General features: G+C 40.2%; 6 protein-coding genes and 2 long non-coding RNA genes across 16 annotated transcripts; 5 read left to right on the forward strand and 3 right to left on the reverse strand.

Moving 5' to 3' along the window:
• Positions 1-7,241: 7,241 nt before the first annotated feature.
• Positions 7,242-43,698, reverse strand: LOC140731135 (uncharacterized). The gene is made up of 3 exons (XR_012099733.1): positions 43,647-43,698; positions 11,006-11,129; positions 7,242-7,966 (listed from the first exon to the last, which is right to left on the reverse strand). It is a non-coding gene; the product is annotated as an uncharacterized lncRNA (long non-coding RNA).
• Positions 43,699-60,875: 17,177 nt separating this feature from the next.
• LOC140727068 (serine/threonine-protein kinase H1-like) lies at positions 60,876-122,947 on the forward strand. Its single transcript, XM_073044296.1, has 3 exons — positions 60,876-61,112; positions 67,947-68,613; positions 118,262-122,947. The coding sequence occupies exons 1-3, from the start codon at positions 60,886-60,888 to the stop codon at positions 118,571-118,573; spliced, it is 1,206 nt and encodes a 401-aa protein (XP_072900397.1). The 5' UTR covers positions 60,876-60,885; the 3' UTR covers positions 118,574-122,947.
• Positions 118,408-183,494, reverse strand: LOC140727087 (uncharacterized). Its single transcript, XR_012098784.1, has 3 exons — positions 183,180-183,494; positions 182,292-182,395; positions 118,408-118,540 (listed from the first exon to the last, which is right to left on the reverse strand). It is a non-coding gene; the product is annotated as an uncharacterized lncRNA (long non-coding RNA).
• LOC140727045 (NEDD4-like E3 ubiquitin-protein ligase WWP1) lies at positions 182,687-333,071 on the forward strand. The gene is made up of 24 exons (XM_073044242.1): positions 182,687-182,913; positions 228,043-228,118; positions 238,041-238,179; positions 239,014-239,138; positions 239,675-239,812; positions 239,962-240,028; positions 257,943-258,121; positions 267,158-267,584; positions 270,444-270,539; positions 270,620-270,794; positions 271,141-271,195; positions 275,964-276,048; positions 276,783-276,911; positions 279,035-279,107; positions 279,295-279,366; positions 290,974-291,062; positions 293,216-293,375; positions 297,705-297,838; positions 299,739-299,879; positions 307,122-307,242; positions 317,042-317,146; positions 324,171-324,267; positions 328,297-328,369; positions 331,104-333,071. Exons 1-24 carry the CDS (start codon positions 182,734-182,736, stop codon positions 331,201-331,203), a joined length of 3,036 nt encoding a protein of 1,011 aa, XP_072900343.1. The 5' UTR covers positions 182,687-182,733; the 3' UTR covers positions 331,204-333,071.
• Positions 332,974-367,424, reverse strand: rmdn1 (regulator of microtubule dynamics 1). Of its 3 annotated transcripts, XM_073044309.1 has the most exons (11): positions 367,288-367,424; positions 366,858-367,119; positions 361,666-361,783; positions 356,201-356,288; positions 350,180-350,339; positions 350,012-350,101; positions 340,384-340,439; positions 339,836-339,923; positions 337,320-337,350; positions 335,725-335,858; positions 332,974-333,211 (listed from the first exon to the last, which is right to left on the reverse strand). In XM_073044309.1, exons 2-11 carry the CDS (start codon positions 367,113-367,115, stop codon positions 333,158-333,160), a joined length of 1,077 nt encoding a protein of 358 aa, XP_072900410.1. In that variant the 5' UTR covers positions 367,116-367,119; positions 367,288-367,424; the 3' UTR covers positions 332,974-333,157. The 3 variants fall into 3 exon arrangements, 2 of the variants coding, with proteins under 2 accessions (XP_072900410.1, XP_072900419.1); XR_012098783.1 differs by lacking the exon at positions 337,320-337,350; XM_073044318.1 differs by lacking the exon at positions 350,012-350,101.
• An 8,138-nt stretch (positions 367,425-375,562) lies between these two features.
• On the forward strand, positions 375,563-417,986 carry LOC140727050 (copine-3-like). 4 transcript variants are annotated; one of them, XM_073044266.1, is made up of 16 exons: positions 375,563-375,711; positions 384,704-384,843; positions 387,260-387,439; positions 388,130-388,204; positions 392,651-392,722; positions 393,564-393,647; positions 396,965-397,054; positions 400,397-400,492; positions 403,161-403,247; positions 406,407-406,466; positions 409,225-409,358; positions 410,689-410,743; positions 410,830-410,881; positions 414,727-414,860; positions 415,645-415,881; positions 416,530-417,986. In XM_073044266.1, the coding sequence occupies exons 2-16, from the start codon at positions 384,715-384,717 to the stop codon at positions 416,743-416,745; spliced, it is 1,701 nt and encodes a 566-aa protein (XP_072900367.1). In that variant the 5' UTR covers positions 375,563-375,711; positions 384,704-384,714; the 3' UTR covers positions 416,746-417,986. The 4 variants fall into 4 exon arrangements, with proteins under 4 accessions (XP_072900367.1, XP_072900386.1, XP_072900376.1 ...); XM_073044285.1 differs by having other exon boundaries at positions 375,571-375,711; positions 384,707-384,843; XM_073044275.1 differs by lacking the exon at positions 375,563-375,711 and adding an exon at positions 376,198-376,545 and having other exon boundaries at positions 384,707-384,843.
• A 3,016-nt stretch (positions 417,987-421,002) lies between these two features.
• cpne3 (copine III) lies at positions 421,003-491,074 on the forward strand. 3 transcript variants are annotated; one of them, XM_073044345.1, is made up of 16 exons: positions 421,003-421,118; positions 446,717-446,860; positions 447,509-447,688; positions 452,078-452,152; positions 457,251-457,322; positions 457,564-457,647; positions 460,365-460,454; positions 462,266-462,364; positions 465,619-465,705; positions 467,903-467,962; positions 470,494-470,627; positions 483,272-483,326; positions 483,417-483,468; positions 484,403-484,536; positions 488,540-488,776; positions 490,142-491,074. In XM_073044345.1, exons 2-16 carry the CDS (start codon positions 446,732-446,734, stop codon positions 490,247-490,249), a joined length of 1,596 nt encoding a protein of 531 aa, XP_072900446.1. In that variant the 5' UTR covers positions 421,003-421,118; positions 446,717-446,731; the 3' UTR covers positions 490,250-491,074. The 3 variants fall into 3 exon arrangements, with proteins under 3 accessions (XP_072900446.1, XP_072900455.1, XP_072900464.1); XM_073044354.1 differs by having other exon boundaries at positions 446,717-446,846; XM_073044363.1 differs by lacking the exon at positions 488,540-488,776.
• Positions 491,075-494,935: 3,861 nt separating this feature from the next.
• Positions 494,936-552,432, forward strand: LOC140727105 (copine-3-like). Of its 2 annotated transcripts, none has more exons than XM_073044384.1 (16): positions 494,936-495,049; positions 517,829-517,965; positions 519,222-519,401; positions 520,279-520,353; positions 522,778-522,849; positions 522,971-523,054; positions 525,003-525,092; positions 526,169-526,267; positions 531,829-531,915; positions 533,031-533,090; positions 535,045-535,178; positions 540,570-540,624; positions 540,715-540,766; positions 542,817-542,950; positions 547,795-548,031; positions 550,870-552,432. In XM_073044384.1, exons 2-16 carry the CDS (start codon positions 517,837-517,839, stop codon positions 550,975-550,977), a joined length of 1,596 nt encoding a protein of 531 aa, XP_072900485.1. In that variant the 5' UTR covers positions 494,936-495,049; positions 517,829-517,836; the 3' UTR covers positions 550,978-552,432. The 2 variants fall into 2 exon arrangements, with proteins under 2 accessions (XP_072900485.1, XP_072900477.1); XM_073044376.1 differs by lacking the exon at positions 494,936-495,049 and adding an exon at positions 495,210-495,452.
• Positions 552,433-576,716: the final 24,284 nt, after the last annotated feature.

The raw sequence follows: 576,716 nt of genomic DNA on the forward strand, positions 1-576,716 counted from the left end.
GAATGGAGCACAGTAGCCAGATTTGGCAGGAACCTGTTGAAATAATTGATGAATCCTATAAAGGAACGCAGCTGTGACATGTCCTTTGGCCTTGGAGAATCCACCACTGCTTGGCTTTTCTCAGCACATTTTTCCTCTGACCAACCTATTCTTCTTGGCTACTAGAGCCAATGGTGTTGCACTCCATGGACTCAACTCAGCTTTGGAAAGAATTCCTTCAGTCGCCATGCAATCTAGCTCACTGGCTACTTTATCATGAATGATATAAAATACTGAATCGGCTTTGTAACATTTAGCTGTGGCATTTTCATTTAACAATATTTTACCTATGATATGTTTGTGTTTTCCAATGTCATCTTTGAACAATGCTGTGGGATTATCCAATGCCTTTTTAAATTTGCTTTCAGTTGACTCTTTTGCAGAGAATGTGGTATGCAAATAGTGGAATGGTCTGCACTAACATTGTAGTTGTCTCAACCATTCATGACATATAATGCTGGCCCTCCTGTTTTTACCACATACAAGCCCAATGTGGCTTGTGGATGTTATATTTCACTGCTACAAATGTCATTCCCTCAGGAATTATCTTTTCTCCAGTATAAGTTCTTAGTTGTATATCTGCAGGCTTCTGTTCAGTATCTTTGAAATGCCATTCAAACTGATTTTGTGGAATGACTGCAACAGCCAAGCCAGTGTCTAATTCATCTTCAATTAATTTCATCTTTTAAATGTAAGTTGTGTTTCATTTAGGAGCCATTTTTGAATGCTTCCTTGTAAGATTCCAGAAACTAAATGATTTCTCAGTGCACCATTAAGCCCATTAGTGAACTGGCAAAGCTGAGACAATCTCTTTAATTCAGCCACGTAAGTTGTAATGGACCCCCTTTCCTTTCGATTCCATTTATGAAACCTAAAGTGTTCTGCAATTAACAACGGTTTCAGTGATAAATATTCTTGTATTACTTTGTCAATATCTGCAAATCTCATTTCAGCTGCTTTGGTTGGAGCAGTGAAATTTCTAAATTGCTTATCCACCCAATGCACTCAGAAAAACTGGAACCTGCTTTTCATTAGCTATTTCATTTGCTTCAAAGTACTGTTTAATTCACTCAATAGGCAATATCCAGTTATCAATGTGGCCAGCCATTTCTGCTTTATTTATTGATGATTATTATCACCCAGAACTCACTATTTACGAACCCATGAATTTTGTCCACTTTCTAACTTTTTTTTAATCAGCCGTCATGCTGCACATCCAAAGGAAATAAAAATGTGCTGGAGAGCATGCAGAAGAGATTTACAAGGATAGAGCCTGAACAAGAGGGGATCTCAGTTAAAGAGAGACATTGGCCATGGTAGATTTTTATTCCTTGGAGTGCAGAAGAATGAGAGGTGCCCTCATAAAAGTCTATAAAATCATGAGGAGCATGGATAAGGCTGACAGACAGAATCGTTTCTCCAGGGCTGGAGAGTCCAAAACGAGACAGCACAGATACAAAGTAAGAGGGGAGAGATTTAAGAGAGCTGAGAGGTAACTTCTGCACAGAGAGGATTGTGAGTAGCTGGAATGAGCTGCCAGAGGAAGTTGTCAAGACAGATCCATTTGTAACATTTAAGCGGCATTTGGATAGGTACGTGGAGAGGTGGGGTTTGGAGGGTTATGAGCTGAACACAGGCAAGTAGGTCTAATAAGGAGGATGTTTTGGCTGGCATATACCAGTTGGACCAAAAGGTCTGTTTCTGTGCTATATTATTTTATGAATCTATGCATCTATAACAGAGATAGCAACAAAAAATCCTAATGGTGGCCAGTGCTATCATGTTTGCTGTTGTGTGCTGGGGCAGCAGGCTGAGGGTAGCAGACACCAACAGAATCAACAAACTCATTCGTAAGGCCAGTGATGTTGTGGGGGTGGAACTGAACTCTCTGACGGTGGTGTCTGAAAAGAGGATGCTGTCCAAGTTGCATGCCATCTTGGACAGTGACTCCCATCCACTCCATAATGTACTGGTTAGGCACAGGAGTACATTCAGCCAGAGACTCATTCCACCGAGATGCAACACTGAGCATCATAGGAAGTCATTCCTGCCTGTGGCCATCAAACTTTACAACTCCTCCCTCAGAGTGTCAGACACCCTGAGCCAATAGGCTGGTCCTGGACTTATTTCCACTTGGCATGATTAACTTATTATTATTTAATTATTTATGGTTTTATATTGCTATATTTCTTCACTATTCTTGGTGTGGCTGTAACGAAACCCAATTTCCCTCGGATCAATAAAGTATGTCTGTCTGTCTGTCTGTAATGGTATGGTACAGGTGGTTTTTGTTCTAATTTGCTAATAGTATGAGTGGAAGTAATGAACTTCCATCTACCATTCATCTTAGGTTGAACAGACATGCACATTCCACCTTAATCTCCCAGCAAGAAGGAAATATTTTCAATGGATCGCAGGGTCCAAGCGGAGGTTTTCAAAATGGAGAGACATGGATCAGAACAGACTGAGACTTGGCAAGAGGCTGGAGATGAGGTGGGGGTGGGGGAGCTGTGAATTAGTTGGGTTTATCAATAAATACATTCTACAAGAAATGTGATTTTAAAAATATAAATTATGATACTTCGTGTTTTACTCACAATTGCAGCATTCAGTTAAAATATTTACCAAATATTGCAATGGTTAAAGCAAACAGACTACAATTTATTAACTTGCTAATGGTGTACTATCCCTGTTCAGTTGTATTTCTGGTGAAAAGCCCCTGCATTGCCACACAGGAGTTGCCTTGCTTCATTAGCAATAGCCCACAGGTATGACCCCAACTCATCAAAAAGCCTTGGAATGTTCAAGGACTTTATTGTCAGTCAATTTCTTTTATGAAACATGTGTGAAGTTTTGAAATGCAATTAAGGGAGAATTATTCCAATGTAGAACTTCTTTTTGGTGCAGCAAAAAACTTCAAAAACATTGAAAGATAAGGATAATAAATTCCAAAAACTGTTCATACTATTGGCGAGAAAGTGTAACAATATTCCATTTTGCAAAGCCAATCCTTTTAAGTTCAGTTAGAGTCATAGAGAACTACAGTACAGAAACAGGCCCTTTGGCCCACCTACCCCATGCTGAACTATAACTGTCTACTCCTATCGATCCACACTTGAGCCTCACACCACTCCCATTCATGTACCTAGCCAAATTTCTCTTAAAACTTGAAATTGAACTCGTATCCACCATTTCCACTGGCAGCTTGTTCCACACTCTCATCCCCCTCAGGCTCCGTTAAATATTTCACCTTTCAAACTTAACCTCCAACCTCTAGTTCATCTCATTCACTCTCAGTTGAAAGTGCCTGCTTGCATTCACCCTATTTATACCCTGCATAATTCTGTATACCTCTATCAAATCTCCCCTCATTCTCCTATGCTCCAGGGAATAAAGTCTTAACCTATTGAACCTTCTCTATAACTCAGGTCCTCATGTTCCTGCAAAATCCTTGTAAATATTCTCTGTGTTGTTTCAATCTTATTGGTATCTTTCCTTTAGGTACATAATCAGAACTGTATACAATATGCCAAATTAAGTTTCATCAACATCTTATATAACTTCAAGTTCTGATATGGTACTAGAAATTTTACACTGAGTTTGAGCTTAAGCACCATTAGGAGCACCGATATATATCTGTATGATTCATTTGGCACAAAAAATGTCACAACAGATAAGAGTGTAAGAAATAACGATCAAAATTCTCTTTGCCTATAAAATTAATCCTCCTCATGACAAAGTTCAAGATTTTAAAACAAACATTAAATGCTGTATGACTCAATATATCAGCTTCTTTATTCAGCAGAACAAGCACTAGCTGTGTCAGAATGCATCACGTTCCTTTGATCAGCTGATGTAACTTTGATGATATTTCAGCTGTGTAGCGCTTCGAAAGACATACAAACACAGGCTGATTGGAAAACGCCTGAGAGTCATTGAGACAGTCAAAGGTCAATCAGTCCTTTAGTTTTCTCACACATTCTTCATGATCTCTACCTCAGTTCTATTCACCCACCTTTATTTCATAACCTTTGACACTCATCTAACAATTAAGTGCTGAAAATTGTAACCCAGCCTACTTTCAGAAGAGACACTGCCAGATTCTTACTTACCCTTTTAATGATAAAACAGATTTATATTCAAACTCTAAATGGTTCTTCTCTGAACTTTAGCATACTTACTCGAAATCTCAGTTTTCTAACTATAGGCAATGGTTTATCTGTGTCTGTTCATTAACCTTTTAAAATAATTTAAATAACTCAGGGTGTATGGGATGTCCAGGGAGAGGTAGAACCTCTGGTGAAAGGGCTTGTCGTTTCCATTCTGGGGCAGCTAATTCACTCTGTGGCTCCAATTAGCTGTTTGCATGTGACGGTGGCCACAGCCCAGTACACCGCTTCGACAGGTGGGCTAAACCAGGTGAACGTAGCCGATGACCTTATGCCCTGGCGAGATATGGATATGCCTGTACTAGCATGTGAAGTCAGCTCTGGTGGATTAGACAGATGACATCTACAGTGAAGTCCAACTGCCAGGATGGCATTTATGCAACACTTCATGGAGAGCAAAGGGGACAGAAGGCACAGAAGGCAACATGGTCATCCACTGGAACCAAGGAAGACCTCAGTCTGTGATGCCTGCTCACACCACTGACCTGGATTTCTGAGGTCAATAGAGTGGAGCTGACCCAGCAACAGCAACAGCTTGTCCACTTTAAAAACTCACCTGCATAGGACACCTGCACAGACACGATGGGCAGCCACCACAATTGACAATTCATTTCACCTTCAGACTCAAGGGAATAAAATAAAGTTTGTGTAACCTCTCAAGTTAACCCATTAAATACTGGTACTGTTCTGGCAAGCCTGCAAAGAAATCACTGCAAGACCAATTTGTTCATCTTAGCCTCCATGTATCTGAGATTTTACCTAGACACACAAAATGCTGGTGGTACACAGCAGGCCAGGTAGCTTCTATAAGAAGAAGCACTAGAAGTACACACCAGCATTTTGTTTTGTTGCTTGAATTTCCAGCATCTACAGATTTCCTTGTGTTTGCTTTTGAGATTTTACCTCCTCATTTTGCTATTCCTGATCCCCTGAGATAAAAGCCAGTATTCCACTGGGCTCATGATTACCTGTACCTGTTCATAAGCTCTTGATGGTTTGTGGGAATATTTGTGGCTACTCATCTTCTGTAATTAGGAAATATTTACAATTGTATTTCTCAGTGCATATGGGAACAACATTGCACCCAGTTCTGGCATTTCCATGTCCGATAGTTTTCCCGTCCTCACTCAGAGATGTGGGTTAGCAATACAGCTGATTATTTGCATAAATTCCTACTTCTATTAGTCAAATAAAATTCCATCACTTTTTCACAGGTTGTACTTTATCATCACAGCCTGCTCTTGCTGAGGAGGGTCAACTTTCATATTTCCTTACACAGGCAGCTATTCAATATAATATATTTTCTTTTTTTATTCATCTTTTAGGATATGGGCATTGATGGCAAGACCAGCATTAATTGCTTATTCTATTAGCCTGAACAGATAGCAAACTGGACCACTAAGAAATCAACCATAGTAGTATGTTTGAAGTTGCACACAGGGCAGTGACTTGAACCAGTGGCCCCTCTGAGGGCAACGACTTGCACCAGTGGCCTCTCTGAGAACCGCTCGCTCTCCTCTGCATTTGCTTCAATATTTTAATTTTCCTCAATGCTTTAACCGGTGAGAAATGTAGTCCATCATGGCCCCATCATCTCATCACTGAGCTTCTCCTCATGGTAGCTCGTGCTAGCACTCTTCTCCTGGAGTTTTCTCAGGGACAGCAGAGCACTAGCTCACTTGATCAAATCACAGACTGTAAGCCACAGGTTCCAACAGTTTCAAAGGCAAAATTAACATCAAAAGAATAAGCAGAAGACTGAGAAAAGCCAAAAGGAAGATGGTACTTGTTGTTCACTGGTGCCTTTTGACCGGAAGGCAATGAAGAACAACCATGAACTGGATGTCTTTACAACAATCCACTCTATTCTTAATATCACCAAGGGTAATTATTCCTTGTTTTAAATAAAAAATCCAGATTTTTAACTTCGTTTCAATTCCACAGAGGCTTTAGGGGAATTTTGACAGTTCTTTATTAATCCAGACCTCTTGTGTTTCTTGGCCAACTGACCAAGATTTCTTAGACAACACCTTCCAAACCTGACTTCACTAGCTAGAAAGACCAGGGCAGTAAACACATGAATACTACACCTGGAAGTTGCCCTACAAGCTGCACATCATCCTGACTTGGAAATATATCACCATTCTTCACCAATGCTGTGTCAGAATCCTGGAGCTCCCTCACTAACAGCAAACACACACCTCACGGACTGCAGTGATTAAAGGCAGCTCATCAACCCCTTCTCAAGGGCAATTAGAGATTGGCATTTACAGTAAAAGCTGACTCAGCCTGCAAAGCTCATATCCCTTGAATGAATAAAAGTAGTAATTTAACCACCACACTACCAAGATAAAAGAAGACAAAGAAGAGAACTTCAACAGCATTGTCAGTAGATAGGTGCTTTATCAGATAGATAGGTGTTCAGTCATCATTTCGTGTCCGATGCCTAAGCTTTGGGCAATGTTAATATTCTTTCTCTTCTGTCTCTATTCACTGAGATCATAAAATGTAGTAACTTCACTTCCCTTTTTCCTGACCTCAACCTCTGACTGAAATTGATTATCTTTATAGATAAAGGATTTGTACCTGGGTTCAGTTAGTTTGTGTTCCTCGCTACCATGCTATATTACAAGGACTACTTGTAATTAGGAATATAACTGAAGTAAGTTAACTAAACGTATATAACTAAATTTAACTAAATTGATCAGTCCTGAAGAAGGATCTCAGCCTGAAATGTCAACTGTTTACTCTTTTCCAAAGATGCTGCCAGTTCCTCTGGCATTTTGTGTGAGCTAAGTTTATCGTATTGGTCAATCGGGAGTTTTCTTCTGAGTACTTGCTTAGGATGGATTTTTATACACTTGGGTTACTCATTGTAAAAACCAGTTTGGCTTGCTTCTATTCTGTATAACTTCATACGACATTGTAACACATTCCACTGTAATTAGATAAATACATAATTACTGCATATATACAAGTGCTGAAGTGCTTTTCAAAGCAAATTTATTTTTTCATACATTTCTTTTCATGTTTTTTGTTCACAGATGCACATTTTCTGAGATTCAAGTGCTCTGTCCAATCAAAATTATTTTTACAAATTCAAATGTAACTTGTTAGTTTGTACATTAAATATAAATACACAAATTTTCACAAGCAAGAATCAAAATAAAATAACACTTAGGGATGATAATCTTTGAACTTTCTGAAGTTTTCTTTTAATCAAGCGACTTTGACAGGAGACATTTTCTGCGAGATACTGTAATTTGTTGAGTAATTCATGAAAAGCCATGTGGGTTATAAGAACCCACAAAGGGAAGCATTTATTATATCCTCTTGCTGAATACAGGATTCGTTCTATGCACATAAGTTCAATTAGAAAGTACATCTATTATTAACTTCACAATTGCAAAGACCATCTCAGCTTGCAGTGCACACACAAGGTAAATGGAAAACAAATGTTTGTCTTTAGAACGCAGCATAGTGCATCATTGTGTGCATCATTAACTATAATGAATATTAACCAAACCATTTACATTTTGTGGTCAGCAGGCATAAAATACATTTCCTGCACTGAAAACATTGTTTAGTTTATTTTTCTGAGCATGAGTATTGCTTCAATGGCTTGTTGCTTCTGTTGTTATATCCCTGTGCCTCTGCAGACGGTTCTCAGGCAGATGACCTACTTGTTCGCTGCACTGGTTTTCAATGCTACATTATATGTACGTGGCTGCACATTCGTCACGTCTGAGGTCTGCTTTCTGGAAAATGACCCGAGGGAAATTAATGTTCCATAGTGAAGAGCATTATTAATTAGGATCAATTATTTGTTTTACTATTCATTGAAGAACATTCAGATGTCAATACCAATTTATTTCAATACACAATGCCTAATGTGCTAGGGTGAAAGAAAGTATTTATATTTAGAGAAGTTTATTAGATAATGGATTTCCCACGTTATAAGGCAAGGATGTTTCATAATTATTCCATAATATTCCAATTTAATCACAACTGCTTAGATAAAGAACATACAGTAGCAATTAGGCACGGTCAATGCTGAGGACTGAGCTGATATTTGTCCAGTAATATATGTGCAATGGAAGTCCCAGGTAATAACCAAATTACTGGAATTTACTGGCATTTCTTTCACAAGGTCCCACGCTTCCAACATTCAAAAACTTAAAAGAATGACCCTTAAATAAACCACAGAGAAGCCTAAACCATCCAACACATCTTATTTGATTGGCCCTCCATCCACTCCACTAAAAAGTCACTCCCTCCACCTCCAGTTTTCACTCTGGCTGCTGTGCGTGGCGTCTGGAAGATGCACTGGAGCAACTTGCTCAGACTGCACTTCCAAAAATACGACCACAGACACCTACAGAGACATAAGAACTCCATCCCTGTGTTTAAGACTTAAATTTACACATCATCCAGCTTTAGAAATACTTTGTCAAATGTCATTGCTTCAAGGTGAAAATCCTCTAACACATTTAAGCTAAAAATTGCTGATATTTATGACTGCCAACACAGAATTGTCCGGTTATATCAGACTGATGAGCACCTTCATTAGGAAATGTTTAAAATATGGTTAATTGGAGTCTCTAAAACATTATGAGATATAAAAAATTGCTTTTGTAAGAAGTCCTAAGTCCCCCATTTCTAGGCATTCTGCTCCTTAATCCTATCTCCAACTTCCTGTAATATTTCTTTTGATAGTGTGTGGACTGAAGAGTGTTTATGGGAAGTAATAACAAGTTATTTATATACAAACTTGATTCCATGTTTGCTTTTGGATATTGGCAGAACCTCAGAATCTGTTGAAGAGACTTATGTGAGCCCAGACAATACTAACAAGCCCATGATCTTGGATTTTGGTTTTGACACAATATCTACTCACGTAACCTTCAACAACCAGCTTACATTCATCCAATCATTTGTAGACAGCAATGGTACTTACGCGTGTCCATAATATAGCAGAACATGTGACGTGTTTTAAAGGAGTATTTTCCATCAAAAGTTGATATTGTGATGCATAAGAGGATAATACGCCAAATGGCCAGAATCTTGGTAAAAGAACTTACATCCATTGAGATAACTATTCAAGTGCCCTATCATTTCACTGGTGTGTCCTATCCACTGCTAGCCTTTCCTTCACACCCTACAGCATGGATTCAAGCTGAATGACATAGAGGTCAATGGGAGAGTGTGATGGAGAATTAAAGTGATAGACCTTGCAGACTAAGTGCAGGTATTTTGCAGTGCCGCCACCAAATTTGTGGTTGGCTTCTCCAGAAGAAACTCTGTCATTAATATAAAATACTGAAAGAATTGCAAGTGAATTCTTCAGATGCTACAAGATTGTTTAACTGACTGAATGGTGAGAAGGGAAGTGGTAAAAGGTTAATTGTTGTGGCTGAATAAAATTATTCCTTCGTACATTTCAAAAATATTTTGAGATGAATTACTTGAAATTTGAGAAAGTGGCTTGATTGAAATTGTGCTGAAGTTAAAGCTAAGGTATTTTGTTTAGTAAAAATATAATGACAAGAAATGGTGGAAATACTCATTAGGCCAATCAGCATCTGTGAAGATATTGCTCCATTGAGGCCCTCCATTGGTCGGGGTCAACCATGATTGTTGCATCCCAGCTGTCTACATGATACACAAGCCAGTGCAGTACAATATGTTGCCAATGAAGCAGGCTCCCCTTCTCCATGCAGCTGATTAATCGAAAGGAACAGCAGAGACCGATACAGTTTGGCACCAGCAGCATCACAACAGTTGCCAGTCAGCATTGAACTCAGTGTAACTGCAGTTGCCTTAGGGACTCCAGCTCTGGATGTTTCCTCAGTGTTTACTCTGAAGCCTTCCCCATGAGGGGCTGTAGCCACAAGGCCATGTTGGTTTGACATCAGCATTTTCCTTCTCCTAGATGAGCTGAAGATTTGCCAGCCACAGCTAATGAGCCCCATCCGCCTGAAGTGACTGGTTTAAAGACACCAGTGACCTGCCTTTGCCCCTTCTCCTATCAGTAGCTAAACCGTATGTGAAGCCTAGGACTTGGTTGTCAGATGCTATTTGAGATACACGCCATTGGTAGTATTTAAAAGGTAGTGGGAGCTATCCCCATTACCACCCCCGGTTATAATAACCTTAAGGAACAACTTTAACTCCATTATGAAACAGCTAAGAAGGAAGAGAGAAAAGTGGAAGAAGAAGCAAGAAGCTTAAAGAAACAAAGTTTATCTTTGAGATCTTGAGATCAAGGGCATGACTCCATGAAGAGGATGTGAAGGTGGTTTTAACTGAGAGACAAAAAAAAGATTTCAGTTCCCCAGCAGTCTGGGTAAAGAGAGAGAAAAAAACAACTGGGCATTAAGCCTGTGGAGATCTTTAGTATCTCCATTATAAACGTCACACAGCCTACCTCACATTTCAGGAACATCTGTTGAACATCACTTACTGTGTTCGGTGCACCTGCTGTGACCTCCTGTACATCGATGAGACCAACTTAGATTGGGAGACCACTTCGCCGAACATCTATGCTCCGTCCATCAGAACAAGCAGGATCTCCCAGTGACCACCCATTTTAATTCCACTTCCCATTCCCATTCCAATATGTCCATCCATGGCCTCCTCCACTGTCTTGATGAGGCCACACTCAGGTTGGAGGAACAACACCTTGTATTCTGTTAGTGTAGCCTCCAACCTGATGGCATGGACGTCAATATCTCAAACTTCTGGTAATGCCCCCCAACACCCCTCCTACGTTTTCCATCCCCTTTTCCCTCTCTCACCTTATCGCCTTGCCCGAAACATCAACTGTACTTTTTCCATCGATGCTGCTGGGCCTGCAGAATTCCTCCATCAATTTGTGTGTGTTGCTTGGATTTCCAGCATCTGCAGATTTTCTTTTTTTTCCTGTTGAAGAGGAATTTGCAGAAATTTGTAAATGGATGGATCAGCTATTTTTTCTGGAACTCTGGAGTTTACAACTTCGGCAGAATTTCACGCTTCTCTTATCTTTTTATATTTGTACAATGCAACACTAAATTACTGTTCATTCCTCTTTATTCCATTGTTTCAGCCTTTGACCCATTAATATAAAATTACTAATTAGAACTTGCATTCAGCAAAGAAATTTGTGTCTAGTGTAAGCTGTGTCATGTGATTGAATTATGTTCCTCTGTTCTATCCTGGTTTGGGATCTGATAAAATTATTTCAATTTATTTAATTTTCTGGAATCAAATAATAACAACATTCCTCACAAATCAAGAACCCTTTTTATTTTAGTGTTCTCATGAGTTTTTCGTACAGCAGTGCATTCATCCTTTATATTTCAGCTCATGAACCTTTTACTCATGAACTCCCAATTCTTTGTCCCTGGTCACCCATCCACCACATTCACAAAGCTGAATTTATTAAAGTCATTCCTTTTTATTTTGTTATAAAATATAACCTACAACAGGCAGTATTTTTACATGATTATGAGGTACCAAGAAAAAAAAATGTAACACCCAAGATTAGAAGAGGGCATCGGCATACTCTGGGCTTTGGCAGCAATTAATAAATTTCCAAGGATTAATTTAAGAATGAGATGAAGTGCAAAATTAAGTTCAGAGAAGTTGCTGATGCATTTCTTTATTTTGTCAATGTCAGTCATTTGAGAGCTTTTTAATTGACACTGTTGTATAAACTCATTAAAATAGAATTCTTAGCTTGCTCCACACCCTGGATTAGAACACTGATAACTTAGAGACCGATACTTTAAAGTTCAATGTAAAATTTATTATCAGAGTACATACATGTCACCACATATAACCTTGCAATTCTTTTTCGGCCGGCATACTTAGAAAATCTATAGAACAGTAACTGTAAACATCAGAAACTGTAAACTGAAAACAAACTGCAAATACAGATATAAATAATAGCAATAAATAATGAACATAAAATAACAATATAACAGTCCTTAAGTGAGTCCTTAACAGTCCTATCCCCTTTGGTTCAAGAGCCTGATGGTTGAGGGTTAGTAACTGCTCTTGAACCTGGTGGTGCGGGTCCTGAGACACCTGTACCTTCTACCTGATAGCAGCAGCAAGAAAAGAGCATGGCCTGGGTGGTGAGGATCTTTGATGATTGATGCTGCTTTTCTGCGGCAACATTTCATGTAGATGTGCTCAATGATTGGGAGGGATTTACCTGTGATGTACTGGGCCGAATCCACTGCCTTTTTAGGATTTTATGCTCAGAGGCATTGGTATTCCTATATCAGGCCATAATGCAGCCAGTCAGCACACTTTCCACCAGAGATCTATAGAAGTTTGCCAAGGTTTTCGACGGCATGCCCAAACCTCCACAGACTCCTGAGGAAGTAGATATGTTGTTGTGCTTTCTTTGCAATAATATTTATATGATGGGTCCAGGACAGGTCTTCTGAGATAGTGACACACAGGGATTTAAAGTTACTGATCCTCCACCTCTGATCCTCCAATGATTACTGGCTCATGGACCTCTGGTTTCCCTTTCCTGAAGTCTACAATCAGTTCCTTGGTCTTATTGACATTGAATGGGAGGTTGTTGCTATGACACCACTCAGCCAAGTTTTCAATCTCCTCCTATATGCTGATTCATCACCCTCTTTAATACAGCCCACAGCAGTGGTGTTGACAACAAACCTGTATATGATGATGGAGCTGTACTTAACCACACAGTCCTGGTGTAAAGAGAGTAGAGCAGGAGGCTAAGTACACATCCCTGCAGTGCTCTTATGCTCATGGAGATATTTTTGCCAAACCGAACAGACTGGGGTCCACAAGTGAGGAAATTCAAGAACCAATTGCACGAGGAGGCATTGGGATCCATGTTTTGGAGTTTATTAATAAAGTTTTGAGGGGATGATAGTGTTAAATGCTGAACTGTAATTGATAAAGAGCATCCTAATGTATGCATCTTTGTTGTCCAGATGTTCCAGGGTTGTGTGAAGAGCCAATGAGATATCATCTGCTGTACAGCTGTTGGTGTGGTAGGCAAATTGGAATGGATCCATGTCACCATTCTGACAGGAGCTGATATGCTTCAACACCAGCCTCTCTGTTCAACACCATACTGTGCATGTAAATGCCACTGGTGATAGTCATTTAGATAAGTTTCAATGCACTTCTTGAGCACTGGTACGATTGAAGCCTGCATGAAATAGGTGGCTCCACACACTGCCGGAACAAAAGGTTGAAGATATCTGTGGCTACACCAGACAGTACTCTGTCCAGACCGGATGCGTTCTTTGGATTCACTCTCTTGAAGGCAGCCAGCACGTTGTCAATGTTGATGATTCTTATCAATGTTCACAGCAAGGGTATAAGGTACACAGCTAGATCAAGAAAAAGGAAGTCAAAACTAAAAATGAATAAATAAAATTATCGCAAAAATACTTCCTATTTTGCTTTATTCTTCAAAGGCAAAAGAAGACCTAATGCTCTGTTTGCAAATCAGTCAACCTTACAGTTTTAAATTTGAGATCATAAATACAACATTTTTATTTATAGGACTAATACACATTGGGAGTCTTTATTTCTAGTTTTTCACCCCATTTTCATTGAGCAAGCACCACTGCAGTAATTTTGGTACTGATATATAATTTGAAAAAAATATATTTGGCAACAATTCTTGGTTTTTCAATGTTAGGTACTTCTAAACCATGAATGTCAGATGTAACAATAGCAAGCACTAATAACCTTATTGATATCATCTGGTCATTTCTGTACCTACAATGTAGAGTTTAAATCTTGCATATTCAATGAAAAGTAACTCCTTTAATTATATTTATAAATTATAATCTCACTGCATTTACCTGGCATAGCACACTTAATGCTGTGAGAATTGTGTGTCTCTCAACGCTTTCACAACCTTTATACAGGTTGTGTATAACATGAATTTGTTATTCATTGTTATTTGTAAACATGAATTTTCTGCCATGTTATATAGACGCTGAGAGATTTTGCTCCCCACATAAACAGAGAAGATTTCAAGTATGATTTGCAAACCCACATAAAACAGCTCTGATGTGAAATGGACTGTGTAATATCACTGAGCTGGTGCAGGAAATGAACATTACAATAACCTTCACTGGCTCTACAAGGGCATGAGTAATGGTGCATGATGCCGTATTGATCCTGAGATAGACCCAGTTTTTTAAATAAACTGTATGTCAGTGGTAACTGCAACAATTAATTGATATTTTGCTGAGACATTTCCATTCAGTTTTATAGTTCTAATTGTGTTTTACTTCTCGTAAAAATTTCATATAATTTATGTTTTTCTTGTGGGTGCTTTTATGATTCTATGTGCCTGTGAAGCAGCTGCAGGTACATTTTACACTGCACCTGTGCTTACAGCAATAAACTCGACTTTGATTCATTTATAGAGCATCATGACATGAAATGGCTCCTTTTATTTACCGAGTTATCCCACACACTAATTCTGTAACTAATATAATTAGTTGCAAGAAAAGTCCATTAAAATCAGGTACTGGATTCTATGAGAGGGTCTCAGATTTTCTTGACCTACGTTGGAGGTGGGTGTTAAACTCGTGTATTAAACCAGTGTTGTATTTTGCTACAATGCAAGTGAAATCAAAGCAGTTTCCATAGTAAGTCTTCAATCACCCTGCAGTAAAGCTTGTTTTTAATTAGTAAATTTGGATCTTTGCTGCTTTTGTTAGCCACCAGTTGATGAGAGCAAAATTGAGCTCTGTAACATCTGTTGAGAATTCCGGCAAAGGCGATGTTCGCAAGCTTGTTAAAGCGCTCATGCATCAATCGTTAAGAACATCTAGAGTTGGCACATTATGATGTCAATCAGCATTGAAACTTGAGATCACGCCTGTGCAGTTTATGCCTTCTCATAATCTTACTCAGATCATCACAATTTTAACAGTGTGACAGACTATTTAAAGGGATTGCAAACTGTTTACAAAGTTTACTACTGGATTATTTTCCAATCGTACATGGTTTGGGTGTATTCCATAGAGAGTTAGGGAGTCATAGAGTTTCACAGCATGGAAACAAACCACTGGCCCAACTCATCCATGACAACCAAGCTAATCCCATTTGCCTGCATTCACCATTAACCCTCTAAACCTTTCCAATCCATGTACTTGTCCAAATGTCTTATAAATGTCAACATTGTACCTGCCTCTTTCACTTCCCCTGGCAACCTGTTCTATATACGCACCATCCTCAGGTCCATTTTAAATATTTCCCCTTACCTTAAACCTGTACTCTCTAATTTTGGACCCGTCTTTCCTGGGGAAGAGCCTGGGACCATTCATTAAAGCACTAAAGCACTGAGACAGCCTCTTCGGGGCATCTAGTCCTTGTCAAACTATTTTCCTGCCCAGTCATATAAACCCACCATTGCAGTCCATACTCCTCCCATCCAAATTTGACTGAACTGTGGAAATCGAATCCACCAGTCGTGCTGCAGGCTGGGATGAGAGGAAACAGCCTGTTCTGACTGCAATTCTCAGATGTTGGCTGCATCCAGTTTGTGCTGCAGTGGATGCTGAATCACCATTGTTTCTGATGCAGTCCCATGCTGGCCTGGTGCGTGCATCGATGGAGGTGACCTATTCATCCATCCTGGAAAGGATGAGCTCCGATCATTTCATCCAGTGGGTATCAAGCTTCTCTGTGTCCTGACCAGTGCGGCCAGAACATCAATCCACCTTCTTCTGTCATCAGTCCACTTAGTTTCTCACTGTGTATTTTGCAAACAAGTGCCTGTGCAGGATGGAAATGTTGAATACCAAAGGGCTTGATTTAAGTAGAAGGGGGGTAGCTAATAGAGATTTACGAGGTTAAAATTTGTTTTTTTACACTAAGTGGAAAATGCTACCATGGGAAGTTTTTGAAGCAAATACAATAGCAATACTTAAGAGGCATCTAGACAGACGCATGGATAGGAAAATGAGGGAGATAGACCCTGTGCAGACAGATGTGCAGTTTAAATTGTCATTATGATCAGTGCAGACGTCATGGGTTGAAATACATGTTGCTATGGTGATAGTTCAATGTTCTATGTGCAGCCTTGGTCTCTAATACTTTTTGCTGCAGGACTGATTTTCAGATCTCTAAAAAACAAAAATGTTGGAAAACTGCCATAAAAACAGAAGATTCCAGATAAATTCTGCAGGCAAGGCACAATCTGTGGGAATAGAAAGTGTTAATGCACCAGGTCCAAGATCCTTCCTCAGAACAGGAGAAAGCAACTGAGTATTCAATTGGAGAGAAGGTCAGAGAGAGTTGGGTGATGGACTGAGACCAAATGGGTTACTGTGACGGAAGAAGATTATGTTTCTTTGTATGTATTATGTTCTGCTAATAAGAGCGTTATAAGACCATAACATATGGGAGCAGTATTAGGCCATTTGGCCCATCAAGTCTGTTCTGCCATTTCATCATGGCCAATCCAATTTTCAGCCCCAATCTCCTGTCTTCTCCCCAAATCCCTTCATTCCCTAACCAATTAAAAATTCATCAACCTCTGCCTTCAATATACATGGAGACTTGACCTCCACAGCTCCCTGTGGCAACAAATTCCACAGATTCACCACTCTCTGGCTAAAGAAATTCCTCCTTATCTCCATTCTAAAAGGATGCCCCTCTATTCTGAGGCTGTGTCTACTGGTCTTAGACTGTCCCACCATTAGTAATTGCCCTTATTAATCTTTTAACCATACATAAACAACTGCAATCTTGGTCTCACTCTATCAGAGAAGTTATTTTTTTCCTATCAAGTTCACACACTTACTTAAAACTAATATGTTTCTTTCATTTTCCAGTCTTGTTGAAGGTTTTCTCCTTCCACAGATGCTGCCTAACTCATTGTTTGAATATTTTTGCCGTTTCTTGACTTTAGTACCACCTTCAATGCTGTCTGCATTTTAAGAACTGTTTCATGTGATCATCTCCAAGATAAAGTTGAAAGAGGGAGTAAGATTCAAAGTAAGTATTTGAGTGAAATCCTGCTGGCTAAGTTTGTGAGCTGTTTCATAAATAAAATACCTCTAATAGTTTAAATGACTGCCTATGTTCAGCATTTTAGAGAGTTAATCAGGGATTACTGAGGCCCCTACCTTTGGTATAACAGAGTATTGTTAACCTGCAATGAAAGAGAAGAGGACTGGCTGTATAAAGTCAACCCTGGTTCATGCCAAGGTGACAATCTGACCAAGTGAACCAATATCCACCTATTATCACTTCCCATTATTAACTGCACTTCATGACTTTTCTGAGACCCGATGGAACACTGAAACACTCTGGCGGTGTCAATGGCATTGAACTTCACAACCCTACTACAAATCCAGCAGTATAGGCCAAAATATCAGGAATTTTGGCAGGTAGCAACTGAGGTATCTCTATTGTCATTAATTACCTCAATCAAAAGGCTTTCCTGGATTAGCACCAGAGGAGATAACAGTCAGACCCTGGCACTTACACCATGTCTGACAGCACAACGGATTTGTTATTGACATTCTATTTGCAGTGTGGCTCAGTTCCTACATTTTATACCAGCGGCCAAGTCCTTATTATTTTGAATTTTGTTTCTCTGAAAAAAAAGTACTGTCTTTAATTCACAAAATGGTGTCCAAATCTGTTGTATCAAAAACACAAGAGATTCTGCAGATGATGGAAATCCAACATTTTGTATGTTTATTCAGTTCTGTCAACTGATTAAGATTCTTAAACACTGGGGACTAAACCAGTTTTGAAAATAAGAATTATTCCATCACATTAAGGAATAGGTAATAAGAAGATCGAAGGTTGTTCATAAGCTACAGTGACTGGTAATTTACGTCACGTTTTATATCCTTAAGTGCCTGCCTTATCTTATAATGAATAACTTTTGCTGATAATATTTAATTTTTTACAAATAATAAAGCCATGTTGTGGAAATAACAAAAGTCAGCATACACATCCTGGAATAATCATTTGTGAAAAAAATTATTCCTGCCCTATTCTGTGCTGAATTTTGATTTGAACCCCTCTTCAAGTAGATAGGCATGTAATACACAAAATTTTCAATCTGCTCTTAAAATGGAGCATCTATGTAGAAATGACTCCTTCCTTTGGAATCTAAGACATGTTATAATTGTTTTATTGTGTCTAATTAGGATGCAAGTAACTTTGGCAAGGTGTCATTTATTACCTGTTGCTTTTTGCCTGTGGGTTTTAATACTCAGTTGCATACATGTGGGGCTGGAGAGACATCAGTGAACTGGTTGAGGATGCTTAACTAAATATCATGTTCACAAATTACTGGGTTATTGAGTTTACTTTGACACCTTGCAGCAGGATTTTAGCATTATAACCTCTGGGTTGCTTATCCAGTTCTGCAGATCTGGTCGGCTCACCTTACCCTGGGAGTTATTTTTTTCTGCTGAGTATTTTCTTTCATCTCTGGCTATTACACATAACACTGAGGTCAATATCCAAAGACTAACCGGAGGTTAACTCATTCTATGAAACCTGCGGCATAAGTAAAACATAGACAACAGCAATTTTATATTCCCTTTCTTCCATTAATGTCCCTGTTCTTCCACTATATAAGCCTTTTTTATTTCATTACCTGTTATAATTTATTGTCTCCTTTGCTTGTCTACGCCTTTATTCAATGCAATGAGTAGAAATTCCACAGTGCCCAAAAGGATGTAGTAAAGTAAATAAGTAAATGAATTACCCCGCAGGAACAAAATCGGTCCACATATGAAGTACAAGGCATGAATAGAGACCCGGGCCATGGGGTTTGAGTGGGGCTATTAAAAGAGGACAAAGCCGTGAGTTGTTGTTCCAGATTACTGGGAATCAGGAATCGATATTATCAGACATCAGCAGTGAAGGGAGAAGGTGGGGAGGGGGGTGGGTTGGTGAGTGAGGAACTGGGGTCTCAGACCTAACCTCCCAAGGAAATTACAGGAAAAAAACCTACCTATGAGTCAATGAAAGGCTTGTACTCCATGGCAACAGGCTAAGTAAGATTTTAACTCTCCAATGAAAGCATACGTCGGTGTGGGTGGTCCATGTTCCTGGTAGATATTAAGTGTGCAAAGAAATGACTTACTATTTGGCCCATCAGGTGATATCACCTCACATCAAGATATTCACTCCTTATTTCCCTATAGTCTCACAAGTTACTCTCTCTCTCACGTGCCCATCAAATGTCATTTACTTCATTCTCTCACTTACCTTTTCCAAGGGGTAATTCACAACAGCCAATTAACCCACCAGCACATCCTTGGGAGATGGGAGGCAACCTGGGACTCACCAGAAATGAGCAGTCATGGGGAAAAGATGCGCACTCTGCACAGAGGCTCCTTGGCTCAGGGATGAACATAGGCCACTCAAGCTATGAGACAGCTATGCATTATGCCACCTTAAATTTTACATAATTGCTACCAAAGCTTGTAATTCAAAAGCAAAATATTGCATATGGGAGGAATCTGAAATTTTTTTTAAATTGAAAAAATTACTCTGCATGTCATACAGCACCGGGGAGAGAAACATTGTTTCAGGAAAATAAACAGAAGTTCTGACCAGATTTTCTGATTTATTTTTGTTAAAGTGTGTTGTGTGTTGTTTTGTGTCCTTGCTCATGCTGGATAATCTACATGTTTACCTGAACCATATAATTGGAGCACCCATATACAATTTGGCATTGCATGCAGTCATAGGCCCTTATAATCTTCTATTTTCCTCAGTACAGCATCCAAAATATGCATTAGAATTCCCCTACAAGTTAGTATTTCCTCTCACGCTTCAGTCAGCTCCGATCTTTTCAGGATTGTTGTTGGAAATTATAGTTATGTATTATTTTCCACTCCAAAAGCAGTTTCTTAACATCAAAAGCAAGAACAAGAGGGAATAAATAGCTTGGACAAGAAAGAAAGCATCAACCACATAACACTAGAAGCATTAACAACTAACTGACAACCCTTATTGTGTTGCAAGTCAATTGTGAATGTATAGTTGCTTTCATTGTGCTTTGTGATTTCCTTCTCTCTCGTTTGCTGTTGTCAAACAGGCTTTTTGTTAAAGGGATCTCTGATGCCATCTGTTGAGCAAATGAAAATGTTTCACAACAACATCTGAGATCAATTAACGACTCACATTTTGAGTGTGGTTTTCATAAACCCAGGACACCCCTAACAATTTTTCTGCCATCTGCAACCATGGAAATGTGGCAGCCAATTCTGATAATAGTCCAGTCCCACAGTCATCTCTATGCTAACAAAAAATTCATCTGTTTCAGTGGTGAAGACTAAAGGCGAGGTGCAAGAGATAGCTCTGCAACTCTTCTTCAAAGTAGTGTTGTGAGGTTTTTTTAGCTAAAAGATCGGATGACTTTTTGGGTTTAGCATCTCAAATGAAACCTCTAGAGTCATAGGGTGATAAAAAAGTACAGCACAGAAACAGACCATTCAACTTTCTAGTCTGTGACTAACCATTTAAACTGCATACTCCCATCAACCTGCACTGGGACCAAAGCCCTCCACACCCCTACCAGACAGGTACCTATCCAGACCTCGCATAAATGTTGAAGAATTGCAGCTCATTCCACACTCTCACAACCCACTGTGTGAAAAGGTTTTCCCTCATGTTCCCCATAAACTTCTCACTTCTCACCCTTAATCCATGACTTCCACTTGTAGTCCCATTCAACCTCAGTGGAAAAAGCCTGCTTGCATTTACCCTATCTATACCCCTCATAATTTTGCACACCTCTATCAAATCTCCCCTCAATCTTCTATGTTCAAAGGAATAAAATCCTGACCTATTCAATCTTTCCTTATAACTCGGGTTCGTCAATACCAGCAACATCCTTGTAAATTTACTCTGTATTCATTCAACCTTATTTACATCTTTCCTGTAGGTAGGTGACCAAAACTGCACACAATAGGCTTCACCAACATCTTACACAACGTCAACTCAGCATCCTATCTCCTGTACTCAATACTTTGATTTTTGAAGGCCATGTACCAACAGCTTTTTTTACAACCCTATCTACATGTGATGCCACTTTCAATGAGTTATGAACCTGTATTCTAGATCCCTTTGTTCTACAGCGCTCCTCAGTGCCCTGCCATTCACTGTGTAAGACCTACTCTGGTCGGTCCTACCAAAGTGCAATATCGTCCACTTGTCTACATTAAATTCCATCTGCTATATTTCAGTCCATTTTTCCATCTGGTCCAGATCCCAATGCAAGCTCTGATAGTCTTCTTCACTGTCCACTACACCCCTAATCTTGGTGTCATCTGCAAATGTGCTGATCCAGTCAACCACATTATCATCCAGATCATCGATCAAAATGGACCCAGCACCGATCCTTGCGGCACTCCACTAGTCGCAGGTCTCCAGTCAGAGAGGCAACTATCTATTACCACTTTCTGGCTTCTCCCACAAATCCAATTTACAACTTCATTTTGAATGCTGAGCAACCTCCCATGCGGGACCTTGACAAATGCCTTACTAATGTCCATGTACAGCAGACAACATCCACTGCCTTGTCTTCATCCACTTCCCTGGTAACCTCCTCAAAGAACTCTATAAGATTGGTTGGTCATGACCTACCACATACAAGACCATGCTGACTATCCCTAATCATTCCATGTTTATCCAACTATTAATATATTTAGACTTAGAATGCTTTCCAATAACTTTCCCACTTAGGCTTATCGGCCTATCGTTTCCTGGTTTATTTTTAAAGCCTTTCTTAACAGCGAAAAAACATTGGCTATCCTCCAACTCTCCAGTACCTCACTTGTCACTAAGGATGATTTAAATATCTCTGCTAGAGTCCCTGCAATTTCTGCACTTATATCCTACAGGGTCCAAGGGAACACCTCATCGGGCCCTGGGGATTTATCCATCCTAATTTGCTTCCACACAGTAGGCACCTCCTCCGCTGTAGTCTATATAGGGTTTATGACCTCACTGCTGCTTTGCCTCAAGGCAAATTAAGGTGGATAAATCTGATGCACCATCAATAACTCTCAGAGACGGGAGGCGAATGATAGGTTTTTATTATCAGCAAGAGACCACGATTAGCAGCAAGAGACCACCACACAACATCCTGGAGACTGAGGGGGGAGCAGTGCCTCCAATCGCCTTTATACAGGGGACTGTGGGAGGAGCCACAGGAGCAGTCAGCAGAGGGGCGTGTCCAGGCAGATATATGTAGTTCACCACATTCACCCCCCCCCTTTGTTTTAAAAGAGAGTCCCCATGGGGTGAAGTTTCTTACAAGTATTTTTACAGGTTAAGTCTATCAGGCGGTCGAATCTGTTGCTGTGATCTACGTAGCACCGGTGACGGTGGTTGTGCTGGCTCCGGCCTGACTTGAGGTGCCAGCCCGTTAGGCATCAGTAATCCCTCATGCATGTGCGAGGCGCCCGGTATGGGAGTGTCGTGAGGAGTCTGTGTAGGGCTTGGTGTGTGCAGTATCAGGTGGGTATACACCTCGGTGGGTACAGGGTTCATACTTACCGTGGAGTGTTCGGGGTAGGGGTCTGGTGCTCCTGCGGGCGCCAGGTCGCGAATGGAGACCATGTCCTCTTGCCCACCAGGTAAGACCACGTAGGCATACTGTGGGTTCGCATGAAGTAGGTGAACCCTCTCGACCATCGGGGAGTGTTTATTGCTCCTCGCATGTTTCCGGAGCAGCACTGGCTCTGAGGATGTCAGCCAAGCCGGGAGGGTGTTCCCAGTGGCAGACTTCCTGGGAAAAGAAAAGAGTCGCTCATGAGGGGTGGCATTGGTGGACGTGCATAACAGGGAGTGGATGGAGTGGAGTGACTCGGGGAGGACCTCCTGCCATCGAGAGACCGGCAACCCCTTTGACTTAAGGGCTAAAAGTGTGGCCTTCCACACTGTGGCATTCTCCCTCTCCACCTGTCCATTTCCCCAGGGATTATAGCTCATGGTCCTACTAGTAGCAATACCCCTAGCCAGCAGGTACTGGCGCAGCTCGTCACTCATAAAGGAGGACCCTCTATCACTGTGGATATAGCAGGGATATCTGAACAGAGTGAAGAGCTGGCGCAGGGCTTTTATGACGGACGTGGCAGTGGTATCGGGGCAGGGGATGGCAAAGGGGAACCGCGAGTACTCATCGATTATGTTGAGAAACTAGACATTGCGGTCGGTGGAGGGAAGGGGGCCTTTAAAGTCGACACTCAGTCGCTCAAAGGGGCAGGTGGCCTTGATAAGTTGTGCCTTTTCAGGACGGTAGAAGTGCGGTTTGCACTCAGCGCATACTTGGCAGTCCCTGGTCATCGTCCTGATGTCCTCAAGGGAGTAAGGCAGGTTCCGGGCTTTCACAAAATGGTAAAATCGGGTGACCCCCGGGTGGCAAAGATCTGCATGGAGAGCGTATAGCCGGTCGAGCTGCGCGCTGGCACACGCTCCCAGGGATAGGGCATCAGGGGGCTCATTGAGCCTTCCAGGCCGGTACAGGATATCATAGTTGTAGGTGGAGAGTTCCATTCTCCACCACAAAATTTTATCATTTTGATTTTGCCCCGCTGTTGGTTGCTGAACATGAACGCAACTGAGCACTGGTCGGTCAGCAAGGTGAACCGTTTGCCGGCGAGATAGTGCCTCCAGTGCCTAATAGCTTCCACTATGGCCTGGGCTTCTTTCTCCACCGTGGAGTGCCGAAGTTCAGGGCCTTGAAGGGTACGAGAGAAAAATGCTACTGGCCTGCCTGCCTGATTGAGGGTAGCAGCCAGCGCGAAGTCGGAGGCGTCACTCTCTACATGGAAGGGAATGGTCTCGTCCACCGCATGCATCGTTGCTTTGGCAATGTCCCCTTTAATGCGGCTGAAGGCTGCGCGGGCCTCAGCTGAGAGGGGAAATGCGGTGGACTTAACCAGGGGGTGGGCCTTGTCTGTGTAGTGAGGGACCCATTGGGCGTAATAGGAAAAGAACCCCAGGCACCTTTTGAGGGCTCTGAGGGTGGTGGGAAGAGGGAGTTCCAACAGAGGGTGCATATGGTCGGGGTCAGGCCCAATGACCCCGTTTTCCACGACATACTCAAGGATAGCGAGTCGGGTGGTTCCAAACACACACTTGTCCCTGTTATAGGTGAGGTTAAGAGCTTTGGCCGCTTGGAAAAATCGTTGGAGGTTGGCGTTGTGATCCGGCCAGTCGTGACCGCAGATGGTGATGTTATCCAAATATGGAAATGTGGCTTTCAGTTGGCACTGGTCCACATCCAGTCCATTTCCCTCTGGAAGACAGAGACACCATTCGTGACACCGAAGGGGACGCGCAGGAAGTGATAGAGCCTGCTGCCCGCCTCGAAGGCGGTGTAGGGGCGGTCCTCTAGGCGGATGGGGAGCTGGTGATAAGCGGATTTCAGATCTATGGTCGAGTACACCTTGTACTGAGCTATCTGGTTGACCATATCCGCGATGCAGGGTAGGGGGTACGCGTCAAGCTGCGTGAACCTATTGATGGTCTGGCTATAGTCCACGACCATCCTATTTTTCTGCCCGGTCCGAACAACAACCACCTGGGCCCTCCAAGGGCTTGTGCTTGGCTCAATGACCCCCTCCCTGAGCAGCCTCTGCACCTCTGACTGAATGAAGGCCCTGTCCCCCGTGCTGTACCTCCTGCTTTTAGTTGCCACAGGTTTACAGTCGGGGGTCAGGTTGGCGAACAGCAGTGGGGGAGGGATCTTGAGGGTGGAGAGGCTGCAAGTGGTGTCAGTAGCACGGCTGTTGGCATGGTGCTGGGTGGGATGTGTGGTTCTGTGTGTGTGTGTGGTCAGTAGCGGGGTATATGATGAAGCCCCACAAAACTGAGGATTCCTGACAGTGAGTGGTGGGAGGGGCCCGTCATATGCCTAGTCACACTTTCGAGGTGGCTCTGGAAGTCCAGCCCCAATAGCACAGGGGCACACAGTTGAGGCATGACCAGTAACCCAAAGTCCCGATATTCTGTGCCCTGCACCACCAATGTCGCTACACAACCCACCTGGATGTCTGTGGAATACGACCCAGAAGCCAAGGTGACCCTCTGGCTTAACGGCTGTGTCACGAGTCCGCAGCTTTGCACTGTGTCCGGGTGAATAAAACTCTCAGTGCTGCCCGTGTCAAACAGGCAGCTAGTCCTGTGCCCCTCCACCAGGATGTCCATCATTGACCTTGCAAGCTGGTGTGGAGCGCTTTGGTCGAGGGTTACGGAGGCCAGAGTTGAACCGCCGTCTTGGTGTCCGGTAAGCACCCGTGGGTCAGAGGCGGGGCGAGGTGGCGGCGACAAAGATGGCCGCCCCCATGCCTTGCACGCGGCGCTGCTCGACCCTGCTCGTGGTTTAGACTTACAGGCCTTGGCGAAGTGGCCCTTCTTTCCGCAGCTGGAGCAGGTAGCTTCTCGGGCTGGGCAGCATTTTCGGGGGTGCTTTTCAAGTCAGCAGAAGTAACACTGCGCGGACTTGCGACTGGCAGCCGCCGTGGTCGATTCGCCGGTGGGTTGCGGGGACTTCACAGACTCGCGACTGGCAGCAGCCGAGGTTGATTCACCGGCGGGTGGCGGGGTCTGCAGCGTCCATGGGACCGGCGGGAGATCGCGTGGCTGGACAGCATCAGTGTTGTGCAGAGCAGCCTCCAGCGTGTTGGCCAGCTCGATCGCCGACTGTAAGGTAAGATCGGCATGTTCCAGCAGCCGCTGGCGCACGTACACTGACCTGATCCCCGTAACGAAGGCGTCTCGTACCAGGAGCTCTGCATGCTGTTCCGCCGTCACTCCCCTGCAGTCACAGGCTTGCATGAGTGCCCGTAGGGCCCGGACAAACTCAGCGCTTGACTCTCCGGCCCACTGCCGCCGTGTCACTAAGCAATGTCTTGCATAGACGGTGTTCACCGGCCACAGGTACTGTCTTTTGAGGGTGTCCAGTGCCCCTTGGTAGGTCGGCAGGTTCCTGATAAGGGAGTATACCTTCGGACTGACTCTAGAGAGGAGGATTTTGTGCATGATAGCAGGCTCAGTCACGCGAATCTCTTCCCGGTACAATTGGAAGCATGCAAGCCAGAGTTCAAAGGCAATAGCTGCTTCTGGAGATTGAGGATCAATGTCCAATTTATCTGGTCGTAAAATGCTCTCCATGTTTTAAAATTGCAGCGAATAAAATTGATGCACCATCAATAACTCTCAGATACGTGAGGCGAGATAGGCTTTTATTAGCAGCAAGAGACCACCAGACAACATCCTGGAGACTGAGGGAGGAGCAGTGCCTCCAATCGCCTTTATACAGGGGTCTGTGGGAGGAGCCACAGGAACAGTCAGCAGAGGGGCGTGTCCAGACGGGTATATGTAGTTCACCACAAAATCCCTGGGGCCGATAAGGTGTTTCTTTGTCACAATCCAGCTTGCACAATGTAGCCCACTCTTCAAATTGTTTATTTATTATGACACAGAAGGAAACAACTTGATCTATTTTGACTCCCGATTGAGGAATGCATCAGTTCAATCAATCTCCTACATCTCTTCCTCCCTTCAATGTATTCTTTCACCTGTCCATTTGAATTTGAGTCACAGGGGAAGGGGAATATCCAATAAAAACTTTCACAATCATAAACAATTTAAAAAAACACAAGTAAATAAAAGCAAGAGTAGCCCACCAGACCCCTCAAAGTGGTTCTGCCATTTTATATCATCATGTCTGATTGATGCCAGCCTTACTCCTCTCTTTGTCAGCTCCCAATCATCCTCAATTCCTTGAGCTTACAAGTACTTGTCTACCTCTACTTCAAATATATCTAATAATATGTATTCCACTAACCTCAGAGGTAGTAAATTCTAGAGATGCATTTCCTCTGAGGGAAGAAATTTCTATGCATGTAATCTTAAATGACTGGCCCTTTATATTTTAGCTATGTCCCCTTGTTTGTGATGCTTCTACTGGTGGAAACACCTCAACATAAATTGTTATGGAATGAAATCCTTGAACAGGGACTCTTACTGAAGACTGCCCGCACATTCATTAGGTGTTTGCAATTTAGCAAACAAGTAGAAGCAGAAGTGTCCATGGCCATTGGCATCAAAGAATTCTATAAATCGAGAAAAGGTCATGCAACAAAAAAATCCCAGTTCAAGCAGCTACTTTGTTAAAATAGCTTTGCTAATTGCTTAAGACATTGTATGAAAACCAACTAAATACTAGTCATATCACAAACCAGAGAAAATCTGCAGATGCTGGAAATCCAAGTAACACACACAAAATGCAGGAGGAACCCAGCCGGTCAGGCAACATCTATAGAAAACTGTATAGATGGTGTTTGGGCCAAGACCCTTCATCTTTTATTGGTACAAGTAACCTCAGCTGTCTGTTAAGCACCAATTGTCTGTCAAACATGACCAGGGGTTTAAGAACAATACACTGACAGCTACTGCAACTTTCCTTCATGCAGTAATGATTGCATTTGGCAATGTTTTTCTGTCATTGACTCTTCCATTTCCTTAGTCAACCAGGAAGGCTGCAATAATTTGTGATCATGTCTTCTAAATAACCACCAGGTTCAGGAACAGTTACCAGCCCTCAATTATCAGACTCTTGAAGCGAAAGGGATAACTTCGCTCAACTTCACTTGCCCCACCACTGTAGTGTTCCCACAACTTATAGACTCACTTTCAAGGACACTTCTTGATATTTATTGCTTATTTATTTATTATTAGTTTCTTCTTTTTGTTATTGCGCACTTTGTTGTCTTCTGCACTCAAGTTGAATGCACCATTTGGCGGTCTTACATTAATTCTGTTATAGTTGTTATTCTCTAGGTTTGATGCATATGCACACAGAAAATGAGCCTCACAGTTGTATGGTGACATATATGTACTTTGATAATAAAATGTACTTTGAACTTTAGCTACCATGACAAATTTTCTGATTTCTTGCTTTTTCTCCTGCAGTCAGTACCTGGTAAGCATAGCAGGCACCCACCCACTCACTCATAGTTTTCCAAACCTCTCTATGGTTGCGATACACTATGTTCCCTCATCCCTACATCCATCCATGATCACTGAATGATATAAGCATTCTCAGCCCAAACTTTATTTGATATCTTCATAACTTTGATAGGGAAATGTTAAGTAATATTCAGTGTTCTTGTTTATTGACACATTTTAATTGGTTTCACTTTATATATTCTTCCAGGCTTTCCATTGTATTGTGATGGATACTGTAGATAGATACTTTATTCATCTCAAAGGAAATTACAGTGTCACAGTAGCATTACAAGTGCACAGATATACAAATATTAGAAGAGAAGTAAGAAAGAATAAAAATGTTACCTTAAAAATAAGATGTACAAGATTTATAAGTCAAAGTTTACATGATCACTTCCCTGGCTATAGGTTAATTCATTATAGAGCCTAATGGCCAAGGGTAAGAGTGACCTTATATAACGCTCTTTGGAGCTGCATAGTTGTCTTAGTCTATTACTAAAAGTGCTCCTCTGTTTAGCCAAGGTGGCATGAAAAGGGTGAGAAACATTGTCCAGAATTGCCAGGATTTTCTGGAGGATCCTTTCTTCTACCACAGCCTCCAGTGTGTCCAGTTTGACTCCTATAACAGAGCCAGCCTTTCTAATCAATTTATTGAGCCTGTTGGCATCACCCATGTTGATGCCAGTGCTCCAGCACACCACCACATAGAAGATTGTACTGGCAACAACAGACTGGTAGAACGTGTGGAGGGTGGTGCTGTCAATGTTTCATATAAGCTTTGTTTTGCCTCTGTGCACACTGTCATCTATGAAGCCCTAGATTTAGCAGTCTCCAACCTTTCTGTTTGTGGAATCATTTACCTTCAAGTAACCATTTCTAGTGTATTTCACCTTCTTTCTCTAGTAAAGTCAACAGCTTAATGTGACAAAAATGAGACATATAAAGAATTTTCTCATCTATTTCTTTTAATGTGCTAGATTAACCTTATATCAGATAAAACTTTACAAGTTTTACCTGGTGCAAGCATAAAATGCAGTAATGTACTTAATTATTCAAGCTTTGAAGTAAAGTCTCCTGCTACAAAGTTATTTGGGATGCAATGTTTATGGTGGTAGCAGTTGTTAATGATTACACAGGGGCTGCAGGATCTGTTTATGAGGTACTTTGATACTAAACATAGAAAGAGTGGCTGGAGTCAACTTGTCAATCATTCTCAAATTATGGTGAATGATGTCAGTCCTGTCAATAGCGAACGTCGCTGAAGATCTCCCAGTAGAAAAGTCATAACTTAGATGTTCACAACAGCAGTTTTTATTATGATTCATCTGTTCAAAGGGTGTGATTATAACAGGCAAGAGCTTTTTTGCCTTTTCCTAAACATCCTGAATTGAGTAGCCTCCCAGACTATTACAGGTTAAAAGTCAAACACATTGCTGTGAGTCTGAAGTCACATGTAGGCTAGACTGGATAATGATTACAGATTTTTTCCCCTACTTCATACAGATCCCATTATTGACATTTATTTTTTGTTCCAATTTATTTTAGATCTTGCTTGAATTTACACTCCGCTGCTGCCAAGATGGGATCAATTAATTACGTCAGTAGACAAGCTTTCTGCACACTGGTTAAAAAGCAAATGAAATAAAAAAGAGCTGCAAGTCTGCCTTATGGTAATTTAATAACAGAAACAAAAGATTGTGTAGAATGGAGGAGAAGACAAACTTCTGATGTTAACTATTGTTACAAATCAAAGAGTCAAATGAAACATAGAAGCTTAGAAAACCTACAGCAAAATACAGGCCCTTTGGCCCTGTGCCGAGCATGTCCTTACCTTAGAACTACCTAGGTTTACCCATAGCACTCTATTTTTCTAAGCTCCATGTACCCATCCAGGAGTCTCTTAAAAGACCCTATCGTTTCCACCTCCACCACCGCTGCTGGCAGCCCATTCCACGTACTCACCACACTCTGCGCAAAAAACCTACCCCTGATGTCTCCTCTGTACCTACTTCCAAGCACCTTAAAACTATGCTCTTTCGTGCTAGCCATTTCAGCCCTGGGAAAAAGCCTCTGACTATCCACATGATCAATGCCTCTCATTATCTTGTACACCTCTATCAGGACACCTCTCATCCGCCATCGCTCCAAGGAGAAAAAGCCAAGTTCACTCAACCTATTCTCATAAGGCATGCTCCCCAATCCAGGCAACATCCTTTTAAATCTCCTCTGCACCCTTTCTATGGCTTCCACATCCTTCCTGTAGTGAAGCAACCAGAACTGAGCACAGTACTCCAAGTGGGGTCTGACCATGTCCTATATAGCTGCAACATTATCTCTCGGCTCTTAAATTCGATTCCACAATTGATGAAAGCCAATGGTCCAAATGCCTTCTTAATCACTAGAGTCAACCTGCGTAGCATCTTTGAGTGTCCTCTGGACTCGGATCCCAAGATCCCTCTGATCCTCCACACTGCCAAGAGTCTTACCATTAATACTATATTCTACCATCATATTTGGCCTACCAAAATGAACCACCTCACACTTATCTGGGTTGAACTCCATCTGCCACTTCTCAGCCCAGTTTTGCAACCTATCGATGTCCTGCTGTAAACTCGACAGCCCTCCACACTATGCACAACACCCCCAATCTTTGTGGCATCAGCAGATTTACTAACCCATCCCTCCACTTCCTCATCCAGGTCATTTATAAAAATCACAAAGAGTAGAGGTCCCCGAACGGATCCCTGAGGCACACTACTAGTGACCGACCTCCATGCAGAATATAACCCGTCTACAACCACTCTTTGCCTTCAGTGGCCAAGCCAGTTCTGGATCCACAAAGCAATGTCTCCTTGCATCCCATGTCCCCCTACTTTCTGAATAAGCCTTGCATGGGTTACCTTATCAAATGCCTTGCTAAAATCTATATTCACTACATCTACAGCTCCACTTTCATCAAACTGTTTAGTCACATTCTCAAAAAATTCAATCAGGCTCATAAGGTAAGGCCTTTCACAAAGCCATGCTGAGTATTCTTTATTATATTATGCCTCTCCAAATGTTCATAAATCCTGCATCTCAGGATCTTCTCCGTCAACTTACCAACCACTGAAGTAAGACTCATTGGTCTATAATTTCCTGGGCTATCCCTACTCCCTTTCTTGAATAAGGGAACAACATCCGCAACCTTCCAATCCTCCGGAACCTCTCGCATCCTCATTGAAGATGCAAAGATCATTGCCAGAGGCTCAGCAATCTCCTCCGTCGCTTCCCACAGTAGCCTGGGGTACATCCTGTCTGGTCCCGGTGACCTATCCAACTTGATGCTTTCCAAAAGCTCCAGCACATCCTCTTTCTTAATATCTACATGCTCAAGCTTTTCAGTCCGCTGCAACTCATCTCTACAATCACCAAGATCCTTTTCCATAGTGTTACGTACCCGTGACACGTGACAGTGGTACCCTTGTCACGTGACTGGGGTTGAAGTTATACTGGACATGAGGTAATGGTGGAGTGATGTCATTTTCCCGCCAGTAGAGGTCATGTGACAGGTTTTTTCTACAGGGTATAAAAGGAAGACCCACCCTGTCGGGTGGGGCAGTTCGTGGCTGGATTTGCCAAGATGACTTCATATCACTGTGTGATTTAATGTGATGATGCAGTTTAGTTAAAAATGAAGTTTTATATAATGCCTAAAGTTTAAAAGGTCAGAGCCAACGGTTTCTTTGCTAATGGAGAGTGAAGAGAAGAATCGATTTTCGATGGATTGACTTCGACCTTGTGTGATCCTCATTCGGAAGGATTTCGTTTACTATTCTCACGATAGTCTCCGCTGGAAAAAGCGGGAGATTGAGAATATTGTGGAAGGAAGGTCAGTCACTTTAAGCTGTTATATTTAATAAAATTCGACGTGGGAGTTCGACGCTGGGAATCGAAGGACATCGACGTGGAAGAGAATTTAAATCGCTTTAAAAAGTCTCTCCTTTTAAAAGTACCGTGAGCTTTTGAACTGTCGGCATATCGTTCTTTGAACTGTTTTCATTCGGCAATTCGCTTTAGAGAGCTGAGTTCTTTTCAATACTGCTTTAAAGACTGTTTGGGACTGCAACGCTATTAAGAACTGTTTGATTCAGCTGCCAGCAGCTGGTTTCGGGTCATTGTTTGGGTTTGTTTACTTTTGAAGGGGGTTTGTTATCAGTGTTTAATAAACGTGTTATTCGTTATAAAACCCCTTGCCTAACTCATCTATATTATTGTTGCCCGAATACGTAACATAATTATGGGGGCTCGTCCGGGATTGAATTATTTGAGTTTGAAAAGTTTTTTGAATTTTGGTAACGGGGATTGCTCGTTGTTTTTTTTTTGATTGGCTTGTGAGTGGTATTCGGCAACGATGAATATTGATGAGTTTCTGGATTCGCCAGTCGCGGATTTGTTAGCGAAGGCGAAAAAAACTGAAGTGTCTGAGATCGCTAATCGGTTGCATCTTAAAGGGATTTTGCCAACTACATCAAAAGCTGTAATACAGAGAAAGATCGCATCACATTTTGTGGCTTCGGGTGATTTTGAAGAATCGATTTTAGAATCGTTTCCAATAAGTAATCTGGAGATGCAGTTGCAAATTGAACAAATGATGTTAGAAAGGTGTAAATTGGAAGCTGAACAAAAGCAGAGAGATTTTGAATATGCAATGGAGAAATTAAGGTCTGTAGAACAGTCTGCTGATTCTAGAAAACCGTTTGTTGCTAGCCAAGAAATTAAATTGGTCCCTCCATTTAGTGAAACTGAAGTGGAGAGATATTTTCAACATTTTGAAACTATTGCTCGGATGTCAGAGTGGCCGAAAGATAAATGGTCAGTGTTATTACAGAGTGTAATCAAAGGCAAGGCACGACACGTTTACACAGCTTTAACTGCTGCGCAAGCATTAGATTATGATATTGTGAAAGAAAATATTCTCAAATCGTATGAATTGGTCCCAGAAGCGTACAGGGAAAGATTCAGGAGTTTGAAAAAGTCTGTGGAAAAGACTTATGTGGAATTTGCCTATGATAAAGCTATGTGTTTTGAGAGATGGGTTTCTTCTAAAAATGTAAATGAGGACTATGATACATTGAGAGAGCTGATTTTGATGGAGGAATTTAAAAGAAGCATTCCTGTTGAAGTAAGGACCTACTTAAATGAGAGGGATACTGATAAATTGCAGGACTGTGCTAGATTAGCTGATGAGTATGTTTTAATCCATAAGAATAAATTTCCTCAGGGTAGAATTTTTAAGAGGAAAAATAATAGGGAGACTCCAGGTAAATTAGAAATTAAATCAGAGGTTAATGAGAGAGGTAAGGAGGAAGGAAAACCTGTGAAGGAAAGACAGTTTGGTCTTATTTGTAACTATTGTAAGAAGCCTGGCCATGTAATAGCTAACTGTTTCAAATTGAAAAAGAAAGAGAAGGAAGCAGTTCCGGATGCTTGTGTGCAACATACTGAAGCACCTGTAAAGTTACAGGGTTTGGTAAACACAAATGAGGATTTGTTAGAGTCTGACAAAGTTAGAAAGGGATATGATCATTTTATAACTGAAGGGTTTGTATCCTTGAAAGAAGGATCTACTCTGGTGCCAATAAAAATTCTTAGGGATACTGGAGCTTCTCAATCACTGATGTTAGATAGTGTGTTGAAGTTTAATGAAGAGAGTGATACTGGTGAGGTAAATTACATAAGAGGTGTTGGAAGTGATTTTATGCCTGTACGTTTACATGAAGTAAATTTAAAGTCAGGGTTAGTTACAGGATTTGTTAAGGTAGGATTACAGCATAGCTTACCTGTGAAGGGTATTTCTTTATTGTTAGGTAATGACTTGGCAGGTGGACAAGTTTTTCCTGAAGTGCATTTGACAATGGAATCAGAGGAACCAGAGGTGAATTCTAACACAGATTTTTCTTGTGTTGTGACTAGAGCTATGGCTAAAAAGATTGATGTGCAGAATGAGGTTGTTACTCATGACTGTTCAACTCAGGATTTGAGTTTTGAGGATGTGTCAGAGACTTTCTTACCTTCGTTGTTTGAACAAGATTCTGGGAGTAAGTCTGACTATGAAGATTTATCTCTGTCTCGGAAGGAGATGATAGCAGAGCAGAATAGAGATCCTGAGATTGTAAAATTAAGGGAACAAGCTTTACTAGGTAGTGAAATTGAGAAGGTGTCAGTAGGATATTATTTGGAAAAAGGAGTGTTGATGAGGAAGTGGAGGTCGCCTACAATTCCTGCAAGTGAGGAATGGAATGTTGTTTACCAGGTAGTTGTTCCTAAAGTTTATCGGAATGAGATTTTGACTTTAGCTCATAGTGTGCCTTTAGGTGGACATCAAGGGGTAAGGAAAACTGTGGACAAGATTTTAAAACATTTTTACTGGCCTGGTTTAAGAAAAGATGTGGCGATGTTTTGTAAGACGTGCCATACTTGTCAAATTGTAGGTAAACCAAATCAGGTTACACCAGTAGCTCCATTACAACCTATTCCAGCATTTGGTGAACCGTTTTCTAAAGTTATTGTAGATTGTGTTGGTCCATTACCAAAGACAAAAACTGGTTATCAGTATTTGTTGACTATCATGTGTACTTCGTCTAGGTTTCCAGAGGCAGTACCACTTAGGAATATAAAAGCTAAAACTGTGACGAAGGCTCTTATAAAATTCTTTACTTATTTTGGATTGCCTAAGGAAATACAAACTGATCAAGGTAGTAATTTTATGTCTGGATTGTTTCAACAGATAGTTTATAAATTGGGAGCTAAGCAAATTACTTCGTCTGCATACCATCCAGAATCGCAAGGTGCTTTGGAGAGGTTTCATTCTACTCTCAAGAATATGATTAGGACATATTGTGTGGAGAATGAAAGTGACTGGGATGAGAGTATAAACTTATTTTTATTTGCAGTAAGGGAATTGGTACAGGAATCTTTAGGGTTTAGTCCATTTGAACTTGTGTTTGGACATAGAGTTAGAGGACCTTTAGCTTTATTGAAGGAACAGTGGATTAGTAAGGAAGTGCATACTAATTTGTTGGACTATGTTTTGAAATTTAAGGACAGGTTACATAAAGCTTGTAGCTTAGCCAAGGAAAATTTAAAGTTGGCTCAGGAGAAAATGAAAACTTGGTATGATAAGGAAGCTAGGATGAGGATGTTTAAGCCTGGAGATAAGGTGTTGGTTCTTTTCCCAGTGCAGACAAATCCTTTACAAGCTAGATTTCATGGACCTTATGAAATTGTGTCTAGAGTTAATGATGTGGATTATGTAATAAAAACTCCAGATCGTAGAAGGTCAACACAACTTTGCCACATAAATATGATTAAACCATATTTTGAGAAACAATCTGATACTGTGACTGTTGTGGTTAGTGAGAATGAGTTTGATTTAACTGGGAACATGATAGATGATTCATCTGACTTTCATTCTAAATCTAACATTGTTTCTGTTAGGTTACCTAATTCGACTATTTTGGAAAATATGGATGAGAAATTAGCACATTTACAGCTAGAGCAGAAACAACAGATGAAGGAATTGATTTTTAAGTATAAGGATTTGTTTCCAGATGTTCCGAGAAGGACTACTATAGCTTCACATGATGTAGATGTTGGAGATGCCAAACCTATTAAACAACATCCATATAGAATGAACATGGAAAAATGTGAACTTGCTGAGAAAGAAATTGAATACATGTTAGAGAATGATATTATTAGACATTCTAACTCGAATTGGAGTTCGCCATGTGTTATGGTGCCAAAACCTGATGGTAGTATTAGGTTTTGTACGGACTATAGGAAGGTGAATGCTGTAACGAAAACAGATGCATATCCAATTCCTAGAGTAGATGATTGTGTAGATAAGGTTGGAAAAGCAAAGTTCCTTACAAAGATTGATTTATTGAAAGGGTATTGGTGTGTTCCATTAACGGACAGAGGTAGAGAGATTTCTGCATTTGTAACTCCATCTGGGTTATATGAGTATAATGTTCTTCCATTTGGGATGAAGAATGCCCCAGGTACTTTTCAGAGGATGATTAATTCTGTGATTCAGGGTTTGAAAGATACTGATGCTTATATTGATGATTTAGTGACAGGAAATGATACTTGGGAAGCACACATTATTGCGGTGGAGAAATTGTTTGAAAAGCTTTCAAAAGCTAACTTGACTATTAATTTAGCCAAAAGTGAATTTGGACATGCTACTGTGACTTACCTTGGTTATGTTGTGGGTCAAGGTAAGGTCGCTCCTGTTCAGGCAAAAGTTCAGGCAATTTTGGAAATTCCCACTCCGACGGGGAAAAAAACTCTCAGAAGATTTTTGGGAATGGTAGGATATTATCGAAAATTTTGTAAGAATTTTGCTAATGTTGCCCTTCCATTAACTAATCTTCTGCAGAAGAATGTGAAGTTTGTGTGGACAGTGTTTTGTCAGGAAGCATTTGAAAAATTGAAAACAATGATATGTGAACAACCTGTGCTTAAGGCACCTGACTTTGGAAAACCTTTTTCATTAGCTGTGGATGCTAGTGATGAAGCTGCGGGAGCAGTATTGATGCAAAGGAATGAGGGTGATGAGGTTGATCATCCAGTAGCTTACTTTTCTAAGAGATTTAATAAGCATCAAAGAAACTATTCAACAATAGAGAAAGAATTGTTATCTCTTGTTTTAGCTTTGGAATATTTTGAGGTATATGTTGGTACAACTCAAAAACCACTTATTGTTTACACTGATCATAATCCGTTAGTCTTTCTGAGTAAGATGAAAAACAAAAACAGAAGATTGTTAAATTGGAGTTTGATGTTACAAGAGTACAATATTGTGATAACTCATATTAAAGGTAAAGATAATGTGGTTGCTGATTGTTTATCTCGATATTGAATGTACAATGTTTTTTTTTGGAGTGGTTTTTTTTATTGTAACACTCCTACTGTATTGTATATTGTGTATGTTATATGATTTATACATTTGTTTTTTTTTTGTAAGTAATTGTTAAAAATTTTTGTTCTTGATAGACCAAAAATGTTTTTTTTTTGGAGGGAGGTGTTATGTACCCGTGACACGTGACAGTGGTACCCTTGTCACGTGACTGGGGTTGAAGTTATACTGGACATGAGGTAATGGTGGAGTGATGTCATTTTCCCGCCAGTAGAGGTCATGTGACAGGTTTTTTCTACAGGGTATAAAAAGAAGACCCACCCTGTCGGGTGGGGCAGTTCGTGGCTGGATTTGCCAAGATGACTTCATATCACTGTGTGATTTAATGTGATGACGCAGTTTAGTTAAAAATGAAGTTTTATATAATGCCTAAAGTTTAAAAGGTCAGAGCCAACGGTTTCTTTGCTAATGGAGAGTGAAGAGAAGAATCGATTTTCGATGGATTGACTTCGACCTTGTGTGATCCTCATTCGGAAGGATTTCGTTTACTATTCTCACGATAGTCTCCGCTGGAAAAAGCGGGAGATTGAGAATATTGTGGAAGGAAGGTCAGTCACTTTAAGCTGTTATATTTAATAAAATTCGACGTGGGAGTTCGACGCTGGGAATCGAAGGACATCGACGTGGAAGAGAATTTAAATCGCTTTAAAAAGTCTCTCCTTTTAAAAGTACCGTGAGCTTTTGAACTGTCGGCATATCGTTCTTTGAACTGTTTTCATTCGGCAATTCGCTTTAGAGAGCTGAGTTCTTTTCAATACTGCTTTAAAGACTGTTTGGGACTGCAACGCTATTAAGAACTGTTTGATTCAGCTGCCAGCAGCTGGTTTCGGGTCATTGTTTGGGTTTGTTTACTTTTGAAGGGGGTTTGTTATCAGTGTTTAATAAACGTGTTATTCGTTATAAAACCCCTTGCCTAACTCATCTATATTATTGTTGCCCGAATACGTAACAATAGTAAATACTGAAGCAAAGTATTCATTATCCTCTGCTATCTCCTCCGGTTCCATACACACTTCTCCACTGTCACACTCAATTGGTCCTATTCTCTCATGTCTTATCCTTTAGCTTTTCACATATTTGTAGAATGCCTTGGGATCTTCCTTAATCCTGCCCACCAAGGCCTTCTCATGGTCCCTTCTGGCTCTCCTAATTTCATTCTTAAGCTCCTTCCTGCTAGCCTTATAATCTTCTTGATCTCTATCATTACCTAGTTTTTTGAATCTTTCGTAAGCTCTTCTTTTCTTCTTGACTAGATTTTCAATTGCCTTTGTACACCACGGTTCCTGTACCTACCATCCTTTCCCTGTCTCATTGGAACATATCTATGCAGAACCCCATGCAAATATCCCCTGAACATTTGCTACATTTCTTCCGTACGTTTCCCGGAGAACATCTGTTTCCAATTTATGCTTCCAAGTTTCTGCTTGAAAGCCTCACATTTCCCCTTGCTCCAATTAAACATTTCCCTAACTTGTCCTGTTCCTATCTATCTCCAATGCTATTGTAAAGGAGATAGAATTGTGATCAGTATCTCCAAAATGCTCTCCCACTGAGAAACCTGACACCTGACCAGGTTCATTTCCCAATATCAAATCCAGTACAGCCTCTTCTCTTGTAGGCTTATCTACATATTGTGTAAAGAAACCTTCCTGAACACACCTAACAAACTCCACCACATCTAAACCACCACACTCTTGGGAGATGCCAATCAATATTTGGGAAATTAAAATCCCATCACAACAACCCTGCTATTATTACACCTTTCCAGAATCTGTCTCCTTATCTGCTCCTCGATGTTCCTGTTATTATTGAGTGGTCTATAAAAAACACCCAGTAGAGTTATTGACCCCTTTTTATTCCTAACTTCCACCACAGAGACTCCATAGAACACCCCTCCATGACTTCCTCCTTTTCTGCAGCCGTGACATTATCTCTGATCAACAGTGCCACGCCCCGACCTCTTTTGCCTCCCTCCCTGGCCTTTCTGAAACATCTAAAACCTGGCACTTGAAGTAGCCAGTCCTACCCCTGCACCACCCAAGTCTCTGTAATGGCCACAACGTCATGGCTCCAAGTGCTGATCCACACTCTAAGCTCATCCACTTTATTCATAATACCCCTCGCATTAAAATAGACACAGTGCGTCCCTTCTCTATCACCAACCTATCCTCCCTTTCGCACTGTCTCCAAGCTTTCTCTATTTGTGAGCCAAGCTCCCTTTCCTCCGTCACTTCAGTTTGGTTCCCACCCCCTAGCAATTCTAGTTTAAGCTCTCCCCAATAGCCTTTGCAAGCCTTCCCGCCTGAATATTGGTCCCCCTGGGATTCAAGTGCAACCTGTCCTTTTTGTACAGGTCACACCTGCCCCAGAAGATATCCCAATGATCCAGAAATCAGAATCCCTGCCCCCACTCCAATCCCTCAGCCACGCATTTATCCTCCACCTCATTCTATTCCTGTACTCACTGTCGCGTAGCACAGGCAGTAATCCCAAGATGACTACCTTTGTGGTTTGTGGTCCTGCTTCTCAATTTCCTTCCTAACTCCCTGTAGTTTGCTTTCAGAACCTCTTCCCTTTTCCTACCTATGTCGTTTGTACTAATATGTACCACGACCTCTGGCTGTTCTCCTTCCCACCTCAAGATATTGTGGATGCAATCAGAAACATCCTGGACTCCCGGAAGGCAAACTGCTATCAGAGTTTCTTCCCTGCATCCACAGAATTGCCTGTCTGACCCCCTAACTATAGAGTCCCCTATCACTGCTGCCATCGTCTTCCTTTCCCTACCCTTCTGAGCCACGGGGCCAGACTCTGTGCCAGAGGCATGGCCACTGTTGTTCCCCCCTGGTAGGCTGTTCCACCCCCCCCCCCCCAACAGTACTCAAACAGGAGTACTTATTGTTAAGGGGGACAACCACTGGGGTACTCTCTGGCACCTGCTTCTTGTCCTTCCCTCTCCTTATCTGTCTCTCGAAGCCCCTGTATCACTACCTGCCTATAACTCCTTTCTATCACCTCCTCGCTCTCCCTGACAATGCAAAGGTCATCGAGCTGCATTCCCACTTCCCTAATGCAGCCCCTAAGGAGCTGTAGCTCGACACACCCGGTGCAGGTGTGGCCATCTGGGAGGCTGGGAGTCTCCAGCACCTCCCACATCTGACAGCGAGTACAGAAAACCAGCTTCACATACATTCTTTCTGTCTGTATTCTAAACAGATAACCTACCTTGCCTCGACTCGTTATCACCGAAGCCCTGTTGAGCCAAAGCCTTCCTACTCTGTCTCCCTCTACTCTGACTCCCACTCCTCGAATGCCCGCTCTGTAAAGCTGTCTTCTTTTTAAACTCTTCCTGCTGTTCTCACTGGCCGACCTCCACACGCTTGCTCAGTTGTGCCCCGTTTAAACTGTTGAAGAAATAACTGTCACCTTTTCAACTCTGCTCGCTTCCACAGATGCTGCCTGACTGTTAAATGTTTCAGGCATCTTCTTTTTTTATACAAATTACTTCAAATGATCAAAAATAAGCGAATAAGCATGTATGAATAAGAAGCACTGTAAGCATATTTTGAAGGGGCAGATCAAAAGCTTTGATGAACAACTCACTGTATCTGAAATTAGTATGCAATAACACACATGACAGAGAACATTTTACAATGCATATTCATCTTAAATTATATCGCTAATATATCATTAATTAATCCAATTAATTTGCAGTGCTGTTGAATATTAGCTGATGTGATACTACAATAAGCATCAAGAATTACACAATTAATATGCATAATATGATAATATCAGCATTTCAGTAATTTTGTGTGAATCCGTCATCCATGCTAATGAAACAAGTTGACTTCTGTTCTGCTTAAGCTTGAAAATTAATTAAATATGCATACCTAAGATATGTAGATCAACTGAGCTAACATATATTGTACAAAATATAACAGTAACCCTTCAAATAACTTCCAAATCATATTAAGGGTTGGACGTACTCAGGCTTAAAAAGGCTACCCAACTTATTTTCTTCACTCCAGTGCTTGAAAAGAAACTGCAATTAATCTCTCAAATCAAAATAACTGTGGATCAGGAATTCCCACTTTCTGAGCAGAGTCTACATGAGTGAAACAGCTCTATAAACAATGAGCTAGAATAAGAATTATTACATGGATCATGCAGAAATATCTCTGAACATTGAGAAGCTCGGGGGGGGAAAGTGCTGTGAATTCAGATATATGTAAAAGGGAGAGCGAATCAGAATCAGGTTTAACATCCCCGGCATACACTTGGTGACCCTTTATTTGGTACCTCCTCTACTTAATAAAGTGACCCCTGAGTGCATATTTGTGGCCTTTGGCTGCTATAGTCCATCCACTGCAAGCTTCGATGTGTTGTGTATTCAGAGATGCTCTTCTGCACACCATTGTTGTAACATGATGAGTTACTGTCGCTTTCCTATCAGTTTGAACTAATCTGGCCACTCTACTCTGACCTTTCTCGTTAACAAGGCGTCTTCACCCACAGAACTGCAGCTCATTAGATGTTTCTTTGTTTTTCATACAATTCTCTGTAAATGCCAGAGATTTTTGTGTGTGCAAATCCCAGGAGATCAGCAGTTTCTGAGATACTCAAACCACCCTGTTTGGCACCAACAATCATTTCACTGTCAAAGTCATTTAGATCACATTCCTTCTCCATTCTGTTGTTTTGTCTGAATAACAACTGAACTTTGTGACCATGTCTGCATGCATTGAGCTGCTGTGACGTGATTGGGTGATTAGATATTTACATTAATGAACAGGTGTACAGGTGTACCTAATAAAGAGCTCACTAAGGGTATGTTGTAAAATGTGTTGATTTGCGGCAGCAGTACTATGCAATACATAAAAATAAACTATAAAACACATGAAGAAATACACATGTAAGGAATTAAATTAAACAAGTAGTGCAAAAAGAGAGCAAAAAGTAGTGATGTAGCGTCCATGCGTTGTTTCAATGTACTTAGAAAATCAGAATTCTAGTAAAGAATAGTGTCTTTTCAAAGTGAGAAAGTGTTTCATTGAAAGAAAATGACTATTAGAATAATGGTGCAGTTCCCTCTGTTCATATGATAATCTGGTTAGTTTGTTAATTGTAAGTGTTTAGATGTCATGTATATCAAAAATTCTCCCATTAAGAATCATTAAGAAATTGGTAGATTGGTTTATTAGTATCATGGGTACTGAGGTACAATGAAACATTTGTCTTGCTTACTGCTCGTGCACATCAATGCACAACAGTCGTGCATCAAGGTAGTTCGAGGTAGAACAATAACGGAATGAAGGATCAAGAGTCACAGTTACAAAGAAAATGTAATGCAGGTGGAAAATGAGATGCAAGGACATTACGAGGCAGTTTGTGAGGTCAGGAATCCATCTTATCGTGCTAGGGAACCATTCAATGGCCCTATAACAGTGTCCTTGAGCCTGGTGGTATGTGCTTTCAGGATTTTGTATCCTTTGTCTGATGGGAGGAGGGGGCAGAGAATGTCCATTGTGGGTGTGGTCTTTGATTATGCTGGCTGATTTACTTCAGAAGTGAAAAGAATAGACAGCACATGAGGGGGAGGCCAGTCTCCTGGCTGTGTCAAGCTATGTCCACAACTCTCTGCGCTTTGTTGCACCGACAGGCAGAGCAGTTGCCACAACAAGCCACATTGCATCTGGATAGGATGATTTCTATGCTGCATTGATGCAAATTGATGAGGGTCAAAGGGACGTGCCGAGTTTCTTTAGTCGCATGAGGAAGTAAAGTTGTTAGTTTGCTTTCTCGGCCCTGGCATTTACATGGTTGGACTAGGGCAGCCTGCTGGTGATATTCACTCCAAGAAAGTTAAAGCTCTCAACTCCCTCAATCTCAGCACCTCTGACGTAGACAGGAGCATCTGCATTTCATTCTTCCTTTCTTTCTTAGTTTATGTTTCAATAAGGAAAATAATTAATGGGGACAGAACTTAATTACATATTTATTCTCAATACAGGAATCAAGTCAGGAAACAATCAAAATGCACTTTTAAAATTGTTGCTGCAGGTCTTCTGTTGTCTCAGAATTGCCAAATTCCTGGTCCAGGTCATATTGTTAGTTCTGGCAATGACCCAGGTGCTAAGTTAAACCTGGTACAAGCACAGCACTGAGTCCGGAGCTACAACACAGCGGAGTACAGCATGCAGGCTTTCTCTGTACAGGAAGCTTGCTGCTCTCATAAAACACTTTGATGGCTTCTGAGGACTTACCCCCCCCCCGGCTCACCAGATGTCCAAGCTACCAGTGTTAATGGTAGCTCTGCTGAGGACTTGCTTAAAAAAATAAGTAATTGTTAAAAATTAAAAATGTATTTTTCAATTCTTTTACAATTAATGCTCTAAATACTGTACATATTTACAAAAAATTTAAAACCAATTGAAACAAATAAAAATTAACTACGGTACTAATCTTTTTCCTACCTGATGGAGTCTTAGTGGAACAGCTGTTCCTATCGCAACCTCAGCAGGCAGGCGCCTGGATAAATCCACAGGAACAGACTAGAAACAACCAGCTCAGGAGGCAGGCTGGAAAATGCTGGGTTCAGGCTCATACCAGTGCTGGAAACTGGGATTTCAGAGGGAAAGCATGGTTATGTCCCAACATTAGTGCTGCCTTGGTTACAGAACTTCTAAGTCAATTGTTTTTTGTAGTTGTAAAGTCTGCCTGGACTATCATTTCTGATAATCACAATCCCCCATCTCCCCCTTCAGCTAAAATCATGCTCTTTGAACACCAGTACATCTGATCACACTGTATATACGGTATTCCAGGACTATGCTTGAAAGCAAATGAGTCTCATTAACTTCACATCCCAGCCCTAGCTTCCTTAGGCCTAGCATTGCAGAGGTTGGGCAAATATGTCACATTTCAAAAAGAAATACATTTGAAATATTAACTTTATTCTCTTGTAACAATTACTGCCAGACCTGCTGAATGTCTATAGTACATTTTGTTTTTTTATTTCAGCTTGCCAGCATCTGCATTTTTTGAATTACTGTACTAATACGATTTTCACTTCTCTTTAAATCACGGCACTGTTATAAGAGACCTAGGCAAGGATAGTTAGCACCCAAGTACTGGAGTATCCAAAACCAGAATCGAGACATGATACGAGACTGAAACAGACAGGGTTCTAAAGTAGATGCGAGAGGAGAATCCAAAGTTGAGCCAACAATTGAACACAGAACTTCAGTTTAGGTGTTCTTTAACTATTAAAATCCTGGCTCCACTAATTACAGGGGTGGGCCTGAATCTTTGAAGCCAGCTATCCATATTCCAGAGAGTTAGAGCATCTAAACCACAGAAGCTGGAGGGGTCAGGTGCGTATTGTAACAGGATCCCTTCGTTTACAGCTCACTCCTGTTGGCCCTGGCTGCTCGGAGAGACAATGATGATAGTCATGGATGAGAGCTGGGTCCAAGATTTCCCTGTCAGGAAACCAGCACCATTCCTTGGGTCTGAATCCTTCCCAGTCCACAAGGAACTGCTGAATCCCCTGAACAGTTTGTGAATCCAGAATTCTTTTTACACTGAAGAGCTGTTCTCCCACTGACAAACCTGGGTGCTGGCAGAACTGATGGTTGTAGAGTAACAGGACTGGTGTTTACACGTTTTAATTTGGAAATATGGAAGGTGGGATTGATCTTGAGGGTCGTTGGGAGTTGCAAGGTGTAAGCCACCAGGTTTACTTCCTTGAGAACTTTGAAGGTTTTATTGAGCTTGGCTGCCAATTTCCTAGACTCCACATGGAGATGCAAGTCCTGACTAGACAGCCAAACATTGCCCAGGCTGCAAAGCTGGACCCTGTCTCCTCTTGAGGTTAGCCTTTATTTCAGATTTCAGGGTAGAAGCCAACTAAAAATCTCACTTTTTCTTAATATCTCCCTGATTTTTTCTTAAATTTTTTTTTAAATTTTTCCTTGCAGCATCAGATGATATCTTTGGCTGCAGGAATCCCAACCTCAGCCTCCTGCTCAGGAAAGAGTGGCGGAGAATACCCAACTTGGCATTCGACTGGGACATTCCATACACAGAATGCTATAACGTGTTGTGGGCAACCTCCTTCCCACATCAAATGGTCATCTGGTTTCTCGGAGGCCAGGCATCTCAGGGTCTGTTCCATATCCTGGTTCATCCACTCCATCTGGCATTGGACTTTAGGTGAGACCCAGAGGAAAGACTCACTGTTGGCCCAGTCAGCATACAGAGTGCCCTCCAAAAACATGACATGAATTGAGGACCACGATCCGACACAACATCCACCAGAAATCCGTGGACCTGAAGACCTAGTGCAGGACAATTTTGACCTTCTCCACTGCAGATGGTAATTGACTAAGGCAATGTATTTGCAGGCCTTCTACAATTACCATGATGACTGTCTTTCCCTTGGAAAGTGGAAGACCTGTGACAAAGTCCATGGAGATGTGTGCCCATGGTCTGTCTGGAACAGGTAGAGGGTGAAGAAGCCCTTGAGGTTGGATGTGGGGCTCCTTGTTCTGGGCACACACCTTGCGAGCCTACATGTATTGTCAGACATCTAACACCATTCCAGGCCACCAGGTGTCTTCTCGTAATGAACTCGAGGGCCCTGGCAATCCCTGGGTGAGTGGTCATTCTTGACGCGTGTCCCCATTGAAGTACCTGAGAGCTGGTGGAACTTGGGATGAACTGACAATCTGGAGGACTTTTCTAGGGAATCTCCCCTTGCTCCTGGGCCTTGCAAACAAGTGAGTCGATTCCCCAATGAATTGGCACTATCATCTTAGCTTGGGGCAAAATGGTGGTAGACTATACTTCATTAGGAGTTTGAAGAGATTTGGTATGTCAACAAATACACTCAAAAACTTCTATAGATGTACCATGGAGATCATTCTGACAGGCTGTATCACTGTCTGGTATGCGGGGGGTGGGGGGGGGGGTGGAATATTGCACAGGACCAAAAGAAGCTGCAGAGGGTTGTAAATTTAGTCTGCTCCACCTTGGGTACTAGCCTATAAAGTATCCAGGACATCTTCAACGAGCAGTGTCTCAGAAAGGCAGCGTCCATTATTTAGGACCTCCAGCACCCAGGGCATGCCCTGTTCTCACTGTTACCATCAGGTAGGAGGTACAGAAGCGTGAAGGCAAACACTCAGTGATTCAGGAACAGCTTCTTCCCCTCTGCCATCCAATTCCTAAATGGACATTGAACCCTTGGACACTACCTCACTTTTTAATATATATTATTTCTGGTTTTTGCACAATTTTTAATCTATTCCATATACGTATACTGTAATTCATTTACTTACTTATTTATTATTATTATTTTATATTTTTCTTCTATATTATGTATTACATTGAACTGCTGCTGCTAAGTTAACAGATTTCATGACACATGCCGGTGATAATAAACCTGATTCTGATTCTGATTCAGGTTCGTCGAACTGACGACACAAGGCATCTGGTTTCTGATTCTTCGTCCCCAGTCGATAGGTCAGGATGAAATTGAAGCGGTTAAAGAAAAGAGACCATCTGGCCTGACTGGAATTCAGTCATCTTGTCTCCTGAATATAAACCAACTTCATGTGGTTCTTGAGCCCCTCAAGCCAGTGCTGCCTTTCCTCCAAAGCCAACATAACTGTAAGCAGTTATCAATTTCCGATGCCATAGTTTACCCCTGCCAGGGGTAGCCGGCTGAAGAAGAACGCACATGGGTGCAGTTTACTGTCAAAGATGTCTGTTGAGACAACACTGCACCGATTCCAGTGTCCGAGACGTTCACCTCCACGATGATGGGAAGGTCCAGTTAAGTGAAACCAAAATGGGAGCTGTCCAGGACCGCTGTTTAAACTCTGCAAAAGCTTTGGTAGTCCAAATAAAAGAGCCTGTGAATCTCTTAGTGCTGTCAGCGGTGCTATTACTGAGCTGAATTCCTGATGAATTTTCTGTAAAAGTTGGCAAATCCCAGGAATTGTTGGACTTGTTTCATATTGGATGGTTGTGGCCAATCTCTCATTGCCTGTGACTTAGTAGGGTTCATCTTGAGGTTGCCATTAGAGATGAGAAATGAAGTGGTGGTTACGTGAAACTTGGATTTTTCCAGCTTGACATAAAGTACATGATCTAGAAACCTCCTTAAGATATCTCTGACGTGAGCAACGTGCTCATCCATGGACTTCAAAAAGATTAGTATATCATCCAAGTAGACTAAGATGTACTTATGGAGAGCTTCCTGGAGCACGTCATTTATAAAGGCCTGGAAAACTGCTGGCGCATTCTCAAGACCGAATGATCTGACCAGATACTCATAGTGCCCTGTTGATATGTTGAATGCAATCTTCCACTCATCCTCCTCCTTTTTGTGGATCAGATTGTATGCACTCCACAAGTCTAGCTTCGAGAATACTCTTGCCCTTTAGAGAATCTCGAAGGCAGTGTTCATGAGTGGAAGGGGTGGGGTGTAATGATTTTTGGCCCATATGCAATTCAGCTCTCTATTATGAATGCATGTCTGCATGCTCCAGGACTTTTTCTGTACCAAGAAGGAGCCAGCACTGGCTGGAGAGCTGGAGGGCCAAATGAATTCCATTGCAAGAGCCTCCTTCATATATTCCTCCGTAGCGCTTCTCTCCCGTCCTGAGAGCACATTTAATCGACCCCGCGGAGGAGAAGAACCAGGCAGTAGATCTACAGCACAGTCATAGGGATGGTGAGGTGGAAGAGTTGAGGCCTTCCCTTGCTGAAGATCTTTTCCAAATTCTTACAGATGGAAGGGATTCTGACCCATTTGGGTGTTGTAGCTTCCACGGACCCTCCCTCCAAGGATGACTCCTAAGGCTCTTCTGGTAGCAGGGGAGAGTTGGCAGATCTTTGAGTCTCCTCCTTAGATGGGACCTGATTACTGGATCCTTTAGGCTTGGCTGTTAGAGCTCCAGACTTCTTCGGCATCTCCTTGGCTTGCTCCTGAACTAGAGACCCTCTAGTTAAACTGGTCGCTAGACAAGCACCCGTAATTAAGCTGACCCAACCACAGTTCAGGTGCTCTTTAAATATTAAAATCCTGCTGCCGAACCCCAGCTGCCAATTAAAGTGATGGGCCTGAATCTTTAAAGGGGCCGCACAAGCTATCCATATTCCAGAGAGTTAGAGTGTCTAAACCACAGAGGTTGGGTGCAATCAGGTGCATGTCATAACAGGCTAATGTCGTAATGTTAATCATGCCTGTTGAGTTAGAAACTGTGGGAAATTAAGTACAGATGCACAGGTAAGGTGACTGAAATTATCATTGCTAGATCTTAACAGCCTATTTATATTTCTGTAGAATAAGCAACAAAATTTTCATCCAGTAATTTGTGAAACCTGCTTTCATAATCCCAATAATTTGGTGACACATTCTTTTAAAAGGAGAACTACGGACTTTCTGGATGAAACTATAGACAGCAACTCAGTATCAAAATATCACACACAAAATATTGTAATGCTTCATGATGCAAACAAGAGTATTTTGTGAAATCGGAATTGATATGAAAGGAGAGGGGAGTACCGAATTAAAAGTATTATATATGAATGCACGAAGTATAAGGAATAAAGTAGATGAGCTTGAGACTCAGTTGGAAATTGGCAAGTACGATGTTATGGGAATAACAGAGACATGGCTTCAAGCGGACAGGGCCTGGGAAATGAATATTCAAGGATATACATCTTATCGAAAGGACAGACTGACTGGCAGAGGGGGTGGGGTGGCTCTGTTGGTGAGGAATGATAGTCAGTTCCTTGCGAGGGGGGACATAGAATCAGGGGATGTAGAGTCAGTATGGATAGAACTGAGAAATTCTAAGGGTAGAAAGACCCTAATGGGAGTTATCTACAGGCCCCCAAACAGCAGTCTGGATGTAGGGTGTAAGTTGAATGTAGAGTTAAAATTGGCATGTCGCAAAGGTAATGATACAGTTGTCATGGGGGATTTCAACATGCAGGTAGACTGGGAGAATCAGAATGGTACTGGACCCCAAGAAAGAGAGTTTGTGGAGTGCCTCCGAGATGGATTCTTAGAACAGCTTGTACTGGAGCCTACCAGGGAGAAGGCAATTCTAGATTTAGTGTTGTGCAATGAACCGGATTTGATCAGGGACCTCGAGGTAAAGGAACCATTAGGAGGTAGTGACCATAATATAATATGTTTTAACCTACAATTTGAGAAGGAGAAGGGAAAATCGGATGTGTCAGTATTACAGTTGATCAAAGGAAACTATGGAGCTATGAAGGAGGAGCTGGCCAAAGTTCAATGGAACAATACCCTACCAGGAAGACAGTGGAACAAAAATGGCAGGTATTTCTGGGAATAATGCAGAAGGTGCAGGATTGGTTCATTCCAAAGAGGAAGAAAGATCCTAGGGGAGTAAGGAGTGGCCGTGGCTGACGAGGGAAGTAAAGGGCAGTATAAAAATAAAAGAGAAGGACATAGCAAAAATGAGCGGGAAACCAGAGGACTGGGAAGCTTTTAAAGAGCAACAGAAGTTAACAAAAAAGGCAATACGCCAAGAGAAAATGAGGTACGAAGGTAAACTAGCCAAGAATATAAAGGAGGATAGTAAAAGCTTCTTTAGGTATGTGAATAGCAAAAAAATAGTTAAGACCAAAATTGGGCCATTGAAGACAGAAACGGGTGAATTTATTATGGGAACAAGGAAATGGCAGATGAGTTGAACAGGTACTTTGGATCTGTCTTCACTAGGGAAGACACAAACAATCTCCCAGATGTAATAGTGGCCAAAGGAACTAGGGTAAAGGATGAACTGAAGGAAATTTATATTAGGCAAGAAACGGTGTTGGATAGACTGTTGAGTCTGAAGGCTGATAAGTCCCCGGGACCTGATGGTCTGCATCCCAGGGTACTTAAAGAGGTGGCTCTAGAAATCGTGGACGCATTGGTAATCATTTTCCAATGTTCTATAGATTCAGGAACAGTTCCTGCTGATTGGAGGGTGGCTAATGTTGTCCTACTTTTCAAGAAAGGAGGGAGAGAGAAAACGGGAAATTATAGACCGGTTAGCCTGATGTCAGTGGTGGGAAAGATGCTGGAGTCAATTATAAAAGAGGAAATTACGACACATTTGGATAGCAGTAGAAGGATCAGTCTGAGTCAGCATGGATTTATGAAGGGAAAATCATGCTTGACTAATCTTCTGGAGTTTTTTGAGGATGTAACTATGAAAATGGACAAGGGAGAGCCGGTGGATGTAGTGTACCTGGACTTCCAGAAAGATTTTGATAAAGTCCCACATAGGAGATTAGTGGGCAAAATTAGGGCACATGGTATTGGGGGCAGAGTACTGACATGGATTGAAAATTGGCTGGCTGACAGGAAACAAAGAGTAGTGATTAACGGGTCCCTTTCGGAATGGCAGGCTGTGACCAGTGGGGTACCGCAAGGTTCAGTGCTGGGACCGCAGCTGTTTACAATATACATTAATGATTTAGATGAAGGGATTAAAAGTAACATTAGCAAATTTGCTGATGACACAAAGCTGGGTGGCAGTGTGAAATGTCAGGAGGATGTTATGAGAATGCAGGGTGACTTGGACAGGTTGGGTGAGTGGACAAATGTATGGCAGATGCAGTTTAATGTGGATAAATGTGAGGTTATCCACTTTGGTGGCAAGAACAGGAAGGGAGATTACTATCTAAATGGAGTCAAGTTAGGAAAAGGGGAAGTACAACGAGATCTAGGTGTTCTTGTACATCAGTCAATGAAAGCAAACATGCAGGTACAGCAGGCAATGAAGAAAGCTAATGGCATGCTGGCTTTTATAACAAGAGGAATTGAGTATAGGAGTAAAGAGGTCCTTCTGCAGCTGTACAGGGCCCTGGTGAGACCCCACCTGGAGTATTGTGTGCAGTATTGGTCTCCAAATTTGAGGAAGGACATTCTTGCTATTGAGGGAGTGCAGCGTAGGTTCACAAGGTTAATTCCCGGAATGGCGGGACTGTCATATGTTGAAAGATTGGAGCGACTGGGCTTGTATACACTGGAATTTAGAAGGATGAGAGGGGATCTGATTAAAACATATAAGATTATTAAGACATTGGACACACTGGAGGCAGGAAGCATGTTCCCGCTGATGGGTAAGTCCAGAACTAGAGGCCACAGTTTAGAACAGAGATGCGGAAGAACTTTTTCGCCCAGAGAGTGGTGGATATGTGGAATGATCTGCCCCAGAAGGCAGTGGAGGCCAAGTCTCTGGATGCATTCAAGAGAGAGTTAGATAGAGCTCTTATAGATAGCGGGGTCAAGGGATATAGGGAGAGGGCAGGAACGGGGTACTGATTGTGTATGATCAGCCATGATCACAGTGAATGGCGGTGCTGGCTAGAAGGGCTGAATGGCCTACTCCTGCACCTACTGTCTATTGTCTATTGTGATGTAAATTTTCTACTTGCAAGGCAAATTACAAGCTTGTTTACAATCCTCTTTCAAAATTACTACTTCCTTTTACAATATGAAGAGATGGGTTTGTAAATCTGACCACCTACAAATGCAGATATTTCAGAAACGTTTCTACTTAAGCCTAAGCATTGAAAACGTTTCAGCTCCTGCACTCCTGTACAAAAGCAGGACTCTGATGTGGTGTTGGCCTTTCTCCATTGACATTGATACAGGCAACTTGCCCATGTTGCCCTGCTTGCTAGTTATTTGATTGTGTCATATTTAACAGAAAGCAGTGTGTTCAATGGCTAAATGCACCAACAGGAGGGGCAAATTTTGAGGTGGCAGATTTTCGTGACTATGTTCTTACTGAACTCTATAAGCTACTCTAGCATCTCTGGAAATCATTAATGTTTCAGATGCAGGACCTCCAAACTGGTGAAGAGCCTCAGAAACCTACGCTTTTCTTTCCATAGTCTGCCTGCCTTGCTGATTACTTCAAACTTTGTTTTTGGTTTCATTCAGTAAATAGTAAGTTGTTTCATTGGTTGAAATCTGAAGCAAATGTATTTTGGTGACAGATTTTTTAAAAAACAGCTAAGTTAATATTCTTTCTGAGTAGGAGATGAACCATTTAGAGAAGTCAAAATACCCTTTCAGCAAATAAAGAAATAATTTCAAGGGAGCTGCTTCAGCATGACTGAACTATCATTTCTAATATTTCCATGGACTGAATAGATTGTTTCCATTCTCAATTCCTATGATTTATTAATGAATTTCCATACATTAAAAGCAATTAAGTGTATGCACAAAGGATGTTTTATGCAGCTTCGAAAGGCCCCACATTAGCTGTAACCACTAGTAGGATTTAGCATTGCGTATGGTACAGGGAACTCATGCTGAACCTTTATAAAATATTGAACTGACCTCGGGTGGAGTATTATGTTCAATCTAGCTGTCTTATTATTGCAGGTGGGATGTGAAATCATTAAAGAGGGTCTACAAAAGATTGATGGGAATAGTTGTTTGCATGAGGGACAACAGTTACAAGGATAAATTTGAGAAGTTGAAGTTATTTTCTTTACAGGAGACTGAGGTGGAGATTTGATAAAAGTACATAAAATAATGTGGGATTCTAGACAGTGGATGGTGGGGGATGGGGTTGTTTCCCTTTATTGGTGGTCTGAGTACGAGAGTTCACGGGTATAAATTAAAGGGGAAGATAAATAAAACTGACATGAAGAAAACAATTTTATCGTGTGGTTAAAATCTGGAATGTGCTGTCTACAGTTGTGGTGGAGGTATTTTCCATTGCGTCTTCAAAGGGGATTTAGACTGATTGCAAGGTTTTAGAGAAGGGCTTGGTGAGTGGGGTGAAAATAGTGAATTGCTCTGTAGAGTGCCAATAAGGATTTGATGGATCAAATGGCTTTCTGTGCTGTAATCTTTCTATAACTCTAAAAGTCCATACGTTCACTGGTCCACCTCGACAATTTAACAGATTTGCTAAGCACTTCATTTGTCATCGATGACTCACTCCCCACATCACCATTGTAACACCTCTATGTGTTTCAAGCAATGCAAAGTGGGAGGGTGTGAAGGCCTGGGAACAAGAATACAATACTATGAACTATTTGTGAGATACATGAAAAATCTCCTAAGTTTAGCCTATTGTTGTCATGAGCCCTGCCAGCCTTGCACCTGTATTTGTTCATTGTCGTTTTATCTGGAGTCGTTAAAGCCCTAGTGCTTTCTGTTTAATCTTATCGAGTTTATTTTGACTGGCATGGGTCTTCAGGCTGCTGTGATTATTTAAAGTGGACTCTCACTTATTGCAGGATCCTTGTGTGTGGTTCGAGCTTGATTCGTCTCATGGTGTCGCTTGGTCATGCCACCGAAGTTCAGTTGGAGTTCCAATGAACACTCTTGTTTGTGATTGCTCCGCATCTGGGTTCAGTCATCATGACAATGATACTCGACAAGGATTGTGGAGGTCTGCATAATTGGATTATTGTGCTCAGTTTCTCTGTTCCATGAGTGCTCACGGGGCATGTTAGAGGTTTGATCAACATTCCTAGTGGCTGGAGTCCAGGCTGTTGATGCAGATGACATCAACTAATGTTCTAATTTAAGAGTGAATCATTAATGAAGGCACGCTACCAAATACATCCTCATGCTTGGAGCAGCAATCAGAAAATAAGAATCTCAAGTGCAAATAAAACTGATTTGCCAGAACTTTGAGGGCTGCATTTTGGGGCACCTCATGGTGGACATTTGTAGAAAAGTTACATTTAATACCTCCAAACAAATTGTCGTTTTTCCCTCTGTGCCCTTCTCCCCTGTTACTCCCAATGTCCTGCACTAAACTTTTCAGAACTTCAGAGCTTTGAAGACTGTGGAAAAATAGATTCTTTTAGCAATGCCAACTCAAGAAAACCAGAGTGTTGCTCTTGGCTGACTGTGGAGAAAGAGCTTTATTCATTGCCTCACATAGTATTTATTTGACCATATTGAAGCTGAGTTTGGCATCAAAGATGATAAAGGTTTGTTTTCTCCATCACTCATTTACCTCACAGTGGCTTGCACAAAGAAATAATAAACTAAAATTTCTGAAAACTTTTTGTCCCTAATCCCTTACAAGGTATTTCTGGTTCCTGTCCAGCTTTATGTGTATACCTGAATCCACGTCCTGTGGTCTGTCAGTTGGCACAGAGCATAGAGAGAAAACAGTAATATAAACAGTTGGAGCACAATACAATTGTAGAACAACAGCATGAAAGCATGCTAATAAAATGGTTGCTAAAGAAGGAGCTAACAGAAATCAATGATCAACACTTTGATCAAGAAGGTATAGCCTAAGTGCTTATTAAGGGAGAAATGAATAATAGAGTGGGCTGATGGTATTTCTCCCAACTGGGGATGCACAAAGGGTCACAGTGGGAAGGAAGATGCAAAAAAGATGGAGATTACTTTACGAGAATTTGACAAGGACATAAAAGAATTTAAAGCCAGAAGATTCTTATTTTAAATTCATCATTTTGATTACAGAGGTTAAATTATAGATTAGCAGGGGTGAGATTTCGAGTTATAGCCTCCTTATGGGTTTAATTTGAAAGCCCAGGCCTCTTTTTCTCAGTCACTCTCAAATCCTATATCATTACCCCCTCATATCTCCAGCATTCCTAGTTAGTCCATTTCCAACCCTGGCAACTCCAAGCTGACCTTTTGCCTTTGTAGAGAGTTCCCTAGAAATTCTGTTGCACCTATGAACAGAGCAAATATAAAAGGGATCTTTATCATGAGCATATGACAGAAGCTGCTTCCCACAGGAAAGGGCAGTAAATTACAGCAGCTAATGGAGACACTACCCTTCACAAGCCTAGTCAGCTGTCTGTTGAAGTGCATTGCGGTTACAAGACAGCTTCATTGCAGCAGATGTCTTAACTTTCCCAGGAGTGATTCATGCAGATGGAACTGATTGGTTTATACTGTTTTAATCCTGGTCTCTGTTACTGGTTCCTTCTGCAATGTACTGGTGAATAAGTTACAATGATGCCTTTAAGATTGCCGCAGAAAATCTATTCCCAAACTAACATTGCAGAAACTTCCAAAAAGACTGACAAGTAGAGTGGGTGGTCTAAACTAAACCATACTGGTACAGGAAAAATACCATGCTTCTCAGTATTCTATCTCAAAGATTCAAAGTACATTTCTTATTAAAAATGTACACATTATACAACCTTGAGATTTGACCGCTTACAGGCAGCCACAAAGCAGGAAACCTGAAAGAACCCAATTTAAAAAATAAAGAGCAACACCCAATGCACAGAGAAAGAGAGAAAAAAGAACACAAATTGTGCAAACAATAGAGGTGAGCACAGCATCCAAACCAAACTGAGTCCTTATATCCAAATCGTCGGAGGAACATGGAATAGGCCCAAGCCTCGGTCTCAATTCATCACATTAGCTGGGCAAGTCACTGCAAAGCTCACAGAGATGAAGCACAGCAACCAGGGTAGTCTCACAGCCTCAGTGTCACAGCGAAAGCAGTGAACATCACGGGAGAGCAAGCGAAATTGGCCTGACTCTCACCTCCGGTCCCAACACACTGCCTTTCCAGTCTATATGGGCCAGTGTTTACTTTGTCCAAATAGCGGACAGTTTGACGTGCTTTGCGTTAGGACCCATGCCCCGCCACAGTGTAACACTCCGGGCCTAGATTTGTTATGGGCCTATATCTTGCCACTCAGCCAGAAGCCGCTCTCAACTCCCCATGTGGGCTTGGTGCTTAGGGTGATCCAACCTCGCGTCAGAGTTAGTTGGATGGGCATCGAAACTCCTCTGGCTTGACTCCTCCTCTCCGAATCACTCACTCCATCTGCGTCAATTTTGCAACACACCAGCACAGCTCATCCCTCAAATTCACTTCATCTTCGCTCACCTCTTCATTGTCTGTGGTGATAGTTAATCACAATTTACATCACAAAAGGTGTGATATAAATAATGTTATTATTAATAACTCACTATCATTTTAAAAAATCTGAGCGATGAAACAAAAGTGTCCAGGTAAAAGACATTTTAGAAACTCCTGTCCAATGTCCCAAACATACAAAGCTGGACCCTATTTTCCTGAAATTTACAAAGGTAGGTTGATACACAGACATGGGTATAGAGACAGTAAAGCAGTGGGCTAAGTACACATCCCTGGGGTGCACCAGTATTGCTTGTCAGTGAGATGGAGATGTTGTTTCCAATCCGTACAGATTGCGATGGTCTGCTTAGGAAATGTTGTACCCAGGAAAAAAATTATTTTCTATTATTTATTGAGTGTTTAGTTGCTTTAACTGCCAGTCACCTCCAAGAGGACCACAACTTTGCCATAGGGTTTGTAGGCTTGTATGTCTCAATGACCTGGAGAGCTGGAATCAGGACCTTGTGCTTTGGCTCCTGGTAGGGTCACCCATGCCAAACAGATCAAAGGGCAGAGGCCAGGCTAATACCATTCCACTGGTCCTCCAGGTTTGGAGGTTCAGCTCAGGGCTAACAACCCTGACTGATCAAGAAAAAAAGAGTTACAGAAACAGCAATGAAGTATCTTTCTACATCTGTGTGTGTAAGGTCCCTGAACCACACCAAGGCACAATAAAGGAGATGGCCAAAAACAGACAGAGACCGAAGAACTTCATTGCTGCCCTAAATATAAGTAACAACCAGTCAGTAATATCTTCTGCTTCCCTAAATAGAAAAATTTGGAACAATACTGAATCGGAGCTGGTACACTACATATGGCCCCAACTAATTCTGCAGACCTCTCCATCAATGGAGAAAGTCTCAATATAAATCATTAGAAGAGTCACCTCATGATTAAGTCTCGGTTACAAGAGAATACATGTAACGTCGTCATCCTCAGGAGAAAACACAATCAGCTGTCTGGGTTCCAGGGACAAGGGCTACTCTTCGCTCCCTTGCTTTCTATAACCATACACTCTCCAACCACAGAACATGAGTGTATATATAAAAGACAAGCAAGTACCAGAATTTCTACAGGTATACCACGGAGAACAAGCTAATGGGTTGCATCACCATCTGGTATGGCGGGGCCACTGCACAGGATTGGAAAAAGCTACAGAAAGTTGTAAGCTTAGTCAGCTCCATCCTGGGTACTAGCCTCCCCAGCATCAAGGACATCTTCAAAAGGTGATGGCTCAGAAAGGCAGCGTCCATCATTAAGGGCCCCCATCATCCACTCATTGCTACCATCAGGGAGCATGAAGACACACACTCAGGGCTTGAGGAACAGTTTCTACCCCTCATCCATCTGATTTCCCAATGGACAATGTACACTACCTCGCTATCTTTTCCTCTCTTTTTGCACTATTTATTTAATTTAAATATCTGTTACTGTGTCCAACGAAGACGGAAAACCTGTACAGGAGAGCCTTTAAAGTGGAAAAGCCAATTCACCTGGGCTGTTCCACTCTGTTGACCTCAGGGTCCAGTGATACAAACAAGTGTCACAAGCTGGAATCTTCCTTGGTTGCAGTAGATTGCTGTGACATCTTCAATAAGCGATTGAGTGATGGTATGACTTGAATAAGTACAGAATTGTGTACATACAAATATATGAAAAGCTAGAAATGATACACAGATCATTAAATGCCTCAGATAAATACAGAAAATAATCACAAAAGCTTATGTGATATGGAAATTTCAAAACAAGCAATAATATTGGAAACACTCAAGTCAGGCAGCATCACTGGGAAGAGAAGTAGAATTAATATGTCAGATTCAAGATACATTGTCAGATCCTTACGGAATACTGGCCTATAATAGCTAGATGACTAAAATACAAAGCAATCAAAAATATGATGCAATCATACCAAGCCTAGGTTAGGCCACACGCAAAGAATGATATGTGCTGCATCTTTGGAGACCTATGAAGAAAGATTTACCCATGTAACTCTTGGACTTTATGAATTTAACAACAATGACAGGTTGTGCAGTGTGAGATATTAAAAGTAACTTATAGAGTAGATAGATAGAAATTATTCCAACAGTTGGTAAGTACAGGATGCAAAAATTACTTCTGAAAGTTGAACTCAGGTCATTCAGGAGTGAAATTTGCATAAATTTCTACTTGTAGGGGAGGGTTATGGGAGACTGCTACCCCATCAAAGGAAACAACAATTTTTCGTCTAAGATAGCTAAAGTTTTGTTAATTAAATTTGTTGGATGACAAGGGACAAATGCAATGGAATTAGTTCAAATACCAGTTATTTCAAATTATTTCTGAACATGGTAGGCGGGGACAAATGGACTATTCAACATTCTATGTTCCTACATTTCTGTAAATTAGTTTCATTGCATTTTCACTAGCATTTTCCGCAGAATCTCTCCACATAAGTCCCAAACAAATCAAACAAAATTAGTGACCTATCGAACTAATAAAGTTGGTCACTAGATGGCAATAGATCCCAACTTAAATCAAGCAAGCCAACACATTAATAGACAGTCATTCTTTTATTGATCCCGAGGGAAATTGGGTTTCCTTACAGTCACGCCAATCAAGAATAGTTTAGAAATATAGCAATATAAAACCATAAATAATTAAATAATAGTAAGTAATTTATGCTAAGTGGAAATAAGTCCAGGACCAGCCTATTGGCTCAGGGTGTCTGACACTCTGAGGGAGGAGTTGTAAAGTTTGATGGCCACAGGTAGGAATGACTTCCTATGACGCTCAGTGTTACATCTCGGTGGAATGAGTCTCTGGCTGAATGTACTCCTGTGCCTAACCAGTACATTATGGAGTGGATGGGAGTCATTGTCCAAGATGGCATGCAACTTGGACAGCATCCTCTTTTCAGACACCACCGTCAGAGAGTCCAGTTCCACCCCCACAACATCACTGGCCTTACGAATGAGTTTGTTAATTCTGTTGGTGTCTACTACCCTCAGCCTACTGCCCCAGCACACAACAGCAAACATGACAGCACTGGCCACCACAGACTCATAGAACATCCTCAGATATATTAAAATGGTAGTTTTAATGTAATGTTATCGGGATTTTTCTTCATTTGTTATTTCTTGAGATACAGCGCAGAACAGGCCACTCTGGGCCTTCGACTCATGCCGCCCTGCAACACCCAATTTAACCCTAGCCTAATCACAGGGAATTTACAATGACCAATTAACCTAACAACTTGTCTGTCTTTGGACTGTGAGAAGATACTGGAGCTCGTGGAGGAAACCCACGGGAGGAATACACAATCTCATCACAGACAGTGATGGGAATTGAACCCTGGTCACTGGTACTGTGAAGTGTTGAGCTGGGGCAGCGCAGTACAGTAGTGATTAGCACAGGCTTTACAATACAGGTGACCAGGGTTGCCTGTAAAGAGTTTGTACGTCCTCCCCAGGACTATGTGGGTTTCCTCTGGGTGCCCTAGTTTCCTCCCACATTCCAAAGGCATATTTGTTGGTAGGTCATTGGCTAGCAATAAAATTGGGCAATTGCTGGACATCACAGCTCAAAAGGCATAATCCACATCAAAAAACCACTAAATAACCACTACGTTACCATGCCACCATTGAAATTAAGGAACAGTAACAAGATTACCACAGGTTCACTGACATTATGTCCTTTTTTTCAGAAAGCTGTCTCCCTCCTCTTGTCATTTTAATATCAAAACCATCTTGCAGGGAAGGGTCTGGTTAACAGAATACCCCTGGTGGGGTGAACAATCAGAAATCTTTAGCACTTTCCACTCCAGTGATTATCATCAAAGTTTATTTTCTCATTCTCTTTCCTTTGTGTACTTGGCCATTAAACATAATTAAGCAGTTGGTCCAAATACAGAAAACTCACTGAAGTGACAATCTGTACACATGCCAATGATGTGGAAATTATGGTGAGGTCAAGATGTTAGTTCATGTAATTTGGTTTCAGATGTGTTACTCAAATTTTTCAGAAGCAATTCGTTCCATTTACTCAAAAGCAAAGTACACCGGATGCTAGAATATTGAAATACAGCTAGAAAATTCTGGGATCACAAGCATTATTATGGCTCAGTGCCACCTGAAAAAAATTGTATTTGATGGACTAACTGCTATTTGTTTATTTTGCTGGAATTGAGTGCAATTTGCAAGGCCAGGCTGTCTTAATCCTTGAAAGGATGTTGGTGACCCAATTTATTGAGCATCCCTGATGAGAGGTGCAGCGTTTAGATCCAGCCACCATGAAGGCATGGGGCTATATTCCAAGTAAGGATGTGATGCACCATCAATAACTCACTCTGAGACGTAAGAAGCGAGATATCGGCTTTTATTGACTGGAAGAATGAACAACACTACATCCTGGAGAATGAGGCCGGGCTCAGGCCTCAATCGCCTTTATACAGGGGTCTGTGGGAGGAGCCACAGGAACAGTCCAGACAGGTATATGTAGTTCACCACAGGATGTCGGGTCTTTTGTTGGTAACATCCACTTGGCCTTATAGTCGGTGATATCCTAATCTGTTATTAGATCATTGGGCACTTCTCCTCACGTGTTATGGGTGGTGCTGTGGTATTTGATCCACGCCGAGGCCAATTTTGAAGGAAAGTTGATCTTCCGAATTACTGATGCTGGCACCCTTTGCTTGCCTGGTCGCTTGAGGGCGGCAGCGTTGCGATGCGGTGAGCAGGACTGGGGCTCGCTCGGCGGAGGGAGGAGATCTCAGTCTGCGGTGATCAAAGCCCACAATGTCCGAGTGATGGGCTGCGGGACGAGTAAAGTGCTGCCAGAGCCGCCGAGAAACTGCTATGTGGACTTTGTGAAGACGGTGGTGAACTGCAAGTCCCAAGTGTATGATGAGGGGACACACAAAGCGGAATCCAAGGGACTGGGCAGTGGGCAAAGCGACGCTGGTTGTCCCGAGGCAGCAAGTAAAACCAAAGTGGCGAAGTACCGAGCCAAGTTTGACCCGAAAGTCACAGCAAGGTAACCGGGCAAACAATTCTCAAATTAGTTCTGAGGGGAACAGCCGGCTTAGACCAACCTATAACCTAATTTACGTTCTCTTTATTTTAATGAATACCAATTTCTGCAGCTTCTTATCTACAGGTTATTACAATTGTTAGTCATTGTGCGCCGTGTCGCAAAAAGGAGTCCATACTCCTCAATCATAGGTTGCTGGTAAAGCAAAATAAAAAAGAGAAAGAGATGCTGGAAGTCTGGAAAAGAAGCAGAGAACGCAGGAATTACACACCGAGAGCTAACTCAGATGTTGCCCGCAACTTGCTATTTTTATTTGTCTAAACATGTAGTCATTGCGCCTAAAGGCGCGTGTACCCAGTTCAACTTGTTCCATAAATTGTGCTTTACAGTGATTAATAGGGAGCGGGAAATGGCGTTCCGTGATAGTTTCCGAATGAACTTTCCTGCAGATGGATGGTAAGGTAAAGATTCTTCCATCCTGAACGGTGGTAAGGATGGGAGTAATTTGGAGAGAAAATGCTTGGTTACAGAATTCGAGCATTGACTTTTGTTTTCTTATTCTTATCAGTAAACGTTTTATTACAGTACAACGTTTTGTTTCTGTTCAGAGGATCCGAGAATGTAGGAACATGACCACCAAACGAATAAGTGACAGTTCAGAGGTTGCGGTTGGATTATCCAAACTTGAGTGTTATTTTGAGGGGCAGATGGCCGAAAAAAAGTGAGTTCTGCAGTTGTCAGATCCCGAGAACGGAGTTGAAGTTGTTGCCATGATGGTTTCCGTGGTAAAGGGATTCCGCTTCTATCAGTGTGGATGATCCTGTGACTGGTATAGCAGTGACAGAGTGGGAAGGCATGTTGTGAATCCGGAGCATGCTGGGGTGTGAGTCTCTCCAGCCATTTGTACGCACTGACAAACAATTATTTATAAAAAGTGCAAAACTAAAACAGCAAACCTCAAACTGTTCCCTGATGTACAATGAGTCACTGTAAGGCAGTAGCAGAATTAGAAAAGGATACCTAGAAATAGAGAAATCCTACAGCACAATACAGGCCCTGCGGCCCACAAAGTTGTGCCAAACATGTCCTTACCTTAGAAATTACTAGGCTTACCCATAGCCCTCTATTTTTCTAAGCTTCATGTACTTATCGAAAAGTCTCTTAAAAGACCCTATCGTATCTGCCTCCACCACCGTTGCCAGCAGCCCATTCCATGCACTCACCACTCTCTGAGTGAAAAACTTACCCCTGACATCTCCTCTGTACCTACTTCCCAGTAGCTTAAACCTGTGTCCTCTTGGGGCAACCATTTCAGCCCTGGGAAAAAGCCTCTGACTATCCACAGGATCAATGCCTCTCATCATCTTATACAACTCTATCAGGTCACCTCTCATCCTTTGTCGCTCCAAGGAGAAAAGGCCAAGTTCACTCAACCTGTTTTCATAAGGCATGCTCCCCAATCCGGGCAACATCCTTGTAAATCTCCTCTGCACCCTTTCTATGGTTTCCACATCCTTCCTGTAGTGAAGCGACCAGAACTGAGCACAGTGCAGTACTCCTACAGATACAAAGTAGGCATGCATGCAAATTGTAATGCTGAATTAAATAGTAAAATGAAAGGACATTATGTAGAACCTGTCCTCCCGGAGAGTACCTATAGTTAGAATTATTGCAGGTAGCGTTCCACATGTAGCCATTAAAGGGACATTTATGATGTTAGATGTGTAAGCTGTTAATTTAATTGTCTAAGCCTTTACCACAGCACTACCCCACAAAAACATTGTAGTGACAGTGCGTTTATATCATTTCATGTTCAATTTTAATGTCATCTGACTGTACATTTATACAACCAAATGAAACAATGTTCTTCCGGACAATGGTGCACCCACAGAACGTATATCATACACAGCACATAAACCAAAATATTATGTAGATAAGTTAATTAAAATAATTCAAAATGCATGTAGAAAAGTACAGTACAGGTAAACATCTTGCTGACCTAGTGACAAGACCTCGCTGACGTCAAGGTATTCATCAGTCTCGCAGTCTGAGGGAAGAAGCTGTTACTCAGTCTTCTGGTCCTCGTCCTGATGCTTCTCTACCTCCTTCCTGACTAACCGTAGTGGGTCAAAGAGATTGTGAGATGGTGGTGGGGATCCTCAACAATGCTTTGGGCCCTTCGTCTGCAGCAGACCCTGTAAATATCACAAATGGAGGGGAGGGAGACTCTGGTGATCCTCTTGGCAGTTTTTACTGTCTGCTTTAGGGCCCTGCAGTCCTCTGCCCTGCAGCTTCTGTACCACAAAATGATGCAGCCAGACAGGACACTCTCGATGGTTTCTCTGCCATTTTGTTACATGAAGTGACTAATCAAGGGTTGAACACCGTGGCATTTGAATGGTGAAGAGATAGTTTGATTGATGCTGTCACTAGTTGAAAGGATAAATAGAAATAATCTATTTCCACTCTTTGTGTCCGGGGTGAGGATACAGGATTTGAAGCAAGGATACTGGTACCAAAACTTAGAATGCTTATGTAAATAACAGTTGAAGAATATGCAGAATAGGTAGAAATATTTAGCGTTAAGTAATAGATCATCCTTGATCTCTTCGGTGAGGAAACAGGTTAAATAAATAATCTCTTGCAACATAATTGTTGACCTTTGTCGGTCTATCAACAGCGCACTTAAAATACTTGATGGCCACTCTTCACTGAGTTTTAATGTTCAGCAAAAGTGCTTTACCTGATGGTCTTCAAGTAAATATTTGCTTTTTGTAAAAATGTGTGGACAGTATTAAACTAAAAAAAAAATGAGTAATAGGTGACGACTGTCATCTGGGTGCTAGAACCAGAGTTCTAGTGAGTTTAAATTGGGTAAACAGATTCAACGTGATTCATGTTCCGCTGAAAGTAATAAAGAAAATGCTGAGGATGAAACCAATAAATAAATACTGGTAACAACAAAACAGAATAATTCCTTTATTTTCCACAATTTGAAGGAGCAAGAGGCACAAGCAACTAATTCTGAATGGAATGGAAATGTTATTCCCTTGTGCAAATATTTCCCTGCCTAACCCATTTAGTAATATGTTTTATTCTTTTGCAACTCCTCAAAATAATTTTTCCCTAATCACTGCTCATTTATTTAACTACATGCACTAATTTTCAACATTCACTAATTTTAATCTTCTTGGCAGTGGTGATACTTGTATCCTATTTATTCTATAAAAATCCTTCATTACTTTAAAAACTTAAATAAAACTCCTTTTCACCCTCATTATTCAAACAGCAGTAATTGCAAAAGGAAATTCTCATCATATAATGAGAGCCTTTTGTGCGTGAATCAGTGCAGTCGCTTTCCTATGCTATTTGCATCTTCTAAAGTTGAGGACAGGGAACACTATATATTCAAACTGACTTTAGTAGAATGGGATTGAAACAAGTTACTAACTATAAAAAAAAGTAGCATTTGTTATTTCTATCAGCTTTACCTAATTTTAGTACAATTAAACAAATAAATGAAATTTAAATTCATAGTTTTAGCATTCACGATTTCCACATACAAAAGGAGACAGGCCCAAACTCAATATATTAACAGCATGAATCAAAACCAGCAAGAGTAGTTAGTACAAGTCCAACAAGATATGCAGGAAATCCTCTGGGAATTCACTGTTAGATTATGCTATACAATTGCAAACAGGCAATCAAAATGCAGTCAACCAAAACGTAAGCAAAATAAGCAGAAATGTTGGCAATCCTCTATCTAATTCATACGGCTGAAAATAGATTCAAGTTTATCACATGTACATCGAAGCATACAGTGAAATGCGAAGTTTGCGTTTTTTAAAACAACACATCTAAGGATGCCCTCAGGACTGACTACACATTCCAACACTCACATAGCATGCCCACAATGTTCAGCGAAACAACACAAGCAACAATGAAACAAAACAACAACAGAAAAGCATGCACCTATTCCCCACTGTCACCCAGTCATCCACTGGCGCAGACAGTCTCCAACTCCGGTCCTGGGTCTCAGACTCTCAGACAGCTTTTTCCTCTATTATATGATTTCTGAATGAACAATGAACCCACACTACCTCACCTTTTTTCCTTTTTGCACTACAGTACTTTAATTTTTAAAAATATTTCTTAATTGTAATTTATAGTTATTTATTAGCATGTATGGAAAAGTATTGCTGCTGCAAAACAGCAAATTTCACAAATATGCTAGTGATATCAAATCTGATTCATGGGACTTTGACCTTGACACCAGAACTCAACAATCATGGGGCTTCGGCAATTAAACTTACACCGACCTTTGACTCAGGGACTTGCTGACCTCAGGAGGCCACTGGGCCTTGTTTCTCCTGTCTGCATGGACTTCCATCCGTGGGACTAGGCAACCTGAGGGGTTACTGGCCCTCGTGCTTCCTGCCTGTATGGTCTTCTGACCTGGAAATTATTGGTCTCTGCCGATCTGAACGTTGGAGAACTGGTGTTTTGACCACTTAGAGCTCTGACCTGGATGTCCAAATTCAGCTCCTTCCCTTTACTCTTCATTGACTGCCCCTAAACTCTAGCTCCCCCTCATCCCTTCACTAAACCCTAACCTGACTCTTAACTCCCCAGCACTGCCACAAAACTATCTCTAACTAAATCTCTGCACAATCTGTTCAAATTTATTTGAACATTGCAATTCGGCAATAAAGATGCCATCCTGTCTAAATATTCTGCCTGCTGACGCTTTTGACAGTTGTTCTTTATGTTTAGACACTACACTGGAAATCTATTTCAATTTATTGCCTTCTACCTCCCCATATTTAAGGTGTTTTGAAATAAAAAGTTTCTTTGTCCATGATTTTGGTCAGCAACCCTGATATCTCTTTATAGTTAGTTGCTAAATTCTATTTGGAAACTGTCCTGTGAAGTGCTTTGGAATGTTTCAACATAAGAAAGGTATTATATACTGTAAGTTCAACTTATTTTCATTATTGTACAGATATAGAGTGAATTTCTTTATTCACAGTGTGTAAAGTAATGCAACCAATTAGTCTTTACAGTGTGGATCAGATAGCTATTCTCGTGGGAGCGAGTCCTTTGGTTGAAATGTGCTCCCTTCTAACACTTGCAAATATTCCTTCCACAAATTCAATAATAGGCATAGGTATCAAAAACCATCAGCTTCCTTTATTTTTGATGGCTGTATATTCCTCCCTTTTTCTGTCTTATGTTGTTGGCAGCAAACCTACAGCTTTGTAGGCCAAGTTTGTGGAATTCCTTTTGTGTTTGCCTTTGACCATAAATGAAAATATTTATTGTCCATTCTTGTCCACCGTGCCTTTGAAGCAAGTTGGGACTTATTACCATTTTACAAACTCCAAATCCTGAATTATTGGTTCATGGCTTTTAAGTCTAAGAATTCATTTGTTTTATTCCAGATCTCTTCAGTATGCAGTAGAAAAAAAATCCCTTGCTACATGTTTGACATAGAGCACCAAACCAAAGTGAATTTGTGAACAAAATGCAGACATATTCCAGTGAAGATTCCTGTCTACATCCATCCATCACTCTATACTTCAGCAGTGGAGTTGCCATACAATGGTATTTTGCTTGCCAAAGCACACCATTAGAGTGTCTGGATCAGAAAGTCTGAAGGCATGAGGCACAGCTGTCTGTATAAGTAGGGTGGCTCAGTGTGAAAGTGGATCCTTCCCATATTGTAAACAAATATCTGTGTATTGCTGAGATACTATTGTAAAGTTGATGAAGAACAATAGCAAGAGGCTGCTGGAAGGATCTTCCTTGAAATAGAGATATATAGACACTCAGTTGTATACCTAAAGTTTGATGATTATCTCACTCAGATTGAAAAGGGGCAAGACTATGAGGGAGGGGGTGAATCCACCATTTTGTGAGAACCAGTATGTAATCAGGCTGTATTTGGAACAGTAACAACAATATACTCAGAATATATTTATGGTGGATTGCTGCATGTGACAATTCCTGGAATGTGCTGTTTGTCTATTGACAGTTCATTACCGTTATTTATCCAGTTGTTAACTTGGAAAAGTGTGAGTTATGTGGTAAATATTAAAGGACAAATTATCAAAAAAAATACCGGTTGGTAGAGCATTTTGGGGACAAATCAATTATCAGGAGCCGTCTCAGAAATCCAATGCATAGTCTAAGTATCTTCACTGTATTGTTTACTTATGAGTGGCCCAAGGACAGGTAGAAGTTTAATCTATGCTGATATATCAAATGCCTCCAACATCATAAAAGCAATCCGTGGTCTGGCAACTGTATTCCTGGCAGGGAGTGATGAAGCAAGCTTTATCTAAGTTTCTATCTAGACAAATGAGTTCATCTATTTTCAGGTTAGAAAATGCTCTCCATCTGATATTTGCATTATTGACTGTTTATTCTCATGAAATACACACTGATTGAATAAGCAGGTAAATTTAGTTAGGAGGGATTAAGTTGAAGTTTACATTTTTATTATATAATTATATGAATATCTTTTGTAAGGAAAAAACATAAAACTTGGAAGTTTTGACTTATTTATTGTTTTCTTACCCATTACATGTACATATTTGTCTAAAAGACTGAACATAATTCAACTTTGATTTTTACAGTTCTGTCAAATGATCTTCAACCTGAACTGTTAACTTTGTTTCTTTCGCCACCGATGTTGTCTGACCTTCTGAATGTTTCCAATATTTTTATTATTTGATCCCAATCCTATCTTGTCAACTGTAAATTTGAAACAATACATTTTAAAGAGATTCTAGCCAAAAAAAAAATGTAACCAAAGTTACTGCTCATTTTAATCAGGTATGACATCAAGGCTCTTATTGGAAGAGGAAGTTTCAGCAGGGTGGTGAGAGTTGAACACAGGGCCACCAAGCAGCCCTTTGCCATCAAAATGATTGAGACCAAGGCAAAAGAAGGAAAGGAAGTTTGCAAGTCAGAGCTCAACGTGCTCAGAAGGGTCAGCCACCGCAACATCGTCCAGCTGATTGAGGTCTTCGAGACTCAAGATCGTATTTACATGGTGATGGAATTGGCGACTGGTGGAGAACTTTTTGATCGTGTCATTGCCAAAGGATCGTTTACAGAGAGAGATGCCACGAGGGTACTGCAGATGGTTTTGGATGGGATAAAGTACCTACACACCTTGGGGATTACACATCGAGATTTGAAACCGGAAAATCTACTTTATTACCACCCGGGATCAGACTCCAAGATCCTCGTCACTGATTTTGGACTAGCCAGTTCTGGGAACAAAGGTGGAGATTGGTGCATGAGGACCACTTGTGGTACACCAGAGTACATAGCACCAGAGATCCTACTGAGGAAACCTTACACCAATGCTGTTGATATGTGGGCTTTGGGTGTGATCTCTTACATTTTGCTGAGTGGAACTATGCCATTTGAAGATGAAAACCGGACAAGGCTTTACAGGATGATCCTCAAGTGCAAGTACAGTTATGTAGGTGAGGTAGGTGAAACTTATGGAATAGTTTGTTTAAAGTTGTAACTCATCTTTAAAGCCTTTAAACTTCTCATTTACAAGTTGTGAGCTGTTCATTTCTCGACTCTGTATAGCCCCTTCTTGAAGTAACCATACGTACATAAGCCCTTTTAGAATTCTAAGGCCAACTTTAATGGTAAAGGTAAGATTAATTTCTAGTTTGACAGCCATGGTCCTCTTGAATACCAACATCTTGAGTGAGGGAATATTGTCCTTCTGCAGCAAAGCATGAGGTACAGATTTTGGATCAGTATTGTATTGTAATGTGTGCAATAAACACTATTGCCTCTTGCCTCTTGCTGCATCAACTTTTGTGGAGACGATCTTCACTGTGCTGAATAATCTGTAGAAAATCAGACTGGCCTGGTGTCTGCATGCCTTATATACGTTTGCAACATACTAACTGCAAAATTCATTGCAGGGTAAGATAGTTTGTTCATAATGCCCAAGAGGGGACGTGCTTAGAGTTCCTTCCTGCTTTGTGCAGGACTATGACGGATGCTTTCCTCCACAACAGGTGGCCTTTTTTATTTAATGTGCATCATTGAATAGACCTTGGAGCCATTGCTTTAATGCTGCCCAAGTGTGAATCTGCACAAATCTCATCCTTCTCCAAAAAAATACGGAAGTGGTGGAAGAACGCACACTTCAAGTTCAGGTACAGAAGTAGTTATTACCCCTCAAGCATCAGGCTCCTGAACTGGCGTGGATAACTTCACTCATCTCAACTATGAACTGATTTCACAACTTGCAGACTCAATTTTAGGGACTGTACATGTTCTCAGTATTACTTACTTTTCATTTACACAGTTTGTTTTTGTACATTGGTTGGTTGTCAGTCTTTGTTTATGTACTTTCCTGTAAATGCCTGAAAGAAAATGAATCTCAAAATAGTAAACGGTGATGTGTATGTACTAAGCATTGATAATAAATTAATTTTCACATTGACAAAAGATTAAAAAGCTGAAATGTTTGTGTTTTTTCAAATGCTTGAGTGTTCAACAGACATAAAACTTATACTGCATGTATAAGTAGCAGGGATTGGCATTCTAGAACGGAACAGGGTAATGCTCTGATATTAAGAAAGGGATGGGAATCTAACAAGGACTCTGCCACTCCTGTGGGAGTGGATTCATTATTTCCACTTTAAAGTTCAAAGTTTACCACATACTCTGTGATTTATTTGCTTGCGAGCATTCAGAGTAAGTACAAAGAAACACAACAGTATCAATGAGAAAGATCGCACACAGCAAGACAGGTGAGTAATCAAAGTGCAAAAACCAACACATTATGCAATACAAAAAGGACTAAAAGCAAACAAAATGATAAATAAATAAATAAGAAGGCAATAAATATTGAGAACTGAGATCAGGAGTCTTTGAAAGTCAGTTTAGAGGTTATGGGAACAGTTTGGTGTTGATGTGAGCGGAGTGTTTCAAAAGCAAGATGCTCCTGAATCTGGTAGTGTGGGCCCCGAAGCTCTGGGCCCTGGGTGTTGCATACCTGCGACAGCACTCCCTATGGATGTGCTGAGTGGTGGGGAGAGCTTTACCTGTGGTAGAATGAGCTTTATCCACAACTTCTTATAGTGTTTTTTCATATCACGCCGCAATGCAACCACCACACCTCTATAGAAATTTGTCGAAGGTTTAGCTGACATGATGAATCTTCTCAAACTTCTAAGAGAATAGAGCCACTGCCCTACCTTTTTTTAATAGCACTTATGTGATGGACCCAGGACAGATTCTCTGAAATGATAACGCCAAGGAATTTAAAGTTGCTGACCCTCTCCACCTCTGCTCCCTTGATCTCGACTGGCTCATGGATCTCCATTTTTTTCTCTTCCTGTTATCAATAATCATCAGCTCTGGTTTTGCTGACATACAGTGAGAGGTTGTTATGATGCAATCACTCTGCCAGGTTTTCAGTCTCCCTCTGGTATGCTAACTGATTACCACCTTTGATTTGGCCAACGACAGTGGTGTCATCAGCAACTTTAAAGATGGCTTTAAAGTAACTCTTAGCCTCACAGTCACAAGTATAATGCGATTAGAACAGGGGCCTAAGTACACAGCCTTGTGGCACACCTGTGGTGATGCAGATTGTGGAGAACATGTTGTTGCCACTCCATAATGACTGGAGACTGCTGCTGAGGAAATCGAGAATCCATTGCACTTGAATCCATTGGGTGAAGGCCCTGAAGCTTATTGATTAGATTTGAGGGGATGATGGTTTTGAATGCTGAGCTGTAGTTGATAGAGAGAATCCTGATGTATACATCTTCACTGTTCAGATGTTCCAGGATGGAGTGAAGAGCTACTGAAAGAGAATCTACTGTTGACCTGTTGTAATGGTAGGCAAATTGGAGTGGATCCAAGTCACTCCTCAGGCAGAGTTGATATATTTCATCACCAACCTCTCAAAGCACTTCATTAGGGTGGATGTAAGAGCTACTGGAAGATAGTCATTGAGGCAGGTTACCACATTCTTCTTGCACACTGGTATAATCGAAGTCAGACTACCGAAACGGGAGGTTAAAGACCTCTGTAAACCTCTAGCCAGTTAATCAGCACAGCTTTTCAGTACTCCAGGTACCTTGCCTGGGCCAGAAGCTTTCTGTGTTCACTCACTCTCCTGAAGGATGCTCTCATGTCAGTATCAGACTGAAATCGAGGGCTGTGAGAGTTCAAGAAGGTGCCTCCATATTTTGTCAGTGCGAGCATTGACCTAGATGTCAAATATATGCTTATCTTCTGAATAGAAGGCTTCAAGAAGTCCAAGGAAGTGTGACTATCTAGCTGCTTCAGTTCTTCAGAATTGGGTTTAATATCAACAGCGCATGTTGTGAAATGTGCTGTTCTGTGACAGCAGTATAAGGAGCAAAAAGAAAGTAGTGAGGTGGTGTTCATGGGTTCCATTCAGAAATCTGAAAAGAGGAAAAGAAGAAGCAATTCCTGAATCATTGAGTGTGTGTCTTCAGGCTCCTGTACCTCTTCCCTGATGGTAGCAATGAGAAGAGGACATGTCCTGGGTGATGGGGATCTTTAATGATGAATGCTGCCATTTTGAGGGATTGCTCCTTGGAGATGTCCTGGATGCTGGGGAGGCTAGTGCCCGTAATGGAGCTGACTGAGTTCACAGCTTTCTGCGGCTTATTTCGATCCTGTGCAGTGGTCCCTCCATACCAGTCAGAAAGCTCCCCATGGTACATCTGTAGAAATTTGCAAGAATCTTTGGTGACATACCAATTCTGCTCAAACTCCTCATGAAAAATATCCGCTGGCATGCCTTCTTTGTAACTGCGCTAGGGAAATTTTAGGCCGTCTCTAGAGTCTACATGCTCAGCACAACATTGTGGGCCGAAGGGCCTGTAAATTTCTATGTTCTATGTAACTGCATCAGTAAGCTGGGCTCAGGTTGGATTCTCAGTGATGTTGACATCCAGGAACTTGAAATTACTCTCCCTTTACACTTCTGATCCCTCGATGAGGACTGTTGTGTGTGCCCTTTTCTTACCCTTTCAGAAGTCCACAATCAATTCTTTGGTCTTACTGACGTTGAGTGCAAGGTTGTTGCTGCAACACCATTCAACCAGCTGACCACTCAACCGGACTGGAGTACTGTTGCCTGGAAGGAAACCAGCAGCTGATAAAAGAATGGAATCTCCCTGCATGAGCATTTTAATAAAAGCCTGTAGGAAAATATTCAATTAACAGAAATGAAAATCTGAATTGATGCATAATAGGCAATTGAGTCAATGTTGCCCATTTTAGTATATTTTCTAAATTCAAAAATACATCCAAAATATTCTTTGAAACATTGGAAGACAGGTTCAATATGGTGATGCTTTAAATGTTAAGTGTATCTTGATCATATTATTATCAGATTACAAAGCTACTTTGAAGTTAGTACTCAATTTACATAAAAAGGCAGCATGAAGCCAAACTAAATTTTTCTGATGTATTAACATTTCTGCTTTTAGCAAAAGCAATCTTGTTTAATAAGCCATGTCTGTACATCAATTTTGTGCTCCTTGGTGTTAAATTCAAATTCGAAGGATGAGAGGGGATCCGATTGAAACATATAAGATTATTAAGGGATTGGACACGCTGGAGGCAGGAAGCATGTTCCCGCTGATGGGTGAGTCCAGAACTAGAGGCCACAGTTTAGAGCAGAGATGCCGAAAAACTTTTTCACCCAGAGAGTGGTGGATATGTGGAATGCTCTGCCCCAGAAGGCAGTGGAGGCCAAGTCTCTGGATGCATTCAAGAGAGAGTTAGATAGAGCTCTTATAGATAGCGGGGTCAAGGGATATGGGGAGAGGGCAGGAACAGGGTACTGATTGTGTATGATCGCCATGATCACAGTGAATGGTGGTGCTGACTAGAAGGGCCGAATGGCCTACTCCTGCACCTACTGTCTATTGTCTATTGAGAACATTTTGCTATGAAGTGCCAGTCACTCTCATAAGGTGAGTATTGAGGATATGTGCAGAGAGATAAACAAGTGAAAAGTACAATTGGCATCAACAATAGGATTAGAAAACGCCACCTGGAAAGGATTGTCATTAGTTTCCCACGGTACAGTTCTGAAATGTATTAATCAGAGAGAGAAAGAGAGAGCAAAACTGCTTGACCAAGGAGCTAACTGACCTTTACAGTTCCAAACATATGACCTTGTATTTAAACAATATTGAGAACCAGAGCTGCCCTTTTTCTAATATGTGCCCTATAGTTTGAATATTTATTGATCAATTTAATAATTGATCTATGATTTCAGGTATCAGACCCACTGAAATGGTACCTGGTGATCAGAGATGGTTCTCATTAAGTTACTGCAGATTTAAGATTTAAATTGGTTCTGAAAAGAAAAAATCCAGTGTTAACTTTAAAGTCTTGCTGATATTGAATATTTGTCAGATCATATAAGACAAATATAAAATCTTTTGAATTAATTTGTTTCATTTCCCCTTTTTGACAATATTAGCAAAAATAGTAAATGAACAAAAAAGATGTAACTTTGAGATAGCGTGCTAATGATTGATAGGATGGGATTTTTTTTTTAAACACACCCAATGAAGATATAGACACACACACCTTGATCCTCATCCTGCTCATGTTAGAGTCCAATGTTCTCTAACCCTATAGTTCCTCAGCTGGACTGCAGGAGAATACTCACTTATGCCTTTCATGAGTAGCAGGATACTCATGAACATAGAGGACTCTGATAGATACTAGAAGGCTTTATGGATCAATGGCTTCCATGTTCTAGATTCATGCCATCAAAAGTAAAAGTCCTGCAGTTAAGTTAATTAACTCTATGAAGCAAACACTGCAACTCTCAGCAGTAAAGCTTTCAAAAAAAATTGTGCTATTTCAGGGCTTGTATACTTAACTTTTGTGCAAGAACATTATTCTGACACCGAGAGCTCATGCTCTGTACTTTATCATTATAAGTACCAACGCATGTATGACATGTACGTCCTAGATGCTGTGAATATCCTGAGAAGCTGGACACCAACAACTTCCACGCAAATGATCTATATTTGATGGCATGGGCTCCTGCTTTGTGATGGGAACATAAGATCCGCCTGGGGCAACCAGGCAGTTGATTTTAGGGATAACCTGTCTAATCTTAATTATATTTGGTTTATTATTGTCATGTACTGAGATATCATGGAGAACTTTGTTTCAAAGGCACATTTAATGTCAGGGAAATGTACATCCTGAAATGCTTTTTCTTCGCAACCATCCCTGGGAATACCCTGTAGATCAGAGACTCCTCTATCATGCAGCTGTTTGAGCTGTTTAGAATGAGCCGTGACTCAGGTGCGACTGTGGAAGTTGGGAAGCCCCACCAGGAACTGTCATTAAGTCAGGTTTCCAGTGGCAGAAGTCATGGTCTATGACCTAGTCAGGCAGGCCCCCTTTAAGTTGTGATGAATAAGCCCTCGTCTGCTGCAAAGGACTGTTTCCACATGTGTGGCCATATCAACTCTGGTTGGTTGAGGACATTAAAAATGTGGCAGAGCAGGAAGATGGGCTGAGCAGTATCGATAAGGGATTGAAGAACTAATACCCTCGGCAGAAGATCAATCCAGCAGAGCCCAGTTTGGGCCCTGGCATGTGACTAACAATGAAGCAGCATGCATCTATCCAGTGGATGAGGCACACACCGTTAGAGCACCTTATACGCGTTAGAATTTTGCACCAGTGGTACTTACATATTTGACAAAAATGCTCATGCCTGCAGCTGCCTTGCATGTGCGTGCTCACAAGTGTGCCACTGCCACACACGTGTCGATTCGTGGTAACCCTTCTAAACCAGGGGTCTTTCATAGTATTAGGCCAGCATTTATCCTTCAACCAACATCTTAAAGATAAAAGTGACCTGATTGTTTCCTTCTGTGCCAGTTATGGTTACTATTTTTCTGCATTGATCATCATCATCATTATGTGCCATGTTGTATGACTATGGTTGTTCTTGGCAAATTTTACTATTGCTGTTCTCGGGGCAGTGTCTTTACAAGCTAGGTGACTCCAGAAGTAATCAATATTCTTCAGAGGTTATGTGCCTGAAGTCGCTGGTCGTGTAACCAGGACTTGTGATGTGTTCCAGCTGCTCATATGACCATCCACCACCTGCTGACATGGTTTCACGTGACCCCTGATTGGTCGGGGTGGGGGAAGCTAAGCAGGTGCTACACCTTGCACAAGGATGACCTGTAAGCTAGCAGAGGGAGGGAGTTCCTTGCACCTCCTTTGATGGAGACGTATCTCTACCCCACCACCCGTTTTTCTGCATTATAAATCTCAAAGAGCTTTTCATTGGCTCAGAACTGTTTTTGTTGACACCTTGAAAGGTTTTATATGAAAAAAAAAGTTTTTTTTTCTCTTTAACTAATACTTCTACACTCACCAAGTAAAGAGTGTAGTAGAGCAGTTGATACTGCGATCTGGACCTACCGCGTATCAACTTTCTTTGAGAAACAGGTGGCTCCACAGTTTGTAACAGCATTCAGTCTTCCAGCTTGCAATTACGCTGTTTGGACAATGAAAGGTGTTTGTTTTGTAGATTTCAACATTCTCCTTTTGTTGTCTTGTTCAATTATATTAAAGTTGATTGGGCACAGAAAATTGATGTAGGATGTGTTTTTCTCATTTGTTAAATGTTCTCTCCCATAACCATACACAAATGTAGCTTAACTTCGCAATTTTCAGACTACAGACACATATTTGGTATAACGTCAATCAATGGCAAGTCCTGAGTGAGGCAGGCAAAATCTCACGCTCTGAGGTTTATTTAAATATTTTATTGTGATAATGTGTCCATAATTTTGTGCATGTGGGAGGTGAATTATCAAACATCAAGATTATTCTGCCAGTTCAGTGAGATAATAAACTCTCCACCATTACTGAAGGATTCTTATTACAGTTGCATCTTCATTTTATATTTCTTTCCTCTGATTAAAACAGTCCCTCAGAATCCTGTTTAAAAAATCATTCCCAAAAAATTAAAATTAAAATCCAAACATACGCCCATATTTTCTGTGCTATCAGAAAATGAAGCCCATTGAGAGTCTGTGCACTTTACATACATTCAGTGCCTTGAAGAAGTATTCATCCCTTTTGTAATTACTATGCTAACTTTCCTCATTAGCAATATTACTGTACCAACGCACCCAATATGTTGATGTAGAAAATTGGAGGATGACCTGTTTCCAGTGAATGCATAAGAATACTGTATGCCCCCTCCTAGTAATCCAATAGTATGGGAGGTTTTCAATAGACCAAACCAAAATGAAGACAAAAGAGCATTCAAGACAATTCATGGAAATGATAATAGAGAAGCTCAAATCTGGGGAAGGGTACAAGACCATCTTGAAGGTACTGAACAAACCTCAGAGCTCAGTGCAATCCATCATGAAATAGTGGAAAAAATATGAAACCACGGTCACTGCCTATGTCAGGCTGACCCTCTAAACGTAGTCACTAGAGAGGAATAGCACTGTATGAGAGACAACTGTGGCACCGGCCATCACTCTGAATGAGCTGCAGAAGTCAGTGGCTGCAACTGGAGATGATGTTAATAGTTCCATAATTTCTAAGGCCTTGCACAAAAAAAGGGTATTTATGGAAGATTGGCAAGGATAGCATACCCTTGCCCATAAAGACTTTGCAAAGCATCACTTAGAGGATACTGTAAAGTTGTGGAAGAAGCTTTTGAGGTCAGATGAGACTAAGGTGGAACTTCGTAGACTCAACACTAAGCAGTAAATCTAATAGTGTAAATCAGGTAGGTAACACTATCCCTACTGTAAAATATGGCAGAGGTAGCGTCATGCTATGGGGATGCTTTTCAGCAGCAAGGACTGGAAATCTAGTCAGGATTGATGGGAAGATGAATGCAGTTATATACAGAGATCCTGGATAAAAAACCTGTTAGCATCTGCTAAAGGATTTAAACTGGGAAGGAAGTTGGTCTTTCAGAAGGACAATGACCCAAAGCACACTGCCTGAGCAACCATGGAGTGGCTTCAAATGAAGAAAATTAATGTTCTTGAGTGGACCTATCAGAGTCCTGACTTTAAGGCGATTGAATGTCTCTGGCAAGACCTCAAGATTGCTGTCCACCACTGCTCCCCAACCTGACGCAGCTTGAGCAATTTTGCAAGGAGAATTGAGAAAATCTTGCTCCATCACATTGTGCAAAGCTAATAGAGACTTATCCAAAAAGACTACTGCCTGTAATAGCTGCAAGAAGTGTTTCAACTAACTGCTGAGCAAATGGAAGAAATACTTTTGAATTGCTGACATTTCAGTTTTTGAATTTTTGGCTTTTTATTCTTTACAATTTCCCCTATTTTGGGGCTCTACTGTGTGGGGGTGGGGGGTGGGAAGAAGTATGTGATTCACAAATACAAATACAAATAAATTGATCAAAATCCCTAGTTGTAATACTCATTTATGTGAACAAAGTGTTGCGGGTGAATACTCTTTCAAGGCACTGTAAAAAAAAAAACACAACTTTAACCTGGTAAAACATGTGAAACCATTTCATATGAGCATTATTGAAGAAAATTGAGCTCTAAGCTACATAGGGAGAAGTCGGGGCAAGTGACCAAGAGCTGCTCATTTTTCAAGCAAGAGTACTGTATGTGTCACTTTTAAATCAAAAGGATTTTCAATTTATTGACATTTTACATTCCGGATTCTACAGAGCTGATCTGACCATTGGAAGCTATAAAAGACATACAATTTTTACTGCCTCCATTTGTGTTTTAGATGATCTTAAGGTAATTAGGATTTCTCAATTGCAAATCTTTGCATTGACTCTGTCAACTATACCTATGTTAACCTCTTTCAGTTAGTCTTCATCAGGTTTTATTCAGTCTCTAGTGTAACAAAATAGACGGCCACTGAATTTATTTTCCAAAACACTACACTGAAAACCACAATAAACAAGCCAATATATGGAACAGCCATCAAAAGGTCTTACTTCCTTTGTAGTTCCCAAATCTTTCCCATTACAATATTTTAAATATATTTTTCAACACATGGTTTGCAGTTTACTGAAGCAGGTTGTGCATATTCATTTCCTGATTTTCCATACGGGTTGACATTACTTGGATATGCAACTGCTTCTGTCCACCTTTTTTAAAAAAACATCCTTTTTTCATTGTTTATTCATTTCACATAGTCAGCAGCAAAGAATCTGTTTTGTTTTTAACTTTCCTAAAGAATCATGTTTATTCAGACAGACTAATCCACTGGTATAAAAGAGTCAAGATATTTTGAAAAGAGATGAGTAATTAAGATGTTTGTGCAATATTATCCTTCATTGCAAGGGATATTGGATATCAAAGTGGGAAAGTTTGATACAAATTAAAACGGCAGTGGTGACCCTGCACTGAGAGTACTGCTGAAAGTTTTACTCTATATTTAAGGAAATTCAGTGAACACAGTGGATTCAAGTTAATTGGGACACATGTGGATCAGTACATTTTGGCCCAATTAAGTGGCTGCCACAATTAGACAAATTTTGTGGAAATTGTTATATAGGAAATAGTTATAGTTAAGGTATAAAAGAGACAAACTGAGTAACAAATTATGTATTTAAATGGCATACAGAGTACTACCATTATAAATCTGTGTATTAGTTCTTAATCGTTGTCGATGGAGGAATTTATTGAGTGTACGCTGCCATGTTCTTTTGACTGTAAGTGAACAAAATCAGCTTATTGCAGATAATGGGCTGCCTTCATGCAATGCTGTCGACAGCTGCATCCTCCAAATCTCCATTGTCATTGTAACATTCAAGATGATTGTCAGTACCTTCGAATTCTTAATAGTTCCTAACTTGTTAAAGTAGTGAAGTTATTTCATTTTCACTCCCAGCCATTTCTGGCATTTCCAGGCCTGAATGCTTGAAACCACAGTGAGCAAAACAGTTCTGAATTGTCTTACTGCTTATTTCTTGCCAAATCTCAATGACAAAAATCACTGGTTTTTGAACACAAATGTGCATCTGATGCAATTTAAAAATTGCTCAAAGCACTGTGTAGTGTTCAACGGCTATGCAACTGACGTTAATTAGAAACTGTTCAGCAACAGTCTCCTGCCCCAATTAAGCAGAACCGTGTCTCAAATAATTAAAGGGAATCCTGGCTATTTTTTAAATTAGTTTTTGTTCTTTAAGAGTTGGCCCAAGTAGGCTGCTACTCTAATAAATCAATGGCTCAAATAACCACAATCCACTGTTCTTGCATTACAGCAGTGCAAAGGTTGATTCCTGAGGTTAAGGGGTTGATGTATAAAAAGAACTTGTTCAGGTTGGTCTACAACTTAATAGTGTTTAGAGATTAATTTATTGAGGGGGAATTGACCAGATGGATATTCAAAGAATGGTTTAGTCTACCAAGGATTCCTGGAACCAGGAAGCATAGTTTCAGATTAAGAGGAGAGCAATTAAAGACTGAAATGAGGAAGAATTTCTTCTCTGACGGTTGGGACTCTCTGGAATCCAGGAGTGGAGTTATTAAATATATTCAAGGCAGAGCAATAAATATTTGAACAACAAGACAGTCAAGAGGTAAAGAGTAGGAATGGGATATTGAGGCCAAGACTGAAATGGCATTGACCTTATTGAATGGTAAGACAGGCTTGTGGTCCAATTGGCCTGTACTTGATCCCGTATGTGCTTATGCAAAGCCACCATAGTTGTCTTTCAGAAAGGTCTTGTACCAGAAGAGAGATGTTGCTGAATCCAAAGTATCTTCACAGACAGAAAATAAGATGGAATGGCAGAGGGAACCTTAAAATACGAAAGCACAAAAATGCACAGGAAATTAAGTTTCTGGTGAAAGAAAATTTTATATTTATTTCAGAATGGTAATCAAATAAATATCTAAAGAAGAATAATTAATATTTTCATAGTAACTAATTTTTAACAAGATCATGATTCAAAACAGTACACATAGTAATTGTCAAGCAGATTCTAATTTTGCTTTGGGTTTCCAATATTTTCTTTTATCTATGAAACACTTTGGTTTCCTCGGCTGCATAAGTCTAGGGCAGACAATCTCTAGCCCCACCAAATGTGTGAGATTGAGGCATGAACCCGCCCCAAAACCCCCTGTTTGTGTGGATGCTGCTACCCTGTTACAAATTAATGCCACAAAATAACAGACAGTACACTGCATAAAACTAAAAGAATTATATTTATGAATCTTAATTGAAGGGTTAATAAAGAATAACAAGAAAAGGGCCCACTCTAATTAAACAGTCAAATGTGCACAAGAGGGAGCTCATCTTGAACTTTTCTGTCCCTCTCAGACTGGGCCTTCGGTCAGTGTGAAAGCACACCCTACCTTCCAAATGTCGCTCACAATCCATCTCGAACAATCCACTGGAACGTATGCTATGACCAGTTCTCCCCAGTGTCTTCTCTCTTCATCTCTTAAACAAAAGCCCAAGATCAACCTTATTGTCCCTCACCAAGAAAAACCTCCCGCTAATTGGATGGCACAGGTTCCACATCATCCTTTATCTTTAACAATAGCCCAAACAAGCTGAAAGCAGGACACACAGCTCTTACAGAGCTGCTGAATTAAATAAAGGTGTGAACTAGAGCATTACAGTCAGCCCTTCTTATCCGCGGATCGGGAAAACCCGGAAGTTCTCTCTCCAGCACTCGTTGTTTGAGCATGTACAGACTTTTTTTTATTGTCATTATGCCCTAAACAATACAGAATAACATAGCATTTACATTGTATTGGGTATTATAAGTAATCTAGAAATGACTTAAAAGTACAGGCAGTCCCTGGGTTATGAATGAGTTCCATTCCTGAGTCCGTCTTTAAGTCAGATTTGAAGTCAGAACAGGTACTCCAGTATTATTTAGTGTCAGTTAGTCAAACGTTTTTCTTAGTATCTAGTACATATTTTACCTTTCTATGCATATAAAACACTTAAGAAACATACGTATTTCAATAATTTAACCACTGCGTTGCTTAGTAATGTAGCTTTCACTATGGCAGAGCCTTTCACATGCTCCATTAAAATTGTTCCGATCGTTGACCGACTGTAGCCTAACACTTTTCCAATGACCGATGGCGTTTCACCTCTTTCCGATCGCTTTATTACTTCCACTTTATTTTCAATCGCGATCGTGATTATTTTCCTGAACAGAAACTCTGCGGATTCAGAGCTGCGCCACCAGGTCCTAATGTCTACCGCACTGAGACATTAAATAAAGCCCAGGGTTCTGCTGGGTCCTAAAGACCACCGCACTGATACATGTTAAATAAGGGACTTGAGCATCCGCCAATTTTGGTATCCGCAGGGGGTCCCGGAAACAATCCCTTGCGGATAAGGAGGGCCGACTGTATATCTAAATCAAAATAGGATGTTCCTAAGCAGTTAGTTAGTTATCCTATGATGCCTTCATTTATTTAAAAAGTACTCTTTATTCCTTATATATTAATGAAATAATATTGATGAAATTGATGAAGGACTATGCATATCAATGTTATTTTGAAAGTGTGAGAAAATGAATGAAATCTATTCGGATCCACCGGTCAAAGGTTGCAGTAATCCAGAGAGAGTGCAAGCTGCTCCACACACCCAGAGGGAGTTTAAAGTGTTTTACAGAAGCACTGCTGCTTCCTCGTCTTGGTATCTCAACAATCCTAATAGTCCATTGATGGAGAGATTGCAGGATTGCCATGACATACACGATATGCAAATTACGTTCACTGTGGCATCCAAAGTCATGCCGAAACACTCTGCGTTTGCATGAAAATCATGCTTGCTTGAATTATAGTTAGCTGGCATTGAAGGCTGAGCAATGCCCAACATAAAGGCATGACAGTGAGCTCTCATTAGAATTCGGTAGCCAAGTGATATCACTTTCCTACCTGTTTACTCAGTCAGGTGGAACCTCTTGATGTACAACTCTGCTGTTTGAACTATGTGTTCAGGTCATTTTTTCATTGGGGAATGTAGTCCCCACTGACACCACATCTGCTATATTGAATGTAGAAATACATTTAATATATTCCTGAAGTGTTTAAGTTGTATACAGTAATCGTTTGTATGGATCAAATGCAAATCAAAGTTTTTCACTATACCTCACTGCATGTAACAATTGTAAAACAATTTACCATTTTATTTGTTTAATAAACCTGGCTTTCTGTGACATGAAATCAACATGCCTTCAGCATGTATGTGCCAACCCTGAGAATTATAGAGGCCGAAGAGGATCTTCAATCTTCAGGAAAGCTTTGCCTGTGCCCCGGTGAGAAACGAGCTGATCTTTCTTCATGATCTTAGTGTCAAAATCAGAATGGAAACAGAGCATTGGAACGGTGTACGTGTGCCTGTATACCCATACAGCAAAACCTGTCAAGGCAGGAGTTGGTAAAGCAAATTGCAGTGGAGTTTTCTTAAATATTGCTTAGAAAGTGGTTGTGTCATAACAAGAGTTCTGATTGTTACCAACAATGGTTGGACTGACTACTGCCTCCTCCAAGAGGACCACAACCATGTGGTTTGGAGGCTTGCATGCCTCAGGGATAACCTGGAGAGTTATATTGGCTGGAGTCAAGGCTTTTATGCTTTGGTTCTTGGTAGGGTGGCCCATGCCAAACAGGTCAAAGGGTAGAGGCAAGACTGAAAGTGGTCCACCAGTCCTGCAGGTTTGGGGGTTTAGCTCAGGGCTGACAAACCTAACTGGTACAGCAATGAAGAATCCTTCTATACCTGAGTGCGATGGTATTCCTGAGTCTCCAACCAGAACTTGCATGACTGACAGCAGAGAAAGCTGAGCTACTGACATGATGAAGGAAGCCCTGAACACTGCTAGAGACAGAGGACCTTCACTGCAGCCCTAAATGCCAATGCCGTAATGGGCAGCAGAGCTGAATACTGCCACATCCACTCCATTATTTTCATTGGAGGCACTTAAAACTGTTGCAAGAGATCAACATCAAAAGTCTCAAGGACTCCACAAGGAAAACTCTTCCTAAACTTCACCTACCCTACCTCCTCTCTCCTCCTATCCTCTCCTAACAAGACTGTGGAAAATTATTTCCATATCCACAGAACCAATACCTTCACTGAATCAGTACCTGCAGTGAATTCAGCTTGACACCATAGGGGACTGTGCAGGTCACATTTTTAGCATTTGTTTATGGAGGTGAAATGCCCTAAAACTTTGCCATATTTGCTTTTGACCAATTTCAGGATATATTGAGAAAAGCACAATTTAGTGCAAGGATTCCTCAAAGTCCAATGTTCCCTGAGTCAATTTCTCTCCTGAAACATTTATTTTGTTTTTCAGCTCTATGTCTGAGTCTTACAGTTTCTAATCTCTCCAGCTGTCTTTTTGTAAAATTAATATATCAATATTTTTGCACCTACCTTAAAGTTTCAGTGATCTGCGTACTTGGATCACTGATTTTTTTAAAAAATTCCCATTGCTTCCAGCTTTTTCTGTTTATAAAATCCTGTTTTCTTTAGCAGCATATGGAAGGGGGATTGAAAATTCGGCTGAGTGGTGTCAAAACAATATCCTCTCAGTCAATGTCAGCAAGACTGAGGAACTGATTATAGACTTCAGAAGAAGGAAACCGGAGGTCCAAGAGCCAGTCTTCATTGGAGGATCAGAGGTCAAAAGGGTTAGCAACTTTAAATTTTCAGGTACTATTATATATGTGTAGAGGGGAGTTTATTGACTGGCTGTATCATAGCCTGTTATGGAAGCACCAAAGAAATTTCTGCAAAATTAGTGGGTATGGCCCAGCTTATCATGGGTAAAGCCCTCCCCACCATTGAGCACATCTACATGAAATACTGTTGCAGGAAAGACCCCCACCCCTTCTTGCTGCAGCCATCAAGAAAAAGGTACAAGAATGTTTGGACTCTCACCACCAGGTTTAGGAACAGTTACAACCCCTCAACCATCTGGCTCTTGAACCAAAGGGGATAACTTCACTTGCCCCATCATTGAAATGTTCCCACAACCAATGGACTTACTTTCAAAGACTCTTCATTTTATGTTCTCAATATTTATTGCTTATTCATTCATGTTACTCTTTCTTCTTTTGCAGTTTGTTGTCTTTTACACTCTGGTGGCCTTTCATTGTTTCTGTTATAGTTACTATTCTATACAGCTACTGAGTATGCCCCCAAAAAATTAATCTCAGGGTTATATATTGTGACATATATAAACTTCAATAATAAAACTTTTAACTTTGGATGACCTCACATTTGCCTGTAATTAAATTCATATGGAACACTTTTCAATTAATTAAGCTATTAATAAATGGTCAAGCCTGCTTAACCATTCAGTCAGATCATAATTGATTCAAATTTGTTCACAATGTCATTTCCAACTTTCTCTCCACGTAACGCATTTTTAGTTTACATGAACAACTAAAGTATTCTGAAGTTTGAATATACACAATGACTCCACATCTATAGCCACCTGGGGTAAAAATATTACAAAGGTTTCCAAAGAAAACCCTAGGAGAAATAGAAGTTCATTTTTGTCCACGTCTGAAATAGATGAAACCTTTTTCTGTTGTCCCCTATTTCTAGAAAGGGAACATCCTCTCCGTCCACCTTGGCAGTCCCTCACAGAATCTTATGTTTCAAGAAAAGCAACCTTCATTCCAAATCAACATATTTCTATCAATTCATTCATCCCAGGAACCAACCTGATGAACCTTCTCTGTAGGCACCTGCTTCCTTAAATGCAAGCAAAAAAGTTTTATCACGTTGATTTCCCCCTGTTTTACGTACAGTTAGTGCATTACTCACTGGTGTGTTTCATTGTGGAATGGTTTCTCTCTTCAAGATGCTGAAGCTGTATTACTAAACTGTTACTTGAAAGCTATAGAATCCTTGCCTTGTTCAGAAGTCATATCTCCCCGTGATACTTAAATTTCAATCTTCAATTGCAAAATCAAAACAGGTATGAATTTGAATCATTGTCACTATGAGTATATATATGTATATATTTTAAGAACTCTTCTTGCATACTTTGTTGATCATAGAATGATGAATTGTTACAGCACAAAGGAGATAATTCAGCATGTGAAGTTTGTGCTGATTCCATAAAGCAATCTGGGCGGTTCTCTTGATCCATTTCAGAAGCATTCTCAGAGGTACAGAAGCCTGAAGGCACACACACTGAGCCATTCAGGAACAGCTTCTTCCTTCTGCCATCTGATTTCTAAACAGACATTGAACTCATGAGCAGTACCTCACTACTTTTTTATTTCTGTCTTTTTGCATGACTTATTTTAACTATTTAATAGACATACATATACTTAATGTAATGCAATTTTTTCCTCATATTTATTTATCATGTATTTCATTGTACTGTTGCCACAAAGTTAACAAATTTCATGACATACAGTATGCTGGTGATATTAAAATTCATTCTGATTCTGATTATTTCCCTGTAACGGTTATCTTTTAAGCAGTTCTTCAGTTCTCTTCTTAAAACCCTGAATGAATTCTGTGATTAACCATTTTCTGTTTAAAATTACTTTTCTTCATCCTTCCTTATATCTTTTATCATACAGTTTATAGTAAAATACATGATATCTCTTCAATTTCAGGATTTTCTAAAACCTTTATTTTTCTGTACTTTTATTTCTCTATATTAACACAGAATAAGGAGAAAGAAGCCGTCAATTAATTTAGCCCTGCAACAAGACACCGTCATCTTGGGTTACATTCCCGCTCATGCACACTCAGTGCACTGCTTTCTTTCTGAACCTGTGAGTTGCTATCCACGTATTGAATGAAAATTCATGTGAATAACAAGTAATGGTCAGATTGGACTTTATAGTTAAAAGGAATTTGTTATGTATTTTCTATGCTGTCAAACGGAACTCGTGGAATCAATAATGTATGTAAGAAAATTCCAGAGTATAGCATGCAAGCGAAAATGTGATAGATTTCTTTTCAAACTTGGAGACAGGAAAGAAAGTTATCTGTAGCCCTTGATATTTGGTTTCTTGGCAATTTTTTGAAACTTTATATTTTGATGACCAACCAATTATAGAGATCATGATAAGCTATAGGAATGTAGAAAAACATGTCCAGAAATCATTTACAATTTATCTTGGAAGCTGTGATTCTGTCTGTAAACTGTAAGGACAATCTTAAAAACCAAAAATTTCATTTGCAATTATGAATTTTAATTTGCCATCCATTTAGAATGGTATTTACAAATTTTGTCTGCTTTATCGGACCGTTTCACAATGAGACCCAGTTGTCCTGCCTCAGCATACACTAATGTATTCTTCCCCATTGCTTGTCTAATTGTGCTTGTACAAAGCTCTTGTAATTATGGCTGTCTTGTAGATCATGAACAATACTGAAAGATGCCCTCCTTGCAAATGAAAACACCTTTTACAACCAAGCCATGGCTAGTTCTCATATTATCTTAATTAAACTGTCTAAGTATTATTACTATTTTTCTTTCTGTTGGTAGTAGATGCCCCTTTGAGAATGGATTTTCCGAAGAAATTGTACTACTTTACCCAGCCGTCAGGAGTCTTATTGTATTTTGTCTCTAAGCATTTGGTTTCATGGTTCATTCAGTGACAGTTCTCTGGGTAAGCAGCCAATGGGTGTTAATCTCTGCCAAAAATAGTGTATTGTTTCAGTCAGCACACCTATTATCATGTATTGGTCAAAGGGAACTCTCTTGCATGCTATGTTGCTGTGCTCCAGCGCACAATATCCTCAAGGTATGTGTAACCTTGCTGGGGATGTGTACCAATGCCAAAGTTAGAGTGCCTGCTGGTTTTGGGAAAGGATTCCACAATATAAAGCTTCTCATAGTTCATTAACAATTCATAGAATATGACCACACTTAAATTTCGTAATTGTTGATATTTTTTAACATAGAGTTACAGCAAATCATGTACCTTTAACTTCCAAGATAGGGAATTACACTTGGATGCAGCTTGGCAAAAATTACAATTTCAATCATAATAATTCATTATCTTGGCTGGTGTGTACATGTGAATAACATTATAACTTTCAAGAAGAAAATGCATGAAATGGTTTTAGAAAATGCTAGTTATATGAAATATAAAACCGATAGGTCAAGAAATTTGCTTCAATGTATAAAATTTAGTACATGTGGGAGTGATGGTGTGGTGGTACATGGTGTTTGTGTATTCAATGACCTTCCGTCATTAGGTGAGAAGTGGGGATGTTCACAGATGACTGCACAAGGCCCTGCACCATTCGTGACTCTTCAGATAGTGAAGCAGTTCATACCCAAACGCAGCAGGACCTGGACAATATCCAGGCTTGGGCTGACAATAGCAAGTAACATTCAAGCCACACAAGTACCAGGCACTGACCATCTCCAACAAGAGAAGTTCTAACTAACATTGCTTGACATTCAGTGACATCACTATCACTGAATCCCCTACTATCAATATCCTGGGGGTTACCATTGACCAGAAACTGAACTGGTTTAGCCATATAAAAAGCATGACTACCAGAGCAGGTCAAAGGCTAGGAATTCTGCAGCGTGTAACTCACTTTCTGACTCCCCAAAGCCTGTCTGTCATCTACAAGGTTCAGGTCAAGAGTGTAATGGAATATTCACCACTCACCTGGATGAGTGCAGCTCCATCAGCACTCAAGAAGCTTGACACCGTTCAGTACAAGGCAGCCCACTTGATTGGTACGCCTTCCACAAGCATCCAGTCCCTCCACCATCAATGGACAGTTGCAGCAGTGTGTACGATCTACAAGATGCACTGCAAGAACACACCAAAGTTCCTAAAGCAGCACCTTCCAGACCCATGACCACTACCATCTAGAAGGACGAGAACAGCAGATAACTGGGAACACCACCACTTGGAAATCCCCCTCCAAGTCACTCACCATCCTGACTTGGAAACATATCGTCATTCTTTCATTGTCACTGGGTCAAAATCATGGAATTCCCACCCAGACTGCACTGTGGGTGTGCCTACACCTCAGGGACTGCAGCAGTTCAAGAGGGAAGCTCATCACCACCTTCTCAAGGGCAATTAGGGATGGGCAATAAATGCTGGCTTAGCTGACAATGCCCACATACCATAACTGAATACATTTTTAAAAAAGTGACATTTGCATTTGTTTCCGCTGGTATTAACCAGATCATGAGGCTCTCTGATTTCTTTCTGCACTGCAATCAGGTCAGTGTTTCTCCCATGGCATTTATCACTCTAGCCACCTCTTACAATGGTGCTTTCTCATGACCCAGTGGTAGGTTGGAGATAAAGAGACTTCCTATAAACTGCTTACCTTCGAACTCATTCTACCAGGATGCTATGCTTAGCACTTGTGAATCTGGGTGTCCACTTTCACAAAGCTGCCCACTCCAGCGGAGGAATAATGCAGTTTGCATCACAGAATTGCCTTCTAATTGCTTGTTAAGCTCTGCTGTTACGAATTGGAATCTGTATATTAATGGCGGTTGATTTCTAGACGCGTTCATATTCATGAAATAATTAGCATTTAGTGTGCTCTAATGGAGAAATGCTCGTGATTTGCAGTCCCAAGGCTCACATGCTGTTATACAAAAGGAAAGGACAGAAACCACACATCAGTGATATTAGGAAAAGGCAGCCATGTTATCATATGTTTATAATGCTATACAATTTCTCCCTCATACATTGTATTTGACGTTTTTTGTTTAACACCCTCGAACACTACCTCACTACTTTTTATTTATGTTTTTGCGCTATTTCTTTAACTATTTGATAGACATAAATTAATTATCTCCAACTCACAGTTATTTTCCAATATTATCATGTATTGCATTGTACTGCTGCCACAAAGTTAACAAATTTCGCAATGTTACCAGTGATATTAAACTTGATTCTGATGATCCCTATCCTAATAGTCCTACTTCATCATCTTCATTTATGCAGAATAACTCCTCACAATCTATTCTCAATCCAAATTTTGCTCCTTGGTGACACAATCCACAGATAGTTAGCTTCCATTTGCATTCTGCAGAATTTGAGCCCTTGTCTCACCATTTCATTGCACTCTGCAGCAGCCTCTTTGCTGTCCCAATCCCTGAGTGAGTCACTGTTTCCTCTCGCAGGATTGGAGAAAGTGTAAAAGAGGCTCGTTCATCTCTTCCATGAACTCTTCTGCCTTGCCAGCCTAGAGAAGATCTTGCCAAAAGTTATCCATCTATCACAAAGACTACTTTTATCCAATTTTCTTTCAACTACCACTGCTACAAAAACATTTATCTATTCCTTAAACAAGCTTCAAAATAATGTCTTCCCTATCCAATTTGCTAACTCACCCTGATTCCCTCCTCCTCGATCAGTGTGCCAGCCTTGTCGAAGAAACGTATCTGTAATGTTCTCGTGCAGGGTGTAGAAATTCTGAACTAAACACCAAGTTAAACCGTAGCCAATGAGGACAGGATCGCAGTAAGATTAACTGTTTACTGTTCTCTCTTCCACATTAATGTATGGTGAAACCTGTTGATAAAACAATACAAAATATATACAGTATTTGTTTCCTTGGCATCACATTTACATCATAAATACTTATAAAAGTAAAACTGCAACAAACTATATTACATTAAAGTACAACATATGGTCAGAATCTACCTACGCCATCAACAGCTTTAAATATACTTCAACACAAACTTTCCAGCAACACTTTCAATAGCACAAGAAAATAAACTTTATCAACCATCATTTCTTTTAACAGAAACGGCGTTAACATTTTTACTTCAACATATCAACTGTCATATGAACTTACGGCGTTGCTTCTATGATGTTTCTTAGTGTGTAGAAATGGAACTTTTCTCACGCTGATCCTGCACATGCAAGCCCCCACCTTCCTGTTTCTCCAAACCGGTATTTACCCACAAGACGCGGCAAAACTGGGTGTGGCGTCATCACATGCCGCGATATATCACAGATAATGAATTTATCTTCAATAACTGCAACGTAGTTATCAATCTTAACTTTAACTAGAAAATAATTACAAACGAATTACTGAAGTGAAAATGTAATAAAGCTAAATAAATGCCTTAAGGGCAATACAGTATCTAAGATTGTTTGTTGTCATTTCCTAGACACAAGTGTAAGAAGAATGAAATAATTGTTACTCCTGATCCAATGCAGCACAAAAGATAAAGAATACAATAATAATACTAAAAATACTCAATAAATATGAATACATAATATAGCTTATGCACGTAAATTGATTGTATGTCCATAAAGAGGCACTAGGCTGTACATAAGATGACCGATGGGAAATAATAAAGTAGTGGTGGAGTTTGTGGATGGAGGTGTTGATCAGTCTTTCTGCTAGGGAAAGTAACTATTATTGAGTCCGGTGGTCCTAGGTAGCCTCCTCCCTAAGGGGAGTGGGACAAGTGGTCCATGAGCAGGGTGTGTGGGATCCTTCATGATGTTACTGACCCTTTTCCAGCCTTCTGTAGGTATGCCCTTGATGGTGGGTAGGCTGGTGCCAGTGATGTACTTTGGCATATTCGACTAAATGTTGTAGAGTCTTCCTGTGTGCTGCAGTGGAGTTTCTGTACCGTACATTGATGCACCTTGTCAGGGTGCTCTCTGCTGCATGGCTGTAGAATGATGCGAGTGTGGGTGTGCAATGACCAGCTCTCTTCAGCCTCCTCAGAACGTAGAAGCGTTGGTGAGCTTTCCTGATCGTGTACGGATGTGTTCTGGGACCATGAGAGCTTGGGCATGCTGTGCACATCCAGGAGTTTGAAACGGCTCGCAGTTTCCACTGCTCTGCTGCCAGTGTGAAGAGGAGTGTGAGTGGTACAAGTTCCAATAATCGCTTCCTTTGTCTTGTTGGCATCGAGGAAGAGGTTATTCATCTGGCACCAGCACTTGGGCTCTTCCCCCTCCTCTCTGTAGGTGGTCTCATCACTGTTGGTGATGAACCCCACCACTGTCATGTCATCAGCAACATCGACAATGTGATTGCTCGGGTGTTCGGCTGTACGGCCATGTATGAACAGAGTGTACAGCAGTGGGCTCAGCGCCCAGTCCTGGGGTGGGGGGGGGGACGACACCTGTGTTGAGGATGATGGGGAGGGAGGAGCGGTTGTGCATCCTGGCTATCTGTTCTTCAAGAAGTCCAACATCCAGTTGCCCAGTGGTGTATTTAGATCGAGGAGCAGGAGTTTGTTCACCAAAGTCTGAGGGAAAATACTGTTGAATGCTGGAACGAAATGCAGAAACAACATTCTGACGGAAATACTCTTGCTTTCTAGGTGTGTCAGGACCAGGTGAATGACATCTGTCATAAAGCATGCTATTGCTCATTGCACTTTGGAAGTCTCAGATATTGCCTGTATCATCACCCACATTTTACTGAAATACTCTCATATTTCCCAATGAATTGAGATTGAGATTGGCCTGACCCTACCCTAAGGCTGTTGTCCTCTTTGATAAGTATCCTTCCCACAACCCCATCCATACCCATTATTCCTCCTATCCCAGTCTGCTGTCCTGCCTTCTGAAGTAGTTTTTTTTTTCCATTTACTCCACTGGCCATCAACTCCAGTTACTGGGGCCAAATTGGTATTCCTTTAACAGTCTAAGACCACCGTCCGGGAGTACCGATCACCATTCCAGTTTATCAGGTTGATAGATGGCATGCATAGGCACACGGCAAACTTCTGCAATAAAGATAACTTCCAAACTTAAAGAATATATGCATGCTGTTCTTCATTAAAACTACAGGCAACTGATGGCCATCTCTCCGTTCCTCTACTCCAACCACTACCTAACTACCAACTTGATCACTTCCTTTCCCAGAAATCTTCTATTCTCAAGATCTATTGGACCAACCTGTAATGCCCCAAATTCAAATATTCACCCTCTGCCTAATCCCAAGGCCAGTTCTCTGTACTAAGCTTGACCCAGAAAGCTGATCCTATCCAGTTACTAGAGCACTGCATCTCCACTAAACTCTTTGCTGTCTCATTCAGGATGTTTGCCTGTATCACATAATTTTCTAATTCTTCTGCAAGTACACAATTGTCCAGTTGTAATATTAGACCAAAGCTATGTGCATACGTCTGATCCCATATGCTTAGAGCATAGAAAGTATACAGCACATTACAGGCCCTTCGGCCCACAATGTTGTGCCAATCATGTAATCTACTCCAGAAGCTGCCTAGATTTTCCCTACTGCATAGCCCTCTATTTTTCTAAACTCCATGTACCTGTCTAAGATTCTCTTAAAAGATCCTATTGTATCCGTCCCTAGCATTGTCGCTGGCAATGCATTCCGTGCACCCACCACTCTCTGTGTAAAAAACTTACCTCTGACGTTCCCCTTGTACCAATTTCCAAGCACCTTAAAACTATTCCCCCTCATGTTAGCCATTTCAGCCCAGGATAGCCAGAGGCTTTCTTCCACATGATCAATGCCTCTCATCATCTTATACACCTCCATCAGATCACCTCTCATCCTCTGTCGCTCCAAGGAGAAAAAGCCACGTTCACTCAACCTATTCTCATAAGGTATGCCCTGTAATCCAGGCAACATCCTTGTAAATCTCCTCTGCACTCTCTCTATAGCATCAACATCCTGTAGTGAGGTGACCAGAACTGAACACAGTACTCCAAGTGGGTTCTAACTAAGGTCTTATATAGCTGTAATATTACCTCATGGCACTTGAATTCAATCCCATGGCTTCTTAACAACACCGTCAACCTGCGCAGCAGCTTTGAGTGTCCTATGGACATAGACCCCAAGATCTTGCTGATTCTCCACACTGCCAAGAGTCTTACCATTAATATTCTATTCTGTCGTCAAATTTGACCTGCTGAAATGAACCACTTCACACTTGCCTGGTTTGAACTCCATCTGCCAGTTCCCCACCCAGTTCTGATGTCCTGCTGTAACATCTGACAACCCTCCAGACTATCCACAGCACTCCCAAGCTTTGTGTCATCAGTAAACTTACTAATCCTCCCTTCTACTTCTTCATTCAGGTTATTTATAAAAATCATAAAGTGGAGGGGTCTCAGAACAGAACACCACTGGTCACCGACCTCTAGGTAGACTATGAACCATCCACAACCACCCTTTTCCTTCTGTGGGCAGGCCAATTCTGGATCCACAAAGCAAGGTCTCCTTGGATCCCATGCCTCCTTACTTTGTGAATGAGTGTTGCAGCTGGAACCTGCTTGATTACCACATTATACTGCAGAAATGAGATAACAGTGCTAAAGTGCTGCAAATTTCCTTTTAGTATGAAGCATTATTAAGACATATGAACAGCATTAGGCCATTCAGCCCATTGGGTCTGTCCCACCATTCCATCATGGCTGACTTATCACTTTCAGTCACATCTGTACCTTTGGCACCCTTACTACTTAAGAACTTATCAACCTCTGCTTTATATATCCCCAATGACTTGGCCTTCACAGCTGTCTGTGGCAATGAATTCCACAGATTTAGTATGCTCTGGCTAAAAAGATATCCTTGTTTTCTCTGTTCCAAAGGGATGTCCTTCTATTCTGAGGCTATGCCCTCTGGTCCTAGACTCCACACAATAGGAAACATCATCTTCATATCCACTCTATTTAGGCCTTTCAGGTTTCTGTGAGATTCCCCTTCATTCTTCTAAACTCATGCAAGTACTATCCCAGAGCCATCAAACAAACCTCATAATACCTTTAGGTATTTCCTGCAAATTCTGCTTTTCATACAATTTAGTGTTGTTCAGACAGTAATCTACTTACATCATGTTAGATCCATACATGCAGTAGTCTATAATTATCATCTAGTTGCAGTAAAGAGTCTGAGAACCATGCATAAATAATGCAATGCCAGAAACGATGATTAGAGTGCAATGTTTCCATAAATTTCATTTTTTAAAATTCATCGGCATATATGGGCATCAGTGCTGGGGGCTGAATTTATTGCCCATTACTTGTTAAAAAGTTAACTTGTTAAAAACACCTCTTTGAATAGCTCCTCAAAGCTAGAGACTATTAGATACAGAATGTGAGAGAAGTATCCCATAATCCCTAATTGGTGCCATGGTAAAGGACACCTTCAACTGGGCTAAGAGGACGTCAGAGAGTTGGGGAAGGCATAAACATTGTGGTTCATATTCTATGAATAGTTGCTCTATTCTATTAAATCATTGATGTCAGTTCTCAATCTCTGAGGCACCTCACCAGCTGCATCTTTGTGACCAGAATGCAGCCCATATATACTAGCTATTCTCAGGTTTCTGTTTCATAACCAACAGCAATTTGTTACCACAGCCTTTTGTTTCCAATTCTGTTAAATAACCTCTTGTTGTAAGCTTTCTAAACATCCAAATTCACTATATCCACTTGGTTCTTCTGATCTACATGTTACAGCTTTAAAGAACAGTGTCAGAACTGTCAGTCATGATTTTCTTTTCATGAATTCATATCTATTATTATTATCTAAGCCCTTGTTAACACTTTATTGAAAATAGATTCCAACATTTTCCTGTTACTGATCTCAGGGTAGCTGGTCTGTAGTTGTGGTTTTTTATCTCAACCTTTTCTTAGTAGACACAGTTGTTTTCTTCCAATCTATGGGAACCGTTCTAGAGTCTATAGAATTTTGGAATTTGACAACCAATGCATCCAGTATATCTTCAACCAACACTTTCTTGGTCATCGAGTCACAGTGCTGTACTGCATAGAAATGGGCCTTCAGTGCACTAGACCATGCTGAGCATTTTGTCCATCCACACTTACTCCATTTTCCCACATATCCTTCTCTATCTTGTCTATTTAAGTGCCTTTCTAAATGTATCTGTGCCAATTGTATTTGATTCTACCATCTCCTGTAGTAGTAAATTCCAGATATCAATCTACTCCCTGTGTATATATATAAAAAAGAATCTTTCCCATCAGATCTCATTTAAGTCTCCTACCTCCCACCTTATACTCTTATGGTTTTTGCTACCCCTACCAGGGGTAAAAGATTCTTATCATGGAATTTTTATAATGCTGAATGTGTATAAGATGTTAGAGAATCCTAATGTGGAGTTCCATGTGCAGTTCTGGTTACCTACCTACAGGAAAAAATGTCAATAAGATTGAAAGAGTAAAGAGAAAATTTACAAGGATGTTGCTGGGTTTTCAGGACCTGGTTATAGGGAAAGGCTAAATAGGTTAGTGCTTTATTCCCTGGAGCATAGCAGAATGAAGGAAGGTTTGATAGAGGTATACAAAATTATGAGGGTACTGAATAGAAAGGGAAAATAAAAAAAGGCTTTCTTCCGGTGAGGTTGAATGAGATTAATGCTAGACATGATGGGCTGAGGATGAAAGGTGAAAATGAGGGGGAAATTTTTCACTTTGGGTGGTTTGAGTGTGAAAGAGCTACCAGCAGAAGTGGTAAATGTAGGTTCAATTTCAACTTTTGAAAAATACATGGATGGGAGGGGTATGGAAGGCCAGGTGCTGGCCAAGGGGACTAGGCAAAATAGTAGTTCAGCATGGACTTGATGAACTGAAGAGCCTACTTCTGTGCTGTAGTTCTCTATGACTCTATTCTGACGACCATATCTGTTCTCTGATAATTTTCTTCACTTCTGTCAGATTCTGTCAGCATCCTTCAGTTCAGGGAAAACAAACTCCACCTATCCAATCTCTCCCCATAACTTAGGTCATTTATCCCAGCATTCCTGGTGAATCTCCTCTGCACTCTCTCCAGAACACCCACATCCTTCCTAGAGTGTTATGACCAGAAACGTATGTAGCACTGCAAGAGCAGTTTGACCCGTCCTACATGAAGTTGCAATGTATCATCCAAACTTATAGATTTGTGCCATTGACCTGTGAATGCAAACATGCCACATACCTTCTTCACCATCCTATTTATGACATTGCCACTTTTAGGGAGCTGTGAGCTTGAATCTCAAGGTCCCTCTATCCATCAATAATCCTTAACATCCTACCATTTACTTTTTACCATCCACCAATGCTTTTTGCCCAGTTTTCCATTTGATCTATACCCTGGCTTAAATAAACTTAGAGTATTCACAACACCACCAACTTTCATGGCATGTGCAAACTTTGAACATTTTAGGTTGCAAGTTATCAAGTCCTGGCATTAAGTCCCATTAATTTCTCTAATGCCAATGTCTCTCAGACCATCATTCATTATAGTTTTAGATAGTTTCTGGGAGGCTTTCTGCCATAAAGACAGGACAAATATACATTTTTGCCTGCCTTTATTCTCCAATCTAATTTCTTTCAATCCGTATTAGACCCACATTGACTTTAATTTTATTTGGCATATCTTCAGAAGCTTGTATAGTTTGTGTCATTAGATTTGAATACAGAAAAAGGATGTCTTGCTGTAGCTTTATAGTTCCCTGTTGATGCCCATCTCAAGATAGTTTAATGTCATTTCCTGCACATAGGTATAAATGAGAACGAAATAATTGTTGCTGTGGATCCAATGCAGCACAAAAAAAAAACAAAAGATAAAGAACACAGAATCTTCTACTGTTAAACTGTTCACAGTGTTTTGAACCAACCAGCCAGGTCACAATGTCTAATCAAGATCCATTCAAATCCCGGAGGAGTATACAGGTGGTCCCCGAGTTACGAACGTCCGACTTACAGACAACTCGTACTTACAAACCGAGGAAGGAGAACACCATCCGCCATTTAAAGTCAGATCATGACGCTGTCCACCATTTTAAGTCATTGCCGTTGACACTATGTTGAGTGTTTAACTTTGTATTTGGCTTAAATTTTTCTTAGTACGATTCAGCCTGACCCCCCCCCCCCCCCCTGTTCTGGTCAGCTGGTGGCGCAGTGAGATCACGCCGGGCTGGACAACAGAGGTTCGCGAGTTCAATCCAGTGACAGACCGCTCCCATGCCAGGTTGATATCGATCCAGTGACTCACGTACCATCCGTGCCGGGTTGATGTCAAGCTCGCAACTCGACCTCGTAAAAGAAAAACACTGCCACCTCCAGTTTAAATTCCCACGCGGAATATTGTGGAGGATCAAATACCCAAACCCAGCACAGCCCCCACTTGTCCCATTTAACCTGTCTCAGTGCGGTAGAGTTTAGCACCCGGGGAATTCAGTGCCGGTGGAGGTCGGGACCCGCCGCCCGCAGTGTTTCTGTTCCATTGACGGGAAGCGATCGCAATTGAAAATAAAGTGGAAATAATTTTGCGTTTGGAAAGAGGTGAAACACCATCGGTCATTGGAAAAGCGTTAGGCTACAGTCGGTCAAGGATGGGAACAATTTTAAAGGATAAAGGATAAAGTGAGAATAATGGAGCATATGAAAGGCCCTGCCCCAATGAAAGCTACAATTATTACTAAGCAACGCAGTGATTTAATTATTGGAATACATACATTTCTTGTGTTTTATATGAATAGAAAGGTAAAATGTATACTATATACCAAGACAAAACGTTTGACTAACTGACGCTAAATAATACCAGATGTACTTGTTCCGACTTGTATACAAATCCGACTTAAAGACGGACTCAGGAACGGAACTCGTACGTAACCCGGGGGCTGCCTGTATAAGCCGGCATTCTGAGGAGACAATACCCTCAACTGTGCACTGTTGATGGCTTATCGATGTCTGCAAGCATTTTACCAAGCTCGGTGATCAACCAAACTTCAAAATAGCCAACCCGCACTATCAATATTCCACAATATTTGAAATAAAGAACACAATAATAATAATTGAAACATAATTAATATAGATACATAAAATACCTTACATATATAGACTACTTGTATGTCCGCAAGGTGATACTAAGCTATGCATAAGGTGACTGACAGGAAATAATAGAGTAGTGGTGGAGTTAGTGGATGGAGGGGTCGATCAGTCTTACTGCTTGGGGCAAGTAACTATTGAGTCTGGTGGTCCTGGCATGGATGCTATGTAGTCTCCTCCCCGATGAGAGTTGGACAAATAGTCCATGAGCAGGGTGTTACTGGCCCTTTTCTGACCTTTCTGTATATATGTACTTAGTGGGTAGGCTGGTGCCAATGATGCATTGGGCAGTTTTGATTACCCTTTTTAGAGCCTTTCTCGCCGCTGCAGTGCAGTTTTTGTATCTATGTTTCAAGATTGTTTAATATCATTTCATGTACGGAGGTGTAAAGGAGAATGAAATAATTGTTATTCCAGATCTGAAGCAGCACAAAAAAAACACAAAAGGTAAAGAACGCAATAATAATTTAATAAACACGATAAATATAAATACGTAATATAGTTCATATACATAGATTGATTGTATGTCCATAAAGTGATTATAGGCTATGCATAAGATGACTGACAGGAAATAATAAAGTAGTGGTGGACTAAATAAACTAGGGTTTTGTGTGTAGTTTTGATCTCCTTATATGAGAAAGGACGCTCATGCTCAAAAGGGAGTGCATCAAAGATTTACGAGTCTGATTCCTGGAATGACAAATCTGATGTGTGTAGAGATTGGCTTGTTTAGGCTGATACGTGGTGGAGTCCAGAAGACTGAGAAGGGATTATATATAAACATGGGAATATAAGAAGTTAAGAAAATAGGAGTAGGAGTAGGCTACTCAGCCCCTTGAGCCTCTCCTGCCATTCAATAAAATCATAGCTGATTTGCCCCAGGTCTCCCCTACTTTTCTCTGTCATTTGCCCACAGCCTCAATTCCCTTATATTTCAAAGATATTCTCTGGTACACTCTGTTAACTAGTCCCAGCATCCCTGGGAAGAGAATTTGAGAGATTCCACACCCTCCATGAGCACACCTCAGTTTTAAATAACAACCCTGTAATCCTGTTGTCTCCTTATCCAGATTCTCTCATCTACCTTTCCATGTATCTTAAGGTTTTTTTGTGTTTTAAACAAAATTGCCTGTCATTCTTCTAAACTGCAAAGCAAGTAGATCTAATTTCTTCTGCCATATGTGATAAATCTCTCATCTGAGGAATTAGCGCAGTAAATTTCATTTGGACTACCTCTAATGCTAGTATATTCGTCCTTAAATAAGGGGACCAATACTGTGCACAGAACTTACGGTGAGACATCATCAGAACACTATATAATTGTAAGAATGCTTCTTTCTTTTCAAATTTGAATATTTCATTACAGCATTTACCAGCCATCCTTGTTTTATCCTCCACAGAGATCTACTAAAACATGCTAATATTGTCTTGCTCACCTCAAATTGCATCCATCCACCCTCTATCTACCTTCTAACTTGGATTGGTCCCTGATTAAAAGACATCTTAGTTTCACAACTTTTACCATAATTTTCAAATTCTCTCTTGAACCTAAAAGTCATTACCTCTGCAGTCACCATCAGCCATGAATATTTTCCATCAACACAGGACACTTAATCATCCTCAGGTTGACAGCCATGACTCCAAGCTCTGAACTCCCTACCATTTTTTCATGTCTTGCGATACCTACTAAGACCTACCTCACAAACCTGGCTGGTGGCCGTCTGCTTTAATAGCACACACCATAGTTCCGTTGCAAAGTTCATTTGACAATTCTTTGAATTTTGAAATATTTTCTTTGTTAAAGCCACAATAAAATTATAAGTTGTTATAGTTCATGAAGATTTCCAAATGTTAAAAAATAATATTGCAATTTCATTTCAAATACTGGCTAATAAAAATCTTATGAAGTATTTTTGGTTAACATTTTGAGTGTGGTAGGTTTGTAATTAAATAATTAATTTTGAATTTGCCACCCATTTTACTCTTTTCCCGATTTTGACACATCATATTCTCTTTGTGATGGTAGTTAGGGAAAATCTCACCCATTGTGTCAAATACATTTCCTCTATGTTTATTTAATATGCATGTTACAATATGGTGAAAGGAAGACTACTGAATATTCCAGAAGCTCAAACTACCAGCAGGCGACCTATATAATGTGCTGAAGAATTCAGATTGGAATGGAGTGAAAAGTTAATATTATTATTATTCTCTGTAGGCAAAATAATTTCTTAAGAGCATCCTGCTACTCTGTAGGATTATTTGACAGCTTAGGTTTGTAGGGTATTAAAAAAGAAACTCCTTAATAAGTAGGGATTACATTTAAACAAGAGAACACCAGAGTTATTGTTACACAATGCTTGTAGACAGTGTATGAGTTAAGCTGGCTGATTTTAATTCCATTTCTCCCCGCCCCCTCAAAGAAAGTTTTATTATACTGTCCCTCTTTGGACTTGCTCAAGTTTCTTCAACTTTTAAATCAACAAAGGCCTATTTCTTTTTCAGTACATTAAAAAATCTAGCTGTGAAATCTCTCAGAGACTGTATCCTTTTGTGCTGTAACAGAGTTGATGGAGAGATAAGGGCTATATTATCCAAGCAGATATTGTTTTACCTGCTTGTTATCGATATCTTTTAGCTTTGGTTTATGTCACTGTTGTATGTCCCCTTTGTTCTGCTTGCGTGCAGAAGGAATGAAACCTGCACTTAACAGACATTGAAAGCAATATGCTTCTATTTGTCAATTTCATGCCCTGATGGATTTCAATTATAAAATGTATGACAAAGAAGAAATGTGATCCAAGCAGATCCTATGGGGTAAATGGCAGAATTCACAAGCAAAAAAAATTAATGAAAGTAAGCACAGAAACAAGAAGGTCACATTGTCACCAATGAAATACAAATAGTGCCTGTGTTTTTTTGTCATCATGATAACTATATGTTTAAAGCAGTCACTTTTTTTGGATCTATTGGTTGAAATTCTGCACACTATTCTTTATCTTTGTATATTTTTAGTCCATGCATATGTTTTCAAAACTTGAAATATTATGATTTCTTTTTCTAGGGTATCTCAGGAATGGACGCTTTAGGAGTGTTAATCAGATTCCTGATTGTTATATCCAGTGTAAAATAGCATGCAAAATGCTGATGGAATAGAATACCTGAAAATGTGTATTACCGGATTGCAAATGAAATCTAAACCCACTGTCGCTGAAATATTGCCTTTTCTTAAGATTGCATCTGATTTAAAGTTAACCTGTAGAAAAGTGGAATAAATTCCTTGCACAAATTTGTTACACCAGGAAGTGGTTAGGTTCACAAGATTTGGATTGTCCACAAATCTTGTCAGCAGCATCAGCTTTGGAAGAGGAACACCTTTCTCAGGTATTGTAGTGTAAGGATTATGCCAGCTGCTATTAAATAGTGTCATGTCAGGAAATCACCCACCCTTTCATCTTGATGCTCCAGACATAAGCCTGAATTTTTCATGTAAGCAATTATTTCAAAGGAAAAATGCAAGAGGAAGAGAAAAAGGTTAAGGCATGTAAGGGAAGTCTTCACTAAAGGTGAATAACGTGTGCTGGGGACCAGATCAGATTGCTGTTATAAGTAAATTCTGAAGAGATGCTTTAGTAAGACGACTTGTAAATATAAGATTTTCTAAGTAAATTGATCTTCAAATATCTCAAGCACAAAACCAGGATTTCATATCTCAATGCTCTGCTTAGGCAGTGTAGTGGAGTGGTTGAAGCCGTCAGTCCATTTACACCACACTTGACTGGGATGCAGTCCAATATCACAGATAATTCAGAGGCAGCTTTAAGGGAAATAACCAATGCCTTAGGTCTTATAATGAGGGTAATCTGCTTTACATGAGGATCAGGTTATTTGTACCTGCTGACTTAAGGCTCACTCTTCATAGAAGAATATACTGTGTTTTGTACTCTGTGTGGGATGTGGGATCCAGTCTCCCAGATAAACACATCTGCACTAGGTGCACCAAGCTGTAACCCCTGAGAGAATGTATTAAGGAACTGGAGCTGCAGCTCGATGACCTTCGACTCATACGGGAAGATGAAGGGGTGATAGACAGGAGGTACTCACCCCTAGATTGCCGGAGATGGGTCAGGAGAAGGAGGGGAAATGCACAGCCAGTGCAGAGTACACCAGTGGCCATTCCCCTCAATAATAAGTATACAACTTTAGATACACTTTTGAGGGGGGTGACCTACCAGAGGAGAGCCAGTGACCAGGTCTTTGGCACTGAGTCTGGTGCTGTGGCTGAGATAAGCAGCGAGTTGAATAGGTCTGCAGTGTTGATAAGAGATTCCCTAGTCAGAAAAACAGAGATGAGATTCTGTGGGTACACTGGAGACACCTGGATGGTAGGTTGCCTCCCAGTTGTCTGTGTGAAGGATGTCTCGGATTGGGTCCATGCCATTCTCAAGGGTAAGGGTGAGTAGCCGGAAGTCTTGGTACATATTTGCACCAATGACATACATAGACAAGATGAGGAGGTCCCAAAGAGAGATTCTAGGAGCTAGGTAGAAAGATGAGAAACAGGACCTCCAGGGTAGTAATCTGTGGATTGCTGCCTATGCCACATGCCCGTGACGGTAAGAATAGGATGACTTGGCAGGTGAATACATAGCTGAGGAACAGGTGCAGGGGCAGGGGTTCGGATTTATGGATCTTCGGGATCTCTTCTGGAAAAGGTACAGGGTTGGGTTACACCTGGACCAGAGGAGTTCCAATATCCTTACAGGCATGTTGGCTAGAGTTGTTGAAGAGGCTTTAAACTAATTTGGCAGGGGAATGGGAACTGGATTGATAGTGCTGATGATGAGGTAGTTTGTTTACAAACAGAGGCAATGTGTACTGAGACTCCGAGCAAGGAGAGGCTGATGATAGAGTAACATTGCAGTCAACAGGATGAGTTGCAGTGTAAAAGGCAGACAAAATCAAAAAGGGTGTATACAGGACTGAAGGTATTATTTGAATGCGTGTAGTATGCAGAATAAGGTAGATGAACTTGTAGCACAGTTACAGATTGGCAAGTATGATGTTGCAGGCATCACTGAATCATGGCTGAAAGAAGGTTATAGCTGGGAGCTTCATGTCCAAGGATGCACATTGTATCGAAGGGACAAGCAGGAAGGCAGAGGGTGCGGTGTTGCTCTTTTGGTATAGAATGAAGAAAGAGGTGGCATAGGCTCAGAAAGTGTTGAATAATTGTGGAAAGAGCTAAAGAACTGCAAGAGTAAGAAGACTCTAATGGAAGTTGTACATAGAACCCCACAAGCAGGAAGGATGTAGTCTACAGATCACAATGGGAGATAGAAAATGCATGTAAAAAGGACAATGTTATAATAGTCATAGGTGATTTCAACATGCAGGTAGATTGGGAAAACCAGGTTGGTGCTGAATCCCATGAGGGGAAATTTCTAGAATCCTTGCAAGGTGGCTTTTTAGAGCAGCTCGTGGTTGAGCTCACTAGGGGATCAGCTACTCTGGACTTGGTGTTGTGCAATGAACCAGAAATGATTTCAGAGCGTAAGGTAAAAGGACCCTTAGGGGCAAGTGATCATAATGTGATTGAATTCACCCTGAAGTTTGAGAAGGAGAAGCAAAAGTCAGATGTATCCATATTTCAGTGGAGTAAAGGGAATCATAGAGGCATGAGAGAGGAGTTGGCCTGAAGTAATTGGAAAAGAACACTGACAGGGATGACAGCAGAGCAGCAATGGTTGGATTTTCTGGAAGCAATTTGGAAAGCACAGGATATATACATCCCAAAGAGGAAGAAGTATTTTAAAGGAAAGATGACACAACTGTGGCTAACAAGAAAAATTAAATCTAACATAAAGCCAGAGATGGCATATAATAGAGCAAAAATTAGTGGGAAGTTAGAAGATTGGGAAACTTTTAAAAACCAACAGAAGGCAACTAAAAAGCAATTAAGAATGTAAAGATGGAATACAAAAGTTAGTTGGGCAATAATATTAAAGAGGATACCAAAAGTTTCTTCAGATACATAAAGTGTAAAAGAGAGGTGACAGTGGATATTGGATCACTGGAAAACAATGCTGGAGAGGTAGTAATAGGGGACAAGGAAATGGCAAATGAACTGAATAAGTATTTTGCATCAGCCTTCATGGAAAACAGTAGCAGCATGTTGGAAGTTTCAGGGGTTGGGGGGTCATGAAATTTGTGAAGTTACCTTTACTAGAGAGAAGGTTATTGGGAAAGTGAAAGGTCTGAAGATAGATAAGTCACCTGGACCAGATGGTGTACACCACAGGGTTCTGAAAGAGGTAGCTGAAGAGATTGTTGAGGCATTAGTAATAATCTTTCAAGAATCAATAGATTATGGTATGGTTCTGGATGACTCAAAATTTGCAAGTGTCACTCCATTCTTCAAGAAGGGAGAGAGGCTGAAGAAAGGAAATTATAGGCCAGTTCGTCTGACCTCAGTGGTTAGGAAGATGTTTTAATCAATTGTTAAGAATGTGGATTCGGAGTACTTGGAGGCACATGATAAAATAGGCCATAGTCAGCATGGTTTCCTCAAGGGAATATCTTGCCAGACAAATCTGTTGGAATTTTTTGTAGAAATATAAACAGGATAGACAAAGGAGAATCAATTGATTTTCAGAAGGCCTTTGACAAAGTGCCACACATCAGGCTGCTTAACAAGTTGCAGGCCCATGATATTACAGAAAGATTATAGCATGGATAATGCAGTGGCTGATAGGCAAGAGGCAACGACTGGGAATAAAGGGAACCTTCTCTGGTTGGCTGCTGGTGACTAGTGGTGTTCCACAGGGGTCCGCATTAGGATCACTTCTTTTTGCGTTATATGTCAATGATTTGAATGATGAAATTGTTGCAAAGTTTGCAGACAATATGTAAATGGGTGGATGGGCAGGTAGTTTTGTGGAAGTAGAGAGGCTACAGAAGGACTTATACAGATTAGGAGAATGGGCAAAGAAGTGGCAGATGGAACACAGTATCAGGAAATATATGGTCATGCACTTTGGTAGAAGAAATGAAAGAGTTGACTAATTTGTAAATAGAGAGAAAATACAAAAACTAAAGCATAAGGGAATTTGAGAGTCCTTGTGCAGAATTCCCTAAAGATTAATTTGCAGGTGGAGTCTGTGGTGAGGAAGGCAAATGAAATGTTAGAATTCATTTCAAGAAGACTAAAATATAAAAGCAAGGATGTAATGTTGAGACATTCTAAAGCACTGGTGAGGCCTCACTTGGAATATTTTGCGCAGTTTTGGACCTCTTATCTTAGAGAGGATGTGCTGAAACTGGAAAGGGTTCAAAGGAGGTTTATGAACATGATTCCAGGATTGAATGGCTTGTCATATGAAGAGCATTTGATGACTCGGGGTCTGTATTCACTAGAGTTCAGAAGAGTGAGGGGAGACTTCATTGAAACCTATCAAATGGTGAAAGGCCTCGATAGAGTGGATGTGGAGAGAATGTGTATGATGGGAGAGTCTAAGACCAGAAGCCACAGCCTCAGAATAGAGATGCGTCCTTTAAGAATGGAGATGAGGGGGAATTCTTTTCCTAGAAAGTGGTAAATAGGTGGAATTCTTTGCCACAGGCAGCTGTAGAGGCCTAGTCTTTATATATATTTAAGGCAGGTGTTGATAGGTTCTTGATTGGTCAGGGCATGAAGGGATATGGGAGGTGGAGGGGGGTGGGGTAGGCTGGAGACTGGGTCTGAAAGGAAAACTGGATCAGCCATGATTAAATGGATGTGCAGACTCGATAGGCCTAATGTCCAGTTTCTATATCTTATGGTCTAGAAACGTTAAATGTTGCACCATTGTCAAGCAGAATACTTGAAGAATTTCAAGAGGCTTAATGTAGGAAAGGATATAACGTGTAAATGGAATCATAATAAACAGGGAAGGTATTCAGTCACAGGAAGAAAGCTGAGGCACTAATTCAGTACTTTAACAATGCTTTGTGTTATACGGTCATTTTCATAGCAGACTCATCAGACCCATTGCAATAGCAGTATACTGTGTTATTAACATTAGCAAGAGAGCAATGAAGTGAAAATTTGACCAAAGTAAAATGCAATTTAATGCTGTTAGTGAAAAAAAAGGTAAAAGTATTGGAGAATGTAACATGTCAGTCTATATCTCTGCATAGAAAAGGTGTTGATTGTTCAAGTTTTAGCTTCCTTCAAAACTGAGAGATCAGGCTGGAGATATGTATAAGCTGGGAAAGGGGAAGAGGCTAAGTACATAGTTTAAAGAGCAGACAAGCCCAAAGAAACATCATGATTATGATATTTGTGATCTTAGTCACTAATGAACTACATTTCTCTCTAATAAAACTTGCAGGAAAATTATTTGTGATATTGTTGATTGGAATTGTATACTAATACTGCTAACTTTCAATTTTTACAAGGATGTTTAAAAGAGCCACAGGGTAATGTTGCAGCTCTGTTAAACCCTGGTTAGACTGTACTTGGAGCATTGTGTTCAGTTCTGGTTACCTCATAGGAAGGCTGTGGAAGCCTTGGGGAGGGTGCAGAGGAAATTTATCAGGATACCTCCTGGATTAGACAGCATGTCTTATGAAGATAGGTTGAACAAGCTAGTGCTTTTTTCTTTGGAGTAAGGGAGGTGACTTGATAGAGGTATACACAATGGTAAGAGGCATAGATCAAGTGGATAGTCAGAGACTTTTTTCCCAGGGCAGAAATGCCAATATGAGGGTGGATCATTTTGTGGTGATTGGAGGAGGTATGGGGGAGTGATGTCAGAGGTCCATTTTTTGCACAGATTGGTGGGTGCATGGAAGATTCTGCCAGAGATGGTGGTAGAGACAGATAAATTAGGGGCATTTAAGAAACTCTCAAAAAAGGACATGAATGATAGAAAAATAGAGGGCTGCGTAGGAGTGAAGGGTTAGGTTGATCTTAGAGTAGGTTAAAAAATTGTCACAACTTGTGGGCTGAATAGCATGGACTGTGCTGTAATATTCTATGATTTATTCTGAATGCTGTCTCACAATGTGGTGCAAGCCTTTACCTTCAGCCCAACATAACTTTCAAAGAAGTGTAATCCATATATATTGCATTAGAGGTCAAAAAAATAAAAGTCTGTTTCCTTAAACCACCTTTTACAGGAAGGAAGTAGAATGCAGAAATACCTGGCTTTATAGTGTTATGTAAACAACGCTTGTCTAAGTGCCAGTGGTATAATTTATTACTGCTATCTTACTGGCCGAGTGCTGAATTGGTGTCATCAGCTCCAGATACATACATGTCTCACACAGGCAGAAGCAGCCCCAAAGTAAACTTGAAAAAGAACCTGCTTGAAAGAATCAGCAGTCAAACCACTTCCAGACAGGGTAATAGAGTGTCAGGGCTGAAATGAAAACAGAAACCATGAAAATACTCAGTAGGTCAGGCAGAATTTGCAGACAAAGAAATAGAGTTAGCATCTCAGGTCAGTGACCCAGCTGATAAAGGGTTTTGACCAAAAACATGAAATCTCTTTCTGGCTTCACAGATGCTGGCTGTGCTGCTAAGTATTTCCTGCATGTCCTCTTTTCTTTATACACACTTCCCAGTTTTTGATTCTCAGTTGAAATTTCAGTACAATGGCCTTTCATCAGAAATAAAGTTAGTGATGTGTGTGGCCTCCGTCGGCCGTGGTCGACCATGGGTACTGTGCCTCTGGTAGTCACCAGGAGCGGCCTCTCCAGGGTGCAAGCCAGGGCAGAGTTGATATGGAGATCCATCTGTTGCCCATGCAGTGGGACCCCCCCCCCCCCCCATGCTGATGACAAGTCCAAAGGAACGACGAAAGTCAATAAAGTTTGGTTCCAGCAGCATCGCAGGAGTTGCCATGCCGGTGCTGGGTACAGCAGTCAGCCATCTTCAGAACTCCGACTCCAGATTTTTCCTCGGTGATGTAACTACTTTAAAAGAATGTACAGAGCCAGGAATCAGAAATTACGAAGTGGAAAGAGTAAAAGGAAAGACTTGTAATAAAGAGGTAGACGGAAATAATGAAACACCTCATTAGATGATGATCCAAGACAGAAGCAGGATGATAAAATTTCAAGTAATAACATGGAGCATGGATTTAGAGGGGGTGTGAACAACACTGTATTACCAGCATCAGGAAGCCAGAGAATTGGGTCCAGTGATTATGACATCACTCCTAAACTCAGTAATGAGAAGAGAAATAGGTAAAGAATATGATTAAAATATGAGGTGTTATTCCTAATGCTTCATTGAAATAATATCCAAGAACAACGAAGTCTGAACCAGAAATGGGCTGGGAACCAGAGATGAAGGCTGGAAAATGAGTTTGGGTTGTCATTGGTGGTTTTCAGCAAAGTAAAGAGATAATTTTATATGGATTTCAGCAAAGCATTTGATAGGTACCCCATGCAAGGCTTATTGAAAAAGTAAGGAGGCATGGGGTCCAGGGGGACATTGCTTTGTGGATCCAGAACTGGCTTGCCCACAGAAGGTAAAGGGTGGTTGTAGATGGGTCATATTCTGCATGGAGGTCAGGCACCAGTGGAGTGCCTCAGGGATCTGTTCTGGGACCCCTGCTCTTCGTGATTTTTATCAATGACCTGGATGAAAAAGTGGAGGGATGGGTTAGTGCATTTGCTGATGACACAAAGGTTGGAGGTGTTGTGGATAGGGTGGAGGGCTGTCAAAGGTCACAGTGGGACATTGATAGGATGCATAAATGGACTGAGAAGTGGCAGATGGAGTTCAACCCAGTTAAGTGTGAGGTGGTTCATTTTGGTAGGTCAAATATAATGGCAGAATATAGTATTAATGGTAAAACTCTTGGCAGTGTGGAGGATCAGAGGGATCTTGGGGTCCGAGTCCATAGGACACTCAAGGCTGCTGCGCAGGTTGACTCTGTATTTAAGAAAGCATATGGTGCATTGGCCTTCATCAGTCATGGGATTGAGTTTAGGAGCCGAGAGGTAATGTTGCAGCTGTATAGGACCCTGGTCAGACCCCACTTGGAGTACTGTACTCAGTTCTGGTCGCCTCACTACAGGAAGGATGTGGAAGCCATAGAAAGGGTGCAGAGGAGATTTACAAGGATGTTGCCTGGATTGGGGAGCATGCCTTATGAGAATAGGTTGAGTGAACTCGACCTTTTCTCCTTGGAGTGACGGAGGATGAGAGGTAACCTGATAGAGGTGTATAAGATGATGAGAGGCATTGATAGAGGCGTGGATAGTCTGAGGCTTTTTCTCAGGGCTGAAATGGCTAGCATGAGAGAGCACAGGTTTAAGGTGCTTGGAAGTAGGTACAGAGGAGATGTCAGAGGTAAGTTTTTTATGCAGAGTGGTGAGAACATGGAATGGGCTGCTGGCGACGGTGGTGAAGGCGGACACAATTGGGTCTTTTAATAGACTTCTGGACAGGTATACGGAGCTCAGAAAAATAGAGGGCTATGAGTAACCCTAGGTAATTTCTCAGGTAAGGGCATATTTGGCACAGCTTTGTGGGCCGAAGGGCCTGTATTGTGCTGTAGGTTTTCTATGTTTCAATCACATCCTGAGCATAAGTACGGATCACTAAGTTGAAGAAATAGACATAACTGTCTTACTCTTTAATTCGTGTTAATCATTGTGTGTTTAAGTATCACCCTAAGGACATGAGCACCTAGCCCATGTTTAGTCCGGGCCTCAGGTACTGTCTGTGTATATTTGCCATGTGACTGTCTGAGTTTCCTCTGTGAGCTCTAGTTTCCTCCCACATTGGAGAGATGTGGAGGCTGCTGGGTTGATTGGCTCAAATGGTGTAGGGAGTGGTAGATTCTGTGGGAGATTGTGGAGGATGTTGGAAGAATAAAATGGGATTAGTGTAGGGATTATGTAAATAGATTCCTAAGGGTTAGTGAACTTCCTTCCATGCTGCATTATTCTATGAATACAGTCTATTATATAACTAATCATAAGTGTTGGAATTCCATATTAATTCTGCCACATCGCACTTGAAACAAACATAATTCCGACATTTGAGGAGCAGCATTATGGCGTGAGTGGAGGTGTCCTATTTATGCTATTGGCAGAAATGCTCCCAGCGTTTTTCTGCCAAGTACATTCATACCTGTTTACAAGAAATGAATCAAATGTTAATGATACTTCTTTAACAAAGTGTCAATCGTTTTTTTATCCTATCAGTGAAATCATGCAGCAAGGTGTGAATTTACAACTTTCTAAGTATTTTTATGTTTGGAGAAAATATTGAAAAATGCATCTGCATAGATGTTTCTCGCATGCTCGGTTGTAGATACTGAATGCTTGATGTGTTTGTGTGTGTAGGCAGGACTTTATAGGGAAATGTTGAGGAATAGAGAGTGACAACATTGAAGCTGTGACAACTAGAAGGGAGGAGCTTTAAAGGAAAAGGAAGAACGACAGTTCATTACAAGGATCAGCAAACCAATACTCAGTCAGGTATATGAATGTTAATTATAGATATATCACAAGCACGTGCACTGAGACTTCACGCAAATAAAAGCAATGGAGAAAGCTTTGTGCACTCTGTTGTGGCCTGGTTGATTTTGAGTTTAATGTGAACATTTGTTGGTCTAAATGAGATGAAGTTTTCAGCTATTTTGGTCTTATTGTTCAGAATCACTTAGATAATACTGAGACATGTCCCATTTTCGTTGATAATGTAAATGTAACTGATGCTTTCAATTACTTTGCTTCATCCTAACTACAAATGATAAAAGCAGTCAGATGTTCCTGCCAAACCCTTATGAAACAGTTGATTATCCCTATTAACAACAACTGATGTAACCTTATTTCCTTACCAAGAAAGAGATCTCTTCTCTCAATTCTGCTTCCTGGCTTGATAGATGGATAGATCGATACTTCATTGATCCCAAAGGAAATTACAGTGTCACAGTACAGTTACAAGTGCACAGATATACAAATATACAAATATTAGAAGAGAAGTAAGAAAGAATAAAACAAAATAAGTTACCTCAAATAATCTAACGGGGGGGGGGGGGGCATCACTTCCCCAGCTATAGGTTGACTCATTATTAAGCCTAAAGGCTGAGGGTAAGAATGAACTCAGATTACGCTCTTTGGAGCAGCGCAGTTGTCAGTCTTTTACTAAAAGTGCTCCTCTGTTCAGGCAAGGTGGCATGCATAGGGTGAGAAACATTGTCCAGAATTGCCAGGATTTTCCATAGGGAGATGCCGACCCTGAAGAAGCTTAAATCTTCCTTTCAACAGGAGTTCAGTGAAACCCTCTCTCACTGCTCACCCTCTGTAATCTCTGCGGCCCTCCAAATCTTCGACCACGTGCTGACCCAGTCTCACTACCACAGCCATGTATCCTTTCTGGGAACAAGTCTTTGCTGCCACATGTACCACATAGTTTCCAGATTCATTTCCAAGCTTCTTGATTTGGACCCTCTGAGGACCCCAGGTACTCACATTCAATTGACAGTTTCTCTGCTGCTTCTCCTACCACGTTCTACGCACCATGCCTTCTGCCATGAGGAGGTACCTGGTGTCCCTATCCCAGTCAACTCCACAACTCCAGGATTCTCTCTGTGCCGCCTGTTATAGACCTGTATGCTACTTACTCTCATGTCCTGCAAAGATTGGAAGATCGCCCATCTACAGACCACAGAACCTGCTGTCTCCAACACCGGCAGGTCTGTCCCTGCTGCTGACCTCAATGGCTCTAACAATCCAGAGCAGATTCAAAACCCAGAGTCCACCGCCATCAATATGGGTTCCAACAACCTCAGACACTTCCAAAGTGCCGATTGCGCAATCTCCAACTCCAGCCTTGACCTCCAGGCCGGGTCTTACAGCACTGCCACTGGAACCCCCTTCCCCCACCACCACTCCACAATCCCATCTCTCTCAGGTCCCACCACCACTCCACGATCCCATCTCTCTCAGGTCCCACCACCACTCCACGATCCCATCTCTCTCAGGTCCCACCATCACTCCACAATCCCATCTCTCTCAGGTCATACCACCACTCCACGATCCCATCTCTCTCAGGTCCCACCACCACTCCACGATCCCATCTCTCTCAGGTCCCACCACCACTCCACGATCCCATCTCTCTCAGGTCCCACCACCACTCCACGATCCCATCTCTCTCAGGTCCCACCACCACTCCACGATCCCATCTCTCTCAGGTCCCACCACCACTCCACGATCCCATCTCTCTCAGGTCCCACCACCACTCCACGATCCCATCTCTCTCAGGTCCCACCACCACTCCACGATCCCATCTCTCTCAGGTCCCACCACCACTCCACGATCCCATCTCTCTCAGGTCATACCACCACTCCACGATCCCATCTCTCTCAGGTCCCACCACCACTCCACGATCCCATCTCTCTCAGGTCCCACCACCACTCCACAATCCCATCTCTCTCAGGTCCCACCATCACTCCACGATCCCATCTCTCTCAGGTCCCACCACCACTCCACGATCCCATCTCTCTCAGGTCCCACCACCATTCCACGATCCCATCTCTCTCAGGTCCCACCACCACTCCACAATCCCATCTCTCTCAGGTCCCACCACCACTCCATAATCCCATCTCGCTCAGGTCCCACCACCACACCACGATCTCATGGGTCCTCAAAGACTCCATCTTCCTCTCCCCCCACCATTCCTGAACACCACAAGCCTCCCATCCCCTCAGACACTACCAAACCCCTTCCCTCTCCGATCCCAGCTCTCATCCATGCTGGGTCTTCACCATCCCCTCCAACATTCTCCACTCTGAGGCAAAACGTTCTGTCCTCAGTAAAGGCCTCACCATTGTCTCCCTGTGCCCACACCTCAGTGAGTTCCGTGCCCGCCGTGATGCTGAGATCTTCTTCTGCCGCCTCCGTCTCCGAGCCTATTTCTTTGGCAAGGACTCTCCATCCTGCAACTATGACCCCTTCTCCCGTCTTCAACCCTGCTCCTCTTCCTGGACCTCATTGGTCTTCTACCTGCCCTGGACCTTTTCATGCCCAACTACTGACGGAGCATCAATCCACTAGACTTCAACACTCCACTCTCCTATTCCAACCACACTCCTTCCAAACACTCTGTTCTCCACTCCCTCTGCACTAATCCTAACTTCACCATCAAACCCACAGGTAAGGGAGGTGCTGTAGTAGTCTGGCGTACTGACCTCTACCTTGCCGAGGCCCAGCGCCAACTCTCAGACACCTCCTCTTGCTTACCCCTTTTACCTCCTACCCAAAATCCACAAACCCATTTGTCCAGGTAGACCTATTGTTTCTGTTTGTTCCTGCTCCATTGAATTCATATCTGCATATCTCAACTCTGTTTTATCCCCCTTGGTTCAGTCCCTTCCTACCTACATATGGATTTTTTTGATGATTTCAGATTCCCGGTCCCCATCATCTTATTTTCACTATGCATGTCCAGTCACTATACACCTCCAATCCCCACCAGCAAGGCCTCAAAGCTCTCCGTTTCTTTCTGGACACCAGACCCAACCTATTCCCCTCCACTACCACTCTCACCACCGAGCAGAACTTCTCACTCTAAATAATTTCTCCTTTGGCTCCTCCCACTTTCTTCAAACAAAAGGTGTAGCCATGGGCACTCGCATGGGGCCCAGCTGTGCCTGCCTGTTTGTTGGCGATGTGTATCAGTCTGTGTTCCAAGCCTACACTGGTGACCGTCCCACACTTATCCTATGCTGCATTGGTGCTGCTTCCTGCACCCGTGCTGAACTCATCAACTACATCTACTTTGCCTCCAACTTCCACCCTGCCCTCAAATTTGCCTGGTCCATTTCCGACACCTCCCTATCCTTTCTTGATCTCTCTCTCTCTATCTCTGGAGACAGCTTATCTACTACTGTTTATTACAAACCCACAGACTCTTACAGCTACCTGGACTATACCTCCTCCCACCTTGCCACTTGTAAAAACACCATCCACTTCTCTCAATTCCTCCATCAGCACCAAGTCTGCTCTCAGGATGAGGCTTTTCATTCCAGGTTGAAGGAGATGTCCTCCTTCTTTAAAGAAAGGGGCTTCTCTTCCTCCACCATCAACACTGCATCTCTTCCATTTCACGCACGTCTGCTGTCACCCCATTCTCCCACCACCGTACCAAGGATAGGGTTCCCCTTGTCCACAACTACCACTCCAGCAGCCTCTGCACCCACCATGCAATTCTCCGCAACTTCCGCCATCTCCAACAGGATCTCACTACCAAGCGTATCTTTCTCTGCCCCCCACTTTCTGCTTTCCGCAGGGATCGCTCCCTGTGTGACTCCCTTGTCCTTTCATCCCTCACCACTGATCTCCCTCCAGCATTTATCCTTACAAGTGGAACAAGTGCTATACTGCCCCTGCATCTCCTCCCTTGCTACCATTCAGGGCCCGAAACAGTCCTTCCAAGTGAGGGGACACTTCACCTGCAAGTCTGTTGGGCTCATATACTATGTCTGGTGCTCCCGGTGTGGCCTCCTGTATGTCAGTGAGACCCGATGTAGATTGGCAGATCACTTCACTGAGCACCTATGCTCCGTCTACCAGTAAAAGTGGATCTCAAAGTGGCCATCCATTTTAATTCCACTTCCCATTCCTATTCTGATATGTTTATCATCCACTGTCGTGATGAGGCCACTCTTAAGTTGGAGGAACAACATCTTATATTCAATTTGGGTAGCCTCCAACCTGATGGCATAAACATCGATTTTTCAAGCTTCTGGTAATGCCTCCCTTTACCATTCCTCATCCCCTTTTGCCTCCCTCACCTTATCTCCTTGCCCGCCCAATTCCTCCCTCCTGGTGCTCTTCCCCCCTCCTTTTACTTTCTTCCATGGACCTCTGTCCTCTTCTATCATACTTCCCCTTCTCCAGCTCTATATCTCTTTCACCCAATCAACTTCCCAGCTCTTTACTTCATCCTTCCCCTTTCAGGTTTCTCCTATCACCTTGTGTTTCTCTCTATTCTCCCTCTCCTTTTAAATCTACTCCTTAACTTGTTTTCTCCATTCCTGCCGAAGGGTCTCGGACTGAAATATCGACTGTACTTTTCCCCATAGATGCTGCCAGGCCTGCTGAGTTCCTCCAACATTTTGTGTGTGTTGCTTGGATTTCCAGCACCTGCAGATTTTCTTGTGTTTTCCATAGGGTTCTTTGTTCTACCACTGCATCCAGTGTGTCCAGTTCAACTCCTATAACAGAGCCAGCCTTTCTAATCCGTTTATTGAGCCTGTTGGCATCACCCATGTTGATGCCATTGCCCCCGAACACCACCACATAGAAGATTGTGTTGGTGACAACAGACTGGCAGAACATGTGAAGGAGAGGCCTGCATACCCCAAAGGACTTCAGTCTCCTCAGAAAGTAGAGGCGACTCTGATCCTTCTTGTGTATTGGTGCTCCACTCAAGGCTGTCATCCAGGTGCATCCACAGGTACTTGTAGATCCTCACCATCAATAATAACAAGGAGCCGTGCAGGCTTAGCCTCCCTAAAGTCCATCACCATCTCCTTTGCCTTTATGATGTTGAGCTGCAGATGATTCAGCTTGCACCATTTGACTAAGTCCTCCACCAGGGCCCTGTGTTCATCCTCCCTTTATACACCCAACTATTGCTGAGTCATCAGAGAATTTCTGCAGATGACGTGACTTAGTATTGTATCTAAAGTCCATGGTACACAGGATAAACAGGAAGGGAGCCAATACAGTCCCCTGTGGGGCCCCAGTGCTGCTTATAGTCTTGTCTGACACACAGCTCTGAAGCCGCACAAGCTGTGGTCTGCCAGTCAGGTAGTCCATTATGCAGGATGCAATGGAAGTAATCCAAAATAATGGCTTTATCTTCCTTCATCTTGGTGATAACGAGCAAAGCTGTGCTGTACCACATGGACTGTTAACCTGGGGGAGGATGCTGTTCCTGGTTTACTTATCTTTCCAGCAGATTAGGAGGATTTACAGCGACAGCTTTGGTGATAGCTCTCCAGTGCTTTGAGGTGACTGCTGGGGGTTGTGCAATTTTCAGAAGCACATAAGTGTGGCAGGAATCATTTCTGCCAGGGATAGTGCTAGGATTGAAGTCTAAATCTTCTTGCAGATTTTCTCCAAAGAGCCAAATGCTGCTGAAGGTAAGAGATAATTTTTGTATTAAGTAAGAGATGGCTTCTGCTATAAGCGGTGGTCTACATGATTCATGGTCTCAGTGTGGAACGTTAGTCTCCAAAAAATGGTCCAGCAGGAACAGATTGTTACAAGACTTCTGTTTTGTAGATGTGGATTGTAAGGTCCATTATCTTAGATGGTTCAGTGAACAAACCTACCGTAACTTGAAACTTAGTCTCCAAACATTATATGCGTTTACCAACCCTACCAGTGACCTTAGTTCAGGAATGGAGGTAACGTACGTTAAATAGATTCCCTCTAGTTTCACTCACCAGATGATGGAAGGAAACAGCTGAAGATGGTTAAGCCTAAGATACTACCCTGAAGAGCTCCAGTACAGATGTCCTGAGTGTATTTAGAGATTCATTGTTTAGATTCAGTTAATTTACAATGGCAATAACTGTTTTATTGTACATGATATCCAACAGATAATTGCTGTCAGGGGCTACAAATAAATTGTTGAGGGCCCACTGCGCTGTACCAGTTTAACACACTTGTTCAGGGGGCGGAGAATTACAAGGACAAGCTTCTTTTGTTATGCAACCTGCTGGAGGAACTCAGCAGGTCAGACACCATCAATAAAAATGAATGAATAATCGACGTCTTGGGCCAAGACCCTTCATCAGGATCTTTTTTCTTATCACTTTTTCTATAAACAAGCCTGTAATTCATCACTATATTCTCCTGCAATCAAAATTAGATTGTGTAAAAAAAGGAACTTTTTTGCCTTGCATCTGTTTTCTTTTTAACATTGTATTTTACTGTTTTTACTGTGTTGCTGGCTATTAATTGAATTATCTGTTTAAGCAATCTGTACATGTGACCATTTGGCTTGGTGTACTTTTGGACAGTTATCTCCTCACAGGCATTTCTGTGTACATTGTTGGGTTAGGACTTTATTGGCAATATTAAATGTTTACAACTATTGATGTCTTCATATATAATCCAAAGAAGATCTTCATATCTTCTTTTTGCTTTTCCATGTCGCCTAATATAAATGTCACACAACAAAATAATGGGAAGAATCAGGTAACTCCAGTTATCATTTGCAGAGTAATCATAATGTGTGAACCTCAACAGAAAATTTTGACAATGAGATCTCAGGCCTTTTGTTCCAGCATGTTTCTCCTGTTCAAATCTCCTACACATATGGAGAAACATAAAAGAGGAATGAGGAATTGGAGTTCTGTCTAAACTTCTGCTGCAGAAACTGAGAACACTTACACAAATTTTCTCTTTGTTTTTGTTTGTCTTGAATAATCATGTCCATACTTCATATGCTGATTCAGCAAAAAGCTGTTTTACTATTGCAACATTACACCACCAACAGGGTATTAGTTTACTAAGTCTTTATATTAAAATGAAATGGAAAGTTCCCTTTGTGTGCAATGTCTAATGTTAAAAAAAAGTGTTTATGAAGCTGTCACTGATGAAAATGACTCTGAATTCTTTTCCAATGAAATGTTCTACTTTTTACCTAAATCTATTGTATTTCAGTTTTTATTTTCCGGCTTATAAACTAACAATAACTTTTAAAAATGCAAGTGCTACTAGGTCAAGCTTATTTTTATTGTTACAGATTATATAAAGTACGATTGTCAAGCAGTTTGTTTGCATAGTGCTGCTTTTTCACTGTTGTGTTATTGAAAATTGATTTTTGCTCTGAATTGAGACACTATAATGTTCAGGTGTCATTTCAGAAATACAGTTCAGGTCTTCTATGTGTGAGATGCCATTGTGTTCCTGTTGTGATTATAGGGGAACAGTGATCATGTTGTCCTGGAAGTAACCATCATTGGTCTCTCTTTGGATATCTGGGTTTTACCAGATTATCTCTAGATTGCCAGATTAATCAATCTTACACTCCAGTATCTTTGGTCACCTTCTCTTTGTTTTTGTACTGCGCTGACCACGAACTTCCAGTTATACTGAACCCAACCTCTCCTCCACAATGTCATGTCATTATGGTTTTATGTCTTTAATACATCTCTGCAAAGTCCAAAATAAAAGGACGCATGAAAAGCAATTTGTTAAACAGTTTATTTGTTTACTTTTAATTAATTCATTAATATCATGCATCACAATTGTATTTATATTAATTTCTCTTTAATTGTCCTTTGGTTTCAGCCATGGCCAAACGTGTCTAACCTCGCCAAGGACTTTATTGACCGGCTGATCACAATAGACCCTACTGAGAGAATGGCAGCTGCTCAAGCGTTGAAACATCCATGGGTTGTGACAATGGCTGCATCATCTTCCATGAAAAACCTCCACCGTTCCATCTCCCAGAACTTGATGAGGAGAACATCCTCCTGCTGTCAAAGCTCGAAGTCAGCAGAGACCACCAAATCTAGTCGCTCCAGCAAATCACGCCGTTTGCGTGAGAAGGAAATCCGGGAATTTAACCTGTGGTACCAGCAGCACATGGAGCAAGAGTAATTAAAGGGTTACCATCCAATTTGTTATTAAGCTAACTATAATTTTCTCCCACAAAAAAAACATATTGAAATAAAACTAAATTTTCATTAGTTGGTTCATCACTTAGAATTATTTAAGTGATATTAAAAGAATTCTACATAGTCTGAAGACTGCAGCTATAATTCTCCACTGAACAATGCTTATATCAAATTAAATAGGCTCGTTGTTGTTTAGCATTTGTTTTTATTCATCAATAGAGACTACTGTATATACTTATGCAATGAGATGTAAAATTCAAACTTTGTTAATGTTTGCTAATACTGATTTTCCTTTAAAAATATTGCTTAGTCTACTTTAATGCCAGTCTTTTCATGGAAGGAGCTAAGCAGAATGGGCCAGTTTTCTTCGCCTATGAGAACAGTCTGACAACTGAACTATTCCAATGGTTAATCCTAATACTGATAATTATTAGCGTGTTAGATGAAAAATCAAAGGCTTTACAAAGCTGATAAATTAATTCAGGGAAGGACTCAAGAAAATCGATTGAGTTAATCTACTGTATGTAGGACCAAGAAGAAAATGAATGCCTTGAATCTTTTTGTCCCTTTTGGAGCAGCATTTTGCAGTTCTTCTGTTAGCCTTCTGGGCTGATGTGCTGAAAGGAAGCAAATGAAGCCCGGATTGATAATTGAAAATTGTACTACATTGAGTGAATATCCTAGAGCATTTTAAAAGGAGTCATCTAACTCAAGTTCCTTTGGGAGTCTTGTTGGACAAATTAAAGCTATGTAGATATGTTTTCTTTGAAATATTTCAAACCAAACAAAGAGTCAGTCAAGATCCTTGTGAACTGCACATAGGAAGAAATGTCTGAAGTTATTTACATGAACTGTGGTGCATTTCATAACTAAATGGAGACTGGCGTACCTGCTTCTGTGGCCCTTTGAATGAGTAAAGTAGTCATGGCAAAACAGAAATTTAAATAAATAATATTCATTGAACCATTTCATTCCAAAGTTCAGTGAAATTGAAAGATTTTTTAGATCTCTATTGAATGTAATATGAACTACCTCTAGAAACTAATTACACCCAGTAACCTTCCATGGCTCCAAGTATAATTTTAAAACAAATATGCACTGCAAGGCCACCCTTAACACACATTTACTTGTTATACAGCTGACTTGCTATGGGAAGATTTAGGCCAATAACAAGGGTTTTATATAATTATAGTGGAGGGTCATGGCACACTCATCATGTATCCTAACCTGTCTGCCATTTTAATCAGGCAGAATTCAGCAGAGTTAAGGCTAGATTGGCGAGGACCTGTAAAATACAATACAATGCTTGTGATAATTCTGAGTTTGGAGATCAGGAGGCAAGTAATGTCAACCCTGCCACAGAACTTGTTTGGGAGCAGCCTTATGGCCACTCAAGACTGTTCCACATTACTCTTGGGGCCTTTGTTTTGAAAATGAACCAATTAGCACCCTTTTTATGCACAACTCAAACAAACAAAAAGATTTAATTTGGTGTAAATCACGCTAGCAATAATTTCCCAGTGAAAATGTACCCATCACAAAATTATACCAGGTACTTCCATACATCATTTACATCAGCATATTTTTCAGTATCAAACATGTACCTAATAATGTCATTATTTGCATAACAGCCATTTTCTCTCAATATCTATCTCTGTCCCTTGAGTGCTTCAGGCTGTTCCATCATGGTGTAGATCACCTTGAGACTGCAGAGGACCAGAGAGTGGCCTCTATCTGTGCCATCGCCTCAGCAGTAGTTTATGTATGTCAGATCCCCAGCAGAGAAGTGAACAGATCCCATGAAGAGGAAGTCATTATCTCCTAGCTCCTGCAAGAGCTTGGAAATGCACTTCACCATGCTCACAGTCATTTCCTGCATTTGCTGAAACAGACCTGACATGCTGTTAACTATTTCTTTGTGATCCATTCCATCAACCCCGATCATCTTCCAAAACAGACTTTATTGGAGCATTACTAGTGTGCAGATCCCATACCTTTCTACAACTTCCAACACCCAAATGCAGCCCACTAATACCCATTTTATCACTCAAAAATGTGTTCCCTCTGAGCTAATTGCTCATACCTCATTTTGACATACTTGAATTTTTCTTTGGCTTCAAGCGCCCCACCTGACTGTGCAAATGCAAACGTTGACTGCATAACCACTGAGGTTTGGATCACCTTGGTCCTGGAGTATAACTACCATATGTTGAAAAACATCTCATTAGTTTTGAAGATTAGCTTTTTGTTTGTGCCAGTGATTTCACAGAAGCACACAAGACTCTTGTCACACACTCAACACTCACTCAACATACTTCTGCTGCACGGCACTTCCATCCAACAATCAAGGTTCATAGTAAGCATGGAACATTTACAGTATCATGAGAGTCAACTTTAGGTGAAAATACATGTTGATAATGAAATTCAGCATCATCAACAAAGTGCCAGAATCATTGGTTAATTTAGGAAAAAGGTATTTGAAGATCAAGATCTGGCATAAAACTCATAGCCTACCACCTAGCTGTGATCCATGACTTCCTGCATGCTTCCAACATTTAGACTATATCAAATCTTAAGGCACTGAAAAAATACCACCATCGATGCTTCCACAAAATCCTCCAAACTCACAGGAAGGATTAACAAACCAATGTGGCTGTCTTCACTTAGGCCAATATCCTCAGTGCTGAGGTATTACCGTAATTACACTCTATAAGCTGCTTTGAGTGGATAGGATATCTTGTTCACAAACTTGACATCAGATTTTAGAACACACAATTGCAGGCTCTATCAAGGCAAGAGGATACCAGGTGGGCAAATGAAATCTTTTAAGAAATTACTCAAAGCCTTTTAAAGAAATATTACATTTCATTTTATATTCATTTTAATGCAAGTTTCTGATTCCATATCACCCTCACACTCCTTTAGAAATCTTTCTGGACAACATTTTTTTGCCGAGTTCAACACAAATAATGATGAATTTACCTCATCAACTAAAAATGAATTCTAATTTCTAGGCCTGTCTTCACATAGGAAGGCAGAAAATTTGGCCATGACACATCCTCAGGGAACCAGTTGGATTGAAACAGTTTGGATTCCATAAGTTTATTTTCTTTTCAAAAGTTATCTCTGAGCTTTCTTAATCTTGAATATTGTAAATCAGTAATTGGATAGATATATCAAAGGTATGACATGTCTATCATAGCAAAAGTACAGATGAATTCAGTAACTTGGTAACCTTGGGCTATTAAAGCTAGCATTGTGCTTGTTAAATACAATCCAAATTTAATCTCTGATTCTGCTGAGCTAGCTGATCCCAGCCAAGCTACATTGAAAGAGGACAAGATTAACATTACAAACCAGCACACCTTACTTGGAGATCCTATACAATCTACAGTTACATAGATTGCTAAAATGATGAAGGCTATTTTATGCATTAAGTCAGGGGTGTCAAACTCATTTTAGGTCACGGGCCGGATTGAGCAAAATGAAGCTTCATGCGAGCCGGATCAGTCGGACGCATGCGAACGCAGCTTTCGTTGCCTCCGTTTTTTCAGCCTGCTCTCATGTGTCTCAGTCTCTGCTATAACTACAAAGTGTTTCACTTTACAAATTCCGTTTCTTATGAAGAAGACTGCCGAGCAAGACTGCCGAATAAACACTAAAAACCCTGAAAACCTGGTACCTGAATAAACTCAGCATTAGCCATATCATACGCCATAGGCACTTCGATTACTGGGGCCATCTTTAATAGTAATTAGATATTATCTCGCGGGCCAAAGATAATTCCACCGCGGGCCGGATTTGGTCCGCGGGCCTTGAGTTTGACATATATGCATTAAGTGATCACAGCCGTAAAATGCTGAAGAATGGGCACTGAGTCACAAATCTGTTTCTGTAAATGGTTGGGAAAGTGGGCAACAAATGTTGATAGACAAAGTAAATGTTTTTTTTAACTTTAAGTTTATATGACCAATGCCAGTTTCCATTTGCTGTTGGACTGAGATTTACTGCTATTGTACAGCAGCATGGCATTAACAAAATGGAGATAGTATGACTGGTGAGCAATTAAATTAATGTCACTCTCAAATTGTTGCAGATTCATCAGTCTATTACTATGTAATCATGCAGCGATTATTTTGTTTTGTCTTTGATAGAACATTGTGATAGAACAAATTTTCCATTTGGGAGAATTCATGGTCTTGAATGTCATTCCTGACTTGAACGAACACAATAAAACTTTTTTTCTAAATTTCCACAGTGTTTTGCTAGATGATAAGGCATGGGGCATATTATACATTTACATTAAGGGCTGGCCTATCTATTCATTACTAAGCCCAGATTCAGTATGGGGGAAGAGTTCAGGTGAGTTCTCTGTTCACCTGCATACCTTCTATGGTCTTGTTTTACCTCAGATGAATCTAAGAGATTAAAAGACCCTGCAAAAACAAATCAAAAAGCTGAATTAAAAACAGGAAATGAGGGAAAATCTCAACAGATCAGGTAGAGTTTATGGAAAAAGCAACAATTAAAGTTTCATTTCAAAGACCTTTCATCAGAACAAGTAAGATAGGAAGAGTATACTGTACTCAAAGTCATGTGAGAGTGATGGGAAATATAAGAATAGGAGTGTTATAGTTTACAGATATATTACCATAATATTATTCTAGAAACTTCATTTTTTAATGATATGTTATTGTTAAATTTTGCTGTTAGTTGCATCTCCCATAAATTAAGAGACACCATTGAAAATGTGTTAAAACATGCAGCATCTGTTGAAAGAGAAAGAGTTAAGTATTTCAGGTCAAAAACCATTTATCAGCTGTGCAAAAAGAGAGAAACAAAAAATATCACAGATTGACAAAACAGTTCAGATTACCAACCAGATGACCTCATTCACAGTTTATCCCCTTGACAACGCCAACTTTTTCATGTCAAAGATGTTACATTTGCCCTATCCATCCCTCCATCACTCTGCATCTGTGGTCAGTGTCTCCCACAGTATGCCTGTGGTCTACATTTTAATGTCTAAACATTAGACAACCTCTACATCATATATCTGTAAATTCATAATCACTCCAAAGGGTTTATGAATAGTCTACAAATATATAATCTATAGCTACTGATGGAATTGCTATAATTTAAAATTAACTTATTTTCTCTCTCTGAATTCTGATGTAGGGCCTTTGACCTAATAATATTAATTGATCTGTAGAGTGTTTCCAGTATTTTGTGTTTTAATGAACAGATTAAAGTTTAAACTAAACGTGTGTTAACGTTTAAGACAACAAGCAAGATATTTATTCACTGGATATTATTGAGTAAGTAGTTCAAAGAATCAAAGAGTTGATCACAGAAGAGCCTACACCATTCTACACAGCATAGCACATACCACTGACAGCTCAGCGCTGGTACCACAAGTAAATGCCTCAGAATAGTGCCATGCAAATATATAATCAGAGTGCTGGCAAATACTTAGACACTCCAAACTCAAAATAAAAAAATAGAGGCTCTGGCCATAAAATTTGGATGATGTATACATGAGCAGATTTTTCATGAAACTCTTCAACTGATAGCAATTGAAAACTCTCCATCAAACTTCTCACAGGGATACTGAATCATGTGTATCTTCCTGTAGGAGAGCTAGATTACCAACTCTCAGAAATGCAGGAAGTGAATGTCTTGAAACAATGATCTATATCAAAGCCATTGATGATGCTGCCTCACTTAATGCAATGCTGCAGGAATTGCAAGAGTGAATAGAGATCTCCCATACATTTTTCCTCTGCCTGTCATCATTTAAGATGAGCTCAGTACTTCCAAGCAGTTTAGCTTTCTGGATGATAATACGCCTAATATCTGTGAAGAAAGAAATGTATCTGTGATGTGTGCAGATCAGTGGAGACAAGACAAAACAAATGGAAGAGACTGGTTGAATATGATGTGCCAGATTGGCTCTGCACAAAGTTAGCAGATAATCTCTTCACATCTGAGACCAAAGCAAGACTAGGTGACTCTCCATTAATTTACAGCTTTTTGTAAATAGACTACTTTGAATCAAAAAGATCTTCAGACATAAGTATTTCACAAGCTGGTAGCTCCATTTGCCATATATGGCATTCCAGGCAAGGTTCTAGCACACTTTGACCATAACTTGTTGCAGATGAGTATACAAAGTTTGCTGATAACTGAAAAGTCACTCATCCAACATTGTTAGTACAGTTTCCACAGTATTAATGCAGGGAATATTATAAAAATGCTAGGTTGCTAAGAAAAGCAAAAGAAGCATGTGCAGGAATATACCTCAGTCTCTTGACTTATAAAAATATGCCAACATTAGGGTTCACTCTAGCCTAGCCAAGAGACAGATGAGCTGCCAAACGGTGCCAACAATTTCACGATCACAGAATCCTAAATCACAAACAAAATGAGTAGACAGGGAGGGAGAATTGAAATGCACAAAGGAAAGGTAAGTTCCCTGCTAAAACAGACAGCTAAGGAAATACCACTACTTAACCAGGATATGTGGTAAAATTTCAAATGGTAGAAAACATTCAGAATGATTTTTTCTGTTAATTAAAACATGCTGTGACATTTGTGCTCAAACAGAATGTATTGCAGAATTAGAAACTGAATTGAAAGCACAAGGGTTTATATTAAAAACTAATTTGTGCCCGTATTAATGCATATAAACATAATTGGGATTTCCTGCATTACAGAGCATAGCCTCTCTGTTAGATTGAATGTTGAAATCAGAATAAGCCTAAACAAAAATTAATGGATGGATTTAAGATATAACACTACCTATCCCAATGCAATAACAGTAAACATTAAGCATTTCCAGGTTAAAGGGATCTTTCTAGAAGGGGCATCAAGAACAGGCATCTTGTAAGGTCAGGTGCAGGAACACACAAGACCAAACAAAGAGTCCTGTATGTAAACAAAGAAAAGCCACCAGATTCACCAATAATATCAAAATCCACATGACAGCCACTATTTTTATTCACAAGTCCTGCACTGCTTCCAGTTTGTTTCATATTTTGCTATCTGAGATTTTATGATGTGAAAAATTAGTATGTAAATAGCATTATAGCCTGGACTTTTTGCACGTTCCCCCACCATCCACTGAAAACTTATTGGATAGTGCTGGTTAAGCCCTCAGCATTCAATCCCCGTTTAGTAACAAACCCTTCCAAGCATAGATCACATCATGTAGGGTTCAGAGACAGTCAGCTGGACAAACCTCTGCCCAACTGTATAAAGAAAATCTAAAATCAATTTAAAACTATTAAATGCATACAAATAAATTGAAACAATTAAAAAATTAAAATACTATATAGTCCATGATGATTCTCCTTCAGTGGTAGAGCCTCAGGAGAATTAAATGTGTGGTGTACCAACATCAAACATCATTTGAAAATGTGCAGTTTTGCAATCCCTTCCTGGAGTGTGTGAGCAATCCCACTTTAGAGTAAAGTTAGGAAACTGCTGTTACCAAGTTTGTGAATTATACAAACCAGCTGACATCTGTGGAGATTCTAAACTTGCTGGGGCTAACACAGAAAAAAGTTATCAGTTAAAGGGAGATGAATAATATATCCCATCACATATGAATAAGAATTGCATTTGTTACTTTGATTGTTGCAATAACACCTCCTTTAAAGGAACTGTGTCAGACGGAGATACTGTATATTACACATTTTAGTTTCCACACTTTTTTTCCATAATATTGTAGTCATTTAGTTTGTAATAAACAGTTTTAAATGCTGCCTCACTGCTCCACAACTTGGGTTCAGACCCGACCTCAGAAGTCAGCACTTTCTCGTCATGGTTGTGGGGGTTTCCACTGAGTATTCTGTGGGGCTTCCTCCCACATAACAATCGTGTGCTGGAAAGTTAATTAACTAATTTATATTACTCCTTAATGTAGTAGATAACAAAAGGAATCAAAATAAGGTAAGTGACAGAGAATAAGCCACATGGGAATAAAGAGAGGTGGAATGGGCCGCCTGCGATTGCTTTGCTGTGAGTAGCATGGACAGCTTTGTGGGCTGAAGGGCCTGTATCGTGCTGTAGATTTACTACGTTTCTATAATGGGCAAATAGCCTCTGTTGTGTATTCAATATTTCAGTAATGTTGTAAATACATTGCTTGATTAAGTATTCTTTGTTTCTTTACATAATTCATTACAACTTATATGTAAATTTACGTGAAAGGCATATGTCATTACGCCATTGCGTCACAAGTGCGCGCCTCACTAAAGTCATGAAATTAAACAGGTTATCCCTGCCTCTTCCACTTTTTTCTTTTGATTAGTTAATGTTTTGGAGTAAGGAAACATAACAACCACTTTCTGTGTCATGAGTAGATACAGCGTGTCTTTTTTTAGTAGGACTTGGTTTTGATTTATTTTATCAAAGGCTTAGAGTTAGGATTGGTGTTTTGAAAATAAACGTTTAACTTATCTTTTACATTTGATGAGACATAGAAGAAATAAATAGTTTCATCAAGTGTACATGAGCAAGCATTATTACAAAGAACAGTCCATAAAATAATGCAACATAACAATTACTGTAACAGTTTGCAAATACCATTATTCATAACATTTCAAAGACATGATAATTTCATTAACATTTCAATAAGCACAAGAAAAATCTAGTACTAAATATATTTTAAATATATTTATTTATGTAGAAGATGAGTGTGGTGAACTACATATACCTGTTGGGACACGCCCCTCTGCTGACTGCTCCTGTGGCTCCTCCCACTGACCCCTGTATAAAGGCGATTGGAGCCACAGACCCTTCCTCAGTCTCCAGGATGTTGTGTGGTGGTCTCTTGCTGCTAATAAAAGCCTATCGTTCGCCTCCCGTCTCCGAGAGTTATTGATGGTGCATCAATGAGTCCATATTTAATTTTCATTTTAATATTCTCTTCAATTTACACTCAGTGGCCACTTTATTAGGTTTTACCTGTACACTTGCTTGTTAAGCCAAAACTCAAATCGGCCAATTATGTGGCAGTAACTCAATGCATAAAAACACACAGATATAGTCAAGAGGTTTAGTTGTTCAGACCAGACATTAGAATGGGAAAGAAATGTGATCTAAGTGACTTTGACCTGGAATGAATGTTGCTGCCAAGCTGAGTGGTTCCAGTTTCTCAGAAACTGCTGATTTTCTAGGATTTTTGCACACATCAGTCTCTAGAGTTTACAGAATGGTGTGATAAACAAAAAAAAAGTCCAGTGAGCTGCAGGTCTGTCAAAAACACCCTGTTAATGAGAAGGTCAGTGGAGGTTGTCAGACTAGTCAAGTTGACAGGAAGGCAACAGTAACAACAGTGGTATGCAGAAGAGCATCTCTGAATGCATTGTACATCAAACCTTGAAGTGGATGGCTACAGCAGCAGAAGACCATAAACATAAAGGAGGTACCTAATAAAGTGGCCACTGAATGTATTTTCCCTTAGACTGAACTTTTTCTTTTCCATTTTAAAAGTTAGATATGTTCCTGACTGGTTTTGCATTGATGTCAATAATTTTATTATTTCAAGAAAAATCAAATCATTGTGTTTGACTGTGGTACTCTGTGTTACTCACTAATAACTTTCAACTTGGCCTTAGATGACAGGTCTTTGGAGCATGTTTTATATAAATGGAACTTTTTGTTTCAATAAATTAATCTCTTAGTGGGTGTGTGCATAATGAATCAATTTTCATTCAGTGTATCACCAGCCTATAATCCACACCCCACATTCCTGTTACAGTTGATGTTAATACTAATGAGTAAGTTTATATTTCAATTGAGAATAGAATGTACTAATATCATTGTTTATTTCAAAATAATGAAATGCCATAGATGGTTTTTTCTCATGCTATACTTGTTAATAAAAAGCAAGATAAAGATAGGTAAGTTCAATATTTGGGTCTCAGACGAGATATTATGTGACCCTTTCTAATGTGAATTTTGTAGAATTGGCACTAAACCTATTTCCACTGATATCACATAGAAAATAAGAGCAGTAGTATATCATTTAGCTCTTCAAGCCTGTTATGTCATTAAATGCAATCATGGTTGACCATCTCTACCAAACCAAACCACATCCTCGTGCTCTCCACGAACTTCTTACAAACTAAAATTTATTAGGCTTCTTCTTCCATATGTGACATATTCAGATCAACGTTTTCCATTATTTGTTGTAGGGAGTTTCACAGGCCCACAACTCTCTTAGTGAATATACTTCTTTTCACATGTTCTAAATCACAAGTCCAATTACCCTAGACCATGATCTCTCATTCTAGACACCATAGCCAGCAAAAATACCCACCATGTATCCAACCTATCTGATCATATCAATTAGAACTGCACGTTCATTCAAGTTCTTTTAAAAGTAACCCTGGTCTCCTTGTAGAGTAATCCTGCCATTCCAACAGGCAAACCTTTGTTGAATTCCTTCTATGGCAATACATTACGTCTTAGGTAAGAAGACCAAAACTGTGCAGAGTACACCGGATGCTGTCTCACCAAGGTCCTTTGTTTTTGTAATAATGCACCCTTACTTCTCTAACCATATCCTTTGTCATGAAGGATATAATGTACCTTTTTAACTGCTTTCTAGATTTGCAAAGCTTGAGATAATTGTCCCAAGTTTGAGTTCTTTTGAGTCCCTAGCTCAGGAAGCAGGATTCTTTTCCACTCTCTGGCTCACATTCACAATAATACTCATGCCATTTAGCTCAAAGAGAGATAAAGGGAGATTAGAGATTATCTTTAGTTGTCACATGTACATTGAAATATACAGTGAAATGTCCCACTTGTGTTGAATCAAATCAGTGAGGATAGTGTGGGGGACAGCCTGGAGTGCCTCTGTGCTTCTGGCACCAACGTAGCATGGCCACAGCTCACTAACCCTAACCATATATCTTTAGAATGTGGGAGGAAACTAAAGCACCCAGAGGAAACCCATGTGGTCACACGGAGAACATATAAACTCCTTACAGACAGCGACTGGAATCAAAACACTATCGGTGATCAATTGCACTGTAAAGCGACCACACTACCCACTACACTACAGTGCTATCCTAGTTACAGTAGCTTAACTAAACTAACTTAATCTTAGTTACCTAAATTAACTAAACTAACTTAATCTAGATAGATTAAGTTTGCTTAGTAGTTGACTTCAAATCTGAGATGTACTGAGATTTGTTTAACAGCAGAATGGTCTCAGGTTTAGCAGAAACTCCTTGTGTCCATGCTCATCTGCTCTGATGAATATATCCCAGAGTAGGAATCAATTCACCAAACAGTTCATCAAATGGCATTTGTATGGGCAGTCTCACAATATGGCCTCCTGCATTCCTGCCAACACATGGCAAGATCAAAGACTTCTGCGTCGTCTGTTTCCACTCATTACTGTCCACTGATTTACAGACTGTAGTTCTTTTTGGACAACAACTTGATACGGTAACCATTAGGTATCAGCTGTTCTCCAATTCTGTTCTTGCATATTACAATTCTCTTCCCAATACTATAGGTGACCAAGTATATATGACTTATTTTCAAATAGGTCAGTTACTTTTATTCTTAGGCTTACACAGTAAAAATTTTCTTCTGATTTATATATTGCAAGAAATGAGAAATGAGGACCAAGGCAGATAAAAAAATGACCTTGTTGTCACCAAAAATTAATTAAAATAATTATAATAACTGGACCCAGAACACAGATACTCTTAACCACAACCACACTTCATTTTACCTATGCACAATTAAAAGAGCATGGCCCCTGTCACCACACTGCTCTGAAGCATACATTTTTTTTCAGAATTGGCTAGCAGTTACAGATATTGGCCATGTGGCAAGTCCCCAGAAAAGGAACACTACAATCTAGAAATGCTCAGTCTCCATAGTCATTCCATTGCAAACCCACACAATAAGAGTAGAGAGAGCAAAGGCAGGTTGTACAAATGTAGTACTACATAGGCCAGATAATAACAACCCTTCTACAGCTTTGGTTCAGGCCAAAGATCCCATTTTAGAAGGGAGGCAGTGATAGGTCTAATAATTACATACCCAGCAAGTACCTTTGATGGGATTTGGAGCTGCACCAGTCATAAAGATATTGCATGTATTTTTACTTCTACTGGAAGCATATTGTTTTTAATTCCATTCACGAGGTGGGAAGGGGCTTCACAGTAATATTGGAAATACATTGTTTGATTAAGCATTTTTTCTATATACATAATTCATTACAGATTATACGTAAAAGTACGTGAATTGCATACATTATATTTGAGAATACCACACCAAAATAAAATGAAATAGACATGTCTTCCTGGACTCCCATGTTTTTCTTACGATTAGTTTCTGGAGTTACAAAACATAAGAGCGGTGCTGAGTAATTTTAAAATGACTACCTACCTGGTGAAGTGCAGCAAGATGTTTGAGTTTAAAAAAATCATAGCACATTATTTTCTTCAGCAGGGAGAGAGAGAGAGAGATTCTCAATTTTTTTAAAAGTGTAGCTGTGTTTGTTCGGATGGAGACAGAGTTTTAAAAAAGGCAGAAAATAGTAATAAGTACCGGGTGATAATAATAAGTTAAAAAATAGCAAAAACAGCTGGTTACATCAGAAAGATAGATGTATTTGATTGAACAACAGATAACTGGGTGATGTATATTGAACAAATTGAACAGTATTTTAAAGAAAATGTATTAGCCTGTGAGAAACAAGTGCCAGTTTTGCTGAGTTCAATTGGTGGAAGAGCATACAGTTTGCTTAGAAAGTTGACTGCTCCAACTAAAACCAGCAGAAATGAGCTTTGCTGTTATCATGAATGTAATGCAGGTAAAATGTTTGATTGCAGAACTCTTTTGGTTTCATAAGTGGATTCAAAAAGAAGGGGAGTCTATTTCGGCTTACATGGCTAAAATGAAGAAATTATCTGAGCATGGTCAGTCAATAATGAGAATGGTGCACTGAGAGATCACTTAGTTTGTGGAATCTTACAAGAAAGCATTCACAAATAGCTCCTGACTGAAGCACAACTCACATATAAAAGGGCGGTTGAGATTGCTGTATCAGCTGCCAGAGATGCAATTGAGTTGCAGTCAGGAATGAAAGAGAGTGTGAACCAAATTGCAGGGTCTAGATGGAGGACTGCCTGGCTGAACAAATTGTGTTACCATTGTGGCAGGGGCTCACATACACCAAACCAATGAAGGTTTAAAGACAAAACTTGCAGAAAATGGAATGTAGTAGGACACATACAAAGAGCATGTCGAGCAGACAAAAATAAATAGACTGCAAGGGAAGAGAAAAAGGTAAAAATGTTGTTACAGTTTCAAAAAGAGCACTAATCTGCATGCTGTTAATAAAAAAATCTGGTAATGATGAAAGTGACACAGGACTGGGTAGCCTTGAGATTTATATTGTGAAAACTAGCAATATACAAGCAATATGGCTTATGCCAGAAGTCAAAGCCAAATTAATTAAAATGTAATTGGACACTGGCTCGGCTGTTTCAGTCACTCCACAAGATGAGTTTGAACAACATTTCAAAGATACTGAACTGTAACCTGCATATATCCAACCAAGAATTTATGCTGGAGAAAAGAAAACTCCTGTGGGAATGACATTCATAAAAGTGAAATACAACAACCAACAAGCCATGTTGGGCTTGCATGTGCTAAAAACAGGAGGGCTAGCTGGGGGCCACGTTTGGCTGAGACAACTACAACTTGATTGGAGATCCATCCATCATTTGCATGACTCATCCCCTGCAATAGAATCAGCTGCAAGAGAATTAAGAAAGGTAAAAACCCATCCGGCTCCTTATACCAGACGTGATGAAGCAGCCAGTAAGCTAGATCGCAGGGAGGCTGAAAGAATGCTTTCCAAGGTTTAGTGGAGCCCAGGGCAATACCAGTGGTCACAGTAGCAAAGGAGAATGGGTCTGTCAGGATCTGTGGTGATTTTAAGGTCACCATCAACCCAGTTCTGAAAGTAGATCAATATCCTCTGCCCCAGATAGAGGATATATGTGCAAACTTTCCTGAGGAAAACATTCAACAAAGTGGACTTAGAAGAGGCCTACCTACAGATGGAGTTGGAAGAAGAGTCCAAAGTGCTTCTCAACATAAACACTCACAAAGTGCTTTATCATTATAATGGGCTTCTGCACTCCGGCACAAGCTATGGACCAGGTGCTGCAAGGCTGCCCAGGCACTCTATGTTACACGTATGACATCATTGTTACTGGAAACAATAATGAGGAACATCTCCAAAATCTCAAGACAGTGTTAAAAAGATTAGAAAATTATGGGATCAGAGTACAATGTGACAAGTGTGAATTATTTAAGCCAAGCATCAGTTACTATGGTCACACTGTTAATACACAAAGATTACACAAGTGTATTGAGAAAGCAGTGGTGAATGCCCCAAAGCCAAAGGATGTGTCACTGTTACAGTCCTTTTTAGGATTTGTCAATTACTATCACAGGTTTCTGCCAAACCAGGCTACTGTGCTCCGCCCCTTGAACTCATTACTACAGATTGAGAAGAAAAGACAATGGACAAAGCAATGTGAGGCAAAGGAAATGGTGACATCAGATACTGTACTCACACATCATCATTCATATCGTCCAGTGAAGCTTGCCTTATGGTATGGGTGCAGTCATATCACATGATATGAGTGATGGAAGTGAATGCCCCACAGCCGTTGAATCACGTTTGCTGCAGATGAAAATTATGTACAGATTTGCAGAGGTGTCTTGAGTCTGGCTTGGGGTGTAAAATGTTTCAACCAATTGTTATGACCCCAGCCCCCTCCTTTGTGAGATTCGCAAGAGCCCTAGTCAAGGGGGGGTCAAATGACCCAAGAGAGAGAGGGAGACGTGCTGAAGACCACATTCCCCCGGGAAGCAGAATAAAGCGACTCTTTGACTATTGTCTCATGAAGACCACGTGTAAAGCCCTCGGGCAAGGTGGGCTGGTTGAGAGAGAGATTGACACCGGTGATCCCGTGAGGAAGTATAAAGGAGGGTCTGGGGGGGAGGACCCCTTTAGATGCACCAGAAGAGACGCTAGAGATCCTGTGACAGCGTTTTGATAGCGACAGCCGGTGGTGGGGTTCATGTGCGTCTTTTCCTTGCCTGGGATTGGCGACCCCACAACGGAAGAACGGCTTAGCTACAGGGGAGGCCACAGATGAGCGTTCATTCCCCCAACGAGGCTCCGACAAACCGAACTCCTCCAGGTTGGAAAACCGGTCGGGTAACTCTTTCATCCCACCTCTCTCTCTCTTTCTAACAAAAGTGCACCAACGCGACACCACAACGACGGCAGCTGGTGGAACTGCAGTGACCGCAAAAGACTTTTAGATATCCAGCAAACAATATATATCTACATTACCCCTAGACAGCGATAGAGCTTATTTCTGATTGATTATTACTATACCTGTGCTTTAGATTGAGTTGTGACGACGTACATGATCTGAATGTTTTGTATTAACCATACGTTTGTGCCCCTTTATAAATAAAAACGTTTGAAAATAGTAGCATCAGGCTTCAGCGGACCTATCTATCTTTGCTGATAAGTCACCCGGTTACTGGGGAACGTAACACAATATTTATATAGAAGAGAGTTACTCTCATTACTGACCACCAACCACTAGTGTCTATTTTCAACCCACGGAAGGATGTTCCACTAACAACAGCAGCACAAGTGCAGAGATGGGCTCAGTTTCTTGAAGGACATAATTAAAGATCATATTCAAGAGACCAGCTAGTCATGGAAATGCTGATGGATTGTCCTGTTCACCCTTTGAAAAGGAAATTCTCCCTAATGCAAATCAGAAGCCCCCATATTATGACAGAGATGATCCAAAGGAAAATCAGAAAAGACCCACACAGTCTCAGGTCTACATGGCCACCCAAAATGACTGGAATGTGCAACATAACTTCCTGTTTCTCCATTTTTTAGCAGCTCTGGGACAAACTTGCTCTTGATGGGGGTTGCCTTATGTGTGGTTTGAGAGCTGTACCATCCAAGCTGAGAGCTAAAGTGTTGGAGGAGCTACATACTGGTCATCTAGGTGTAGTCAAAATGAAAGCATTGCCTCAAAGCTGTCTGGTGGCCTGGAACAGATCAGCAGATTGAGCAGCCAACATGCCCAGAAGAAATACTTCCAGAGCTGTAAGAACCACTTCCTGTAGTCCCAGAGTGAATTCTTACAACCACCATGGAGGAGGCTCCAGAACCTGAGATTGTTTCACAGCCACAAGTCTCACCTGCCAAGCAGTGTGACCCCCCTTGTCAGGAAAGACGTTATCCCACAAGAGTAAGAAAGGCTCCACAACGATTAAATCTTTAGGCCTGAATGAGTCAAGTTAAAATTTACTATGTTGTGAATATCTGTATATGGTAGTATGTAATATACTGTGGTTGTAGTTGAGATGCATTCTGCATTGAGTTGGAGTTTATAGCTAAGCAGGGAGGAGTGTAGTGTATTTCAGTAAAATTTGAGCAATCTTGTATATATATATTGTTTGATTAAGCATTGTTGTTTGTTTAAAAAAATCATTACAGGGTATATGTGTAAATATGTGAATTGCAGATGTCGTCATGCATTCTTGTGATACATGTGTGCCTCGCTTAAAATAAACAAAAAGTTAGACTCGCATTTTGGATTCCTGTGTCTTCCTTTGAATTAGTTCAATGTTTTGAAGTTACAGAACATAACACCTGCCCACAGAATCTGCTTGCTCCTTGACATTACAATGGTTGCAAAAAGAAGAGGCATCTGGACTGTCACTGAGGCTGCTGATTGAGCCTTCAGATGGTTACGGATCAGGAGGTGTGACCTGTGCAGCAATGGTGCTGGGACGTAGGCTGTGGCCTGAGCAACCTAATGACCCCAGGTTACATCACTGATGATTATGTCCCAGGACATCCTCAGCATCGCTGTATACCTGAACTCCTTATTTGCAAGTATACAGCATTACTGTATGCTTGAACGCCTTATTGTAAATCACCATTCACAATACAGGTGTTAAAAGTCAATAGAAACTACAAGCCAATAACTGATGAAGCTTTGAAGTTAGTAAAGCAATTGTCCCTGAGTTGGTATGTATGCCTTGTATTGCTTAGTATTGCTTGTATTCTCATCCCCAGATGCCTGGATTGCAAAGGGGAACTACGCTCTTCAAAGCCTTTTCTTGCCTGGGCTGTCTGTATTTTAAATGCAATCTATCCTTGCCTGTTACTGTATGTTAACCCTTGCCTTACCACAACTTCCACAAGCCCCTCTAATCTGGTCTAGGGGTGGTAAGGAAAGTAAAGCATAAGAGAAAAGAGGGAGAAAGAGGAAAAGGCAAAATCGTGAAAAGAAGGAGGGAGAAAGGAAGTATTGGAAGATGAGGCTGGAGGGGCATTTGAGAATTGGAGAGATAGAGGGAACAGGGAAAGAACAAATTATCCAGGCTCATCATTCGTCTTCCTACTCAGCTTCACTTCCTCACTACATGAGTCTTCCCCTACTTTCTATCTGTTTGTCTGTCCCCTGATATTGAAGAAGCTAGTACATTGGTCCAAATTTGGCTCTTGGAATCCATTTAAAACTCTACTGTTCAAAACTCTGTTGGCCTGTGCAAACTTAAGTTACTCATTAATCAAACACATTAATTCTGTTTCCACAGATACTGCCTGACCTGCTAAGAATCCTCAGCATTTTCTGTTTTTATTTTGTACTTTCAAGACTGCAATCCAGCTACAATGACCTTTCTCCCTCACTTTACCCCTCCATTGAAATGAATGCACCCATTGCTCCTGTTCATGGTGTACAGCTGGGAAATTGAAGCAAGTACACATTCTGCTGCTGAATTCCATGAAGGATTCACTGCAAAGACAAAACCCTGAAAATGTTACCCAACCAATTTGGGATTTTGCTTTCATATGACTTTCCTGACATAATGGGGTAAACACCAGTAGTTTAGCAAAGAACTAGTTTTTTTATTTATTTAAATACTTTAGCTTATCATTTGTTAAGATGAGATTCAACATCAATCATTCAGATTCCCATGTTATAAATACAAAATTATATTTATAAAACCATAAGACATAGGAGCGGAATTAGGCCATACAGCCCATCGAGTCTGCTCTGCCATTCTATCATGGCTGCTCCCGGATCCCACTCAACCCCATGTATCTGCCTCCTCTGCCTTAAACTTCCACCTTAAATGTACCAATGGACTTCGCTTCCACAACAGTCTGCGGCAGAGCATTCCACAGATCCACTACTCTCTCTGGCTGAAAAAAATTCCTCCTTACCTCTGTTATGCTATACTTTCCAACAATGTAGATAATACTTACAGTCATACGTAAAACTGCCAACCGACATCATAGGAACAATAAACTATACCAAACTACAACCATGAATGCATTGTTAAAGTGAAATTAAGCTGCATTTTAATAACATTTCTCAAAGCCTCTGAATTTGCTGGTAGATTAATTCACTTGATGCTACATTATGAACATACAGCTGCCTGAATTTTTTAATTGCCTTTTATATGTGAAGAGATCTCTCAGATTTTTTTTCCTGAGATCAAGAAGAATGTTTTTTGTCTTCCATCACTAAATACAGGGAGGAAGAAATGCAAGATTGCGCCATCTGGTGGACATGTGGAGTAATAACCATAACTCCAGCAGTTGACTTTCAATTTCATGCATGATTAGATCGTATTGTGATTGCATACTTCGCTCAGTCGAGGTAACATTGACAAGACTTTAAGAGCAATTATAGTTTAATAGTGTTCCAAATAAGATGTTTGCCAATAGTTTTAATGACAACTTTACGTACTTTGGTTTCTCATTTTCCAAAAACTAGTAGATACATATGGCTAGCATTGCTTCAGAGTTCTCCCTGATCCAATACTTCAATACTCCAGATGTTTCGTGGAAATTTTATCTGCACATAAAAATGGAGTTCCAACCATGTGCCTAAATCAGTGAAGCAGGAAAAGGTTTGGTGACGTTTCCAACAATGCTCTATTTTCTTCAGACTGATATCAAGATAGTTTGCTGCTGTGGAAAGGTGGGCTGTGACGATAATCCTCCAGAATATATCGACTTGAAGTAAAAGCTCCTGTGGACTTTGTCAAGGTCCGTTGTCAACTTAGAATAGAGATATTAAAATATGGAGGACTTGAGTTATTAGGGGCGTGTCTGGATAGGATGGGATTCATAGGAATCATAGGAAGCTGTGAATGACTTTACAGGTGTTTATAAAATTATGGCAGACATCAATAAGGTAGATGGTCACAATCATTTTCTCAGGGTAAGGAAATCTAGAGTTCAAAGTTCAAAGTAAATTTATTCTCAAAGTACATATATGTCACCATGTACAACCCTGAGATTCATTTTTTTTGTTAGCATACTCAATAAATCCATAATAGAATAATAACCATAATAGAATCAGTGAAAGACGACACAGCTTGGGTGTTCAATCAGTGTGCAAAAGACAACAAACTGTGCAAATACAAAAAGAAAAAAGTAATAATAATAAATAAATAAGCATTAAAGAGTGAGAACATGAGATGAAGAGTCCTTGAAAATGCAAGAGATATTGACTGAAGTTACCCTCCTGGATTTGAAAGCTGGATGGTTGAGGGGTAATAACTGTTCCCCAGTCTGCTGCTGTGAGTCCTGAGGCTGCTGTACCTTCTTCCTGAAGGCAACAGTGCAAAGGAGCATGACTTGGGTGGTGGGAGTCCCTGATGATGGATGCTGCTTTCCTGCGATAAACATTGTTGATGTTCTCAATGGTGGGGAGGGATTTACTGGTGATGGACTGAGCTGTATCCACTACTTTTTGTATGATTTTCCATGTAAGAGCATTTATTTTTTCATACCAGGCTGTGACACAGCCAGTCAATATACTTTCCACCACACATCTATGGAAGTTTGTCAAAGCTTTAGATGTCATGTCGAATCTTTGCAAATTCCTAAGGAAGTAAAGCCGCTGCTGAGCTTTCTTTGCAAATGCACTTATGTGCTGGACCCAGGACAGGTCCTCCAAACTGATAACACCAAGGAATTTAAAGGAATCTTTAAATGATGAATTTAAAATTCGAGGACATAGGTTTAATCTGAGGGACAAAAGATTTAAAGAGGACCTGAGGTCAAGTGGTGGGTATAAGGACTGAGCTGTCAGAGGAATTTGGGTACAATTACAGCAGACATTTGGACAGGTATGTGGTTATAAAAGGTTTAGAGACATATGGGAAAAATACAGGCAAATTGGACTAGCACAGATGGGTACCTCAGTGAACATGGAAAAGCTGGGTGCAGGCTCCTATTTCCAAGCTGCATCATTCTGACTTGTTGACTCAAAGCTGTTGTTTGTATGTAAGGGCTAATGAAGAACACTAGAGTTATGTCTTGTTATATTGGTATGAATAGAAACTATAACTAACAGATAAGAAATAGAGAACTAGAATAATAGGATGTAGCTTGTTCTGATGTGGTAACAGGGAACCACTGATAACGTTTAACAATAGAGAGCTGAGATGTAGCTGTAACTGCCCTTAGGTACAGAGGTTTGATCATTGTGTTACAGCATGCTACTATTATTGTGAACAAAACTTATGTTTGCTGTTAACTAAGTTAGACTTATAGTTAAGTGTTTTTTACTGTATCGGAAACCTACTCTTACTGTTAAATCTGTTTATTGAAGTAATCAGAGAAATGTAAGAACCGAAACATAGTGAATTAAGTATTTTATGTAATCACATCTGCAAAATCATGTTCAGGTTGATCAGCTTTGTCTGGTCTCTTGGTATTCACCAGTTTCAATAAATCACTAATTGCTTGGACACCAAATCCACATTGCCTTTCAAATTTATCTCAATTTATTAAGGGTGGCCACTCTGTTGCATATTTCTTCTGTTTCTTGATTCTGGTTGCTGCTGATTTCTGCTGCATTGTTACCTGTTTGAACTTTGCAAACTTTGAGGTAAAGTTTAGGAATTTGCCATACGGTCCAAATCCTGCTTACTTATGAATTGCTCATTGATGGCATCAATAATTGATATTCAAATCAAAGTGATTCCTATAAAATTTGAGATTATAATTTATTGCTAATGTTTTCTATGGATATTTTTGAGCCCTATTGATGATTTTCAGCAACATTAATTGCAGGTACCCAAAACTATAACTGAGAAGAAATTTTAAATATTGAGCTTATACTAAAACAAAGAAGCCTAAGAAATTCAATGGAAGTGCATTAAATAATTGGATTATATTCTTATGCAGCAAACAATTTGCTGGAGGAACTCAGTTGTTTGAGTAGTATGGGTAGTGGTGAGAGGAAGAATTGTCAACGTTTCAGGTTGAGACCCTGCATCAGGACCATATTCTAGCATTTGCAGTCTCTTGGTCTCTAGTTAATTCCTCATGCTGGGGAGGCAGTGATGAGTCCCAATGAGTTAAACTATCTGTGAGGAAATGAGGAGAGTTAAGAGATTAGTTTTATACAGATAACTTTCTATAAGTCTTTTTCAAGGTGTTTAGGGAGAAACCATTGCTATTTTAAGAAAAAATCGGATACATTACATTGTGCAAGGTGGACATTCAAATTTTAATCCTTCACAAAGAAAGGTAAAGGAGATATCAGCTATGAATCCAGAAACAAGAACGCGTGGCAATGACGCAAGTTCCAAAGTCAGCAGTGGTCATGCGCAGTCTGCCTGTTAGTAATGCTTTATAGAGATACAAACAGACTAGAAAATGTTTATGTTATTATTTTTACTTCTACAGAAAGAACAGAGTAATGAGCACAGCATTTGGGATAGAGAACTTGCAATGAGCACCAAAGGAACTCACTCATTCCATCATACGGCACATCACTTGCATCAAGAACATCTTCAAGAGGTAGTGCCTCAAGAAGGTGGGATTCATCATTAAGGACCCTCACCATCCAGGACATGCACTCTTCTCATTACTACAATCAGGGGCCTGAACATTTACAGTTTAACAATAGAGGAACAGCTTCTCTCCCTCATCATCAGATTTCTGAACAGTCCATCACCATTCACACCACTTCATTATTGCTTTTGTTTGAACTATTTACTAATTTTGTAATTGGTAGTAATTTTACGTCTCTGCGTTGTACTGCTGCCACAAACAATAAACCATGTCATATAAGATAGTGATAACAAACTTGATTCTGATGCTGCTTGTCATGGAAAATTTTATCAGCACAGGATACTTTGAATAGTTGCCTATACAGCTTTCCCTCTGTAGTATGTACCTCTTCTGAGTAGACCTCTTAATGACACTTATCCATCTGATCAGGATGTTCCCTCCTGATAAATGGTTGCAATTTTTACTTTTGAAGAAACTAATTGAACTAATATAAACTAACATCTGAAAAGCAAGCGTATGACACATGAACAAAGAATATTCACTCCCCAACTGGAAAGTGAAAGAGAGCTATGGACTCTTCCATCAGATCTGGAATATATGAGGACAGGCATGATTGACAGAGGTGACATCCTAAATAGATTTGATTTTGGTTTCTAAAGCACATATTCTCCTTCTAAATTGTAGTTCATCACCTTTCAGTGTTTTTAATAAATAATTTTGGCCAGTTTGCTGAAGTAGTCCTGTGCTGCTGAAAATTCCACGTGAGTGACTTATGGTGTGGAGGTAACTTCTTCAGTGGGCATTAGGTCACTGAAGACTGTGGAACAACAATTATTCGTTATAAGTTGCCTGAAAACCACACAATCCTTAATTCACAAGTCTGAACTCAATCTTTGATGAAACATCAGTGATTTTGGCACTATGAGAAGAAATCCAAACAAGAGAAAATCTGCAGATGCTGGAAATCCAAGCAACACACACATAGTGATCTATTTCTGGAGAGACCAAGTAATCCATAAGAAATCTAGCTCTGGAGAGATCAGTTACTATCAGAACAAAAATTATTTGTTCTGTTAATTTGGAAATGTAAATTAAATTTGCCTCTGTTGAAGCTAGTACGAGTGTTTGTATTTAAATGTGACCTGACTACAGTTAAAAAACTAAATTTTAACAAATAACTTAGTTATATTTACACACTGATAATAAAAAATGAAAGATGTTCTCTAAGTGTTGCTAGCTTTTGAGAAGCCACCCGAGCTACTTCTTTTTGTTTACTTGCTGAAATAAAAGTGTTTCTCAACTAGTGATAACACTGAAGTGTTCAAAGCAGGAAAACAGCATCATAATCACATTCAAGAAAGAGAAATCCCACACTGGATCTCTTATTAGGAAATGAGACAGGAGAGGTGACAGAAGTTTGTGTAGGAGAACACTTTGCATCCAGTGATCATAATGCCATTACCTTCAAGGTAATTATGACAAAGGATAGAAAAGTCAAGGGATATGGGGAGAAGGCAGGAACAGGGTACTGACTGTGGATGATCAGCCATGATCACAGTGAATGGCGGTGCTGGCTTGAAGGGTTGAATGGTCTACTCCTGCACCTATTGTCTACTGTCTGCTCCCTGGGTTGAGATTCTAAATTGAAGAAAGGGAAATTTTGATGATATCAGAAAGGAATTGGCAAGTGCATATTGGAACAGGTTGTTTTCTGGCAAAGGTATACTCAGTAAGTGGGAGGCCTTCAAAAGGAAAACTTTGAGAGTACATAGTTTGCATGTTCCTGCCAGATTAAAAGACAAGGGTGACAGGTTTAGGAAACCTTGGTTTTCAAGAAATATTGAGGCCCTGGTTAAGAAATAGGAGGTGCATAGCAGCTATAGGCAGGCAGGAACAAATTATAAAGGGCTTTAGCAGAGATATTTAAAATATCCTTAGCCATAGCTGAGGTGCCAAAGTATTGGAGTATAGCTAATGTTGTTCTGTTGTTTAAGAAAGGTTCCAAGAGTAAGTCAAGAAATTTAAAGAGCAAACACGAGGAAATCTGCAGATGCTGGAAATTCAAACAACACACACAAAATGCTGGTGGAACACAGCAGGCCAGGCAGCATCTATAAGGAGAAGCACTGTCGACATTTCAGGCCGAGACCCTTTGTCAGGACTAACTGAAAGGAAAGATAGTAAGAGATTTGAAAATAGTGGGGGGAGGGGGAAATGCGAAATGATAGGAGAAGACCGGAGGGTGTGGGTTAAAGCTAAGAGCTGGAAAGCTGATTGGCGAAAGTGATACAGAGCTGGAGAAGGGAAAGGATCATGGGACGGGAGGCCTCAGGAGAAAGAAGGGGGGAGGGGGGAAGCACTAGAGGGAGATGGAGAACAGGCAAACAACTAAATATGTCAGGGATGGGGTAAGAAGGGGAGGAGAGGCATTAACGGAACTTAGAGAAGTCAATGTTCATGCCATCAGGTTGGAGGCTACCCAGCCGGTATATAAGGTGTTGTTCCTCCAACCTGAGTTTGGATTCATTTTGACAGTAGAGGAGGCCATGGATAGACATATCAGAATAGGAATGGGACGTGGGATTAAAATGTGTGGCCACTGGAAGATCCTGCTTTCTCTGGCGGACCGAGCGTAGGTGTTCAGCGAATCCCACCCCCTCCGGTCTTCTCGTATCATTTCGCATTTCCCCCTCCCCCCACTACTTTCAAATCTCTTACTATCTTTCCTTTCAGTTACTCCTGACGAAGGGTCTCGGCCCAAAACATCGACAGTGTTTCTCCTTATAGATGCTGCCTGGCCTGCTGTGTTCCACCAGCATTTTGCGTGTGTTGTTTAAGTCAGGAAATTATGGGCTGGTGAGCCTGACATCAGTAGTGAGAACATTATTGGAAGGTATTCAAAGTGACTTGGATTCTAAGCTTATAAGGGAAAGTGAGCAGGAGATAGATAGGAGCTACAAAGTGTTAGTCACCTTGAGGCTGTAGGAGTTAGCCAAGTGGGTGATTGTCAGGGAAGGGATGGGATGAGTTCAGATAGCAGAGAGCACCCCTCTGGCCATCCTCCTCAGTAATCATTATCTCATTTTGGATGCTGTTGAGGGGAGTGAGCTGACAGACGATGACCACAGTGATCGGATCTCTGGCACTGAGCCTGGTTCCATGGTGCAGAAGGGAGAGAGGAAGATGAGGAATGCGGTAGTCATAGGGGATTCTATAGTGAGGGGAACAGATGGGAGGTTCTGTCAGCCTGACAGAGATACCTGTATGGTGTGTTGCCTCCCAGGTGCCAGGGTACAGGATGTCTTGTATCAGGTGCAGAGTATTCTGAAGGGAGAGGATGAATAGCCATTAGTCTTGGTACATGTTGGTACCAGTGATATAGATAGAAAAAGGGAGGAGGTCTTGAAGAGAGAATTCAGGGAATGAGGTAGGATGCTGAAAAGCAGGACCTCAAGGGTAGTAACCTCAGGATTGCTGATGCACCATCAATAACTCACGCTGAGACTTAGGAAGTGAGATATCGGCTTTTATTGACTGGAAGAACAACACTACATCCTGGGAAAATGAGGGAGAGCAGCAGACCACAGTCGCCTTTATACAGGGGTCTGTGGGAGGAGCCATAGGAGCAGTCAGCAGGGTCTGTGGGAGGAGCCACAGGAGCAGTCAGACAGGTATATCTAGTTCACCACAATTGCTGCCTGTGCCACATACTAACGAGTGCGAGAATAGCATGATCAGGCATATTAATGTGTGGCTGAGAGACTGATGTATGGGATAGGGCTTTTGGTTCCTGAATCATTGGGGCATTTTCTGGGGGAGGTACGACCTGTACAAACAGGACGGGTTACACCTGAACCCAAAGGGGTCCAATATCCTAGCAGGCAGGTTTAATAGAGCTGTTAGGGAGGGTTTAAACTAATTTGGCAAGGGGATGGGAACCGGAGTGATAGGGCTGAGGAACGGGAAAACAGAAATAAATCAAAGATAGCGTGCAACAGAGATGATATAAAGGACAGGCAGGAGATGAGGCACAATCACAGGGAGTGGGATGAGTTACAGGGCAATAGAGGCATGGTGCAGTTAAAAGAGAAAGCAACAAATACTAGACTGAAAGAGTTATATTTGAATGTATGCAGGATAATTTAAAAAATGGACGATCTTGAAATTCAGCTACAGATTGGCAAGTATGATGTTGTGGCCATCTCTGAAACTTGGCTAAAGGATGGCTGCCATTGGGAGTTGAACGTCCAAGGATATACGATGTATCAGAAAGATAGCTTAGTAGGCAGAGGGGGTAGTGTGGCCCTGTGTTTAAGAAATAATACTAAATCATTAGAAAGGGTTGACATGGGATCAGAAGGTATAGAGTCACTATGGGTTGAGTTAAGAAATGACAAAGGTAAATGGACCCTAATGGCAGTTGTATACAAGCCTCCAAACAGCAGCCGGGATGTGGATTACAAATTACAGCAGGAGATAGAAAAGGCATGTCAGAAGGGCAATGTCATGATAAGTGTTGAGGGTTTTAACATGAAAGTAGATTGGGAAAACCAGGGCAGTACTGGACCTCAAGAGAGAGAACTTGTAGAATGTCTAAGGGATGGCTCTTTAGAACAGCTTGTTGTTGAGACCACCAGGGGATCGGCTGTGCTGGATTAGGTGTTGTGCAATGATCCGGAAGTGATAAGGGAGTTTAAGGTTAAGGAACCTTAGGGAGCTGTGATCACAATATAATCGAGTTAACTTTGAAATTTGAGAAGGACAAACTAAATTCCAATGTGTTGGTATTTCAGTGGAATAAAGGAAATTACAATTGCATGAGAGGGGAACTGGCTAAGGTTGACTGGAAAGGGACACTAGCAGGAAGGACAGAAGAGCAGAAATAGCTGGAGTTTCTGTGGAAAATGAGGGGAGTGCAAGAGAGATATATTCCAAATAAGAAGAAATTTTCCAATGGAAGAAAGACACTGCCGTGGCTGACAAGTGAAGTCAGAGCCAAAGTAAAATCAAAAGAAAGGGCATATAAGGAAGCCAAAGCTAGTAGCAAGATAGAGGATGGGAAGCTTTTAAAAACTTGCAGAAGGAAACTAAGAAAGTCATTAGGAAGGAAAAGATGGATTAAGAAAGGAAGCTGTCGACATATCAAAGAAGATACAAAAAGCTTTTTTAAGTATATAAAAGGTAAAAGAGAGTTGAGGGTAGATATAGGACAAGTGGAAAATGACGCTGGAGATATTGTAATGAGAGACACAGAAATGGCAGAGGAACTGAATGCATATTTTGCATCAGTCTTCACAGTGGAAGACATCTGCAGATATCAGACATTGAAGAGTGTCAGGGAAGAGAAGTGTGTGCAGTGAAAATTACAACTCAGAAAGTGCTCAGGAAGCTTAATGGTCTGAGGGTGGATAAATCTCCTGGACCTGATGGAATTCACCTTCGGGTTTTGAAGGAAGTAGCTGGAGAGGTCGCAGAGGCCTTAACAGTGATCTTTCAAGAATCGATAGATTCTAGCGTTGTACTGATCGGCACTATTTAAGAAGGGTGGACGGCAGCAGAAAGGAAACTAAAGACCTGTTAGCCTGACATCAGTGGTTGGAAAGTTGTTAAAATCAATAGTTAGGGATGAGATTACAGAGTACCTGGAGGCACATGACAGGATAAGACAAAGCCAGCGTGGTTTCCTGAAAGGAAGATCCTGCCTGACAAACCTACTGCAATTCTTTAAGGAAATTACAAGCAGGGTAGACAAAGGAGATGCAGTAGACATGGTGCACTTGGGTTTTCAGGCCTTTGACAAGGTGCCACACATGAGGCTGCTTAACAAGATAAGGGCCCATGGAATTACAGGGAAGTTACTAGCATGGGTGGAGTACTGGCAGATCAGCAAAACACAGAGAGTGAGAATAAAGGGATCTGGTTGGCTGCCGGTTACCAGTGGAGTTCCACAGGGTTCAGTGCTGCTTTTTACGATGTATGTCAATGATTTGGACTATGGTATTAATGGATTTTTGATTAAATTTGCCAATGATACAAAGATAGGTGGAGGAGCAGGTAGTGTTGAGGAAACAGAGCCTGCAGAGAGACTTAGATAGTTTAGGGGAATGGGCAAAGAAGTTGCAAATGAAATACAATGTAGGAAAGTGTATGGTCATGCACTTTGATGGAAGAAATAAACGGGCAGACTATTATTTAGATGGAGAGAGAATTCAAAATACAGAGATACGGGACCTGGGAGTCCTTGTGCAGGATATCCTAAAGGTTAACCTCCAGGTTGAATTGGTGGTGAAGAAGGTGAATGCAATGTTGGCATTCATTTCTAGAGGTATAGAATATAAGAGCAGGGATGTGATGTTGAGCCTCTATAAGGCACTCGTGAGACCACACTTGGAGTATTGTGTCCATTTTTGGGCTCCTTATTTTAGAAAGGATATACTGACATTGGAGAGGGTTCAGAGAAAATTCACAAGAATGATCCCTGGAATGAAAAGGTTACTGTATGAGCAATGTCTGGCAGCTCTTGGACTGTATTCCCTGGAGTTCAGGAGAATGAGGGGGGATCTCATAGAAACGTTAAAAGTTTTGTCACACGTTAAAAGTTAAAAGACCTGAACAGATTAGATATGGCAAAGTTATTTCCCATGGTAGGGGAGTCTAGAATAAGAGGACATGATTTCAGGATTGAAGGATGTCCATTTAGAATAGAGATGCGGAGAAATTACTTTAGTCAGAGGCTGGTAAATCTCTGGAATTTGTTGCCATGAGCAGCTATGGATGTCAAGTTATTGGGTGCACTTAAGGAAGAGATAGATAGGTTCTTGATTAGCCAGGGCATCAAAGGGTATGAGAAGATTGCAGGGGAGTTGGAATGACAGGAAAAATTTGATCAGCCAAGATTGAATGGCGGAGCAGACTCGATGGGCCAAATGACCTACTTCTGCCTATATCTTATGGTTTTATGGTCTTATGGACTGGATTAATGTATTTAGATAGACAGGGACTGATTAGGGGTAGTCAATATGCCCTTGTGTGTGTGGTAAATCATGTCCAACAAATTTTATAGAGTTTTTTGAGTAAGTTACCAGGAGATTGATAAAGTTAAGGTACTGGATGTTTTCTACATGAATTTTAACAAGGATTGACATGGTCCTGCATGGGAGCTTGGTCAAAAAGGTTCAGGCAATTGGCATTCAAGATGAAGTAGTAAATTGGAGAAGTCAGAGAGTTGTAGCAGATGGTTGACTCTCTGACTGGAATCTTGTGACTAGTAGTATGCCCCAGGGATAGGTGTTCGGTCCATTGTTGTTCATCGTCTATATCAACAACTTGGATGTTAATGTGGTAAACTGGATCAGCAAATCTGCAGATGACACCAAGTTTCAGGACGTAGTGGACAGCAAGGAAGACTACCAATGCATGTTACAGTATCTGGAACAGCCGGAAAAATTGGAAGAAAAATAGTAGATGGAATTTAATGCAAACAAGTGTGGGGTGTTGCACCTTGGGAATACCAGCCAGGGTAGATCTTACACATGAGTGGAGTGGAAGTGCACTTAGGAGTGTGGTCAAACAGAGGGATCTGGGAATACAGATACATAATTCCTTGTAAGTGGCGTCACAGGTAGATAGTGTTGTAAGGAAAGCTTTCGGTACCTTGGCCTTCATAAATCAAAGTACTGAGTACAGGATTTGGGATGTTATGTTGAAGTTGTATAAGATGTTGGTGAAGCCTAATTTTGAGTATTGTGTCCAGTTTTGGTCACCTGCCTACAAGAAAGATGTAAATAGGATTGAAAGAGTGCAGAGAAAATTTACAAGGATATTGCTGGGACTTGAGGCCCTGTGTTATAGGGGAAGGTTGAATAAGTTAGGACTTAATTCCCTACAATATAGAAGAATGAGGGGAGATTTGATAGAGGTATATAAAATTATGAAGGGTATAAACAAGGTAAATGCAGGCAGGCTTTTTCCACTGAGGTTGAGTGAGACTACAACTAGAGGTCAAGGGTTAAGGGTGAAAGGTGAAATGTTTAATGGGAACACGAGGAAGAATTTCTTCACTGAGAGAGTGGTAAAAGTGTGGAATGAGCTGCTAACGTAAGTGGTGGAGGCAATTTTGATTTCAACACTTAAGAGAAGTAGGATAGGTACATGGATGTGAGAGGTACTTAAGGCTATGGTCTGAGTGCAGATCATTGGGACTAGCTAAGTTAATGTTTTGGCACAGACTAGAAGGGTCAAAGATCCTGTTCCTGTGCTGCAGTGTTCTATGACTCTATAAAACAGGATAATAAAGAAGAAATGCAAATTGAACTAGAAATGCAAAATGTAAGCTAAAAGTAAATTTATTACCAAAGTACATAATAAATAGTAGGGCATTAAAGAATGCTGTAGAACAGAGTGATCCAGGAATAATGGTGCATAGTTCCCTGAAGGTGGAATCTCATGTGGATAGGGTGGTGAAGAAAGCTTTTGGTATGCTGGCCTTTATAAATCAGAGCATTGAGTATAGGAGTTGGGATGTAATGTTAAAATTGTACAAGGCATTGGTAAGACCGAATTTGGAGTATTGTGTATAGTTCTGGTCACCGAATTATAGGAAAGATGTCAACAAAATAGAGAGAGTACAGAGAAGATTTACTAGAATATTACCTGGGGGTTTCAGCACCTAAGTTACAGAGAAAGGTTGAACAAGTTAGGTCTTTATTCTTTGGAGCGTAGAAAGTTGAGGGGAGACTTGATAGAGGTATTTAAAATTATGAGGGAGATAGATAGAGTTGACATGGATAAGCTTTTTCCATTGAGAGTAGGGGAGATTCAAACAAGAGGACATGAGTTGAGACTTAGCGGGCAGAAGTTTAAGGGTAACACAAGGGGGAATTTCTTTACTCAGAGAGTGGTAGCTGTGTGGAACGAGCTTCCAGTAGAAGTGGTAGAGGCAGGTTCGGTATTGTTATTTAAAGTAAAATTGTATAGTTATATGGACAGGAAAGGAATGGAGGGTTATGGGCTGAGTGCAGGTAGGTGGGACTGGGTGAGAGTAAGCGTTCGGCATGGACTAGAAGGGCCGAGATGGCCTTTTTCTGTGCTGTAATTGTTGATATGGTTATATGGTTACATACTGGGCCCAGGACATGCCCTCTGAAGTAATTACAACAAGTAATTTTAAATTGCTGATCCTCTCCACCTCTATCTTACTCATGGACCTCTAAATTTCTTCTCTTGCAGTCAATAATCAGCTCCTTGGTCTTGCTAACATTGAATAAAAGATTGGTGTTAAGGCACCATTCAGCCAGGTTTTCAATCTCCTTCCTATATGCTGATTCATCCTCACTTTTGTTTCAGCAAACTTGAATATGACATTGGAGCTGTGCTTAGTCTCACAGTCATAAGTGTAAGCTGAGTACAGCAGGGCCTAAGCACACAGCCTTGTGCTGCACCTGTGCTGCTAGAAATTGTGGAGGAGATGTTGTTGCCAATCCAAACTGATTGTGGTCGGCAAGTGAGGATCCAATTCCACAGGAGATATTGAGACCAAAGTCTTGGAGACTATTGATTAGTTTTGATGGGATGGAGGTATTGAATGCTGAGCTGCAGACAATAAAGATCATCCTGATGTATACACCTTTGCTGTTCAAATGTTCCAGGGTTGAGAAGATCCAATGAGATTGCATCTGCTGTGGACCTATTGCCCCAGTAGACAAATTGGAGCAGATCCAAGACACTTCTCAGGCAGGAGTTGATATGTTTCATCACCAGCTTCTCAAAACACTTCATCACCCTGGATGTAAGTGTGACTGGACAATAGTAATTGAAGCCTGCTTGAAGCAGGTGAGTATCTCAGTCTGCCAAAGTGAGGAGTTAAAGATCTAAATGAACACCTCACACAGTTGATCAGCACAGATTTTTAATACCTGGCCAGGTACCATCTGGGCTGGATGCTTTTCATGGGCTCACCCTCCTGAAGGCTGCTCATGCACGGAGGTCGGTCACCAGTGGAGTGCCTCAGGAATCTGTTCTGCGACCCTTACTCCATGATTTTTATCAATGACCTGGATGAGGAAGTGGAGGGATGGGTTAGTAAGTTTGCTGATGACACAAAGGTCGGAGGTGTTGTGAATAGTGTGGAGGCCTGTCAGAGTTTACAGTGGGACATCGATAGAATGCAAAACTGGGCTGAGAAGTGGCAGATGGAGTTCAACCCAGATAAGTGTGAAGTGGTTCATTTTGGTAGGTCAAATATGATGGCAGAATATAGTATTAATGGGAAGACTCCTGGCAGTGTGGAGGATCAGAGGGATCTTGGGGTCCAAGTCCATAGGACACTCAAAGCAGCTGTGCAGGTTGACTCTGTGGTTGAGAAGGCATACGGTGTATTGGCCTTCATCAATCGTGGAATTGAATTTAGGAGCCGAGAGGTAATGTTGCAGCTACATAGGACCCTGGTCAGACCCCACTTGGAGTACTGTGCTCAGTTCTGTTTGCCTCACTACAGGAAGGATATGGAAGCCATAGAAAGGGTGCAGAGGAGAGTTACAAGGATGTTGCCTGGATTTGGGAGCATGCCTTATGAGAATAGGTTGAGTGAACTCAGCCTTTTCTCCTTGGAGTGACGGAGGATGAAAGGTGACCTGATAAAGGTGTATAAGATGCTGAGAGGTATTGATCACGTGGATAGTCAGAGGCTTTTTTCCCAGGGCTGAAATGGTTGCCACAAGAGGACACAGGTTTAAGTTGCTGCAGAGTAGGTACAGAGGAGATTTCAGGGGTACATTTTTTCTCAGGGAGTGATGAGTGTGTGGAATGGGCTGCCGGCAAAGACGGTGGAGCTGGATACAATTGGGTCTTTTAAGAGACTCTTGGATAGGTACATGGAGCTTAGAAAAATAGAGGGTTAGCCAAGCAATTGCTGATGTTCAGCACAACTTTGTGGGCCGAAAGGCCTGTATTGTGCTGTATGTTTTCTATGTTTCTATGTTTTTTTCACATCAGTTTCAGAGACCGAAATCACAGGATCATTGGGGGCTGTGTGAGTTTGTGATGGTTCCTCCATGTTTTGATGGTGGAAGTGAGCAGAGAAGGCACTGAGCTCATCAGGAAGTGAAACCCTGCTGTTGCATATGTCGCTTGATTTAACTTTATAAGATGTGACAGTATTCGAGCCGTCCCACAACTGTCGAGCAACCTTCGTTGATTTTCTGAGTTTATAAAAATATTTTTAACAATCCATTATCTGGTGTGGTTACTGCATCAGCAAATTTCTGGAAAAATGCAAGTGAGATTATAGGGCTTACATGAACTTTGGTGCAAATTTACATGACTAACGTGAGTAATGTGCATGTGTTTCCTGAATATTTTCTACATATGAAGGAACAGAAGGTGATGATGAATTGTTAAGGCATTGCTTCCTCGAGTACTGATTAGGTATTTGAAGAGCAAATAATAAACCTCAGCAAGGTCTTTGGCCGAAATTAATACCTTTGCAAATTGAATTTTGGATGTTCAACTGAAAGAGTTACAACCACTGAAAAAATATATATTTGCAGCATTAGAGAATCTTGCAGAAACTAGATTCGACTAGATTGGAATTCACCATTCCAATCCTAAACCAACTTACAAAGCAGAGCCTGAAATCCTAGAATAACACTGACATGCAGCAAGATAGAAAAACTATTATAAGTTAAAATGTCTAACAATTTTAAAAGAACTAACCCATAAAAGAAAGTCACCATTCGTACTGTATATACAGTTGATTCTGCTTAATGGCCGTTTAGGCCAAATTAAGCAGCTGTCCCAATTAGCCAGTTTCTTTGAAATAGTTACAAGATATAAAAAGACAAACTTCAGTTCAATCGAGTAACAAGTTTTGTGTTTAAGTTAAATATAAATCAAATTTGAACACTGCCAATACTTCTATAGTACTATAAAATTGTCTTCTCCATGGATTGTCACCTTGTCGTGCTGGAGAAGCTTGTGTGGTCCTGAGATCCCGAGAGCGATGCCGTCTGGAGCTATGCTCCTGGTAGGGTCACCCATGGCGGTAAGGTCGAGGGTGAGGTCCCTGACAAAGAACAATCCAACCAAGATCTCAATGGTGGAACAGGCGGACAAAGTCACTTCAAACTCAATGCTGTGAAGGCAGATGAACTCTGCAACAAATCCATCAGCTCCAATCGTGGTGGTTTCCATGCCATTGAAATCATTTGGTTGATTTATGAAGTATCGTGTGCTTCTTGGAGTGCAATATCAAGTATACGTTAAACAAATACACACACAGGCGTCTTTGCTCTGTGGAAACGGAATGAAGACCATCAACCTCGACCTCGAGGGATAGCCACGACGACGAAAATTGTGTAGTTCTCAACCAAGGAATTCATCTGCTTTATTCTATGAGTAACTTTAGGTATATTTCTAAAGTAAGTACATGTTTGGCACAGCATTGTGGGCCAAAGTGCCTCATTGTGCTTTAGTTTTTCTATGTTTCTATGTTTTATTCTTATGATTGACTGGAATTGAAGAAAATCCACACAGAAACCTACTGCAGATCATGGAGTACACAATGCTTTAGACCTGGGATGGCCAGCCTATGGTGCACTGGATGATTAGAAGTGGCGCATTGCACCCCAGTGATAATAGTAAAAAAAGTAAGCCTACTCATGCAGAAAGTATTAACCAAAAACCGAACTGTAGAAAAAAATCTGTAACAGGAATTCAAGTAGCTTAGAGCTAGAAATGGTTTTACTGAGAATAAATCTAAAACTTAGCAATTATTTTCAGCGGTTTTATTATTTCGTGCACATCTTTTGACGAATGTTATCTTCTTTCACATTAATCTGTGTTCAATTTTAAAAGTTCAATGAGTCAAACTAGGAAAGAAGGACTTTTGTTCTGCAGTTGTTCCATAACTGTTCAATACACGTTGATACTTGTTTGATCCTGAGGCACCAGGCATCAGCGGTGCGTCGCAGGTTTTTGCCAGTCAGTTTACAATTGACACTCGTGCGCTACGGAGTTGTGCTTTGTTTGCCCTTTGTGAACATTTGCAGTTTTATGCTTTTTTGAAATCTAAGCCTTGTTTTTACATTCAGTTACCCATCACAGTGCAAAAGAAAATGAGCAAAAGAAAAGCAGAAAGTGATAGTAAGTGTGAATTCAATGAACAGTGGGAAAATGAGTTCTTATTTATTGCAGGGCCGTCAGGAAAACTGTTGTGCATTGTTTGTGAAAACACTTCCTGACATAATAGAAGACATGATCTTAATAGACACTATAAAACACAACATCAGACTGAAATAGAAGGAAAACTGAAGCTAGTGCTTGGGTCTGAGTTACAGAAAGAATATGTGATTAAGAAAAAGGAAGAAATCAAAAGAAGACAAAATATATTTGTTAAAGGTCTCATTAAGGTAAGTAATGTTTATCTTGTTTTTATATTAAATCAATATATCATGTAAAAATGCTGAATATGTCAATATTAACATATTTTTACAAGAATTGAATGGGGGTACCAGAGTTATATGGCACATCTGAACTCATGCGTGAAAAAATTGCCGCATGGAATGTAAAAGGTTGGCCACCCCTGGTCTAGACAACTGTATTCTCCAAATCTTCATCTTCAATGTAACATTGAAAGTGATTGTCGATACCTTTGCAATTCGTAACTTGGAATAGTGAAATCGCTTCATTTTCACTGCCAGCTGTTTCTGGCATCTCCAAGCCTGAATGTTTGGAACCACGGTAAGCAAAGCTGTTCTGAATTGTCTTACTGCTTATTTCTCGACAACTATCTGTGACAAAAATCACTGCTTTCTGAACACAAACACAGCGCAACTGACGCTTTTTAAAAACTATTCACTCTAAGCACAGTGTAGTGTCGCACAGCTGGGCAAGTGCGCGTGTCTGACGCTGATTAGAAACCGTTCAACAACAGACTCATGCCCTAACTAAGTGACACAGTGTACAAAGTAACAAAGGAAATCACGGCTATTTTCTCTATTTGGTGTTTGTTCTTTAAGAGTTGTCCCAAATAGACGGCTGCCCTGATTAGCCAATGGCACAACTGGAATCCACGGTGAGTATAGATGATGGTGATGGTGGCATCCGTCTGTCTCTTGGGCACAAGCCTGGCCAGAAGGTCTGATGGAGATCCTGGGATGCCCATTCATCAAGATCCACCTCTCGGCCTCACCGGAAAGCGAAGCAGTATGTTTGGCACCAGCTTGGCTGCAGAAGATGCCGGAAGGATGTTCACAGCACATAAGGCAATGGCTATTTACCCATAGCTAGGGTAAAGACATGGGATTCTAAAGACATAAAATTAAGATCAGTACAAACAACCCAGTCCATACAAAGTTGACACAGCTATTTATTAAATATAGACTTCCTGTGGTTCTGAGAAGATCTTTTGTTTTGCGACTGCCAGTTCTGCGAGCTTCATTTGGAGCCGGTATACTTGGTCATCGCCTTGGTGCCCTCCGACACGGTGTGTTTGGCCAGTTCGCCGGGCAGCAGCAAGCGCACGATGGTCTGGATCTCCCAGGAGCTGGTGGTTGACCGCTTGTTATAATGAGACAGGCGGGAAGCCTCGCCCGCAATACGCCCGAAAATAACGTTCACGATTGAGTTCTTGATGCACATGACGTCGGAAGAGATGCCAGTGCCAGGGTGAATCAGCTTCATCGTGGTCTTCTTAGCACCCTTCTTGGGAGCCGTCTTCGGCAGCAACTTCCAGCGCAACAATGTGTTACAATGTGTGAAGTTAGGGAGACCTCCGGTGTCTCTGATCGCTACACCTGGAGATGTGCATTCGGCTGCAGCTCCGTACAGACTATGTTAGGGAACTGGAGCTAGAACTGAATGGCCTAAGCATCATTAGGGAGAATAAAGGGTCAGTAGACAGGAGTTACAAGGAGTCAGTCACATTTGAGCCACAAGAGACAGGTAGCTGGGTGACTGTCAAGAGTGAGAAGGGACTAGGCAGTCAGTACAGAGATCTCTATGGCCGTTCACTACATAACAAGTATACCACTTTGGATACTGTCAGGGATGGGGTGGGGGTGGACTTACCAGTGGAAAGTCAGCTTTCCCAACTTCTTTCCTTTACCAGTTTAAATGTTTTGTCACTCCCCCTTTTAACTAATACAACACTTTTACCAATGGGTTGGGTCCTGCAGAACTCTTGGCAATCCTAACCATAATGTAATACAATCTAATAATACAATTAACGTAAGTTTACACATTACTCTTAAACAATTTCCTAGTTTTATTGCAGAAAGTAAACATTTTCTCAAATTAGTTATAACTAGCATACCATCTTAAATTAATATGGATATCTTGATGAACATTAACTATATGTAAGATGACTTCTATCAGAGAAACTAATTCAATGGTCAATGGACAAAATAAGCAAAACAAGACACAAGAGTATTACTAATCAGGTTGGACTGCATTTTCCTCTGTGTATTTGGTCGAATTTAATTTCTCTTACACTACACATTAACCACCGATTGGAAATCACATCACTTCTCCTGCAGAGCCAGATTGAAAAACAGAACAGACTAAGAAGTTAATTCTGGCATACGTGTCCTTAAAACTGCATAATGTCCATTTCAATTCAAAACCTTAGACTTATTAAGCAAAGGTCAGACTAACAAATTAGATGGGATATTTTCCTGAGATATTACAGGAAGGAGTAATATGGGAGACAAATTTGACACAATTTGTGATTCTTAGCAACGTGGTTAACAAGGTCCTAGACAGCAAACTGACTGGCATATTCGAGTTCATGGAATTCAAAGAAACGTGGCAATTTCGTTCTAAAACTGGTTCAGTGGGTAGATGAATAGAGCTTTCTGATCTCCCAGAGGCTCGATACAGTCAATTGCCACAGGACTGAATGGCTCACTTGCAATTTTTAGTACAGATCAATGACTTCAACCTAAAAAATTGAGGATATGATTAAGAAGTCCTTTCTTATTCATGTATATCAATTTAATTTTAATTCCTTTTGTCATTAACATTAAGTGGTAATATACAGTAGCCAATTAATTAACCAACATGTATTTGGTATGAGGGAGGAAACTCTCACAGCCATAGAAAGAGTGTGCAGACTCTGCACAGATAGTATCCAAGGTCACAATTGAAGCTGGAGACTTGGAGCAAAGAGGAGGCAACAACACTAAATGCCCCACAATGTCAGCTGGAACAAGTGACAGAGATGAGCAAGAATGAAATGCGTTAGGTGCATTAGGACTTCCGGTTTGCCGGGGATACACTTGTCAAGACTACAAAAGCGTGGACGTATTTCCCAGCAACAAACATTCTGAGACAGGAATCCTGTAGGTCAATATTACAGAGTCTGACTCAATATGCCACCACAGTGTTGCAGTGTGTAATGCCCTGATTCATTATGTACTGTGTATTTTACTTGAATTTTGAAAAGTATTACACAGATGTTAATCAGAAACACGATAAAATAAGCATATGCTGGGAATTCAAAGCAACATACACACACAGTGCTGGAGGAAGACAGCAGTTAGGCAGCGTCTATGCAAAGGAGTAAACATTCGACGTTTTAGGCCGAGACCCTTCTTCTGAAAAGTGTCTTGGAACAAAACGTCAACTGTTTTTGAGAAATGCCTTTTGGCCTGCTGAGGGCCTCCAGCATTTTGTGTGTGTTGTAAATAGATGCTATTGTTCCCTTAATTTTATTTTTCAATTATTGTTATTAAAATATTCACTTGCCGAAATTTTAATTCCAAATAGTTGTAACTAGCTCTGTAAGGAATCTCATTCAGATAATAGCTCTATCAACGCTTTAATAATCATCTCTTCTATTCATCCAATTGCATTTCAGCAATTTGGAGAGTATAGATAAATTCATTGCAACGCCACAGTGCACCAATGAAAGGAAAGCCCCACCACAGCATAGTGATTTGAATTTTAAAAACTACCAGGGAGAAACTAATAGTCAAATTAAGATTGACTATTGGCATGAGAACATGCTTTCTTATGGTTGACTGATAACGGTATAATAACAATAACAATTGCTTGCATCTCACCGGAATAATTACAGTGATTAAAAAAACAGCTCAGCTTCTGTTTCAGGTAAGTTGTGTGCTGAGAAATGCCAGCGGGTGCCAGTGAGATATTCGTTGTTGGGTTTTCTTTTCGACTGGAGGTGGAATAAAAATGCAATAAGGGAATGCTGAATGAAAATTAACCCTGTTATTTTGTATCAGTAGTTATTATCAGCCGCAGCTAAACTCGCTGAAAAATCATGCTGTAAACATACTGCTCACAAGAGATTTTGATTCCTCTGCTAAGAAAAATAGATCCACCCTATGCAGTTGGGCTTTACATAATGTTTTTTTTAATTTGAGGCTTCTTATTGGTCGGATTCGACCATGGCTATTGTATCCAACTGTTTACGCGATACGCAAGCTAGGGCAGTACGATATGGAGACCAGGCTGTTGCCCACACAGCAAACTCCCCCTATCTACACAGATGATAAATCCAAAGGAGCGGCAAAGATGGTTTGGCACCAGTAGTATTGCAGGAGTTACTAGTCAGAGTTGAGCACAATGTAGGACTGCCTCAGGGACTCCAGCTCCAAATGTTTCCTCGGGGTTTACTCCCGAGGCCTTCCCCATGAATGCGTATAACCACAAGGCAGTGGAGGTTTGAGATCAGAGCTTTCCATTTCCTAGAAGAGCTGGCAACCACGGCTGACAAGCCCCATCTACGCGAAGCGACTGCCGTGAAGGCCAGGAGCTGGACATAATGTATACATCTCAAATGACTCCCTTCAAACTCCTCTCTTTCAAATGAAAACAACCCCAGCTTTTTCAATCTTTCTTCCGAGCTAAAATAGTTTACTGTTGACTTGTAAGTTTGTTCTGCACCTTATCATTCCTGTGATATTGATGCACCATCAATAACTCTCTGAGACATGAGGCGAGATATCGGATTTTATTGACTGGAAGAAAGAACAAGCAGTAGTTGACCACCATACTACATCCTGGAGACTGAGGGCCGGGCTCAGGCCTCAATCGCCTTTATACCGGGGTCAGTGGGAGGAGCCACGGTCAGTGGGAGGAGCCACAGGAGCAGTCAGCAGGGGGCGTGTCCAGACAGGTACATGTAGTTCACCACATTCACCCCCCCTTTGTTTTAAAAGAGAGTCCCCATGGGGCGAAGTTTCTTACAAGTATATTTACGGGTTAAGTCTATCAGGTGGTCGAATCTGTCGCTGCGATCTATGTAGCACCGGCTGTGATTGCACAGGTGCCGGTGGAGATTGCACCGGAGACGGTGGTTGTGCTGGTTCCGGCCTAACTGGAGGTGTCAGCCCACGAGGCGTCAGTGATCCCTCATGCGTGTGCGAGGTGCCTGGTATATGCGTGTACGAGACGCCCGGTATAGGAGTGTCGTGAGGAGTCTGTGTAGGGCTCGGTGTGCGCGGTGTCACCTCGGGTACAGGGTTCATAGTTACCATGGAGTGTTCGGGGTAGTGGTCTGCTGCTCCTGCGGGTGCCAGGTCGCAGACGGAGACTGTGTCCTCCCGCCCATCAGGTAAGACCACGTAAGCATACTGGGGGTTTGCATGTAGAAGGTGAACCCTCTCAACCAGCGGGGAGTATTTATTGCTCTTCACATGTTTCCGGAGCAGCACTGGCCCTGGGGACGTCAGCCAAGCTGGTAGGGTGGTCCCAGTGGCAGACTTCCTGGGAAAAGAGAATAGGCGCTCGTGAGGGGTGGCATTGGTGGACGTACATAACAGGGAGCGGATAGAGTGGAGTGTCTCAGGGAGGACCTCCTGCCATCGAGAGACCAGCAACCCTTTTGACTTAAGGGCTAAAAGTGTGGCCTTCCACACTGTGGCATTCTCGCTCTCCACCTGTCCATTTCCCCGGGGATTATAGCTCGTGGTCCTACTAGTAGCAATACCCCTAGCCAGCAGGTACTGGCGCAGCTCATCACTCATAAAGGAGGACCCTCTATCACTGTGGATATAGCAGGGATATCCGAACGGAGTGAAGAGCTGGCGCAGGGCTTTTATGACGGATGTGGTAGTGGTGTCGGGGCAGGGGATGGCAAAGGGGAACCGCGAGTACTCGTTGATAATGTTGAGAAAGTAGACATTGCGGTTGGTGGAGGGAAGGGGGCCCTTAAAGTCAACACTCAGTCGCTCAAAGGGGCGGGTGGCCTTGATAAGTTGCGCCTTTTCAGGACGGTAGAAGTGCAGTTTGCACTCAGCGCAGACTTGGCAGTCCCTGGTCACGTCCTGATGTCCTCAAGGGAGTACGGCAGGTTCCGGGCTTTCACGAAATGGTAAAATCAGGTGCCCCCGGGTGGCAAAGATCTGCATGGAGGGCGTATAGCCGGTCGAGCTGCGCGCTGGCACACGCTCCCCGTGATAGGGCATCAGGGGGCTCATTGAGCCTTCCAGGCCGGTACAGGATATCATAGTTGTTGGTGGAGAGTTCTATTCTCCACCACAAAATTTTATCATTTTTGATTTTGCCCCGCTGTTGGTTGCTGAACATGAATGCAACTGAGCGCTGGTCGGTCAGCAAGGTGAACCTTTTGCCAGCGAGATAGTGCCTCCAGTGCCTAATAGCTTCCACTATGGCCTGGGCTTCTTTCTCCACCGCGGAGTGCTGAATTTCAGGGCCTTGAAGGGTACGAGAAAAGAATGCCTGCCTGCCTGATTGAGGGTAGCAGCAAGCGCGAAATCGGAGGCATCACTCTCTACTTGGAAGGGAATGGTCTCATCCACCGCATGCATCGTTGCTTTGGCAATGTCCCCTTTAATGCAGCTGAAGGCCGCGCAGACCTCAGCAGAGAGGGGAAAAGTGGTAGACTTGACCAGGGGGCGGGCCTTGTCTGCATAATGAGGGACCCATTGGGCGTAATACGAAAAGAAGCCCAGGCACCGTCTGAGGGCTCTGAGGGTGGTGGGAAGAGGGAGTTCTAACAGGGGGCGCATACGGTCGGGATCAGGGCCAATGACCCCGTTTTCCACGACATACCCAAGGATAGCGAGTCGGGTGGTTCCGAACACACACTTGTCCATATTATAAGTAAGGTTCAGGGCTTTGGCCACTTGGAAAAATCGTTGGAGGTTGGCATTGTGATCCGGCCAGTCGTGACCACAGATGGTGATGTTATCCAGATAGGGAAATGTGGCCTTCAGTTGGCACTGGTCCACCATCTGGTCCATTTCCCTCTGGAAGACCGAGACACCATTTGTGACACCGAATGGGACGCGCAGGAAGTGATAGAGCCTGCCGCCCGCCTCGAAGGCAGCGTAGGGGCGGTCCTCTGGGTGGATGGGGAGCTGGTGATAAGCGGATTTCAGATCTATTGTCGAGTACACCTTGTACTGAGCTATCTGGTTGACCATATCTGCGATGCGGGGTAGGGGGTACGCGTCAAGCTGCGTGAACCTATTGATGGTCTGACTATGGTCCACAACCATCCTATTTTTCTGCCCGGTCCGAACAACAACCACCTGGGCCCTCCAAGGGCTTGTGCTTGGCTCAATGATCCCCTCCCTGAGCAGCCGCTGCACCTCCGACTGAATGAAGGCCCTGTCCCCCGTGCTGTACCTCCTGCTTTTAGTTGCCACAGGTTTACAGTCGGGGGTCAGGTTGGCGAACAGCGGTGGGGGAGGGATCTTGAGGGTGGAGAGGCTGCAAGTGGTGTCAGTAGCGCAGCTGTAGGCATGGTGCTGGGTGGGATGTGTGGTTTGGTGTGTGTGTGTGGTCAGTAGCAGGGTATATGGCGAAGTCCCACAAAACTGAGGATTCCTGACAGTGAGTGGTGGGAGGGGCCCATCATATGCCATAGTCACACTTTCGAGGTGGCTCTGGAAGTCCAGCCCCAATAGCACAGGCGCGCACAGTTGAGGCATGACCAGCAGCACAAAGTTCCGATATTCTATGCCCTGCACCACCAATGTCGCTACACAACCCACCCGGATGTCTGTGGAATACGACCCAGAAGCCAAGGTGACCCTCTGGCTTACCGGCCGTGTCACGAGTCCGCAGCGTTGCACTGTGTCCGGGTCAATAAAACTCTCAGTGCTGCCCGTGTCAAACAGGCAGCTAGTCCTGTGCCCCTCCACCAGGATGTCCATCATTGACCTTGCAAGCTGGTGTGGGGCGCTTTGGTCGAGGGTTACGGAGGCCAGAGTTGAACTGCCGTCTTGGTGCCCGGTAAGCGCCGGTGGGTCGGGGGCGGGGCGAGGTGGCGCTCACAAAGATGGGCGCCCACATCCGGGCATGCAAGATGGCGGCCCCCATGCCTCACACGCAGCGCTGCCCGACCCCGCTCGTGTTTTAGACTTACAGACCTTGGCAAAATGGCTCTTCTTCCCGCAGCTGGAGCAGGTCGCTTCTCGGGCTGGGCAGCATTTTCGGGGGTGCTTCTCGAGTCCACAGAAGTAACACTGCACCGGCTTGCGACTGGCAGCAGCTGTGGTCGGGTTTGGGGAGTTCGTGGAATCGCGACTGGCAGCGGCGTTGGCGAATTCGCTCGCAGGAACCGGCGGCGGCGAGGTCTGAGGTGTCCACGGAACCGGCGGGGAATTGCGCGGCTGAACAGCATCAGCGTTGTGCAGCGCAGCCACCAGCATGTCGGCCGTCTCGATCGCCAAGTGTAAGGTAAGATCGGCATTTTCCAGCAGCCGCTGGCGCACGTACACTGACCTGATCCCTGTAACAAAGGCGTCTCGTACGAGGAGCTCCGCATGCTGTTCCACCGTGAGAGTTTTGCAGTCGCAAGTTCGCACGAGTGTCTGTAGGGCTCAGAGAAACTAGGCACTCGACTCTCCAGCCCGCTGTCGTCGCGTAGCTAAGCGATGTCTTGCGTAGACGATGTTCACCGGCCGCAGGTACTGTCTTTTGAGGGCGTCCAGTGCCACTTGGTAGGTCGGCAGGTCCCTGATAAGTGAGTAAGCTTTCGGGGTGACCCTCGAGAGGAGAATTCTGTGCATAACAGTGGGTTCAGTTGCACGAACCTCCTCCAAGTATGATTGGAAGCATGCAAGCCAGAGTTCAAAGGCAAGAGCTGCTTCAGGGTCTTGGGGGTCCAAATCCAATTTTTCCGGACGTAAAATACTTTCCATGTTTTAAAACTTCCAGTCAATAAAATTGATGCACCATCAATAACTCTCTGAGACGTGAGGCGAGATATCGGCTTTTATTGACTGGAAGAAAGAACAAGCAGTAGTTGACCACCATACTACATCCTGGAGACTGAGGGCCGGGCTCAGGCCTCAATCGCCTTTATACCGGGGTCTGTGGGAGGAGCCACAGGAGCAGTCAGCAGGGGGCGTGTCCAGACAGGTATATGTAGTTCACCACAGATATTCTATTCAAATCTATAAGCAGTGCTCAGGTTGTGATGCAACTGATGTAGTAGAAGATAATTTTGATTCTACTCCTATTATTTTCTTACCTTCTGTAGTCATATTATATGCTTTGGGTAATGAAAAAAACATTACATATGAATTTTAACCGCCATATCAATCTGTCCACATGTCTTTAAGATCCAGTCCTTCTGTTCAACCACATTACTCAGTACTGTCTGATTTATTATGTATTGTACTTCCCCAAACCTACTTCCTCATATTTCACTGCACTGAATTCCATTTGCCATATTTTTGGCAAAGTTAATTTTTAAAAATGACAGACCGCTAATCTATGCAATACACCTTTCGGAGAGCGTCAGATGAACTTGTACCACTTTGTTCTGGAATTTGGCTCTTCCATGATAATGTACTCATAATGGCATTTGTTAATAGCATCACCACTACTATTTCACACTATATTGCAATGAACCCCCAGTCCAAATCTAGCCTCTGCTATCATTATCCCAATTTCCATCCAAGGTCTTGAATTACAATTCTCTATTTCACCACCACACTGGTATTTTATTTCTCCTCTACACCTTCAACATCCTTCAGTGCCGGGATCCAGTGTTTTAAAAATCCCCACATTGATATTCACACCGTCCACTTGCTCTGGCAGCTCATTTAATATACCACCACCCTTTGTGTAACTTGAAAATTTTCCTCCCTCACCTTATAACCCTGTGCCGTCTAATTTCAGACACTCCTAACCTGGGGGGGAAAAGCTGTGACAATCCAATATATGTATGTCCCTCTTGATTTTATAAACTTTTAATGTCATCACTATATTTCCTTCACTCCTAGGAAAACAGTCTCTCATTTTGACTCAAGTCTTCCAGGCCAGCCACCTCCTTCTGTATCTCTTCTTCACCCTCTCCAGTTTAATCACATCTTTCTGTAGTACAGTGACCAGAAATCAGCACAATTTTTCAGGTGCACTCTTACCAATGGCTATTTTCAGATGAGTTGTCAAACCAAGGCCTTGTTGGTCCACTCAGGTGAATTAAAAAAAAAAATTATGACACTCTTTTGAAAAATGCTGAACTATTTAACAAAGCATCCAGTCATTATTATACCACTGCTTATGGGAGCCTGTTGTGTAAATGGGCCACTTTTGCCATGTCATAATATGAACTAACCATAAAATAGTTCATTACATATAAAGTGCCTAGTGACATTTAGGTAAAATCTCAAAGCAAGCCCTTATCTTACTTTCATAAAAGTGCATTTATTGATGGTAACTCATAAGTTTCAAATTGTATAAATTTTGGGATGAATGACTAAAGTGCATTGATATAATGTGATGCAAGATGTCTGAAATTTTAAATGGCTTGTTATGAAGTTACATGGAATGTAAAGAGACAAAGGCCTGCCAGAATAGAATGTAGATGAATTAGCAATTACAATCATGTAATCTGGTTAGATCAATTAACTAATTCTTCTTTTCTTCATGAATTCCTTACAGTCAAAGATGATTTTCATCGACTATGATACCGTGATTCTGAGGTAGTTGAAAAGCCCTCTCAGGAGTCTTTAGACCATGCCACCAGAGAGACAGGTGGTGATGGATTGAGCACGTAGATGATCTGTTTGGGATACTGTATATTCCTCCTAGTGTAACATGTGCTCTCAGTGTAGAGATTTGAGGCACTCGATAGAGGACTATGTTTTTTCTCCATTTTGAGCTGTCACTGATCAGCGATTTCCATGAGTGGATAAGGATATTATGTCTTTTCATCAAAGTGTATTTTTTTGAAATAATTTTGTTGTCCTTTGAGCTGATCAGAGTGTTGAATTGTGAATGTTAGCTTGTGAGAGGACATTGACATTGGCTGCCTTATCCTACCAATATATTTGGAAAGTTTTTCCGGAAATGGTGTAATCTCTCTTGTGCTTTGTGATATCTACTGTACATTGGCTATGGCTCTGAAAAGTATTAGATAGGTTTGACCACTATTGCTTAGTATATGATGAACTTGATGCTGGGTTTGAGGGTTTAGTCTTTGAACACCCTTCTGAAGTAAGTCAAATGTTATGTGAAAGTGAAACTCTCAAACTGAAAGTGGTGGTGAATTTCATCATTTCTGGCTGAACTCATTTAGAGGAGCAGAAAGTGATCCACCTTGTCCAGAGTCTTGTCTTGGACTTTTATTGTCAGGGAGAGTATTTTATTTTGGAGACTTTGTTAGATGACCTTTGTCTTCCAGTGTAAAGTGTACCCTCTCAAATACTTCAGCAATGGAGTCACCAATAACCAAGTGCTGGGTCTCTAAATGTGAATATGTAGAAGAACCTGTGATTGTGTACAATACGTCAATGAGTAAGGCTGGGGTGATTTGATTCTGGAGTAGAGATGACAAGGACTGATGGGTTTATTGTTTGTCCTGTAGATTAACATCACTTCAGTGGGATTTACAGGATGTGTGGTACTATAGCAACTGATATACTGTAGCAAAAAGAGTTACAATGATATTGCCTGACCACTGTCTGTACCTTGGTTTTCATGGCAGAAATCTGACTAGATACGGTGTGGAATTACAGTGAATCAGGATCTGAGAGATATCAGCATTAGTAAAGAAAATAATCTGTGAAATTAATGACTTAAATCTGTTAAATGCCAGGTGTGATGACTTGCTTCATGAAGTGTTGAACGTTTGTAGGTGACAAGAATGTTGGTGTTACTGTGGATAGTGAGAGAGATTATCTAAAACAGGATATATATCAGATGGAGAGTCGGGAGAACAGATAAAATTAATCCCAACAGGTGTAGGCAATGCATTTTATGAGGTCAATAGGACATATACAGTGAATGGTAGACCACCAAGTAATGTTGATGGTCCTTTGGATTCAAGTCCACAGCTCCCTGAAAGATACAACACAGTCAAAAAGGGAGATAAAGAAGGCAAGTGTCATGCTTTTCTTCATAGGTCAGGGTACAGATCATAAAAATTGTAATGTTAGGTTTCTACACGATAGGGAGGATGTGGTCGTACTAGAGAGAGGAAATTCACCAGGATGCCTGGAATGGCGACAGCAGCAGACGACCATAAACATACCCTTAGTGGCCACTTTATTAGGCATGGGAAGCCACCGAGTGTAGATAATATCATTAACATAAACAGAAATACTTGTACCTTAGAAGATGTAATTCATCAAAGCAAAGCAAATTAATATAAATCACTGAGAAATTCATTTAAAAAATATATTATTTGCCAATCAAGCATGATTCGAGAACTGAAAGGTGAATTGAACAATAAATATTTCAGTCTCAGTAATATTTGTTTTACCTTCTTAGATGATATGTTAAGCCTATTTTCTGTATTGAAATACTGTATTAAGCAAACTGGGGTGTTCTAGCTCTGGGATAAAACATGCTGAATATCAAAGAGGATTCCAGGTTTTACACTTAAGAATTGTGTAACTGAAAAACAAATCCAGTAACAGCTCAATTTTGCTCTGTTTATTAATTTTATGAAGAAATTACATGTCTAAATAACGTACAGGTCCCATAGCAACTGAGTTCTTGCTTGTTTATACTGCTCCTCTGAGCAGTGATCCTAAAATAGGTTCACAGCAATTAACAGTGGAAAACAATTCTTTTAAAGGCTGGTTATGCAAGATAACACACTGAGTGAGAGAGGGAAATGAAATCAAAATGTGGTTATGACTTTCAGATTAACCAGGCATCAGCCAGTTTCTAAGAAAAGCATATTGAGCTATTGCCATAGTTTTCAAAATATAGCCGTCCAAGTTAAATAAATAAACTTGTATAACAACATTGCAACTTCATACAACTTAACATTTTGCAACATATTGCATGACTAAATTTGCTCCACCTGTATTCTGTTTCAGACCTAGTGATTTATGATTTTAAAAACATTCAACAAGGTTTGTTTGATTATAATTAATGTGCTTCTCATAAAAATCAAAAGATAATATTCAAACTCATTGATTAACAATTCCATAGCTTTTCACACTCCCCAAATATTCCCTTCCCATATTAAAATAAAGGTCAGAATCAGGTTTATTATCACCGGCATATGATGTGAAATTTGTTAACTTAGCAGCAGCAGTTCAATGCAATACATAATATAGAAGAAAAAAAAATAAAAAAACAAGTAAATCAATTACAGTATATGTATATTCAATAAATTTAAAAAACATGCAGAAAAACAGAAATACTGTATTTTTTTGTATAAGTGAGGTAGTGTCCAAGAATTCAATGTCCATTTAGGAATCGATGGCAGAGGGGAAGAAGCTGTTCCTGAATCACTGATGTTTGCCTTCAGGCTTCTGTACCTCCTACCTGATGATAACAGTGAGAAAAAGGTATTCCCTGGGTGCTGGAAGTCCTTAATAATGGACGCTGCCTTTCTGAGACACCACTCCTTGAAGATGTCCTGGGTACTTTGTAGGTCGGTACCCAAGATGGAGCTGACTAGATTTACAACTTTCTGCAGCTTCTTTCAGTCCTGTGCAATTGTCCCTCCATCCCAGTCTGTGATGCAGCCTGTCAGAATGCTCTCCACTGTACAACTATAGAAGTTTTTGAGTATATTTGTTGACATGCCAAATCTCTTCAAGCTCCTAATAAAGTATAGCTGCTGTCTTGCCTTCTTTATAACTACTGTACATCGATATGTTGGGACCAGGTTAGATCCTCAGAGATCTTGACACCCAGGTAGAGTGGAGTCTAAGTATAACACTCCTTGATCAAATTACTTTGAATTTATAAAATAAGGGAGACACAAGAGACTGCAGATGCTGGAATCTGAAGCAAAGAAAAAAATTTTGCTGAAGGAACTCAGTGAATAAGGGAGCATCTTTGGAAGAAAATACACAATTAGTGTTTGAAGTCAAGACCCTTCATCTGGACAGAAATATAGAGGGGAGGTAGCATGAGAGAGGGGGAGTGGAGAGTAAGAGCTGGAAAATAATAGGTGAATCTGTGAAATGAGGGTTGGGAAATGCATCAAGCCCCAGGAATTTTATTGAGTTGTTCTGCTTACTTCAGTGCTATTCCTATTCAACTGAAAAATCAGAAGAGTTATAGATGTCATGAAGAGGGAAGTGTGGAGAAGCAACAAGCGGCTCCATCTACCCATTCACCCTCCTCATTTAGATTTCTGTCTGGCTTGTCTGCTCTGCCTCACTCGTCCTTCCTCATATGAAACCATAAGACATAGGAGCAGAAATAGGCCATTTGGCCCATTGAGACTGCTCCACCATTCAATCATGATCCATTTTCGCCCTCCTCTGCCCCATTCACTGTCCTTCTCCCAGTAACCTTTGATATCATGTCCAATCAAGAACCTCTCAATCTCTGACTTTAATACACCCAACAACCTGGCCTCCACAACTGGCTGTCGTAATAAATTCCACAAATTCACCACCCACTAGCTAAAGGTATTTCTCTGCATCTCATTTTTAAATGGATGTCCCTCTATCCTGAGGCCGTGCCCACTTGACCTACACTCCCCCGCCATGGGAAATATCCTTTTCACATCTACCATATCTAGGTCTTTCAACATTCCAAAGGTTTCAATGAGATCTCCCCCTCATCCTTCTGAATTCCAGTGAATACAGACCCAGAGCCATCACACATTCCTCGTATGATAGCCCTTTCATTCCCAGAATTATCCTTGTGAACCTCCTCTGAACACTCTCCAGTGCCACAACTTTTCTTGGATAAGGAGCCCAAAACTGTTCACAATACTCAAGGTGAGGCCTCACCAGTGCCTTATGAAGCCTCAGCATCACATCCCTGCTCTTGTATGCTAGACCTCTTGAAATGAATGCTAACCTGGCATTTGCCTACCTCACCACCATCTCAACCTGTATTTTTTTTTATCTTGAGGGTGCTCTGCACAAGGACTCCCAGATCCCTTTACATCTCAGATTTTTAGATTTTCTCCCCATTTAGAAAATAATCTGCACATTTATTTCTTCTAACAAAGTGTATGACCATGCATTTTCCAACATTGTATTTCATTTGCCACCTTCTTGCCCATTCTACTAATCTGTCTAGGTCCTTCTGCAGCCTTCCTGTTTCCTCGACATTACCTGCCCTTCCACCAATCTTCATATCATCTGCAAACTTGGCAAAAAAACCATCTATTCCATCATCTAAATCACTGAAATACAGCATAAAAACAAGCGGTCCCAACACTGACCCCTGCGGAACATCACTAGTCGCAGCCAACCAGAAAAGGATCTTCTTATTCCCACTTGCTTCCTTCTACCAATCAGCATATGCCCTAACCATGTCAGTAATTTTCCTGTAATACCATGGGCTCTTAACTGTTAAGCAGCCTCATGTGTGGCACCTTGTCAAAGGCCTTTTGAAAATCCAAATGTACATAATCCAGTGCATCCTCTTTATCTATCCTACTTGTAATATCCTCAAAAAAATTTCACAGGTTCATCAGACATGATTTTCCCTGAAGGAAACCATGCTGACTTTGCACCATCTTGTCCTGTGTCACCAAGTACTCCATCACATCGTCCTTAACAATTGACTCCGACATATCCCAATCACTGAGGTCAGCCTAACTGGTCTATAATTTCCTTTCTGCTGCATTACTCCTCTCTTAAAGAATGGAGTGACATTTGCATTTTTTCAGTCCAATGTATTTTGAAAGATCATTACTAATGCCTCCACAATCTCTACCGCTTCCTCTTTCAGAACCCGAGGGTGCAGTTCACCTGGTCCAAGTGTCTTATGTACTTTTAGATCTTTCAGCTTTTTGAGCACCTTCTCCCTTGTAATAGTAAATGCACTCACCTATCTTCACTCACACCCTTCAACACCTGGCACACTGTTAGTGTCTTCCACAATGAAGACTGATGCAAAATATTCATTTAGTTCATCTCCTTGTCCCCGTTACTATTTCTCCAATCTCATTTTCTAGTGGTCCTATATCCACTCTAATCTCTCTTTTAGTTTCTTAAATACATGAAAAAACTTTTACTATCCACTTTGAAATTGCTTGCTAGCTTGCTTTCGTATTTCATCTTTTCCCTCCTAATGATTACTTTTTGCTTTGTTGCATGACCTCCCTTTTGTTTTTGCATTAGCTTTGACTTCTATAATGGCTACCTTTCTTTTACAGTCTCAGCCCTGATTGGAGAGTCTTGTAGACTCTGTGTTTCCATGACCTGAGAGATACTGCTGTTGAAACTTAGCCAGGCACAACTGTGTTTCAGTAGCAAATCACAAACATGAGAAAGTCTGCAGATGCTGGAAGTCCAAAGCAACACACACAATACTGGAGGAACTCAGCAGGTCAGGATGTGTATTAATAGTACTGCTTAGGACAGTGACCCGACTAAGGTAAATTCCATTATTGACTATCTATCATTAAATGCTTTCTACTCCAACCCACTGACCTCATCCTGATCTCGCTAATTGCTCTTTTCCTTGTCTCGCCAATCATTTCAACCGGCTGACTACTTAAATTGCCATCCTGCTCAATCCTGATCACAGAATAGCTCCAAAGCTCCCCAGTCACCATTTCCAATACCCTAACCCCACCAATCCGAAGTGGTGAACTCAGTAGAGCCCTGGTTTCTACTACCCTCTGCACCACTCCTATCCAAGCTCCTCCCTCACAAACAACAAGGTCTATGCCCATACCAAATTCCCAATTTGCACAGAATCCTTTCAGGCTTCTGATGCAGTATAGCCTCACCAACCTTCATTCCAAAAGAACATGGGATCAAGCAAATCCTTACTTCCTAAGTATCAGATGGAGTTATGACTAATGTCCCCCTTCCCCTTCCTTTTCACCCCATGAAACGTAGGCACAGTCACAGACAGTTTTTGTTTGCACACTTTAGATCTTAGCTGCTACTAAAATTTACGTGTGTTCTATGACTGCATCAAGTCAAAGATATGTTTTATAACAGTGCATTCCTTCATCTCTAATCCCAAATAAACTATTGACACAGGCACACAAATATTAAATCTGTTAAACTGATCCATGTAAACTTGAAATATTATGATAGATTGTTAGGATACAAACATAGTAATAATACTCCATTGAAATAAAAATCTAAACTTTGTTACAAGTTATATATGTGAGCTGCCCTGTCATTTCAACCTTTTAATTGAATTACTCGTACATACTTCAATTCATACAGATTTGTTTACGGTACTTCAATTTATAAGAAGACGGTAGCTAATCCTCTTACTGACTTCATGCAATGCCTTTAATAATCATAATGCACTTCTGAATATCAAATCCAGTACAAACTGTATGATCTATAATTTGAGGGACTTAAGCGTGCATTCTATACAAACAGGTGTTAGATTTGCAGAGTGCAGTTGACCTGCACCCATTGATTAAAATGCAACCAGCATACAATCTTCTTGCTGCTTGCTAATTGGCATGATTGCAGCGTGCAGCCAGCACCAACTGCAGTGTTCATTGGCTGCATACAGCAGCAACAGGCCAAAGATAGTAACTTCTTAGCAGCACTTAAAAGCTTAAAGCTACCCTGCATGTAGGAAGTGAATAAAATTGGGCCTGGGTAAAAAAGAAGGATTGGCAGAGTATGGAAAAGTGCAAAAATTTTCAGATGTTGAACTAGATATTTTGTGATAGAGGTTGAAAGGAAAGGAAGAAGGTCCTTTGCTGAAGAAGCTGTCAGCCCTCCAGGCACACAGTCGAGATGTGGGAGAAAGCGGCTGAGGATATCATCACTATGAATATACCTCTAAAGGCCCTGAATATAGTGTTGTAAGAAGTTCAACCGCCTTGTGTGAGTTGTCTAGGTAAGAGCATTGATGAACTGTTAGCCACAGCTTTCCTCAGTTTACTGCTTCTATCACCATTATGAACAATTTCTGGTAATTAAGAGTATCTATCATTCATGTCACCATACCTTCATACAATTAACATTGCCACAAACCACAAGTCATGTCTCACAGCATTCATATATATTGTTATTTATTCAACCAGGACAGGCACATCATCCCAAAATAATGTTTTGCACTCAATGACACATTTCCCTCTTGTAAGAGTGTGGACAACTGGAGAAGCTATTCAGAGGAATTAAGGAAGTGGTTGTATGCATGAAATATAATTGTTATGGTCACTTAAAAGCCATTGGCAATGTGGTCTTTGCCACGATCTCAGTATATAGTTAATGGATTTCAATGACTTTCTTTTGGAAGTGCAGGTGTCTCACATATTGTTCTTCATTGAGTTTCACACTGGAAAATTGCTCCCTAAGAATCCTAATGGATAGGACCTCCTGCTGCTAGCCCTTTGATATACCTGCTGTTTTCCTATTCCAGCAATTTGTTCTGTTCCATGCGGCTCTGCTCATGCTCACAATCACACTCTGTTCCAAGAGGAAAGCCTTGTGGTATGCCCACGTCTGGTGCAAATGGTTTGTGCAGATGTCTGAAACCAACAACCGTCTCTTATTTATTTATTTAGAGACCCAGCATGGGCCAGGCCTCCCTGCCCAACCAGCCGCACAGCCCCGCAAGCCATCTATTTAACCCTAGCCTAATCACGGGACAATTTACGACAACCAGTTAACTTCCTAACCAGTGTATCTTTGGAATGTGGGAGGATGTACTATATAAACTCCTTACAGATGGTGCCAGAATTTAACACTGAACTCTGACACCCCGAGCTTTAATAATATTGCGCTAACTGCTATGTTACTGTGGTGCCCTTTCACCATCTGTCACCCCAAACCCTTTAGATTTTTATATACTTCAACCAAGTATAAGAACCCGTAACATAAGAAGATGTCAACCATGAACTTGCAAGTCACTGATAACCCTTATAAATAACATCTGTGAGGTTTCCTTTGCACTTTAAAACCCATCAACAGTAAAGGCACAAAAATGCTTGCAGACTGGAGAGCGTAGCTCAGAACAGGCAAGAAATTAGCTTTGCATGCCAAACGACCTTGCACTTTGCCTGCTCTTCATATTTCCAGTTGAGACCAGACTAATGCCTTGACCAGTGGTGGTGTCCTATGTGATTCATGACAGAAGCATGCACTTGCACAGCAAATCCCTTTTTGGATTCCTTGTACTGGCAGGAAAGTGAAGAAGCTAAGGAAAACTTCAAAGGGATAAAGGCATGTTGAGCAAGTAAACAGCAGATGAAATATATTCTGAAAATATAGGAGGCTGTTCACTTTGGTGGGAAGAATAGAAAAACAGCATGTTTAAATGATGAAAATCTTAAAAGCTTTAATGGGTGCAGAAGTAAACAAGTAAATTAAAGACAGTGAAAAGTGTACACAAGTGTCCATGGATGGGAGGAATTAAATAAATGGGACAATTATGCAGAGTATCAGAATAAAGGATCAGATATTTAGGTCTAAGATATGGAATTTTACTAACTTTGGGTGGTATTCTATGGCATTCTCTAGAGATTTGTGTGCTCAAACAATAAAGATATTCAAAACTGAGATAAATGAATTTTTGGGCATGAAAGGAATTAAGGTACACAGAAATTAGGTAAGAAGGAGGACAACATACAGGATCTGACAATCTTATTGTAAGGCAGAACAGACTTGAAGGACCGTATGCTTCTGTTTTTAAACATTCTTATGTTGAAACAATACAATGTATTGAAGTCAATTTACAACTGAAATTATTATAGAATAGCAAAAGTAAGCTATTTTCAAATACAAATAACTTAAAATCCAGATATATTGAGATCTTCAGGCAAAAAAAAATGCTTTGTTAAATTATTTATCTAGAGATAGTGCCTATCAGCTATTTCCAGTATTACCTGATTTATTTCAATACTTAGTATCTGCAGTATTTTATTTCTGAATCACTTTAAAATGTATATAGTTTTCTTAAGTTGATGACAACTTGAATAATTAAAATGATAATTGTGCCATCTATTGCAAACACAATATACTATTACATCATTCAGCAGAGCCAATGCTTTCATCTCCTTTTGCAACAAAAAGACATTGGAAATTGGCGCAGTTCTCCTGTTTTATTGCTTAGTTATCAAAGATTATTGATGTCATCCATCCAGCCAACTTGTTTCTCTCCCCAGTGCAGTGCAATCTGTAATATACAGTTCTTTCTCTCAAGTTCCTCAATGGCACTTGAATTTTGTGATACACTGGTAGATTTAGGTGAAAGGAATGTAGTAAGTATTTTGGGTTTCTGATTGTCTGGCCAACAAACAAATAAGAGTTAACATTAGAATTCAAAGCACTGTATGATGGTGTGCGTTTACATTACTTTTCACAACTCGAGACAGGACTTAATTTTAATTTGGTTGCAAACCTATATCTTCAATGATCCCGTATCTCATTTAGAAAAGCTGCCAAGTATTTTTGACTTTTTTTAAGGACTTTTTCCTGTATGAGATTACTTTTCCAATGGCCACATGATTTTATATAGGAATTAGAGCCCAATAAGTTTGTTAAAGTTGTATGTGGAGTTTTATCATGCTGCCTCAGGCAATTGAGTTGACTAACTATGAGGTGTTAATTATATACCCTTTAATTAATCTGTTCAAGATTTTATGTAATTTTGGGATTGAATTCAAAACTCTGCTATTCTATAACTCTACATGTGAGGACTATATTTCATGTGAGTATTGTATGGAAGCTACAGTAGGGATATAGGGCACATATCCCATTGAAAGTATATGACTAATGAAGTCCACAGTGAATTATATTAGGTCTCAGATTTGTTCTGTATGAATAAATGTCCTCAGAAAGATAGAATGCCATATACCTAAGTTAAATGTAATAGTAAATAGAGTATGGAAGTGTAAAATCATCCATTTTGTAAATAAGCAACATAGATTACTTTCTAAGTATAAGAAGCAAGGAACAGTTGAGTGATTCTGGAGTCTATCGACAGAAATCAATAAAAGCTAATGGACAAGTTTTTTAAAAAAGCTAATGGAATGGTACACTGCTTAATGAGGTTGAAATACAAACAGTGGATGTTATTCCAGCTGGAAAACCTCTAATGAACTCCAGGTAGACTGCATTTGGAGGTAGTGTGCTGATCCAGGTATTGCACCATTGGTTCACTATATTAATTTTGGAGAGTGTGTGATAGTGGGAGGGGCAGATGGTGCTGTGTAAATTCAATAGAATGAATTTACACATTCTATTTTCACATTTTCAAGGGGACAAAAAGGGTTACATTATGGAAATAGCTTGCAACATTGAGCCTCGCTTGAGTATAGAAAAGCTTATTTAACTTAGTTGTTCAAAATGGGTAAAATATTTAGTGTAGTTAGAGACAAACTCCTCTGGTAGGGAGGTTAAAACCAATACATAATTTAAAATGGGATTTTTAGGGGTGACAGCAATAAGCAGTTTGTATAAGGAATGATGTACTCTAAAATTCACTCCCTCAAAAGCTAGGATAGGCAAAGGAGAATCTGTCGATGTTGTGTACTTAAATTTTCAGAAGGCCTTTGAAAAGATGCCATATGTGAGGCTGCTTAACAAGCTAAGAGCCTATGGTATTAAAAAAGATTCTATTAGAATATGATATTAGAAAAGATTCTATCATAGATAAAGCAGCAGCTGATTGGCAGGAGGCAAAGAGTGGGAATAAAGGGAGCCTTTTCTGGCTGGCTGCTGGTGAATAGTGGTGTTTCACAGCAGTCTGTGTGGGGACCGATTCTTTTTATGTTATGTCAGTGGTTTGGATGATGGAAGTGATGGCTCTGTTGCAAAGTTTGCAGATGTTACTAAGATGAGTGGATAGGCAGGTAGTTTTGAGGAAAATGGGAGGCTACAGAAAGACTTAGACAAATAAGGAGAATGAGGAAAAAAGAGGCAGATGCAATACACTGTTGAGAAGTGTGTGGTCATGCACTTTGGTAGAAGAAATGAAAGGGTTGAATATCAGAATCAGGTTCATTGTCACCGGCATGAGACATGAAATTTGTTAACTTAGCAGCAGCAGTTCAATGCAATACATAATCTAGAAGAAAAATCACAAAATAAAATAATAAATAAATCAATTTCAGTATACATGTATTGAATAGATTTAAAAAATATGCAAAAAACAGAATTAAAATCATGCAAAAACAGTATTAACAGAAAGTGAGGTAGTGTCTAAAGCTTCAATGTCCATTTAGGAATCGGATGGGAGAGGGGAAGAAGCTGTTCCTGAATTGTTGAGTGTCTGCCTTCAGGCTTCTGTACTTCCCACCTGATGGTAACAGTGAGAAAAGAGCATGCCCTGGGTGCTGGAGGTCCTTAATGATGGACGCTGCCTTTCTGAGACACCACTCCTTGAAGACGTCCTCGGTACTTTGCAGAGCCCAAGATGGAGCCGACTAAATTTACAACCCTCTGCAGCTACTTTCGGTCCTGTACAGTAGACCACTCCAACCTGACAGTGATGCAGCCTGTCAGAATGCTCTCCATGGTACATCTACAGAAGTTTTTGAGCATATTTGTTGACATAACAAATCTCTTCAAACTCCTAGTGAAGTATAGCCACCGTCTTGCCTTCTTTATAACTGCATTGATATGTTGGGACCAGGATAGATCCTCAGAGATCTTGACACCCAGGAACTTGAAACTGCTCACTCTCTCCACTTCTGATCCCTCTTTGAGGATTACTGTAGTATGTGTTCCTTCGTCTTACCCTTCTGGAAGTCCACAATTAGCTCTTTCACCTTACTGATTTTGAGTGCCAGATTGTTGCTGCGACACCACTCCAATAATTGAAGAACCTCACTCTTGTACGCTTTCTCATCTCCATCTGAGATTCTACCAACAATAGTTGTCTTGTCAGCAAACTAATAGATGGTATTTGAGCTATGCCTAGCCACACAGTCATGGGTATATAGAGAGTAGAGCAGTGAGCTAAGCACACACCCCTGAGGTGCGCCAGTGTTGATCCTCAGTGAAGAAGATATGTTATCACCAATCCACACAGGCTGTGGTATTCTAGTTAGGAAGCTGAGGATCCAATTGCAGAGGAAGGTACAGAGGCCCAGGTTCTACAACTTCTCAATCAGGATTGCGGGAATGATGGTATTAAATGCTGAGCTATAGTCAATGAACAGCCACCTGGCATAGGTGTTTGTGTTGTCCAGGTTGGCTAAAACTGTGTGAAGAGCCATTGACCTATTGTGGTGATAGGCAAATCGCAATGGGTCCAGGTCCTTGCTGAGGCAGAAGTTCAGTCTAGTCATGACCAACCACTCAAAGCATTTCACCACTGTCGATGTGAGTGCTACCAGGTGATAGTCATTAAGGCAGCTCACGTTATTCTTCTTAAGCACTGATATAACTGTTGCCTTTTTGAAGCAAGTGGGAACTTCCACCCATAGCAGTAAGAGGTTGAAAATGTCATTGAATACTCCTGACAGTTGGTTGGCACAGGTTTTCAGAGTCTTGTAAGGGTTCACTCTCTTTAAAGACAACCTAACATCGGCCTCTGAGACAGAGATCACAGGGTCATCAGGTGCAGCAGGGATCCTCATAGCTGTGTTAGTATTCTCCCTTTGAAAGCAGCATAGAAGGAGTTGAATACATCTGGTAGTGAAGCATCGCTGCCATTCAAAGAGTTGGGTTTCGCTTTGCAGGAAGTAATGTCTTGCAAACGCTGCCAAAGTTGTCATGCATCCAATGTCCCTCCAACCTCATTCAAAATTGTCTCTTTGCCCTTAAAATAGCCCTCCGCAAATCATACCTGGTTTTCTGGCACAGACGTGCAATACCAGACTTTCGAGCCACGACCCTTCAGCAGTCCTGCTGAAAGGTCTCAGCATGCAATGTCGAATGTACTCTTTTCGGGAGATGCTGCCTGGCCTGCTGAGTTCCTCCATTTTGTGTGTGTCACAAAAATGATTCCAGGATTAAACGCATTGTCATATGAAGAGTGCTTGATGGCTCTGGGCCTGTATTCACTGGAATTTAAGAGAATGAGGGTAAACTAATTGAAACCTATTGAGTTGTAGAAGGCCTTGATTGAGTGGATATGGAGAGGATGTTTCCTATGGTGGTAGTGTCTAAGCCTCAAAGTAGAGGGGTATCCTTTTAGAACGGAGATGAGGAGAAATTTCTTTGGCCAGAGAATGGTGAATCTGTAGAGATCTTTGCCAGAGGCAGCAGCAGAGGCCAAATCTTTATGTATACTTATGGCACCCAGATCAAACATTAGATAGATAGATAGATAGATAGATAGATACTTTATTCATCCCCATGGGGAAATTCAACATTTTTTCCAATGTCCCATACACTTGTTGTAGCAAAAACTCATTACATACAATACTTAACTCAGTAATAATATGATATGCATCTAAATCACTAACTCAAAAAGCATTAATAATAGCTTTAAAAAAAGTTCTTAAGTCCTGGCAGTTGAATTGTAAAGCCTAATGGCATTGGGGAGTATTGACCTCTTCATCCTGTCTGAGGAGCATTGCATCGACAGTAACCTGTCGCTGAAACTGCTTCTCTGTCTCTGGATGGTGCTATGTAGAGGATGTTCAGGGTTTTCCATAATTGACCGTAGCCTACTCAGCGCCCTTCGCTCAGCTACCGATGTTAAACTCTCCAGTACTTTGCCCACGACAGAGCCCGCCTTCCTTATCAGCTTATTAAGACGTGAGGCGTCCTTCTTCTTAATGCTTCCTCCCCAACACGCCACCACAAAGAAGAGGGCGCTCTCAACAACTGACCTATAGAACATCTTCAGCATCTCACTGCAGACATTGAATGACGCCAACCTTCTAAGGAAGTACAGTCGACTCTGTGCCTTCCTGCACAAGGCATCTGTGTTGGCAGTCCAGTCTAGCTTCTCGTCCAACTGTACTCCCAGATACTTGTAGGTCTTAACCTGCTCCACACATTCTCCATTAATGATCACTGGCTCCATATGAGCCATATAAATTATATATTAATGACAGAATAGACACATGTAGTTAAGCGATCTACTTTTGTTTCTATTTTCAAGTTATTCATTTTCCTTTTTAAAAATTATTCTTTACTATTTGCAAGTGGAGGATACTAGTAAATAACTGGTGTAATCTGAATGTCATTTGTGGACATGAAGATGGTTAGCTTTTTGTAGGGAAGGTGTGTAATTTATTTGCAGAGGTGATTCCTAGCCAATGGCAGCATTGTGAAGAAATTTTGTAATTGGAACTAGGTTCAAGAGCTTTGTAGATCTGGGAGCTACCTGACAAGGCCATTTGGTCCATTTTGATCATGAGGAATTTTGCAGTACAACAACAATCTGGTAAAACTGGGGAGAGTTATTTATTATTGTGCTTACTGATGGTTTTCTGGCTTTGCTCATCAATAATAAGACTAATCAAACAACACAGTTCATAAGATATTCCAGGGCCTGACAGCACTGATTTATACAGTAGGATTATAAGGACTTACCAAATATTAAACTGAATGTTTTATGATGTAGTTCTGCCTATGTCTGTTAGTTATCATTTTTTCTCCAAGCTATTAATGAATAATATAGTTTATGGTTTCAACTCTAAACACAATAAAATTACTGATGAATCATAATAATTTAGAGGGTATTACATTCTTAGAACTTATGATATTGTTATAAAACTATAGTTATGAAGAAAGATTCTTTCTACTGGAGCAGAAAAGACACATTTATTAAAGGCTTTTAAAAATTAGTATGAATTTTGGTAGACAAAATGAAATGATTTTTATTGGCTGCATATAATAATAAATCAATATAAAATCATTAGGGATTAGAATTTTTATTTGCACAATAATTGTGGCAGCATATTTTGTTTTGCCACAATGGGAGGCTAAGGCCAAGAGTTATGCATCTTCAAGAGAAATTGCGTAGCTATTTGGAGCCATTTCCCTCCATAGATACTGGTTGACCCATTTAATTCCTCCACCTTCTTTGTGTGTTTCTAACTATTTAGTGCAGAGGAGACCATGAGACAGTATGTTCAGTTTTAGCAAAAGCCTGGCGCGCATGTTATCTACTTCTGTGTTGTAATTTTATGTAAACAAGTTTTCATTCATTGAATAGGTTATTGATTGAACTCCATGACTCTGGATAAATTTTCATTAAAGTATGGTATTGTGGGACTTCACCCTTTTAGATGACAAACAATGTAAGCAAATTGTTCATTCAATATTTCTCCTTCAATCATTTCTTAAAACATACAGACAATTCATTACTATTTTTATGAACCTTCTAGATAGAACTAAATTGGTGTAGTAACATTTCTACTTCTATCCAGAACTTTTTATCAATCCTGTTCTCTAAAAGTCTTCGTGAAGGTTTAAAACCTGATGGAAACACTCAAAAATTGAATAGACAACACTCTAAATAACAATAAATCAGTTATCTACATTTCCATAAGCACTACAGGATAGAAGCATACACAATGCGAGGAGGCTCTGATCAAACAAAAGCAAATGAGACTGATTTTATTTGTTCAAAATGCAGTTGGGAAACTACATAAATATAGGAAGGGTTTCACATTCCAGTGGGACAGAATTATGAGGATCTAACTCTAGAGCAGATTGTTTTTCTCCATTTTGCCACTAGTAATTTTGCTTCCTTTAGTCTAGGCCTTGAAGTCTGAAATTCCTTTCCTGAATTTCTCTGCCTCCTTTCATTTAATATTGTTATTGATGCCTATTTCCTTATGGTTCTCATATCTTCTTCTTGGGTTTTGTCTGAACATTACATCAGAATTGTCTAACTCTACTATATTCATCCATCTATAACATCATTCAATTTTTCTCTCTCTACTAACTCTACATCAGATGCTGGGAATTTGCTATAGCTCTGACCTGCATTTCACAGCTTTTATTTGTTCCCTAACCAAACTTGACCAAGCTTTTGATATCCTGTTCTAATTGATACCTTTGTCCATAATTTGGTAATAAAATGTTTTGGTCAATAACAATCAACTGAAAGATACTATATAAATACCATTTGTTGTGGTATGAAGACAGCCTAACATTTATCATAGATTTCTGAGATCCTTCATTCTTAAAGAGAAAACTGTGTTGTGCTTCCTGCAAGAAATTAATAAGACCAGAAGACACAGTAGCAGAATTAAGCCATTTGGCATATCGAGTCTGCTCCATGATTCAATCATGGCTGATCCTTTTTCTCCCCCTCCTCAGCCCCACTCCCCATAACTTTTGATGCTATGTCCAATGAAGCTCGCTCTTAAATACACCCAATGACTTGGCCTCCACAGCTGGCTGTGGTAATATATTCCACAAGTTCACCACCCTCTGGCTAAAGAAATTTCTCCACTTCTCTGTTTTAAATGGATGTCCCTCTATCCTGAGGCCGTGCCCACTTGACCTACACTCCCCTGCCATGGGAAACATCCTTTTCACATCTACCATATCTAGGTCTTTCAACATTCCAAAGGTTTCAATGAGATCCCCCCCTCATCCTTCTGAATTCCAGTGAGTACAGACCCAGAGCCATCACACATTCCTCGTATGATAACCCTTTCATTCCCAGAATTATCCTTGTGAACCTCCTCTGAACACTCTCCAGTGCCACAACTTTTCTTGGATAAGGAGCCCAAAACTGTTCACAATACTCAAGGTGAGGCCGCACCAGTGCTTTACAAAGCCTTAGCATCACATCCCTAGTCTTGTATTCTAGACCTCTTGAAATGAATGTTAACATTGCAGTTGCTTTCTTCACTGACGACTCAACCTGCAAGTTAACCTATAAGTTATTCAGCACAAGGATTCCCAAGACCCTTTGCATCTCAGGTTTTTGAATTTTCTCCCCATTTAGAAAATAGTCTGCATATTTATTTCTTCTACTAAGGTACGTACATTACTATGCACTTTCCAACATTGTATTTCATTTGCCATTTTCTTAATCAGTCTTAGTCTTTCTGCAGCGTACCTGTTTTCTCAATTCTATCTGCCCCTCCACCAATCTTCATATCATTTGCAAACTTGGCAACAAAGCCACCTATTCCATCATCTAAATCATTGATACACAGCGTAAAAAGAAGTGGTCCCAACACTGACCCCTGCAGAACCAACCACAGACCACTGGCAGCCAACGAGAAAAGGATTCTTTTATTCCCACTCTTGTCTGCCACCAATCATCCAATGCGCTAACCATGCCAGTAACTTTCTGTGATACGGTCCTGTAAAACTAAGGCCTTCTGAAAATCCAAATAGTATTGCTCTAGTAGAGGTTCAGAGAAAAGGAATGTTCACAGAAAAGAATTGTGAAGAGCAAGTTGTATCACCCGTCCTAAATTCCATCACTTTAACTCCTCCCAAAAAGTCCATCAGCTAAACCGCAAGTTGCCAGTATTATTCAAAAAGTCGAGCTTTTTTTTCAACGCGGTCTTTGTGAAAGGACCGTAATACTTCATCCGACATTGCACGCCCACCTTTTGAAGCAGTTAACTTGTTTCAACTCCATTCGGGATCATCACGGATAGTTTTCATTGTTCCGTTAAATCCTAAAGCCGCAGCTGCAGGCGTCTTGAAACCACTGTCAATGAAGGGGAAAAAGCTGAAGGACTCCTTGAATTGATAAAACAGGTTTATCACCCTCCATCCCAGATCCCATATGGTTACCAGTTCCAGATAGCATTAGCGCAATGTGTCCACATTTCAGCATCCTTACTCAATGGATGTTTGACCTTTAACTTATCAAAAACCGGATTTTTCTTATGGTACAGGTTGCAACAAAGATAAATCTCCCTTCAGGATATTTGTCTGCAACTAAACCTGGCATCTTGAGGAGGGTGCAGGCTGTAACAGCCGATCGTTAGCACACTCATCGGTAGACCGGAGCCGCCGGCAGGCGCGTCCCCACGGCTCCCGGCGATGAGCGCCGAGTCCGACGGGGAGAGGAGGGTGTGGGCGCGCGCGCGAGCGCGAGTGCGCGCACGCGGTGTCGGTGCCGGCAATGGGAGTCGGAGAACGGGACTTCACGGAGGAGTGGCGAATCGGAGAGTAGGGAGCCGGAACGGCAGCGCCCGGGAGGAGGAGGAGGCCTTAGATTCGGTGAGAGGCACGGGCCTGGCGGGGGGGTGGAGACCGTCGCCGTGTTTATGTGGGGAGGGGGGCGCTGTCTGTCGCTTGTTCAGGCCGAGAACAGGATTCGGTCACAGTTATTACCCGAGCCTCGGGCTGTCAACAGGGAGGAGGCCGGTTATGTGCGCTCTTTAAAAATATCGATGAGTGCCCGTCCGGGCCTATGACACCATCTGAGGGTGCGAGGGCATGCGGCCGAGCTTCGGGCCAGAGTGCAGAGGCGGGTAGACACTCACCCCCTAAATATTTGCTCTTCTGCTCTCGGACCGGGGGTAACAAGCAAACGTTTACCCCTTCCCCCAACCGGCGTTTCGCCGAGCCAAACAAAGCTCAGTTTAAAGCTCGCTCAGTCCGGATTGTGCAAAAACAAAACAAATAGATCGATGTTATTAATAAGACTTAGTGTCAAATGACGGGGCAATTGCAGTATGATTTCTCTGTGGCACTGGGTTTTCATGGCCGTTGGTCGGATCCTAAGGCTTGTTCCTCGCTTATCCAGTTATTAGATGCAAGGAAACTGAACCTGCCTAGATTTGTACCACGATGGAGGGCATCCCTGTGCCAGAACGGGGAGGGACAGGAAAGGTGGACTTGTTTGTACTGCAGTTCTAACTGTATACTGCTCGCCTGGCAATCAGTGTCCATGACCATGACGAAGCAGTACGTCTTGTTCTTGTGGATGAGTGTTTTTGATCAGAAGCTGAGTCAACCTGCGTAATTTGAGAGAGAAGACATTTTGCAACTTTTGCCCGTTTTTTTGAACGTTTTATGTAATTATTTCCTTTTTTTAAATGTTTTTTTTTCAAACTTCTGTTGACTGTAGCTGTGTCCTTCCCCACATGTATGCAAACTCCCAAATCGGAGAATTCCTGGATTCTTCTGCCACTGCTGTCGGAAATAAAACATTGCAGCATCTCTTTCGCGGGGCTTTTGTAGGCCCAGCGTTGTCTTAGAGAGAAAAAAAAAACAGCTGATGCGCGGTTTTAGTTTTGGTAATTACAAAGTTACTGACGGATTTTTATTCTTCCTATTTGAAAAGGAATATCCTAGTTGTTGTGCTCGTTCTGCCGGGATAAATTATCTTTGATATATTACTGAATTCTTACGGATTAACCTTTTCAGAACTACTATGCTTCACTAAATTTAAGTAGCATGGAAATTAAACGTAATTTCTACAAGAGTGAGTTGTTGGGGGCATAGTTCCACATCTTCCAGTGTTAATATTAGTATACATGAGGCTTTGTTTCCGTGTTTTGATTATTACATATGAGGCTATCATTTATCAGAAGTCCAATTGCCCAAAGTACTCTTTGAATTTCGCAAGACATTGTTTTTGAAGACTGTCTACTAGGCTAATTAATGTGAGTGGCATTAAAAAAATAAGATTCTTTAATTTCAAAAGACGGATCCTTCTCAAGTCTGCAATGCATGTCTTAAAATATATTACCCATTAGAAGCTTAAACCAGCTGGCCTTTTATTTTAATTTGCAGACATTTTCTGTATCTCCTGAAGCTATTAACTTTGTGGTACAGAATACTATTTTTTGACCAGAGTGCATTAGGATTGCAGCTTGTTCAATTATTGCACAACAGAGTTAATTTGCTGCTAATTCACACTAAATTACATTTATGATCATCCTCAGGTCATTTACTTCTGAGTTGGTAAAAGGTTGAGAATAATTAAATAAGACACAAAATTGCTATTTTTGCATGTACTTATCTTGATTAAAAGTAAGGTTAAATGTGACAGGGTATGTAATAATGATTAAGTTAAGGATGTTATTACTTTAAAGATTGTATCATTTTGCTAACTGTTCTCAGGGTTGTATTAATGTTGAGAGAAATTTCCATAGATGCCTTCTGTGGGGAGCCCATATATAACCATAACAACATGGAAACAGGCCATCTCGGCCCTTCTAGTCCATGCCGAACGCTTACTCTCACCTAATCCCACTGACCCGCACTCAGCCTATAACCCTCCATTGCTTTCCTGTCCATATACCTATCCAATTTTGCTTTAAATGACAATACCAAGCCTGCCTCTACCACTTCTACTGGAAGCTCATTCCACACAGCTACCACTCTCTGAGTAAAGAAATTCCCCCTCATGTTACCCTTAAACTTTTGCCCCCTAAGTTTCAACTCATGTCCTCTTGTTTGAATCTCCCCTACTCTCAATGGAAAAAGCCTATCCACGTCAACTCTATCCCCCTCATAATTTTAAATACCTCTATCAAGTCCCCCCACAACCTTCTACACTCCAAAGAATAAAGACCAAACTTGTTCAATCTTTCCCGGTAACTTAGGTGCTGAAACCCAGGTAACATTCTAGTAAACCTTCTCTGTACTCTCTCTATTTTGTTGACATCTTTCCTATAATTCGGTGACCAGAACTGTACACAATACTCCAAATTCGGCCTTACCAATGCCTTGTACAATTTTAACATTACATTCCAACTCCTATACTCAATGCTCTGATTTATAAAGGCCAACATACCAAAAGCTTTCTTCACCACCCTATCCACATGAGATTCCACCTTCAGGGAACTATGCACCATTATTTCTAGATCACTCTGTTCTGCGTTCTTCAGTGCCCTACCATTTACCATGTATGTCCTATTTGGATTATTCCTACCAAAATGTAGCACCTCACACTTAATCAGCATTAAACTCCATCTGCCATCGCTCAGCCAACTCTTCTAACTGGCCTAAATCTCTCTGCAAACTTTGAAAACCTACTTCATTATCCACAGCGCCACCTACCTTAGTATCATCTGCATACCTACTAATCCAATTTACCACCCCATCATCCAGATCATTAATGTATATGACAAACAACATTGGACCCAGTACAGATCCCTGAGGCACACCACTAGTCACCGGCCTCCAACCTGACAAACTAGAAATAAGGGAGTATGCATTTCGTTTTGCATTTCATTCTCTTGTGGACCTGTCTTTGGTTATTCGAAACTCACTAGGGATAAGGATGAAATAGCAAAGATACAAAGCCAAAGCAACTAGATTGTTTACATTGTTGGGGTAAATTTAGGAAACAGAAATAAGTACAGTGAGTTGAGTATTGGACCGTAAGGAGAAAATGTTCCGTTCTAACTGGGGGAACAATAATATGTAATGGTAGGCTAGTCCCCAATTGTGTTTAGTGGAAATTTGAGAGGCTATGATAAAATGTGGAGCTGGACATGTGTTTGAGAACATGATGTTTTCCAGATGAGTACTAATATTGAGAAAGACAATGGCTGTATGTAAAAACATCAGGCAATCTTGTCCATCAAAGTAATTGTTGGCACTTGTGTGTTCCTGACACTCCACCTTGATTCTCCATAGGACAAAGAATGATACTTTTAATGCAATTGTGTAAAAGTTGCCAAACTACTGCATCCAATTGCATTGGAAATCAGGATTGCTGACAGCCATAGACTGTTTTGTTGCAAGAAGAGACATTTATATTTAGAAATGTAGTAGGCTGCCATTGGTAAGGACACAAGAAAACAGGGGCAGCAGTAGGCCATCTGGCTTCTTTTTCAAGCTTACCCTGTCATTCAGTATAATTATCGCTGATCAATTCTGGCCTCATCTCCAGTTCTGTGCCACTTTCTCTTTGACCTGAATTTCCTCAATGTTTCAAACATTTGAAACACCTCAAGTTCTTATGATATACTTTGATGCCCTGAGAAAATGAAGAATCTGATCCTTTATAATGGACAGATGGCAAGACTACTAATTATGGTGACTGTCTATACTTAACAAAAACTGCCCTAGCAGGGAAGAGATTAGTTGAAAATGACTGGGAAAAAATATTAGTCACAACCAGGTTTCAGCAGGTTTCTAAAGATTCATATATTCATATACACACAAAGAGGACAAAGGGGATAGGTTGGGGTTTATGTATATGTGAATCCTTTAAAGCCTGTGAAAGTGCACGTAAAGAGCAAAGCAAATGTGTCAAAACTGGTACAAAGTGATTGGGCAGTACTCAATACCTGATACTCAAGGTGGACAAAACTAAAGTACTTACCGTAGATTCCGGACTACAGAGCGCACCTGATTTTAAGCCGCTGGCTCTAATTTTAGAAATAAAATCATTTTTTTAATTGTAAAGGCCGCACCGGATTTTCGGCCGCAGGTGTCCCACGTTGTAATATGAGATATTTACACAGAAAGATATTACACGTGAGGATTTTTTTAACTTTTAATTAAATCCATATGGTAACAAAAACAAATACATATTGCAAATGCTTTTTTTCGAACCGTGCCCGTACGCGGCTACTTTTAAATATACGTTTACTGAACAACATTCCAATATCTCCTAACGACTGGTAAAAAATATATATACTGCAGCCTACCAGGAAAAGTTATTGATACCTTTAACTTAAAAGCAGAGTTCGCTCAGATCCAAAGCCGCTCGCGTAATGCGCTCCCCCCCTCCGTCCCGTTTCATCGCAAACGGCATTTAAAAGCAGATTTCGCTCAGATCCAAAGCCGCTCGCGTAATGCGCTCCCCCCCTCCGTCCCGTTTCATCGCAAACGGCATTTTCCCACAAGACACCGCGAAACCGGGTGTGTCGTCATAGCATCCCGCGATGTAGTACAGAAAACAAATATAGTTTAAACTAAGTAGGGTAGGTAGCACAATGCTTCGAGTGTTTTCCATGTTGATGAGGGTGAGTACAAATGACTGATTTACAATAATTTAATTGTGAAAGTGCGCTTGATTTATCGTACAATTTCATTGGACCTCTGTGAACTACTCATCAATTTTATTGGTCTACTGTTACGAGGCAAAATATTTACGAGGCGGCATGAAAAACACCATGCATTAGCCGCTTCGGATTATTGGCCGCAAAGTTCAAAGCTGTTCAAAATGTGGGAAAAAAGTAGCGGCTTAAAATCCGGAATCTACGGTATTTGAGTCTGTAAGTAGATGAAAAAGAGCAATGGATAGTGAAATAGATAATAGAGACAATGGGGCAAACCCAAAAATTATTACCAGGGTAATTCTGCTGAGTTTTTTTCTCTACAGAGTTGATATGTTAAACTATTGAGGGATGATGGGACCATAGATCTGGCATAAGGATCAACAAAATACTGATGATCTATCTGAGAAATGTCTTGGAAGTGAATCTTTTTAACATAATTCAACACCAACTATGTGTTGAAACTGATTTGCAATGCTTATGAATATATTACTTGAGCTGTGGATTGCGTACTTGAGAAGGTGAGAGGCCTATTGTGGTCCTTATCTCAAAGTGAAATAAGATGCATGCAAATCTAAAGAGGGACTTTGGTGATCTGGAGTTACAAAGTTCTACAAACTTCGTGCTCAAAAGACTCTTTATTGACCACAGATCTCTGCTATACTGGGTCTAAAATGGCTGCATGGCAGATGAGTTGGGCCGTATTACCATGTCAGCGTGACTATGATATTGAATAAAGAACATGAAGACCAGTGCTTTGTCAAGTCTGCTTGATGAAGAGGCTATAATGAGGGTAGAGAACAAATTTTGTGTGGGGAAGGACCATGGTGTAGGATTCTTCTGTGGAGAGGGGGGAGCTTGGTGGGATTGGAGGAAGCCCTCAATTATTGTGATAGTTAGGAAACAACTCCAGAATGTCACATAAGTGGCAGCAGGGATATTAATGTGTATGTGTATGGATGTAATAGAATGTATTGACTATGTATGTAAAGAATGAAAGGGTATTGGAACAATTTATTCTTATAAATAGTCTTTTATTATGAATAAAGTTTATTTTGTATATAAAAAACAAAGTTTGTGTTGTACAGATTTCAGACAATATTTCTATTAAAATAGACCTTTGCAAACCAAAACTTTATTTTAAAACAGGTATATGAATACACACTCATTGAATGGATGGATCCAGACACAGGTCTGTCAAAAGACAGGAAGTATCTTACAGTGTGAATGAATACTAATCAGTGTTGTATAAACTGCTGACAAAGGACTGTGAACTTGGAAAAATGTCAGGAGATGGCAGTGAAAGAATTCCATGTACGGCGCTTGGGTATTGTAAGAAGGAAAGGAATGGCCAGAGAATTTGCCTATTGACTTGGTATTTCCAGATACAAAAGCTTAACTAGTAGGTGTACAGAATGTTAAGATTGTCTTGACAGACACTTCCACACTAAAGTCCTGCTTTAGGGGGATGTATTCAACATTTTAAACAGATTCATATCCAACATTATGGAGTGGACCAGTTTTTGGAATTATTTGACAGCTGTTCAGACTGGCTGGAAGTCACACGTGTGAGCAACACACAACAAAATACTGGAGGAACTCAGCAGGCGTAGGAATACTGGAGGAAATCAGGTGGAAAAGATGTACAGTTGACCCTTCGAGCTGAAACCCTTTGGCAGGACTGGAGAAAAAAATCGAGGAGTAAATTTGAAAGGTGGGGGGAGGGGAGAAAGAAACACAAAGCGATAGGTGAAACTTGGAGGGGGAGGGATAAAGCAAAGGTTTAAAGCACAGGATAAAGCACAGCCAGCGACAGTGGTAGGGGCAGATACAATAGGGTCTTTTAAGAGACTCTTCGATAGGTACATGGAGCTTGGAAAAATAGAGGGCTATGCAGTTGGGAAATTCTAGGCAGTTTCTAGAGTAGGTTACATGGTTGGAACAACATTGTGGGCCGAAGGGCCTATACCGTGCTGTAGATTTCTATGTTTCAATGTTTTCTATGTTTCTAATTACCTGGTCTTCTGCATTAATTATTCAAGTATGGTCTGATCTTCATCTAAGTCACAATAATAGAAAAACACAAAAAAAAATTTTTAATACAAATGAAATATAACTAACAAATAGGCAAATAATTTTTATGCAATTATAAAATAATTGCATATTATAAAATAGATTTTGTTATTGATTATTATTTATAAAACAGTTGTAAAGAGTTAAATAGCCAGTAAATAGTTAGGACTGTTATAATCGTTTTACTAAGAAAGGGTAGGGAAGATAAATTTCACTGTACATTAATCAAGCAGAAACTTTTAAGAAGGAAAAGAAACACTGAAAATTTGAAACACAATGTAGAAAATCTCAGTAATGAGAATGTATAGATAAATATTTTTGGTGTGTTGGTAGATTCATAATTTTTATGAATTTTGATGCTAAAGGACTGGGAACAATTTATAATGGAGATCATGATGAGGAAGTTGGAGAGCAAGTCACCTGGTTCTGCTGTTTCTCTTTGTGTTCAACTTGAGTGTTGCAAGCAGATCAGTTGCTTGGTCAGAGATTGTGCATGACTTTGGACAACATAGGAAGAAATTCATAAATACAACATAGAAGTACCGTAGATTCCGGATTATAAGCCGCTACTTTTTTCCCACGCTTTGAACAGCTTTGAACACTGCGGCCTTTACTACGGTGCGGCTAATGCATGTTTTATTTTCATGCCGCCAAAAACATTTTGCCTCGTAACAGTAGACCAATAAAATTGATGAGTAGTTCACAGAGGTCCAGTGAAATTGTACGATAAATCAAGCGCACTTTCACAATTAAATTATTGTAAATCAGTCATTTGTACTCACCCTCATCAACATGGAAAACACTCGAAGAAAAGCATTGTGCTGCCTTTATGGCAGTTATTTAGTTTATAATATTTTCGCTTAGTAATTCATTTGTTAGTATTTTCTAGTTAAAGTTAGAAGTGTTTTAAGTATATTTGTTTTCTGTACTACATCCCGGGATGCTATGACGTCACATCCGGTTTCGCCGCGTCTTGTGGGGAAAATACCGGTTTGCGATAAACGGAAAGGAGGGGGCGAGCGCATTAGACCCGCGCGAGAACGCTGCAAACATATGATGCAGCTTTTAAGTTAAAGGCGATCAATAACTTTTCCTGGTAGGCTGCAGTATATATTTTTTTACCAGTCGTTAGGAGATATTGGAATGTTGTTCGTGCACTGTTCAGTAAAAAAGTATACGCAACGTAATTTGTGTGTTACCGATACGTATGTATATTTAAAAGTAGCCGTGTTACAGGCACGGTTCGAAAAAAAGCATTTGCAATATGTATTTGTTTATGTTACCATACGGATTTAATTAAAAGTTAAAAAATCCTCACGTGTAATATCTTTCTGTGTAAATATCTCATATTACAACGTGGGACACCTGCGGCTTAAAATCCGGTGCGGCTTGTACAAGTACAAAATTGATTTTCTTTCTAAAATTAGAGCCTGCGGCTTTTAATCAGGTGCGCTCTGTAGTCCGGAATCTATGGTAATTATGCTTATATATGTGCAGCTTCTGTTGTGTTACGGGCAAGTATGACAGTGCAATAGGAAGACTGAATACTGTTGACATATAAAAGTAGTAGTTGGAATATTTTTGATGCAAGTTGTTACTTTATATAGTAGTTGTATATTACAAACCCCATTTTCCAGAAAAGTTGGGATATTTTCCAAAATGCAATAAAAACAAAAATCTGTGATGTTAATTCACGTGAACCTTTATTTAACTGACAACAGTACAAAGAAAAGATTTTCAATAGTTTTACTGACCAACTTAATTGTATTTTGTAAATATACACAGATTTAGAATTTGATGGCTGCAACACACTCAACAAAAGTTGGGACAGAGTTAAAATAAGATTGAAAAGTGCACAGAATATTCAAGTAACATCGGTTTGCAAGACTCCACATTAAGCAGGCTAATTGGTAGCAGGTGAGGTATCATGACTGGGTATAAAAGTAGCATCCATCAAAGGCTCAGTCTTTGCAAGCAAGGATGGGTCGTGGCTCACCCCTTTGTGCCAAAATTCATGAGAGAATTGTTAGTCAGTTCAAAAGGAACATTTTCCAACGCAAGATTGCAGAGAATTTAGGTCTTTCAACATCTACTGTACATAATATTGTGAAAAGACTCAGAGAATTGAGAGACATCTCAGTGCATAAAGGGCAAGGTCAGAAACCACTGTTGAATGTGTGTGATCTTCGAGCCCTCAGGCGGCACTGCCTAAGAAACCGTCATGCTACTGTGACAATTATAGCCACCTGGGCTTGGGAATACTTCGGAAAGCCATTGTCACTTAACACAGTCTGTTGCTGCATCCAGAAATGTAACTTGAAACTGTATTATGCAAGGAGGAAGCCACACATCAACTCCATGCAGAAACGCCGGCGAGTTCTCTGGGCCCAAGCTCATCTCAGATGGACCGAAAGACTGTGGAACCGTGTGCTGTGGTCAGATGAGTCCACATTTCAGCTAGTTTTCAGAAAAAACGGGCGCCGAGTTCTCTGTGCCATAGATGAAAACGACCATCCTGATTGTTATCAGCGAAAGGTGCAAAAGCCAGCATCTGTGATGGTATGGGGGTGCATCAGTGCCCACGGCATGGGTGAGTTGCATGTATGTGAAGGTACATGTGATATTCATTTTTGAAGGTAATAATTGATCATCATAAATACATTTTGAAAAAAAGAAATCGCTGGCTACATCAGAAAGATAGACACATTCAACTACACAAGAGATAACTGGAATATATATACTGAGCTAATTCAGAAGTAATAGTCAATGAGAAGCGAGTGCCAGTTTTGCTGAGTGAATTAGGTTTAAAGACATATCGTTTGCTTAGAAGTTTAACTACTCTAACCAAACCAGCTGAAATGTGCTTTGCTGATATTGTGAAAGTAATGCAGGAACGTTTAGAACTGAAACTATTATTGATTGCAAAATGATGTAGGTTTCATAAAAAGAATCAAAAGGAAGGGACGACAATTTCTGCATACACTGCTGAATTGAAGAGATTGTTGCAAGGTTGCCAGTTCAGTGATGGGCTTATTGATGAACTATGAGATTGTTTAGTTTGTGGAATCTTACAAGAATGCATTCAAAAATGGCTCCTGACTGAAGAACAACTCACATTTAAAAGAACAGTTTAAATAACCATATCAATGGAACCAGCAAACAGGGATGCAATTGAGTTGCAGTCAGGAGTGAAAGTGAGTGTGAACAAAATTTCAACAAACAAATAATGTTACCATTGTGGCAGGGCTCACGTACATCAGACTAATGCAGGTTTGAAGGTGAAACTTGCAGAAAATGCAACAAAGTAGGACACGTACAAGGACTATGTCAGGTAAACAAAAAAACACAGTGAAAACAAAATAAAAAGTCAAATTGTAGTTTCAAACAAAGCATTAATCTGCATGCTATTGAAAAATCTGATAACGATGAGAGTGACACGGGGGTGAGTGGCCTTGAGATCTCCAATGTGAAAACTAACAAAGGGCAAGCAATATAGCTTACACCAAAACTGAATGGCAAATTAATTAAAATGGAATTGGGCACTGGTTCAACTGTTTGAGTCATTCTACAAAATGTGTTTGAATGGCATTTCAAAGATACTAAACTGAAGCCTACAGATATCCAATTATGAATTTATAATGGATAAGAGATAACTCCTGTGGGAATGACATTTGTAGCAGTGAAATAAAACAACCAACAAGCCACATTGAGCTTGTATGTTGTAAAAACAGGAAGGCCAGCATTGTGGGGCTGTGATTGGCTGAGACAACTACAACTTAATTGGAGATCCATCCACTATTGGCATGCCACATCCATTACAATACAGTTAACTGAAAGTGAATTAAGAAAGACACTAAATGATACATCGGCAGTGTTCAAGAATGGCATTGGAAAAATCAAAACGTATCAAGGGTGAAATGGTGTTAATTGAAAATGCCACACTCAGGTTTTGCAAAGCCTATCTGGCTCCTTATACCATTTGTGATATAGTAGCCTTTGAGCTAGATCATATGGAGGCTGAAGGAATTCTTTTCAAGGTAGAGTGGAGCCCATGGGAAACACCAGGAGTTCCAGTAGTCAAAGCAAATGAGTCTGTCAGAATCTGGTAATTTTAATGTCACTATTAACCCAGTACTTGAAAGTAGATCAATACTTTCTGCCTAGGATAGTGGATATCTGTGCAAGCCTTTCTGGAGAAAAACACTTTGTGAAGTAGACTTAGCTGAGGCCTACCTACAGATGGAGATGGGAGAAGAGTTCAAAGTGTTTCTCATCATAAACTTTCATAAAGGGCTTTATTGCTCTAATAGGCTTATTTTTGGAATAGCATCTGCACCTGTACTCTAGCAGAAAGCTATGGACGAGGTGCTGAAAACACTCAGTGTTACCTGGATGACATTGTTACTGATAAGGGTACAAGGAACCTCTCCAAAATCTCAAGGCACTGTTAAAACCATTAGAAGATTATGGGCTCAGAGCATAGTACAGAGTGTGAATTACATAGGATTACATATATGTGCTGAGAAAATTCAAGCCATGGTGGATACCCCAAGGCCAAAAGATGTGTCACAAATGAAGTCCTTTTTTGCATTTTTTAATTGCTATAGCAGGTTCCTGCCAAACCTGACTACTGCGCTCCACCCCTTGAACTCATTACTAGAGGTTGGGAAGAAATGGCAATGGACAAAGCAATGTGAGGTGGTTTTCCAAAAGGTAAAAGTAGTGGTGATGTCAGATATTGTACTGACATGACCTAAATCATTCAGTGAAGCTTCCATGTGATGCCTCACTTAATGGGATAGATGCAGTCATGTCACATGTGATGGAAATGAACGCCCCATGGGTTTTGTATCATGTTCCCTTGCCGCTATAGACTCTTACCACTGCAGAGAAAAATTTTACACAGAGAGGCCTTGAGTGTGGTTTAGGGTCTAAAACTTTTCACAAAGTACATCTATGGGAATGTGTTTACCTTCATTAGTGATAATCAACAACTAGTGTCCATTTTCTATTCCCAGAAAGGTGTTTCACTAACAGCAGCAGCATGAATGCAGATTTGGGCTCTGTTTCTTAGAGAACACAACTACAGCGGCATGCAAAAGTTTGGGTACCTCTGGTCAAAATTTCTGTTACTGTGAATAGTTAAGTGAGTAAAAGATGAACTGATCTCCAAAAGTCATAAAGTTAAAGATGGAGCATTCTTTTCAACATTTCAAGCAAAGTTAGCATTTTGTTTTGTACAATTCTAGAGTGCAAAAAAGGAAAGGAGCACTATGCAAAAGTTTGGGCAGCCCAAGAGATTTGAGCTCTCAGATAACTTTTACCAAGGTCTCAGACCTTAATTAGCTTGTTAGCGATATGGCTTGTTCACTGTCATTAATTAGGAAAGGCCAGGTGATGCAAATTTCAAAGCTTTATAAATATCTTAACTCCTCAAACCTTGTCCCAACCATCAGCAGCTATGGGCTCCTCTAAGCAGCTGCCCAGCCCTCTGAAAATTAATATAAATGATGCCCACAAAGCAGGAGAAGGCTATAAGAAGACAGCAAAGCGTTTTCAGTTAGCCGTTTCCTCAGTCTGTAATGTAATTAAGAAATGGCAGTTAACAGGAACGGTGGAGGTGAAGACGACCAAGAAAACTTTCCGAGAGAACTGCTCATAGGATTGCTAGAAAGGCAAATCAAAATCCCCGTTTGAATGCAGAAGACCTTCAGGAAGATTTAGCAGACTCTGGAGTGGTGGTGCACTGTTCTACTGTGCAGCGATACCTGCACAAATATGACCTTCATGGAAGAGTCATCAGAAGAAAACCTTTCCTGTGTCCTCACCACAAAATTCAGCGTCAGAAGTTTGCAAGGGAACATCTAAACTTGCCTGATGCATTTTGGAACCAAGTCCTGTGGACTGATGAAGTTAGAATAGAACTTTTTGGCCGCAACGAGCAAAGGTATGTTTGGAGAAAAAAGAGTGCAGAATTTCATGAAAAGAACACCTCTCCAACTGTTAAGCACAGGGGTAGATCGATCATGCTTTGGGCTTGTGTTGCAGCCAGTGGCACGGGGGAACATTTCACTGTTAAAGGGAAGAATGAATTGAATTAAATACCAGCAAATTCTAGAAGCAAACATCACACAGTCTGTAAAAAAAAAAGCTGAAGATGAAAAGAAGATGGCTTCTACAACAAGATAATGATCCTAAACACACCTCAAAATCCACAATGGACTACCTCAAGAGGCGGAAGCTGAAGGTTTTGCCATGGCCCTCACAGTTCCCTGACCTAAACATCTTTGAAAATCTGTGGATAGACCTTAAAAGAGCAATGCATGCAAGACGGTCCAAGAATCTCACAGAACTAGAAGCCTTTTGCAAGGAAGAATGGGTGAGAATCCCCCAAACAAGAATTGAAAGACTTAGCTGGCTACAGAAAGCGTTTACAAGCTGTGATACTTGCCAAAGGGGGTGTTTCTAAGTACTGACCATGCAGGGTGCCCAAACTTTTGCTTCGGGCCCTTTTCCTTTTTTGTTATTTTGAAACTGTAAAAGATGGAAATAAAAAAGTAATCTTGCTTAAAATATTTAAAAAATGTGTAATCTTTAACTTTATATACCAGCAAATCGGGTTATCTTTTACTCGCTTAGCTATTCACGGTAACAGAAAAATTGACCAGGGGTGCCCAAACTTTTGCATGTCTCTGTACAAGATCAAATTGAAGAGGACAGCTAATCATGGAAATACTAATGGATTGTCCAGTTTATCCTGGGATAAGGAAGTACCTGAAAAAATTACAGAAGTGGATATTTCTCTTGACCTATTCTTCCTAATGTAAGTCGAAAGTCTCCCTATTACAGCAGAGATGATTCCAGAAAGTATCCCACACAGTTTCAGGTCTACATGGCCACGCAAAATGGCTGGAATGTGCAATAGAAACTCCAGTTTCCCGATTTTTACTAGTGCTGGGATGAACTTGCCCTTTCTGACAGTGGTTCCCATATGTGGGGATTGAGAGTTGTTCTGCCATCCAAGCTGAGAGCTAAAGTATTGAGGAGCTACATGCTGGACATGGTTAAAATGAAAGCATTGGCTCGAAGCTTTGATAATCTGCGATAGATTAGCAGATCAAGTAGCTTGCCGTGTACTGTTCAGGATGCCAACTCGTCCAAAAGTATTCCAATCTGTCAGTATTATGGAAAGGTCTTAGGAACATGTAAAAAAAAATCTGTAAAACGAAGATGCTTCAAAAATAATGAAATGATCCTAAATTTCAAAAAATAACTATAAAGAGGATTAAACAGTAAAAAAAAAACTAAATCAAATCAAGATTTATTGTGATATCCTTTGCCTTTAAAACTGCATCAGTTTTCTGTGGTACAGTTGTACAGCTTAAAAAACTATAGGTTGGTAGGTTGTTCCAAGTATCTTGGAGAACAGGCACAGTTCTTCTCCAGACTTTGGCTGTTTTGCTTGTTCTATCTTTCCAGGTAATTCCAGGCAGCCTTGATGATGTTGAGATCAGGGCTTCATGGAGGCTATACCATCTGTTGGTATGGCTTTGTTCTTGTTCTTGGTTATGCTTCAGGTAATTCTGTTTCACCTTGGCCATGTATTTGAGGTTATTGTCCTGCTGCAAAACGAATTAGTTGCCTCTCTGATGGTTTTGCTTGATGAATGTGAATTTGCTTGTTCTTTTCAGCATTGAGGATTCCATTAATTCTGACTAGATCTCCAACTCCATTTGCAGTAATGCATCCCCAAACCTCCGCTGTGCTTCACTGTTGGCTGCAGACACTCATTCATGTAGCACTCTCCAGACTTCTATGGACAAACCGCCTCCTGTTTGAGCAAAAAATCTCATATCTTAACCCATCAGTCCAGGGAACTTGCTGCCATTATTTTGCATCCCAGCCCTTGTATTTTTCTGCATAGCTGAGTCTCTTGGCTCTGTTTCCTCTTTGGAGGAGTGGCTTGAAGACAACTTCTGACAAGAGTTCTGTGGACTGTAGCGGTGTGTACTTGGGTTCCAGTGGTTTCTGTGAGTTCAGAGCTGACTTCCGATTTAGAAGCGATGTATCCCTTATCTGCTGCAGACAGTTTCCCTGGCCAGCGACTAGGTTTATGGTCCTCAACTTTGTCTATTCCTTTGTGTTTCTTCAGAAGAGCTTGGACAGGACATCTTGTAACCCCTGTGTGCTGCAAAATTTCTGCTTGGGAGAGATCTTGCTGATGCAGGATGATCATCTTGTGTTTTATTCCTGTGCTCACTCTTGCTACGGTGTAAAAATTGATGATTTGAAGTTTAAACTGTCACATCTGCCACCCACTTACCTTGTAGTTTGATTGCCTTTTGCCCAGTTTGATTTCTTCTACACCCAGTTCTGTATTGGTTAATCAGTTTAGTTCATTCAGCTCATTATGTCATCAATCATTAGTATCCGTTTGTTATTGTTTAATCTTACATTTGGCTATATACCTGCAAAGTAATCAAGTTTCTATTTGAAAAGTGGTCTATTACTTAATGTTATTTTCTTTAAATACAAAGAAAAATTCTCTAACATTTAATTTTTTGGAAAATGAATGATTGGAAATCAAAAATTTGCTTCTTTCTACTGACACACGAATGCAGAAGACATATCTGAGTTGAGTTGCATTCTATACTGAGTTGGAGTTTATAGCTAAGCAGGGAGGAATGTAATGTATTTAATATTTCAGTAATATTTGAGTAATATAGATTATATGTAAAAGCACATGAGTGGCATATGTCATCACACCTCTATGCACGTCTCACTAAAGTAAAAACTGAACTAAGAGTGGATATCTTATTCCCGGCACTGTCTTTTCTTTAAATTAGTTTTATGTTTTGAAGTTTCAAAATTATATTTAGTGCAGTGTTTGTGACTAATACTTACTTTTAAGGAATTGGCAGTAATGCAAAAAATATCCTGGAGCACTTTTTTAAAAAATTCATCATCAGAAATTGGTCTCCTGTTAGAAATGGGCATCATAGCGTGGTTCATTTACAGTGCTTTTCAATTGATCTTTAACATTTTTTTTTGCTGTTAATATTTTCCCAGTCCTTAGATAAGGCTTTGATATTGGAAGGAATGGTGTTGAAGATTCATGTTAAAAATAATGAAGGTAACAAGCATTCTGTAAATTAAAAAAATCCATGATTGTTGTACCCAATAAGTCAATAAGTTCAACAATATGGTTAAATTTGGATACAACAAACTTAATGAGCATTGTAAAATTGATATTTTATTATCATTATAAATTTTGGTAATGCAAACACTGCATGTTGCAGTGAAATCTCTATTTTGCATAGTGATTTGTATTTCCTTGTGTATATGTTTAGTGGTTTGGAGTGGGTGATTTTTATCTTGAAGAACTCAAAACAAATACTGGAATCACCTGGTCCCTGAGAAGCAATCCTAGAGACAAGAGTTGATACTGTCAATTGTATGCTTGGAAATGGAAATGTTTTGATTTGCAGTTGATAGTATAAACAGGATATAAGTGACAAAGTTAAAATGTAACTGACAAATGTAATAAATGGAGTATTTCACTTCTCTAGACTCTAAAGAATGCAGATTTCATTGCTCTAGGCCAGGGGTGTCAAACTCATTTTAGGTCACAGGCCGGATAGAGCAAAATGCAGCTTCATGCGGGCCGGATCAGTCGGACGCGTGCGAACGCAGCTTTCGTTGCCTCCGTTTTTTCAGCCTGCTCTCATGTGTCTCAGTCTCGGCTATAACTACAAAGTATTTCACTTTACAAATTCCGTTTCTTATGAAGAAGACTGCCGAATAAACACTAAAACCCCTGAAAACCTGGTACCTGAATAAACTCAGCATTAGCCATATCATACGCCATAGGCGCTTCGATTACTGGGGCCAGCTTTAATAGTAATTAGATATTATCTTGCGGGCCAAAGATAATTCCACCGCCGGCCGGATTTGGCCTGCGGGCCTTGAGTTTGACATATATGCTCTAGGTTTTAGTAAAAGGAGCATCTAATTATATTGAGATTAATTTTATTTTGTTGACACAGAATTTTATAATGGAAAAAGTGCATTCATTAAGAACTTTTAATATTTTTAGCTCTGTGTTGAATCTGTTTGATTTCCTGGTCATTTTCCTATATTTAGTTAGCTAGGATATGCTTAATGTTATAATTTCACATATGTTGTGGTGAGTACAGCAAGACACATTCCTGAGGTAATGTGTGGTATAGTACAAGGTGAGTACCCCTTATCCGAAAACCTCTGAAATCAGAATTTTTTTTAAGCACTGATATAACGACACAAATGGAAAATTCCACAGGGTGCTGTAAAGGATCCCAAGTGACATTCAGGTCTCTGCGCATTACAGACAGTTCTGAGAAGTGACCTTGCATATGTGATGAATGGAAATGAATGAAGAATAGAAAAATACTGCATAATATGGAAAAGGGAAGACCTCGAAAGTATTGAAAGAGTGATCTTATCGGCATCGGAGTGAACATATGCTGCTTAATGGTATGCTGATCATGAAATAAATATAGATCTATCACAATGGATTGAAAATTGAAGGTAATCATGGATATTCAGCAGGCTGGTTGCAGACATTTTAAGAAGAGCTACGGCGTTAAATTTTAAAAGATTTTGATAGTGTCTGCTGATCACAAAGCAGCAGAGAAATTCATTGAAGAGTTTGCCAGGATTGTCGCTGATGAAAAGCTAACACGCTGAATGACTGCATCAGTACATACAGTATGTGTGATGAACACATGTAAGACAAAGACTGCTTGCCGGTAGTGCATAAATTCAGAGTCATCAATGACGACAATTCCCAAGCTATCTCATTATATATTCCAGAATCCGAAAGCTGAAACACTTTTGGCCCCAAGGATTTTGGATAAGGGGTACCAACCTGTACAATGTCTGGTGTCGACTTTGTAGGCCATGACTACTATATTCCTGCATTATATGTGAAATTGATTTGAATAGAGTGGGTTGCTAATAGAAAACAAAAGTTGAGGATTATTTAAAAATTCATATTGATGTTCTAGTATTTAAGTTGATCATGGTTCTGAATGATAATATTTTTAAAAATATATGTTTCTGCTGAATAGAGACACTTTGAAACAATGGATGGCTCCTTAAAACATCACAGTCTTTCAGTAATCCATCAGAATAGTCCTTGGGGCAGAGCTTTAATTTCCCAAGTGATTTCAGTAGTTTCCAGTTTATCTTTCAGAATAGCTGCAGCAACAGTGCTTCAAGATGTGAGGCAGAAGGCCACAGAATAGGCTAATTGGAAGCATAGAATAGTTCTGTGCAGTCAGAGCAGAGTGCCTGCATAGGTTTCTCTCACTGGAGGTCTTCCCCAGATTATGGCACATTTCTGTTCTTGAGGACTGTTCTTAGCCTGAACAGTTCATGAGTTTGAAAAGTAAAATGAGTTCTCACATGGCAGAAGATGCCTTTGGAGATGAGTTGTCCCAGAGGAATAATAATCTAGAGAAGCAATGTGCAAACGTGGATTCTTTATGGGTTTGATGTGACAACATTCAAGCAAAAAGCTAGAACAGCCCAGCAGCAGCCATCAAAGCCATCCTCTGATTTCCCAGACACTCACCTGTACGTGCAGTCTGTATAGAATTTGAGCATTCATAAGCTGGGAAGGATGTGCACCCGCTTGAGTACAGATGATTTATTTCACCAAGAGGAGGTATGATAGCATAGTAGATAGCACAATGCTTTACAGTACCAGAGACCTAGGTTCATTTCTCACTGCTGTCTATACGTTCTCTCCTTGACTGCAGGGGGTTCTTCTGGATGCTCTGCTTTCCTCCCACAATCCGAAGATGTTCTGGTTGGTAGGTTAATTGGACATTATAAATGTCACATGATCAGGCTGTGGTGAAGCCGGGGGTTGCTGGGCGGCATAGCTCAGAGATGGAAAGGCCTATTCCATGCTCTATCTCAATAAATAAATAACCAAACAAACTAGATACCTTTACATCCTTATAGCACCTTTCTCAACCACTAGATGTCAAACACTTAAGAATAGTGAAGAACTGTTGAGGAACCTTTGATCGGAAAGAAACAACTTAATGCTTAGAATTAGGGACCCTTTCTGAATCTGAATAAGAATCAAGTTTATTATCACATACTTATGTCATAAAACAGCAGCAGTGCAGTGCAAAACAAAATATACTATATATTATAATGAGACACATATACACATATATAAATATATATGTGTGTGTATTATATATAATACACTACTGTGCAAAAGTGTTGGGCAAATATATACAGCTAGGCTGCCTCAGCCTTATGCACAGCACCCTGTAGTCAATGTGGAGTAGAGAGCGAGTTTGTAAAGCTGCGGGAGCAAAGGATTTTGGGAATGGTGAGGGTGGTGAGCTGCAGGATGGTTGTGAGACAAGTAACAGGAGTGCCGGGGTGGGTGGAGATTGTCATCCATGCAGACACAGCCAGTACTCAGACAAGGTAATTTTATTCCAAACGTTTGGTTTATTAATCATTGCAGATGGCTCTCTGGTGCTTCCCGCTCTCTCCTCTCTCCCTTCCCCTTTTCCCAACCATGATACATCTCTCCCTGCCCCCTTTCCACTCTCAGTCTACAACTGAGACCCATATCAGCATCAGGGTTCTCATCATTCATAGATGTCATGATTTTTTTTGTGGCGGCAATATAGTGAATACATAAAATTACTACAGTACTATGCAAAAGTTTTAGACACCCTAATTCTCTCTTTTCTGTGTGTGTATGAGTAACAATTGTGAAGTAGTATATTCATAGGTTAATTGTCAATTCAGAAATTTAAAAGTGAGGGGGAGGAGGAAGAGGGTGTCTCTAAAATGTTGAGTGTGCATTTTCAAGCTTTTGTACCTTCTCTTTGACAAAAGTAATGAGAAGAGGGCATGTCCTGTGTGGTGGAGATCCTTAATGATGGACTTTCTGAGAACCTGAAGAAATAGTGGAGGGGTTACAATTTTTTGAAGAGATGGAGGAAGCTGTAAGATGAAAGTTGTCTTCAGCACTTTGTTTTTGTTTCAAATTCTATGGTCTACAGTACATTTTGTTTTCCAAGAACAAACAACCTCTGCATTACAGGTGGTGGATAGGTTAGGCTTGGGTGTGTTGTGTTCCTAGCAAATAGATTATATTGTGATTTTCTGTAACACAAAGTGACACCAACACTGCCTAAGTCAAAGAATGTGTGTTTGAAAAAAAGATTGCTTATATGATTATTTTCTTGATATAAATTCCACAAAATTGAATCTTATTCTGTATCTTAATTTTTGGGTCATGATTTGTGAATTCTATAAGGGCAAATTTGCAGTTCTCATTCAGGGGTGTCAAACTCATTTCAGGTCACGGGCCGGATTGAGCAAAATGCAGCTTCATGCGGGCCGGATCAGTCGGACGCATGCGAACGCAGCTTTCGTTGCCTCTGTTTTTTCAGCCGGCTCTCATGTGTCTCAGTCTCTTGCTATAACTACAAAGTGATTCACTTTACAAATTCCGTTTCTTATGAAGAAGACTGCCGAGCAAGACTGCCGAATAAACACTAAAAACCCTGAAAACCTGGTACCTGAATAAACTCAGCATTAGCCATATCATATGCCATAGGCGCTTCGATTACTGGGGCCAGCTTTAATAGTAATTAGATATTATCTCGCGGGCCAAAGATAATTCCACCGTGGGCCGGATTTGGCCCACGGGCCTTGAGTTTGACATATATGGTGTAGATGTTCCATTATGACCAAAAGCAGGTGTTGCTTGTGCTGTTAAGATATAGCCTTGACTGCAACACGACTAATGTGGTAACAAATTTACATACAGTGGGCACATAAACAGCAAGGTAACGACTCAATAATTTGTGTTTGGTGCGGACTATTGTGCTGTCAGTGAAGTTTTTTGTTGATAAATTAAAATTTTCTTTTGTAGACTGTCTATTCTGATGCCTCAAGACAACTTAACTACATTTGAAAATCCTCAAAAGTCAAGCAACTAATTTGGAAGCTGCCAGTTTGGAGCTTCCAAATTTGCTTCTTTAATTTGATCCTAATATACATGGTACCAGAAAGTCTGGGGGAGTTGATGTACATGTCAGAGAGAATAGTTTACAGAAGAATAAGTGGAACAGTTCGTATTGCTCTGAGAGCTCTATAGGCTGAATGGTTGTCTCTTATAGTGTCATTAGAAAATATGAAAATATAAGAGCAAGAGATGAAAACAGCTCTTTATTATATATTCTCACATTGACCACTATGGCTGAGTTGACTGCCCTGCTGTGTTCCTTTAATTTCTTCTCAAAGATAATATATGATACTTTACGTATTCCATAAATTTATTCCATAAATCCTACCTTCTTAAGAACTGAATGTATATAGAGGTTTCCCATATACTTCTTAACCCTGACAGAACTTCTGCGGAAGCTCCAGAAAATTGATAGTAGAAGTCCACAAGTTCCAAGGAAGTTGAGAGCCTTTGCTGAAGAATGCATTTTGTATATAAAATGGAGAACTGTTTGCCCTTTAACTATTATCATGAAATATTTCATGCTCAGTTACATAAATAGGCAGATTAATATTCAGACCTTCAAAGAGCATCACTTACTTGGCACTGTTAATAACAATGCTTTGTACATGTCTTATACAGACAGACTATGATTACAGTCTCTGTCTGGTTTCGTGTAGTTATGATGCCATGTGCATCATATTTTAAACAGTCTTTACTCACTTCTGTTGGCATGGTGGCATAGCTGGTAGAACTGCTGCCTCACACCTCTAGCAACTGCAAACTCCAGTGCTCTTTCTGTAGAATTTGCATTTTCTCCCTGTGACCATATACATACAAAATGCTAGAGGAACTCAGCAGGTCAGGCAGCATCTATAGAGGGGAGTAAGCAGTCGATGTTTCAGGTCCCGATCCTTCATCAGGACTGGAAAAGAAGGGGAAGATGCCACAATAGGAAGGTTGGGGCGCGGGGACGGAGTACAAGAAGTACAAGCTGGCAGGTGAGAAGTGAAATCAATTAAGGGAGTAGGCGGGGGAGGGAAATGAAGTGAGAAGCTGGGAGGTGAATGGTTGAAGAAGTAAAAGGCTGAAGAAGAAGAAGAAGGAATCTGATAGGAGAGAAGAGTGGATCATGGGAGAAAAGGAAGGATGAGGAGCACCAGGAGGTGAGAGGCAGGTGAAGAGAAGGAAGGGGGTATAAGAGGGGAGCCAAAATGAAGAAAGGAAAAAAAACAAGGGTAAAAGGGAGCAAATTGCTGAAAGTTCGAGAAATCAACATTTATGCCATCAAATTGGACACTACTCAAGTGAAATATGAGGTGTTGTAGAAGAGACCATTGACTGACATATGGGAATGGGAAGTAGAATTAAAATGGGTGGCTACCTGAAAACCCTGCCTTCTGTGATTGAAGGAACAAAGGTGCTAGAGGAAGCGGTCCCCCAATCTATGTTTGCACTGGGAGCACCAGATACTGTAGATGACCTTGACAGACCAGACAGACCAGTAGGTGAAGTGTTGCCGCACCTGGAAGAACTGTTTTGAACCTTGAATGGTGATGAGGGAGATGTATGGGCAGGTGTAGCACTTATCTCGCTTGCAGGGATAAGGTGCCAGGTGGGAGATCAATGTGGAGGGATGAATGGACAAAGGAGTCGTGTAGAGAGCAAGCCCTGTGGAAAGCAGAGGGTAGGGGGGAGGGGTTCGGAAAAGAGGTTTTCTTTTGGGTGATCAAATCACAAACGAGAAAATCTATAGGTTCTGTAGATTTCAGAGAAACGAAAAGAGGGAGCTGGAGGAGCACTGGGGGGAGGTGATGGGCAGGCAAGGAAATAACATAGGAGTGGGAAAAGAGGATGGGAAATGGTGAAAGGGGGGTGGGACACATTAATGGAAGTTTGAGAAATCTATATCCATGCCATCAGATTGGAGGCTACCCAAATGGAAAAATGGTGGTGTCCCTCCAACCTAAGTGTGGCCTTATCACGACCGGAGGCCATGGATGGACATATTGGAATGGGAATGGGAAGTGGAATTAAAATGAGTAGTCACTGGGGGATCCCGCTTGTTTTGGTGGAAGGAGCGTAGATGCTCAGTGAAGCGGTCTCCCTGCCCTTTTTTCTTTCTTCCATGACCTGTCTCTTTCACCAGTCAACTTCCTAGTTCTTTGCTTCATCCCTCCTCCTCCAAGTTTCACCTGTTGCATGGTGTTTCTCTCTCCCCTCCCCCGCACATTTCAAATCTACTCCTCGGCTTTTATTCTCCGGTCTTGCTGAAGGGTTTCGGCCTGAAATGTCAACTATGCTTTTTTTCCATAGATGCTGCCTGGCCTGCTGAGTTCCTCCAGCATTTTGTGTGTGTTGTTCTTTTGGGTGCTTAGTTTTTCCCCCAAGTGTTAAAAGTATCACTGGTTTACTATAAACAGGAGAAAATCTGCAGATACTGGAAATCCAAAGCAACACACAGAATGCTGGAGGAACTCAGCATGTCAGGCAGTATCTTTGGAAAAGAGTAAACAGTCAACATTTCAGGCCAAGACCCTTCTTCAGGTTTATTATTATCACATGTAAAAAGATACAGTGAAAAATCTTTGATTTGCATGCCATCCATGTAAATAATTTCAAAGCTTAAGTAGATTCAGGTAGTTTTTTAAAAAAAGAAAAGCAACAACAGAATACAGAATATAGAATTATAGTTACAGATAGATGCTTTATTGATCCCAAAGGAAATTACAGTGTCACTGTAGCATTACAAGTGCACAGATATACAAATATTAGAAGAGAAGTAAGAAAGAATTTTTAAAAAATAGGTTACCTCAAACAGTCTAACAGGAGGAGGGTCATCACTTCCCTGGCTATAGGTTGACTCATTATAGAGTCATTAGGCCGAGGGTAAGAATGACCTCATAAAACACTCTTTGGAGCAGCACAGTTATCTTAGTCTATTACTAAAAGTGCTCCTCCGTTCATCCAAGGTGGCATGCAGAGGGTGAGAAACGTTGTCCAGAATTGCCGGCATTTCCATAGGGTCCTTTGATCTGTCACAGTTTCCAGTGTATCCAGTTTGAATCCTATAACAGAGCCTCCCTAATCAGTTTATTGAGCCTGTTGGCATTACCCATGTTCATGTCATAGCCCCAGCACACCACCGCATAGAAGATCATACTAGCGACAACAGACTGTTAGAACATGTGAAGGAGTGGCCTCCATACTCCAAAAGACCTCAGTCTCCTCAATTAGTAGAGCCTCTGTGTTGGTTCACCACTCAACTCCTGTCATCCATGTGCACCCTCAGGTACTTATAGGTCCTCATCATATCTACATCCTCACCATCAATAGTAACAGGGAGCAATATAGGCTTGGTCTTCCGAAAGTGCATCACCATCTCCTTTGTCTTACAGAGGAAGTACATATGCAAAGTTTGTGATGAGGTGGATTGTTGGATCTAGTTTTCATCTTTATCATATGAGAGGTCCATTCAGCAGTTGTGACAAGAGCCTTTCACTGCTCTGTTTGGTCAATTTAAATGCCAGTCCAGATAGACTGAAAAGATAGTGTGTTGGGATTTGGGACGAGAGCCAATTTTGTTCATTCTCAGTGGTTGGAACTCCTCTCTCTGAGGCACTAAGACTGTGAAGACTGCCCTGGCTGCTGTGCTCCATGCCTGCTAATATGATGAACTGATAAGTGAGGCTATCGGCCTACTCCAGGCTGCTCCAGGATTTGGATCAGAGGACTCAATTTTGGTTTGGAATATTGTTGTTTGCTTCAGTTGTTTACATGATTTGTGTTTTTTTTTCCATTCTCTTGCACATTGGGTGTTTTTTTTTCTTTAATCGGGTTCTTTCTTGCTTTGTGGTTACCTGTAAGCAAGCAAGTCTCAAGGTTGTATAATGTATACATTCTTTGATAATAAATGCATTGGAATTTTGATTCTTGACCATATGGCACAGATATATTAATCTGCCTAGTCTCATCGACCTGCACCAGGCCACAGCCCTCCATACCCCTCACATCCACATATCTATCCAAATTTCTCTTAATGTTGCAATCAAATCCACAGCCACCACTTCCACTGGCAGCTTGTTTCACACTCTTGCAACCCTCTGTGAAGAACTTCCCCTCATATTCTCCTTAAACATTTCACTTTTCACCCTTAACCCATGACCTCTAGTTCTCATCTCACCAAATCTCAGTGGAAAATGCCTATTTGCATTTACCCTATCTATACCATTCCTAGTTTTGTATACCTCTGTCAAATCACCCCTCACTCTTCTACACTCTAGGGCAGGGGTGTCAAATTCATTTTAGGTCACGGGCCGGATTGAGCAAAATGCAGCTTCATGCGGGCCGGATCAGTCGGACGTGTGCGAACGCAGCTTTCGTTGCCTCTGTTTTTTCAGCCTGCTCTCATGTGTCTCAGTCTCTGCTATAACTACAAAGTGTTTCACTTTACAAATTCCGTTTCTTATGAAGAAGACTGCCGAGCAAGACTGCCGAATAAACACTAAAAACCCTGAAAACCTGGTACCTGAATAAACTCAGCATTAGCCATATCATACGCCATAGGCGCTTCGATTACTGGGGCCAGCTTTAATAGTAATTAGATATTATCTCGCGGGCCAAAGATAATTCCACCGCGGGCCGGATTTGGCCCGCGGGCCTTGAGTTTGACATATATGCTCTAGGGAATAAAGCCCTAACCTATTCAAATAACTCAGGTCCTTAAGTCCTGGCAACATTCTTGTAAATTTTCTCTGCACTCTTTCAACATTATTGACAACGTCTTTCTTGTTGGTAGGCAACCAAAACCGTACATAATACTCCAAATTAGGCCTCAGTAACATCTTATAAATTATAAAATATCTTCAATATTACATTCTAACTCCTGTACTCATTATTTTGATTTATGAAGGCCATTATGCCATAAGCTTTCTTTACAACCCTCTTTACCTGTGACGCCACTTTCAAGGAATTATCAAACTGTATTCCCAGATCGCTTTATTCTTCGGCAGTCCTCAGTGCCCTACCATTTACTATGTAACACCTACCCTGGTTGGTCCTTGCCGAAGTGCAACACCTGATACTTGTCTGCATTCAATTTCATCTGCCATCTTTCAGCCCATATTTCCAGCTGGTCCAGATCTCACTGCAAGCTTTGATAGTCTTCCTCGCTGTCCACTACACACTCAAATTTGGTGTTAACTGCAAATTTGCTGGTCTAGTTTAACACATTGTCATCTAGATCGTTGATATAGATGACAAACAACAACAGACCCCGCAGTACTCCACTAGTCACAGGCCTCCAGTCTGAGTGGCAACCATCTTTAACCATTCCCTGGCTTCTTCTACATAGCCCATATTTATTACCTCAACATAAATGCCAAACAATTGAACCTTCTTGCCCAACCTCCCATGCAGGACTTTGTCAAAGGACTTGTTAAAGTCTTTGTAGGCAACAGCCACTGCCTTGCCTTCATCAATCTTCCTGGCAAATACCTTGAAAAACACTGTAAGATGGTTGGACACAACCTACTACGCACAAAGCCATATTGATTATCCCTAATCAATCCCCATCTATTCTAAATGATTGTGTATGCAATCCATTAGATTTCTGATAGAATATCACATTGTTAGTAGTGTTCTGAATTGTCTGGCTATATCTATGTGGTCAAATCTCAAGAATAATATTTAATAGAACCTTATCTCCCAGAAATGTTTGTGTAATTTCTCTTTTTTTAAACTAGTACTTCTGCTTAAATTACAGTGAGAGAAGCCACAAGTACTAATATTTGCCCTAGTGTTAATATCTGATTCAGTTATTACAGTACTGCTCTGAAAAAAAATCACACCATCTGAAAATAATTTTTATCGTTTAGAGTCTCAACACTCAGCTGTATAATGTCTACTTGCTTGATGCTTATGGCTTTGAGTTCTTTTCAGTTTGGTGACCAATGCATGTTTACTTGTAGATTACGTTTATGCTAGGAAGATGTTAGGAAGGTCATTATGTTAGGAAGATGGTTACTATGTGTTGATAACTGTGAGTAAGGAAAATAGCATGGTGTTAAAAATTGATTTGTGATGAGCCTTGCTAAATTGGAGCTTAATGCTCCACCTAATTCCATGTATTGATTGAGCATACTAGTTTTCACCAGCTGTAAGAAACTCCTCCTACTTGCTGTTGCATTGATTGAATAATGGTTTAGTTCTTTCCAGATCCTTAAACTTACCAAAGTCTATAGGGAGTTGTATGCCAGGTGCTGAAGAAATTTAAGTCTTCAGTAGTAATTAATTGCTCCCAGATATGAGTATTAGTGGGCATTCCTCAAAAAAAATGAGCAGAGGCACACAGAGCAGTAGAAACTGCTAGAAAAATGAGGAGTAGGGGAAGGACTCTCCAGAGGAGGACATAGACACCTGGATCAACAGGAAATAGTTTAATTAGCCTCAGCAAGGAATAATGTTTGAGATCAGTCAATTACTTCACAGTGCTTGGCAAAGTTGGTCACCATTTGTAAATCAAAATAATAAGCATCATCTAATCATTCTTGAATATTCCCTTGGTGGCTGCCTGGTGCTTACCTCTGTTCCAATGAAGTTCTGACCCAGAGACTGCAGCACAGCTGGTAGGAAGACTATGGACTTTCAATGGAGTGGAGTGCTGGAAACCTTGTTAAAATAACCACAATCAGCTCTTGGTTTAGAATGGCTGCTTTGGTCTGCAAGTTCATTATGTGTGGTAAGTTACATGCACACTACGTAATCCCATCAATAACATCACATTTCAGAAAAGAGAGACAGAAAGTTATCTCCAGCAGTTTTTTTTGTTTCAAATTGCAGGTTTTTTGTTCTTTCCTTTCAATTGTTTTTCTTAATTACGTATGTTTCTGAGATATTGTACAATATTTGTTGATTGCGGTTTTCTTTTACAAGTAAGAAATACAGGTATAAACATCATTTCAGTTGCATTTTATGATTTGTTTGTATCTCAGTAATTTTGGAAATATGCTGGAAGATGATTGCTAGACTGCTGTGACACCCTGTGAGCCTTATTGATCACTAATATCCTCACTCCTATGTTGATGGAAAGCTTAACTGGCTCAGAAACAAAATAATATTCCATTCTTTTGTGTTCAACTTGTGCTAAAATTGAACATAAGATACCTGCCATCAAATGCAACTTTGTAGGTGTGCTATTAATTTGCCAGTCACTTTCATTTTGACAAGTCCAGGTTCCAGACTCAGGTTAGTTATGCTGTGCATACCCATCAACTTCTGTGTTTTCATTAGTAGCATCATCCAGGGCAGAACCTAGACTCCAGGTGTCAGGTTTGGGATGCAAATTTAATCGCCTGCAACATGTAGTGAACAGATTTTGTGAGTAGATTAATGAGTTAGGATGTCACTATGCAAATTAGATAGGAGGTTAACTATTTTTTGCTTTCCTTGCCACTAACTATGGCATCTAGTAAGTAATCTTGTCTTCTGTGGGGTAAGATGATGCCATCATGTTGTCTCTCCACAAAGATATCATCTGCTGATTGTTACGGTGCCATCATACAGACAGTACCTAATTGCTTTGTTCATTGGTATATCACCTCAACAGGGATAAAATTTACTGAGATCTAGCACCAACTAAAGCTGGCCTGTACTGTGTAAAAATTATTCCTCACCTTTTAACACAGAAGTAAAAGGTACTATAGCAACTATGTGACTGGCCTAGGTAGGTAGGGGACTAGAACTACGCACAATACTCCAGATTAGGCTTCAGTATCATCTTATACAACTTCAAAATGACATTCCAACTTCTGTACTCAATACTTTGATTTATAGTCAATGTACCAAAAGCACTCTTTACTACACTATCTACCTGTGACACCACTTTCAAGGAATTAAGGATCTGTATTCTCAGGTTCCCCTGTTCTACCATACTCCTCAGTGCCTTACCGCTCAGTGTGTAAGAGCTACTCTGGTTTGCCCTTCCAAACTGCAACACCTCAGAGTTGTTTGTAATAATTTACACATGCCTTTTTTTTTATGGCCCATTTTCCCAGCTGCTCCAGATCCCGCTACAAGTTTTGATAATCTTCCTCACTGTCCACAACACCCCCAGTCTTGGTGTCATTCACAAATTTGTTGATCCAGTTTAGTACATTATCATCCAGATCGGTGTTATGGACAATGGACAACAATTGGTCCAACAATGATCCCTGCAGCACAATGCTAGTCACAGGTTCCAGTCAGAGAGGCACCTATCTACAATCGCTGTCTGGCTTTCCCCGTGAAGCAAATGTCTAATCCAATTTACTACCTCATCCTGAATACCAAGTGTCTGAACTCTTCGATCAATCTCCCATGCAGAACTTTCTCAAAGGCCTTGCTAAAATCCAACATCCACGGTCTTCTTGCCTTTATCAATTTTCCTGGTCACTTCCTCAAAAAATTCCAACATTGATTGGACATGACCTACCATGCACAAAACCATGTTGATTATTGCTAAATCAGTCCATATCTAGTCAAATACTTAAATCCAGTGGTCCCTGAGAATACCTTCCAATAATTTACCCCTACAGATGTCAAGTTCACCAGCCTATAATTTGCCGGCTTATTCTTAGAGCCTCTCTTAAACAACAATAACATTAGCTATTGTCCAATCTTCCAGCACTTCACCAGTTGCTATGGATGTTTTAAATATCTCTGCTAAGGCCCTGCAATTTCTAAACTAGCCTCCCACAAGGTCTAATGTAACACTTTGTCTCTGAATTTTCCATGACTTGCATGACAAAACCTGCAAGTGAAAAATGGTAGAATCCTTTTATATGAAGGAAATCCAATCAAGAATGCATTCTGGTGCTAGTCTTGAAGGAACAGAGAAGTAAATTGTACTTTATAAATTTTTGTTGCTTGAGCTTCATGAACTCAGGCATCATATATTGGTTTTAGTATAGAACTATTGTGTGGGGTTTAAAATAATTTTGTCGTTTGACATCTTTGTATCAAACAAGGAGTTTAATTGGTTGCTTTAACTTGTGGGGTTATATAATGGGAGGGAATTGCCTTTGCTGCACCACACAGTTGGCTTTTACTGCAATTGTGGCTCCATGTGCAAGAGTGGAACTTTGGATGCAGCCCATAAATGACCGTATTTATTGATGCACATAGCTTATGCTTTGGAATACATTAGGGAAATGAATTTTCACTGCATTGCTGTTTTATGAACGATGGTGTAATATTTCCTATCTGGACCACCTCCCTGAAGCTTTAAAGTATGCTGTGCATAGCAATCAGCATATCTGGTATCTAAATATTGACAAGTTAAGTGAGGCTTAAATGACCTCCACATTCTGTTAATTTCTTATACTAGCTGACACTTCTTGTATTTTATTTGACGACATACAGTAGAGGTTCAGGAATATCTCCCAAGATCTCCAGAAGAAAGGAGATGTTGGGGATTAGGCTTGCTGAATGAATCAGAGATCAGTCACTGCATACTGTGTGATCACCCTTGATTGACCTGAGCTATGTTGCATTGTGTTATGCCAGGTGAAACCAGTGAAATGAAAGACATGGGATGAGATTGCTGGGCTAGCAGCAATCCATATTCATTATGTGCTTAAGCTTTGGCCTGGGAGAACAGAAGTGTCATGTGAAGCTATCCATTGTAAGCAGGGAGCTAGAATGGTTTGGTAATGGGCTACAGATGACAGTTTAACATTTCCCTGTTTACCAAGGAGGAAATTTCATTGAGAACTGCATCCTGTCCCCATTTTTCCAGGATTGAAAGTGACCTAGCTTGAACAAAATCAGACAGAGATCATCCCCAGAAACATAGACAGGTTGGGACAGGAACAAGGAGGCCAGAAATTGCCATGTGGAACTGCCTTGGGCTTTCATGATCAGTCTTCAAAATGGCTATGAGTCTCCGTTATGTTCAAGCTACAGCTTATGCTGAAGGAGCGATTGCAAAGCCACTTTGAAACCTCTGTGCTTTTTATGTAAGAGCAGAATGGCTCATGGGATTGGGGAGTGCCAAGTTAGAATATCAGGCCAATTTAAGTAGATTTTTATTTCTAACAGTATGCATCAAGTATAATATTTGTCACTATAACAAGATTTTCTTTATTATAGATTACTGTGGCATGATAATTATCATATCTTGTAATATTTGATATATTTTATTCATCCTGTTGTTAAAAGGGGTTCATTTTCCAGTTTTGTCTACTCATAGAATTGTATTAAATTTACAGCACAGAAGTAAGTCATTCGTATGCCCAACTTGACTGATAATTATATGTCAATTATGTAAAATGTAGACAGATTTTGCATTTCCTTAGTTTGGTCCTAATTAATGTAGTTGTGTTTGGTTTCTGTTTTTGTAGAGTTTTAACAATGTCTAAGTAGATCTGGCAAGTTGATTACTGTATCGAATCTTTTGGGTAACACAATAATGTCAATTAGAATACAAACACGTCTATAACTGAAAATGCCTGAACTACAGGTCAAGTTTACAAAATATGAAGTTGTGAGTGTAGAATTTTGGTTTAACTTCAGAAATTCATTAATTGAGTATATAAGGTTATCATTGGAATATGATTGTAATAATTCAGTATTGTTCTCAAATAATAGAGAAAAATAAAATAGAATTGGACCTACTTGGTCCACCTTATCCACACTGACCATGATGCTAATCTACACTAATCATATTTGTAATTCTCTACTGTTACGTATCCCATAACTGGATCACTTACCAGCAAAGATAGAGAGGTCCGCTGAAGTCTGATGGTACCACTTTCAAACATTTTTATTTATAAAGGGGCACAAAAGTAAGGTTAATACAAACATTCAGATAACATAAGTCGTCAATACTCAATCTAAAGCTCAGGTATAGTAATAGTCAATAAGAAATAAACTCTATCGTTGTCTAGTGGTAATGTATATATTGTCCGCTGTATATCTGAAAGTCTCTTGCGGTCACTGCAGTTCCACCAGCTGCCGTCTTTTGTGGTGTCGCGTTGGTGCACTTTGTTAAAGAGAGAGAGATAGAGATTAAATGAAACAGTTACCCAGCGGGTTTTTCCAACCTTTAGGAGTTCGATTCGTCGGAGTCTCGTTGGGGAATGGACGCTCACTTGTGGCCTCCCCTGTAGCTAAGCCGTTCTTTCGTGGTGAGGTCGCCAATCCCAGGCAAGGAAAAGACGCACACGAACCCCACCACCGGCTGTCGCTATTAAAACGCTGTCGCAGGATTTCTAGCGTGTCTTCTGGTGCGTCTGGGGGGCCGTCTTTACAACCCCTCTTTTATCTGAACTCACGGGGTCTCAGATGTCAATCAGGTTGGGATGATGCAATCTCTCTCCATCTCTCCACCCACGTTGCCCTGAGGGTATACACGTAGTACAGTTCCCAATTCACAAAGGTGTCTCCACGAGACAATGACCACAGTCGCCAGCTTTGCCTCGCCGTGAAACGAGGGACACCGCACGTATCTCTCTCTTCTCTTGGGTCATTGACCCCCCCTTCACTAGGGCTCTGGTGATTCTCACAAAGGAGGGGGCTGGGATCATAACACTACTATATCTTTCCTTTTAACTGTTGGAATTGTATGTGCCTCCGCTATCTTCTCAGACAGCTAGTTCCAGATATTCACCACCTTCTGTGTGAGTATCTCTCAGGTTCCCTTTATATTTCTCTCCTCTCACTTTAAATCTATGCCCTTTAGCTCAAGACTCCCCTGTTCTGGAGGAAGAAAAGATAACTATCTATCCTTTTTGTGTCTGTCATAATTTTAAAAATTTCTCTAAGGTCACCCACCAGCTTTCTACTTTCCAGTGAGAACAAACCCAGCCTGTAACTAAAGCCCAGCATTCCAGGGAAATAGTGTGGTGAATATCTTCTGCTCTCTCTGTTCCTTACATATTCTTCCTGTGGTGTGGCAACTAGATCTGTTAATTGTTATCTGATAAATTTTTCCAGGGCTGAAATGGTTGCCACAAGAGGACACAGGTTTAAGGTGCTGGGGAGTAGGTACAGAGGAGATGTCAGCGGTAAGTTTTTCACTCAGAGAGTGGTGAGTGCGTGGAATGGGCTGCTGGCAACGGTGGTGGAGGCGGATACAATAAGGTCTTTTAAGAGACTTTTAGATAGGTACGTGGAGCTTAGTTAAATAGAAATTACTAGGCTTACCTATAGCTCTCTAAGGTAGGGACATGTTCGACACAACTTTGTGGACCGAAGGGCCTGTATTGTGCTGTAGGTTTTCTATACTTCTAAATATTTTGTACAAATCTAATGTAGCTAATTATATTGCCAATGATAATTTTTTTCCCTTTTGTACAAATACTAATTGTAATTGATTAGGAGACACAAGTGACTGCAGTTGCAAGCACTTAGAGCAACATGCAAAGCATTGTAGGAACTGGTTGGGTTAGGTGTCATCTGTGGAGGGAGATGAATGTTTGGCTCCTCAGGTTAACACCCATCATTTGGACTAGAAAGACAGAAGGTCGATAGCTAGTATAAAAAGGTGGAAGGAAGGAGTGGAGCAAGAGCTGGCAGATGGATCCTGGTGGGGAGAGGGAGAGCGGGAATGATGTGAGAAGCTGAAAAGAGTGGAATCTGATAGGAGAGGAAGATGGAGCATGGAAGTGAGGGAGGTGCAGAAGGGAACTGCTGGAAAGAGTATGTGGCAGGTAGGGAGATGAAGAGAGAGGAAGAACACAGGTTGATGGAGGATCTGGAGTAGGCAAATAGAGAGGGGTGGTTACTGGAAGAATGAGAATTTGATGTTCATGCCAGCAGGTTGGAGACTACAGAATATGAAGTGCTGTTCCTTTAGTTTTTGAGTGAACATGGATGATAGTGGAGGAGGCCATGGACAGACATGTCAGTGTGAAAATGGGAAGTGGGATTGAAGTAGCTGGCCAGTGGAGAACCCATTTGGCATGGTGGACACAAATATAATTGTGGAAGTTGTTCAGTGGTTACGACTGTTACGTTCTGTATTAGAGGACCAAAATTTATGCAAGTGGTTCTGCCTAACACTGATACTGGGGCACCATCAAATCAATTCCACGCCAAGCAGATCATCGAAGAAATTGGCCAGTTCAGGTCTTACATTTGAATGGCTTTACACTTTTTTTTCTCTTTTTCCACTCTCTGATCTTGATATATTGAACTAAGTTTTATTTAATTGTTATTGCCATAACTACAATTGCAGCTGAGCTTCAGGGCGAAGACATTTTTCCAAATATTTTTGGTCTGATTTTGGAAGATGACATTTTAAGATGGCAGGATTATTGAGTACTCCCTATTTTAAAAATCTAATATTTCTTTTTAGTATTGAACTGTTTATTTCCCCCCCACCCCAGCCTAAAAACAAACAAGGTAATTTTCACCATCACTTTCATTTCTCTGACCTTGCACACTTTCTTTTCAAATGGGCTCCCTCTGAGATTATTTTGTTTTCACTTTCCCATTACAAAACATTAGCATTTCCACTTTCAAAGTTTCAGTTTTTGCTGCCTGACTTCCTGCCATCCTCTCTCTGCCTTTGTTATGCTCATTTATCCTCCCACCCCTCACCCCCTCTCTCCACCCCTCCCTCTCCCCCCATCTCTCTATCTTTACAGCTGTGATGAGCCTCCATTTCACTTTCTCCAGTATCAATTCTGAACTATTATGAGAAACATAAAGAGTTATCACATGCAACAATTAGTTAGGGAGGTCACTAGAATGTTTGCTTTATCCAAAGGACATGGAACACATAAACATGTAAGTGAATAATGCATGCATTTATGGTTTGAATATTTAATGAAAGACTTATTGGACATATTGTAGGTTCACTACATTCATTCTGAAAATGAAGAGATTGACTGTAGAGAAAGTTTGAGTGGATTGAGAGGTGATCTAATATACTGCCATACATAAATAGTTAATCTCACTCATTGACAGTGGCATATTGATCGCTGTCTCTTAGAGTCTGAAAAAGGTACACACTGAAATAGGTCCTTTAGCTCAGAGTCTGCACCAACCATCAATGACCTACTTGCACTTCTCTAACCTAAATCCTACATCTTTTATTCTCGCTACATTCTCGTTGACTTCACCCATATTCTGCCACTCACCTATACACTAGTGGCAATTTACAGTGGCCAGTTAACCTACCACTGAACATGTTTTTGTGATATAGGAGGAAACTCGAGCACCTAGAGGAAGCCACCTGGTCATGGAATAAACTCCACACAGATAACAAGCAACTCAGGTCAGGATTGAACTCTGGTCACTAACACTGTGGGCAGCGACTCTTCTAGTTGTACCACTGTGCCCTTGCCCATGCACAAAGCTATGCAGTGAGTTAAACAGAAGCTTCCTTCAGGGTTTTTAGTGAGTTTTTACTTGTGAAAATGTATTACTGTTTCAAAGGCAGTTAATAAGAGGATGGCGATAGATGCCTTTCCACTGTGTGCTTCAAAACAAAATCCAAATTAACCCTGCGCAGGAAATGATATTTTTTTTTAAAACAGCATACGTAGAGGAAGTAATGTTCATATAAAACAAGCTTCATATTAAATGAACTGCACCTCCAAGGGCCCCACCTGGCATTTATAGGATGTCAAACTTAACTGCTGAAACTGAAAGTCAAATGATAATTTCATTAAATCTTTGGTAAAGGAAGGATAGACTCAGAGACTGGTGTTAAAACCATCTTACTGCACAGTCTTCAACCATTCTCACACTGAAAATACCAGCCTTGATGTTGTTCCTGGGGGGGGCATCAGTAAGAGATGCTATTCCAGTTAACCATGAGGAGTGGATAAGCTGATTAGCTCGGAGCCTTCTTGTGGCTTGATCAGCCGGGTTGAGATTAGTAGGTGTATTGTTCCATTGGCTCTTCTGAGTTGATTGCCTGATACGTTGGATCATATTATGTACTTAAACATGGAATCTCCTTGTTTCATTAAATATTTAACAGAGTACAACATTGTTGTCAGTAGAGAATTTGATATCTTCTGGTTCTGTGTCCAGCTCTTCTGTTACCTTCTCTACTATCCCAACTGCTAGAACAGCAGCACCAAGTTCAAATCTTGGTGAGATATGGTTTTGGAGCAAGCTTTGCCTTGTCCAGGATTGCCCACTGCTTCACAATACCCAGCAGCATCTGTAACCTTTAGGTATACAACAGCAATAATAGCTTTAGTTGACACCTCACAGAAGGTGCAGACTTATTTCTTTTGAGCTGTAGACAGTGAAATGATTATGTAGGTGTTTGGAATTTTCAAGCTTATAAGATCCTGAAGGAAAGAACATCACTGTTGCTACTGCTGTCATTTCACTTTAGGGAGTGGGACATCCCATCTACAAGTGTCCAAGGTCAATCCTCTTGACATAAAGCATCCCTGGATACTGACTGGAGCAACAAATCCAAGTGGGTCAAATAGGCAGTTGACAGTAATCTGGAAAGTAAGGGTGTTGGTAACGAGGTCCTATCCAAGGCCCAGACTACGCTGCATAGGAAGGAGGTCTGTCCAAGATCAACGTTCTGTAGGCCTTTGGCCAGATCTTCAGATGGGAAGCATTACATGACGTCAGCACTATTGGATGCAATCTTACGCAGTCTGCGATTAGGCTACACCTTCATGTCTTGAGCTACTTTAAGTACTCTCTGACTGTTCTTTCTGCACTAGAAAATGATTTAAGTCCATCAACATAGAAATGCCTTTCTACATATTTCTATGCTTCAGTCTTGAAATCCTTCTCACCCTTGAAATCCTTCTCACCCTTGATACTGTTCCCTTAAGCTTTGAGATTGCCACAGATGGTGAGGGACAGTTACCAAATACATGAACTCTTAGGCGGTACTCCGAAATCTCATTCAGAAAGTAGCCACATCTTATGGATGCTCAGCCGTCTCCCTGTCCTGCTGTGGGTGTGCTGGAACCAATATTCTGCATCTTTTATTAACAGCTTTCTAAATATCCATCTCCTCATAACTCCAGCAGTACATGCCACCTTCCATTCAGGATGATGCTGCCAATCTTTCTAAGCTCTCACAGCTCGTATTAATGTTAATATTTTGCATCGTGTGCACAGAAGCTCATTCCTAGTCAGTATTGTAAAGCACATTTAAGCAATATACTCTGCTTTGAAATTCTTTTCACCAACTTCACTATTTGCTAGCACAAATATTATTACTGTCCGTTATGCCATTGACGTTTAGTGTAGCAGTGAAGGTCTTCCATCTCTGTCTGTTCTTAGCCACTCAGATGTAGAATGATTCTTTATTGCTGTTTCCTTAACAGTTTTGTTTGACCGGTCAGGGTTGTTAAACCCTGAGCTGAAACCCTGAACCTGGAGGACTGGTTGACAGCTCTTAGGCTGGCCTCTATCCTGACCTGTTTGGCATGGATGACCCTTCCAAGAGTCAAAGCTTGAAGCCCTAATTCCAGCCAGCATAGCTGTCTGGGTCATTGATGCACGCAAGCTTCCAAACCATGACAAGGTTCTTAGAAAAACTCAAATATACTGTATTAAAATTACAACTCATGTACAGTCTTATTCACTGTTGCATCTTCCAAAAGTCTCTCATAAGCCATGATACTCCATGATATCCTCAATGTAGATTCTTGTACTTGCTCCCTTTTCTTATTCTGAGCCAAGTTGATTGCTTCCTTCTGAATGCTGATAGTTTTTTGTCCATCCAATTTGAGTGACTCTGAGTCTAATTTAATTACTAAACTTCCACATTGTGACACTTCCTTAAAATGCTTATATCCTCATTTTCAAAATAATATGTGCTATGAAGATCAGGGTAGATAAGTAATACAGTAATACTGCACTGCATACTTTGACAAAAGGGAGTAATAAGACCATAAGACAGGAGCAGAATTAGACAGTTCAGCCTATTGAGTCTGCTATGGGTTTTTTGTCAAACTAGGTGAGGTTAAAATGGAGAAAGTCATAATAAGAATGTTGGCTCATAATTAAAAGAAAGTTCTCATGCAAAAATGACAATAACAATATATATTTTAAGAATGATTACAAAAAAGGGGTGAATGGTGAGGTGTTACAACTACATATTAAAAATTGTGCACTATCTGTTATAAAGTAACATACCTTAGATTTGCTTGACTGGAGGAATGTAATTGCAACTCATGAAGTTTAATGCTTTCTGGTTAGAAAAATTTATTGTCATTAATTCCAAAGTATTTGAAATCCAGCCTCAGTGGTGCCTTTGGATGTAATACATAGCGGTGGTTGTCCATTGTGTCCGGTGAGATTTGTGCGGGAGAGTTTTTACAGTGGAAAAACTGTTGCACTGGGGCACTTGTACTCTCTTGACCTCAGAGGTCCAGGTCCAAGTCCAGTGGCACGAACAAACATCCCAAACTGGGATTTTCCTTGGTTGCAGTGGATGACCGTGTCTTCTATGACTTGTTGTGCCCTTCACTCTCTACGGAGCATTGCAGCTCCGGCTTCCTTGTCGTTTGATCTCACGGCAGATCTCAGCCACCCAGTCTGCTGCAGCTGACTTCACATGCTAGGATTGACATGTTCTTATCTCACTGGGGTATGTGACCACCAGCTATCCTCACCTGGTTTAGCCTGCCTGTCAAAGTGGTGTATTGGTTTGTGGCTGCTGCTTCTTGTAAATGGCTACTTAGAGCCACAGGTGAGAGCTGAGTGTCCAGTAGGGACCAAAGGTGAATGAGCTGCCCCAGAATGGACATGACAAGCACCTTCACCAGAGGTGATGCCCCTCTCTGGACACCCCATACTCTCATTGTAATGTACTATTCAATGAATTAACATTACATTGACAGCATTTTTCTCTCTTATTTTATCTGCAGTCACATGAGAATTGTTGCAATAGGGACTGCTCTAATTTGAGCTGTCCTTATGGTAATTAGGCTCAACAATAACCTCACAACACACACAAATGCTGGAGGAACTCAGCAAGCCAGGCAGCATCTATAGAAAAGAGTAAACAGTCGATGTTTCAGGCTGAGACCCTTCATCATTCATAAGTCCTCAATTCTGTAGATGCTGCCTGGCCTGCTAAGTTCCACCAACATTTTGTGTGCGTTGCTTGGATTTCCAGCATCTGCAGATTTTCTAATCTTTCAACAATAACCTCACTAGTTTTTCCAATTTTAATTTCATAAACTGGCCACCAGCATCTTTAAACTGTAACACTGAATAGAGCAAATTCTATATGCAGTAAGTCTTACGGGCACCTTAAGTGAAACACTATCTGTTGTCAGTAATTCATTGTTGTGTCTTTTTGTTTTTGACATTCTTTTTAACAGCTGTTATGTGAATTCCTTTGGGACAATGACTGTCAATTTCCACAAGAGCCATGGAAAATCTCTGCCCATGTTTTCTGTGAATCTTTTTAGAACTAAAGATTGAAACAAACATTTTTTTTCTCTATGTATGAGTTGATCACCAATTTTCTGGCACCCTCAGTTACTGAGTCTTTCCAGATTAACATTTTTGCTGGATTATAAGAGGTCACACAATAATAATGGCAAAAATTGACTGTAGAAGCTTAAAAAGAATTCTAAATTAAACAAAAATTAAATGTATACCGGTATTTAATTATTACTGTACTTGCAAAGAATGTTGCTTCTTGGTTATTTTTTTAAACATTTCATCCAGGCAAGTTGTTTCAAGTGTTTTTATCTTGCATCAAATAAATATACATTAACTCTTGTTACATCACGAAGGTATGTTTCTCTAACCCTTTGATTAAATCACCCAACAACTCAACTTGTCAATAGTAAATCTTTCAGTTTCAATCATCTTATCATCATCAGTACCATCTTCATCACTTGTAGTGTTTTTATCAGCATTCAGAGAACACTGTCTATAATTTCCAAGTCCGTAAGGTGATACACAGCAGGTGCTTTGTTGTTAACAATCATCCGTTCACATAGATTTTCTGCATTAAGACTACTTGCTATATTTTTGATAGCAGGTCCTGTAACACTTTGCACATGCAAACAAATAATGAAAAACTACTTTCTCCTTTGGCACACAAAATCCTATAAAATCATTGTCAAGGTTTTCTTCAGGTGCATTATCAAACATTAAGGCAGGCCACAACTTATGCAAGCCATTTGTTAGTGCTGAAGGCTCTAATTTCTCCCACCCTCGAGCAATGAACCAAAGAATGTCCTTTGTTAAATTCTTCCATAAATGTTTGTACAGAATTGCCAGCATTCACCTCATCCAACAGACATTTCATGAAAGGTGAGTGATACTTGGCTATTAGAGAGCACAGTATTCCATGGTCTTGGGATTGGATAAACAACGTACAGCTTGGTGGTAAATACATTGTAAAAATATTCTTACACAGGAACTCAGCTTTGGGGCGAGCTGAAACAATTATTCAAAATAAGAATTTTGCAATCTTAGGGTAGCCCTATGGATGTGCAATGTGCTCTGGCTTCTGGTACAAAATACCTTTCAGACTACTCTAACATAATACCATAGCTGGTAATTCAGCCATTTTTATTTCTTCAATAGTTTACTAGGTATATTTTAACACCTTAAAGGCCCTTGGGCATTTACTTCTTCCGATCACTAGTGGTTTACATCTGTGAATATCTGTTGCATTGGAGCACTTAGATTGTTTGAATTCTGTGCGATCATCTTCATCTTCTGTTGCTAATGTATTCCTAGGTGTGCATCGCCAGTATAATGCAGTTTCAACTGCATTACACACCCACTCAGGACTGAGATTTTTGTCAGCTATGAGCTTCGCAAATGCGTCCGTATACTCGGTAGCTCCTTCATGGTTTGCAGACTGTTATTCTCCACATGCTTTATGCATGGAAATTCCACTATGCTTCTTAAACCTTTGAAGCTATGTTTCACTGTAGTCACACGCACGTTCTAATTTAAGTTCTTTTTGGACGACTTAGCATGGTTCATTATTATACTGCCCGACAAGTTGTCTTCATCACACCGATGCTGGCGGAGGTATTCATTCATCACTTGATCATGCTCTGTGCTCTTACCTACTACTGTAGTTTTTCTAATGCTCATTTGCTTTAGCGAATCAATGTTTATGTAGAATTACCACTTTTTCTTTTTGCTGCTTTATATCATACACAATGCCATATAAGTCACACAGAAAACACCTTGGTCAAGTTTTTTTTAACATTTTCAGCTTCCTCTTGGATTGATATGGACTGATGTTTACATTTGACACCGCCACTGGTACTTGCATTTAACCATAGCTATGGCTTCTGAGATAAATATACATAAAAAATAAGCAAAAATATTGGGACTACCATCAACAAGTAATAAAGTTAGTGTGCTTTTGTCAAAATGAGACTGGCCACAGATGGCGGAGCGTGCGCTACACACAGTGCCATGCGGTGCCGCTCAGTAAACTGTCTCGTAATTTCATCGGAATTAAAAGAGGTGCCAGACTATCAGTTTTCAGAAAATCGGTAGTCAACCTGTAACTAATGTAGCAATGCTGGTAGAACACAGCAGGCTAGGCAGCATCTATAGGGAGAAGCGATGTCGATGTTTCGGGTCGAGACTCGACCCGAAACATCGACATCGCTTCTCCCTATAGATGCTGCCTAGCCTGCTGTGTTCTACCAGCATTTTGTGTGTGTTGTTTGAATTTCCAGCATCTGCAGATTTCCTCGTGTTTGCACTAATGTACCAATGTTTCTTATTGAATATAATGTTATTGCCTTTATGATTTGAAGTATGCACAGGCACTGTCAAATAATGTTTTAAATGTTAGAATGATCTTTAGGGACTTCAGAGTGGATTGGGATAGATATGGATCAGTAAAGGTAAATTTGACTATCATACCCTGACCGCTTATACAGATGTTGTATTTTTACAGAAATGTGCAAAATAAAATTATTAATGTAATTTCTGTGTTTATAGGTATTTATGTGTCTAATTGTACACATTTCTGGCACCTTATTTATAATTTTTGTTTTAACATGTGGAAAAGAATCCTTTTTCACAATCTGCATTCAGTTATAAAACTCACAGCTTTATAAATTATGGGCTTTATAATTGTTCAAATCAATATGCTGCATTGTTCTACAGCCATAAGTACATTAGAAATGGAAGTAGCATTAAGCCATTTGAGCTTTCTCTGCACATAGTAACATCATAACTAATCCTTTATTGCAGTATCGCTCTCCTATAATTTCAGTGTGGTTTGGCCAAAAATGTATCAGTCTCTGCATTAAATAGATTCAGCAACTGAACTTGCACAAACCACTTGACTACAGAATTCAGTGATTTTGTTTCTTCTAGAAGAAATTTCTTCTCAACACAATCCTGAATGGCGACTCCTTGTTTTGAAATATACACAAGTTCATTAGTACCCAGCCAGTAGAAGCAATATTCCTGCATCCAGACTACAAGGTCAAGTAAGAATTTCAATGAGATCATCTCTTATTCTTTTACATAGAGTACAGGCAGATACAATCTGTTTAATACCTAAGCACTGGACAAATCTCCCCATTTCAGTAATCAATATGTTAAAACTTTGTTACACTTCGGAGAATATGCTATCAGTCCCTGGCTAGAGAAGCAGGAATGGTGCATAATATTTCAGATGTAATCTCACCAGGACCCTTTAATTTCATAGTATGTCTATTCTATGCTCAAATCCTCTTACAGTAAATGACAATATACCATGTGTCTTTGTAATTTTCTGTTTCTGCATGTTAACTTTTAGTGATTTGTCTACAAGGTTTACTCAGGTCTCTGAGTACAAATATTCTTCAACTTCCCACCATTTCAAAAAGTACTTTCATATATTTGATTGACAACTTCATGTAATATTCCATCAGCCATTTCCTGCCCAGTTCATAAACTAAATTCAGTGTAGCAATAGAATATGCTAGGATGTTTGAATGTTTTCAGTGATTTTTAGCTAATGCAGATGATTTTGGCTAGCAGCTCACAATCTTTCACCTAAATACTGCATAACACAAGAAGGATTTAATTTGAAGGCAGTGTAGAGGAATATATTGGCCAGCAATATTCTTGTTAAGAAATTACCCACTTGAACAATTAACTAACAATATCCAATATAAAAACCTGTCAAAAATCATTCTAAATTGGTAAATATAGTGCAAATAAACTCTAGAGGTGAAATATTGGAGAGTCATCTTCAGAACAATTCTATTACTGCTTTTAAGTCTGAGCATTCAGCCTTTATTTTTATGTTATACAGTCGGCCCTCCTTATCCACGGGGGATTGGTCCCGGGACCAATCCCCCGCGGATACCAAAAAACACGGATACTCAAGTCCCTTATTTAACATGTCTCAGTGTGGTCGACTTTAGCACTCAGCGGAGCTCCGGACTTTATTTAACCCTTCTCAGTCCGATGGACTTTAGGGCCCGCTGCCTGCGGCTGCTGCTGAATCCGCAGTGTTTCTGTTCTGTTGATGGAAAATGATCGCGATTAAAAATAAAGTGGAAATAATAAAGCGATCGGAAAGAGGTGAAATGCAGTCGGTCATTGGAAAAGTGTTAGGCTACAGTCGGTCAACAATCAGAACAATTTTAAAGGATAAAGTGAGAATAATGCAGCATGCTAAAGGTCCTGCCCTGATGAAAGCTACAATTATTACTAAGCAACGCAGTGGTTTAATTATTGAAATGCATACGTTTCTTAAGTGTTTTATATGCATAGAAAGGTAAAATATATACTAAGACAAACGTTTGACTAACTGACGCTAAATAATACCGGGTGTATCTGTTCCGACTTGCGTACAAATCTGACTTAAAGACTGCCTGTACTTTGATTCATCTCTAGATTACTTATAATACCTAATACAATGTAAATGCTATGTAAATAGTTGTTATACTGTATTGTTTAGGGAATAATGACAAGAAAAAATAGTCTGTGCATGCTCAAACAATGAGTGCTGGAGAGAGAACTTCCAGGTTTTCCTGATCCGCGGTTGGTTGAATCTGCACATGCGGAACCCGCGGATAAGGAGGGCTGACTAATTTAAAATCTGACTATTGGCAGTATGCAGAACTCCTTTAGCATTGGAATTTCAATAGGAATTTCTTCCTCAAATGTCTGGAAAGGGAATTAAACCATAATCATTTGGTAAATATTGTGGGAATGTTCCTTTGAAACAAAATAACTGCAGCCTAGGAAAATTACATCCTGCCTGAATGACCTGCCCTTCCCACTCCTCCCCAACCCACTTCCCAGCTCACAGGCACATTCTCACTCTGTACTGGTCTCTTTCATCTTTTATTGTTGCTTTTTTCATATTTCTATACTACAGTGTGTTCTATTATAATAATGCCAGTAATATAATACTGTTTTACTTAAACATGCACCTTGTACTTGATGTCAACGTGTCAATCTTGAGGTCATGTCACTCAGAGACTTGTGCTAATATTATTTTGTGACTGTATTTGCTGGGTCATAACTATGTGCTGTGTGTTACTTTGTACATTGCACCTTGGCCCCAGAAGAAAGATATTTTGTGTGTGTATGTGTGTGTATCTTGTGTCCCAGCAGCACTGGTCCACGGGTCACACCTCTTGATCCATAGCCATCTGAAGGCTCACTCAGCAGCCTCAATGATAGTCCTGATAGCTCTTTCCTTTGCAGCACCGTAAATGTCAAGAGGGGAAGTTGTGCATAGCGAGCTACCAGCAAAATCGCTATACACCACCTCTATAGGCTTGCAATCATGCCCCCACCTCTGTCTCTGGCACTGCTCCACCAGCTCCTGGTATTTGACTTTATTATATTCAAAAGCCTCCTCAATTCTGTTTTCCTAAGGCACTGTCAGTTCTACTGTGACCACCTGCCTCAAGGTTTCTGACAATGAACTTGAATTATTTCCACAACTGCATAAAGAAACTGGGATGGAAACACTTTTTTTAAATGTACATTGTATAAATAGTCTAAGTTTAGAGTTGCTTTACTAAAACAAATTAACTAGTTTATTACAGTGCCCTAGCCAATATTTAAAATCTCAATACTGTACTGTAATTTTTTTTTAGTCATGGCTATTTATAGGAGTATATATTTGCCATAGTCTTTACATTATTGTTTAGAAGTACTGACATTGGTTGCAAATTGACTGATAATACCAAAGTTGTGATGAATACTGCACAATGCCAAGAAGATGTTATTTATAACTTATTTTTAACGGGCAGGATGGTGGAATGTTTTATGAAGTTAGACAGTTAACTCCATGGATATGATAATTGAAATAAATATGCACTTGTAATGCTTAATTTTCCTCCTTTGTAGGCTAACGTTGCATGTGACATGGCAACAACTTGTTCAAGTAGCAATCAAAATGGAAGATCACAGTTGCACGTAACTGGTATGGTGTTTTCCTTCCAAGATATTTTATTTGAAGCTACATAAGAATTTTTGTGGACAAACTTGTCGTGGGTATTGTTGAATGAAGGCTTTATTCAGGAAATAAGATTTGTAATAGTATTTGATGATTTAGATTCTCCCATTGCACTGGTTAAATATTGAATTGAATCATGGGAACACTTACAGTATTTTATTAGTAAGATGTTGTGTTGTTTAAGTGATAGCATTCATAGTACTTCCTGTGAAATTTCATGTAACTAGGCTAATAAGGTAGTAATGCGTTGCTACAATTTGTTGGTGATTTCAATAAAGACAAATGTAACTGCTTCTAAATATCTGGACCCATATCAATTGTATAAATAAGATCTATACAAGAAAGCAGATATGTTTACAGTAAGCCATTTATGAAATGTTAAACATTTGTTAATCTGTCAGTGACACTTTAGCAAAAAGCTTTTTAGAAATTGTTTTTGTAACTGCAATGAAATGTGCAAATATCTACTAAATAGAAGTTTTTTGACTGTCCTTTAAAATGTGGCTATGTGGCTTGAGAATGAGTGTTCTCTCAGAGACTTTAATCATTTTATATTCTCAATGTTATGAAATGGGTTTTCTTTTACATTTGCTTATATAACGAGATACTTCTACTGAGCTTTTAACTTTTTATCTCACTTTTAGCTCAAAATCAACATGAAGGATTACAAAATTTGATGAGCAAAGTCACTGTTCAGAAAACTATAGTGTGTGTATTTTAATTATGTCCCATAATTCTAGTGTACCTGCATCATTATAAATTCCCAAGTTCTTATGCAAATAGCAGCTCACTTGGTAGGCACCCTAATCCACAACCATTTTCTTAACTTCAGCACAGATGAAGAATAGCAGCAGTGTGTACCATCTACAGGGATCACTGCAACAACTCACTAACACTCCTTAGACTAAATTGACAAGGGTCACTAAGCATGAGAGCATCACCACCTGAAAGTGGACTCCCAAGCCACACAGCATCCTGTCTAGAAATATGTTGCTGTTCCTTCACAGTGATTTGGTCAGAATTCTGTAATTCCAGCTTTAACTTCAAGAACTGCAGCAGAACTCAAGTAGACTGCTCACTAGCTTCTTCCCAAGGCATGGACCTTTAAATGCTGACCAGGCTGCAAAGTCTGCATCACTTCTATGAATAAAAAAAATAGCACAAAGCTCTGAGCTTATGAGAAAGCATGCATTTATGATTGGGAATTCGTTTAAAGCTGGCCATTCTCATATTTGACATTCACACTGCGATTAATTTCATCCCATCATATGCCGGGAATAAGTTTGATCCAGCTTTCAGAGACGATAGCTGCTAACCAAGTGTGCTATTCGTTCTCCTTAATTAATCTAATAGTTAAGTAAGAAAGTAAATAATGCAGTGTAGATTACGTTTTTTTAAAACTCACTTTGTGTAAAGTTAGTTAAAGCACTTCTGAATATTTCTTAGCTATCTACCAACTGAAAAGCTAGAAGCAATGCTATAACTAACAACTTTTGTTTGTGAACATGTAAAGGATATCTCATCAACTTTTTTGTCTTTAAAAGGACATTAACAATACAATTGCAAGTTTGAACAAAACTGCTAATATTTTTAATAGAAAATAGTGCTTTTCTTTGCTGGGTGCCTTTGATAACTATTCTTTTATGAATGATATTGCCAGTCAATAAAGGTCTATTGTCTTGTCAGAATTTACTGACAGAAGAGACTACAGTTGGGGTGGGTCCTACTTTCTTCAGTAAGAACATAGAACTTTACAGCACAGTACAGACCCTTTGACTGACATTGTTGTGCTGACCTTTTAACCTACTCTTAAGATCAATCTAACCCTTCCTTCCTACATAATCCTCCATTTTACTTTCATCTGCGTACCTATTCTAAGACTTTCTTCAATGTCCCTAATGTATCTGCATTTACCACCAGCCCGGGCATAGCATTTCATCTGTTTACCACTCTATGTATGAAGAACATACCTCTGACATCCCTACTCTATACTTCCACCAATCTTCTTACAGTTATGTCCCTTTGTATTATCCATTTCCACCCTGGGAAATAGACTCTCTATCCACTCCATCCATGCCTGTTATCTTCTTGCTCACGTCTATCAAGTCACCTCTCATTCTCCTTCACACCAAAGAGAAAAGCCCTAGCTAGCTCAACCTATCTTCATAAAACATGCCCTCTAGTCCAGGTAGCATCCTGGTAAATCTATTTTGTACTCTCTAAAGCTTCCACATCCTTCCTATAATGAGACAACCAGAATTGAACACAGTATTCCAAGTATGATCTAACTAGGCTTTTGTAGAGCTGCAATACTATTTTGCTGCTCTTGAACTCAATCCCCCAACTAATGAAAGTTGATGCACTATATGCCTTCTTTACATCCTGTCAATTTTGAAGCTTCTATGGATGTGAACCACAGATCCTTGTCTTTCTCCACACTGCTAAGAATTTTGCCTTAAGCCCTGTATTTTGCCTTCAAATTTAACCTTTCAAGATGAATCACTTCACACTTTTCTGTGTTGAACTTTAAAATAAAAACTGTTGCCTCATTGAAAGTTTTGCAATGAGTGGATCAGATTTTGAACATTCAGTGCCTTAGGTGGGAATCTTGTTGCAGTATGCAGTGGTCACAGTAACTTCTGCCAGGTGTGACACAAAGAGTGAGAAAATCGAGCAAATGTGTGGCAAGGGGGGAAGCAAGAGGTAGGAAAATGAATGGTAGCTTATATAAAAAAAGTTGGCAGTGAATGGGGAAAGTGAATTGGGAGAGATGGATGGAAAAGGAGCAAAATAAAAATGGAAAACCTAATAGAATCATAGAATGCTACAGCACAGAAACAAGTGCTTGAATTCATCTAGTTTGTGCCAAGTTGTTATTCTGCCTAATCCCATCAGTCTGCACCTGGATCATACTCCTCCCATCCATGTGCTTATCCAAACTTGTCTTTAAGTATTGCAATCGAGCACTCATCCGTCACTTCTGCTGGCAGTTCCTTCCACACTAGTGCAAAAGTTCCCCCTCAGGTTCCTCTTAATGGATGAAGAACTCTGGTTTGAACTGTGGAAGAAACAGGGAGCACTTTGGAAGAGTTTGACTTGGCTATGAACCTATTGGGTTAGGTGTGGATCAGTTATTTTCCTTGGACTTTTATGGAAGATGTACAGCATTACAGGTGTACTGGGATGCTTTATTTCTGAATGGATGCACTGCTAGCCCCATTGAGAGTTCAAAGTACATTTATTATCAAAATACATATACAACCCTGAGATTCATTTTCTTGCAGGTAATCACAGTAAATACAAGAAACACAACAGAATCAATGAAAGACTGTACCCAGCAGGATGGACAACAACCAATGTGCAAAAAAAAACCCAACGAACTGCAAATGCAAAAAGAGGAAAAAAGAAATAATATAATAAATAAACAAATATTGAGAACATGAGATGAAGAGTCCTAGAAAGTGAGTTCATAGATTGTGGGAACAGTTCATGATGGGGCAAGTGAAGCTATCCCCTCTGGTTCAAGAGCTGTCACTGAACTGTTTCCACAGTTACCCAATTAAGAGCTTGATGGTTGAGAGGTAATAACTCATTCCTGAAACTGGTGGTGTGGGTCCTGAGGCTCCTGTATCACCTTCCTGGTGGCAGTAGCAAGAAGAGGGCACAGTCTAGATGTTGGGGGTCCCTGATGATGGATACTGCTTTCCTGTGACAGTGCTCCATGTAGGGAAAGGTTTTTTTACCCATGATAGACTAGGCCATAACCATTACTTTTTGTAGGCTTTTCTGTACAAGGGCATTGGTGTTTCCGTACCAGGCCATGATGCAATCAGTCAATATACTCTCCATCACACATCTATAGAAGTTTGTCAGAGTTTTAGATAACATGCCAAATCTTTGCAAACTTTGAAGAAAGTTGAGGTGTTGCTGTGCTTTCTTCGTAATGGCACTTATGTTCTGGACCAAGTATATTTCCTCTGAAATGATAACAGGAATTGAAAGTTGCTGACCCTCTCCACCTCTGACCCCCCCCCCCCCCAATAAGGATCGAATTTTCTTCTCCTGAAGTCAATAACCATTTCCTTGCTCTTGCTGACATTAAGTGAGAAGTTGTTATGACACCACTTAGCCAGGTTTTCAGTCTCCCTTCTATATGCTGATTTGTCACCACCTTTGGTTCAGCCAATGACAGTGGTGTCTTCAAACTTAGATATGGCTTTGGAGCTGTGCTTAGCCTCACAGTCATAATTATAAACTGAGTAGAGCAGGTAGCTAAGCTCATGACATCATGGTGCACCTGTGCTGAGGGAGATTATGGAGGAGCTGTTTTTGCTAGTCTGAACTGACTGTTCTCCAAGTGAGGAAATCGAGGATCCAGTTGCACAAGGAGGTATTGTGGACTAGGAATTGAAGCTTATCGATTAGTTTTGAGGGGATGATAGTATTGAGTGCCAAGCTGTAGACAATAACGAGCATCTGATGTATGCAGGGATAATACTCCAAAAGAGGTATGGTTTAAAATAAAGACAAGAATATGGTCAGAACTTCCCTAAAAGCTGTAGGATTAATAATAAAATATGAGGAGTGGTGACAAAGGATTTGCATTTTATGATTGTGAGCTTCACTAAATGGATGTTCCTGAAGGAAAGAGCACATGAGCCTTTACTCAACATGCAACTGCACTAGTAGTGCTCATGTGCAGTCAAACTTGCAGATACCATTTCAGCCTTACAAAAAAGCTGGATGAACTCAGCAGGTCGGGCAGCATCCGTTGAAAGAAGCAGTCAACTTTTCGGGTCGAGACCATTTGTCAGGACTCGACCCGAAACGTTGACTGCTTCTTTCAACGGATGCTGCCCAACCTGCTGAGTTCATCCAGCCTTTTTGTACATCTTGATTTGACCACAGCATCTGCAGTGTACTTTGTGTTTACCATTTCAGCCTTGAGTGTTCAAGAGAATTCACAGATGATTATGCTCTGTCATGTCAATGGTTCATCAAATTCTGATAAATTTTTATTTGTGATATAAAACCATTGTGTAGTATTGTCCATCCAAATTTTGTGTTATGTACTATCTCCATTTTCCTCTGTCCTTTATGGAAATAGTCCATTTGTAGTTCTGGGACAACGTGGCTTTTAGTACAAAGTCTAAAATGCTACTTAATAGGTGTAATGGATTTAGGATGAAGCTATTAAATTCTGTAATTTGAGGAATCATTTCTAGAATCAATAGAGTTAGATAATGGACTCTTAAGGAATAACAATACATATTTATAATCTGTAATTGATATTTCTTTAATAGGTTAGTAGGTTTTGATAAAGTAAAATGTGCCTATGCTGGAAAACAGAAAATACTCAGTAGGTCAGGAAGCATCTGTGGAAAACGAACGCAAGTTAACAGCAGATCAGAGGTCATCAACCTGAATCTGTTTCACTTCCACAGAAGTTGCGTCCAACATTTAAACATTTTAAAAAGCTGAAGATATTGGTTCTGAGAGCGTTTTTGACCTGAAACATCAACTCATTTCTTTTTCCATAGATGCCTCCTGACATGCTGAGTGTTCCTGGTATTTTCTGTTTCTTTTATCTTGAGTTTTCTGTTTTATTTCAAATTGTTCTTCCTGGGTAAATTTTGAATGAAAATGTGGGATGTATCTTGGTTAATATTTAGCTTATCATATTTTTAACAGAGTGATGTTTTAGACCTGATCATTATGCGTAGTATAGATGACGAGACATAAATGTATTTTCAGATGAAGCTGGGTTTTTCAGTTGGTGCAAACCATGGAATGAATATGAATTCCATTTCATTGAATGAAATGATGCTGGCGCAGAACCTTACTTATCATAAACTTATAACAGAAAATTAGAGATATGTTTTCCATCAAATAAGTTATGCACTTGAAGTAATTAAGGCTTTCATTACAGAATTTGCATTTTGCTGCCACATATTTTTATCTTTTTCAAGAGAGAAATATTTGATTCAGTCTTGTATTCAATAATTTAAAAATAAATGGGAGCTCTTTAAATCACTGGAAAGATGACATAAATGCTTTACCCATGTGTTGAAATTAAAGCTAAATATGTGCTTAACCTGTAGATACCTACAGGAATGTGGTGTCGCCGAAACAAATTTAGTGCACATTTAGTGCACGCTAAATACACATTTAATAGAAACAGATGCAAGCTAAAAATTGAACTCCAGTATTGGGTAAAGTGCAATGATCTTTAGCTAACTTCCAACCAAAATGATACTCGGTGTTTTTCAGTGGTGAAACAAGTGAGTTTTTCCAGATAGGGCAAAGTAATGTGCTCCCTCTAATGCCATTTTTGGATAATGCAATTTAAAGATTGTCCATATTTTGACATGAATTGAATACTTGATAATTTAACAGGTGATAATTGCAAGTTATACAACTTGTTGGTAGTGCTTCCAAGGTATTGTCATCCATTAACAGTATAAATAAATCTGCTCGAAATCTGTTCATGACGTATAGTAATGAAGGTGGCATAAGGCTAAACACTTATCGCTAATTGGAGAATAAAGATCATCTGCCCATGCAAGCTAAAACCATGCATGATGAAGAAGAGTAAAACTAGTGTTAACAAATATTTCAAAATATTTAAATGTCTTGAAAATTGATGAAGGCAGAATGATAAACATAGTTTCTGTGGACTTTAGCAAAGCTTTTGATGTAGTCCCACTCTGTAGATAGTTTAGAAATTTAGTGCACATGGGATCCAAGTTGTGTTGGCAAACTGGATCCAAAATTGACTTTAGCCATATCAGGCAGAAGGTCATGGTGAAGGGGGTGTTTTTCTGGCTGAAAATTTAATCAATGATGTATCACAGAGACCGGTGCAGAGACACTGTTGTTTATCATATATATAAATGACTTGGATGAAAATGCAGGTAGACTGATTTGTAAGTTTGCAAAAATTAGAGGAGCTGTAGATAGAAAGAAGATTGTGAAAACATAATGGACGACATAAATCAGTTGAAAAGCTGGGCAGTTTAGATACATACCGAATTCAATCCAGACAAGTATAAGGTAACTCCTTTTAGATGCCAAATACTAATGGCATCAAGGGACTGAGGTAGTGAAGAATGCATTTGGTACGTCTACCTTCAGAGGCTGAGGCATTGAGTATATGAGTTGGGATGTCATATTGCAGCTGTACAAAACATTAAGCAGGCTGCAGTTGGAGGACCGTATACAGTTCTGCTCACTGCACTACAGAAAGGATATGCTAGCATTAGAGAGAATGCAAAAATGATCCACCAAGATGTTGTCTTTAATAGAGGGCTGTAGTTATCAGGAAAGATTGATGGGGCTGAATTTATTCTCACTGGAATGTAGGAGGCTGAGGAGTAATCTTACAGATGTTTATAAAATTATATAGGGCATAGATAAAATATTTTTCCTCGGGTGAGGGAGTCTAAAACCACAGGACGTGGGTTTGAGTTGAGATGGGAGAAATTTAAAGGAGTTTTGAGACACAAGGTTTTCCAGAAAGGATGGTTATAATGGGACAAGCTGCCAGATGTGGTAGAAGCACATGCTATCAGAGTTTTTAAAAGGCTTTCAGATGGTTAATTGGGTAGGAACAAAGCAGACGGATATTAGCCTAATGCAGGCAAATAGGATGAGTTGGGATGAAAGGCCTATTTCTATCTTGTACAAATCTCTTATCACTAAATTTTTCTGCATGGGCTTGCAAGGAACAGTCCTTTCAAAAGATTTGTGAGCTTTTAATTCTAATTAAAAAATCATTTTAAATAAAACTTATTCATTTTAATATTAATGGTTCTTTTAAAGCTGATTTATTGCCATTAAATAAACCAACATAAAGTTAACATTTTTATTGAAACTTTTTTTATACATTTCCATGCTTCATTTTTTAGCAATCTATTTGGTCACATGACTGATTAATAGGCAGCAAAATATTTTAATGTGGGACATAATTGAATGGAGTTGAGCGAGGCATCTTGCAAGTTAAACTGTATTGATGATACACTCGGGATACAATTGTCTACTACTTGATAACAGATCTTCAGTTTTTTTGGAAAATATTTTATTGCTGAATGATCCTAAAAGAAATGGTGTAAAGATTAGAAATTAGAGTACTGTAATAGTATAATAACTCAATTTGTATACAGTGCAGGAAAGCCACTGCAAAATTGATAGAATGCTGCTTCTTTATTTTATGCTTTTAACCACATGGGTCCATGCAGGTTTCCAGAGAAACAATCTATCAGTGTCATTCCTTATTTCCAAGGAAATGAGAAGATAATTATATGAAATTATCCGAAACATTCACTATGCTTTGGCAAGATTGTATTTTTTTTGTAGTATGATACATCTGTTACCTTTTGAAATAGTTGAATATCCAAGTATAAATGCATTTGATTATTTGGTACTGAGCCCACAATGGGTTGTAGGGCAGATGATTAAATATTTGATCAAAGGTACAGGTTTCTAAAGAAAAATCCACAAAGAGGAGAGTAGGATAGTAAGGTGGAGAGGTTTAGGAGGGGATTCAGAGCTAAGGGTCTTTGTAAGTGAAGATGTGAATAGCGATGGTAGATGGTTAAAACTGAGGTTGAACAAAACAGATACATTTAATAATCACAGCAAACTCGGGAAATCATGGCTTGAAGAGGTTAAAGAGAGAGGGAAGGCTATGGATAGTTTTGAAAAAAAAAAAGAAAATGTTGCTCTCATTGTTTATCTAAAAATTAATGAAGTTAGCAAACACAGAGAATGGATAAATGGGCTTTGATTTGATTTAGGATACAGATAGCGAAGTTTAGAAAACACTGAGGTTTATAGATGTGAGTGAAGTCCAAAAATAGGTTAAAACAACCATATCCAAGACTGCTGAGAGCTTCAGTGGTGTTTTCAGTTAGAAATATTTGAGACAGGATGGAGTTGGTAATATTCAATTGTTAACTAAGTGACACCATTGGAAATTTGGTCAAAATGTGACTTGGTGGCACTATGACACCAAGATTACAAATAGTCTATTATGGGTTCAGTCAGCTGTCAGGAAGGGGGATGGAATCAGTGGCCAGCAGTGTAGCTTATGGGGGGGGCGGGGGGGGGGGAAGGAGAGAGAGCAAAGGCAATAACTTCTCTTCCCTCTATATTATGGGGAACATAATTAGTCTATGTACATGCAATGAGAGTATAGTAAAATGTACAATAATTAACGCACACAAGGAGGTTGACCTGTGGGAGGAAAGGAAAACAAATTTTATTAAAGAACATAAACTTCTGAATAAGGTAAGCCAGTATTATTAATAAAAGTAAGTCAAAGTTGGATGAGAAAATTTAGACTTAAATGCAGTGTAAGCTAAATACGAGTAAGATTTTTGGGCTGTAATTTCAATTATTTACTGATATAGGTATTGAAAATCTTCAGAGAACAATAAAAAATGGTGGAACTTGGCCTTTCTTAATCTTTAATTATTCTTGTGTTTAGACATTTATGACTTTCTTATTGCAAAATATAAGAACTCTTGTCTGATTGAATTCAGATTCTTTCTGGTTTGCATCTAAAGATGCACAGCTGGTTTCTCACAATATTTCCTTTATTATTGATAGAAATATCTTTAATTCAAATGGCCCATCTAAAAATCTGTTGCAAGCATATTAATGAAAACAGTGGCTTTAGTATAAACATATTTGATGAATTGGTGAATGATTTATCATTGTGGAATTTCAATATGCAAAAAAGTTTTTAGTAATTTTGATGATACAGATAAGAATGCCTACTAAAGTCCAAACAGAAATTTTGTTGCATAGTTTTATTTTGATATTGTGGGGCATTAAAAGATTTATTATCTGCATTTACTTAAATTTGTACCACAATTTTACTTAATAGTTGCTTCTGCAAAGTTAAAAAGAAGAAAGAATTGGTTTGGAACTGCTGTCTATGTGGAATTATCAGCAGATGGAGAACTAAAGAAATCTGCAAAATCAAATAGTTCATCCAATCCAAAATGGGATGAGCACTTAACAATGTAAGCAAAATTATAACATGATTAATTAACCTTCTATGACATTCTTCTCCTTTAATAAGAAATGTTAATATAAGTTTGCAGATATGTTCCTAACCTTTTACTAAATTACTGTGTATTGCATTGTGTAACTTATATTTTTTTAAATTCTACAAAGGCAAAGTGCTAAAATTAAGCTTAAATAGGAAGAAGTTCAAGGATGTTCTTGGTGATACTGAGTTGCAGACTTTTTCTGCTATTCAATCTCAGTAACTTTTTGATGTAGAATCTTAGTGTCTCCCCAGATGACTGACAGAAGTGTGAGAGTTGAGATTTGAATAGACGGACTCCTTTATGTGAATGAATCTGATCCTAACTGCCTAATCCAGGAAACTGAAGTTGAAGAGTTGGGTGGGGAAGTTTAGTGAGCAATGGGGATAGGAAGCTTAGTGGGTGAAATGGTCCTCCTACACTATTAACCATGCAGTTATGAGAATTAATTAATTTTCTGTGTGGCCTTTTCTGGTCTTATTCAGCAAATAAATGCCATTAAATATACAATATTATGTGTATGGGTTTATCAACCCTGAAGATAAGTTTACTTATTACCTCTGGTTTTTAACAATCAAAATATATTTAACACTCTTCACCAGTTATGTCATCTCAATCAGATAAGTCAGAAGTCTACAGCAGTAAAATACCCTTTTTTCGATACAGAAGTTTTAGTTAGCTATCTTCAAATGCCCGATTAAAAAAAAATTGTGTATGCATATAAACTTTCAAAATAACTATGAATTTTAATATTTTTTTTAGTTGTGCTGTATACATCTATGTTAAATACACTTCTTCTGTGTGCAGGAATGTAACACCACACACCAAATTGGAGTTTAAAATCTGGAGCCATCATACATTAAAATCTGATGCTTTATTAGGGAAAGCAACCTTAGACATTGGCCAAGCTTTGGAGGTGCACAACAGAAAATGTAAGTTTTGTGATGAGACATCACTAAGAACCATTCTCCTTGTTGTTTCGCCTATTACTGGGAAGGTGTTATACAGGGAAAATGAGATACAAGGAGAATAATTGCATTGCAGTTTCACTTTAAAATTCATTTCCTTGACTAAAGGCTATTTTGCATTCTCTTTCCTTGGCCCCTATGGACAGTTATGCCTCGAACTGTACAGCTTCCCCACTTGGGAATTCCAAGCATTTCTGCTTCTGTTTTGTAAGACTTTTCTTGTAACAGACATTTTAACCTCAGCTTTTGGTCATTCTTAATATTTTCTTCAGAGTAAAATTTCTTTCTTACATCTTTTAAAAATATATATTGCCTGTTTTCTATCTTAAAGGTCGACTAGATAGATTTTATTTTAATAGTTCGTTATTTTTTCTAGCTAAAAGCTAAATACACAATACTGCACCAGAAAAATATTGATAATTCTGATTATACAGGCTGTTTCTGTAGACTTTTCAATAAACAAAATGTTATTGTGCTGTGTTTATATTGTTTTTCATTAGTGGAAAATGTTAAAGAAGTATTGAAGCTGACATTAGAAAATAAGACTGGGCTAGTACAAACTGGTGACTTGACTGTTTTCCTTGATGGAATGACAGTGGATCAGGAATCTGTACCCAATGGCAATACATCAGCAACCAGTGAGTAAATATAAAATATAACCTGTTAGTATAGTATGGTAACATTTTGTATTTGTTTTTTAGTTACTTCAAAATCACTTTAGTAGTTTGTTAATATATTAACAAACTATATTCAGTTAAATTATATTAACTGAATTTCTCTTAAACAGAAGTTCAGCAGAATGGAGATGCCATCCACGTAAATGGAGGTGAATCTTCTACAAGGGCTAGAACAAGGTGTGTAAAGAATGTTTGAAATATAGATAATGAGAAGTGACTATGATTTGGGACAACAAAGGTAAATCACTTTAGAAGTATTCAGTGGGAAATCTGAAAATATAGTGTTTAATCTAATCAGCAAATGATTGATCTCACAATTGAAAAATCTCCAAAGTTACTGTGATTTTTTTAAAATTATGAGTGTATTGTTGCCACATGATGTAAGGTCAATTCAGACTGTATTTGTTAATAGTTTAACTTTCTATTACATTTGTAATGTGCTGAATTATGGTATTAAAGGTTCAAAGTAAATTTGTTAAAGTACATAAATGTCACTATATATATATATATATCATCTCTGAAATTAATTTATTTTCTTGTGGGCATACCCACATAATATTCTTGTCGGCACCCATTATTAAAGACCCCCATCACCCAGGGCATGCCCTCTTTTCATTGTTACCGTCAGGAAGGAGGTAAGAAGCTTGAAGGCACATACTTAGCAATTCAGGAGCAGCTTCTTCCCCTCTGCCATCCGAGTCCAAAATGGACATTGAACCCATGAACACTACCTCACCTTTTTAATGTTATTTCTGTTTTTGCACTGTTTTTAATTTAACTATTTAATATACATATATGTACTTGCTGTAATTGGTTTACTTCTCTCCCCAAAATTATGTATTGCATTGTTGTGCTATCGCTATGTTAACAAGTTCCACAACATCTGTCGGTGATACTAAACCCGATTCTGATTGTTTTCTGAATTCTTTGTTGAACTGCTTGGTGACTAGCTTCTGTTGATGGCTCAGTTATGTTCTTTTTCACAAGTAGAAACATACTTTCTGTTAGAACCTATTAAAACCTTTCATTGTTTTCATCATTCATTCACCCTTCAACTTTCTTTTCTCAACAGAAGGACCCAATTAATTCATCCTCTCCAGATTTAAATACCTTTCGCTTTGCGTCTCATTCTTTTAAATCTTTTATACATCCTTCTCATTGCCTCATTGCACTTTAATGAAGTGATTTTCAGAACTGTACACAGAACTCCCAAGTGTACTCTAACCAAGATTTGATATATATTTAACATAACTGCCCAAATATTTGACTCTATCTCTCCAGAAATAATGTTTGTTGTATTTTCCCTTTATGACTATGTTTGCTTATGGTACAATTTTACTAGTTGGTATGTTTGTACCCTGAGATCTGTTTGTCTTTTTACCCCACCTAGAGTTGCATCTTCCAAATAATAAATGACCTCCGCATTCTTCCTACAAAATATACAACATTACATTTATCTGTGTTGAACATTAACTGTCAAATATTGTCCTCAAATTTTGTTTTAATTCTTGGCATTGACGATAAACCACCCTCCCAAATTTGATATTACTTGCACATTTAGAAGTTCAGCTCTTGATTCCAATCTCTAAACTATTTAGTTTAAGCAACACACACAAAATGCTGGAGGAACTCAGCAGGCGAGCATCTATGGAAAAAGTACAGTGGATGTTTCGGGCCGGGACCCTTCAGCAGGGCCCGAAACATCAACGGTGCTCTTTTCCATAGATACTGTCTGGCCTGCTGAGTTTCTCCAGCATTTTGTGTATGTTGCTTGGATTTCCAACATCTGTAGATTTTCTCTTGTTTGTGATTATTTAGTTTAAGTTGTGAACAGCAGGAGTCACATCACTAATCGTGTGAAATACCCACTACCTCACTTCTTTAATTAGAATGAGCTGCTGTTCATTCTTGAATTAGGTTTCATGTCATAATTCTTGAATTATGCAATTAGCAATCCAGTTTGCTCTTGTCTGCTGAGTCTGCCTTTAGTGACCTTACTCGTTAATCTACTGTAGGGTACCTTACTGAGTGACTTTTAAAAGCCTAGATAAATTTTATCTACTGTATTGTCAATATAAGTTCAAAGATGTTCAACAAAGCTGGTCATGCAAGTCCTCCCTTTTTGAATCCATGCTGACTTTTCAGGCTTCTACTACTTGGTTCTCACTGTTCTACCATTTTCTCCTTTGGTAGGAACTGCATTACTTTTACCACCATGCTAAACTGACTGATCTATTACTCATTCTCTCAGTATGTGTACCACCCTTATTATATACAATGATGTATTACATTAGCAATTTATCATTTCTTTAGCTCTACACTTTTCACTAATCAGTTAAAATGTGTAGAAATATCTCAGCTGTCACTTCCCTCAATTGTATTAACATCTGTGGATGACATCCTTTGAGACTAGAGATTTTATTTTTTTAGACTTTGGTTAGTTTAATTCCTGTATCCGTTTTTTTTCTAATTTTGAATTAACTTGTAATGAGTATTGGGACATTTTTGTATGCTCCCGGTTTTTAATTGTAACTCTGTCTTATTGATCCTGTAAGGGCCCTATTCCTAGCCCAGTCGTCTTGTTCTATTTGATATATCTGAAATATTTTACTGTTTTATTTTATGTTCCTTATTAATATTATTTCTTAGTTGTATTCTTAACTTTGTTATTTATTTCTATCTTCATACTCCCTCTTTTTAAGGCATTCAATTAATGTGTACCTTTTCCCTTGCTTTCTGCTGTTGCAATACATCATTATTCACCCATAGAGGCATATTTTTTTCCTTTTGGTAGTTTTTTTATGTTGACCATTATTTTAATACCATTTCTTATTAATAATTTGGTATGTTGTTTAACAATATTGCTGCTTCTTTTCCAAAGTTGTGTTCTTTGCTTCTCAGAATTACCTTTCTTCATTTACTAAATTGATTTTACTCATATTGTATCATTCTCTATTATATATTAAGGTCACTTTTAAATCCTGTGTTTTGAGTCATGTCCTTCAGCTATCCATATGGATTTTCCTCTTCCCTGAAGTGACATGGATTTTCCAATCCAATAATGCTTTTTGCTGTGATTATTTAGCTCTTTGTAGCTACTAATTAAGGTAGACCATTTGGTTGTCATTATCATTCAACTATACGTAGATACAGCTCAAAGAAACAGCGTTCCTCTGGGGCTAAAGTGCAAAACATACACAGCATGTTCAAAATAGTGAATAAAGAAAACATTCACACACATAAAAACATATATATGGTTAGGCAACGGGATGGGAACTGGAGTAAAGGGACTCAGGATAGTAAAAATGCAATGGGCGTGCAGTTAGACTGTGAGGAAGGGCAGGCAGATGATAGGACAAAATTGCATCAGCAGGATGAGTATCAGTGTATTAAGGATGCAGAATCAAAAAAAAGTAGTGTATATAGTCCACAGAGTGTTATATCTCAATGCACGGAGTATAAGAAATGAGGTGGACGATCTTGTTGCACTTTTACAGATTGTTGGGTATAATGTTGTGGCCATCACTGAATTGTGGCTGAAGGATAGTTGTTATTTAGGGACTGAATGTTCAAGGTTACACATTGAATGGGAGGGATAGGGCGGTAGGGAGAGAGGCTGGCATGCCTCTGCTGGTGAAGAATTGCATCAAATCTTTAGAAAGATGTGACATAGGATCAGAAAATGTTGAAACCTTGTCAGTAGAGTTAAGAATTTGCAAAGGTAAAAGGACCATGATGGCAGTCATATACAGGTCTCTAAATGGTAGCTGGGATGTGGACTACAGATTACAATGGAAAATAGAAAAAAAAAGTCAAAAAGGCAATGTTATGATAGCCGTGGGAGATTTTAACACGCAGGTTGGCAATGAATCTCAAGAGAGTGAATTTGTTGAATGCCTATGAGATGGCTTTTTAGAACAATTTGTCATTGAGCCTGCTAGGGGATCAGCTATACTGGATTGGGTGTTATGTGATGAACTAGAGGCGATTAGGGAGCTTAAGGTAAAAGAACCCTTAGAAACCAGTGATCACAGTATTATTGAGTTCAACTTGAAATTTGATAGGGAGAAAGTAAAAGTCTGACATAGCAGTATTTCAGTGGAATAAAGGAAACTACAGCGGTATGAGAGAGGAGCTGGCCAAAGTAAATTGGAAGGAGATGCTGGCAGGGATGATAGCAGAGCAGCAATGGTGCGAGTTTCTGGGAAAAGTGGAGAGGTTCAAAGGTACAATTTAATGTTAGAGAAATATATACAATATACATCCTGAAATGCTTTTTCTTCGCAACCAGCCATGAAAACAGAGGAGTGCCCCAAGAATGAATGACAGTTAAATGTTAGAACACCAGAGTCCTCGCCCCACAAGCTCCCCTCCCTCCCGCATATAAGCGACAGTGAGCAACAATCCCCCTGCCCCCACCAGCAAAAATAAAGCGCACCCACTATCAGCACTCAAGTGTGAGCAAAGCAATAGTAAAGACAGTGACTTGCGGTTACCCCAAAGACTATATTGTTCACCCAATAATTCAACGTGCTGCAGGCTCTCTCTCTCTCTCCTAATAAGGGAGAAAGCAGTGACTCCATTTTCCAACAAGCGGGGAGACATAACAAACAACTGGCTGTTTTATGATGTTAAAAAGTCCGTTACGTTGCTTTTTTCAAGCTCTGTGCCTGAAGATCGCAAAGATCCCAGGTCCCCAGACACACAGCAGATGTTCTGACTCTCCCAATGACACTAGGGTCTCCTGTGGCAACACCGACCCTTGATCTACCTGTCTCCAGTTCCTCGAGATCCCAGGCTTCTGAATCCATGCCGAAATCTTAGGCCGAGACTTTGGCATGCCATTTAGCTGCTGATTGTGGAACCCCGAAAGCGTGTCCCATTTCCGCAAAGAATCGTAGTCAGCTTGTAACATTAGGTCAGGATCTTCAAAAGAACCCTGAAAGGGAATAATAGATGTATTAAAGATGGAAATAGAATTGTTTTCGAAGATGCAAGCAAAGGAGTCGCCACTGGGCGCCATAACTACTTAGCTCCACCTCCTTTATGCAGGTGCAGGATGTATGTATTCCAAAAGCAAAGAAACACTCAAATGGCAAAATAGTACAACTGTGGCTGACAAGGAAAGTCAAAGCTAATGTAAAAGCAAAAGAGAGGGCATACAACATAACAAAAATTAGCAGGAAAATAGAAAGCCTACAGAAAACAACTAAGAGTCATTGGGGGGGGGGGGGTGGGGGGGGAGAGATGAAATATGAAACAAGCCAGCAAACAATCTCAAGGTGGATAGAAGAAGCTTTTTCAAGCGTAGAAAATAAAAGAGAGATGAGAGTTAATATAGGACTACCAGAAAATAAGGCTGGAGAAATAATGGGTGACAAGGAGATGGCAGATGAACTAAATGAGTATTTTGCATCGGTCTTCACTGTGCAAGACTCTAGCAGTGTGCCAGATGTTGAAGGGTGTGAAGGAAGAGTGCAGTTACTATTACAAGGGACAAGGTACTGAAAAAAACCAAAAGACTTAAGGGTGTATAAGTCACCTGGACCAGTTGAACTGCACCCTAGGGTTCTGAAAGAAGTAGTGATAGAGATTGTGGAGGCATTATTAATGATCTGTCAAGAATCATTGGACTCTGGCATGGCTCTGGAGGACTGAAAAATTGGAAATGCCACTCCACTCTGTAAAAAAAAATGAGGGAGGCAACAGAAAAGAAATTATAGACCTGTTAACCTAACCTCAGTTGTTGGGAAAATGTTGGAGTTAGTTATTAAGGATGAGTACAAGTCGGGAATGTTGCCTGATGAACCTGTTGGAATTCTTTAAAGAGATTGCAAGTAGGATAGATAGAGAGGATGCAGTGGATGTTGTATATTTGAATTTTTAGAAGGCTTTTAACAAAGTGCTATACATGAGGCTGCTTACTAAGTGAAGAACCTATGGTGTTATAGGAAAGTTACTAACATGGTTAGAGTGTTGGCTGATTGGTAGGAGTTAGCAAGTGGGAATAAAAGGATCCTTGTCTCGTTGACTGCCGGTGACTAGTGGTGTACCGCAGGAGTTGGTGTTGGGACCACTTCTTTTTATGCTGTAAATCAATGATATAGATAATGGAATAGATGGCTTTGTTGCCTAGTTTGCAGATGATATGAAGATTGGTGGAGGGGCAGGTAGTTTTAAGCAAACAGGAAGGCTGCAGAAAGACTTAGACAGATTAGGAGAATGGGCGAAAAAGCAGCAGATGAAATACAATGTTGGAAAATGCATGGTCATGCACTTTGGTAGAAGAAATAAATGTGCAGACTATTTTCTAAATAGAGAAAATCCAAAAATGTGATGTGTTAAGGGATTTGGGTGTCCTTGTACAGAACACCCTAAAGATAACTTGTAGAAGAGGTCTAAAATATAAGAGCAGGGATGTGATGCTGAGGTTTAATAAGGCACTAGTGAGGCCTTTCTTCAGTATAATGAACAGATTTGGGCTCCTTATCTTAAAACAAAATGTGCTGGCATTGGAGAGGGTTCAAAGCAGGTTCACAAGGATGATTCCAGGAATGAAAGTTATCATCGAGTGCTGAAAGGCCTAGTCAGAGTAGATGTGGAAAGGATATTTCCCATGGTCGGGGAGTCTAGGACAAGAGGGCACAGCCTCAGATTAAAAGGGCATCCATTTCCTTAGCCAGAGGATGGTAAATTTGTGTGATTTGTTACCATAGGCAGCAGTGGAGGCCAGGTAGTGGGTGTATTTAAGGAGAGATTGATAGGTTCTTGATTGGCCACGGCATCAAAGGTTATGGAAGAAAGCTGGGGAGTGGGACTGAGGATGGGAGGATAAAAAAGGATCAGCCAAGATTGACTGGTGGAGCAGACTCGATGGGCCAAATGGTCAAATTCTGCTGCTTTGTATTGTGGTGCTATGGCCTTATAATCAAAGACCCTGAGCGATTGATAGTACAGTCGGCCCTCCTTATCCACGGATTCAACCAACCGCAGATCGGGAAAACCTGTAAGTTCTCTCCAGCACTCGTTGCTTGAACATATACAGACTAATTTTTCTTGTCATTATTCTTTAAACAATACAGTATGACAACTATTTACATAGTATTTACATTGTATTAGGTATTATAAGTAATCTAGAAATGACTTTAAAGTACAGGCAGTCCCCAAGTTATGAATGAGTTCCGTTCCTGAGTCCGTCTTTAAGTCGGATTTGAAGTCGGTACAGGTCCATCCGGTATTATTTACCGTCAGTTAGTCAAACAATTTTCTTAGTATATAGTACATATTTTACCTTTCTATGCATATAAAACACTTAAGAAACATACGTATTTCAATAATTAAACCACTGCGTTGCTTAGTAATAATTGTAGCTGTCATCGGGGCAGGGCCTTTCAAATGCTCCTTTAAAATTGTTCAGATCGTTGACCAACTGTAGCCTAACGCTTTTCCAATGACCGATGGCATTTCACCTCTTTCCGATTGCTTTATTACTTCCACCTTATTTTCAATCGTGATCATGATTATTTTCGTGAACAGAAACACTGCAGATTCAGAGCTACGCCGGGTCCCAATGTCCACTGCTCTGAACGTGTTAAATAAAGTCCAGTGTTCCGCTGGGTCCTAAAGGCCACTGCGTTGAATCAGGTTAAATAAGGGACTTGAGCATCCGTGTTTTTTGTTATCCGCGGGGGGGGGGTCTCGGAACCAATCCCCAGTGGATAAGGAGGATCGACTGTACAGTCTCCAGGCAGTGTGGAGATGCACATAATTCAGCATGGCAATACACTGATTGAACACCGGAGGGCAGCACTGATGGGAGCAGCTAGCCCCCTACTGAGCACAGATGCCTTGCTGCACCACCTCACACGGCTCCTCACCTGGTCTGCTACATAGGTCTCATGTCGTCTGTGGCGTTACCAGACAAGGGTAATAGGTCTACGGCAACTTACCTTATCACTGTCCAAAATAGTTATGCAATCGCAAGTGAAATGTCCAAGATAATCACCCATGATTATACTGCACGCCCCCTTCGCGCACCGATGTCGAGTAGCAGGCAACAGCATGGTTTACAATGAAGTTTGCTCGTTCAAACCCAGTCTGGCTCCTTCAACATCCGAACCGGCCCCTTTGACACCTCGGCTGGCTCTGCCGATGAACTAGTCCAGCTATTCCAATCAACGAACATCTCCCTATTGGGACAGCCCTGTGGTGCCCAAAGTTCTTGGAGTAGAATTGTCTTGTTATCGTAAAAACACAACTAGCAAAGAAAAAAGCATCTTTGGTTGTTTGAGAGGTTGTTAAATGCGAACATATAGCCATCTTACTGGATTGAAGGACTGTCTTTGTTTAAAAACAAAATGCCGGCAGAACTCAGCAGGCCAGACAGCATCTATGGGAGGAGGTAGTGACGACGTTTCGGACCGAAACATTGACACTACCTCCTCCCATAGATGCTGTCTGGCCTGCTGAGTTCTGCCAGAATTTTGTGTTTTTATTTATTTCCAGCATCTTCAGATTCACTCGTATTGACTATCTTTGTTTGGTTTTTAATACCTTCAAGATTGATGGTCATGTGGCAATGTATGTCTCTGTGGTCATTTGTTTTGGAGCCAAGCTGATGTTTAAGTAGCATTCAGTCAAATATTCAATACACCTGTGCTTCATTTTTAAATTTAAATTTTTAAAAGCACTCTGTTGGAATTGACTTTCTCCTTTGCCTTTCCAGTAGATTCTGTCTTTTTTCTAATTCTGGCATTTATTTCACCCAGAACGATTTGTTTGTCTCTCTGGAAGAGGGCTAGTGTTCTTTCTAGAATGGAGTAAACATCCATCTTCCCTCACTTGTAACATCCGTGGTTGGGGTGTATGTGCTAAGCACTGTGGCTGAATGTTAAAATGAGCCTGCATATTATGAGGGTTTCACTTATGCGTGGGAGAGGTGGGGTCAAGTAATCACTGAGATAGCAGGAAAATTCATTCTTGATGACAAAACCCATCAATGAGTACTGGTTCTTCATTCCAAAAGGAGGAACATTTGCTTTTTTTTCTTTGAGCAGGCCATGCCATACCACTTGTGTCTCATGCAATTTAGTTTCTTTTCCTGTACCCCTTTCTTTCCTCTACACTGCACCAAGTGCTCTTTCCACATTCCTCTCAGTCCTTCTCTCTACCCATTGGAAGTCCCCCTTCATTCTTCAGTCCTGAGATGAAATTCCTGTGCCATTGTGGGATTGCATTTCTTTCACAAAGGGCCAGGCTGATAGTGGGACAATTATGGTAGTGGCCTCATATTAGCAGATGGACATTGTGACGTTAAGACACCTGTTCTTCTTTATTTATCTTACTAAGTCTGATTCATTATTAGCTCCAAAAATGAATCACGTCTTTTTGGATTTTTTACATACTGAGTAAGGAAGAACTCCTGTATACTTTGTAGAAAATTCTTTTCCATATTCTCTTTACCTCCCTCTTTGATAAAATCCTTAATGATTATTGTTTCATATATTTTTTAATTCATTTTCACAATATGTTTATAACTTTAAATTTGAATGCTAGCACTTGAAGGCCTATTCAGTTTGAATACTACAACTTAAAACTAGCATGTATTAGTAGAGAATGTCTTATAACTAACTATGTAATTAAACAGAATGAAAATCTGGTTTTCACTTAAAATGGTTAAACACTTACATTGTTGTATAAAATTCTGAGAATATTGCACTTACTTTGTAACTAACATTTCATATTTTCTTCCATTGATGTTCTATAATTGGTCATTTGGGAATTACAGTATGTATTCACTTAAATGTCTTGAATGAGTGTTGAAAATTAACAATAGTGATTCAGTTGTTATACTTTCTGTGAAGTTTGGTTTCCATTGAATTCAGTGAAGATTCAGAGCAGACCATTAGAAGAAGCTAAATCAGTACATTGCCATTTAAAACTAAATTTATCTTCCAATTATGTAATAGCATGATACAGAGAGAATTACTTATGAATGAAACTCTCAGTGTTTCAGATTTATTTGCATAGACATTCTAGTGCACTCTTTGCAAGCTTCAGGCATCTTCAATGAAACTCAGCTCAGGGGATCAGGCCTGTGCTGACAAGTATTTAAATCAAATGAAAATGAAATGATACCAAACTGGAGCTGTGAACTTGAGGATTGGGGTAGATTGCAGAATTCAACAAAGGAAGTATGTGAGAGTCACCAAGTAGGAAACATACAGAATATAAAATTGTCTGATATGCAAAATGAAAAAGATTAGCAAAAATTAATGTTGCCTTGTATATTGAGAGAGGAGAGAGTAAATCAAGGAATAAAGAAATGGCAGAGAAATTAAACGTTTTGTTTCAAATTAAATGTCATGTAAAAAGGCAGAGAAAATGGTCTGAAACTAATACTAATGGAGAACAACATGGCAAGAGTCAATAAAGAACAATCTAGTGTACTGCACTACCTGACCTTACCTGCTTTGGAGATGCCATATGCAATTGGGTAATCATGCTGTGGAATACTTGTGTAAGGAAAAACATCTGGTTGTCGACCATATTATTTGCACTCCCACGCTAGCACTTCTATTGTTATCTCCTGTGCTGTTTCGGTGAGGTCAAGCACAACCTTGAGGATCAAGATCTTCTGTCTGGGATCTTTTCGGATTTCAGCTGTCAAATTCTGCAACTTTAGCCAACCCATTCTTTCTTTATGTCTAATGGATCTGGTCTGTTATAATTTAGGCTTAATTTTCCCTCTTATTTTTGTATAGGCTGACCAGTTAGTCATTTCTCACAATTTTACAATCAGTAATACAATAAACAGGCAAAGAACCTTTATTGATTTTCATTGTTACTTAACTGAAGAGGTTCTCATCTTATCACAGATATACCTGTTGTTCTGCACATCCTTTTCCCATCTTCTCTGCTACCCAAAACTATTTTGTTTTCTTCTTTCCCAGAAATCTGGGACCAGCCAGAACAATTATGAGGGTAGGGAGAGAATTAGAATTAGTGGTCAAGACTGGGGTCATGCAGTGGCCAGGGTCAGTACCTCATACTACTTCCAATCCAATGCTACTGTCAGTAAACCATGTACACTCCCATGGCAATGCAGTCTGAATTCCCTGTGTAAAGGCATCCAGGGTGCAAAGAATTGCTTAGTGAAATTTTCAGAGATTCCAGCACTTTCAACCCTAGGTCCCTCGTATATCAGTGCTCCCAGCCATTTACTCTCTATTCTAATGGAATTTACATGACTTCATACTTGTCTGGATTATATTCCATTGGCCACCACTCTGCCCAACTCTACAGCTGATCTGTGTCCCACTGTATTCTTCAACAAACTTCTACGACTCCACTAATTTTCATATTTTCTTCAAACTTACTTCTCTTACCACCTATGTGGTAAGAGTACATCTAAGTTATTTATACATTACCAACAAAAAGAGTCCTATCACTAGTCATTGTGGTATACCTCTTGTTATAGACTTCCAGTCAGAAAAACACCCCTCAACGATTACATTGTGCCTGGCCAGTTTTGGATCTTGTTTGTTAGAACATTTTGGATTACTTGTACCTTAACCTTCTGGATCAACCTCCCATCTAAGACTTTGTCAAAATCTGTACTAAAGATCTTGTAAATCACTTCTACTGAACTGCCTTCATCAATTTTCTTTGTTATCTCCTTAAAAAAAATGCAGTCAGGTTTGTGAGACATAATCTTCTCAGCACAAAACCATACTCGCTCCTCCTAATCAGTCCCTGCCTTTCCAAATGAATGTAAAACCTGACACACAGAATCTTCCCTACCACTGACCTTTAGTTTCCAGGCTTCTCCCTATTGCCATGTTTGAGCAATGGACAGCATTAGCTATCATAAGGTCTTCTTATACCTTACATGTGGCTAAGAAAAATATAAAAATCTCCATCAGATTCCCAACAATCTATCCCTTAGCACCCTGGGTTGTGGGAATTTATTCACTGTGCAAACTTCTCTGTTGTGAATACTGATGAAATATGTTTATTTATGATGATATCCTGGCTCTATTTTAAAAATTACCCCTTTGGTCTACAAAGGGGCTGATTACTACTTCATATACCCTAACATAGTACACTAAAGCTAATCAGGATTGGTCAAATCACAGCATGCAGAAAACAGGAATAAATAGGTTGTGTGTGGTTTAATAATAATAAAAAATACTTTATTGATCCTGAGTGGGAAATTCTCTCATTACAGCAGCAACATTTAAAAATACACTGAGCAGTATGCAGACTTAACTATAAAGAATAGAGTAATAATATACACAATAATAATTTACCAATGTGCAATAATTACCAATAATGTTCAATAATATTGTACAAAATAATAAAATGGTGACTATCGCACTATGATGTGTGTTCTCCTGTTGCACAGAGATGAACTGTTGTATTTGCTGAACTGTTGTTTGACAGATTATTAGCTTTGTGTCTTGAAACAAAGGAGGATGAGAGGTGACCTGACAGAGATCTGTAAGGTGATAAGACCATAAGATATAGGAGCAGAATTGGATCATTTGCCCCATTGAGTTTACGCTGCCATTTCATCATGGCTGATCCATTTCCTTCTCAACCCCAATCTCCTGCCTTCTTCCTATAACCCTTCATGCCCTGACAAATCATTCTCTTGAACCTCCTCAAAATCATCTCCAACGTTAGCACATCCTTTCTTAGATAAGGGACCCCAAACTGCTCACAATGATCGGTAAGTGTGGCCTTACCAGTGCCTTATAAAACATTAAGTTCTTGCTTTTATATTCTAGTTCTCTTGAAATGAATGCTTCCTTACCACCGCTTCAAACTGCAAGTTAACCTTTAGGGAATCCTTCACAAGGACTCCCAAATCCCTTTGCAGCTCAGATTTTTGAATTTTCTTTTCATTTAGAAGATAGTCTACACTTTTAGTTCTCTAACGAAAGTGTATGGCTATACACTTCCCAAGACTATTCCATCTGCCATTTCTTCATCAATTCTCCTAATCTGTCTAGCTGTCTCCCTGTTCCTGCACCTATCTTCATATCTTCTGCAAACTTGGCCACAGAGCTGTCCATTCCATCATCCAAATCTTTGATATATAACATAAAAAGAAGCGATACCAATACAGACCCTTTGGAACACCACTTCCTTTGTTCCCACATTTTGCCTCCTGCCAATCAGCCAATGGTCTAGCCATATTTTTATCTTTCCTGTAATACTATGGGCTCTTAACTTGGTAAGCAGCCTCATGTGTGGCACCTTGTCAAAGGCCTTCTGAAAGTGCAAATATACAACATCTACTGCATCCCCTTTATTTATCCTACTTTTAATCTCCTCAAAGAATTCCAACAGGTTCACCAAGTGAGATTTTCCCTCAATGTGCCTGGAGTTGGAAGAGATATAAGATGTCCTTAATGAATAGTTGACTTCACATTCACCATTGATAGGGAACTTGATGTTTGTGAGGACTGCGTAAAACAGGTTGATATGCTTGAACACGTTGATATTAAGAATGTGGGTGTTTTAGAACTTCTGAAAAATAATAGGATAGATAAGTCCCCAGGACTGGATGGGATATTCTACAGGTTACCATGGAAAGTGAAGGGATTCTATTGCACCTTTTGCAAAGATCACTGCCCACAGGAATGGTACCAGATGAGTGTGGCAAATGTTATTCCTTTGCTCAAGAAAAGGATTAGTGATAATTCTGAGAATTATAGACAGGTGAGTCTTACTTCAATGATGGGCAAATTATTGGAGAAGATTCTTAGGGACAGGATTTACAAGAATAGCATAGTCTGGTTAGGGAGAGTTAACATGGCTTTGTGAGGGGCAATTTAAGACTCACGATCCTGAATTCTTTGAAGATGTGACAAAGCACATTGATGAAGATAAAATAGTGGATTTTAATAAGGCATTTTATAAGGTTCCGTGTGGCAGGCTCATTCAGAAAGTCAGGAAGCATGAGATCAAGGGAAGTTTGGTGGTGTGGATACAGAATTGGCTTGCCCATAGAAGGCAGAGGGTGTAGAAGATGGAGAGTATTCTACCTGGAGGTTACTGACCAGTAGTGCTCCCCAGGGATCTGTTATGGGAACCCTGCTCTTTGTGATTTTTATAATTGATTTGGTTGAGGAAGTGGAAGGGTGGGTTAGTAAGTTTGCAGGTGACACAAAAGTTGATGGACTTGTGGATGGTGTGGAGGGTTGTTGTAGGTTGCAACAGGTTGCACAGCTGGGCTGAGGAGGCAAATGGAGTTCAACTGGAAAAGTGTGAAGTGATTCATTTTAGAAGGTTGAATTTAAAGGCAGAATATAGGGTTAATAGTAGTAAACACAAGCCTGACTGTCCCGGTAGACTCATAGTTTCGGCCTGCTCCTGCCCCACCGAACTTGTATCCGCCTACCTGGACTCCATTTTGTCACGCATAGTTCAGTCCCTCCCCACCTACATCCAGGATACCTCCCATGCCCTCCACCTCTTCAATAACTTCCAGTTCCCTGGTCCCGACTGCTTCATTTTCACTATGGATGTCCAATCCTTATACACTTCCATTCCCCATCAAGAAGACCTCAAAGCCCTCTGCTACTTTCTGGACAATAGACCTCACCAGTTCCCCACCTCCACCACCCTCCTCCAGTTGGCGGAACTGGTACTTACACTTAATAACTTCTCTTTTGGCTCTTCCCACTTTTTTCAGACCAAGGGTGTAGCTATGGGCACTCGCATGGGCCCAGCTATGCCTGCCTCTTTGTTGGTTATGTGGAACAGTCTATGCTCCAAATCTATACTGGTACTGCTCCCCAACTTTTCCCTCACTACGTTGATGACTCCATTGGTGCTGCTTCCTGCACCCATGCTGAGCTCGTCAATTTCATAGATTTTGCCTCTAACTTCCACCCAGCCCTCAAATTCACTTGGTCCATCTCGGACATTTCTCTCCCCTTTCTCGATCTCTTGGTCTCCATCTCTGGAGACAGACTGTCCACTGACATCTTCTATAAACCCACTGACTCCCATAACTACCTCAACTATACCTCCTCCCACTCTGCCACTTGCAAAAATGCTATTCCTTATTCCCAGTTCCTCCATCTCCACTGCATCTGCTCCTAGGATGAGGCTTTCCATTCCAGGACATCTCAAATGTCCTATTTCTTTAAGGATTGTGGTTTCCCTTCTGCTGTCATCCATGATGACCTCACCCGCATCTCCTCCATTTCCCGCACTTTGGCCCTCACCCCCATCCTCCCATCACCACAACAGGGACAGAATTTCCCTTGTCCTCACCTACCACCCCACCAACCTCCGGATCCAGCGCATTATCCTCCGCAACTTCCGCCATCTTCAACAGGACCCCACCACTAAGCCCATCTTTTCCTCTCTACCCCTCTCTGCTTTCCACAGGGATTGTATCCTCTGCGAATCTCTGGTCCACATGTCCCTCCACACGTATTTCCCACCTGGCACTTATCCTTGCAAGCGTAAGTGCTACACCTGTCCCGACACCTTCTCTCTTACCACCATTCAGGGCGCCAAACAGTCCTTCCAGGTGAGGCAACACTTCACTTGTGAGTCTGTTGGGGTCATCTATTGCATCCGGTGCTCCAGGAGCGGCATCCTCTACATCGCTGAGACCCAATGCAGATTGGGGGACCGCTTTGTCAAGCACTTCCGCTCCGTCCACCACAACAGACAGGATCTCCCAGTTGCCACCCACTTCAACTCTGCTTCACATTCCCATTTGGATATGTCAATAGACAATAGGTGCAGGAGTAGGCTATTCAGCCCTTCGAGCCAGCACCACCATTCACTTTATCATGGCTGATCATCCGTAATCAGTACCTCGTTCCTGCCTTCTCCCCATATCCCTTGACTCCGCTATCTTTAAGAACTCTATCTAACTCTTTCTTGAAAGTATCCAGAGAATTGGCCTCCACTATCTTCTGAGGCAGAGCATTCCACAGATCCACAACTCTCTGGGTGAAAAAGTTTTTCCTCAACTCTGTTCTAAATGACTTACCCTTTATTCTTAAATGGTGGCCTCTGGTTCTGGACTCACCCAACATCGGGAACATGTTTCTAGCGTGTCCAATCCCTTAATAATCTATGTTTCAATCAGATCCCCTCTCATCCTTCTAAATTCCAGTGTATACAAGCCCAGTCGCTCCAATCTTTCAACATATGACAGTCCCGCCATTCCAGGAATTAACCTTGTGAACTTACGCTGCACTCCCTCAATAGCAAGAATGCCCTTACTCAAATTTGGAGACCAAAACTGCACACAATACTCCAGGTGTAGTCTCACCAGGGCCCTATACAACTGCAGAAGGACCTCTTTGCTCCTACACTCAACTCCCCTTGTTACGAAGGCCAACATGCCATTAGCTTTCTTCACTGCCTGCTGTACCTGCATGCTTACTTTCAGTGACTAATGAACAAGGACACCTAGATCTCGTTGTAGTTCCCTTCTTCCTAACTTGACGCCATTCAGATAGTAATCTGCCTTCTTGTTCTTGCCACCAAGGTGGATAACCTCATATTTATCCACATTAAGCTGCATCTGCCCATTCACCCAACCTGTCCAAGTCACCCTCCATTCTCATAACATCCTCCTGACATTTCACACTGCCACCCAGCTTTGTGTCATCTGCAAATATGTTAATATTACTTTTAATCCCTTTATCTAAATCATTAATGTATATTGTAAATAGCTGTGGTCCCAGCACCGAGCCTTGCGGTACCCCACTAGTCACTGCCTGCCATTCTGAAAGGGACCCGTTAATCCATACTCTTTGTTTACTGTCTGCCAACCAATTTTCTATCCATGTCAGTACCCTACCCCCAATACCATGTGCTCTAATTTTGCCCACTAATCTCTTATGTGGGACCTTATCAAAGGCTTTCTGAAAGTCCAGGTACACTACATATATGTCCATATATAGCCTCCTCTACTGCCATGATGAGGCCAAACTCAGGTTGGAGGAGCAACATCTCATATACTGTCTGTGTAGTCTCCAGCCCCTTGGCATGAATATTGAATTCTCCAACTTCTGGTAATTCCCTCCCCCTCCTTTTCCCCATCCCAGTTTCCCTCTGCCTCCTCCTCCAGCTGCCTATCACCTCCCTCATGGTTCTGCCTCCTTCTACTACCCATAGTGCTTTCCCCTTACACTCCTTCTTCACCTCTCCTGCCTATCCCCTCCCTGCTTCCCCTTCCCCACCTTCCCCTGCCCCCTCCCTCTTCAATCCTGACGAAGGGTCTCAGCCCGAAACATTGACTGTTCGTTTCCAAGGATGCTGCCCGACCTGCCGAGTTCCTCCAGCATGTAGTGTGCATTGTGAGGGTTAATAGTAGGATTCTTGGCAATGTGGAGGAACAGATGGATCTTGGTGTCCATATTCCTAGATCCCTCAAGGTTGCCATGCAATTTGATTAGAGCTATTAAGAAAGCACTTGGTGTGTTGGTCTTCATTAATTAGGGGAATTCAGTTCAAGAGTTACATCATAATCTTGCAGCTCTGTAAAATCCTGGTTCAACCACACCTGGACTATTGGCTCCAGTTTTGGTCAGAAGGATGTGGAAGCTTTAGAGAGAATACCATGGAGATTTACCAGGATGCTGCCTAGACTAGAGGGCATGTTTTATGAAGATAGGTTGAATGAGCTAGGACTTTTCCCTTTGGAGAAATGGAGGATGAGAGGTGACTTCATAGAGGAGTACAAGATGATAAGCATAGATAAAGTGGATAGCCAGAGACATTTTCTCAGGCTAGAAATGGCTAATACAAGGGGACATAATGTTAAAGTATTTGGAGGAAAATATCGGGGGACGTCTGGGATAAATTCTTTACATACTGAGTGGTGGATGTGTGTCATCAAACATTTCCCATGGATGGTTTGTGCCTATAGTGGAAATCTAGTCCTGAAAGGGAAAAACAATTGATACAATAGATTGAATTAATTCAATGGAAGCTCTTTTAATAATCATAAAATAATATCTGAATTAATACAGATAAAAATTTAATTGAATAAGAATAGGATTTGATTTGTTTCCAGTATGTTAATTTCATTTATTTTTTCAATAAGATCGAACGCCGAAACCTTCAACTGTGCAGATAGTCCATCAACAAGTTCTTCTCGGCAATCTGCAGCCAGTTCTCCAGTGATGAATGGAGAAAGCAATCGTTCTCCCTGTCTTGCAGCAGCTAGGCCGAAAAATACAACATCACCAAAAGACTCAGCTTCTCCATCTACCAGTGCTACTGGTAAGAGAGGTTTGATTTTACATGGCTGTTTCCTTGACCTCTGAACCTTTTCGCCACTTGAAGCATTAGAAGTCTTGTTATTGTTGTAATGTAGGAAACTGACAGCTTATATTCAGCATAGGCAAATTGCTGTTTTAGGTAGATTTAAAAGATCCTTTTGCACTATTTTGATACAGCACGGGAAGTTTTCCAGTTGCTTTGATCATTTATTCCTTAATATAAGAAAGAAAGACAAACATTTAACAAAAAAAACCCTCAATTTTAATCTGTAAAATAGGTTGCCTTATTTATACAATTGCTTACGCAAATGGCTGAATATAAACTATGACAAGCAACTGTGAATAAGACACTCTATTTTAATTACTAAAACTGATACAAAAAAAATTCTGTTGCATTTTTACTTTTCTTCCACTATTAAGGAATAAATATTGTCTTTACAACAAAACATTTCTACTGTGCTTCAGAGTAATGCTATTAGACATTTTAAATCCACCTGAAATACCAGATGGCCTTTGATTTAATATGTAAGTTTTCCTTTAGAAATGAGTTTGTATTTTGTATGAATTTTAGATGCAAATCCTTAATATTCTGATTCTGAGATACAAGTGCTGAGTCTGACACCTGTTCTGTTCAGAAGCTCTGAAAAATTGTTATTTAATGATGTTTGTAATTTAAAAAGGCATCTCTGTTTAATTTATGAGCCTATATTTATTACTCCATTGTGAATTCTATACATACCTGGAATCTTTCTTTCAACTCCTGTATGCACCAAAATGAATGATAGTTCTGCACCAATGGAGTTGTATGTTTTATTTGTGAGCTTGATTTAAAAATAAGGTTTCATAAACCTGTATATGCATAGAAACATAGAAAACCTTCAGTACAATACAGGCCCTTCAGCCCACAATGCTGTGCCGAACATGTACTTACTTTAGAATTTACCTAGGGTTACCCATAGCCCTCTATTTTTCTAAGCTCTATGTACTTATCCAGGAGCCTCTTAAAAGACCCTTTTGTATCTGCCTCCACTACCGTCGCTGGCAGCCTATTCCACACTCTCACTGTTCTCTGCGTAAAAGAACCTTACCCCTGACATCTTCTCTGTATCTACTTCCAGACACCTTAAAACTGTGCTCTCTCGTGTTAGCCATTTCAGCCCTGGAAAAAGGCCTTTGACTATCCACAGGATCAATGCCTCGCATCATATATTCTGCCAACATATTTGACCTACCAAAGTGAACCACCTCACACTTATCTGGGTTGAACTCCATTTGCCACTACTCAGCCCAGTCTTGCATCCTATCGATGTCTTGCTGTAACCTCTGATGGCCCTCCACACTATCCACAACACCCCCAACCTTAGTGTCATCAGCATATTTACTAACCCATCCCTCCACTTCCTCATCCAGGTTATTTATAAAAATCACGAAGAGAAGGGGTCCCAGAACAGATCCCTGAGGCACTCCACTGGTCACCGACCTCCATGCAGAATATGACTTGTCTGCAACCACACTTTGCCTTTTGTGGGCAAACCAATTCTGGATCCACAAAGCAAGGTCCCCATGGATCCCACGCCTCCTTACTTTCTCAATAAGCCTTGCATGGGGTACCTTATCAGATGCTTTGCCGAAATCCATATACACTACATCTACTGCTCTACCTTCATCTATGTGTTTAGTCACATCCTCAAAAAATTCAATCAGGCTCATAAGGCATGACCTGCCTTTGACAAAACCATGCTGACTATTCCTAATCATATTATGCCTCTCCAAATGTTGATAAATCCTGTCTCTCAAGATCTCTTCCATCAACTTACCAACCACTGAAGGTAAGACTCACTGGTCTATAATTTCCATAAGACAAAGGAGCAGAAATCGGCCATTCGGCCCATTGAGTCTGCTCCGCCATTTCATCATGAGCTGATCCAAACTCCCCTTAGTCCCATTCCCCCGCCTTCTCCCCATAACCTTTGATGCCCTGACTAATCAGATACCTATCAATCTATGCCTTAAATACTCCCAATGACTTGGCCTCCACTGCCGCCCGTGGCAACAAATTCCATAGATTCACCACCCTCTGGCTAAAAAAAATCTTTCGCATCTCTGTTCTGAATGGGCACCCTGCAGTCCTCAAGTCATGTCCTCTCGTACTAGACTCCCCCACCATGGGAAACAACTTTGCCATATCCACTCTGTCCATGCCTTTCAACATTTCCTGGGCTTCTCTACTCCCTTTCTTAAATAAGGGAATAACATCTGCATATTGTATTGTACATTATACAAGAATGCTAATGACTTTATTGGAATGAGTTTAACTTCTCTGGAGCTTAAAGAAAGGAATTATCATCTCACCGAAGTGCATTGTTCTTCAATGGTTTCCCAAGGTAGATGCTGGAAGGTTGCTTTCCCTACGTCGCAGTTTCAGGATAAAAGGTTTCACCTGCAGTGGCTTTTGCTAGGATCAGTGGCTGGTATTTGTTGTGGAGTTACAAATAGAATGTCTTTATTCACAGAGCACAAGGGCCAGAAACTCAGTATTTGCTTAATAAGATATTAGATTATTTACAGAGCTTGCTGCTGGAGCCTTTGAAAATAATGTTCTAGCTTTCTTAAGATTTAATTGATGGAAATTGGGGCTCAGCTAATATTGAGGTAAGTGCCTAAAGAAATGCTCAACTTGGTTCAACTCCTTTAATACCTTTAATGACCAAAATCAGTCTGTCCCAATTTTAGTTATATTCTAATTTAGCATCTACCTCCTTCTGACCTCAAGAGTTCCAAAGGTTCGCATCCTTCCATCGAACTTCCTCCCCCTCCAGATTTTACCTTCTGAGTAAAGAAAATTTCTTCAGTTTATGCTTAAAAAGGTGGCTTCTTATCCCAAGTCTAGAATTTGTTTTTCTGCACATTTCAACTGGACAAAGCATTCTTGCAGAATCCACCTCGTCAAGACATTGAAAATTTCAGTGGAATCACTTTTTGGAGTCATGGTGTCACAGACAGAACAGGCCCTTCAGCCCACCTAAGTCCATGCCAAAACCATTTAAACTGCCTTCTCCCATCAACCTGCATCAGGACCGTAGAGCCCTCCGTATCCAGACTTCTCTGAAATGTTGAAATCAAGCTCACATGTACCACTTACTCTGGTAGCTCATTCCACAATCTCACGACTTATTAAGTAAAGACATTTCCCCCATGTTCCCCTTAAACTTTTTACCTTTCACTCTTAACCCCTGGTTGTCGTCCCACCCAACATCAGTGGAAAGGCCTGCTTGTAGTTACCCTATTTATACCTCTCATAATTTTGTATACCTCTATCAAATCTCCTTAATCACCTATGGTCTAAAGAATGCAGTGCTAAACTATTCAATCTTTCCTTAAAACTCCGGTCTTCCAGTCCCAGCAATACCCTTGTAAATTTTCTCTGCACTCTTTCAACCTTGTTCACATCTTTCTTTTAGTTAGGTGGCCAAAACTGCACACAATATCCAAATTAGGCTTCACCAACTTCATATACAACTTCAACATAACATCCCATCTTTTGTACTCAATTCATTGATTTATGAAGGCCATTATGAAGTTTTCTTTACAACCTACCTACCTTTGATGCCACTGTGAACGAATTATGTAGCTGTATTCCCAGATCCCATTGTTCTACCACACTCCTCAGTGCCCTACCATACCCTGTGTAAGTCCACCCTGGTTGGTCCTACTGAAGTGCAAAATCTTGTGCTTGTCTGCATTAAATGCCATCTGCCATTTTTCAGCCCATTTTTTCTGCTGACACAGATCTCTCTGCAATCTGTATTGTCCTGAGGATTTCTATTTCTATTTCTATGTTCAAGTAACAGAGTACATTTTGGAGATAATGTTCACTGTAGCCACAATGAATTGTGGTAGGTTTCTATATTTCTTTATGATATAGGAGAATCTATGCCCATTTACAGAGCAATCGCATCTCCAGACAATTTCTCCTGTCACTTATTGATCCCACATTTCCATAAACTCCCCCTAGATTCTACCAAGACATTTATGTTATTAAATATAACAAGGATTAGCTGGTCCTTGTGAGGCACTGTTAGTCAAAGGCATTCAATTGCAAAAACAACTCTATACCATTGCCCTCTATTTTGCAAAGCCAGTTTTAGATCCATTTTGCCAACTTGCCCAGGATCCCATGGGTCCCCACCCTTTTGAATTAGTCACCTTGTGAAAGGCTTTTCTAAACTGTATATAAATCACACCTACTTCCTGCTTTTATTAATCCATTTGTTGCTCTTCAAATAATTAAGTCAAACTCATCAGGCAGGATCTGTCCTTGACAAGCTATGTTGGGAGTGTCTGATTATTCTCTGCCTTTCCAAGTGATTATTAATCCTGTCCATTAAAGTGTTTTTTCTTTTTCATTTTCCCTCTACTCACATTCTTATAGTTACCCAGCTTTACCCCATGTTGCCTCTGTTGAAAAAGGGGGGGTTATGTTTCAAGTAAGGTGACTGAAGGACAGCAAATGATAAAAATCTCATTCAGAGCTCCAGCAATCTCGTTCCTTGCTTTCTGCAGGAGCTTAGCATAAATCCTGCTCAGCCTTGGAGATTTATCTGCTTTAAACCTGCCAAGTCATCATGTACTTCCTCTTATGCTCTAGACATGCACTAGACTTTTATCCTCCCCTTCACAGGATTTTCCAACGACAAAGTCTGTTTCCTTTATGAATACTGTTGAAAATGATTCATTCTGAATATACCTGTATCTTCAGACTCCGCACACAGATTGCTCCGCTTTGTCTGTAATGGGCCATAGTTTTATCCTTGATTAGTCTAATACCCTTAAAATATGTATAGAACACTGGGGTTGTCCTTAATCATACCGAACAGTGTTTTTTCTTGTCACCCTTCTTTGCCTCTCTATTTCCTTTTTGTGTGCATCCCTACAGTTGAGGCCTCCCCAGCAAAAATTTCCAATGCCTATCATATGCTTCATTTTTACTCTTTATTCAGCTCTCAATGTCCTTGGCATTCATGGTTCCATCTAGTTGTTATCTCTGTCTTTTATCCTTGCAGGAAGATATTGGCCTTAAATTCTTACTATTTCTCCATTCAGTGCAGTTGTAGAAATGCATGTGGATGCTCCCATTCTACCTTTGCCAGGTCTTCCTATATGTTAATGAAATTACGCTGATTTAAGATCTTGATACGGTTCCATCCTTATCATTTTCCATAATTACTTTAAAATATCTGAGTTGTCTCCAGATTGTACCCCTATTGTCACCTCCTCCACTTGATATGTAGATCCTAAATGATGTACTGATGTCTAATCTCTATCCATTTGGCCACATTTAATGAGTCTTCTCTGATAACCTTCCTTAAAACTGAAGTGATGTAACTTTTGACTAACAGCAGTACCTCCTCTCTTCCTCTCACAGTTACCCTGCCAACATGAAAATTCTATTGAATTGATTTGAATTAACTTTATTACTTATATCCTTCATATACATGAGGAGTAAAAATCTTTATGTTACATGTCCATCTAAATGTGCAATGTGCAATTATAGTAATTTATAACAATTATGTACAACAGGATAGTCAGTATAACATAGAAATACATCAGCATGAATGAAGCATTCTGATGGCCTGGTGAAAGAAGCTGTCCTGGAGCCTGTGGTTCTGGCTATTATGCTGTGGTACTGTTTCCCGAATGGTAGCAGCTGGTACAGTTTGTGGTTGTAGTGATTTGGGTCTCCAATGATCCTTTGGGCCTTTTTTACACACCTGTCTTTGTAAGTGTCCTGAATTGTGGGAAGTTCACATCTACAGATGCGCTGGGCTATCCGCACCACCCTCTGCAGAGTCCTACAATTGAGGGAAGTACAGTTCCCATACCAGGCAGTGATACAGCCAGTCAGGATGCTCTCAATCGTGCCCCTATAGAAAGTTCTTAGAATTTGGGGGGACATACCAAGCTTCTTCGACCATCTGAGGTGAAAGAGGCAATGTTGTGCCTTTTTCACCACACAGCCGGTATGTACAAACCATGTGAGATCCTCAGTGATATTTATGCCGAGAAACTTAAAGCTGTTCACCCTCTCAACCCCAGATCCATTGATGTCAATAGGTGTCAGCCTGTCTCCATTCTTCCTGTAGTCCACAACTAGCTCCTTTATGCAATGTTGAGTGAGAGGTTGTTTTCTTGACAGCATTGTGTCAGGTTGATGACTTCCTCTCCGTGGGCTGCCTCATCTTTACTTAAGTTTAGGCCAATCGGTGCAGTGTCATCAGCAAATGTAATTAGCAGTTTGGAGCTGTGGGTGATGACACAGTCATGGGTATACAGAGAGTAAAGGAGGGGCCTTAGTACACAGACCTGAGGGGCATCTGTGTTGAGGGGCAGAGGGACAGAGGTGAGGGAACCCATTCTTACCACCTGCTGGCGATCTGACAGGTAGTCCAGGATCCAGCTACCCAAGGCAGGGTGAAGGTTGAGGTCTCTAAGATTCTTTTCAAGCCAGGAGGAAATTATGGTGTTGAATGCTGAACTGTAGTCCAAGAACAGCATTCTCACATAAGCATCCCTCTTCTCCAGACGTGTAAGGACGGTGTGTAGAGCTGTGGCTATTGTGTCGTCCATTGATCTGTGGTGTCGGTGAGTGAACTGAAGGGGTCAGGTGTGGGTGGCAGCATGCTGCAGATGTAGTCCTGAGATAATGAGTTGCCATCCTATCCACATTTCAACAATGTCTCAGTGATGAGGACGCAGTAGAGGCAAGTTATCCTCTTACTCTTATGTGAAGTGCGAGAGGATAAGACGTGAGAGAATAGGACCAATCAAGTGTGACAATGGAAAAGTATGTATGGACTAGAGGAGGTAGCTGAGGTACTTAATGAATACTTTGCTTAAGTATTCAGTTTGGAAAAGGATCATGGCGATTATAGGGATGACTTACAGCAGATTGAAAAGCTTGAGCATATAGAAATTAAGGAAGAGGATGTGCTGGTGCTTTCAGAAAGCATCAAGTTGGAGAAGTCTCCGGGACTGGACAAGATGTACCCTAGGCTACTGTAGGAGGCAAGAGAGGAGAATGCTGAGAATCTGGCAATGATCTTTGCATCATCAATGGGGACAGATGAGGTTGTGGAGGATTGGAGGGTTGCAGTTGTTGTTCCCTTATTGAAGAAAGGTTGTAGAGATAGCCCAGGAAATTAAGACCATTGAGTCTTAGTTCTGTGGTTAGTAAGTTGATGGAGAAGATCCAGAGAGGCAGGATTTATGAACATTTGGGGAGGCATAATATGATTAGGAATATTCAGCATGGCTTTGTCAAAGGCAGGTCATGCCTTACAAGCCTGACTGAATTTTTTGAGGATGTGACTAAACACATTGATGAAGGTAGAGCAGTAGATGTAGTGTATATGGATTTCATCAAGGCATTTGATAAGGTACCCCATGCAAGGCTTATTGAGAAAGTAAGGAGGCATGGGATCCAAGGGGACATTGCTTTGTGGATCCAGAACTGGCTTGCCCACAGAAGGCAAAGAGTGGTTGTAGACGGGTTATATTCTGCATGGAGGTCGGTCACCAGTGGAGTGCCTCAGGGATCTGTTCTGGGACCCTTACCCTTTTTGATTTTTATAACTGACCTGGATGAGGAAGTGGAGGAATGGGTTAGTAAATTTGCTGATGACACAAGAGTTGGGGGTGTTGTAGATAGTGTGGAGGGCAGTCAGAGGTTACAGTGGGACCAATAGGATGCAAAACTAGGCTGAGAAATGACAGATGAAGTTCAACCCTGATAAGTGTGAGGTGGTTTATTTTGGTAGGTCAAGTATGATGGCAGAATATAGCGTTAATGGTAAGACTCTTGGCAGTGTGAAGGATCAGAGCGTTCTTAGGATCCAAGTCCATAGGACACTCAAAGCTGCTACGCAGGTTGACTGTGTGGTTTAAAAAGCATATGGTGCATTGGCGTTCATCAACCGTGGGATTAAGTTTAAGAGCCGAGAGGTAATGTTACAGCTATATAGAACCCTGGTCAGACCCCACTTGGAGTACTGTCCTCAGCTCTGGTTACCTCACTACATGAAGGATGTGGAAACTATGGAAATTGTGCAGAGGAGATTTACAAGGATGTTACCTGAATTGGGGAGCATGCCTTATGAGAATAGATTGAGTGAATTTAGCCTTTTCTCCTTGGAGCGATAGAGGATGAGAGGTGACCTGATAGAGGTGTATAGGATGATGAGAGGCATTGATCATGTGAAGAGGCTTTTTCCCAGGGCTGAAATGACTATCACGAGAGATGCTTGGAAGTAGGTGCAGAGGAGATGTCAGGTAAATTTTTTATGCAGAGGGTGGTGAGTGCGTTGAATGGGCTGCCGGCGATGGTGGTGGAGGCGGATGTGATAGGGTGATTTAAGAAACTCCTGGAGATACATGGAGCTTAGAAAAATAGACCCGAGGTAATCCCTAAAATAAGTACATGTTCAACACAGCATTGTGGGCCAAAGGGCCTGTATTGTGTTGCAGTTTTTCTAAGTTTCTAAGTTACAGCACTCAATCCGAACATCTTTGGGGATGTGGGAGAAAACCTGATTAATTGGAATGCATCCATGTGGTCACACAGAAAATATGCATGCTGCACATGAGACATTGAAGTCCAGTGTCCTGTGCCACCACAAATGATGTCTCAAGCTGCTGATTTTATTAAGTATTGCTGTAAGTGAAATTAGTGCCTGATTATATAAGTATACAGAAAAATGTGTTTGTTTTGTACCTTGGAGCCTGTAAAGTAAATATTTGTTAAGAAAGAACTAGGTGGCTGCAAAATACCCTTTCAAAAATAATACTAAGGGACATAATGAACTGTAAGCTTGACCATTTAATTAAAAAAACTTATTAAAAGCTGAACAGAAACAGCTTTAGTGCTGGTAATCTACAGCAGATTCTAACACAACTTAAAGGTTCAATATGCCACAATTATTTCAGGATTGTGCGTGTGTCATTGTTTAATTTGTAAATATTTTTGCTAATTTTCTTTCAGTAAATGGAGAAGCAGTATCATCATCACGACCGCTAACGCCTCCATCAGCATCATCCTCATCTTCACCAACAATAACAGCAACTGTGACTGCTGGCAGTGGAGTTATTACAGAATCCACAGAGACTTCAACCCCCATTGTTTGCACTACTACAACTACTACTACTACTAGTACAACTTTACCTTCTATGTCTGCAGCGAGCTCAACAGAAACAACCACAGCTGCTGTAGGCATTAACATGACTTCATCACCGAGTACGTCCATTGGTGCAGCTGCTGATGTTCCTTCAGCAGCCACAGCCACAGACACTGCCGCCAGAAGCAATACAGGAGTAGACAGTGGAAAACCTAGACACACAACTTCAAACACATCTACAGGGCCTGTAAGACAACAGCCAAACAGCATTAACATAGAACCACTGCCAGCTGGGTATGTACAAGAACACGCATCAACTTCGTCTATTAGCACTAGGAGTGTAATTGTAGGAGCAATGTGGAAAAAATCTTCTCAATGTTACAACTTTTAATGTAAATTTTATTTGACCCTTTTCAATTATTTACTGCTTTAAAAAATGCCCTTCATATTATTAAAAATAATGTGTGTAATGAACAAAGCTTTATGGAAAAAAATGTGTATCTGCAGATAACATGAATTTGCTCTCTTTAGGAATCATTTTTTTCCAATTTTCCAATGGGTGCAGATTGCCTGTAATCTTTGCAGCATGATTTTTGCCCCTAAGCATTGCTTTTCAGTTTTAATTTTCTCTGATTTTCCACCTCTATCTTTTCCATTCCTCCTTTAAATTGATGATTCACGTCAGAATATGATTTGAATCTGAACACTGAATATTCACTATTCATTGTTTCCAGCTACATGCCCTTCCCATCAAATGGTAATTCAAATTTAGAAGCTCTGTAATGAAGAATGTGAAATACAGCTTGATAGAATTGGATAAGCTCAACAATTATGAAAAATTAAAAGTGAAATCTTCTGAGTGTGCAGCCTATTCCCATTGTAGGTTGTATGCCGAACTTAAAGCTTTATGAAATTGTTTTCAATTAAATGATATAATCACAATATATTTACAGTAATTTATGCCTCCCTTGAAGTCCGATACATTTTGACTACCTTTTACTGTTTTTACAATACTATATGTTATTTACACATGGACTACTTTAATTATTTTGCCAAGTACCTGTCTCTTCCCAAAATAGAAACTGGTGGGATACTTTAATGTGTTGAAGGCAATGAATAAATGTAGGGCAATTGTACTTTTAACATTAAATCAAAGATCAGTGTTTAAAATTGTGAATTTGAGCTTGTGTCCTTGATCTTAATTTTATGGTTACTGAATAATGGCCACGTGGCATGTCCAGAGAATAGGGATGAAATTAAAGTAAGTGAATTTCTTTCATCTTTAATGTAGTAAAATGTGTCAATGAATTTAATTGGAATATTTCCATACAAAAGCTGGTAACAAGTTTGTGAAGTGTTATTAAGATAGATGGTTAAGCAGACATTTTTTTTAAACATCGATGGAGAAAATTGAGTGGGGGTGATTGACTTGTTTAGTATGGAATTCTGAAACTGAGAACTTGGAAGCCAAAAACAGACCTCCCAACTGCAGAATAATTAAATTTGGGGAAATTCAAAAGACCATAATTGGGGTTGTGTAGATATTCTAGGTGGTCGTAGGGCTGCAGAAGATGAAAGACATGGTAAATGACATGATCAAGAAAGAACTTATGCGAACAATTGATGAGAAATTTAAGATCAAGTGAATGACTGGAAGCTGTTATAGCTTATTTGTAGATAAACAGCAAGCTGGGACATAAGAAGCGCACATTATGGTTTCATCAACAGTTGATCTGAAAAGCTGGGAATGGGCTGTTTCAAAAACAGAAAAAGTGCTGGTTGCACTTAGCAAGTTAAACAGTATCTGAATCTTTGTTCTAGTAAATGGAGGAGACAGCGATGATGGATTCTGGGAGAATGGAATTGTGATAAATAGCATTTTCGGGTAAAAAGTGTAGTTCTAAATAAGCCAAGAGAGTTATTTTTCAGTGGGTGGATACAAAGGGAACATAAAATTTTAAGGGAATATTGGCTGTGGGTGTGGGTTACGTGACCAACATTTACCTTGTGTATGATGATGAATGCAGCAAGATGTGGGGCCAAGAGATTAAATGTGAAATGGTCTGGGAGAGTTTGTAGAGCAGATGGGGTGAGGAAGTGAAAGGAGGAAATTGAAGTGGTAGAGGTTGAAACTACTTGTGAATGTTTCACAATAAAAGTGTGAAACATCATCAAGGACCCCAACCACTCATTTTGTTCTCGCTGCTGTCATCAGGAAGAAGGCACTGGAGCCTCCGGACTCACAGCACCAGGTTCAGGAACAATTACTCCTCAACCATCAGCTCCTTGAACTAGATAACCTCACTGAACTTCACTTGCCCCATCACTGAACTGTTCCCACAATGTATCGACTCACTTTCAAGGACTCTTCATCTCATGTTCTCAATATTTATTGCTTATTTATTTATTTATTTTTTTTCTCTTTCGTATTTGCAATTTTCTCTTCTTTGCACATTGGTCATTTGTCATGTTGGGTGCAGTCTTTCATTAATTCTATTGTGTTTCTTGGATTTACCATATATGCCCGCAAGAAAATTAATCTCAGGGTTGTATATGTTGTATGTACTTTGATAACAAATCTATTTTTAACTTCAAACAAGTGCAGAAAATGTAAAAGTGATGAGCTGGATCATGCCGCACCTGTCACAAATCAGAAATAATATCCAAAAATGTAGAATACATTTAGCAGGCAAGGAAGTATCTGTGGAAAGAGAGCAGGAGAAACATTACAGCTGGTTCAGTTAACGTGTATGTTGCCTTATGTTTTCAGTATTTTCTAATTTTATTTCAGCTGAAGTACACAAAGCTTCCATCTGTTTTTCATTTTATTGTCCTTTTAATAAACTGACAGGAGCATTGGGGTAAACTACCTGACATCAGTTTAGCTAATCCTAGTGCAGGGGATCTCAAAATAGGAAGGAGGAAATTTAAAATAGATTTAAAATAAAATTTGCTCTTATTGTAGGATTTGGTAACATAAAAAGCCTAACTAACTTTATTGTACAATCCTCTATTTAAAAAAGGCTATTTATTTATTCTAAATTCTGTTTACAAAACAGACTTCACTCCCTTTTTATCTCCTAACTATGTACTTTATGCATATTAATAACTAATCGAATAAAACTTTTTCTAATCTAATTTCTTTTTCTGTAGATGGGAGCAGAGGAAGGACCCACATGGTAGAACATATTATGTTGATCACAACACAAGAACTACAACATGGGAGAGACCACAGCCTCTACCACCAGGGTGCGTGATATTGAAGTAGACAGTTGTGTGAACCTGTTTGTGAGAGTCTGAGGTTACTCAAGCAATGTTTTGTCTCCTAGTTGGGAAAGGCGTGTGGATGACCGAGGCAGAGTGTACTATGTAGATCATAATACCAGGACGACAACATGGCAACGTCCTACAATGGAATCAGTCAGGAACTTTGAACAATGGCAATCTCAACGGAATCAGTTACAGGGAGCTATGCAGCAATTCAACCAACGATACCTCTATTCGGTAGTTAATGCCTATTTATGTTTCCTCCTTTAATCTGCATCTAGTGGTAGAATTTGTTGCTAATTTATTGCATGCTGTAGTATCATTCATGATAATTACACTTGTGCTTGCTATAAAAAATCAAATTTACATCTATTCCCAATAATGCAAAGAATTGTATTATTCAGTTTCTAAGCAGGGTGGCTAGTATAGATATCTTTTACATCAGTCATAGTAAATGGTTACAGAGCAACTTTAGGCTGAAAGAAATCTAAGTATTTGAATGGAAGGTTACTGATGCTTCATTTTATAGATTATAATACACTGTTTCATTCTAAAGACTAAGTTAATTAATTCTATTTGACAGGCTTCAATGTTATCAGCAGAAAATGATCCACTTGGTCCTTTACCACCAGGCTGGGGTATGTTTATTATCAATTTTGTAAAGATTATGCTTAACTCTTTAGGAAATGGAATGTACCAAGTCTATTATTAAGTGTATTTGTTAATAAATTGGAGATATTGTGATACAGATCGCTTTCTTTGGTAGAATGAATGCTATATACCTCATTAAAAGAAAGAGTAAGATTCCAGATATATATTGAAAGAGATACACTCAGTGGCCACTTTATTAGATGCCTTTTGTATCTAATAAAGTGGCCACTGAGTGTATGTTCATGATCTTCTGCTTCTGTAGCCCATCCAGTTCAAGGTTTTATGAGTTCTGCATTCAGGGGTGTTCCTCTGTGCACCACTGTTGTAATGTGTAGTTATTTGAGTTTTGCCTTCCTGTCAGCTTGAACCAGCCTGGCCATTTTTCTCTGACTTGTTACCAAAGCATTTTTGCCCATAGAACCACTGCTCAATGGATGTTTTTGGTTTTTGCACTGTTCTCTATAAATTCGAGAGAAAGTGCGTGAAAATCCCAACAATCATTTCATGATCAAAGTCACTTAGATCAAACTTCTTCCCCATTCTGATGTTTGGTTTGAATAGCACTGAGCTTCTTGACCATGTCTGCATGCTTTTTTGCATTGAGTTACTGCCATAAGATTGGCTGATTAGATATTTGTATTTTAAATATATTTATGGTTGTAAGATCCAGCGGCACATTGTGAACTTGAAAGGACTGCAGGTCTACCCTATCAGCTTGTGGCTTGTTGGTGGAAAAACTGAAGGAATTGCATTTGGTGCGGATCGTGATGCTACCTGTATCAGAGAGCTGTCAGAGTGGGTGCGCAGAAGTGTGTGCAGTCTCACAGCAAGTGATCATCTTAGTTTGCTTTTCTTGTGATTGCAAGACCCTGTTGGACATTGTTGATGTGGAATGCTACAAGTCTGATTGACTGGTTTGTTGGCAGATGACAGAGGAACTGCTGGTCTCAGTTGTAGTGGGGATGAGGCTTCAAGCCACAGTGTTTACAGCCGCCCAGGTGAGCCAGAAGTGTCAGAGTCGGTGCACTCCGCCAGAATGCTGGAGGCGGCGTGGTGCGCCGCTCATGCTGGAGTCAGTGCTGCCTCACACTGTTTTCCTGGCAGAAAATGAGCCATATTGTGTTCAACTGCAGAATGCTGTGACTAAGGGAATTGGACTAGATATTCTTCTCTGTGACTGTATTTTACTGCTATCTTATATGTGCTATATGTGCCTTGTGCTTTCTGTGAATGCACATTGGCCTTGGAGTAATGCTGTAAAGTTTGGCTGTATTTGTGGGTGTCCCTGACAGTTAACCTTGAACTTGAATGAGCAGGTGTATAGATGTACCTAATCAAATGGCCACTGAGTGTATATTAAATAGTATGTTAGACTTTTAACAAGATAACCAGATGCCTTGTGCAGGAAGGCACAGAGTCGACTGTACTTCCTAAGAAGGTTGGCGTCATTCAATGTCTGTAGTGAGATGCTGAAGATGTTCTATAGGTCAGTTGTGGAGAGCGCCCTCTTCTTTGTGGTGGCGTGTTGGGGAGGAAGCATTAAGAAGAGGGACGCCTCACGTCTTAATAAGCTGGTAAGGAAGGCGGGCTCTGTCGTGGGCAAAGTACTGGAGAGTTTAACATTGGTAGCTGAGCGAAGGGCGCTGAGTAGGCTACGGTCAATTATGGATAACTCTGAACATCCTCTACATAGCACCATCCAGAGACAGAGAAGCAGTTTCAGCGACAGGTTACTATCGATACAATGCTCCTCAGACAGGATGAAGAGGTCAATACTCCCCAATGCCATTAGGCTTTACAATTCTACCGCCAGGACTTAAGAACTTTTTAAAAGCTATTATTAATGCTTTTTGAGATAGTGATTTAGATGCATATCATATTTTTTACTGAGTTAAGTATTGTATGTAATTAGTTTTGCTACAACAAGTGTATGGGACATTGGAAAAAAGTTGAATTTCCCCATGGGGATGAATAAAGTATCTATCTATCTATCTATCTAAAGAATGTTGCCACCAATGTTCAGTGACTTGTCATTCACATAGGACGAGAACAGGTCTTCTGGCCTATGGTATCTGCAACAAACATATTTCAGGCATCTACAGATCTGTTTAAGACAATGGATTCTGGTTAATTGGGGTAGTCACTTACTTGAGACAACTTTTAAAGAACAAGAATGAATTGAGAAAGCTGCTTGGATTTCCTTTGTTTATTAGGGAGACTATGCTGCTTAATTTGGATAGAATACATTTGCCAAATAGGTACTTGTGTGTGTTTGTGTTCAAAAAACAGTGACTTTTGTCACTGATAGTTGGTGAGAAATAAGCAGTAAGACAATTCAGAACTGTTTTGCTTATTGTGGTTTCAAGCATTCAGGTTTGGAGATTCCAGAAATGGCCGGGAGTGAAAATGAAACAATTTCATGACTTCAACTAGTAAGGAGCTATGAAGAATTTGAAAGTATTGACAATCATCTTGAATGTTACAATCAAAAAGATTTGGAGAATGCAGTTATCAAAAGCATTGAATAAAAGTAGTCCATTATCTGTACAAAGTGTCTGCGCCAATTCTTTTCATTTATAGTCAATTGAAAGAATACGGCAGCGTGCATCGGATAAATTCCTCTGTCGATAGCTATTAGGACTAATACAAAGATTTATAGTACTATAGTAGTATTGGTAGTCTTCTGATTTGTTCTGTATTTCATTTAAATACATAATGTGTATTTCCACTATTTCCATGACTATTACTATTTCCATGGAACTTCGGCTAAGTGGGGCAGCTGCTTAAATGGGTCAAAATTTATTGGTCCTGATAAACCTTAATCCACTTCATTTAAATTAATTAGGCTGTTGAGTGTATTGGAAGTAGGATTAAACAATATGAAATCTCTGAATTTTAGGGTTTAAGTTTGGTTATCAAGTCATAATTTTTCCAAATATATTTTTTCTGTTTTTTATATATATATATATATATATATATATATAAAATTCTACAGGATTCTCTGTCTTGCTCTCGCACTCTCTCCTCTCTCTCTCTCTCTCTCTCTATATGCGTTTGTGTGTGTGTGTATGTGTATATATATAATGTATAAAAACTTCAAATGTGTTCAGATCTTCATGTAAACCCTTGAACTAGATAAAGGGAACCCAATTAAATAAGTAACACAAAAAACATTATATTTGTTCATTTATTTATTGAGAAAAAATGATCCAATATTACACGTAATGCCACTTACAAAAGCTATTTCAAGTCAGGTATTCCAATCCACGAGATGAGATTGAAGCTGTGGGTTGTAGGGGTGCCCTGCCCGATTAAAAAAAGACATGCAAGGTCAGGTTACTGACAGAGCCTTTACTTCTCAAAAAAGATCTGTTTATATGCAACATGCCTCAATCAAAACAACTTTCAGAGGACCTTAGAAGAAGAATTGTAGAGATGCATTAAGCTGGAAAAGGCTACAAAAGCATTTCTGAGTGTTCATCAGTCTACAGTAAGAAATTATCTACAAGTGGAGGAAACTCAGTACTCTTGCCACACTACCTAGGCATTGGCATCCTTCAAAGATCACACCAAGAGCACAACGTGCAATGCTGAAGGAAGTGAAAAAAAGCCCAAGGGTAACAGCGAAAGACCTGCTGAAATCTGTAGAACTTGCTAACTTCTCTGTTTATGTGTCCCCTATAAGAAAGACACTGGACAAGAATAGTGTTCATGGAAGGATACAGAGGAAACCACTGCGCTCCAAAAAATATTGCTGCACGTCTCACATTTGTGAAAGATTACTTGGATGTTCAACAATGCTTCTGGGACAATGTCCTGCAAACAGATGAGACAAAAGTTGAACTTTTTGGTAAAGATGTACATTGCTATGTTTAGAGGAAAAAAGGTACTGCACACCAACACCAAAACCTCGTCCCAACTGTGAAGCATGGTGAAAGTAGCATCATAGTTTGGAGCTGCTTTGCTGCCTCAGGACCTTGGCAGCTTGCAATTGTTGAGGGAACAATGAATTCAAAATTGTATCAAGACATTTTACAGGAGAATGTCAGGGTTGCATTCTGTCACCTGAAGCTTAATAGAAGTTGAGTAATGCGACAAAACAATGATCCAAAAGACAAGAGGAAATCAACAACAGAATGGTTTAAAAAGATAGAAGGTCATGTTTTGGAATGGCCAAGTCAAAGTCCAGACCTTAATCCTAGAGAAATGTTGTGGAAGGACCTGAAGCAAGCAGTTCATGCACGCAAGGCCACCAGCGTCCCAGAGTTGAAGCAGTTTTGTAAGGAGGAATCGTCTAAAATTCAACCAAGCTGATGTGCAGGACTGATCAACAATTACCGGAAATGTTTGCTGTACAAGGGGTCACACCAGTTACCGAAAGCAAAGGTTCACATCCTTTTTCCAACAAATACATGTATTATTGGATCATTTTTCTCAATAAATAAATGAACAAGTATAATAGTTTTGTTATTTATTTAATTGGATTCTCTGTATCTAGTCTTCGGAATTGCATGAAGTTCTGATAACATTTTAGGTCATACTTAAGCAGAAATAGAGAAAATTCTACAGGATTCACAAACTTTCTAGCACCACTATAAATAATTGTGTATGTGTGTGTGTGTGTATATAAGTGTAACAGAAATTGCCAAACTATACAAAATTCAATATTCTGTCCCCCATGCCTACCCACATGTATCGTTTACTGTCTTGAAACTGAAATAATGAAAGACGGTCTTTATTTTCTGTCTACAACAGAAAGGAGGGTGGATGCAAATGATAGAGTTTACTTCGTGAATCATAATACCAAGACCACTCAGTGGGAGGATCCAAGAACGCAGGGGTAAGAAGATCTGTGGATTCCTTAAGCTCAATTGAAACAATATATTCAGTATTTTTTATGAATCCTATATGCTATATTGGAGACATTTGGATGCCATTTGAATATTTCAAGAGTGGGATTCTGTTCTCAACTTTAAAAAGTATGCTATTAGAGTGAATTAATGTATCCCACTAAACAATCATAAAAAATGAGATAACTACCGGTAGCTGAGTTCATGTGGTTGATTGTCCTGGGATAATTGGTGGGGATACATAAGTGAATTCAATGGTATTAAATTTTTGGTAGTAATCACAGAAGAATCTCAAAGCCTATATACATTTTGCTGTCAATATTTTGAAATGTATAAATGAATTTTTCAACATAAAATTGCATGTGAGCTAGAGCATTATAGGAGACATTACTTGCTGCTCAGTCTCTTGAGTTGAAGTTTAATTATGCAAAATAGCCTGACTCAGATTGTTGAAAGCAAGAACTGATTGAAAAAAAGAATATTTGTGAGAAAGAGACTTGTGAAATGTAATGAGGCATGTATATGTTTAAAGGAGAAATGTATTGTAAAAATAGCTCAACTTAAAGGTTGTAAGACAAATTAGGCTGCGTCGCTTCCATGTTTATTTATCATAAAAAGCAATATGCCATGCTATTTATTTAATATCGTGTTTTTATTTTATACTAACCTTTGTATGCATGTTTCCACTTTAATTCCATTTTTCTTTGCTACTTCAAATGTACAGATTGCAAAATGAAGATCCACTTCCAGAAGGCTGGGAAATTCGATATACAAGGGAAGGTGTCCGTTATTTTGTTGATCACAATACACGAACAACTACCTTTCAAGACCCTCGGACAGGGAAATCGTCAGTGTAAGTTTTATTCTTGAACAAAGATTCAAGATTCAACATCGTTAAATGTCATTTCCATTACACAAGTATAAAGACAAATGAAATATAGTAGATCCTGGTTAATTGGGATACATCGAGAAGCAGTATATTTTGACCCAGTTTGTCCAAATTAGCTGAAGTTTCATGGAAATAGTTAAAGAGGTATAAAAAGACAAACTGAGTAAAAATTATGTATTTAAATGAAATACAGAACAAATTAGAACACTATCAATACAACTACAGCACTATAAATCTGTGCATTAGTTCCAAATAGTTATCTGCAAAGGAATTCATCCAGTACCGGTATATGCTGCCAAGTTGACTAAATGAACAAAAGGAGTGCAGATAATGGATTCCTTCATGCAATGCTTTCAATGATTGCATTCTCCAAATCTTTATTTTCATTGTAATGTTCAAGGTGATTGCCAGTGCCTTCAAATCCTTTGTAGTTCCTTACTTGTTGAAGTAGTGAAATCATTTCATTTTCGCTCAGCAGTTTCAGACATCTCCTCGCTTGAATGCTTGCAACCACAGTGAGAAAAATAGTACTGAATTGCCTTATTATTTATTTCTTGTCAGCTATCTGTGACAAAAATTACTGCTTTGTGAACGTAAACACATAGAACTGATGCTATATAAAAATTGTTTGCTCTGAGCATGGTGTAGTATCTTAACAATCACACAAGCACATGTGACTGATGCTAGTTAGAAACTGTTCAGAAATGGTCTCCTGTCCCAATTAAGCAGCATAGATCAAATAAACAAAGGGAATCCTGGCTATTTTCTTGATTAGTTTTTGTTCGTTAAGAGTTATCTCAAATAAACAGCTGTCCTGATTAACCGATATCCAAATTGACTGGAATCCACTGTAATTGTTACTCCGCATCCAATGCAGCACCAAAAAAAAACACATTAAGGTAAAGGATACAATAAATAATAAAAAGCAATATAAATATGTAAGCTAGCTTATATACATGTGTCCATAAATTGATACTAGGCCCAAGAGTGTTTGTACATAAGGTGTCTGACAGGAAATAATAAATTAGTGGTGATTGGGGGTGTCAAGGGTTGGATTAATGGGTGGGGGTGTGTATCAGCCATGCTTGGAGAAAGTAACTGTTTGAGTGTGGTGGTCCTACATAGCCTTCTTCCTGTCCATGAGTAGGGTGGGTGGGATCATTCATGATGTTACTGACCTTTTTTCTGGCACCATTCTGAGTATACAGTATGTCCTTGCTGGGAAAAATATGAAAGAACAAAATAATTAATTAGTGCCCGCTTTCCACTTAACACTTTTACCTCAATTTTTTTTCTTGTAGTTGGCAATTTTGCATTTTGAAATTTGTAGATCGTGTATAAAATTAAAATTTAATCCAAAATCCGAAGTTGATTTAATTGTACACAACCCAAACTTGAATCTATGCATTCAGAACTTTTCCCAAATCCAACTTGACTGTCACCGCATTCTTAATAATCTTGAGTGTAATGATGATCTGTTTGAGGATGAAATGCCAAATAAATGCAATTCATCTCCAAGCTCAACTTTCCACATGTAACTTTCTTGCTAGGCAAATCATCTTGACATATATAAAATACTGAACTGCCCTAACATGGATCACCATGTGCTAATTCATATGTTTTATCACAGTGTAGATGCAACTCAATTGCAAATAGGATTATTTCCAAATGATAAATCAAAATATGCATCTAGCCTAACCCAAGCTCAGTGTGTATAGCCAATTCTTTGTGGGCTTTAGTCAGGTAGCCAATCTCAAACCTGAAGCAGACATGATGGGTTAAAAGGTGGTGTTTAATCTGATGATACTATTCAGAATTTTAGCATGATGCAGTATGTTTTGGTGCAAGGAGAATATTTAGTGTAATATAAATACTTGCTTCAGTGATGGCATTTTAAATTATCAAAACTGTCATAGTAGAAAAAGCATAAGATATCTTGGAGGTATTGCCATATTATGTTGTGTATTCTTAAAATTCATTGCTCAAGATCAACATTAACATTTTTCAGGATATCTCAAAGAACGTCACAAAATTCATCATTGCTACTTGCCTTTGTCTTGCAAGTAAAATGTAACTTATTTCCACAGTGCAAAGGGCCCACAAATTGCATATGAACGTAGCTTTCGGTGGAAGTTAGCACATTTCCGGTATTTGTGCCAGGTAAATTTACATTTTATTTTCTTCAGAACTAGCTTCTTTTTATTCATTTTAAATAGTTAAGAAATATGTAATAATTAGATGTGACAAAAATAGTTAATGTAAATTTTTGCACTTAAAATACTGAAGTCCCAATTTTTATTATTCTACGAGATACTGTTAGGTAACACAATTAAATTTGTTCTTGCAGTCTAACGCATTGCCCAGTCATGTAAAGATCACAGTGTCTAGGCAGACCTTGTTTGAAGATTCCTTTCAACAAGTAAGTTTTTTTTAAATTTGTACTGGAAGCTGAAATAGTGATGTATTAGAAGATTATAATTTGTAGCTAAAATTACACAATATTTTAATGAAAACAAATGCTTTCTCTAAACATGAAACCAGTATAATATAAAAATTCCTTAATATAAATGTAGATTTATCTTTATATATTAGGGATGGTGGAAGGCCTTTAAGCAAGCTACATAAGTAACTTGCTTCTTGTACAGCACTGCTATCACTGTTCCTCAAAAACAAGAAATGAAAAACATGTAATCAGAATTCTATTCAATTGTGAGAAATTAATCCACATAAAAATACTTACAGTTACGCAAATTAATTTTTTTTTTCCTGGAGTGAAGCATTTCATGCCAGAAATATGACCAGATATTTCTGTGCATGAGCAGACCCTGGTATGACATCATTCCCCATGCAATGCTGTTTTCAGATTTTTACTGGGACACTTGATATCAGTAAAATACACTGGCTGTATTTCTACTCCTGGCACATTTGCAGAAACAGGACTACAGCACCAGTGGTGAACACTGAATGTATTGTCAAACAAGGTGGAGGAGTGCTTACAGGACTTCTTTGAATCAATGGACTGGACCATATTCAGGGATTTACCTTTGGATCTGAATTAATATGCCGCGGCTGTTGTCACTTTCACGAAGAGACCTGCATGATTGTGTGCCTTTGAGAACTTACTGAGTTTTCCTAAACCAGAAGCCCTGGATGAGCTAAGAAATTCACAGACTTGTGAGGGCTAGAACTGTGATATTCAGATAGTGATCCAGAATCTTATAAAAATCCAGGTATGACCTACAAAAGAGAGACCAAAAAGGCAATTCTGTTTGAAATTGGAGACGCAATTGGATGCTCGACGGTCGTGGCAGAGTTTGAATGCCATTACTTCTATACCGCAAAACCTAACAATATATATTGCATTGATACTTCATCCCCTTATGAGCTCAATGCCTTTTATGCATGTTTTGAAAGGGACAATGACACTACACCTGTTCAAATCCTACAATATTCTAGTGTCCCTGAGGTCCTAGTCTTGGAGGTCAATGTCAGAACATTTTTCAAGATGGTGAATCCTTGCAAGCAATTAGGCCTCAAAGGTGTATCTGGCCAGGTACTGAAAACCTGGGCAAACCAACTGGCTGGAGAGTTCAAAGACATCTTCAACCTTTCACTGCTGTAGTCTGAGTTATCTTTCTGCTTCAAAAGGTTAGCAATCACACTGGTGTCTATGAAAATCAAGGTAAGCTGCCTCATTGACTATTGACCATTATGAAGTATTTTGAGATATTGATTCTGGCTAGAATTTACACGTGCTTGAGCAAGGACTTGAATATGATGTAACTTAACTACTGCTGTAATTGGATCCCTGACTTCCTCATCAGGAGGCTACAGTCAGTACGTTTGCTCCTCCCAGGTGATCAACACAGGATACGTTATTAGCCTTGTGCTCTACTCTTTCTACACTCACGACTGTGTGACTAAGCACAACTCAAACACCATTTCTAAATTTACAGATGACACCACTGTTGATAAAATCTCAGATGGCAATGAGTATACGCACATGAGTGAGATAGAATGGTTGATTGGTGTTGCAACTAAAACATTGCACTCATTGTCAGCAAAACCAAGGAATCTATTGTGGATCTAAGGAAAGGGAAGTTGTGATAGCCCCACAAGCCCTCATAGGGGTCAAGGGTTGGCATTTGAAAGGGTGAGCAGCTTCGAATTCCTTGACATCAATATCTCAGATGTTGAGATTTTTTTTTCTTTTTACCTGATTTTGAATTTAAAGTGTGTAAGACCTGTCCACTTGCATCCAATGCCTTGGGCCTCACGTGAAAGTAGAGTGTGCAGTAGCAAGAGGTCCATAACCAAAACAGTCATTGATACCTTACTGATGGGAGTTCTATATTTCTTCGAGTGGGTGTTCTAGGCCATTATTCAGAATCATAATCAGGTTTAATATTCCCAGTATATGTCATGAAATTTGTTAACTTTGTGGAGGTAGTACAATGATAATATAAAAAAATAAGTAAATCAATTACAGTCAATATATATGTATGTTAAATCGTTAAATTAAAAATAGTGAAAAACTAATTTAAAAAAGTGAGGTAGTGCTAATGGGTTCTGTGTCCATTTGGGTCATAGTGTGGATGTACAAGTTAAGAAACAGTATAGGTGTACATTTAGGAGCAAAGTTCAAAGTAAATTTATTATCCTATTGTGTGCATACATCTACTGATGCTTCTGGACACGTTATCAGTGACGTTCTGGAATCATCGGGTGTTTCGGGTCCTTCAGCATCATACGCCCTTCTCCAGGTGACCCAGCCAGGGCTGATCAGACCCCAGCTTGTGTCCAGATGGCTAACTACACATGACTCCATGGCTCCCCTCTCTTGAGCCACAGCCACCTTGAGGCCCTCTCTGCTGCATTGGTGGTACTGCGAATGGCTCTCTTCCTCTCTCCCTCAATGCCCAAATTGCCCAAGTTCTTGCAGGCATTTACAGGAAAAATGAAATATAGTAGAATTTTACAAAAAAAATACATAAAGACTGAAAAACAACCAATGTGAAAAAGATGACAAACTGCAAATAAAAATAATACTGAGAACATGAATGGTAAAATACTCTTGAAAGTGAATCTGTAGGTCAGAGGATCAATTTAAAGTTGTGGTAAAGGAAGTTTATCCACACTGGTTCAGGAACCTGATGGTTGTAGGCAATTAGTGAGTTTAAGGTAATAGAATCCTTAGGAACCAGTGATCACAATATGATTGAGTTCAACTTGAAATTTGATAGGGAGGAAGTAAAGTCAGATGTAGCAGTATTTCAGCGGAATAAGGGAAATTACAGTGGTATGAAAGAGGAGTTGGCCAAAGTAAATTGGAAGGAGCTGCTGGCAGGGATGTCTGCAGAGCAACAATGGCATGCGTTTCTGGGGGGAAATGAGGAAGGTGCTGGACATACATATTCCAAAAATGAGGAAACACTCAAATGATAAAATAATACAACCATGGCTGACAAGGGAAGTCAAAGCTATTGTAAAAGCAATAGAGGATTGGGAAGTTTTTAAAAATCCTACAGAGCGCAACCCAAAAAAATCATTAGAGGGAAAAAGTGAAATTTGAGAGCAAGCTAGCAAATAATATCAAAATGGATAGTAAACGTTTTTTCAAGTATGATAAAAATAAAAGAGAAATGAGAGTGGATAGAGGACCACTAGAAAATGAGGCAGAAGAAATAATTATGGGGGACAAGGAGTTGGCTGGTGAACTAAATGAGTATTTTGCATTAGTCTTCACTGTGTAAGACACTTGCAGTATGCCTGATGTTGTAGTGTGTGAAGGAAGAGAAGTGGGTGCAATTACTATTACAAGAGAAAAGATGCTCAAAAAACTGAAAGACCTAACAGTACATAAGTCACTCGGACCAGATGAACTGCACACTAGGGTTCTGAAAGACGTAGTATTAGAGATTGTGGTGGCATTAGAAATGATCTTTCGAAAATCATTGGGCACTGGTATGGTGCCAGAGGACTGAAAAATTGCAAATGTCACTCCACTCTTTAAGAAAGGAGATTATAGACCAGTTAGCCTGATATCAGTGGTTAGGAAGAGGTTAGAGTCAATTGTTAAGGATGAGGTGATGGAGTACTTGGTGACAGTGGACAAGATGGCACAAAGTCAGCATGATTTCCCCAGCCTGCCTGACAAACCTCTTGGAATACTTTGAGGAGTTTACAAGTAGGATAGATAAAGAGGATGTAGTGGATGTTGTATATTTGGACTTGCAGAAGCCACACATGAGGCTGCTTACCAAGTTAAGAGCCCATAGTATCACAGGAAAGTTACTAACATGGTTAGAACATTGGCTGATTGGTAGGAAGCAGCGAGTGGGAATAAAAGGATCCTTTTCTGGTTGGCTGCTAGTGACTAATGGTGTTCCACAGGGGTCGGTGTTGGGACCACTTCTTTTTATGCTGTATATAAATGATTTAGATGATGGAATAGATGGCTTTGTTGCCAAGTTTGCAGATGATACAAAGATTGGTGGTGGGGCAGGTAGTGTTGAGGAAACAAGCAGGATGCAGAAGGACTAAGACTGATTAGGAGAATAGGCAAGGAAGTGGCAAATGAAATACAATGTTGGAACATGCATGGTCGTGCATTTTGGTAGTAGAAATAAATGTGCGGACTATTTTCTAAATGGGGAGAATATCCAGGAATCTGAATACAGAGTGACTTGGGAGTCCTTGTGCAGAACACCCTGAAGGTTAACTTGCAGGTTGAGTTGGTGGTGAGGAAGGCAAATGCCATGTTAGCATTCATTTCAAGAGGTCTAGAATACAAGAGCAAGGATGTCATGTTGAGGCTTTATAAGGCACTGATGAGGCCTCACATTGAGCATTGTGACCAGTTTTGGGCCCCTCATCTTAGAAAAGATGTGCTGGCATTGGAGAGGGTCAAGAGGAGGCTCACAAGCAATGTTCCCTCTAATTTTTAGTAGTCGGTGTGTGCAAAAATCTTACGTTGTGCAAATTTTTCTCCTGTGACAAAAGTATGTACACACTGAATGCACACATGGCACAATTTATGTAAATACTTGACATAAAACTGCATAGAATAACAACAAAATAACATACATATTTAAGTCGCACAGTTATTTTTTCTCTCTCCTGTCTTTGGCATTTACCCATTCTTTGTAAACTCTACCTAGACTAATAGAACTTCCATCCAATTGATAGCTTTTGATTGCTTTCTTATCTTGTTCATTTTGCCTCGCGCAGAATGAAATGAATCAATCGGTGTCAGGCCACTCTTGCAGAATCTTGCATAGTGCAGCCAGTTCATCAAAAACATCACTTAAAACCTGTAAAGCTACTTTGTATGTGATGCTTATCGATTTCTTGTGTCAGTATGTAGCCACAGGGTCATTTGACTGATCTTCTTCAAAGTATGTGATCAGTGCCTCATAATTTTTTATTCTTGCCTGCAATGCAAAGTGTCTAGATAACTATCTGACTTCATTAAGTGGTCTGAAAGCAACAGCTTCATTTTCAGAGGCCTCTGCAATTTCTTTAAATTTGCATCTTTTAATTGCAGATCGAGAAAACATTGTATAGGTTGTTCTCATCAACGTTTCAATGTCTCTGATTAACTTGACTTCTTTCCATGCAACACAAATCCCCAGTTCTTCACGGTGTGCTACACAGTGTTGCTGAACTAAGTGTGGAATGGCCTGTTTAAGTCTTGCTGCAACAGCATTAACTCTGCCCAACATTACTGACGCTCCATCAGACGTAAATATCACCGTTTTATGGAGGTCAAGTTTCTTCTCTTCATAAAACTGCTTGATCGCTGAAACAATAGAAGAAGCATCACACGCCTGCAGCTGAACTATTCCGCCAAAAAACGTTTTATAAACAGTACAATCTTTAGATCTGAATTTGAAGTACAGATGAGACATTTGTTGACAGATATGTCTGTGGTTTCATCAACTGCTAACGTGTGAAAATCTGCTGATGCTATTTCTGCAAACACGTCTTTCTGAACAATATAGTTGATAGTCTCCTATAGTTGATAGTCTCCAGAAATTCGAACACATAATTTTTGTTTTGCCAACTGTTTAGGAGTTGAACGTACTTTTCCATATATTCATTAATGTGTTGAATTGAATGTAAAGAGTAATTCATTTTAACAGCTAACATCACACTGTCGATAAGAACTTTGATCTCCTCTGGGTTTGATTGTTTTCGCTCTTGCTCATCTGCACTCAACCATAACATGCGTAGCACTCCTGTAACAGGTAATTTTGCAGTTCTTTTGCGCTTCACGCCCTTCGCTTCTTTTGCAATCGACATAGTGAATCAATATTTTTTTCAATAAAAACTTAGTAAGCTATCTACAGGACAGATCTTTGTAAACTTTACGATATGAACAGTGTCCGCCAAAGATGGCTGCCACCATGATGCAGCTATACAAACCAGAACAGGAAAGGTGAGGTAACGTAAATTAGTGACATGCACTGTGGTATTTGAAAAACTGACTAGTTAACAGAAACATTTAGCTAAAAGATTATTTTCAATAAGTATAATTATTAATTACTACATTACTTTAGGAAACTAACCTTTTGTGTGCACATTAAATTCCTTTGTGGGCTGGTTGAAAAATGTGTGTGCGCGCGCGCGCACATGCACAGCTTAAAGGGAACATAGTTCACGAAGATGATTCCAGGAATGAAAAGGTTATCATACGAGGAATGTCTGATGGCTCTGGGTCTGTACTCGCTGGAATTCAGAAGAAAGAGGGGAGGGATCTCATTGAAACCTTTCGAATGTTGAAAGACCTAGACAGAGTAGAAGTGGAAAGGATGAGAAAGTCTAGGACAAGAGGGCACAGCCTCCGGATTGAGGGCCGCCCTTTCAAAACAGACGTGTGGAGAAATTTCTTTTGCCAAAGAGTGGTGGATTTGTGGAATTCATTGCCACATGCAGCTGTGGAGGCCAGGTCATTGGGTGTATTTAATACAGAGATTGATAGGTTCTTGATTGGACATGACATCAAAGGTGTACGGGGAGAAAGCCAGGAATTGGGGTTGAGGAGGAGATGAGACAAAAGGATCAGCCATGATGAATGGCAAAGCAGACTTGATGGGCCATATGGCCTAATTCTGCTCCTGTGTCTTATGACTGTACCTGAATCTGTGATGTAGGATATAAAGCTTCTGTGCCTCCTGCCTGATGGTAGTAGCAAGAAGATGGCATTGCCTGGATGGCATTGAGGTTGGGTGGGACTATAACCAGAGGCCATGGGTTAAGGGTGAAAGGTGAGAAGTTTAAGAGGGACATGAGGGGAAACTTCTTCACTCAGAGGGTCATGAGGGTGTGAATGAGTTGCCATTAGAAGTGTTGCATGTGAGCTTGATTTTAATGTTTAAGAGAAGTTTGGATATATACATGGATAGTAGGGATATGGAGGGCTATATTCCTAGTGCAGGCAAATGAGAGTAGGCAGTTTAAATGGTTTCAGCATGGACTAGATGGGCCAAAGGGCCTGTTTCTGTGCTAATTATCTGTGACTAGTTTGTTGTGGCAGTACTGAATGTAAATCAGGGGTTCCCAACCTTATTTATACCATGGACCCCCACCATTAACCAAGTGGTCAATGGACCCCACTTTGGGTACCCCTGATGTAAATGTACTAAATATTGGGGAGGGCCTTGTATCCACAACTTTCTGTAGCCTTTTCAGTTCCTGTAGTGTTTTCATACCAGACCATTAATGCAACTATTTAGATACTCTCCACTATGCATCTATAGAAGTTTGTCAAAGTTTTTGGTGGACATGTTGAATCTAAGCAAACTTTAACAAAATAGAGGCGCTATCATGCCTTCTTTGTGATGATACTTATGTGCTGGTCCCAGGACAGATCCTCTGATATTTTAACACCAATGGATGTAAAGCTATAGACTCTTTTCACCTCCGTTCCTCCAATGAGGACTGGCTCGTGGAATTCTGGTGTCTTCCTCCTGTAGTCCGTAATCATTTTTTTTTCGGTTTTGCTGATGTTGATTGGCTGTTAATTGGGGAGGGATTTGCCAGGTGAAAGTTAATCTGATAATTGTGAGGTGATGCATTATTTTGGGGGTTTAATTAGGGTTGGATGTGCATAGTGGGGAAAGAGAATAGGGAGCAACATGAAGAGAAATCTTTTTATGCAACATATGATTAGAATCTGGAGGTGTGGTGGAGGCAGGTTTCATCATGGCCTTCATAAGAGAATTGGTTTAATATTTGGCAGATGAAGTGTGCAAGACTACAGAGATGATGAGTAGAACCAGTGAGTTGTTCTGGTACACAGATGACCACTCTATCTATCACTCTATCACTGTAGTTAAAGTATTTCAGTCTTGACAACATCCTCACAAGTTGCATCTGCACTTTCTCCATTCAATTACTTATTGTTAGTATGTGAAAAGTTTTTTTTAAATGTGCAGATGCTGGAAATCTGAAATAAAAGCAGAAAATGCTAGAAACACAAGAAAAACCAGATCCAGAAAATGCTGGAAATGCTCAGCAAGTTATGAAAAGCTATCACACAAGCGTATGTGTAAAAGAAAGAGATGAGGTAGTTAGAACAAGAGAAAGAATGAAGTAGACTGCTTGAAACAGCAAGTCAGACAACATTTTTTATATACAATTATCATTCTGGTTTATGAGCTTTCATCACAGTTGGGAAAGTGAGGTAAGGGCTGTGTTTAAATAGTATGGACAGGGACGGATGCAGAGAAAGGGGATGCCTTTGTTGGAATCAAGAAAGAGTTTTCCAGCTCAGAATCAGAATCAGGTTTATTATCACTGGCATGTGACGTGAAATTTGTTAATTTAGCAGCAGCAGTTCAATGCAATACATAATCTAGCTGAGAGAAAATAATAATAAATAAAATAAACATAATAAATAAACAAGTAAATCAATTATATATATTGAATAGATTATGAAAAAATGTGCAAACAGTAAATACTGTATATTAAAAAAAGTGAGGTAGTGTCCACCTTCAATGTCCATTTAGGAGTCGTCATGGCAGAGGGGAAGAAGCCGTTCCTGAATCGCTGAGAGTGTGCCTTCACGCTTCTGTACCTCCTACCTGATGGTAACAGTGAGAAAAGGGCATGCCCTGTGTGCTGGAGGTCTTTAATAATGAACGCTGCCTTTCTGAGACACCACTCCCTGAAGATGTCCTTGGTACTTTGTAGGCTAGTGCCCAAGATGGAGCTGACTAGGTTTACAACCTTCTGCAGCTTCTTTTGGTCCCGTGCAGAAGCCCCTTCATTTAAGAATTTTCTGGTTAACAGATGTATGAGAACATTTTTATATACATTTGGGGAACTGGCCATTGCTGACTTGACCTTCCATCAGAACTGTCTGGTTCTGATGCAAACAGAAAAAGCTGATTGTTTTAAGATGTTGAGTGTTGAATACTGAAGGCTGCAACATACTAGGAGCACTGGCACTTGCTTGTTTCTTTAACCTTGCATCTGGGATGGGATATGGGCAGCAGAGAGTCACAGACAGTGGGCAAGAGACCAAGTTTTGAAGTAATTATATGTGGAGGTTATTTTTAAATTCAGAAGTAGACTTTATTCATAAAAAAATACATATACAAAGGAAGAAATATTGTAGAAGTAATTTATGCATTCATTGTCAATATATTTAGTAGTGGATGTGGCTCCATAGGGTGATATACCCTATTTGAATGGTTCCCATACACAACTCCACCCCTTCCTGTTTGGGTCTTTCCCCACAGAGCCTTAGTATTAGCTGCACTGAGTGTTAGTGCACCCCAATACATACTCTGCAGCCTGGATCGAGCCAGTCTGCAGCATTCCTTTACAGACGTCTCACTGTGCTAGAAGACCAGCGAGTGTCAAGAAGACAAAAGGGCATCCTTTGCTATTGATAGCCTTCCAGAGGCACTTGCTATCTGCTCAGTGTGTATCCCTGAAACAGGTTAGAGTCCTTTGTTGCACAGCTGCTGGGGATGAACCAGCAAATGGACCCTTGCCTGCATCCTTCTCCACACCCTCTTAGCAAATCTGCAATCTGCAAAGAAGTGGGTGACTGTTTCTTCCTCATTGTAGCCATCCTGAGGGTAGCATATATTGGAGAATAATTTGTTTCCTGCACAGGAAGTGGGGTCTTGGTGTTTGTTGGCAACAAGGTCTTCTACCAGATGGTTTGGACTGTTTGATTAGGGAACAAGCCTAAAGAATCCTTAGTGTACTTGTTCCACAGTGTCTCCTGGAGGTTCTACACTGACCACTGCCTGATGGACTTGTGGTCAATGGTGTTTACTTGGAAGAATTCTTCCACAAATCAAGTCAAGTCAAGTCACTTTTTATTGTCATTTCAACCATAACTGCTGGTACAGTACACAGTAAAATCAAAACAACGTTCTTCCAGGACCATGGTGCTACATGAAACAACACAAAACTACATTAGACTTCAGACCTACACAGGACTACATGAAGTGCACAAAACAGTGCACAAGACAGTACGATAATTAATAAACAAGACAATAGGCCCAGTAAAGGGCAAATTACAGTATAATAATAAATTATGTAAATGTAATGTAAATGCAAACAATGTTTTAGCAGGAGAGGTAGTGTGGCAATGTCCAGCAGGTTTGGATGTTGGATGGCAAAGGGGCCAGGCCTCTTTCTCAAAACTAGGAACAGGTAGAACTTCACCATGTAGTGACACTTGCTGCCCACATACTTTGGTCCACACACATGAAGATGGTCATCAAGATGAGTGCAGCGTTTGGTACACTTTTGTCACTATTCTCTGGAGACTTGTGCATCTTGACCTATCGGACTCGTTTCACCTTGGACTCCCAGATAAACTAGAAGGCAACTCAGGTGACTACTGAGGCAGAGGAGCAGGGGGGCAGACCACACCTGTGCCAAGTACACCGACTCAGAGCATTTCGCTGCTGATGACCAAGTTCCTCACAGTTATAGGCAGAGATGTTGTTTCTGGGGACCAGTTTTTGTTTAACCTTCCCAATCCATTCCAGCCAATCTGATCCATATGCTCAGTACCTTCAGATAGCCAGATCTGACAGTAAAGGAGACAGACAGGCCAGTTGCCAAAAAGCATGGTGTTGCTCATTATGCAGTTGGTCAACTCAAACTGGTTGTAGATACTAATCAGTCAGAGAACTGACCATGTATCTGAGGAGAAGACTGGTACATGGAGGTTTTAGCTTGTGTGCCTTCACTATTTGGCAGTGTCTTGTGCTCTTGCCCTTCCTGATAGATTATTTTTCCCACCCATTGATTTGGACTGTACTGTGGATATCTGTGTAGAACAACTGGGACCAATTTCTGATTCCCTCTCCAAACCCTCATTGGAGCCACGTCCATTTTGCACATGTGTGATATCTTGCTGGAAGTCTCCTGACTAAGCTGACTAATCAGACATCCACACCTCTGTCTTGCACATAAATGGTGATACCTCTCAGGAGTGCAAGGCTGTCAAAGATTCCTTTGCCAAGTATAGCACAGGTTTTGTCAAGAGAGATCACCTATACTGTACTTGACCTGGTTGGTAATGATCTTGAACATGTATTTATAATCCACATTCAAAAGTGCAATTGGTCTCCAATTCATGAAGTAGAATAACTGAAAACAAAATAATTCATAAAAAAACAAGATTTGACTGTATGTAGAAACTAATGCAGCTTCTAATGCTAATATGACATTGCTGATTAGAATTTTCTAGGAGATATTGAAACTTGTTAATGCAAGGGTTTTTTTGAATTATATTTACTGTACACCCTCTATTATAAAGGGGTGTGTAAGTAGTTGATGTTTGGATAAAAAATTTTCTTTAAGATATCAGAGATTGCCTAATGAATGATATGAAAGAATACCGTAATAGTTCCTGTTCAATGTGTATCGTTTTTATGTGCAATTAAAATTGAATTAAGTAGGAACAGACTGAGCATAAATTGCACAAGTTATTCCAACTGACTGTCAACTACTATCAAACAGTTTCATGAAACTTCTTTTTTTTAAACAGATCATGGCCTTAAAACCATATGACCTTCGAAGGCGATTATATGTAATTTTCAGAGGAGAAGAAGGGCTGGATTATGGTGGTTTGGCCAGGTAATTACAGTAACAAATATTTGCAAATAGGGATTTATTTCCAGTGAAGGTCAGCAAAAAGTAATAATTATTGATTCTTTATGCATCTGAAGATCCTAAAAACCCCAACATATATTTGAACTAAGAGCAAAATAAATGGATTATATTTTTTAACCCAAAAAGAACAAAAAAGTAGGCTCATACTATACTGCAAATTAATCCTTTTCAAGATATATTGATTTTCTTTTATTGAAAACTGATTTGGACTTTTGATTCTACTTTTTTTAAGCATCCTACTATATGAAGGAATTTATGCTTCACTAGTTGTTTTGCTAATTATTTTAAATCTGTGAGATCTGATCCACTTGGCAGAGAAATAGTTTCTTTCTATTTGACCCCTGATCAATTAAAATAACTTTACAGTTGGCCATTCCAGCAATTCTATTTTTTTCTCCTTAACTAATGTATTTTATACTTAGTGACACCTTAATAAACCTCTTATAGATCCTCTGCATTTCATAGAAGATAAACAGTACAGCACAGAAACAGGCTCTTCAGAACCAATTAAATTAGTAATCAGATAGCCAACTAAACTAATCCTCTTTGCCTACACAGTCCATATCCATCTCCTTTGAACTTGCCTCCACTTACCTTTAAATGCATGCCCTCTGGTATTAAACATTTCAACCCTGGGAAAAGATACTGTCTTTTGTTTTAGGATATTGTCTTAATGTCTTTCAATATCTGCAATCAGAACTGTTTCAGCTGAGGCCTGACCACGGATAAGCAAAGATATAGCACAATTGCTTAGATTTGTATTCACTCCCATAGTTACAAAGCTTAGTATCCTGAAGTCTCTTGCATATTGTGTTTACTCTTCATGTTACTGGACTTGCTGTACTCAGTTTAAGCTATTTATATATTGCAAGAAAAACAATGATCTTGATATTTGACATTAAAAGGCCCTGTGGCAGAAATCTGTATCTTCGTCATCACCCCTCACCTCCTATCTCTCAGGTAATTTTGTAGCTAAGTTGTCACCCTCCCTTAAGTGCCAACTTTGAGCTTGGTAATGCAAATACATTTCCAGGGTGCAGAAAGCTGAAGAGGAGGCAGTATCTTCTAACAGAGTGAAAAGATATAATGAGAGACCATATAATCTAGTTAGCCTTACACACAGTGGAGCAGATTCTGCCTGTCCCAAGTTAAGCACATCTCAGTTTAAGTAGACATATGGCTTACCCTGCTCTGCCTAAAGCCATCCTTTAGCAGTTACCATTTTCACGTCATGCCATGGCCAATACATTGCTTCAGGAGTGCCAGGGCGAGGCAGGGATTCACATTAATGTTCTTGCACCCAGATTCCCAGTGCAACAGCAGAAAGGAATTTGCAGCAGATTCTCAGGATAACGAGAGTAATGATTCACATTGGATTCTGCATTGCAAAGTGCAACCCCCTAGTCAATATCTTTTTTGAACATATGGGTTGGAGGAGGGGTTGTATCTGTGAGGAAATGGACAGAAAGACTAGGAACATTTTAATAAATCACTATTCTACAAAGTAACACTAAACAAAATACAATGTACTTTGTTAATTTCCTTCTGAAGGTCCATATGTATAACATCAGCCTGTCATTTTTCTTTGTCATTTAATCAGGTTGAATAACTTAATTGTCTTTTAATATTTCACTGTTGACTATCCCTTTAAAAAAAGTTTCTCCATGTGAGAATTAATTATGGCTTGTTTCAATGTGCTTTTTTAAAAAGTTTTCCTACTACTAATATTAGACCAATATACTTGTAGCTGCAAAGAATATTTCTCTCTTCTTTTTGAGGGGTGATTTTATATTACTGGTGCTGCAGTCCACAGAAAGAACTATTATTATTCTATGGACAATATAGTTAAGCCTTTATCATATGGCAAGCATAGATCATTTCCATTTTATTTAAAGGTATTTACACTGCATTTTAAATGCAATAAATGAATTTAGCATGTCTGTTAATAATTTTATAATTAATTTGTTAATAATTATAACATTTTTAAGATAAATTTTAAGCTCTTATCGATCTCGTGTGGAAAATCCGTTTGAGCAATATTGGCAGGATATGTATTTTTAAATAATCCTACTTTGGATGGCAGTGATTAAAAGTGATGTTTAATTTTCTTTATGCAGAGAATGGTTCTTTCTACTGTCGCATGAAGTGTTAAATCCAATGTACTGTCTTTTTGAATATGCTGGAAAGAGTAACTATTGTTTGCAGATAAATCCAGCATCCACGATTAATCCAGATCACCTGTCCTATTTTTGTTTTATTGGACGATTTATTGCAATGGTGAGTACAAAATTCTTCAGTCAGTTGAGCTATTATGCTGTAAAGCACAGAAGTGTTAATTAGTCACTTACTAAGTCTTGTGTTCCTGGAAGACATCTTTTTGAAGGTGGAATAAATCTTTAATGATAGGTTATTTGAAGCATGATTTACATTGTACCATATGGTATTAACATCTAAATGCTGAATGGAAACAATTTCTCTGGGTAATTACATAAAAGGATAAAAAATCATAACCTATTTTGGGTTGATAGAATAAATACTGGGCCACTGCTAAGGAGTTATAGTCTTCCTTCTCTGCAGAAATTGAGCAATGTCAAATTGTGTTTTCAGAATAACTAAAGATTGAGCCATGAATAATGGTTTTGCATGCCCTCTACTGGGTAAATTGTGTGATAGCAGTGAGCTAGATTGCCAGTGGATTCAACAGCTTTTATGAGCAATGAAATAACAACACTTTGAATTTCAGGATGCAGGAGCTTTCACTTCAGTATTTTTCCCAATTGATGATCCCAAAGCGTGTTATCATTGAAGAAGTTGGCAGGGTGGTTAGTTTGTTGTCATCACTCACTGTAAAGGAGACAGTGATAAGTTGCAGAAAACATTTACTATACCTGTAATTTAAGCTAGATTAAATAAATAGTGCCTAAATTGATTAAATTCTCTAGCACTGATATTCAGTCCTCTAATATTCATGGTTTGAAGTGCTGTGGGCTTGAGTTGCTGTGCAAAATTGATTATAATTGACATGAAACACGCACGGGTGCAAGTAATACATGTGCAACTTCCCTGGCATTCCGTAGAGTGGGCCTTGGTCATAAATTTTCTCTGAACAGCAAGGACAGGCCCTGCATCTGGCTTATAGAGATAATCAATTACCTGGAAATTTGCTGGGGAGTTCATAAGACATTGGAGCCATCAAACACACCTCATATGTTAACTCTTCTATTCCCACTTTCATTCTTGTGAACCTCCTCTGGACCTTCTCCAATGCCAGCACATCCTTTCTTGGAAAAAGGCACCAGTACTGCTTACAGTACTCCGAGTGCGGTCTGGCCAATGTCTTAATTTATATTTTATATTATACATCCTCGTTGCTGTAGTTTTGTCCTCTCAAAATGAATGCTAACATCGCATTTGCCTTCCTTATCCTACAAGTCCCTTTGCACCTCTGACTTCTAAATTTGCGCCCCGTTTAGAAAGTAGTTTGCACCTTTATTCCTGCTACCGAATTGTATGACTATGGAATTCCCTACACTATTCCATTGCCACTTATTTGCCCATTCTATTAATCTGCCCAAGTACTTCTGCAGACTTCCTGCTTCCTTGACACTATCTGCTCCTCCACCTGTTTATTACTGTGTGCAAACTTGGCCAAAAAGCTGACAATTCCATCATCCAGATTACTGACATGTAATGTGAAAAGAAGCCATCCCATTACCAACCCCTGACAGCTCAGGACATCTCAGATAACATGGAGTGAAAACCTCATCATGATAACAGATGAGGTGGAGATGGAAGAGCTGAGAGAAGGGAATAGTATCCTTGCAAGTGATGGAGAAGAAGAAGATGTAGTCAAGGTTGCTGTAGTTTTGTAGATATCAGTACATAATCTGTTTCCTGAGATGGAAAGAGCGAGATCAGGAAAGCAAGGGAGGGTGTTTGCTTTGTTGGAAATGTTATCCTGTAGAGGACATGTTCAGTTCAGCATCTGGCTGTCAGCTGGATAAATAATTTTGTGGGTTTAATTTTTGAGGGATATTCTCAGTGTTCTGCTCAACATTTGTACCTTTGCTAGCATTGCTAAAAAGGATTACTGTGACACTTAACTCACTGTTGTTTTTGAGTCTGAACTGTTCTATTTCTCTAAATTACAAGAATGCCTATACTTCACTGACTGAAGCAATTTGGGGAAATTGCCAGGTTATGAAAATAATAAATGGAAAAAAATCTGTACAATACTTTCTAGTGTGATTTCGCAATGATAGGAACACAAACCTATTGTAATTTTCCTGCCTGTATGCTAGAAAATCCATTCACAGATTTGTGCTATTGAACACAATAGTCACAGTGGCAAAGAAGGGAAAATGTAAAATGAGAGTTGTTTAATTGAGTCATGTTTTGGATTTAAATTTTTAATTTTTGTGTTAAATAATGTCTGTTTCAGTTCTAATAGCCTTTGAATGCTTTAAAATGCCATAGACATCTTAAATGAATTCTAGAAGTTTGGCAGATTCGATTAAGCTGGAAGCATGGCTTTGTCATCAAATGAGTTTTCATGCCCACTGCAAAATGAGTCATGTTGCATCTTAAATCATATTGACTGGCTGCACAGTGCCCTTGGCCAGCACGCTTAGTCTTGAGGATCCAAACTAGGTAAAGATCAAGCGACAGGATCTATGCAACAAAATCCAGTATAGGTTCATTATGAGGAAAACTAGCTAAAATTAAATTTGCTGAATATTGTTTATTATAAATGAATAAAAGTTTTGGTGAAGTTCTGTTGTCATTTTGGTTTTCCAGTAAAGCTTGCAAGAATTAGTAAAGTATTTATTGTCAGAGTATGCTCAGATGAATGTGCAATATCTGAACCTCCAAGATTAAAAGCCATTTTAAAATCTGCAAAAAAGTGACTTTTGGTATGGCGCAGTTATAGCCAGCAGCATAATCAGTAAGGGCTCCCAGATGGTCTTATTTCCCCCTAAATAAGAAACGGTTATTTAAATAGAAAACTGGGTCTTGCAGCATGAAAGGGGGAAAAAAAAGAAAGGGAAGAGGAAAATTGCAACAAAACACGAAGTCAAGTGATAAAATACTGACTGACGGTGAGGACACTGACGTCGGCGCTAGCAACCAAGGTGAACACAAGGATATGGAGGCTATTCGTGCAAACATCATGGCCGAAATACAGGTGCTTCGTTCGGACATGGAAAAAGAACTGAGTGATACTTTGAGTTTACTAAAGAAGGAACTGGTAGATTTCAGAGAAGAAATTAACCGGAAGTTGAATGCTATTGTTGGTGATTTAAAAGAAATAACGGGCAGAGTTGAGGATATGGAGCAAAGGGTGACAGAAGAAGTGGAGGAATGGAAGCCCTAGGCCGGGGAGGTTCCTTCCCACATACTGGAACTTCAGGAGAACATTCAAGCTCGAATAGCGAACCTGGAGGCGCGTACACACAGGAATGACATGCGTATCCATGGAATATCCAAGAGTGTGGAAGAAGACAACATACAGGAATTTTTAAAATCTGTGAAAAAGTAAATAAGGAAACAGTGGTCGAATTTGTAGTATGGATGTCCAACAAAAGGGGAGGTGGCAGGCAGGCAAACAATTACAATTACCAGGAAAATGTCAGAGGTGGAGGGAGTAGGAACGTCAGGCATGTTGGGGAAAAAAATCAGGTTATCATGTCTGGTGCAGAGGATAATTTAACTGGATATAGAAAGTATCAATCAGCGATAGTGGTGGGAGAGTAAAGGGAGGCTGTGATCATGAAGAAAGCCCAGGGTGTTTTTGAGGGCGTTGGAGTAGTATTTCTCATCCTTTCCTAGCCTGAAAATGGGAAAAGGCTTTGTGAAGAGAATGTTAATAAATATTATCCCAATATTACCGCCCGTTACACTGCTGGCGATTAGAGCAGCAATGAAGGTCCTTCATCTCTGGTAGTGTTCAGGGCTTCCTTCACTGTGTCAGTAGCTTCTTAATGGCGTTCACTACTGTCAGTCATGCAACTGCCAGGTGGAGACTCAGGTATACCTTTGCACTCAAATGTAGGATGGTTCTTTGTTGCTGTTTGTGTAACAATTTTGTTTCACCAATCTGGGTTGTTAGCCCTGTGCTGAACCTGGAGGACCGGTGGACCACTCTTAGTCTGGCCTCTACCCTTTGACCTGTTTTGCATGGGTAACCCTACCAAGAGCCAAAGAATAAAGCTTTGCCCCAGCCAACATAGCTTTTTTTCCCCAGTCCTGCCAAAGGGTTTTGACACGAAATGTCAACTGTACTTTTTTCCATAGATGCTGCCTGGCCTGCTGAGTTCCTCCAGCATTTTGTGTGTGTTGCTCGGATTTCTGGCATCTGCACATTTTCTCTTTTTGTAGCTTTCCGGTCATTGAGGCACACAAGCTTCCAAATCACAATGAGGTTGTGATCCACTTGGAGGAAGTATTATCCCAATATTCCAAAGAGAGTCAAAATTAATTGCCCATAGATTTGTTTAATTAATATTATTTTGCACCAATAAGATTGGATTTTTGACTTTGTATCCAAATTAGTGTATCAGTATGTCTGTTCTTTATTTAAACAATGCAAAATTGTGTTTTTTGTAGGCTCTTTTCCATGGAAAATTTATTGACACCGGATTCTCACTACCATTCTACAAACGTATGTTGAACAAAAAGCTCACAATTAAAGATCTGGAATCTATTGACCCTGAATTCTACAATTCCCTTATCTGGATTAGGTATGCATTTTGTAGTAGGACTATTAAATGGGTAGATGCATCTTCAGCTCAACTTTAACTCACAGATTGATTTTAGGTGAAGTTTAACAGAAAAGGATTTTGAGTTGATTAAAGTGGAAACCTAAATCTGCTTATGAAGTTCTGTTCAAGTGACATTTTCCAAACTTCTGCTAATATACTTGTTGGTGACTTTGCAAAAAAGCTTGATAAATAGCAGCAAAAAATTGGGCTTTTAATGTTGGCTTTCTTCATTAGCAAAGCTTGGAAAATAGACACCAGGAAAGCATGAATGAGAATCTGCAATATTCCAGTCTAAATATAATATTTTCCCTTCAAAAATTGCTTATGTTTTTTGTTAACCTACTAAATTTAAAAGAAACTGAGAAGCACACATAAAGTGCTGAAAAAAACTGTGCGTAGAATTGCTGGCTGGTTTACACTGGTTTCAATTCGGCTAAATTGGTTTACAGCATATTCTTCAAGCATGATTCAAAATTTCCACGATCCATAACCATAATCTAAAGTTATGCATAATGTGAATCTTGTCACAAATGCCTAAATCAATATGCTGTGGATGTTGATATTCTGCTAATGTTGACTGAGGAGAGTATTTTGGGATGATTTAAAGGTTTTTAACCTATTAAAGGTAACTTTGAACTAACTTTAATGTGCACCAATGAAAGTAAATTTAGTGTTTTCTTGAAAAATTTCAATGAAAGTTTAGGTTTTCTTTAAGTGATTTTCAGTGAATTAAAATGCGGTTATTCATAGATAAATAATTAGACATCACAATTAAAAAATTTTATTTTTGTGATCAGTCTGGTTTTGGCTGTAATAATAAAAAATAACACCAAGTTCTCAGTTTTATATTTATAGAACATACAGCAATGCAGCACAGGAGCAGATTCTTCAGCCCATGCTATCGTGCTGACCATGATGCCAATTTAAACTGCAAATGTGCAGCACAGGGTCACCATCCCTCCGTTCTCTGCCTGTTCATTGTATTTCTTTAACATTGGTGTGGTATCTATTACTACCACCACTTCCTCTGGCAGTGCATAATGGAAAACAGGAATAACTAATTATACTCTATTAAACTAACTATTTATGTTTGTTGAAAGAAGATTTTTAAATGTATGAATTTACAAGTACATTGTAATGAATGTTTGATTTTATAACCTAGCTATTTTAACCAAAATTTGCACTTCGTTTCTTGGTAGCACCCTAGAAACCTCATTCCTAGACATCTTGTAAAAACTTTCTGCATAGGATTTGAAATTGCCTCAGAATAATCAGATGAATAATCCTTTTCAGAACCACAGGATTTAAGTAAAATGTTTGGACATGTTTTTTTACCAGTTTCTGTGTACAATATAATCATTACTAAACTAAGGACCTCATTAAGTTACAAGTAGTTAATATTATTACATAAAGTTGCAAAGGATTCTACTTTTTGTAGGTTTGCATCTGTATCTCTTTAAATGTTGTAATAACTATAACTTGTACTTAATTTTTGACATTTTTGATTGCTTCATTTTTAAATTTTTTTTGTTAAGGTATTTAGTTTTAATGAAACTGTACAAAATAATGTGGATGCTGGAATATTACAAAAACTCAAAGTTAGAAACACCCAGTCCAGGTAACATTCGTAGAGAGGGAAAGTTAATGCTTTGGGTCATTTATCTATCATTAGAAATAACCAGTGTTTGAAACACTATTGATCTGAAACATTATCCAAACGAGTATTCTTTTCAGAGGGAGTTTACTCCTTGCATGTTATTCTGAATTTTCTCTCAGAAGCCTTATTTAGAATTATCATATATACTATAAATAGCAAATAATATTTAATTGACAAATAAGTGCACCAATGTTTCTTAATACCAATAAATCATTTTTATAGGGATAACAATATAGAAGAATGTGGCCTGGAAATGTATTTTGCTGTTGACATGGAAATTCTAGGAAAAGTTACCTCCCATGAACTGAAGCCAGGAGGATCAAACATCTTAGTAACAGAGGAAAATAAAGAAGAATACATTGGGTAAGATTTTTTTTGTTTAATTCTAAACATGTCAATCATAATCAGTTCAAATCAAAGCTTTTTATCAAATTTTGTTGTAAATATATTAACATTGAACTGCCTACGTATTTACCACGTGGCAATTTCATACTTCCATCTCCCACATTGGTAATTCCAAATCTTCCTATTCTCCGTCTCTACAATGACAGTAAATTCATATGGTATCTTTAATATATCAAGAGATAACTCATCAAAATATTATCAAATGATATTTGATATCAAGCTGCATAAGAAAATAATGGGTGAATGACCGAAAGCTTAGTTAATGAGATATGTTTAAAGAAGGATTGCAGAGAAATGTGAACAGATAAGAAGGTTTAGAGGGAGAATTTCAAACTAAGAGCTTAGCAGCTGAATAAGTGGTCACAAATAGTTGATTATATGTTGGTATAATTAAGAGACCAATTGTAGAGTTGTTCAGATATCCCAAAGCATTAACTGATTAGATGTTTTTATAGAGAAGTGGTGCAAAGCTATGGAGAAGTATGAAAACTGAGGTGTTATCAGCAAAAATACTGGAGGATGAAGTTAACAGAGCAAGTAGTAGTGGGAAGCTAAACATGGAAGTAAAGGTTCAAAGCTTTCATTCAGGTTTCTGAACAAGAGAGAAAGGGCAAACAATTGATGTAATGGGAAGAGCTGTAAAATCCAAGCTTAAACAAGCTGGGGTCTGCCTTGTGTATGTGACTTTACCAGACAAAGGTGAATGCAAATCTTAATTTACCAACCGTCCTTACACATCTGGAGAAGAAGGATGTTTATGTGAGAATGCTGTTCTTGGACTACATTTCAGCATTGAACACCGTAATTCCCTCCAAGCTCAGCAGGAAGCTCAGAGACCTCAATCTTCACCCTGCCTTGTGTAGCTGGTCCAGAACTTCCTGTCAGATCACTGGCAGGTGGTAAGAGTGGGCTGCCTCACTTCTGTCCCTCTGACCCTCAACACAGGTGACCCTCAGGGCTCTGTACTAAGCCTTTACTCACTGTATACCCATGACTGTGTTACCACTCACAGCTCCAATCTGCTAATTAAATTTGCTGACGACACTACGCTGATTGGCCTAATCTCAAATAATAATGAGTCAGCCTGAAAAGAAGAAGTCATCACCCTGACACAGTGGTGTTAGGAAAACAACATCTCGCTCAATGTCACAAAAACAAAGGAGCTGATTGTGGACTACAGGAGGAATGGGGACAGGCTAGCCCCTATTGACATCAATGGATCTGGTGTTGAGAGAGTGAACAGCTTTAAGTTCCTCGGCATAAACATCACCGAGGATCTCACGTCTGTTCATATTGGCTGTATGGTGAAAAGGCACAGCAGTGCCTCTTTCACCTCAGACGGGTGAAGAAGTTTAGTATGGATCCCCAAGTCCTAAAAACTTTCTATAAGGGCACAATTGAGAGTATCCTGACTGGCTGCATCACTGCCTGGTAAGGGAATTGAACTTCGCTCAATCATAGGACTCTACAGAGAGTGGTGAACACAGCCCAATGCATTCCTTCACAGCTGTAGATGTGAACTAATCACTATTCAGAACATTTACAAAGACAGGTGTGTAAAAAGGGCCTGAAGGATCATTGGAGACCCGAGTCACCCTAGCCACAAACTGTTCCAGCTGCTACCATCTGGGAAAGCAGTACCACAGCACTAAAGCCAGGACCAACAGGCTCCAGGACAGCTTCTTCCACCAGGCCATCAGATTGCTTAACTCATGCTGACACAACTGTATTTCTGTTATATTGACTGTTCATATTTAACTATTTTGTTACTGCCCTGTTGTACATACTATTTATTAAAAGTTATTATAAATTGCACATCGCACACTTAGATGGAGGCGTAACGTAAAGATTTTTACTCCCTCACGTATATGAAGGATATAAGAAATAAAGTCGATTCAATTGAATTCAATTTTAAGCTCCAAAAGAAAAGTACTGTAGGTGCTAAAATCAGAAATACTCAGCAGGTCAGGTAGCATTTTGAGACTGTGTATCACATTAGAAGTTTAAGGAAAGAGTCCAAAAAGCAAGAGTGGATAGAAGACCTCAATATGAGAGATTAGGAGTAACCCTTGTGAAAACCTACAACTATAGACCAACAGATGAGACTTTATCAACATCGTTTCTGTGCAAAGTGTTTATAATGTGTTTATTGATTTATATATTGAGATTATTACTAATCGGTGTATCTTTGGACTGTGATGGGACAACCGGAGCATCCGCTAAAAATGCATGCATTCCAAGAGAAGGACATGCAGATTCCTTTCAGATGCCGCTGGAATTGAACTCTGATACCCCAAACTGTAATAGCATTGCGCTAACCGGTATGTGCTACCATGGTGCCTGCTAATTTATTCTGTAAATCAGAACTTGCTTAGTAATTGTAATCTGAACATGTTTATACTGATTAAAGTTTAATGACTGTCATCACAAGAATTCAATAACCCTAGAGAAGGAACATTGCTGATTAAATCAGAATTTAATGCTTATTCATTATTGAACCTGAACTTACTGACTTGCTAGTCTATTTTGCAGGACATGAAGTCATACAGAGGCCAGATGTAGAAAAGTAGCATGTCCCTCACCAAAGGTTTATTACTATCCTAGTCACCATTACAGATCAGATATTTTTAATTCAATTGTAAAGTAATTACCCAGATTCAAATTTCCCAGCTGCCATTTGAGATTTGAAATCTTGCCTCCTGATTTGCAGTCCAGTTCATTGACATGCAGTGAATGGTTGGTTAACCACAGAACATTTTCTAACACAGATGAAACTGCGTTCAGTAGCAAACAAAATTGGGGAGTAATTTCCCATGTGAATATGCACAGAAAACGAGCAGAAAGTAATGACTGTCTCTGCATAATCCGGCCTCTTAACATTTTATTATAGCAATAATGTTTGCACCAATAGCAAACACCAGAGGGCATATGTACAAAATTAAGGGAGGGAAGTTTAGGGGAGACATCAGGGGTAAGTTTTTTACACAGAGGGTTGTGAGTGCCTGGAATGACTTGCCAGGGATGGTGGTGGAGGCTAAAACATTAGGGGTATTTAAGAGCCTCTTGGACAGGCACATGGATGAAAGAAAAATGGAGGGTTATGGGGTAGTGTGGGTTTACTACTTTTTTTTAAGGATTATATGTGTCGGCACAACATGGAGGGCTGAAGGGCCTGTACTGTGCTGTAATGTTCTATGGTTCTATTCATGACAGTGAAGTAAAGGAGTTACAGTGGCATGAGAGAGGAACTGGCCATAGTTGATTGGAAGGAGACACTAGCAATGATGACGGTAGAGCAACAATGGCTGAAGTTTCTGCGAGCTCTTTAGAAGATGCATTATAGATACAACTCAAAGAATGATTCTGAAGAGAGAATGAGACAACTGTGACAAGGGAAGTCAAAGACAGCATAAAAGGAAAAGAAATGGCATATAATATAGCAGAAATTAGTGGGAAGCTAGAGAATTTGGAAGCTTTTAAAAACCAACAGAATGCAATTAAAAAGCCATAAGGAGAGAAAATATGAAAGATAAAAGATGAAATGGATGTAAACTAACTAATATTATAAGAGAGAATCCCAAGAGATATATAGAGTAAAAAGAGAAGAGAGAGTAAATATAGTACCAGTGGAAAATGTTTTGTAGTTAGTAATGGGGGAACAAAGAAATGGTAGATGAGCATAATAAGTATTTTGCATCAGTCTTCACTGGAAGACACAAACAGTATGCCAGAAATTCAAGAGTTGGGGGCAGAAGTGAGTGTAGTTACTATTACTAAGGAAAAGATGCTTGAAGCCACAAATTCTGAAGGTCGATAGGTCACTGAACAATATGAATTGCACACCAGGATTCTGAAAGAGTAGCTGAAGAGATTGTGGAGGGATTAGTAGTGCTATTTTGAGAATCACTAGATTCTGGAGGACTGGAAAATTGCAAATGTCACTCCACTCTTTAATGCTCGCTTTGACCACCAGAACAGGGATGAACCATCATGTACCCCCATGGCTCCCGATGATCTGAAGATGACGTGCAAGCTGCCTTCAAGAGAGTGAATCCAAGGGAACGATCTAGTCTGGAGGGAATACCTGGCCGAGTATTGAAGACCTGTGCTGACCAGCTGGCTGTTGAGTTCACAGATATCTTGAACCTCATGCTCTGCCATGTTTGGTACCCACCTGCTTCAAGGAGGCTTCAATCATACCAGTGTCCAAGAAGAGTGTGGTAACCTGCCTCAATGACTATCAGCCAGTGTCACTTACATCCACAGTAATGAAGTGTTTTGAGAGGCTGGTGCTGAAGCACACCAGTTCCTGTCTGAGTGGCGACTTGGGTCCATTCCAATTGGCCTACCGAAACAACAGGTCTACAGTGGATATCATCTCATTGGCTCCTCACACAGTCCTGGAACATTAGTACAGCAAAGATGCATACATCAGGGTGCTCTTTATTGATTACAGCTCAGAATTTAATACTATCATTCCCTCAAAACTAATCAGTAAACTCCCAAGATCTGGACCTCAATACCCCCTTGTACAATTGGATCCTAGATTTCCTCACTTGCAGACCCCAGTCAGTTCGGATTGGCAAAAACATCTCCAACACAATCTCCATCAGCACAGGGGCACCACAGGGATGTGTGCTTGGCCCCTGCTCTACTCACTTTACACCTATGACTGTGAGGCTAAGTACAGCTCCAACACCATATTCAAGTTTGCTATTGATACCAGCAAGTTTGCTGTTGTGGGCCATATCAAAGGTGGTGATGAATCAGCATACAGGAGGGAGATTGAAAATTTGGCTGAATGGTGTAATAACAACAACCTCTCACTCAATGTCAGTAAGATTGTAGACCAGGCGAGTTAAAGCAGGTCCATGAGCCAGTACTCATTGGAGGATCAGAGGTGGAGAGAGCCAGTAACATTAAGTTCCTGGGTGTTACTATCTCAGAGAACCTGTCTTGGACCCATCATATAAATATAATAGCAAAGAAAGCATGATAGTACCTCTACTTCCTCAGGAGTCTGCAGAGATTTGGCATGTCATGAAAAACCTCTATGGGTATGTGGTGGAAAGTGTGCTGACTGGCTGCATTACAGCCTGTTATGGGAACACCAATGCCCTTAAGCAGAAAATCTTACAAAAGGTAATGGATACGGCCCAGACAATCACGGGTAAAGCACTCCCAACCATCTACATGAAATGTTGCCGTAGAAAAGCAGCATTCATTATCAAAGATCCTTTACTCGCTGCTGTTTTATAGATTTCCTCAGTATGCCCACAGGAAAAAGGATCACAGGGTTGTGTATGGTGACATGTATTTATGCAATCTGATAATAAATTTTATTTTGAACATTGAAGGAGGGAGTGAGGCTAAAGAAAGGAAATTATAGGCCAGTTAGCCTGACTTCTGTGGTTGGGAAGATGTTGGAGTCCATTATTAAGGATGAGGTTTTCGGGTGCTTGGAATCACGTGATAAATAGGCCAAAGTCAGCATGGTTTCCTTCAGGGGAAATCTTGCCTGACAAATCTGTTGTATGTCTTTGAGGAAATAACAAGCAGAATAGAGAAGGGATAGCCAGTGGATGCTGTTTACCTGGATTTTCAGAAGGGTTTTGACATGATGTTGTACATAAGGCTGCTAAACAAGATAAGAACAAATGGTATTGAAGGAAAGATCCTAGCATAGATAGAAGTCTGACCAGTAGGAGACAAAAATTGAGAATAAATGGGAGCCTTTTCTGGTTGGCTGCCGATAACTAATGGTGTTCCACAGGGTTTGGTGTTGGGACTACTTCTTTTCATGTTATGTGTCAATGATTTGGATGACGGAATTGATGGCAAGTTTGTGGACGATTTGAAGATAAGTGGAAGGGTAGGTAGTGGTAACTTGGCGCGCTTGGTTGCAGCGACCTTGCTGGGTCCAACAAATGGCGCAAATATATGTCTTAAGTGTTTTTCTTGTGATAACAAGACCTTTTCGGATGTTGATAATATAAAATACTGCAAGTCTGGTTTATTGGTTAATTGGCAAGATTGTTGGCGGAGGAACCGTGCGCCCTCGATCGTTGCATGGATCAGGCCCTCGTCTGATGACATCGCCTATTACAATCACCCAGAGGAGGAGGCACTGGAGGTGGTGTGGGAGAGAACAGAGGTGCAGCGATATGCTGGAATTCCTGTCGGGCCAGGGCTGGCCCTGCAGGTTAGCTCTTCCCGTCAGTGTGCTCTCCAGTGTTTATTTATTGGAAAACAAGCATGATTGCTTTCATCTGTGGCTGACCCAGCATAAGATGAGGAATTGCTGCATACTTGTCCTTGAAATGTGGTTCCAGGACGTTAGGACTGGCCCTGATGAAGGGTCTCTGTCCAAAAAGTCAACAGTACTCTTTTCCATAGATGCTGCCTGGCCTGCTGAGACCCTCCAATATTTTATGTGTGTTGCTTGGATTTCCAGCATCTGCAAATTTTCTCTTGTATGTGATTACGCTTTATAAGACATTTGTCAGACCCCATTGAGAGTATTGTGAGCAGTTTGTGCCCCTTACCTAAGAAAGGATGTACTGCCAATGGAGAATTTTCAGAGGTTGTACATGAGAATGATTCTGGCAATGAATGAGTAAATGTATGAGGCGTGTTTGATGGCTCTGGACCTGTATTCCCTAAAGTTTAGAAGAATAGGGGGATCTCACTGAAACCTATCAAATATTGAAAGCCCTATAGAATGGATTTGTAGAGGATGTTTCCTACAGTGAGAGAATCTACCAGCACACACAAAATGCTGAAGCAAGTCAGCAAGTCAGGCAGCATCTATGGAAATGAACAAACAGTTGACGTTTTGGGCGGAGACCCTTCTTCAGGCCCCTTCTTCCAGGTCAAGTCATTAAGTGTATTTAAAGTGGTGGTTGATAGGTTCTTGATTAGTAAGAGTGTTAAAGGTCAGAAGGAGAAGGCAAGATAATGGGGTTGAGAGGGATAATAAATCAGCCATGATGGGATGGTAGAGCAGACTTGAAGGGCCAAATGGCCGAATTATGCTCCTATGTCTCAGGGTCTTAAGGCTTCTCTGTTCTCATCTAGATATTGCTACTCATTTCCTGCATTTGCTACCGTCAGAATTCACACGCTGTTTTTCGTTTGTGGTTACATCAATTAAGCAGAGTTCTCTGTGCATTTACTTGAATTCATATCTCTGCATTCCAGTCTCATGGCAGAATGGCGATTTACTCGTGGCGTGGAAGAACAGACCAGAGCTTTCCTGGATGGCTTCAATGAGGTAGTACCTCTACAGTGGCTCCAGTATTTTGATGAAAAAGAGCTAGAGGTGAGATGGTTATCCTTGTTATTTGGGTTTTATTTCTTGGAGGAATTAAATGTAATTGATCAAAAACTAATAGGGTATAAAGTAGATAATATTACTCTCATGGACATTGCATACCTTTAATATGAGTACCAGGAATAAATTAGTTATCTCAATTTGTTGTGTAATATATGATTTTAATGAAAATATTTTAAATCTAGAACCATTAGAATCATAAAATAATAACTATTGGCCCATAAAGTTATTGTTGAATGTTTTCATTATGCTTTCAAGCATTGTAGAGCCAGATGTTATTAAGACCACAGACAAAGTCAGGAATCAAAAGGTTGGGCATAGTGTGACTAGTATCCTGAGGTGTGTATATTTCAATGGAAGAAATATCATAGGAAACACAGATGAGCTTAGGGCCTGGATCAACACATGGAAGTATGATATTGCAGCCATTAGTGAGAGGGTTGCAGGAAAGGCCGGACTGGCAGCTCAATATTCCAGGTTTTCGTTGTTGTAGATGTGACAGAGCAGGAGGGATTAAAGGAGGAGGGCCGGCGTTACTAGTCAGGGAAAATGTCATGGCAGCGCTCAGTCAGGACAGATTGGAAAACTTGTCAAGGGAGGCATTATGGGTGGAACGGAAAAATAAGAAAGTGGTTGTATTACAGACCACCACAGTCCGGGGGATTTAGACCAAATCTGTGGAAGGATCGTAGGCTGTTGCGAAAAGTGTTATATATTTTACCTTTCCAAATATTGATTAGGACTCTTGTATTGTAAAATTATGAGAAGGGATGGAGTTTGTCAAATGTGTTCAGGAAAGTTTTCTTAATCAGTACATAAAAGTCCCAATGAGAGAGTGTGTGATACTTGATCTCCTATTAGGGAGTGAGACAAGGGCAGGTGACAAAAGTTTGTGCAGGGGAAAACTTTGCATCTAGTGATCATAATGGGGTTAGTTTCAAAGTAAATGTGGAAACAGATAGATCTTGTCTGCAAGTTGAGATTCTAAATTGGAGAAAGGGCAATTTTGATGGTATTAGAAAAGATCTGGCAAGTGTGTATTGAGACAGGCAGTTTATTGGCAAAGGTGCACTTGGTAAGTGGGAAGACTTGTTGACAGTACAAGGCTTGTATGTTCCTGTCAGAATAAAATGTAAAGAGGTTTAGGGAATCTTGGTTTTCAAGAGATATTGAAGCTGTGGTTAAGTATTTGGATAGACATGGACTGATTAGAGATAGCATGGCTTTGTGCATGATAGGTCATGTCTAACCAAATAATAGAGTTTTTTGAGGAAGTTACCAGGAAAGTTGATGAAGGCAAGGAAGTGGACGTTGTCTACGTGGACAATATTTGACATTTGACAAGGTCCCACAGGTTGCCTCCCTGACTGGAGGTCTGTGACTAGTGGCGTACCACAGGGATTGGTCCTGGGTCCTTCCTTTGTTGTTTGTCATCTATATCAATGATCTTGATGATTATGTGGCTAACCGAATCAGCAAATTTGCAGATGACACCAAGAATGGGGGTGTAGTGGACAGCAAGGAAGTCTATTAGAGCTTGTAGCAGGATCTGGACCAACTGGAATAATGGGCTGAAAAATGGCAGATGGAATTTAATGCAGGTAATTGTGATGTTTTATATTTTGGTAGAACCAACCAGGTCTTACACAGTGAATGGTAGGGCACTGAAGAGTGCAGTAGGACAGAAGGATCTGGGAACACAGGTCCATAAAGGTAGATAGGTCATAAAGATAAGTTTTGGTACTTTAACCATATAACAATCACAGCATGGAAACAGGCCATTCTGGCCCTCCTAGTCCGTGCCGAACTCTTAATCTCACCTAGTCCCACCTACCTGCACTCAGCCCATAACCCTCCACTCCTTTCCTGTCCATATACCTATCCAATTTTACCTTAAATGACACAACTGAACTGGCCTCTACTACTTCTACAGGAAGCTCATTCCACACAGCTATCACTCTCTGAGTAAAGAAATAACCCCTCGTGTTTCCCTTAAACTTTTGCCCCCTAACTCTCAAATCATGTCCTCTCGTTTGAATCTCCCCTACTCTCAATGGAAACAACCTATTCACGTCAACTCTATCTATCCCTCTCAACATTTTAAATACCTCGATCAAATCCCCCCTCAACCTTCTACGCTCCAATGAATAGAGACCTAACTTGTTCAACCTTTGTCTGTAACTTAAGTGCTGAAACCCAGGTAACATCCTAGTAAATCGTCTCTGCACTCTCTCTAATTTATTGATATCTTTCCTATAATTCGGTGACCAGAACTGTACACAATATTCCAAATTTGGCCTTACCAGTGTCTTGTACAATTTTAACATTACATCCCAACTTCTGTACTCAATGCTCTGATTTATAAAGGCCAGCGTTCCAAAAGCCTTCTTCACCACCCTATCTACATGAGACTCCACCTTCAGGGAACTATGCACTGTTATTCCTAGATCTCTCTGTTCCACTGCATTCCTCAATGCCCTACCATTTACCCTGTATGCTCTATTTGGATTATTCCTGCCAAAATGTAGAACCTCACAATTCTCAGCATTAAACTCCATCTGCCAATGTTCAGCCCATTCTTCTAACCGGCATAAATCTCCCTGCAAGCTTTGAAAACCCACCTCATTATCCACAACACCTCCTACCTTAGTATCATCGGCATACTTACTAATCCAATTTACCACCCCATCATCCAGATCATTTATGTATATTACAAACAACATTGGGCCCAAAACAGATCCCTGAGGCACCCCGCTAGTCACCGGCCTCCATCCCGATAAACAATTATCCACCACTACTCTCTGGCATCTCCCATCTAGCCACTGTTGAATCCATTTTATTACTCCAGCATTAATACCTAACGACTGAACCTTCTTAACTAACCTTCCATGTGGAACTTTGTCAAAGGCCTTGCTGAAGTCCATATAGACTACATCCACTGCCTTACCCTCGTCAACATTCCTCGTAACTACTTCAAAAAATTCAATAAGGTTTGTCAAACATGACCTTCCACGCACAAATCCATGCTGGCTACTCCTAATCAGATCCTGTCTATCCAGATAATTATAAATACTATCTCTAAGAATACTTTCCATTAATTTACCCACCACTGATGTCAAACTGACAGGTCTATAATTGCCAGGCTTACTTCTAGAACCCTTTTTAAACAATGGAACCACATGAGCAATACGCCAATCCTCCGGCACAATCCCCGTTTCTAATGACATCTGAAAGATCTCCGTCAGAGCTCCTGCTATCTCTACACAAACTTCCCTCAAGGTCCTGGGGAATATCCTGTCAGGATCCGGAGATTTATCCACTTTTAAATTTCTTCAAAGCGCCAGTACTTCCACCTCTTTAATTGTCATAGGTTCCATAACTTCCTTACTTGTTTCTCACACCTTACACCATTCAATATCTGTGACTAGGTGAGATTAAGAGTTCGGCACGGACTAGGAGGGCCGGAATGGCCTGTTTCCGTGCTGTGATTGTTATATGGTTAATATCCTTCTCCTTAGTGAATACCGAAGAGAAGAAATCGTTCAAAATCTCTCCCATCTCCCTCGGCTCCACACATAGCTGACCACCCTGATTCTCTAAGGGACCAATTTTATCCCTCACTATCCTCTTGCTTTTAATATAACTGTAGAAACCTTTCGGATTTACTTCCACCTTATTTGCCAAACCAAACTCGTATCTTCTTTTAGCTTTTCTAATCTCTTTCTTAAGATTCCTTTTACATTCTTTATATTCCTCGAGCAATTCCTTTACTCCATGCTGCCTATATCTATTGTAGACATCCCTCTTTTTCCGAACCAAGTTTCTAATATCCCTTGAAAACCATGGCGCTTTCAAACCTTTAACCTTTCCTTTCAACCTAACAGGAACATAAAGATTCTGTACCCTCATAATTTCACCCTTAAATGACCTCCATTTCTGTATTACATCCTTCCCTTAAAACAACTTGACCCAATCCACTCTCTCTAAATCCCTGCACATCTCCTCAAAGTTAGCCTTTCTCCAATCAAAAATCTCAACTCTAGGTCCAGTCCTGTCCTTCTCCATAATTATATTGAAGCTAATGCTATTGTGATCACTGGACCCAAAGTGCTCCCCAACACATACATCTGTCAGCTGACCTATCGCATTCCCTAACAGGAGATCCAACACTGCCCCATCTCTAGTTGGTACTTCTATGTATTGTTGCAAAAAACTATCCTGCACACATTTCACAAACTCTAAACCATCCAGCCCTTTTACAGAATGAGCTTCCCAATCTATGTGTGGAAAATTAAAATCTCCCACAATCACCACCTTGTGTTTACTACAAATATCTGCTATCTCCTTACAGATTTGCTCTTCCAACTCACGCTCCCCATTAGGTGGCCTATAATACACTCCTATCAGTGTTACTACACCTTTCCCATTCCTCAATTCCACCCAAATAGTCTCCCTAGAGGAGCTCTCTAATCTATCCTTCCAAAGCACTGCCATAAGATTTTCTCGGACAAGCAATGCAACACCTCCTCCTCTGGCCCCTCCTACTCTATCACACCTGAAGCAACTAAATCCAGGAATATTTAGTTGCCAATCACACCCTTTCTGCAACCATGTTTCACTAATAGCTACAACATCATAATTCCAGGTATCAATCCATGCTTTAAGCTCATCTACCTTTCTTACAATGCTCCTAGCATTAAAATAGATACATTTAAGATACTCTCCACCTCCTCCTCTCTTTTCATCCCTAACAATGCATTCAAATTTATTATCCTTTTCTTTCTTCTCCCCTACATCTTCAGGCTGAGCGCATCCCTTCTCCATCACCTGCCTTTCTTCCCTCACACACTGTCTACTTATTTGCTCTACTGGTGAACTAACCTCCTCTCCCATAGTTTCCTCAAATTGATTTCCGCCCCCCATCTTACTAGTTTAAAGTCTGCCCTGTAGCCCTAGCAAACCTCCCCGCTAGGATATTGGTCCCCCCAGAATTCAAGTGTAACCCGTCCTTCTTGAACAGGTCACGCCTGCCCCAGAAGAGGTCCCAATGATCCAGAAACTTGAATCCCTGCCCCCTGCTCCAATCCCTCAGCCACGCATTCATCCTCCACCTAATTCCATTCCTACTCTCACTGTCACGTGGCACAGGCAGTAATCCCGAGATTACTACCTTTGCGGTCCTTCTTCTTAACTGCCTTCCTAACTCCCTATACTCTCGTTTCAGGACTTCTTCCCCTTTCCTACCTATGTCATTGGTACCTACATGTACCACGACCTCTGGCTGCTCACCCTCCCACTTCAGGGTATCTTGGACGCGATCAGAAACGTCCCGGACCCTGGCACCAGGGAGGTAAACTACCATCCGGGACTCCCGATCACCTCCACAGAACCGCCTGTCTGAACCCCTGACTATCGAGTCCCCTATTACTATGGTCCTCTTCTATCCCTACCCTTCTGAGCAACAGGGCCGCCCTCTGTGCCGGAGGCCCGGCCACTGTCACTTCCTCCATGTAGGCTGTCCCCCCCCCAACAGTACTCAAACATGAGTACTTATTGTCAAGGGGTACAGCCACCTGGGTACTCTCTAGTACCTGCCCCTTCCCCTTCCTGACCGTGACCAACCTATCTGCCTCCCATGGCCTCGGAGAGACCACCTGCCTGTAACTCCTCTCTATCACCTCCTCACTCTCCCTGACCAGGCGAAGGTCATCGAGCTGCAGCTCCAGTTCCCTAACTTGGTCCCTCAGGAGCTGCAGTTCGGCGTACCTGGCGCAGATGTGGACGTCCGGCTGACTCGGAGACTCCTGGATCTCCCACATCCGACACCGAGAACAACAAGCTGCCCTCACACTCATACTTCCCGAATAACTGAAAAATAACTAGGAGAACTAAAAGATAAGCCTGCTGTGCCCTCTTCCGCCTAAGCCCTACACTCTGCTCCCGGCTCACTCCGCTGCCCGCAAACGAAGCTGCCCGCTGCTTAAGGCTGCGTTCTTTTTATATCTTCCCTCCTTCCCAGGCCTCCTTCACGCGCCTGCGCAGTCCCGCCTCTCAGAACTCCAATCTGAGAAGCAATTTGAAAATGGCCACCGCCGCACTTCTTCTCAAAGCCTCGCTGTCTTCTTCCAAAAGAGAACTACCTCACTCTTTCTCTCCTTCTAATATCTTCCCTCCTTCCCAGGCCTCCTTCACACGCTGCGCAGTCCCGCCTCTCAGAACTCCGATCTGAGAAGCAATTTGAAAATGGCCGCCGCCGCACTTCTCAAAGCCTCGCTGTCCTCTTCCAAAAAAGAATACTTTGACCTTCATATATCCAAGTATTGAGTTCAGGAGATGGGATGTTATGTTGAATTGTATAAGATGTTGGTGATGCCTAATTTGGAGCATTGTGTGCAATTTTGGTCACCTACCTACTGCAAAGATTAAAGTAAGGTTGAATGAGTCCTGAGAAAATTTATAAGGATGTTGCTGGGACTGGAGGACCTGAGTTATAGGGAAATATTGAATAGGTTCGGTCTTTATTCCATGGAACATAGAGGATTGAGGAGAGTTTTGATAGAGGTATACAAAATTATGAGGGGTATATACAGTGGCATATAAGTTTGGGCAACCCTGGTCAAAATTTTTGTTACTGTGAATAGTTAAGTGAGTAGAAGATGAACTGATCTCCAAAAGTCATAAAGTTAAAGATGAAACATTTTTTTCAAGATTTTAAGCAAGGTTTGTATATTATTTTTGTTTTGTACAATTTTAGAGTGAAAAAAGGAAAGGAGCACCATGCAAAAATTTGGGCACCCCAAGAGATTTGAGCTCTCAGATAACTTTTACCAAGGTCTCAGACCGTAATTAGCTTGTTAAGGCTATGGCTTGTTCACAGTCATTGTTAGGAAAGGCCAGGTGATGCAGAATTCAAAGCTTTATAAATACCCTGTCTCCTCAAACCTTGTCCCAACAATCAGCAGCCATGGGCTTTTCTAAGCAGCTGCCTAGCACTCTGAAAATTAAAATAAATGATGCCCACAAAGCAGGAGAAGGCAGTAAGAAGATAGCAAAGCGTTTTCACGTGGCCATTTCCTCAGTTCGTAAAGAAATTAAGAAATGGCAGTTAACAGGAACAGTGGAGGTCACGTTGAGGTCTGAAAGACCAAGAAAACTTTGAGAGAACTGCTGGTAGGATTGCTAGAAAGGCAAATCAAAACCCCCGTTTGACTGCAAAAGACTTTCAGAAAGAATAAGCAGATTCTGGAGCGGTGGTGCACTGTTCTACTGTGCAGCGACACCTGCACAAATATGACCGTCATGGAAGAGTCATCAGAAGAAAACCTTTCCTGTGTCCTCACCACAAAATTCAGCATCAGAAGTTTGCAAAGGAACATCTAAGCAAGTCTGATGCATTTTGGAAACAAGTCCTGTGGACTGATGAAGTTAAAATAGAACCTTTTGGCCGCAACAAGCAAAGGTATGTTTGGAGAAAAAAGGGTGCAGAATTTCATGAAAAGAACACCTCTCCAACTGTTAAGCATGGGAGGGGAGTGGATCAATCATGCTTTGGGCTTGTGTTGCAGCCAGTGGCATGGTGAACATTTCACTGGTAGAGGGGAAGAATGAATTCAATTAAATACCAGCAAATTCTGGAAGCAAATATCACACCGTCTGTGGAAAAAAAACTGAAGATGAAAAGAGGATGGCTGCTACAACAGGATAATGACCCTAAACACACCTCAAAATCCAAAATGGACAACCTCAAGAGGTGCAAGCTGAAGGTTTTGCCATGGCCCTCACAGTCCCCTGACCTAAACGTCTTTGAAAATCTGTGGATAGACCTCAAAAGAGCAGTGCATGCAAGATGGTCCAAGAATCTCACAGAACTAGAAGCCTTTTGCAAGGAAGAATGGGCGAAAATCCCCCAATGGAAGGGGGTGTTTGCAGCATCAATCCTGTATTGGCTCCTATATAAAGGGCAATCTATCCTTTCACTTTTTTCCCTGTAACCTATTCTCCAAAGGTTTCTCCACTTAACATATAGTGGTCAATTAACTTCCAAACTTGCGTGCCTTTCGGAAATTGAAGAACCTGGAACAAAAACCGAAACAGATGAAGGAGAAGGCACAAACTCCACGAGGACAGCACTGGAGACCAGGGTAGAACCTGGGTCTCTGGAACTGCAAGGCAGTTGCTCCATTGTGTTATTCCTTTATGTCCATATTGAACCATTCTATCAAATCTCTTTAAATTTATAATACATTTCTAGCAATTGAATTAAATAAATTGTTGCAAGCACCGTATAACATTTTTTTTCCCTCTGTCCATTAGATAGCTAAACTGAGAGCTGAGCAAACTGTCTATAAGGGGTACAAGAACTAATCCAAATAAACTCCCACCTTTTAGGAAAGCACATTCTTTCATTTCAGTACACATCAAGAATATCTTTTGTGATTTCTCGTTGATGCCAGTTTTATTGAACAAATTCAAAATGAAAGTCTACAGCTAGACAGGAAAATAAAATCCATTTTGGGACCTTAATAAAAGAAAGAAGTGAAATCAATATTGGAAAATAGTTGCCAAAGTATTAGGAGTTTCTTTAACCTGGACTGCACTTTATATTAAAAAATTTTGAACTACCTAGAATACATGCCATGGGAATAGAAAATAACCATTCAGTCAACTCATGATGGTGATGTTCATGATCTTTGAATCTGTCTTTGTCATTGTGATCTTCCAGCAAATGTCTTTCTTTCTTTCTTGGATTCTTCTTGTACCTTGTCAAAAACATTTAAGCTATTTGCCTATTTTCATTCTGCATTTCACATTGTTGTAACCTCTCATTTCTGAAACCAATTTTGTAAATCCATTTTCCCCACTTGCTGCAGATTTGTACCTTTTAAAGCTTTACTAATAAATTATATGGGCCATGAAAATTGTTTTACTGTTTTGTTGCTATGTTCAGTGTATTGCTGACCAGCAATATTGATTTTCATGATTTCATCATGTATTCAAAGATCTCTTTACTTATTTAACCCTTTCAGAAAATTCTCTATTTTTAAGGTGTAATGTTGTATTTGTTTATCATTTTTCATGCTTATCTGGCTTTATTAAAGCACTTTTCACACTTAACAGGCTGCAAAATTTTCTACTTTCTTAATACCATGTTGTATTGTTCCACAGATAAAGCTAAAGCTATCTGGTAGTTATAAACTTTAAAACTATAAACTATAAAAGTTAGTTATAAACTTTTCACTGGAAGTGATAAAGCTAAAATTGATTTCTGTACCAGATTTAAAAAGTACCCATCGCCTCCATTCTACAATATGCTCTTCTCCCCTTCAGTGCTTTTTATTCCTTTTGATACCTCCCTTTCAGCCCCACCACACTCTGCTCTTTAATACTTATCCTTTCTGCTCTATTCTCCTTTCCATTCAACATCCCCCACTTCCCACCACCCGCTCAGCTTTTTAATGCTCACCTGTGCTCTAGTGTTCAATAACATCCCTTCATGGCTCAGCTTGGCTTTTTCCATTTTCTCTGTATTTCTTTACTATGGGGAATGCCTTACCTCATTTTGTAATGAAATTGAGAAAACCTGCATGGAATTGTCAGGATATATTGCTCTGACTTTCACCACTAATTTGCCAAAGAGGTTTCTGACCTTCACTCTGAACTTCTGATCTGTTTGGAATCTGACTAATGTTTGAATTAAATTCTGAAAGGTTTATTTATCTTTGTGGGATTGTTTGCTGACATACAGACTCATACAGTTAGAAATTAAAACCACTGTCTGTCTATACAGGTTATGCTCTGTGGCATGCAAGAAGTAGATCTTACGGATTGGCAGAGGAATACCGTCTACCGGCATTACACCAGAAACAGTAAACAAATCATTTGGTTCTGGCAGGTATGAATCATAAAATTCCTAAAACCAATTAGACATCTAGTCCAAGCTTGCTAATGTAATGAATTGCCTGTCTATTGTTTAAGAAGAGGACATCCTAAGTTTGAGATCTCAAAAACAGATTTTCACTTTTCATCATTAATAAGGCTTTTAAATCATAACTTTAATATCTCCATCATCACACAATAATCATGCTTTACTAGATTCAATTGTATATTTTACTGTATTCCAGCATCTTGGCATGTTATAAATGATAATTTCTGTAAATGATAATTTTTCATGTCTTAACCATCCACCACTATTTTATCATTTCCTGCCAAAGCCACCTTATGTACACACACTCCTATACCTAGAATCACTTTATGCATATACAATCAGTCTATGTATACAAGCTGCCTTATGTATTTATGTCTATTGTGCTTTTTTATTATTGTGGTCTTTACCCTGTTTTTTTTTTGTGCTGCATTTGATCCAGAGTAGCAATTATTTTGTACTCCATTACATTTGTATATGGGAAATGACATTAAACAATCTTGATCCTTTTAGTTAACCAACATTTCTATCAGGTTAACTTTTGAGGTTACAGTTGACATTAAAACTAAAAGTTATTGATTAACAGGGCACAACTTATTTTAGTCACTTAGTTATCATTGTGTACAGTTCTGGTCACCGAATTATAGGAAAGATGTCAACAAAATAGAGAAAGTACAGAGGAGATTTACTAGAATGTTACCTGGGTTTCAGCACCTAAGTTACAGAGAAAGGTTGAACAAGTTAGGTCTTTATTCTTTGGAGCATAGAAAGCTGAGGGGGGACTTGATAGAGGTATTTAAAATTATGAGGGGGATAGATAGAGTTGATGTGGATAGGCTTTTTCCATTGAGAGTAGGGGAGATTCAAACAAGAGGACATGAGTTGAGAGTTAGGGGGCAAAAGTTTAGGGGTAACACGAAGGGGAATTTCTTTACTCAGAGAGTGGTAGCTGTGTGGAACGAGCTTCCAGTAGAAGTGATAGAGGCAGGTTCGATATTGTCATTTAAAGTACGATATGGAGAGGAAAGGAATGGAGGATTATGGGCTGAGTGCAGGTCGGTGGGACTAGGTGAGAGTAAGCATTCGGCACGGACTAGAAGGGCCAAGGTGGCCTATTTCCTATTTATAATTAAACAATTATAACAACCCTATAATTGTTATAGGGTTATCATTAACTTACTAGAGCTAAAATCCATTAATTACATGGCAGCAATGTTCAGTTGTGGGTTGCTTAATATACCCAAATAATTAATTTTATTATTTGAGAAGTTAGCATAACCTATCTTCAATAGGCTGAATTAATATGTAGTAACTTTATTGTAAAATTTTGGCATATGCAGCCATCTGGTATTCATTTTATCTTGCTGTCACTAACTTGTAGCTGCAACATACTGTTCTCAGTAGCATAAATTAAATATTGACAAAATATATTTCTTAAGCTTACTTTGTTAAACATAGATTGTCCATCAACCTTACATGTTCAACTAAGATCTCCTCAAGGTTTTTAAGGTGTTGTCTAACATCTGGCATTTCAAATTTAGAAGGTTTTATGAACTCACTTTTGCCTCATTGCAATCTTGTAGTTTTACTTTTCTTCTGACATATAGATATTGGCTGTTTAATCCTTTTGTTCCTTTTCTACAACATAATTAGAGTCATAAATTTATATAACAAGGGAACATGCCCTTCAGCCCAACCTGTGCTGATTGTAATGCTTGTCTATGCTAATCCTATTTACCAGCGTTAGCCCCTTATGCTTCTACACCTTTTGTATCCAAGTACCTATCCAAATGCCTATCAATCTGCCTCTGCTGCTTTCTCTGGCAGCTCATTGCAGATAGCCACACCCTCTGACAAAACTTACCCCTCAGGACCCTTTAAATCTTTCCCCTCTCACCATAAATCTATGTTCTCTGGTTTTAGACTCTCCTATCCTTGGGGAAAAAAGACTGTGACCATTCACCTTATCCATGACCACCACAATTTTATAAACCTCTATAAGGTCACAATTCATCCTTTTACATTCCAGTGAGAATAAACCCAGCCTATCAAATCTGTATTTATAATTGCAGCTCTTCATTCCAGACTACATTTTGGTAAATCTCTTCTGCACTCCTTTGAGGGTACCATGTCCTTTGTGTAGTGTGGCAACCAGAACTGTACATAATACTTAAAGTATGGCCTGACTGATGTGTACAACTATAGTATGATGTCCAACTCTTTTACACAATGCAGACAGAAGAGACTCCAAATGCTGGAATCTGGAACAGTAAACAATCTGCATACCTAATTCCCATTTTTCTTCTATACCTTTGGTAAACAAATCTATAGATATTGGGTTTAAAACTAAACTTTTAATTAAAAAAAAATTCTGCCAACCTTTGTTTTACTTCTAAATTGTCTGGCATTTTTTCTAACAACTTTGCTCCCTAATCTTAGACTTCCAAACCAGCAAGAGTTATTTTTGCCTGTTCCATCAGTTCCCCTTGACAACAATGATCGTATTCTTTCTTTATGTTGTAAATATCAGCGAATTCCAAACCATAGTTGGGGAAACTCCCTTTCTGTTTCAACACTTAAGAATGCCAATGTTACTCTGATAAATCCACGCTGAGCTGTGAGCAGATCTTCCTAAAGCAGACCATCCGGGAATGCTGAGAATGCATTAGGAGTGATTTAACTTGGGTTTTAAAGGGTCAAAATATAACTCTTAATGCCCTTCCCCAGTTCGGATGATTTGCTGTTTTTGTGTAGAATAATTATCTCCCCAAGCTTCTTTTGAATTACGTTATTTTTGGTGGTTCATTATTTAGAAAATAGTTAATTCTATCCTCTCCATGTGCAAAATGGATGACCTTGCATTTGTTTTCATTGTAATCTTTATGCCAAATTTTGATTAATCTGTTTTAATTTTAATATAGATTTAATAAATTTTAATATAAAATCTATTTTATATTAATTTTGTCTTATTGCTGCCCAATATTATGTCATCAACAAATGTCTTCTACTCCCATCATCAGCATATAACTGATAAAGAGATTGGGTTTCAAACAGACATTTGCAAGATAACCACCTTCAGCCTGCTAACTTTATCCTCTACCTCCTTACATTCAGCTGGTTTTCTCAATCTCATCACTGCCATAAATTGCTTGAAATTCCACCTTGGCTACAATCAAAAAGCCTGTATCAAATGCCTTTGGAGGTCCATATAAATAACATCTACAGGCAGTCCGCTGTCCACTGCTTTAAGCAACTTTTCCAAAAATTCATTCACGTTTGTCGGGTGGAAAGTTATTCAAGTTTAACAGCCTACCTTTGTCACCTTTGCTTTTGGGTAGTTCCAATCACCCTGAAACGTTAAATACAATTCTATGTCCACAGATGATAACTGACTTTTTATTAAACAAAATATACTTTATTCAAAAATAAAATTATATACAATAACCATTCAAAGACTTCCAATTCTTTACAGTTGCTACCATTACTGTCTTTACATTTTCAAAGTTCAAAAGTTTTGCCACCCACGTGGCACTTTATTCTTTCATATTTACATTCAGGGGGTATACCCCCAACCCCCCCCACCCCTCAACTCTCGCGGGAGAAGAACCCTAGACTGTGGTCCTTCCCCACTGGGCCCTTGCGGTGGCTACACCGAGTTTGAGTGCGTCCCTCAGTACGTACTCCTGCAGCTGAGAATGTGCCAGTCGGCAGCATTCCCCCACGGACATCTCCGTGTGCTGGTAGACCATCAAGTTTCGGGCTGACCAAAGAGTGCCTTTGACCGAGTTGATGATCTGCCAGCAGCACCAGATGTTGGTCTTGATGTGTGTCCCCGGGAACAGCCCGAGATCAGAGAGTCCTCTGTTACGCAGCTGCTGGGGATGAACCTCGACACTGCCCCTTCCATCCTCCTCCACACCTTCTCTATGAACCCACCATGTGCAAAGAGGTGGATCACCGACTCCTCCTCACTGCAGTCCTCCCGTGGGCAGAGGGGTGTGGAGACGACGTTCCGGGCATACAGGAGGGATCGGACTGGGAGGGCCCCTCTCACTGCTAGCCAGGCGAGGTCTTGGTGCCTGTTGGTGAGGTCTGGCGATGAGGCATTTTGCCAGATGAACTGGACCGTCTGCTTGGGGAACCACCCCACTGTGTCCATCTCGTCCTTCTCCTGCAGTGCCTGCAGGAACTTATGTGCTGACCACTGCCTGATGGCCCTGTGGTCAAAGGCGTTGACCTGAAAGAACTTCTCTGCGAAGGACAGGTATGGCGGCAACGACCAGCTGACAGGGGTGTTGCGCGGTAAGGGGGCCAGACCCATCCTTCGTAGCCAGGGCGACAGGTAGAACCTGGGCACATAGTGGTGCTTGGTGCCCACGTACCTGGAATCCACACACAACCTGATGCAGCCACACACGAAGCTGGCCATCAGGGTGAGGGCGACATTGGGGACGTTTTTGCCCCCGTTGTCCAGGGACTTCTGCATGGTGGTCCGTCTGACCCGCTCCATCTTGGATCTCCAGACGAATCTGAAGACGGCTCGGGTGATTTCCGAGCTGAAGGAGCGGGGGACTGGCCACACCTGCGCCAAGTACAGCAGCCCTGAGAGCACCTCACACCTGATGACCAGGCTCTTGCCCGCTATCGATAGGGAGCACCCTCCTCACAGCCCGTTTCTGTTTCACCTTGGCAGTCTGCTCCCGCCAGTTCTTGTTGCATGCCTCGGCCCCTCCGAACCAGATCCCCAACACCTTCATGTGATCAGCCCTGATGGTGAAGGGGACGCTGAATCAGTCGGGCCAGTTGCCGAAGAGCATGGCTTCGCTCTTCGTGCGGTTGACCCTGGCCCCCGATGCCTGCTCGAACTGTTCACAGATGCTGATCAGCCTGCGAACTGACCTCGGATCAGAGCAGAAGACGGTGACGTCGTCCATGTACAGGGAGGTTTTGACTTGGGTCCCTCCACTACCTGGAAGCGTCACCCCTCTTATGCCCTCATCCCTCCTGATGGCTTCAGCAAAGGGTTCTGTGCAGCACACGAACAAGACGGGAGAGAGGGCAGCCCTGCCTGACTCCAGACCTGATGGGGAAGCTGTCTGTTTCACACCCGTTGACCTGGACTGCGCTATAGATGTCCATGTAGAGCAGTTTGATCCAATTCTGGATTCCCTCCCCAAATCCCATTTTGGAGAGTACATCCGCCATGTATGTGTGCGATATCCTGTCGAAGGCTTTCTCCTGGTCCAAGCTGACCAGGCAGGCGTCCACCCCCCGTCCTGCACGTAGGCGATGGTGTCCCTCAGCAGCACGAGTCTGTCTGAGATCTTCCTGCCCGGTACAGCGCAGGTTTGGTCCGGGTGGATCACCTGCTCCAGTGCAGACTTGACCCTGTTGGCGATAGCCTTGGACAGGATCTTGTAGTCCACTTTCAGGAGTGAGATTGGCCTCCAATTTCTAATGTCTTCCCTCTCCCCCTTCTGCTTGTAGATGAGGGTGATGATGCCCTTCCTCATGGATTCTGACATGCTGCCTGCCAGGAGCGTAGCGTTGTACACTTCCAGCAGGTCGGGGCCCATCCGGTTCCACAGAGCCGAATACAACTCGACCGGTAAGCCGTCGCTTCTGGGAGTCCTACCCGACTCAAAGGAACGGACGGAGCCAGTCAGCTTGTGCAGGGTCAGTGGCTGCTCCAGACTCTCCCGCTTGCCGTCGTCTAAGACCTGCGTGATAGACGACAGGAAGCTGCGGGAGGCTGTGGAGTCTGTGGCCTTTTCTCCATACAGACCGGCATAGAAGGACCTGCAGATCCTCAGTATGTCTGTCTGCGAGGACGCGACTGAGCCGTCCTCTTCCTTAAGGTTGTGGATCACAGAGCTCCCCCCGTGCACCTTTTGGAAGAAGAATCGTGAGCACGTCTCGTCCTGCTCCACGGTTTGGACCCTCGATCGGAAGATGATCTTGGAGGACTCGGTGACAAAGTGTTGGGCTTGCCGGCCTTTCACCTCCCGCAGCTCCTCCCTGACATCCACCCCCCTCGAAGGCAGAAGGAGGAGTTGCTGCAACTCTGTCTGGAGTTTACGCAGTTCCCTCTGCCCCTGCCTTGCTTTCTGGATGCCTTTGCGTATGAAGAACCTCTTGATGTTCTCCTTGGTGGCTTCCCACCAGTGAACCGGGGAATCAAAGAAGGCTTTCAAGGGTGGTGTATTTCAAACACTTTGTGTTTGTTAGACACTCGGCTTGATTACATTATGATCACCTTTATTGTCAATGCACATGTCCCTTTTGCTATTAATTAAACCTAGTTCATTGCATCAAATGTTGTGCATGACAAATAGAATCTGCACCTTGTCCCAACATCTGGGTTTGTACCTACATTCTGTTGTAACCATAATTTGGAGAAATCCCAAATGATTGCAGGAAGTATGCAAATTCCATACAAACAGTACCAAAGACATTGGAACTATGAGATGCTAGCTGCACCACCATGCTGCCCCTGCTGGTACTGTTACTTTAAGGGGTAAATAACAAAGGTCATATTTTCAATTCTCAATCTAGGTAAAGAAAAAATTAATGGATTTAACCTTTTTAATATATTCTAAAAACTACTTCTTACTAAAAGTGCACCTCAATTATGCAAATCGTGGTTTAATTGACAGCAGCTCTGAGATTCAAAAACGGCTCAGCAAGGTCCAGAAAAAATCCCTTTAACAACTTCTAACTTAAGTGTTTAACATTTAATTTGCAGAATTATGCTGCAATTTATTTAAAGAAATGGAAACACAAGGAGGCATCATTCTATAAGATTATGACTGTTCCTTAACCTCAGTGGCATGTTCCTGTACTAGCCCCTATCCCTTGAATCCCTTAGTAACCAAAAATTATTTACCTCTGGTTTCTGGGATTAGTCCCTCCTTTTTGTGAATATTGACATTCTAATCACATTTTATAGGTTTGTTTCATGTTGCCTTAAGTGAATTTGAATATTTTTTCCTAGTTTGTGAAGGAGATGGACAATGAAGTACGTTTACGATTGATGCAGTTTGTCACTGGTACCTGCCGCTTACCATTGGGAGGATTTGCTGAGCTTCTAGGTAGGCAGAACTGCTCAAATGTTACTGCAGCTTTGTCAAGTTGCCTAAACTTTGAATTAGATGCAAATAATGTAGATGTTTTGCTAAGTTAGAACAATTTAATTATTGTAAATACTTTCTATACTTGTATAAAGAAACATTTAACTTGTAATTTACATTTAAGTATAAAAGCCGTGTACATACTGCATGTTATTTTCCAAAAGGATGTAAATGTTTTCTTACCACACTCAAGAATTTAATTTAAAAATCATGCAAAAACAGAAGTAATATATATTTAAATATTTAATCAGATTTTTAAACTTGGGAGATATATAGGCACATTCCTACATTTCACTGCTGTCTGAGAGGAATTATTTTTTTAATTTCCATTTGTTGGAAAGGAGAGGAGAGAGAGATACCGCTTCTACCTCTTCCAACGATTCTGAGTGAGGCATAAAGAGATCTGTATTTACTGACAATTACCTTTATTGTTCAAACTAACAAATACGTGAATTTATACACTAAATACCTTGTGCGCACACCTGCTAAGTACCCCTGACTCTGCTGGATAGTCAAGGAATAGCAAAGGTATTACCCGGCCGGAGGAATTTATGCTGGCCAGGCGCTCCTTGTTCCTCGTGGTCCCGACTCACTCTCCACGTGTTCACGCAGGGTTTTTCTTGCTTGTATCTGCGATGGTTATTCTTCAAAGTTACTGCCACCAGCACACACAAAGCATCCACTTTTATATCCATTGCTTATCAATTCAAATGTCACATTCCCATGTCATTGGCCGCAGGTCATGTGTCTGGCCTTTAACACCTGGTCATTGGCTCTGGTCCAAAGCAGCATCCATCTATTGTCCTCTTCCCATCAAGGGACAGTTGCTGACTCATGGCTCTTTGTTCTCAGTCAGCAATGAGCTTGAATCACCTCAGGCATTCACAAGTCTGCGTGTTATAGCCAACCAAAGAACACCTCACAAAAAACTCCTTATTTGGAAATGACCTCCAGTCCAGCAGATTACCTGGTCTTTGTGTCTTCTTTAAAACACTAATCAAGTCCAGCATGTCAAGCTCACAAAATGGAGAATCGAGTGTCTTCACAAAATGGCAGCCTCCATCCCCCAAGAACACGGCAAGAACAAAGTCTACTTCCACTGTCCTTGATTCATTTGAATTCACTGATTTGAAGATTGTCATTCTTTCTGGCCAACACATTTGTACCTTTATAATGCTCTGAGGCCTGCCTGTACATGCTGTCCACCTAATTAGGCTGCCTTTATCTGTGTTGCAATATAGCCAGTCATTATAAGATGTACAAAAGCAATTACAGTGCCTTGTAGAAGTATTCAGTCCCCGATCCTTTATTCATATAAATAAGTATTACAACCAGGGATTTTGATTAACTTAACTGAGAATTTTATTTGAAAATCACATGCTGCTTTTTTTTCTCCACAGTAAATAGGTAAAGTTATAAAGCATGAAAACTAAAAGTTCAAAATTGAAATGTCAGCAATTCAGAAGTATTCAACCCCCTTTGTTCAGTACTTAGTTGAACCACCTTTTGCAGCTATTACAGCTAGTAGTCTTTTGGAGTAAGTCTCTATTAACTTTGCACAACGTGATGGAGCAAGATTTGCTCAATCTTCCTTGCAAGCTGTGCCAGGTTAGTTGGGGAACAGCGGGGAACAGTAATCTTGAGGCCTTGCCAGAGATGTTTGATCGGGTTAGGGTCTGGACTTTGACTGGGCCACTCAAGGGCATCAATTTTCTTCATTTGAAGCCACTCCATGGTTACTCTGGCAGTGTGCTTTGGGTCATTGTCCTGCTAAATGATCAACTTCCTCCCGGGTTTAAGCTTTTCAGCAGAGGCTAGCAGGTTTTTAACCAAGATCTCTATATTTAGCAGCATCCATTTTCCCATCAATTCCGACAAAATTTCCCATCCCTGCTGCTGAAAAGCATCTCCATAGCGTGATGTTACCTTTGCCTTGCTTTACAGCAGAAATGGTTTACGGCATTAGATGTGAAAGAGGGTCTTGTAGTCAGATGAGACTAAAGTGGAACATTTTGGCCTCAACACTAAGTGGATGTATGGATAAATCTAATACTGTGCATCAGAATCAGGTTTACTATCACCAGCATGTGTCGTGAAGTTTGTCAACTTAGCAGCAGCAGTTCAATGCAATATGGAAGAAAAAAACAATAAAATAATAGTAATAAATAAATCAATCAATTACAGTATACATATATTGAATAGGTTAAGAATCATGCAAAGAACAGAAGTAATATATATTTAAAAAGTGAGATGGTGTCTAAGGGTTCAGTGTCCATTTAGAAATCGAATGGCAGAGGGGAAGAATCTGTTCCTGAATCGCTGAATGTGTGCCATCAGCCAGGTAACACCATCCTTACTGTAAATTATGGTGGAGGTAGCATCATGCTATGGGGATGCTTTTCAGTAGCAGGAACTGGAAATCTGATTATAATTGATGGGAAGATGAATGCTGCTAAATACAGAGAGATCCTGGGTTAAAAAAAACAGCTAGCCTCTGCCAGAAAGCTTAAACTGAGAAGCAAGTTTATCCTTTAGTGGGACAACGACCCAAAGCACACTGCCAGAGAAACCATGGAGTGGCTACACATGAAGAAAATTTACGTCCTTGAGAGGTCCATTCAGAGTCCTGACCATAACCTGATCAAACATCTCTGGCGAGACCTCAAGATTGCTGTTTGCCACCACTCCCCAACTAACCTGGCACAGCTTGTGCAATTTTACAAGGAGAAATGGGCAAATCTTGATTCCATCACTTTGTACAAAACTAATAGACACTTAAAAGGCTACTGGATGTAATAACTGCTATATGTACTGAGCAAAGGGGGATGAATACTTATGAACTGCTAACTTTTTAATTTTAAGTATTGCATGCTTTACAATTTTTTCTTTTATTTGGGCTGTACTGTGAAAAAGGGAGCATGTGATTCACTGCAAATTTGCTTTCCAGCTTTCTTTCATTAGAATCATTGTATACCAAGGTATGTGAATGCAAAATCTTTGGTTATAGCAAGCAGTACTGAAAACATTTGACTTGATTCTAGCAAACTATTGGAAATAAAGTTCTTGATTAGACCATAAGACATAGGAGCAGAATTAGGCCATTCGGTCTATCGAGTCTACTCCAGCTTTCCATCATGGGTGATTTATTATCCCTCTCAACCCCATTCTCCTGTCTTCTCCCCGTACACTTTGACACTGACTAATTCAGAACCTATCAACTATCACTTCAAGTATATCCATTTAATTAGTGAGGGCATTAAAGGTTATAGGGAGAAGGCTGGAGAATGGCATTGAGGGGGATAATAAATCAGGCAAAGCAGACTTGATGGACCGAATGGCCGGGTTCTGCTCCTATGGTCTAAAGCTATGGATAAGAACATAGTGAATCTGGGACTATGCAGGGAGAGAGATTATCATGAATAAAAGATTTAGAACTTGTGGGTAGGAAGGTTAATAATTCATGTAAAAAGCATTCAACACAGACTCGGACATTTGGGTCCATGAACAAAAGAGCTGGTAAGTTAGGGGAAGAATTATGGTGGGAAAATGTTTTCAGTGGCTGAACTGACCTATTGGTAGATGGAGAGGTGAATAGACAAAGAAGTGAAACATCTATTGTCCAGTGCAGTTGACTTAATAATTCACTTCAGTAGTGAAGAAAATCAATAATTTTCCTACCGCTGCCTTGGTGTAAACTAATGGTGCACAATTAATATCAGGCTTATGAATAAACTCTCAATATCAGAAATGAATGAAATAATTAATAGGAAATTTATCATAAATGAAGTGTCTGCTACATTGCAGATTAGCTGCTATTACACATGTTGGTGTGGTGCTTGTGAAATCTTTCTGCTGTCTAATGTATAAACTTTTTTAACTTGTAAACTTGCATTACCGTTTGAAAATATTTGATCTTGCATGACAGCACAACTTGTTTTGATGAAGCAGTGTGCATGATTAGCTGGAGACAATAATTGTTTTTTCCAACAGGGAGTAATGGACCTCAAAAGTTTTGCATTGAAAAGGTTGGTAAAGAAACATGGCTGCCCAGAAGTCACACTTGGTGAGTACTATCTATTTATTAGTCTTGCACTAGAAACATCTATGGTTTTAAATCTGTACTAATACATATGCAGTAGCTTTAGAATTTTGGAGACATGAGATACTGGAATCTGAAGCAACAGCCTGCTGAAGGAACGCAATGTGTCAAGTAGCATATGTGGGAGGAAAGAAATGCAGGCATGCGGGGCTTTAACTCAGAATGTTGACAATTCCTTTCTTCTCACAAATGTGTCTTAAGAATTTTGTTCACCCTTTCTTCAGCCTCCATTTGTGTTCCCTTTATATGAATTACTATCTTCAGTGTTTCTAAGATTCCAAGTTTTGAGATCAGCAGATTTTAAATTTATGTCCTGAATTCAAAACATTTTGTATCAAAAACAGTGTTCCTAGTGCTGAACCTGGGGAACAAAATGTGCACTTTTCCATAGCGCAAAAATATGAGAGATGAATGAATCAACACAAGGAATAAATCAACTTGATCCGGTCCTCACCAATCTACTTATTACAGTCATGTCTTCGCATAAAGGATACTCTTCAGGGTGTTGTGGCATGACTTTTGCTGTATGGATTCAGAATAGATCGGGTTACTCAGAACCGAATTCATGAGACATTGTGGGCCATTTACAGTCTGTAAATACATTAAGCCCTGAAAGTTTTGACCTGAAACATCAATGCTTCCCTTCCTCCCATAGATGCTGCTTGACCCGCTGAGTTCCTCCAGCAGGCTGTTTGATACATGCATCGAAAGCAGCGAAAGCAATATGCACTAGACATATCTGAGCAATCCCAGTGCTAACAAGGGGATATAATTTTAAGATAATTGAAGTATAAGGGGGATGTCAGAGGTAATTTCTTTACACAGAAAGTGGTGAGTGTGTAGAATGCCCTCCATGGGGTGATGGTAGAGGCAGATACATCAGGAGCATTTAAGAGACTCATGGATAGGCACATGGCTTATAGAAAAAATGGTGGGCTATGTAGGAGAGGGATTAGATTGCTCTTAAATTAAGTTAAAAGGTCAGCACAACATCATGGGCTGAAGAGCCTGTACTGTGTGGTGTTCTGTTTAGACTTAACCCTGCTGTTCTAATATTCAGCCTAAATGATGCTGAGTGCCTAAGTAGCAAAAGGGGTTTGGAAGGAGAGTTGGAAGACTACAGAAACATCCACTTCCTCAGTAATAGCAAAATCCAATGTGTACAACAACAGGCTCAGACATTTGACCCTTCTCGCTGAAGGTCCTTAACCTTAACTAGGCTCCTCTCATAAACATTGGTACTGAAAAGGATATGAGAGGCTTTGTATCTTGTAGTGAGAATGAGAGTAATTCCTGTAATGTAAAGCAGACAGCTTGATTGGCATTCTATTCAACTGCCTAAACATTCGCTCCCTCCATCACGGGTGTTCTGTGACCGCAATTTGTACGATCTATACATTGTAGCTCAGTCTTCACTCGGACCATTCTGGACAACAGGAGCAAGGGTTATTTTCCCTGATATTGGCAGCATTTGACCAAATGTCACATTAAGCAGCCATGGTAAAATGAAAAACGCTGAGAATTGAGGAATAGCTCTTCATTGGTTGGATTCACACCTAATACACTCGAATATGGTGATAGTTTTTGGACCTCTGTTGTGTACCAGCTACATAATACACTGCAGTTGTTTGCTAGGCTACTTCAAAGGCATCATCCAACATACAACTTTATTACTAAAAATGAGCAGAACAGGAGCATCACCAGATGCAGATTTCCCAACAAAGTACAGTTCATCTGAGTTCGGAAATGTATCACCATTTTTTCATGGTGACTTGATCCAAATCCAGGAATATGCTGCTTAGTAACACCTTCACCTAAAAATACCAGTTAAAAGTGACTAGCACATTTGGGCATGAGCAGTAAATGGGGTCTGGCTGTATCACTGCCTGGTATGGGAACTGTACCTCCCTTAATTGCAGGACTCTGCAGAGAGTGGTGTGGACAGGCTAGCGCATCTGTAGTTGTGAACTTCCCATGATTCAGGACAGTTACAAAGATAGGTGTGTATAAAGGGTCCGAAGGATCATTGGGGACCCGAGTCACCCCAATCACAATTTATTTCAGCTGCTACCATCTGGGAAATGGTACCGCAGCATAAAAGCCAGGACCAACAGGCTCCGGGACAGCTTCTTCCATCAGTCCATCAGATACACTTATGCTGATCTGAGTGTATTTCTATGTTTTAGTGACTGTTCTATTTATTATAAATTATTATAAGTTACTATGATTGCACGTTGCACATTTAGACAGATGTAACGATTTTTACTCATGTATGTGAAGGATGTAAAATAGTTAATTCAATAATAAATTGTTACATACAACATGAAAACATATTAAAGAACAAACATGGAGTAATTCAATAGGTTAAGGTGCATCTGTGGAGGTAAAAAGATTTTCAATGTTTTGAATTTTAACCCAAAATTATGAACCCTTTTAACTCCACAGATACTGATTGATCTGGTGAGTTCCTGCAGCTTTTTTTTTGCTTCAGATTCCAGCATATGCAGTACCATGTGTATCCAAGTTGTTATGTTACATTAAAGTGCAGAGCTCAGGGCTACAGAGTCATGTTGAGAAGGAAATGTGCCACAGATTCCATACTCAACATGGAGTTTGACAGATTTGAAATGTATTTAGGACATTTGGAATTGTTGAAATGTAGCCTTGTGTTCATTGATGTATGTATATTCTTCAATAGCTTTAACCGCTTGGATTTGCCACCTTATAAAAGTTATGAACAATTAAAAGAGAAGCTTCTTTTTGCAATTGAAGAAACGGAAGGATTTGGACAAGAATAGATGCAGCACAATCTTGATGCTATGAGATGGCAACACAATGTACATGTTTCTGTTTCATCATTTACAGTTGCACAGTTGTCTATCTGTATATAAGCTATTTGCCTAGAGAAATAATTTACATCTGGAATTCTATAAAATTAACATGCTTTTCTTCCAGTCATTTATGCAAATTGTCTTGACCGTACATAGTATTTTACATACCTTTCCTTTAAAAGAAATATTGTGGGAGAAAAGAGTTTGGCTGATTTCTGAAACATAGATTTTTTTTAAATATCAGAAACAGCTGAAATATCCATGGCTCTAGTTTTATAGAGCTTAGTAGGTGATTTGGTAGGTGTGCTATTATGCCCCCTTAGTGCAGAAGAAAACATACCCTGTGGCTCAGTTTCCACTGATCTAACAATTCTGTCAGGGAGATTTCTTGCATGGCTGTCACTGAAGTATTTAAGGCTTATGCCAAACACTGTCAGATATCTAGATTTAATGCTGCTGGCTTGTTGAAATCATAGAAAATGTAAATGCTGACATGAGTTTTCTTTTATTTTCTTGTTGTGTTATTGCTGTTTATGTATGTCTTGTGTATAGTATACTGAAATAAACAAAAGCAGAGAGACTGGGGTAGTATCCCAAATACTAATGTTATTTTATATACAAAAAGCTAATGTGGACAATTTTCACAGTGTAATTATGCAAAATATTACCTCTGCTGCTTTTATGTTCAGTCTTTTAGAACAGTTACATTTATCAATCAGGAATAAAAAGTCAATTAAGTTTTGCACATTTGTAAGGAATGTTGTATAATTAGTTTTCCCATTGCAATGGTATACGTTCTGTGTGTATAAATTATATTATGCATCTCTTTTTCTGGCTTTGAAATATAATTTCTAATAGGCCTTCAACCTCTGAGAAATATCAAGTGATTTATTTTTTAAATTCAAAAATTTCAAAAACATGTAATACATTTAAAATAGTTTCACCAGTATTGAGGGCATTTACTTAATGACATGTAACAAAAATATATTTAAAAAAATTGTGAATTATATTGAACTGCAACTTCTAACACGCTGTGCTTCCTTGCAGTGACTGGGGAGATAGAGACATTTGAAATGTAACATTTGTAATGCTTTAAATTTAAACGTTGTAAATTCCATTAAAGTTTTTAATTTGTAAAAGTTTTGTAAAAGCTCGAGTTTGGTCAGTTTTTACTACTGCTTTTTATTATATTTCCCCCACCCGAAAAACAGTTTAGCAACTGACCACTTCTGCATATCAATTAGCTAGTATTTGCAACAAAGCATCAAGATTACCACTGAAACTTCAAACTGTCAGGTGCTTGAAAAACTTTTATTTGTAATTATGTCCAAACAAAGTTTAATAAAATAGGCACCTACTTTTATTATTAAAGTTTTTCATGTTTTTAGTTGAAAGTGGAAAACTTGCTATCCTGTTACCCAAGTGGCTATAGACCACACAATGCTTTGATTAAATACAAACTACTGATGAATATAGAATGGATTAACTGTTAATAGACCTGCTGGTGATTCAGCTTGTATGTTATTTTGGGATTTTGTAGAATTTTTCTGCAAAGACTTACTATTATAAGACCTTCCCTGCATTGCAAGAGAAAAGTTATATTTTTAGGAGTTAATGAATGCACTGGCACCATCCCGCAGTTGAAGTTATACACTTCAACTATGATGGTTTGCTTCTTTTTTGGGTAGTTGAGTTATTTACTTGCATCACTATTCACAAATTTGCAGCACTAAAAGGTTCACAAATATGAGTATTTATTTGGTTAATGCTGTATCAGGGCTGTACAATTGTGTAAATTCCTTTGTGATTAAACTAATAAAAATCATTTTCATTGATGTTTGAGAAATCAATTAACTTCAAAATTAATCTCATCACATAGTGACTGGCTGGAAACTATTTTAATGTGCAAGAGTGACTTCAGCTAAGTCCTTGACTCCAGCAGTGATTTAAGTAATTCAATGGCTTCCTTCTGAACCTAAAAATAGAAAAAGAGATTATAGACAGATTATCTATAGATACTGTGGGACTTCAAAAAAATTTTTGTAGACTAAAGGCACAATATAATAATGAATTCAATGTTTTGTTTTCCAAATTAAAACCTACATTAAACAGCTGAATAATAAATGTTTTCATTTTTAATACAATTAACTAATGCAAATTACTTCAGACTTCCCTCTCTCCATTCCTGGCAAATTGTAGGTTCAATTTGGGGCAGATTTTCCTTACTGGTGAGTGAATAAGATTTTGTTTTCCAAACCAATAACCCAACCCACACATCACTGCAAGAGCTGCTCAAAGTAGTATTCTTGACTCAGTTACTTCTTCAGTATTTTGATTATAAGTGAAAAGTGGGGCTGTTTGCTGATGATCGAAAAATGTTCAATTCTTTAGGCAACTCAGCAAATGGTAATAGTCCATGTCTCCTGCAGCAAAACCTAGGCATCAGGAATGCACTGATAGGAGCAATAGCACATGCCATTAAAGTGCTAGTTAATAGCCATATCCTCCTCTGTTCAATGGCATTACCAGCGTTGAATCCCAAAGCATAGTCACTGACCAGAAACTTAAGCAAACCAGCCAAGCTAATCCCATTGTTGCAAAAGCAGGTCAGAGTTGGGTGTTTTGTAGCAAGTGATTCATTGCCTGCCACACCAAAAGTTTTCCATGATCTACAAAAAAAAACAAATTGGGGTGATCTAATTCCCTCCACTTAATCAGGATGATTCCAGCTCCAGTTACAGTCACGATATCAAAATCATCCTGAACAAAGTAACCATGATTGTTAACCTATCCACTGTCCTAACCTTTATGTTAGCCCATGTACGGTGGCTGCAGATAGATACCACTGACAAAATTTGCTACAATTACTCACATAGGCTAGATGAAAAGTACCTCCCAAACCTGTAACCTCTACCAGTAGGAAGGACGTGGGTTTTAAGTGCATGAGAACAGCATCATCTGCACTCTATCCTGACTTGGAAATGTATTGCAGTTCTTTTATCAACATTGGATCTTAACCTGGCAGCACTACCTCACCAGAAGTACTCAAGCAATGAAGTATGTATCACCACACCTTTGATAACTGATATGGATATAAAATTAACTGCCATGTTCAAAAGTGCAAAAAAATTAAGTTTTCATTTTTATCTTTTCAATTTAATATGCAGGCTGCCATTTTCTATATGGTTTACCAACATTTTCCACAACTTTGCTGATCAAAGGCTTAAATACTGGGTTAATTCCCAGAACCTGGAACCTAGTAGAACTAGTGGGAATAGATCATCTTATCCCACTATAGGCTGCATCAGTTACAGTTCCTAAAACCACCAAAAATTTAAATCTGACTCAGATATGAAAATAGACTGGGCTTGCAACATGGTGCTTCTAAGCAATGATTATTCACAAAATCAAAGGGTCAGCAATTGACCTAGGGGTACATAAAAATCTGCTAAAATATACTTAGAGTAAAATTAATTTTGTCTGCTTAAATTCAATGCAGTGGATTCAGTTCAATTGGGCCATCTGTTTAATCAGAGCAATCACTTATTTGGCACAAACCTTGAAGAACAAAAACCTATTCAGAAAATATCCAGGATTCCTTTGGTTTATTTGGGACGCTATGCCCAATTAAAGGGCAGGAGACTGTTGCTGAACAGTTTCTAACTAGCATCAGTCACGTGCACTTGTGTGGCCATTAGATGCAACACCGTGCTCAGAGTGAAGAGTTTTCTAAAAAGCATCCATTGCGTGTATTTGTCTTCAAAAGCAGTGATTTTCATCACTGATAATTGACAAGAAATAATCAGTTAGACAATTCAGAACTGTTTAGCTCATTGTCGTTACAAGCATTCAAGTTTAGAGATGCCAGAAACAGCCGGGAGTGAAAATGATATGATTACAAAGTATTTAAAGGCATCAATAATCATGAATGTTACAATGAAAATGAAGATTTGAAGGATTCAATAGTCAAAAGAATTGTACAAAAGCTATCCATTATCTGCATTAGGTGGCTTCATTGATTTTGTTCATTTACAGTCAATAGAACAAGGCAGTGTGCACTGGATGAACGCACCCATCAATGATTATTAAGAACTAATACAGTGTTATAATACTGTAGTAGTATTGGTAATGTTATAGTTTGTTCTGTATTTCAATTAAACACAATTTTTTACTCAATTAAATGGTAGTCTGTCTTTTTTTGTACTTTTTTTTTAAACCTTATCTCCATGAAACTTTAGCTATTTGGGTAACTTAATTGGGCCAAAATGTACTGGTCCCGATATGTCCCAATAAACCGTAATCCACTGGATAATAATTCTGCATCCTTTACTCATCCATATCCAAGTTCGGGTCGAGCTGAATAACAACATTTAAAGTTGAACATATCATTGATATCACTATGATTAAGTTTACCCAACAAAATTGCAGAAGAACAGTAGGTGGAGATGAGAAACACAACCTTTGAATTTTTATATTGGATAAACTTACCTGCTTGTCTTCTTCATTTCGTGCAGGGTAGTCCTTTGCTTTGGTCAACCACAACAAAGCCAACTTCTTGTTTTTTAATTTCATGCAAGTTTTCCCCAACATTAGTAAGTTTTTACTGTAGAAATTTGGTTCAGCTGCAAAATAAGTCACATTAAATGCAAACAATATATTACGCACAATACATTTACATATGCAGAGAAGCATATGAGAAAATAGAAAACAAGAATGTATTTAACTTCTGGTCTTTATTTACAGAGATGTTAACGACCAAGGTGGGGTAATTTAATTTTTTTTGTTTTCATGAATGAAGTAAGCTAAATTAAAAAGATTTTGTTTCTGATCTTCACCTACTGCTAATTCTTTTATGCTGCTCCTGAACTGCCTGTCAAAAGTTGCTAGGAAATTTATACAAAATAATGCACAAAAATCTCCTAACAATGATTTGTATATCAATGAATAATTAAATACTTAGAAATTAAAATGCCTTAAGATGAATCAATTGACAGCCATTGATTACCCAATAATGTCCTCTCTCGGCTGATGAATAGAAGAAGTACAATCATTGACAATTGTTACATCCTATCTTTTTCCTTGGCTATTCTAGTAGCCTAGCATAATACAGGAATCCTAACTCACACAGAGTCAGACTAAGCTTTAAATTATTAATTTACTGGCTTGTCACTTGGTCATTTCCCTTGCATCAATTTCAATCGCTCCAGTATTTTGTGACTCTTCATCAACCCTATCCCCTCACCAGTAATCACCAGAAGTGACCAGCAGCTGTCCATCTCATTGATCCTCACCCCTCTTCAGTGACAGTTTATTTTGGTAAGGTTAATCAGAATTAAGTGGACTATTGTAAATCCAGTAGGTTAACTAATGTTCTACAGAGAAGGAAATCTGCTTCCCTTACCTGGAGTGACCTGTTTGATTCCTGAAATTCATTTTCTCCTTCACCCCCACCAAGGATAAAGACAGCAGTGCATGAGAACTCCACCATTTTCACATTACCTTAAAGTAACATGTCATTTTCTCTTGGAAATATAGCCCCAATTCTTCAACATCAGTGGGCTTAAAATCACAGAAATGCATCTCCAGAAGTATACCGTAATTCAACCAATGAATTACAACAGTTCAAGAAAGCAGCATACCTCTTTCTCAAGTGCAATCACAACCAAGCAGTACATGACTGCGATGCCTTAAACCACAAATGAACACAGCTAAATTCTTTATACTATCTGCACAGCATTTGAATCTTAATGCAAAATTCTACTTTGATGTAGGAGAGAACATTGAGAAATAAATCCCGTTCTATCCAACCTTTGCTGGTCCAAGACTGAAATCTCAGCATTAACACATGGAAATAAATAATAGAATTAATCTGCCTGGCAACTGACACAAATTCCAAAGGGAATTACTATTGTTCAGCTATTTCAATGGGAGCAAATTCTGGACTGCACCGACCCTCAGGAAGGGGACTGGAAGACACAGACTAATTATTACAATTTCAGTTGAATTATATCTATCACTGAAAAGTAATATGAAGCTTAATTTAATTTTATAAATGAAATGAAATACATTTATGGAACTTTTACCTTCTTCAGCTTTGTCAAAATACTGGAGAGCCTAAAACAAAAAGTTTTTTGCCTGTTAGTTTCTGCTGCAATATTAAAATAGATGAGAGTAAATTATCCATGGTGGTATTGAAATAAGGTAGCTTCACTATTGTAATTAAACTGAAAAAAGGGGAATAATTGTATTTTCGTAAGGCACTTTTCAGCATCTGAAAACAAAAGGATATAAATATGAATCAAACTGCTTGGGAGAACTTTACTGCTTGTCAAAATAGTGTCATAGCTCTTTCTTATGTTCATATGCAACATGATGGAACCAGTTTAAAGTCCCATTAAACAGTACAGTAGAACAAATACTCCATCTTTTTGTTTTGTTCATACAGGACCTTGGTGAGGTTGTATCATCTACAACATTGGTCTCTTTACTGATAGGATGTACTGTTCAAAAACCGGAAAGATTTATTCAACTGGCTCCATTGACAATGGGATTAATTTTTGAGGCAGAGTAGATAAGACTTCTTTAGCATTTGGAAGAATGAGAGGATCACTGATCACAATTTATAAATTACACAAAAAGGCTTTATAGACTAGATGCAGGGAGGGTGCTTCCCTGGACTGAGGAGCTTAAAACTATGGGGTCAGTGGCAGGAAAACATAGTGATTACAGAAAATGCAAGAAATTGACATTGAAAATAAGGAACCCATTCAGACTAATTATTACTTTGAGTACATAGTAGCCAATTTCTAAGGTAGGGACATGTTTGGCACAGCTTTGTGGGCCAAAGGGCCTGTATAGTGCTGTATGTTTTCTATGTTTCTAAATAATTGAACATAATAAAACCATTAGAGGAAATGTACAGATAACAAATCAGATCCTGGACATTACATTGAAATTGATACAGTGAAAAAGAGAGAAAACTTAATTCCTTTTCATTGAGAACTCAACTCAGGTAGATTACCTTTAGCTTCGTTTTCTTACTATGGAACCATGATACCACTTGCCCCATCTCCCCCTCCAGTCATACACTAATTACCCAACACATGGGCTAAACATCCAAATCCATTGGCTTCCCCCATCTACTGGTCTCTTGACCCCCACCTCTAATCATTGAGCAACACACACAAAATGCTGGAGGAACTCAGCAGGCCAGGCAGCATCTATGGAAAAGAGTCAACAGTCAATGTTTTGGGCCGAGACCGTCCTGATGTAAAGTCTTAGCCCAAAATGTCAACTGTACTCTTTTCCATAGATGCTGCCTGGCCTGCTGAGTTCCTCCAGCATTTTGTGTGTTGCTTGGATTTCCAGCAGCTGCAAATTTTCTCATCTAATCATTGATCGTCAGCTTTCCATCGATTCCTTTGATTGTCAAATTCCTCATCCACAAACGTGCACCATCAAGAAGCTATTATATTCCTAGGAGAACCACAAGTGTACCACCATTACCGATATCAGATGATAATGACGGGTGGTATTACAGAAGCTGTAGTTTGTTAGCAACTGTATAAGGATTTAGTGATACAATATTGTGAGTAGTTTTGATTTTTTATTTAAGAACGGAAATATTTACTTTGGAGATAGTTGAAAAAAAAGGTTCATGAAAATGATTCCTGGGATGAGGGGGTTGTTTTATGAGGAAAGGTTAAGCAGTTTGTAAGAATGATATATACCATTATATACTGATATTACAGTATATCAATATACAATATTTAAAACACACAAACTTCTCAGGGTACTGACAAGGTAGATATAGAGTTAGGGACATAAATGAGCTGTTTCTCTTAAATTAAGATGAAGATAATACATTTCTTAGAAAGTTGTGAAAATTTGGCATTCTCCACTGAGTGATCTGCCGTGCTGTCAGTCATATAGCATGGTAACAGGACCTTCAGGCCAATACATCTAGCACTGAATTTATGTAACACCAGGGAAATTAATTTGGATAATGAGGGACCAAAGGTTATGGAAAACAGACAGGAAAGTGGAAACGATGTCAGAATTAAATAAGCCATAAATTTACTAAACATGTAGTGGGCTCAAGCGATCAAATGCTATATTCCTACTACAATTTCTTTTGTGCATATGTATTGAAAAATTATGTTTGGATAGAACATTCATGCAGTGATGGATGGAATTAAGAAGGGGTCATCTTAATTCAAATGGCTAAAAGAGCAGAAGGAGAGATTTCTGATTGTTTTCCTGTCTGTGGCCAATATTTACATTCACTAACAATATATCAGAAGGTATGACAAGTAGCAGTGAATTACACCATGAGGAATAGAATGAGATGATCATAACCACAACACCTTCCCATTAATGAAACCCAAATCCATTCTATCACTGTAAAGAAGTAACACTAAAGGTGATCATTTACGTAGCAATTTGCCTGCCCTGGGGATGGGCCCATGAAGACTAAAACAGGGAAGGAAAAGCAGTAATCAAGGCACCAAGTTATAAAAGATGGTCAAAAATACTGTTATTCAGTAACATAAAAATATTATTCAGTGATATGCCGAAGGAGGGGTTGTGTACAATTTACCTCTTCATAAGTGGAGCTTGGTGGGGTGGCAAAGAATGCAGCCGCTATTTTCTGCTGGATCCAGGGCATTTCAGCAAATGTGAAACACCTAGTGAAAAAAGATGAATTAATTAACCAAACGTGTCATGATTAGGAACTTATCACAAAAGTTGGTGATGTTATGGATAGCAAAGAAGGGATATAGATTAGTTACAAACTTCATTTTACAGTAGTCTGCACCAACCATAGAATCACAACTTTAGCTACAAAGTCTGCACGCATCACAGGTTTTCAATAGGATTTTGTGTTAATTTTAAACTGGCAATATGATGAAGGCAAATACATATAAAGCAGGGCTGCTAAAATCATTTGATTTACTCTCAGGTTCTTAAAGAAATCACATGATAAACGATTTAACAATTAGTACAACAGTCAAAACAAAATGTTATGAATTTTAATTTTTACATAAACAATATATAGAAGAACATGTAATTCTGCTATTCATCACTAATCAAGTTAGAAAGACAAACGGATGCTCTGAATAAGAACCACAGTTAACTGGCTCCTACCATAGTCCCATTAGATGAATTGATGTTGCATCTTTGGGATTAAGTTCAATGGCTTTCTAAAAGAGATAAGAAAATATTTTTTTCTGAATAACTACATGGGTTCATTTAAGTTTTCAGTTTACACATGCCTACTTAATTTGCCCTAAAAAATCAGAAAGGTATCACAAAGTTTAAATATTTTTAGAATTAGATACAGAGGAATTTACCAGCAGTTGTTCCAGAAACAGATAATTTGGACTAATGTGGACTAATTGCTGTTTATATAATGTAAGAACAGGATACTTAAGTCACCAATCTATTAAAAAGCAATCACTAAATATCTGACATTTCAAAAAGTAATACGAGATAGAAAAACAATTATTTCATGATTATTTGGAGTTTATTATTTACCTAGTTTTGCAAAACAAGTTTGCAAACTGTTGTTACTAAGCAGTATAAGCGACCCAAGCATGACTTGTACTTCAGCAATTAGGCATCACACACTTAAAGGTTAGACCTGGCTAAATACTGCACCTCCTCACCAAATTAATAGATTCTGACCGAGAATTTCCTCAGCATTTGCAACTGATATTAAAGGATCACTGCTCCAGTTAGCGGTTTGGTTGCTGGACATGCTACTTATCACCCAAGGCACAAGTTATCAGGTGTCGCCGAATTAGGCTCGCATGAAACAAGGCCTTCCCTTTGCCAACTGCAAAATGCACAACAGGATCAATGACATCTGGGCCCATGGAGGTTAGGAAGCCAACAATTAATGATTAGGGATGGAGTCAAGTGATCAATGAATTTGGATGTTTAGGCCATGGATTGATAATCAGTGTATGGCTGGAGGGTGAGCTGGGGTAAGTGATAACAAGTAAGTACCGTAGATTCCGGACTACAGAGCGCACCTGATTTTAAGCCGCTGGCTCTAATTTTAGAAATAAAATCATTTTTTTAATTGTAAAGGCCGCACCGGATTTTCGGCCGCAGGTGTCCCACGTTGTAATATGAGATATTTACACAGAAAGATATTACACGTGAGGATTTTTTTAACTTTTAATTAAATCCATATGGTAACAAAAACAAATACATATTGCAAATGCTTTTTTTCGAACCGTGCCCGTACGCGGCTACTTTTAAATATACGTTGCGTATACTTCTTTACTGAACAACATTCCAATATCTCCTAACGACTGGTAAAAAATATATATACTGCAGCCTACCAGGAAAAGTTATTGATACCTTTAACTTAAAAGCAGAGTTCGCTCAGATCCAAAGCCGCTCGCGTAATGCGCTCCCCCCTCCTTTCCGTTTCATCGCAAACGGCATTTAAAAACAGAGTTCGCTCGGATCCAAAGCCGCTCGCGTAATGCGCTCCCCCCCTCCTTTCCGTTTCATCGCAAACCGGCATTTTCCCACAAGACACCGTGAAACCGGGTGTGTCGTCATAGCATCCCGCGATGTAGTACAGAAAACAAATATAGTTTAAACTAAGTAGGGTAGGTAGCACAATGCTTCGAGTGTTTTCCATGTTGATGAGGGTGAGTACAAATGACTGATTTACAATAATTTAATTGTGAAAGTGCGCTTGATTTATCGTACAATTTCATTGGACCTCTGTGAACTACTCATCAATTTTATTGGTCTACTGTTACGAGGCAAAATGTTTACGAGGCGGCATGAAAAAAACCATGCATTAGCTGCTTCGGATTATTGGCCGCAAAGTTCAAAGCTGTTCAAAATGTGGGAAAAAAGTAGCGGCTTAAAATCCGGAATCTACGGTAAGTTAAAGGTAACCTACCTGAGTTCGGCTCCCAGCTATGGCTTGGGACCTGCTCAGGGAGGCTCCTGACAAGTCCTGTAGAAGTAGAGCATGCAGGCACATGGAAAGACCCTTCTACAGGAGTTGCCTGTAGGATGTAAAAGAAAATCCCAGGATTGTTGTACAGATATTCATTGGACATCATTTGGCACTATTACTAGAACTCTATAAATCTAGTGAAAACTAGAGTTAAGATTGGATCAGCCATGATCTTGTTGAATGGCGGAGCAGGCTTGAGGGGCCGATTGGCCTACTCCTGCTCCTATCTCTTATGTTCTTATGTACACATGTCCAAGGTTCTTTACAAAAGAACCCAAAACAAAAAAATCACAATCTTTGCCAATCTATGCCCTGATATCCCCAAATATTATTCACAATTTATGTTCTATAGAAGCCAGATCAAGCAACAGGCAAAAAGTGGGGCATTATACTAAAACATATTAGAAGTTGGAATAGTAGGCCAGATGGCCCTTTAAGCTTGCGCTACTATTCAAAGTAAATTTATTATCAGAGTAGATATATGTAACCATATACTACCCAGAGATTTATTTTCATGTAGCATTCACATAGAACAAATATATACAATAGAATCAATGAAAAACTACACACAAAGACTGAAAGACAAATAGTGCTGTTACGTACCCCGTAACTGAGTCACTTACCAGCAAAGATAGAGAGGTCCGTTGAAGTCTGATGGTACTATTTTTAACAGTATTTATTGATAAAAATACACCAAAAATAATAACAATGCAAACATACAGATAATATACATCGTCAATATTAAATCTAAAAGCGCGGGTATAATAATAATCAATAAGAAATAACTCTATCGTTGTCTAGGGGATAATGAATTGTCCGATGGAAATATAAAAGTCACTCAAGTTCATTCAAGCTGCAGCTTTTGGTTGGAGAGAGAGACGGATTAAAACTTGCCCATTCCTTTTATGATGTCAATCCTTCGAGAGTCGTTGGGGGCTGATTTCTCCTTTGTTGTTAGCTAAAGCCGTTCTTCTGTGGCAAGGCCCACCAATTCCGAGGCAAATGGAAAAGGACGCACGTGGCTTTCCACCGGCTTTCGCTATTACACTGTTACAGGATTTCTAGCGTTTCTTCTGGTGCATCTGAGGGCTGTTCCCACAGACCCTCTTTTATCCCCACTCACGAGGTCTCAGATGTCAATCAGGGTGGAATGATGCCAACCCCCAAACAGCCCACATTGCCCGAGGGCTTCCACGAAGCACAGTACTCAATACACAATTCCATCTCCAAGAGACAATGGCCGTTTCCTGTAGCTTTGTATTGCCGAGGGGCCAAACATTCCAAACGTCTCTCTCTCATTTCCTGAGTCTCCTGACCTGAATTAATAGCGATCTTGCGATTCCCAAAAAGGAGGGGGCACAGGCGTAACAGTGCAAATACAAAAATATCATCAAATAAACAAACAATACTGAAAACGAGTTGTGGAGTCATTGGAGTGAGTCCATAGGTTGCAGAATAAGTTCAGCATTGAGGCGAGTGATTTTATCCACGTTGGCTCAGGAGCCTGATGGTTGAAGGGTAATAACTGCTCCTGAAGCAGGTGGTGTGGGACCTCAGGCTCCTGTACCTCTTTCCCAATGGCATTAGCAAGAACATCGCCTGAATGGTGGATGCCGCTTTCCCGTGTAGCACTACAAAGTGGATGTAACAGATCTGATCTCCGGATTGAAATTTCCATTCCTGTCTGCCACCTATAGCCTTTAATTGCCCCGCAGTGCACAAATCTTCCCAAAGATTCAGAACTCCCCTCGACAAGAAAACGCTGTCTCATCTCAGAACAAGTGGCACCTCGATTCTAGACTGCTCTCCAGCAGGGTAACACCTTTATAGTGGATAACCTGTCTACCTTCAGATGTATGCATCAGTGACCTATCATTCAGCTGATACGGTATGCATAAGATACCTATCATTCTTCCTGACTCCAAACAAAATAGGCGTTTTCTACACAACCTTCCCTTATTAGATAATCTTAACATGCCAGGAACAATTTAGTGGAGCTTTACTGCAATCCACAAGGGATGTATTTTTAAATAATGACATGAAAACTGGATGCAATGCTCCAGGTGTGATCTCATGATATAATTATGACATAACTTCTTTACTCTACTGTACTGATCCCTTTGTATAAGGGCAATTAGTACATCTGCCCTCTTGATTACCTGCAGAATCTGCATGCTCATACAAACTTACATCTCCCTTTATCATACCACAATGATCTTTCAGTCCACTCACTCCAATTCTAAAAGCCACTTTGCAGCTGTTTTTGTGCCCACCTCCTTCGGCACCATCAGCAAAGTTGGATACTTTGCATCATATCCCTTTATCTAAATCACTAATACAACTTAAAGAAAACTGCTGAAGCCACAGCTCTGATCTCTGATAAATGTCAAATTGAAAATGACACTTGCCTTTATCTTTCATTTCATGTCTGTGGACCAAAATTGATCCAAGTTAATATGTTACCATCCATTTTATAAATGATGTTCCTAATCCATATTTTTCCAATACCTTAAATAAAAAATCCCATTCAAATCTATCAAATGCTTTTTCTGCATCTAAAGCAACTGCCACTCTCGTTTCCTCCCTCTTTTGCACTAAATGGATTATACTAAATAACCGAGATACATTATCTGCCGATTGTCTATTTTTAATAAATCCTGTTTGATCCATATGCACTAATTTTGGTAAGCATTTAGATAATCTATTAGATAAGATTTTTGCTATTATTTTATAATCAGTGTTTAATAAAGAAATAGGTCTATATGATGCTGGTTTTAAAAGGTCTCTATCTTTTTTTGGCAATACTATTAAAATAGCTGTTGAAAAAGATTCTGGAAGTTTATGCGTTCTTTCCGCTTGTTGTATTAACTCCATAAGAGGAGGAATTAATAAATCTTTAAACTTTTTAAAAAATTCAGGCGGAAAACCATCTTCTCCTGGAGATTTATTACTGTTAGATTCTGAACTCCTGTAAGACTCTGTATTAATTCATTTTTACCGATGGTAAAAAAGCATTGAAGGAAGGGGGTGTTACGAACGTGCCACAACTCTGAGGGGCCGAAGGGTACAAAGTCGCCCCCTCCTTCTTGAGGATCGCAAGATCGCTATTAATTCGGGTCTTGGACCCAGGAAATGAGAGAGAATCCTCAAGGTTTTGGAATGTGTCCTGGCCCCTCAGCAAGACAATGCCACGGATAACGGCCATTGTCTCTTGGAGACGGAATTGTGTATTGAGTACTGTACTATTCATTGAAGCCCTCAGGGGATGACCAGAGTGGGCTGGTTGAGGGATTGCATCATCCCAACCTGACTGACATCTGAGACCCCGTGACTAAGGATAAAAGAGGGTCTGGGGAACAACCCCTTCAGACACACCAGGAGAAACGTATGAGACCGGTGGGGACTTGTGTGTGTGTGTCCATCCTTGCCTGGATGACAAGTCCTCCACGGAACGGCTTCGCTAAAGGACGAATACGGATCAAGATCAGATCAAGGAAAGACGGCAAGTTTCTTTTCTCAAAATCTCTCTCTCCAACAATTGCAAACCCAGCGGTTCCCAAAGGCTGAAGCCTGCATGAACTGAGTGACTTTTATATTTCCATCGGACAATACATTATCCCCTAGACAACGATAGAGCTTATTTCTCATTGATTATTATTATACCCGCACTTTTAGATTTAGTATTGACGACGTATATTATCTGTATGGTTGCATTGATATTATTTTTGTGTCTTTTTACTAATAAATACTGTAAAAAATAGTATCAGACTTCAACGGACCTCTCCATCTTTGGTGGTAATGACCCAGTTACAGGGTTCGTAACAAATTCTTCAACCTCCTTCAATATAAAAGGCATACCTATTCCCTTCTGTTCTTCCGTATTTAATTTTGGAAGAGTTATTTGTGATAAAAATCTTTCTATCTTGACGTCATCATTTTTTGATTCTGATTTATACAACTCAGAATAAAAATTCTTAAAAGCTTCATTAATTTCTAGAGGTTTATAAGTAATTTTATTTACTTTTGTTCGAATTGCATTTATTGTTTTAGAAGTCTGATCTGTTTTTAACTGCCATGCAAGGACCTTATTTGATCTTTCACCTAGTTCATAATATCTGTTTAGTTCTCATAATTGCTTTTTCTGTTCGATATGTCTGGAGTGTATTATATTTTAACTTCTTATTAATAAGTTGTCTTCGTTTTTCTTCTGTCATATTTCTTTGAGATTCTTTTTCTAATTTTATAATCTCTTTTTCCAATTGATCTATTTCTATCATATATTCCTTCTTAATTTTAGAAGTATAACTTATTATCTGACCTCTCAAATATGCCTTCATTGCTTCCCACAATATAAATTTATCATCAACTGAATGTAAATTTGTATCTAAAAAGAACTGAATCTGCTTTTTCATAAAATCACAAAAATCTTGATGTTTTAGTAGTATTGAATTAAATCTCCATCTATAAATTGATTCCTCTTTATCTATCATTATCATTGTCATTATTAAAGGAGAATGATCAGACAATATTCTTGCTTTATATTCCACATTTTTCACTCTATCTTGAATATTCGTTGATAATAGGAAAAAATCTATCCTTGAGTATGTTTTATGTCTATTTGAATAAAATGAATAATCTCTTTCTTTTGGATTGATTCTTCTCCATATATCAATCAAATTTAAGTCTTTCATCAATGATAGAGTTAATTTTACTACTTTTGATTTTGTAACAGCCTTTGTTGATCTATCTAAAACTGGATCTAGACAAAAATTAATATCTCCACCTATTAATATTTTATCATGTGCATTAGCCAAATTCAAAAAGACTTCCTGTATAAATTTTACATCATTTTCATTTGGTGCATAAATATTCATAAGAGTCCATAGCTCTGAAAAAATTTGACAATGTATAATTAAATATCTTCCTGCCGAATCAATTAATACATTTTGTATTTTAATTGGTAAATTTTTATTAACGAAAATTGCAACTCCTCTCGCCTTTGAGTTAAATGAAGCTGCAATAACATTTCCAACCCAGTCTCTTTTTAATTTCTGATGTTCTATGTCTGTTAAATGAGTTTCTTGTAAGAAAGCTATATCTATTTTCATTTTTTTAATATATGTTAAAATTCTTTTTCTTTTTACCGGTCCATTAAGCCCATTAACATTAAAACTTTAAAAATTCAATAAATTAGTCATTGTTTTTAATTATGTTACTCCAATCTATAATAATACCTAATCTTTCAACTTTCGTGGTATCCTGGGAAATCTTTTTAGAAGTCTCTATGTTGCTATGTGTGTCCCCACCAATCATCCAGGCAAAAATGAGGTTATATTTCCTACAAATCAATATAAGCAGGCAAATGCAGCTTCTAAGGAACTGGGAAGATGACAAACATCTTTATCTGGAGAGGGTCGTCAGTAACTTTAAATTCCTTGGCATAATTATATCACAGGATCTATACTGGGGCCAGCACATAAATGTCATCACAAAGTGCCATCACATTCTTCTTTCTTAAAAGTTTGTGCAGATTCAGCATAGAACCATAGAACATTACAGCACAGAAACAGGCCTTTTGGCCCTTCTTGGCTGTGCTGAACCATTTTTCTGCCTAGTCCCACTGACCTGCACCTGGACAATATCCCTCCATACACCCCTCATCCATGTACCTGTCCAAGTTTTTCTTAAATGTTAAAAGTGAGCCCACATTTACCACTTCATCTGGCAGCTCATTCCACACTCCCACCACTCTCTGTGTGAAGAAGCCCCTCCAATGTTCCCTTTAAACTTTTCCCCCTTCACCCTTAACCCATGTCCTCTGGTTTTTTTCTCCCCTAGCCTCTGTGGAAAAAGCTTGTTTGCATTCACTCTATCTATACCCATCATAATTTTATATACCTCTATCAAATCTCCCCTCATTCTTCTACGCTCCAGGGAATAAAGTCCTAACCTATTCAACCTTTCTCTGTAACTCAGTTTCTCAAGTCCCGGCAACATCCTTGTAAACCTTCTCTGCATTCTTTCAACCTTATTAATATCCTTCCTGTAATTTGGTGACCAAAACTGCAAACAATACTCCAAACGGCCTCACCAATGCCTTATACAACCTCACCATAACATTCCAACTCTTATACTCAATACTTTGATTTATAAAGGCCAATGTACCAAAAGCTCTCTTTATGACCCTACCTGTGATGCCACTTTTAGGGAATTTTGTATCTGTATTCCCAGATCCCTCTGTTCTCCTCAGTGCCCTGCCATTTACCTTCCAAAGTGCAATACCTCCCACTTGTCTGTATTAAACTCCATCCGCCATATTTCAGCCGATTTTTCCAGCAGGTCCAAATCCCTCTGCAAGCTTTGAAAACCTTCCTCACCGTCCAATACACCTCCAATCTTTGTAGCATCAGCAAATTTGCTGATCCAATTTACCATATTATCCAATTTAGCATATTATCTAAAACTCTAATTTCTAAGCAGCTTAGATCAATTTATTCTGATTAATCATTTATTTCAAACAAAATGAGGATGAAATTTTAAAAAATGAAATTGCGACAATATTACCAGTATTTCCAAATGAAAGGTACAATACTTCTCTCACCACAACCCTGAGAAGACCAAGGAATTTTAGCAACAATCGCTAAGAATGTAATCACTTCTGTGTACATAATAAAGAGAATTAAAGTTACAGATTAATTAAGATAAAGCAGAAGTCAGGGCTACTCAGAATTAGGTTTATTATTACTCAATATGAACGAAGAGTATGTTGTTTTGCGGCAGCAATGCAGTGCTATAAATTGCAAATACGTAGTGGTAAAGCAGAAGGAATATTGACATAGTGTTCATGGACAGTTCAGAAACCTGATGGTGAAGGGGATGAAGTTGTTTTTGAATCATTGTGTGGGGACATTTAGGCTCCTGTACTTCCTCCCTAATGGTAGTAACAAGGAGCTAGACGTCATTTCCTGGATGGAGTGGGTCATTAATAATTAATAAAGGACCCTCATTAAAGACAGTCCTTAATGAAAGGCATCACTTTTTGGAAACCTCCTCAATGGTGGCAAGGTTGTGATTGAGATGGAGCTGGTTAACCCTCTGCAGTCTCTTGTGATCCTGTACACTGGAGCCTCCATACTAGCTGTGAGGCAACTAGTCAGAGTGTTCTCTAGTGTACATCGATAAAGATCTGCATGAGTCTTTGATGCCATACCAGATTCTTCAAACCCTTAACAAAGTCGAGCCAATGCCATGCCTTCTTCATGATTGTGTAAGTGCAATGTGCCCAGGACAGATACCCCGAGATACTGATACCCAAGAATTTAAAGCTGTTCTCCCTTTCCACCACTGACCCCTCAATGTGCACATTCTCCCAAATTCTCCTTCCTGAAGTCCATAGTCAAGTCCTTGGTCTTGCTGATATTGAGTGCGAGGTGGTAATAGTAACACCACTCAATCAGCTGATCCACCTCACTCCTCTCTGCCACCTCAACATCAACTGACAGTGGTGTCATCTATGAATTTATAGATGGTGTTTTGCACTCCTCTAAAAACTGGTGACCTATTCCTCCACTCTTCTTTTAAAGATGTCCTCCTCATAATCCTTTTTTAATATTGATCCACGTGTTTTAAAAATACCACTTAGAATTTTGGTCCTTTTGTAATGCAGTAAAGTACACTTTTAGCTTTACTTATGTATAATAGCTTCCCAAAAATATTCTGAATTAAGGTTTCAATCTTATTAAAAGATAAATCTTCATAAAAATAGATAAATGCATGTTACTGTACCTGAAAGTGTGTTTTAATGACATAAGCATTTGCTATTTTTGCCTTGATACCCTCGTAGTCTCCAACATCACTGATACATATCGCGTACCACTGTACGAGAATTTAAAAAAGCATTAAGACAATATATGGGGGAAAATTGAAATAGTTTACAATAAAATGAAACATTACCTTATGAGCTGCAAAGCTCTGTTCATTTATTTCTAGAGACTTTTTGGCAAACTCCAAGGCTTCATAAGTTAGTTGCTGCTTCTTTTCCACAGAAGTACTTACTAAGTGAGCCAAGTCACGTGATGCTCGAGCAAGGCGCCAGAGAAGCTCGCCATTCATACTAGGTGAAACACAGAATGCTATTAGCTATTGTAAACTTCAGTACTATATTCCAAACAATGGTGAAACCATCACCAATCACTGTCACTGCATCACACAACTTCACATCAGTAATTTAAGATGCTAAAGCCCAATGATAATGATAAAACCTTCCTCCAAAGTGTGTTCTATTTACAGACTTCTGCTTTTGAATCAGGAAAATCACTTCAACTGTCAGAAAATGAAAATAGTTACACACCCAATTTTCAGCAAACACAGCACTTTAAAAAAAAACACTAGGAATTTCAAAAGATTAACAACCAACTTTTTTTTCCTCTCAGTAATTGCAAAATAAATTATGTATTCTTGTGTCATAATAATGCACGGAGAGTTTCCAATTGTAAATGAAAGTTACAGTTAATAAAAATGTCTGAATTTGAACCAGCAATTATTTGGGCCAGAACCCATTTCAGATTCTGATATTGCTCTTTATTAGCAACACACACAAAACACTAGAGAAATTCAGCATGTCAGGCAGCACCTAATAAACAAACAATTGACATTTCGGGCCAAGACCCTTCATCAAGACTGAAAAGGAAGGGGAACAAAACCAGAATAATTGTTGGGGTGAGGAAGGAGTACAAACTCAAAAATGATAGGTAAAGCCAGGTGGGTGGGGGAAGGGGGATTAAGTAAGAAGCTGGGAGGTGATAGGTGGAAAAGGTAGAGGGCTGGAGAAGGAATCTGACTGGTGAAAAGCCGGACCACAGGAGAAAGGAAATGAGGGGCATGGGGCAGGGGTGGTGATATGCAGGTACAGTGAAGTATAATGTATAGAGTAAAGAGAGACGAGAGTGGATCATGGATTGCTGGAAATGATGCAGGAGATGCCGTAATGGAGGACAAAGAAATGGCAGACAAACTTAAGTATTTTGTATCAGTCTTCACTGTGGAAGACACTAGCAGAAAACCAGAAATTTGAGAGTGTCAGGCAGAAATGGATGTATCAACATGTACAAACAAGCTGGATGAACTCAGCAGGTCGGGCAGCATCCGTTGACTGCTCATTTCAACAGACGCTGCCCGACCTGCTGAGTTCATCCAGCTTCTTTGTACGTGTTGATTTGACCACAGCATCTGCAGTGTACTTTGTGTTTAGAAATGGATGTAGTTTCTATCATTAAGGAGAAGGTGCTTTGGAAAGGTCTAAAGGTAGGTAAGTCACCTGGACCAGATGGGCTACACCCAAGGGATCTGAAAGACGTAGCTGAAGAGATTATGGAGACATCTTTCAAGAATCACTAGATTCTGAAATGGTTTGGAAGGACTGTAAAATTGCAAATGTCACTCCACTCTTCAAGAAGGGCGGGAGGTGGAAGAAAGGAAATTATAGGTTAGCTTCAACTAGAGTGGTTGTTGGGGTCCTTTAGTAAGGATGAGATCTCGGAATACTTGGAAACATGATAACATAGGCCAAAGTCGGCATGATTTCCTTAAGGGGAAATCTCGCCTGACAAATCCGTTGGAATTTTTGAGGAAATAACAAGCCGGATAGACAAAGGGAAGTCAGTGCATGTTGTTACCAGGATTTTCAGACATAAAGCCACACATGAGGCTTCTTAACAAGATAAGAGCCCTTGGTATACAGGGAAGATACCAGTACGATGATAGAAGATTGGCTGATTGACAGGAGGCATGGAGCGGGAATATAGAAGCAGCAGGACTTAGACAAATTGGAAGAATGGGCAAAATATGGCAGATAAAATAAGAGTGTTGGAAAATGTACAATAATGCATTTTGGTAAAAGGAACAATAGTGCAGACTAGATAGATAGATAGATAGATACTTTATTCATCCCCATGGGGAAATTCAACTTTTTTTCCAATGTCCCATACACTTGTTGTAGCAAAACTAATTACATACAATACTTAACTCAGTAAAAAATATGATATGCATCTAAATCACTATCTCAAAAAGCATTAATAATAGCTTTTTAAAAAAGTTCTTAAGTCCTGGCGGTAGAATTGTAAAGCCTAATGGCATTGGGGAGTATTGACCTCTTCATCCTGTCTGAGGAGCATTGTATCGATAGTAACCTGTCGCTGAAACTGCTTCTCTGTCTCTGGATGGTGCTATGTAGAGGATGTTCAGAGTTATCCATAATTGACCGTAGCCTACTCAGCGCCCTTCGCTCAGCTACCAATGTTAAACTCTCCAGTACTTTGCCCACGACAGAGCCCGCCTTCCTTACCAGCTTATTAAGACGTGAGGCGTCCCTCTTCTTAATGCTTCCTCCCCAACACGCCACCACAAAGAAGAGGGCGCTCTCCACAACTGACCTATAGAACATCTTCAGCATCTCACTACAGACATTGAATGACGCCAACCTTCTTAGGAAGTACAGTCAACTCTGTGCCTTCCTGCACAAGGCATCTGTGTTGGCAGTCCAGTCTAGCTTCTCGTCTAACTGTACTCCCAGATACTTGTAGGTCTTAACCTGCTCCACACATTCTCCATTAATGATCACTGGCTCCATATGAGGCCTAGATCTCCTAAAGTCCACCACCATCTCCTTGGTCTTGGTGATATTGAGACGCAGGTAGTTTGAGTTGCACCATATCACAAAGTCCTGTATCAGTTTCCTATACTCCTCCTCCTGTCCATTCCTGACACACCCCACTATGGCCGTGTCATCAGCGAACTTCTGCACATGGCAGGACTCCGAGTTATATTGGAAGTCTGATGTGTACAGGGTGAACAGGACCGGAGAGAGTACGGTTCCCTGCGGCGCTCCTGTGCTGCTGACCACCGTGTCAGACCTACAGTCTCCCAACCGCACATACTGAGGTCTATCTGTCAAGTAGTCCACTATCCAATCCACCATGTGAGAGTCTACTCCCATCTCCGTTAGTTTGTGCCTTAAGATCTTGGGCTGGATGGTGTTAAAGGCACTAGAGAAGTCAAGGAATGTAATCCTCACAGCACAACTGACCCCCTCTAGGTGAGAGAGTGATTTGTGCAGCAAATACGTGATAGCATCCTCCACTCCCACCTTCTCCTTATACGCAAACTGAAGAGGATCCTGGGCGTGCCTGGTTTGTGGCCTCAGATTCTGTATTATCAGCCGCTCCATGGTCTTCATAACGTGCGACGTCAAGGCAACAGGTCTGAAGTCATTCAACTCCTTTGGTTGTGGTTTCTATTGTCTAAACCAGGAGAAGGTTCAAACATCAGAGGTGCAGAGGGACTTAGGAGTCCTCGTGCAAGACTCCCTAAAATCCCCATATCTCAGAAAGTTTGTGTTGTCATTGGAGAGAGTCCAGAGGAGGTCCATGAGGATGATTCCAGGAATGAATGGGGTTAACATATGAAGAGTGTTTGGCAGCTTTGGGTCTGTACTCACTGGAATTCAGAAGAATATTGGGGGGGGGGGGGGATCTCACTGAAACCTACTGAATGTTGAAATGATTAGATAGGGTGGATGTAGAGAGGATGCTTCCTATGGTGGGGGTATCCAGAACCAAAGGACACAGTCTTAAAACTGAGGGGCAACCCTTTGGAACAGAGGCCAGGAGGTTTTTTTTTTTTAGCCAGGGAGTAGTGAATCTGTGGAATGCTCTTCCACAGACTGAGGTGGAGGCCAAGTCCAATGCTATATTGAAGGCAGAAGTTGACAGTTTCCTGATTGGTCAGAGCAAAGGATATGGTGAGAAGGCAGGTGTATGCGGTTGAGTGGAATCCGGGATCAGCCATGAAGGAATGGCGGGGCAGACTCGATGGGCTGAATGGCCTAATTCTGCTCCTATGTCTTATGGTTAAGGTGGAGGGGCAGAAAGTGTTGGGAAACCGAGAGTTCACTGAAGGACTTAGACAGATTGGGAGAATGGGCAAAGAAGTGGCAGATGGAATCTAGTATGTGGATATGTATTATGGTAGAAGGAATAAAGGTATTAACTATGTTCTAAATGGGGAAAGAATTCAAAATCAGAAGTACAAAGGATCTTGAGCATCCTTGTCCAGGATTCCATAAAGGCTAACTTGGTGGTAAGGAAGGCAAATGCAATGTTAGTATTCATTCTGAGAGAACTAGAATATACTGTAAGAGCAAAGATTAATCCTGAGGCTTTATAAGGCATTGGTCAGATCACACTTGGAGTTTAGTGAGCAGTTTTAGGTTCCATATCTAAGAAAAGATGTGCTGGAAGTGGAGAGGGTCTAGAGGAGTTCCATAGGAATGAAACGGTTAACATGTAAGGAGAGTTCGATGGATCTAAGCTTGTACTTGCTGTAGCTTAGAAGAATGAGAGGTGAATCTCATTGAAAGCAAGTGAATATCGAAAGGCCTAGATAGAGTGGATATGGGGGGGATGTTTCCTTTAGTGGGTGAGACTAGGATAGTGGGTGAGGCACAGCTTCAGAATAGAGGGATGTACATCTAGAACAGAGATGAGGAGGAATTTCTTTATAGTCCAAGAGTGGCGAATCTGTGGAATTCATTGCCATGGGTGGCTGCGGAGGCCAAGTCATTGAGCATATTTAAAGCGGAGGTTGGTAGAACTTGATGGGTCAGAGTGTCAAAGGTTACAGGGAGAAGATGGCAGTATGGAGTGAGAAGGATAATAAATCAGCCATGATGGAATGGCATAGCAGACTCGATGTGCTGAATGCCTAATTCTGCTATTATGTCTTATGGATTATGAGGTGTTGCTCCTCATGACAATGGCCTCATCATGATGGTAGAGGCCATGGATTGACATGTCAGAATGGAAATGGGGATTAGAATTAAAATGGTTGGCCAATGGAACTTCTTGCTTTTTGCAGATGGAGCCAAGGTGCTTGACAAAGCAGTCCCCAAATCTACATCGGGTTTCACCAATGCAGATGAGGCCATATTGGGAGCACTGGATACAGTAGACAACCCCAGCAGATTCGAAGATGAAGTGTTGCCTCACCTGGAAGGACTGTTTGGGGCCCTGAATGGAGATGAGTGAGGAGGTGAATGGGCAGTTGTAGCACTTCTTCTGCTTGCAGGGATGGATAAGTGCCAGGACGGAGATTAGTGGGAAGGGACGAATGGGCGAGCGAATCACCTGCAGAAGGTGGAGAGCTTGGGGGGGGGGGGTGTAAAGATGTGTTTGAATCTAGGGTCCCGTTGAAGATGATGGAGGTTGTGGAGAATGATATGCATGGGGTAGAAGGTGAATACCCTATGTTTTGTTTGTGTGGCTCTGGATTTCCAGCATCTACAGAATCTCTTCTGTTTATGATTTACTTGTTATTATAATTTTTCCTCATCATACACATATCACTAGAAAAGCATATATCAATCTCGCTTATGAAATACTTAACCATTATCTACTTCCAAAATAATAATTATTGGGTACCTTGCTAACAGTCTGTGGAATACAAATATTTTCATAGCTGTGTGTTCTAACACACAATATAGAACAAAAGCATTTCAAAATCCATTCACAAAATGATTTCTGTAGAAAATGCATACTCCACTATACTGATTGTTTAGAACATGACCATAGATGAATTTCTACTCCCATCACAGAGGTACTTCATGCTTCAAAAGAATTCAATCTGCTGTTTCAATCGTATCAAAATATTCCTTCCTCCAATTCACCATCACTGTGCCACATACAATCAGCTTGATTTGCTTAGAGTACTAACATTTCATTCAAGATAAACATAATGTGTGCACATAACACACCTCTGCTCAAGTGTACAGTAAATGACTCCTATTTATACTTAAGAGTAATTATATATATATATATATATATATATACACACACACACACACATCTATTAGTACTGTATTAGTATTTTGTACATACAGTAAATGTGTAAAATACTGTCAATATGATCAGTGTATTATACCTGTTCTTGTGTTCGATAAGAAGGTGATAAAGCTTAGTCACCTCTCCAGTCCCATAAAGATAGTCAGCCTGGTCTATTATCTCTTCCACTGCAAATGCAAACAGAAAAGCAAGTTGGAATAAGAAACTAAAATCATAAAATATTGCTGTTCGTCCATTTGTAAGAATTTAAAAATACAGTTTTCTTCCTGAATGACCTTTGCAGATATGAATTGTGATCCATGATTCATTGTAGATATGAATTATGGGTCAAAATGCAGTTTCCATACAGATGCAACTATGAATGAAAAAGACATCAATTACAAGAAGTTATTAAATCAGGCTGCTTTCTAATATGATCAAGACAAAAATATTCAACAATTGAACTGTTGTCTTTTTTTTTTAATAGTTATGGTTACAGAACAGGACACCCAATACAGACATGATGAGCTGAGTTCTCCCCTGTATCATTCCATTAAAAAAAGGACAACCTACTAAGAAAGAAATCTCCACTGCTGCTTCAAACAAATTGGTCACGCACTCACACAGTGTCATTATGAACTTAAGCAGGTTCTCTGCCTGCTCTAGATCTTTTCACATCTCACTGCCGACAAGATGTCAACCAGCTCAAGTTCAGCATTCCTCACTCCTCCTCAAACCTTGCTCCCTCTAAACGCACTGCCCTCCATTCTCTCCACACCAGTCCTACCTGTAACCTTTCAAACCCATAAACGGGGTGCACTGTAGCGTGGTGGACTAACCTCCATCTTGCTAAGGACAAGCAGCAACTCTCAGACACCTCCTCTTACCTACCACTCGAAGAGGATCCACACCCACCCATCAGAAAATTGTCTCTGACACCATCACTGACCTCATCAACTCTGGAGAACTCCCATCCACTGTCACCAAATTCATAATTCCCTTACACCACACAGTTTGCTTCTACCCAAGATCCACATACCTGAGTATGCAGGTAGGCACACTGCCTCTGCCTGCTCTTTCATACCTTGACTCCAATCTATCCCCCATGGTTCAGTCCCTTCCTACTACATACATGATACTTCACATGCTCCCGATCTCCTCAGAAACTTTCAATTCCCTATTTCTGACTAGACATCCTTTCACCAGTCCCTATATACTTCTATACCCCATCAAAAAGGCCTTAAAGATCTCTGCTTTTTTCCCCCTCAAGAACCAACCAATCCTCCTCCATCTGGCAGAACTGGTTCTCATCCTCAACGATTTCTCCTTTGGCTTCTCCCACTTTCTCCTGACTCATGAGGTAGCCATGGGCCCAGATATGCCTGCCTTTTTGTGGCTACATAGAGCAGTCCATGTGCCAAGCCTTCCCTGGTAATGCTCCCCAATACTTCCTTCACTACATTGACAATTGAATTGGTGCTGCATCATGCATCCATGCTCAGCTCATTAATTTCGTCAACTTCGCCTCCAACTTCCACCCTGGCCTTAAATTCACTTGGTCCACTTCTGACACCACTCTCCTCTTTTTCAATCTGACTCCATCTTTTGCAACAAACTGTCTACTGATGTCTTTTATAAACCCACCAATTCCCAAGGCTATCTTAACTATAACTTCATCCCACCCAGTCTCCTGTGAAAATACTACTTTTTCCAGTTCCTTCATATCTAACGACTCTGTTCCCAGGACATCTTCAAAGAATGGGATTTACCTTCCTCCACCACTGCTGCCTGTCCTCAACCGCATTACCTTCATTTTCCAGACATCCGTGTTCACTCCATCTTCCTGCTGCCTTAACAGTGATAAGAGTTCCTCTTGTCCTCACCTCCACCCATGAGACTCCACATCCAACACATCATTCTCTGCAACTACCGCCATCTTCAAAGGGATTCTACTACTAAACACATCTTTACCTCCTCCCTCCCCCCACCCACTTTCCACAGGAATTGCTCCCTCTATGATTCCCTTGTCCATAGGTTCCTCCCCACTAATCTCCCTTCTGGCACTTCCATGTGCTGAAGTGCTACACCTGTCCATTCACCTCCTCCCTCATCTGTGAATCTGTTGAGGATGTCTATTGTATCTGATGCTTCCAATATGGCCTCCTCTACGTTGGTGAGACCATCGTAAATTGGAGAACCGCTTCCCAGTGGAATTTTCTGGTGGCCAACCTTCTTAATTCTTATTCCCATTCCAACATGTCAGTCCGTGATCTCCACATGTGCCATGATGAGGCCACTCTTCAGGGTGGAGGGGCAACACCTCGTATTCTGTCTGGGTAGTCTCCAACCTGACGATGTGAACATCGATTTTTCCTTCTGGTAAAAAAAAATTCCCTGCCCCTCCCTTCTTCTTCTTCTATTTTCAATCTGGCCTCTTATTTACTCCCACCTGCCTATCAATTCCCCTGGTTACCCTCTATCTTCCCATTCTCCATGGTTTATCCTTCTCTCCCATCAGATTCCTTCCTCTCCAGCCATTTATCTTTCCCACCCACTTGGTGTCACCTTTTAGCCATCCTCCTTCCTTTCCCCCTCTTTTTTTTAAAAAATCTGGCATCTTCTTCTTTCCTCTCAAGTCATAAAGAAGGGTCTCAGCCCAAAATATCGACTGTTCATTCAGCTCCATAGATGCGGCCTGACCTGCTGAGAGCCTCTAACATTTTGTGTTCAATGCTTTGGACCTACAGCAACTGCAAAATTTCTAATGTTGATACCTGCAGATACTCTTACTGTCAGTGACATTGATGTAAATAATGGATATCGTTACTGCTCCTGAGTATCACAGGTCTTCATATATTTTCCTGTCTTTGTTATGTATAGTTTTTCTTAAACTCTATCGTATTTATTTGCCTGCAAGAAAGTGAATCGCAAGGTAGTATATGGCTATGATGGCAGATTGAGAATGACAGTCAATTTCATCAATGGTTTAATTCTTTTACATAGAAACATAGAAAATAGGTGCAGGAGTAGACCATTCGGCCCTTCGAGCCTGCACCACCATTCAGTATGATCATGGCTGATCATCCAACTCAGAACCCTGTACCTGCTTTCTCTCCATACCCCCTGATCCCTTTAGGCGCAAGGGCCATATCTAACTTCCTCTTAAATATAGCCAATGAACCAGCCTCAACTGTTTCCTGTGGCAGAGAATTCCACAGATTCACCACTCTCTGTGTGAAGAAGTTTTTCCTCATCTCGGTCCTAAAAGGCTTCCCCTTTATCCTTAAACTGTGACCCCTCGTTCTGGACTTCCCCAACATTGGAAACAATCTTCCTGCATCTAGCCTGTCCAATCCCTTTAGAATTTTATACGTTTCAATAAGATCCCCTCTCAATCTTCTAAGTCCCAGTGAGTATAAGCCTAGTCGATCCAGTCTTCCTTCATATGAAAGTCCTGCCATCCCAGGAATCAATCTGGTGAACCTTCTTTGTACTCCCTCTATGGCAAGAATGTCTTTCCTCAGATTAGGGGACAAAAACTGCACACAATATTCTAGGTGCGGTCTCACCAAGGCCTTGTACAACTGCAGTAGAACCTCCCTGCTCCTGTACTCAAATCCTTTTGCTATGAATGCAAACATACCATTTGCCTTTTTCACTGCCTGCTGTACCTGCATGCCCACCTTCAATGACTGGTGTACAATGACACCCAGGTCTCGTTGCATCTCCCCTTTTCCTAATCGGCCACCGTTCAGATAATAATCTGTTTTCCTGTTCTTGCAACCAAAGTGGATAACCTCACATTTATCCACATTAAATTGCATCTGCCATGAATTTGCCCACTCACCTAACCTATCCAAGTCACCCTGCATCCTCTTAGCATCCTCCTCACAGCTAACACCGCCGCCCAGCTTCGTGTCATCCGCAAACTTGGAGATGCTGCATTTAATTCCCTCATCTAAATCATTAATATATATTGTAAACAACTGGGGTCCCAGCACTGAGCCGTGCGGTACCCCACTAGTCACTGCCTGCCATTCTGAAAAGGTCCCGTTTACTCCCACTCTTTGCTTCCTGTCTGCCAACGAATTCTCTATCCACATCAATACCATACCCCCAATACCGTGTGTTTTAAGTTTGCACACTAATCTCCTGTGTGGGACCTTGTCAAAAGCCTTTTGAAAATCTAAATATACCACATCCACTGGCTCTCCCCTAACTACTCTACTAGTTACATCTTCAAAAAATTCTATAAGATTTGTCAGACATGATTTTCCTTTCACAAATCCATGCTGACTTTGTCCAACGATTTCACCTCTTTCCAAATGTGCTGTTATCACATCTTTGATAACCGACTCCAGCATTTTCCGCACCACCGATGTCAGACTCACTGGTCTATAATTCCCCGGTTTTTCTCTCCCTCCTTTTTTAAAAAGTGGGGTTACATTAGCCACCCTCCAATCATAAGAACGTAAGAGATAGGAGCAGGAGTAGGCCAATCGGCCCCTCAAGCCTGCTCCGCCATTCAACAAGATCATGGCTGATCCAATCTTAACTCTAGTTTTCACCGAATCCCACAAGGCAACAGTGCCAACCAACAGGGCACCATGCCGCCCATTTTATTTTTTTATTCATCCCGCCCAAACCCATGTGATCACCCGGGGAAAAAAAAACCGAGTTGCCAATTGAGGAGAAAAAATCTGGAAAATTCCTCTCCGACCCATCCAGGCTATCGAAAACTGGTCCAGGAGATCACATGGCTGATCTAATCCTAGCCTCATGTCCACTTACCTGCTCACTCACCGTATCCCCTAATGCCATTTTTATCCTCAGGAACTAATCCAGAATATAAGGAGTTTTGAAAAATTATCACTAATGCATCCACTATTTCTTGGGCTACTTCCTTAAGCACTCTGGGATGCAGACCATCTAGCCCTGGGGATTTATCTGCCTTTAATCCCTTCAATTTACCTAACACCACTTCCCTACTAACATGTATTTCCCTCAGTTCCTCCATCTCACTAGACCCTCGGTCCCCTATTATTTCCGGAAGATTATTTATGTCCTCCTTAGTGAAGACAGAACCAAAGTAGTTATTCAACTGGTCTGCCATGTCTTTGTTCCCTATGATCAATTCACCTGTTTCTGACTGTAAGGGACCTACATTTGTCTTGACCAATCTTTTTCTTTTCACATATCTATAAAAGCTTTTGACACTTAAAAGTTATGACACTTGTGGGCTGCCCCCAGTTGCTTGTTAATAAAATGATACAATTAATTATGTTTCGATATACACATGATGAATGAATCTTTATTTTTAAAAAACACCAGTCTCATGTTTTTATGATAAGCATTACTAGGTGAATTTTTATTCTAAATTATCAACTGAATCCAGAACCGCTTATGCTCCGGACCGTACACCCATGTCTCCAATTTACTGATCCAGTAATAATCATGATATCGTACCACCATACCTACTATACCCGTAAAATTCGTCAACTTGTAAATCAACAGACACTCTGCAAAGAACATTGTAATGCAAACCTTCAGATAAGGTAGGTTTACCTGTTTGATTAGCATAAACTAATAATGCTCGTGGAATATTTTTGTATGTCTTATAACCTAGGAAGGTCAGTAACATCAGAGTGAATCCTCTTCCTAAATTTAAGGCACCTTCCTGAACCTAGGCAGAAGAGAAAATATGATAGCTATAAAAAGAAAACCCCAAACTCATAATAATATTTTGAAGTGTTATTTTCAGAATCAGGTTTATATCACTGACATGTCATGAAATTTGTTGTTTTGTGGCAGCAGTACCGAGCCAGACATAAAAATTATGACAAGTTACGATAAATAAATAGTACGAGAAATAATGAGGTTCTCTACCTGTGTGCCAATAGGACACTTGGTTAACAGAACAAGTTTATATGCTATTGCTGTTAAAGTATTCTTTCTCATGTTTATTGAGTGCATCATAAAAACAAAGATAAATTTGTTCATCTGGATAAAAACACTGCGCTAAGCCACACAAACAGTGTGGAAAAGTAAACAACAGGAAAAATAAGATGATTTAGCCGAAACTTCCATTCAGTATGATCCTGATCAAGGCTGACCTGCTCCAGAACTCAAACTCCTCTTTTGTACAAGTTGCCCATAATCCTTAATTCCCCAATCTTTCAAGATTTAATTTTTTCTCCTCTTTCAATACCTGCAGTGATTTAGTCTCCACAATCCAGGAAAATTATAGATAATTGCCTCTCTCTGCAAGACTAGGTTCATTACCCTCTGTGTAGTACTTGCTCTCAGTGCTTTGCCAATTGTGAAAATATTTGGTGTGAACAACTGCCGGAGGAAATCAAATATAAAGTGTTAAGAGTAAATGAAGAATTGATCAGCCAGTCAAGTTGACTGTAAACATTAATTTACTTGATACTTTTCTCTCCCCTTTTGAATTCATTTCACTTACATCATTGATTCTGAGTTCTCTGCTCCACTATTCTTAAATCCCAATTGTTATCACCTTCCAAATCAGGAATTAAAATTGAAATGCTATTCTGAGTAGAAGCAAGTGATCTAAACTTTGCTGCACTGTACCGAGTTAAAGACAGCATTGATAGACAATGATAGTTACAAGTGAAAACAGGAGATTCTGTCATCACAGAAGAGATGCCACAATGGTGTTGCCTCCTTGCTGCCAGGGTCAAGAATGTCTCTAAGTAACTGCAGAAGCTCTTGAAGGGACTGACAAACATTCAAAGGTCATTCATTGTACACATTGCTACAAATAATATAGGCAAAACAAGAGAGAAGAATGAGTATAGGGAGTTAGACAAGAATTTAAACACAAGATCTCAAGGATAATGATCTTCATATTACTCTCAGCACCATAGAGACATTCTATATGACACAGGAGCAGAATTGGGCCATTTGGCCCATCAAGTCTTCTCTGACATTTCATCATGGCTGATCCATTTTCCCTCTCAACCCCATTCTCTATCCTACAACTTTTCACACCCTCACTAATCAGAACCTACCAACCTCTGCCTTAAATATACCCAATGACCTAACCTCCACAGCCACCAGTGGCAACAAATTCCGCAGGTTCACCACCCCCCGGTGAAAGAAATTCCTCCTCATCTCAGTATTAAACCATCATCTCTCTTATCTGAGGTTCTGCCCTCTGGTCCTAGACTCCCCCAGTATAGAAAACATCCTTCTGGTAAACAGGTTTCAATGAGATCCCCGCTCACTCTTTTCAATTCCAGCTAGTACAGGCCCAGAGCCATCAAATACTTCTCATACAATAACCCTTTCATGCCAGAAATCATTATCATGAATCTTTTCTGAACCCTCTCCAATGTCAACACATCCTTTGTTAGATAAGGGGCCCAAAACTGCTCACAAAACTCCAGGTGAGGCCTTCCCAGTGCCTGACAAAGCCTCAGCATTACAGTTTTGCTTTTATAATTGAGTCCTCTCAAAGTGAATGTTAACATCGCATTTGCCTTCCTAACCACCGACTCAACCTGCAAGTTAACCTTTAAGAAATCCTGCACGAGGACTCCCAAGCCCCTTTACACCCTGTATTTTTGAATTTTCTCCTGTTTAGAAAATAGCCTACACTTTTATTCCTTCTACCAAAGTGCATACACATACACTTACCAATACCATTCCATCTGTCACTTCTTTGCCCATTCTCCAAATCTGTCTTAAGTCCTTCTGCAGCCCCTCTGTTACCTCAACACTACCTGCCCCTCCATCTACCTTTGTAACGTCCTCAAACTTGGCCACAATGACTTCAACTCTGCCATCCAATTTTACATTTTCTGTAAAAAGAATTTGTCCCAACACCAGCCCCTGCGGAGCACCACTAGTCACCGGCAGCCAGCCAGAAAAGGTTCCCTTTATTCCCTCTTTTTGCCTCCTGATAACCAATCATCAATCCTCTATCCATGCTGGTATTTTTTCTGCAAAACCATGGGCCCTTAACTTGTTAACCAGCCTTATGTGTGGCACCTGGTCAAAGGCCTTCTGAAAATCCAAGTACAGAACATGCACTGAGTCTGCTTTTGATTCCTCAAAGAATTCCAACAGATTTGTCAGGCAAGATTTTCCCTCAAGGAAACCATGCGCTCTACAGCCCATTTTATCATGTGCCTCCAAATACCCCGAAACATCATTACCAAAAGACTCCAACATCCTCCTAACCACTAAGTTCAGGCTAACTGGCCTCTAATTTTCTTTCTTCTGCCTTCCTCCCTTCTTGCAGAGTGGAGTGACATTTGCAATTTTGCAGTCCTCTGGAATCATTCCAAAATCTACTGATTCTTGAAAAATCATTACTAATGCCTCCACAATCTCTTCAGCTACCTCTTTCAGAACCCTGGGGCACAGTCCATTCAGTCCCAGTGACTTATCTACCTTCAGACCTTTCAGCTTCCCAAGCACCTTCTGCCTAGTAATAGCAACCACACTCACTCCTATCCCCGACACTCTTGAAATCCAACATACTGTTAGTGTCTTCTATAGTGAAGACTGATGCAAAATATTTATTCAGTTCATCCTCCATTTTCTTGTCCTCCCATTTCGCTCCAGCATCATTTTCCAGCAGTCCAATATCTACTCTTGCCTCTTTTTACTCTTTATACAGTATATCTGAAAAAACTTAACAGTATCCTCTGATATTATTGGCTAGCTTACCTTCATATTTCATCTTTTCCCTCCTTATCGCTTTTTTTAAGTTGTCTTCTGTTGGTTTTTAAAAGCTTTCCAATCCTCTAACCTCTCAATTTTGCTCTATTACATACCCTCTCTTGTGCTTTTATGTTGGCTTTGACTTCCCTTGTCAACCATAGTTGTGTCATTGTCCTCTTCTTCACATGTGTACAGAATGCCTTGGATATTTCTTAATCCTGCTTGCCAAGGTTTTCTCATGCAAGGGAGCTCTCCTTCCTGGCTACCTTGTAGTCTCCAGAGCCCTGTCTGATCCTTACTTCCTAAACCCAAGTATGCTTCCTTCTTCCTCTTGATTACATGCTCCACATCTCTTGTCAACTATGGTTCCTTCACCTCACCATGCTTTGTCTGTCTCAATGGGCCAAACCTATCCAGAACCCCACGCAGGTGCTCCCTAAACAACCTCCACATTTCCCAGCTGCATCACAGCTGGTACGGAAGCTCCAAGAAACAGCACCTTAAGTGACTGCTGAGGGTTGTAAACTCAGTCAATTCCATCACTGGCACAGCCCTTGCCAAAACCAAGGACAGCTTCAAACGGTGGTGCCTCAAGGCACCATCCATCATTAAAGACCCTCACCATATCGGGGGAGGTGGTACAGGAGCCCGAATGCCCACACTCAACGTTTAAGCAGCTTCTCCTCCTCTGTCAATAGATTTCTGAACTGTCAACCTCATCATTCATTTTTTGTTCTGTTTATTTATTTTGTAAATATTTTTGCAGTGGGGGCGGATACAATTGGGTCTCTTAAGAGCCTCATAGATAGGTACATGGAGCTTAGAAAAATAAAGGGGTATGCAGTAGGGTAATTTTAGGCAGCTACTAGAGTAGGTTACATGGTTGGCACAACATTGTGGGCCGAAGGACATGTAATGTGCTATAGATTTCTACGTTCTATGTAACTGATAGTAATTCTTTAATGTCTTGCACCTTAGTGCTGCTGCAAAAACAAACTTCACACAAAATGTCAGCAATAATAAACCTGATTCTGAATTCCGACACTGAGACGTCAAAAATGCAGTTACACAGGACGTGTAAGCAATTAAGACTGCAAATAAGCAGAAACAGAATTTTAATTAGTGAAGTAAAAACTTTATGTTGTCTTTCTGTTTCAAAACAAACATGGAAAGTGCATCCCAAGAACTGACAGTGAAAAATTTAGGTCATATCCAAAATTGTCACCTCAAACATCATCCTGGAATTAATCAGCAACCATTCACTTGCAGTGCTAGTCCAGTCAACCAGATTTTCTCTCTACTCCAAATGAATTATAAATTAATATTCTTTTTTAGAATTATAAAATGTTCATAGTGGTTATAGCAACCTCTTTACATTTTCTAAGTTAAAACTCATATCTTGATGAACCTGGAAGTAAAGATTTTATTCCACATTATTTATATTAATTATAATCTTACAGCAGAGGGTAAAGTATTTTTGGCAGAAGTCAGATGCTGAAAGTGCAAGAACCACATAATATAAAGCAATCCAAAGGAAATTCATCAGACTAATTACAGGGGAGAAACTTGCACTACTGAGAGAGGCTAGACAGTTCAGTTCAGGGTTTAAATGTGAAGTTCAAATATTTGCACTAAGTCAGAGACGTGGATAAGGGGACAATAGCTATAAAAGGCCCAGTCATTTAAAGCTGAAGTGCAAGGTAATTTTTCTCTGGAATTCTCTACCCCAGAGCGTGGAGGATCATTAGATACAGTTAAAGTGATGCCGTTACGGGCCAGATCAGATACAGTTATGGTGGAAGCAGATAAATATTTGAAAGACCAAGGAATTGAGGGTTACGGACAAGTGGCACAGGCCATGCTGATACTGACCGGAGGTGGAGGTTTGAGGGGCCGGGAGACCTGTTTCTGCTCCTATTGTACAGCAGAGGTTGTGGCACAAGCCTCTCAGCCCTAAACCATGAAGCGGCAAGCAACCGTAAGGCCACTGACCAGAGATCTGGTCCGCTCCTCCTCCTTTGGAAATCCCGAATCAGCGGAAACTCCCCCGATCAGGCACTTACCTTAGCTTTGAACTTGGACCCAGTGAAGCCAAGAAAACCTACTCTCCAATTGCATCTTCGGCTGCTCCCTGCGGCTTTGAACATGGAGCGAGTGACACCCAGCCAGCATACCGCCGCCATCCTCTCCGCCTCCGCTCCCGCTCCCGCTCCGTAGCGCCGCCGGCCGGCCGGCCACCCTCGCATTCCGTCGCTTCCGAGGATATAGAGACATCTCCCGGTCGAAATACACACCGTCCAGAGCAGGCTGAGCTCAAACATCTGGCTGTAAGGAACCAGAGAGCAGGCTCAACTACAATATCAAGCAGAGAGAACCTAGGGATCTGTGAGAGTCCATACTGTTATTATAGTTCATTATCGCATAAGATCCATTAATTCCGTGCCCCGAGTTTTCTACCAACCCACCTAGAAGTTATTTAAAACAGCCAATTACCCAGAATATTGTTGGGACGTGTTAGGCGACCAAATAGGTTCAGAGAAGCCACAGTGTCACAGGGAAATTCCATACAGAATTGCTCCAGAGGTCAACATTGCCGGACCTGTGGAGAAGCGGCTCTCCCTGTTGGACCGCCGCTGCCCTGTCTGCCGACGGAGCCCAGGCGTCTGGCTGTGAGTATCCAGCGCGGAATGAACCCAGTGTTTTGGCTGGGAGCATCCAGAATAGAATATTTGCCACGTTACTGAACTTTACTTACAACTGATAAGCCTGAGTAATGGTTCATTCTACAACAGCAACCAAGAGCATGTAATCAAGACTAAAATCACCTACGTGCATACTGCACAAGTTCGCAGACACCAGATAATGTGTACGACAGAAAGCACCTAAAAATTGGGAGTTTAAACATCATCAACTGATCCGCCTTCAAAAACATATAAAGACAAAGAGGACCTGTGGATACTGCCAGCACCAGCAGTTACACAGTGATTCCTTTGAACTAATGCAGTGCGATGCCGCTTAGCACAGATGTAACAGTATAGGTATTCATTATGCATTGCCAAATTGGCTATAATAAAGATATATTTATTCAAAAAATACATAGATTCGTTTTGTGATAACCAAAGCACACAGGAGCTGAAGTAGGCCATTCAGCCCATCGTCAACGCCACCATTCCATCATGGCTGATTTATTATTTCTCGCAAACTCATTCTAATGTCTTCTCCCTGTAACCTCTGACACTCTTACTAATCAAGAACCTATCAACTTTCACTTTAAATATTTCCAATGACTTGGCCTCCACGGCCATGTGTGCCAATAAATTCCACCGATTCACCACACTGAAGAAATTCCTCCTCACCTCTGTTCTAAAGGGATGTTCTTCTATTCTGAGGCTGTGGCATCCGGTCCTAGACTCACTCCCACACCACAGGAAATATATTTTCCATGTCCAATCTACCTAGGTCTTTCAATATTCAGTAAATTGCATGAGATTCCCCCTCATTCTTCTAAACTCCAGCGAGTACAGGTCCAGAGCCATGAATTGCAACACATGCATTAACCCTTTCAATCCTGGATCATTCTCTGGACCCTCTCCAAAACCAGCATGTCCTTTCTTAGATAAGGGCGCCAAAACTGCTAACAATGCATTGTACGGTCTGACCAATTGCTTATAAAGCCTCAATGCCTTAAAAATGCATCAAAGTATCATATGAAAAATTGTTGTATTTAAAGTTGTAAATGAAACCATGAACTCCCAAATCACAATCAGTCTCGATTGAGAGTTGTGTGAGGGAATTACTAAGGCTTATCAGTTGTAAGTAAAGTTCAATAGCATGGAAGATAATCTACACTGTATTTAAATAATTACCACATGAACTTTAATGCATGAGAACAGAATTTAGTAAGAAAAGTTATTGAATTATCATTCACACAGCAGATGTCATATAAAGTGGCAATAAGGAAAGCAAAATGGCTATGCCTGCCTTTTAATTGGTTATGTCCATGTTCTTAGCCTTCACTGATAATGCCCCCCAACTCTTTCTGTGCTACTTTGATGACTGCATTGGTGCTGCTTCATGCACCCATGCTGAGTTCTCAATTTCATCAAATATACCGCTAACTTCCACCTTCTTCAAAGAATGCTGTTTCCCTTCCTCCACCATTGATTTTCCCCTCACTTGCATCTCCTCCATTTTCCAAACATTCACAATTATCCCATCTTCCTGCCACCTTAATAGAGATAAGAGTTCCTCTTGTCCTCATCTACCAACATATGAGCCTCCACATCCATCAGATCAGTCTCCACATCTTCCACCATCTTCAACAGGATCCTACCTCCAAACACAACTTTACCTAACCCCTCCACCCCCCCCCCCACACCACTCTCCACTTTCCACTGGGATTGGTTCGTCTGTGATTCCCTTGCTCATTCATCCCTCCCCACTAATCTCCCTCCTTGCTTACATCTCTGCAAGTGACAGATGTACTATATTTTCCCATTTACCTCATGCCTTACTTCCATTCAGGGCCCCAAACAGTCCTTCCAGGTGAGCCAAAACTTCACTTGCAGATTTGTTGGGTTGTCTATTATGTCCGATGCTCCCTATGTGGCCTCCTCTACACTGCTGAGACTCAATGTCTCTTGGGGAACTACTTTGTTGAGCATCTCCACTCCATCCACCAAAAGCAGAATTTCCATTTTAATTCCTATTCAAGCACATCAGTCCATGGCCTCCTCTTTTGCCACAATGAAACCACTCTCAGGGTAGAGGTGCACCACCTTATATTCTGTCGAGGTAGCCTCAACCTGATGGCACAAACATCGAATTTCCCTTCTGCTAAATTCCTTTGTCTATCCTGCTTGTTATTTCCTCAAAGAAGAACAACAGATTCGGCATACAAGATTTTCCCTTAGGAAAACCATACTGACTTTGGCCTATTTTCATGTGCTTCCAAATACCCTGAGACCTCATTCTTAACAATCAACTCCAACATCTTTTCAACCACTGATGTCAGACTAACTGGCTTGTAATTTCCTTTCTTCTACCTTTCACACTTTTTGAACAGTGGAATGACATTTGCAATTTTCCAGTCCTCCAGAACCATACCAGAATCTAATGGTTCTTGCAAGATCTTTACTAATCCTTCCATAATCTCTTCATCCACCTGCTGAGCATCATACAAGCACACCATATACACCCTTTCACATGTGTATCACCTCAACCCACACAATACTATGAGCTTCAAAATCTTCCAGCGTTCCATCGTAAGAAAAAAGGACAGAAACAGCATAAGAAAAAAAAAGACAAAAAACATTAGGAAAAATTTGTAGTCTGAATATTGTTTAACCCTCCCTGTAAAGCATCATTAATAACTTCTAGAGTTAACTCTTATCTCCAGATGATTTTCTGCAGCTTTTAATATAATTAATATATTTTTTTCTGTCCTACTTTTAATTTGTACTGTACAATTTACCATATCTGCCATGAAAGTAACAAATTCTTTGTTATAAAATTATGCACTTTACATTCTGACTTTAACTGTATTCTGGCTATTTATAGGTTAATTGATAGAGTCTTCTGTGTTTTCTGAAGAGCCTCTGCATATGATATACTGATTTCTATCTGAACACGGTGCACTTCCACATTCCTTTTCTACACAGGATACCCTGCATAAGCAGAGCTACATTCTCCTCCACAATTGCTACATGCCTTCTCCACGATTACCACAATCTTATTTTCCAGCACATCTCCAACACCACTTTTTATCCCTGCACACAGCTGCTACATTACCAAACTTTTGGCACTGAAAATATCTGACATGGACTCAAACAATACAACTCAGACTTAAATTAACCTTATCAGGCAATGTTTTTTCCATCAAATTTAATCAACTCCAATAAGCTATTTGTTCTTACTCCACCACAAAACCCTCACATACATCCTGCTATGAAAAGGTATCAGGTGAGGTATAAGAGGGTGCACCTTACTGCCTTCTACCTTTACCTTTCCAGTGAACGCAAGCATCTCACTCCTGGAGCACAAGCCTGTGATCATCATTAGGAAACTGGAAGTGGAGTGTGCAGTTACAGGTTCCGTTTAGAAATTCTGAGGCTACTGACCAGCCTGCATTCCAATCTTGCAACAATAGGTACAATTAAATTGCAATGACATATATTGCATTGTTATATTATGGATTTAATTCAAGGGTGAAGAGTAAATGTTAGGCAGCACTGAATAACATTCTTTGATTAAAAAAGGGCAAGCTATCCTTATAAGTTTAGCTATTGTGGCCAACTGATTGCAAGAGTTATGATGAAGTCCCTTCCCTTCTATCTTATGGCAACAGCAAATTAAGCAGGCTATCAAACTTAAAATGATGTCCTATTCCAGATAAATATCACATGAGACTTGTATATTCCCTATTTCATGTGTAATTTATTTTTTTATTGAAGTTCATCAAACATTTCCATAAGATGTAATTCAGACATTGTACATATATATCATTTAATCATATATATCACACATCTCCACAAAGTATTTATCTGAGAAAACACTTAAAGAAAAGAGCGGAAAGAAAAAACAAGCAAAAGGAAAGAACTATGTACAAGTAGGGAGTAATCTTTTTTTTACAACAGATTCATTGATTTGTGAGAATAAAATCAGGCCTAAGAGGCATTATGTAGTTAAACCATTTTTCCCAATATGAATCAAATTGTTCCAGCTTATGATTAACAGATGCTGTTATCTTCTCCATTTTGTAAATGTTCATTGTAATTTCCATCCATGCATTTAAAGTTGTGCTCTCCTGTGATAACCATTTCCTAGTAAAAGTCTTTTTACCAGCCACCAACAGTATATTCATTAAATATTTATCTCTTTTCAACCATTCTTGAGGTATATATCCAAAATATATGGTCTTACTCTCCAAGGGTATTTCACATTTAAAGATGTCTTGTAGGGCATTGTGTATCCCCCTCCAATAGTTTTTGATATGATAATGATTTGCATTTTGATTTCCACAATTTCTCCAGCAAACAGGGAGGTTACTATCATAATGGGATTTCTGAGAGGGTGTAATAAAATATCTTATCAAGTTTTTCCATCCAAACTCCCTCCATTTCTGTGAATTGGTACACTTCCATTGATATCTCCATACTGTTGTCCATTCTTCCTCAGATATAATTATCCCTCCTTCCTTCTCCCATTTTGTTTTAATGTATGAAGTTGAATGTGTTTTAAGATTTGACGCCTTATACATGCTAGAAATGATTCTACTACCATTATCTGAATTATATGGTTTTCTAAAGAGCTCTATCAAGCATGTACTTGCCTTGGTTACATTTTTAAGCATCTTATTAACATATTGTCGCATCTGTAAATACCGATAAAAATCTTGTTTTTCTAATAAGTGTTTCTCTTTAAGCATTTCAAAACTGAACAGTGTTCCTTCTTTCATTATGTTGCAAAGAACTGTTATTCCTTTAGCTGTCCAGTCCTTAAATCTAGCATCCAATTTATTTGGTGTAAAATCAGAGTCATGTGCACACCATTTAAGAATTGCAATATTTCCCTCTATATTCTTTTATAGTGGTTTTCCATATTTTAAGAGTCAATTTCACCCATGGGTTATCAATAGTATTTATGTACCTTTGCAGGTTGTTATCAGCCAAAATTGCTTGTATGGGGATGGGAAGTACCCGCTCCTCAATGTTTTTCCATTGAGCATCATATGATGGGTTGCACCAACGTATCACAGCTCTCAACTGTGCTGCAAAATAATAATCTCTAAGAGAAGGCAAGCCCCATCCCCCCTTTTCCTTTGCTAATTGCAAAGTTTTGAGATGAATTCTAGGCCTTTTACCCTGCCAGATATACCTTGAAAGCATCTTGTTCCATTCATTGAATTGATTTTGATTAATCTCTACTGGTAGGGTCTGAAAGAGATATAACAGTCTGGGCAGTATATTCATTTTAATAGACTCAATCCTTGAACTGAGACTGAGAAAAGGAATCAGGCTCCATCTTGCCACATCTTCCTTAATTTTTTTATATAAAAGCTGATAATTACATTCTGATAATTTTGCCAAATCTTTTGGCATAATGATACCCAAATATTTGAAAGACTCTGTGTGCCATGCCCAGGGGTATCGACTTTCAATTTCGCTTGGTGGGCTATAGTTATATGAAAGTAATTGGGTTTTATCTATGTTGATCTTGTATCCTGATAATTGACCATATTGTTCAAAGGATTGCATCAAATTAGGTAAAGAGTATGTTGGTTGCTCTAGATAGATCAAAATGTCATCCGCATAACAAACCAATTTATGCTCTGTCCCTTTAATAGTAATTCCCCTGATATCTTCATTTTGTCTGATGTATTGAGCTAATGGTTCCAGATATAGCGCGAAGAGTAGTGGTGACCATGCACAACCCTGTCTCGTGCCCCTTTCTAGGGTAAGACTATTTGATAAATATCCATTGATTTTAATCCTAGCAGTAGGATTGTCATATAGTGTCTGTATAGTTTTAATAATTGTGTCTTGGAAACTAAATCTATGTAAAACTCTGTAAAGAAAATTCCAATTAACCGAATCAAATGCTTTTTCAGCGTCCACGCTTATCATTATTGCTTCGATTTTATTTTTTTGTATATGATCCATAATGTAAAGTGTCCTTCGTATATTGTCTTGAGTCTGGCGTTGTCGTATAAAACCTGTCTGAACATTACATATCAGTATGGGTAGAAACTCCTCTAATCGTTTGGCCATGATGGAGGTAAATAACCTAAAATTTACATTAAGAACGGATATTGGTCTAAATGACCCGCATTCCATTTTATCCTTGCCTTCTTTCGGTATAGCTGAGATTATCGCTTCCTTCCAACTGGGTGGCCTTTGTGCCTTTTTTAGAGCCCAGTTCAGTGTGGGGAGTAAAACAGGAATTAACTCATTTTTAAATTCTTTGTACCACTCTGCCGTATACCCATCTGATCCTGGTGACTTGCTTAATTTAAGCCTACTAATTGCAGCTTTTAATTCAACTTCAGTTATGTCAGCAGTCATCCTTCTATTTTGTTCTTCGCTTAAAGTGGGTAACTCTAGAGAATTCAAGAAGGTGTCCATTTGGGTTATGCTTCCCCCTAGAACTTTGGAATATAGTGTTTTGTAAAACACTTCAAAAGCTTCTTGAATTTCACTTAGCTTGCTTTTTATCATTTTCGTTCTTGGGTCCCTAATTCTATGAATTGTATTTTCTGCTATTTTTTTTTCAGTTTCCACACCAGTATTTTCATAGATTTCGATCCACTTTCATAATGTCTTTGTTTCAGAAACATTAAGTTTTTCCTGATTTCTTGAGTAGCCAAATTATTTATTTCATTCCTAATTCTTTTAATTTCCCCTAATGTATCCTGTGTCAAATTCAATTTGTGTTTTTCTCTAGTTCCTTCAGTCTATTTTGTAATTCCACTAATGTTTTATTCCTTATTTTTTTCTTATATGAAGATATCGCTATAATTTTCCCTCTTAAGACCACCTTCAGAGTATCGCATAAAATGGGAGGTGAAACCTCTCCATTATCATTAGATTCTAAGTAGAGACCAATTTCTTTTTTAATTTGTTCCTTAAAGTACGGATCATTGAGTAGACTTGAATTTAGTTTCCAAATAGTATTCTTTGATTGTAGGTCAAAATTAACAGATAAATATATAGGTGCATGGTCACTTACATCTATTGTCCCAATTTCACAGGTGTTTATTTTGTCTTTTCCAAATGTTATGAAATAGTCTATTCTTGTATATACAGAATGTGGAGCAGAATAATGAGTGTAATCCCTTCTGTCAGGAAGGGTCCCTCCATATATCAATTAAACCAACATTCTCAAAAAGTGTATTAACTTTCTTATGTAAAGATTTTGTTTCATAGGTTTTTCTATTGGAAGAGTCCAAGTAAGGTACATCTATTTCAACCATTCTGTAGTCACATGACCCTGACAAATCAAATTCTGTCAGATAAATTAAAAAAATTCAAAATAAAACTAAATATGTTGAACAAAAATTAATTAAAACAGAAAATGCTTGAAGCACTCAGCAGGTCAGGCAGCATTTGTGGTAAGAGAAACTGACAAATTTGCAGCTCAATAGGAGAAGTGAGCAGAGGGGTGGATAGGATAAAACCTGCATTTGTGATGAGGCTACAGTTGCTGTGGGGATAAACTGTTAACTAGGTCACTTGATTAATTCATTAATGTGGGCAGTTAGAGAGATAATCTGATTAATTCATCTCCCAATGAAATGTGGGAAGGTAGTAAGTGATAACACGTTTCAAAATAAAATTTGTAAGAAGCAGAGCTGTGAGACATATCAAATAGCTTCAAGCTATGCTAATGGTGAAAAAAGACCGAGTCAGTATCACAGATGGACCAGCTAGTTCTACAGAGAGAGCATATTACCCGCAATTGCAGAATTTGCTATTGGGAATTCAGAAAGCATTTCAGTACCTATTCACTAGTTGAGTTTTTCAAGCTTTCCTAGGATGTCATCATAAGTGTGCAAGGGTCTACAGACAGATAAATCATGGTGTGACGGGACGGAGAATTAAAATAGCAGGCAACAGGAATTTTGGGGGTTTGGGTCACTCCTGCAAACACCAGTAACTCATTCTGCATTTGATTTCTCCAGTGTAGCAATACAAACATAATATATTAAATTGGGAAAAGTGCAAACTCTTCACTGTTTAAACTGGAAAGACTGACTGAGTCCTGTTTGATGGGGTGGGGGGGGGGTGAAAGGTTGTATCTCCTGTGTTTCAGAGAAAAGTGTCATGAGAAGCTGAATGATTGGTGTGTACAGAGTGGACCAGGAAGTCGTGAAAAGAATTTCTTCAAAATCCTGAAAAAGGTGGGGAAGTTGCCCAAAATGTGAGTGTTTCTAGTATTTTCTTTGTTTTATTTTATCTGTCATACGCATTTCGAAACCCCCAATGGTGCAATGTGAAACGTGAAGAACAACTGCAGTCTGCCTCCCCACCCATTTTCTCGGTGAATCGAATTTACTCCTAACTCCGGTGCTCGGCCGCGTCACTTTGCTTTGCTCTTTTTCTTTCAGTTTATCTATTCAATGTGGCACTCCGCGGTACAATCAACGCACTACTAAAACTGATTTCTTCCCGCGAAATACAGATGGTGGCTCCGTTTCCGCAGAAGCCTGGTTGGGGTTCCGCAGGAATTTCACTCATTACTATTTTATAAAGTAATTAGTTTATTAAGTCGTGGAAGTCACTTTAATTTAAAAAAAGGATTAACCATCTTATCATGCAGTGTTCTTTCTGAGCCTAGGTTTGATAACCCTCAATTTTTGTCCGCCCACAAACACACAGCTGTCAAGTTTCAAGTCTAAGTGTTGATTTTAGTTCAGCTGCGATTGGGCTGACGCGCAAAGAATGGCTTCTTTAGGGGGAACCGCCCCTGGAAATGACAGCTGCCCGAGAAGGAGACGTGAAAAGATCACAACAACTCAGATTGAATAATTCCTCTGGAAAACCCACTGGTGCTTGCGAAGACTGTGGGTCTTGGTCAGAAACATTTCAATCGCAGTCGAATCCGCGAACTGAAAACCGGACGGTGTCGAGGGTCCGCCCTGCGGATCACCCAGCATTGCGCCGCAGGAAGTACCGGATCAGACACTCTGCAGGTCTCCAGCAAACCCGTCGGCCCTGCCTGTAACTTTGGTATCACCTCGCGCTTCTTTACTTCGTAAGGACTGGGACGCCGTTCACTTTACTCTATGCTTTTAATGTGATAGTGTGTTGTTAGTTTACTTTTGTTGTGATGGTTTTCAGGAGTGGAGTCAATGTTGAAAGAATACCCTAATGCATGCTTAACAACTAAACCATATTAATGTTTTAATTCTATGGGGAAGTTAGAAAAATAATTAGTGCCTCAGATTAGGCTACGTTCTACGAAACAGTGATTAAATTCCTTAAAGGCCCGTGGGGTATGAACGTAAACGCCTTGCTCTCTAGCTCTTTACCTTTCCCATCTACCTGGCTTGTCCTATTACCTTTTAGCTATCCCCCTTCCCCTCTCCCCACCTTTTTGTTCAGGCGTCTTTCCCATTCCTCTCCAGTCCTCAAGAAGGGTCTCTGCCGGAATGTAGACACTTTTTAATTCTTTCCATAGATGCTGCCTGACCTGCTGAGAATCTGTCAGCATTTGTTGTGTGTATTGCTTTGGAATTTTCAGCATCTTCAGAGTGTCTGGTATGTAGGAGACGCTGTATAATCTTCTCCACAGTATATAGACAAGAGCAGCAGCAAATGTAGTATGGTACCTTGTTTCTCCGAGACTGAGTTGGGCTTCGGGGAGGAGTGAGATACAAGAAGAGGTATCTGTAGGTATGTTCTGAGCTTACTGGTTATTGAGGGAAATGAAGAGGTGACATGTTGTGAATGTTCGTCCTAAAGGAAGGGTATGGCAGGCATGTTTGATGGTCACATGCTATAGTTATTGGAAATAGTTTTAGCTGACCTATTGTCTGTGGAGTCTGTTTGGGTGGAAGTAAAGGCCCAAATAAAGTTTAAGGATGGAGGAGATGAGGAGATGGGCAGGCCTGTCGGCAGTGGGTTAGGTTTGGGATTACTCAGTAGCATTGAGGGATGAGATTTGACAGAGATGGAGAAACTGGGAAATTAGAATGTAGTCATTGTATGAAGCTAGTTGAAAGTCAGTTAGTTTACTGCCCCTAAAATAAATGTCAGAAGTGGATAGAAAAGAATAAATTAACTGCAATAGATAACTGTAATATTAACTGCAATTAATAGAATTTCCTAGCTTATGATAAGTGGTGGGAAAATGTAAAAATAGGGCCATCAATGAACTGAACATTAATAAAACATTTATTTGGGAGAGGTGAGTGAAATCAGAGAAGCTGGCCAATATGAAAACAAGTTGAGACAGCTAGAGGAGGGAATGGTAGCAGAGTAATGGCTGGGCTTTCATTCAAGGAAGCAGAGAAGGTTGGTTAGCTTACTCTGGTAAGAAGTGGAGATTCAGAAGAATCGGATGGCCATGCTGAAATTGAGATTATTATGTTTAAGTTTATACCTGGGAATTATCAGCGGCATGTGACGTGAAATTTGTTAACTTAGTAGCAGCAGTTCAATGCGATACATAATCTAGTAGAGAGAAAAAAATAATAAATAAAATAAAACAATAAATAAACAAGTAAATCAATTACGTATATTGAACAGATTTTTAAAAAATGTGAAAAAAACAGAAATACGATATATTTAAAAGTGAGGTAGTGTCCAAAGCTTCAATGTCCATTTTGGACTCGGATGGCAGAGGGGAAGAAGCTGTTCCTGAATCGCTGAGTGTGTGCCTTCAGGCTTCTGTACCTCCTGCCTGATGGTAACAGTGAGAAAAGGGCATGCCCTGGGTGCTGGAGGTCCTTAATAATGGACGCTGCCTTTCTGAGTCATCGCTCCCTAAAGATGTCCTGGGTACTTTGTAGGCTAGTGCCCAAGATGGAGCTGACTAGATTTACAACCTTCTGCAACTTCTTTCAGTCCTGTGCAGTAGCCCCTCCATGCCAGACAGTTATGCAGCGGTACACGGTACAACTATAGAAGTTTTTGAGTGTATTTGTTGACATGCCAAGTCTCTATAAACTCCTAATAAAGTACAGCTGCTATCTTGCCTTCTTTATGACTACATCAATATATTGGGACCAGGTTAGATCCACAGAGATCTTGATGCCCAGGAAATTGAAGCTGCTCACTCTCTCTACTTCTGATCCCTCTGAGGATTGGTACGTGTTCCTTTGTCTTACCCTTCCTGAAATATAAACACCTTGAAAATGAGTTACAGCAGCAGAATTAGCAAGGCCAGGAAACTGAAACCATTGGGAATCTGATGAAGAGACTGGATAAAGGAATACAAATTAGTTAAGGTGAGAAAAAATAAACTCCACGGTTAAGACCAGATAGAAGGAATTTATCTATCAGGACTTAAGGAAGGAGAAGCAGACATTGTGAAGGGTGGAGGTGGTTTGAGATTGGAAGCTACCGTAGACATGAATTAAATGAAGTTCCTGGAAGAGTCAAAGGAAAGCTACTACAAGCCTATAACTGTTTGTTACAATATGTTCTGTAACAATTTGCTGTTGGCACTTTCTGTTTCATGATATCAGATGAATATGTATCTGTATATTGTTGATTTTAAATTTGTAGCTTTTGCTGCATAAAACAGGCACTGTACGCCATTTAAATTGTAAAACAGGTTATGTGTAGTGTTTCTGAGGCCTGTACTGAGTCATTTTTCATATTTTTTGGATGTGGTTTGCCCCTTTGGCCATTCTTGGTAATTAAGAGAAGCTGGGTTGTCAGCTGAGGTCAATGTAAAATTCTCAATTTCAATAATGTAACAAAGGTCAGCAATCTGCTTAAAATGGATTATAAAAGCCTGTCTGCTTCTGATTAAACCCTGCAAAACACTTTATCAGTGAGGTTTTGCTTCTGAAATCTGATTTTTGGTACTTATCTGGAGTAAGTGCTGTGTCAGTAAAACCAAATAGACATTTAGTACTTATTAAAACAATTTTGGAGAGAACGTGCATATATATTCCATATTTATTCTACTGAAAGTTTTCCATCCCTCATTGGAAAATTGTACACTAATCATTATTTAGCTTTACTTGTGCTGTCATTGTAATGTAGTAGTAAGTAATACTGATGTACTGTTGGGCATCAGCACTACATTTCAGAAACAGTTGATGCAAGTTATATCATTGTGTTGCAGCCTGCAAATCATTCAGCAGTGAAGGAGATCGGAACATGTGTATCAAAGGCATTCTGCAGAAGTTCTTAATGCTGGTTCAAAGAAAATTATTTATTTTTTAAACGATGTGGGCTTCTGTTAGTCTGGCAATACTTCCTGCAAAGCTGTAGTGATATGAAGTCAGAGTCAGGTTTAATATCACTGGCATATGTCTGAAAACTTACTATGCAGCAGCAGCACAATTCATAATATTTTAAAAATTAATTAAGTATTGCGAAAAGAAAACAAAAAGTAGTGAGGTTGTGTTCATTGGGTCAATGTCCATTCAGAAATCTGATGGCAAAGGAGAAGAAGCTATTCCTGAATTGTTGAAAGTCTGCCTTTGGGCTCCTAATCAACTCACATAAAATAATGGAGGAACTTAGCAGCATCTATGGAAAAGAGAACAGTGGACGTTCCGGGCCAGACCCTTCAGCTGGACAGTACCCTAACCCTAACCCTGATTGTCACTTCATGTATCTTTAGACCAACTAATTGTACCTGCCTCATCTACAATTACTTGTATTTAAGACTATCTTCCTTCTCCCCAAAGTTGTCTTTTCTCCTACAAGCAAAAGTTAGATTCTGTCGACCTAGGTATTTTCAGTACTGCATTCTTTGACTTGTTTAGCCATAGCTGATGGATGATGGGTCTTGATGGCTAAGCGATGATTGTTCAGTTTGTATGTGAAGCAGCAATAAATTAAAATGAATGGTTTTATATAAAGTGGAAGTTGATAGATTCCTGATTAGTAAGGGCATGCATCAAAGGTTACATGGAGAAAGCAGGAGAATGGGTTAAGAGGGAAAATCAGTCAGCCATAATACAATAGTGAAGCAGACTCAATGGGCTGACTGGCCTAATTCTGCTCCTCTGTCTTATGGTAAAACGTTGTTTAGTGCAAATTTTCAAAAACAACAGAACATATATGTCAAACTCAAGGCCCGCGGGCCAAATCCGGCCCGCAGTGGAATTATCTTTGGCCCGCGAGATAATATCTAATTACTATTAAAGCTGGCCCCAGTAATCGAAGCGCCTGTGGCGTATGATATGGCTAATGCTGAGTTTATTCCGGTACCAGGTTTTCAGGGTTTTTAGTGTTTATTCGGCAGTCTTGCTTGGCAGTCTTCTTCATAAGAAACGGAATTTGTAAAGTGAAACACTTTGTAGTTATAGCAGAGACTGAGACACATGAGAGCAGGCTGAAAAAACGGAGGCAACGAAAGCTGCGTTCGCACGCGTCCGACTGATCCGGCCCGCATGAAGCTGCATTTTGCTCAATCCGGCCCTTGACCTAAAATGAGTTTGACACCCCTGTAATAGAAAGTCAAAGGTGATGGTGCTTCTGACTTTTGAAGAGCATTCAACTTTGTATCCTTTCTAGGATCAGATTTTTATTTTATCCTGCAATCTGACGTGCACTTTTCGACAGCAATCTCTTGCTTTCTCTGAGACAAGTATTCACACGTATTACATTTGGTTCATTTTGGAACATAGACGCAGGAAGGTTAATGTGGTCTTGGTAAAATATGTATAATTAAGTCCCTCCATTGGACAAGCAATCATTTGAATTGCAGTAATTAGTTAGTACTCTGAACTTACGGCAAAAGTTGAAAATATCTTACTCTGTCCAATTTATTTTCACTCCTTGTAATTATTTTCACCAAGCCTGTGTGTTGCTGAGATATTTGAGATGAGAGTTCATTGAGGCTCTGGAAATGACTTTTCTTGGAGTTTGGGGTAAGTTGCACAGTGAGAAAAACAGGAATAAAAATAACTTTACCCTCTGACCTATTATTTTCATTTAATATTTTTGACTAGTTATAAACATATTGCCTTTAATTTGTTTGAAAACTGGACTTCACACGATGTGTTTCCTTCAGATTTTTTTTTGTTTAGCTTTGATGTACAACAGGATAGCACAAGAATGGCCTTCAGCCCACAATGTCAACTTGAACATGTTTGTGGAATATGTCTTTAAGATCATGTTTTGATCCTTTTTAAGTTTGAAAGGTATTTGCAGTTTAATAGCTAACTCTTCTAATTGATGTTGGAATACTGTAGGAAAGGTGCCATTATGCTGGTAAGATTTCAGGGAAGGTTTATGAGGATGTTGCCAGGACTCAAGGGACTAAATTATGGAGAAAGGTTGAGCAGGCTGAGACTTTTCATTGGACAGTAGGACCATGGTCCTTGACCATGATTATACCTGGCAAAATGCATTCATTTTCATTTTATCTGCATGGATGGGTGCTTTTTGGTTATACAATTGGGATTTCTTTCAAAAGCATTATTAATAAATAACTAAACATATCTACAAAGCTTGTTTGGATTATTATAATTATCAGGAGTGAGGAAGGAAAAGATTAGATTATCTCATTTGAATAGAAAATCGTAATGTTGTGAAAATATTTATTGTACACAATTTTGTCAAGTAGGCTAAATACTAAAGATGCACTGACGTGTATTTATACCATAATGTATGTCTCACAAACTCAAATTCTTGTTATATTAACCAGATAATGAAACCACTCTGTTCATGCAAGTCCTTTCTATCTTACAAATTATGGTACATTTCCAATTACATACTTTGCTATAGAATAAGATAATAAGATGTCTAGATATCTAACAACTCCCATGTTTGAACTTTTGTTTGTTACAGTACAGAAACTAACCTAATGGGTAGAGTCTCACGTGAATGACTATTCTACATCATAATGAACAGTAGCATAGTTACCCCCCACCACACTATTCCTAGTCTTTCTACAGTACTTAAGCCAGTTGACCACACATCCTCTTTCTACACTTTCCCTCTGCCTTACACGACACATACACTTTGCTTCTAAATGTATTTGAATGCTACTATTCAGTTTCTCTTGGCGATGTTATCTAAACTGTTTACGTCTGTTTCAAAGTGCATGTGAATGGTTCTAGGTCTAGGCTTTATTTCATCTCTTGGTATAATAGGATAAACAAATTCCTTCTAGAAAATACTGGGAGAATAGAAGCTATTTACCTCTATCCTACCACAAATTTTGTTCCTTCGTCACTTTATTTTTTTTTCTCCTTCCTGCCCGTCAACATACTTTCTCCAACTTTTTCAAACAAGAGAAAATCAGCAGATGCTGGAAATCCAACCATCACACACAAAATGCTGGAGGAACTCAGCAGGTTAGGCAGACTAGAGGAAAGGTTCTGATGCCCGAGTACCATCTCCTCTCCATCAGTAATAATGCCTGGTCAAATCTTTAGAACAATTCTAGTTTTGCTGTTGTCTCGTGCTACTCCATGTGACTATTTCAGAGGTCTCATGAAAGCCTCCCAATTTCTTCCTACCATAACAATGAGTTTATCAAAAATTCTGATACCTATTTTTAACTAACACCATCCTGTTTTCTTGTCATGGTAGATGCTTGTTAACATCTACCAGTATTGCCACATCTAAAAACAATTGTTTCATTCCCATCTTTTCCTAACTTTATCCATACATGCTGATGTAAATTTTCTATAATGCAGCTATCTTAAAATTCTTCATTCTCTTAAGGGTCATGTGTGTTCCCAGAAACCCTCATTGAATTCCCAAAAACCTTCATTGAATTGTTCAGACACAACCAAATAACTTAAAATAGTGGGAGGACAGTACATTTTAAAACACAGCCATCTATTTTGGAAGAATGGGTTATTGGAAAAAAACCTAAAGCATACAAAAGTTTGACCTTCTTTGCTTCGAGATTTGATATATATATTTCCATTGTCACCCGTGGCTTGGCTGGCTGTCTTCTGGAATTCCTCCTTAAACCTCTATACTCTTGTCTCTCCTCCTCCTTTTATGATATTTATTCCATTTCTTTGACTTAGGCTTGGAGCATCTATCAGAAGTTCCTCAGATCAAATTTTGTAAGGCATCCCAGGACTCTTTGATGTTAAGGGGCACCATGTTAAGCCAAGTTGCAAGCGAGCTTCTTACTGACTCCCGTATCCATTTTCTTTGACTAATACAAGTGTAATCAATGACATAAATTGAAGTTATAGTTGCATTTATTGCTTAAAAAAATTGCTTGCTATCTTCTATTCCACAAGCTAAAACTACAAGCTATAAATAGCTTGATCAAAATGAAAATCATTAATGTCTTGATCTTGTTAGAGCCATAAAGTACACTTGAATCTTAATAAATTTAGCAATAGCTTTTTTCAGCTCAGGGTGTTAATACTTGGTGCTGAGCCTAGCTGAAGTAAATACACCGTGATCTATCTCCCATGTTGTACAATGCAGGTGTGGCAATAAAAGATGAGATCATGTAAGATCTTTGCAGAATTCAACCTGCATAACTCGAGTACAATTCTTTCTCTGCCTGCAGGTGCTGCCTGACTTTTTTTTGGATTTTACATTTTGTAGTGCAGTTTCATTGGAGGAACTAGCTGATTCATGGACAAAGAAATAATCAAAACGTGGTTTTGATTTATGTAAAATAATACTTTCTCACATGCTTAGTTCTTTTGTTCCCTGCTGAACTGTGTACAGAGGACTTCTGGCAAACTAAATAATTGATGATGCAGCACATGTTCCCTTTGTCTTGATTACATAATTAATTGGAGACTAGGTACAGGTCTTGTAAGTAAGTTGAAAGTTATATATCATTCTTCCTTGTAGGACAAGAGGAATAAAAAAAAAGACCAGTCCATGGGCTTCCAGGATTAACAATGTTCATCTGCTTTTTCATTCCTCCACATGATTGACTTTCTAGCTTCTGAACCATTATCTGGATTGTGCTAAATTGGTCCTATTCAGATGAAATGTTGTAGTTCTCACCCACTGATGCATCATTATCAGAAATATTACACATGTATTCTGTCTGATCTGAATGTTTCTAGCAGCTGTTTATACTTCTGTTAGAACATCTACAGGATTTTTATTTTGTATGGAACATTGAGTGCGAATGAATTGCTCGAACGTGAGTCTTTGTGGCAGCTTTGAGTGAGATTGAAAAAGGGGCAGACAACTGAAAAGGCAAAATTTATAAAGATGGGTTGAAACTTATTTTCATGCATTTAATTTATAAGCTGACAATTGAGGTTTTTTTCTTTTGCATTTAGCAGACTAACAGATGGCACAGTGTGTGACTAAAGTTGAATTAAGCATTTCTTGTGAGAATCTTTTGAATGAAGATGTTGGCTCCAAATCTGATCCATTGTGTGTGTTCTTCATAAGTACTGGTGAAAATCAGTGGGCTGAGGTAAGCAGTTAATTTTTCTCAGTGTTTGTTGTGATCTTATTTAAGGGTTCAAACAGTAAATGAATCGTATTTCTAAATTTAATTAACTAGGAGTGAGACACATTGAATCTAACAAGAGTCCTTCAGTCTTGTCAACATGATAAACCTGGTATTGGCATGGGTATTTTTTTTTCTTACAAAAGTCAAGAGGAATCTATTTACAACAAAATTGAGAACTTGATTGTAAAATCCTGTCTGAATGATTTGCAGTGCATGTTATTCTGTTGCATTATTCTCCAAGCAATTAGATTAATGGCTCCACACTGAAACACTAAGTGCCTCAGGATAAATGAAAATTGATACAGATGATGAAATAACAAATAGAGATCTCTCCTATTAAAGGAAACAGAAATAGTGGAAGCAACACACACAAGATGTTGGAGGAACTCAGCAGGCCAGGCAGCATCTATGGGGGGAGAAAAAGCACAGTTGATGTTTTGGGCTGAGACCCTTTGGCAGGAATGGAGTAAAAAAACGTGGAACAGTCTTATGTTCCAAGCCTACACCAGTGTCCATCCTCCACTTTTCCACGCTACATCAATGACTGTATTGATGCTGCTTCCTGCACCCAGACTAAGCTCATCCACTTCATCTACTTTACCTCCAATTTCTACCCTGCCTTCAAATTTACCCAGTCCATTTCCGACACCTCCCTCCCCTTTCTCGATCTCACTGTCTCTATCTCCGGAGACAGCTCATTTACTGGTCTCAATTATAAACCCTCAGACTCTCACAGCTACCTGGACTATATCTCTTCCCACCCTGTTACTTGAAAACATGCCATCACCTTCTCTCAATTTCTCCGTCTCTGCTGCATCTGCTCTCACGATGAGACTTTTCATTCTAGAAGGAAAGAGATGTCCTTTTTCAAAGAAAGGGGCTTCCCTTTCTCCACTATCAGCGCTGCCCTCAACTTGCATCTCTTCCATTTCATGCATGTCTGCACTTTTCCCAACTTCCAGCCCCCCTACCAGGGATAGGATTCCTTTTGTCCTCTCCTAACACCCCACCAGCCTCCATGGCCAGCACATTATTTTCCAGAAATTCTGCCGTCTCCAGTGGGATCCCAGCACCAAGCACATCTTTCCCTCCACTTCTCCACCCCCTCCCATGTTCTATTTTCCACAAGGATTGCTCCTTACGCGACTCCCTTGTCCATTTGTCCCTCCCTACTGATCTCTCTCCCTCCCGGCACTTATCCATGCAGGCAGAACAAGTGCCACACCTACCCCAGCATCTCCTTACTCACTGCCATTCAGGGCCTGAAACAGTCTTTCCAGGTGAGGTGACACTTCACCTGAGAGTCTGTTGGGGTCATATACTGTGTTCCGTGCTCCTGGTGTGGCCTCCTATATATTGGTGAGACCCGATTGGGAGACCGTTTCATTGAGCTCCTACACTCCGTTTGCCAGAAGAAGCGGCATCTCCCAGTGGCCACCCATTTTAATTCCACTTCCCATTCCCATTCTACTATGTTCAATCCATGGCCTCCCCTACTGTTGAGATAAGGCCACACTCTGATTGGAGGAACAACACTTTATATTCCATTTGGGTAGTCTCCAATCTGATGGCATGAAAATCGATCTCTCAAACTTTCAATAATGGCCCCCTCCCCCACTTCACCATTCTACATCCCCTTTTCCCTCTCTCACCTTATCTCCTTGCCTGCCCATTGACTCCCCCCTTTTCTTTCTTCCATGGACTCTCTGATTGGACTCCCCCCTCATCTTCAGCCCTGCATCTCTTTCACTAATCAACTTCCCAGCTCTTTACTTCATCCCTCCCCCTCCCACTTATCACCTTGTGTTTCTCTCTCCCCTCCCCATCTTTTATATCTCCTTATTTTTTCCTCCAGTCCTGCCAAAGGGTCTCAGACCGGAATTTTAACTGTTTACTCTTTTCCATAAATGCTGCCTGACCTGCTGAGTTCCTCCAGCATTTTGTGTGTGATGGTTAGATTTCCGCTGATTTTCTCTTGTTTGAAAAAGTGGAAGAAAGTATGTTTTCATGGCTAGAGAGGTTTGTCATTAATTGTGACCATGTTTACAATTATTTTGTACCAGCTTTGTGTTTCTCTGCTGTGATAATTGGGTGGGTAGTGGAATTGCATGGTTTTGCATTGATTTCATAACAGCAGCTTGTGGAAGAGTCACAGACTCAATACAACTACTCAATTCTCACATATAGCTGCACACTTGCATACTCTGGAATTTGCTTTTAGTTTATCAGAGCCTAATGGTGAATTTGTGGGTTATTATGTTTTTCTGATGCCTACTGTTGTATTTCCTTTATTAACAATATGGTTTTAAACTGATGCTTTTCTTATCCCTGTCTTTGCTGCTTTCTTTTGCTAACTAAAGGCATGTTCATTTTGCAGATTGATCGCACAGAACGAATTAAGAATTGTCTTTCTCCAAAGTTCTCTAAGAAGTTTGTGGTTGATTACTACTTTGAGCAGGTTCAGAAATTGAAGTTTGGAATTTACGATATTGATAACAAAACAGTTGACTTGAGCGATGATGATTTCTTGGGACAGTTTGAATGCACGCTTGGACAGGTAGATAATAGAATCTTTCTAATTCTCTTGTTTCCCAGACACTGTTATATTTATTTAAGCTGTTTTATCTTGGGACAAAGAAAATGTACTGTCTACAGCCTGAGTAAAACATGGCATTGATTGAACAATATTTAACATATTGGTCAATAAATATAATTGTTTTCTTAAATACACAAATGCAGAAGTGGTATGGTAAATAATTCTATTAAAGAGTTTTAGCAAATATTTAGTAAATGTTTAAATTGAATGTAGTTTTCCTACATTTTGGATTAGTTTCAGTAATTTAACGATGTAGTCAGGATACTTTGCAGTACTTGGCAGGGTGCTTGCTAAGAGTGGGGTTCGGGGTGAATGCAGTTTCAACATGTTTACATAAGTTCAATTTTGTACTTTGTTAGAAGTTTTCATTGTGATTTCGCAGATGAGACGTTAGCACTTCCTGAGGACCAATCTAGATCTTAAGCAAAAACAAGATTCCGGCATCTGCATTATGTGTCCACTCCTAATTTCCAGTCTGAACACTGATGGGATATGCTGCTTATCTTTAAATTTCAGTACATTTGGTTAGCTGGTTTGATGTATTTTTAATCTTTTGGGCTCTATTGTGAAATCTTTTGGGGCAGTGCATTAACAATTGAAGAATGTGCTATTGCAGCATACTTCCAAACTTGTCCTGCTTTGTTTACACAGATTGTCTCCAGCAAGAGACTGATGCGACCACTCATGCTGAAAAATAAGAAGCTTGCAGGGAAAGGAGTGATCTCGGTAACTAAACTTTTTTTGAAATTGCTCATTTGGGTGGAGTGTGGATTGGTTGAAAATTTATGATCCTTCATGTCTCAGATAACACTTGAAATGATGCTTTTAAAAATAACTTCAGTGTTCCTGATAAATGCTCAGCATATGTATTTACCTAAAGTTTGTGTGTTATGGCTGTGTCGTATGGCGTAGGTGATCGTGGTCTTTCCTTGACATTGATTGCTCTTAGCAATTTTTTTCCACAGAAGTGGTTTACCATTGCTTCCTTCAGGTCAATGTCTTTACCCCAGCCATTATCAATACTCTTCAGAAATTGTCTGTCTGGCATCAGTGGTCGCATAAGCAGGACTTGGCTGTGGAGGCCGAGTCACTGGCTATAGTTTATGCAGGGGTTGATAGATCTTTGACTCATCGGGGCCTGAGAGGATATGGGGAGAAGGAAAGAGATTGGGTCTAATGAAATGGCAAAGCAGGCCCGATGAGTTAAATAGCCTAAAATTGTTCCTATATCTTACGGTCTTTTATGCATCAGCTGCTCATCCGACCATCCACCACCTGGTCCCGTGGCCTCACGTGACCCTAATTGGGGGTGGGGTGTTTGCTAAGCGGGTGCTACACCTTGCCCAAGGGTGGCCTGTACACCACCCAAATTTTTGCTTAAAGTAGGGGTGCCTGAATCTTTCATTTCTGGAGCACCAAATTGGTGCGGATGGCTAAATGCCAGAATTGCTGCAATTACACCAATAGGACTGAGCATCAACTGCATCTAAGGCAGACTATCCTGATAGAGGATGATTTGCTGCTGATCCATTTTTATGGGTTCTGAGGTGACTGATGGGGGAATATGGGACTCTCAGACTGCTGTTTGGATTGGTATACCAAGCTGCTGTATGCTGAAAAGCATGTCTTGCATGCTGTTTATACAGATGTGTTCATTGTACAGTGCAGTGAGATACTACAAGGTAAAACAATAACAAATGCAGAATAGAGGGTAACAGCTGTAGGTGAAGTGTAGAGTAAGAAAACCACAAGGTGCTGTGACGTAGATAGTAAGATTAAGATAGGAAAGGTGGCTAGTTTGGAAGATGTTGTACTGATCCTGCCATGTAATTTTGAGGTTTGTGTTCTGAATGAATTGCTATTCTTAATTCTTCAACATTTTGGGAGTGTGTTTGATAAGTCAATGGATATACTGCACATTTTGAAGCCACGGGAATACACTCAAGTCATTTGTTCCTGAGGACTCCTCTTCCCTCCCGATCTTCGCAAGCGAAGAACCAGCCATCATCATCATTTGTTCAGACGGCCAGGCAATCTCTTGCAAAGATGAAGCTCAGAACAGTGTCTCTGGTCATGCAGCCAACACGGTCTTCCCATCAAACGTACCGTGGAGCTTTGATGCCAGGGCTTTAACGAGTGTGATGTTGACGTTAGTTCACTTATCGTGCCAGTGAACTTGGAGGATTTTGTTGCAATAGTGTTGTGTGTTGCATGCTCTAGCTATGTGCCTGATTTGAGATTTTGTTCTTCAGACTATTGAAGACTTTATTGTTGCTCAGGAGATGATGGTGAATATCATCATCAATGTCATCATCAATGTTCAATCAGCTTTGAAGACATGGGGTGTGGATTATGTTTTCCAAGGTCTTTTTGAAACATCCATCATGGAAGTGTGTTATTTGCCAACAATGCAGTACCCATCTAAATTAATCTAATTTTCCAGCACTTGGCTCCTGACCTTCTATGCCATGACATGTTTAATTATCATGAATCCATCTTCATCAACATCTCAGGGAGTGTGATCCAGTCCCAACTATAGTCTGGGGAAAAAAAATCATCTTCCATCCCCATTAAGCCTCTTGTCCCTTAAACCTTGGCCCTTTGGTGTGATGCGCCTCTGCTATAGGGGAAAAAAAGTTTCTTTCTATCTGGTCCATTTACTTCCATTAGGAGCCTTTCTCTGCTACAAGAAAAACAAAGCCAGTCCATTGCAATTGCATCTTTCCTGCAGTGTTGCAACCTGAACAGTGCATGGTATTTCAGTAGTGTCCTAACTAATGTACCATAACTACCCTGCTCTCAAATTCTCTGCCTTGGCTGAGTAATCTGCCTCAACCAATAAACAATTTGCTGTGAAGGATCTCAGTGGGCCAAGCAGCTTCTGTGTCAAAACCCTGCATCGGTACGGGGGGGGGGGGGGGGGGGGGGGTGGGTGATAGCTGGTGCAATGAGAAGGGGAGTCAGAGGTGGTTATTGGATTGAGGAGGGGTGTAAGATGACAGGAAAGTTGGACCAGAGGAGCATTGGAATTGGGGTTGGGCAGTGAGAGATGGGGCAGAAGAGGTAGGGGGAGGGTTACCCAAAATTGGAAAATGTATTCGTGTTATTGTGTTGCAGGTTGCCCAGGCAGATCTGAGGTATGGTCTCTTTGCTGCCCTAACCACTTCATCTGACTTTGGTCCCGATTTCACTGATCCTTGGATTTGTACACCAATCTTGTTCTGTTCCTCCCTGGGCATCAACTATTGCAAACATTTTTTTTTGTTAATGGGCTGTCAATTAAGGAGAAGGAAGTATCCATGTGGAGTTTGAATGTCCAAAGAAATATGTCTCCATCTCTCATGATGTCATGCAAGCTGTGGCCTTAATCAAAGGGTACATAACAGACTCAAATTTTCATCAAGCAAGGATGCATCAAGAACCCCAACAGCTGGGGGGAAAAGAATCTTCCTTACCATAATATTGTACCTCACAAGTGTAGGGAGATCTGTGGGCATGTAGTGTGTGTCAAATAGAGTACAATAAACAGTTGGCTATGTGTGGTGAGAGCACTGAGGCACAGTTTTCAAGTTCTTCAGTACTTGGTTAAAAGTCCCCCCTCTCACCTTGATCCCTGTCACAGTGTCCAAGCTGGCCATCTTTTGTCAGGTGCTTTTAACTTCACATTTTGTTGATTTGGTGCCAATGTTTTCCCCAATTATTTGCTCTCTTTCTCCCCCCCCCCCCCCCCACCGCCCCCACCACCAATCTTCAGTTCCTGTCCTTGTTCTTTGGACTTTAACAGAATGTAGAATTAAGTGTTACTGTTTTACCATGTACTGCTGCAATACAATGTTGTAATAAGTTGATCTGTATGGATAGTATGCAAGACCAGTTTTTCACTGTACATTGGTACTTATGACAATATACCAACGTACCAATTTATCATCTTGCAGCTTGCTTACAGTAGAATATCAGAAGCACTTCAGCCTTGTAAGCTATTTGAAATTAATCTGATTTGTGCATAATACACTATTAACTTTATGCACTATTAATTATGCATTATTAAATTTATTTGAGCATTGAGTAGTAGGAGTAAGAGTTATTCTCCTTCAATATGTCCCATTGCAGGTTAGTTTTTGTAGTTTATATAATGAATACTTTAGAAATTATTGAAATAATGGTGTAGTACCATATTGTTTTTACATGAAATAGTAAATGGTCATAGAAAAGTAAAGCACAGAAGCAGGCCAGTCGGCCCATCTATTCCATGCGGAAACCATTTAAATAACTGCTCCCATCAATCTGCAAGAGGACCATAGCCCTACTAAATATAAAACCGTACATCACATTGAGTTTGTACTGGTCTAATGATGTCTAATAATAATGATAAGGAAGAAAATCTTGACAAATAAACGCTTCTTGGGTTTCCAGCTGGGGGTACAGATATTGATTTTAACCGATATTTCATTGACAGACTCTGCCACTTCATCAGGGATGATGCCTGGGCATGTTTGGTCTGGGGGTATTTGTACCCCTGGTGTCCGTCCCTCCTGATTGGTAGTTCTCATCCAATCAGGTTTGCACTGTCCCATCTTATTACAATCAAATTCCAGCAGACCCTTAACGTGAGACCTTTGTCTTTGTTAAAATTTGCAATGGCCGTAGTATTGACTTCGGCGCGTAACTACTCTGCCCTGCCAATGGGTTTTGGGACCGCCTGGTGAAGGAAGCCATTGAAATAAAAACTAGAGAAAAAGATCTTTAATAAAAAAAAGGTTTTGTTCTAAGTAAGAACTTGAATTCAATTATAAGCAAGGTAGGACAGCAGAAACTGGAGTGGATGAGGACTAACCAATAGGAAGGGATGGACTACAGGGGTATAAATACCACCAAGCTATACGTGCCCAGGCATCATCCCTGATGAAGGTGGCAGAGTTGTCATTGAAACATCAGTTAAAATTCAATATTTGTTCCTGACTGGAAGCCCAAGAAGAGTTTGTCAGATATGCTGGGAAAGCACTAGATCCTTTTCCAAGAAAATCTTATTTAAATTATGTAAGTACAATCTGTTGAAGTTATCATTAAAATATACACAGTATAAAATCTTCAAGTATTAAAGGCAAGTTTCCAAAGCTAGTTGTTTATGGACATTTTTTTTAAAAAAAAAACTTATTTCCTCCTGATTCTTAGATTTTGGCAGAAGAAATCAAAGACAACCGCGTTATAAACTTACAAGTTCAAGCACAGAATCTGGATAATAAGGTATTGTTAAACAATGCATTTTCGAAATGTTCTCATTGTGCTTCTGCAGGTCTCACTGCACCTGTAGGTGGGCGAGCAGTCAATCAGCGAATGTGTATTGTTCATACCGATAGTGTTATTTACTCTGAACTGAATGCAATTTGGTGTTGACCTGTTCTCTTTTCTTTTGTCCCTTTCTCATCTTTGTGGCATACCTTTATAATGATTTTGCTGAAAAGCCTAGTCTTTTTACAAAATAAATTTTAAAAATCAATAATAGCAATAAATAAATAAGCAATAAATGCCAAGAACGTGGAAAAATGAATCTCGGGGTTGTATATGGTGACATATGTGTACTTTGATAATAAATCTACTTTGAATTCTCAGAATTGGGAATGCCTCACCGACTGGTGATTTATTAGCTGTGAAAGGTATTGATGGGTGATCTTGAATCCTTGTTGAAGATTACGTCATTGGATACAATCTGGGTACTTCAGGAGACAATTGTCAAGCATGTTGATGTGCTGTTAGAGTTGCACCTACTCATAATTGAGTAAGGCTACATGTTTAGTCATACAATGACATCCACTGGGTTTCTACGAATCAACAGCTTCAAGGGCACTTTTACTGATGCTAATATATAATTTCCAGATACATTTTTAAAAAAACCTTGATAGCTTCTAGATAACTAATACAAGTCCTTGACATTTGTGACACCATATTGTCTCCCACTATTCCTGTGCTTTACACTTTAGAGCTTTATTACTTGATGTAATGGATCAATAGTTGTGCTGCTTTTGCGATATTGTATTTCAACTAGATTGATAACTTTTTTTTTAATTATTACTCATCATGTGGTCAGGATCTCTTTGGGAAATCAGACCCTTATTTGGAGATCTACAAACAGACACCAGATGGAAAGTGGCAACTAGCACATAGAACGGAGGTAAGTTGTATCCCAAAGATAAATACGAGCAATTGACTCTCCTCAGAAGTTGCTGATGTTTTTACTTCAGTCCTGCTAATAAAAGCTTTTGGATATAGTGATTCTTTAATTTAACAGGGATAAAGGTGTTTCAATGAAAAAAAAATCTAATCAACAGGTCAGAAAATTGGAATTAAGTGTTGATCAGATTTGACAAAGTGCTGCCATTTGAAAGGTCTCGAAATAATGAAAAGTGAGTTCAAGAAACACTATATTTTGGGGGAGGGAATTCTAGAATGTGAGATCTACATCGATAACTGCATTTTGACAATTGGAAAATATTGGTGGCGTTCTGAGAGACAAGACCAGAATCCAGGAAACAGTTTGGGATTACTTGGCTGGTGCTGGGATACTGATGCACAATTAACATGAAACTGTTTGTTGCACTGTAAATGGCATTAGATTGTTGTGCTGCCAACTCGTGGGCAGGATTGCATTGGAGCTAGTATCAGCTACGTGTTCTTTCAGTGGGTTGGGAGTGCCATGTTCCAGAGTAGCTTGTACCAGCCGGTGTCTTCAGTTTCATCCATAGGAGAGGAGTGAATGAGGCGATGATTATGATTGGACAACTTGAGCTTAGCATAACTTGCAGCACACTTTTCTGAGGTTGTGCACACACCCCCAACCAACCCACTTATTCAATGTACTTCTTCCTCTGTCACTCAACCACAGAGAGAGATAGAGAGGGAGAGCATAAATATGAAGGCTGGGTATGCTTAATGAATGCCAGAGCTAATCTTGGCCTGGCTTTGGGTAGAGCTTTAAGTGAATCCTGTTCAATATGCCAGAGATTTGCTACTCCAAGATGTGTCTGATTTCCGCACTCATCACAGTACACCTAAACTAGTCCATATGTGTCCTGCAGTGAAAATCTCGGATTGCTGCCAATCTGGCACTGAATGTTAGTGTTTGCAGCAGACTCCCAATCTGCCCATCAGCAGATCACATTACTGAGGCATTTCTCATTAGCTGCAGTGCTAATCGAGCTAGTTCTGAGCTGATTTTATCTGTGATCTTACCAGTGAGGCACTGTATTGCTTATTGTTATGTCAATGTCAGCCATCCTGTTGCCTCTTGAGCTACAGTGGTGAAGTCTGATCCCAGGTCATCTAGCATCAGAGCTATTTTGAGTATAACAAGCTAGGAAGTTGTCCATTTACCATTGCTGCATGTCAAAAGCATTTCACTAGCAATTGTCCAGTTTCCAAATATGGGAACACAGTGATGATTTGAGAATTGATACTCAGCCTGCAAAGGGTTCTACCAATGTGGTCTGTCATGTTTTGCTTTCTCTTCCTCTTCTCTTTTAGTGGTAAATGGTACACCCTCATGAGAGGGTGTACTCGTGTAGCAGACCTCATTGAAAACTAAGACCAATTACCTTTTGAATGCTGCAGGGTACAGTCATCAAAATCTTTCAGGAAAGTCTGTATTTTTGTAACCATATTCTAAGTCCCATGATAGATTTCATCATTATATACAACCTTGAGATCAGACTACAGCATTGCACAATGAGTTCCAGCAGTCTGACTATAGCAGGAGCATGTGGGAGCTGATATAGTTAGATCACAAATGGTATCACTTTACTTGCCCATGTCTGAGTTAGTTGTCTCTCACTGTCAGGAAAGAGGAAGCCCAAGTTGCTTTATAGTCACCTATTGATTTTCCATGGAGACCATTGAGATTAGTATGTACTACAACTGGACTGGAACTCATAAATTAGTCTCTAAACTACCGTTCAAAGTTAATGGAGTGGAATGTTGCGGCACACCTTTTCTGAGTTGCCAAGCAACAGCCTCAAAATGTTGCAAGTGCAATAAATGGTCATTTTGTATGGTTGGTGTGCTGGCAGTTCAGCTGTTGAATGTAATGTTAATTCTTATTTAGAATCAAATATATTAGGACCTCTCCTAAAGCAACAGTACATAGCAAACTAGTTTCCATGTTTCCTTATGATGTTGAAGAAAGCCATTTAGCTCATTGAGTCTGTGTTGGTTTATTAAACATTCTCATCATCCCCCCCTTGCTGATTTCTCTTGTAACAATTTTCTCCCCGTAACATGCCAATCAGTTCTCCCCATATTTTACTATAAGCAACTTATCTACCAACACGTGTGTCTTTGGGATGCAGTAGGAGAAAATCTGATCTCTTTGAGGAGTAAGCAGCGGAAAGGGTGAGCAGCTTCAAATTTCACAAAGAAGGCATGCCAGTGGCTATACTTCAGCAGGAGTTTGAGATTAGTTATGTCACCAAAAACTCTACTAGTCTTCTACAGATGTACAGTGGAGAGCACAATGACTGCATGTGGTATGGAGGTACCAATGCACAGGATTGTAGGATTCTTCAGAGGGTTGTAGATTTAGCCAGCTCCATTATGGGCAATAGCCTCCCCACCATAGAGGAAATCTTCACTACTTTGCTCTCATTTACACTTTAAAAAAAAAAAAATCCTACTGATATAATTTATATTATACTGAACCGCTGCTACAGATTATCACGCGATTTCACAACAGTGGTAATAAAACTGATTATAATTCTGCTTTTGAAACACAGCAGGAAACAGGTAAGCACTAGGTTATGGAATTATTTGGGGTACAGTTGGTTACAAAGGTAGGCAGCAATGGAAATTGGCTGATCAAGGGGTCTGGGAGGTGGGCTTTGTGGGAAGGAGTGTGCAAAATGTTGAGATGGGATGGGATTCTCATTTTCTAATAAGTGCGTAGATTCAGCTTTACAAACTTGAAAAAAACCTTTGGAAACAGGGCCATTAATTTCCAGTGGTCTATATTTTGATGACCAAGAAATTCATTGACCCTTGCATAATATTAGAAGTAGAATAACTTAATGAGGTAATTTAACAACCTGCACTAGGGTAAAACAACCTAATGGTATCTATCCAAACCAAATCTTAGAGCAGATTTTACTGCTATTGTGTTTTTTTTTTCTTAAATTTAGTGGAAGAGAAAGGGAGTGAGTACTGAGAAACACATGCACAATATTCTTCATAAAGCTGCAACTTCAATACTAGGAATCCTGTTCTACCACACTGATTTTGTAGAATTGCAAGTACAGGTTTAAATATATGAAGGTTATATCTTAGAAAAACATCAAAAGGAAAGTACTTGGAATTGCAGCTAATTCCTTTGTAAAGGGCATAATCCATCAATATTCAAAATAAACTTATGATATTTTTCTACTGGAAAATGACTGAATAGGTTGCACACTCAACTAGTAAGTTTCCCAATTGGTTCCTTCACCTTCCTCTATTTTATTCCAGGTGATCAAAAACAATCTGAATCCCAGTTGGAAGGCATTCCGAATTCCTTTGCATTCCCTCTGTTACGGAGATTTACAGAAGCCAGTCAAGGTATTCAACTTCACTTAAAGAATCGTTCTCACTTCTGTATAAAGATGACAACACTTTTGATGGTATATGGTGATTGTTTAGTCGCAGAACAGATCTTTATTGCTTTCAACTTGAGGGGAAAATTTGATCTTTGTGGGGAAGAAACTGCTGCATATGTTTCTCTAACTTTGGCTGAATGTAATAGTGCATAATGTTGGGTCTGTGCTATATCTACGTCTGTATTCTGTAACTCTGTTAAATTCAAATCCATTTTTTCCCTTAAAGTTTATACTGGTTTGGAATTGTTTTGTTAGTCTTTGTTAGAATCTGTTATTCTCAATTGGTTTTTACTTATTAAAGTATACATCCGACTATGCCTACTAATGTGCTAGACTTTGCTGGATTTGACAGTATCTAAATGAAACATTTTTGTATTATCCTTTGAATCGGCCAGTCACTTGAGGTAAGATGTATTTTAAGTTGCCATGGTGATAGTTGATTTGTACAATTTTATCTCTGATGTGGAAGCATTAACATTTTATTTTCTTTATGTTGCTGCATTTGTACATGTGTTTTCCATGTAACTTTCCAGGATACTGGTTATTAGCCAAATATAAATATGTAGTGGAATTTATTTACATACCTTTTGAACTTTTCATTAAAATCTCATCCCCTTCAAATGAATATGGATTATACATAATCTTTATCAGATAATTTAAAGGCAAAGCTAACAAAAATGACATTCATTGTACTTTGGTTTTTAAAAACTTGCCACAAAGCACAGTGGAAATGACAGGATGGTTACCAAGATAAACTAAAATATACTGGGTCATATCTTTCCAGCACAAGTTATGTCCAATCTCATAGATTGGCTCATGCATATTAATACTCTGCACATATTGATATCAGACAGTTGAATTTTCCCTTGACAAAAATAAATTAAAATGCATTTTAAAGTTGATGAAAAGTTTTCCAAATTTGAATTAGATTCAAGCGAATAAGTAACTGTGCTTGTGCTTTTTTTTTTGTAGGAGCTATCCAGGAGCTATCATTTGGCAACAAGCCAAAATGTTTTATCAAAGTAGAGTTAATGGGGATCCTTCTTAGAAAGGGGAAATTGCCTAGCACATTAAACTCCAAAACAACAGTTTAGCGGTCAGATCAGAGTTGTGTGTAGATTAACTTCACAAGCTGCCTATCTATATAGCTTGTGTACACTCTGATTTTATACTCACTAACCTCCTTAGCACTGTGCCAACTGGCATCATTCACCCAACAAATGTGGGCATCATAGATGCGACTTTGGAGTTCTAACTGCACATAGTACTATAAGAGTGCTGTGCTAATTTCCCACAAATGTAATTTATTGGCATTTATAATCCACTTAAATTTTCAGAATATTTAGAATGATGCTTCTTATTGAAATCTCACTTTTGTTATAACAATAAATATAATGCTAGAAATCTTGGGGAGAAAAAATGCTGGAAACAGTGCGACTGTATATATGCAAAATGAAATAAAGTTAACATTTAAGATTCAAGGCCCTTTATCAAAACTGAGATGAACTGAAATATTAACTTTCTTTCCATGGATGCTGCCTTAATTGAGTGAGTTTCAAAATTGTTTTTGGACACAGTGGATTCTTGTTTTTTGGGACACGTGTACCTGTACATTTTGGCCCACTAAAGCTGCTGCCCCAATTAGCTGAACGTGTGTGTGTGTGTGTGTGTGTGTGTGTCAGACTACCATTTAACTGAGTAACAAATGTATTTAAAAGACATACTATTTATTATAAATTACTATACATTGCACATTTAGATGGAGATGTAACGTAAAGATTTTTACTCGTGTATATGAACGATGTAAGTAATATTCAATTCAACACAGAACAAATTAGAACACTATAATACCAGTATGGTGCTGTTAGACTGTGTTAGTCCCTAATGGTTATTGGCAGAGGAATTCATCCTCCAGTGTACACTGCCATGTTCTTTCGCTTGACTAAATGAACAAAATCAGTGCAACAGCTAGTTCAGATAATAGACTACTTTGATACAATGCTTTTGATGATTGCATCCTCCAAATCGTTACATTATGACATTCAAGATGCTTGTCGATAGCTTAATTCTTCTTAGTTCTTAACTTAGTGAAATCATTTCATTTTCACTCTTGGCCTTTCTGGCATCTCTAAGCTTGAGTTCTTGAATCCACAGTGAGCAAAACAGTTCTGAATTGTCTTATTGTTTATTTCTTTCCAATTATCAGTGACAAAAATCACAGCTTTTTGCCCACAAACACTTGCAGCTAACACTATTTTAAAAACTCTTAGCATGATGTGGTATCTAACAATCACAAGAGCACTTGACTGATGCTAGTTAGAAACTGTTAAGCAAAAGTCTCCTATCTCAATTAAGTTGCATAGTGTCCTAAATAAATGAAGGGAATCCCGGCTATTTTCTGGATGAGTTTTTTCTTTAAGATCTGTCCCAAATAAATGGTTGTTCCGATTAATCTTAAGTGTTTAGTTTTCTGAAGGAGTTATTTTTCCTACATTGCTTGTGTAGACGCATTGTTCTAGGAGAATTTGCCTTCAACAATTGACTGTACCTTGTATAGCTCAGCCCAGTAGCGTGAAACTTTTTGAGAGAAGGTGTACAAATTGCTGAAAGGGTTCTTTTTTTAAAAAAAAAAAAAATTCTCTTGCATGTCACGGTAATTTTGATCAGATTATTATTAATTATGAATTAGTAACAGGAATAATGGATATTTTCAGGAAAAAGTTTATCCTGTTGCTCAGTATTCACTGTTTATTAATAAAACTAGACAGATTGTCATAAATGAAACATTATAGAAAACCTGTTCAAAATTATTACTCGTAATTAAAAATACAAAAGAAAAATGACAAAATTGTCATTGTAACCATTTGTTTTCTAAATACTGCTGTGTACAGTAGGTCTGCAAGAATTTAAAACTTATTATATAAGATCATGTTCTTGCAACTATGTTGCCAAGCAGGCAGAAGACTTTTCCTGTGGAAATATCTCGCTGCTCTCAGATTGTTTTTTAAAAAAAATTGCTGCTTTATTTGGCAGTAAAGATGATTGTTACATAGCGTATTATTATAGGTGGGGTTTACAGAATTGAGAGGCTTCACTGCATGCCATGTATTAGCAAAAATTTTGAGTGTGCCATCGTGGGCATGCATGCCACAGATTTGCCACCCTGGACTAGTCAATCTGAATGTCTCTTAGATATAGAAGTCAGCCGCACCAAAGAGATGCGGTTCAGGGTCGGCAGGTGCGCGGGAAGAAGAATGCTTGAGACTGGGTTCTTTTGCTGATAAACTCACTGTTGCTTCACCAGGTGGAATGCTATGATTATGATAATGATGGATCCCATGATTTAATTGGAGCATTTGAAACCACTGTTGCCAAAATCCAAGAAGCATCACAGAGTGGAGTAAGATTTTATCTTGAATCTGGTCAAATTTTTGCTTTTGTTGTCTGTTAGTATGTTTGTTTGTAATTTAATGATTGGCCTTTGAAATGTGATATGGTTTGTACTTGCTATCAAATCATTCATGCTTTTGTAGAATTTGCACCAGAGAAATGGATCATTAGAATGTGTCCTGCTTTTAGATCCCGATTCATCTTCCTCCCTTTGCAGAAATGCACTTTATTCATAGTTATGCAATATGGGAGATTTCATTGACTTCATTCCTCAGAGCAAGCATATCATGGCTTTCATTTACAATATGTGTAGAGTGTCACCCTGTCGCTACTGTCATTCCCAAACACTCCATCACTGTTGCCAAATTTACCCAAAATTATTCACTGTTCACTCCAACTCATAATCTTGCAGCCCTCATCTTGGTACAACTTTCTTTTAGGGGATGGTAAAAACTTCTCATCCGTTGTTAGTGTAAATGCATCTTTCTGCTTCGTGGACTAGTGATTCTAACACCAAGCCCAAGTGTAAGCCTTGGTTAATCTTTCCCCTTTCTCATTTCCAAGTACATTTTGGAGAGCTTGTAGCGAGGAGGGGTTACTGTGACACCAGTGGGTTTAGAGAAACCACTGTTTCTTTTGGCTCCCTAAGGAGGGAGGTTTTTTCCCCTCAGTAACTTATTTACTATTTCAGATGTTGTTGTGGGTTGAATCCAAGTTAGGCAGCAGCATGCCTCCCTAACCATAATCTCAGAGACCCTTAAACAGCTATTAGGTCCCCTTGATATGTGGGGACATTTATAGCAGTGGGTCTGATTGGGCACTGATCATCCTACTGCTAAATTGGTATGGATTCATTGGGTAGAAGATGTTTTTTATCTTCTAACATTCACTTTAAGATATGGCATTAATCTGGTGAGAATAAATATTGTGTTGGCCTAGTGGATAAGGCACCGGACTAGTAACCTGAAGGTCACTGGTTCGAGCCTCAGCTGAGGCAGCGTGTTGTGTCCTTGAGCAAGGCACTTAACAACACATTGCTCTGCGACGTCACCGGTGCCAAGCTGCATGGGTCCTAGTGCCCTTCCCTTGGACAACATTGGTGGCGTGGAGAGGGGAAGGCTTGCAGCTTGGGCAACTGCCGGTCTCCCATACAACCCTGCCCAGGCCTGCGCCCTGGAAACCTTCCAAGATACAAATCCATGGTCTCACAAAACTAACGGAGGCCTATAGAATAAATATTACTTTTCAACTAACCATTTAAAGGTAAGCTTAATTTCTCTGGATTATTTAGAAATCGATTCAAGATTCAAAAACTTTATTGTCAATTCCAACCATACATCAGCTCTGCAGGGCAAAAATGAGACAGTGTTTCCCAGGGGCAAGTGCAATCATACCATAACAAACGCAACAATAAATAGTAAACACAACAATAAATAGTAAAACACAACAGCCACGTGTTGGTTAAAATCAAGTTACAAGTGTCCAGTGCAAGTTACAAGTGTCCAAAGCAGAGTCAGGTAGAGCAGCTATTTAGCAATCTGACTGCCTGTGGGAGGAAGCTGTTTAGTAGCCTTGTGGTTTTTGTTTTGATGCTCCTGTAACGTTTGTCTGATGGCAGAAGAACAAACAGTTTATGGAGAGGTTGTGAGGGGTCTTTAATGACATATCGTGTCTTCTGGAGGCATCGACTCTGAAAGGGGTTTTGGACAGAAGGTAGGGAGACCGCAATAACCTTCTCTGCTCCCCTAACCACCCTCTGCAAGGCTTTTTTGTCGGCAGTACTGCAGCTGGAGTACCAGGTTGTGATGCAAAAGGTCAGCACACTCTCAATCACGCCTCTGTAGAATGTAGTTAAGATGTTAGTGGAGAGTGATGCTTGTTTAAGTTTCCTCAGAAAGTGCAATCTCTGCTGGGCCTGTTTCACAATCCCAGTAGTGTTCCTGGACCAGGTGAGATTGTCCGAGATCTGCACCCCAAGGAATTTGATGTTTTCCACTCTCTCCACTGTGGAGCCGCTGAAGCTGAGGGGTGTGTGCTCAGGCTGAGACTGTCTGAAATCGACGATCATCTCCTTGGTTTTGGTGACATTAAGCATCAAGTTGTTGTCACTGCACCAGCTCTCTAGGTGTTTGACCTCCTCCCTGTACATTGTTTCATCATTTTTGCTGATGAGCCCCACCACTGTGGTATCATCAGCAAATTTAATAATCAGGTTCCCCTTGAATCTGGCTGCACAATCATGTGTTAGCAGTGTAAACAGCAATGGGCTGAGTGCACAGCCTTGTGGGGATCCAGTGATCAGTGTGATGGAGTCAGAGATGTTCCTGCCAACACAAACCGACTGTGATCTCTCTGTTAAGAAATCTAGAATCCAGCGACACATGGCAGTGTTAAAGGCCAAGCAGCGACAGTTTCTCCACTAGTTTCTGCAGGATGATAGTATTGAATGCTGAACTGAAATCAACATACAGGATTCTGACATAAGTGTCTTTATTGTCCAAGTGAGAGAGAACTGTGTGCAGTGTGGTGGATATTGCATCCTCCGTAGAACGATTGGGACGATAAGCAAACTGTAGAGGAAATTGACAGCAATTCATAATTTTTTTCAATATTGATGTTTAATCAACTCACTAGATTATATGGTTACATAGAATTTGATGATGATGTTTCTATTTTAGGCTGCATTTGAATGCATAAATCCAAAGAAAAAACAGAAGAAAAAGAATTATAAAAATTCGGGGACTGTGATTATTAAATCATGTGAGGTATGTTATGAAGGGCTACATTTTACAATTAGCTGCCTATACTATTGTCTGCTAAACATAATATGTTTGAATTTGTGAATGTATAATTTGTTCTTTACCTCATTTCGATAATGAAAAAGAAAAAAAGTGAATATATACAACATTTATAACCTTTTTAGGCTTTCAGGTTCTATTTAGACCATGAGATGTGTTCAGTGTATCAAATGTAGTCACTACTTTTTAGGCATTGAAAATCATTTTGTTCACAGCAAAGTTACTCAAATAGAGAGATGGCTCAAATTAAACCATGCTTCATTCCGTGGTGCAAGGAAAATTACACGATCTTCACATTGAATTTGAAAATGGTTTGATTTATTATCCCCATGAATGATGCACTGCTTCACAGTGTTAAGGTGTCACCCTGTTCTGCATAACACCAGCAAAGAAGGTGGTGATAATAATAAAAAAAAGAGAAGCCTAGAAAGGGTTAATGCTTAAGGCAACATTGGGGCTTGAACCCACAAATATTTAGACCTGTGCTGAGCACGAAGGCTCAACAAACAAATGGATCATGGTGTCAAGTGAAATCAGTCTCTAGGCTTTTCATAATATTATGTGTGACAATTAACTCTTCATTTTATACCATTGATGCAATGGAAACAACATCAGCCTATGTTCAATTTTTCAACCCTGCCAACATCTTTATAAATTTGCTCTGCACATTTCCTAATAAAATCTGGCCTACCTTGTAATGTAATAATGTGGGTTGCAGGCAACACTTGATTTAGGGCAGGAAAAAGAAATGACAAATTGAAGAGAACATCTTGAAATGTATTGACCAGTCTGTCACCTTGATGTTTTGTAACCCAAGTGGGCCTTGTTTTTTTAAAAAAGGGCATGCACAATATAATCATGAGATCATAAAGTGATTATAAAAATTAAAATGTAAAAATTTAAAATGTACTTGTCTTAATTTTACAATTCCCCATCTCCTCCCGTTTAGTTTGGCTTGATTTTAGTGTCCAGAGTTAAGGGTGTGAATTTGTTTTGCATTTGAGCATCTATAGTGGTCTACCAAGGAACAGATAGATAGATAGATAGATACTTTATTCATCCCCATGGGGAAATTCAACTTTTTTTCCAATGTCCCATACACTTGTTGTAGCAAAACTAATTACATACAATACTTAACTCAGTAAAAAAAAATATGATATGCATCTAAATCACTATCTCAAAAAGCATTAATAATAGCTTTTAAAAAGTTCTTAAGTCCTGGCGGTAGAATTGTAAAGCCTAATGGCATTGGGGAGTATTGACCTCTTCATCCTGTCTGAGGAGCATTGCATCGATAGTAACCTGTCGCTGAAACTGCTTCTCTGTCTCTGGATGGTGCTATGTAGAGGATGTTCAGAGTTATCCATAATTGACCGTAGCCTACTCAGCGCCCTTCGCTCAGCTACCGATGTTAAACTCTCCAGTACTTTGCCCACGACAGAGCCCGCCTTTCTTACCAGCTTATTAAGACGTGAGGCGTCCCTCTTCTTAATGCTTCCTCCCCAACACGCCACCACAAAGAAGAGGGCGCTCTCCACAACTGACCTATAGAACATCTTCAGCATCTCACTACAGACATTGAATGACGCCAACCTTCTTAGGAAGTACAGTCGACTCTGTGCCTTCCTGCACAAGGCATCTGTGTTGGCAGTCCAGTCTAGCTTCTCGTCTAACTGTACTCCCAGATACTTGTAGGTCTTAACCTGCTCCACACATTCTCCATTAATGATCACTGGCTCCATATGAGGCCTAGAACAGTGGACCAACAGAACTTTTCAGTTAGCTGCTCTGAGGTGAATGTTTTTCTTTTAGCTACTAGATTTTTACTTGTTTATATGCAATATTTCTGCTGTAATTTGGAATCAATGGCTGGTAATTCCTCAAGCCCAGAGGAAATAGATGGGGTAGGAGCCAGTTTTCATCTGAAGGCAGGGGGCTTAAAACTAGATGTTTGTTTAAAGGGGGAGATTTACAGAGAAATCTGAGGGGCAGGTTTTCCAGTGTAGTGGTTATTTGGAATGAACTGCCCAAGAAGCTGGTAGAGGCAGATACAATTGTGAAGTTTAAAAGGTACTTGGATAGAGGGAATTGGGCTGAAGGGCCCGTTTCTTTTCTGTGCAGCTCCATGATAAATTGCAGGCTCTTACACTAAATGCTAACATGGTAATCTAGAAAATTCCAGGGCTGTGATCTGAGTGATTAGGCTCTGATCATGTAGGCTTGGTTCAGCTCAGTGTGAGGCAAACTTTATTATTATGTGATTTGTTGTCAAGAGCACCAACGGAAAAGCATAGTAGGTCAAAGGTTAATTGTTGGGGCAGTGGTTTGTGGCTTCTCACCCCATTTCCCTCTTCCCTTCACCTTTTCCTCCAGCCTTTTATTGTCTTGAATGTTCAGTCTATTCAAAAGAGAATTCCATGCAATTCTCCCTTGGGTTACATCGTTAAGAAAAGACTTGTGGAGTATGCATCTCTTCCCTTGGTCTACCAACCTCAAATATTACATCATGTAACATAAGGGTTAAGAAAGCGGGAAATACAAGTTTGCAGTACAATTTCTTTTTATCTGGCTAGTTTTTAGAAGGGCCATTCCGGGTGCTTTATTGAAAACCATCTATTGGACTTGTCAGGAAGATAGAAGCATGGTGTGATGACTGGAACACAATGGGCCAGAGGAAAACTGGCAGATGTTTCTATGCATTGAGTGAAAAATGTGCATAAGTGGGTTCCCATATGTCTGTATTAGCCCTTTTGTTTTTCTTAATATATCAATCACCCAGATTTGAATATTATTTTAAAGTGACAGTGGTACTTTGCGTCATAAATATTGAGTGAGATAGAGTTTGAATTCATGAACACTGGTGGAATGGGCGTACATGGCAGATGTGATTATCCGTATTAAAAGTGAACTGATTTAGTTGAAACCATATAAGATAGTAGACTCTTAAATGGTCCTGAGGTGGAGTGGAAATGTAAAAAGAGCTGATGGTGCATATTGGCTAGATGGTACAAGGATGCTTCTTGGAGTAAGTCCAGAGATGAAGGACTTGTGTGAAGAGACTGAACACTGAAGAAAATTTACTGCTGATTTTCATATAGCTAATCCAATTAAATTTTCAATTAACAGATTGTGAAAGAATATTCTTTCCTGGACTATGTTATGGGTGGCTGCCAGGTGAACTTTACTGTAAGTAACTAATTTATTTATAATTTAAACATGAACATGGGAGCAGCAGGAGTCTATTCTCCCATTCATTAAGATCATTGCTGATCCAGTTGTAACCTCTTCTGCGATCTGCCCAAGGAAACCTTTACTTTTGCTTTTTAAATATTTATCTAGCTCTACCTTACAACTATTTAGAGTCAAAATACACTTTGAAGAACAGAGTTCCAAATGCTTGGAGCCATCTGAAAAAGGAAAAAAAATCACCTTGTCTGCCATAAGATGGCAATCTCTTTTTGAACAATGATTCTGTATTCCAGATCTACCCATGAGTAAACACCCTGTCCTCCATTCTTCCAATCAAGTGCCTTCTCACTTGTTTTTTTTCAGTGGGCTGCAATCACTGCAAACAGTCACTTGTTGATGAGGTAAAGCAAGGTTTTGAAGGAGCTCTGGGGCCTTTGGAACGTTTTGGTGGGCTGTGGACATCACGAGTGGTCATTTGTTGGTGGGGCAGCGTAGGGTTTGGAGGGAGCTCGGGACTTTTTGGACCTTTTTGGTGAGCTGCGGCAGTCACAAGATGTCATTTGCTGGTGGGAAGCGCAAGGGTTGAGAGGAGCTTGGGGCCTTTTGGAACTTTTTGGTAGGCAATAATCTCTTAATGCACTCGGCAGGGGTCAGTTTTGGAGTGGCCAGACTTTGACTTGATAGGCTTTAGCATTGGCTAGAATTTAAGTTTGAGAAGTTAAAGATATAATATGTGTAGGCAGGACGTTAGTTCAGAATCAGGTTTAATATCACTGGCATATGTCATGAAATTTGTTGTTTTGTGGCAACAGTACATTACATAATAAACTATGAATTACAATAAGTATATATAAAAATGAACAAAGTAAGTAGTTCAAAAAGAGAAAGAATCAAACACTGAGGAAGTGTTCATGGGATCTGATGACAGTGGGGAAGAAGCTGTTCCTGAAATGTTGAGTGTGTGTCTTTCGGCTCCTGTAGCAATTAAAGAGGGCATGTCATGGGAGTCCTTAACGACAGCTGCCGCCTTTTTGAGGCATCACGTTTTGAAGTTGTCCTCTATACTCGGGAGGCTAGTGCCCAGGATGGAGCTGGCTGAGTTTACAACTTTCTGCAGCTTTTTGGGATCCTGTGCAGTGGCCCCTCCATACCAGATGGTGATGCAACCAGTTAGAATGCTCTCTATGGTACACATGTGGATATTTGTGAGTCACTTTGGTGACATAACAATTCTCCTCCAAGTCCTAATGAAATATAGCCACTTTCATGCCTTCTTTGTAATTGCATCAATATGTTTGGCTCAGAGTACATCTTCAGAGTTGTTGACATCTAGGAACTTGGAACTGCTCACTCTTTCCACTGTTGATCCCCCAATGAGGACTGGACTGTTCCTTTGAATACCCTTCCTGAAGTCCACAATCAATTCCTTGGACTTAATGGCGCTGCAACATCACTCAATCAGCTGATCTATCTTGCTCCAGTATGCCTCCTCAACACAATTTGAAATTAGACCAACAATAATTGTGTCATTGGCAAATTTATAGATGCCATTTGAGCTGTGTGAAGCCACACAGTCGTGAGTATAGAGACAGTAAAGCAATGGACTAAGCATTCATCCTTGAGGTGTAGTGGTGCTGATTGTCAGCAAGGAGATGTTCTTCCTGATCCACACTGAGTAGTCTCCCAGTGAGGAAGTCAAGGATCCAGTTGAAGAAGGAGGTACAGATGCCCAGGTTTTGGAGATTGTTGATTGGAACTGAAGGTATGATTGTGTTGAAATTGTGTAATCAACAAACAGCAGTCTGATGTGTGTATTGATATTGTTCAGGTGATCCAAGGCCCAGTGGAGAGTTAGTGAGTCTATATCCGCTGTTGACCTCTTCACCCTGTTTCTGACACAAAATTTGGCTCAATGTTCAACTATAACCTTGTGTTCAAAACTCCTGCCTACCTAATGATTGTACATCAACTAATATCTCCAACAAATTTCCATTGCAACGGGGGAGTAATGGAACTATGGCACTGAAATGTGCTTCGGTTGAATTGGTCTGCAGCCATTTTGATTACACGGGGAATTCAAATCTGAGTAATTGGCAAAGGGAAATTTATAAAGTTAATGAGAAATGACAAAGCAAAAATGCGGAGTAAGAGAATAAAAAACGATGACCAAGAATCTGCAAAGATGTGTTGGAGCAGAAAAAATGTCTATCTCCATTTGGAGTCAGAGGAGGTAATACCGATTAAAAACATAACATTGAAGTTTTTTTTTATCAAAACTAAAACAACACGCATAATGTTAGATAAATTACTGACAAATAGATGTAAATGTGTAGGACATTACAAAGATATAGTTCAAAATGAACAAGATTATGAATGAAATATTCCAGGATACTTTCTTTAATGCCTATTTCAAAAGTTATTTGAAAAGTGGGAATCTGATGAATAAAAGATGAATGTCAGTAGTAGAAAAAAACGAGTAAAATGATCAGTGTCAGTGGAGTTACAAAATTTGCTCAGCCACAATTAAGGACCCTGTGCAATGAACTACTATCCTTTTCTGCAACTATTTTAAAACTAATAGAATTATGGTCACTGGATCCAAAGTGCTTGCTGACAAATACTTCTGCCGCTTGCTCTACCTCATTCTCTAGGAGGAGATCCAGTGTTGTTCCTCCTCAGTTATTCTCAAATAGCAGAAAATGCTGGAAATGAAACAAATCATGTTCACATCAATATTTTCTTTCTTCTTTCTAAGGTTGGCATTGATTTCACTGGCTCCAATGGTGACCCTCGTTCTCCTGATTCTCTGCATTATATAAGTCCTAATGGGTATAATGAATATCTGATGGCAATCTGGTCCGTTGGAATGGTTGTTCAAGACTATGACACGTAAAATATTCCTTTTGTTTTGCCTGTTGTGTTTCTGTTAGAAAATAAGGATGTTACAAATACCTAAGGAATTTATCTAATCATTAACAAATAATAGGCTAAGTTATAATTTAGCTTCTACTTGCAATTTGTAGTTACTAATTAAGTAGTTTTGTTTAAAGTCCAATTCTTGCCTGTCTCCGTCACTCTTCACCAACTCACCCATTTGTAATTGATATTTGCTATAGAAGATCAGATGGCTCGTATCACGGATCATTCTTTATGAGCAACGCATAGTATTTTGATAACAATATTTTTACTGTGATAGAATTATTTCTAGAATCTACCATTCCAGGTTCACTGTGAACAATAGCTGCTATCTCAAATTTGCCGGATCTGGATGAGGAACCTAGATGAGATCCTTCGAGCCTAAGACATGTCAGAGTTCAGTATGAGGCCCTGACCTCTTACTATGCAATAGACAACCCCTGACTACATGTAACAGATAACAATTGTACCCCCACCCTTTCCTACACCTCAGCTTTAGCATAGCAGTTAATGCAGTGCTTTCCAGCGGCAGCAGTAAGATCAGGGTTGAATTCACGATTTTATATATTTTCCCTGTGACCACATGGGTTTCCTCCTGCTGCTCTGGTTTATTTCCACATTCCCAAGATGTATGGTTAGAGTTAGTGAGTCGTGGGCATGATATGTTGGCACCGGAAGTGTGGTGACAGTTGTAGGCTGCCTAGCGTAATCTTTATCTAATCTTTATCTTTAATTTTTAAATGACAGGGATTTCATATTTTTAAATGTTTCTGATATTTAATTTGTACTGAAAATGAGACAAAATCTTTTTTTAAGGTGACTATTTAAATTGGCTAAAAGCATGAATCGTAACATCAGAAATTTAAATAAATCAATCAGATCAGTCTTGCATTTTCTGCAGCCAAACAATTGAAATTAAAGAGCTTGCAGAACATGGGCCACACCTTGTTTATCCTTAGAAACCAACATAAAACCTTGGCTTCTTGTAAGATCCTGTTCAGTGGGAATTCTTGGAGTTTGGCCGTGGGACATTCTTAAAGTTAAATGCTCACAATACTGGGCCTGGACCAGCAAGTGCCAACAGTTCAATCTAGATCTCTCCAATTAGCAGCAGTGCTGAGATCATTGTCTTCAACAAGTGGTTATTTGAAGAAGAATGTGTCTGCCTTTACAGGATGTAATTAAAGAATGAAGATGCTGATGTTTGAGCTTTTGGATTTTAGAATATGATGAGATTTTCTATGAATCTTGACAGATAAAATGTATCAGTTTGATTCACATGATGTTAAATACTTCATTACAGTGACAAGATGTTCCCAGTATTAGGATTTGGTGCACAGATACCCCCTAAATGGCAGGTAAATCTAGATTTTTTTTGTATGTAATAATGCTTTTATTCAGAATTGGAATTCAAAACATATAATGTATCTTTGTTTCCCTTTAGGTATCACATGAATTTTCAGTTAATTTCAACCCTGAGAACCCATACTGTGCAGGTATGCAATTCCATAAAATGTATGATATTGAGTTGAAAATAATAGTTTTTAGCAATAGTGGAAATGTATAATTATAGACTTTGAAGCAACTCGCACAAAATGCAGGCCAGGCAGCATCTATGGAAAAGAGTAGAGTTGGCATTTTGTGCCGAGACCCTTTGGCAGGACTCGTATTAATACTTGTGCAAACAAAGTCATATCCACAGAAAGTTAATTAAGACGGCAGCCTTTTCTCTTCTGCTTACAATACAATCAGAATTCCCTTGCATATAGATGTGCTGTGATAGGCATGCATACTGTTGATAAAAGGTCATACAGTAGGAACACATCTCTACATGATGAGATTCATTGGAGGGTGGTGGGCAAGGTGTACATTACACAAAGTCATGATCTGAATATTTTTCTAGGAACACAGCATCATTGATTTAATCATTATATTGGTGGAAGTGAAGAATTGTATACCTAAGGTGTTTTTAAAATTAGAAAATGACTTGCAAAAATATTATTGATTGCAGAACTGCTTGGGAAATTTAATTCTTTTCCCTGTTGCCACCAAACTGAAAATAATAAATTATTATTAGACAAACAAATTTGTTGATATTGCTTTGCTTTTTTAATATCTTTTTCTTGCCTGCAAAATAGATCACTGGGTTACATTAAATATTCAGATGATTTTCTACACTTGTATTAATTAAAAATTAAAGTGCTATATTGCAGAAGAAAGTTGACATCCCATAAGCAATATGAGTACACGTACTTCTGAGAGGGTTGAACGTCCATGCATTTTAACACAGATTTGAGTTGAAGAAATTGCCTGAATGTGTGGCATGGAGCTTCATTAAGTAGATGAGGAAATGTACTAATTCAGACTTTTCATGTTTGTATGTTAAAGTAACTTTAAAAATGTGAAAAAAATAACAATTAAAGCCTTGTTTTGTTAGAGCCCAGGAGCATTGTTTTGTAAACCTGATGTCTCTATATTTTACCTGCAAAGATTACATTCTGGTTTACCATCTGGAAATGTAGAGCATTAGTCAAAATGAAGTGTAATGTCATATGCACAAGTACACGCAAGCACTGATGCAATGAAAAATCTTCCTTGCAGTAGCCTGTCGAGTTCATAACATAAAACACAAACAAATATTTTTACATGGAAGACCACAATTAAAACAGTCTATTTTTAGTGTAAAGTGATCGAACTGGTCATAATGTTGCTTAACTGTAAAGATAAGGGTTGTTAGTTGGTTCAAGAATTGAATTGAAGGGAAGCAGCTGTACTGGAACCTTATTTTAGGGGACTTCAGGCTTCTCCAAATGCTCAGTGGTATGGAGTGGTGAGAAGATGGCATGGTTTGGATGGTGGGGATCTTTGGATGTTGCTTTCTTGTAGATACTTCTGATGGTAGGGAGGGATGTGCTTGTAATGTATTGAGCACTTCTTGCATTCTTGCATATTTGAATTGCCATGCCAGACCATAATGCAACTAGTCGGGATACTTTCAACAGAACATCTGTAGAGGTTTGGTAGAGTGTTCATTGACAAAGAAAAACACTTTTGGAGATAAGTTACTTTCAGAAGATTTCTTTTTCAGTTTTCTAAGTTATTTTTTCTTGGCTTATGACAGTTGTAGATGTGGTACTGCTGATAGCATTAATTTCTAAGATTTATACCTGCCCTGCAAACTTGTGTAGCATTCTCATTGTAGTTGTATTTTTGTAATCAAAGAAATGTTATCTGTGTGTGAAAACATGGCAATTTTAATCTCAACTCACTCATGAATAATATTGCTTCAATGCATTCTATTTTATAAGAGTATCTTAGAATTCCTTGCACAAAAAGCACATATAGACTGTGTTCAATTTATAGTGGGGTGTATTCACCATGCAAATCACCAAAGCAGCTTATATTGATTTAGCTATTTTTTTTTTTAAAAAGAGATCTGTTTCAGTCATCAGTTTTGGCTCTATGTATCACAGCTTCATGTCTTTAAATTGAGGCACTCTAGCACTATCTGTCCAGCACTAAATTAAAATGTCTTAAGGTTGTGATTCTTGGCTGAGGGCATGAATCCATAACCACCTAGCTTTGAGTCCAGGTTGTTGCCTCATTTCCAATATCTTTCAAATCTTTTTGCAATTCAAGCAAAGCTCAATCTGAAATAATTGAGATGAAAAAAACAATATATGCCGATACTCAGAAACCATGTGGTTCTTTAGCTTTGTATGTGTATTGTAGGTACTATGGTTATTAGATGCCTTCTGTTATCTGGAGTAAAATGTACAATGAGAACACATTGTTTTTGGATTGAACTTGATACTTTTAGAAGGCTTTAAAGCAAGCATCTGGATAATATTAAATATCGAAATAAAGAAAAACCACAGCACAATACAGGGCCCTCAGACCACAATGCTGTGCCAAACATTTACTTACTTTAGAAATTACCTAGGGTTACCCATAGCCCTTTATTTTTCTAAGCTCCATGTACCTATCCAGGAGTCCTATCGTATCCGCCTCCACCACTGTCGCCGGCAGTCCATTCCACTGTGTTAAATAAACATATAAATACATTTACCCCTGCCATCTCCTCTGTACCTACCTCCAAGCACCTTAAAACTGTGTCCTCTCATGACAGCAATTCCAGCCCTGGGAAAAAGCCTCTGTTCATCCACACAATCAATGCCTCTCATCATCTTATATACCTCTGTCAGGTCACCTCTCATTCTCCGTCACTCCAAGGAGAAAAGGCCAAGTTCACTCAACCTATTCTCGTAAAGCATGCTCCCCAATCCAGGCAACATCCTTGTAAATCGCCTCTGCACCCTTTCTATAGTTTCCACATCCTTCCTGTAGTGAGGTGACCAGAACTGAACACAGTACTCCAAGTGGGATCTGACCAGGGTCCTTTTATAGCTGCAACATTACCTCTTGGCTCCTAAACTCAATCCCACAGTTGATGGAGGCCAGTGAACCGTATGCCTTCTTAACCACAGAGTCAACCTGCGCTGCAGCTTTGAGTGTCCTATGGACCCGGACCCCAAGATCCCTCTGATCCTCCACACTGCCTAGAGTCTTGCCATTAATACTGTATTCTGCCATCATATTTGACCTACCAAAATGAACCACCTCACACTTACCTGGGTTGAACTCCATCTGCCACTTCTCAGCCCAGTTTTGCATCCTATCGATGTCCCACTGTAAGCTCTGACAGCCCTTCACACTAACCACAACACCCCCAACCTTTGTGTCATCAGCAAATTTACTAACCCATCCCCCCACTTCCTCATCCAGGTCATTTATAAAAATCACAAAGAGAAGGGGTCCTAGAACAGATCTCTGAGGCACACCACTGGTCACTGACCTCCATGCAGTAAATAACCTGTCTACAACCACCCTTTGCCTTCTGTAGGCAACTCAATTCTGGATCCACAAAGCAAGGTCCCCATAGATCCATGCCTCCTTACTTTCTCAATAAGCTTTGCATGGGATACCTTATCAAATGCCTTGCTGAAATCCATATACCCTGCATCTACTGCTCTAGCTTTATCAATGTGTTTAGTCACATCCTCAAAAAATTCAATCAGGCTAAATATGTGACACTTTGCAAATTATTTTCATTGGAGGGCAGTGTAACACAGCATATTTGTGTCAAAATAGTCTGTTTTGGTATTAATGTTCCTGTTCAAAACTTGCCTTGCACATCATTAATAGAAATGGTTATAGAGAAAGCTGACTTTGCTATTGAAACAACTTTTACAAAGTGAATGCAAGTAAAATATCTAACATTTAAAAATGTAGCTATGCAAGGTTGTCATCAATGACTATCTTTCCTCAATTGATATGCTAGGAGTACAGGGAATTGTGGATGCCTACCGCAGTTGCCTTCCTCAAGTCAGACTATATGGACCAACAAACTTTTCCCCCATTATAAACCATGTGGCAAGATTTGCAGCTGCAGCAGCACAGCAGCAAACTGCATCGGTGAGTGTGAGGAAAAATTACAAATATCAAAAACAATACGATAGCAGGAAGATATTACTGTTCTTGTCAACCTTGATGGACATATTGTAGAAAAGAACAGCATAGGAACAGGGCTTTTGGCTGAGCAAGATGCCTTCTGCCTGCACATGATCCATAATCCTCTCTTCCTTACATATTCATTGTGACTGTCTAAAGATCTTGAACACAACTATTGTAAATCCTTCCACTATTACACCTGGCTCCTACTGCTCTCTGTGTTTTAAATAAACTTGCCTTGCACATCCCTTTAAACTTTGCCCTTCTCAACTTAAAGCTATGCCCTTTGGTATTTGATATTTCTACCTTGGGGGAGAAATGATTCTGCTATCTATCCTATCTATGACTCATATAATGTTGTATATTTCTATCAGGTTATCCCTCACCCCCTGATGTTTCAGAGAAAACAACCCAAGGCTTCCTGCTACCTCAACACTACCTGCCCCTCTACCTATCTTTGCATCATCCACAAATTTGGTCACAGAGCCATCAACTCTGTCATCCAGATCACTGACATATAGTGTGAAAAGAGCCAATCCCAACACCAGGCCTCCTTTTAGCCTCCCTCATTTTCCTCTTAAGTTTTCTGTTACAAATTTTGTAATGCGTGACATCAATATCTTCATGTGCTTTGCTTTTTTTCAAAACCATGTGCAACATGATAACTGTTTAAAGATAACAGAGTAAAGGTGACCCTATCTAACACAATTTACCTTTGCATAACTTGTGATTTTCTTTCTTTTAACAGCAATATTACATCTTGCTGATCATTACAGATGGAGTTATAACAGATTTAGATGAAACAAGACATGCCATTGTAAATGCTTCTAAGCTGCCAATATCTATCATCATTATTGGTGTTGGTGGGGCAGATTTTAGTGCCATGGAGTTTCTGGATGGTGATGATGGCGTTCTGAGATCACCCACTGGAGAACCAGCTATCAGAGATATTGTCCAATTTGTACCATTTAGGAAATTCCAGAATGTGAGTAATTTGTTAATGCTGAGAGTAAATTCTTGAGGTCAATTTTATTTCTAATGTGGCCAAAGTCATATTGATTTGCAGGAGAGAAATAATTTGCCCTACTCCACATTGCAAGTATTTCTTAAGAATTGTTAATGCAGATAAAATATCCTTTCAAGTTGCACGCATCTTGTTCAAAGTGACATTTAATGTACAATACAATTCTCATTTGATTTATGTACCAGAAACAAGTCTCACATAATTTTTGGGTAATATGGTAAATGTATGACCTCTAGAAAAATGTCAAGTAAATAAGATTCTTAAAATATTTTTCACTGTTGTAGTAAAATCAGAGTGATAGAATTTTGTTTGACTATATATGTTTGAGATCAAAGATTTCAATGCAGTGAGGTACAAGAAATATTCCATGATATAATAGAGACAAATTATTTCTTGAATAGGTGGACAATTTTCTAATTCTTCCCGGTGTAAATGCAACATTCAAACTAAAAACATTGTATTACAAGTTAAACCCAGTACTTGTGTCCATACAGAAGTAAAATGGTTTTATTTAAAATTAATCACCTGTTTGTAGGATAATGTCAGATCTGTTTACCATTGTGCACTTTTTCAAAAAAGCCTTACAAATTTCCCTTACCTCTTCCACAGGCTGCCAAAGAAGCTCTTGCACAAAGTGTACTGGCTGAAGTGCCTCAACAAGTGACATGTTACTTTAACATGCGCAAAATCCCTCCTCCAAATGATCGAAAGCCAGTAAATGAATCCAAGCCGGTAAATGAATCCAAGCCGGTAAATGAATCCAAGCCGGTAAATGAATCAAAGCCGGAAAGTGAGCTGAAACTTGAAGACTTGCTGGATTTCTAGCTGATGGGGAAAGTCAAATTTAACAAGCTGATCTTCTGTACAGCAAAGAATTATTTTCCTTTTTTTCCCCAAAGTTGGTCTGTTAATTTGGCCTGATAACGCAAGACATAGGTGTGTGTCTTTCTGTGCACAAGCTCTAGAAAGGGGGACAAATTAAGCAATGGTGTTGCTGTATGAATTGTACAGAATTGTAGATTATTTGGCCTCTTTTGGTCTGAGCACTCCGAAATTAAGGTAATACTCAATTGGTACTTCTGCCTATGATGACTACAAGAAGTAGTGAATATTATATAAAGTTAGAAGTTTTGGCTGATTGGATCTTAAGCACTAATACTTGGAATATTTTCAAAACTGTAAAATTGCCAATTATAGGTAAAACTGTAATAACACTAAAGTGCCAATTACACTTGGGCAGTTAGTTTTGATCAGCTGTATAAGCAAGTTAATGTTCTTACTAGTTTACTTATGTGAGTAACATCCCTGATTTAAATTGTATTTATCCTGTCAGCCACCTTATTTCTAATAGGCTCCGGTGAGTTACTTTGATAATGGTATAATGATAGACAGCATTCATATAATTTAAAAAGAAAGGCACAAGAGAGAAATTAAGAATAATTTACCATGCTGCTTTTACATAATTTCTGGGTTGCTCTAATAATTTGATCTATAGTATAAATTACACAAATTGACTACACCAGTGGCCTGCTGATGCAATTAACTTCTCACTGGAATGGCTTCCTGCAGATGTAGCCACAAAATGGCAGTTCATCATGAAAAAGAAAAAGGAAGGAAAAAGGAAAAAAAAACGTTTTTCTCTTTAAAGCTTGCTGTCAGAATTCTTTCTATTACAGTGGATTTCTGTTGATTTGCTCATCTGGGCATCTCTGCATAATTCTCCAGTACTAAATATTTTGGTTTTTTTAAAGCTGCTTCTTCATTTTATATCATATTTTGAACCAGATGATCAGATTGAATTTGCTTTTTCAACTTTGTAGATGAACTTTTGTCCTATATTGTGTTCTTGCATTCTTAATTTTTCACTAATATTCAGTACAAATATCTGTATGTAACAATGAAATGCAAATGTGTGATTTTAGTGTTGTGCATTATATAGAATGAAAAGACATCAAATACTTTGCCAAAATTGTTGAGAATTATATTAAGAAAAGAAAATTGTTCATAACATTCTGTAAACAATGCACGTTCATATAGCTCTGCAATAAAAAAAAGCTTAAAAGGCTTGTCTTTTACATTGTCATGTTTATTTTAGGGATGATCTTGTGTATATATTTTTGTCCACCATACAGAATTAATATTGTCTGGAGGGGTGAGATAAATGAATTCAAGCACCTGATTTGCTTTAGTTATATCCTCCAAGTATCTACTGGTAATTGATGTCTATGGCCAAATCTTAAATTCAATTAAAAAAAACAGAATTTGGCAAAATTGCAACTTAATGCTGTTCATGAAGGTATTTTAATGATGCCAGTTGTTGTTTCAAGCAATCAGAAAGCAAAAATGAATAATATACTGCAATTGCATCAAACCTTCCTCAATATTTTATTTCAAAGGTGGAGTGACTTGAAAAGCTGTTCTTGCATTCTCTACATTAGTTGATTTTTAATATATTGGCATTGAGTAATATGGGGCCAATCAAAAATTCTTAATGATCAAACTGTGATTAAAAACCCTACAGCACAATACAGGTCCTTCGGCCCACCATGCTGTGTCGAACATTTACTTTAGAAACTACCTAGGGCTACCATAGCCCTCTAATTTTCCAAGCTCCATGTATCTATTTAGGTGCCTCTTAAAAGACCCTATTGTATCCGTGTTCACCACAGTCACCAGCAGCCCATTCCACGCACTCACCACTTTTTTTTTTTTTAAAAAAAAACAACTTACCCCTGACATCACCTCTGTACCTACTTCCAAGCACCATAAAACTGTATCCTCTCGTGCTAGTCATTTCAGTCCTGGGAAAAAGCCTCTGACTGATCAATGCCTCTCATACACCTCTCATCTGATTCACCTCTATCAGGTCACCTCTCAACCTCCCATCACTCCAAGGAGAAAAGGCCAAGTAAAGCATGCTCCCCAATCCAGGCAACATCCTTGTAAAAGGATTAATTGTGTACTTTTCTAAAAATGTAACTATAAAATGTCCTGTCATAGTAATTAGAAGCTTGGACAAACAACCCAGAGTCTTAATTCAAATCCAGCAATGGCATCTGTGTAATTTAAATTCAGCCACTAACCTAGAATTTCGTGGGAAGAATCAGATCAATTAGCTTAGTAAGCATGATTGCAAAATCTATCACAAAGCAAATGTTAAAATCTCTTGTCCTTGCTGGGTGTGATTGGATAAGACTCCAAATCTACTCTGTGATTTATTGTTTAAATACAAATGAGAACTATTTAGGCTGCCCCTGGAGCATTGTGTTCAGTTCTGCTTGCCCCATTAGAGGAAGTTGCTGACGCTTTGGAGAAGGTGCAGGTGAATTTTATACCCGGATGCTGCATCAGCACTGGACTTCAAGGCAGATGGTCCTTGGTTCAAACCCAGCCAGGTCCCAACCTGGCCAGCAGCAGTATCTGTATGGAAGAAAGGCATGGCATGAAAATCTTTCTTGCCATGAAAATCCTTTTGACCCTATGGTTCATGAGATCAAGAAGAGTTGGACTTAACGACTGAACAACAGCAAACTATAAGGAGAGGTTGGACAAATTTGGGTTGCTTTCTCTGGAGTGATGGAGGCTGAAGGGATCTATGATAGAAGTTTACAGGATTGTGAGAGGCAGATGCAGAGAAGATGGCCAATATCATTTTCCCAGGGCCGAATATCTAATACCAAAGGTATGCATTTAAAATGAGGGGGTCTAAATGAGGGGGCAAGTTATTTTACACAGAGATTGGTGGGTGATTAGAACGTGCTGCCTAAGATAGTGGTGGTGAAGGGAAATTTGACAGAGGTATTCAAGAGGTTCTGAGATGAATCCACAATTGTACTGGAAATGGATGTAGATATTGTGTAGGCAGAAAAGACTGGCTCTGCAGTTGATTACTAGTTGAATTACTTTGGCACATTTTAAGCTGAAGGATCCGTTTCTGTGAGGTACTGGTCCATGTTTGAAATGAAATGAGTTAGTAAACAGCATTGTTCAAGGAGAGGCAATAAGTGTCAGCCTTGTCAGTAAGTCTGCATTCTGAAAATTATTTTGTAGGGGAAAAAATGTAACCAGGGATTCCAGAGAAGTCAACATTTCTCTTCTAATTCCATCTGCACATTTCTCCGTATTAAAAAGCAGAATAAGGGCAAAAAGTTTCTGAGCAGATATACCGGTATTTAAAATCATTTAGTGTTTATTGAAAAGCCAGTTTCAAAAATGTAAACTTTGCAACCCACTAATGATTAATTGGTATAATTTGTATATTAAAATCCTTTTGTAACAGAAATAATTTATTTTCACGTACACATTCTTAAATTGTATATGAGATAACTGGGTGTTGTGGTATTCAAAGAGTTAAGGAAATCATGGTTCTGTCAATTGACAGTGTACAAGGCATTTAATAAAAACTAAACGCGGTAGAGTTTAAATGTGTATTACAAAAATTGGATGTGATAGTGGTGGTGTAGTGGTTAAATTACCCTTCTCGACTAACAAACCCAAGACGCGAATTAAATCCCACCAGGGTAGCTTGCAGTTTTTAATTCCTCATAATTTAGTAATTGAACCTAAGCGGAAAAATGTTACTTGCAGTAATGCCAAAAGATAATTGTATAAAAAAGCAGCTCTTTCACTGGATCAGGGAAAGGAATCTGCCGTGCTTGCCTCTGCAATCCCTCTTCATTGAAGATGACTTGCTTCCACTCTAAACCTGCGACAAGATAGTTGATAAGATTTATATGGGACACTGCCGCTGGTAAAGGATGAAGCGTTTAATGCGGTGGATTTGTAGATAGCTCGGCAGTCATGGTACTGTTGTGTAGTTACTATCTTAATGTGTGCATCCAGCAGTGGTTTAGGAGTATTAATGAGAATGCAACATTCGGCCTCTAAATATAATTTGCCTTTGGATAGTGCTCTTCCATAAGATTGTTAACATCTGCTTACTTCCTGCTGTTCCGTATTCCTATTGACACTTTTTATCTTTCATATTCAACACTCATTTGTTTTGCTTTAATAAAACGTGTTATTGTTTTGTCCTGAAAGTCCCTTTACACGAATGAACCACATGGAGAAGCTGACCCCGCCCCAGTGTGTGGCTGCTCGTCAGTTCGCATGCGCCGTCACATCGGACGTTGTGCCGGCCGTGGATGGGTGTGTTCGCGATTTGTTAGATCTGCCGAGTGTACTTGCGGGTCACGGAGGTTGTATATTTTGCATGTACTTCATTTTTAGTATGGAATTGTATTTAATAAGTTTATTTTTGCCAGTCTTGTTTCACTTTCGTTTAAAAGGAAGGTAGTAAAGTCAGTGAGAAGGGGCGTGGTTCAGTCGAACGTTTTACATCCATGTTTCAAATGCGTTCCGAGTGTCTCCAGATGATGTGGGTTATTTCCGACGTCGACGGAAAAAGACCCAGACTTCAGGCGGGTTCATTTGTTTGTGTTGCCAGGGTACTGTACTTTCAAATCTGTGTCTTCGAGGATCTTTGATTTGATTGGATCAATGCTGTACACAGTAATTTTAACCCTGTCAGATTTAAGCTGGGCGTGTTTTCCACTGAACTTTTATGTTCTGAATAGTTTATTCTTGTTAAAGTTATATAGGTCCCAGGTGGCAACACATTTGGAGTATGACATACAGTGCAGCTTTAGTGCCCCAAGGAGAAACGTAGAGGAAGTGAAGTGATGATTCACCGGACTGATTTCTGGGACGACGAGGATTAATTTGCGCTCACTACAACTTGGAGGGGCTCAAGTGAAACGTAAACATCTTTGGCGGTGCTAGCCAAACGAGATGCAGAACGTGTATTTTTTTTCTGAACGGGGTGTATAGGTTGAGGAATCACAATCTTGGGTTATTGGGCAAAGGATTATTAGGATTAAGATGAGAATTTTTTTCAGTCAGAGATTGGTTAACCAGGAATTTGTTATCATGGAAGGCTGTAGAAGCCTCGTTGCTGAATGTTTAAAAAAAAATAGATAAATAAACTTAAAGTGCAAAAGGCATCAAACAATATGGGGAGCGAGCAGGAATGTGGCTGACACATGGGCAGACATGATATTGACGAGTAAAGCAAGCTTTAAGGGCTGACTGGCCTGCGCATGGTCTTATTTCTACCTATTGAGCAATGTTCTTAAAGGCCTATTTGAAATTCATTAATATAGGGCAGATTACTACTATTTTGTGTGTTGGTGGCCTTGTGGGTGTAGTGTATCATCTACTTTTGATTTTATTTTTTATTATACATTTTGCTTTTGTTTAATTCACCATTACTTATCAGTTGTATCAAAAACAGTTTCACCTTGACCCATTACAACAACCCTATTAACAGTGTGGAAGAGTTAACCTTTTATAATGTACTGCTCTGGGCATGGGGGATTCAGTGTAGAAAAAGCTGGAGCTTAAGGCTGATGTATGCTGGTTTCAACTCCTCTTTGGTTACAGTTTCCTATCACCTACAATTGGTCTTTTAAAGTAGAGAAACATAAATACTAAATATATATCTAATGATCTGGCTTCCGCTATTCTTATAGGCAGAGAACTCCCGAGGTTCACGACTCTTTGCAAGAAGAAATTTTTATGCACCTTTTTAAAAAAAACTGGCTCCTTATTTTATACTTATGCTCCCTTATTTGTGACCTTTCTTTTAATGAAAACACCTGAATGTCTGGGGTATCAAGTCCCGTTTAGAATTTTGTATGGTTTATAAGGTTATCCTCCTCCATTCTTGTGAACTTCAAGAATACTACGCTTCTCTTGATTGGACACCCTCTCACCTGAGGAACTGGCTGGTGAATCTAATTTGGACTGCTTTCAGTGTTACTATATATCTTTTTGTAATGGGACAAAACTGTAAACAGCATTCCAAGTATGGTCTTGCCCTCAGCCTGCACAGCCTCTGTCCTTAAACTCAATTTCTCTTCATAATAAATGCTAACATGCAGTCGCCATTCTTAAATATTAAATGTTAACTTTTTGTGATTCATGCAGTAGGACACCTAGATTTGCTGTCTCACTCCATCTAGGTTCTAATCTCTTGCTGCATTAAGCTCCAACATTAAGCTCCATTTGCTCAGTTATCACTCAGTCACTCAGTGTCATCATTATGACCTGTCTTCTGACTATCTTCATATCAGTGACAAACTTTGAAATCTTGTATTTCATTCTCGCTCTCCGTATCATAGTGCAAGTAGTAAACAACTAAGTGCGGAGATCTAATCCTTGGATACTCCAGAAATTGCACCCCACTAGCCTGTAAATTCTCATTCTCAGTTGTCTATGTGAAAGCCAGTTTTCAGTCCATGTAACCACAAGCATTCTTCCTGCTGGCTGTAAATTTGTGCATCAGCTTCTTATGTGGTACTGTACCTTGTCAAATGCTTCTTGGAAAACTAAGTACATTGTATCTACAGGTTTTTTTTCTCAACCCTCCCTGTCATATCCTCAAAATATACTACTTTGTCAAGCATGAATTACCTCTGATAAAACTCTGTTGATTAGATTTGGTTATATTTAGCTTTCCTAAAGGAATAGTTCTTTCCTGTAGCATCTTGCCAACAATGGATGTTAATCTAACTGGCTTATAGTTTTTCACCTTCTGTGCTCCATTCTGCATGAAGTTCCCACATTTTCTGTTTTTCAGCCTTCTGGTACTCTCCTGGAGTTTAGAAAGTTTTGAAAATTTTCAACCTATGGGTCCACTATCTTTACAGCCACTTTCTTTAAAACCCTTGGATGCAAGCCATTGGGTTCTGGTCATTTGGGGTTTTCTGATGTTTTATCCCTTGTAATTATGGTTTTTGTAGGTCCCTTTTCCACCTTTTTACTTGAAATTTGCCCAGTACTGAGGGGTTTTATGCAGTGTTCTCCATGGTGTATACAGGTGCAAAGAATTCATTTAGCTTATTCTTTGTTTCCTGTTATTAATTCACCAGCCTTGTTCTCTATATGTTCGCATCCAACTTAGCTGTATTCTTCCTATTTATATATCCATGGTAACTCTTGGCTTTTGTTTTGCTATTACATGCAAGATTTCTCTCAGAATCAACTTGTGCTTAGTCTTTAGCTGCTGAATCCTAAAAAATACCTAGTCTTCTGGACTACTACCTTTCAATTAAAAATTATCTTTGGCCCACTTCATTAACCACAAATGGTGCCTCTTTCTAAATGAAATAGCATTCTGCTGAATGTATTGATCAGTTGTTAGCCAATCTGCCACTGTTCATTTACTGAACTGTCTTGAGGCTTATGTTCCCAGTTCAACTTGGAAGACTTCAGCTTCCTACCAATATAATTGTCTTATTTAAATTGTAGACTGGTTTTGGTCCTGCAGTATTCTTCCTACAATTACATTTGGAATTCTGTCATAGTGTGGCTATTATTTCATAACAGATCTTTAACCACAAGATCTCCCAATAATCCTTCCTCAGTAGTCATGACTGAATCTAAAATGTTCCTGGGTGGGTCCGTAGCATATTGTTCTGAGAAGCTATTCCTGAATGCACTACACAGATGCTTCTATAAATTGCTTGTCAGTTTGGTTTGTCTGATCAATATGTGGATTAAAATTGTCCATGACAATTGCAGTTCCATTCAAACATGTCTTGGATATTTCTCCGGTTAGGTTCTGTCCTATCGAGAGGTTACATTTTGGGGCCTATGGACTACTCTCATCTGAGTTATCTATCCTTTGCTATTCATGATTTCAATCCAAACCATTCTACCTTCTGCTGCCTCTATATCTTAACACTCTAATACCTTCCTTGATTAACAATGTTATCCCAACTCTTTTTTTTTCCTTTGGCCTGTTGTTTTGAAATATTGTATAACACCCATTCCTTGTAATCCTGCAAGTACATCCTCAGAATGATATTGAGATGACTCTCATGCTGTTGTCTGTGCTGCACTTGGGAAAAGCTAATTTTCATGATACTTATACCGTTTGTGAGCATGCTTATGACAATAGACTCGTAGAGAAGTACAGTGCAGAAACAGGCCCATCGGCCTATCAATTCCATACTGAAACCATTTAAACTGCCTACTCCCATCGAACTGCACCTGGACCATAGCCCTCCATACCCCTGCTATCCATGTGCCTATTCATACTTCTCCTAAGTGTTGAAATCCAGCTCATATGCATCACTTGGGCTGGCAGCTCATTCCATATGCTCATGGCCCAGAGTGAAGAAGCTTCCTCCCGTGTTCCCCGTAAGCTTTTCACCATTCACCATTAACCCACGATCTCTGGTTGTAGTCCCACACAACCTCAGTGGAAAAAGCCTGCTTGCATTTACCCTATCTATACCCATCATAGTTTTGTATATCTCCATCAAATCTCCTGTCAATCTTCTACATTCTGAGAAATACAGTCCTAACCTATTAATCTTTCATTATAACTCAGGTCTTCCAGAGCCGGCAACACCCTTGTAAATTTTCTCTGTGCTCTTTCAATCTTGCTTACATCTTTCCTGTTGGCGGATAACCAAAGCTGCACACCAACATCTTGTACGACTTCAGCGTAACATCCTGTCTCCTGTACTCAATACATTGATTTATGAAGGCCAATGTGCCAGAAGTTTTCTTTATGACCCTATGTACCTGTGATGCCACTTTCAATGAATCATAGACCTGTATTCCCTGATGTCCTTTATTCCACCACACTGCTCAGTGCCCTACTGTTCACTGTGTAAGGCATACCCTGGTGGGTCCGACCCAAGTGCAGAACCTCGCACTTACTTGCATTAAATTCCATCTGGCTTTTTTCCAGCAGATGCAGATCCCTCTGGAAGCCATGATAGCCTTCCTCCCTGTCCACTGCGCCGCCCCCCGCCCCCCATCTTGGTGTCATCTGCACATTTTGCTGATCCAGTTAACCACATTATCATCCAGATCATTGATATAGATGACAAACAACGAAGGACCCAGCACTGATCCCTGTGGTACTCTGCTTATCACAGGCCTCCATTCAGAGTGATCTCCCTCTACTACCACTCTCTGGCTTCTCCTACAAAGCCAAGGTCTAATCCAATTTATTACCTCATCCTGAATGCTGAACAACTGAACCTTCTTCAACAGCCTCCATGTAGGGCCTTGTCAAATGCCTTCTAAAGTCCACGTAGACAACGTTCACTGCCTTCTTTCATCCACTTCCCTAGTAATTTCCTCAAAACTCTATAAGATTGGTCAGACATGATCTACCATGCACAAAGCCATGCTGACTATCCTTAATCTGTCTCTGACTTCAATATCCGGTCCCTTAGAATACCTTACGATAACTTTCCAACAACTGATGTCAGACTCACTGACCTGTAATATCCTCGTTTATGTTTAGAGTGATTTTTAAACAGTGGAACGACACTGTCTCCCCTCCAATCCTTTGGTACCTCTTTTGTTGCTAAGGATAATTTAAATATATCTGCTAGGGCCCGAGCCATTTCTGCACTTGCCTCCTGAAGGTTCCAAGGGAACACCTTGTCAGGACCTGGGAATTTATCCACCCTGACTTGCCTCATGGTAGCAAACACCTCCTCCTCTGTAATCTGTACAGGGTGTATGAATTTAAATTCCATCTGCCATTTTCAGCCCATTTTTCCAGCTGATGCAGATCTGTCTGCAAGCCATGATGACCTTCATCACAGTCCAATACACCCTCAGTCTTGGTGCCATCTGCAAATTCAGTTAACCACATTATCATCCAGGTCATTATAAAATTGACTTGTCAGCAGCTCTGCATTTGTAAATGCTACCTTCATGAAGATGAGGTTATTGAAGACTCTTTATTTGCTCTGTTTGACATTTGTGTACATTTTCTGCTCCACTGATGCATTTTCTCCTCAATTTTCCCCTCGCCGTGCTGTGCCTTTGAATGGAGAAAATCAGTCATTTCACCTTGATTTATTGGACTTCTTTTCTTGGAGCCCTTCATCCTCTCACGCACTTTAAAGCCCTGCCCTCAACACTGTGTATGCTGTTCACCAGGACACCCGATTCAGCACAATTCGGGTGAAGTCCAGCCCATCAGAACAATTCTCTCCTTTCCCAGTACTGTTGCCAGTTTTCCAAAAAATTAGAGCCCATTTCTACCACACCACTCTTTGAGCAGTGCCTGTACCCTTTACCAATTTGCCAAAATTGAAAAGCAAGGATCTGGGAAGAATCTGAACCCTTGCTTTTCAATTTTGGCTTGCGCTCCTAATTCCTTGGCTAAATCTCCTTCCTAGTCTAACCAGTGCTGTTGGTGTCTACGTATACCCTGACAATTGGATCTCTCCCTTCCAATCCCACTCCAGGTTTGTCTCCAACCCAGTTACTCTAGAGTTCCACTTGGAACTCCTAATTCAATTTAAAATTACACAAAGATAGAATGTTCTGTTGTTAAATTTAATTTTCATTTAATACACATTGAATTCAGCAATGTGCTGTATTTAGCCATGTCTTTCAATATAGAAAATAAAATTGAAAAGGTTCATAAGTTCTTGTGGGTCGGCAAGGTAGCATAACGCTTTATAGTGCTAGTAACCTGGTTTAGTTCCTGCTGCTGTCTGTTGGGAGTTTGTACCTTCTCCTGTGACCACATGTATTTCCTCCAGATGCTCTGGTTTCCTTCCCCATCCTGAAGACATACAGGTTAGTAGTTAATTAGTCATTTGGGTGTATTTGAGCAGAGAGGGTTCATCAGGTTGGAAGAGTCTGTACTGTGTTATATCATTAAATAACAAGGGGCTTTGATAGAGTAGAATCTAGTAGGGCCTTCACAGCTGAAGTGGAGAAGGAGCATTTGGGTGGTATTTAATGCTTCATCCATGCATTGGGAGTGTGTATTAGCCCTGTTAAATAGCAGAAGAATGGACCACCGATTACCCAAATAAAAACCCAGTCAGGTTTTCCTTGCCCCTCTGAAAGATTGTGGTTTCCCAGAATGACTTCATTGGTCAGATTGGAGCCAATAAAACTGGAATTGGAGCAACACACACACAGTGCTGGAGGATCTCAGCAGGCCAGGCAGCATCTATGGAAAAGAGTACAGTTGATGTTTCGGGCCAAGCCCCTTTGGCAGTATTGGAGAGAAAAAATGATGAGTAGATTTTAAAGATGGGGGAGGGGAGAGAGAAACACAAGGTCATGATCGAAACCAGGAGGGGAAGGGGTGAAGGAAATAGCTGGGAAATTGGAGCGAGTCATCTTCAATGATCAAGAAGAGAAAAAGGGGATGAGAAGATTTTCAAAATGTATGCGCTGTGCAGGGGAGACTTGTGAGGATGAGCTGGGGCTTGAAGGACTGAGTGATGGAGAGAGGTTGGACAGATTGGGACTTTCCTCAATCAAAGGAGTGAATGAAGTCATGAGGGGCATAGATAATGTCAATGAACCTGCAGGCTTTTCCTCAGAATTGAAGCACCAAGAACAGAGGTTAGAGGTTTAGGTGAAGTGGGGGGAGAATTTAATAGTAACTTGAGGGACCAACTTTTTCCATCCAGAGGTATGAGCTACCGTAAAAGGGACGTGGATAGGAAAGGGTCAAAGTTCAATTTATTATCAGAATACATACATGTCAGTACATACAACCCTGAGATTCTTTTTCTGCAGGCATACTTAGAAAATCTATAGAACAGTAACTGTAAACAGGATTAATAAATAATAAACGGTGCAAATGCAAATATAAATAATGAGCATGAAACAATAAGATAAAGCATCCTTAAAGTGAGACCATCGGTTGTGGGAACACCAGAAGTAGGATGAGTGTAGTTAACCTCTTTTTTGTTCAAGAGCCTGATTGCTGAGGGGTAGTAACTGTTCTTGAACCTGGTTGAGTGAGTCCTGAGGCACCTGTATCTTCTACCTGAAGGCAGCAGCGAGAAAAAAGCATGCCCTGGGTGGTGAGAATCTTTGATGGATGCTGCTTTTCTAGGTTTAGAGGGATGTGGGTGAAACACGGGCAAATATAACTGGGTTAAACGTGAGTGTTTAACATGGACCTGTGAATCCCAAAGGCTTTTTTCTGGACTATAAGACTATGACCAAGAACACTGTGTACAGCTCTGATCATGTTTAGGAAAGGATATGCTTGCATAGTGCCAAAAAGGGTCACTTAGTTGATTTCTGCAATGAAGGGGTTGATGTATGAAACATAGAATATAGGTGTAGGAGTAGGCCATTTGAGCCTGCACCGCCATTCAGTATGATCATGGCTGATCATCCAACTCAGAACCCTGTACCTGCCTTCTCTCCATACCCCCTGATCCCTTTAGCCACAAGGGCCATATCTAACTCCCTCTTAAATATAGCCAATGAACTGGCCTCAACTGTTTCCTGTGGCAGAGATTTCCACAGATTCACCACTCTCTGTGTGAAGAAGTTTTTCCTCATCTTGGTCCTAAAAGGCTTCCCCTTTATCCTTAAACTGTGACCCCTCGTTCTGGACTTCCCCAACATCGGGAACAAACTTCCTGCATCTAGCTGGTCCAATCCCTTTAGAATTTTATACGTTTCAATAAGATTCCCCCCTCAATATTCTAAATTCCAGTGAGTATAAGCAAGAAAGGTTGTATGTGCTAGGCTTGTGTTCGTTGGAGTAAATTAAAAAGATGTGATTTTTATTGGAACCTGAGGGGGACTGACAAAATGAAGGCTGTGAATGTATTTTCTCCTAAAAGGGGTGAAAAAGATATGGGGAACAAATTTTAAGGATAAGAAGTCTCCAATTTCAGGCAAAGCTGAGAAAGCTCAGGCATCTGCTTTTGGTGATGGTTGGTGGGTGGGGGGGGGGGGGTCAGGGGTCATGAATACTCCACCACAGAGAACTGTGAAGATGGAATCATTGAATATATTCAAGACACAGACTCGCATTTAGATGACTAGGAAGCAGAGGAGTGTAGTCAGAAAGTGATAAAGAAACGCTGATTTAATTGAATGGTGGAGCATACTCAAGGGATCAAATGGTGTATTCTGTTGCTTCTTGTAAGGAAGTTGAGGAGAAGGTGATTGTAGGACCAGAGATTAGAGATGGAAATGACATAAAAGTAGTTGCAACTCCAAAATATAAGCGGTTGAACAGAAGAATCATTTAAATAAGGATGGGCCAAACAGGATTTGGTTGTACTATACAATATAAGGTTTGGAAAAATCAGAATTGGGTTTTATATCACCTGCATATGTCACAAAATTTGTTAACTTAGCAGCAGTACAATGCAATACATGATAAATATAGAAAAAATGAATTACTGTAAAAAATGTATATTAAATAGTTAAAATACTGCAAAAACAAATAATTTTAAAATAAAGTGAGTTAGGGTGTTCATGGGTTGAATGTCCATTTAGAAATTGGATGGCAGAGGGGAAGAAGCTTCCTGAATCACTGAGTGTGTATTTTCAGACTTCTGTACCTCCTACCTGACGGTAACAATGAGAAGAGGACGTGTCCTGAGTGTTGGGGTTCCGTAATAATGGACACTGCCTTTCTGAGGCACCTCTCCTTGAAGATGGAATTTTATGGAGGCTAGTACCCATGATGGAGGTGACTAATTTTACAACTTTCTGTAGCTTCTTTTGGTCCTGTGTAGTAGCAGCCCCCCCTCCCCCCCCACCATACCAGACAGTGATGCAGCCTGTCAGAATGCTCTCCACGGTGCATCTGCAGAAGTTTTCAGGTGTTTTACGTGACAAGCCTAATCTCCTCAAACTCATAATGAAATAATAATAGAAGAGCTAAAGGTTATAAGAGGGTGGAGGTCTGATCAGTGGTTAGAACATTTGCAGTTTTTGTATTGGAAAGGAAGTGGTATTTCAATGAACAGTGAAATGCTGTGGTTGTGAACAGCTTGAAGCATTTTCCAAAGAAGGTTGATGACAACAGTTTTAGTTTAAACTTTGAAAAGCCAATGTTAGTTACCTTTTCCATTTGCAGGAGGCATGGTTTGAAACAGCTGAGCAAACGTGGTGGGTTGTAAAGAAAACAAATTATAGGGAGGTTGGAAACTGAAGCCTTAGCTCTGACACAGGGAGGCATCAAGTTAATGAGCAAGAGAATAGAAAACAGATCCTTCAGAGGCTGGCTGGTGGGAGAGCAAACTCCAAAATCATTGGTGTGTAGGCAGGGGCAGATATTATTCCTGATTTTTAGTTTTGTTCAGTGAATTGAATAGGAGATTGGTGGGTAAAATCAGAGCTCATGGCATTGGGGGAAGATATTGACATGGATAGAAAACTGGTTGGCAGATAGAAAGCAAAGAGTAGCGGTGAATGGGTGTTTCTCGGAATGGCAGGTGGTGACTAGTGGGGTGCAACAGGGCTCGGTATTGGGGCCACAGCTGTTTACAATTTACATCAACGATTTAGATGAAGGCATTGAGAATAACATCAGCAAGTTTGCTGATGATACTAAGCTGGGTGGCAGTGTGACGTGATGAGGATGTTAGGAGAATTCAGGGTGACTTGGATAGTGAGTGGGCAGATACTTGGCAGATGACGTTTAATGTGAATAAGTGTGAGGTCATCCACTTTGGGAGTAAGAACAGGAAGGCAAGTTATTATCTGAACGGTGTAGAGTTAGGTAAGGGAGAAATACAAAGAGATCTAGGAGTCCTTGTTCATCAGTCACTGAAGGTGAATGAGCAAGTGCAGCAGGCAGTGAAGAAGGCTAATGGAATATTGGCCTTTATTACAAAGGGAATTGAGTACAAGAGCAAGGAAATCCTTTTGCATTTGTACAGGGCCCTGGTGAGACCACACCTGGAGTATTGTGTACAGTTTTGGTCTCCAGGGTTAAGGAAGGACATCCTGGCTGTAGAGGAAGTGCAGCGTAGATTCACGAGGTTAATTCATGGGATGTCCGGACTGTCTTATGCAGAGAGGTTAGAGAGACTGGGCTTGTACACGCTGGAATTAAGGAGATTGAGAGGGGATCTGATTGCAACATATAAGATTATTAAGGGATTGGACAAGTTAGAGGCAGGAAATATGTTCCAGATGCTGAGAGAGTCTAGTACCAGAGGGTATGGTTTGAGAATAAGGGGTAGGTCATTTAGGATAGAGTTAAGGAAAAACTTCTTCTCCCAGAGAGTTGTGGGGGTCTGGAATACATTGCCTCGGAAGGCAGTGGAGGCCAATTCTCTGGATGCTTTCAAGAAGGAGCTAGATAGGTATCTTATGGATAGGGGAATCAAGGGATATGGGGACAAGGCAGGAACTGGGTATTGATAGTAGATGATCAACCATGATCTCAGAATGGTGGTGCAGGCTCGAAGGGCTGAATGGTCTACTTCTGCACCTATTGTCTATTGACATTATTTCATCCTTCACATACATGAGTAAATATCTTTATGTTACGTTGCCATCTAAATATGCAATGTGCTATCATAGTAATTTATAATAAATAAAACAGTCAATGTAACATGGAAATACAGTTAAATCAGCATGAGTTAATCAGTCTGATGGCCTGGTGGAAGAAGCTGTCCTGGAGCCTGTTGGTCCTGGCTTTTATGCTGCAGTACCGTTTCCCGGATGGTGGTGGCTGGAACAGTTTGTGGTTGGGGTGACTCGGTCCCCAGTGATCCTTCGGGCCCTTTTTCACATCTGTCCTTGTAAATGTCCTGACTCACAAGAAGTTCACAACTACAGATGTGCTGGACTGTCCGCCCCACTCTCTGCAGAATCCTGCGATTGAGGGAAGTACAGTTCCCATACCAGGCAGTGATGCAGCCAGTCAGGATGCTCTCAATTGTGCCCCTCTAGAAAGTTTTTAGGATTTAGGGGCCCATACCAAACTTCCTCAACCGCCTGAGGTGTGAGAGGTGCTGTTGTGCCTTTTTCACCACACAGCTGGTGTGTACAAACCACGCGAGGTCCTTGGTGATGTGGATGCCAAGAAACTTAAAGTTGTTTACCCTCTCAACCCCAGATCCATTGATGTCAGTAGGGGTTAGCCCGTCTCCATTCCTCCTGTAATCCACAGCCAGCTCCTTTGTTTTTGAGGCATTGAGGGAGAGGTTGTTTTCTTGACAGCACTGTGTCAGAGAGATGACATCTTCCATGTAGGCCACCTCGTTATTGTTTGCTATCAGGCCAATCAATGTAGTGTCATCGGCAAATTTAATTAGCAGATTAGAGCTGTGGGTGGCGAAACTGTCATGGGTATACAGGGAGTAAAGGAGGGGGCTTAGTACATAGCCTTGAGGGGCTCCTATGTTGAGGGTCAGATGGGTGGAGGTGAGGGAGCCCACTCTTGCCACCTGCCGGTGATCTGACAGGAAGCCAGTAAGATCAAGTCCCATTAGGTGATGAAGAAAAATGTGATTGGCCACAGAGATTGAGAATGAATTTTATACCATGGTCACAATCAAAAAAACAGATTATCCTAATTTGGATTAGTGCTAATTTGGTAGTATGATGGGGAAAGGTAGAAACTGGATTCCTGAACTCATCCACGATAATGTAATGAGGATGAGAATATATCTGCGAAGCAACATCTGATCTTGGGACTACAGTGGAAAGGAGGAAGCATTTTACTTACTGGCTTAAAATGTTTCTTTTTAGACATAAGTTAATTTGAAATTGAGGGAATATTGACATCTTCACCATTGCCCAATAACGTATGGATCAAAAAAGGAATCTGATATTGTTACGTTCCCCAGTAACCGGGTAATTTACCAGCAAAGATAGACGGGTCCGCTGAGCCTGGTGCTACTATTTTCAAACGTTTTATTCATAAAGGGGCACAAACGTATGGTTAATACAAAACATTCAGATCATATACATCGTCAAAACTCAATCTAAAGCATAGGTGTAGTAATAATCAATCAAAAGTGAGCTCTATCGTTGTCTAGGGGTTAAACGATTTGTCCAATTGAAATATAAAAAGTCTCGCCAGTTCATGGAGGCTTTTTGCCGCTTGAGGGACCGCTGCGTGTTCACGGGTTGGACAGAGAAAATAAACTTGCCAGCCTTCTGGACTCAAAGCATGAGATCGAGAACGGGCGTTCCTCGTTGTCAGTCCGAACTCCTCTTCGGGGATATTAGCCACTCGATTCCCTAGCTAGGGGATCCGAATCACACGTGGCTTCCGAGCAGCTTCCCGTTATTACGAGAGGAATGAGCGATGGTGTCCGTCTAGTGCGTCGCTGGAGTACCGCCTCCAGCAGTCTCCTTTTTATCATGGCTGGCAGATTTGTAAATGTCAATCAAGGTAGGGTGAGGCCATCCCCACACCACATTGCCCGAGGGTGTCCATGTCCCTGATAGCTGGCACGTACTATAGAGTTGCAATTCACACAGGTGCCTCTTAGAACAATGGTCAACTCCGTGGCATTGTCTCTCATTTCCTGGGTCCAAGACCCGAATTAATAGCGATCTTGCGATTCTCTTGAAGGAGGGGGCTGAGGTCATGACACCTCCCCTCTTAAAAGTTTTTTACCAGCGGTTAAAAACAAGTTGGTACAGGATCTTTTTTTTTGAACGCTAACATACTACACAAGCTTTTCTCTTCACAGAGTACTACCGTTATACATTCCAGTCAGTATCTAAACAGGTAACAATTACAGTGCCCCTTTCTTTAATATCTTAACATCACGTACCGTACTAAAGTCTGGTAGCACCAAACTTCAGCTCAATAACCACCTATTTTTATTTATTTTCTTCAGCAACACAACTAAGGAGGTGTGATCTTAGCTTAGGTGCATCTACAAAAGTTTAAACAAATACTAATCGTTTCGGTCGTGTTATTTCACCAGCAGGTCTCCAAAAGGGTTGTCTTTATTAGTCACCGGCTTGGGCGCAAACCCGTACAACCGGCGTCGCTGTTTAAAAATGACAATTTCTATTAACCCTCTTCTCTTTCCCGGGGAGTCCCCCCGTGGGGAACTTGAGTAATTTGGCGAGGTACTCTCCCGCCTTTCCTTTCCTCGAGGGTTATCCTCTTAACTCCGTGTCTCCAACCTAGTCCATCATGGGAATTTCCGCCCAATTCCTTAATGCTACACAGGTAGTTAACCCTTTTGTCAAGACCATACAGGCTGGTGTGTTTTAGTTCAAACCTTTTTCTCCGGCCGCATTTAAATTTCGGCTTCCTCACAGCGCTTTCTCGAATAACAATAGCGTGTGAGGCCCCTTTACATTCCAAATCAACCTGTAATCGATGCGCAGGCATCAATCTAGACTTTAACTTTTTCCCATTCGATTTGGGAACTACAGATTTTCCGTTCTCCTCCACAACAACAGTTATCTCCCCATTCGTAAACTCCACCTTAACTCTGAACACCCCCTTTAGCACAGACACCTTCTTTCCCGAACCAAGTCTATCTGATCCAAAAGGATGGCCGTCTCGTCCAGCTGAGTCAAATACCTCAGACTTCTTCTGAGCTCCGTGACTAGGTTCAGGACCATGTGCATCCCCATCTTGGACACACTCAAACGGGGTATTGGCCTCTTCCAGGCTTTCAATACCCGTACCCTTTTCAAATTCTAAATTCCCCTGATCCTCCCAGTTACTCTCTGGGCAACTCACTTCCGGAGTAACCTCAACCCCGCGGGCTGAAACAACCCCATCTGCCAACCCAGCAGACTTCTTCAAGGTAATGGCATCCTTTTCATCTAGGACTGCCCTCATCTCATAATCGGGAACACCTTTATAACTCTCAACTTCTTCAAACAGGGCTGCCACCCCATACAGATCATCCATGTCCAATTCTGGACCTTTTAACAGCTTTATCTGTTTCTCATCTTTGTTTCCTACCTCTAGGACTTTTCTCTTCGCTAAGGGAGGATCTACCTTCTCTCCCTTACCCCCTTTTACGTTACTATTCCTCGTTCTACCGCCCTCGAAACCCTCGTGGCACAGGGTCGGTAAAAACGTCTGAGCCAATTTTAAACTGCTCGCTTTCTCAGCTGCGGTTCTCGACAGGCTGCGAGTGTCCGCGCATGCGGGATAGCTTGGGGACTCTATGGGCGGGGCCTCAACACGCTCCGGTCGGCGGGTCATAGTCATGGCCGACCAAACTTTTCCTCCTGCTAAATCGTTCCCTAGGAGGACATCCACGTCAGTTCTCGGGAATTCTGATGGCACCCCCATTTCAACTGATCCATACACCAGCTCACAATCCAAAATGACCCTACGCAAAGACACCCTTTCTGTCCCTTTTCCTATTCCTCTCAGGGCTACCTCGCCCGTCGGGGGTCCGAATGGTAATACGTTACGGCTAATTAATGATAGCTCTGCCCCCGTGTCTCTCCAAATCCGTACGGGGATAGGCGGGTCCCCCTTCCTCACAGACACGGTTCCGTGTGACAGATAAATCTCCGACTCCTCGCGCTCTCTGCTCCCCTGGGACCCTCTTGCCGATTTTCTGATTACCACTGCACACCCGATAGGGATCGCTGCTCTCTCTCTCTCTGGCTCCTTTCTCTGAGCAAAGCATTTAGATGCAATATGACCCACCTTTCCACAATTAAAACAGGTTAAACCAGGAAATCTCCAGGTTTCCTGTCTGTTATCCTCACTTTTTCTGCTAGCTCCCGGCGGGATCTCCGCCTCAGGTACTAACTCGTAACCTCAGAGAATGGCCTCCTTTACTTGATCATAATTCCCTTCCCCTTCTGGGGGCAACACGGCATATGCCCGCTGTGCTTTCCCTCGTAACACACTTTGTAACAACGCCACCCACTGCTCTCTGGGCCACTTCTGATTCACTGCCACCTTTTCAAAAAGCAAGAAATAACTATCAACATCCGTCTCCTCGAAGGGGGGGACCAATCTCAACGCCCGACTAACATCAAACCCCTCCTCTCTCTCTTGCCCTTGAGCTCTTCGCTCTTGCTTTCGCCTGCCCAGCTCCAATTCATGGCTCCTTTGTTTCTCTTTCTCTTCTGCTTCTGCTTCTAGCTGCTTTAGCTGGAGCTCATGACCCCGTTTCATCTCTAATTCCTTTAGTTTGAACACCTGCTCCCTTTCCTTTTCAGCTCGTTCCTCAGCCTTTTCCTTTGCAGCCTGTTCCTCAGCCTTTTCAGCTGCTTCTAGCTGCTTTACTTTAAGATCATGGTTCAACCTTACTTTCTCCAACTCTACCTGATCTGTCCCACTCGCTAATCTCTTTTCGGGGATATTTTCCAAATCCTCAGCTGCAAACACCTCCTTTTCAATGTAATACTGATTTATGACCCCTCGCACTTCCTGCTTTTTCATTGATGATCTCACCTCTGCGAGGCCTAACCCCTTTGCCAGATTTACCAAGTCTGATTTGGTAGCCATCCCTAGCGCCTCTACAGTCGGGTTTCTCATAAATTCACCCACATCCATCTTTGCTGGTTTCCTGTCTGGCTACCTGCGTAACCAGATTTAAGTTTGGACTTACAGCCCGATTCACTGACCCTCCCCTTTGGTTTCAAATCCCGGACGAGCAACCCACTTGTTATGTTCCCCAGTAACCGGGTGATTTACCAGCAAAGATAGACGGGTCCGCTGAGCCTGGTGCTACTATTTTCAAACGTTTTATTCATAAAGGGGCACAAACGTATGGTTAATACAAAACATTCAGATCATATGCATCGTCAAAACTCAATCTAAAGCACAGGTGTAGTAATAATCAATCAAAAGTGAGCTCTATCGTTGTCTAGGGGTTAAACGATTTGTCCAATTGAAATATAAAATGTCTCGCCAGTTCATGGAGGCTTTTTGCCTCTTGAGAGACTGCTGCGTGTTCACGGGTTGGACAGAGAAAATAAACTTGCCAGCCTTCTGGACTCAAAGCTTGAGATCGAGAACGGGCGTTCCTCGTTGTCAGTCCGAACTCCTCTTCAGGGATATTAGCCACTCGATTCCCTAGCTAGGGGATCCGAATCACACGTGGCTTCCGAGCAGCTTCCCGTTATTACGAGAGGAATGAGCGATGGTGTCCGTCTAGTGCGTCGCTGGAGTACCGCCTCCAGCAGTCTCCTTTTTATCATGGCTGGCAGCTTTGTAAATGTCCATCAAGGTAGGGTGAGGCCATCCCCACACCACATTGCCCGAGGGTGTCCATGTCCCTGATATCTGGCACGTACTATAGAGTTGCAATTCACACAGGTGCCTCTTAGAACAATGGTCAACTCCGTGGCATTGTCTCTCATTTCCTGGGTCCAAGACCCGAATTAATAGCGATCTTGCGATTCTCTTGAAGGAGGGGGCTGAGGTCATGACAATATTCATTTGTACTAAAATTTAGACAGGTCATGTTGAGGAGTTGAGTGTAGCTAAGATGATTTCCAGGAAGTGGGCATTGCTGAAAGGCTAGCGTTTGGTGGATGTAAGATCTGAGAAGAGTTGGCCTGGTGAGAGAAAGCAGCTGAATGGTTTTATTTCAGTGATACTAGAATACAGGTAGTCCCCGAGTTACGAACGTCGGACTTACGGACAACTCGTACTTATTGTTACGAATGTGCCACAACTCTGAGGGGCCGAAGGGTACAAAGTCGCCCCCTCCTTCTTGAGAATCGCATTGTCTCTTGGAGACGGAATTGTGTATTGAGTACTGTACTATTCATTGAAGCCCTCAGGGGATGACCAGAGTGGGCTGGTTGAGGGATTGCATCATCCCAACCTGATTGACATCTGAGACCCCGTGAGTAAGGATAAAAGAGGGTCTGGGGAACAACCCCTTCAGACACACCAGGAGAAACGTATGAGACCGGTGAGGACTTTGTGTGTGTGTCCATCCTTGCCTGGATGACAAGTCCTCCACGGAACGGCCTCGCTAAAGGACGAATACGGATCAAGATCAGATCAAGGAAAGCCGGCAAGTTTCTTTTCTCAAAATCTCTCTCTCTCCAACAATTGCAAACCCAGCTGAAGCCAGCAAACCAAAGGCTGAAGCCTGCATGAACTGAGTGACTTTTATATTTCCATCGGACAATACATTATCCCCTAGACAAACGATAGAGCTTATTTCTCATTGATTATTATTATACCCGATACTTTCAGATTTAGTATTGACGACGTATATTATCTGTATGTTTGCATTGATATTATTTTTGTGTCTTTTTGCTAATAAATATTGTTAAAAATTGTATCAGACTTCAACGGACCTCTCTATCTTTGCTGGTAAGTGACCCAGTTACGGGGTTTGTAACAAAGTGGGGGCCTCGTCTCGAGATTTGATACCAAATTGGAGGGCCAGTGAATCGGGCTTAAGTCCAAACGTGGGTCTGGTTGCGCGGTTAGCCAGACGGGAAACCAGCAAAGATGGACGTGGATGAATTTATAGAAAACCCGACTCTGGAGGCGCTAGAGGTGGCCACAAAGTCGGACTTGATAAATGTTGCGAAAGGACTAAATCTTGCAGAGGTGCGGTTGTCGATAAAAAAGCGGGAGGTGCGGAGGGCCATAACTCAGTACTATATTGTGAAGAATGTGTTTTCAGCTGAGGTATTAGAAAATATCCCTGAAAAGGCACCAGCTAGTGGGACGGCTCAGTTAGAGTTGGAGAAATTAAGGTTGGAAGATGAAATTAAGTTAAAACAGCTGGAAGCAGCTGAAAAGGAAAAAGAAAGAGCCGAAAAGGAAAAAGAGCAGGACAGAGCGGAGAAGCAGAGGGAGCATGAAATTAGGTTAAAAGAGCAGGAAGCAGAGGAAAGGGAGAAGGAGAAACAGAGACAGCATGAGCTGGACATGGAGAAGTTAAGGCAAGAGCGAAGAGCTCAAGGGTCAGACCGAGAGGAGCGGTTTTATGTTAGTAGGGAGTTTAGGTTAGTACCTCCGTTCGAGGAGACGGATGTTGATAGTTATTTCTTCCATTTTGAAAAGGTGGCAGTGAATCAGAAGTGGCCCAGAGATCAGTGGGTGGCGTTGTTACAAAGTGTGTTAAAAGGGAAGGCAAAACGGGCATATGTGGCGTTGTCTATGGAGGAGTCTGAGAATTATGAGAAAGTAAAGGAGGCCATTCTTCGGACCTACGAATTGGTACCGGAGGCCTATAGACAAAAGTTCAGAAATTTAAAGAAAGGGTGGAATCTGATGTATACAGAGTTTGCCTATGAGAAGAGTGTGCTCTTGGATCGCTGGTGTGTAGCAGAAATAGTGGAAGGAGATTTTTGGCGTCTCAGGGAGTTAATTCTGATTGAGGAATTTAAAGATTGTGTTTCGGATGATATCCGGATGTATTTGAATGAGAAGCCGAGTAAGTCCATCTCCGAACTTACTAGGCTCGCAGATGAATATGCCCTAACCCACAAGACAAAGTTTTCCTCAAATAAAAGTTACCAGAGAGACCGTGGGAACGGTAGAGAAAGCCCTCCGGCTGAGGCAGAGATCCCGCTGGGAGCTAGTGGTAAGATTGAGGAGGAGAGGCAAGACGGCAGGAGAGGTCCTGGCTTGACCTGTTTTAATTGTGGAAAGGTGGGTCATATTGCATCTAAGTGCCTTGTTCCGAGGAAGGAGACAGGAAAATGGAAAGCAGCGGTCCCTATAGGATGTGCTGTGGTGATCAGTAAATTGATGAGCGAGCCCCAGGTAGACAGAGTACGAGAAGGGTCTGAGAAATGTATTTCAGAAGGAACCGTGTCTGTGAGAGAGGAAGACACACCAGTTCCAGTGCGGATCTGGAGAGACACGGGAGCTGAACTGTCATTGATTAGCAGTAAGGTACTGGATTTTGGTCGCAAGACTGGAATGGTAGCTTTGAGAGGCATAGGAAAAGGGACAGAAGTGGTGCCCTTACATAGGATCATTATAAATTGTGAGCTGGTATCTGGACCAGTTGAAATAGGGGTGCGATCAGAATTCCCGAGAACTGACGTGGACGTCCTTCTTCATAACGATTTAGCCGGTGGTCAGGTTTGGTCAGCAATGAAGCTGACGAGCCAGCCTGTAAGTGTTGAGGTCCCACCCCTAGATTCCAAGATCTATCTCACATGTGCGACCACTCGCAGCATGTCAAGAAAGGCAGCTGAGAACGAGACCAGTTTAAATCAGGCCAGTATCGATTTGGCCGAGACGTTTTTACCGACCCTGTACCAAGAGGGTTTAGAGGGTGGTAAAACGGAGAATAGGAAAGTGAAAGAGAGTAAGGGAGAGGAGGTAGACCTGCCCTTAGCGAGGAGGAAATTTATAGAGGCACGGAGTAAAGATGAGAAACAGATAAGGCTGTTAAAAGGTCCAGGGTTGGACATGGATGATCTGTCTGGTTTGGCAGAACTGTTTGAAGAAGTTGAAAATTCTAAAGGTGTTCCCGATAATGAAATGAGGGCAGTCCTAGATGAAAAGGATGCCATTACCTTGAAGAAGTCTGCTGGGTTGGCAGATGAGGTTGTTTCAGCCCGCGGGGTTGAGTTTACTCCAGAAGTGAGTTGCCCAGAGAGTAACTGGGAGGATCAGGGGAATTTAGAATTTGAAAAGGGTACGGGTATTGAAAGCCTGGAAGAGGCAAATGTCCCGCTTGAGTGTGTTCAAGATGTGGATGCACGTGGTACTGAACCTAGTAATGGAGCTCAGAAAAAGTCTCAGGTATTTGATTCAGTTGAAAAGGAATGCAGTCCTTGTGGGTCAGATGGACTTGGTTCAGTGAAGAAAGGGTTAACCTTGGTAATAGTGGGAAGTGAGAATTCCCAGTTGTTCGTGTTCGAAGGTGTGTTAAAAGTTAGTGAGGAGATAAAAGGTGGTGAGGTGAATATTATTATTGAAGGAAAAGGGAAAAGTGTAGTTCCTAAATTGAATGAAGAAAATTTAAAGTCTGGATTGATGTCAGAAGCAGCAACCAGGCTGCAGAGACAATGGCTTGGTAACACGGTGCCTGCGAATCAATTACAGGTTGATTTGGAATGTAAAGGTGCCCCACATGCTATTGTTATTCAAGAGTGTGGTGTGAAAAGGCAGAATTTGAAATGCTGTTTGGACCAAGAGTTTAAACTGAAAACTAATAACATGAAGGGTCCTGAAGATAAAACCAACAACTTGCTTAAAATTAAAGAATTGTGTGGAAATTCGGAAAACGGTCTAAGTTTGGAACACATTGTTGATAAAATAACTCCTATGAAAGGAGCAGGCGAAAGCCTATTCCACACTGGTGCACAAGCTTAACTGGAAACGGGGCGAGGGTTGACGGGATGCCATTTTAAATAACAGGATCCAGTTTTAAGGGATTTCGACAAAGCATGTGAATAATAAAGACAACCCAATGGAAGATTGACTGTTAAGTTTGAAAGTAACATAAAGATTAGTATTTGCATGAACTTTTGTAGTAATACACGTAAGCTAAGATCACAACTCTTTAGTTTTTGTTTGCTGAAGAAAAGGAATAAAAATAGGTTGTTATTAAATTGGAGTCTGATGCTACAAGAATTTATTAAGGTACAAGATGTTAAGATATTAAAGGAAGTGACAATGTAATCGTTAGCTGTTTAGATGCTGAATGGAATGTATAACTGTATTACGCTGTAGTGAAAAAAAAACTCTTTTGTATTGTGTTAGATTCTGAACTCCTGTAAGACTCTGTATTAATTCATTTTTACCGATGGCAAAAAAGCTTTGAAGGAAGAGGGTGTTACGAATGTGCCACAACTCTGAGGGGCCGAAGGGTACAAAGTCGCCCCCTCCTTCTTGAGAATCGCAAGATCACTATTAATTCGGGTCTTGGACCCAGGAAATGAGAGAGAATCCTCAAGGTTTTGGAATGTGTCCTGGCCCCTCAGCAAGACAAAGCCATGGATAACGGCCATTGTCTCTTGGAGACGGAATTGTGTATTGAGTACTGTACTATTCATTGAAGCCCTCAGGGGATGCCCTGAGTGGGCTGGTTGAGGGATTGCATCATCCCAACCTGATTGACATCTGAGACCCCGTGACTAAGGATAAAAGAGGGTCTGGGGAACAACCCCTTCAGACACACCAGGAGAAACGTATGAGACTGGTGGGGACTTTGTGTGTGTGTGTGTCCATCCTTGCCTGGATGACAAGTCCTCCACGGAACGGCCTCGCTAAAGGACGAATACGGATCAGATCAGATCAAGGAAAGCTGGCAAGTTTCTTTTCTCAAAATCTCTCTCTCTCCAACAATTGTAAACCCAGCTGAAGCCAGCAAACCAAAGGCTGAAGCCTGCATGAACTGAGTGACTTTTATATTTCCATCGGACAATACGTTATCCCCTAGACAACGATAGAGCTTATTTCTCATTGATTATTATTATACCCGTACTTTCAGATTTAGTATTGACGATGTATATTATCTGTATGTTTGCATTGATATTATTTTTGTGTCTTTTTACTAATAAATACTGTTAAAAATAGTATCAGACTTCAACGGACCTCTCCATCTTTGCTGGTAAGTGACCCAGTTACAGGGTTTGTAACATTATGAACTGAGGAAGGAGAATGCCATCCGCCATTTTAAGTTGGATTGCAACGCTATCCGCCATTTTAAGTCATTGCCATTGACACTGTGTTGAGTGTGGAACTTTGTATTTGGCTTAAATTTATCTTAGTAAGATTCACCCTGACCACCCCACCCCCCCCCCCCCGGGTTCCAGTCGGCTGGTGGCGCAGTGAGATCAGCACCGGGCTCGAGAACAGAGGTTCCCGAGTTCGATCCAGTGAAAGACCGCTCCCGTGCCAGGTTGATGTCGATCCAGTGACTCCCGTACCATCGTGCCGGATTGATGTCGAGCTCGCAACTCGACCTCGTAAAAAAAACACTGCCACCTCCAGTTTAAATACCCATGCGGCATGTTGTGGAGGATCAAATACCCAAACCCAGCACAGCCCCCACTTGTCCAATTTAACCTGTCTCAGTGCGGTGGTCCTTAGGACCCAGCGGACCTCGGGAGCCGGCAGAGGTTGGGACCCGCCGCCCGCAGTGTTTCTGTTCCATTGACAGGAAGTGATCGCAATTGAAAATAACATGGAAATAATAAAGCAATCAGAAAGAGGTGAAACACCGTCGGTCATTAGAAAAACGTTAGGCTACAGTCGGTCAACGATTGGAACAATTTCAAAGGATAAAGTGAGAATAATGGAGCGTGTGAAAGGCCCTGCCCCGATGAAATCTACAATTATTACTAAGCAGCGCAGTGGTTTAATTATTGAAATACATATGTTTCTTGTGTTTTATATGCATAGAAAGGTAAAATATATACTAAGACAAACGTTTGACTAACTGACACTAAATAATACCGGATGTACTTGTTCCGACTTGCGTACAAATCCGACCTAAAGAGGGACTCAGGAACGGAACTTGTTCATAACCCGGGGACTGCCTATAATCCATGAAATGCTTGCATTTGGTAGATGGTCCAGAAGGGAAGTGATGTTAGTATGAGATTTGTGGCATTCATTTTAATGATAATTTTTTGGAAATTATCATTTTGTGCAGTTATACAGCTGCATTACAGTGCATTTAAAATTACATTTAAGTTGCCTGAACTGTTGCAATACTTTATTAAAATCACCTTTCAAGCTCATCCTAAAAGTTTGTTGTTACAAATTATTGCCTGCTATGTCACATGTGACGCTAATGTAACACTTTTCATATTTTCTAATTTCCAGCACAAGCACAGATTGAGAACCAGCTGTATTACCACTGACCTATGTTGTGAAACTTGTTTTGCAGCAGCAATACAGTGCAAGCAAGTCATAACAATTACTGTTGCAGAAATAAACAGTGTAATAGACAAATAGTGTTCATGGACTGTTCAGAAATCTGACGGTGGTGGGGAAGAAATTGTTCTTGAAACTTTTTTCGTGTGGGCCTACAGGCTCTTGCACTTCTCCCCTAAGGAGCTGTTACTGGCTCCCCATCTTTGCTCATTGGCTTGATGCCTCCTTGAGTTGAGATCAAAGGTTTCAGTCTATTGCGGTTATGAGCTAGTAGAGTCTCCAACTCAAAGCAGCCTCTTTTGATCCTGTGTATTGAAGCCTCCATGTCTTGCTGTGATGTAACCAGTCAAGATGCTCTCCATCATACATCTGTAGAAATCTGCAACAGACTTTGGTGACGTACCAAATCTCAGTAAACTCCTAATGAAGTAGCGTTACTGGCGTGCCTCCTGTGTGACTTCATCAATGAGTAAGGCCCAGGATAGATCCTCCGAGATGTTGATGTCCCAGATCTTAAAGCTGCTCACCCTTTCGACTGTTGACCCCTCAGTGAGGACTGGTTTATGTTTTCCTGACTTTACTTCCCTAAAGTCCACAATTTGTTGGTCTTGCTATGAGGTTGTTGTGACACCACTCAACCACCTGATCAATCTCGCTCATATAAGGCTCCTTGTTGCCAGCAATAGTGGAGTCATTGGCAATTTATAGATGGTGTTTGTACCGTATCTAGCCATGGGCATAAAGAGAGTAGAACAGTGGACTCTGTATGCAATCTTGAGATGTGCCTGTATTGATTGTCATTACATAACCACACTGTTATCCCCCAATGCGGACGTCAGGGATACAGTAGGCCCAGGGTTTGAAGCTTTTTGATTAGCAATGAGTTGATGATGGCATAATTGATAAACAGAAGCCTGACATTTGTTTTATCATTGCTTAGGGGCTTCCAAAACCAGTGAGATTGTGTCTGCTCTAGACCTGTTGTGGCGGTAGGCAAATTGCAGTGGGTCCTGGTTCTTGCCCAAGCAGGAGTCAATTTTAGCTATGACCAACCTCTCAAAGAACTTCATTATAATAGATGTGAATACCACCAGGTTAATATTCATTGAGGCAGTTCACCTTGTGAGAACCTCTGACTGCAGCACTGACAGATTGCAGATAGATACCCTGGAAAGCTCCAGCCAGTTGGTTGGCATGAGTTTTCAGTATCTTGCCAGGTGTGCCATTGGGGCATGACTCTTTGCAAGGGTTCACCCTCTTGAAGGGTATTCTGGTGTCTTGCTTTACTTTCTGGTTTATTACATTTCACAATCTGGTGGCACTGTTAGGCTAATTCCAGATACATTTACCACTGAGTGAAGTCTGATGACACATGTATATTTGTGCATAACAAGGTAGGTTACTAAGCTGGGCATGTTTTCATTATTAGTATGGTAAATTTTATCAGAAGGTTTAACATGCATACTGTGCTATAAACTAACAATATTTTAAAAATGTTTTAACACTTGTCTGAAATGCAGTCAATTGATTCTGGGACATAACAGTTAATATGATGGAGAATATGTCTCCTTCCACCATAAGATTTCTTAATTATTTTGCTGATTAGCAATGGCAAATGAATGGATCATGCTGTGAAGAATAACTGTTCAGCACACTATGTTCCAGTGTTGCTTCTGTTTCCATGGAAATAGTGGGCCAGGTGTGAATGGGGTTAGCTGTTAATGCGACAAGAGATGTTAATTGATTACAGAGGATTATACGAACTTGAGCACAGTAAATTACTGATTGGTTCAAGTGGTTAGTGAATATATGTTGATCTTTCTGATCTAGCTTAACAATTGCATGAAATTAATGATGAAGGGACGTTTGTTTCCTCACATTGAGAGACTAAGTTGATACCCAGACTGGACAAGGTGCACCTTGTTTGTCACAAGGTCTGAGTGGATGCAGTAGTCTGGCCAAGTTATTGATTGTTGCTTATATACACATAATTACTTTCAACACTTCTAAAATCCGGCAACTGAATTTTGAGATCAACAAAACATAAAATTGTTCTGTGATTATTTAATTGCTGGTAGCAAAGCTTTAATTTTCTTGTGACCAGGTAAACCTAAATACAATAAGATAAAATGCTTTTTTTTTACCCAAGATATGGTCTGGAGTTTTTAAACAAATTTTCTTCATGTTATGACTTTCAATTGTACCTGTTTGTACACTTTCAATGGCTCACTCAATGCAATCTGTGCTGTTTAGTGCGCAGGACAGCAGATGGCAGATTGTGTGACTAAAGTTGAACTAACCATCAGCTGTGACAACTTGTTGGATAAGGATGTTACTTCCAAATCGGATCCATTATGTGCACTACTCCTTAACACTAGTGGAGGTCAGTGGGTTGAAGTAAGTAATTTTTCTTTGGTTGGATAATGTTATTTTACACATGCAAGAATGTTCGAACAATGGCATCTTTTATTCTTTATTTGAAGAACTTTTGCTAACTTGTTCATTGATTTACCTTCTATATTTATGTCCTCTTCTTAGTGGAATATAATTTATTTTCAAACATATTATATCAGGCAATTACTTTCCATTACCTCTGTTTACACAATTAACATCAACAATACTTTTTAGTTCTCTTTTGGTCAGTAAACTGAGTTTGAATATAACATGGAAATCTACTAGAAATTAAAAATATGTCTGTGGTCCTGACGGTCTGCTTACTATATGTTACTATACTGTTTAATGCATAATGTTTAATGATTTGAACTCACAAAAAGTGGTCCTCTGTATGTTTTTGGTTTGAAATTGAAGTCAGTATTACTATTGCTATTCAACTTTTGGAGAAGATAGATACTTTTAATATACGGTCACATCTGTAATAGTACTTGAGGAGTGAAACAATGAGAGAGCAATATCAATTCGCTGAGGTGCTTTGTATTGTACATCCAGCTGCTACTGGGCAATGCACATTTGCTCTAGAATATGTGGTTAGCATGCCTTGTATTTGTTCTCTAATAGCTTTAATAATAACATTTTGTTTTTCTCTAGATTGATCGCACGGAAAGAATACAAAACTGCCTCACTCCCAAGTTTGCTAAGAAGTTCCTGATTGATTACTACTTTGAGCAAGTTCAGAAACTGAAATTTGGAATTTATGATATTGACAACAAAACCATAGATTTGAGTGATGATGATTTCCTGGGGGAACTGGAATGCACTCTAGGACAGGTTAGTATCAATAATGCTTTCATTATTTATTTTGATCACTAGAAATATCCATGTGGTATTATGGAATGCTGCATTAAGAAAACTATTTGAAATCAACATTGTCTTGTTCCATTTAACCAGAAATGGTCACATGAAGAGGATTATGTTTGTTTTAGCAGTATGCATATTATTTCAGTTCCAACTATGAAAGCTTTTTGTATTACATGCATTGCAAAAGTTACTCTTTTATATCTATTGAAATGCAACCATTACATTTTGATCAGTCAAGATCGTGATGCATCACACACTGAAATTAAATCAAGTGAAATTTTTGAATAGTTGGACTATGTACTGCAATTGGACTGTTGGATCAATTATCGGGCAATTGACAATAAACTCTAATTGACATCGAGGTACTTCAGATCCAGCTTTGTGGGGTTCATAAACTTTAAATAGCCATTAAAAGTCTGATGTCCAGACTTATAAAGGATATTGCTGATTTACCTTTTTCATACTAGAATTATAGTTTTCCACTTGTGACCCAGAAATGCCTCTATGACAATGTGAGTTTATTGTCAAGTGCGCAAATAGAGTGAGGTATAGGTACAACAAACATTTTCCTACAGCGGCATCACAAGCACTTGGGTTCAGACAACACAATATAAATCGTACACGACAGTGAAGGAGGCTGTGCAAAACTGAGTTGTCCATGGTGATGCAGTTAGTGGTCCCTCCGTTTACCTTCCTGAAGTAAGGTTATGATTAGGATTACGGTACTGCAGGGTTCTGATGGTTCAATTGTTACTGTACCTGGTGTAGTGGGACTTGAGGCATATGCACCTCTTGCCTGACTGTAGCAGTGAGATGTGGACGTGACCTGGATTGTGGGGATCCTTGCTGTTAGATGTTAGATCCTTGAGGCAGCTTTCCTGTCAGTGGTGGCGTGGGCTGTGCCCACTATCCTCTTATTGCAGCTCATTCTTGCATGCTGATTCTCCATCATCCATGATTCAGCCAACAGTGGCATCGTTGGTAAATTTACAGATGGTATTGGAGCTGGCCGTAGCTACACAATTGTGGGTGTAAAGAAGATTGAATGGAACACTAAGTACATGGCCTTGAGATGCACCTTTTGTTGATGATCAGTGAGGAGGAGATATGGGGGAAACAATACAATTACAACAAAAATTAAATTAATTAACAATTTATTGGTAAGGCCAATTTATTTGGTAAGGCTAAATTTGGAATATTGTGTACAGTTCTGGTCACCGAATTATAGGAAAGATATCAATAAATTAGAGAGAGTGCAGAGACAATTTACTAGGATGTTACCTGGGTTTCAGCACTTAAGTTACAGAGAAAGGTTGAACAAGTTAGGTCTCTATTCATTGGAGCGTAGAAGGTTGAGGGGGGATTTGATCGAGGTATTTAAAATGTTGAGAGGGATAGATAGAGTTGACGTGAATAGGTTGTTTCCATTGAGAGTAGGGGAGATTCAAACGAGAGGACATGATTTGAGAGTTAGGGGGCAAAAGTTTAAGGGAAACACGAGGGGGTATTTCTTTACTCAGAGAGTGATAGCTGTGTGGAATGAGCTTCCTGTAGAAGTAGTAGAGGCCAGTTCAGTTGTGTCATTTAAGGTAAAATTGGATAGGTATATGGACAGGAAAGGAGTGGAGGGTTATGGGCTGAGTGCGGGTAGGTGGGACTAGGTGAGATTAAGAGTTCGGCACGGACTAGGAGGGCCGGAATGGCCTGTTTCCGTGCTGTGATTGTTATATGGTTATATGGTTATTAACAAATTAAAAAGGCAACTTGTTATTAAAGTAAAGGTTGCAGTGAAACTTGAATCTGAGGTGGCCAATATCCTGGGGGTAGGTTTGCTAATGATATTGGGGAGGGTTTAAACTAGATTTGCAGGGGAGTGGGAACCGAAGGGAAGAGGCTAAGGGTGGGAATGTTAAAGCACAAGTGTAGGGAGTTTGTGAGGAAGGATAGGCAGATGTTAGAGCAAAGATGCACTCACCCTGATGGTTTGAGATGCATCTGTTTTAATGCAACGAGTGTCATAAACAAGGCGGATGAGCTTAGAGCGTGGATCAATACATGGAACTATGGTGTTGTGGCCATTACAGAGACTTGGATGTCTCAGGAACAGGAATGGCTGCTGAGTGTGCCAGGCTTTAGATGTTTCAAAAAGAACAGAGAGGAAGACAAAAGAGGTTTGGGGATGATGATGACATCGACTCAAGCCTGAGAGGCCAGCGTCGGGCATTTTCATGCCTTACAAGGTTTGGACGAAAGACTGGCACGCCACTCCTCACACAGACATTTCGCAGTATTTTCTTTATTTTACAAGGTTGAGTTGTGAGCTCAATACTCAACCCAGCATGGATGGAAAGTGTACTCTGGAACAGCCCGATTGGATTCAAACCCAGGATCCTCCGTTCTGGAGTCCGGCGCTGATGTCACTGAGCCACCAGCCTACCCAATAGGGGTTGGGTGGCATTGCTAATTAGGGATAATGTCATGGCTGTAGAAGAGGAGGAAGTCATGGTCTACTGAATCAGTGTAGGTGGAAGTCAAAAACAGGAAAGAAGCAATAACTCTGGGGTTTTTTTTTTTAGACCCCCCCCCCCCCGCCCCCCCAATAGGAACAGGGATATTGCAGAGCAGATAGGGAGGCAGATTCTGGAATGGTGCAATAATAATAGGGTTGTTGTGATGGGAGATTTTAACTTTCCTAATGTTGATTGGCATCTCCTTAGAGCAAGGGGTTTAAATGGGGTGGAGTTTGTTAGGTGTGTTCAGGAAGGTTTCCTGATGAAATGTATAGATAGGCCAACTAGAAGAGAGGCTGTACTTGATCTGGTACTAGGAAATGAACCTGGTCAGGTGTCAGATCTCTCAGTGGGAGAGCATTTTAGAGATAGTGACCACAACTCTATCCCATTCACCATAGCGCTGGAGAGGGGTAGTAGTAGACAATTTGGGAAAACATTTAATTGGGGTAGGGGGAAATATGACACTATTAATCAGGAACTTTGGAGCAAATTTTCACAGGCAAATGCAAGGCAGAAATGTGGCAAATGTTCAGGGAACATTTACATGGAGTTCTGCATAGGTATGTTCCATTGAGGCAGGGAAAGGATGGTAGGGTAAAAGAACCCTGGTGTACAAAGGATGTGGAATATGTAGTTAAGAAAAGCTAACGAAAGCTTCAAGAAACTGGGTACTGATAGAGTTCTAGAAAATTCCAAGGTTGCCAGGAAGGAGCTTAAGAATGAAATTAGGAGAGCAAAAGGGGTGAGAAGGCCATGGAGAGCAGGATCAAGAAAAACCCTAAGGTTGTGAAGAGCAAGCGATGAGCAGTGTGAGAATAGGACAAATCAGGTGCGATAGTGGAAACGTGTGCATGGAGTGAGAGGTACTTAATAAATACTTTGCTTCAGTATTCACCAGGAAAAAGGACCTTGCCAATTGTGGGGATGACTTAGTGTGAACTGACACTTGAACATATAGACATTAAGAAAGAGGATGTACTGGAGCTTTTGAAAAGCATTAAGTTAGATAGGTTGCCAGGACAGGACAAGATATAACCTAGGCTACTGTGAGAAGCGTGGGAGGAGATTGCTGAGCCTCTGACGATAATCTTTGCATCATCAGTTGAGATGGGAGAAGTACTGGAGGATTGGATAGTTGCAAATGCTGTCCCTTTGTTCAAGAAAGGGAGAATGGATAACCCAGGAAATTATAGACCAGTGAGTCTTACCTCAGTGGTGGGCAAGTTGTTGGAGAAGATCCTGAGAGGCAGGATCTATGAGCATTTGGAGAGACATAATCTGATTAGGGATAGTCAGCATGGCTTTGTCAAGGGCAGATTGTGCTTTACAAGTCTGATTGAATTCTTTGAAGATGTAACAAAACACATTGAAGATAGAGCAGTGGATATATTGTAACGGATTTCAGTAAGGCACTTGACCAGGTTCTCCATGCAAGGCTCATTCAGAATGTAATGAGGCATGAGATCCAAGGAGACCTTGCTTTGTGGATCCAGAATTTGTATATAGTTGAAGGTTTTTAATACAGATATGCAAGCCACTTTTCTATTTGTTTGCAAAATTTGAATATGGAACTTCGTAAAATTTGACTGCATCAATACTGAATGCCAACTGCAATTTCGAAATTGGAAGTAATATTTACTGTTTGGAGAAGGTTCTCCTTGTACTTTTTAACTTTCATCAAAAACTTGTTAACTTGTCACTTCTATGTAATTTTGTTTGCTGCATGTTGCTGCTATTTGCTTTATTTTTCATTCTCTTCCAACAATTCAGTGTGTATCTCTGTTGAGGCTTCCTGTTACTATTTCATTTGGAAACTGAGTACATGCAATTGATCTGTTTTTGACAGATTGTCTCCAGCAGAAAACTGACCAGACCTCTCTTGCTGAAAAATAAATGCCCTGCAGGAAGAGGAACAATCACGGTATAGTCTTGTTTTTTCTTTAGAAGTATATGTACATTGGTAAAAGCAACAACAAAAACCAATTAATTGGATCAGTTGAAAAGTTGATACGCGCTTAATTAGATCATGTAAATATTGATTTGCATGTTTTTTTGTTCTTTGTGTCATTCTCCTTTCCCTGCAGAAAGGCGGTGTCCGATTCTGAAATCTTCTGATGTCCTGCTCAAGCATTTCAGATAATCAGTTAATTATCTGGTTTTGGATACTGTAGCTGCTTTATCATGAGGTCACTAACAGCATGGTAATATAAGGGTTTTCTTTGTATTTGGACTTTGTCAAAGGATTCTCTCTTGAGAGAATAGGGGGTAGGTCTAAGGAGCCAGCATTCTGCTCTGGGTGTCAGATGTGGGATTTCCATGAGACTTCCAGTCTCCGCAATGGCCACATCTGTACCAGGTGCATCGAGGTGAGGCTCCTTAAAGACTGTGTTAGCAAATGGAGCTGTAGCTCAATGACCTTTGGCTCGTTCAGGAAGGTGAAGCAGTGACAGACAGGAGCTACAAGGACTTTGTCACCCCAGGGCTACAGGCATCTAAGAAATGGATGACTGTCAGGAGAGGGAAGGGAGAACGTCAGATAGTGGAGAGCACCCCTGTGGCTGACCCCCTCGACAATAAGTACTCCATTTTGAGTACTGTTGGGGGGGACGATCTACGTGGGGGAAGCAACAGCAGCCATGTCTCTAGCACTGAGGCTGGCCCTGTGGCTCAGAAGGGTAGGGAACTGAAGAGAATAGCAGTAGTAATGGGTGATTCTATGGTCAGGGGGAAAGATAGGTGAGTTTGTGGATGTGAGAAGGTAATATAGATGGTAGTTTGCCTCTCAGGTGCCAGGGTTTGGATTTTTCTGAACGTGTCCTCAATATCTTGGAAAGGGAGGGAGAACAGCCTGAAGTCATGGTACATATTGGTACCAACAGCATAGGTAGAAAAAGGAAGGAGGTCCTGAAAAAAAGAATACAGGGAGTTAAGAAGTAAGCTGAGAAGCAGGACCTCAAGGGTAGTAATCTCAGGATTACTACCTGTGCCACGTGACAGTGAGGATAGGAATAAAATGTGTGGATGAAGAATTGGAGTAGGGGGCAAGGATTCAGATTTTCGGATAATTAGGACCTCTTCTGGGGCAGCTGGGACTGTACAAAAGGGACGGGTTGCAGTTGAATCCAAGGGGGACCGATATTGTTCTGGGCAGGTTTACTAGAGTTATTGGGAGTGGTTTAAACTATTACAGCAGGGGGATGGGAACCAGTATGATAGAGCTGAGGATGAGCCAACAGGTTTACAAGCAGATGATGGGTGTAACATGAATGCAAGGAAGGACAAGCCAATGATTGGGTACAAATGCAAACAGAGTAAAGAGTTAAATTATAGCAAAGAGGCAAAATTCAAAAGGGTGAAGAATGCAGGACTGACTTGTGACACATTTAGAGATTGGTCGCTATGACCGTGGGCATCACTGAGTCGTGGCTGAAAGAAGGCCATAGTTGGGAGCTTTAACATCAAAGGACGTGCTTTGTATTAAAAGGACAAGCAGGAAGGCATCAGCAGTGGAGGAACTCTATTGGTAAGAGATGGAATTATATCTTTAGAACGAGGTGACATAGGGTCAGAGTATGTTGAATCTTTGTGGGCGGAGTTAAATTGTGGGTTTTTAAAAAATATTATGGGAATCATAGGCCTCCAAATAGCCAAGATGTCAGGTAGGGATTGAAAAGGCATGAAAAAAGCTGGAAAAGGCATGTAATAAAGGTAATGACACAATTGTAATCGGGGACTTCAATATGCAAGGGGTTTGGAAAATCAGGTTGGTGTTGGATCGCAGGAGAGGGAATTTGTTAAATGCCTATGAGATGGCTTTTTAGAGCAGCTTGTACTTGAGCCTTCTCTGTGAAAGGCTATTTTAGATTGGGTGTTGTGTAATAACCCAGATCTTATTAGGGGGCTTAATGTAAAGGAGCCCTTAGGAGACAGTGATTATAATATGATTGAATTCATACTGCAGTTGGAGAGGGAGAAGCAGAAGTCATATGTATCAGTGTCACAATAGAGTAAAGGGAGTTACAGAGGCATGAGAGAGGAGCTTGCCCAGTTGGATTGGAGGAGGATACTGGCTGGGATGATGGTAGAGAGAGATGGCTGACGTTTCTGGGAATAGTTCACCAGGCGCGGGATAGATCTGTCCCACAGAGTATGAAGTTCTAATATGGCAGTGATAGGCAACCGTGGCTGATGAAGGAAGTTAAGGACTGCATAAAAGCCAAGGAAAGGAAATATAAGGTAGGAAAAGTGAGTGGGATGATTGGGAAGGGTTTAAAATCCAACAAAAGACAACTAAAAAAGCTGTAAAACTGGAAAAGATGAAATATGAGGGCAAACTAGCCAATAGTATAAAGCAAGGAAGTGAGAGTTGATATTGGGCCACTGGTGAGGTAGTAATGAGGGACAAAGAAATGGCAGGTGAACTTAAGGGGTACTTTGCATCTGTCTTCACTGTGGAGGACACTAGCAGTGTGTCAGGTCTGTGAGTGTCAGGGAGCAGGAGTGAATGCCATTGCTATTTGAAAAGGGAAAAAGTGCTAGACATCTCAAAGATCTTAAGGTGAATAAGTCACCTGGACCAGATGGACTACATCCCAGAGTCCTGAGAGAAGTTGCTGAAGAGATAACAGATGCATTAGTCATGATTTTTCAAGAATCACTTGATTCTGGCATGGTCCCAGGGGACTGGAAGATTGCAAATGTCACTCTACTCTTTAAGAAGGGAGGAAGACAAAAGAAAGAAAATTATAGGCCAGTTAGCCTAACCTCAGTGGTTGAGTCTATTATTAAGGATGAAGTTTTGGCTACTTGGAGACTAATGATAAATTAAGTCAAAGTTAGGGTGGTTTCTGTAAAGGGAAATCTTGCCTGACAGATCTGTTAGAGTTCTTCAAGGAAGTGTCAAGTAGGGTGGACAAAAGAGAGGCAGTGAATGTCATTTTCTTGTATTTTCAGAAGACATTTGATAAGGTGCCACACGTGAGGCTGCTTAACAAGATAAACTCCTGTGGTGTCACAGGAAAGATGCTGGCATAGATAGAGGAATGGCTGACAGGCAGGAGGCAGCGAGTGGGAATAAAAGGGGCCTTTTCTGGTTGGCTGCCAGTGACTAGTGGTGATCCTCAGGGGTCAGTATTAAGACTGCAACTTTTCACATTGTCTGTCAGTGATTTGGATAATGGAATTGATGGGCTTGTGGCAAAGTTTGCAGATGATACAAAGATAGGGGGAGGGGTGGGTAGTGCTAAGATTGAGATTGAGATTGCAGCAGGATTTAGACAAATTGGAAGAATGCCAAAAAAGTGGCAGATGGAATACAGCATTGGGAAATGTATGATAATGCATTTTTGTCAAAGGAATGATACTGGGGACTATTATCTAAATGGGGAGAAGGTTCGAGTGTCAGAGTTGCAGAGAGACTTAGGAGTCCTAGTGCAAGACCCACAGAAGGTTAATTTACAGGTTGAGTCTGTGATAAAGCCAAATGCCATGTTGGCATTCATTTCAAGGGGAATAGAATACAAAAGCAAGGTGATAATGCTGAGCCTTTATAAGATACTAGTCAGGCTGCAAGGAGTCTTGTCAATTGTTTTGGGCCCCATATCTCAGAAAGGATGTGTTGTCATTGGAGAGAGTCCAGAGGAGATTCAATAGGTACATTTAATGTCAGAGAAATGCATACAATATACATTTTGAAATTCTTTTTCTTCGCAAACATCCATGAAAACAGAGGATTGCCGCAAAGAATGAATGACAGTTAAATGTTAGAACCCCAAAGACCCCCAGCTCCCCCCTCCCACGCATAAGCAGCAGCAAAGTGTCAACCCCACTCCCCCGTCCCACCAGCAATAAAAGCATCGGCATTCCCCACCGAGCACCCAAGCGAGCAGCAAAGCATCAATAAAGACAAAGACCTGCAGTACCCCAAAGACTACTCGTTCACCTGGTATTCAACATACCACAGGCTCTCTCTCCCCCTAATAAAGGAAAAAGAGGTGTCCCCATTTCGCAGAGAGAGGGGAGACATAACAAAGCAACTTGCTGATTTATGGTGTTAAAAGTCTGTTGCGTCGCTTTCTCTGAGCTCTGTGCCCAAAGAACTCGGGTCTGTGGGCACGGAGCCAGCTGGCTGTTCATCTTCGGTCTCTCACGACGCATCAGGCGGTGGCTCCAGACTTTAATCCATCTGCCTCCAGAGCCATGAAGATCCACCACCCTGAAGGTGCACTAGTCTTCCAGGCCACATCCTTGGCATATCGTAAAGTGGCTGGTCGTGAGGCCCCGAGAGCGGGCCACATTTCTGCAAAGAAGTGGAGTCAGCATGTGACTCCAGATCAGGGTCTTCAAAGGAACCTTGAAAGGGGCAAAAAAGAGATTTTGGGAATGAAGAGGATATGAGGAGCGTTTGGCAGCTTTGGGCCTGTACTCGCTGGAAATTAGAAGAATGCACGGGGATCTAATTGAAACCTACCGAATGTTGAAAGGACTAGATAGGGTGGATATGGAGAGGATGTTTTCTATAGTGGGGTTATCCAGGATTACAGGGCATAGCCTCAAAATTCAGGAGTGACGTTTTAGAACAGAGGTAAGGAGGAATTTTTTTTAGCTAGAGTGTAATGAATCTATGGAATGCTCTGCACTGACTGCAGTTGAGGCCAAGTCCATGGGTATATTTAGTACAGAAGTTGATAGCTTTCTGATTGGTTTTTGGGCATCAAAGAATATGTTGAAAAGTCTGGTGTATGGGTTTGAGTGAGATCTGAGATCAGCCATGATGGAATGGTGGAGTAGACTCGATGGACTGAATGGCCTAATTCTGCTCCTATGTCTCATGGTGTGAACATTACTGCACTGACGTAAATTTCTGTTTGAAATTGCTGCATTTTGGACCTGATTGTTTTGGCACAGGGTATTTGTCTGGTTCTCACCTCAACTATGGGTTGGCCTGACATTTTGAGGCATTGCCTCTTCATTTCTATTTTATTGTAAATTAATTGATTTCTATTTTATTTGTTTTTAAGATCTATGCTGAGGAAGTGAAAGACAATAGAGTGGTAAATTTTGAGGCTCAAGCACGGAACCTGGATAAGAAGGTAGGTGTTTTTGTAGAAAGCTGACAATACAAGTTGGCCTTATCATTCAAAAGGAAGAGGCCATAGTTTGAGATGCGCATTAGCACTGTCCAGTGAACAGTATTTATTTGTCATTTTCTCTTTCGCATTGTTTTTTTTATTATGTTTCTAGTTTGTGTATAAACTTGAAGTAGTATTTCTACAATTATGGCTCACATTTTCCATCTGGAAATAATGTCTTTTCTGATTTTTTGATGATCAGGATTTCTTTGGAAAGTCAGATCCCTACTTGGAGTTTCACAAACAGACTGAGGATGGAAAATGGCAAATGGTTCATAGAACAGAGGTGAGAGTCAGAACCTGAGGAGCAGATTGATTTACTGATGCAGCACAGAGTAGGACCTCCCGGCCCCTTGAGTCACACTGCCCCAGCAACCCCCGATTAACCCTAACCTAACCACGGGACAACTTACAATGACTAGTTACCCTACCTGCTGTGTTTTTGGACTGTGGGAGGAAACAGGAACACCCAGGGAAAACGGGGTGGGGGGGGGGGAGGGGGGAGCGTACAGACTCCTTACAGAACAGGGCTGGAATTGAACTCTGGAACCGCCCCGTGCTGTAATAGCATCGCGCTAACTGCTGCGCTGTTATGGTGCCCAGATGATACCTTAACTGTGCCTAATCGGCATAATATTCAACTGTCTGCTAAGTTGTTTTCTTCAAGTACATGTCGACTGGGGAGCTGCACAGGAAACTGTCTTTCACCTACATCCTCATAATGAGGAGACAGCTTAATGACATGGTATCAGAGTTGCTTATTGTACATGACTTCCTGCCTAAAGTACTTCAGCCCCTGTGCTAAGATTATAATTAATATATTGATATAAAGAGTGTGCAGGAGAAGCTTTTCCAGGTTCAACAAGTTTGAACTTAGGACATATAGTGGATACTATGAATATGCTTCCATACTAAAATGTATTATATAAATTAAAGCTGCTTTGGAATAGAGGGGGAAGTTTGACTGGTTGGACTAGAGATGTAAAATAATGGTTGCTGAGCTTAGTGACATGGTGTCATGACAACAACTTTTCCAACATGACAACAAAAGGGCTAATCATTGACTGGGGAGTGGTTCAAGTTTAATTTTCATTCAACCGTACACCTGAATTCAGCCAAACAAGTCAGTGTTCCTGTGGGCAAGATGTAAAGCAAAGTACCAACAGCCACAGACAGCATATACAGTTATAACAGCAGAAAAACATAGTCAGTATAAAAGTATTCACATGCACTGACATGGTGCACTTGTTCCTGTCTACGCCAGCAGTGTTGAGCCTGAGAGCTTTAAGTCCTTGGGTGTGAACATCACTGGTAGCCTGTCCTGGACCAATCGTATTTTTGTCACAGCCAAGAAAGCTATCCAAGGCCTCTGCTATCTCAGGAGGCTAAAGAAATTTGGTACGCCCCTGTCAATCTTTTCCAATTTTTATCAATGCACCTTGGAAAAAATTTGGTCTGGATGCATAATGGCTTGGTATGGTAACTGCGTTATAAATCAGAAAAGAGTAAGTTGGATAACTGGGATAAATGATAGAAGTTTAACATTCATTCCTATTATACCAAAGATGGATCTTTGCAGGCTATACCATGCACCCTATTTTATGTAGGGTGCATAAATTTACTAAACAGATAACTTACTTAAAGGATTACTGGCAAGAGAAGTTCTGCAAATGCTAGAAATCAAAGTAATACACACAAAGTGCTGGAGGAACTCAGCAGGCCAGGCAGCATCTATGGAAAAGAGTAAACGGTCCATGTTTGGGTCAGGACCCTTCATCAGGGCTGGAAAAAAGGAGACGAGAAGTCAGAGCAAGAAGCAAGAAGAGGAAGAAGTACAAGATAGTGGGTGATGGGTGAATCTAAGAGATGTGAAGTAAAGAGCTGGGATTGGTGAAAGAGATGAAGGGCTGGAGGTGGGGGATTCCGATAGGAGAGAACAGAAGGCCATGTGAAAAAGGGAAGAAGAAGGAGCACCAGAGGGGGAGGTGATGGGAAGGTAAGGAGATAAGGTGAGAGAGGGAAATGAGAATGGGGAATGGTGAAGATGAAGAGGGGGCAATTACCAGAAGTTCGAGGAATGTATGTTCATGTCATCAGGTTGGAGGCTGTGCAAATAGAATATAAGGTGTTGTTCCTCCAACCTCAGTGTGGCCTTGTCCCTGCAGTAGAGGCAATGGACTGACATGTTGGAATGGAAAGTAGAATTAAAAAGTGATCACTGATGAGAATAATAACATTAAAGTGGTTCTCTGTTATGTGGAAAAATTAGGGTTGTGGTAGTTAAAAAAAAATCAAAGGTGTTAACTAGGTCTTTTGAAAAGAAAATGAATGACTGAAAATATAGGACATTAACTAATAAACTTCCATAGAAAGGATTGAAGAAATATTTTCATGTGGAAATCAGTCAGGCTCTCTAGGTCCTGTTTTCCATTGCTAGGTGTAATGTTCTTCAGAATTTTATTGTATGACTAACTGCTGAAATTGATCATTTTCTTAACTGTGTATTAGAAAAATGTGTAATTTGATTCTGTGTTCTGCATGCACATAATGCACTTGCATTCAGAGGTAACTGTATGTGTGCATTGATATCCTGTATGTGTCCATTGATATCCAATGGCATCCAGTGCACATTCTTGAATACTAGTTTTGAAAAATTGAGTTGTACATAAAGTTTCCACAAACATTGCAGATGACTTGTGCAGAAGCAGATATTAACAATGATCAAGGCCTGTTTTGGTTCAGCTTGAAAGGTAACCTGTCAGATCAGGTCCAAGTATGTGGTATCAGGCACTTCAGATTGTCTACAGGTAGGTCACCTTTAAGATCTGAACTTGCCTAGTGCTATGGACCTCCCCCTGCACTATATCATGCTATCTCAGTTCCAGCAGCATCCCAAAAATTGTGGGTTCTCCGTAAATGTTTTTTATAACATAATGGGTATTTTAAGATGCAAAAATGTAAGTAGTATGCTATGTTACTAATGTAAAATCCTTTAATATTTAGGTAATAAAGAATAATCTAAATCCTAGTTGGAAACCTTTCAAAATCCCTTTGCGATCCCTGTGTAATGGTGATTTTCAGAGGAGTATCAAGGTAAATTTTAGTTTACTGACATAGATTCAGAAATGACAATTTTCTCAGTCATTTCACCATGGTTCTTTTAGTAAAATGGAAGCAACTTGTGACCATTAATGCCATCAGTATTGAAAATATTGACTAAAAAGTACAAATACATTGTTTACAGTGAACAAATAAAGCTAGGCAGTAAACATATGGTCTTAGTCATTTCTGTTGCACAAACTAACGGAAAACTCAGAAGCCAATGGTGCAGGGCTAACAATTTACAACATTAAGTGAGGTTGATTTGAGCCAATTTGTCTTATCTTTACCTTTCCTATTTATACTACTGACGTTTAGGCAAGATCTACTTGGGTATGAGTTAATGCACATTTCCGCTGTGTATTTATCATCTAATTGTTTGTCTTATTTAAAGGATGATGATGGTTTTAAAATGTTAATTTATTCAGGCTCCAAGTCTTGAAAATAGTCAGGCTACGTCCACACTGCACCGGATAAATCCCTAACCGAAGCTTTTTCTCTTCATTTTTACCTTCTGTCCACACTAAAACGGTGTTTTCGTCCCCAAAACTGGAGCTTTTCAGAAACGCTTTCCAGGGTGGGTAGTTTTGAAAACGCTGCTCGGGCAGATCAGTGTGGATGGGGTAACCGAAGACTTCTGAAAATGCTATCAGATGGCAGCGCGCTATTTCATTGTTTTCTTGAATGCAACCTAACAATTTCAGAACAGACGGCACCGAGACTGAAGCCAGAAGAGTTAGAAATGTACTCACCAAATACTTTGACCCATAGCTTACTGAATAAATAAGTATACTCACTTTATTGTTTTCTGTCCTTGCTTGTATGAAGGTGGTTTACCTATTTATGCAAGTATTTCTCTGACAATAGATGTGTAACAGCCTAATGTAACATTGTATGGAAATACAAGATAACACTGATGCAGACATGTTTTATACATTTAACAAGGTGCTTTATTAATGCAACAGAGTTAGTCAGTTTTTCAATGTTCGTCGTCAGCCAGGTCAATCTGTCCGTGAACTCCCTGTCGGTTGCCTCCGTACGCTCCAGTATTCGTTTTTTTTTTCAGTTTTAAGTTCTCCTGCGTGAGAGCCAACAGCTGCCCGAATGTTTTTCTAGTCTGTAACAACACAAATGCGCACTTTTACGGTGAGATTCGACACCAAATATGTCGCTTGTTTTCGGTAGCTGTGTCCTGCGCATGCCCAATAGGAGGAGATTCGCTGAAATCTCCGTTTCACTGTGGATAGAGATATTTTCAAAAACGCATAGTGTGGACGCCTATCGTTTTCACGCGAAACCAGCATTTTCAAAATTATCTGCTCTAGTGTGGATGTAGCCTCAATGTCCAATTAGCTGAAAGTAATTTGCCGGAAATCCTTGCTTACTAGTGCTCGATGTACTACGTGGAGTACTTTTCAGGTGGGGAGTTTAACTGGTTGACACTACGGCACAACACATTTGGTGCCAATGACTGGGAATAATCTTATAGGTAGCATTTTGTTGTTCCTTTTCCAGTCTTCATATATTTGTCTACGTCAAAAATGCCAGCTGTCTGCTGGTTTCTGCTATTTTTCATTGATAATTTGCAAATTCGGTTGTTCTCTGCTTATAGCATACATTTTCTGAATGAATTATTTATGATCCAAGATCCTCCAGTCAATAAAGAATGGTAAAATGCTGAGGAATATCAAATCCTTCAAGAATAATGGACACTCTTAACTGCATATTAGAAACAGTAGGGTACAAACATCTGATGTGCCAGCTTATGCAGATTGCAGCAAAATTAAATGTAATTTTTTTTGCAGGTGGACTGCTACGACTATGATAATGATGGATCACATGACCTAATTGGTATATTTGAGACAAGTATGTCAAAACTACAAGAAGCATCCTATAGCTCACCGGTAGGCCTTACATTGAAAGTGCATCACGGAATCTGTGAACTTGATTTGGGTCTGGTACTGTTTGTGACATGTTAGAGTTTGCTCACTTTATGCTTAAGGGTAAAAAAAAAAGGAATCATGTAGACTTCCATATCTTAACCAAGATGTGGGTTTGTGATTACAAAGGGAGTTGGAAAGGGCATGTAATAACAGTAATGTCACAATTGTAATGGGGACTTCAATATACAAGAGGATTGGGGAAGTCAGGTTGGTGTCGGATTGCAAGAGAGAGAATTTGATGGATGCCTATGGAATGGCTTTTTAGAGCAGCTTGTGATTGAGCCCACTCAGGGAAAGCCCACCTTGCATTGGTTGTTGCCTAATAACCCAGATCTTGTAAGGGCTTAACGTAAAGGAACCCTTGGGAGGCAGTGATCATAATATGCTTGAATTTGTACTGCAATTTGAGAGTGAGAAGCAGAATTCACATGTATCAGCATGACATTGGAATAAAGGGTGATAAAGACACAGGCATGAGAGGGGAGCTTGCCCAGGTGGATTGGAGGAGGATATTGGCTGGGATGTTGGCAGAGCAGAGGTGGCTGAAGTTTCTGGGAATGTTACACAAGGCGCAAGATAGGTATGTCCCACAAGAGGTTGTTCTCAAATGGTATGGCTAAGCAACTGTGGCTGACAAGAAAAGTTAAGGACTGCATCAAAGCCAAGGAAAGGAGATGTAAGATAGCAAAAGTGAGTGGGAATTTGGATGATTGGGAAGCTTTTAAAATCTAACAAAGGCAACTAAAAAAGCTATAAGAAGGGAAAAGATGAAATAAGAGGGCAGACTAGTCTATAATGTAAAACAGAATACCAAAATGTTTTTCAGTTGTATTCAGAGGAGAAGGGAGATGAGAGTTGATATTGGACCACTGGAAAATGATACTGGTGAGGTAGTAAAGAGGGACAAAAAAGACAGACGAATTTAAAGGATACTTTGCATCTGTCTTCATTGTTGGAGCAGTGTGCCAGAGATCTGTGAATGTCATGGAGTAGGAGTGAGTACCATTGCTATTACAAAGACTGCATTATCAATAGTTGCATTATCAATAGTTTTGGGCCCCATAGCTCAGAATGCATGGGTTGTCATTGGAGAGTGTCCAGAGGAGGTTCATGAGGATGATTCCAGTAATGAAGGGGTTAACGTATGAGTGTTCGGCAGCTTTGGGGCCAGTACTCACTGGAATTTGGAAGAATGGGGGGGGGGGGTTGGATCTCATTGAAACCTACTAAATGTTGAAAGGACTAGATAAGGTGGATTTGGAGAGGATGTTTCCTGTGGTGGAGTATCCAGAGCTAGAGGGCACAGCCTCAAAATTGAGAGACGACCCTTTAGAAAAGAGGTTTAAGGAGGATTTTTTTTTAGCCAGGGAGTAGTGAAACTGTGGAATGCTCTGCCACAGACTGCAGTGGAGACCAAGACCATGCATATATTTAAAGCACAGATTGATAGTTGCCTGATCGGTCAGGACATTAAAGTCTATGCCAAGAAGGCAGGTGTATGGGATTGAGAGGGATCCAGCGTCAGTCATGATGGAATGGTGGAGCAGACTCGATGGGCTGAATGGTCTTATGCTTGTCTCAGTCTTTCAGTATTTCTATCTTTTCGCTTATCCTAAGTTTTCATTTTGCCTCAAATATTTTACTGTACATTCTTAATATTTTGTGTTACTCCTTCCTTCGTTCCTATTTGATTTGTTACTAACATTCCTGCATTTATGATTTAGTGTGGTGGATTCTTCCATTTGTCTTGGTCTTGCATTTATTTTGTGTTAAAAATTATAATTCATTATGTTAAAAATTAATATCCTTAAAATGCTCCAGCCTTCTCCTATGGCAATATTCTCCACTTTCCTGAGTGTAGATATTTTCCTTTTATTAGAAACTACTTGATAGTTTTGGTAGTTTGCTTACATTTGATATTCATTTGAAATCTGAAGTACAGTTTCTCTAGTTACTTCTATAGCACCATAAAGCTTGAATTGGGAAGGGGAAGGGAGAGGGGAATAATGTTTGGGTTGAAAAGAAAAAGGGAGAGGTGAGGGAGCCAAATTCACCAGAGAGACATTAAATGACCTTGCCTGGTGTCTCAGGGCTGGGTGTGTCTGCACTAGCACTCCTTCTCTGTCACCTGCCTCACACCCCTCCCACGGTGCTCCACCCTCACTATTACCAATATCTTTTGCTTCCAACAGATTTACAAATTTGCTCTCCACTCCACAATGACAACTGGAGTACTGTGCAAAAGTCTTAGATAGGTATCTAAAACTTAAGCACAATACTGTATGTTGTGCCTACTAACTATATTTTAATAATATCTGAAATTTAGCAATTTTATAAAATGTTAAGAACACTTGTAGCAACTTTAACTTCTGATATCTTTTGCAGCTTAGCCTGGATTATAATTTACTAAGTAAAATAATTGTGAAATGGCTACTTCTATATAGGTCATATATGTCAAACTCAAGGCCCGCGGGCCAAATCCGGCCCGCGAGATAATATCTAATTACTATTTATTAAAGCTGGCCCCAGTAATCGAAGCGCCTGTGGCGTATGATATGGCTAATGCTGAGTTTATTCAGGTACCAGGTTTTCAGGGTTTTTAGTGTTTATTCGGCAGTCTTGCTCGGCAGTCTTCTTCATAAGAAACGGAATTTGTAAAGTGAAACACTTTGTAGTTATAGCAGAGACTGAGGCACAAGAGAGCAGGCTGAAAAAAGGGAGGCAACGAAAGCTGCATTCGCACGCGTCCGACTGATCCGGCCCGCATGAAGCTGCATTTTGCTCAATCCGGCCCGTGACCTAAAATGAGTTTGACACCCCTGATATAGGTAGTTTATAACTAGCTTGTCTCTAAGACTAGACTTCTGATCACCTGTCCTAACATCTCATTATTCAGTTTACTTAGCATACTTTATTCCTTCCACTTTTTAAAGTTTCTTATTTCTTTCCTTTTCTAACGACTTTGGCAATATCTTGTTTACTTTCTACTGAAGTATCTATGGAGTCTTCACTTCAATAGAGTTTGACAAAAAAAATTGTAGGTATTGCAACATTCCTCGCATGAATCTAGTATTTGCAACTTACACACAACAATGCTTTCGCATACCAATCATGCTATACAGTTACATTAGATATCTGTACTGTTGAATTTTGGTGTATAATTGCAGTGATAATTTTAAACTTCTATATTTGAGAATCCTCTTGCTTTCCTGCAGATGGAGTTTGAGTGCATTAATCCAAAGAAGAAACAGAAAAAGAAAAACTACAAAAACTCAGGAATTGTCAGTTTTAAATTATGCCAGGTAAGAAGCTTTAGCTTCTTTTAGATCTTTGAGGAAGGAGGTTAGCCTTATAAATAGAATAATTTGTTTGTAAACCTCCACCCCTATCCTTCCTGCCCCACCCCTCTCCTCCATCAATACCCATCCCCTTTGTTTTATGACTGTTTTTCATGCCAGGGTTAAATTGGAACAGCACTTATAAAGTAATGATTCTAAATTAGTTGACTGCAGATACGTGCAGACTAAAAGTTTGTTGCTATAATCTGGAAGACAGAGTTGGGAATTCCACACTCTAATATGGATAGGGGCTGGACACAAAATGGTAGTAATGTTGAAAGCAAAGCGCTATATCTGCAGGATAGCTTCTAATAAAGAAATGCTACACTCAAATCATGAGTTATGGTTATGGAGTCCATAGGGCATAGGTTTAACGTCACAGAGAAAGATTTAAAAGGGGCTTAAGGCACATGCTCACCATATAGAGGGTGGTGAGTATGTGCAGCGAATTGCCAGAGGAAGTGAGTAGAGTTAAGTAAAATTACGGCATTTAAGAGATTTGGACAGGTATGTAGGTAAGAAAGCTTTAGAAAGATATGGGATAAATGCAGCCAGATTACGTTAACTCAGTGAGGCAACTCAGTTGGCATGGACGGATTGGGACTGAATGGCCTATGTCCACGCTATGACATAGGAGGTAGTCGTGGAAGGAAGTAGTAAAGATAGATTGATATAAAAAGTGAAATAATTAGTGGAACACATTGTGATATGTCACCCTTCCCTTATTGTTGCATCAGTTCTCTAAAACCCTGATTCCTGGTAATTATGATCAGAAGGCCAGTCAGTAGTTGGCTTAGAATTGATGCCAATACATTATCCGCCATTGGAATTAACTGGCCCTTAATTACTTGTTTATACATTACATTGTTTTTAAACTGTGCTACAATGTTGTACTCTAATCCTCTGACACCATCCTTTCAACCAGGACAGATCAGAAAATGATCTTCACGGCCTCTGGGGATTCTTTCCTTAATTCTTTGGAAAGCCTAGGACAGTGGTTCCCAACCTTTTTTTGGCCATGCCCCACCTAATCACCTCTAAAATCCTGATGCCCCCTGTGGTGATATTTAATTCTTATTCAAAAAGGAGGAAGCCTAAAAGACCATTAACTTGGTTTAAACAAGCTTCCAAAGAAGCTTTCATGAAAGCTTCTTCATGAAAGCATTTTCATGAAAGAGAAAAATAAAAGAACCAAAGGACTGTTAAAGTTCTGAGGAAGAAATTACTAAAAAATTGTAAAAAAAAGAACATTAAGTGATATTAAAATAATAATAATAAATAAATAAAACAATGCCGATTCGTTTCTACAGCATACAAAGACAGATACACCGTTTAAAAGAGACGACGCAATGTACACACCTTCACACCACCAAGAACCGAAAGCTACTGCAAAAAGCAGCATTGGCGCGACCTCGTACGAGTTTCTTACGCGTTTGGACTTGTTCATTCGTTCCTTCCTACATCAGTCAATTCATTAATTTAATTATGAAAGCCATTTGATGGTTGTAATGATGGTGATACACTATATATACAGTACATACGCAATTACACATGTACATACACACAAGTATTTTTATGTATGCATACTGTATATACACATATGTATTAACTCGCACACACACTCATACTCACACAGACTTACTAGAAAAAAATTCACTGTTAATAACTCATTCTCAAATTGCCCCCCTTAAAAATCAAATTACCCCCCTGTGGGGCATACGCCCCACGTTGGGAACCACTGGCCTAGGATATATTTCATTCGGATTTGCCAATTTATCCACTTTCTAAGATGCTAAAATTGTTAATACTCGCTATTATCTTTAACCCATCCAATATTTTTCAATTGCTTCAGGATTCAGAAGTCCTTCCTTTAGTAGACAGCTAAGAAGTATTTTGCTGTGGATCTAGTAGTTCATTTGTAGGTTTTCTGCTTGATCTCTGCAAGCAATCAAATTATTTTGTGGCTTCTTCCTGTTAAGAATCACAAAATGTATTTTTACTGCGAATTCCAAATGAATTTCCATTTATCAAATGAGAATGGAGCATTAAATCCTCCTAAATCACGCATTGATTTAAATCAAGTGTTTGCAGAAATACTTATGGCTGACATTTATTCAAAAATAAACAATATTGTTTTAGTTCTCTTGTGCTTAATCTACAGATCGTGAAGGAGTACACTTTCTTGGATTACATTATGGGAGGCTGTCAACTGAATTTTACTGTGAGTAAAACATTCCAATTGGTGAAAATGAAATTTTGTTACTGCCTGGAGTTAACTGATTCTCAAAGGAGACCAGTGTGAAGTACAGATATCTGCAGACATGCACTCACATCAAATATTTGAAAAAATATAGCATTAGTTTTCAAACAGTTTTAATGACTTGTTTATGATGGTCTTTTATTTCATAATTCTTCTTGTATTTTTGGTTTTCTATTTATGAGTTTCATTTTTGACTCCATGCTTCACATTTAACAAAATTCATCCAGAAGTAAAGTTAGATATTTTCAAAAAAAAATTGAATGAGTCAAATGCCTGTATAAATAGAGTTAAATATACTTGTTTAGCAAGAATGTTAGCCAAGTATCCTTGTAAGATAATTAGCAAATGAATAGCCCTTTTGCTGTTAATGTTAATTGGAAAAGCTGTAACATCAACAAATGTAAAGTTGCAGTTCTTTGTAATTCATTAATTATAAATTCCAAAACCCAAATTTAACTTCACTAGTTTAGTATTTCATTTGCACGCCAAAAGAATCTTACTACTATAGTGTTGAGTTTTGGACACATTTCTGATGAGTTAAAACCAGACTGGAATTTGTGATTTATGCACCTAAATAAGAGTGAACAGGAAATTGAGCTTAATAAGGTGGACCACTCACTTCATGACTCTCTGGTCTGTTGATCTACCACTCCAACCCCCACCATTCCTGGACCCATGGTACCTTCCCATGCAAACTAACGAGATACAGCACCTCTTCCTTTCCCACCGTACAGGGGTCCAAAGAATCAATCCAGGTAAATCTTCACTTGTACCATGTCTAGCACATTGTATTTGGTGTTCACCATGTGGTCTCTTCTATGTTAGAGAAATCATACTGGGGTTATTTTGCAGAACATCTTTGAGTAGTCTGCAGGGGATTGTTTTAATTCTCAATTTCGCTTCCATTTCAACCTGTTCATCCTCCACCGGCACTACAGTAAAGCTCAGTGTAAACTTGAACAACATGTTATCTTACATCTGAGCGCTTTGCAACTCTCTCAAAGTGAACATTGAATTTTCCAACTTCAGGTCAACTGCTGTCTCATGGTGGTGTCTCTTTCTCATGTCATTTCTACAAAATGTCTCCCTTAGGGTCATTATTTCTTCCCCTTATCATTTTAACTGTCTTTAACCTATCTCCACATAGCTTTCTACCTCACTCTTCACCCCTGCTCCAGCTTTGCTTTGAAAAAGCAAACCATCCATTCCACCCTCCAACCCATGGGAAGAGCCCATTAACTGTTTTCTCTTTCTACAGATGCTACTTGGTTGGTTGCGTTCTTTCAACCTTGTGTTTCTAATTGCAGCATTTGCAGTTTTAATTTGTTTTTCTGAACAGTTTTTGGCATAATGACTCTTTGGAGTAAATACTTGCAAATTATAAAGCATCTTTTTATAAAAAAAAGTTCTTTTTTCACCCCCAAAGTGGGAACATTGCATTTTGGGTACTGTAATGCATTTCACCTAGTCTTTTCAATTTGTAATTATAAAATGATGGCACAGTAGCCTAGTGGTATACGCTTTACAGTACAGGCAACCGGGTACAATTCCTGCTGCTGCCTGTAAGGAGTTTGCACATTCTCTCCGCGTGAGTTTCCTCTGGGTGCTTCGGTTTCCTCCCAGAGTTCAAAGGCACACCGGTTGTTAGTTTATCTGGTCATTGTAAATTGTTCCATAATTGGGCAGTTGCTGGGCAATGTGGCTCAAAGAGCAGAAAGAGCCTTCTCTACTCTTATCTCAGTAAATAAAATGAGACATGTTCCCAGAACACATCCCTTTCATAAATAATGGAATTACTCAAATACCCAAAGTTAATTTCATTTCTGGTGAGATTTACAGTAGTTTTGGCCTGAATCGCTATTGGTGCTATTCTGTTAGTAACAGCTTTTACTAACAAGACTGGAACTGGGCATTATTAATTATGTTGGCTCATCTTTTCTACAGTCTTACTCAGAGTGCTACACAACATTTCGTCAGACTATGCAGACTGATCTAAATTCCAGTCACCAAAGGCCAAAATTGTTTCGGCAGGTTACTCTTCAAAATAAAATGACCAGAAGAAATTCTGACTGTGATGCCAATTTAAACTGCACATGGTCTATATCCCTCAGTTCTCCCACCATTATAACACATGCTCATTACCTGTGTATATTTCCTGGCAGTGGAAAGAGTGAGGTAACTTAAGGAATACTGCCTGAAGTTAGAACAGTGATACTAGTTGCTACTAATGTGGGAATTTGATTCCTGAAGCTGGCTGTTCTCTGGACTGCAGTGGCTTTGCACACCAGTATCTATCAGTACTGCATTAGAACAACCACTTGCATGGTTTAAAGGTTTTAGAAATAGCTTTAGGGAGATCTCTATCACTATTAACACTGGGAAAACTACAAGAGGCAAACTTCTTTGTTTGTTTACCAAGATGCATGCTAGCCAAAAGCTCTCCCAAAATACAACTACCTCACAGATAATGTTCTCTTGTTTTCTGTATATAGGTTGGAATTGACTTCACGGGCTCTAATGGGGATCCAAGAACACCAAACTCTCTACATTATTTAAATCCAAGTGGGTATAATGAATATCAAATGGCAATCTGGTCTATTGGAGTGATCATTCAAGACTATGACACGTAATGTATTCAGTTCTATTCTGTTATGTTTCTTTGAATCATGATTGAATATTCATTTTGAGGCAATAGCTGCATTGTATGCAATTTTACCTGCAAGCACAATGCTTGGTTCCATTACTACAAAGTGCCAGTGAAAATTATTTTATAAATAGACTTTTGGAAACTCGGCACTAACAGAAAGGGATGTAATATTGTAAGTTTTGCCTGTGCGATGAATTTTTGCTTCCTGGGACAGGGGCCTCATGTTCTTGCCAAGATTCTGGGAGAAGCTGTGGTGGTGGAGGAGTACAAATAGTGTTCACCTCAACAACAGACTTGAGTGGAAAACCAACACCGAGGCTGTTTACAAAAAGGGGATGAGAAAACTCTATTTTCTAAGGAATCTGACATCCTTCAAAGTGTGCACGTTGGAGATGTTTTACCAGTCTTTTTTGGGGCTTTGTGTTGAAGCAGCATCGGTGCAAAAAGACTAAATAAACTCATCAGAAAGGCTGAATCCATCCTTGCCTACAACCCAGACTCTTTTGAGTAGTGGCCGAGAGGAGGTCACTAAACAAACTGTTATCCATTATGGACAATCAGGCACATCCCCTCCATGGCCTACTGAATAAGCAGCGGAGCACCCTTTCAAACAGACTCATTCAGCTCCGCTGTCACAAGGATCGTTACAGAAAATCTTTCCCATCAAATATAATAATCATATTCAACAGTTCATCTCTGTGTGACAGGAGAACACACATCATAATACAATGGTCTCTGCTTTATAATTTTATACATTATTATTGCACTTTATTGCACATTGGTACATTATTGTGTATATTATTATTCTGTAGTTTATTATTAGTTAGGTCTGCACATTATTAATTGTGTTTTTAAATGTCGCTGCTGAATTTCCCACTCTGGATCAATGAAGTATTCATTATTAATATTATTATTAAATAGCAGCTGCCACATGTAAGATCGAACCATGTAAGTTATACTTCCAACAATATGCTTTGTTTAGTTTCTGGTCATAAATAGGAGTCAGTCTTCTGTTTCGAAAATGTAAATGGCACACAGTAACTAGTTTGAAGTTTGAAATCATTGCTTTGCAAGCAAGCTGTGTACATAGCAGATACTCTTCCTGCAGAAAGTAGGATGTTTGTCACTGTACTTGGTTTGTTGCTGCTCAAGAGGTACAGTATAAGGAATGGGTGTTGTTACGTACTCCGTAACTGGGTCACTTACCAGCAAAGATAGAGAGGTCCGTTGAAGTCTGATGGTACTATTTTTAACAGTATTTATTGATAAAAATACACAAAAATAATATCAATGCAAACATACAGATAATATACGTCGTCAATACTAAATCTAAAAGCGCGGGTATAATAATAATAATCAATAAGAAATAGCTCTATCGTTGTCTAGGGGATAATGTATTGTCCGATGGAAATATAAAAGTCACTCAAGTTCATGCAGGCTGCAGCCTTTGGTTGGAGAAAGACGGATTTTTAGAACTTGCCAGCTTTTCCTTTTTATGATGTCGATCCTTTGAAATTTCGTTGGGGGTGATCTCTTCTTTAGCTAAGCCGTCTTCTGTGGTAAGGCCCCAATCCCGGCAACGGGAAAGGACACACGTGGGCCCTCCACCGGCTGTCGCTATTAAACGCTGTCACAGGATTTCTAGCGTTTCTCCTGGTGCGTCTAAAGGGGTTGTTCCCCAGACCCTCTTTTATTCTTACTCACGGGGTCTCAGATGTCAATCAGGTTGGGATGAGGCCATCCCTCAACCAGCCCCCTCTGATCATTCCCTGAGGGCTTCCATGAATAGTACAGTACTCAATACACAATTCCGTCTCCAAGAGACAATGGCCGTTTTCCGTGCCTTTGTATCGCTGAGGGGCCAGGACATTCCAAACCCCCTTGTGGATTCTGCGTGTCTCTCTCTCTCTCATTTCCTGGGTCCCAGACCTGAATTAATAGCGATCTTGTGATTCTCAAAAAGGAGAAGGCTACTTTGTACCCTTCGGCCCCTCAGAGTTGGGGCACAGTTGTAACACCCCCTTCCTTCAACGCGTTTTTACCATCAGTAAAAACAGAGTAATACAGAGTCTTACAGGATTTTAGAATCTAACACAATACAAAAGTTTTTTTTCACTACAGAGTAATTCAATTCAGCATCTAAACAGTTAATGATTACATTGTCACTTCCTTTAATATCTTAACATCTTGTACCTTACTAAAGTCTTGTAGCATCAGACTTCAATTTAATAACCACCTATTTTTATTTCTTTCCTTCAGCAAACAAAAACTAAAGAGTTGTGATCTTAGCTTACGTGTATACTACAAAAGTTCATGCAAATACGAATCTTTATGTTACTTTCAAACTTAACAGTCAGTCTTCCATTGGGTTGTCTTTATTATTCACATGCTTTGCTGAAATCCCTTAAAACCGGCTTCTGCTATTTAAAAATGGCGTCCCATTAACCCTCGCCTCTTTTCCAGTTAACTCCCACGTGGTGAGCTTGTGCACCCTGGCGAAATAGGCTTTCGTCCGCTCCTTTCATAGGAGTTATTTTATCAACAATGTGTTCCAAACTTAGACCATTTTCCGAATTTCCACACAATTCTTTAATTTTATGCAAGTTGCTAGGTTTCTCTTCAGGACCCTTCAGGCGATTAGTTCTCAATGCCAGCGATCCCGCTTTGTTAAAACAGCATTTCGAATTCTGCGGTTTCACACCACACTCTGGAATAACAATAGCATGTGGGGCCACTTTACCTTCCAACTCAACTTGTAATTGAGTCACAGGCACCGCGGTACCAAGCCATTGTCTCGGTAGCCTGGTTGCTACTTCTGACATCAATCCAGACTTTAAATTTTCTTCATTCGATTTGGAAACTACATTTTTCCCTTTTCCTTCAATAATAATATTCACCTCACCACCTGTTCGAGCACAAACACCTGGGAATTCTCACTTCCCACTATTACCAAGGTTAACCCTTTCTTCACTGAACCAAGTCCATCTGACCCACAAGGACTGCATTCCTTTTCAACTGAATCAAATACCTCAGACTTTTTCTGAGCTCCATTACTAGGTTCAGTACCACGTGCATCCACATCTTGAACACACTCAAATGGGACATTTGCCTCTTCCAGGCTTTCAATACCCGTACCCTTTTCAAATTCTAAATTCCCCTGATCCTCCCAGTTACTCTCTGGGCAACTCCCTTCCGGAGTAAACTCAACCCCGCAGGCTGAAACAACCTCATCTGCCAACCCAGCAGACTTCTTCAAGGTAATGGCATCCTTTTCATCTAGGACTGCCTTCATTTCATTATCGGGAACACCTTTAGAATTTTCAACTTCTTCAAACAGTTCTGCCAAAGCAGACAGATCATCCGTGTCCAACTCTGGACCTTTTAACAGCTTTATCTGTTTCTCATCTTTATTTCATGCCTCTATAACTTTTCTCCTCGCTAAGGGAAGGTCTACTTCCCCTCCCTTACTCTCTTTCACTTTACTACTCTTCGTGTTACCACCCTCTAAACCCTCGTGGTACAGGTTCGGTAAAAACGTCTCAGCCAAATCGATACTGGCCGGATTTAAACTGGTCTCGTTCTCAGCTGCCTTTCTCGACATGCTGCGAGTGATCGTGCATGCGGGATAGATCTTGGAATCTAGGGGCAGGACCTCCACCGGCTGGCTCATCAGCTTCATTGCTGACCAAACCTTACCACCGGCTAAATCATTACCCAGAAGGACATCCGCGTCAGTTCTCGGGAATTCTGATCGCACCCCCATTTCAACTGGTCCAGATACCAGCTCACAATTCATAATGATCCTATGCAAGGGCACCGTTATGTCCCTTTTCCTATTCCTTTCACAGCTACCATTCCCGTCTTGCGACCAAAATCCAGTACCTTACTGCTAATCAATGACAGTTCAGCTCCCGTATCTCTCCAGATCCGCACGGGAACTGGTGGGTCTCCCTCTCTCATAGACACGGTTCCGTTTGACATACAAGTCTCAGACCCTTCTCGTACTCTGTCTACCCAGGGATCTCTTGTCGATTTACTGATTACCACGCCACATCCGATAGGGACCGCTGCTTTCCCTTTTCCTGTTTCCTTCCTCGGAGCAAAGCACCTAGATGCAATATGTCCCCCCTTTCCACAATTAAAACAGGTCAAGCCCGGAAATCCCTTGCCGTCTTGCCTCTCCTCCTCAATCTTACCACTAGCTCCCGGCGGGACCTCTGCCTCAGCCGGCGGGCTTTCTCTATCGTTCCCACGGTCTCTCTGGTAACTTTTATTCGAGGAAAGCTTTGTCTTGTGGGTTAGGGCATATTCATCTGCGAACCTAGCAAATTCAGAGATGGACTTATTAATACATCCGGATATCCTCCGAAACACAACCTTTAAATTCCTCAATCAGAATTAACTCCCTGAGACGCCAAAAATCCTCTTCCACTGTTTCTGCTGTACACCAACGATCCAAGAGCACACCCTTCTCATAGGCAAACTCGGTATACGTCTGATTCCACCCTTTCTTTAAATTTCTGAACTTTTGCCTATACGCCTCAGGTACCAATTCGTAAGTCCGGAGAATGACCTCCTTTACTTTGGCATAATTCTCCGCCTCTTCCTCCTCCATGGACAACGCCGCATATGCCCGTTGTGCCTTCCCTTTTAACACACTTTGTAACAGCGCTACCCACTGCTCTTTGGGCCACTTCTGATTCACTGCCACCTTTTCAAAATGCAAGAAATAACTATCAACATCCGTCTCCTCGAACGGAGGTACTACCCTCAACTCCCGACTAACATTAAACTGCTCCTGTCGGTCTGACCCTTGGGCTCTTCACTCTTGCCTTAACTTCTCCATATCCAAGTCATGTTGCCTCTGTTTCTCTGCCTCCCTCTCCTTCTCGGCTCTTTCCTTTTCTTTCTCAGCTCTCTCCCTCTCTTTTTCAGCTGCTTCCAGCTGTTTTAACTGCATTTCATGCTCTCTTTGTTTCTCAGCTCTGTCCTGCTCCCTTTTCACCTCTAACTCCTTTAGCTGGAGCGCCTGCTCCCTTTGCTTGTCGGCCCGTTCTTTTTCTCTCACGGCCCTTTCTTTCTCTTTCTCAGCTCTTTCCTTTTCCTTTTCAGCTGCTTCCAGCTGCTTTAATTTAATTTCATGTTCCAACCTTAATTTCTCCAACTCTAACTGAGCTGTCCCACTAGCTGGTACCTTTTCAGGGATATTTTCCAATACCTCAGCTGCAAACACATTCTTCCCAGTATAATACTGAGTTATGGCCCTCCGCACCTCCCGCTTTTTCATCGACAACCTCACCTCTGCGAGGTTTAGTCCCTTCGCAATATTTATCAAGTCCGATTTGGTGGCCGCCTCTAGCGCCTCCAGAGTCGGGTTTTCTATAAATTCACCAACGTCCATCTTTGCTGGTTTCCCGTCTGGCTACCCGCGTAACCAGATTCAAGTTTGGACTTACAAGCCCGATTCACTGGCCTCCCAATTTGGTATCAAATCTCGAGACGAGAACCCCAAGTTGTTACGTACCCCGTAACTGGGTCACATACCAGCAAAGATAGAGAGGTCCGTTGAAGTCTGATGGTACTATTTTTAGCAGTATTTACTGATAAAAATACACAAAAATAATATCAATGCAAACATACAGATAATATATGTCATCAATACTAAATCTAAAAGCGCAGGTATAATAATAATAAGAAATAGCTCTATCGTTGTCTAGGGGATAATGTATTGTCCGATGGAAATATAAAAGTCACTCAAGTTCATGCAGGCTGCAGCCTTTGGTTGGAGAAAGACAGATTTTTAGAACTTGCCAGCTTTTCCTTTTTATGATGTTGATCCTTCGAAATTTCGTTGGGGGTGATCTCTTTTTTTTAAATTTTTTTTTATTAGTTTTTCAAAACATTTTACAAAATTAAAAACCCCAAATCCCAATGAGGAGCATTAATACAGTGCAAGATTAAGCATACAATAACAATATGCTACAAAGGAAGAGAATTTAACAAAAAAGCACCTAAATTAAAGACAAGTGAGCTTAGTGTCCTCCCCAAGCCCCACAATACAAGAAAAAAACAACAACAACTCCAGACCAACCACCACACAGTATAAAGAGTATAAGTCCGGGCAGTCAAACTCCCAGACTGTGAATACACTTAGTAACAGAGGATAATAATGCCTACTACCAGAAAAAAAAAGGGAGCTGAAAGCAAGGGACCGAAAAGAAGAAAAAAAAAGAAAAAAAAACCCTAGTCAAGAGGAAGGTTATGAAAGTACTCGATAAAAGGTCCCCAGACCTTATGGAACTTTAGATCCGAATTGAGAACTGAATAATGAATTTTTTCGAGGTCCAAGCAGGCCATAATATCGTTAAGCCATTGCGCATGAGTGGGCGGGGCAACATCTCTCCATCTAAGGAGGATCAAGCGTCTCGCCAGGAGAGAGGCAAAGGATAGTATTCGGCATTTGGTCGGACCCAGACATAAATCTGTCTCGCCCCAAAAACCGAACAGAGCAATTAAGGGGTTAGGTTCTAGGTGCTGATTCAGAATACCCGATAATGTAGTGAAGACATCTTTCCAGAATTTCTCCAAGCTAGGACAGAACCAGTACATATGGATGAGAGAGGCCACACCCCTCTTGCATTTATCACAGAGCGGACTAATGCCAGGGTAGAATCGAGATAGTTTAGATTTAGACATATGGGCTCTATGAACAATCTTAAACTGTAAGAGGCAATGGCGAGCACAAAGGGAGGTTGAGTTAACCGATTTGAGAACTGAGTCCCAGCTCTCCTCGGATAAGGAGATATTTAAATCCTGCTCCCAGGCCATTTTAATTTTATCCACAGGGGCCCGTCGTAAGGCTGCTAGTTTATCTCGGATAATTGATATTAAACCTTTACCTAGTGGATTAATGGAAAGAAATAGGTCCGTAGCATTTTTCGCAGGCATTTCAGGAAAGTTAGGAATTAAAGGAGCAGTAAAGTGTCGGATTTGGAGATATCTGAAAAGTGAGCGTTAGGCAGGTTGAACTTAACGGAGAGCTGCTGAAAAGAAGCGAAGCGATTATCAATGAAGAGATCTTCAAAATGTCTAATGCCCTTCCTGTACCAAACATGGAATGCTGAATCATACGTAGTAGGTAAAAAAAGGTGATTATGTGCGACAGGGCTAGAAACGGAAAACCCCTGGAAACCATAGCATTTCCTGAACTGAGCCCATATACGCAAAGTGTGTCTAACCAGAGGATTAGCTATTGATCTGGGCAGACTGCTAGGGAGTGCAGAGCCAAGAAGTGCAGATATAGATAATTCTTTAGTGGAGCTCAACTCCATTGCCACCCAGTTAGGGCACTCGGGTTGACCGTGGAAGAAAGACCAGAAGGCAGCACAACATATATTAGCTGCCCAGTAATATAAGCGAAAGTTAGGTAAAGCCATGCCACCCTCTTTTTTAGATTTTTGGAGGTGGATTTTATTAATTCTAGAGCACTTATTCTGCCACAGATATGACAAAATAATAGAGTCTAAGGAATCAAAAAAAGATTTAGGAATAAAAATTGGGATAGATTGAAATAAGTATAAAAATTTGGGGAGAACATACCGGTACATTTTAACAACATTAATACGACCTACCAAGGACATAGATAGAGGTGACCATTGTACCAGACTCTGTTTTATAGCATATGAAAGATTGACAAAGTTTTCACGAAAGAGATCTTTAAACTTCCTTGTGACTGTAATTCCAAGATAAGTAAATTGATTATGGACTACCGTACTTTAAAAGGGAGATCACGAAATATTAGTTCTTGTGCTTCTTTATTAATTGGGAAAAGTTCACTCTTATGTAAGTTGAGTTTATAGCCAGAGATCTGGCTAAACTGGTCAAGAAGTGAAAACATTAGAGGTAAGGATGTAGACGGATTTGAGAGAAAGAGTAATAAGTCATCAGCATAGAGAGAAACTTTATGCTCAACACCCCCTCTCCAAATCCCGGTCAATTTAGGACAATTTCGAAATGCTATCGCCAAAGGTTCTATAGCCAAATCAAAGAGAAAGGGACTTAAGGGGCACCCCTGACGGGTGCCACGTTTGAGATTAAATACTTGGGATTTCTGAAAATTAGTTAGAACAGAAGCAGTAGGACACAGGTACAGCAATTGGATCCAAGAGATGAAACTTTGGCCGAGGTCAAATTTTTCTAAGACTGCAAAAAGGTAGTTCCACTCTATACAGTCAAATGCTTTCTCCGCATCAAGGGAGATAACACATTCAGGAGTCCCAGTTGGAACTGAGTATAAAATATTAAATAGACGCCGAGTGTTAAAAAAAGGGAGATGGCTTTTAATAAAGCCTGTTTGGTCATCAGAGATAATGGAGGGAATAACGGTTTCTAATCTATGAGCCAACACTTTAGCTAAGATCTTTACATCAACATTGAGCAGAGAGATCGGCCTGTACGAGGAACACTCTGTTGGGTCTTTGCCCTTTTTTAAAAGAAGAATAATAGATGCCTCATTGAAAGAGGGTGGCAATTTGCCGTAATTAAACGAGTCAGATAATACTGAAAGTAACTGAGGAGAAAGAAGTGAGGAGAATGATTTATAAAATTCCACAGGGAACCCATCAGGTCCAGGAGATTTCCCTGAGGACAGTGCAGAAATTGCAAAAGATATTTCTTCTGGTGATATAGTGGGGGTGATCTCTTCTTTAGCTAAGCCGTCTTCCGTGGTAAGGCCCCAATCCCGGCAACGGGAAAAGACACACGTGGGCCCTCCACCGGCTGTCGCTATTAAATGCTGTCACGGGATTTCTAGCGTTTCTCCTGGTGCGTCTAAAGGGGTTGTTCCCCAGACCCTCTTTTATCCTTACTCATGGGGTTTCAGATGTCAATCAGGTTGGGATGAGGCCATCCCTCAACCAGCCCCCTCTGATCATTCCCTGAGGGCTTCCATGAATAGTACAGTACTCAATACACAATTCCATCTCCAAGAGACAATGGCCATTTTCCGTGGCTTTGTATCGTTGAGGGGCCAGGACATTCTAAACCCCTTGTGGATTCTGCGTGTGTCTCTCTCATTTCCTGGGTCCCAGACCCGAATTAATAGCGATCTTGCGATTCTCAAAAAGGAGGGGACTACTTTGTACCCTTCGGCCCCTCAGAGTTGGGGCACAGTAGTAACAGTGTTTAATTTGGCTTGTTTCAAAATAGACAACACTGATTTAAGTTGTATCGTTCAAAAATGCATGCAGACTGGATGGATAATATATAGCATATCAAATAACTGATGCATTTATAGTTGGAAGGCTTGTGTACTTGGAGAAGTTAGCTTTATAACATTAATTATGGGTAGCTGGGAACTGTCTCCAAGGGGCAGTTTTTGTAAAAAGGGTATCTGAGGAAATACTGTAAACGTGTGAAGTCTCCCAAGTGGAAAGAAACAGTGTAAAGTTAGAGAGAAGTTCAGGCTTATTAGGAATGGGTGAAGGAGCATCAAGAAACATGAAAGAAATGTGGGGTGAACTAGAATCCATTCCTTTGGCTTTAATTTCTATATTGGACGATTTGCTCATCTGCATTGGTAGTATGTCTTTTTAGCTTACAGGAGTTGCACCTGTGTTTTGGAAATCCTTTGTGCTCTAGAAATGGTTTGCAATTTGAAAATGTTTAAGATAGAAATGCTGCATTATAAATGTTTTTTAAGTATGTTGTTTGGATTTAAATGTGTGCCATTGAAAATGAATGAACTGCTTTGTTAGTTGGAAGTACCTTCGTGGTAAGGCAAGGGGACCCACCACTCGAATAGTGGTTATTGGCAGCTGAACCCGCTGTGAAGGATAAACAGGAAAGTAAGCTAATCTTTAAAGATTGGGTAGTTCCAGACCTTTTAGTGAGAGTACTCGTGGCTATTTATTATCAGATAGGGCTTAAGGTCTTCATTTGGGTTTTGAACTTTGTGGTGAGCAAACCCAGCACCATCACAGCTGAAATTGACTCCAAACCAACTTGACAGTTGTACAATGTCCGGTGTATGTTACTAAAAAGGGCTTCTTTGGTTTGTTACGAGTAGGAATGTTTCTTTGTCTGTTAAATGTTTCTCTCGCCGTTGTTTTGCTTTAGAATGGCTGATATGGTAATTGTATTCATTTGTTAATCAATGGGGAATGTTATTGTGTTTTGTGAGGCTGGGAACTTGGGGGAGGGGTTGCGCGGGCTTGGGGGTGAGGGGAGTCGGCAGGAGGGACGGACGAGGAAGGTGGACGGGCGCTGGACGGCTCGTAGGACCACCGTGACTGGCGCTGGACGGCTCGTAAGACCACCGGGTGGTCCCAGGGATGACGACGTGGCTGTCGGATGATTCGTTGATTGAGCTCCACCGAGTGCACTAAACTGACTGAACTTTGATAAGTTGGCGCCTTTTGTTTTTTTCTTGTATATATATATATATTGTATTGCCTAATACTCTTTTAATTTTAGTAAACTCTTTAAAGTGTATTTCATTACGGTATTTGTTGTGGGTTTGATACTGTTGGCGGGCGCGAGGCATAAACGCGATTCTCACAGCACCTGCGTGTACGGGAGGCGGGGTTGGTGTGTGGCTGGATCTCTTTTTCCCCTAGACATATACCAGCCTGTTGGGTAAGTGTTACACAGTTTTCTGCTGTCGTGCTTTGTAACTTGGCACTGTTGTATTTCACTGTGCCAACAATTTATAATCTGATCCCTGTCCCACTAAGCATATCTTTGCTGGTCATCCCACAAAATTGTAATAGTCAAGTGACCATTTTTTAGTCTCTTGGGCTCTTTAGTTGTCATTGTTTACACTCCTGCAGCTGTGAAATCAGTGTGATTTGCGATTGCATTTAGAAGTTTAAGTATAGAACGTGCCTACATTTTTCTTGAGTGTTTGAGGTGGAAGTTTGGGGCATTGGAATTGTAATTTTTATACATAGAATTTTATGAATTTACAAGTCGTGTTTTAATATTGTCCAATTATCTTGATGAGTGTAACTCCAATGCCAAAAAGCTCATCACCTAAACACTAATTTCCTCTTAATTAGTGGTGTTATGAGTGATGAACAGACCTAATGGTCAATGGGGTGCAGAGTTAACCATTCCCAACCCCCCTCCTGAGAACTACGAACTATTGCTGTTGCTATGCTGCTCATGAGAGAGAGATAAAGCCCAGGCAAGAACATCTGCTGCAGATAAGAGGGGGAGAGAGACTGTTGATTTACTGTATTTTGACTCTTCCTGGATTATTTACCTTCCACTACAAGGACTTTACTTTGCTCGTTAACATTCCTCAGGAGATAGCAGGAGTGGCCTGATTTGATGGTCACGGTCATTCAGAGTTGATGGATAGCTGAGACCCCGTGAGTGGGGATAAAAGACAGGTCTGGAGAGACACCCTTCAGACACACCAGTGGACACTGACTGAGTGTTGGGAACCCACAGAAAGGTGGGGGCTTCGGAGACCGAACCAGGAGATCGGTCAGTAAAGCTCACAGTGTTATAGCAGGGCTGGTGGGGACTTGTGTGTGTGTCCACTCATGCCAGAGTGACGAGTCCACCACAGAAGAACGGACTAGCTGAAGAACAGAGGGGTCATAACTGAATGGCCACAATGATACGACGGATTAAGAAAGCCACAAAAGATTTGCCTGCTGCAGCTGTTGCTGTTACATCTCGCTCGCTCTCTCTGTTTCTCCAACGATTTCAATACAACAACCATAACCACCTCAGCATTTATGAACTGAACTCTATACTTTCCTATGACAATTCATTTACCTCTAGACATCGATAGAGCTTGTTTATTATTGATTATTATTATTCCTACACTTCTAGGTTTATTACTGCTAACTTGTTTTATATGTATATTTGCATTTTTGATATTGTGTTGTGTAGTTTACTAATAAACACCTTTAGTTTGGTACCACCAGACTCCAACGGATTCTTCTTTCTCTGCTGATCAGACACCCAGTTACGGGGTACGTAACAGTGGGAAGTCACATCAGTGTGCCTCATCATTAAAATCTAGCAGTACCTCCAAATCCAGAACTTGTATCACCAAGAAGGATAAGGGCAATAGTCATGTAGGAAATCTGAAGATTCACCTCCAAGTCACACACCATCCTGCTGTACACAGTATAGTATAACTTGTATATTCTGTATTTAGTAGTAGCGCTCGACATCTACTATGATATAATGTTTTAAGTGGTTAGGCATGGCCAGAATTCGCTCGTGCTTGTGCAAGGATCTGGATGCAGTATCACTGGCTGTCCACTCAGCCTTGGGCTAACTGGCAACAGTCAGTCTGCCATTTATTGATTACAGCTCAGTGTTCAACACCATCATCCCTTTGGTATTTAATCAACAAACTTCAAAACCTGTTTGTTGGGTAAATAAGCTTCCTCCTTAACATCCTAGAATAAAATACTTCTTGCAAAAATTATGTTATGACCATCCATGATTTGAGATTATTATACAGAATAATTTGTGTACCATAATTTGGGTACCTGCTTTAATAGTTGCAGGTACTTCTACTTGTTAATGTTCATGCAACTTATTTTCATGTGATAACTCTGATGTGGAGGCAGACAATTAATTATGATTTGCATTTACAGAGACAAATTATTCCCGGCATTTGGGTTTGGTGCAAAAATACCTCCTACCTGGCATGTAAGTGTTAAAGTAGATCTTTTGTATAAATGTATTCAAATAAAATATTACTTATGTGATATACGCTATACATTGTTCTTTGTTCTGCAGGTATCCCATGAATTTCCACTTAACTTCAATCTTCAAAATCCATTTTGTGAAGGTATGGGACGCTTTATTCTGTAGTGGTTTTGTAAATGAAGAGAAGGGGTTTGGTGTAATGAGAGTTAATTTAGATCTGTGCTGTTGCTGTAGGTCAAGGAATATGCTGAGCAATTTCCTTGAAGTCAAAGACTTCAGTCACTTTTGAAATGAGCTTCAAACATCAATGTGTTTTGGACTAATCTATTCATGAAATTTGTTTTAAATTTTGAAAAGAGATTTTTAAAACTATTTTGTTATGCAAGATTTCTTAACAGTTCAGATCAATTAGCTTAATTCCTTAAATGACAAAGAACTAAAGGTATTGCAGTCTGATTTGATGCTAACCCGTCAATTTACGTTTCTCTTGTAGATTTAAATCATTATATTTAAAGTGATTGTTTAAAGTGACTGCACTTCCTTGTCTGGTCATGAAAGATGCAACATATGTGAAACTTTAAATTCCTTTTATCTGAAATAGAACTGTTGCAAGTAACTGCGCTGAACTTCAGATGCAACTTTCATATGATTAAATAATGGTATGATCTAATGTCATTTTCTCACTTGGAGCTATTGATACTGAAACCATTTGAGAAGAATTGCTTTGTTGTCCTTGACTTTTCTGAATTTTCTTAATGTATGAATGCACTATATACACAATAATTATACTACTATGCCAGTAAGTATTGTAACTAATTTGAGCAAAACAAGGTCAATGTTCATGAGATGAGTGGTTTCTCTTTGCACTCTAATGGACAACTGTTCTAAGTATACATTATTTAAATTTGTAAATAGAATATTTTTAGCACATGATGTATTCAGTCTACTTTATAATTAAGTAACCACGATTTATTAGCGGTTACCTCATAATGGGAAAGAAGCACTAACTTGGGTTTAGTAGCAGTCATGACCAGATGTGGTGAATTCCTTTGCTAACAATTTATTTTGTACTTTAGGGGTTCCAGGGATAATTGCTGCCTACTGCAACTGCCTTCCTCAAGTTAGGCTTTATGGTCCAACAAATTTCTCTCCCATTATAAACCACGTGGCAAACTTTGCAGCTGCAGCATCACAGCAGCCAAAAGCTTCAGTAAGTATTCCTTGCCTTGCACATCGACTAGCCTGCATCTGGGAATAGCTTTAAGACATGTTGTGAATGGATCTCCTGCCACTGTAACTTAATGAGAAAATGTAAGCAGCAAATTAGAATGGGAAGAAAATACCAACACTTCGTGATATTTACATCTCGAAGGTCATTATCAATTACGAGTTAAATTATTAGAACAATGACATTTTCAGTATTAATATTTGAAGAGTAAACATTGTAGAAGTATTGTTCCCCTTTAATGGAGAAATAAGTGCAGAAATAAGAGAAAATCTGCAGATGCTGGAAATCCAAGCCACACACACACACAATGCTGGCGGAACTCAGCAGGCCAGGCAGCATCTATGGAAAAGAGTAACTAGTTGACATTTCGGGCCCAAACCCTTCATCAGAACTGGAGAAAAAAGATGAGAGGGTAAGAAAGTGGGGGAGGGGAGGAAGAAATACAAGATAGTAGGTGATAGGTGAAACCGGGAGGGGATGGGGAATGATGAATTAAAGATCTGGGAAGTTGATTGGTGAAAGAATTAAAGGGCTGGAGAAGGGGGAATCTGATAGGAGAGGACAGGCCATGGAAGAAAGGGAAGTGGGAGGAGCATCGGAGGGAGGTGATGGACAGGCAAGGAGATAAGGTGAGAGAGGGAAATGGGAATGGTGGGGGGGGGGGGGGGGAGCATTACCGGAAGTTCGAGGAATCAATGTTCATGCCATCAGGTTCAAGGCTACCCAGACAGAATACAAGGGGTTGCAGTTCCAGCCTTGAGTGTGGCTTCATCACGGCAGTAGAGGAGTCCATGGACCGATGTGTCAGAATGGGAATAAAAGCAGAAATGAAGTCTTTGCTGTATGTGGTTAAGCTTTATGGGGTGCAGCAGGATAGTGGCTAAGTTATGCTCCTGCATCCAGAGCTCCAGGGACATAATTTAAATCCCTGGGAAAATATAAATACAAGTAATTATATCTGGAATTAATGCTAAAGACAACAACAATCATGACTTTTTTAAAAATCTCACTATTTAAGAAAGTAAGCTTTCTTGGTTTGATCTGTATCTGACGAGATGCACTAATGTGGATGATTGTTATCTGCCCTTAAACTGAGGAGGCAGTGGCAATTGACAGTGGCAATGGACTACTTGACAGATAGACCTCAGTATGTGCGGTTGGGAGACTGTAGGTTTGACACGGTGGTCAGCAGCACAGGAGCGCCGCAGGGAACCGTACTCTCTCCGGTCCTGTTCACCCTGTACACATCAGACTTCCAATATAACTCGGAGTCCTGCCATGTGCAGAAGTTCGCTGATGACACGGCCATAGGGGGGTGTGTCAGGAATGGACAGGAGGAGGAGTATAGGAAACTGATACAGGACTTTGTGATATGGTGCAACTCAAACTACCTGCGTCTCAATATCACCAAGACCAAGGAGATGGTGGTGGACTTTAGGAGATCTAGGCCTCATATGGAGCCAGTGATCATTAATGGAGAATGTGTGGAGCAGGTTAAGACCTACAAGTATCTGGGAGTACAGTTAGACGAGAAGCTAGACTGGACTGCCAACACAGATGCCTTGTGCAGGAAGGCACAGAGTCGACTGTACTTCCTTAGAAGGTTGGCGTCATTCAATGTCTGTAGTGAGATGCTGAAGATGTTCTATAGGTCAGTTGTGGAGAGCGCCCTCTTCTTTGTGGTGGCGTGTTGGGGAGGAAGCATTAAGAAGAGGGACGCCTCACGTCTTAATAAGCTGGTAAGGAAGGCGGGCTCTGTCGTGGGCAAAGTACTGGAGAGTTTAACATCGGTAGCTGAGCGAAGGGCGCTGAGTAGGCTACGGTCAATTATGGATAACTCTGAACATCCTCTACATAGCACCATCCAGAGACAGAGAAGCAGTTTCAGCGACAGGTTACTATCGATGCAATGCTCCTCAGACAGGATGAAGAGGTCAATACTCCCCAATGCCATTAGGCTTTACAATTCTACCGCCAGGACTTAAGAACTTTTTAAAAGCTATTATTAATGCTTTTTGAGATAGTGATTTAGATGCATATCATATTTTTTACTGAGTTAAGTATTGTATGTAATTAGTTTTGCTACAACAAGTGTATGGGACATTGGAAAAAAGTTGAATTTCCCCATGGGGATGAATAAAGTATCTATCTATCTATCTATCTATCTATCTAATTAACCAATTAACCCTTTTAAGTACTGCTGGCATTGCCTGTGAAAGTTTAAACAGAACATTCAGTGCAGTAATGTATGGTTTATGCTCCCAAATAGAAGAACATTTCAGAAATATAACTGTTGTTTCAAAAGTGAGGCTTTATCAATGCATGCTTAGCGTAGAAGTTTATTGTCTGATATTTATCTCCTTGCATTACTTTGGTTGTGGTTGCAACAACCCGAAATTTCTTCAGTACTGTTATTGGACTGTTCTTGTAATCAAGTGAGTTTTGTCCAGATTCTCTGGTTGCCTTCCATGTTTCAAAAAGATAAAGGCTGATGGGGTTGATTAGCCTCTGTAAACTGCTCCTAGTAGGATTTATGGTAGGAATGGGGAAGAGAGTAGATGGGAATTTGGATTGAAAAGGTTACTGGGAAAATTATTTGGAGAATTAGTTTGTCGTGAGAGTCAGCTTAGATGTGATGGGCTGAATTCCTTAAAACTTAAATATAGAAAGCAGATGGTAGGCTAAGGTATCAAATATTGCTGGTAAAATTTGCAGTGCCAATTTGTGATCACATGTACTCCACTGTGATCTTTGTTCAGGGCTGATTTGATCGCTGTGAGTTCATGCAGTTCCTTGATATGGACAACAGGCTCAGCTGAGTGTTAAAGATATCAAACACTTAATGGTTATGAAGTTCAGATACACTCAGACATTTGGAAAAATAAAATTCTAGGATATTTAATGCCACTCAAACAATTTTTAAAAAAAGTATTAATTCTAAGTCTCTCACAACTACATTTTCACGATAAAGTCCCTGTATATGGTCCAATCTAATACAAAAATTTCCTGCACTGTGTGGTAGGATTCCTTCACTCTAACCAGTATGAAATGAGGGTAACTTTGGAAATTTGGTGAAATCCCATGAGAAATTCAGAACTTAAACTTGTCAAAACACTAACTGTAACTGTTTGGATATAAATTACTGTTGTCATGTTATGTGGGGTATGTGGGCATTTATGTGGGCAAATTCTGACATTTCCTGGGCATATTCAGGCCATTGTCAAGAGCTACTTGGATAACTCGTAGCAGGACGTATGTAACAACAAATCTGATTCAGAAGAGTGAAGGCAAGTCAGATTTAACTTAAATAATGTGAAACTTTGTTCTACGGCAGCAGTACAGTACAAAGACACTAAAATTACTAAATTACAAAATAGTGCAGTGAAAGAAAAAATAATATTATTGTCCATGGAACAGTCAGAAATCTGATAGCAGAGGAGAAGAAGCTGATGATCCTAAATCAGGGTTTTTTTTGGCTCACTGCAGTCCATGAATGAAGTTGATACTTCTTGATCCACGTTACATCCCAGAAATTCTTTCTTCCTGAATAAGCACTGAACAAATACTGACTCCTTTGTAAAAGTGTTATAAATGACAGTTCAGCAGTTTTTTTTGTTGAGATATTGAACCCTCTTAAAATTCAGTTAAAATAACATAAGTTTAAGGTAATTGGCAAAATGGCCAGAGGAGAGATGAGACTTGTTTTTAATGCAACAAGTTGTTATTACTTTTGTTTTGGAAAACTTCGTTATCACTTCTACTTGAGAGATCTGCATATAAAAGCAGGTTAAATTAAATATTGCAAGCATATAGTAAAAATCAATTTCAATCTATCATAATTGTAGGAAAATATGTTATTCAAGTGTTTCAATAGTCTTTTGTAAATGAATTGTTTACTAAGAAACTAGATTCTGTTGATCTTGTCAAATTAATCCCTTTGTATAATTTTGGTGAATTATATATGTTAAGATCTATCTTTTGGCAGCAATATTACATCCTGCTGATCATCACAGATGGAGTGATAACTGATTTAGACGAGACACGACGGGCCATTGTTAATGCTGCAAAATTGCCAATGTCCATTATCATTATTGGTGTTGGTGGGGCAGATTTTAGTGCCATGGAGTTTCTGGATAGTGATGATGGAGTTCTGAGATCACCCACTGGAGAACCAGCTATCAGAGATATTGTCCAATTTGTACCATTTAGGAAATTTCAAAATGTAAGTATGTTATATAAACCAAGTCTGCTTCACAACTTCTATGTAACAAAAACATTAAAATATTGTATAATTAGAAATTATTCATGAATTGTTGAATGTAGCTGATAAATTATCATGTATTTCCATACACAATTATTAAATGAGTAAGTATTTTGATGGTTTTGATGTTTTTAAATAAAAGTAAATCTGCCATGGAATGTACATATTATGATGTAGCTGCATAGTGAAGACTGAGTCATGAGTTGAACACTTTAAGTGAAGAACATGATTTGGTTTTGGGGTGACAACAAACTCTGGGTGCTGGAATTTGGAGCTGTTCATAACCTGAACAGTTCACAAGTTGAAAATGCAGCCACAAACTGAGTTCTCACATTCAGAACGTGCTTGAAGCTGCACAGCATCTGGAAAACACATAATGTCGATCTGCCAAATGCCAAAGTTTTGAACGTATGGATTGTACATGTGTCGGGTATTTTGTAACCTGTAGTAACACACAAAACACTGGAGGAATTCATCAAGTCTGGTAGCAACCATGGAGGAAAATGGGAGAAGCTGAAACGAATGGAAAGTCATAGACTGGCAGAAGTGATTGGATTTTTCCTTCATCTTCACAAGTAAAATTTAATACAAAAAGTGGGGTGGGGAGGATGTATCCAACAATACTAAAATTAAATAAGAAGAAGCTGCTTCCACAAGCATCAGGATTGGTAAATGCAGCTCATAGATGCAAGGCAGTTGACAAAATGACTAAAAGAATTCTGAAATAAAATTGCTTGAAATAGTCAGGAAGTTGAGCTGCTATCTGTTGCAGTTTTGCAACACCCAAGCACTGTTGTCATATGTTTTTGCTCTCCAACTGCTTCATTCACTCAATGACTGCTTAACGATTATTTTCATGATCACCCTGGTTTCAGTGTACCAGAGACTCAAGACACCTCCCCCCACAACCGTTCATGTAGCTTGTCTCTTTTTCAGTTTTATTGAAGGATCTTCAAACTGAAGCATTAACTCTTTTTCTGTTCCCAACCTGTCCTTCCAACATTTTCAGTTTTTTCTTTTAGTTTTCCAGTATATACAGTCTTTTTTGTGATTTTCTTTCCAAATTGAAGATTTTGCTTTAATGGATGAAATGCTATTTATCTTGCATTCACCACGTAGAAGTGAATTCAATGCGTATTTGCGCAGAGGGGGAAAATGCAGTCATATGTGGAACACACCTAATTGGATAGTCCTTCCTTAAGGCCTGATATGAGGATAATGGCCCATATCAGATAGATGACTGAAAATTTGTTGTATTATCTGTTTTTTGTTTTTTTTTTGTTCATGGTTGCTCTTAAGTATTTGTATTTTTTTCTCATTTAACAGGCACCTAAAGAAGTTCTTGCACAGAGTGTCCTTGCTGAATTACCTCAGCAAGTGGTGTGTTACTTCAACACACGCAAACTACAGCCTCCAAATGAACCACCTTCTTAAGTTTTGGAAATGCAGTATGGCATATGGAAAATTCACCAAAGTGCAGGAATCTTTTGCTTCTGCCAGCATTACAATGTTTAAAATGCATGATAGAAATGCCTTACATAAAGATTAAATTAAGTTAATTTTCACTAATGTTAAAAACAACAAAATTGACCAAATTAAATGATTTGTGCAATATTTTTGCAGTACCTTGAGAATTCAGTAAAATGATCATTCAGGACTGTATCTCATCTCTTCCTCACTTTTAAAATTTGTTACATATTTTACAAGTTTTATTTTTATTTTTAATGTACAGATTTTGCACTTTTAGATTGGAGTCAAATAACTAAATATGGAATACATGCTTTTGAAATATTGGGTGAGTTTTCATATTCTAAAGCCCTAAGTGTATTGATATTTTTAAATAATTGTTGAATATATTCCATTTCTTTAAAGATAACCTTAAAGCTGAATAATATGTAACCTGTCAAACACCGTAACATTCTTCCTGTGGTTGGAGAGTATAGCATGTCAGTCATTTGGACTTTGGTAGATGGTACTTTACACAATTACCAAATGTCTGCAATTAAATTTAATCTCTCTGCTTCTATCTATTCTTGTTTACTAAAACTTCTAAAGTATTAAAGTTTAAAAATATATTCCTGAAATCAGCCAAGCATGGAGTAAAAGTATTTTATGACCTTAGAAGATGCCAGCTGCCAAGCAGCTATGGGGCGATACTGCTATACCTACAAATATACAGTACACATGTCATTTGAGATAATTGTATCAAAAGTATATTATTGTAACTTTATATTGAATAAAAGTGCCAAAAAACTCCAACTCGTCATTCAATGAGTTTGTTTGTAAATGCAGAAATGGAATTTGCAAAAATAAGAATGTTCACTGTTTACTGGCACTTCTGGGTCTGATAAAGCTGTCTACAGAACATATTACTGAATTTTAAATGGTTACTTTTGTCTTTGCGTTAGTTCATTGGACTGTTTATTTTACATTAACACATTTATGTCATTCAATAATCTGTCACTATACCTTTTTAAAGTTGTATTTGAAAGAACCATTTGTCTGACAAAGATGAGCACACCTGCAGACACTGGAAATCCAAACAACGCACAAAATGCTGGAGGAATTCAGCAGGCCAGGCAGTATCTATGGAAAAGAGTACTGTCAACATTTTGGGCTGAGACCCTTTATCAGGACTCATGAAGGGTCTTGGCCAGAAACGTCAACTGTTTACTCTGTTCTTCCAGCATTTTATTTGTCTGACAATGTTGAGTTGAAGACTGTTAAAACAATTAAGGTGAAATTAACTCAGTATTTCCCTTGGTACTGCTTATTCGGTCTTGAAATGTCTTATTTTTTCTTATTAAGCTGTAATATTGAAGGAATTGGTGATGGTTGCGTAAAATTATGTGACTATTTCATGGAAACTTAATAGTGAGAAGTAACATCCTTGTTCAAATTAACAACAAATTTTGAATTTTACAACATTATGACTAGAAAATGTTACTGAAATAAAGTTAACAACCAATACATTTTAGGTCTTTAAAGCAGATACAAAAATGATGAAATCACTTAGCCAATCAAGCAGCATCTACGAAGCAGAATTAACCTTTTGAATGCTGCCTGTTCTGTGATGGCTTCTAGCGTGACTCAGATTTCTGTAGTTCTGGAAGTAGCAATGCAAATCAGTAGGGTGAGAAAGAAAGCATACAGCGTGCCCTACCTTTATTGGTTAGGGCATTGACAGCATAAGTCAGGAAGTCAGGTTTCAGTTCTATAAGAAATTTCGGTTAAGACACGCTCGATGTATTGTGTGCAGTTCTGGCTGCTCTATTACAGGAAAAATGTGGTTTTGAAGAAGACACAGAAGCAGACACTACAACATTACCTAGATTATAGAATATTAGATACAAGCAGAGGCTGCAAAACTTAGTATTGTTTTCTCTTGGGTGCCAGAGGCAAAGTGGAGACCTGATCTAAGTGTGTAAAATTATGAGAGGCATAGGTATATAGAGTCTTTTTCCCAGGGTTGTGATACCAGAACTATGGGACATAGTTTAAAGGTGAAAGTGGAAAAGAAGAGGTTGTTTAGACTGAGTGCTAGATGCCTGGTATGTGCTGTGGGTGGGGGCAGGATGGTGGTGGTGGTGATGGAAGCAGATATGATGGTGAAGTTTAAGACATTTAGACAAGAACATGACCAAGCAGGTAATGGAGGGGTATGGGCCATCTGCAGGCAGATGGGATTGGTTTAATTTGGCATCATGGTCAGCACGCATGTTCCTGTACTATAGTCTACATTTCTTGTCCACACAAGTCACAGGCCACTAACAGAAGAAAAGGGACTGTTTATTCCCAGTCTTGCTTTCTTCTGTTAACCAATTATTTGTCTCTGCTCAACTGCTCTTAGCCCATCAGCCAACCTGTGAGGCCTAAACAAAAGCTTCCTGAAAATCTAAATATACCACATCCTCCAGTAGTTTATCCCTACTTGGTAGACCATCAAAGAATTCTAGTAATTCTTTTAGTAGTTCTTTTTACATCATTATACTGTACAGTACTGTGCAAAAGTCTTAGGCACATATATATGGCTAGAGTGCCGAAGACTTCTACACAGGACTATATGGAGCGGTGAGCGAGTTTATAATTCTGGGGGTGGGGGAGGAGTAGCAAAGGATATTGAAAATGGCAAGAGTGGAGTGCTGTGGGAGGGTGTGGGATGGGTGGCAGAGAAGGGTTGCTGGGGGCGGGGTTTGGCATGGGTGTAGACACACCCAGCTCTGATGCATCAGGCAAGGACATCCAAACAACTGGTTTATTGATCAATATAGAATGCCTATCTGGTGCTTCCCACTCTCAGTCCATAACAGAGACACAAATCAGCATTGGGTTCTCATCATTCATAGATGTTATGATTTGTTTTTATGGTAGAAGTACAGTGTAATTAGTGTAATACATAAAAGTACTATGGTACTGTGCAAAATTCCTGGGCACAGATATAGATAGCTTAGAGTACCCAACCTGGGGTTCCAATGTTTTTCTTACTACTTGTGATAATCAAGGAGTTGCTTGTTTCCAGTTTTCTGTTTCCCTCAATTCTTAAATAGTGGAACCAACACCTAAACTGCAGGAACCATACAAGAATCTATTTTTGAAAGATGATAACCATCAACCTTATAGCTATCTATTTCAGAATTTTGGGATGTAGATCATTGGGCGTTTGGGATTTATCAGCTATTTAAGTCCCACCAACCATGTCTGCATTTCTTAAAATCTAATAATCTCCATGATTCCTAGACTGTTGCTTAAATGATGTTCCATAATGTACTGGTTAGGCACAGGAGTACGTTCAGCCAGAGACTCATTCCACCGAGATGCAACACTGAGCGTCATAGGAAGTCATTCCTGCCTGTGGCCATCAAACTTTACAACTCCTCCCTCGGAATGTCAGACACCCTGAGCCAATAGGCTGATCCTGGACTTATTTCCACTTGGCATGATTAACTTATTATTTAATTATTTATGGTTTTATATTGCTATATTTCTACACTATTCTTGGTTGGTGCGACTGTAACGAAACCCAATTTCCCTCGGGATCAACAAAGTATGTCTGTCTGTTAGCAAATGTTGTGCTGCTTTAATTTCTCTGACATTCTCTTTATTCCTAATAATAAATTCTCAAACCTATTTGTGACAGTCCCACTTTTGCTCTGAATGTCTTTTTTCTTTTTACAAATCTATAATTTGGAATAAATGCGACATCCGAGATCCCTGATACGGTGATGTCGAGAAAACAACCTCTCCCTCAATGTCACAAAAACAAAGGAGCTGGCTGTGGATTACAGGAGGAATGGAGACGGGCTAACCCCTATTGACATCAATGGATCCGGGGTTGAGAGGGCGAACAGCTTTAAATTCCTCGGCATAAACATCACCGAGGATTTCACGTGGTCTGTACAAAACCGCCTCTCACTTCAGACAGTAGAAGAAGTTTGGGATGGGTCCCCAAATCCTAAGAACTTTCTACAGGGGCACAATTCAGAGTATCTTGACTGGTTGTATCACTGCCTGGTATGGGAACTGTACTTCCCTCAATCGCAGGATTCTGTATTTGTAGATGTGAACTTCCCACTATTCAGGACATTTACAGAGACAGGTGTGGAAAAGGGGTCCAAATTGTTCCAGCTGCTACTACCCGGGAAACGGTACCGCGGCATAAAAGCCGGGACCAACAGGTTCAGGGACAGCTTCTTCCACCAGGCCATCAGACTGATTAACTCATGCTGACGCAACTGTATTTCTGTGTTATATTGACTACCGTGTTGTACAGACTGTTTATTACAAATTACGTTACTACACGTAACGTAAAGATTTTTACTCATGTATGTGGAGGATGTAAGTAATAAATTTAATTCGATTCAGCCTGATTTGCACTTTCATTCTCCCCAATTACTTACTCCCTCCCACAAGCTGCAGCTGCTCAAAAGCAATTCCCAAACTCGTGACTTTTATCAGCAAAAAGAATGAGAGTGACAGGCGGAAGGATCAGCACTGACGGGTTCCTCGCCAAATCACAGACCATCCTGATTTGGAAATACAGCACTGTTTCCTGTGGTCACTTTATCTACATACCCCTCTCACCCCCAGATTCTGTGAAAGTATTTTCATGAGATGCGTAAGAATGTGGTTTATTATCAGCAGCTGGGGGTGGGCAACGTACGCTGGCTTCCCTTATTGGTGACAACCAGATTCTGAAAATGAGCAAAACAAGTTACCAAAGTATATAAGCAAGAAGTAAGTCAGAGAAAGCCAAATTGATTCAGGAAATTCTCCGAAACTTCAGTTTACTAACTAATATTCCGATTAGTAGGCTACATGGAGTTGCGACAAGTTATATAGAACTTTGAGTAATCCCGCAGAAGTGGAGAGACGGCCGAGCGCACGTAGACGCATGCGCAGTGCGTGCAGTAGGCAGGCTCTTGTCCGTCACTGAAACTCGCGGTGAGCAGAACGGAGTCGATCGCCGTATTTATTTTTGTCTGGCTATCGATTAGGATAAACAATAAACCTTTGCAACGAAGAGATATTTTTGCAGCCTTAATTATTGTTTTCCTATTTGCTCTACCCTGTCAGTGGCTGTTAAAATAAGCTGTGCAGTCCGAAAGTTGTTGTTTTGGGAGTTTGTGGTAACTATTAGGTAAGTTGTAAAATCGTTTCTGAGAAACTACTTCGCTGATAATGTCTATCAGATAGACTAAAATGTGAACCAAATGTTAAGATGTATGCTTAATGACCGAATTGTAACTTTCTGGGCGTTGTCACGACATGAAGACTGTATTGATCGTAGGGCGAGAAGCCAGGGCCTCGGGTGCTGGATGGTCCGGTTTGTGAGGTGTTTGTTTTTGGGGAGTTGGGGTGGTGAATATGGAATAGGCAATCATTGTCTCAATGTTAAGATTTTGTGTGAGTTGTAAGTGAAGATTTTGGCGTGGGTTGTAAGTGGATGTGGCCAGGTTCGGACAGATCATATCCCCTGAGTATTCAAATCTAAAACACGTTCCCAGTCTGAGGGTTTTGACGTATGATGTGGACTCTGGTAGAAATCCAGGAAAGGAATCTAAACATCGCAATAACAACAATTACAAAACGATACATTTAAAGCCCTCACCCCACCACCACCACCTAATAAATCGCGAGATAGATATTCATTCATCGCTAATGAATGTCACAATGAATCCCGGCTTTGATGATGTGACTGATGTATCTTGAACTACTCCAGATTGCAGTTATTGTAAGAGTTGCTTGAGGGCGGAGGGAGGGACGTAGGAGGAACTGTTCCCTATGATATCCAAAAATCCACTTTTTAACTACTTTTTGTCTTTAATAATTCAACGGTTCTTATGCTTCTGTACTTGTCGCGTGACCATGTATAAAATGTAATTCATGAATTTTATTGGTATTTAAACATTTCTATCAGAATTTTCAGACAAAATCTTGCATAGTCAATTAAAAGCTGACTTAATTTATGATAAGTTGACTGGTGGCGTAGTGGCATCAGCACTGTACTTGGAAGTATGTGGTTAACGGGTTCGAGTCCAGGTCCTTTCAATTTTACTTTTTCCGTCCGTACTGGGTTAACTCGCTTTTTTTTTGTTAAAAATTACAACAAAGAAACGGATATTTTGGCCGATCCTTGCGCTACAAGGCGCAGAGAGGAATAATAAATTATAGTAACAAGAATTGGTGCTTACTTGGTAGTTTCAAATATTTTTGACATCTATGTCTCTATTTTAATGTACTATTTGCATTGTTATTGTAGCCTCTGAAGCCGTTTCTTGCGAAATTTACCGATTTTGTTTTCTTGATTTTATTTAACGTGTGTCATGCATTGATTTATTTAGTCCTTTCGATTCATATCCATCGGCTCAGATCATATTTCTTTAAATAATGAAAATGTATTGATGTGAATAAGAGGAAATCTGGAGATGCTGGATTTCCAAGCAACACACACAAAATGCCGGAGGAACTCGGTAGGCCAGGCAGCATCTATGGAAAAGAGTTCAGTCGACGTTTCGAGCCGAGCCCCTTCGTCAAGACTCTTTTTCCATTGATGCTGCCTGGACTGCTGAGTTCCTCCACCTTATTGGTGTGAATAAGGTTGGGTATTGGGAGTGGGTGATGTGCTGCAGTGAAATGAAAGGTGAGCGGCTTTTCGATTGAGCTAGGCTGAGCAGGCCATGTCATGTTAGAGTATGTAGGGTGTTTAATTATCTGTTAAGATATTTTTCGAAGTTTTCTTTCGTACATCTGTATTTGCATTTATTTTGTTTCTTGCATCCAAGGGAGTAACAATTGCTTGTATATCGAGTCTCCGTCGCGATATACAAGCAATAAAGAGGGAGAAATGTATTGTCCAAACACTAAGATTGCATACATAATTGTTTTGGAGGTGTGTATGTACAGTTAGATCCACAATCAGATCAATGTACAGTCAGATATGCAATCAGTTCAATATGCATTGATAAATCTGATGGCCTGGTGGAAGAAACCTGTTGGTCCTGGTCTTAATGCTGCGGTACTGTTTTCCAATCGGTAGCAGCTGAAACAGTTTGTCGTTGCGTGGCTCGAGTCCCTGATTATCGTTTCGGCCCTTTTTACGCACCTGCTGCTACAAATGTGCAGAACACAGGACGAGTTCACATCCACAGATGCGCTGGGCTGTCCGCACCACTCTCTCTGTCGTGTCCCGTGATTGAGGACAGTACAGTTTCCGTACCAGGTGATGACACAGCCGCTAGTCAGGATGCTCTCGATGGTGCCCCTGTAGAAGGTCCCGAGGATTTGGGCACATGCCGAATTTCTGCAGCCGTCTGAGGTGAAAGAGGCGCTTTTGCGCTTTTTTCCCCCACCACACAGCTGGTATGTACAGTCCAGGTGAGATCGTCGGTGTTGTGTATACCGAGGAGCTTGAAATTACTCACTCCCTCAACTACAGTTCCTTTGATGTCAGAGGCTAGCCTGTTTCCGTTCCTCCTGTAATCCACGATCAACTCCTTTGTTTTTTGACATTGAGGGAGAGGTTTTTTTGGCACCGCCGTATCATGGCGATTACTTCTCCTTGGTAGGCTGTCTCATCACTTTTGGAAATAAGGCCTATCAATGTCGTATTATCTGCAAATTTGATCAACAAATCGGAGCTGTGCGTGGCAACAGTATGTGGAGTTACTGACAGTTACATAGCGGAACACAAGGGACTGAAGACGCTGGAATCTGGCGCAACTCGGGTCGAATAGCCTCTATGCGAGTGAAGGAATTAGTCATGTTTCAGGTTAGGGCCCTTCCTCAGGCAGGCCTGGGGGAGGAGAGGAATGAAGCAGAGGGGTGAGACTGGCCAGAAGATCGTCGATGAGCAAGGAGGAATGAAGGTTGATGGGAGTGGGAGAGCCGGAGTTGGGAGTGTTGCCTGGGCATTTGGACTACCCGCTGTCGAGCCTGCCTGCCTGCTGTGGTGCAATTTCTGTACCATGCAGCTCTGCAGAATGATGTGAGTATAGATGTGCAAGGTCCAGCGCTCTCCTGCCTCCTCAGAAAGGTGAGACATTGGTGAGGTTTCTTGACTGTGGAGGATGTGTTCTGGGATCATGAGAGATTGTGTGTGCTGTACACTCTGTGATTTGAAAATGCTGGTAGTTTCCACTGCCGTCCTGCCAGTGTATAGAGGGGTGTGAGTGGTGCGCATCTCATGTGAACTGAGGATGAGTGAACAGCTTTTGTTTGTATGTCATCCAGATCGATCAAGCCATACTTGTGTACATCAGTGTACTAATTAGAAAACACATGGAGATACATTTACAGAGAAAGTGCTGTGCAGATAAACAAAGTTCAGTGGCCACAGTGGGGTAGATTTGGAGATTGAATTCATCTTTTAGCAGATGAGAGGTTTGTTCAAGGATCTGATAGAAGCTGCCCCTGAGCATGATGGTGCATGTTCTGAAGCTTCTGTGTCTTAAATCATATGATTTATTCCCATTTTGAAATGATTGGGGCAGTTATTTTCCCTGTGGTTGCTCTTGTTTCTATCCTTGATACCTTGCTGTTTCTTTTAACCTATTCCAGATTCTTTCTGTTACATAATTTCTCCAATGCCATACTTAAGTTTGCTGATGACACGACTGTTGTTGGCCAAATCGAAGGTGGTGATGAATCAGCAACTGGGAGGGAGATTGATCAGCTGGTTGAGCAGGCCACAACAACAACTTCTCCTTCAGTGGCAGTAAAACTAGAGAGCTGATTATTGACTACAGAAGGAAGAAACTGGAGGTCCGAGAGACAGTCCTCATTAGGGGATTGGAGGTGGAGAGGGTCATTAATTTTAAATTCCTTGATATTATATTGGAGGATTTGTTCTGGGACCAGCACCCAAGTACTATTACAAAGAAGACCTGACAGTGCCTCTAATTAGAAGTTTGTACAGAATCGTCATGTCATCTAAAACTTTGTCAAAATTCTACAGGTGCACAGTAAAGAGTATCTGGACTGGTTGCATCATGGTCTAGTATGGAAGCACCAGTGTCCAACAATGGAAAATTCTATAAAGATAGTGGATAGAGCCCAGTCCATCTCAGGCAAATCCCTCCCCACCATTGAGCACGTCTATAAGGAGAACTGCCACAAGAAATCAGTGTTTATCATCAACACCCCCCCCCCCCCACCACCATCCAATCCATGTTCTCTTCTCTCAGCTACCATTGGGAAGGAGGTACAACACGAAGCTATCCACAGTTGATGAGTCCCATAATCTGCTTGGAATGAAATAATGAGAAATTGATGAGTCCAATAAAATCATAGACTATGCATTTGAATGGTGATTCAAGAAGAATAAGACAGAATATAACTATTCCGTACATGTGTGAATCTGCAGCATTGAGGGTTTTTTTTAGCATGAGCACACAGTGGTAATAGATTGAAGCATGTACTTGTTGACCATTGCATGGGAAATATTCGAACTGTGAAGATGCTCATGGGCTCTAGACTCTAGTATCTCATCCTTTCCCCAGTTCCTAAGACTGAACAGGGATACCATTCTTTGCTCATGCTTCACAAAGTCAGGGACCTTACACTATTTAATAGTCTGCGTGCTCTGACTCATGTCAGTGAAGCATCGATTGTAGGAAACTGGTGATTCTGAGCTCTGTGAGAACTTGGTGTAACAGCCAAGAACAACTATCTGACCAAAAACAGAAGATGGACGATCTACTGATCTGCTGTCACTTGCAGCCATTGTTTTGAATGGGTTAGCTCTGTCCTTTAAATCATTTAATGAATAGATGTGACAGAGAAGAGCTGAGACGAATTGTTGTTTTATACACTTCACTCTTTCAGCACTTCATGAACCTATTTTTGCTCATTGATTTTCATTTGTTTATCTTGGTTAATCCACAGTATGTAAGGTTTACTCCAATCTGGAGTATGACCTTCAGATGCTGGGTATTCAGTGAATTTGCACTTATGAGAGAGAGTCCAAAATTTAATTATTCTTAACATTTGTAACCACTAAACTTGTGTGATTTCTGAACATGTACGTGGACATAAGGGCTAATCACCTACCAAAAGGTTTCCTTTCCTGTAATTATAATTATTTAATCCACTTTTCAGGCTGCTATTTATCAATTATAGCTCAGAGCCCGACACTGTCATCCCCTCACTACTAATCAACAACCTTCAAAACCTAACGCATTAGCCATTGTGAAGTTCTAGAAGACTTCAGGGTGACTAATGTCTTGCCATTGTTCAAGAAGGGTAGCAAAGACACGCCAAGGATATACAGACCCATGAGCCTGATTTCAGTTGTTGGAGGGACAAGATCTGCTATAACGTGGATAGTCAAAGCCTGATCAGGAATAGTCAGTATGGTTTCTGTGTGGGAGGTCATATCTGCTGCATCTTTAGGAGTTAGAACATAGAAGAATACAGCACAGGAACAGGCCATTCAGCCCACATGATCTATAAAACAGCTAAAAATCAAATCAAAACCACCCAAATACTAATCACTTCTACCTGCACCATGTCCATATCCCACCATCTTCCTTACATCCAAGTGCCTATCCAAATGTCTCTTAAAAGCCTCTAGTGTATTTGCCTCTACCACCATACCAGGCAGCAAATTCCAGGCATCCACGACTCTCTTCACATCCTTTACATTCCCCTTGAACCTACCCTCTCTCACCTTCAATGCAGGCGCTCTACATGACATTATAAGACATTTCAACCCTGGGAAACAAATACTCTATGTATGCCTCTCATAATCTTGTAAACCTCTCTCAGATCTCCACTCAGCCTTCAACGTTCCAGAGAAAACAACCCAAGTTTATCCAGCCGTCGTGATAACACATGTCCTCTTAACTATACAGCATCCTGATGAACCTCTTCTGCACCCTCTCCAAAGCCTCAACATCCGTCCTATTGTGGGGTGACCAGACCAACACTAGATGTGACCTAACTGAAGTTTTATAAAGTTGCAACATAACTTCCTAACTTTGGAACTCAGTGCCTTGACTAATAAAAGCAAACATTCCATAAGCCATCTGAACTACCTTATTGATGATTGTAGCCACTTTCAAGGAGCTATGAACTTGGATCCCAAGATGTCTCTGCTCAGCAACATTGTTAAGGATCTTGCCCTTAACAGTGTACTATTGCCTTGCATTTGCCCTACCAAAGTGCAACACCTCACATTTATCTGAGTAAAACTCCATCTGCCATTTCTCTTCCCATATCTGCAACTGATCTCTATTGTGCTATGTTCTTTGCCAGTCTTCTAAACTACCCACAATTCCACCAATCTTGTTATCATCCGCAAATTGACTAGCGTACCTATCTACATTTTCATCCAGGTCATTTATATACATTACAAACAGCAGAAGTCTCACCACAGATCCCTGTGGAACTCCACTAATTACAATCCTCCAGCTCAAATAAGTCCCTTCAACCGCTACCCTCTGTCTTCTATACACAAACCAGTTACAAATCCAAGTAGCATTTTGCTGTGAATCCCATGCTTCTTGATCTTCTGGATTAGCCTCCCATGAGGGACTTTGTCAAATCCATGTAGACAATTTCCCTGCATCTGATGTGAAACTCACTGGTTTAATAATTCCCAGGATTTTCCCTTGTCCCCTTCTTAAATAGAGGTAAAACATTAGCCACTCACCAGTCTTCCGGAACCTTGCCTGTGGTTAGAGAGAACACAAAGATATTAGTCAAAGGCCCCAGCAATCTCATCTCTTGCCTTCTTCAATAATCCCGGGTAAATCCCAGGAATAATTGTGCATAGTTCCCTGAAGGTGGAATCTCATGTGGATAGGGTGGTGAAGAAAGTTTTTGGTATGTTGGCCTTTATAAATCAGAGCATTGAGTATAGGGGTCGAGATGTAATGTTAAAATTGTACAAGGCATTGGTAAGACCGAATTTGGAGTATTGTGTACAGTTCTGGTCACTGAATTATAGGAAAGATGTCAACAAAATAGAGAGAGTACAGAGGAGATTTACTAGAATCTTACCTGGGTCTCAGCACCTAAGTTACAGGGAAAGATTGAACAAGTTTGGTCTTTATTTAGAAGGTTGAGGGGGGACTTGATAGAGTTATTTAAAATTATTAGGGGGATAGATAGTGTTGACGTGGATAGGCTTTTTCCATTGAGAGTAGGGGAGATTCAAACAAGAGGACATGAGTTGAGACTTAGGGGGCAAAAGTTTAAGGGTAACATGAGGGGGAATTTCTTTACTCAGAGAGTGGTAGCTGTGTGGAATGAGCTTCCAGTAGAAGTGGTAGAGGCAGGTTCGGTATTGTTATTTAAAGCAAAATTGGGTAGGTATATGGACAGGAAAGGAATGAAGGGTTATTGGCTGAGTGCGGGTCAGTGGGATTAGGTGAGAGTAAGCATTCGGCATGGACTAGAAGGGCCGAGATGGCCTGTTTCCGTGCTGTAATTGTTAAATGGTTATAAATCCCAACAAGCCCTTGGGACATACCCATCTTAATACTCATTAACTCTTCCTCCTCCTTGACCTCTAAATGCCCTAATGTATTTGTGCATTCTGCACTGATCTCCTGGTCCTCCATGTCTTTTTCCTTGGTAAATACTGATGGAAAGTACTCATTAAGTACCTCACTCACATTCTCTACATCTAAGCAAATGTCCCCACCCTCCCCAGTATCCTTGGGTAGTCCTACCCACTCCTCCATTATCCTTTTACGCTTGAAGTATGTATAGAATGCCTTAGGATTCACCTTAATCCTACTTGCCACGGACTTCTAATGGCTCCTGCTGGCTTTCCTAATTCCCTTCTTTAGTTATATTCTGATTCTTTACACTCCTCGTGCTTCATTTGGCCCTGACTTCTGAAGCTTTAAATACTTTCCCTTTTTCTTCTTGACTAAATTCATCACCTCTCTGGCCACCCAAGGTTCTCTTAACTTTCCATCCCCATCTGTCCTTCTAACAGGAACATAACTTTCCTGTACTCTGTGCAACTGATCTTTAAACCACCTCCACATGCCTGATGTGGACATGTCAGAAAGCATTCCCAATGAACTCTTCTTAGTTCTTGACTATTGCCCTCATAATTTGCTGTACTCCAATTTAAAACTCTCCCACAAGGACCATACCTATCCTTATCTATAGCTATACTAAAAATTTAATGAGTTGAGGTCACTATTCCCTAACTGCTCACCCTCTGAAAAGTCGGTCACCTGGCCATGCTCATTACCTTTCACCTGGTCCCGTACAGCCTCTCTTCTTCTTGAACTGTCCACCTATTGATTTATGAAACCTTCCTGGATACACTTAAAAATTCGGCTCCATCTAAACTCCTTCCACTAAGAAGGTCCTAGTTTAAATCATGGAAGTTGAAGTCCCCCATGACAACAACCCTATTATTTTTGCACATTTCCTTAATTTGATTACATATCTGTTCCTCAATGTCCCAGAGGCTGTTGGGGTTCTATAGTACAATCCCATCAGTGTGATTGCACTTCTCCTGTTCCTGAGTTCCACCCAAATGGACTCAGTGTCTGACCCCTCCACTATGTCTCTTCTGAGTGCAACTGTGATATTGTCCCTGATTAGTAGTGCAACTCCACCCCCTCTTTTACCTTCTTATTTATCTTTTCTAAAACGGTATCCAAAGCAGCCACAGTGGCTGTTCCCCTCCGTAATAAGTGTACTGCTTTGGATACCATTGTGGAATTCACCTACAAAGGGGACGCTGCAGTGATTGGGTCTCTAGCACCGAGTCTGGCTCTGAGGCTCAGAAGGGCAGTGGGGAGAACAGGAGTGCAGTAGCAATAGCAGGTTTCATAGAGGAGCAGACACGAGATCTTGGGGATGTGAAAAAGACTCCTGGATGGTATTTTGCCTCCAGGTGACAGGATCAGGGATGCCTCTGTTCGGGTCCACAACACTCTAAATGGGGTGGGTGAGCAGCCAGAAGTCGTATCCCACATCCCGGTACCAATGATATGAATAGGAAAAGGGAAAGGTTCTGAAAAGAGAATATAAGGAACTGGGCAGAAAGCTGAAAAGCAGGCCCTCCTGGGTAGTAATCTCTGGACAGCAGCTTATGCTCTGCACCAGTAAGGGTAGAATAGGATGATTTGGCAAGTGAATGCATGGCTGAGCAATTGGTGTAGGGGGCAGGCTTTCAGATTTCTGAATCATTGGGATCTCTTCTGGAGAAGGTATAACCTGTACAAAAAGGAGAGATTATACCTTAATCTGAGGGGGCCTAGAGCTGTTGGGGAGAGTTTAAACTAATTTGGCTGAGCATGGGACAGTTGGGTGTACAAGAAGGTGCAGTGTGTAGTGAGACTGTGAGGAAGGACAGGCAATATTGCAGTCAGTGGGATGAGTTGCAGTGTTACACGTGGGCAAAATTGAAAAGGATGATGAATACAGAGACTGAATATGTTAGATTTTTGAAAGCATGCAATTTACGGAATAAAGTAGATGATCTTGTAGCTCATTTAGGGATTGTCAGGTACAACGTTATGGGTGTTACTGAGTTGTGGCTGATAGTTGGGAGCTTTACATCCAATGATGCACATTGTATGGAATGGACAGGCAGTTAGGCGGAGAAGGTGGTTCTGTTGGTAAAAAATGAAATCAAATCCTTAGAAAGAGGTGACTTAGGATCAGAAGATGTAGAATCTTTGTGGGTAGAATTATGAAACTGTAAGGGTAAGAAGACTCTGGGAGTTGTGTACAGGCTAGGATGTGGGATACAAATTACAATGGATGTAGAAAAGGCATGTAAAAGGCAATGTTACCATAGTCATGGGATATTTCAATATGTAGGTAGATTGGGGAAATCAGGTTGGTGCTAGATAAAAGGGAGGAATTTGTAGAATGCCTACAAGACAGTTTTTTGAGAGTTGTTTGTGGTTCAGTTTACTAATAAAAAGAAAATTGTAGATTGCGTGTTGTGTAATGAATCAATATTGATTAGGGAGCTTAAGGTAAAGGAATATTAGGAGATGGTGATCATAATATGATAGAATTTATCAGAGTCAGATGTCAGATGTATCAATATTACAGTAGAGTAAAGGGAATTACAGAGGCATGAGAGAGGAGCTGCCCAAAGTTGATTGGAAGAGGACACTATTAGAGGTGACAACAGAACTGCAATGGGTGGAGCTTCTGGCGGCAATTTGAAAGGCACAGGATAGATGCATCCCAAAGATCAAGTAGTATTCTAAAGGGAGGATGAGGCAACCGTGGCTAACAAGAGAAGTCAAAAACAGCATAAAATGAAAAGAAAGGTCATATCATGTAGCAAAAATTAGTGAAAAGTTAGAGGATTGGAAAGTTTTTTTAAAGCAGCAGAAGTCAACTAAAAAGGCTATATGGAATGAAAGCATAAAGTATGAAGGTAAGCTCATCAATAAAATAGTAGAGGATACCAAAAGAATGAGAAGGAGAAATGAATTAACATTAATTTCAAAAAAAAATTCTACTATTAAATAGGGAAGTTATCATGACTTGCAAAACAATGAATGTATTGAAAGAGATGGCTTGGGAGAGTAGATCTAAAATTCCATAAGTTATAGGATGGAAGGTAGTAAATGTAATCCCACTATTCAATCATAGATAGAAAGAAAAAGTTGGAAAATGCAGACCAGTTAGTCTGATGTCAATGTCATACACAGGAACCAATTGTTGAATGAGTGCCACCAGAGGACATGGGAAATAATAGTAGGATTGGGTAAAGTTGTCATGCATTCATTAAAGGGAATTAATGTTTGACAAATGTTAGTTTTTTGAGGATAGAACCATCAAAGTCAGATGGAACCAATGGATAAAGCGCCACAGTACGAGAACTTGTGTTTATGATGCATCATATTATTTTAATGTAATCACTTATCCTTTATTCTGTAATGCAACCAGCTACTTTATCAACTAAAATGGTTGAACAGTTGTTAAGTTGTAGGTCAGCAAAAGTTGCCCTTTATTAGTATTGGTAGGTCCAGAGCTGTCATCCTTGGCTTCTGAGGTCCTAATGGTGTACCAGGTTAATATCCACCTCCACCCTTTCAAATAGCAATTTGAAACTTTTGTTATGGGCAAGTAGCATTATCCACTTTTAATTTAAACATTGACTGTACAATAAGCAAAAAGGCATAGTAAATTTGATTTGTTCTTTTGCTGCTTTTCTTTAGGAAACTAATTGTGAGGGAAATTTATTTGGTGTGGAAAGATGTATTCAGTCATTTGACCATAAGATATAAGAGCATAATTAGGCCATTTGGCTCAGCCAGTCTGTTCTGCCATTTCAACACGGCTGAAATCCATTTCCCTCTCAGCATCAGTCTCCTGGCTTCTCCCTGTATCCTCATGCCCTGACTATTCCAGAATCTATCAACGCCTGCCTTAAATGTGCCCAATAATGTGGTCTCCACAACTACCCGTGCCAGTGAATTCCTCAGATTAACCACTTGCTGGCTAAAGAAATTTCACCTCATCTCTGTTCTAAATGGATATCCCTCTATTTTGAGGCTTTGTCCTCTGGTCTTCGACTTCCCCACCATAGGAAAACATCCTCTCCAAATCTACTCTGTCGAGGCCTTTCAACATTCGATAGGTTTCACTGAGTTCTTCCCCCTTATTCTTCTGACAGCCCCAGAGCCATCAATGCATCTCATATGAAAAGCCTTTCAAATCCAGGAATTATTCTCATGAACCTCCTTTGAACCCTCTCTAATGTAGCCCATCCATTCTTAGATAATGGGTCCAAAGCTGTTCACGTTACTCCAAGGGAGGCTTTACCAGTGCCTTATAAAGCTTTAACATCACATCCTTGTTTTTGTATTCTAATCCTCTCGAAGTGAATGGTAATATTACATTTGCCTTCCTCATCATCCACTCAACCTGCAAGTTAACCTTTAGGGAATTGTGCATGAGGACTCCCAAGTCCCTTTGCACCAGATTTGTGAATTTTCTCTCCATTTAGAAAATGATGTATGATTTTATTCCTTCTCCCAAAGTGCTTGATCAAACAATTCCAATCACTGTATTCCATCTGCCATTTCTTTGCCCATTCTCCTAATCTAGTGAAGTCCTTCTATAGCCTCTCCTTCCTCAACACTACCCGCCCCTCCACCTATCTTCATATCATCCACAAACTTGGCCACAAAGCCATCAATTCCATCAACCAAATCATTGACATGTAAAAAGAAGTAGTCCCAACATAGATCCCTTTGGAACACCTCTAGTCACTGGTAGCCAATCAGAAATGGCTCCGTTTATTCCCAGACTTTGCCTCCTGCCAATCAGCTAATATTCTATCCATGCTAGTATCTTTACTGTAATACCATGGGCTCTTAATATGTTCAACAGTTTCATGTGTGGCACCTTGTCAAAGGACTTCTGAAAATCTGAGTACACAACATCCATGCTTGTTACTTCAAAGAATTCCAACAGATTTGTCAGGCAAGATTCTCCCTTGAGAAACCACCCTATTTAATCAAGTGCTTCCAAGTTTCTTGAAACTACATACTTAACAATTGACTCCAACATCTTCCCACCCACTGGGGTCAGACAACTGGCCTTTCTTCTTCCTCTCTCCCTCTTGAGTGGAGTGACATTTGCAATTCCTCAGTCCTTGAGCACCATTCCAGAATCTATTGATTCTTGGTACTAGTTTAAAGTAAAACATTAAGTTCATGTGATGTTGCAGCTGTGTGATTTGACATTAAACCCAGAGAACTGTAATGGTTTTCCCATTCTCTGTAAAACAAGCAGTGATGCCTCTGTTACTTGCTGAAGTGGTGTGGTTTTATAAGTTAACAAAGTGTGTAGTAATTTGAGATGGAGAGATTAGATTTTGATGTTATCATGTGATACATTTTGTTACACTGGAATGTGATGACTAAGATATAGTAATGTTATCTGATCACCTTTTGTGTAAATTAGCATCATCCTATTGTAACATTGATTGTATTGCAAACAAAACTGAAGTTCCACGTGTGTGAAAATAACATATTCTGGGTGTGACAACCATCAATGATAATACAGTTTTGGTGCTAATCTGCTTATTGGTTAAACTTGATACTGTGACGTAAAATTATACAATGAATTTATGTTAAAAGAAACTGAGTTGTGATAGATGAGAGAAAGTAATACTAGCGACCCAGAAATAATTTGTTATGCAACTGAAATACTGTTATCCATGGAATGAACAACACTGGCCCCTGCAGCCTTTAACGAGTTCCAGTGTCTGATTTGAAGTGTGTTTAAAATCTGATGTATTCAGTTTATATTTTTTTAAAGTGTACTGATATACACTAGGTGACTCAGGTGAGTTGAAACTAGTTGATTCCTGTACTGGTGAGGAGGATGAAGGTAATTAAGGGTCACAAACAAAATATCTATGAATATCTTGTTCTTTTAAAGACTAGGTATGCTCGAGGTCATTATTCAGCAGTACTTACAATCAGAATCAGGTTTATTATCACTGACTTGTGCTGTGATATTTGTTTTGCAGTGGCACTATAGTGCAATGCCTAAAAAAAATTGTAGTAATTTGCAATCAGAAATATATTTTAAAGAAGTACAAAATGAGAGCAAAATAGGTTGTGTTCATGGACCATTCAGAAATCCAATGGTGGAGTCTGTTCTTAAAACGTTGAATGTGTGTCTTCAGGCTCCTGTACCACCTCCTCGATGGTAGCAATATGAAGAGGGCATGTCATGGGTGGTTGAGTCCCTTAATGATGGATGCTGCCTTTCTGAGGCAATGTCTTCGATAGTGGGGAGGCTACTGCCCATGATGGAGCAGGCTGAGTTTAAAACCCTCTGAGATTTTTTGGATTCTGTGCATTGGCACTTCCATACCAGACAATGATGCAATGAGTGACAATGCTCTCATATGTCTTTAGAAATTTGCTAGAGTCTTTGGTGACATACTCCAATGAAATATAAAGAAGACACTTCAGTGTTTATAATTGCATCAACATGTTACTACTGAAATGAAAGATCTTTGGTTTCCAATTGAACATGGATTGATTGTTTTTAAATTCAGAATTCAACAGTTTTTTTGAAAGCAGGATTGATAGCCCAAGATTGCTATGAGAATTAAATATGTAAAGAGACAGGAATTAAACAGCTTGAAACTAGGTAGTGATCCTAAAGGAAATTGAATACAGGGGAATTTAAGCTTGTTTTCTGGATATGGAGGTGGACATTATATGGCATCTGATGTGAATGGCAATTGAGATTAAATCTTCCCTGGTGTTGTTGAATAACCCTAGAGCCTAGGGCATTTAACAACAGCACTACTGTGGGTCAGTTCTCCCAATTTTGCTGTTCATCCAGATATTAATAAAGAGGATTTTACACAGTAATCTGGTTTGCTGTGACTTTTTTTTGAGATTTTATTCCTAGGCCATTGCTCAGTGGTGAGGCCTGGATTTATCCTATTTTAAAAAAAAAACTTTTGAATAGTGATTTCGTATTACTTGGTTGCATCCTGGGCAACATAATTGCAAAGCTCTTGTGTATCTGCTAAAATTGAATTTCTTGATTTCTTTCTACTTGAAGGTTCACTGGATTATTATGGTCCGACCAACACACTAAAATTAGATTTGATTCATGCTATATATTTCTATTGGTTCACATAGAATGAATAACCAGGTTGGTTGATATTCACAGATGAGGGTAGTGTGAGGTGTCGCATTTTGGAAAGTCAAGTCAGGCCAGAGCTAGACATGTATAGTAGGTAGTCAGAATATTTCCTGATGGTCAAAAATTAGGTCATAGGCTTAATTTGGAAAAGGAGGAGATTAAAAAGGGAGTTGACGGGGAAATGATGGAATCAATTACAGTTACTATGGTTACAGTTACTATGGTTAAGAAGCATTTAGACAGAAACTTATAAAAGTGTGCAAAGCTAATATGGGAATTGGGGTCAGTATAAGTTGGCAAAAAGTTTGCTATGGATTTATAACCATATAACAATTACAGCCCGGAAACAGGCCATCTCGGCCCTTCTAGTCTGTGCTGAATGCTTACTCTCACCTAGTCCCACCAACCTGCACTCAGCCCATAAACCCTCCATTCCTTTCCTGTCCATATACCTATCCAATTTTTTTTAAATGACAATATCGAACCTAGTGGGCTAAAGAGCTTTTCTCTAATGTACAACTTGTTATAACTGCGGAAGAGTGATTGGAGATGAAGTCTTAGTTTTGAAGATGGTATTTGAGCTGCCATTGTGCCCTCGGTCATCCTTTTTTCACCCTGCATTGCTTGGAGCTTTATATTTCTGTAATTTCAATCAAGTACGTAATCATTTTGATTATTGCATCTTTCCTGGATTTGTTTAGCAGTAACACTACATCAGTAGCTCAATATAATACAGATAAAACTGAAATTTAGTTAACGCTCCATCAATGTTCACCAATGCCCTGTGTCTAGTCTAAAAGACTTGTATACAGGTTGAAACTCTCTAATCCAACTTTCTGTGGTCTGGTATGTTTTGGATCTGTAGTACAAATTGATGGGAATTAACTAATTCTAAGAGTTGTACTAAGAATATTAAGTTGAATTTCAAGTTTATTGTCATTTAACCATACACATGTATATTGTCAAATAAGACCACATGCCTCTGGACTAAGGTGCACAACACAACACACACAACTCTCACATATAACACATAAAGTAATATTACCACAAATAAATTGACAAATAATAAAGTTTAAAAAGTAAACTGTATAACACCACTGACATTTCATACATGATGGCACTTGGGTGGTGGGAGGGATTTCAATAGTCTTGAAGCCAGGTGGATGTTGGATGGGAGGGATCACTGACAATACCAAGGGCCCTGCATATGTAGTGCTCCTGATAAATATCTATAATGGGTGAAGAGGACCCCAATTGTCCTCTCAGTAGTCCTCATAATCCTTTGTAAGGACCTGCGGTCAGGTGCCTTGCAATTTCCATATCAGAAGGTGATGCATAGGTCAGGACAGTCCCAATTGGGCTCCTGTAAAAATTGGTTAAGATGGAGCTGGGGGAAGCTCACTCACCTCAGAGATAGATAAATCCTCAGGGTTTGATGGGTTATACCCAAGGTTATTGTGAGGGCCAAAAGATGGATTAGTTATGGCCTTGACAATTTTCATGCCCTTTCTAGTCATTAGTGAGATTTTGGAGGTGCTGAGTAGCTAATGTTGTTACATTATTCAAGAAGGGCAATAAGAATAATCCTGGAAACTACTGTATATACCAGTGAGTCTCATGTCAGTGATAGGGACATTACTGGAGAGAATTCTTAGGGATAGGATTTATGAGCATTTGGAAAACCATGACCTAATTAGGGCATCACATGACTCTTTGCATGGCAAGCCATGTTTTTCTAATTTGATTGAGCTTTTTGATGAGGAACCGAAGGTGATTGATGAAGGCTGGAGGTCTGTGACTGTTGTTCTGTAGGGATCTCTACTGGAGCTTCTGCTGTCTGCGATACATATTTTAGTACAAAGATACAGATGATGCTAAGATTGGTGATGTAGAACATTGCAAAGGAGACAGCACGGTATAGATCAGTTGCAGATGTGGGTAAAGAAATAGCAGATGGAGTTAACCTAGCCAAATGTGAAGTGTTGCACTTTGGGAGATCAAATATAAAGAGACAGTACACTGTTCATGGCAAGACCAATGATAATACTGATATGCAGAGGGATCTTGGGGTCCAAGTCCAAAGCTCCCTGAAAATGGATGCACAGGTTGATGGGGTGGTGAAGAAGGCATAGAACATAGAAATCTACAACACATTACAGGCCCTTCAGCCCACAATATTGTGCCGACCATGTAACCTACTCCAGAAACTGCCTGGAATTTCCCTAGAGCATAGCCCTTTCTTTTTCTAAGCTTCATGTACCTATCTAAGAGGCTCTTAAAAGACCCTATTGTATCCACTTCCACCACCGCCACCGGCAGTGCATTTCACGCACCCACCACTCTCTGTGTGGAAAAACTTAACCCTGACATCTCCTCGGTACCTAGTTTTAAGGTTTCAAGCACCTTAAAACTATGCCCCCTCGTGTTAGCCATTGAGACCTATGCCCCCTCGTGTTAGCCATTGAGAACGATGCCCCCTCGTGTTAGCCATTGAGAACGATGCCCCCTCGTGTTAGCCATTGAGACCTATGCCCCCTCGTGTTAGCCATTGAGAACGATGCCCCCTCGTGTTAGCCATTGAGAACGATGCCCCCTCGTGTTAGCCATTGAGAACGATGCCCCCTCGTGTTAGCCATTGAGAACTATGCCCCCTCGTGTTAGCCATTGAGAACGATGCCCCCTCGTGTTAGCCATTGAGAACTATGCCCCCTCGTGTTAGCCATTGAGAACGATGCCCCCTCGTGTTAGCCATTGAGAACGATGCCCCCTCGTGTTAGCCATTGAGAACGATGCCCCCTCGTGTTAGCCATTGAGAACGATGCCCCCTCGTGTTAGCAATTGAGAACTATGCCCCCTCGTGTTAGCCATTGAGAACTATGCCCCCTCGTGTTAGCCATTGAGAACGATGCCCCCTCGTGTTAGCCATTGAGAACTATGCCCCCTCGTGTTAGCCATTGAGAACTATGCCCCCTCGTGTTAGCCATTGAGAACGATGCCCCCTCGTGTTAGCCATTGAGAACTATGCCCCCTCGTGTTAGCCATTGAGAACTATGCCCCCTCGTGACAGCCATTCAGAACTATGCCCCCTCGTGTCAGCCATTGAGAACTATGCCTCCTCGTGTCAGCCATTGAGAACTATGCCCCCTCGTGTCAGCCATTGAGAACTATGCCCCCTCGTGTCAGCCATTGAGAACTATGCCCCCTCGTGTTAGCCATTGAGAACTATGCCCCCTCGTGTTAGCCATTGAGAACTATGCCCCCTCGTGTTAGCCATTGAGAACTATGCCCCCTCGTGTCAGCCGTTCAGAACTATGCCCCCTCGTGTTAGCCATGCTTGTCTTTACAAGTTGAGGAAAAAAACTGAAAAGCTTGGAGGTCTGGCTGCACCTAGTTAGCTTGCATCTGGAGTATTGTATTGAGTCTGGTTTCCCCATTATAGGAAGGACGTGGAGGTTTTGGAAAGGGTATGGAAGAGGTTTACAAGGATGCTACCTGGATTAACATGTTATAAGGAGAGGTTAGACAAACTTGGTTTGTTTTCACTGGAGCAGTGGAATCTGAGAAATCTGTTAGAAGATCATGAGAGGCATAGATAGAGTAGATAGCCAGTATCATTTTCCTAGTGTTGCAACATTAATACCAGAAGTCATGGATTTAATTTCAGAGAGGTTAAATTCAAAGGACATGTGTGTGGCAAGATTTTGATGTGAACGCTGGCTGTCTGGAATGCACTGCCCGGGATGGTGGTGGAGGCAAATGTGATGGAAGCATTCAAGAGGCTCTTAGATGGGCCAATGAATGACGGGATCTGGACATTGTGTAGGCAGAAGTGGCATTTAATGAGATCATCACAACAATGTAGGCTGAAGAGCCTGTTCCTGTGCTCTACTGTTCTGTGTACTGTGTTCTAATTTCTAGGTAATGAACCTATGCAACTTCTGTGATATCTGCCACCAACATTTCAGACTTGGATAAACGTTGGGTTACATCAGCTTTTGGAACTGTTGTGTAACCTGGAGAGGGTCTATACATTGATCAGAACAAGATGATTATTTTCTTTGGACCAGCTCTGGTCATGTCCTGGGGTGATGGACTACAGACTTTCAACCTGTAGTACAGGCGCTCACATATTCTCCAAAGCAAACTGAATCATGCAGGAGGAACAACTGTTATGGATGATCACCTTCCAAGTTTCTTTCCAAAGCAAAATTACTTTCATTCAAAGCTATACTTCTATTATTCCACTGTTATGGATTCAGAATCTTTGAATTATCAGGGAGTATCATGATCCTAAGAACTGCAAGGATTTTGCAGAAAGTCCAATGAGAATGAGTTGATTTAAAAAAAATATTGTACAGTAACAGTTGAGATTTTATAAATCTGTTTCTAATTTGTTTCAGCAGCAGATAAGCTAAACTTAAAGGATTTTATTCTACAAATCAATGGACTCGTTTGTTGATGACTCTGACACATGTCCGGTGATACACTTTTCTCCGCACCGTTTGATGTACAAATGACTGAAAACAAACACTGCAGCAATGGTCTCCCCACCTCCTTACCTACTCCCGAAAAGCATGACTGTACAACAGTCATATTTAATTGTTGGTTATCGGCCAGAATTTGCTAATAGAAAGAATTATAATGGAAGTTTTTAAGAAACATTTTAGATTCATGAGGCACTTCATATGCTTCTAATTATTTTTATTACTTTCTGAGACTTTTTTTGAGAGCATGATTGTATGAGTGCTGGATTTGGGATTGAGAATGACTTCCATTTCTGCAAGTTCTAAAGTTATTGATGGGTCCATTGTGGAGGCAGTTATGATGGAGGCATTTAAGAGCCTCTCAGATTGACATATGAATATGCAGAGAACGGAGGGATGTGGACTATGTGCAGGCAAACGATATTAAGTAGACATCATCACCTGGCATGACGTTGTGGACTGAAAGGCCTATTCCTATTCTGTTCTATATCCCCAGCACTGAGGCTGTAATTTCACTGCCAAGTTTGGTCACATTATTCATATTCCAGTCACCAGACACCAAAAATGGACACTCTACTCTGAGTTCTATCACACCGAAAATGATTATAAATGGACAGAGAAATGAGGAACTATTTTCTAAAAAGCGTAGCAGTCCAAATGATACTGGAGTGTTCCTGTCCCACAACTGCAGGTGGATAGTTTCTTAGTTAATATGCTTCTGCTTCAAAGCTCCTTGTCTCCACCATCCTTCAGAGACTGATGGGTAAACTGCTCTCGCTGGGATTCATCATCCCTCCCTGTAACTGGATCTTAGACTTCTTAATGGAAAGACCCCTGTCAGTCCAAGTTGGCAGCATCATCTCAGGCACCATTATGCTGAGCACTGGTGGTCCCCCAGGGTTGTATGCTCAGCCTGCTGTTGTTCACGCTGCTGACTCGTGACTGCTCTGCCGGATCCAGCTCAAACTGCATCATCAAGTTCCCTGATGATATTACAGTGGTTGGCCTCATCAGCAACAACGATGAGTTGGCATACAGAGAGGAGGTTGAGAAACTTGGCAAATGGCGTGAGAAGAACAACCTGAGTCTCAGTATGAACAAGACAAAAGAAATGATTGTGGACTTTAGGAAGGCACGGGTCAACACGTTCTATCGCACATCATTGGCTCTGTCGTGGAGGGAGTGAAGAGCACAAAGTTCCTTGCTGTGCACATGACAGGCTATGTAACCTGGACCCAGTAGCTTCTACGCTTTCTGAGGAGACTGAGGCATGTGAGGCTCCCTGCCCCCATTCTACAACTTTCAACTGGAGGACCATTGAAAATGTCCTGTCTGGCTGGATCAATGTGTGGTTATGGTAGCTGTAAGGCATTGGACTGCATGATCATACAGAGGACAGTAATAAGTGCTAGGAGGATCATTGGGGTTTCCTTCCCCCATTTGTGACATTTACTTGAAATGTTGCAGATGAAGGAGCCAAACATTGTTGAGGATCCCTGCCATCTGTCCTGCTGTCTCTTTGACCCACTACCATCAAGAAGGAGGTACAGAAGCATCAGGCCTAGGACTATCAGATTGACTAACAGCTTCTTCCCTCAGATTGTGAGACTAATGAATCCCCTATCACCATGGAGATCTTGTCACTAGGACAGCGAGCTATTTACTGTACTGTTTACCTGTGCTGTGCTTTTCTACATGCATTTAAAATTATATTTTATAAACTAACTTGTAGTGTAATATTTTGGTTTATGTGCTGTGTGTGATGTACTTTGTGTGGGTGAACTGTGGTCCAGAAGAGCAGTGTTTTGTTTGGTTGTATATATGTACAGTCAGATGACGATGAACTTGAATGGTGTTGTTGGACAGGGACACTTGGGAGTCAGTGGTCTTTGTTAAATGAGTTTGCTGTGTGCAGTTGATGTCTCAGGAGGTGTGATGTCACTGGTAGAGGGACTTGATATTCAAACTTTTTTTTAAACCTCATGGTCAAAAGTTGTGCAGGAGCACAAAAGGTGAATGTGAATTTTATCAGCTATATCATCAGACGTAGGAAGTGGTTTATCAGCCGGAGTTCCACAGCACCATCGTACATAATCGGGCTGAATATTTCAGGCTCTCAGAATTAGGACCATTTTCAAGAAAGAAGATATCCAACAGGGGAGACCTTTTCTCTCTATGACAGGGAAAGCAATTGTCAGGGTCGTCTACATTCACCACCTCATAGATACTGAAGAGCTGCTTTTTGAAGCAAAGTATGAATTTGATCGTCTGAAAGGCATACTGGACATGATATGTACCATGGCAGTTCCAAGAGGACTGAGAGGAACAGCTCCAATTAATTCAGGATTCATTTATTTGACATTACTAAAGTCTTGTACTCTCAATCAGCAGTTTTGCAGAGCACTGTTCTCATATTTGGCTGTTGGTGAAAATTCATCTTTTTGTGTTTGCTGCATGATGGTCTGCAAGCACTCGCAACCTTCTACAAAATTACTATGGACAGCATTCTGACTGGCTGCATCACTGTCTGGTGTGGGGGGAGGGCTACTGCACCAGATCAAAGTAAGTTGCAGAAACTTGTAAGGTTAGTCAGCTCCATCATGGGTGCCTTGGGAAGGCAGCATCTATCATTAAGGACTTCCACCACCCAGGACGTGCGCTCTTCTCATGGTTACCATCAGGAAAGAGGTACAGAAGCTTGAAGGCACACACTCAGTGATTCAGGAACAGTTCTTCTCCTCTGCCATCTGATTTCTAAATGGGCATAGAACCTATGAACGCTACCTCAGTACATTTAAAAAAAAATTTTGTACTATTTATTTTAATGTAACTATTTAATAGATGTATATTTACCATCATTAAATTTTTCTCTCCATATTTATCATCTATGTCATTGTACTGTTGCTGTAAAGTTAAAACAATTCACAACATCTGCCGGTAATATGAAACTTGATTCTGATCCTGACCTAAACAATTGGTTCAAAAGACAGCCTGTTTTAATGAAGATACAAGTGAAACATGGTTGTCGTTGTTCTGACACTTTTATCAACTTTCATTATCAAGTTGCACCTCCCCTTCAATGAGCTCCCAGCTGGAGTGGAATTGATTTTTGGGACAAACGGGTGTTTAATTCCCAGTTCATAATCAACTCATTCAGTGAAACAGAGAGAATGTTCAATCTGAAAGAGAAAGGATTCTGATTATTTCTGATGGAAATTAACATTACTGTTACAAAATGTGCTCCATATTTTAATTGTGTGCTTAAAAAGAGTACTGAAGTTCTCAAAGACTTAGTAATGGCAAATTTCGTTCCCAAGCATGTATATTATGCAGCTATATATTTTAATAAATTTTAAATAAAGCTTCAAATATGTATTTATAATATACAAGTTATTATAATGTGTTGCAGGTTTGCAGATGGCAGATTGTGTGAGTAAGGTGGAGCTAAGCATTTCCTGTGAAAATCTACTTGATAAAGATGTTTTCTCTAAGTCTGATCCACTCTGTGCACTCCTGTTAAATACTGGTGGAAATCAGTGGGTTGAGGTAAGGAGTATCTTCGTAAGTTTTTTACAATGGATGCATATTCCAAAGAAAACTATTAGCATTTACCTTTATATAGATTGCTAACTATGTAAAAGTGATAATAGGCTTTTTTTTTTTAGCCTGCTGTTAATAGGCTAAAAATAGAGTATATTTTACAATGGAGTACATTGATGGAAGGCAAGTTTGTGTTTGTAGCTGCATTTGAAAATTGATTATTTAATTTGCGTTAGAAATGAAAATGTATTAAAATGCACATTGGACACTACTTTATTGTCACCAAATAATTGATACTAGAGCGTACAATCATCACAGCGATAGTTGATTCTGCGCTTCGCGCTCCCTGAAGTACAAATCAAATTAAATATAATAAAAATTTAAATTATAAATCATAATTAGAAAATAGAAAAAGGAAAGTAAGGTAGTGCAAGTCAGGTCCAGATATTTGAAAGGTACAGCCCAGATCCAGGTCAGGATCTGTTCAGCAGTCTTATCACAGTTGGAAAGAAGCTGTTCCCAAATCTGGCTATACGAATCTTCATGCTCCTGAACCTTCTCTAATTCACTAATGCTACATCATGAATTTCAGTAGTTTTACTTCCCACTTTTCACCAGTATTTATACAAAAGCTATGCTCTTGGGTGTTTACTGATTCAAGATTTCAGACTGTTTAATGTCATCTCCAGTACACAAGTATAAGGGGAATGAAGTAAATGTTACTCTGGATCCGATGCAGCACAAAAGATAAAGAACACAATAATAATACTAACAACATGTAAGAAATATAAATACGTAAGATAGCTTATATGCATAGATTGACTGTGTCCATAAGGTGACTGACGGGAAATAATAAAGTAGTGGTGGAGTTAGTGGGTGGAAGTGTTGATCAGTCTTATAGCTTGGTAACTGTTATTGATTCTGGTGGTCCCGCAATGGGCAATTTTGACTACTCATTGTAGAGTCTTCCTATCTGCTGCAGTCCTTTTTTTGTATCAAGCAGTGATGCAGTTTGTTAGAACGCTCTCTCAGCACACCTGCAGAATGACGTGAGTACGGATGTGCAGCTGTCGTTGCCAAAAGATCATGCTAATATCTTGCCCTTGAATTAATTTGATTTGTGATTGTTGCTTAGGTCTTTTACTGAAGTTGCAACTTGTGTGAAACTTGCTTATTTTTTCCCTCTCTTCCCTGCTGGATTTCAGACCGCGTATTCTGATGTGTAAGTAATTGAATGGTTCATTGATCTTTGTCTTTCCTAGATTGGTCGTACAGAAATGGTTAAGAATTGCCTCGATCCAAAATTTTCTAAGAAATTTCTGATTGATTATTATTTTGAACAAGTCCAGAAGTTGAAATTTGGAGTCTATGATATTGATAATGAAACTTTTGATCTGGGTGATGATGACTTCCTGGGAGAATTTGAATGCACCTTGGGTCAGGTAAATGCAATTATTTTATCTATTCTTTATACTACTCAATAGCCTAGTGAATTAGGTTCAGCTGAGTCTTGGATCTGAAGTTTAAGCTCAGTTTCTCATTTCTCAGAAGCTACCTGAGCCGCTCAGTGTTTCCAGCATTTTATTTTAATTTCAGGTTTGCAGCATTTGAAGCATTTTAAAATAATGTATTAAAGTAAGCAATTGAATTTGTATTTAGGACCAATCAATGAAGGACTTTTATTATATAAGTATTAATGCAAGAATTTTTATCAATACACTTTAAGACTTCCATAATGAAGTTTTAAGATATGCTATTTTGTAATTATAAATCCCTTCTCTGCTGAAAGAGGGTGGTATATCTTAGAAGTGGTATTCATGTGGCTATAACATTTTATTACTATTCTGGTCTTTTAATGATTTCAAGTTAGAACCTCAAAGAAACTGGTAAGAAAATGGGTCAGTAGCATGACATTGGATGGCTGGTGCACTGGTGCAGAATATGTGAAGATTTTGGAGGAACCCTAATGGATTACGTGGTAGTCAGAATCCTTGTACTTCTAGAAATACTGATTTGCTTATGTTATCTTCAAAGTCAATTTCTATATCAAGAAACTCATTTTCAGTTGGTGACGTTAAATATTCAACATTGGTGCATTGTACGACTCTGCCTGTGATACTGCAACTGAATTTCAAAGACAATGTGTTGAAGTTAATCTATACGAACATTTTGAGCTCCTGCCTTGGCGACGTTTCATATAAATACATCTGCTTGAGGAAAATCCACTTTTCAGGAAAATTGGATAACCTTTTAATTTAGTTTATTTGCTTGGATCTTATACTTTTGACAATGTTAATACAAACTTGACTTCCTTCACAGATTGTCTCCAGCAAGAAATTGACCAGACCTCTAATGCTGCAGAATGGGAAAGCGGCAGGAAAAGGAACAATCACGGTACAGACTCAAATCTTGCTAGAGATTGGTGATCAACTCCAAAATTAATGATGCTCTGTTTTACTGCTGGTATTCTTTTTTTTTTTTTTAAACTTTTTTTATTGTTTTCAAATAGTTACAAAATAAAAGTGTATGAGAAAAAAAAAATGTTACCCAGCCCCCCTCCCCTTAACCCCTCCCCCCTAACATCCCTAAAAAAAAAGAAAGAGAAAAAAAAAGGAATGCCTGGATATTGGAAGATCCCCACACGCTCCACGGAGTTCGTAATAACTTTAGTGTATGCATTTATTTCTTTCCCCAAGTAACCAATTATTTCATCACTGCTGGTATTCTTCATTCAAACCGGCCTTAATGCTGGTTCCTTGGAAAAATTCAGGGTCAGGTTGGTTATCACGTTATTTCAGGACATTTGGGTCCCTTTGCCAATTGGTAAAAGGTTAGTTGTGTAAGAAATTATTTTTTATTAGTAATGTTAATTGTGCATTAAAGGCAATCACCTAGCAAATAAAGAAGAAAATTTAAGTGAGAAGGGCCAAAACCGTTAAAAGTGTTGCATTAACAATATTTTAAGGAAGTTGTTTAGCTATGAAGTAGAGTGGAATGCTCTTTATAAGGACCAGAGTCATTGATTATATTACCATCAGGGTTCAGCAGTGATCTCTATACTTAGCATTTGTTTTTACTTTACAAAAGCCATTGGCGTCCTCAACACAAGGCTCTATAGAGCATCCTGAATTTTGGCTGCTCAAAGAAATTCACCCCCATCTTACATCAAGCTGTAATCTTAACTAATACATTTACAGCAGACACAATCTCCACACAGACTGTTGTCAAACTCAATATTACCCAATCTATTTCATTGAAATGTTGGCAGATAAAATGAGTTTTATGACTGAAGTTATAATATGCAAACAAGGCTTGTGTGGGTGGGTGCTTTTGCAAGCTGAGCTCTCAAGTGATTGTATACTTGCTCACAGAAGCTTTTGAGAGAAAATGGGTTATGTGCTTAAGGCGTTAAAATGTGAAATGCTTTCCATATCTTGAGAGCCATCTCACAATTAAGGCAGGCATCAGTAATGAAATTCACCATCATCTATTCCAAGGCCATAATAAAAGATTCGAGGATACATAAAGATTCAAGGATGTTCTCAGTGCCTCTGTTTTTTAATTAATAATAAAATCCTCAAATGCTTCAATGGAATCCCTAGTCCATGACTGTTAACAATAGGGGAGGAGTACTTGGAGTGTTGTTGAGAACCTTGAATCTATTCATTGGAAGTGGCCATTGAATCAGCCAGAGGAGTGCACTGCTGCCTGCCACCTGCCCATCTGCTTCACCTGTAAGTATCTCCTACTCCCTCTGTGCAATGCTTGTTGAATTTACTTTAGCTTCATCAACCAACTCTGCTCCCTATCCCTGGGGGAATAATTCTCTACCTCTAAGACCATAAGATATAGCAGTAGAAGTAGGCCATTTGGCCCTTGAGTCTGCACTGCCATTCAATTATGGGCTGATCCAATTCTTCCAGTCATCTCTATTCCCCTGCCTTCTCCCCATACCCTTAGATGCCCTGGATAATCAAGAACTTATCTATCGCTGCCTTAATTGCACCCAGTGACTTGGCCTCCACAGCCACTTGTGGCAATAAATTCCACAGATTTACCACCCTGTGACTAAAGTAATTTCTCCACATCACATCATGTTCTAAATGGACGTCTTTCAAACCTGAAGTCATGCCCTCTTGTTCTAGACTCACCTATCATGGGAAATAACTTTGGTAACTCTAATCTGTTCAGGCCTTTTAACATTCAGAATATTTCTATGAGATCCCCTCTCATTCTCCTGAACTCCGGGGAATACAGCTCAAGAGCTGCCAGACATTCCTCATACGGTAATCCTTTCATTCCTGGAATCATTCTCGTGAATCTTTTCTGAATCATCTCCAACATCAGTATATCCTTTCTAAAATAAGGAGCCCAAAACTGCACACAATACACCAAGTGTGGTCTCACATGTAAAACCTCTTCTGTTGTTTCACGCCAGGACTGGTTCTTGGTGTCTTCTGTAGCAAGGATAAAGTAATTTGTGAAGCAATTTACAGTAATGTGGATGCAACAGTGTATTTATGTTAGAAGGGAATTATGCAGCCAAACACTTGCATGCTCTTCTATTGGTTGAATTCCTGACCTCTACTTTGTGAGGAAGAGCTGAGAGGAGAGTAGTTGGAAGGCCATGCCGGAATTTGTCTCCCATTTAATCAAATGATGAGTTGTACAGTGAGTTGTCTGGGAATAGATTTTCGGAATTAACTCAAAGTGCATTCATCCTGGAGCCAAAAGATTTATGAATGGATTAATCTAAAGTAGGTAGATTGAAAGCTAATGTACCTTTCTAGTAAATTTCATTGGCTTTGCTTACTATAGATTTTTGCAGAAGAAGTAAAAGATAACCGCGTGGTTAACTTTGAAGTTCAAGCTCGTAAACTAGATAAAAAGGTAATGCACAACTTTTTATAAAAACACATTGCTAATAAGTTCTTCTGGAAGATATAATTTACAGTGTGAAGTTTTATATTCAGAAATAATATGCAGTGCTTGGTTTTATTTGGGATTCCAGGACTTTTGGGGAAAATCAGATCCTTACCTCGAATTCTGTAAACAGACATCTGATGGAAAATGGCAAATGGTGCATAGGACAGAGGTGAGATGTATTTTCTGAAGGACTTTGCAACAGAAGACATTCCATATCAATATACAGTATATGATCACTCTTCATGGAATGTTCTCATTATATACGAATGATTATAGTTTATTGTGTTTAATCAAATCTTTTTTACTGATCTTATTACCATTCAAGGTTAAGGTTCATATCAACGTACAGTTGCTTCTGTTTGAAATAAATCAGGCTAGTACCGTTTCAGTGAAAGATAAACACAATATTAGTAGGTATCGTAGTCTACTTTTGCAATATATTTTTAAAATGATGTTTTGGTGTTTTTCATTCTCTTTAGAAGAGCTTGGATTACTAAGCCACGAAAAATGAATTGGTTGGTGATATCTACTTCATGATAGCTTACTACTGTAAGATGGCCTATTTTCCACTCTCTCTGAATCTCTTGTGCCCTCCACGTCAGTGACAGGGCAGAGACTGACCAACTCTTTCCCCATCAATCCAGACCATTTACAAATAGCTGAATATCCTCGGAAGGTTTTCTAACCCAAGGGCTGTATTCAGATTATGGAAGGAGAACGAATGAAGATTCTAAAGCAGTGTAAAATATCTACTTTCCCAAAGCAGTCTTCATGTGTTTAATTGCACTGGAAAATGATAAATTCCTAATTTAGTCTTCCCTGGAAAATGCAATTCTTCCACATAAAATTCTCCTTTTCACATTAATGATATTCCTGTGTAAGCAAAATGGATATGCTTAAGAAACATGCAGTAACATTTAAGCTTTTAAGTTCTTATTCTAACCTTTAGAAATGAGATTTTTTTCCTTTGCATTATCAGCATTAACTAATTTGAATACTTGTGGTGGTATAATCCACAGAAATATTGGCACCAACCATTGCATCTCCATTTAGAGATGTCTTCTGATAGAGCTTCATAGAAGTATTATCAGACTAAGGTAGATATTATGCTAAGGATTATGACAAGAGGAGTATTTGGTTGATTTTTAAAGCTTAAAATGTTTAAAAATCTTCAAAAGGTAAATGTTATTGAAGGCTTTGAACTAGGAGAAATAGGATACAAGCAAATCAAATCTAATATGGTTTAGAGGAATGGTGTGTGAAGAAATAATATCCCTGAGCTAGAGGATACAATTCTTCTAAAGAATGTTAAGGTGGAACTGGTTGCATAGATAGGATGGGACAGTCATGTGGGATTTAGGTGGATGAACATTTTAATTTGGGATAGCAAGGGCTATAACTGAAGATAGATGTGTGTTTGAAAGAGATAAGGACAGTAAAGCTTTGGAAAATGCCATTTATGAAGAAAAGCAGATTGGTCAACAAAGCATCATAGGGAATTTTTGGCTACCTAGAAAATAGAGAGTTTATGAATGGGAAGATGTTATTATTTGAAGCGGCCATTTGTAAAATGGGACTTCAGATTAAAGTAATACTATGACATTTATTGAGTTGTTCCAGTGAAGCATAATTACTGTTTTCTCTGTCTACTGAGCAAACAGTAGGAAGATATGCACAATGGCATAATCTCAAAGTTTTAAAACAACATCTCTCTCGATGTTTGGACAATCAAATATTAATTTTGTTACACAGAAAAGATACTGAGGTTGGGTGGGACTACAACTAGTGGTCATGGGTGTTAAGGGTGAAAGGTGAAAAGTTTAAGGGGAACATGAGGAGAAACCTCTTCACTCAGAGGGTCATGAGAATGTAGAATGAGCTGCCAGTGCAAGTGATGCATGTGAGCTCGATTTCAGTTTGGATAGGTACATGGATGGTATGGGTATCGAGGGCTATGGTCCCAGAACACATCAATGGGAGTAGGCATTTTAAATGGCTCGGTAAGTACTAGATGGGCCAAAGGACTTGTTTCTGTGCTGTACTTTTGTATGACTATGCAAACCATCAATTTTTTTTGTGGTATTTATATGATTATTTATTCTTTTTGTCATTTTCAGGTTATAAAACGAAATTTAAATCCCGCTTGGAAACCATATAAAATTCCCTTGCAGTCACTTTGTAACAGTGACTTAATGAAGCCAATCAAGGTATTTTTCACTTGTATCTACCAATGCAAGCATACTTTTAAAAATTATACTGATTACTCAACAGCATAAAATAGGTACTTTGTATCTTACTTTTAAAAATTTATTTTTAATGATCCATGCTTTGCTGATTGACCTTGAACTGAGTGGCATGCTAGATGATTTTAGGTGGCACTGCAGAGTCAACCCAATTAGGCCAGATTTTAAAAAATGGTATATTTCATTGATTGAAACCTTGGAATAGAATTAGTAACCAATACTTGACTGTACTGAGCAAATACATGCAAATGTAGGTTTAACGATTTGAGTTTTTCTACTTTCTTTCATAGGCTCTTTGTTTATCTTCCTGTTAAGAATTGACTTAATAGTCCAACAAATACAAACTTTATTTTTGCTATTTAAAAGTAAACAATCAAAGCACATAAATATCTGTGGGAAATCAACATTAAATCTTGTGTACTGAAACCTTTTAGCAATGTTCTTATCTAATGCTGCTTTTATTAATCATGGGTGTACGAGTTATATTCTCGTGTGTGTACACAGACATATAAAATTTATTTATTTATTTATTAAATTTTATTTTCCTCAGTGTAGTGGTTTAAAAAATTAGCCATAGGAACATGATGTCTGTGGTGGTATCTGAGCATTCTTTTCAGTTCCTAATTTGGTTTAGCCAGTGCACGCATTACACAATATTTCTTGCCCAACTTAAAATTTTGACTAAATTCAGTAGGTACTGTGCTTTTAAAGTGTCATTAAAGCAAAATTCTGTGGATGCTAGGCATCTGAAATAAAAGCTGAAAGCACGTAAGTATCAACAAATCAGCTCGCTTTAGGTGAAAAGAGGTGCAGTTAAATTTTCCAAGTCTGTGACCTATCATTAGGAAGTTTCTGATGGTTTCACATCAAAGACACGCTATTTCTCTCTGGAAATGCTGCCGAACTTGCTACTTGTTTCCAATTTTTATTTCTATAACCAGAATCCAAGATGATAGGGAGCAAGGAGCTATATAAACAAAAGGTCCATGTTAAATTGCCACTTACACACTTCAGCCTATTCATCAATGATTTCTTTTCAGGTAACTTGCTACGATTATGACAATGATGGGTCACATGATCTAATAGGTACATTTGAGACCAACATGGAGACACTGCAGTTTGCATCACACAGTTCACCAGTAAGTTTTTAATCTTCTATTCTTGTTTATTAACCCAGAATGATTCAGATATTTTGGTCTGTTTTTACCTAAAATGAAGGGCCAAATGTCTATTATGTTTTGTTTTAGAATACAGTACTTTTTTCTTTTCCTCTTAAATTATCTCAGGGTAATTTGCACTTTGTTTCTTCGGTTGCTTTATGATTTCAGTTTTGGGTGGAGATTGATTCTCATTTGCCATATGGTAAATTAGGGTGGAAAAACCAATTGGAGAGGGGAATTCAGACAGTGCTTTCAGAAAATAATCAGAGGATTAGACATGTTGCTTCACGATGGTAAATGGGCGAATGTCATAGGAATGATGATAGCAGGTAGGGATACAAGTATGGAGACACTTCAATACAGATCTTGTGATAATAACTGGGCTTTGTTCCATGTGTTAATATCGGTGGGGTGGAGCTGTGTGGAATAATGTGAGTCAGCTTCTCAATTCCTGAATTTATAAAAGCACTAGTTTTCTGTTCAGTTTATCTACTTTAGTGTGTGTTTCTGTGTGGGGAGAAAATCTGATCTAAAGTAAATTTTCAAATAACTTTCTGGAATGGCTAATTGTTTTCCAGTTGATGGTAGAGGTATGCCGATTATGTTGATGATGAGTAAGTGATATAGGAGTTTGGGCCTAATGAAGTCAGGTGTGGATGGTGGATGTAAGAAGAAGAAAGGGTAGTTATTTGTTTTCTAAGAACACACTCTAAGGTATGGATTAAGAATGGGAAAGCTTATCATGGAATTTCAAAAATTGAAGGTATGAAATATGCCGTAGTGCAGCCTTAATTTAGACAACATTGAAAGAAACGTTCCCCAAGTTGAAACTTGAATAGAGCTATTATTCATTTTCAATATTTATATATTGGAGTGGATGATTCTTGGAAGTAACCCATGCTCCAGTAAACTCAGTAATCCTCACGATCGTTAGGACAGCCTGAGGTGAGAGAATGAAATGAATGACAATAAACAGTTGGTAATGTGAGGTTTAAATGTCTAAACAGCAGGGGGAGGAACTTTTATTAAAACAGAATTTAAGGTTTGCATTTCAAATAATAATATTTGAGACATAGCAAATGAATATGCAAAGAGGCTGCAAGTTTATTTACAAGACAATATACTATTTACAGTAAAAGCTTGGTTACTGGCCTCTTGACTGACCAGCATGTTCCAGTAATCGGCAGTCAGAGGGCGTGCCCAGGCTAACATCAGGGCAGCACTGGGCTGATAGCAGATTAACTGACATATTTGATTAAATTACATCTGACATGCGTGCCATTTTTTTGGGTAACTGAGCTGTTTGTGCTCTGGGATTTTAACATTTGTTGCAGTGAGAATTAAGCTTGCATTGCTTGACAAACCAACCGGGTATGTAATGTTGTCTGATAGGGTCTCAATATAAACACACACGATGAATAGTGGCACCTAAGGGAATATTGAAGAATGGCAGGATTTGTTTTACAGTCCAAGATGGCAGCACAGGTAGAAAACAAAGGAAGTGTATAGGATACTTGCTGTCTTTAGCCAGGGCAGAAAACACAAGAGTGGGGAGAAATTGGTATTGATTCATAAATTCACTTTGAACAGAGCTGGAGAATTGTGTGCCATTTGAATTGCCACAATATCCAAAGGAAATGATTACATTGGAGAGGGTGCAGAAGCAATTCACATGGACATAGCTTGGAATGAGCAATTCAGTTATGAGGAGAGACAAGATGAGCCTGGTCTATTAAACACAAAGTACACTGCAGATGCTGTGGTCAAATCAACACGTACAAACAAGCTGGATGAACTCAGCAGGTCAGGCAGCATCCGCTGAAATGAGCAGTCAACGTTTCGGGTCGGATCTCCAGATTGCCACTCACTTCAACTCTGCTTCACATTCCCATTTGGATATGTCCATACACGGCCTTCTCTACCGCCATGATGAGGCCAAACTCCGGTTGGAGGAGCAACACTTCATATACCGTCTGGGCAGTCTCCAGCCCCTTGGTATGAACATCTAATTCTCCAACTTACGGTAATTCCCTCCCTCTCCCTTCCCCCATCCCACTTTCACTCTGCCTCCTCTTCTAGCTGCCTATCACCTCTCTCATGATTCTGCCTTCTTCTACTACCCATAGTGCTTTCCCCTTTCATTCCTTCTTTACCTCTCCGGCCTCTCCTCCCCCACCCCTTGATCTTTCCTCTGATTGGTTTTTCACCTGGCACATTCCACCCTCCCGCCACCTTCTTTATAGGGCCCCTGCCCCCCTCCTTTAGTCCTGACGAAGGGTCTCGGCCTGAAACGTTGACTGCTCCTTTCAACGGATGCTGCCTGACCTCCTGAGTTCATCCAGCTTGTTCATACGGGCTTGATCTATTGTTCTTGGAATCAAAGAAGATATTGAAAGTTGAGGCTGCAGGTAGGGTAGATAATAAGAAACATTTCACTGTTCTGGTCTTAGAGGGCATAAGTGTTAGGGTAAGGGGTAAGCAGTTTAGAGGGGATCTGACGAAGAACTTTTTTACCTAAAAGGTGGTTGGAATGCACTGACTGAAGGGGTGATGGGTGTGGGTATGTTCAGAACATTTCAGGAACTACATGAAGAGGAGAATTGTTGAGGCAAAGAAACTACAAACTAAGCACTAAAAGCCAGTGTTGTATGGCTTGATATCTTTTGGTTGCACGGGCAATGTTGGGTTGAGCCAACATTGAGCCTGTTTCTGTGACTGTCTGTACGAAGGTTTTTATAAACGTTCACATGTGCTGTCTGGAAAGGAATAGTAGCTATGATTCTGACTGCAAAGCAGTTTGGTGGCTTGTTTCACCACAGTCTCGGAGCATTCTAATTCTGTGAATACCTTCGATCCTGTAAATCCCACGTACAAGTCTTCCAAAGTGAGTTTACACCTTAAATCAGCACAACTTAGTCGTTTCTGTACAAACAGTGTTTAGTCTGCCTCGTACACAACTTGATCATTATTTGAAAGTATACCATATTTTTTTCTTGCCCGTGCAGTTCTTTTTCAGCTTCACTCTTATTAGCCAGAAAAGGAGTTTACTGGGTTTGCAGTAGACTCTTTAGTTTTGATCTGTTAATGTGCAAGTTGCACCTTGTGATGCCAGTGAAGTGGTGTTTCAACATGTTGTCATCCCTTTTTAACAATGTGTTGATGTAAATATGTTCTTTTGAATAAGTTTGAGTCGTCTAGGTCTGTTCTCCCTCCTAAAATTGCCTGTTTCATAGTTTGCTGCTATCCTGGGTTTTGTACTTGCCTTTCATTGTGCTGCATCATGTTGCCAATGAAACCTCAGCCGAATACATTTGTCAGTGCTTTCCATCAACCACCGACTCCTTACCAGTCGGTGTTAATACTAATCTGCATATTGGTGCAGTGATTATGATCAATAACACTACTCAAAAGTTGATCAAATAACTGCTTTTGTTCAAGAAATTGTACTTTCTCAGTTCCCTTTTGTTTGAATGAACTGCCAAAGTAAAAAGCCTTCCTTTTCTCCTGCTGTTTTAAGTTGTCAGTATATTAGCTTGTCTTAGTTTTCTCTCTGAAAGCTGTCAAAATGAGATCTTTTGACAACTCAAATGCTCAGTTGTTCTTAATTGACAAGGCTGGCGAGTCATTACCATCGAACAGTAGCATCTGACTGAATTCACACCCTCGTGTTGCAGACTCCATTTTGGAGGCTTGGATTTTGCTATGACAGCTAACTGCAGCTATATGTGTTGCTTGTAGTGAATGAAATTCTCTAGATTCCCTAAAAGCACTTGTGATAATACAGCATTCAACACACACCTTTGAACTTTAGACTTTGCATGTTCAACAGGCTTGACTGAATTCATTAATCTGATTTATCTTTACAAGAAATTCTCCAAAAAGGCATCATGATGCCAATACTGGAACCTCCTATAATGAAACTATGTACCTGCTGATTTTCTTTCCTTACTTTTGGCTATTGATTCCAGATTATATCTTTCAGGTATTTTTAATGGCTTTGCATCAAATTTCTGCATAACATGTTTAAACAAGATAACCCTGACCTTATGTGGTGCGTGACAGTTTGTCATGAAGTCCCTGGGTTCTGTTACAGAGAACTTTCAATAAGCTGATTTGTTTATTTGCTATTTTATTTGGCAAAGTATCATGGAATAGGCCCTTCCGGTCCTTCGAGCATCCTCCCCCCAGGAATTTCATAACCCCAATCTAATTACAGTACAATTTACAATGAGAAATTAACCTACCCAGTACGTCTTTAGACTGCAGGAGGAAACCAGAGCACTGGGGACAACCCACACATTCCACGGATACTCCTGACAGTATGGTGTTTTTGCTTTATGTGTGTCTGCAAAGAATATAACAATTAAACATTCTAATGTAAGAATTGACAGTTGGATCCAACACTTGTCACAAAAAGTTATTTTGAAATGAATAACTAGGGTTTTAGAAGGTTTGGGATCCTTAAGGTTGCTGGGGTAATGAGGATAACTCCTACTACCTATTAAATGATCCCAAGGGCATGTGCTTCAAATAGCCTCTGTCACAAAGACCAGTTCCTGGACTTCACATGTGGTTTAGCTACTAAGCCTGGCAGGATCTTTTCTACTGACAGAAGAAAGGGCAAAGGTGAGTTATTGGCGCCTTAAAACCAGTTGCTTCAGGCGGATGTGGCTTGTCAGCCGTGGTTGATGGTTCATCTAGAAGGAAAACTTTGATCTCAAATCTCCACTGCTTTGTGGCCATACCCACTTTTGTAGAAGGCTTTGGGAGCAAAGCCTGAGGGGAAAAAATCTGGAGTTGGAGCCCCCAAGGCAGTCCTCCATTGAGATCGATGCTGACTGGCAACCCCTGCACTACTGCTGGTACCAATCAATCAGTCTCTGCCGTTCTTTTGGATTCATCAGATGCGTGGAGAGGGGGAGCTTGCTACATGTGCAACAACTTGCTCTCCATATTGCACCGACGAGGCCTGCTCATCTAGGCAGCTAGGACGCAATATCCGTGGTCAACTCTGACTGGCAGAGGTCTTCACCTCATTTCAGGAATGTTGCAATTAGCTGTACACAGTTGTTCCATTAGAAGGAAAGCATTTAATCAAATCAATCTAGTCTTGGTCTAGTTGAATGTTTGCAGTTTATTTAATCAAAATATAAACTTTCCTGATAAGTTTTTCAATATTTTGTTATTTCCCCATATTTGTTGAGATGGTTATTCAATATCCAAAATCATTATGAAAAATGCATTCTGTAACATGCCAAAGCTTCACCACACAGCACAACTGTGAATAAACTTCTCCCTGATCTGCTTTAGGCTGGGACAATTTTCATGTGAGCTGGTACTGCTCTTCCAGAAAAGGTTTTAAGCATTCCTGGCTAACGTGGTGTAATTCCAAATAATCTGCAAGGAAAAAGCTGTAGGATTACTTGACGCTAATCAAATTCCTTTCCTTTTTTTTGTCGAATATGTTTCTGTGTTTTTGAAAACTATGAATCAGCCTAGTAAAAGTGTTGAATACATTTCTCATTGAGTTTTCTTTCCAGGTCGAATTTGAGTGTATTAATCCAAAGAAGAAACAGAAAAAGAGAAATTACAAGAATTCAGGAATAGTGAGCTTTAAATTGTGCCAGGTAGGTCTTGCCCTTTCTTAGAACACAGACATTACTATAAATTTGTTCAACAGTTTGTCGTGCCTCTAATATGGTGAGTGTGCCCATCTTCAATGGTATTTCCCACCTCTTCCATTCAATCAATCTAATCATGTGCCAAGCTATAACTTAATTGTGTATAGATTTAGTGGAATTTAATATTTTTTATTTTGAGCACAATAAAAATATTTCTGTCTGCAAGCATTCATTCAAAAGAGGAATTGCAGTTGTAACTTCATTATTGGTTGTAGTTTATATTGAATGATTAATTTAAATTATGCAGATTTTGAAACCTCGGTTAAGGGGTATTCAACCTACACAAGTATATTTCTGCATAAGTTCTATTTAACTTTATAAATAGAAGGAACAGTTCACATTTGAGAAATACTATTCTTTTGCCTGCAGTAAATTAAATTGGTCGATTATATCATGGCTTATCATAATGGCCATTAGAGTCCCTTGTTTAATGACCTCGATTCTGTTTGTGTTGTATTTTGTTCAATGGAACAAATTCTATGATTTACCATAGTTACAGATAAAAAGAAAAGTCAACTGGGCTATGAGATCTCTTGAGGATGTGCAAGGCTCTATCACAGTGCACAGTGGTTCAGCCAGTAAACCTGCCTAGCAATGCCAAAGATCCATATTTAATCCTTATGTTGGGTTCTGTCTGTGTTGAATTTGCAGGTTTTCCCTATGGCAATGTGGATTTTCTCACACATCCAAAGGTGTGTGGGTTAATTGATATTATAAATTGCAGATGAGTGGTAGAAATAGAGGGGTGGGGGTATTTGATGAGACAGCAGGAATAATAAAGACATTAATGTAGTAAATGGGTGGTTGATGGAAGAGAGCCGTTTCAGGGCTGTATCCCTCTGTTCTGTAGTTCCTGGTACATCTACAATATCCAATTTGTCAAAAGAGATGCTTAATCCATTACAATTCAAAAATCTATGATGCAGCCAATTACGTTGAAACAACTAAATGCTTTGAACAATAATAATGAGATAAGAAACTGGTGCCTTGCGTTATAAATCAATGAATTAAAGGAATTATGACAAATACTAAATTTAAAACTTTAAGCATTAACTTTACAGATTGTGAAAGAATATTCTTTCTTGGATTACATCATGGGTGGCTGTCAGATGAACTTCATTGTGAGTAAATTATTTAAGTGTGTAAATCTGATCAAAATTTTTGAACTTTATAGATATTAAAAGCTACAAACCCATAAGATTTAAAATTCCCATTTTGCGTTTAACTACCTTCCTCTTTTTTTTAAGATGCTCCTCAAAGCCTACCATTTTAATCAAACTTTAATTTCCCACCACAAGCGAGAAAAACTGCTGACGATGGAAATCCAAGCAACACACACAAAATGCTGGAGGAACTCAGCAGGCCAGGCAACATTTAGGAGAAGAGTACAGTCGACTTTTCTGGCCTGCTGAAGGGTTTTGGCTCAAAACATCGACTGTACTGTTCCTAGATACTGCCCAGCCTTCTGAGTTCCTCCAGCATTTTGTGCATGTCGTTTTAATTTCCCACTCCCATTTTATCTTCATATGATCAGTGACATTTTGTTTATGATGTTTATTTTGTGAAGATTCTCAAGATGCTATATACATGTTGCTGTTTTTGCTGAGTTACCCTTGCTATGTCAAGCTTTAAAAATGAACAGATTTCAACATTGTTTTATACACTTGCAGCTTTACTTGCAAGATGTAATTTTGAATATACAGTTGATTCCGGTTAATAGGGACACATTGCGACCAGTACATTTTGGCCCAATAAGCAGCTGCCCCAATTAGCTAAAGTTTCATGGTAATAGGTAAAAGGCATAAAAAAGATAAAACTACCAGTAGCAAATTATGCCTTTAAATGAAATAGAACAAATTAGAACACTACAAATACTACAGTATTATAAAACTGTACCAGTTCCTAATAGTTATCAATGGAAGAATTCATCGCTGCTGCGTTCTTTCGATGAACAATATCAGTGCAGTCATCATAGAAAGTAGTCATAATAGACTACTTCCATTGCCTTCCTGCATGAAGTCAAAATTTAAAAAAAACAAAATTATCAAAAATTACTGCTTTTTGAATCTGTGTCTGTCGGTCCAAATGGATAACATAACACAAGCACACACTACTGACACTATTTGAAAAGCTGTTCGCTCCACAATGTCTAACAGCCATTTCTGGCATCTCCAAGCCTGAATGACTGAAACCCCAATAAGCAAAGCAGTTCTGTGTTGTCTTTCTGCTTATTTCTCACCAAATATTTGTGACAAAAATCACTGCTTTTTGAATGCAAACACATGCCACTGACGCTACTTAAAAACTGTTCGCTCTGAACACGCAGTAGAGTCTAAAACGGCCAGACAAGTGTAGGCGATTAACGCTAGTTAGAAAACATTCACTTTAAGCAGAGTGTAGAGTCTAACAGCCGCACAAGTACACGATGCTAGTTAGAAACCGTTCGGCAGAATCTTCTGTCCCAACTAAGTGACAGTGTCCCAAATAAACAAAGTGAATGCCAAATTTATTTTCTTCATTAGTATTTCTTAAGAATTGTCCCAAGCAAACGGCTGCCCTGATTTAACTGATAACTGGATTCTGTTAGTTGGGCTATCTAAAATTCCATTTACTCTGTGGAATAATAAATGCTTATACAGTCCTCTTTGAAAAGGACAGTACACACTGTCATGGGTTTCTACGATGTCTGAAGTTTGAAACTATGATTAGATGAGAACTTACAGGCATGGAGCAGATGTAGATGAGCATTTTTTTGTAAACTCTTGTGTATGATACCTGGGGCACCCAGAGACGCACCTCAAAGCTCGATTGACTGGTTCATCGAAACACTTATTCTAGAATTTGGAAGTGAAGAGAAATTAATAGATGAAAATCATTATTGTTTGATATAAAACACCTTTTAAGTGTTTCTGTTAATAGGAAAACTTGACTTTTAGTGGAGAACTTAAAACCAAATTTGGTATTTATTTAAAAGAGTACTATAAGGATAGTGAAGATTTAAGATTTCTATTTTTACATTCATGTAGTTTTATGCTGTTTTGTCATTTATAGTGTATGCTTTCTTCTTAATTGCAGGTTGGCATTGATTTCACAGGCTCAAATGGAGACCCTCGTAAACCTGACTCTCTGCATTACATTAGTCCTAATGGCTTTAATGAATACCTTATGGCAATCTGGTCTGTTGGGATGATCATTCAAGACTATGATACGTAATGCATTCCTCTTTGTTTATCCTTAAAGTCAGGCTTGGTTGTATTATGTGAAACCTTTCTTGGTTTGTTTGGATTATACACATGTCTGTGCTTAGAATGGGGATAAGTGACCTGATTCGAAGCCTTTTCTTACCCCAATAGAGTCACAGCATTAGAAAGTGCAAGATCAGACTGAGGCAGTTGGCTCTCCCTCTGGAAAGTAATTTCATTTCTGCACAGTCATTCACAGCTGAATTGGAGTGCAGTTCTGTGCTTTGTTGGCACACTGAATTGGAAATGAAATGAAAGTGATGTTTAGTTAGTTTTGTTTTCATTTTATTTGTTGTTATACATTTAAAATGCAGTGAAACACACTATCATTGATGTTTGATTTCGGCTTATACAATCAATATAAAATTATATAATTCAAGTAGGCACTCTTCAAATGAAAACTCCTGCACAAGTGCAAGAAAATGCAGAGATTTCAGTTCTGACCAGAAATTAGTCCTTTGATTATATTTAGTTGTGACTAGATGTGGAATTAAGCCCTGGGTCAGGTTAGCCTTAAGGATATTGAATGGAGAAACCTGTTTGAGGGGCTGATTTGTGTACCTCTGCTCTTGTGTTACTGTATTATCTCCCTTCCTAATCTCCAGATATTTAATCATTTTTTGGACAGAAATTTCTTGGATTTGGACTGATAACTAAAACTGAAATTGTTTAAGTTATTACATCTGATATATTTTCTCTTAAACCTACAATGCAGCTTCCAATATGTTCTAATCTTATCCAGTATATTTGAAATATGTTACCACTCAACTAGCTGTTGAGGTACTTACAGGGCAATATCTCCACTATAAACTTATGAGAATTATGGTGATTGAGAAGTTGCTGTAAACAAAAATCAATCATATTCTCCACTTCTGTCACCAATTAAGCTCCAGTTTAAATATTACATTTTGTGCTGCATATTTTATGAAATTCTGACTTTCCTCAAAGAAATTTTCATAAATTATTTTTATTGCATAATTTGAAGCCTCAAGTGATATGTGAATACAGAGTCTATACCTTTTAGCTAAAGTCCCTTTTAAATATCATCTTCATTTGGACTACAACGAATATCTAATCAATTATTCAATGTAGTCCAAATTAAGATGATTCTTTATATGTAGCATGATGAATGATTAAGTACCTGCATAAAAAAAATTGACAAATATTATGTCTTTTAGTTTTGAGGCATGAAGCTGCAGATTTTAATTAACTTTGTTTCATCTGTTAAATTTTGCTTTTGGGCTGGAGCAGGAAGGTTGTGGAGAAGGATTTAAGATTCTATTACCACTTAAAATTGTCTCAGTTGAATATTGTCCCTGGCAGTGTATTATTTTCCTCCTTAAGGTTGTTACGTACCCTGTAACTGGGTTTACGGACCAGCAGAAATAGAAGAATCCGTTGAAGTCTGGTGGTACCAAAAACTAAAGGTGTTTATTAGTAAAATAAGCAAAACAATACCAATAATACAAATAAAACGGGTTAGCAATAATAAACATAGAAATGTAGGAATAATAATCAATAATACTAAACAAACTCTATCAATGTCTAGGCGTAAACGAATTGTCATAAGAGAATATAGAGTTCAGTTAATTCATGTGTGCTGAGGTAGTTGCGGTTGTTGTATTGTAATTTGTTGGAGAGAGAGAGAGAGCGAGGAAGAGATTGAACAGCCGCAGCCAGCAAACCTTCTGTTGTATTCTGATTCCGTCGTACCATTGTGGTCACTTGGGTATGACCCTCCGTTCTCGGCCAGACCGTTCTTCTGTGGTGGACTCGTCACTCTGGCATGAGTGGACACACACACAAGTCCCCACCGGTCCTGCCGTCACACTGTGAGCTTTGGTGACTGATCTCCTGATTCGGTCCTCGAAGCCCCCACCTTCCTGTGGGTGCACAACACTCAGTCAGTGTCCACTGGTGTGTCTGAGGGGTGTCTCCCCACACCTGTCTTTTATTCCCTCTGACGGGGGTAGCAGCCATCCATCAACTCAAAATGACCATGTCCATCAAATCAGGCCACTCCTGCTGTCTCCTTAGGAATGTTAACAAGCAAAGTAACGTCCTTGCAGTGAAAGGTAAACAATCCAGGAAGCCATAATACATAAATCAACTGTCTCTCTCTCTCTCTTATCTGTAGCAGCTGTCCCTGCCTCTGTGCTTTATCTCTCTCTCTCTCAGTAGCAGCATATCAATAGCAATAGTTCATAGTTCTCAAGGGGGGGGGGGGAATGGTTAACTCTTCACCCCATTTCCATCAGGTCTGTTCAGCACTCATAACAAGGTATTGTCTTAGAACTTGCAATTTAGCTGCTTAGTAGATCCTTCCATGTTTGATAATTTCCTTTCACAAAGTTGAAATTATTTTCTCCTGCGTGCATAGTAAAATCAGTGCAGTTGTTGAATCAGGAGTTGGATAGGCTGCCCTCTTGTGGTGTATCTGCTGTGAACTTGAGATTTCTGAAGGCAGTCAGATTTTGCTGGCTCCTCTGCCTCCCTTTTGTGTGGTTGGTTGCTCTTGTTATCAACCTTTAATTTTTGATCACAGACTAATAATTGTCATTAGTAGAATACTGCACAGTTTTTCTTTTTAAAACACAATTTCTCATAGAACCTGAGACTAGGAGCACAGAATAAATGTAACTTTGATATGTAACCAAGATTGTTATTTTTAGAACATTCCATTGGAAAGTACCAACATTTCAGATCATTGTTTTGCCAAATTTCCTCTACCAATATTGCTTCCACTGATGCGTTGAATTCCAGAGCTTGTTTCAACTTCCTGTTTAATATGCCAATGTTATTTGACTTGGACTTGCAAACAAAGTGAAACTGAAGCTGCGGTTATGTTCTGTGGGGGGGGGGGGGGGGAAGAGGAGGAGAGAAAAAAAAATGCTAAATATTCCATACTATGAGATTAAGAATTAGGCAATCACTACACAGAATTGTTGCTTGGACTCATTTTTTTCCCCCAAATGAAACTATTTTGTTAATCTTTTTACATTTACTTTGCCCACAATGACATCTTGTCAGAGCCAACTACAATGTTGAGATGATGAATGATGGTCTTCATCTTAAAATCTCTCCTTTATCTTTCATCATTTTTGATTTAGTGACTGAAAATTTACAAATTAATTTTTCCTCTCGATGTATAGCCTATCTCAATTGAGAAGTATTGAGATAGCATATAAAACTGCATGTGTAAAACTATTTAAAGGGAGATTTCAGTCTGATATGGTTGTTAATCATGAGTTTCTGCCTGATTGTATATATTGAATATTTTGTGCTATTTCACTAGAAAATAAAGGCCCCAAAGAATTTGAAGGCCTTGGTGGTGAAATTCCTTTATTCTTGATGTTGCAGAGTTTTGATTATGATTATCTCACTGTCATTTACCATCTTTGCTTTCTATCCATTTATTTATCATGAGCAAGAGGATGGGACCACTCAAGAATAAATAGGGGGAACATTTGCTTGGATGTGGAGAATGTGAGTGAGGTACTTAATGAGTACTTTGCTTCAGTATTTACCAAGGAAAAGGATATGGAGGACCAGGAGAACAGTGCTGCGTGTATAAATACATTTTAGGCATTTAGAGGAAGTATTGAGCCTCCTGAGTAAAGATGGATAAATCTCTGGGGTAGAAGAGATTTATCGCAGGTTATTAAAGGAGGCAAGAGACGAGATTGCTGGGCCTTTGACCAGTATCTTCATGTCTTCTCTAGCCATAGGTGAGGTCCTGAAGGTCTGGTGAGTGGCTAATGTTGTACTTCTATTTAAGAACAAAGAAAAATCCTGGAAACTATAGACCAGTGAGTCTCATGACACTCATAGGGAAATTGCTGGAGAAAATCTGTAGGGATAGGATAGATGAGCATCTGGAAAACCATGGCCTAATTTTAGGAGAGCCAGCACAGGCTTTGTGTGTGGCAGGTTGTGCCTTACCAACTTGATTGAGTTTTTTTTGATGAAGTGACAAGAGAGATTAATGAGGGTAGGGGAGTTGATATTGTCTACATGGATTTTAGTAAGAGATTTGACATAGTCCCTCACGAGAGGCTAATCCAGAATATTAGGATTGCAAGGGGTCAATGGCAAATTGGGGTCGCAGCAAAATGGCTATTTGGATTCAGAACTGGTTTATGCATAGAAGGTGGGGTAGTGGTTGAAGGGACTTACTTAAGATTGAGGTCTATAATTAGTAGAGTTCTGTAGGGATCTATGCTGGGATCTCTGCTATTTGTGATGTATATAAATGACCTGGATGAAAATGTAGATGGGTGGGTTCGTAAATTTGCGAATAATAGAGGTTGGAGTTGTGGACAGCTGAAGACTAGCAAAGAGTACAGCACGATATAGACCGTGGGCTGTGAAATGGCGGATGGAGTTTAACCCAGATAAATATGAGGTGTTGCACCTTGGTAGGGCAAAGGCAAGGAGACAGAACACTGTTAAGGGCAAGGTCCTTAACAGTGTTACTGAGCAGAGACATCTTGTGATCCAGGCTTATAGCTCCTTGAAAGTGGCTACAAAAGTCAATAAGGTGGTTAAGAAGGCTTATGGAATGCTTGCTTTTATTAGTTGAGGCCATTGAGTTCAAAAGTTGGGAGGTTATGTTGTAACTTTATAAAACTCTAGTTGGGCCACGTCTGGAGAATTGCATACAGATCTGGTCACCCTGCTATAGGAAGAATGCTGAGGGTTTGGAGATCATGCAGAGGGCATGTGCTATCACAAGGGGCAGGATAAACTTGGTGTGGTGAACTACATATACCTGGCTGGACAGACCCCTGTATAAAGGCGACTGAGGCCTGTTGCCCAGCCTCATTCCCCAGGATGTAGTGTTGTTCATTCTTCCAGTCAATAATAGCCGATACCTCACTTCTTATGTCTCAGAGTGAGTTATTGATGGTGCATCACTTGGGTTGTTTTCTCTGGAGTGCCAGAGGCTGACAGGAGATCTGATAGAGGTTTATAAGATTATGAGAGGCATAGGTAGAGTAGACAGAGAGTACTTGTTTCTCAGAGTTGCAATGTCTAATACCAGAGGGCATGCATTGAAGGTGAGAGGAGGTAGAGTCAAGGGGATGTGACGGGCAAGCTTTTTACTCAGAACGTGGTGGATGCCTGGTATGGTGGTAGAGGCAAATACATTAGAGGCTTTTAAGAGATGTTTGGATAGTCATATGGATGTAAGGAAGCTGGAGGGAAATAGGCATGGTGTAGGTTGGAGGGATTAGTTTTTGGGTGTTTTTGGTTTACTTTCTAGCTGGTTTGGCACAATATTATTGGCTGGATGGCCTGTGCTGTACTGTTTGGTGATCTATGTTAACATGTTTTTGATAATTATTTTTTAAACAGAGACAAATTGTTCCCTGCATTTGGATTTGGAGCTCAGATACCTCCTAACTGGCAGGTAATAGTGGAATGATTAATAAAAGAAATAATAAAAAAGTTACTTTGTTTGGTGTGAAACTCATAGTTTGCATTGGGCATTTACCTTTAGGTATCGCATGAATTTCCACTCAATTTTAACCCTACAAATCCATTCTGTGCAGGTATGGCATTTCCTTTGTTTTCCCCTCAATATCTTTTTAAAAAACTGTCTTCACTAATAAGTGAACTTTCACAATGATGCTAATCATTAATTTGTTGTGAAGGCCGAGATATTTTAAAGTCCTGAAATTTAATTTTTAACTATTCAGCATGAGCAGCGAAAGATGTATAGTATTTATTACAATGGACGAATGCTTCAGAAGATACATCATAAAATCCAAATTCTATGATGCATCCCAAAGCACAAATTTAGAAGTGAAATATTTCTTAATGAAATAAGCATTCTTTGAACAGGCATGTAATTATTGTACTATATACATTTGTAAGTATAACCTAATTTAAATGCTGAAGTGCACTATTTATTTGTGCAAACTGATTATAACATATGGCACTAACATTTACTGCTGATTTATTCAAAGCATGGATACTAAGATACCAAGTTTCAGCATTAAGGAATATTTTTTGAAGGACAGGCCAACAATATTGCAATATTTTGTGAAACATTAGAACATAATTTAAGAAGTGGAGGTTGGAGTAGGTCATTTGCCCACTCCTCATTCTTGCTGTACTCTTCATTAGGATTATAGTTAATCATTTACCTCAATACTACATCCCTGCACTTACTCTATATGCTTAGGTTGCCTTGATATATCTAAAAATCCTTTTCTTATATATTCATAATGATTGATCCTCCTCCTTACTGCCCCACACCTGACGCTAGACCCAGTGGGGATCTTGACACCCATTTATTTTGAGATTATGACCTTGTCCCTAGATACTCCAGAAAGGGGAAGAATTGAAAATGCACATGGACTAAGATGTTAACTGCCCTGTGCTATCACCAGTGGGATCATCAGTTGATCTGCCACCTGCCTTCATGAGTTTCGGCCCGCTAATGATCAAGGTTCCCTCGAGGTGGTGGGCCAGTAGTGCTAAAGCACCACCTTGCACTGGTGAGCTTAAAAACTTGGCAAACGCCTCTATCAGAGTTGTTGGTTGCTCCCATCCAACAGGTAGTCTACTCTTCAGGTGTCAATGCAGCTACTGAAGAGTTTACAAAAGATGGATACACTGTCTGACTATCTGCCCCTCTGGATGTACTTAGTCCACACCCATGATGATCCTGTCTCTGCTGCCTCAGCTACAGCCCTGCTGGTTGACTTGATCTCTCTTCTAGTAAAGCCAAGGTCACGCAGCCACTTCTGGAAAGTGAACGCAATAAAGCCACGGCAACTACTTCGAATGGATAGCATGAGACCTTCCACCCTCTGTCTCTGCACTCTGATCTTAATTCTGCATATTTGGTTAACTTGTGCTCATGGGCTTCATCGATGTTGTCTTCCTAGGGGACTGAGTTCACCAATAACCACTTCTCTACTGGTGTCAGACCACACGATTATATCTGACGCAATGTGGTGAAAGCTATTTGCTCCAGGAAACTGCCTTTCCCATCCAGGTCGGCCTTGACATACCAATCATTGGCTGAAGTATGCTTGATTGTGGGTTTGCACTGTACACCCTTGACTTAATTCTACAGCTACCCTGCATGGATTATGTACATTTCAATAACATCAACTTATTTCCAAATTCTGGAGAGTACAGGCCTAGACCCCCTTATTTCATATTCAACACTTAATCGTCCCAATAAACACTGCAGTCCCTTAGTTGTGAGAGAGTAAAGAGACTAGACAATGTTTGAGATGTCTTTATATAATTGGAGAATTTTGTAACTTAAACATAACAATGCACTTTCCTAATGGCACATTTTCAAATTAATGAAAACACTGGGGTGTTTGTACAAAGTCCTTTCCAAATCTGAATATTACAAAAAATTCTCTGCTGTTCTACTTGTTTGCAAGGGGCTTACATCAATGGAGATGCAGCTTTATTCTATGATGTCACACCCTTAAAACGCTTATTAACTAAAAACAAGAATGCATTTTGCACACTTGATGTATTTGCAGTTCTGCAAAATGGATAAAGTTGTTGTGAAACTTAAAATGAGGATGTCAGTATGTTCTCTCTCTCCCATGGAGTTTGATTTTTCATCAGGAGTGCAGGGGATTATTGATGCCTACCGAAATTGTCTGCCTCAAGTGAAGTTACATGGGCCAACAAACTTCTCTCCGATTATAAACCATGTGGCAAGATTTGCAGCAGCAGCAGCACAGCAGCCAATTGCATCGGTGAGTCATAGAGACATAGAACATCACAATGCAGAAACAGATGCTTCGGCCCATCTAGATGATGCTGAATCTGCCTAGTTCCATCGACCATAGCCCTCCATATCCCTCCCATCCATGTGCCTAACCAAATTTCTCTTCAGTGTTGAAGTTAACCTTGCATCCACCACTTGTGTTGGCAGCTCATTACACACTCTCACCACCCTCTGAGTGAAGTTCTTCCTTGTGTTCCCCTGAATCATTTCACCTTTCACCCTTAACCCATGACGTCTAGATCTAGTCTCCTTCAACCTCGGGAAAAGCCTGCTTGCATTTAGCCTATCTATACCCTTCATCAATGTGTTCAACATGACATCCCAACTCCTGTACCCAATGCATTGATTTATGAAAGCCAACATGCCAACAGCTTTATTTACAACCCTATCTACCTGTAATGCTACTTTTAAGGAATTATGGATCTGCATTCCCAGATCCCTCTGTTCTACCACACTCCTCAGTGCCCTACCGCTCACTGTGCAAGACCTACCCTGATTAATCCTACTGAAGTGCAACACATTAAATTCCATCTGCCATTTTTTGGTCCATTTTTCCAGCTGGTCCAGATCCCACTGCAAACTCTGATAGTCCTCCTTGTTGTCCACTATATCCCCAGTCTCGGCATCATCTGCAGATTTACTGATCCAGTTAACCACATTATCATCTAGATCTTTGCTATAGATGACAAACAACACCAGACAGAGCAATGGGGCACTCCACTAGTCACAGATGCCCAGTCAAAGAGGCAACCATCTACTACCACTCTCTGGCTTCTTACATGAAGCCAATGTCTAATCCAATTTACTACCTTATTTTGAATGCTGGGTGACTAAACCTTCTCCAAACTCCTGTGTGGGACCTAGTCAAATGTCTTGTTAGAGTCTATGTAGATAGCATCCACTGTCTTGCCTTCAGCTTTCCTGGTAACTTCCTTGAATAACTACAAGATTGGTTAGATACAACCTATCATGAGCAAAATCATGTTGACTATCCCTGTCTACCCAAATATTTACTGTATCTATCCAGTCCTTTGGAATACCTTCTAATAATTTTACCACTACTTATGACAAGTTTACTAGTCTATAATTTCCTGACATTATTATAGCCTTTCTTAAACAACAGAACAACATTAGCTATCCTGCAATCCTCTGGCACCTCATTCGCAGCTAAGGATGTTTTAGATATCTTTGCTAGGGTCCCTACAATTTCTGCACTAGCTTCCCACAGGGTCCAAGAGAACACATCGTCAAGCTCTGGGAATTTATCCATCCTAATTTGTCTCAAGACAGTGAGCATCTCCTCCTCTCTAATCTGTATAGGGTCCGTAACCTTGCTGCTGCATCTATAGACTTGGCGTTCATCTCCCGAGTCAATACAGATGCAAAAATTCATGTAAGACCTTTCCCATCTCATTTGGCTCCACAGATAGATTACCACTCTGATCTTCCAGAAGACCAATTTTGTCCCTTGAAATCGTTTTGCTCTTAGGAAGTCATTCCTGCCTTTGGCCATCAAACTTCACAACTCCTCCCTCGGATTGTCAGACACCCTGAGCCAATAGGCTGGTCCTGGAGTTATTTCCACTTGGCATGATTAACTTATTATTTAATTATTTATGGTTTTATATTGCTATATTTCTACACTATTCTTGGTTGGTGCGGCTGTAACGAAACCCAATTTCCCTTGGGATCAATAAAGTATGTCTGTCTGTATAATATCTGTAGAAGCCCTTGGGATTCTCCTTCATCTTGTCTGCTAGGCAATGTCATGACACTTAGCCCTCCTAATTTCCTTCTTAGATTTTCTTTTACATTTCTTACACTCATGTACTTTGTTCCTACCTGCTATGCACCTCCTTTTTCTTAACCAGGACCTGAGGTTACCTAAACCTGTTATCCTTGTTTTTGAGGCTGACAGGACCATGCAAACTCTAATCTCAAAATTTCACCTTTTTAAATGCCTCCCACTTACCAAGTACAACTTTGCCAGTAAACAACCTGTTCAAATTCACACTTGCCAGATCATTTCTGATACCATCAAAATTGGCCTTTCTCCAAATTAGGATTTTAACCCGAGGACCAGACCTAACTTTCTTCATTATTGTATTGAAACTAATGGCATTATCATCACTAGATGTAAAATGTTCTTCTACACAAACTTCTGTCATTTGCCCTGTCTCATTCCCTAATAGGAGACCTAGTATCACACTGTCTCGAGTTGGGACTCCTATGACTGATTAAGGAAACTTTCCTGAACAAACTCTCTCCCGTCCAGCCCTTTTACAGTATGAGAGTCCCAGTCAATGTGTAAAGACCCTTCAGCAGGACCCTTGTGTTTCTTGCAACAGTCTGATCTCTCTACAACTTTGCTCCTCTGAATACTGTGGACTGTTGGGTGATGTATAATATCCCATTAATGTTGTCACATATTCCTTATTCCTCAGTTCCACCCATAAAGCCTCACTAGACGAGCTCTCCAGTCTGTCCTGTCTGAGCACTGCCGTGACATTTTCCCCTCAGTCTTTATCACATCTAAAGCAACAGAACCCAGGAACACTGAGCTACTAGTCCTGCCTCTTCTGCAACCAAGTCTCACTAATGGCTACAATATCTTAATTGCACTTGCAGATACATGCCCTAAACTCATCTGCCTTTCCTAGACTACTCCTTGCATCAAAATATATGCAGCTCAGAACATTAATCCCATCATGCTTGTCTTTTTGATTCCTGACTTTGTATGTATGTAGGCTCAACAACATCTTTCTCCACAACCACTTGATTATTTGTTCTGGCACTCCAGACCGTATCCCCCAGCAACTCTCGTTTTAAACACCCCCCCCCCCCCCCCTCCACCCCACACAGCACTGGCAAACCTTCCTGTAGAATATTAGTCCACTTTCAGTTCAATTGCAAACCATCCCTTCTGTATAGTCCCACCTTCCTGGGAAAAGAGACCAATGAATCAAAAATCTGAAGTTCTCCTTCCTGTAGCAACCCCTTAGTCACATATTAAATTCTGTGATCTTCCTATTTTTCGCCTCACTAGTGGGTGGCATGGGTAGCAATCCTGAGATCACAACCCTGGAGATTCTGTCTTTTAACTTAACACCCAACTCCTTGAACTCACTTTGCTGGATCTTGTGATCGATTCCTACCCATGTCATTGGTACCAATGTGAGCCATGGCATCAAGCTGCTCACCCTTTTAAGATGGTATGGACTCAGTCTGAGATGTCCCTGACCCTGGGACCTGAGAGGCAACAAACCATCTGGAAATCTTGTTCTCGTCCACAGACCCTCTTTTCTGTTACCCTAACCAACAAATTCCTTATCACTACAGTTTGCCTCTTCTTCCCATTTCCCTACTGGGTCATAGAGCCAAACTCAAATCCAGAGACCTGACTGCAGTGGCTTTCCTCATTCCCACCAACAGTATCCAAAGTTGTATATCTGTTCTTGAAGAGCCTGCCACAGGGGTACTCTGCACCTCTGCCTATTCCCTTTTCCTCTCCTGACAGGAATCTAGTTAATTGTGTTCTGCACTCTGTGTATAACTACCTCTCTGAATGTTCTGTCTACCAATCCCTCAGCTTCCCAAATGATCCAGAGTTCATCCTATTCCAGTTCCAGCTCCCTAACATGATCTGTTAGAAGCTGCAGTTGGACGTACTTGTAGGTCCAGTCGTCAAAGACGCTTGACGTCTCCCTACATTCCCACATCCCACAAGAGTATTCCAGTATCCCATCTGGCATACCCACTACTCTAAATATGGAATGAGAAAGAATAAACAATGAAAAATGAATTTACCTACTGCCTAGCTTCTCCTCAATGAATCAAAGCCTCAACTCTGCACTCCCACACTGGCCGCTCTGCTTAAACATTGCATTTCTTTGCTAAGAGCCTAATTAACGGATAATCCAGTGTCTCCTCGGGACTGTGTAACACATGTGCTAATTGACCTGCTTGCTTCTTTCAAGTTCTCTCCCCCTCCAAGCAATCCAGTGACTCCTTGGGACTGTCACCTGCAAAATGTGCTGACAGCCCCTGTTTGCTTCTTTTAAACTCTTTACCTCCAAGCAATTAGGTGTCTCCTCAGGACTGTGGTGTGCAAAATGTGCTTCCACATAAATGTTCAGGATGCATGGAATGTCCTGTCGGGTGGTGGTGGTAGAGGAAGATACATTGGGGACATTGAAGAAACTCTTAGATAGGCACATGGTGCATAGAGAAAATGGAGAGCTCTGTAAGAGGAAAGGGTTAGATTGAACTTAAGGGTAGGTTAAACATCAGCACAACACTGGGCCGAAGAGCCTGTATTGTTCTATGTAAACAGTCATTGAATTTATAGTGCAAAAGGAGAGACCATTCTGTTTATAAAGCTTGTGCTACTCTGAAACAACTATCCACTTAGTCCCTTCTTCCTCTATCACATGCATCAAGTAATTGTCTCTCAATTTAAATAATTGAAGTATCTTATTGGCAGTATAATTTCAGTAAATCCTGTGTGTCCTCTTTGGTGCTTGAAGTTCTAAAAAAAATGGTGTGCTTAAAAATTGATACAATAGAGTATCATATTTTCAAAGGTTTTTCCAGCATCTGTCTATTAGCTTGTTTCTCTATTACTTATAGTTTTAGCTGCACTTAAATCTTAATGGAAGCTAGCATCTTTTGTGAATCAAAATCAACTTGAAATGCTACAACATCTGTATAAACAATGGAGATTTATGCATAGGTTAAATTCCACTTCAATATGTCTGACCAGTATGGGTAAACTAAATCACATGGTGAGATGGTTTTCTTTTCTCCTAACAGCAATACTTCATCCTGCTGATCATCACAGATGGAGTGATTACTGATTTAGACGATACACGACAGGCCATCGTTAATGCCGCTAAGTTGCCAATGTCCATTATCATTGTTGGTGTTGGCGGAGCAGATTTCAGTGCCATGGAGTTTCTGGATGGTGACGAATGTGTTCTAAAATCACCTATTGGAGAAATAGCCATCCGTGACATTGTCCAGTTTGTGCCTTTTAGGAAGTTCCATAATGTAAGTTCTGTATGGGCTTGAAACAGTGATACGATTACAAAAGTGTGTGGTATTTTCAGGAAAGTACATTATTTATGGTCGACTCCTTTCATAACTATCATAGTTGTGACCTGCTCATTTACTGAATGTGATGGAAAGTGCCCGGAGAGTGACCACTTAGCTCTACTTGCTTCATCAGATTCAAAAGTTCAAACGACTACTTCGCCAAACTCTGTATGCCTGCCCCTAAACCTCGATTCTTTCCTCCAGCTCTTTGATACAGAAAGAGGGAATTTAGCCAATCAGGTCTATGCCAACAACCAGAGAAACAATGCCAAGACCCAACTTCCTTGTCCTTATCTCCTGTATACTGACACATCACTATCCCAATCAAGTATCACCCCTTTCCCAACTTTTTGCACCATTAAGGGGCAAAGTACAGCAGGCAATTAAACTGCTAGCATTTCTTCTGGTCATGGGAGGAGTCCCAAACACCCGGCAGAAACTTGTGGTCATCATAAAGACAACAGCTAATGTCCAGATGGAACCCGAGTCCCTGGAGTACTGAGATCCCAGTGCTATTTGTTGCACCATTTACTGAACACATGCTCTTTTCCAGGCTTGAATTCAATATTTGTCTGCCTGACCTCAAAATTCCAGTTAACAAAGTAAAATCACATCACAATAGCCCTATATTCCCAGGTCTTACTAACTTGCCAACTTTCATTGGTGTTCCAGTCATTTTCAAACTTCATGGCCTTTTGCTTCTAAACTAGCAAAGTTCCTTTGGCTAATTGTTGTAACTCTATTTTTGAAACCTCTTCCTGGTGCTTGTTTAGAAGATTTTGCCCATATATGCATAAATAACAATGCATATTGTTTAACATTAATCCAGCTTTAACATTAAAGCTAATTATCATTATTTTAATGTCCTTCATACTCCTGCTATCTTTGTGATCAGATCAATATGTTTCTAGTTTTGGTAAAGGGTCTTGGATCTGAAATATTAACTCTGTTTCTCCTACAAATTGCTGTATGATTTGCTGAGGTCTTACAGTATTTTCTATCTCTTCTATTCCTTATATTCCTAAATGTTAGCATTTTTATAATTGTGTTAAATCTCCATTTGTCTGATTCAATATCAGGTGGCTATTGTTCTTATACTGTTGAGTTTACATTCTAATTTCCATCCATGCTAATAGACAGCTATAGCTTTGTCTGGAAGATTGGGAACAATTTCTGAAAGACATTACTGGTTTCTTTTCAAGTTTGGAATTTAAAACACATGATTTGAGTCACTGTAGCTCATGATCATGCATTTTTTAAAAAAATCCCTTCATGTATTTTACAAGGAATTATAAATTTTAAATCAGCAGTTCCCAACCTACAGAGCATGGACCCCTCAGTTAATGGTAGGGGTCTATGGCATAAAAATGGTTGGAAACCTATATAATAGATGCTTAATTATTGTCATTGTTTTTGCAGCATTCTTTTGAGAAGATCGGTTTAGGAAACTTGAAATATGGCCACGTTTTGTAGCCATAGTTCCTATTATTTCAGACAAAATGAGGTACAATTTGGTATGGTGAATGTTACTGCTGAAAAGTCACTTGTTTGCTTTTAATTAATAATGTGACCTTTTATACCCACGTCTATAAAATCTGTAATGTTTCACAAAGCCCAGTTTACTCTTGATTCCCCGAGGTAGTTGGCACTGCTGCTTCATTCTCTACCTTCTTAATATCACTCTGCTGAAATCCTTCTTTTTGATTAAAACATGTTACTTATTAGCAAAGGGACATTTTCTTTGCTGCTCTGTTCTGAGAATGACATGATCATGATGTAATGGTCTAACCAGCTCTATTCTGTCTGCTTAAAGTATTTTTCAAAGGGCTATATAAAACTTACTTTGATTTAGTTTGCCATGCTTATTTTTGTTGTAAATCATTCTTTGCCAGTTCCACACCTTGGGTGTAGCACCACTATTTGCATTTCTGTGCTCTACACGGGCATGAGCTGTGTAAATATATTAACCATGGAAGGAATGCGGCATGGATTTAGAAAAATAATGCTTAGGCTATTTGAGTTATTTTGAAAGATTGTGTTCACCAGCAATTAGAAAGGTTAATTTGATGTAAATGTTCAAAATCTATGGAGGTACTGAAAGGTTAAATAGAGAGAAGCCAAGACTCAAGCATATTCTAAACATTGAAGCCCAACTTCTCCTGAGAGAAGTTAGAAAACACATGTGCATGCATCTAAAGGGTGGTAGAAATGTTGATGGCTTGTCAACAAATAGCAGAGCTACTTTTATTTTTTGTTCTGACATTAGAAGATTTTAGATTGCCTAACTCATTAAGGGATATGGGCACATACAAATTTTAGTTAAGTTACAGATTAGTAATTTGGATAGGAAGAAAAGTGACTTGGCTCCAGATATCGTTTCAAATTTTTGTGAAAGTATCTCTTCAAGAACTATAATTTTTATTATCAGTAGAACATCTTTAATCAAGTGAATAATTCTATTGTATGCTTAAAGACTATTGATTTGGACATCTCCCCCATAAATAATTATATTATAAATCATGCTTTATTTTTATGTATTTAATTTTTGATCCATTTTGGACTGTTTTTTTCCCCAAATAGTTATTAATTATTCTTAACTGTCCTGTTGTACATACTATTTACTACTACTATTCATTACAAATTACTATAAATGGCACATTTAGGCAGAAATGTAACGTAAAGATTTTTACTCATGTATGTGAAATATGTAAGAAATAAAGTCAGTTCAATTCATATTTTATGCTAAATTAACTATTATTAAACTAGAATAATACTTTTTCTATGTCTCTGCAGGCAACAAAAGAAGCTCTTGCACAGAGTGTCCTTGCTGAATTACCTCAGCAAGTGGTGTGTTACTTCAACACACGCAAGCTTCGTCCTCCAAATGAGCCAAATCCTTAACTGTTCTAAATTCATAGCTAAATGTTTATAATGCATTATGCCAAAAAACATTTTCTTTAAATACCATCAGTAACACATGTATTAACATTCAGTGTATTGTATGTTACATCTGTAATTTTTCATAGTTTTATAATTTAAAATATTGTTGCATTATAAATATTTTGTATGAACTTATAAGCTATCTTTTTTTACAAGTAGGTGAGGTCAAATCATTGTATTATATTTACCATTGCTATCTGTAAAATTGTTCATTTGCCTTTGGTAACATATTTAGAAATTCTTAAAGAAGCAATCTTTTATTAATCTAATATATTCTATAGTTTTTTATACTATTGTTATAATTCATCTTTTGAATTTTAGGTTTATATGCCTGTATCTGGCACCAATGTAAACAACAGTTTCAATTGTTTGATTATGGAATGAAAATGATTTGCATATTATAACTGTACAAGTATATTGTAATGTCTTATGGAGTAATTTAACTTGAATTTTAAAAAACTTGGTGATTATACTGTAAACTATAATCCAATTCATGATGTATGTTAATTACCATTTTTAAAAAGTAGTTACGTAATGATTAGAAGCCTTGGCTGTATTGATTAACTTTTTGCAATATTTATTTTTCCTAATTTTATCTTTCAAGTTTTTTTTATGTTTTATCAGTTAGAGAAAATTCCAGAAAAAGTGAATTTTGAGGAACCTTTCAAACAGATTTTTTAAAAACATGCAGGATGTTTAACAAAGAGGTGAAAATTGAATTGTTACAGCTGAAGTGTTGGGGAGTGCAGGCCCATTCTTCCCAGGCAATTCTCAAATTTAGTATCAATGGGCAGAAATAGGAATTTGAAAGGGTGGGAAGTTCAAGGATTCTTTTATGGCCTGGGAATTCTTAGGTCTTTCCAGCCCACATTTGAAGAATGAAAGTCCCTTTGGTTTGGTAATATTTGTGATGCAGGTGATGTCATGGAACCTTAGTTTGCATATCTTCAATATATTATTTTCAATTCTGTTGCAAGAAATGCAGATGGACTGAATTAATGCTGTAGAATATTACTGCTATAGGAATACAACTAATTGTTTGCAGGCTTCCAGGTATTGAAATTGTGTCTCATTGCCTGACACTGTCTGGTGAAAGGCCATTAAACTAGATGCCAACCTTATACTGTGTATTCCCAACATTTGCCATTGTAGAATTGTGTATATTTATAAATGTTGCTCATTCATTATTTCATCAGGTTCTCATATTTAATAAGTATTGCCTGTCAGAATTGCTGGAATTTATTCTTGTCATCTCATTACTGCCTCCAATTAATACACTCTGGTAATATCATAATGCATTGTTTTATAGAAAATATTAGATCTTAGTCGCTTAGTTTTCTTGACCTGTAAAAGTTAATGGACAGCACTGTTAAACTATTTATTAAGCTACTTCAATAAACTTGTACAATTCATTTAGTATTAGCTCACTCTTCAACTTTCTTCTGTTATGTACCCCGTAACTGGGTTAACAAACCAGCAGAAGTGGAATGATACATTGGAGTCGGGTGGTACTGTAACTAAAGATGTTAATTAGTAAACTAAGCAATATAGTATCAAAAATGCAAATATACATAACAGGTTAGCAATGATATATTTATACAGAAGTGCAGAAATAAGAATCAGAAACCAAGCTCTATCAAAGTCTAGGGGTAAATGAATAGTCTTAAGATAATGCAGAGTTCAGTTCAGTTTAAGTCGAGGTAGTTGCTGTTGTGACGTTAGAGAGAGAGAGCGAGCGAGATGTGAGCAGCTGCAGCAGGCAAACCTTCCGTTGTCTTCTTGTCCCGTTGTACTGATGTGGTCATTCGGTTATGACCCTCCGTTCTCGGCTAGACCATTATTCTGTGGTGGACTCATCACTCTGGCATGAGTGGACACACACACAAGTCCCCACCAGTCCTGCCGTCACACTGTGAGCTCTGTGACCGATCTCCCGATTCGGTCCTCCAAGCCCCCACCTTCCTGTGGGTGCACAACACTCTTGCAGTGTCTCGAGGCGTGTCTCCCGGTGTCTCAGCAGACCCGTCTTTTATCTCCCCTGATGGGGTATCAGCCATCCATCAACTCTATGTCCATCAAACTGGCCACTCCCTGCTGTCTCCGCAGGAATGTTAACGTGCAAAGAAGTGTCCTTGTAGCAAAAGCTAAATAATCAGTGAAGCCATAATACTAAATCATCCATTTTAATCCTCGTCTCTCTCTTTCTCCCCCATCTGCAACAGGATGCCTCCCTTCCTCTTCATCTCTCTCTCTCGTTAGCAGCATAATTCACAGGGGGTTCAACTCTGGACCCCATCTCCACATGGTTTTCTCATCACACAACACCCCCACCCTTCAAAGAATTTTTACCAGGGGAAAATTCAATAGTAAGGCACATTACAGAGTCTAATATAATACAGAAGTAGTCATTAACTAACAGAGTAACAGATATAATTTCAAATCTAATATCTAGATAAATCAGCAATTATATTGTCAGTCCCCTTTACATGTTGTATTTTAATATCAAATTCTTGTAACAACCGACTCCAACTTAATAACAGTCTATTTTTATTTTTCATGTCAGTCAAAAATACCAATGGGTTGTGATCAGTATAAACTATCAATGGCTTCCATGCCAGACAAATGTAAACCTTAAAATGCTGTAACGCCAGAATAAGTGACAGTACTTATTGGAGAGAAGGAGGACGAGAGGAGACATGATAGAGGTGTACAAGATATTAAGAGGAATAGACAGAGTGGACAGCCAGTGCCTCTTCCCCAGGGCACCACTGCTCAGTACAAGACAACATGGCTTTAAGGTAAGGGGAGGGAGGTTCAAGGGGGATATTAGAGGAAGGTTTTTCACTCAGAGTGGTTGGTGCGTGGAATGCACTACCTGAGTCAGTGGTGGAGGCAGATACACTAGTGAAGTTTAAGAGCCTACTAGACAGGTATATAGAGGAATTTAAGGTGGGGAGTTATACGTGAGGCAGGGTTTGAGGGTCAGCACAACATTGTGGGCCGAAGGGCCTGTAATGTGCTGTACTGTTCTATGTTCTTCTTTTTCTACAGTGTAATAATTCTCTGGTGCACATTGAACTTCCTAGAGAAATAAGCCACTGGGTGTTCAATTTCATCCTCAGCTCTCTGCAGTAGGACTGCTCCTGCAGCCTCGTCACTCGCGTCAGTTGCCGGAGAGAAGGGTTTCGAAAAGTCAGGTGCTTTTAACACAGGGTGGTAACACAGTATAGTTTTCAGCCTCTCAAAGGCTTCTTGGCAAGGATTGCTCCACACAAACTTTTCATTCTTTTGCAAGAGCTTTGTAAGAGGAAGGGCAATATCCGCAACTTCCGATAGTACCCCACCATTCCAGAAACCTTCTCAGTGCCCTCTTATCAGTCAGGACGGGAACTTCAGAAATAGCCTGTACTTTCTCCTGGACAGGGACCAGCTGCCCGTCCTACCACATACCCCAGGTACGTGACCGTGGCATGGCCGAACTCACTTTTGGCGAGGTTCACTGTGAGATTGGCTGCAGACATTCGTTTAAACAGTTTTTCTACCAGCTTGCTTTCCTCCAAGGTCACTCTGTAGGGATGCTGCGTAATAGCCTGGCCTGAATTTACAATGACATCGTGCATTGCACATGTGCAGTCTTAGAATATCAGGGAATAAACCTTTATACTTGTCAATTAAGCTCTTCAGTTGTTTTTGCCGCTTTGACTGCAAATGTTGAATTTTTCCCATCAATATTTTCCAAAACATAAGACTTTAAGTCTTGTGAAAACTACAGGGTGTTCAGTAAAATGAATTGGTACTCCAGTACTAGACACGACAATCTCCTCCGTTGTCATAACAGTACTCACTGGTGCAGGGTACTGTTATAACCCTTAATCACATTTTCATTCTGATCTGACTATTGCTCTCTCAGTAAGGTCAAAGGTGATACAATGCTTAGCTCTCAACTCTAACTATCCCCTGGAACGTTCTCGACGTAAAGTTACTACCCTGGACAGATTGGATTCCTTTAGGTAGACCTACCAGTGTAGAAAATTTTATAAGTGCTTTTACCACAGTTTCGGCCTTGAGGTTCCAGAGGGGCACCATTCCATGGAACCTAGACACAGCACACATGATGGTTAACAGATACTCGTAGCCAGCTGCAGTCTTTGGCAATGGGCCAACACAATCCACTATGATCCTGGAAGATGGTTCACCAAGAACAGGTATCAGCCTAAATGGTACTGCTAGGATCACCTGATTAGGTTTTCCTACACCCTTCCTTATACAGGTATGACAAGCCCTGCGCAAGTTCACAACATCCTTCCTTAAATTAGGCCGTAGAATTCCCTCTCACTTCCATTTACTGTCTTTTCCACTTCAAAGTGTCCACCGAAAGACATATACCCACGTTTAAAATTTCAGCCCTGTAAACTTTCGGGACCATCACTTGATGTTCAAATCGCCCAATCCTCATCTGCAAACCCAGTAGGTGGTCTCCACCTCCTCATCAATATCCCATCTTTCAGGTAATATCCTGCTGACCCTCTCCAAACCTCCTCTTTTGTGAGAGCCATCTCCTTTAACGCAGTAATTTCAGAATCTCTACTTTGCTCTGCTATAAATTCATCCTTTGACAAAGACGAGCCTTTCTCATCCTCCTTACTCTCCAAATCCTAACATGATTCAAACATGAAAGGTAGAAAAGTCTCTGACAAACTTCCATAAATTAAACTCCTGTCTCTGCTAACTGTGCCAGTATCTGTGCGTGGGTTGCCAGCCACGAGCTTGCTCGTTAGCCGTTGTGCTGACTTAATTTCACCCTGGATAGGTGCCAATTTAATGTTTACCAAGCTCAACACCATCACTAAACTTATGAAAACCTTTCATAAGGTTTTCTCATCACACATAACACTTCCTTGTACTTTTAAGCAATGAGCACAAGAAATTCTGCAGATGCTGGAAATCCAAAGCAACAAACACAAAATGCTGGAGGAACTCAGCAGGTCAGGCAGCATCTATGGAAAGGAACAGTCAATGTTTCAGGCCGAGACCCTTCAGGACAGAAAAGGAAGGGGGAAGGCATCAGAAAAAGAAGTGGAAGGAGGGGAAGGAGGATAGCTTGAAAGTGATGGATGAAGCCAGGTGGGTGGGAAAGATAAAGGGCTGGAGCAGCAGATACGGCAATTGCGCTCGTGAATATGTATATGTCAGCTAATAATTTCATTGTGATAGTGTTTAACTCCATTCTTTCCTTCAAAGTGCTTGTTAAGACTTGAACACAGCACAGCAACTACCTGTTTGCATTCAGTCTCGCCTGAGAAATTGGACTTTCGAGTCAACTGACTCTGAAGATTAGCAATATCCGTTTAATATTTAGTTGCTCTTTTCAGCCACAGTGTTGGCTTTGTTTTCCATTTGAGCGTTTTTGTTAACAGCCCTGCTTGGCCTAGTGATCATTGTTTTATTATCCCTTTCAACTCTGTATTAAAGTCTGTGAACTATCAACCCGCTTCAGTGTCTCTCACTCCACACTTGGGCCATGTCCGAACCTGGTGACATGGAAAGGCAGAAATCTGGTAGAAGAGAGTGGACTGTAGGAGGAAGGGCACCAGGGGAAGTGATAGGTAGGTGAGAAGAGGGCAGAGACTAGAGAGGGGAGGGAAAAAAGCACCAGAAGGAGAAATCAATATTCATGCCTTCAGGTTGGAGGCAACCAAGATGGAATACAAGGTGTTGCTCCTCATCTTGGCACAAGAGGAAGCCATGGACTAAAAAGCCAGAACTGGAATAAGAATCGGCATTGGAAAATTTTGGCACTGGGAAGCTCCACTTTAGGAAAGTAGAGTGGAGGTGCACAACAAAGCGGTCCCCCACTTTATGCCGGGTCTCTTCAATGTAGTGGAGGTCGCATCGGGAGTACCGGACACAATAGACAACCCCAGCAGATTTGCAGACAAAGTGTTGCCTCACCTGGAAGGACTGTTTGGGGCTCTGTATGGAAGTGATGGAGGAGTTGAATGGGTAGGTAGCACTAACTGCTGGTAGGAATAAGTGCCAGGAGGGAGATTAGTGGGGAGGGATGAATGGACCAGGGAATCACGGAGGGGGTGATCGGGAAAGCAGAGAGTCAGGGGCATGAGGTAAAGAGTGATTGGTGGTAGGATCCCTTTGGAGATGGTGGGAGTTGCAGAGAAAAAGGGGGTGAATGTGGATGCTTGGGAAATGGAGGAGATGCAGGTGAGGGCCGCATCAATGGTGGATGAAGGGAAACCCTGTTTTTTGAAGGAGGAGGACATCTCTGATGTCTTGGAAAGGAAAACCTCATCCTGGGAATAGATGCGGCAAAGATGAAGGAACTGAGAAAAGGGCAATAGCATTTTTTTTTATTTTTTTTAAAACATGGAACAGGGTGGAAAGAGGTAATCAAAAATGTGTATTAATATGATTTTTGAATTAATATAGATGAAAGGCATGATTTTCAGTTTACCATATGTTTATGACTGGTCAGGAAAATTTGTATCTACTTTCTAACTACAAAATATGTACCAACTGGTGCAAGTGTGACTGAGATATTTGCATACATTTGGTGGTAAAGCCTAACATTTGATTATGCAACCCAACATATGGGAAATCAAACTTAAGAAACTCAGTTCAATTATGCCGCTGCCTTAATGTTGCTGTTCAACTAAAATGTGTCATCTTAGTAATCTAGGGAGAGAATCAGAACCAGATTTAATTTTGCTGATTTAGGTGACGTGAATTTTTTTTGTTTTGCAGTGTAAAGAGTTAAAGTGTCTATAAAGTATACAAATAAACTACAAAATAAAAAGGTAAATTGATTCTGTCACTTTTTAAATGCAGTATTGTTTTCTGTAATTGGATTAAAGATTCATTTGTGTTCCTACTTCTAGAAGTGAGGATAAGGTTATGACAACTTGCAAGTTTTAAACATAGAAACATGGAAAACTTACAGCACAATACAGGCCCATCGGCCCACAAAATTGTACCAAACATGTCCCTACCTTAGAAATTACTAGGCTTACTCATAGCCCTGTATTTTTCTAAGCTTCATGTACCTATCGTATCCGCCTCCACCACCGTTGCCAGCAGCCCATTTCACACACTCACTGCTCTGAGTGAAAAAAAAAAGCTTACCCCTGGCATCTCCTCTGTACCTACTCCCCAGCACCTTAAACCTGTGTCCTGTTGTGGCAACCATTTCAGCCCTGGGAAAAAGCCTCTGACTATCCACGTGATCAATGCCTCTCATCATCTTATACACCTCTATCAGGTCACCTCTCATCCTCCATTGCTCCTGAGGAGAAAAGGCTGAATTCACTCAACCTATTCTCATCAGGCATCCTCCCCAATCCAGGTAACATCCTTGTAAATCTCCTCTGCACCCTTTCTATGATTTCCACATCCTTCCTGTAGTGAGGCAACCAGAACTGAGCACAGTACTCCAAGTGGGGTCTGACCAGGGTCCTATATAGCTGCAACTTTACCTCTCAGCTCCTAAATTCAATTCCACGATTAATGAAGGCCAATACACCATACGCCTTCTTAACCATAGAGTCAACCTGCGCAGCTGCTTTGAGTGTCCTATGGGGACTCAGACCCCAAGATCCCTCTGATTCTCCACACTGCCAAGACTCTTACCATTAATACTATATTCTGCCATCATATTTGACCTACCAAAATGAACCACCACACTTATCTGGGTTGAACTCCATCTGCCACTTCTCAGCCCAGTTTTGCATCCTATCACTGTCCCACTGTAACCTCTGATAGCCCTCCACACTATCCACACCACCCCCAACCTTTGTGTCATCAGCAAACTTACTAACCCCTCCCTCCACTTCCTCATCCAGGTCATTTATAAAAATCAAAAAGGGCAAGGGTCCCAGAACAGATCCCTGAGGCACTCCACTGGTGACCGACCTCCATGCAGAATATAACCCGTCTACAACCACTCTTTGCCTTCTGTGGGCAAGCCAGTTCTGGATCCACAAAGCAATGTCCCCTTGGATCCCATGCCTCCTTACTTTCTCAATAAGCCTTGCATGGGGTACCATATCAAATGCCTTGCTGAAATCCATATATACTACACCTACTGCTCTTCCTTCATCAATGTGTTTAGTCACATTCTCAATAAATAAATAAATTCAATCAGGCTCATAAGGCACGACCTGCCCTTGACAAAGCCATGCTGAGTATTCCTAGTTATATTATACCTCTTCAAATGTTCATAAATCCTGCCTCTCAGGATCTTCTCCATCAACTTACCAACCACTGAATTAAGACTCACTGGTCTATAATTTCCTGGGCTATCTTTATTTCCTGGGATTTCTTTATTCAAGAAAGGGAGTAAAGGAACAACATCTGCAACCCTCCAATCCTCCAGAACCTCTCCCATCCCCATTGAGGATATAAAGATCATCACCAGAGGCTCAGCAATCTCCTCCCTCACCTCCCACAGTAGCCTGGGGTACATCTCATCCAGTCCCGGTGACTTATCCAACTTAAGAAAGAGCTTTTGGAAAGTCTCAATGTCTACATGCTCAAGCTTTTCAGTCTGCTGAAAGCCATCACTACAAGATCCTTTTCCATAATGAATACTTTACTTCAGTATTCACTAAGTACCTCTATTTTCTCCAGTTCTATAAATACTTTCCCACTGTCACACTTGAGATGTCCTATTCTTTCACGTCTTATCCTCTTGCTCTTCACATACTTGTAGAATGCCTTGGGGTTTTCCTTAATCCTGCCCGCCAAGGCCTTCTCTTGGCCCCTTCTGGTTCTCCTACTTTCAAGCTCCTTCCTGTTAGCCTTATAATTTTCAAGATCTCTAACATTGCCTAGCTCTCTGAACCTTCTGTAAGCTTTTCTTTTCTTCTTGACTAGATTTATTACAGTCTTTGTACACCATGGTTCCTGTACCCTACCATAACTTCCATCTCATTGGAACGTACCTATGCAGAATTCCACACAAATATCCCCTGAACATTTGCCACATTTCTTCTGTACTTTTCCCCAGACCATCTGTTTCCAATTTAAGCTTCCAATTTCCTGCCTGATAGCCTCATAATTCCCCCTATTCCAATTAAATGCTTTCCTAACTTGCCTGTTCCTATCCCTCTCCAATGCCATGGTAAAGGAGATAGAATTGTGATCACTATCTCCAAAATGCTCTGAGAGATCTGACACCTGACCAGGTTCATTTTGCAATACCAAATCAAGTCATGTAGGCTTATTTAAATAGTGTCAGGAAACCTTCCTGAACACACCTAACAAACTCCACCCCATCTAAACCCCTTGCTCTAGGGAGATGCCAATCGATATTTGAGAAATTAAAATCTCCCATTGTGACAACTCATTGTTATTTCTTTCCAGGATCTGTTTCCCTATATGCTCCTCGATATCCCTGTTACTATTGGGCGGCCTATAAAAAAACCCAGTAAAGTTATTGACCCCTTCCTGTTCCTAATCACCACCCAGAGAGACTCCATAGACAATCCCTCCATGACGTCTACCTTTTCTGCAGTTGTGACACTATCTCTGATCAACGGTACTGCTCACTCACCTCTTTTGCCTCCCTCCCTGTCCTTTGTTTTGCCTCTGAACGCAGCAGACATATCATGGGACTCTTCAAGCAGAGATACAGTATAGCAGAAAAGTACGGTATTCAGCACGGCTGAAAGGAAAACTATTATAATTGATGAACCAGCAAGATTCTACAGTACTGAACTGATTCACAATTTACTCCCAGCTCATTCCACTTTGCCTTTAGACTTCAGTGTTGGTTCTCATTGCGGTTTGAGTCTCATCATTTAATTTTTTTTTAAATTGGGGAGGGTGTGGGAAGGAGGGTCTGGTAATACTGAGGTCAGCATTTGTTATTCATCCCTAATTGCCCTTAAGGTGGTGGATATTACTAGTCCTGGAGAAGATACTGCCACTGATGTTCAGTGGAGATTTCCAGGCTTTATGCCCAGTGATAAGGGAGAGAATAGATTTAGAATTAGGATGGTGCATGTCTGACGAGAGCCTGCAGGTGGTGCTGTATCTAGGTTCCTGCTATTGTTTTCCATCATGGTGATGCAGATTGCAGGTTAGGGATGAGCTATTGCGGTCACCTAGGTGAAATTTCACAGTGCATTTTAGATACAAATCGTCTTACAGTCTACTCTGCTGGAAGTAGATGGAATGACTGTTTAGGGGGATTCATGTGAGATTTAGTGTCCTGGATGGTGCCATTTTGCTGAGAGTTGAATAAGCTGCACTTGGGCAAGTGCAGGCTATTTTATAAGAACATAAGAAATAGGAGGAGTAGGAGATGGCCATCTGGCCCATCCAGCCTGCTCTGCCATTCAATAAGATCATGGCTGATATGGCCATGGACTCATCTCCACCTATCTGCCTTTTACCCATAACCCTTAATTCCCCTACTATGCAAAAATCTATCCAACCTGGTCTTAAATATATTTACTGAGGTAACCTCCACTGCTTCATTGGACAGAGAATTCCACAGGATTCACCACTCTGGGAAAAGCAGTTCCTCCTCATCTCCATCCTAAATCTACTCCCCTGAGTCTTGAGACCATGTCCCCTAGTTCTAGTCTCACTTATTAGTGGAAACAACTTTCCTGCCACTAATTTATCTGTCTCTTTCCTAATGTTATATGTTTCTGTAAGATCTCCTCTCATTCTTCTGAATTCCAGCGAGTACAGTCCCAGGCAGATCAGTCTCTCCTCAGTCCAACCCCTTCATCTCTGGCATCAACCTGGTGAACCTCCTCTACACCACCTCTAAATCCAGTATAACCTTCCTCAAGTAAGGACACCCGAACGGCATGCAGTATCCAGGTGCAGCCTCACCAGTACCCTGCACAGCTGCAGCATAGACCGACCTCCCTGCTGTTAAATTCAATCCGTCTAGCAATGAAGGCCAACATCCCATTTGCCTTCTTGATAGCCTGCTGCACCTGCAAACCAACCTTTTGTGATTCATGTACAAACACTCCCAAGCCCCTCTCCACTGCAGCATGCTGCAATTTTTTTTAACCATTTAAATAATAATCTGCTCTTCCATTTTCCTCCAAAGTGGATGACCTCGTATTTACCAACATTGTACTCCATCTGCCAGACCCTTGCCCACTCACTTAACCTGTCCATATCTCTGTAGATTCTCCATTTCTTCTGCACAATTTGCTTTTCCACTCAATTGAGTATCATCAGCAAACTTAAGTACACTACACTCAGCCCCTCTTCTAGATTGTTAATGTGTATCACGAACAGTTGCAGGCCCAGCACCGACCCTTGTGACACACCACTCACCACTGCTTGCCAACCAGAGTAACACCCATGTATCCCAGCTCTCTGCTTTCTATTAATTAACCAATCCTCTATCTATGCTAATACATCACCCCCACCTCCATGCATTCTTATCTTATGGTTAAGTCTTTTATGCGGCACCTTATTGAATGCCTTCTGGAAATCCAAGAAAAATAATGTCCATCTATCCACTATGCTCATTATATCCTCAAAGAACTCTAGTAAGTTTGTCAGATATGTGCTGGGTTAATGGTAGAAAGCCATTTGTTTTCTCACAAGGAGAGCTGCTCATTGCAGGAAATCTGATGACCTGCTGATGTGGCTACACAGTTTATGCAGCTATTCCAGCTGAGCTTCTGTTTGATGTCGTTGACAGATATACTCAAGGGTAATGCCATGATTACCAAATGTCAATACATGATTTGACTCTTATTGGAGATGGTTATTCCATCATGAAATCTGAGTGGCTCTTATCTCGGTGCCTAAATATTGTTGGGCATTTAGGCAAAGATCATTTTATTTGCAAAGGAGTTGCAAATGAAATTGAACATTATGCTAGCGATCCCTGCCTCTGACATCCTAAGCAGCTGTAGATGATTGTGCACAGGGCAGTAATGTTCTGGAGCCAAGTTCATGACCTCCAATGGCCACAATCACCATCTTTTGTGCAAAGTGTGATTCCAGTAACTGGAATGCCATTACCTGATATTGAGGTCCTGTAGTCATTTTCACCTGAACTCAGTTGCCTGGATCAAGACTGATAAAGTCTGAAGTAAATGGACCTGATGAAGCTAAACTGCCTAAAAGATGTTCTGTTTAGTTGAATTTTAGGAATCAATCTACAAATTTCTTGTATCCTTTAACATTTGACCAAATTTGGTTAGTATTTCATCGTTCACTGTAACTCTTTACAAGTGGCTATTTGGATATAATGGCGAATGAATTAGATGATCCACTGAATAAAGCAGTGGGAATGAATGACAATTTGTATGACAATTAGAAACAATTGTCATCTTCTGTTGGCTGCTGTTCATTGACTTTAGTTCGGCATTCAATACTGTGACCTCCTCCAAGCTGATCGCCAAACTTCGCCAGCTTGGTATCAGCTCATCACTCTGCAATTGGACCTTAGACCTTCTGACTAACAGACCCCAATCTGTTAAGTTAGACAACCTCTCCTCCTCCACGCTATTCCTGAACACTGGCGTGCCTCAAGGCTGTGTGCTGAGCCCTCTTCTGTACTCCCTTTTCACCTATGATTGCATTCCTGTACATGGTAATAACTCCTTAATCAAGCTCGCAGATGACACTACAGTGGTTGGCCTGATCAGAGGGGATGAGAGACGGCCTACAGGGATGAGGTCCAGCACCTGGCTGTGTAGTGTGCCGACAACAACCAGGCCCTTAACACCCAGAAGACCAAGGAGATCATTGTGGACTTCAGGCATGCTAGGAGCCACACTCACGTCCCCATCTACATTAACGGAGCTGTAGTGGAGCGTGTATCAAGCTTCAAATTCCTTGGTGTCCACATTTCTGAGGATCTCACCTGGTCCTCAGTTAGTTTACTGCCACCCAGATAGAGTGAACTATTTCATGCTATGTAGGCAGATAATTCCAAACATAAATACTGCACATTGAGGTAGTACAAAAGTAAAAATAATAGCAATGCATAACAGTGTTATAGTGATAGAGACAGTGCAGATGGAAAGAGGAGGTTCAAGGGTGATGATGAGGGAGACCAAGATCAAGAGTTCTCATAGTTGCAATCAAATGGGATGTGGTTGTAGATAGAATGTAGTTTGAGATCTCCAATTGGACATTCTCCAGTTATATTGATAACCCTTTTGGATTAAATTATCTGGCAACATGGTCACATACACAGGCAGTGACTGGGGTTATTATCACATAAGCAACGTCTTAGACTGATCAAAAACTCTATGTCGATGTGCCTGCAAGTTTTTATTCTGCATGTTGAGCCTTGAATAATGAGGGAAGTATATCATGCTGCACAATCTGAATATCTGCTGTTACAAACCTGATTAACCAGGTGCAGTCATTAATCAATCAATTAGATGCATTTTAAGTTTTTAATATCAAAAATAATGACACAGATTAAGCTCGTCCTCAGCTGGTATTTCCATAGGGATTTGCTGGCTGACAACATTATGTAGATCAATGTGTTCCCACATTCTACAACTTCACACGCAAAGTAGCTATGTAGAATGCATGGGATTCAATGTTGTCCTTTGGAACTTGTGCTTTGCCACTGGACTTGGCATCAAGACATTGAGTAGGAGTGCATGTAGCATGACACATTCATTTCAATCTCAACCCAGATGCAAAAGGTATGCAGTTAGAACTTGTAATGCTGATTTTAATTTGGATCTGCCAGTGTTCCCACGAGTTATGTGGGAGAGCAGAGAGAATGTGACTTGCAGTTAGGGGGAGCACAATCCGGAGTTCTGTGCAAGGCGAACAGCACAAGCATTTCTCATTGAATTGAATGGCTGATGAATCAGCCTGGTGCTTGGGTGTAATTTCCATTACTTTAGAAAATAAATATGTTTGTGCAGGAATGACCACTTCATATACTTCTGAAATTTAATTCTAGTGACTACAATGGAGCTGAATTTTGAAGTGAAATAGAAGTGCTACCAACTCCACGTGGTTTAATGCAGGTGACCATGGATGAATTTCTTTTGCAGGAAGGATGATGCCACAGGGAGCTTTGGGGAAAAACAAAACCCAAGAACTTAAAAATGATGATGCTGTGGAACTGGATATCTACAAACATACAAGTGGGACCGTGCTGATACAAATGTGATGTTTGAACTTCTTATTGGTATTCCAGATATCAAATTTAATGAAGACATTGTGGTAATCTTATTCATCCAAGAGGAAATAGCCTTTCTTGATTCATCGCCTTCATAAATTGAGACAGCAAAAACATTTGGGGTAGTTGTCTATGAAGGTTCTCAGTCATCCAGGTTATTATATATCAAGCAGTAGTAAGTCAAGGCAACTGGACTTGCTGTGTTGTCTAGAAGATGTTTCGTCACTCATCCGAGAGGCTTCTTCAGTTCTAATCCATGCTGGGTAGTTTTCCACTTATAAACTCAGTTGTATAAATGTATTGCAGTTACCCTGACTGGGCCCTTCAACAAAGACCAGCGGGGACATCAGCCCAACAGACAATGGTAAGGAGCAAAGGAGATGGAAAAACATAGTCATCCCATATGTAGCTGGAGTTTCAAAGAAACTCAGGATTTTCAACATAAAATCCCTGTGTTTTCAGACCTGCAAACACACCCAGACAGAAACTCGTCCACCCCAAGGATCCCACACCCAAACATAGACAGGGCAATATTGCATAAGCTATCGAATCCAATGAGAACTGCACAAATCTGTATATCAGCAAGACAAAACAACCACTTCACAAACAGATGGCCCAACAGAGGAGGGCTAACACCTCCACTGTATATCTACACCTAAAGAACAGAAGACGCTCCTTTAATGGTAACAATGTGCACATATTGGACAGGGTGTGGTGGGATGTGGGACAGGTGGTCTGAAAGAGGTTAAAGAAGCTATCCTTGTTAAACGGGAAAACCCATCCCCAAACAGAGGGGTGGGGTATGACGCCACCTATCATCAACTTAGACAATACAGTCCTAACATCTCTACCCTGGTGTCTCTACAACAGTTCACACCTTCATTCATGCAAAGATAATGTCACTCTTGTTACCCCTATGACTCTCAACAACCCTCATGTGATTGCTATACCTTTAAATAACTCAGTTTATAAGCTGGGGAACTACCCACCCTGGATCAGAATGGAAGAAGCATCTCGGATGAGTGACGAAGCATCTACACAACACAGCAATTCCAATCACCTTGATTTACTAGGGCTTGATATTCAGGGCAGTTTCTTGCTTATTACTAGTTTGTTGTGGTCTTAAGTACTGGTAATGTCATTTGTGGAATGGATTTTATTTTGCAGCATTTTGAAATACTGTACTTTAATAATCTAATGTATGCATTCCTTCAGAGATTTAAATGCTAAAATGTCTGTTTGATCATAAAATTGCCTCAAAGAAACTTGTAGTTCCAGTCTCTGAAAATTGCCTTTAGTTTGCCTCAATGAAGCAATTATGGATTTTTTAAAAAATCAACACTGATTTAGGACAAATAATGCATTTTTGTATAATTGCAAACAAGAGAAAATCAGCAGGTGCTGGAAATCCAAGCAACACAAAATACTGAAAGAGCTCAGCAGGTCAGGCAGCACCTATGGAAAAGAGTGTTGAGAAGTTAGGAAGTGATAAGTGGAAGAGATAAAGGACTGATAAAGATGGAATCTGATGGGCCAGAAATAGTGACCCATGGAATAAAGGGAAGGAAACTAGAGGAGAGGTGGCAGAACGAGCAATTCCTGTGCAGAGTGGGGAGGATGTGCCTGGTGGCAGGGTCTCTTTGGAGCTGGCGACCCATCTTCACAACCTCCTCCCTCTGGTTCCCCACCTTTTCTTTATCCCTTGGTCCACTATGCTCTCCTATCATGCTCCATCACATTCAGCCCTTGCTGTCTCTTTCACCTATCACCTGCCAGCTTCTCACGTTTCCACTTCCAACAACCTCCGTTCGCCCCCCCCCCAGTCTACCAACCTCCTCTCCACCTGGATTCCCCCATCACCCAAAGGCATCTCCCCTACCCTTTTATTCTGACTTCTGCCCTCTCTGTCCAGCATTAATGAAGGATCTTGGCCTGAATCGTCGACTGTTCATTTCCCTCCACAGATGCAAGCTGCTCAAGCAATTTCTTTGTGAAGTTGTTGAACATTTGTATTGCAAGCTGCTGTTTTGTCCACAAGGCGGCAGCATTAACCCTTGTATAATGGACATGAGCTCGATCAATCGAGTGAGCCCCTATCCTTCATGATTTATGGAAGTCTAATTTTAAATGTTGCAGTCTTTAACAAATTCACAAGTTGATTTAAAAAGCATCACTGACCTCAGGTCAGAATGTTCTCATGTTCAGTCATGATCATGCTTGTGTAATGTTTCATTTACTGATATCCTAGTGTGGTCAACCAGTCTCAATTTGTTTCTTGAAAGTAGAGATCCCAATATGAGCACCAAATGTCATATTTAACTGGAAAATGCAGCAAGTCACTTGCAATTGTTACGTAAACCCCGTAACCAGGTAACTTACCAGCAAAGATAGATGGATCAGCTGAGTCGGATGCTACTATTTTCAAACGTTTTATTCAATAAGGGCACAAACGTATGGTTAATACAAAACATTCAAATCGTCAAAACTCAATCTAAAACACCGGTGTAACCATAATCAATCAGAAATAAGCTCTACAGTTGTCTAGGGGGGTAATACTGAGTCCAACGGAAGTCTTAAGAGTCACTCAGAAGTTTGCAGGCTTTTTCCTTTACAATTTAGAAAAGATGCACACTTGCCCGTCGTCTTGGCAGAGCAAATCCTTGGAATCAGGGGAGCAGACTTCCCCGTTGTTATTTTAAAAGCAGTCTTTCGTTGGTTTTAGCCACAGATTCAAAGTCGGAATCTAGCGCACGTAGCTTCCTTTAAAATGGCGTCCCGCTCCCACGGGAATCGATCTCGTGTCTGCTGGGGCATCTGAGGGTCCTCCCCTCAGACCCGCCTTTATACTTCTTCACGGGATCGCAGGTATCAATCAAGTTGCAGGTAATGCGATCTTTCTCTCAACCAGCCCTCTTTGCCCGAGGGCTTTTCACGTGGTTTCCATGAGACGATAATCGAAGTCACCGTTAGTCTGCTTCTTGAGAGAACGTGGTCTTTCGCACGTCTCTCTTTTGGGTCAGCTGACCCCCCCTTAACTAGAGTTCTTGCGATTTTCACAAAGGAGGGGGCCAACGGCATAACACAATCCTTCCAATTACTCTGCAGAACACTCAGTTGCATTCAGGGCAGCACGATAGCTAGTGGTTACAGCAACACTTTACAGTACCAGCAACCCGGGGTTCAATTCCTGCTGCTGTCTGTAAGGAGTTTGAACGTTCTCCCTGGGACCACGTGGATGGTGCCTTGATTTCCTCCCATGGTTCCACTGATGTAACTAATCGGTCATTGGGTTGGGGTTGAATCGGCGATTACTGGGCAGTGTAGCTCGAAAGATCTTTCCACACTATCTCAATAAATAACTAATCCTTGGCTTCTGCTCAAATTTCCCTTTAATTTACCCTTTCTGTCCACTTTGACCTCCTGCATAATTTCAGCGCCACTTAACATGTACTCAACTTCCAACTGGGCACAACGATTTTAGATTAAACTGTCGTTTTTGCTCCTCCATAAAAGTTGCCAAATATTTCTGTTCCACTTTGTTCAGTATTAAACGGATCCTTTTTGTTTGCTTTATGCTTCTCCAACTCTTGCACCCCCCCCCCAGCAACCTAAACCACGCACATTTTCTCACATTTCCAGTTTAAGAAAGGATCCCTGACCTGAAGCTTTGCCTTTCTTTCATTGATCATGCCTGCCTTAGAGTTCTTGCATTTTTGTTTTGAACCTGAGGGAATGCCCAATTGACAAAGGACATTTTGCTCCCACTTGTCTTGAGTCTGAAACAGCTGGTGATTGGATCATTGTGAGCTGGTATACTCCTCCAGCCATTTTCACTGGGCTTCAGGAACAGAGGCAATGACAATCATGTTAAGAACAAAATCTGGGATGAGGGGTTCCTTCCAATGGGTACAGACTGCCCCCCTTATTCTTGACAAGATTTCTTGTCAAGCAGCTGGAACGTACCTTGAATATCTGGGCAGCAGATAATCCTGAAGAAAGTGTGCACCATTATCATCTGATCGCTGCATCCTCTGCGTCCATATGCTCATCATCTCTTCTCTAGGTCACAGAGTTATTGATTCGGCTTTGGCCTTTAGGTATTTCAAAAATTTTTTCCCCCCCCCACTTGTCACATGGTAGTGTTTCCAATCCAAGAATATCTTGCATTTGTCATGGATGGCTTTGCTAAGTTAGTTGCAGTGTTGTGTTGAGGCTCACATTAGATTCAATATGGTTGTAGATTTTAAAAGTTATTTGCAGTAGTTTTACAAGTTGGTCAGAGCTCACCACTTCATCTGCCCTATGCCTGTTCCTACTTCAAACTCTCAACCTCTTACTTGTACCAGCCCAATTATCAGCAAATGTTTGTTTCATGAAGCCTGGTTTTGATTATATCAAATATGTATGAGATGTTTGACACTATTCAGATTATAATAACCAAGATCCACTATTTGGCCTAAAATACTCTACTTTGTAATATGTAGTATGATAAGCCTAAGAAATTGTTTGTCCAAGCTTCACATAAACAGACAGGTGAGAAACAGAAAGGTTAATATTGACTTAATTGCTAAGGAAATAACAATAATTTAAAAAATATAACCAAGCATAAGACCTCAAAACAATGGGATTAAAGTGAGTTCACTAAGGGAGGAAGAAAATATGTTATTGTATCTCATTTTGGAAAGTTTTGTAACTTATTTGTAAAGCAATAAGGAGAGAGAGACAGATGAAATAAGTAAATGATCCAATAATAAGAGGATACTAATTATTTTTCAATTATATAAAGAGTGAAAGAGAGACAAGAGTAGCTAAAATGCCAAATAGGTTGAAATAGGGGATGAAGAAATGGAGGACAACTAAGTATTTAATGAAGACACCAGCAACATGCCAGAAATTTGCAAGTGTCAAGGAGCAGAAGTGAATTAAGTCACTATTAGTCAGGAGAAGGTGCTTGGGAAGCCGAAAGGTGTGATAGTAGGTAAGTCAGCTGGACCAGATGGACTACACTCCAGGGTTCTGAAAGAAGTAGCTGAAGAGTCTGTGGAGGCATTAGTAATGATTTTTCAAGAATCACTTGACTCTGGAATGGTTCCAGAGAATTGGAAAATTGCAAACATCACTCCACTCTTTAGGAAGGGAGGGGTGCAAAAAAGAGAAAATTGTAGATTAGTTAGCCTGACCTCAGAGTTTGGCAAAACTTTAGCATCCATTATCAAGGATGAGGTTGAGGTGCTTGGAGGCACATGGTAAAATAGGCCAATGTCTGCTTTGGTTTCCTTAAGGGGAAATCTTGCCCAACCAATCTGTTGGAATTCTTTTGAGGAAATAACAGGCAGGACAGATAAAGGAGAGTCAATGGATATTACTTACCTTTTTAGTCTTTTGATAAAGGTGCTGCACATAAAGCTGCTAAACAAGATAAGAGCCCATGATATTACAGGAAAGATACTAGCATGGACAGAGATTGGCTGACTGGCAGAAGGCAAAGAGTGGGAATAAAGAGGGACTTTTCTGGTGACTAGTGGCGTTCCACAGGGCTGGGTGTTGGAACCGTTCCTTTTCACATTATATGCCAATGATTTAGATGATGGAATTGATCCCTTGTGACCAAGTTTGCAGACAATACAGAGATAGGTGGAAGGGCAAATAGTGTTGAGGTAATGGATAGGCTACAGAAAGACTTGGACAGATTAGTAGAATGGGCAAAGAAGTGACAGATGAATAGTGTAGGGAAGTGTTTGGTCATGCACTTTGGTAGAAGGAATAAAGGCATAGACCTTTTCCTAAACAGGGAGCAAATTTGGAAATTGTAGGTGCAAAGGGACTTGGGAGTTCTTGTGCAGGATTCCCTAAAGGTCAACTTGCAAATTGAGTCGGTAGGAAGGGAGGCAAATTCAATGTTAGCATTCATTTTGAGAGGATTAGAGTATACAGTAAAAGCCAGGATGCAGTGTTAAGATTTTATAAAGGCAGTGGTCAGATCGCATTTGGAGTTTTGTGAGCAGTTTATTGTTAGAGATTCACGAGAATGCTCCTGGGAATGAAAGAGCTAATGTGTATGAGCGTTTAATGGTTCTGGGTCTGTGTCTCTGGAGTTTAGAGAAATGACAGGATCTCATTGAAACCCATCGAATATTGAAAGGCCTAGATAGAGCAGAGTGCAGCAACACTTTCCTTTAGTCGGTCCTGTGCTGCTTCCTCATGTCGTTCTCCACCCCTCACTCAGGGGTGAAGTTCACACAGTTAAACACCAATAGCTACAAGGGCTTGAAGAGGCAGATAGAGTTAATGCCACATGAAAACTGACAGTACTGATCTGCGAACCTTGCGATCTCGATGTATCTCTTACAAGTAGTGTTAATGTGACACATTGAAGGTTCATCATCATTCAAAGTGTACTACAGCAATTTCCAGGCCTGGGTATCCAGTGCTATTAAGTTGAAAGCTTTCTAAAGAGTTGAACCTGAAATAAATCTTGCAAATTGTATCAATGTCAGAAGATGATATCAGCTATAAGTATTTCAACAGTAAATGCCCAATTACTGACTAAATGTACTCCATGAATAAGTTTGATCTAAAAGTATTTGTTTACTCATTGTTTATGCTTACAATTATGATTCTACAGTGAAGTCATTATTTATTTATGAATTCATTACATCAATTGAGATAGCTGGAAAGGGTTAATTCATTTATTGAGTAGCTTTTACAGCTCCTGATGGGAGGTTGATAGCTTCAGTGCCAAGCTAATCAAAACCAGATTAATGCAGTTTAAGAATCATCAAAACCTCAGTGTGAGTTGAATAGTAAACTCCAGATGTTTCCCTGAAGAGGATTTATATGTTCATGATTCATTTGATATCTTTTATGATTCTTGTCTAGCTATTGAACCCAATATTCTTAATTGAACCTAATATTCTTTGTTTCTTCTTAATTCTAATTTATTTTTCTTGGACATAGATGTTCACTGTCCTTATTTTTGCTTTGCTGTCCTGAAAAGAGCCTTTGGCTTTTCCTTTGATTCATTTTTCAGTTTAGATCAATTTTAAAATGATGTCATTGTCCTGATACCAAACAAAGAGAAGGAACATTCTCTATCTAACTTCAGCCATTAATCTCTTATTTTAGAAATCTTGACTGTACATTTGTCTTCTCTTATCATAATTTACTCTTCATCACCCTGCTGAAGCTTGTCTGGGCTTTTATCAAGACTAGTGTAGTAGCAAAAACCCACCCAATTCCAAATTCACTCACTAGGATGTATTATCTTTCCACTGAACACTTCAACTTTTTAACTCACTCGTTTCTTCTAAATGAAGTGTTGCGATAGGAAGTCACCATTTTCAAATTTAAGCCTCCCTTTGGCAGCCTATGTGGAATATGTGTTGTTCCAAGCTTGTTTCACTATTTTGCCACCCTTCCTCAAGCAGAGTATTTATGATTATAGTAATGTTATATTCTATTTCCACTAATTTTGCTTCACATTTCCATTTGCTCATTGCTGTTAATTGTTCCCATCTCTTTTTCACCTTATCTCAATTTCAGACTCTATGAACTCAGTTATCCTATCCTAAGAAATATTTTGTGAGCTATTTAGTAAAGATGCCATTCTCACAGTCTGCTACTCACTTGCTTCAGTCTATAACCCCTACTGGGGCATATGCCACCCACAGTAGCTCGCCAGAGGCCTCTGTGCTGGGCCAGGCGTAGTCCCCAGGTGTGACCCATCCTTCCTCTCCCAGGGATGAGATCTTTGAGGCTTCTGTTGGCATTTCTGTAGCTCTGGGTTTTTATGGGATGGGGTTGTCAGCCCCATTCCCAACACTCCTCCTTACACAGCTGGTCTTGGGACTATCCATGGTGGAGTTATAGTCTGCTAGGTGCAAATTTACTTCCTCAATACCTGATCATTATTAGCCGCCTTGCACTATTTTCCTCTTTCATATTTCACCTCTTGCTTTTAGACACATCACAAACCATCTCTTTTGGTTTTTGTCCTCCTCTGCCTCTGCACTTAATATTTAAATTTTCTTTTCCAGTTAGGATTACTGACCTGAAATGTCTTGTTTTCACTCTGCTCCACCAATCCATCATGCCTGATCATCCTCAATCCCTCTCAACCCAAGTATTTGTGTAGGATAGGCCTGCATTTAAAGGAATTTGTAAAAAAAAAAAAAATATCTTAAACATCTGAATGTAATTTCTGGCAGGCTGTTTCCTTCCTCCCTTGGAATCCCGAAGGACGTGGATTCAGGATGAATGGTCATATTTGGATGATTAGAAAATTCTATTTAAAAACAAAACAGAGCTGCAAATCTTTGGAATTCTTTACCTCTGAGGCTGTAGGATCTTGAAGAGTTAATTATGTTCATGACTGGCGAGACTGAAAGATTTACCCAGAGAAGAAAGGGATCTGAAGAATGGGTAAGGAAGTAGACAAGTTGTTGAATTCCAAGTTGCCATTAGTGCTTATGTGGTCGTTTGCATTTTCTTGTACTCTTACGCCCCTATCAAGTATTTCTAGCGCATTTTGTTTCAGCAAAATACCTATAATATTTTAGTCAATTTCTAGCATAATTTTCTTAAGGCACAAACCACACACAGCAGAATATTCCAAAAGAACCAGGGGGAAGCTGCAGAAATTGAGTCTCTGGCACTGTGGTTCAGAAAGGAAGGAGTGTGAAGAGGATTGCAGTAGGACTCCATAATTAGAGGAGTAGACACGAGATTCTGTGGACATGACAGAGACACCTAGATGATATGTTGCCTCCCAGGTGCCAGGGTCAGGGATGTCTCAGATTGGATCCACAGTATTCTAAAGGGGGAGGGGGAGCAGCTTGGTACATACTGATACCAATGACATGGGTAGGAAAAGGGTGGAGTTTCTAAAGAGAGGTTTTAGGGAGCTACAAAGAAAGCTGGAAAACAGGATCTCCAGGGTTGCAATCTCTGGATTGCTGCCTGTGCCACATGACAGTGAAGGTAAGGATAGGATGATTTGGCAGGTGAATGTGTGACTGAGGAACTGGTGCAGGGGACAGGGGTTCAGATTTATGGATCATTGGGAACTGCTCTGGGGAAGGTGTGATGTGTACAAAAAGGACAGGTTACATCTGAATGCGGGGCACCAATATCCTTGTGGGCAGGTTTGCTAGAAATGTTAGGGAGGGTTTAACTAACTTGGCAGAGTTATGGGAAACTGAAAGATAGGGCTGAGAATTGGGCAGTTGGTATACAAGCAGAGGCAGTGTGTAGTGAGTCTGTCAGGAAGGACAGACAGATGATAGGGTGAAATTGCAGTCAGAGGAATGAGTTGCAGTGTTACAGGGACAACATTGAAGAGTGACAAGTACAGGATTAAAGGTGTTATATTTGAATGCATGCAGTATATGAAATAAGCTGATGACCTTGTAGTGCAGTTAGAGATTGGCAGGTATGACATTGTGAGCATCACCAAGTCATGGCTGAAGGAAGATTATAGTTGGGAGCTTAACACCTAAAGATACTGTTACGAAGGATGAACAGCTCTGATGGGCAGAAGGGTGCAGGGTTGCCCATGTCCCCCTCCCCTGGGAGAATTACAAACCGTTACTGTTGCCAGGCTGCTAATGAGAGAGAAAGAGATGGAACAAAAACATACTGGGACTGGAACATTTGCTTCAGATAAGGGAGAGATAACACAGGGAGAAACAGACTTGTTGTTCCACCATATTATGACTCCTGTAAGACTTATGGCTCAGGAGAGGGCTGTTTACTTGGTACCATTCTGTTCATTAAAATTCCTCAGTGAACAGCCGGAGTGGGCTGGTTTGATGGACTAAGCCATTCAAAACTAATTGACACCTGAGACCCCATGAGTAGGGATAAAAGTGAGGTCTAGGGAGACACACCCCTCAGACACACCAGGAGACACACTGGTGAACACTGCTTGAGTGTTGGAACCCACGAGAAGGTGTGGGGGCATCGGAGACCGAACGAAGGATCGGTCCATTTTAACTCACAGTGTTTATAGCGAGGCCGGTGGGGGCTTGTGTGTGTGTGTCCACCCTTGCCTGGGTGACGAGTCCACCATAGAAGAACGGTCTAGCTAAAGGACAGAGGGGTCATACCTGAATGGCCACAACAACACATCAACGGATCAAGAACGTAAAGGAAAGTTTGACTGGCTGTCACTGTTTGCTCGCTCGCTCTCTCTCTCTCTCTCCAACAATTACAACACATCGACCAACAACTACCTCAGCCTGTATGAACTGAACTGAACTTTATTTTCACATATGACAATTCATTATCCCCTAGACATCGATAGAGCTTGTTTATTATTGATTATTATTATACCCACACTTTTAGGTTTAGTATTGCTAACGTGTATTATCTGTATATTTGCATTGTTGATATTGATTTGTATATTTTACTAATAAACACTGTTTGGAAAATAGTACCAGACTCCAACGGATACTTCTATCTTTGCTGGTAAGACACCCAGTTACGGGGTACATAACAAATCACATTGCATCAAATAGACAGGCAGGTATGCAGAGGGTGTGACATGATTGTTGGTGAAAAATGAAATCAAATTCTTAGAAAGAGGTGACATAGGATTGGAAGATGTAGAATCCTTAAGGGTAAAAACACCCTAATAGGAGTTATATACAGTCCTGAATGGTGGCCAGGATGTGGGATATAAATTGCAATGGGAGATTAAAAAAAGGCATATGAAAAGGGCAATGTTACGATAGTCAGGGGGATTTCAATGTGCAGGTAGATTTGAAAAAACAGGTTGCTGCTGGATCCCAAGAGAGGGAGTTTGTAGAATGCCTATGAGATGGCTTTAGAACAGCTTGAGCTATACTGGATTGGTTGTTGTGTAATGAACTGGATTTGATTAGGGCACTTAAGGTAGAGGAACCTTAGGAGGCTGTGATTATTATATGATTGAATTCACCCTGCAATTTGAGGGGGAGAAGCTAAAGTCAGATGCATCAGTATTGCAGTGGAGTAAAGGGAATTACAGAGGCATGAGAGGGGAGCTGGCTAAAGTTGATTAGAAGACACTAACAGGAATGACAGCAGAGCAGCAATAGCTGGAGTTTCTAAGAGCAATTTGGAAGGCAAGGATATATATACACATCCCAAAGAGGAGGAAGGATACTAAAGGCAGAATGACACAACCATGGCTGACAAGTCAAAGCCAACAGAAAAAACAAAAGAGATGGCATGTAATAGAGCAAAATTGGGAAGTTAGAAGTTTGGAAAGTTTAAAAAAAAAAAAACAAGAGGCAACTAAAAAGCCATAGGGAGTAAAAAAATGAAATATGAAGGTAAGCTAGTTAATATCAAAGAGGATACTAAAATTTTTTTCAGAGATTTAGAGCGTAAAAGAGAGGTGAAAGTAGATATTGGACTACTGGAAAATGACACTGAAGAGGTAGTAATGAGGGACAAGGAAATGGTAGACCAACTGAATAAGTATTTTGCATCAGTTTTCACAGTGGGACACTAGCCTTATGGCAGATGTTCAATAGTGTTGGGGCAGAAGTGAGTGCAGTTGCTA

Source organism: Hemitrygon akajei, chromosome 1 (genome assembly GCF_048418815.1).
Source record: "Hemitrygon akajei chromosome 1, sHemAka1.3, whole genome shotgun sequence".
Taxonomy (NCBI): domain Eukaryota; kingdom Metazoa; phylum Chordata; class Chondrichthyes; order Myliobatiformes; family Dasyatidae; genus Hemitrygon; species Hemitrygon akajei.

What these genes read in the sequence shown, in the direction of transcription:
- LOC140727068 (XM_073044296.1), top strand. Translation starts at nt 60,886, where the DNA reads ATGGGCTGCGGGACGAGTAAAGTGCTGCCAGAGCCGCCGAGAAACTGC. An exon ending in GACCCGAAAGTCACAGCAAG is followed by an intron (nt 61,113 to 67,946) that starts GTAACCGGGCAA and finishes CATTTTAATCAG; the next exon opens with GTATGACATCAAGGCTCTTA. An exon ending in AGTACAGTTATGTAGGTGAG is followed by an intron (nt 68,614 to 118,261) that starts GTAGGTGAAACT and finishes CTTTGGTTTCAG; the next exon opens with CCATGGCCAAACGTGTCTAA.
- LOC140727045 (XM_073044242.1), top strand. Translation starts at nt 182,734, where the DNA reads ATGAGCGCCGAGTCCGACGGGGAGAGGAGGGTGTGGGCGCGCGCGCGA. An exon ending in GATTATGGTGGTTTGGCCAG is followed by an intron (nt 291,063 to 293,215) that starts GTAATTACAGTA and finishes TTCTTTATGCAG; the next exon opens with AGAATGGTTCTTTCTACTGT. An exon ending in AATAAAGAAGAATACATTGG is followed by an intron (nt 299,880 to 307,121) that starts GTAAGATTTTTT and finishes TCTGCATTCCAG; the next exon opens with TCTCATGGCAGAATGGCGAT.
- rmdn1 (XM_073044309.1), bottom strand. Translation starts at nt 367,115, where the DNA reads ATGTTTGAGCTCAGCCTGCTCTGGACGGTGTGTATTTCGACCGGGAGA. An exon ending in CTTATCGAACACAAGAACAG is followed by an intron (nt 350,340 to 356,200) that starts GTATAATACACT and finishes TGTTTCACCTAG; the next exon opens with TATGAATGGCGAGCTTCTCT. An exon ending in AGAGCTTTGCAGCTCATAAG is followed by an intron (nt 350,102 to 350,179) that starts GTAATGTTTCAT and finishes ATTCTCGTACAG; the next exon opens with TGGTACGCGATATGTATCAG.
- LOC140727050 (XM_073044266.1), top strand. Translation starts at nt 384,715, where the DNA reads ATGGCACAGTGTGTGACTAAAGTTGAATTAAGCATTTCTTGTGAGAAT. An exon ending in TTGAATGCACGCTTGGACAG is followed by an intron (nt 387,440 to 388,129) that starts GTAGATAATAGA and finishes TTGTTTACACAG; the next exon opens with ATTGTCTCCAGCAAGAGACT. An exon ending in CACAGCAGCAAACTGCATCG is followed by an intron (nt 414,861 to 415,644) that starts GTGAGTGTGAGG and finishes TTCTTTTAACAG; the next exon opens with CAATATTACATCTTGCTGAT.
- cpne3 (XM_073044345.1), top strand. Translation starts at nt 446,732, where the DNA reads ATGGCAGATTGTGTGACTAAAGTTGAACTAACCATCAGCTGTGACAAC. An exon ending in TGGAATGCACTCTAGGACAG is followed by an intron (nt 447,689 to 452,077) that starts GTTAGTATCAAT and finishes TGTTTTTGACAG; the next exon opens with ATTGTCTCCAGCAGAAAACT. An exon ending in CATTTAGGAAATTTCAAAAT is followed by an intron (nt 488,777 to 490,141) that starts GTAAGTATGTTA and finishes CTCATTTAACAG; the next exon opens with GCACCTAAAGAAGTTCTTGC.
- LOC140727105 (XM_073044384.1), top strand. Translation starts at nt 517,837, where the DNA reads ATGGCAGATTGTGTGAGTAAGGTGGAGCTAAGCATTTCCTGTGAAAAT. An exon ending in CTCGTAAACTAGATAAAAAG is followed by an intron (nt 522,850 to 522,970) that starts GTAATGCACAAC and finishes TTGGGATTCCAG; the next exon opens with GACTTTTGGGGAAAATCAGA. An exon ending in AAATGGTGCATAGGACAGAG is followed by an intron (nt 523,055 to 525,002) that starts GTGAGATGTATT and finishes TGTCATTTTCAG; the next exon opens with GTTATAAAACGAAATTTAAA.